This window comes from Hypanus sabinus, chromosome 10 (assembly GCF_030144855.1).
Source record: "Hypanus sabinus isolate sHypSab1 chromosome 10, sHypSab1.hap1, whole genome shotgun sequence".
Lineage (NCBI taxonomy): Eukaryota > Metazoa > Chordata > Chondrichthyes > Myliobatiformes > Dasyatidae > Hypanus > Hypanus sabinus.
The window spans coordinates 790,487-1,359,852 of record NC_082715.1 but is presented as its reverse complement, the minus strand read 5'-3'; the positions used below and the strand labels follow the sequence as shown (position 1 = coordinate 1,359,852).

The 569,366-nt window shown below is 42.7% G+C and overlaps 1 protein-coding gene across 4 annotated transcripts; it reads right to left on the bottom strand.

Annotated features, from left to right (window-relative positions):
* Positions 1–103,144: 103,144 nt before the first annotated feature.
* Positions 103,145–355,526, bottom strand: fbxl4 (F-box and leucine-rich repeat protein 4). 4 transcript variants are annotated; one of them, XR_009514246.1, is made up of 9 exons: positions 355,396–355,526; positions 334,519–335,109; positions 298,019–298,346; positions 228,472–228,716; positions 221,156–221,369; positions 176,047–176,118; positions 165,929–166,241; positions 108,640–109,011; positions 103,145–104,609 (listed from the first exon to the last, which is right to left on the bottom strand). XR_009514246.1 is itself a non-coding variant. In XM_059981364.1 (9 exons), the coding sequence occupies exons 2-8, from the start codon at positions 335,019–335,021 to the stop codon at positions 108,848–108,850; spliced, it is 1,839 nt and encodes a 612-aa protein (XP_059837347.1). In that variant the 5' UTR covers positions 335,022–335,109; positions 355,396–355,526; the 3' UTR covers positions 103,145–104,609; positions 108,829–108,847. The 4 variants fall into 4 exon arrangements, 3 of the variants coding, with proteins under 3 accessions (XP_059837347.1, XP_059837348.1, XP_059837349.1); XM_059981364.1 differs by having other exon boundaries at positions 108,829–109,011; XM_059981365.1 differs by adding an exon at positions 338,733–338,907 and having other exon boundaries at positions 103,145–109,011; positions 355,396–355,508.
* Between the last annotated feature and the right edge of the window lie 213,840 nt (positions 355,527–569,366).

Genomic DNA, 569,366 nt, shown 5'->3' with positions numbered 1-569,366 from the left:
ATGTTACCATTCCAAATAGATGATTCCACTCCATAACGATCATTTTTTATTCCAAAGTATGAATTGCACAGTTGAGAAAAGCTAGAATATTTTACAACAAATGAGCAATATTCAATATCAAAGATGCACGAACAATGTCTGTTTTTAACCTTTTAATGAATAAAGTTTCATCCGTGTTTCATTACATTAAAGCAGAATTTGCTCCCCATAGCTCGTTAAATGTGAAACATATCCAGACTTCCGCTTAAGCCTAAGCTATCGAAGTGTAATTGACAGTTTTTATTATTATATATTGCAATGTACTGCTGCCGCATAACAATTAATTTCACGAGAAACGCCGGTGATATTAAACCTGATTCTGATTCAGATTCAGATTTTGAACTCTGACCTCCGTATTGTTGACATAACCAAGTTGGTCTCCACCAACACTTAACACTATGACAACATTCGCTTCGCCAGGATACTGTAATTTGTACCGTGTATTGGTTTGACTTGAACTGTAACATTTGAACTTTATTAAGTAAGGAGAGGTTTCTCTTTGTCATTCTTGATGGTATTGTTTCCCGCGGCAATAATTACAAAGTGCCCTTTCGAACACGCGTGTGGCGAATTGTTGGGTGTTTCATTGTTGAAAATTTGTCTGTCGGGCCAGTTTTTTGTTTTATATAAAGTGGGAGATTAAAGTAGCAAGAGATTCAGCTTGCAATTAAACAAAAAGAAATCGGAAGAAACTTTGTTCGTTTATTTTGGAATGAGCTAGAGACAAGCTCCCAAGGGATTTGCCTTTATTTTACCTCAGAATTGCTAGCACATACAAGGGGATTGTATAAATGAAGCCAACGTTTACAACGAAATTAGTACGCCAAGTATCATAACGCAAGTGAATATAGCTATTAAAGAACACTTCAGGGACAGCTTCTGCCCCTCCGCCATCAGATTTCAATAGAGTCCATGAACCCACGAACACCACCCTTGCACCACATTTGCTCCCTTTTTGCACTACTTATTTATTTAAACTTTTATGATACATTTCTTACTGTAATTTATAGTCCTTTATGTATTGTGATGTACCGCTGCCGCAAAACAATACCTTTCACGACGTATGCCAATGATATTAAAGTTCAAAGTAATGTTTTTTAACCGAAGTACATATATGACACCAAATACTGAGATTCATTTTCTAGCAGGCATTCACAGTAGAAAGAAATACAATAGAATTCATGAGAAAGTACGCACAGTACTGACAAATTGTGCAAAATCGAAAGAAACGAATAATAATAATATAAACAAACAAACAAACGCATAATATTGAGAGAACCCTGCGGTCTCCGCGGAGCCTGTCTTATTCCTCCATCGATTGTACCCGGTTGCGACCGGCATTGATCGTCGGAAAAACCGCAGTCTGGGATGTCATTAGCAGAGAGGGAAGGAAATTACGGCCTGTTACGTTTCTTAACATCTCACTGTGTTCTTTGAGATGGTTAATGAAAGTTGTGCTTCAGGAACAACTGCTCTCTTTTTGTACTATATATAAAGCGGTAATTTATAGTATTTTGTTGTGTATCCGGACACCAGATTTCACGACATATGTCCGTGATGTTAAACCTGATTTTGATTCTAATACTTCCCCTCCACCATCAGATTTCTGAACGGTCCATGAACCCAAGAAAACTGCCTCACTATTTTGCTCTCTTTTTTCACTACTTATTTATTTTACATACATTTCTTATTGTAACTTATAGGTGCTTTTAGTATTCCAATGTACGGCTGACGCAAAACAATAAATTTCACATTCCTCTGTGAAACAGAAACAGGTCATTCAGCCCGTCTAGTCCGAACCGAATGATTAATCTGCCTAGCCCCATCGATCGGCACCGGACCATGGCCTCTGTTTGACGCCCTGACTAATCAAGAACCTATTCAAATTTCTCTTACATGTTGAAATCGACTCCTCACCCACTACTTGCACTGGCAGTTCGTTCCACACTTTCACTATCTTCTGAGTGAAGAATGCCCACTTAAGGGTTGTTATCACTGACAGGAGGCGTCAAATGTGTTGTTTAGCAGCAGCCTAACTTTTCCGACCTCATTAAGTCCTCCGTAGGTAGCCTGAATTGCAAAATAAAAACATGGATACAAAACAACATCGATGTTTGGAAACGGAATATAGTCAAAATCATATCCTGACAAGCAGATTGAAATTGAAAACGAGTGCCAAGAAGCCAATTCGACGCAAACGTTTCTACCTATGGAGAGCTCTACGCCGCCTACTATATCGATTAATCACCAGATCAAAAGTCCACCCTGTCAGAGCTTTTAAGTTTCCCATTCTCAATATTGCTGCGAAGGGATCAAGTTTGGGATGAGGTAAAGTTTGATTGCACGATAGGAAATTTTGCCGGCAGTGATTCAGATCATAAGTTATAGGAGGAGCAGAACTAGGCCATTCAGTCCATTGAGTCTACTCCGCCATTCTATCATGGCTGATTTATTTTCCCTCTCAATCCAATTCTCTTGCCTTCTCCTCGTAAAGTTTGACGCCCTGACTAATCAAGAACGTATCAACCTCCGCGTTAAGTATACGCAATGACTTGACCTCACAATCGTCTGTGGCAATGAATTATACAGTTTTATCACTTTCTGGCTGAAGAATTTCTTCATCTCCATTCTAAATGGGCTAGCTAAGTCAAGGAGGTAAGCATGCCTTTGCTACTTTGTCGGCTATGCCTCTTCAGGCAAAGGCTGCACTCAACGAGGACGCCGGAAGCAGGGTGTCTGATGGTGTCTGCGGCAGACGAATCCAAAAGGGTCAGTGGTACAGTCACCTTGGTGGCGTGCGGAGGAACCAGGGTGCTGGTCAACGGATGGCATCACTAGACTAGTTAGTTGTCACTGTGGGGCAGCTTCCTTATCTGCTAAGTCTGTTACACTCCTGTGTACCACTTAGCATCAGATTTGGAGGCCCAGAGAGACTGTATGGTGGGAGCACGACACCATCTCTCTTATTACTGTGCAAGGCGTGTTGGAGTAGAGTTTCTGGATGGTGTGTCGAGCCAATGCTGGTCTTGTGGCCCATAAACGTGCCTGCGGAGACTAAACTCTCAGCACAGTCAACATCGAAGTCGATGCAGCCGAAGAAGAAGAAATGGGCATCTCTCTACTCTGAGGCTGTGTCCTTTGTTCCCAGGCTCCCCAACTATGGGAAACATCCTTTCTACATCCACACAATCTAGCCTTTTCAATATTCAATACGTTTCAATTTGTCAGGAAGTGTCCCTTGGAAAATATGGAACTGAAAGAAAATGAGCACCGTCGGCGAATTGTTCCTATTTTATTTCAGGACGTCAACGTGGGATCATATGTTTCCGAACTGCTCCTCACCAGAGAGTCACAGCGTCATAGAAAGGAACAGTACATAAACAGACCCTTCGGCCAATCATCCTGCACCTAATTATTAAAGACAATCGACTCACTCTTTCATTTAAGTATAATATACATAACATTATATAAAATATTAAAAGTACAAGGAGGGACACAGATAGACTAGACAGACAGGGGTTGAAAGACGAGAGCATTTAAGGTGAGAGGGGTTCATTTCAAAGGAGCAAGTTGTTTTGCGGGTTAGTGGGTGCCTAGAATGCGCTACCGGGATGATGGTAGAGGCAAACACGTTTAGATAGGTATATGAATATGAGGAAAATGGAAGGACATGGATATTGTGTAGGCAGAAGAGATTAGTTATCCATTTGATTATCAATATAATTGATAAGCTTGGCGCGGGGCCTGATCCTGCACGGTCCTATTCCCTGCCCGAAAAATACGCATGGCGATTTTTTTTATTTAGCACAGCACAAACATCCGAGAAAGTCTGCTCGTTTCCCAAACGTACTCGATTAAGAAAGTTTTACAAGCTTGCGCAGTTTAACAAGCCGTTCAGAAGAGGAGACCGTCACGCAGCGTACATTTCTTTGCAACCGTGGATAGCGGATTACTCTTGAAAGACATGGTGGAACATCACCTCGACTTAAGTTTGCCTTCAGACTGTCCCGCAAATCATAAACTCTAATAAGTAATAAACACATACACAATATGCAGGAGGAACCTAACAGGGCAGGCAGAATCTACAGAAAAGAATATAGTCGACGTTTCGGGCCGAGACCCTTCATCAGGACAGGAGCAAAAAAGGATGAGAAGTCAGGGGTGGGGAGAGGGGGAGGGAGAAACACAAGGTGACAGATGAAACCGGGAGGGGGAGGGATGAAGTAAAGAGCTGGGAAGTTGATTGGGGGAAGAGATTGGTCTCTTGTTTGTGATTGGACTAATAAATAATACATTTGATTTCGCACACTAACTTTATGATTACCAATCTCAACTTTGAACAGGTATCGAATATCTTGAATAAATTTTAATTAATTAAATTAATTTTAATAAAAAGTATTTCTGTTTTTGCACGTTTTCTCATCTATTCAATATCCGTATACTGTAATGGATTTACTTATTTATTGTTATTATTTTATTTTTCTCTCTGTTAGATTATGTATTACATTGAACTGCTGCTGCTAAATTAACAAATTTCACGTCACATGCTAATGATAGTAAACCTGATTCTGATTCTAATTCCAGGGTATTCTTGAACTTGTTTTTATGAAATGCAAAATAATAAAACTAGACCAATACGCGTTCATAGAGAAGCAAGGCTAAAATATTAAATCATAACAAGTATCATTTAACAATAATATCTCCATTCAATGTTCGATACTTCACAGTAAATATTGCGAAGAAAGGGATAATGCTGCTTCTCTTTGGGTGTGGATAGAAGATGTCTCTATAAAGATCACGGCATTGCTACAGTCCAGTGGCAACAGTCTAAACAGGATTTTGTATTCCTCTCCAAGATGCTGCCTAATCTGCTGAGTTTCTCCAGCATTTTGTGCATGTTCCTCTGGATTTCCAGCATCTGCAGAAACTCTTAATGCCCAACCAGTTAATCCCCAGTTTAATAAGATTTTGTACACCGATAAGTTAAAACTTTAAAGGAACAGTCCTATGATATTTTAAGCAAGATTTCTGGGACATTCGATTCAACCAGAGCGAGGTAGAATATTGTTTTCATAAACAGTAGTAAAAACGCGACAAAATGTTAATTTTCAGAATTTCTTTGGAGATTCTGCCTAAAATGATAAAGCACGCTGGGCTTTGCAATTGGCAAGAGTTCAATGTCGGCCCATGGGCAGAGGACAGTTCACCTTCCTTGACAAGAGATCGGTAATGGCCCAAGTGCGGAGGGAGACAGAGACGCATATACAAAGGACGAACAGTTCACCTTCCTTGACAAGAGATCGGTGCTGTTCCCCCCCCCCCCACCCCCACACACACACACAATGAACAGTTCACTAAGTTTTAATATGAACTGCACAGAACAAGCGAAAACAGTGAACACGATACAGATAGAGCCTTTAACTAAAAACTTCAAACTAACTAAATCACCCATTTTCTTTCCCGGAAAGTGGGCTTAAGTAAACAGGGAGCATTATCGTTGCTGTGCTTCGATCAAGACTGGAACAACAGGAAGAGAGTTAAATGCAAATTGGCTGGAATGTGTGACTGTCCTGTCCTGTCCTGTCAGCATCCCGCCTCTGAGAGCGCTCAGACTCCGCCGCAGTGACGCTAATACAGGGTTAATACTTGTTTATGGCAGCGCTAGGTCCAGCGTGTACATTTTTTTAAAGATCAATAACGACCGGTGAAAGATACTGCAGGCCTCCGTTCATCGATGTCGACCATAGATGTTGCGTTCAATATGTAAGCCAGCACGCAAACCACGGCACAACCATAAGGAGAGCAAACTGTTGCCACACCGGGCGGGGAATCCCCCTCTCCACGCAGGTGATGGATCCAAAGAATAGGAAGTGAACGAAGCAGGTACAGTACGGATATAAAACGTGGAAGATAATGATAGAGCCATTGCTATTACAGTACTTCAGATTCATCCAGCTATTTGATATGTTTTACTAAGCACGAAATTAAGAACACAGAACATCGAGATCTACAGCATATTACCGGCCTTTTGGCCCACAATGTTTCGCAGACCATGTAACCTACTCTAGAAACTGCCTAGAATTTCCCTACCGCATAGCCCTGAGTTTTTCTAAACTCCATGTACTTATCGAAGAGTCTCTTAAAAGACCTATTGTATCCGCCTCCACCACCGCCGGCAGCCCATTCCATGCACCCACCGGAGTCCATTGGAAATTGTATTATATTTAAATATAATCAAAACTTGAAAAAAACAATTGATTAAACACAAAAGACTCCACAACTGCTGGAAATCCGGCTGGAAGAACGCGGCAGGCCAGGCAGCATCGATAGAAAGAAATACACAGCCGACGTTTTGGGCCGAGACCCTTCGACATCAGGAGCCCTGAGGGAGGGTTTCAGTTCGAAAGGTCGGCATTTTATTTATTTCCCTGGATACTGCCCGACCTGCTGAGTTCCTCCACCATTCTCTGCGTGTCTGCTATTGAGTCCCACCTAAATTCTGTGTGTGTGTTACTCCGGCATCTCTGTCTGTGTGTTACTCTCTTCCTGCAGCGTTGTGTGTGTCTGTTTTACTAAGTTACGCCAGCATTTTGCGTTTGTGTTACTGTTTACCCGGGCATCCTGCGATGATCCTGCGTGTGTTTCTGAGTTCCTCCAATGTTGTGTGTGTGTGTGTGTGTGTGTGTGTGTGTGTGTGTGTGTGTGTGTGAGTGTGTGTGTGAGTGTGTGTGTGTGTGTGTGTGTGTGTGTGTGAGTGTGTGTGTGTGTGTGTGTGTGTGTGTGAGTGTGTGTGTGTGTGTGTGTGTGTGTGTGTGTGTGTGTGTGTGTGAGAGAGAGAGAGAGAGAGACTCAGTTCCTCCGGTGTTCTCTGCGTGTATTACTAACCTCCTCCAGCATTTGTGTGTGTGTGTTACTCCAGCAGTTTGTGTTTGCTTTTTTCTCCAGCACTCTGCCTGCGTGTTACTGACATCCTCCAGCATTCTGCATTTGTGTGCTACTGAGCTGCTCGAGCAGTTTGTGTCTGTGTTACTGTTTTATCCAGTATTGTGTGTGTGTGTGTGTGTGTGTGTGTGGTTGTTGCTGAGTTCCTGTTGTGTCCTGTATCTGTGTTACTGAGTTATGTGTGCTTGTGTGTGTTACTGGACTCCTCCAACGTTCTGTCTGTTTGTCATTGAGTTTCCTCTGGCAATTTGTATATGTTCTGTATTTATGTTACTGAGGAACTGAGTTCAGTGTCTGTGTTACTGAGTTACTCCGGTATTTTCAGACCATAAGACATAGGAGCAGAATGCTCCACCAATCAACCATGGCTGATTCTTATTTTTCCCTCCTCAACCCCATTTCCCAGCCTTCTCCTCATAACTTTTGACACCATGTCCAGTCAAGAACCTATCAATCTCTGCCTTAAATACATCCAACGACCTGGCCTCCACAGCTGCACGTGGTAACAAATTCCACAAATTCACCATCCACTGGCTAAAGAAATTTCTCCACATTTCTGTTTTGAATGGATTATCCTGAGGCTGTGCCTTCTTGTGCTAGACTCTCCGACAATGGGAAACATCCTTTCCATATCTACTCTGTCTAGGCCTTTCAATATTTGAAAATTTCAATGAGATCTCCCCTCATCCTTCTGAATTTCAGCTAGTACAGTCCCAGAGCTATCAAACGTTCCTCGTATGATAACCCTTTAATTTCTGGAATCAACCTTGTGAACATCCTCTGTACTCTCTCCAATGCTAGCACAACTTTTCTAAGATGAGGGACCCAAACTGTTCACAATACTCAAGGTGAGGCCTCAACAGTACCTTTTAAAGCCTTAGCAACACACCCCAGCTCTTGTATTCTAGACCTTTCGAAGTGAATGCTAAAATTTCATTTGCCTTACTTAATACTGAATCAGCTTGCAAGCTAACCTTAGGGTATTCTGCACAGGACTCTCAAGTCCCTTTGCATCTCAGATTTTTGTATTTTCTCTCCATTTTGAAAATAGTCTGCACATTTATTTCTACTGCCGAAGTGTATGACCATGCATTTTGCAACATTATATTTCATTTGCCACTTTCTTACCCATTCTCCTAATCTGTATAAGTCCTTCTGCATCCAACCTGTTTCCTCAACATTACCTGCCCTCCAACAAACTTGGCAACAAAGCCATCAATTTCCTCATCTTATGGTCTCATCTATATTACTTCTAAACAGCATAAAAAGAAGAGGTCACAACAGCAACCCCTGTGGAACACCATTGGACACTGGCAGCCAACCAGAAGAAGATCATTTTATTCCCACTCACTGCCTCCTACCAATCAGCCAATGCACTAACCATGTTAGTAACTTCCCTGTAACACCATGGGCTTTTAACTTGGTAAACAGCCTCATGTGTGGCACCTTGTCAAAGGCCTTCTGAAAGTCCAAATATCCAACATCTACTACATCCCCTTTATCTATCCTATTTGCAATCTCCTCAAAGAATTCCAACAGGTTCATCAGGCAGGATTTTCCCTGAAGGAAACCATGCTGACTTTGTCCTATCTTGTCCGGTGTCACCAAGTACTCCATCACCTCATCCTTAACAATTGACTCTAACATCTTCCCAACCTCTGAGGTCAGACTAACTAGTCTATAATTTCCTTTTGGCTGCCTTCCTCCTTTCTTGAAGAGTGGTGTGACATTTGCAATTTTCCATTCCTATGGCACCATGCCAGAATCTAATAAATTTTGAAAGATCATTTCTAATGCCACCATAATCTCTAATGTGACCTCTTTCAGAAGCCTAGGGTGCAGTTCATCTGGTCCGAGGTTACTCCACTATTTAAGCAAGGTGGGAGGCAGCAGAAAGGAAACTGTAGACCTGTTAAGCTGACATCAGTGGTTGGGAAGTTGTTGGAATCGATTGTCAGCGAAGAGATTAAGAAGTACCTGGAAGCAAATGACAAGATAGGCCAAAGCCAGAATAGTTTCCTGAAAGGAAAATCCTGCCTGCAATTTTTTGAGGAAATTACAAGCAGGATAGACAAAGGAGATGCAGTAGATGTGGTGTACTTATGTTTTCAGAAGGTCTTTGACAAGGTGCCGTGCTTGAGGCTGCTTAACAAGATGAGAGCTTATGGATTTACAGGGAAGTTACTAGCATGGATGGAGCATTGGCTGATAAGCAAAAAACAGAGAGTGGGAATAAAGGGATCCTATTCTGATTGGCTGCTCATTACCAGTGGAGTTCCACAAGGGTCAGAGTTGGGATCACTGCTTTTTACGATGTATGTCAATGACTTGAACTATGAGATTAATGGATTTGTGGCTGATACCAAGGTAGGTGGAGGAATGGGTAATTTTGAGGAAACAGAGAGCCAGCAGAGAGACTTAGATAGTTTAGGGGAATAGGCAAAGAAGTGGCAAATGAAATACAATGTTGGAAAGTGTAAGGTCATGCACTTTGTTGGAAGAAATAAACGGGCAGTCTATGATTTAGATGGGGAAATAATACAAAATGCAGAGGTGCAAAGGTACTTGGGAGTCCTTGTGCAAGATACCCTAAAGGTTAGCCTCCAGGTTGACTTGGTTGTGCAGAAGGCAAATGCAATGTTAACATTAATTTCCAGAGATACAAAATATAAGAGCAGGGATGTGATGTTGAGGCTCTATAAGACATTGGTGAAACCACACTTGGAGTATTGTGTGCAGTTTTGGGCTTCTTATTTTAGAAAAGATATACTGACATTGGAGAAGGTTCACAGAAAATTCATAAGAATGATTCCAGGAATGAAATGTTTACCATATGAGGAATGTCAGACAGCTCTTGGGCTCTATTCCATGGCGTTCAGGAGAATGAGGGGGGAATCTCATAGAAACATTCTGAATGTGAAAAGACCTGAAATGATGACATACGGCAAAGTAATTTCCCATGGTAGGGGAGTCCAGGACAAGAAGGCATGACTTCAGGATTGAAGGACATCCATTTAGAAGAGGGATGCAGAGAAATTAGTGAGAAAGTGGTAAATCTGTGGAATATGTTGCCATGAGTGGCTGGGGAGTCACTGGGTGTATTTAAGGCAGGGATAAATAGGTTCTTGATTAGCCAGGCTATCAAAGATTATGAGGAGAAGGCAGGGGAGTGGTGATGACTAGAAGATTTAGATGAGTACACAATTGAGTGGCAGAGCAGACTCAATATGCCTAATGGCCAACTTCTGCTCCTGCATCTTATGATCTTATGGGTGACTTATCTACCTTTAGGTCTTTGAGCTTTTTCAGCTCCTGGTAGTGGTCACTGCACCCTCTTATCTTCCTTCAAACACTACAACATTAGGCATACTGCTAGTGTATTCCACAGTGAAGACTGATCCAAAATATACGTTATAGACCAATGAGTCCTACTGCAGTCGTTGGTAAGTTGATGGAAAAGATCCTGAGAGGCAGGATTTATGAACAATTGGAGAGGCATAATACGATTAGGAATAGTCAGGCAACACACACAAAATGCTGGTGGAACACAGCAAGCCAGGCAGCTTCTATAGGAAGAAGCGCAGTCGACGTTTTGGGCCGAGACCCTTCGTCAGAACTAGCTGAAAGAAAAGATAGTTAGTCCTGACAAAGGGTCTTGGCCTGAAACATGGACAGTGCTTCTTCCTATAGATGCTGCCTGGCCTGCTGTGTTCCACCAGCATTTTGTGTGTGTTGCTTGAATTTGCAGCTTCTGCAGATTTCGTCATCCTTAGGAATAGTCAGCATGGCTTTGTCAAAGTCAGGTTGTGCCTTACGAGCCTGATTGAATTTTTTGAGTATGTGACTAAACACATTGATGAAGGTAGAGCAGTAGATGTAGTGTATATGGATTTCAGCAAGGAACATGATAAGGTACCCCATGCAAGGCTTATTTAGAAAGTAAAGATGGATAGGATCCAAGGGGACCTTGCTTTGTGGATTCAGAATTGACTTGCCCACAGAAGGCAAAGATTGGTTGTAGATGGGTCATATTCTACATGGAGGTCGGTCACCAGTGATGTGCCTCAGGGATCTGATCTGGGACCCTTGGTGATTTTTATAGATATCCTGGATGAGAAAGTGGAGGGATGGGTTAGTAAATTTGCTGATGACACAAAGGTTGGGGGTGTTGTGGATAGTGTGGAGGGCTGTCAGAGGTTACAGCAGGACATTGATAGGATGCAAAACTGGGCTAAGAAGTGGCAGATGAAGTTCAACCTAGATAAGTGTGAGGTGGTTCATTTTGGTAGGTCAAATATGATAGCAGAATATAGTATTAATAGTAAGACACTTGGTGGTGTGGAGGATCAGAGGGATCTTGGGGTTCGAGTCCATAGGACGCTCAAAGCTGCTGCGCAAGTGGAAGTGTAGTTAAGAAGGCATACGGTGCATTGGCCTTCATCAATCATGGAATTGAGTTTAAGAGCCGAGAGGTAATATTCCAGCTTTATCGGACCCTGATCAGACCCCAGTTGGAGTACCATGGTAAGTTCAGGTCACCTCACTACAGGAAGGATGTGGAAACTATAGAAAGGGTGCAGAGGAGATTTACATAGAAACATAGAAAACCGGCAGCACAATACAGACCCTTCAGCCCACTATGTTGTACTGACCCACAAACCTTGCCTCCCATATAAACCCCCCCCCCCCCACCTTAAATTCCTCCATATACTTGTCTAGTAGTCTCTTAAACTTCACTAGCGTATCTGCCTCCACCACTGACTCAGGCAGTGCATTCCATGCACCAACAACTCTCTGAATGAAAAACCTTCCTCTAATATTCCCCTTGAACTTCCCTCCCCTTACCTTAAAGCCATGTCCTCTTGTACTGAGCAGTCGCCCTGGGGAAGAGGTGCTGGCTGTCCACTCTGTCTACTCCTCTTAATATCTTGTACACCCCTATCATGTCTCCTGTCATCCTGCTTCTCTCCAAAGAGTAAAGCCCTCGCTCCCTTAATCTCTGATCATAATCGATACTCTCTAAACCAGGCAGCATCCTGATAAATCTTCTCTGTACCCTTTCCAATGCTTCCACATCCTTCCTATAGTGAGGCAACCAGAACTTGACACAGTCCTCCAAAAGTGGCCTAACGAGAGTTTTATAGATCTGCATCATTACATCACGTCTCTTGAACTCTATCCGTTGACTTATGAAAGCTAACACCCCATAAGCTTTCTTAACTACCCTATCTACCTGTGAGGCAACTTTCAGGGATCTATGGACATGTTCCCCCAGATCCCTGTGCTCCTCCACACTACCAAGTATCCTGCCATTTACTTTGTACTCTGCCTTGGAGTTTGTCCTTCCAAAGTGTACCACCTCACACTTCTCCGGGTTGAACTCCATCTGCCACTTCTCAGCCCACTTCTGCATCCTATCAATGTCTCTCTGCAATCTTTGACAATCCTCTACACTATCTACAACACCACCAACCTTTGTGTCATCTGCAAACTTGCCAACTCACCCTTCTACCCCCACATCCAGGTCCTTAATAAAAATCACAAAAAGTAGAAGTCCCAGAACAGATCCTTGTGGGACTCCACTAGTCACAACCCTCCAATTTGAATGTACTCCCTCCACCATGACCCTCTGCCTTCCGCATGGAAGCCAATTCTGAATCCACCTGGTCAAACTTCCCTGGATTCCATGCCTTCTGACTTTCTGAATAAGCCTATGTTGTGGAACCTTGTCAAATGCCTTACTAAAATCCATGTAAATCGCATCCGCTGCACTACCCTCATCTATCTGCCTGGTCACCTCCTCAAAGAACTCTATCAGGCTTGTTAGGCACAATCTGCCCTTTACAAAGCCGTGCTGACTGTCCCTGATCGGACGATGATTCTCTAAATGCCCATAGATCCTATCTCTAAGAATCTTTTCCAACAGCTTTCCCACCACAGATGCAAGGCTCACTGATCTATAATTACCTGGACTATCCCTACTACCTTTTTTGAACAAGGGGACAACATTCGCCTCCCTCCAATCCTCCGGTACCATTCCCGTGGACAACGAGGACATAAAGATCCTAGCCAGAGGTTCAGCAATCTCTTCCCTCACCTTGTGGAGCAGCCTGGGGAATATTCCATCAGGCCCCGGGGACGTATCTGTCCTAATATATTTTAATAGCTCCAACACCTCCTCTCCCTTAATATCAACCTGCTCCAGAACATCAACTTCACTCATGTTGTCCTCACCGTCATCAAGTTCCCTCTCATTGGTGAATACCGAAGAGAAGTATTCATTGAGGACCTCACTCACTTCCACGTCCTCCAGGCACATCTTCCCACCTTTATCTCTAATCGGTCCTACCTTCACTCCTGTCATCCTTTTGTTCTTCACATAATTGAAGAATGCCTTGGGGTTTTCCTTTACCCTACTTACCAAGGCCTTCTCATGCCCCCTTCTTGCTCTTCTCAGCCCCTTCTTAAGCTCCTTTCTTGATACCCTATATTCCTCAATAGACCCATCTGATCCTTGCTTCCTAAACCTCATGTATGCTGCCTTCTTCCACCCGACTAGATTTTCCACTTCACTTGTCACCCATGGTTCCTTCACCCTACCATTCTTTATCTTCCTCATGGGGACAAATTTATCCCTAGCATCCTGCAAGAGATCCTTAAACATCAACCACATGTCCATAGTACATTTCCCTGCAAAAACATCATCCCAATTCATACCTGCAAGTTCTAGCCTTATAGCCTCATAATTTGCCCTTCCCCAATTAAAAATTAAAAATTAATTGGGGAAGATGTGCCGAAAATGTACTTACCTGAGAAAATACCTGGGGTTACCCATAGCTCTCTATTTTTCTGAGCTCCAATCCAGGCAACATCTTTGTAAATTTCCTCTGCACCCTTTCTATGGGTTGCCACATCCTTCCTATAGTGAGGCGACCAGAACTGAGCACAGTGCTCCAAGTGGGGTCTGACCAAGGGACCAGGGTCCTATGTAGCTGCAACGTTACCTTTCAGCTCCTAAATTCGATTGATGAAGGTCAATGCACCATGTGCTTTCTTAACCACAGAATCAACCTGTATAGCAGCCTTGAGTGTCCTATGGACTCAGACCCCAAAATACCATCTGGATAGGGTTCAGCCCCTTGGTATGAACATCGAATTCTCCAACTTCCGGTAATTCCCTCCCTCTCCCTTCCCCCATCCCACTTTCACTCTGCCTCCTCTTCTTGCTGCCTATCACCTCTCATGACTCTGCCTTCTTCTATTACCCATAGTGCTTTCCCCTTAGATTCCTTCTTCACCTCTCCTGCCTACCCCCTCCCTGCTTCCTCTCCCCCACCCCTTGATCTTTCCTCTGATTGGTTTTTCACCTGGCACCTTCCACCCCCCCTCCCCTTCTTTCGAGGGAAACTGCCCCCTCCTTCTTCAGTCCTGACGAAGTGTCTTGTCCCGAAACGTTGACAGCTCATTTAAACGGATGCTGCCCGACTTGGTGAGTTCATCCAGCTTGTTTATACATGTTAATTTGCTAACCCATCCCTCCACTTTTTCAAACAGGTCATTTATAAAATTCACGGAGAGTAATGGTCCCAGAACAGATCCCTGATGCACTCCACTGGTGACCGACCTCCATACAGAATATGACTCGTCTATAACCATTCTTTCCCTTCTGTGGACAAGCCAGTTCTGGATCCACAAAACAATTTCCCCTTGGATTCCATGCTTCCTTACCTTCTCAATAAGCCTTGCATGTGGTACCTTATCAAATGCCTTGCTGAAATCAGGATCTTCTCCATCAACTTACCAACCACTGAATGAAGACTCCCTGGTCTATAATTTCCTGGGCTATCTCTGGTTCCTTTCTTGAATAAGGAAACAACATCCGCAATCCTCCAATACTCCAGAACCTCTCCCATCCACATTAATGATTCAAATATCATCGCCAGAGGCTCAGTAATCTCCTCCTTTGCATCCCACAGTAGCCTGGGGTACATCTCATCCAGTTCCAGTGACTTATCCAACTTGATGCTTTCCAAAAGCTCCAGCACCTCCCCTTTCTTAATACTTACATGCGCAAGCTATTCAGTCCACTCTAAGTCATCCCTACAATTGCCAAGATCCTTTTCCCTAGTGAATACTGAAGCAAAGTACCCATTAACTACATCTGCTAACTCCACCGGTTCCATACACACTTTCCCACTGTCACATTTGATAGGTCCTATTCTCTCACATCTTCTTCCCTTGCTCTTAACATACTTGTAGAATGCCTTGGGGTTTTCCTTAATCCTGCCTGCCAAGGCATTCTCATGGCCCCTTCTGGCTCTCCTATTTCTTTCTTGAGCTCCTTCCTGCTGGCCTTGTAATCTTCTAGCTCTCTATCATCAACAAGCTTTTTAAACCTTTAATTAGCTCTTCTTTTCTTCTTGACTAGATTTACAACAGCCTTTGTACAGCACAGTACCTGTACCCTATCATCCTTCCCCTGTCTCACTGGAACTTACCTATGCTGAACTCCAAGCAAATATCCGCTGAACATTTGCCACATTTATTCTGTACATTTCCCTGAGAACATCTGTTTTCAATGTATTCTTCCAAGTCCCTGCCTGATAGCCTCATATTTCCCCTTACTCCAATCAAATGCTTTCCTAACTTGTCTGTTCCTATCCATCTCCAATGCTATGATAAAGGAGATAAAGTTGTGATCACTATCTCCAAAATGCTCTCCCATTGAGAGACCTGACACCTCACCAGGTTCATTTCCCAATACCAGATCAAGTACAGCCTCTCATCTTGTAGGCTTATCTACATATTGTGTCAAGAAACCTTCCTGAACACACCTAACAAACTCTACCCCATCTAAACCCCTTACTCGAGGGAGATGCCAATCAATATTTGGGAAATTAAAATCTCCCATCACGACAACCCTGTTATTATTACACCTTTCCAGAATCTGTCTTCCTATCTGCTCCTTGATGTCCCTGTTACTATTGGGTGGTCTATAAAAATCTCCCAGTAGAGTTATTGACCACTTCCTGTTCCTAACTTCCACCCACAGAGGCTCCGTAGACAAATCCTCCATGTCTTCCTCCTTTTTACAGCTGTGACACTATCTCTGATCAGCAATGTCACGCCCCCACCTCCTTTGCCTCTCTCCCTGTCCTTAGATTCAGGATCAGTTCCTGAAGATTGGAGAGTGGCTAATGTTGTCCCACTTTTCAAGAAGGGAGGGAAGGAGAAAACGGAGAACTATCGCCCTGTTAGCCTAACGTCAGTCGTGGGGAAGATGCTTGAGTCCATTATTAAGGACGGAATAGTGGCACATCTAGATGGCAGAAATAGGATTAGGCCGAGCCAGCATGGATTTACCAAGGGCAAATCATGCTTGACTAATCTGTTGGAGTTTTTTGAGGGTGTAACAAGGATGTTAGACAAGGGTAAGCCAGTGGATGTTGTGGTCCTAGATTTTCAGAAGGCATTCGATAAGGTGCCACATAGGAGATTGGTGAGTAAAATCAGAGCTCATGGCATTGGGGGCAGGGTTTCAACATGGATAGAAAACTGGTTGGCAGATAGAAAGCAAAGGGTAGCAGTGAGTGGGTGTTTCTCAGACTGGCTGGAGGTGACTAGTGGGGTACCACAGGGCTCTGTATTGGGACCACAGCTCTTTACGATTTATGTCAATGATTTAGATGAGGGCATTGAAAACTATATCAGCAAGTTTGCTGACGATACTAAACTGGGTGGCAGTGTGACATGCGAAGAGGACGTTAGGAGAATACAGGGAGACTTGGATAGGCTGAGTGAGTGGGCAGATACTTGGCAGATGTCATTCAATGTGAATAAATGTGAAGTTATCCACTTTGGAAGCTGGAACAAGAGGGCAGAGTATTGTCTGAACGGTGTCGAAATGCAAATGAGACCTAGGAGTCCTAGTTCACCAGTCAATGAAGGTGAATGAGCAAGTGCAACAGGCAGTGAAGAGGGCAAATGGAATGTTGGCCTTTGTTACAAGGGGAATTGAATACAAGAGCAAGGATGTTCTTTTGCATTTGTACAGGGCCCTGGTGAGACCACACCTGGAATATTGTGTACAGTTTTGGTCTCCAGGTTTAAGGAAGGACATTCTGGCAATTGAGGAAGTGCAGCGTAGATTCACTAGGTTGATTCCTGGGATGGCAGGGCTGTCTTATGCAGAGAGATTGGAGAGATTGGGCTTGTACACGCTGGAATTGAGGAGATTGAGAGGGGATCTGATTGAAACGTTTAAGATAATTAAAGGATTTGATAGGATTGAGGCAGGAAATATGTTCCAGATGTTGGGAGAGTCCAGTACCAGAGGGCATGGATTGAGACTAAGAGATCAGTTATTTAAAACAGAGTTGAGGAAGAGCTTCTTCTCCCAGAGAGTTGTGGAGGTGTGGAATGCACTGCCTCGGAAGACGGTGGAGGCCAATTCTCTGGATGCTTTCAAGAAGGAGCTGGATAGATATCTGATGGATAGGGGAATCAAGGGATATGGGGACAAGGCAGGGACTGGGTATTGATAGTGAATGATCAGCCATGATCTCAGAATGGCGGTGCAGACTCGAGGGGCCGAATGGTCTACTTCTGCATCTATTGTCTATTGTCTATGTTGTCTATTGTCTTTCTGAAACATCTAAAGCCTGGCACTTCAAGTAACCATTTTTGCCCCTGAGCTATCCAAGTCCCTGGAATGGCCACAACATCATAGCTCCAAGTACTGATCCACGCTCTAAGCTCATCTGCTTTGTTCATAATACTCCTTGCATTAAAATAGACACATCTCAAACCATTGGTCTGAGTGCATCCCTTCTCTATCACCTGCCTATTCTTCCTCTCACACTGTCTCCAAGTTTTCTTTATTTGTGAGCCAACTGCCTCTTCCTCCATCTCTTCAGTTTGTTTCCCACCCCCCAGCAATCTGTCTCCAGATTGTCCCCACCAATCTGTTTGCCTTAGCAAACCTTCCCGCTAGGTTATTAGTCCCCCTGGGGTTCAAATGCAACCAGTCCTTTTTGTACAGGTCACTCCTACCTCAAAAGAGTTGCCAATGATCCAGAAATCTGAATTCCTGCCCTCTGCTCCAATCCCTCAGCCATGCATTTATCCTCCACCTCACTCTATTCCTATACTTATTGTCACGTGGCACAGGCGGTAATCCTGAGATTACTACCTTAGAGGTCCTGCTTCTCAACTTCCTTCCTAACTCCCTGTTGTCTGTTTTCAGGACCTCTTCCCTTTTCCTACCTATGTCATTGGTACCAATATGTACCAAAACCTCTGGCTGTTCTCCCTCCCACTTCAGGATATCTTGGACGTGATCAGAAACATCCTGGACCCTGGCACCTGGGAGGCAAACTGCCATCCGAGTTTCTTTCCTGCATCCACAGAATCGTCTGTCTGACCCCCTAACTATAGAGTCCCCTATTACCTCTGCCAGCCTCTTCCTTTCTCTACCCTTCAGAGCCACAGGGCCGGACTCTGTGCCAGAGGTACAGCCACTGTTGCTTCCGCCAGGTAGGCTGTCCCCCCCCACCCAAACAGTACTTATTGTCAAGGGGTACAGCCACAGGGGTGCTCTCTAACCTCTGACTCCTGCCCTTCCCACTCCTGACTGTTACACATTTATCTGTCTCCCCAGACCCCGGAGTGACTACCTACCTAGAGCTCCTCTCTATCACCTCCATACCCTCCCTGACCAGACGAAGGTCATCGAGCTGCAGCTCCAATTTCCTAACCCAGTCCCTCAGAAGCTGCAGCTCGACGCATTGGTGCAGATGCGGCCGTCTGTGAGGCTGAGAGCTCCCGGATCTCCCACATCTAACGCCGAGCACAGAAAACCAGCCTCACACACATACTTCCTGTCTGTATTCTACAGAGATAACCTACCTCACCTCAAACCGTTAACGCCTAAGCCCCATTAAGCCAAAGCCTTCCTACTCCGTCTCCCTCTACTTTGTCACCCGACCTGCACAGTCGTGCCTTGATCAAACTTCTGAAGAAATAACCAAGAAATTTACAAGGATGTTGCCTGGATTGGGGAGCATGCCTTATGAGAATAGGTTGAGTGAACTTGGACTTTTCTCCTTAGCGGCAAAGAATGAGAGGTGACCTGATAGAGGTGTACAAGGTAATGAGAGGCATGGATCGTGTGGATAGTCAGAGGCTTTTTGCCAGGGCTGAAATAGTTAACACAAGAGGGCACAGTTTTAAGGTGCTTGGAAGGAAATATAGAGGAGACATCAGGGGTAAGTTTTTTTTTACACAGAGTGGTGAGTGCGTGGAATGGGCTGCCAGCGATGATGGTGGAGCCGGATATGATAGGGATTTTTTAAGAGACTCCTGGATTGGTACATGGAGTTTAGAAAAATAGAGGGCTAAGGGTAACCCCAGGTAATTTCTAAACTAAGTGCATGTTCAGCACAGCATTGTGGGCCGAAGGACCTGTATGGCACTGTAGGGTTTTCTATGTTTCTAAAATACTCATTTAGTTAATCAGCCATCGTCTTGTCCTCCGTTATTATTTGTCTTGCCTCAATTTCTAGTGGTCCTATATCCACTCTCATTTCTCTTTTATTTTTAACATAATTGAAAAAACTTTTACTATCTGCTTTAATCTTATTAGACAATAGACAATAGGTGCAGAAGTAGACCATTCGGCCCTTCGAGCCTGCACCACCATTTTGAGATCATGGCTGATCAACTACTATCAATACCTTGTTCCTGCCTTGTCCCCATATCCCTTGATTTCCCTATCCATAAGATACCTATCTAGCTCCTTCTTGAAAGCATCCAGAGAATTGGCCTCCACTACCTTCCGAGGCAGTGCATTCCAGACCCCCACAACTCTCTGGGAGAAGGTTTTTCCTTAACTCTGTCCTAAATGACCTACCCCTTATTCTCAAACCATGCCCTCTGGTACTGGACTCTCCCAGCATCTGGAACATACTTCCTGCCTCTATCTTGTCCAATCCCTTAATAATCTTGTATGTTTCAATCAGATCCCCTCTCAATCTCCTTAATTCCAGCGTGTACAAGCCCAGTCTCTCTAATCTCTCTGCGTAAGACAGTCCAGACATCCCAGGAATTAACCTTGTGAATCTACGCTGCACTTCCACTACAGCCAAGATGTCCTTCCTTAACCCTGGAGACCAGAACTGTACACAATACTCCAGGTGTGGTCCCACCAGGGCTCTGTACAAATGCAAGAGGATTTCCTTGCTCTTGTACTCAATTCCCTTTGTAATAAAGGCCAACATTCCATTAGCCTTCTTCACTGCCTGCTGCACTTGCTCATTCACCTTCAGTGACTGATGAACAAGGACTCCGAGATCTCTTTGTATTTCTCCCTTACCTAACTCTACACCGTTCAGATAATAATCTGCCTTCCTGTTCTTACTCCCAAAGTGGATAACCTCACACTTATTCACATTAAACGTCATTTGCCAAGTATCTGCCCACTCACCCAGCCTATCCAGGTCACCCTGAATTCTCCTAACATCCTCATCACAAGTCACACTGCCACCCAGCTTAGTATCATCAGCAAATTTGCTGATGTTATTTTCAATGCCTTCATCCAAATCGCTGACGTAAATGGTAAACAGCTGTGGTCCCAATACCAAGCCCTGTGGCACCCCACTAGTCACCACCTGCCATTCCGAGAAACACCCATTCTCCATTACCCTTTGCTTTCTATCTGCCAACCAGTTTTCTATCCATGTCAATGTCTTCCCCCCGATGCCCTGAGCTTTGATTTTGCGCACCAATCTCCTATGTGGGACCTTATCAAATGCCTTCTGAAAATCGAGGTACACTACATCCACTGGATCTCCCCTGTCTAACTTCCTGATTACATCCTCGAAAAACTCCAACAGATTAGTCAAGCAAGATTTACCCTTGGTAAATCCATGCTGGCTCAGCCCAATCCTATCACTGCAATCTAGATATGCCACTATTTCATCCTTAATAATGGACTCTAGCATCTTCCCCACCACCGATGTCAGGCTGACAGGTTGATAGTTCTCTGTTTTCTCCTTCCCTCCTTTCTTAAAAAGTGGAATAACATTAGCCATTCTCCAATCCTCAGGAACTGATCCTGAATCTAAGGAACGTTGGAAAATGATTACCAATGCATCCACAATTTCCAGGGCCACCTCCTTTAGTACCTTAGGATGCAGACCATCTGGACCTGGGGATTTGTCAGCCTTCAGTCCCATCAGTCTTCTCATCACCGTTTCCTTCCGAATGTCAATCTGTTTCATTTCCTCTGTTACCCTATGTCCTTGGCCCATCCATACATCTGGGAGATTGCTTGTGTCTTCCTTAGTGAAAACAGATCTAAAGTACTCATTAAATTCTTCTGCCATTTCTCTGTTTCCCATAACAATTTCACCCAATTCATTCTTCAAGGGCCCAACATTGTTCCTATCTATCTTCTTTCTCTTCACATACCTAAAAAAGCTTTTGCTATCTTCCTTTATATTCCTGGCTAGCGTTCGTACCTCATTTTTTTCTCCCCGTATTGTCTTTTTAGTTAAGTTCTGTTGTTCCTTAAAAACTTCCCAATCATCTGTCCTCCCACTCTCCTTAGCTCTGTCATATTTCCTTTTTTTTTAATGCTATGCAATCTCTGACTTCCTTTGTCAACCACTGTGGCCTCTTTCCCCCCTTTGAACCCTTCCTTCTCTGGGGGATGAACTGATTTTGCACCTTGTGCATTATTCCCAAGAATACCTGCCATTGCTGTTCCACTGTCTTTTCTGCTAGGCTATCTGTCCAGTCAACTTTGGCCAGCTCCACCCTCATGGCTCCATAGTTTCCCCTGTTCATCTGCAACACTGACACCTCCGAGCTGCCCTTATCCTTCTCAAATTGCAGATAAAAGCTTATCATATTGTGATCACTACCTCCTAATGGCTCCTTTACTGCAAGATCACTTATCAAATCCTGTTCGTTACATAACACTAAATCCAGAATAGTCTTATCCCTGGTCGGCTCTCGTACAAGCTGTTCCAAGAATGCATCCCGTAGGCACTCTACAAACTCTCTATACTGTGGTCCAGCACCAACCTGATTCTCCCAGTTCACCTGCATGTTGAAATCCCCCATAACTACTGCGACATTACCTTTGCCATGTGCCAATGTTAACTCCCTATTCAACTTGCACCCAATATCCATGCTACTGTTTGGTGGCCTGTAGACAACACCCATTTGGGTCCTTTTGTCCTTACTGTTCCTCAGTTCTATCCACACAGACTCTACTTCTCCTGACCCTATGTCCCCCCTTGCAAAGGACTGAATCTCATTCCTCACCAACAGGGCCACCCCATCCCTCTGCCCACATTTCTGTCCTTACGATAGCACGTATACCCTTGTACATTCATTTCCCAGGTCTAATCTCCCTGCAGCCATGTCTCCATTATCCCAACAACATCATAGTTACCCATTCGCACCTGGGCTTCAAGCTCATCCACCTTATTTCTGACACTTAGTGCATTCAGATATAGAATTTTTAACCCATTTCTCCTCTCTGTTTGAATCGCTGCCTATTGTGCTTAACCCAGCTCCCCGAACTCCCATCGGGCTATACGCCCCTAGAATTTTGTTGTCCTTCCTAAATTTACTTATTCTTTCAACACATTTAACTCCATGTTCTGTCAGACCATCCCTCTGTACATGTACATCCTCCTTATCACTTGTTCCGCCTCACCTTTCTCTACTACACACTTAATATTCCGGAACCATGTAGTCCCCACCTGTCCTTTATTCTTCATCTCGCTATCCTCTCTCACATTCTGGATCCCCGCCCCCTGCAAATTTAGTTCAAACCCCCCCCCCCCCAAGAAGCACTAGCAAACTTCCCTGTAAGAATGTTAGTACCGCTCCAGTTCAGGTGTAAACTTTGCTGGCTTGTTTTCATAGTTCATCTTTTCCCTTCTAATGATTTTATTTTAGTTGCTCTCTAGGTTTTTAAAAACTTCCCAATTCTGTATCTTCCCACTAATTGTCGATTTGTTGTATGCCCTTTCTTTAGATTTTACAATAGCTTTGATTCCCCTCGTTAGCCACAGTTGTACTATTTTACCATTTGAATATTTCTTCATTTTTGGAATACACATGTCCTATACCTTCCTCATTTTCCCCAGAAATGCACACCATTGATACTCTGCTGACATCCCTGCCAGCAGCTCCTTCCAATTTACTTTGGCCAACTCCCCTCTTATACCACTGTAATTTCCCTTATTCCATTGAAATACTGCTATGTCAGACTTTACTTCCTCCCTATCAAATTTCAAGTTGAACTCAGTCATAATGTGATCATTTGTTCCTAAGGGTTCTTTCCCATTTCTATTCTGACATGCCCATACATGGCTTCCTGTTTTGCCATGATGAGTCACACTCAGGCTGGAGGAACAACACCCTATATTCTGTCTGGGTAGCCTCCAACCTGGTGGCATGAACATCGATTTCTCAAACTTACAGTAATGCTGTTGCCCTTCTCTATTCCCCATCTCATTACCCCTCTCTCACCTTATCTCCTTGCCTGCCCATCATCTTCCTCTATGCAGAGAGTGGTCATTGCGTGGAATGGACTGCTGGTGACGGTGGTGCAGGCAGATACAATAGGGCCTTTTAAGAGACTCCTGGATAGGTACATGGAGCTTAGAAAAATAGAGAGCTATGGGTAACCCTAGGTAATTTCTAAGGTAAAGACATATTCGGCAGAGTTTTCTGGGCCGAAGGGCTGTGTAGTGCTGTAGGCTTTCTATCTTTCTAGATTACAGGGTGTCTGGGTGTAGCAGGGATCTTCACAGCCGTAGTTATATTCTCCCTTTCAAACAGGCATAGAAGGAATTGAGCTCATCTGGTAGTGAGGCATCACTTTGTGGGAAGTAATGTCCTGCAAACCCTGCCGGAGATGATATGCACCTGAAGTTGCTCCAAGCTCATGGTTCATCCATGGGTTTTGGTTTGGGAATGTACAGCAATTTTAAGGTCCAGGTCCAGGTCCTTAATAAAAATCATGAAAAGTAGAGGTTCCAGAACAGATCCTTTTGGGACACCACTAGTCAAAAATAGTGACTAGCTACTAGCTAGTTACTAGTTACTAATAGTTAGCTAGTAACTAGCTACTGGGGAGAGTGATAGAGAGGAGTTATAGACAGGTGGTCACACCGGGGCCTCAGGAGACAGACAAGTGGGTAACAGTCAGGAGGAAAAGAGGAAGAGTCAGGTACTAGAGAGTACCCCTGTAACTGTACCCTTTGACAATAAGTACTCCTGTTTGAGTACTCTGGGGGGGGGGGCGGGGACAGCCTACCTGGGGGAAGCAGCAGTGGCCATGCCTCTGGCACAGAGTCTGGCCCTGTGGCTCAGAAGGGTAGAGAAGGGAAGAGGAAGGAAGTAGTAATAGGGGACTCGATAGTTATTCTGTGGATTCTGTGGACGCCGGAAAGAAACTCAGATGGTAGTTTGCCTCGCAGGTGCCAGGGTCCAGGATATTTTGGATCGCATCCAAGATATCCTGAAGTGAGAGGGAGAACAGCCAGAGGTCGTGATACGTATTGGTACCAATGACATAAGTAGAAAAAGGGCAGAGGTCCAGAAAAAAAGACTACAGGGTGTTAGGAAGAAAGTTGAGAAGCAGGACCGCAAAGGTAGTAATCTCGAGATTACTACCTGTGCCACGCGACAGAGAGAATAGGAATAGCATGAGGTGGAGGATAAATACGTGGCTGAGGGATTGGAGCAGGGGGCAGGGATTCAGATTTCTGATCATTGGGACCTCTTTTGGGGCAGGTGTGACCTGTACAAAAAGGATGGGTTGTACTTGAACCCAGGGGGACCAATATCCTTGCGGAGAGGTTTGCTAAGGCAACTGGGGAGAGTTTAAACTAGAATTGTTGGGGGGTGGGAACCGAACTGAAGAGACTGAGGAAGAGAAGTTCAGCTCACAAATAGAGAAAGCTTGTAGACAGTGCGAGAGGGAGGATAAGCAGGTGACAGAGAAGGGACGCGCTCAGACCGAAGGCTTGAGATGTGTCTATTTTAATGCAAGGAGTGTTGTCAACAAAGCGGATGAGCTTAGGGCATTGATTAGTACTTGAAGATATGATGTGGTGGCCATTACAGAGACTTGGATGGCCCAGGGACAGGATTGGTTACTTCAAGTGCTGGGTTTTAGATGTTTCAGAAAGGACAGGGAGGGAGGCAAAAGTTGTGGGGGCATGGCGCCACGGAGGGATTGTCTATGGAGTCTCTATGGGTGGAGGTTAGGAATAGGAAGGGGTCAATAACTTTACTGGGTGTTTTATATAGGCCGCCCAACAGTGACAGGGATATCGAGGAACAGATAGGGAAACGGATCCTGGAAACTTGTAATAATAACAGAGCTGTCGTGATGGGAGATTTTAATTTCCCAAATATCGATTGGCATCTCCCTAGAGCAAGAGGTTTAGATGGGGTGAAGTTTGTTAGGTGTGTTCAGGAAGGTTTCTTGACACAGTATAAGCCTACAAGAGGAGAGGCTGTACTTGATTTGGTATTGAGAAATGAACTTGGTCAGGTGTCAGATCTCTCAGTGGGAGAGCATTTTGGAGATAGTGATCATAATTCTATCTCCTTTTACAATAGCATTGGAGAGAGATAGGAACAGACAAGTTAGAAAAGTGTTTAATTGGATTAAGGGAATTATGAGGCTGTCAGGCAGGAAATTGGAGGCTCGAATTGGAAACACATGTTCTCAGGGAAAAGTACGGAAGAAATGTGGCAAATATTCAGGGGATATTTGTGTAGAGCTCTGTATAGGTACATTCCAATGAGAGGGAATTTATGGTAGGGTACAGTTACTGTGGTGTACAAAGGCTGTAATAAATCTAGTGTTATGTACCCCGTAACTGGGTGTCAGACCAGCAAAGAAAGAAGAATCCGTTGGAGTCTGGTGGTACCAAAACTAAAGATGTTTATTAGTAAACTACACAATACAGTATCAAAAATGCAAATATACATATAAAACAAGTTAGCAGTAATAAATTTAAAAGTGTAGGAATAATAATAAGAAATAATAAACAAGCTCTATCGATGTCTAGGGGTAAATGAATTGTTATAGGAAAGTATAAAGTTCAGTTCATGCATGCTGAGGTAGTTATGGTTGTGTTGTAATCATTGGAGAGAGAGAGAGAGAGAGAGAGAGAGAGAGAGCGAGATGTAACAGCTACAGCAGGCAAACCTTCTGTTGCTTTCTTATTCCGTCGTATCGTTGTGGTGGTCATTCAACTATGACCCCTCTGTTCTTCAGCTAGACCGTTCTTCTGTGGTGGACTCGTCACTCTGGCATGAGTGGACACACACACAAGTCCCCACCAGCCCTGCTGTAACACTGTGAGCTTTACTGACCGATCTCCTGATTCAGTCTCCGACGCCCCCACCTTTCTGTGGGTTCCAAACACTCAGTCAGTGTCCACTGGTGTGTCTGAAGGGTGTCTCTCCAGACCTGTCTTTTATCCCTACAAACGGGGTCTCAGCTATCCATCAACTCTGAATGACTGTGTCCATCAAATCAGGCCACTCCTGCTGTCTTCTGAGGAATGTTAATGAGCAAAGTAAAGTTCTTGTAGAGAAAGGTAAATAATCCAGGAAGAGTCAAAATACAATAAATCAACAATCTCTCTCTCCCTCTTATCTGCAGCAGATGTTCTTGCCTGGGCTTCATCTCTCTCTCAGTAGCAACATAGCAACAACAATAGTTCATAGTTCTCGGGGGGTGGGGAATGGTTAACTCTGCACCCCATTTCCATCGGGTCTGTTCATCACTCATGACACCCCCATTCTTCCGGGAATTTTCACCAGAGTGAAAATTAACTAATAAAGCATTTTACTGAATTACAGAGCTTAACAAAATACAGAAGTGGTCTTAAGTACAAGAATAATACAGATATACGTTCAAATTAACATCTGGATAAACAATCAGCAATTACATTATCACTCCCCTTTGCGTGTTGTATTTTAATATCGAATTCCTATAACAACAGACTCCAACTTAATAACCTCCTATTTTTATTTTTCATGTTCGCCAAAAATACCAATGGGTTGTGTTCTTATCTTAGGTGTATATTACAAAGTGTGAACCAATACATGTGTGATCATACAGAAGTTTGTGCAAATACTAATCTCTATTTTACTTTTAAGCTTAACATTCAGTCCATCTTCTATGGTGTTGTCTTTATCTTTCACAAGCTTTGTCCAAAAAAAAATCAAATTCCCACAAAACCAGATCCTATTATTCAAAGTGGCATTTGGTCAACCTTTGCTTCATTTCCGCTTAACCCTCACGTGGTTAGCTTGCTCACCAGCTTGAAATAGGCCTTCACAGACTCCTTTTAAAGGTGTTATCCTATCACCAATGTTTTCCAAACTAAGCCCATTTACTGAACTTCCAAACCACTCATTAATTTTAAGCAGGTCATTAATTTTATCTTCAGGATCTTTGATTCTGTTAGTTTCCAGTTTAACATCTGCAGGTGATCCCTCTTGGTCAAAACAACACTTTAAGTTCTGCCTCTCCAACTCATATACTCGAACAACATCAAGTTGTTTATCCTTAAATTCCAAAACAAACTGTAATTGACTCACAGGTACCTTGTTAACAAGCCACTGTTCCTTCAGCATGGTCAAGGGTTTTAAAATCAATCCAGACTTTAAATTTACTTTATTCAAAAGTTTAGTAACACTTTTCCCCTCAATATCTTCAATAACATCCATCTCACCAGCTTTCATCTCCTCACTAACTTTTAACACAAGTGACTGAGAATTCTCACTTTCTCCCGGTGCCAATGTTAACCCTTTCTCCACGGAACCAAGACTATCTGACCCAAAAGGACTTTTCAACTGAATCAGATACCTCAGACTTTTTCTGAGCTTCAACACTAGGTTCAGTATCATGTGACCACATCCTTCACGTCCTGAACACAAGCAAACGGGACATCTGCCTCTTCTAGGCTTCCAATACCAGTCCCAGTTTCAAATTCCAAGTTCCCCTGATCCTTCCAGTTACTCTCTGGGCAACTCCAATCTGGACTAAACTCAACTTTGCGGGTTAAAACAACCTCGTCTGCTAACCCAGCAGACTCCCTCAAGGTAGCAACATCCTTTTCATCTAGGACTACCCTTACATCATTGGGAACACACTTAGCTTCTTCAACTGAAAACAGCTCTGTCAAGCCAGACAGATCATACGAGTCCAACCCTGGACCTTCTAACTGCCCCATCTGTTTCTCATCTTTACTCTGTGCCTCCATAACCTCCTTCCTCACTCCCAAGTGTCCACCTAGGGGTATCTTATGAACCAGGTTCAAAATTTTGTTCCTTGACAACACTAAATCTGCTTCATCTCCCTTACTTTCCTTAGCTCCACTATCCTCCATTTTGCCATTCTCTAACCCCTCTTGGTACAGGGCTGGTAAAAACGTCTCTGCTAAATCAACACTGGACTCATTTAAACTGGCTCCTGTCTCAGCTGCCTTTCGAGACATGCTGCGAGTTACTGTGCATGCGGGATAAATCTTGGACTCTGTGGGCGGATCCTCAGCACTTACAGGCTTGCTTGTCAACTTCACTGCTGAATACACGTCCCCAGTATCTCTCCAGATCTGCATGGGAACTGGGGTTTCTCCTTCCTTCACAGATACCATCCCTTCCGAAATAAACCTCTCACGCCCCTCATGGGCTCTATCTAACCTCGCCTTCCTCATCGGTCTGTTGACTGGCTCAATGCAACCAGTCGGGGTTGCTGTTTTCCCTTTTCCTGTCTCCTTCTTGAGCAAAGCACTTAGATGCTGTGTGGCCCACTTTCCCACAATTATAACACGTAAAGTTGGGAACCTTCCTGCCAGCCTGCTTTTCCTCCTCCTTGCCTTTTCCACTAGCTCCCAGCTTATTCTCTGCCTTAGCCAGTGGCCTTTCTCTGCCGTCCCTACTGCCTCTCTGGTAGCTCTTATTTGAGGAAAACTTTGTCTTGTGGGTTAAGGCATACTCGTCTGCTAACTTAGCAGTCGCAGACAGTCTCTGTCTCCTTCTTATCCAAGTACGTCTTCATACCTTCAGAGACACAACTTTTGAACTGCTCCATCAGTATTAACTGTAACAGTTTATCATAATCTTCAACGACCCCTTTTGAGGAGCACCAACGCTCACAACACATTTGCATCTCACGGGCGAACTCTAAATACTTGTGGTTCCTCGGCTTTCTCAAGTTCGGAACTGCTGCCGGTATGCCTCTGGAACCATCTCGTAACTCCTCAGTACAGCCCTTTTTACTTCCTCATAATTCCTAGACTCATCCATGGACAATGCCGAATACGCTTGCTGAGCCTTCCTCCTAAGTACGCTCTGTAACAGAACAGCCCATTTCCCCTTAGGCCAGTTCTGATTCACAGCCACTTTCTCAAAATGGAGGAAGTACTTATCGACATCCATCTCCTCGAATGGAGGTACCAACTGGATCTCCTGACCAATCCTGAACCCCTCATTTGGGCTTGCTGCCCAGTCTCTTCCCTGCGATGCCTTTAACCTCTCCATTTCCAGCTCATGCTGCCTCTTTCTCTCTTTCCTCCCTCTGCCTATCAGCTTCTTCCTGCTCCCTTTCAGCCTCCTCTCTCCACTTTTCAGCTTCCATCTCCTTTATCTGGAGCTCATGCTCCTTCTTCTTTTCCTCCTCAACCAACCTTAATTTTTTATATGTAACTGAAGCTCACCCTCGACTGGTTTCCTCTCAGGGAACAGTTCCAATGCCCCCGACGGGCCCCCCCGGGCCTCCATGACCATCCTCCATCCACTAATGCCCCCGAAGTCAGGTCTTTTAAAACTTTGTCAATTTCCATCTCTGCTGGTTTCCCGTCTGGTTATCCACACAACCAGATCAAATAAGGGACTTCTATCCTGATCCACTGGCCCCCCAAGTTGGTAATCAAATCCCGGAGACGAGGCACCAATTTGTTATGTACCCCGTAACTGGGTGTCTGACCAGCAGAGAAAGAAGAATCTGTTGGAGTCTGGTGGTACCAAAACTAAAGATGTTTATTAGTAAACTACACAATACAGTATCAGAAATGCAAATATACATATAAAACAAGTTAGCAGTAATAAACTTAAAAGTGTAGGAATAATAATAAGCAATAATAAACAAGCTCTATTGATGTCTAGGGGTAAATTAATTGTTATAGGAAAGTATAGAGTTCACTTCATGCATGCTGAGGTAGTTATGGTTGTTGTGTTGTAATCGTTGGAGAGTGAGCGAGATGTAACAGCTGCAGCAGGCAAACTTACTGTTGCTTTCTTATTCTGTCGTACCGTTGTGGTGGTCATTCAGCTACGACCCCTCTGTTCTTCAGCTAGACCGTTCTTCTGTGGTGAACTCCTCACTCTGGCATGAGTGGACACACACGCAAGTCCCCAACGGCCCTGCTGTAACACCGTGAGCTTTACTGACCGATCTCCTGATTCAGTCTCCGACGCCCCCACCTTTCTGTGGGTTCCAAACACTCAGTCAGTGTCCACTGGTGTGTCTGAAGGGTGTCTCTCCAGACCTGTCTTTTATCCCTACAAACGGGGTCTCAGCTATCCATCAACTCTGAATGACTGTGTCCATCAAATCAGGCCACTCCTGCTGTCTTCTGAGGAATGTTAATGAGCAAAGTAAAGTCCTTGTAGTGAAAGGTAAATAATCCAGGAAGGGTCAAAATACAATAAATCAACAGTCTCTCTCTCCCTCTTATCTGCAGCAGATGTTCTTGCCTGGGCTTCATCTCTCTCTCAGTAGCAGCATAGCATAGCAACAACAATAGTTCATAGTTCTCGGGGGGGGGGGGGGGAATGGTTAACTCTGCATCCCATTTTCCATCAGGTCTGTTCATCACTCATAACACTAGTCAAGAAGAAAAGAAAAGCTTACAAAAGGTTCAGAGAGCTAGGAGATTATAAGGCTACTAGGAAGGAGCTTAAGAAGGAAATTAGGAGAGCTGGAAGGGGCCATGAGAAGGCTTTGGTGGGCAGAATTAAGGAAAACCCCAAGGCATTCTACAAGTATGTGAAGAGCAAGAGGATAAGACGTGAAAGAATAGGACCTATCAAATGTGACAGTGGGAAAGTGTGTATGGAACCAGAGGAAACAGCAGAGGTGCTTAATGAATACTTTACTTCAGTATTCACAATCAAAAAGGATCTTAGTGATTGTAGTGATGACTTGCAGCAAACTGAAAAGCTTAAGCATGTAATTATTAAGAAAGAGGATGTGCTGGAGCTTTTGGAAAGCATCAAGTTGGATAAGTCACTGGGACCAGATGAAATGCACCCCAAACTACTGTGGGAGGCAAGGGAGGAGATTGCTGAGCCTCTGGCGATGATCTTTGCATCATCAATGGGGACGAGAGAGGTTCTTGAGGATTGGAGGGTTGCGGATGTTGTTCCTTTATTTTAAGAAAGGGAGTAGAGATAGCCCAGGAAATTATAGACCAGTGAGTCTCACCTCAGTGGTTGGTAAGTTGATGGAGAAGATCCTGAGAGGCAGGCTTTATGAACATTTGGAGAGGTGTAATATGATTAGGAGTCGTCAGCTTGGCTTTGTGAAAGGCAGGTCATGCCTTACGAACCTGATTGAATTTTTTGAGGATGTGACTGAACACATTGCTGAAGGAAGAGCAGTAGATGTAGAGTATATGGATTTCAGCAAGGCATTTGATAAGGTACCCCATGCAAGGCTTATTGAGAAAGTAAGGAGGCATGGGATCCAAGAGGACATTGCTTTGTGGATCCAGAACTGGCTTGCAATGGAAGGCAAAAAGTGGTTGTAGATGCGTCATATTCTGCATGGAGGTCAGTCACCAGTGGAGTGCCTCAGGGATCTGTTCTGGGATGCTTACTCTTCGTGATTTTTATAAATGATTTTTATAAATGGATAAGGAAGTGGAGGGATGGGTTAGTAAGTTTGCCAATGACACAAAGGTTGGAGGTGTTGTGGATGGTGTGGAGGGCCATCAGAGGTTAGAGTGAGACACTGATAGGATGCAAAACTGGGCTGAGAAGTGGCAGATGGAGTTCAACCCAGTTAAGTGTGAAGTGGTTCATTTTGGTAGGTCAAATATGATGGCAGAATATAGTATTAATGCTAAGACTCTTGGCAGTGTGGAGGATCAGAGGGATCTTGGGGTCCAAGTCCATAGGATATTCAAAGCAGCTGCGCGAGTTGACTCTGTGGTTAAGAAGACAGACAATGTATTGGCCTTCATCAATCGTAGAATTGAATTTAGGAGCCGAGAGGTAATGTTGCAGGTATATAGGACCCTGGTCATACCCTACTTGGAATACTGTGCTCAGTTTTGGTCGCCTCACTACAGGAAGGTGTCATGGTTCCAGTTGACCATTCCCCTTTAACACTTCTTTCTCCCTGATCATGCCCCAATTTCAGTCAATTGCTGCTAGTTACCCAATAACCTTACACCTGGCTTTCATCAAATACTGGGAAATAAATACGAGGACAACTCTATCACAGGTTGCCAGTTCATTGGTCAATTCTCGTGTGATACTTTGTTCCCTGATCTGATTAGAACTGTTAATTCTAAGTTCTGCTCAAGTTTCTAGAGAGTCCCTATGAATCCTGTCTCCTTGTCAAGATCCCTCTGGTTTCCTGCTCTATGTTCAGGTCTACTCCAGCCTCCCCAACTGAGTTGATGTGCCAGGGTCCTGCACTAGGGTTCTCCTCTGTTGTCCCTGTGTAACAGAAGGATGTGGAAACCATAGAAAGGGTGAGGAGGAGATTTACAAGGATGTTGCTTGGATTGGGGAGCATGTCTTATGGGAATAGGTTCAGTGAACTTGGCCTTTTCTCCTTGGAGTGAAGGAAGATGAGAGGTGATCTGATAGAGGTGTACAAGATGATGAGAGGCATTGATTGTGTGGATAGTCAGAGGCTTTTTCCCAGGGCTGAAATGGTTGCCACAAGAGGATACAGGTTTAAGGTGCTGGGGAGTAAGTACAGAGGAGATGTCAGGGGTAAGTTTTTTACTTAGACTGGTGAGTGTGTGGAATGGGCTGCTGGCAACAATGGTGGAGGTGGATATGATATGGTCTTTTAAGAGGCTTGAGTCTGCTCCACCATTTCATCATGGCTGATACTATTTTCCTTTCAGCCCCAATCTCTTGCCTTCTCCCCATGTACCTCATTCCCTGACCAATCAAGATCTATCAACCTCTGCCTTTCATAAACACTTGGCCTTCACAGATGTCTTTAGCAAAAAAATTCCACAGATTCACCACTTTCTGGCTAAAGAAATTGCTCCTCATCTCTGTTCTAAAAGGACACTCCTCTGTTCTGAGGCTGTGTCCTCTGGTCTTAAACTCTCCTGCCATAGAAAACATTTTCTCTACATTCACTGTATCAAGGCCTTTCACCATTTGATAGATTTCAGTGTCATCCCTCATTTTTCTGAACTCCAGTGAATACAGGCCCAGAGCCAGCAAACACTTCAAGCTGGTCAGTCCTGGAATCATTTCCATGAACTTCCTTTCAGCACATCCTTTCTAAGGTAAGGGTCCCAAAACTGTGCACAATACTCTTTGAGGCCTCACCAGTGCTTTATAAATTCTTAACATTGCATCCTTTCTTTTATATTTTAATTCTCTTGGAATGAATGCTAACATTGTATTTGCTTTCCTCACCACACACTCAACTTGCAAATTAACCTTTGGGGAATCCTGCAGTACGACCCAAGTCCCTTTGAATCTCAATTTTTTTGTATTTTATTCTTCATTTTAAAAAGTAGTCAACCCTTTATTTCTTTGACCAAAGTGCATGACCATACACTTCTCAGCACTGTATTTCATTTACCATTTCTTTGCCCATTCTTCTCTTCTGTCCAAGTCATTCTGTAGCCTCTCTACTTTCTCAAAATTACCTGCCCCTCCATCTCTCTTCCTAACTCCTGCAAGCTTTGGAACAAACCCAGCAATTCTATCATCCAAATAACTTACATATAACATAAAAAGTATCATGTCCAACACTGACCCCCTGTGGAGCACCACTAGTCACCAGCAGCCAACCGGAAAAGGCTCCCTTTATTCCCACTCTTTGCCTCCTGCCAATCAGCCACTGCTTTTTCCATGCTAGAATCTTTCCTGTTATACCCTGGGCTCATAGCTTGTTAAGCAGCCCCATGTGTGGCACCTTGTCAAAGACCTTCTGAAAATCCAAGTATACAACATCAACCAATTCTTATTTGTCTATCCTGCTTGTTATTTCTTCAAAAGAATTCCAACAGATTTGTCAGGCAAGACTTTCCTTTGAGTAAACCATGCTGACTATGGCCTATTTTATCATGTGCCTTAAAGTACCCTGAGACCTCATCCTTAATATTTGACTCCAACATCTTTCCAACCACTGAGGTCAGACTAATTAGCCTATAGTTTCCTTCCACCTTTCTCCCTTCTTGAAGAGTGGAATGAAATTCGCAATTTTCCAATTCCTTATGATTTTCCTTCACCTCATCTGCTTAGGTGACCTCATGCCTGCTTTCAGCCCTCCTGATTTCTTTCTTAGGTCTTCTCTTACAGATCTCATACTCCTTAAGTACCTCATTTATTCCTACTGCTTATACCTGTTACACATCTCCTTTTTTACTCTTATACAGGGCCTCAACATCTCTTGAAAACCAAGATTCCACAAACCTGTTATATTTACCTTCTATTCTGATAGGCACATGCAAACTTTGTACTCTCAAAATTTGACTTTTCAAGTCCTCCCAATTATCAAGTACACCTTTGTCAGAAAGCAGCCTGTCCCAATCCATTCTTGCCAGATACTTTCCAATGCCATTAACTTTGGCCTTTCTCCAATTTAGAATCTCAACCTATGGACCAGACATATCTTTTTCCATATTTACTTTGAAACTAATAGCACAACATACGAAGTGTTCCACTGGACACCTACCCTATCCCATTCCTTTCACTAGGGTTTATCAGCAGCATCAACAGAGCTCTATGGACTAAACAAAAGTACAGAAGGGATAAGCTGAGCAGACATCATTGGGAGTAGACCAATGGAGAGACTAGAAGCAACAGGCTTTGACTTAAAAGAGGTGTCGGTTCTGTGTAAAGCTTCTGTTAAGGTTTCCTTTTTGTTTTTTTTTACTCTCATACCATACCATTTAAATGGCTGTGGTGTGCTCTTCATGCTGGATATTGGAGAACAGTGAGACCCAGAGTCTCCTGGGGAACTACATCTGCGTGAAGTGCATCCGGCTGCAGCTCCTTGAAGACCGTTGTAGGGATCTGGAGCAGCAACTGGATGACCTTCAGCTTGTACAGGAAAGTGAGGAGATAATTAATCAAAGCTACAGGGAAGTAGTCACCCCAAAGTTACAGGAGGCGAGTAGCTGGATGACTGTCAGGAGAAATGGAAATAGGCAGATAGAGCAGAGCACCCCTGTGGCCATTCCCCTCAAAAACAAATATACCACTTTGGATTCTTCTGTGGGGGATGACCTCCCGAGAGAATGCCAGGTTACAGGCATAGAGCAGAAGGTCCGTGGTGCAGAAGGGAAAGAGAGAGCAGATAGGAGCGGTAGTGATAGAGATAGTGAAGGGAATAGTCAGGAGATTCTGTGGATGTGAACTGGACACCTGGATGTTGCCTCCCAGGTGCCAGGGTCAGGGACGTCTCAGATCACAAACACAGCATTTTGGAGAGGAAGGGGGAGCAGCCAGCTGTCTTTGCACATATTGGTACCAATGACAAAGGAAGGAAAAGCAATGTGGTCCTAAAAAGAGAATTTAGAGAGCTAGATAGAAAACTGAGAAGCAGAACCTCTCGGGTAGTAATTTCAGGATTACTGTCTGTGCCATGTGCCAGTGAGGATAGAAACAGGATGATTTAGCAGATCACTTACTAATACTTACTAATACTTTATTGTCACCATACAATTGATACTAGAGCGTACAATCATCACAGTGATATTTGTTTCTGCACTTCGTGCTCCCTGAAGTACCTGAAGTACAAATCGAAGTAAATATAATAAAAATTTAAATTATAAATCATAAATAGAAAAGGGAAAGTAAGGTAGTGCAAGTTAGGTCCGGATATTTGGAAGGTACGGCCCAGATCTGGGTCAGGATCTGTTCAGCAGTCTTATCACAGTTGGAAAGAAGCTGTTCCCAAATCTGGCCATACGAATCTTCATGCTCCTGAACCATCTCCCGGAGGGAAGTGGGACAAAAAGTGTGTTGGCTGGGTGGGACTTATCCTTGATTATCCTGGCAGCACTGCTCCGACAGCATGTGGTGTAAAGGGAGTCCCAGGATGGAAGATTGGTTTGTGTGATGTGCTAGGTTATGTTCACGATCTTCTGCAGCTTCTTCCAGTCTTGGACAGGATAACTTCCATACCAGGTTGTGATGCACCCTAGAAGAATGCTTTCTACGGTGCACCTATAAAAATTAGTGAGGGTTTTAGGGGACAGGCAAAATTTCTTTGGCTTTCTCAGGAAGTAAAGGAACTGGTGGGCCTTCCTGGCAGTGGACTCTGCTTGGTTAGACCAAGTCAGGTCATTTGTGATATTCACACCGCGGAACTTAAAGCTTTTGACCTGTTCCACATGCGCACCACCGATGTAGATGGGTTTGTGCGGTCCGCTACTCCTTCTGAAGTCAACAACCAATTCCTTCATCTTGCAGACGTTGAGGGATAGGTACCATGCCACCAGGTTCTTAATTTCCTCTCTATACTCAGACTCATCATTACCCAAGATACGGCCTACAATTGTGGTGTCATCAGCAAACTTACATGTTGAGTTTGATGGAAACTTGGCTACACAATCATGGGTGTACAGTGAGTACAGCAGGGGGCTGAGTACACAGCCTTGTGGGGCACCAGTGTTCAGAGTGATTGTAGAGGAGAGCTTGTCCCCTATTTTTACAGCCTGGGTCCTGTCTGTGAGGAAGTTGAAGATCCAGCTGCAGAACTGAGTGCTAAGACCCAGATTCTGGAGGTTAGGAATCAGTTTATTTGGAATGATGGTATTAAAGGCAGAGCTGTAGTCGATGAAAAGGAGCCTTACATATGTGTCTTTATTCTCCAGGTGTTCTAAGGAGGAATGTAGTACCAGAGAGATGGCATCTGCCGTTGACCTGTTGCTCAGGTAGGCAGATTGCAAAGCGTCAAGGTTGACCGGTAGGTTATGGTTGATGTGTGCCATAACCAATTGCTGGAAGTACTTCATAGCAATTGATGTTAGAGCCACAGGTCGGTAGTCATTCAGGCATGCCACCTTGCTTTTCTTTGGCACCGTGATTATCGTTGCCTTCTTAAAACATGAGGGGATCTTAGACTGAAGCAGGGAGGAGTTGAAGATGTCAGCAAACACTCCAGCTAGCTCGCTTGCACAGGCCCGGAGAACCCGCCCCGGGATGCCATCTGGACCCGTTGCCTTCCTTGGATTTATCTTCAGGAAGGCTCTTCTAATGTCTTCCTTTATTGTCATTAATGCATGGCTAAGAAGCTGGTGCAGGGGGCAGGACTTCAGGTTCTTGGATAATTGGGATCTCATGTGGGGGAGGTATGACCTCTTCAAAAGTGATGCATTGCACCTGAACCCGAGGGGTCCAATATTCTAATGGGCCGGTTTGTTAGAGCTGTTGGGGATGGTTTAAAATAATTATGCAGGGGGGTGGGAACCGGAGTTAACGGACTCAAGATAGGACAGATGGTAAATAAGTAAAGATAGCATACAGTCAGACTGTCAGGAAGGGCAGTTAGGTGATCAGACTTAGTTGCATCCAACAGGCTGAGCATCAAATCATCAGGGATGCAAAATCAGAAAGGATGGCAAATACAGTACTAAAGGAGTTGTATCTAAATGCGCGTAGTATAAGAAATAAGGTGAATGATCTTGTTGCACTATTACAGAGTGCCAGGTATGATGTTATGGCCATCACTGAATCGTGACTGAAGGATGGTTGTAGTTAGGAGCTGAATGTCCAAGGTTACACATTATATTGGAGGGATAAGAAGATAGGCAGAGGGGATGGTGTGGCTCTACTGGTAAAGAATGGCATCAAATCGGTAGAAAGATGTGACATAGGATCGGAAGATGTTGAATCCTTGTGGGTTGCGTTAAGAAACTGCAAGGGTAAAAGGACGTTGATGGTAGTTAATTACAGAACAGGCCTCCCAATAGTGGCTGGGAGGTGGACCACAGATTAGACAGCAAATGGAAAAGGTGTGTCAAAATAGACAATAGACAGTAGGTGCAGGAGTAGGCCATTCGCCCCTTCTAGCCAGAACCACCATTCACTGTAATCATGGCTGACCATACACAACCAGTACCCTGTTCCTGCCCTCTCCCCATATCCCTTGACCCCGCTATCTATAAGAGCTCTATCTAACTCTCTCTTGAATGCATCCAGAGACTTGGCCTCCACTGCCTTCTGGGGCAGAGCACTCCACATATCCACCACTCTCTGGGTGAAAAAGTTTTTCCGCATCTCTGTTCTAGATGGCCTACCCCTTATTCTTAAACTGTGGCCTCTAGTTCTGGACTCACCCATCAGCGGGAGCTTCCTGCCTCCAGTGTGTCTAATCCCTTAATAATCTTATATGTTAATCTCATCCTTCTAAATTCCAGTGTATACAAGCCCAGTCGCTCCAAACTTTCAACATATGACAGTTCTGCCATTCCGGGAATTAACTTTGTGAACCTACGCTGCACTCCCTCAATAGCAAGAATGTCCTTCCTCAAATTTGGAGACCAAAACTGCACACAATACTCCAGGTGGGGTCTCACCAGGGCCCTGTAGAGCTGCAGAAGGACCTCTTTAGTCCTATACTCAATTCCTCTTGTTATAAAAGCCAGCATGCCATTAGCTTTCTTCACTGCCTGCTGTACCTGAATGCTTGCTTTCATTGACTGATGTACAAGATCACCTAGATCTCATTGTGCTTCCCCTTTTCCTAACTTGACTCTATTTAGATAGTAATCTGCCTTCCTGTTCTTGCCACCAAAGTGGATAACCTCACATTTATCCACATTAAACTGCATCTGCCATTTGCCCACTCACCCAACCAGTCCAAATCATCCTGCATTCTCATAACATCCTCCTGACATTTCACACTGCCACCCAGCTTTGTGTCATCAGCAAATTTGCTAATGTTACTTTTAATTCCTTCATCTAAATCATTAATGTATATTGTAAACAGCTGCGGTCCCAGCACTGAACCTTACGGTACCCCAGTGGTCACAGCCTGCCATTCCGAAAGGGACCCGTTAATCGCTACACTTTGTTTCCTGTCAGCCAGCCAATTTTCAATCCATGTCAGTACTTTTCCCCCAATACTATGTGCCCTAATTTTGCCCACTAATCTCCTTTGTGGAACTTTATCTAAAGCTTTCTGGGTCCAGGTACACTACATCCACTGGCTCTCCCTTGTCCATTTTCATAGTTACATCCTCAAAAAACTCCAGAAGATTAGTCAAGCATGATTTTCCCTTCATAAATCCATGCTGACTCGGGCTGATCCTTCTACGGCTATCCAAGTGTGTCGTAATTTCCTCTTTTATAATTGACTCCAGCATCTTTCCTACCACTGACGTCAGGCTAACCGGTCTATAATTCCCTGTTTTCTCTCTCCCTCCTTTCTTGAAAAGTGGGACAACATTAGCCACCCTCCAATCAGCAGGAACTGTTCCTGAATCTATAGAACATTGGAAAATGATTACCAATGAGTCCACGATTTCTAGAGCCACCTCTTTAAGTACCCTGGGATGCAGACCATCAGGTCCCGGGAACTTATCAGCCTTCAGACTCAACAGTCTATCCAACACCGTTTCTTGCCTAATATAAATTTCCTTCAGTTCATTCTTTACCCTAGTTCCTTTGGCCACTATTACATCTGGGAGATTGTTTGTGTCTTCCCTAGTGAAGACAGATCCAAAGTACCTGTTCAACTCATCTGCCATTTCCTTGTTCCCCATAATAAATTCACCAGTTTCTGTCTTCAATGGCCCAATTATGGTCTTAACTATTTTTTTTCTATTCACATACCTAAAGAAGCTTTTACCATACTCCTTTATATTCTTGGCTAGTTTACCTTTGTACCTCATTTTTTCTTGGCATATTTCCTTTTTTGTTATCTTCTGTTGCTCTTTAAAAGCTTCCCAGTCCTCCGGTTTCCCACTCATCTTTGCTATGTTATACTTCTCTTTTATTTTTATACTGCCCTTTACTTCCCTCATCAGCCAAGGCCACCCCTTTCTCCCCTTAGGATCTTTCTTCCTCTTTGGAATGAACTGATCCTGCACCTTCTGCATTATTCCCAGAAATACCTGCCATTGTTGTTCCACTGTCTTCCCTGCTAGGGTATTGTTCCATTGAACTTTCGCCAGCTCCTCCCTCATAGCTCCATAGTTCCCTTTGTTCAACTGTAATACTGACACATCTGATTTTCCCTTCTCCTTCTCAAATTGTAGGTTAAAACATATCATATTATGGTCACTACCTCCTATTGGTTCCTTTACCTCGAGGTCCCTGATCAAATCCGGTTCATTGCACAACACTAAATCTAGAATTGCCTTCTCCCTGGTAGGCTCCAGTACAAGCTGTTCTAAGAATCCATCTCGGAGGCACTCCACAAACTCCCTTTCTTGGGGTCCAGTACCATCCTGATTCTCCCAGTCTACCTGCATGTTGAAATCCCCCATGACATTACCTTTGCGACATGCCAATTTTAACTCTTCATTCAACTTACACCCTACATCCAGACTGATGTTTGGGGGCCTGTAGATAACTCCCATTAGGGTCTTTCTACCCTTAGAATTTCTCAGTTCTATCCATACTGACTCTACATCCTCTGATTCTATGTCCCCCCTTGCAAGGGACTGAATATCATTCCTCACCCAGAGAGCCACCCCACCCCCTCTTCCAGTCAGTCTGTACTTTCGATAAGATGTATACCTTGAATATTCATTTCTCAGGCCCTGTCCAATTGAAGCCATGTCTCTGGTATTCCCACAACATCGTACATGCCAATTTCCAACTGCGTCTCAAGCTCATCTACTTTATTCCTTATACTTCGTGCATTCATATATAATACTTTTAATTCTTTACTCCCCTTTCCTTTCATATCAATTCCTATTTCACTTGGCCATACTGTATGATCTCTTCTTGAGCTTTCTACTCCATTGATTCTGTTGTCCTTTTTACTTATTTTCACTTTCCCTTTAACTCCATCCTTATATTTCCATTTCATCCCCTCCCCCTCACTACTTAGTTTAAACACATCCGCGTTGCAGTGGCAAACCTGTCTGCCAGAATGCTGGTCCCCTGTCTATTAAGGTGCAACCCATCCCTTTTGTACAATTCATCCCTAAAAGGCAATGTCATAGGACATTTTAACACGCAGGTCTGTTGGGAAAATCAGGTTTGTTGTGATGTCAAAAGAGTGAGTTTGTTGAATGCATAAGAGATGACTTTTTAGAAGAGGTTGTCATTGAGCCTATACTGGATCGGCTGTACTGGATTGGCTGTTATGCAATGAACTAGAGGCAATTAGGGAGATTAAGGTAAAAGAACCCTGAGGAATCAATGATCACGTTATGACTGAGTTCAACTTGAAATTTGATAGGGAGAAAGTAAAGTCTGACATAGCAGTACTGTATTTCAGTGGAGTAAGGAAATTACAGTGGTATGAGAGAGGAGTTGCACAAACTAAATTGGAAGGAGCTGCTGGCAGGGATGTCAGCAGAGTATCAATGGTGTGCATTTCTGGGAAAAATGAGGAAGGTGCAGGACATGTGTATTCCAAAAATGAAGAAATACTCAAATGGTAAAATAGTACAACTGTGGCTAACGAGGGGAATCAAAGCTATTGTAAAATCTAAAGAAAGGGCATACAACAAATCGACAATTAGTGGGAAGATACAGAATTGGGAAGTTCTTAAAAACCTAGAACTAAAATAAAATCATTAGAAGGGAAAAAATGAAATATGAAAACAAGCTAGCAATAAGATCAAAGCAGATAGTAAAAGTTTTTTCAATTATGTTAAAAATAAAAGAGAAATGAGAGTGGATATAGGACCACTAGAAATTGAGGCAGGACAAATAATAACGGAGGACAAGAAGATGGCTGATTAACTAAATAGTATTTTAGAAACATAGAAAACCCTACAGCACAATACAGGCCCTTCAGCCCACAATGCTATGCTGAACATGCACTTAGTTTAGAAATTACCTGGGGTTACCCTTAGCCCTATATTTTTCTAAACTCCATGTACCAATCCAGGAGTCTCTTAAAAAATCCCTATCATATCCGGCTCCACCATCATCGCTGGCAGCCCATTCCACGCACTCACCACTCTGTGTAAAAAAAACTTACCCCTGACGTTTCCTCTGTATTTCCTTCCAAGCACCTTAAAACTGTGCCCTCTTGTGTTAACTATTTCAGCCCTGGCAAAAAGCCTCTGACTATCCACACGATCCATGCCTCTCATTACCTTGTACACCTCTATCAGGTCACCTCTCATTCTTTGCCGCTAAGGAGAAAAGTCCAAGTTCACTCAACCTATTCTCATAAGGCATGCTCCCCAATCCAGGCAACATCCTTGTAAATTTCTTGGTTATTTCTTCAGAAGTTTGATCAAGGCACGACTGTGCAGGTCGGGTGACAAAGTAGAGGGAGACGGAGTAGGAAGGCTTTGGCTTAATGGGGCTTAGGCGTTAACGGTTTGAGGTGAGGTAGGTTATCTCTGTAGAATACAGACAGGAAGTATGTGTGTGAGGCTGGTTTTCTGTGCTCGGCGTTAGATGTGGGAGATCCGGGAGCTCTCAGCCTCACAGACGGCCGCATCTGCACCAATGCGTCGAGCTGCAGCTTCTGAGGGACTGGGTTAGGAAATTGGAGCTGCAGCTCGATGACCTTCGTCTGGTCAGGGAGGGTATGGAGGTGATAGAGAGGAGCTCTAGGTAGGTAGTCACTCCGGGGTCTGGGGAGACAGATAAATGTGTAACAGTCAGGAGTGGGAAGGGCAGGAGTCAGAGGTTAGAGAGCACCCCTGTGGCTGTACCCCTTGACAATAAGTACTGTTTGGGTGGGGGGGGACAGCCTACCTGGCGGAAGCAACAGTGGCTGTACCTCTGGCACAGAGTCCGGCCCTGTGGCTCTGAAGGGTAGAGAAAGGAAGAGGCTGGCAGAGGTAATAGGGGACTCTATAGTTAGGGGGTCAGACAGACGATTCTGTGGATGCAGGAAAGAAACTCGGATGGCAGTTTGCCTCCCAGGTGCCAGGGTCCGAGATGTTTCTGATCGCGTCCAAGATATCCTGAAGTGGGAGGGAGAACAGCCAGAGGTCGTGGTACATATTGGTACCAAGGACATAGGTAGGAAAAGGGAAGAGGTCCTGAAAACAGACAACAGGGAGTTAGGAAGGAAGTTGAGAAGCAGGACCTCTAAGGTAGTAATCTCAGGATTACTGCCTGTGCCACGTGACAATAAGTATAGGAATAGAGTGAGGTGGAGGATAAATGCATGGCTGAGGGATTGGTGCAGGGGGCAGGGATTCAAGTTTCTGGATCATTGGGACCTCTTTGAGGTAGGAGTGGCCTGTGCAAAAAGGACTGGTTGCATTTGAATCCCAGGAGGACCAATAACCCAGCAAGGAGGTTTGCTAAGGCTATTGGGGAGAGATTGCTGGGGGGTGGGAACCAAACTGAAGAGATGGAAGAAGAGGCAGTTAGCTCACAAATGTCAAAAGCTTGGAGATAGTGCAAGAGGGAAGATAGGCAGGTGATCAATAAGGGACGCACTCAGACTGATGGTTTGAGGTGTGTTCATTTTAGTCCAAGGAGTTAAAAAAGCAGATGAGTTTAGGGTGTTGATCAGTACTCGGAACTAGGATGTTGTGGCCATTACAGAGACTTGGATGGCTCCGGTGCAGGAATAGTTACTTGAAGTGCCCGGATTTAGATGTTTCAAAAAGGACAGGAAGGGAGGCAAAGGAGGTGGGGGCATGACACTGTTGATCAGAGATAGTGTCTCGGCTGCTGAAAAGGAAAAAGTCATGGAGGATTTGTCTACGGAGTCTCTGTGGGTGGAAGTTAGGAACAGGAAGGGGGTCAATAAGTCTACTGGGAGATTTTTATAGACCACCCAATAGTAACAGGGACATCAAGGAGCAGATAGGGAGAGAGATTCTGAAAAGGTGTGATAATAACAGGGTTGTTGTGGTGAGAGATTTTAATTTCTCAAATATCAATTGGCATCTCCCGAGAGCGAGGGGTTTAAATGGGTGGAGTTTGTTAGGTGTGTTCAAGAAGGTTTCTTGACACAGTATGTAGATAAGCCTGCAAGAGGAGAGGCTGTACTTGATCTGGTATTGGGAAATGAACCTGGTGAGGTGTCAGGTCTCTCAATGGGAGAGCATTTTGGAGATAGTGATAACAACTTTATCTCCTTTATCATAGCATTGGAGACAGATAGGAACAGACAAGTTAGGAAAGCATTTGATTGGAGTAAGGGGAAATATGAGGCTATCAGGCAGGGACTTGGAAGAATACATTGAAAACAGGGAAATGTATGGAAGAAATAATCGAAGCAAGCGGCTGAGAGTGAAAGACTGAAGCATCGCGGAGGGAAGATCATTTTTCTTTTCTTTAATTAATCGGGGAAAAGAGGCTCTACTGCACAGGCGCGTGACGTAGCGCGCCAAGGTTTAAAAGAAAGACCGCCATATACAGCGGCTATCGTTGTAGTGGACTGAGTCGGAGTGGGACGGCTTTGGCTCAATCAGGCTTCGTCAAGAGTAGGTTCCGGTAAGTTTCTGTTTTCTTTTTTTTTGTTCAGACTAAAGAATATGTCAGGCAGGATGTTGGAATGCTCCTCTTGCAGGATGTGGGAAGTCAGGGAGACCGGAGGTCTCCCTGACAACGATACCTGCAAAAAGTGCATCCAGTTGCAGCTCCTAACAGACCACGTTAGGGAGCAGGAGCTGGATGACCTCCGGATCATTCGGGAGACTGAGCAGTTTATAGATAGTAGCTTCCAGGAGGTAATTACACCTAAGGAACAGGGCACAGGAAATTGGGTTACCGTCAGGTGAAGGAAGAGGAAAGGGCAGGTAGTGCAGGTTCCCCTGTGCCCATTCCCCTCCAAAACAGGTATACCGATTTGGATACTGTTGTGGGGGGAATGGCTTACCTAGGATAAACTGTGGCAGCTGGATCTCTGGCACTGAGTCTGGTTCTGCAGTGCAAAAGGGAGGGAGGAAGAAGGAGAGAGCAGTAGTGATAGGGGACTCCATAGTCAGGGGTACAGACAGGAGATTCTGTGGTCATGACAGAGACTCCCGGATGGTTTGTTGCCTCCCGGGTGCCAGGGTCAGGGATGTCTCTGATCGTGTGCACAGCATTCTGAAGTGGGAGGGTGATCAGCCAGATGTTGTAGTACACATCAGTACCAATGACATAGGTAGAAAGAGTCAAGATGTCCTGAAGAGTGAGTACAGAGACCTTGGGTAGGAAGTTGAAAAACTGGACCTCGAGGGTAGTAATCTCTGGATTGCTGCCCGTGCCACGTGCCGGAGTAGGATGCTCTGGCAGATGAACACGTGGCTGAGAAACTGGTGTCGGGGGCAGGGTTTCAGATTTCTAGATTATTGGGACCTCTTCTGGGGCAGGTGGGACCTGTACAAGAGAGACAGGTTACACCTGAACTACAAGGGGACCAATATACTTGCAGGGAGGTTTGCTAGTGTTATTGGGGATGGTTTAAACTAGATTTGCAGGGGGATGGCAACCAGAGTGCCAGAGTAGATAGTGGAACGGGGGTAAAAATAAATGATGTTAGTAGTTCATGCAAAGTCACAAATAGTAAGGTTTTGTGTGGTGGTAATGATCTTCTGAGGTGTGTATATTTCTATGCAAGGAGTATTGTGGGAAAGGCAGAAGAGCTGAGGGCTTGGATTGACACGTGGAATTATGATATCATAGCCATTAGTGAAACTTGGCTACAGGAGGGGCAGGACTGGCAGCTCAGTGGTCCAGGGTTCTGATGTTTCAGATGTGATAGAGGCAGAGGGATGAAGGGTGGGGGAGTGGCTTTGCTAGTCAGGGAAAATATTACAGCAGTGCTTCGGCAGGACAGATTAGAGGGCTTGTCTACTGATGCCATATGGGTGGAGCTGAGAAACAGGAAAAGTATGACCACATTAATAGGGTTGTATTATAGACAGTGAGAATTGGAGGAGCAAATCTGCAGAGAGATAGCAGATAACTGCAGGAGACAGAAAGTTGTGATTGTAGGGGATTTTAATTTTCCACACATTGATTGGGATTCTCATACTGTTAAAGGTCTAGATGGGTTAGAGTTTGTAAAATGTGTTCAGGAAAGTTTTCTAAATCAATATATAGATGTACCAACTAGGGAAGATGCAATATTAGATCTCTTATTAGGAAATGAGTTAGGGTAGGTGATGTAAGTGTGTGCAGGGGAACACTTTGGTTCCAGTGATCACAACGTCATTAGTTTCAACTTGATCATGGATAAAGATAGATCTGGTCATCAGATTGAAGTTCTAAACTGGAAAAAGGCCAAATTTGAAGAAATGAGAAAGGATCTAAAAAACATAGATTGGGACAGGTTGTTCTCTGGCAAGGATGTGATTGGTAAGTGGGAGGCCTTCAAAGGAGAAATTTTGAGAGTGCAGAGTCTGTATGTTCCTGTCAGGGTTAAAGGCAAAATGAATAAGAATAAGGAACCTTGGTTCTCGAGGGATATTGGAACTCTGATGAAGAACTAGAGAGAGATGTATAACATGTATAGGCAACAGGGAGGAAATAAGATGCTTGAGGAGTATAAAAAGAGTAAGAAAATATTTAAGAAAGAAATCAGGAGGGCTAAAAGAAGACATGAGGTTGCTTTGGCAGTCAGGGTGAAGGATAATCCTAAGAGCTTCTACAGGTATGTTAAGAGCAAAAGGATAGTAAGGGATAAAATTGGTCCTCTTGAAGATCAGACTGGTCGGCTATGTATGGAACCAAGAGAAATGGGAGAGATATTAAATGGGTTTTTTGCATCTGTATTTACTAAGGAAACCGGAATGGAGTCTATGGAAACAAGGCAAACAAGTAGGGAGGTCATGGAACTTATACAGTTTGAAGAGTGGGAGGTGCTTGCTGTCTTGAGGCAAATCAGAGTAGATAAATCCTCAGGACCTGACAGGGTATTCCCTCGGACCTTGAATGAGTCTAGTGTTGAAATTGTAGGGGCCCTGGCAGAAATATTTAAAATGTCAATATCCATGGGTCAGGTACCAGGGGATTGGAGGATAGCTCATGTAGTTTCGTTGTTTAAAAAAAGGTTCAAAAAGTAAGCCGAGAAATTATAGGCCGGTAAGTTTGACATCAGTAGTAGGTAAATTATTGGAAAGAATACTAAGATAGGATCTACAAGTATTTGGATAGACAGGGACATTAGAAAAAGTCAGCATGGCTTTGTGTGTGGTAGGTCATGTTTAACCAATCTATTGGAGTTTTTCGAGGAAGTTACCAGGAAAGTGGATGAAGGGAAGGCAGTGGATGTTGTATACATGGACTTCAGAAAGGCCTTTGACAAGGTCCCACATGGGAGGTTAGTAAGGAAGATTTTGTCACTAGGTATACATGGAGAGGTAGTAAATTGAATTAGACATTGGCTCAATGGAAGAAGCTAGAGAGTGGTAGTGGAGGATTGCTACTCTGAGTGGAGGCCTGTGACTAGTGGTGTGCCACAGGGATCAGTGCTGGGTCCATTGCTATTTGTCATCTATATCAATGATCTGGATGATAATGTGGCAAATTTGATCAGTAAATTTGGTGATGATACAAAGATTGGAGGTGCAGTGAACAGTGAGGAAGGTTTTCAAAGCTTGCAGAGGGATTTGGACCAGTTGGAGGAATGGGCTGAAAAATGGCAGATGGAGTTTAATGCAGACAAGTGTGAGGTATTGCACTTTGGAAGGTCAAACCAAGATAGAACATGCAAGGTAAATGGTAGGACATTGAGGAGTGCAGTAGAACAGAGGAATCTGGGAGTACAGATACATAATTCCCTAAAAGTAGCTTCACAAGTAGAAAGAAAGCTTTTGGTACATTGGCCTTTATAAATCAAAGTATTGAGTATAAGAGTTGGAATGTAATGGTGAGGTTGTATAAGACATTGGTGGAGTATTGCGTGCAGTTTTGGTCACCTAATTACAGGAAGTATATTACCGGTAATAAGGTTGAAAGAGTGCAGAGAAGGTTTACAAGGATGTTGCCGGGACTTGAGAAACTGAATTACAGAGAAAGGTTGAATAAGTTAGGACTTTATTCCCTGAAGCATAGGAGAATGAGGGGTGATTTGATAGAGGTGTATAAAATTATGATGGGTATAGATAGAGTGAATGCAAGCAGGCTTTTTCCACTGCGGCCAGGGGAGAAAAAAAACAGAGGTCATGGGTTAAGGGTGAAGGGGGAAATGTTTAAAGGGAACATTGTGGGGGGCTTCTTAGAACATTAAGGGGAACATTAGAGTGGTGGGAGTGTGGAATGAGCTGCCAGATGGAGTGGTGAATTTGGGCTCACTTTTGACATTTAAGAAAAACTTGGACAGGTATATGGATGAGAGGGGTTTGGAGGGATATGGCCCAGGTGCAGGTCAGTGGGACTAGGCAGAAAAAATGGTTCAGCACAGCCAAGAAGGGCCAAAAGGCCTGTTTCTGTGCAGTAATGCTCTATGATTCTAAATATAGAAATGTTCAGGGGTATTTGCTTGGAAATCTGCATAGGTATGTTCCAATGAGACAGGGAAAGGATGGTAGGGTACAGGAACTGTGGTGTACAATGGCTGTTGTAAATCTAGTCAAGAAGAAAAGAAGAGTTTATGAAAGGTTTTGAAAGCTCGGCGATGATAGAGAGCTGGAAGATTATAAGGCTAGCAGGAAGGAGCTTAAGAAGGAAATTAGGAGAGCCATAAGGGGCTGTGAGAATGCCTTGGTGGGCAGGATTAAGGAAAACCCCAAGGCATTCTACAAGTATGTGAAGAGCAAGAGGATAAGATGTGAGAGAATAGGACCAATCAAGTGTGACTGTGGAAAAGTGTGTTTGGAGCCGGAGGAGACAGCAGAGGTGGTTATGAATACTTTGCTTCAGTATTCCCTTTGGAAAAGGATCTTGGTGATTGCAGTGATGACTTCCAGCAGACTGAAAAGCTCGAGAATGTAGCTATTAAGAAAGAGGATGTGCAGGAGCTTTTCAAAAGCATCAAGTTGGATAAATCAATGGGACCAGATGAGATGTACCCAGGCTACTGTGGGAGGCAAGGGAGAAGACTGCTGAGCCTCCGGCGGTGATCTTTGCATCATCAATGCAGTCAGCAGAGGTTCTGGAGGATTGGTGGGTTGTGGATATGGTTCCTTTATTCAAGATAGAGATAGCCCAGGAAATTATAGACCAGTTGATGGAGAAGATCCTGAGAGGCAGGATTTATGAACATTTGGAGAGGCATGATATGATTAGAAATAGTCAGCATGGTGTTGTGAAAGGTAGGCCATGCCTTACAAGTCTGATGGAATTTTTTGAGGATGTGACTAAACACATTGTTGGAGGTAGAGTTGTAGATGTAATATATTTGGATTTCAGCAAGGCATTTGACAAGATACCCAATGCAAGGCTTATTGAGAAAGTAAGGAGGCATGGAATCCAAGGGGACCTTGCTTCGTGGATCAAGAACTGGCTTGTCCATAGAAGGCACAGAGTGCAGGGAGAGGGTACGTGAGTAGAGAGAGTGCAGGGAGAGGGTACGTGAGTAGAGAGAGTGCAGGGAGAGGGTACGTGAGTAGAGAGAGTGCAGGGAGAGGGTACGAGGGTAGAGAGAGTGCAGGGAGAGGGTACGTGGGTAGAGAGGGGGTGCAGAGAGGGTAGGTGAATATTGAGAGCATACAGAGAGGGTACGTGTGTAGAGAGAGTATACACTGAGGGTAGGTGACAATTGAGAGTGTACTGAGGGTACGTGTGTTGAGAGTGTACACAGAGGGTACGTGAACATTGAGTGTGTACGGAGAGGGTAGGTGTGTATTGAGAGTGTACAGAGAGGGTACATGAGTAGCGAGGGAGCGCAGGGAGAGTATACGTGCATAGAGTGGCGGGAGAGGGTACGCAGGTAGAGAGAGCATGGGCAGGGGTTACGTATGTAGAGGCAGAGTGAGGGAGTTGGTACAGGGAGTGCGGGGAGAGGGTACAAGGGTAAAGAGTGCAGGGAGAGGGTACAAGGGTAAAGAGTGCAGGGAGAGGGTACGAGGTTAGAGAGAGTGCAGGGAGAGGGTACGTGGGTAGAGAGGGAGTGCGGGGAGAGGATATGTGGGTAGAGAGAGTGTAGGGAGAGGGTACAAAGGTAGAGAGAGTGCAGGGAGAGGATATGTGAATAGGGAGAGGGTATGAAGGTAGAGAGAGTGCAGGGAGAGGGTACCAGAGTAGAGAGAGTGCAGGGAGAGGGTATGAGGATAGAGAGAGTTTATACTGAGTGTACGTGAGTATTGAGAGTGTACACTGAAGGTAGGTGAGTATTGAGAGTGTACACTGAGGGTACATGAGTATTGAGAGTATACACTGAGGGTACATGAGTATTGAGAGTCTAACAACAGGGACCGAGTATTTGGAAAAGTAAACAGTTGCTATAATTGGTGTAAAATAAAATGTTTAACCTGGTGGAAATTTTCTCCACCATTGAGCACATCTACAAGAAGTACAGTCACAAGAGATCTGCAACCATCATCAAGGAGCCTCTCCATCCGCCTCATGCCCTCTTCTCTGTACTGCCATCGGGAAGGAGGTACAGCCCTCACCATCAGGTTCTCAAACAAGTATTATCCTTCAAAAATTGGGCTTCTGAACCAGTGTGGATAACCTCTCCCACTTAATTCTCAACTGATTCCGCAAACCTATGGACACATTTTCAAGGACTCTGCAACTTGTATTCGTAATATTTTTCTTTTTTATTTGCATGAGTTGTCGTCTTTTACACATTGTTTGTCACTCTTTATTTATGAATAGTTTTCATAAATTCTAGTGGATATCTTTATTTTCCTGTAAATGCATGCAATATTCAATCTCAAGGTAGTATATAGTGATATATACACACTTGGATAATAAATTTACTGTGAACTTTGTCTTTTCTGAAGCGCTTCTGATCATCTGAAAAACATTTGAAAAGGTTCATGGAAAATTGAATTGGATTGACTTTATTTCCTTCAGATACACGAGTAAAAATCTTTATGTTATGTCTCCATCTAAGTGTGCAACGTGTAATCAGAGTAATTTATGATAAATAGAACAGTCAATGTTACATAGAATACACTCATATCAGCCTGAATTAATCAGTCTGATGGCCTGGTGGAAGAATCTGTCCCGGAGCCTGTTCGTCCTGGCTTTTGCGGTACCATTTCCTGGATGGTAGCAACTGGAACAGTTTGTGGTTGGGGTGACTCGGGTACCAAATGATTCTTTGGGCCCTTTTTTCATACCTGTCTTTGTAAATGTCCTGAATCATGGGAAGTTCACAACTACAGATGCGTTGGGCTGTCCGCACCACTCTCTGCAGAGTCCTGCGATTAAGGGAGGTACAGTTCCCATACCAGGCCGTGATGCAACCAGTCAGGATGCTCTCAATTGTGCCCCTGTAGAATGTCCTTAGGATTTGGGGACCCATACCAAACTTCCTCAACTGTTTGAGGTGAAAGAGGCACTATTGTGCCTTTTTCACCACACAGCTGGTGTGTACAAACCACATGAGACTCTCAGTGATGTGGATGCTGAGGAACTTATTGTTTACCCTCTCAAACCCAAATCCATTAATGTTAATAAGGTTAAGACTGTCTCCGTTCCTCCTGTAATCCACAACCAGCTCCTTTGTTTTTGCAACATTGAGGGAGAGGTTGTTTTCTTGACACCACTTGTGTCAGAGAGATGACTTCTTCCCTGTGGCCCACCTTGTTATTGTTTGAGATTAGGCCAATCAATGTAGTGTTGTTGGCAAATTTAATTAGCAGATTGGAGCTGTGGATGGCAATACAATCATGGATATAGACTTACCAGAAAACTTGCAGAAGAGTGATGTCATCTAGTAATGGTGGTGTCTGAAAAGAGGATGCTGTCCAAGTTGCAAGCCATCTTGGACAATGACTCCCATCCACTCCATAATGTACTGGTTAGGCACAGGATTACATTCAGCCAGAGACTCATTCTACCAAGATGTAACACTGAGTGTCATAGGAAGTCATTCCTACCTTTTTTGATTGGTGAGTAAAATCAGAGCTCATGGCATTGGGGGCAGGGTTTCAACATGGATAGAAAACTGGTTGGCAGATAGAAAGCAAAGGGTAGCAGTGAATGGGTGTTTCTCGGACTGGCTGGAGGTGACTAGTGGGGTACCACAGGGCTCTGTATTGGGACCACAGCTCTTTATGATTTATGTCAATGATTTAGATGAGGGCATTGAAAACTATATCAGCAAGTTTGCTGACGATACTAAACTGGGTGGCAGTGTGACATGCGAAGAGGACGTTAGGAGAATACAGGGAGACTTGGATAGGCTGGGTGAGTGGGCAGATACTTGGCAGATGTCATTCAATGTGAATAAATGTGAAGTTATCCACTTTGGAAGCAGGAACAAGAGGGCAGAGTATTGTCTGAACGGAGTAGAGTTAGGTAAGGGAGAAATGCAAAGAGACCTAGGAGTCCTAGTTCACCAGTCAAAGAAGGTGAATGAGCAAGTGCAACAGGCAGTGAAGAGGGCAAATGGAATGTTGGCCTTTGTTACAAGGGGAATTGAATACAAGAGCAAGGATGTCCTTTTGCATTTGTACAGGGCCCTGGTGAGACCACACCTGGAATATTGTGTACAGTTTTGGTCTCCAGGTTTAAGGAAGGACATTCTGGCAGTTGAGGAAGTGCAGCGTAGATTCACTAGGTTGATTCCTGGGATGGCAGGGCTGTCTTACGCAGAGAGATTGGAGAGATTGGGCTTGTACACGCTGAAATTGAGGAGATTGAGAGGGGATCTGATTGAAACGTTTAAGATAATTAAAGGATTTGATAGGATTGAGGCAGGAAATATGTTCCAGATGTTGGGAGAGTCCAGTACCAGGGGGCATGGATTGAGAATAAGAGGTCAGTTATTTAAAACAGAGTTGAGGAAGAGCTTCTTCTCCCAGAGAGTTGTGGAGGTGTGGAATGCACTACCTTGGAAGACGGTGGAGGCCAATTCTCTGGATGCTTTCAAGAAGGAGCTGGATAGATATCTGATGGATAGGGGAATCAAGGGATATGGGGACAAGGCAGGGACTGGGTATTGATAGTGAATGATCAGCCATGATCTCAGAATGGTGGTGCAGACTCGAGGGGCCGAATGGTCTACTTCTGCACCTATTGTCTATTGTCTATTATTGTCTACCTGTGGCCATCAAACATTACAACTCCTCCCTAGAAGTGTCAGACACCCTGAGCCAATAGGCTGGTCCTGGACTTATTTCCACTGGGCATGATTAACTTATTATTATTTAATTATTTGTGATTTTATATTGCTATATTTCTTCACTATTCTTGGTTGGTGTGGCTGTAATGAAACCCAATTTCTCTCGGGATCAATAAAGTATGTCTGTCTATTTGTCTGTCTGTAACCCAGAACCATCACCCCCCACTAACACATCCCTACATACTCCCACCACCATTACTTTATGAAGATAAGTGACAGGTGGAATACAGTGTTGGGAAATGCATAATAATGCATTTTGGTAAAAGGAACAATAGTGCAGACTATTATCTAAATGGGGAGAAGTTTCAAAGATCAGAGGTGCAGAGGATCTTGGGAGTCCTTGTGCAAGAGTCCCATAGGACGCTCAAAGCAGCTGCGCAGGTTGACTCCTACGGTTAAGAAGGCATACGGTGTATTGGCCTTCATTAATCTTGGAATTGAATTTAGGAGCCAAGAGGTAATGTTGCAGCTAAATAGGACCCTGGTCAGACCCCAGTTGGAGCACTGTGCTCAGTTCTGGTCACTTCACTACAGGAAAGATGTGGAAGCCATAGAAAAGGTGCAGAGGAGATTTACAAAGATGTTTTCTGGATTGGGGAGCATGCCTTATGAAAACAGGTTGAGTGAACTCGGTCTTTTCTCCTTGGAATGACGAAAGATGAGAGGTGACCTGATAGAGGTGTATAAGATGATGAGAGGCATTGATTGCGTGGATAGTCAGAGGCTTTTTCCCAGGGCTGAAATGGTTGTCACAAGAAGACACAGGTTTAAGGTGCTGGGGTGTAGGTACAGAGGAGATGTCAGGGGTATGTTTTTTACTCAGAGAGTGGTGAGTGCGTGGAATGGGCTGCTGGCAATGGTAGTGGAGGCGGATACGATTGTGTCTTTTAAGAGATTTTTGGATAGGTACATGGAGCTTAGAAAAATAGAGGGCTATGGGTAAACCTAGTAATTTCTAAGGTAGGGACATGTTTGAAACAACTTTGAGGGCCGAAGGGCCTGTATTATGCTGTAGGGTTTCTAAGACTCCCAGAAGGTTAATTTACAGGTTGGAAAGAAGGCAAATATAATATTGGCATTTATTTCAAGGGGAATAGAATATAAAAGCAAGGAGATAGTGCTGAGCCTTTATAAGATACTAGTCAGGCCACACTTGGAATATTGTGAACCGTTTTGGTCCCATATCTCAGAAAGGATGTATTGTCATTGGAGAGAGTCCAAAGGATGTCCATGAGCATGATTCCGGGAAAGAAGGATTTGACATATGAGGAGCATTTGGATTCACAGGAATATAGAAGTATGTGTGGGGATCTCAATGAAAATGCCCTATTCCTGCTCCTATTTCTTATGTTTTCGCCTTCTTATGTTATGAAACCTTCCGAATATTGAAAAGACTAGATAAGGAGGATGTGGAGAGGATGTTTCCTATGGTGGGGATATCCAGAATTAGAGGGCACAGCCTCAAAATTGGGGGACAATACTTTAGAACAGAGGAGGAATTTTTTTAGCCAGAGAGTTGCAATTCTGTGGAATGCTCTACCACCGACTGTGGTGGAGGCCAAGTCTGTGCGAATATTTAAGGCAGATGTTGTTAGTTTCCTGATCAGTCAGGGCATCAAAGGATACGGGATTGCATGGGATCCAGGATCAGCCATGATGGAATAGTAGAGCAGACTTGATTGTCTGAATGACCTAATTCTGTTCCTATGTCTTATGGTCTTCTGAATTCCTGTCAGAGTCACCTTATATATAGACACTCATGTGCCTAGCATTACTTTATGGACATGCAATCAATTTATGTATATAAGCTATCTTGTGTATTTATATTTATTGTGTTTTTTGTGCTGTTTCAGATCAAGAGTAATGATTATTTTGTTTTCTTTTTCCTTTGTGTATTGGAAATGACATTAAACAACCTTCAATCATGAATTTTGAATTGACTTGATTGTGGTGTGGGAATGGGTTAAATTTCCAGTAAGCACTCACACTACAGTAAGAAAACCACTGAGCTATTGCTAACTGCGCTGTTTTTAAAGGATGTATATTTAGGTATGCAAGGCTCCTGCAGAGAATTCAACAGATCCTTAGACATTGAAATGGAAACGATGACTGCAGAATGTATACACACAACATGCTGGAGAAACTCAACAGATCAGCATCTGAACTTACCAGCTGATTCGGTTTAACTGTGCCCACCATGAAGCTAAGTTAAATGCATGGCTGAATTGACAAATTTTTGTCAGTTAATGTTATGTATTTGGTTGATACTTTGGAGATTGAAATGTGATGGTGTGACAGGAAAATGCATGATTCTTTTTCAAGTTCAAGTTTAGGCCTTTCAATAGTTAATAGGTTTCAATGAGGTCCCCCTCATTCTACTGAACTCCAATGAGTACTCTAATGAGGTCCATTTACAATACAGGTCAAAAAGTAAGCAGAATACACTTCTGGCACTTCATGTGTGGTGAGACCTGAAGGGTTAGCTACCTATTTATCCATTGTAAATGAGAGGCAAGTTTAAGCCATTCCTACTTGCACCACATAGCCATCAAAATTCAACCTGAACCATGATGGGACCTGGATCTTAGCGAATCACATAACTAGACCTGTGAATAGGACTTTAACATAAATAATAGGGGGTGGCTTCAACAGATTGGAGAAAGAAAGTAAAAAAGAAAAGTGTGGATAAAGATAAAGAAAATATAAAACATAAAAAAGAGAAAAGAGTGGAATGAAGAAAAGTCAAGTGCAAAAGATTAAAAGGTTTCAAGATTTTAAAAACACAACGCGTGTAAGGGCATTTTACTTGAATGCCCTTAGTATTTGAAACAAGGTCAGTGAACTTGAGGCACAAATCAGTCCAAGGGGGTATGATTTAGAGGCCAATACAGAAACGCGGCTGCATGCTCGACAGGACTGGGAATTAAATATCCAAATGGAAGGATAGGCAGAAAAATGAGGGAGATAGGGTAGCACTCTTAATTAAAGATGAAATCAGGGCGATAGTGAGCGATGAGATAAGATCTAAGGAGCAGAATGTTGAATCCATCTGGGTAGAGATTAGGAATAATAAAGGGAGTGGTGGGAGTTGTCTATATCAGCCACTGAATAATAACATTGCAGTGGCACAGGCAATAAACAGAGAAATAACTGTGACATGTAAGAATGGAACAGCAGTTACTATGGGGGACTTGCACGTAGATTGGGGAAATCAAGTTGGTCGAGGCAGCCTTGAGGAGGACTTCATAGAATGCATCCATGATGGCTATCTTGAACAGCATGTTACTGAGCCTACAAGGGAATGTGCTATCTTAGATCTGCTCCTGTACAATGAGACAGCTAAATGTAGGTCCCTTGGAGGACAAGAAGGGGGAAATTGGTATTGGGTAATGAGGAAATGGCAGTGTGTTTGAATGACTATTTTGTTGGTCTTCATGGTGGAGGACATGGCTAACATGTTAAAGAGAGATGTTATGGATGTGATGGGAGGTGAGGACCTTGATACAATAGCAATTACTAAAGAGGTAGTGCTGAGCAAACGTGTGGGCCTGATGATAGACAAGTCCCCTGGTCCTGATGGAATGCATCCCAGGGTCCTGAAAGAAATGTCAGAAGTTATAGGAAAGGCTTTGGCAATGATTTACCACAATTCTCTGGACTTTGGACAGGTCCCAGCAGATTGGAACATGGCAAATGTCATGCCACTGTTCAAAAAAGGATGTAGGCAAAAGGTGGGTAACTATAGGCCAGCTACTTTCACATCTGCAGTTGGGAAAATGCTTGAAGCTATCATTATAGAAGAAATAGTGAGGCATTTGGAAAGAAATGGATCCATCAGGCAGACACAGCATGGATTCAGCAAAGGCAGGTCCTGTTTGACAAATTACTGGAGTTCTTTGAGGATAAAATGAGTGTATGATATACATTAACTATCTGGAAGAGGGGACTGAGTTTAGTGTATCTAAGTTTGCTGATAACACTAAATTGAGTGGAAAAGCAAGTTGTGCAGGAGATGCACAGAATCTGCAGAGAGCCATGGATAGGTTAAGTGAGTGGGCAAGGGTCTGGCAGAAGATGTACAATGTTGGTAAATGCGAGGTCATCCACTTTGGAAGGAAAAATGAAACAGCAGCTTACTACTTAAATGGTAAAATATTGCAGCATGCTGCTGTGTAGAGGGACTTGGGAATATTTGTGCATGAATCACAAAAGGCTGGTTTGCAGGTGCAGCAGGCTATCAAGGAGACAAATGGAATATTGGCCTTCATTACTAGAGGGATTGAATTTAAAATCAGGAAGGTTATGCTGCAACTGTACTCCTTACTTGAGGAAGGATACATTGGCTTTAGAAGCAGTGAGGAGTAGGTTCGCCAGGTTGATTCCAGAGATGAGGGGGTTAGACTATGAGGAGAGATTGAGTCGCATGGGACTATACTCACTGGAATTCAGAAGAATCAGAGGAGATCTATAAAATTATAGAATTATGAAAGGGATAGATAGATAAGATAGAAGCAGGAAAGTTTTATCCACTGGTAGGGAGACTCTCAAGATTCAGAGGAGTAGATTTAGGGTGGAGATGAGGAGGAACTGCTTTTCCCAGAGAGTGGCAAATCTGTGGAATTCTCTACCCAATGAAGCAGTGGAGGCTGCCTCAATAAATATATTTAAGACAAGGTTTTATCAATGTTTGCATAGAAGAGGAATTAAGGGTTATGGGGAAAAGGCAGGTAGGTGAGATGTGTCCATGGCAAGTTCAGTCATGATCTTATTGAATGGCGGAGCAGGCTCAACGGGTCAGATAGCCTAATCCTGCTCCTATTCCTTAGGTTCTTAGGATCTTATGCAAACAATCAGGACCACTCAAAATTCACATTTGTTTGAATTCTTGCCAAAAATGAAGCATGTCCTTCATTTCTTTAAAATAATATTGTTAATAAGTTTAGCCAAGGAGAAACGGTCTTCCATATACAAATTATTCAATTCAGAGACATTTTAACTATTAAGTGGCAACTTTTTTCCCAAAATTACCTCTAGATTGAGAATTATTTCAAAGAGCATAACTGAGGAGCAAAATATTTTAAAATGACAAAGCTCAGGTTATTGAGATAATTTTTATTGAGATCATTAATTTAAGATAATAAACCGATTATATGTAACCATAAGACATAGGACCAGAATTAGGCCATTCAGACTATTGAATTTGCTCCGCCATTCCATCATGGATGATCCCGGTTCCCACTCAGCCCCATACACCTGCCTTCTCGCCATATCCTTTGATGCCCTGATCAATCAGGAAATTTTCAACTTCCACCTTAAATAAACCCATAGTCTTGGCCTCCATTGCAGTCTGTGGCAGAGTATTCCATGAATTCACTATTCTCTGACTTAAAAAAAAATTCCTCCTCACCTCTGTTCTTAAAGGTTACCCCTCAATTTTGATGCTGTGCCCACTAGTTTGGGATACCCCCACCAGAGGAAACATCCTCTCTATATCCATCCTATCTACTCATTTCAACATTTGTGAGGTTTCAATGAGATTGCCCTGCATTCTTTTAACTTCCATTGAATACCGGCCCAAAGCTGCCAAATGCTCCTCATATGTTAATCACTTAATTCCCGGAAACATCTTCATGAACTTCCTCTGGACTCTCTCCAATGACAACACATCCTTTCTGAGATATGGGGCCCAAAACTGTTGACAATACTCAAGTGTGTCCCAACTAGTGTCTTATAAAGCCTCAGCATTATATCTTTGCTTTTATCCTCTATTCTACTTGAAATAAATGTTAACATTGCATTTGCCTTCTTTACCAGCAAATCTGGTAACCCATTTAAAAATTTAGGATCAAGGGCTGATTGCTGGGTTCAAATTTTAAAACTTATTTTATTAGAGATATGGCACAGAACAGGCTAAAGCCTCCACACTCTTAACACTGGTCTACTCACACAATGGCTATTCTCCTTGTCCCTACCTTATTTTTATTTGCCATTCCTACTGATCATGATTCTGTTAGGCCACTGGAAAAAGCTGAAAGCCCGCAAGTGCTCCTTTTTAAATCTCTCTAACCTGTGAAATTATCCGTATCTGTTTTGCTAGCTTCTCACAGCAGAATTCATATGAAAAAGGTACAGATGTCCTTCCATCTTTTCCCTTGAAATTGCACAGTTTTTTCAGAAGAATTTCACTGGTGGCATTCAATGTCTGCTGCAGATGTCAGGTGATGTGGTAATGAAGGCTCCACAACGGGTAATCAAATCTGCCCCACACATCGCTGGCACCAGTATACCCACCATAGATACAGAAAGGTGCTGCAGAAGGGCCAGTAGCATTATGAAGGATCCCATGCACACTGCTCACAGACTGTTTGTCCCACTCCTATCAGAGAGGAGGCTACCCAGCATCCATTGCACAAAAGACAGACTCAAAAACCATACAACCGTAAGACATAGGAGCAGAACTAGACCATCTGGTCCATCAAGTCTGCTCCACCATTCAATCATGGCTGATCCTTTTTTCTATCTCCTCCTCAACCCCAGTTCCCAGCCTTCTCCCCATAACCTTTGATGCCATGTCCAATCAAAAACCTATCAATCTCTGCCTTAAATACACCCAATAACCTAGCCTCCACAGCTGCATGTGGCAACAAATTCCACAAACTCACCAGCCTTTGGCTAAAGAAATTTCTCTACATCTCTGTTTTGAATGGGCATTCTTCTGTCCTGCTGCTATGCCCTCTTGGCCTAGACTCTACCAACGTGGAAAACATCCTTTCCACATCTACTCTGTCTAGGCCTTTCAACATTCAAAAGGTTTCAATGAGGTCCCCCTCATCCTTCTGAATTCCAGCAAGTACAGGCCCAGAGCCATCAAACTCTGCATGGAGTTTGGTGACCAGTGGTGTGCCTCAGGGATCTGTTCTGGGATCCCTACTCTTTGTGATTTTTATGAATGACCTGGATGAGGAAGTGGAGGGATGGGTTAGTAAATGTGCTGATGACACAAAGGTTGGGGATGCTGTGGATAGTGTGGAGGGCTGTCAGAGTTTACAACAGGACATTGATAGGATGCAAAACTGGGCTGAGAAGTGGCAGATGGGAGTTCTTTCTTTCTTTTTAAATCTTTTTATTAATTTTTAAACAAACATAAATGAAACATGAATACAAAGTGTTTGAGAGTACATAATTGATAGTTTAAGTAAACATTCAATTATATAATAATCAATATATATAGCCTCCCAAACTCATAGTATTTATGAACAAAAGAAACAAAAAGAAAAAAAAACAAAAAAGAGAAGGAAAAAAAACACTAACCAACATGGGCCATTGCATAATGTTAAATACATACAGTAGTGCCAATAACTCCGAACCTCCATCCAAATAATTAAGGATAATAAAAGTAAGGTTTAGGAAAAGACAATTTAACTCATATGAAAATGTTGAATAAATGGTCTCCAAGTTTCTTCAAATTTAACTGAAGGATCAAAAACAACGCTTCTAATTTTTTCTAAGCTCAAACAAGAGATAGTTTGAGAAAACCACTGAAATATAGTTGGAGGATTAATTTCTTTCCAACTCAATAAAATAGATCTTCTAGCCATTAATGTAACAAATGCAATCATTCGTCAAGATGAAGAGGATAAACGACTATTATCCACCATTGGTAAACCAAAAATTGCAGTAAAAGGATGCGGTTGGAAATTGATATTCAGAACTCTTGAAATAATACTGAAAATATCTTTCCAGTAATTTTGTAAACAAGGGCAAGACCAAAACATATGGGTCAATGAGGCAACATCAGAATGACATCTGTCACAGGTTGGATTAACATAAGAATAAAATTGAGCAAGTTTATCCTTAGACATATGAGCTCTATGTACAACCTTAAATTGTATTAGGGCATGTTTAGCACAAATAGAGGACGAATTGACTAATAGTAAAATTTTCTTCCACTGCTCAGTGGATATAAGACAATGAAGTTCTTCTTCCCATTCCTTCTTATTTTTTTCTGATACACCTGGCTGTATTTTTATGATCATATTATAAATGACAGCTATTAAACCCTTTTGACAAGGATTCAGAGCTAAAATTCTTTCTGTAATGTCCAATGGACATAGTTTCAGAAAAGACTGTAACTCATTATACAAAAAATTTCTAATTTGCAAATATCTAAAACAAATGGGTTTTAGGTAAATTATATTTATTAGATAGCTGTTCAAGGGACATAACACTATCATCCAAAAACAAATCATGAAAACATGTTATACCTTTTGTTTTCCATAAAAGAAAAGTTTGATCCATAAAAGAGGGCCGAAAGAAATAGTTAGATATTATAGGGCATGATAAAATAAACTTATTCAAACCAAAAAATTTACAAAATTGAAACCAAATTTGCAATGTGTATTTGACTATAGGATTAGTTATTTGTTTATTCAATTTAGATAAAGAAAAAGGAAGTGAAAATCCTAAGATTGAAAACAATGAAAAGTCTTATACAGATTTACATTCCAAATTTACCCATTGTGGGCAAGCAGCTGTAATCAATTCTTGTGTCCAAAATATTAAATATCGTATATTAACTGCCCAATAGTAAAATCTCAAGTTCAGCAAAGCCAAACCACCCTCCTTCTTAGGCTTCCGTAAATATTTTTTGCCTAGTCTAGGATTTTTATTCAGCCATAGATAAGAAGATATTTTGGAGTCAATAATATCAAAAAAAGATTTAAGAATAAAAATTGGTAATGCTTGAAATAAATATAAGAATTTGGGTAATACCATCATCTTAATAGCATTAATTCTACCAACCAATGATAAAGGTAGTGGAGACCACCTGATAGCAAGTTGCTTAATCTGGTCAATTAAGGGTAAAAAGTTAGCTTTAAATAAATCTTTATGTTTTTTAGTAATTTTAATACCTAAATAAGTAAAATAATCTGTAACAACCTTAAATGGTAAATGTTTATAAATTGGAACTTGCATATTTAATAGAAATAATTTGTTCTTATTAAAATTCAGTTTATAACCAGAAAAGTTACTACACTGAGCAAGCAAGGACGAAATAACAGGAATAGATCTTTCAGGGTCAGATATGTATAGTAATAAATCATCAGCATATAATGATAACTTATACGTCCCCTCCCCACGAGTAATACCCAAAATATTAGGTGATTCACAAATGGCTATAGCCAAAGGTTCTAAAGCAATGTCAAATAGTAAAGGACTTAAAGGACAACCTTGCCTTGTACCACGGAATAACTGGAAAAAAGGAGATATTTGATTATTGGTAAAAACCGAAGCCAAGGGTTTATGGTATATTAATTTAATCCATGATATAAATTTTGAACTAAAATTAAAATGCTGCAACGTATTAAATAAATATGGCCATTCAACTCTATCAAATGCTTTTTCAGCATCTAAAGAAATGACACATTCTGGTATTTTGGGTGAAGGAGTATAAATAATATTAATTAATTTTCTAATGTTAAAAGATGAATAGCGATTTTTAATAAATCCAGTTTGATCTTCAGAAATGATTCGAGGTAATATATTTTCTAATCTAGTAGCCAAAATTTTACTAAAAATCTTAAAATCCATATTCAGCAAGGATACAGGCCGATAGGATGCACATTCAATAGGGTCTTTATCTTTTTTAAGAATTAAAGAAATAGAAGCTTCATAAAAAGATTGTGGTAATTTGCCTATAACTAATGCATCTTTAAAAATTTTACAAAGCCAAGGAGAAAGTATAGAGGAAAAAGATTTTAAAAATTCTGCAGAATAACCATCTGGACCAGAAGCTTTACCGGAATTCATTGAAAAAATAGCCTTTTTTATTTCAGCTTTCGTGATAGGTGTATCTAAGAATACACTATCCTCTACTGTTAATTTTGGAATATTCAATTTCCTTAAAAATTCATTTATTATATAAGAATCCTCAGCAAATTCTGATTGATATAAAGAATTATAAAAATCTTGAAAGGCTTTATTTATCTCTTTATGGTCAATCGTCAAAGTGCCATCTTGTTTACGAATCCTAGTAATCTGTTGTTTAGCCGAAGCAGTTTTGGAGTTCAACCCAGATAAGTGTGAAGTGGTTTATTTTGGTAGGTCAAATATGATGGCAGAATATAGTATTAATGCTAAGAATCTTGGCATTATGGAGGATCAGAGGGATCTTGGGGTCTGAGTCCACAAGACACTCAAAGCTGCTGAAATGATGTTTTGAAAGATCATTTATAATACTCCCACAATCTCTAATGCTACCTCTTTCAGAACCTTAGAGTGCAGTTCATCTGGTCTGGGTGACTTATGTACCTTTAGGTCTTTCAGCTTTTTGAGCACTTTCTCTCTTGTAACAGTAACTACACCCACTTCTCTTTCTTCACACACTACAATATCAGCCTACTAGTCCTCCAGTCCTGGCAACACTAAAGCTAGTGTCTTCCACAGTGAAGACTGATGCAAAATACTCATTTAATTCAGCAGCCATCTCCTTGTCCCCTGTTTTTATATCTCCCGCTTCATGTTCTAGCTTTCCTATATCCACTCTAATTTCTCTTTTACTTTTAACATGGAAAAAACTTTTACTAACCACTTTGATATTACTTGTTAACTTGCTTTCATATTTCATCATTTCAAAAACAGATACATGCCCCAAGCAGTAAGGCTGATCAGTATTCAACACCCACTAACCCACCCCTCTGCACCCCCAACCACCAATACTTTATAATTTCCTGTTGGTCATCTTATTACTATAGACATACAATCAATCTATGTACATAACTACCTTATGTATTTACAAACGTTTGTATATATATTTTGTTCTTTATCTTATCGTGTTTTTCTGTGCAGTATCGGAACCGGAGTAACAATTATTTCATTCCCCTTTACTCTTGTGTATTGGAAGTCACATTAAACAGTCTTGAATCTTGGATCTGAGCAGAGAATTTCTCACATGAGGGGCTGCTGACTGCTACCTATTGTGCTTTTCAAACGATCGATGGTACTCGTCTGTAGCCACAAACGCATTATTACTGTTGAGTGATTTTTCATTGCTGAAAAAGAATAGAAGTAGATTAATAATCAATACAGATGTCACAGGTAGATAGGATCATAAAGAAAGCTTTAGGCACATTTGCCTTCATAATGTATTGAGTACAAAAGTTGGGATGTTATGTTGAGTGTAAGATGCTGGTGAGGCCTCATTTGGAGTATTGTGTGCAGTTTTATAGAAACAGAAACATAGAAAACCTACAGCGCAATACAGGCCCTTCAGCCCACAATGCTGTGCCAAACATGTACTTACTTCAGAAATTACCTTGGATTACTGTCACCTACCTATAGGAGAGATATAAAAAAGATTGAAAGAGTGAAGAGAAAATTTACACGGATGTTGCCAGGATGGGAGGACTTGAGATTTAAGAAAACTTGAATAGGCAAGAATTTTAATCCCCAGAATGCACACAAATGCAGACAAAACAAAGAGTTAAGAGGTAAAATTTAAAAGAGTGAAGAATGCACGACTGAATATGCTGTATTTAAATGCATGTCGCATTCAGAGTAAGGTGGATGATTTTGTGGCGCAATTAGAGATTGGTCGGTTTGATACTGGGATAATCACTGAGTTGTGGCTGCAAGAAGGCCATAATTGGGAGCTTAACAACGCAGGATATACTTTGTAAAAGGGCAGTCAGGAAGGCACAGGCAAAGGTGTGGCTCTGTTGGTAAAAGAAAGAATTACATCATTAGCAAGAGGTGACATAGGATCAGAGAATGTTGAATCTTTGTGGGTGGAGTTAAGAAACTGCAAGGGTTAAAAAACCATTATGGGAATCATGTGTAGGTCTGCAAATAGTAGCCAAGATGCAGTGTTGAGTTTGCTAAGGGAGCTGGAAAAGGCATGGAACAAAGGTAACATAGAACACAGAAAATCTACACACATTACAGGCCCCTGGGCCCACAATGTTGTGCTAACCACGTAACCTACTCTAGGAGATGCCAAGAATTTCCTTGCCGCATAGTCCTGTATTTTTCTAGGCTGCATGTACCCATCTGAGTCTCTTAAAAGAGCTATTGTATCCGCCTCTACCGCTCTCACTGGCAGTGCATTCCACACACCCACCACTCTCTGTGTGCAAAACGTATCTACTTTCAAGCACCCTAAAACTATGCCCTCTCATGTTAGCCATTTCAGCCCTGGGAAAAAGCCTCAGACTATTCACACAATCAATGTCTTTCACCATCTTATAGACTTCTATCAGGTCACCTCTCATCCTCCGTTGCTCCAAGGAGAAAAGGCCAAGTTCACTCAACTTTTTCTCAGAAGGGATGCTCTCCAATCTAGGCAACATCCTTGTAAATCTCCTCTGCACTCTTCCTGTAGCTTCCACATCCTTCCTGCAGTGAGGTGACCAGAACTGAGCACAGTACTCCAAGTGGGGTCTGACCAGGGTCCTATATAGTTCTAATATTACTTCTCAGCTCTTGAACTCAATCCCACAGCTGATGAAGGCCAATGCACCATATGCCTTCTTAACCACACCGTCAACCTGCACAGAGGCTTTGAGTGTCCTATGGACTTGGACCCCAAGGTCCCTCTGATTCTCCACATGGCCAAGAGTCTTACCATTAATAGCATATTCTGCCATCATATTTGACCTACCAAAATGAACCACCTCACATTCATCTGGGCGAGAAGGGGTTCCAGAACAGATCTCTGAGGCTTACCACTGGTGGCCGATCTCCATGCAGAATATGACCTGTCTACAACCACTCTTTGCCTTCTGTGGACAAGCCAATTCTCGATCCACAAGGCAAGGTCCCCTTGGATCCTATGCCTCCTTACTTTCTCAATAAGCCTTGCATGGGGTGCCTAATTAAATGCCTTGTTGAAATCCAAAACATTACATCCACTGCTCTACCTTCATCAATGTGCTTAGTGACATCCTAAAAAAAATTCAATCAGGCTTGTCAGGCACAACCTGCCTCTGTCAAAGCCATTGACTATTCCTAATCATATTATGCCTCTCCAAATGTTCATAAATCCTGCCTTTCAGGATCTTCTCCATCAACTTACCAACCACTGAAGTAAGACTCACTGGTATATAATTTCATGGGCTATCTCTATGCCCTTTCTTGAGTAAGGGAACAATACCTGCAAACCTCCAATCCTCCAAAAACTTCTCCTGTTCGCATTGATGATGCAAAGATCATTGCCAGAGGCTCAGCAATCTCCTTCCTCACCTCCTGCAGGTAATTTCTAAGGTAAGGATGTGTTTGGCACAGCTTTGTGGGATGCAGGGCCTGTATTGTACTGTAGGTTCTCTATATTTCTATGTTTCTACCCCCTTGCTCTTAGGAGATGCCAATCAATATTGGGGAAATTAAAATCTCCCATCACAACAACACTGTTAATATTGTAGCATTCCAGAATCTGTTTCCCTATCTGCTCCTTGATATCCCTGTTACTACTGGGTGGTCTATAAGAACATCCAATAGTGTTATTGACCCCTTCCTGTTTCTAACTTCCACCCAGCAGACAATCCCTCCATGACTTCCTCCTTTTCTGCAGGCGTGACAATATCTCTGATTAGCAGTACCACGCCCCCACCTCATTTGCCTCCCTTCCTGTCCTTTCTGAAACATTTAAAGCTTGGCACTCTAAGTAGTCATTCCTGCCCCTGAGCCATTCAAGTCACAACATCATAGCTCCAGGTACAGAACCACACTCTAAGCTCATCTGCTTTGTTCATGATACTCCTTGCATTAAAATACACTCCTCACACCATCAGTCTGAACGCATCCCTTCTCTGTCAACTGCCTATCCTCCATCTCACACTGTCTACAAGCTTTCTCTATTTGTGAGCCAACCGCCCCTTCCTTCGACTTTTCAGTTTGGTTCCCATGCCCCCAGTAATCCTAATTGAAACTCTCCCCAACAGCATTAGCAAACCTTCCTGCCAGGATAGTGGCCCCCTCAGATTCAAGTGCAATCCGCCCTTTTTGTACAGGTCACGCCTGCTCCAAAAGAGGTCCCAATAATCCAGAAATCTGAATCCCTGCCCCCTGCACCAATCCCTCAACCACACATTTATCCTCCACCTCACTCTATTCCTGTACTCACTGTCACATGGCACAGGCAATAATCCTGAAATTATTACCTTTGAGGTCCTGCTTCTCAACTCTTTTTTTGATTCAGAGCAAGAAGGCAGTGAGTGAACGGCTGATTTCTGAAGCAAAGGGATTTTTTTTTACTACTTGGGGTAAAAGAGAGGCAAGACTGCACAGATGCGTGACATCAGCCAGTAGAGCACAAAAGGTTTTAAAAGAAGAAAACCATATACAGTGTCGGAGCGGACAGTGGACTGATAGGGCTTTGGCTCAACAGTCTGAGGTGGTAAAGGGATGAGGCAGGGTCGGTTTAACTGTGTTATTTGCAGAAAGGAGGAAGTATATGTGTGAGGCCAGGTTTTCTGTGCTCGGTGTCAGATGTGGGAGGTCCTGGAGTCTCCCAGCCTCCCAGATGGCCATATCTGCACCAGCTGCAGCTCCTAATGGACCGAATTAGGGAAGTGGAGATGCAGCTCGATGACCTTTGCCTAGTCAGGGAGAGTGAGGAGGTGATAGAGAGGTTACAGACAAGTGGCCACTCTGGGGCCACGGGGGACAGAGAAATGGGTCACAGTTAGGAGAGGGAAGGGGAAGAGTCAGGTACTAGAGAGTACCCCTGAGGCTGTACCCCTTGACAATAAGTACTCCTGTTTGAGTACTGTTGGGGGGGGACAGCCTACCTGGGGGAAGCAACAGCGGCCGTGCCTCTGGCACAGAGTCTGGCCCTGTGGCTCAGAAGGGTAGGGAAAGGAAGAGGAAGGCAGTAGTGATAGGGGACTCGATAGTTAGGGGGTCAGACAGGTGATTCTGTGGATGCAGGAAAGAAACTCGGGTGGTAGTTTGCCTCCCAAGTGCCAGGGTCCGGGATGTTTCTGATCGCGTCCAAGATATCCTGCGGTGGGAGGGAGAACAGCCAGAGGTCGTGGTACATATTGGTACCAAGGACATAGGTAGGAAAAGGGAACAGGTCCTGAGAAAAGACTACAGGGAGTTAGGAATGAAGTTGAGAAGCTGGACCTCAAAGGTAGTAATCTTGGGATTACTGCCTGTGCCACACGACAGTGAGAATAGGAATAGAATGAGGTGGAGGATAAATGTGTGGCTGAGGGATTGAAGCAGGGGGCAGGGATTCAGATTTATGGATCATTGGGACCTTTTGTGGGGCAGGTGTGACCTGTACAATAAGGATGGGTTGCACTTGAATCCCAGGGGGACCAATATCCTTTCAGGGAGGTTTGCTAAGGTTACTGGGGAGAGTTTAAACTGGAATTGTTGGGAGGTGGGAACTGAACTGAAGAGACTGGGGAAGAGGAGGTTGGCTCACAAATAGAGAAATCATGTAGACAGTGCGAGAGGGAGAATCGGCAGGTGATAGAGAAGGGACGCACTCAAACCGAAGGTTTAAGATGTGTCTATTTTAATGCAAGGAGCATTGTGAACAAAGCAGATGAGCTTAGAGCGTGAATCAGTACTTGGTGATATGATGTGGTGGCCATTACAGAGACTTGGATGGCTCAGGGACAGGAATGGTTACTTCAAGTGAAAGGTTTTAAATGTTTCAGAAAGGACAGGGAGGGAGACAGAAGAGGTGGGGGCGTGGCACTGTTGATCAGAGATAGTGTCACAGCAGCAGAAAAGGTAAATGCCATGGAGGGATTGTCTACGGAGTCTCTGGGAGTGGAGGTTAGGAACAGGAAGGGATCAATAATTCTATCTCCAATAGCATTGGAGAGAGATAGAAACTGACAAGTTAGAAAAGCATTTAATTGGAGTAAGGGGAATTATGAGGCTATCAGGCAGGAAATTTGAAGCTTAAATTGGAAACAGATGTTGCTGTAAAAATACTATTTCTACTTATAATGATGCTTAGTGAGGCACAGAGAGATGTATATTTACTGACAAGTTTCTTTATCATTTTAACTAACATGTACATGAACACGTACACTAAATGCCTTGTGTGCACACCCGCTAAGTATCCCTGACTCTCGTGAATAGTCAAGAATAGCAAAGGTATTACCCAGACAAGGGAGTTTACTCTGGCCAGGTGTTCCTCGTTGTCCCGATTCACTCGCCACATGTTTCACACAGGGTTGCTCAGGCTTGTATCTGCGATGGTTATTCTTCAAAGTTACCGCTACCAACACACATGCAGCATCAACTTTTATTTCCATTCCTTATCAATTCAAATATTGCATTCCAGTGTCATTGGCCACAGGCCATGTGTCTGTCCTTTAACACCTAGTAATTGGCTCTGCTCCAAGCCAGCATCCATTTATTGCCGTCTTCCCATCAAGTGACAGTTGATAATTTATGGCTCTTTGTTCTCTATCAGCAATGAGCTCAAATCAATTCAGGCAGGCCTCAACCCCAACATTCACAAACCTGCATGTTATAGCCAACCAAAGAACATCTCACAAATATCTTCTTATTTGGAAATGATCTCCAGTCCAGCAAATTATCTGAAGAATCATCATGTCTTCTTTAAAACAATGATCAAGCCCAGCATGTCAAGCTCACAAAATGGAGAATAGAGTGTCTTCACAAAATGGCAGCCTCCAGCCCCAAGCATGTGGCAAGAACAAAGACCGCTTCCACTGTCCTTGAATCGTTTGAATTCACTGATTGTAGATTCTACAAAAAATTAATATTACAGCAGCATGTGAGATTATCCTCACCCATGGATGTATTTGAACATTTGATCCCCAATTCCAAAATTTATCCCAAAAGTCTGAGTCACTCAATATTTCATTTGCCTTCTCAGCATGTGTCTTAATAACTTTTGTATGTTTAGTCCACTGATGTATGTTTAAACTTTTGTATGTTTAGTCTCCTTTGCCTCCTCCATCACTCGTGTCTAGTCTGCAGTCAAAGGAGGAATCGGTAGCAACTCAGTTACAACATAGTCCCACAAATATTGATCCATATCAGTTTGTTGGATTGCAAGACTTTCCTCCACCACCTTCTCCACTGCTGGTTGAGGCAAAGTTTGTCCTCCAATAGTCAAATTTAAAGTCACATCCCCAATTGCAACATTGTGACTTTCCAAAGGACACTCTTTCCTTGGTATAAATTGTTACACACCAGCAGCAGTAGATGTGAAAGTGAGTCTGGTTTTTATAAATAAATAATGAAATTTATTAGCCTCAACTCAAAAACATAGAAAAGTAAACAAACGACTAACTTAAATGGACGTTAACAGTGTTATAGTTATCGTCTGTAGTTATCAAACAGTCAAACTTAAAGATAATTCTTAACAAATCTTAGCACAGACTTTAAGTGGTAGTTTAAGAAATCCATATGATTTATAAAGTAAGTGAGAGGAGAGGCTTCCTGAACCAGCGATGGATCGATTCTTGAAGAAAAGATGAAACTGCTGACGCAGATCCCAGCCGAGAAATGCCTTTTCTGAAGAGACTCAGAAGAATAAGATTTCTCAAAGTAATTGACCTTTCACTGGAGGTGGTCACCACACACCGAGACCATGCAGAGGTTAACCAAAAGTGTGTGCCACAATTCATATCAATCACTTCGAGACACACAGAACGCTGTTGATTTCTACCCAATTCTTTGGGTTCGTACAAAGCTGGTAATTATTCAGTCTCTCTATCCTTCTACAATTACATAACCGACTGTGACTCCCCAACAAAACAACTATGCAACAAACTACGGTCTCCACTTTTATACTGGCTGGAACATGCATCACGTGACATCACATTACCCCACTATCAGGAGACAATTACATTATGCTCATGAGAAACTCACGGGACAGGTAACACCTCCCCCCAGGAAAAGAAAATTTTGATCTATCAAAAATAAAATTTTAACTACAATTTACAAAATATACAAAAGTATAAAATTTACAAAATGCACAATATACATACAATTATCATGCAGCACTCTACGAACTAATATAAAATATGACAGGAGTGTATACTAATATCAAAATTCCACTCCAAAAAAAATTACATTGCAAGTTCAACATCTGAACAGACAGTCAGCAATTACATTATCTTTGCCTTTCATATGAGTTATTAAAAGATCATATTCCTGTAAAATGAAACTTTATTGTTGAATTGGAGTTTGATTTGTCTTTTTAACCATTTTCGTTAACCAAGCCTGGACCTACAACGTGTTCAAGATAGGTCACAGTGGCAAATTCACTTTTAGCTAAGTTAACAGTTAGGTTTGCTTCTGAAAGCCTTTCAAACAGCTTTTCCACTGCAGAGATATGGGCTTCCCAAGTGTCATTCCCCATGACTAAATCATCAATATAGGTATCTGTATGTTTTAACCCTTGAATTACAGAATTAATCATTCTCTGGAAGGTTCCTGGAGCATTCTTCATTCTAAATGGTGTTATGAGTGATGGTCAGACCTGATGGAAATGGGGTGCAGAGTTAACCATTCCCAACTCCCCCCCCCAAGAACTACAAACTATTGCTGTTGCTATGCTGCTCATGAGAGAGAGAGAGGAAACACAAGCAAGGACATCTGCTACAGATAAGAGGGGGAGAGAGACTGTTGATTTATTGTATTTTGACCCTTCCTGGATTATTTGCCTTCCGCTACAAGGACTTCACTTTGCTCGTTAACATTCCTCAGGAGATAGCAGGAGTGGCCTGATTTGATGGACACAGTCATTCAGAATTGATGGATAGCTGAGACCCCATTAGTAGGGATAAAAGACAGGTCTGGAGAGACACCCTTCAGACACACCAGTGGACACTGACTGAGTGTTGGGAACCCACAGAAAGGTGGGGGCTTCAGAGACCGAACCAGGAGATCGGTCAGTAAAGCTCACAGTGTTACAGCAGAGCTGGTGGGGACTTGTGTGTGTGTCCACTCATGCCAGAGTGACGAGTCCACCACAGAAGAACGGTCTAGCTGAAGAACAGAGGGGTCATAACTGAATGGCCACAACGATACGACGAATTAAGAAAGCAACAGAAGGTTTGCCTGCAGTAGCTGTTACATCTCGCTCTCTCTCTCTCTCCAACGATTACAACACAATAACCATAACTACCTCAGCACACATGAACTGAACTCTATACTTCCCTATGACAATTCGTTTACCCCTAGACCTCGACAGAGCTTGTTTATTATTGATTATTATTATTCCTACACTTTCAGGTTTATTACTGCTAACTTGTGATATATGTATATTTGCATTTTTGAAACTGTATTGTGTAGTTTTACTAATAAACACCTTTAGTTTGGTACCACCAGACTCAAACAGATTCTTCTTTCTCTGCTGGTAAGGCACCCAGTTACAGGGTACGTAACAATGGCAAAACATTGTATTCATATAACCCAGATGGCTTTACAAATGCAGAAATTTCTCTACCTTTATCCGTCAATGGAACATACCAATACCCTTTCAACAGATCGATCTTTGTAAGAAACTTAGCTTTTCCAACCTCGTCCGCACAATCATCTACCCTAGGGATTGAATATGCATTGATTTTTGTTACAACATTTATCTTTCTATAATCAGTACAAAACCGAATACACCCTATCTTCGTTATATGTGGGGGATACGTTCCTCGCAGTCGACGCGTAATGTGAATAATTATTTAAATGGAGAAAATAGGGATGTGTTCCAGAGGGCTTCCTAAATATGTTTTATCTGTAATTTATTCACATTTTCATACCAATACGACACAAAAGCAGTACCACAAGGCACATTCGTATTATATTTCATCAATTTAAGGTAATATTCAATGTAGTAAATCATAGAAAGTTAACATACTAGGGTGTACTGTACTCACCAACAGTGGCAGGTGTGTTCGCTCCGGGAAATGAGTGATTGTTGTAGTGTTGGGCAGCTTTACATGGATGAGGCGGATGATTGTAGTCATCAGGATCATATCAAGCACAGCAAGGGGTGAAGGAAGACTCTCAGAACTCTTAGAACTGCCGGCACCGGTTTGAAGAAAGTGGTGAGGGTTGTTTGCTCGGCAGCATTTTGTTTTTCAGCATAAATTTGCTTGTAAGGAAGAACGGTTGATGGCAGAGAACGACTGAAATGCTGTCTCCGTTCCAAACTTGGGCCCATGTCCATCGCCATTTGTGCCAAGTGTTCCGACTTCCACCATTCCCTCACTGTTGGTAACCTCCCGGGATTTTCAAAATCTTCTGTTGCTTGCAGCATCTGAGAGATAGTTCGCCATAAAAAAAAGTACACCTTGAATGTGGATCACACCTTGGTCGAGTGGTTGAATCAGTGATGTTGTGTTAGGCGGCAGGAAACGCACTGTTATTTTAGGATGAATGCTGTCCAAATGTTTAGGACGGGCTGGCACATTGTCAAGCACCAAAACAACTTTAAAAGCAAGATTCTGTTCCCGGCAGTAGTGTCCCAGAGCTGTGTTACCTTCAGCTGATGACGTGCTGTTTATAACTTCCAACTTTTTTTCAAGTATTAAGGCGGTCCTCTGCCGCTCGGCTGATGGCCCAGGACATGACATCGGATGCTTAGGAGGCACAGTTAAATATTTCAAGCACAAAATCACTGCACCATAGGTAAAACCAACAAAAGGTTAAGAGAGCAAGATCGCACATACACACGTTGCCAAAACCAATACCAGACTAGCAGGAGTGAGCCTGAGCTGTGTGCACATGACTTGTATTGGCAGGAAAACGGGGCTCCTCGCATAACTGAGTTTTGGATGCGTATAAGGAGGCATTGGTAGAAATAGGTTCCTCACATAACTGAGTTTTGGATGCGTATAAGGAGGCATTGGTAGAAATAGGTTCCTCATATAACTGTGAAGCCGCATATCCCGAAGACGCATATAACAAGGATAGAGTGTGCTACCATCTGGCTTAGGTACTATGACACAAAGTAAACTCCATTCCAAAGTAGAGGGTCAAATAATATCATGTTCTCACATATATTCTATTTCTTGTTCAGTGATTCTACATTTTTCCATGTCCATTCGATATGGATGTTGTTTTATTGGTTTGGCACTTCTAATATCTACATCATGTGAGACTACTATGGTTCTTTTTGTAATGTCTGGAAATAAATCCCTAAATTTCATAATTAACTGCTTCATTTGCTGTCGCTGCTATGGCTGCAAATGAGCCGATTTCTCATCAATATTTTCCAAAATTGTTGAATTTGGTAGTCTGGCGGAAGTAATGTTTCATTTAAAAAAGCCTCAGATGGATCAGCTACCAAGGTCCCAGGGAGATCAGACTCATTGTTATTGATGACAACAGTCATAGTGGCAAACGGTTTTTCATAATATGGTTTTATCATGTTTACAAAGCTGTATTGATCTTCTTTGATCTGGGATTTTTACCACATAGTCCACATTATTAACTTTAGATATAATCTCACAAGGACCATGAAATTTAGCTTGTAAAGGGTTCATTTTCACCGGGAAAAGAACCAACACCTTATCTCCCAGCTTAACTGACCTCATTGTAGCTTCCTTGTCATACTAGATTTTAAATTTTCCCTTGCTAAACTGCAAGCTTTTTGCAATCTTTTCTTAAATTTTAAGACATAATCCAACAAATTAGTATGTCATTCTTTGTTAACCCACTGTCCTTTTAACAATGCCAAAGGCCCTCGGACTCTGTACCCTAACACAAGTTCAAAGGGACTGAAGCCTAGGGACTTCTGCACTGACTCCCTTACTGCAAATAAAAGCAAATGAAATCCCTCATTGCAATCATTCTCATTTTCAACACAAAATGTCTTAATCATGGTTTTAAGTGTAGAATGGAACCTTTCTAAGGCCCTTTGTGATTCTGGATGGTATGCAGACAATGTAATCTGTTTGGCTCCCAATTTATAATCTACTTGCTGGAATAATCCAGACATAAAATTACTTCCTTGATCAGACTGGATTTCTTTAGGTAACCCAAATAAGTAAAGAACTTTATGAGAGCCATCGTCATAGTTTTAGCTTTCATATTCCTGTGAGGTATTGCTTCTGGAAACCTAGATGCTGAACACATGATGGTCAGCAAATACCGATGGCCAGCTTTAGTTTTTGGCAATGGGACAACACAATCTACAATAACTTTTGAAAATGGTTCACCAAATGCAGGAATAGGTTGCAATGAGGCAACTGGGGTGACTTGATTAGGTTTACTCACAACCTGACAAATGTGATAAGTTCCACAAGATGTTGCCACATCTTTTCTCAACCAGGCCTGTAGAAATATTTATAAACCTTGTTCGCATTTTTATTCACACCAAGGTGGCCACTCAAGGGCATACTATGAGCCAAAGTTAAAATCTCATTCCTATAGACTTTAGGAACTACTACCTGGAGAACAACTTGCCCATTCCCCACTTGCCAGAATCTCAGGTGGTCTCCACTTCCTCAGTGATATTCCACTCTTGAAATAATACCCTGCAGGTACTTTCTCAATTTCACTATTTGGAAGAGCGTTCTCCCTCAAGGTGGCAATTTCAGGATCTCTGCTCTGCTCTGCAATAATCTCCTTCCTAGACAGAGACAAGTCATTATGGTCAGACTTACAACAAGGATCTTGATCCAACAAGGAAGATAGAAAAGTTACTGACAAATCATCAAAATCTGAATCCCGATTTGAGCTGTCATGGGTAGTAGACCCATGCTGCACAAAACCATCTGCCTTGGCAGACTTTATTGCCATAGCTCGGGTTACTACACAGGAGGGATACATGTTAGAATCTATTTTTGGATCATCTGTAATTGGCTTACTTGTTAGCTGCACTACAGGAACAACTTTTCCATCTGCTAGGTCATTCCCTAACAATAAAGAAACACCACCCACTGGTAAACTAGGTCATAGTCCAATTTTAATAGGTCCTGAAACTAACCCTGACTGTAAAATTACTTCGTGTAGAGGTACAGACATAATGTTGCCCCCAATACCTCGTATAAGGTTTACCTCACCAGTGTCAGTCTCATTACTAAACTCTAGAACACTGTTTAACGTAAGTGACGGAGAAGTCCCAGTATCCTGAAGAATTTTTATTGGTACTTAAGCGGATCCTTCCTTCACAGAAACAAATCTCTCTGACATAAAATGATCAAATCCCTTCATAACTTGGTTAGATCTTAACAGAGCTTCCTTTGAATGTCCCGAACCCTGCAGGTTTATGGGTTTTTCAAAGTGTTACACACAGTCATCTGGAACTGCCTCCTTTTCTCTCTTCTTCAAATGGAAACAGTTAGCTATACCTGACCAGATTTCCTATAATAGTGACAAATAGGACCAAAATGTTTTCCTTCACTTGCTTACCTTTGTCACTAGCTTCTGATTTATTTTCTGGTTTACCCTGACTATCCATGATACTTCTTTGGAAAGTTTTACTTGGAATAAACTTACTCTTGTGGGTTAGAGCCAACTCTTCTGCTAATTTAGCAGACTCTCCTAATGCGGCAGTGTCCTTTTCATCCAAATATGCCTTTATGTCATTAGGGACGCACCTTTTAAATTCTTCAATTAAAGCCAACTCTTTCAAGTTGTCAGAACCTTCATTCACATTTTTAGATGTGCACCATCATACGCAAATTCCACACAAGTCTGGTTCACAGATTTCTTCAGACTTCTAAATCTTTGTCTTTCATCTTCCAGAACCAGTTCATAAGTTTTAAGTATAAACCTGTATATACTTCACAGTACTGCAATCAGCTGCCAGTTCACCAGTTAAGGCCGTATAAACCCATTGTGCCTTACCTCTAAAGACACTTTGTAAAAGGACAAGCCAGCCCTCTTTTGGCCAACTTGAACTCCAAGCAACTTTCTTAAAATGCTGGAAGTATTTATCCACTTCTGCCTCATTAAATGGAGGAACCAATTTAACTTCCTGACTAGCAATAAACAGTACTACCATTCTCCTAGAACCAGAAGCCTGATTCTCGAGGCATATCCTTTCCATTTGTAACTCAAACTTCTCAATCTTTCTTTGTCCTCTAACCAATTTTGTTCCAACTCAGCTCTAATTTAAGTTTCTCTAAGGCTATTTGTTCCAGCTGTAACCGGATCACATCTTTTCTTACAGGAAGCTTCTCTAACACCGCTTCATCAAACACTTTTATAGTTATATAATGCTCAGCTATTTTCCTCTGAATCTCTGGTTTTGTCATAGCCAACTTTATCTCAGTAAGCTCCAGCTCTTTAGCAATTTCCAGCACCTTACCCTTTTTGGCTTTTGCTGATACCTCAGGAGTTGATGATTCCAGAAATTCCCCAACATCCATTGCTGCTGATTTCCACTCACACACCAATCAAACAAAAGGAATCAGGTATTTCCCTTTTCCCAATCAGGGTGATAATTAAACAATCAATTAAGCTCTAAATCTGTTCATATCTGGATGAGCCCCCATTTTTTTACGCACCAGCAGCAGTAAATATGAAATTGAGTCAGGATTTTATAAATAAATAACAAAATCTATTAACCTCAACTCAAAAACATCAAAAAGTAAACAAACAACTAAATTAAATGGAGGTTAACAGTGTTATGCATCTATAGTTATCAAACAGTTGAACTTAAAGATAATTCTTAACAGATCTTATTCAAGCACAGTCTTAAAGTGAGTTTAAGAAATCCATATAATTCATAAAGTAAGTGAGAGGAGAAGCTTCCTGAACCAGCAATGGATCGATGCTTGAAGTAAAGACGAAATTGCTGAGACAAATCCCAGCCAAGAAATGCCTTTTCTGAAGAAATCCCAAAGAATAAGATATCTCAAAGTAACTGACCTTTCACCGGAGGTGGTCACCACACAACACCTGAGACCTTGCTGGGGTTAACCAAAAGTGCGTGCCACAATTCACATCAATCACTTCAAGACACACAGAACATCGTCGATTTCTACCCAACTCTTTTGGTTTGCACGAAGCTGGTAATTCTTCACTCTCTCTCTCCGTCTATGATTACGTAACCATCGACTGCGACTCCCCAGTAAAACAACTACACAACAAACTACTGTCTCCCCTTTTATACTGACTGGAACATGCCATCACATCACCCCACTATCAGGAGACAATTACATCATACCAATATCACGAGACAATTACATTATGCTCATGAGAAACTCATGGGACAGGTAACAAACTCATGGCTGATGTTGCTGTATAATATGTTCCTCCCACCAGTGCATACTGCAGAAAAGAATCATTATTCGCAGACAAAATAGACAATGAGCAATTCTCATAAGATCTGAAACCACAATCCACAAGTTTTTGTCTAGTCATCTCTTCTGGACAAGCCCAGTGGTTACCCCCTTGATGGCATTTCGATAAATCTATCCCTTTTCCGATACCATTCATAACAATAGCATGTTTTGGTGGGTTGCTTAAGGATATCTAAGTATTTTCATGATATTTACCTACATTGTGAACCCTTTTCAAGGAGTAAGTTAAATTATTTCCATGATGGGGAATGTGGAATACTGCACCCATATAAAACCTGCCTTTGCCATCATCACAAGTACCCAGTATTCTATTGGTTAGTGTAAAACATCTAATATGACATACCAGAACCTCTTCTCCAACCATAGAACCATAGAACATTACAGCACAGAAACAGGCCTTTTGGCCCTTCTTGGCTGTGCCAAACCATTTTTCTGCCTAGTCCCACTGACCTGCACCTGGACCATATCCCTCCATACACCTCTCATCCATGAACCTGTCCAAATTTCTCTTAAATATCAAAAGTGAGCCTGCATTTACCACTTCATTTGGCAGCTCTTTCCACACTCCCACCACTCTCTGTGTGAAGAAGCCCCCCCTAACATTCCCTTTAAATTTTTTCCTCCTTCACCCTTCACCCATGTCTTCTGGTTATTTTCTCCCCTAACCTCAGTGGAAAAAGCCTGCTTGCATTCACTCTATCTATACCCATCATAATTTTATATACCTCTATCAAATCTCCCCTCATTCTTCTATGCTCCAGGGAATAAAGTCCTAACCTATTCAACCTTTCTCTGTAACTCAGTTTCTCAAGTCCCGGCAACATCCTTGTAAACCTTCTCTGCCCTCTTTCAACCTTATTAATATCCTTCCTGTAACTCGGTCACCAAAGCTGCACACAATACTTCAAATCTGGCCTCACCAATGTCTTAAACAACCTCACCATAACATTCCAACTCTTATACTCAATACTTTGATTTATAAAGGTCAATGTACCAAAAGCTCTCTTTACTACCCTGTGACGCCACCTTTAGGGAATTTCGTATCTGTATTCCAGATCCCTCTGTTCTACTGCACTCTTCAGTGCCCTACTATTTACCTTGCATGTTCTACCTTTTTTTTCCTTCCAAAGTGCAATACCTCACACTTGTCTGTATTAACCTCCATATGCCATTTTTCAGCCCATTTTTCCAGCTGGTCCAAATCCCTCTGCAAGCTTTGAGAACCTTCCTCACTGTCCACTACACCTCCAATCTTTGTATCATCAGCAAATTTGCTGATCCAATTTACCACATTATCATCCAGATCAGATGACAAATAACAATGGATCCAGCACTGATCCCTATGGCACACCACTAGTCACAGGCCTCCACTCAGAGAAGCAATCCTCCACTACCACTCTCTGCCTTCTTCCATTGAGCCAAAGCCTAATCCAATTTATTACCTCACCATGTAAGGCTAGCAACTGAATCTTCCTAACTTACCTCCCATGTGGGACCTTGTCAAAGGCCTTACTGAAGTCCATGTAGACAACATCCATTCTATCAATTATAGACAATAGACAATAGGTGCAGAAGTAGACCATTCGGCCCCTCGAGTCTGCACCGCCAGTCTGAGATCATGGCTGATCATTCACTATCAATACGCAGTCCCTGCCTTGTCCCCATATCCCTTGATTCCCCTATCAACCCTAACCCTAACCCTAACCTAATTGCTCATCTGACATCCTATTTAGTACTTGATGTGCATCAAGTTGTAATAAATTTGTACCAACCATGGGAGCAACCAACTAGTATATGTAGCACAGATCTCTGCTTTATGTGTTTCTTTCGATAGGAAATCTATACGGTCAATTATCAAATTTGTTGTATCCTAAAGTGGTTTCAAAAACTTAAGTGAATCTAGCGTTACCTGTGATGTACTCCGACCAATTTGACTAGTTTGCATCTGATCCTGATAATTTCCCCCAGTAACATCCCACATTTTTAGCTGAAGAGACTGTATCTGCTTTTCCAATTCTGCTATATCTAAGGTATTGACTGTTGCTATCCCTGATGCATAACCTTCTCCCAGTAATTCCAATAGTCCTCTCTTCTTTCTAATTTTGACTGACCTAGCTTCATTCCTGCTTAGCTGTTTGCCAAGAAGGTGAGTAAATAATTGTTTTGTTGTAGATGAGCATCATTCAAGCACCATTATTTCAGTTAAATTAAAAATTACCTGCACATGCTCTACAAATCTCTGGTGAGACTGCACTTACAGTATTGTTTTCAATTCTGGTCACCTCATTATAGGAAGGGTGTGGAAGCTATGGAGAGGGTGCAGAGGAGATTTACCAGAATGTTGCCTGGTTTGGAGAATAAGTCATATGAAGCAAGGTTAGCAGAGCTGGGACTTTTCTCTTTGGAGTATAGAAGAATGAGAGGGGACTTGATAGAGGTCTACAAGATTATGAGAGGCATAGATAGGGTAGATAGTCAGTACCTGTTTCCCAGGGCACCAATAGCAAACACCAGAGGGCATATGTACAAAATTAAGGGAGGGAAGTTTAGGGGAGACATCAGGGGTAAGTTTTTTACAGAGAGGGTTGTGAGTGCCTGGAATGACTTGCCAGGGATGGTGATGGAGGCTAAAACATTAGGGGTATTTAAGAACTTCTTGGACAGGCACATGGATGAAAGAAAAATAGAGGGTTATGGGGTAGTGTGGGTTTAGTACTTTTTTTTAAAGAATTATATGGGTCGGCACAACATGGAGGGCTGAAGGGCCTGTACTGTGCTGTAGTGTTCTATGGTTCTATGATTCTGGTACCCTGGTACCAAAATGACAAATTCCCCTGTATCTTCTAACACTAATCCTATCCCATTTGTATTACATTGAGTCTCATTACATTTAGGATCTGGTGTAATTTCAGTTAATTGGGGTTGTGGAGTGGGCAATTTCTTATTAGGTTTGAAAACCTAAAAGGACCTGGGACCTGACAGAAACTCTTACCTGTGTCCCCTAAGTGCCCCTTCCAGTCTACTCTCCCAGTGTACTACATCCTCCTGTGGACAGTTTATAACAATAGAAACAACCTTTGAGAAACGCTTGATGTGGCCACCCCAATCGATATACCTCTTGTGTAGATCACTACCTCACTCGATATTTACATGAGAGTGATCCCACAGAACTGTAATCTTACTGTGGCTATCATCACCTGAAGGTTGCTCAATAATTGGGCCTAAAAACTGACTAATAATTATTCCCTCTGGGTTTCTAAACAGTGCCACTTCTAAAATTTTATTACATAGGAATTGTACCTCTGTACCCTCTAGAATATTTAATGTTTTATCCACACACATCAAACCATCTACCCAGCATAATACTAATTCAGGTCTTCCGTTTCTTCTACATGTGCCCGTAATACTTGTGTCTGTTGAGAAAAATTGCATTTGATCACCGAATAGTCTTCGTATAATGAAGTTGTTGTTGACAAGTTCACTGGCAGTAATGTTTCTGAAGCACAACCAATCATGACCCCAGTCATGGTCAATTTCATCACCATAAAATAGATTACTCTCTTCATTTGAAGTAAATCTGTAAATATACAAATAGATAGATAGCTAGATAGATACTTTATTCATCCCCAAGGGGAAATTCAACATTTTTCCAGTGTCCCATACACTTATTGTAGCAAAACTAATTACATACAGTATTTAACTCAGTATAAATACTCAGCATCTAAAATCACCCTCCCAAAAAGCATTAATAAATAGCTTTTAAAAAGTTCTTAAATAGTTTACTAAAGAATAATGGTAATATCTGCTCTTATTTCCAGTTCCAATTTTAAATTACTTTAAATCCATGTTTTCTATCTGGTTTTCCAACCCATCCAATCTAGGCTCCCAATCATCTTTGGACTGAAGTTGTCTGTCTTTTCTCACCCAATTTTGTTTCAAGATAGAGGAAGCAGGAACCAATGTATTTCTTCTCCTTATTTTCTTTACAAACCTCCCCTGTTTTTCAGACTGAGAAAATGGAAAAACTCCTCCTTGGTCAGATCTGTTGTCATCTTCTTGGAATAACTGTTCCAAACTCAGATCTTCCAAATCAGAACTATCATGTACATCGATTGTCAAGTCTCCAAAATTGGGACCATCATGTACATCAATTGTTAAGTGTCAATGATAATAATTTTCATGTGTCTCCTCCACCAATTTCAACTGGTTGATGTGGTACAATCTACTTTTAGTTGGAGAAGTTAGCACCCTGTATACTGATGGACTTGCTTTGTCTGTGATATCATAGGGTCCTGCAAACCTTAGATTTAAAAATGAAGTGGATTGGTGTATTCTAATCATCAAACTTTGTCCTGGGCTTAATTATTTGGGACTGACTTTTGAGTCAAAGTAGGCTTTACTTTGTTGCTTCTTCTTTCCTATTTGATGGGCTGCCACATAATTGGCCTCTTTCACTGTCTCTACCAACTGTTGTACCCACTTTTCTGACACAATCCCATCTATTTCAGGTTCTGACAAATCTAATCCTAACAACTCCTCCAACCCTCTCACGTTTCTTCCGGTCATGAGTTTATATGGGGTGTAACCTGTTGAAGATGCCACTGTATTCCTTATGTAAAGGGGGTATCTTTTTCTTTGTTACTGTGTATGTTAATCAAAAATGGCTTCTTTGTTTTGTTAAAAGTAGGAATGCTTCTTTGTTGCGAGAGAGTGCTGGAAGCTTGCTTGGGTTAAAATTTACTGATAACGAGAATTGTATTCCTTTGTAAACCAATTGGGATTAATGTTGTTCTGAGTCTGTAATCTTTTGTTGGCGGGCTTTTGGGGAGATCGGCGCGAGGGGGTGAGAGAGAGAGAGAGGACACGATACTGTAATCTGGGCAAGGAATGGACCCCAAGCAGGGGTCCAAGGCCTGGAGGTACCCTGAGGAGAGGAGACGATGATAGATGTGCTTGGTTGACCACTTCGGGTGGTCCTGAGCTGCGAGTCGAGGAGTTCGAATGGCACACATCGAATGGTGGCCAGAAGACTTCAGTAATTGAGCTCCAACGGTTGTGCATGAAGTGGTTTGGACTTTGATAAGTTTGGCGCCTTTTCTTTATTTTTTTTCCTTCATATATACTGTATCGTTATTAATCACTTAGTTATAGTAACCTTTATAAATTGTACTCATTTAATCGCTTATGGTGTACTGTCTGTTTTTGGGTGAGGCGGGGACATCACACAGCATCCACACCAGCTGATTACCCAGTTTGGCGGGGCCGAAGGCTGCTCCCCCTAGACGAGAACGAGCTGAGCGAGCCTGAGGTGACCCAGGGGGTTACACTTATTATCATCAAGGCATAAGGCAAAACTACTTGCCATGCTGTTCAATGTTGCACCATTTTGGCCGTCATATTTTTTAAAGTTCTGTTCATCCTTTCCACAATTCCACTAGACTGTGGTCTATAGGGTATATGAAATCTCTGCTTAATCCCTACAAGTGCCATGGCATCTTGCATTATCTGGGCTGTAAAACGTGTGCCTTTTTCCGATTCTATACTCCGAAGTAATCCCCATTGAGGCAAAACCCTTTCCAATAAGATTTTTGCGGTGGCTTTGGCCGTGTTAGTCTTAGTTGGGAAAGTTTCCACCCACTTAGTGAAAGTGTCTACTACTACAAGAATATATTTGTACCCTCCTATGGTACAAATATAATCTATCCAACATAACTGGTCCAACATAATCTATCTGCAAATTAGACCGAGGTCCTTCCATTGGCCTGGTATGTTGGAGGGCTCCTTTCTTTACATTTCCATCAGGACTATATTGTGCACAAACCAAACAATTCTTGACATAGTGTTCCACATTGTCCTTCATCTTAGGCCATCAACACACCTCCTTTATCTTTTCCAGGGTGCTTTTAGCTCCCTGGTGCCCCCATAAATCATGGTACCAGTGGATCATCTGATTTCTCCCTCCCTCTGGGACCACAAACTTCCCTTCATACAAGACTACTCCATCCTTAACATGTACACCCTTGTGCTCTTCATACATTTCTGACTCTATTCCTTCTATTTTTTTAATATTCTTTATCTTTCTTCTGCTCCTCGGTTAAATCCATAACTTTAGCCTGTTGTCCCTTCTGCCTTCCCATCTCCCCAGTCTGTGGCTGCCATTCCTGCCCATTTAAAGCACCTTGCTTCACTAACTCATCAGCCTTCCTATTCCCCTCAGGGGATGATTTAGAGTGGGCTTTCACCTTTACTACTCCGTATTCTTCAAATATACACCGCAACAGAGCCGCAGATGGAAGGGGCTTTCTGTCAGCTGAAACAAAGCTTCTTGCTTCCCACAGAGGCAAATATTCTGTAAGGCTGTTACAAACGTACATACTGTCAGAGTGTATGACCGATCCAGGTGGAAAACATTCTGGGTGCTAACCACATATGCTACAGCTGCCAATTCTGCTGCCTGTGCACTCATGGTTTTGGGTAGCTTTAAAGCTATACTATACCTTTCCTGTCCATGTTCATCCTCTACATATACACCACACCCTGTTCTCCTCTCTCCATCCTGTACTGATGAGGAGCCATCTACAAAAATTTTAAAATAGGGTTTTCCCTTCTCCTTTGTGTCTTTGGTCTCAGACATTACTTTGTCTGATTTGTCTCTACCCACTCCTTTTTGTTTTGATTCAAATTGTCCCTTAGGATCATTTGCTATCATAACCTGACACTCACGTTCATCACCTTGGTACACCAGGTTGTCAGCTACTGTAGTAATGGTACTTACTTGTTTTACAGTTATATTTCTCCCTTGCAACAGCAATGTCCACCTGGCAATTCTGTTTTGGCTTACTGAACCATTTTTAATCCTTCCATCTAACAGTAATTGTATGGGGGTATGTTCTGTCAGTATTGTAAGTGGATTAAGTCCCAGTATGTAGTTGAAATGTTGTACTGCCCAGAAAACTGCTAACAAGTGTTTTTCAAGTACAGTATACCCCTGTTCTACTGGTGAGAACATGCATGATGCATACGCTACTGGCCTTAACTTCCCATGTGTCTCCTGGAAACGGACTGCTGAGAGGGTGGTATCAGTGGTGCGCAGGTGGAACAGGTCAAAAGCTTTAAGTTCCTTGGGGTGAATATTACAAATGACATGACTTGGTCTAACCAAGCAGTGTCCACTGCCAAGAAGGCCCACCAGTGCCTTTACTTCCTGAGAAAGCTGGAGAAATTTGGCCTGTCCCCTAAAACCCTCACTAATTTTTATAGGTGCACCGTAGAAAGCATTCTTCTAGGGTGCATCACAACCTGGTATGGAAGTTGTCCTGTCCAAGACCGGAAGAAGCTGCAGAAGATCGTGAACACATCACATCACACAAGCCAATCTTCCATCCTTGGACTCACTTTACACCACACACTGTCGGAGCAGTGCTGCCAGGATAATCAAGGACACGACCCACCCAGCCAACACACTTTTTGTCCCACTTCCCTCCGGGAGAAGATTCAAGAGCATGAAGATACATTCGGCCCCCTCCGTTAATACCCTTAACAGTCAATATTGCCGTCTTTAATTCCTCATTTGAGACCCCACCTTGTTGTTGTATATCTGGCACAGCCAAGTGTACATTTGGATATAAACACATTATAATCAATTCCCTTTCCTTGGTGTCACCTAGGCCGTATATTATTCTCTGATGATTAATTGCTTGAAACAGTTCCTGAGGGTCATCTCCGAACCCACAAATTCCAATATCTTTGGCAATTTCTCTCAGCTGCTGTACTCTAAACGAAGTAGCGTATGTGATATTCTGGTTTTGAGTTCCTGCCCCAGCTTCTCCCTCTCTAAGAGTAACTCGGGGGCAAGCGGTGCCATTGGCGCTGATGAATCCTTAGCGTTGTATACGGGCGGAGGATCCTAAGGGAAAAAAGCTTCATCATTATCACAACCATATCTAGTCACATCATCTGCTAAATCATTCCAGTCTACATATTCATTCTCCTCCCCTTGTTCAGATCCAAAAGCACATATTATTCCTCTCTGTGCAGCAAGTTTGTCCTTCAGCTTTTGTATCTGCTTCAAACACTTTGATTAATCACCTTTCAGAAACTGATTTCTGTATCACATTTCGAGTCAAGTCAAGTCACTTTTATTGTCATTTCATCCATAACAGCTGGTACAGTGCATAGTAAAAATGAGACAACGTTTTTCAGGACCATGGTGTTACATGACACAGTACAAAAACTGGACTGAACTACGTAAAAAACAACACAGAGAGAACTACACTAGACTGCAGACCTACGCAGGACTGCGTAAAGTGCACAAAAACAGTGCAGGCATTTCAATAAATAATAAACAGGACAATAGGGCAAGGTGTCAGTCCAGGCTCTGGGTATTGGGGAGTCTGATAGCTTGGGGGAAGGAACTGTTACATAGTCTGGTTGTGAGACCCCCAGTGCTTCGGAGTCTTTTCCGAGATGGCAGGAAGGAAAATAGATTGTATGAGGGGTGCATGGGGTCCTTCATGATGCTGTTTGCTTTGCCGATGCAGCGTGTAGTGTAAATGTCTGTAATGGTGGGAAGAGAGACCCCGATGATCTTCTCAGCTGACCGCACTATCCGCTGCAGGGTCCTGCGATCCGAGATGGTGCAATTTCCGAAAAAATGTATACCTATTATAGCATTTATATTTATTCCAAACATTTATAGCTGTTTTTGAATCACTGCACTGTTTCTTTAATTCCTCTGCCTGGCTCTTGGCTAAATTAGTTTCTTCTTCCCGTTTACTTTGTTCTTTAACCAGTTTCTCGCATTTCAGCTGAAATTGATTCATATGCTGAAATTGATTCATACTTCTTGGTCCCCGTAAATCTGTAAAATTTCCCTTGAGGATTTCTAACTCCTTTCAGACTCTTTTGTTTTCATCTTCTAACTTATCTCACTCAGCGTCAGCTTTTTGCTGATTTCCTATTAACTCCTCAATGAGGCAGGCGTCTGCTACTGTCGCCTACATTCCTTATCCAACAATTTCCCTTTGGCAATTCACCGCCTTCACCGCTGGTGAGTCCAGCATACTCTCTGTATTGTGGCCATTTCCCCAATACGTACTTCTGGAGGAATTGATTCGGAACAAGAAGGCAGTGGGAGAGCACCTAAGGATTTCCAGTGGGAAGACATTTTGAGTTCTCGAGGGAAGAGAGAGGTCAGACTGCGCAGGCGCGTGACGTCAGCCAGTTGAGCGCGAACAGTTTAAAAAGAAGGCAGCCATGTCCAGCGGGCAGCGGAGTGAGAGGCAGCAGAGTGAAAGGGCTTTGGCTCCATGGGCTTCGGTGGTAACGAGACGAGGTGAGGCAGTTGTTGATTGCAGTGGGAGGTAGTATGTGTGTGAGGCTGCTTTTCTATAGTCGGTGTCAGATGTGGGAGGTCCTGGAATCTCCCAGCGTCCCGGACGGCCACATCTGCACCCAGTGCATCGAGATGCAACTCCTAAGGGACCGTGTTAGGGAACTGGAGCTGCAGCTGGATGACCTTCGACCCATAAGGGAGAATGAGGCAGTCATAGATGAGAGCTACAGGGAGGTAGTCACACCTAGGCTGCTGGAAGCAGGATATTGGGTGACAGTCCGAGGGGGGAAAGCGAAGGAGAGTAGACAGGTAGTGCAGAGCACCCCTGTAGCCATTCCCCTGAATAATAAGTTTACCGTCCTGGATTCTGTTGGTGAGGATGACCAACCAGATGTGAGCCATGGTGGCAGGGCCTCTGGCACTGAGTCTGACCCTGTGGTACAGAAGGATGGGACAGAGAAGTGGAGAACTGTTGCCATTGGAGACTCTATAGTCAGGGGAGCAGACAGGAGATTTTGTGGACGTGAAAAGGAAACCCATATGGTTTGTTGCCTTCCAGGTGCCAAGGTCCAGGATGTCTCTGACCGGCTGCATGACTTCCTGGTATGAGAGAGAAAGCAACCAGAAGTCGTGATACATGTTGGGACCAACGACATAGGCAGGATGAGGTCCTGAAGTGTGAGTTTCGGGAACTAGGCAGAAGGCTGAAGAACAGGACCTCAAGGGTGAAGTTCTCAGGATTGCTGCCAGTGCTACGTGATAGTGATGGTAAGAATTGGAGGAGATGGCAGTTGAATGCGTGGCTGAGGAGTTGTTGCAAGGGGCAGGGTTTTAGATTTTTGGACCATTGGGATCTCTTCTAGGGAAGGTGGGACCTGTACAGATTGGATGGGTTGCACCTGAACTCGAGGGGGAGCAATATTCTTGCAGTTAGGTTTGCTAGCATGGTTCGGGAGGGTTTAAACTAATTTGCAAGGGGGATGGGACCCGGAGCGATAGAGCAGTAAAAGAAGTGCATGGAGTAAAGCCAGATCTAACATATAGAGAGGCTTTGAGGAAAGAGCAGCAGAATAAAGGGTGTAAAGGTAGTAAGGTAGAAGGGCTAAAGTGTGTGGACTTCCATGCAAGAAGCATCAGGAACAAAGGTGATGAACTGAGAGCTTGGATACATACATGGAATTATGATGTAGTGGTCATTACAGAGACTTGGCTTGTACCAGGGCAGGAATGGATTCTCAATATTCCTGGATTGCAGTGCTTTAAAAGGGATAGAGAGGGGGGGGGGAAAGGGGGAGGAGGGGTGGCACTGCTGGTCAGGGATACTATTACAGCTGCAGAAAGGGTGGGTAATGTAGCAGGATCCTCTTTTGAATCAGTATGGGTGGAAGTCAGGAACAGGAAGGGAGCAGTTAATCTACTGGGGGTATTCTATAGGCCCCCCTGGTAGCAGCAGAGATATCGAGGAGCAGATTGGGAGGCAGATATTGGAAAGGTGCAAAAATAACAGGGTTGTTATCATGGGTGACGTTAACTTCCCTAATATTGATTGGCACTTGATTAGTTCCAAGGGTTTAGATGGGGCAGAGTTTGTTAAGTGTGTCCAGGATGGATTCCTGTCACAGTATGTTGACAGGCCGATTAGGGGGAATGCCATACTAGATCTAGTATTAGGTAATGAACCGGGTCATGTTTCAGATCTCTCAGAGGGTGAGCATCTGGGGGACAGTGATCACTGCTCCCTGACCTTTAGCATTATCATGGAAAAGGATAGAATCAGATAGGACAGGAAAATTTTTAATTGGGGAAGGGCAAATTATGAGGCTATAAGGCTAGAACTTGCAGGTGTGAATTGGGATGATGTTTTTGCAGGGAAATGTACTATGGACATGCGGTCAATGTTTAGGGATATCTTGCAGGATGTTAGGGATAAATTTGTCCCAGTGAGGAAGATAAAGAATGGTAGGGTGAAGGAACCATGGGTGACAAGTGAAGTGGAAAATCTAGTCAGGTGGAAGAAGGCAGCATACAGGAGGTTTAGGAAGCAAGGATCAGATGGGTCTATTGAGGAATATAAGGTAGCAAGAAAGGAGCTTAAGAAGGGGCTGAGAAGAGCAAGAAGGGGGCATGAGAAGGCCTTGGCGAGTAGGGTAAAGGAAAACCCCAAGGCATTCTTCAATTATGTGAAGAACAAAAGGATGACAGGAGTGAAGGTAAGACTGATTAGAGATAAAAGTGGGAAGATGTGTCTGGAGGCTGTGGAAGTGAGCAAGGTCCTCAATGAATACTTCTCTTCGGTATTCACCACTGAGAGGGAACTTGATGACGGTGAGGACAATATGAGTGAGGTTGATGTTCTGGAGCACGTTGATATTAAGGGAGAGGAGGTGTTGGAGTTGTTAAAATACATTAGGATGGATAAGTCCCTGGGGCCTGACGGAATATTCTCCAGGCTGCTCTATGAGGCAAGGGAAGAGATTGCTGAACCTCTGGCTAGGATCTTTATGTCCTCATTGTCCACGGGAATGGTACCAGAGGATTGGAGGGAGGCAAATGTTGTCCCCTTGTTCAAAAAAGGTAGTAGGGATAGTCCAGGTAATTATAGACCAGTGAGCCTTACGTCTGTGGTGGGAAAGCTGTTGGAAAAGATTCTTAGAGATAGGATCTATGGGCATTTAGAGAATCATGGTCTGATCAGGGACAAAGCATGGCTTTGTGAAGGGCAGATCATGCCTAACAAGCCTGACAGAGTTCTTTGAGGAGGTGACCAGGCTTATAGATGAGGGTAGTGCAGTGGATGTGATCTACATGGATTTTAGTAAGGCATTTGACAAGGTTCCACATGATAGGCTTATTCAGAAAGTCAGAAGGCATGGGATCCAGGAAAGTTTGGCCAGGTGGATTCAGAATTGGCTTGCCTGCAGAAGGCAGAGGGTCGTGGTGGAGGGAGTACATTCAGATTGGAGGGTTGTGACTAGTGGTGTACCACAAGGATCTGTTCTGGGACCTCTACTTTTTGTGATTTTTATTAACAACCTGGATGTGGGATTAGAAGGGTGGGTTGGCAAGTTTGCAGATGACACAAAGGTTGGTGGTGTAGATAGTGTAGAGGATTGTCAAAGATTGCAGAGAGATATCGATAGGATGCAGAAGTGGGCTGAGAATATATTAGATATAAGAAACAGGAAATAGGAGGGGCTCATGAGAAATATAGGGTAGCCATGAAGGAGCTAAAGAAAGGACTTAGGAGAGCTCGAAGGTGGCATGAGAAGGCCTTGGCATGTAGGATTAAGGAGAACCCCAAGGCGTTCTATGCATATGTGAACAACAGGAAGATGACGAGAATGAAGGTGGGACTGCTAAAGGATAAAGAGGGCAACATGTACCCGGAGGTGGAGGAGTTTGGGGATGTCCTAAATGAATACTTTGCTTCAGTATTCACAAGTGAGAAGGATCTTGATCAGGGTGAGGTGGAAATAGAGCTGGCCTGTGTGCTGGATAATGTGGAGATTAAGGAAGAAGTGCTGGATCTTCTTAAAAACATCAAGATGGATAAAACCCCAGGGCCAGATATGATACACCCCAGGTTGTTGTGGGAATTGAGAGAAGAGACTGCTGGAGCATTAGCTATGATCTTTGAATCCCCTTTGGCTATGGGGAAGTGCCAGAGGACTGGAGAATGGCCAGTGTAGTTCCCTTGTTTAAAAAAGGTAATAGGGAGAAACCTGGGAACTATAGACTGGTGAGTCTTACGTTGGTGGTCTGCAAACTACTGGAAAGGATTGTTAAGGATAGGATCTACGAGCATTTGGAGAAGTACAGTCTACTCATGGATAGTCAACATGGCTATGTGAAGGGAAGATCGTGCCTCACGAGCCTGATTGAGTTTTTTGAAGAGTTAACAAAAGAAATTGATGATGGTAGGGCAGTGGATGTGGTCTACATGGACTTGAGCAAGGCATTTGTCAAGGTCCCTCATGAGAGACTCATCCAGAAAGTCATGAGGCATGGGGTAAGTGGAACCTTGGCTGTTTGGATAAAAAACTGGCTTAAAGGAAGAAAGCAGAGGGTAACTGTGGAAGTAAAGTATTCTGCCTGGAGGTTAGTGACTAGTGGAGTGCCACAGGGACCTCTGCTATTTGTGAGTTTTATAAATGACCTAGATGTAGAAGCGGAACAATGGGTGAGTAAGTTTGCGGATGCCATGAAGATTGGAGGAGTTGTGGATGGAGCTGTAGGTTGTCGAAGGTTACAAGAGGATATAGACAGGCTGCAGAGTTGGACAGAAAAATGGCAGATAGAGTTCAATCCAGATAAGTGTGAGGTGATGCATTTTGGAAGGACAAACCAGAAGACTGAGTACAGGATTAATGGTCAGTTACTTAAGAGTGTGGATGAACAAAAGGACCTTGGGGTTCAAATCCATACATCCCTCAAGGTCGCTGTGCAGGTTGATAGGGTGGTTAAGAAAGCCTATGGGATGCTAGGCTTCATTAACAGGGGGATTGAATTCAAGAGTAGAGAGGTCATGTTGCAACTCTACAAATCTCTGGTGAGATCGCACTTACAGTATTGTGTTCAATTCTGGTCACCTCATTATAGGAAGGATGTGGAAGCTATGGAGAGGGTGCAGAGGAGATTAACCAGGATGTTGCCTGGTTTGGAGAACAAGTCATAAGAAGCAAGGTTAGCAGAGCTGGGACTTTTCTCTTTGGAGCATAGAATGAGAGGGGACTTGATAGAGGTCTACAAGATTGAGAGGCATAGATAGGGTGGATAGTCAGTACCTGTTTCCCAGGGCACCAATAGCAAACACCAGAGGGCATATGTACAAAATTAAGGGAGGGAAGTTTAGGGGAGACATCAGGGGTAAGTTTTTTACACATAGGGTTGTGAGTGCTTGGAATGACTTGCCAGGGATGGTGGTGGAGGCTAAAACATTAGGGGTATTTAAGAGCCTCTTGGACAGGCACATGGATGAAGGAAAAATAGAGGGTTATGGAGTAGTGTGGGTTTAGTACTTTTTTTAAAGGATTATATGGGTCTGCACAACATGGAGGGCTGAAGGGCCTGTACTGTGCTATATGGTTCTAATTCCCTCCAATCAAAACAATCCAAGTCCTTCATACTTGCCAATTTCCCTAAATTCTTCATCCTGGGTCAGTACTAACTAGCTACCCAGCCTCCCCCCCCACCCATGTCTCTGTTTCTCACCCACGTGGTCCGGCTCGAGTCTTTTGCTAACTCAACAGGAGGTTTAACCTCAAGCCCACAACAGGGATGCCAATTCTGTCGTAAAAAAGCTACTTCTACTTATAACAATGCTTAGTGAGGTACAGAGAGATCTGTATTTACTGACAAGTACCTTTATGTACATGAATTCATACACTAAATACCTCCTGTGCACACCCGCTAAGTATCCCTGACTCTCCTGAATTGTCAAAGAATAGCAAAGGTATTACCTGGGCACGAGAGTTACACTGGCCAGGCGTTCCTCGTTGTCCCGATACACTCGCCATGTGCTTCACACAGGGTTGCTCACGCTTGTATCTGCAATGGTTATTCTTCATAGTTACCTCTAGCAGCACACACATATCATCCACTTCTATATCAATTCCTTTTCAAATCAAATATTGCATTCCAGTGTCATTAGACACAGGCCGTGTGCCAGTCCGTTAACTCCTTGTTATTGACTCTACTCCAAGCCAGCATCCATTTATTGCCCTCTTCCCATCAAGTGACTGGAAGTTCTGGAAAAACAAATCTCTCCAAAAAGCTTTATAATAAAAGAAGGATTTCTCAGAATTGAGCCAATAGAAAAGCTTCTTTAATAAAAAAAAAACAGCTTTTTATCCTAATAAAAATATTGTTTGTTCTTCTCAAAGCTACAGACTGTGAAACATTTGCAACATTAACATCAAAATCCTCACATATTCTAAATTGCTTATTCTTTCAGGCTGCAAATTCTTTTAATTCACTTTTAATTCTTCTGTACACCTTCCAAAGAAAGAGAAAAAAAACAGTTGGTTGATAAAGCAAGTAAAGCAAGAGAAAAGGGAAGGGCACCAGAGGAAATGCTAAATTATTTGCACAGATTACTTATTAATGCAGAGAGTAGTCTGGGAAAATGATGGCTGTCAGTGATAAGGTTATGCAGTACTTTATGCAAGAGATCATATTGCAACCTAGAGAGAATGCTGAACACTACACTGAACCAATGTTGCACAAAGTTAATAGATCTCAATATCTGCATTGATTATTAAAAGTTTAGCATTTGAGCATTTAAATAAAAAGTGGATTTTTGGCAGCAAAATCATTCTCTTATTAAACAAATAATTCAAGAACTATTAAATATGGGAGCCATTCAAAGGGGGGGGGGTGAAATATAGTGACAGTTGGAGACAGTGAGGGGAATAAACAGAGTTCTCTGTTGCGAGGATAGACCTGCAGAGGAATTTGCAGTGGGAGGGGAAAGATCCAGTTGTCACGGTCCATGTGGGTACCAACAACATAGATAGAGTGAGGAAGGAGATTTTCACAGTGCTCAACAAAAGTATATTCCAGTTAAAAGCCAGGACAATAAGGGATGGGAGAGCCAGCCTGGGATAACTAAGGAATGAAAGAAGGCATCAAACTGGAAGCTCATGCAAAGTCACAGAGTGTAGTGCGAAGCTGGAAGATTGGGGAAACTTCAAAAAGCAACAAAGTATCACTAAGTGAGCAATAAGGAAAGGGAAGCTAGATTATGAAAATAAACTAGCACAAAATATAAAAACATATACAAGTTTTAAAAATTATATAAAGCAGAAAACAAAACAGAGAGAGTACAGAGGAGATTACTAGAATGTTACCTGGGTTTCAGCACCTAAGTTACAGAGAAAGGTTGAACAAGTTAGGTCTTTATTCTTTGGAGTGTAGAAGGTTGAGGGAGGACTTGATAGAGGTATTTAAAATTAGGGGGATAGATCGAGTTGACATGGATAGGCTTTTTCCATTGAGAGTAGGGGAGATTCAAACAAGAGAACATGAGTTGAGGGGTAACACGAGGGAGAACTTCTTTACTCAGAGAGTGGTGGCTGTGTGGAACGAGCTTCCGGTAGAAGTGGTAGAGGCAGGTTCAATGTTGTCATTTAAAAAAAAATTGGATAGGTATATGGACAGGAAAGGAATGGAGGTTTATGGGCTGAGTGCAGGTAGGTGGGACTAGGTGAGAGTAAGCGTTTGGCATGGACTAGAAGGGCCAAGATGGTCTGTTTCTGTGCTGTAATTGTTATATGGTTATAAAAGGGTGGCTAAAGTGAATGGAAGTCCCTTGAAGAATGAGAAGGCAGAATTGATATTGGATAATGAGGAAATGGCTGAGGCTTGAAAATGACTATTTTGTGTCAGTGTTCATGGTGGAAGACACATTCTAACATGCCAAAGAGAGAAGTTATGGATGTGAACGAGGTTGTGCTGAGCAAACTTGTGGGCCTGAAGACAGATGTCTCCGGTCCTGCTGGAATGCATCCCAGAGTACTGAAAGAAATGGGAGAACTTATAGTAGAGGCTTTGGTGATGATTTACCAAAATTCTCTGGACTCTGGACAGAGTCCGTGGCAACAAATTCCATAGATTCACCACCCTCTGGCTAAAAATTTTTGCATCTCTGTTCTGAATGGGCGCCCTGCAATCCTTAAGTCATGTCCTCTCGTACTAGACTCTCCCACCACGGGAAGCAACTTTGCCACATCCACTCTGTCCATGCCTTTCAACATTTGTAATGTTTTTATGAGGTCCCCCCTCATTCTTCTAAACACCAAGGAGTACAGTCCAAGAGTGGTCAAATGTTCCTCATATGTTAACCCTCTCATTCCCGGAATCATTCTAGTGAATCTTCTCTGAACCCTCTCCAATGTCAGCACATCCTTTCTTAAATAAGGAGCCCAAAAATGCACACAGTATTCCAAGTGAGATCTTACCAGTGCCTTATAGACCCTCAACATCACATCCCTGCTCCTATACTCTATTCCTCTAGAAATGAATGCCAACATTGCATTCGCCTTCTTCACCACCAACCTGGAGGTTAACCTTAAGGGTGTCCTGCATGAGGACTCACAAGTCCCGTTGCATCTCAGAACTTTGAATTCTCTCCCCATTTAAATATTAGTCTGCCCGTTTATTTCTTCTACCAAAGTGCATAACCGTACACTTTCCGACATTGTAATTCATTTGCCACTTCTTTGCCCATTCCCCTAATCTATCCAAGTCTCTCTGCAGATTCTCTGTTTCCTCAGCACTCCCGGCCCCTCCACCTATCTTTGTATCATCAGCAAACTTAGCCACAACGCCATCTATTCCATAATCCAAATCGTAGATATACAACGTGAAAAGAAGTGGCCCCAACACAGACCCCTGTGGAACACCGCTGGTAACCGGCAGCCAACCAGAATGGGATCCCTTTATTCCTGCTCTCTGTTTCCTGTCAATCAGCCAACGCTCTATCCACGTATGTAACTTTCCCATAATTCCATGGGCTCTTATCTTGTTTAGCAGCCTCGTGTGCGGCACCTTGTCAAAGGCTTTCTGAAAATCCAAATACACAACATCCACTGCATCTCCCTTGTCTAGCCTACTTGTAATTTCCTCAAAAAATTGCAATAGGTTTGTCGGGCAGGATTTTCCTTTAAGGAAACCATGCTGAGTTCTGCCTGTCTTGTCATATGCCTCCAGGTACAATGTAACCTCATCCTTGACAATCAACTCCAACAACTTCCCAACCACCAATGTCAAGCTAACAGTCTATAATTTCCTTTTTGCTTCCTTGTCCCCTTCTTAAAGAGCGGAGTGATATTTGCAATCTTCCAGTCCTCCGAAACCAGGCCAGAATCTATCGACTTTTGAAAGATCATTGCTAGTGCCTCTGCAATCTCCACTACTTCCTTCAGAACACGAGGATTCATTCCATCTGGTCCAGGACATTTATCTACCCTTAGACTATTCAGCTTCCTGAGTACTTTCCCTGTCGTAATTGTGACTGCGCATATTTCTCTTCCCACGCTCCAACATGCTCCAGAACATGCTCCAACATCAACATCAGCATCAACATGCTCCAACATCTTCCCAACATGCTCCAGAACATCAAACTCACTCATATAGTCCTCACCGTCATCAAGTTCCCTCTCAGTGGTGAATACCGAAGAGAAGTATTCATTGAGAATCTCGCTCACTTCCACAGCCTCCAGGCACATTTTGTCATTTTTATCTCTAATCGGTCCTACCTTCACTACTGTCATCCTTTGGTTCTTCACATAATTGAAGAATGCCTTGGGGTTTTCCTTTACCCTACTCGCCAAGGCCTTCTCATGCCCCCTTCTTGCTCTTCTCAGCCCCTTCTTAAGCTCCTTTCTTGCTACCCTATAATCCTCGATAGTCCCATCTGATCCTTGCTTCCTAAACCTCCTGTATGCTGCCTCCTTCCACCTGACTAGATTTTCCACTTCACTTGTCACCCATGGTTCCTTCACCCTACCATTCTTGATTTTCCTCACTGGGACAAATTTATCCCTAACATCCTGCAAGAGATCCTTAAACATCAACCACATGTCCATAGTACATTTCCCTGCAAAAACATCATCCCAATTCACTCTCGTAAGTTCTAGCCTTATAGTCTCATAATTTGCCCTTCCCCAATTAAACGTTTTCCTGCCCTCTCTGATTCTATCCCTTTCCATGCTAAAGGTCAGGGAGCAGTGATCACTGTCCCCCAGATGCTCACCCACTCACAGATCTGTGACCTGACACGGTTCGTTACCTAATACTAGATCTAGTATGGTATTCCCCGCTAGTCGGCCTGTCAACATACTGTGACAGGAATCCATACTGGACACACTGAACAAACTCTGCCCCATCTAAACCCTTGGAACTAATCAAGTGCCAATCAATATTAGGGAAGTTAAAGTCACCCATGTTAACCCAGTTATTTTTGCACCTTTCCAAAATCTGCCTCCCAATCTGCTCCTCAGTATCTCTGCTGCTACCAGGGGGCCTATAGAATACCCCCAGTAGATTAACTGCTCCCTTCCTGTTCCTGACTTCCACCCATACTGATTCAAAAGAGGATCCTGCTACATTACCCACCCTTTCTGCAGCTGTAATAGTATCCCTGACCAGCAGTGCCACCCCTCCTCCCCCTTTTCCCCCCTCTCTATCCCTTTTAAAGCACTGCAATCCAGGAATATTGAGAATCCATTCCTGCCCTGGTGCCAGCCAAGTCTTCGTAATGGCCACTACATCATAATTCCATGTATGTATCCAAGCTCTCAGTTCATCACCTTTGTTCCTGATGCTTCTTGCATGGAAGTCCACACACTTTAGCCCTTCTACCTTACTACCTTTACACCTTTTATTCTGCTGCTCTTTCCTCAAAGCCTCTCTATATGTTAGATCTGGCTTTACTCCATGCACTTCTTTCACTGCTCTATCGCTCCGGGTCCTATCTCCCTCGCAAATTAGTTTAAACCCTCCCGAACCATGCTAGCAAACCTACCAGCAAGGATAAAGTCAACAACAGTTTAACGTCTGTAGCTGGGAAAATGTTTGAAGCTATCATTAAAGAAGAAATAATGAGGGAACTGGAAAGAAATTGATCCATCAGGCAAATGCAGCAGGTCCTGTTTGACAGACTTACTGGAGTTCTTTTGAGAATATAGCGAGCACAGTGGAGAGAGGGGAACAGATGGACGTTACTTACTTGGATTTCCAGAAGATGTTCGATAAGATGTTGCATGAAAGGCTATCTGTAAGATAAGGATACCTCGAGTTGGGGGTGATGTATTAGCATGGATAGAGGATCAGTTAACTAATTGAAAGCAGAGAGTTGGCATACATGGGCGTTATTCTGGTTGGCGATCAGTGGTGAGCGGTGTGTCACAGGGATCGATGCTGGGTCCACAAATATTCACGATATACATTAACAATCTGGAAGAGTGGACCGACTGTAGTGTATCTAAGTCTGCTGGTGATATTAAATTGAGTGCAAAAGCAAATTATGCAGAAGGTATGGAGAGCCTGCAGAGATATAGATAAGTTAAGGGAGTGGGCAACGGTCTGGCAGATGGAGTAAAATGTTGGTAAAAGCCAGGACATCCACTTTCGAAGGAAAAAATTAAACAGCAGATTATTATTTAAATAGTAAAAAATTGCAGTATGCTTCTATGCAGAGGGACTTGGGAGCGCTTGTGCGTGAATCACAAATGGTTGGTTTGCAGGTGCAGCAGGCTATCAAGAAGGCAAATGGAATGTTGCCATTCATTGCCAGAGGAATTGAATTTAAGAACAAGGGGGTTATGCTGCAAATGTACAGGGTAATGGTGAGCCTGCACCTAGAGCACTAGGTGCAATTCTCGTCTCCTTACTTGAGGAAGGATATACTGGTATTGGAGGTTCACCAGAATGATTCCAGAGATTGGATAGATTTTTGCCTAGTAGGGGAGTTAAGGATTATGGGGAAAAGGCAGGCAGGTGGAAGTGAGTCCACGGCCAGATCAGCCATGATCTTATTAAATGGCAGAGCAAAGCTCAATGGGCCAGACGGCCTGCTCTTGCTCCTATTTCTTATACTCTAATAAACACAAGAGATGCTACATATGTTGGAAATGTAGAGTAACACACACAAAATACTGGAGGAATTCAGTGGGTCAGGCAGCATCTGGCAATGAATAAACAGTCAACATTTTGGATCAAGCTCCTTCTTCAGGACTAGAAAGGAAGGGGGATGTCAGAATAAAAAAAGATGGGGGGAGGGGTAGGAGAACAAGCTGGCAGGTGATAGGTGGGTAAAGGGCTGAAGAGGAAGGAGAATGTTGGAAGAGAAGAGTTGACCGTAGGAGCAAACGAAAAAGGAAGGGCACTGGGGGAAGTGATACGCAGATGAGGAGAAGAGTTATGAAGCTAGAGTGGAGAATAATAGAAGAGGAAAGTGGGGGGAGGGGAAAATCAAAAACAGAAAAGGATTACTGGATAGAGAAATTAATGTTCATGCCAACAGTTTGGAGGCTACCTGGATGGAATATGAGGTGATGCTCCTCCAACATCCTCTTGGCATAAGCCAGGAGTATATAAAGAGTATAGAAACATTAAATTTCTTTTAATTTCATCTACATATTTAAACCTGTTCTAATTGTGTTTTAAACTCCGCAATGGATAATCCCAAGCGTAACTTTGAAGGGAGGAGTTTTGGACTTATAACCATACAACAATTACAGCACGGAAACAGGCCATCTCGGCCCTTCTAGTCCGTGTTGACGCTTACACTTACCTAGTCCCACTAGTCCATAACCCTCCAGTCCTTTCCTGTCCATATACCCATCCAATTTTGCTTTAAATGACAATACCAAACCTGCCTCTACCATTTCTACTGGAAGCTCATTCCACACAGCTACCACTCTCTGAGTAAAGAAATTCCCCCTCATGTTACCCTTAAACTTTTGCCCCCAACTCTCAACTCATGACCTCTTGTTTGAACCTCCCCTACTCTCAATTCACGTCAACTCTATCTATCCCCCTCATAATTTTAAACACCTCTATCAAGTCCCCCCTCAACCTTCTAGACTCCAAAAAATAAAGACCTAACTTGTTCAATCTTTTCCTGTTACGTAGGTGCTGAAACCCAGGTAACATTCTAGTAAATCTTCTCTGTATTCTCTCTATTTTGTTGACATCTTTCCTATAATTCAGTGACCAGAACTGTACACAATACCCCAAATTTGGCCTCACCAATACCTTGTACAATTTTAACATTACATCCCAACTCCTATACTCAATGCTCTGATTTATAAAGGCCAACATACCACAAGCTTTCTTCACCACCCTATCCACATGAGATTCCACCTTCAGGGAACTATGCACCATTATTCCTAGATCACTCTGTTCTACTGCATTCTTCAATGCCCTACCATTTACCATGTATGTCCTATTTGGATTATTCCTACCAAAATGTAGAACCTCACACTTATCAGCATTAAACTCCATCTGCCATCGCTTAGCCCACTCTTCTAACTGGCCTAAATCGCTCTGCAAACTTTGAAAACCTACTTCATTATCCACAATGCCACCTACCTTAGTATCATCTGCATACTTACTAATCCAATTTACCACCTCATCACCCAGATCATTAATATATATGACAAACAACATTGGACCCAGTACAGGTCCCTGAGGCACATCACTAGTTACCGGCCTCCAATCTGACAAACAGTTATCCACCACTACTCTCTGGCATCTCCCATCCAGCCACTGTTGAATCCATTTTACTATTTCAATATTAATATCTAACGATTAAGCCTTCCTAACTAACCTTCTGTGCGGAACCTTGTCAGAGGCCTTACTGAAGTCTATATAGACAACATCCACTGCTTCACCCTTGTCAGCTTTTGTCGTAACCTCTTCAAAAAATTCAATAAGATTTGTCAAACATGGCCTTCCATGCACAAATCCATGTTGACTGTTCCTAATCAGACCTGTCTATCCAGATAATTATATATACCATCTCTAAGAATACTTTCCATTAATTTACCTACCACTGATGTCAAACTGTCAGACCTCTAATTGCTAGGTTTAGAACTCTTAGAACCCTTTTTAAACAATGGACCCACATGAGCAATATGCTAATCCTCCAGCACCATCTCCGTTTCTAATGACTTGGGAGATCCATATCCCGTAAAAGTGCAGAACTACAGAAATGCCAACAGAAGCTCCAAAGACCTCATCCCCGGGAGGGGAAGGACCTTTGTCTAGAGGACATATGAAATTATGTGGTGAAAGCAAAAGCCGCAGGACCAATCAACTTTCTATTGGCCCAGGACTGAGGACACTGGTGAGCTGCTGCTGGCAGCCTATGTCCAGTACTGGTGATGGACTTAAGAAGAAAAGAGTGTGTTTAGGATTTAGAGTCAAAGAAAAGTACAGCACAGAAACAGGCCTTTCAGCCCAACTAGTCCATGTTGAACCATTTAAGCTGCCTACTCCCATCAACCTACAACCACACCATAACCCTCCACACCCCTTCCAACCATCTACTTACCCAAAATAGAGTAATCTGGAAAATAACTCAATATTTACACTTAACTCATCCAATTTATTTATTTATTTTAAAAATTGCACAATTTGACTTCTTTTGCAGATTGGTTGTCAATCTTTGTGTACAGTTTTTTTACAGAAATTCTATTGTATTTCTTTATTTTTCATGTGAATGCCTGCAAAAAGTGAATCTCAGGGTAGTATATGGTGACATATAGGTACTTTGATAATGAATTGTCTTGAAGCCAGTATGATATGACTTCTATAGGTCAACTAAATAAAAATGGGCATGTTTCTGAACCCATGATTCTGAATACAGCCTTGGCTCTATGGCAGTAGATTAATTCTACTTTGCATGTTGCATGTACATAAAGAATCAACATTATAACTGAATAAATCTGAAATTAGATTTCTGTCCTGCATTTACAATCCTTTCATTCTGCACTAAATAAATTCCTGTGGAAAAAATGTACCTGAGGTTAGCCAAAACATATATTAAAATATCTTGTATTATTTTATTGTGCAAATAAGCCAATATTCAGTAAAATACCCGATTATTACATTTAAATCTGTTGTAATTCCCTGATAAGAGCTATTCCTTTAACAAACACCTTCACTACTATTTGTAAAAGACACTTTTATTTATTTATTTTATTTAGAGATTCAGGGTGAAGTAGGCCTTTTGAGCCACGCCGCCCTTGCAATCCACAACCCTGATTAACCCTAAGCTAATCATGTGACAACTTACAATGACCAATTAACCTCACCAATACATCTTTGGACTGTGACAAGAAACTGGAGCACCTGGAGAAAACCCATGCATTCCATAGGAAGGATGTACAGAGACTCCTTACAAAATGATGCTTGAATTAAACTACAAACTCCGGAATGCAACCAGCTGTAATAGCATTGAATTAAATGCTATTCTACCATGGCACCTTTTAAGATCATTTTTTTTCTACTAACGTTCTTTTCTTGAAGAACATTTTTCAACTTGCTTCAAGAGCAGATTTCATTGTGTCTTTAACTCAAATTCAATGTGGTTGGATTTTGTGATAGGATTAAAATAAAAAGAAAACAAACCTATTATTAAGAAATACCAACAGGGTAAACATATCATGTATAGCATTAATCAAAATATTCTGTTTCAAAAATATACAAAAGTATTTAAAATGTAAACTGATCAAAAGATGGGATAATCAGATCAACCAACTGGTCAAAGGATTGGACTTATAGAACATAGAACATTACGGCACAATATAGGCCCTTCGGTCCATAATGTTGTGTAGACCTTTTAACCTACTCTAAGATCAATTTAAACCTTCCCTCCACATAGCCCTCTATTTTTCAATCATCTAGCTGCCTAACTAGAGTCTCTTATAGAATATTTTTACTATAAGCCATGAACACAGATGGAAATTATAATAGGATGCAAAAATTTCATGCAGATGACAACCTAAACAGAACCCTTCCTTGTGGAACACTCTCAAAACATTCAATTATAATTATAATAGTAAAATGTGCTGGACATGAGAGGAGATAAAAACCTCAATTGATGAGGTGGGATTTTAAACTTACTGTCCAATATAGATGGCTCATTTTGAAATGGCTAGAGTGATCATGCAACATATCTAAAATAAAACTATTCCATAAGGAAGCTTGACAAGTTACTGAGTAAATAAATCTATGCAAGTCTCAATTGAATAACAAACAGGCTCCAACAGATTGTGCCTTTACAGGTAACTGTGTGTCAAAAAAAAACATATTTTAATCCTGATTAAATTCAAGCTGAAATTCAGAACTTCCAAAAGTTAAATGTAATCATTGTAATGAGTAAAAATATTTCAATGTGCATCTATACTCCTTAACCTTCTCCAGGGATCGTCACCTTGTCACTGTGGAGAAGCTTGTGTATCCCTGAAATCCTGAGAGTGATGCCATCTGGAGCTTCATTCCTGGTAGGGTCACACATGGTGATAAGATCAACAGTTAGGTTCCAGACAGAGTAATCCAACCAAGACCTCAACAATGGAGCTGGCAGAAGATGATGACACATCACAACAGCAGTGAAGGCAGAGGAAAGCTGCAGCAGTGAAGAATCCTCAGTTGTCTTGCATTCCATGCCTCTAGTCCCTGATCCTGATCTATCAAGGATCATGTGGTGGCTGTCCATACATCACACTTCCCACATTAAACAAATTCACACACAGGTATTTTCCATTAAGGGAATAACCCCTTGGAAGAACATCACACTCGACTTGAGTGATCACACAGCTACGACTACTATTCTCCTTAAACACAGAAGAGTAATGGCACAACTTTGCATTTTCTTCTTAATCGATATGCTTTGGAAGTTGGTGCTGAGATCTTGTACCACTCGACTGTCGATCTGGGAACATAAATGGTAATGAATAAATACCAAGCACACAATATTGTAACTTCCTTAAAGTAACCAATCTTTTCCTCTAATAATGTTCAAGACAGTAGCATGTCTACCATATTTATGTGTGATGTGTAATATTGTATCAAAACTAGCAGTGTTGACATAATTCCTGTATTTCATAGAACAAAGAATAGTACAGCACATTACAGGCCCTTCAGCCCATAATGTTGTGCCGACCCTCAAGCCCTCCCATAAAACCCCCCCCAACCTTAAATTCCTCCATATACCTGTCTAGTAGTCTCTTAAACTTCACTAGTGTGTCTGCCTCCACCACTCACTCAGGCAGTGCATTCCATGCACCAACCACTCTCTGAGTGAAAAAACCTTCCTCTAATATCCCCCTTGAATTTCCCTCCACTTACCTTAAAGCCACTTCCTCTTGTACTGAGCAGTGGTGCCCTGGGGAAGAGGCACTGGCTGTCCACTCTGTCTATTCCTCTTAATATCTTGTACACCTCTATCATGTCTCCTCTCAACATCATACTCTCCAAAGAGTAAAGCCCTAGCTCCCTTAATCTCTGATCATAATCCATACTCTCTAAACCAGGCAGCATCCTGGTAAATCTCCTCTGTACCCTTTCCAATGCTTCCACATCCTTCCTATAGTGAGTCGACCAGAACTGGACACAGTACTCCAAGTGTGGCCTAACTAGAGTTTTATAGAGCTGCATCATTACATCACATCTCTTAAACTCTACCCCTTGACTTATGAAAGCTAACACCCCATAAGCTTTCTTAACTATCCTATCTACCTGTGAGGCAAATTTCAGGGATCTGTGGACATGTAGCCCCAGATCCCTCTGCTCCTCCACACTACCAAGTATCCTGCCATTTACTTTGTACTCCGCCTTGGAGTTTGTCCTTCCAAAGTGTACAACCTCACACTTCACCGGGTTGAACTCCATCTACCACTTCTCAGCCCACTTCTGCATCCTATCAACGTCTCTCTGCAATCTTCGACAATCCTCTACACTATCTACAACACCACCAACCATTGTGTCGCCTGCAAACCTGCCAACCCATCCTTCTACCCCCACATCTAGGTCGTTAATAAAAATCACAAAAAGTAGAGGTCCCAGAACAGATCCTTGTGGGACACCACTAGTCACAACCCTCCAATCTGAATGTACTCCCTCCACCACGACCCTCTGCCTTCTGCAGGCAAGCCAATTCTGAATCCACCTGGCCAAACTTTCCTGGATCCCATGCCTTCTGACTTTCTGAATAAGCCTACCATGTGGAACCTTGTCAAATGCCTTACTAAAATCCATGTAGATCACATCCACTGCACTACCCTCATCTATAAGCCTGGTCACCTCCTCAAAGAACTCTATCAGGCTTGTTAGGCATGATCTGCCCTTCACAAAGCCATGCTTTGTCCCTGATCAGACCATGATTCTCTAAATGCCCATAGATCCTATCTCTAAGAATCTTTTCCAACAGCTTTCCCACCACAGACGTAAGGCTCACTGGTCTATAATTACCTGGACTATCCCTACTACCTTTTTTGAACAAGGGGACAACATTCGCCTCCCTCCAATCCTCCAGTACCATTCCCATGGACGAGGACATAATGATCCTAACCAGAGGTTCAGCAATCTCTTCCCTTGACTTGTGGAGCAGCCTGGGGAATATTCCGTCAGGCACCGGGGACTTATTCGTCCTAAAGTATTTTAACAACTCCAACATCTCCTCTCCCTTAATATCAACATGCTCCAGAACGTCAACCTCACTCATATAGTCCTCACCATCATCAAGTTCCCACTCAGTGATGAATACCAAAGAGAAGTATTCATTGAGGACCTTGCTCCCTTCCACAGACTCCAGGCACATCTTCCCACCTTTATCTCTAATCGGTCCTACCTTCCTACCTTCACTCCTGTCATCCTTTTGTTCTTCACATAATTGAAGAATGCCTTAGGGTTTTCCTTTACCCTACTCACCAAGGCCTTCTCAGCCCCTTCTTAAGCTCCTTTCTTGCTACCTTATATTCCTCAATAGACCCAACTGATCCTTGCTTCCTAAACCTCATGTATGCTGCCTTCTTCCACCTGACTAGATTTTCCACTTCACTTGTCACCCATGGTTCCTTCACCCTACCATCCTTTATCTTCCTCACTGGGACAAATTTATCCCTAACACCCTGCAAGAGATCCCTAAACATCAACCACATGTCCATAATACATTTCTCTGCAAAAACATCATCCCAATTCACACCCGCAAGTTCTAGCCTTATAGCCTCATAATTTTCCCTTCCCCAATTAAAAATTTTCCTGTCCTCTCTGATTCTATCCTTTTCCATGATAATGCTAAAGGGCAGGGAGCAGTGATCACTGTCCCCCAGATGCCCACCCACTGACAGATCTGTGACCTGACCCGGTTCGATACCAATACTAGATCTAGTATGGCATTCCCCATAGTCGGCCTGTCAACATACTGTGACAGGAATCCATCCTGGACACACTTAACAAACTCTGCCCCATCTAAACCCTTGGAACTAATCAAGTGCCAATCAATATTAGGGAAGTTAAAGTCACCCATGATAACAACCCAGTTATTTTTGCACCTTTTCAAAATCTGCCTCCCAATCTGCTCCTCACTATCTCTGCTGCTACCAGGGGGCATATAGAATACCCCCAGTATAGTAACTGCTCCCTTCCTGTTCCTGACTTCCACCCATACTGACTCAAAAGAGGATCCTGCTACATTACCCACCCCTTCTGCAGCTGTAATAGTATCCCTGACCAGTCATGCCACCCCTCCTCCCCTTCCCCCCACCATCTATCCCTTTTAAAGCACTGAAATCCAGGAATATTGAGAATCCATTCCTGCTCTGCTGCCAGCCAAGTCTCTGTAATGGCCACTACATCATTATTCCATGTATGTATCCAAGCTCTCTGTTCATCACCTTTGTTCCTGATGCTTCTTGCATTGAAGTACACACACTTTAGCCCTTCTACCTTACTACCTTTATACCCTTTATTCTGCTTCTCTTTCCTCAAAGCCTCTGTATATGTTAGATCTGGCTTTACTCCATGCACTTCTTTCACTGCTCTATCGCTCCGGGTCCCATCCCCCTTGTAAATTAGTTTAAACCCTCCCAAACCATGCTAGCAAACCTACCAGCAAGGATATTGCTCCCGCTCGAGTTCAGGTGCAACCCATCCAATCTGTAGAACCTGTACCTCCAATTTCCCTCAAAAGTAGTGTATAGGTTTGTCGATCGAAGTTGAAACATTCTGCTCTCTGTATTATGATGTGTGTCAGAAGTTTCAGTTTGCAATTGGAGTTGATGCTTTGAGATCCACAGTTACTCAGTCAACAATACAAAAATACAAACCTGATTGCCAATGTTTAAAAATCCCTGTCCAACAACTTCCTTAAAATTAAGCCCACTAACCTGAGTGGTATAAATATGTCGCCTTTAAAAGTATGTTTTGGGAGAAAAAGTCTTAAATGAATTTGAAATATTACCCATTATTGCTAATTTACAGCAAGAGGAATACAATTAAACACAGATTAGAACTCCATTCGCTGGAGGGAGAAGACTTAGGGGAGATTTGATAGAGTTAAACAAAATTATGAGGGGTATAGATAGGGTAAATGCAAGTAGGCTTTTTCCACAGAGGTTGGGTGAGACTACATCTAGATGTCATGGGTTAAGAGTAAAAGAGGAAATGTTTAAGGGGAACTGAGGAGGAACTTCTTCACTCAAGTGGTAGATACGAGTTCAATTTCAACACTTAAGAGAAGTTTGGTTAGGCACATGGATGTGAGGGGTATGGGAGGGTTATGGTCTGGGTGCAGGTCAATGGGACTAGACTAATTAACAGTTTGGCATAGACTAGATGGGCTGAGGAGAGGTCTGTTTCTGTGCTGTAGTGTTCTATAAGTCTATGACATAAAATCCTGGCAACAGAGTTAGTACAAAGACACGTGTTTGGTTCCTTCCAGAATGTTACTCTCAGTCACTTACTCCATATTATCAGTGTTGGCCCAGAACCACTCTCCATGACAGTTAAAATCTTTGGCAATTTCCCCAGGAGGAGGATTCGAGAGGGAATGTACCAAACAGTGAAGGGATTAAGCTTTAAGTTAAGGTAAATTTTTGTTGAATGCCAGAAAGCACATGAGGACTAGAGAAGTGATTACACGTTTTTCATACAGAAAAGGAGCAAGGCTGGTCACTGGGTGTAACTCTTCTTAATTGATACGTTTGGAAAATTGGCGCTGAGATCTTGTACCACTCGACTATCGATCTGGGAACAGAAGGAAACATCTAGCAGACGGAGTTCTTTACACTGCTGAAGCAACTTTTCTAAGGCCCCTGGGCTGACCATTCGTGTGCCTGTAAGAAAATTCAAAGAGGAAAGTAAATCATTAATTAAATTATTTCAAGGGCCCTCTGAGTATTTCCACCATTTTCTGTTCTTACTTCAGTTTTCCAGCATTGAGACTATGTGTTCACTTTATTAATACAAATATCCAATCAGTCAATCATGTGGCAGCAACTCAATACATAAAAGCATGCAGACATGGTCAAGAGGTTCAGTTGTTGTTTAGACAAATCATCAGAATGGGGAACAAATGTGATCTAAGTGAATGTGGAATGATTGTTATGCCAGGTGGCGTCATTTGAGTATTTCAAAACTGCTGATCTCCAGGGGCTTTTACTCACAACAGTATTTAGAGTTTACAGAGAATGGTGCGAAAAACAAACAAAACAAAGCGTCTAGTGATTGGCAGGCAGTTATGTGGGCAAAAATGCCTTTTTAAAGAAGGAGGTCAGAGGAGAATGGGTACTTGCATGGGTTCCAGCGAGGTCTGCTTTTTTGTCAGCTACATGAAACAGTCTATGTTCCAAGCCTACACTGGTATCACTCCCCAACTTTTCCTTCGCTACATTGATAACTGCAGTGGCGCTGCTTCCAGTACCCATGCAGAGCTCGGCGACTTCATCAACTTTGTCTCCAACTTCCACCCTGCCCTCAAATTTCTTTCTTCCATGGCTTTTTGTCCTCTCCTTTCACATTTCCCTCTTCTCCAGCCCTGTATCTCTTTCATCAATCAACTTCCCAGTTCCTTACTTCACCCTGCTTTCACCTAATGTTTCTTCATACCCTCCCCCCACCTTCTGACTCTGACTCCTCATAGAGAACCATAGAACACTACAGCTCAGTACAGGCCCTTCAGCCCTCCATGTTGTGCTGACCCATATACTCCTTAAAAAAAGTACTAAACCCACACTACCCATAACCCTCGATTTTTCTTTCATCCATGTTCCAGTCCAAGAGGCTCTTAAATACCCCTGTTTTAGCCTCCACCACCATCCCTAGCAAGTCATTCCAGGCACTCACAATCCTCTGTGTAAAAAACTTACCCCTGATGTCTCCCCTAAACTGCCTTCCCTTAATTTTGTACATATGCCCTCTGGTGTTTGCTATGGATGCCCTGGGAAACAGGTACTGACTATCCAATCTATCTATGCCTCTTATAATCTTGTAGATCTCTATCAAGTCCCCTCTCATTCTTCTACGCTCCAAAGAGAAAAGTCCCAGCTCTGCTAACCTTGATTCATATGAATTATTCTCCAAACTAGGCAACATCCTGGTAAATCTCCTCTGCACCCTCTCCATAGCTTCCACACCCTTCCTATAATGAGGTGACCAGAATTGAACACAATATTCTAAGTGTGGTCTCACCAGAGATTTGTAGAGTTGCAACATGACCTCTCTACTCTTGAACTCAATCCCCCTGTTAATGAAGCCTAGCATCCCATAGGCCTTCTTAACTACCCTATCAACCTGTGCAGCAACCTTGAGGGATGCATGGATTTGAACCCCAAGATCCCTTTGTTCATCCACACTCTTAAGTAACTGACCATTAATCCTGTACTCAGTCTTCTGGTTTGTCCTTCCAAAATGCATCACCTCACACTTATCCGGATTGAACTCCATCTGCCATTTTTCTGCCCAACTCTGGAGCCTGTCTATATCATCTTGTAACCTTCGACAACCTACAGCTCCATCCACAACTCCTCCAACCTTCGTGTCATCCGCAAACTTACTCACCCATCCTTCCGCCTCTACATCCGTCATTTATAAAAATCACAAATAGCAGGGGTCCCAGGACAGATCCCTGCAGCACTCCACTAGTCACTCATCTTTTTTCTCCAGTACTGATGAAGGGTTTCGGCCCAAAAACATTGACTATACTCTTCTTCATAGATGCTGCCTGGCCTGCTGAGTACCTCCAGCATTTTGAGTGTGTTGCTTGGATATCCAGCATCTGCAGATTTTCTTTTGTTGAATGGCCAGACTGGATCAGGATGACAGGAAGGTGACAATAACTACGCTTACAACAGTGGTACGCAGAAGAGCATCTCTGAACACACGTCAAACATTGAAGTGGATGGCCTACAGCAACAGAAGACCACAAATAAACACTCAGTGGCCACATTATTCGATGCAGGAGGTACGTAATAAAGTGGCCACTGAGTGCAGTTTTTGGCATTCAAGGTGTAGTTGGATGTGCCAAATAAATGCTGGGATAATATATGGAACTTCTGACTGTAATCACATATTTTTACTCTAGTTCTACCTTTAATTATTGCTGAACCTATTAGTTTTCAAATGTTCTGATAACAGCAGCATTGACCCAATTAACTCCAAAGAAGAGGTTTCAGAAACAGAAACAGACCTTGAGTTGGCTCAGTAATTTAATAAATAAAAATCTGATCTATATCTTAACCTCAGCTATCCTCCTTTATTTCTTTTCTCTTCAATCGTTACCTTACGTAAGTATATGAATGTTTTAAATATTTTCAGCTGGCCGGGCTTCAACAATATTTTATTCAGTTTAACATTCCATGTGAAGTACTTTCTGAAATGACCTCTGAATGAACTGATTAGAATTTTAAGGTTCATTCTCTGCTCTACACTCCTACGAGATAAGATTCCATCAAACCAGCCTTTCATAAGATATAGGAGTAAAAGAAGACCATTTGGCCAAACTAGGCAACATCCATTGGGTCAGCTCTGCTATTCAATCATGGGCTGATCCAATTTTTCCAGTCATCCCTACTCCCCTGCCTTCTCCCCATACCCTTTGATGCAATGGCTAATCAAAACACTTCAACACACACTATATGCCGGAGGAACCCAGCAGGCCAGGCATTAACTATGGAAAAGAGTACAGTCACTGTTATGGGCTGAGACCAAAACAGTATAAGACCCTAAGATATAGGAGCACAATTAGACAATTTAGCCAATCAAGTCTGCTCCTTTGTTCTATCATGTCTGATTCCAGATCCCACTCAACTCCATACATCTGCCTTCTCGGATTATGCTTTGATGCCCTGACCAATCAGGAAACTCTCAACTTCAATCTTAAATATACCCACGGACCTGGCCTCCACCGTAGTCCATGTTAGAGCATTCCACAGATCCACTACTCTCTGACTAAATACAATCCTCTTTATCCCCTTTCTAAAAGGTCACTCCTCAATTTTGAGGCTGTGCCCTCTTGTTCTGGATACCCCCATCATAGGAAACAACCTCTCCACATCCACACTATCTAGTCCTTTCAACATTCTGTACGTTTCAGTGAAACCCCCAGATTCCTCTAAATTCCAGTGAGTACAGACCCTAAGCTGCCAAATGCTCCTCATATGTTAACCCCTTCATTCCCAGATTAATCCTTGTGAACCTCCTCTGGACTCTCTCAATGACTACACATCCTTTCTGAGATATGGGGCCCAAAATTGTTAACAATACTCCAAGTACATCCTGACTAGTGTCTTATAAAGACTCAGCATTATCTCCTTGTTTTTATATATGGATCAAGGAACCACAGTGCATGTATGTCAGTGAGTTAGACTGGTGGGAAGAGTTTAAAAGGTGATGATTCTTTCTTTAGTGGTTTGATCAAGGGACGACTACGCAGGCATGTGGACATCAGCGAGTTAGATAGGTGGGAAGATTATAAAAGGTGATCATACTTCCTTTGGCAGTTTGATCAAGGAACGACTACTCAGGCTTTATCGAGCTCAACAGGGCTTTGGAGATAAGGGTCAAGACCAGATAGGTTACCTGTGAAGAATAGAAACAGGAAATATGTCTGTGAGGTTGGTGTTCTTTACTGGGTGTCAGATGTGGTAAATCCGGGAGATTCCCAGTCTCCTGGAAGGCCAGAACTGTGCTAAGTGCATCGAGCTGCAGCTCCTTAGGGACCGCGTTAAGGAACTGGAGCTGCAGCATGATGACCGTCATCTGGTCAGGAAGAGTGAGAAGATAATAGAGAGGAGCTATAGGCAGTAGTCACTCAGGGGCCTGGGTAGACAGATAAGTGGGTAACAGTCAGGAGAGGGAAGGGCAAGAGTCAGATGCTAGAGAGTACCCCTGTGGCTGTCCCCCTTAACAATAAGTACTCCTGCTTGAGTATGGTTGGGCAGGGGATAGACTACAGTAATAGGGGACACTATATTTAGGGGGTCAGACAGCTGATTCTGTGCAGGAAAGAAACCCAGATGGTCGTTTGCCTCCCAGGTGCCAGGTGCCAGGGTCTGGGATGTTTCTGATCACGTCCACAATATCCTGAAGTGGGAAGGTGAACAGCCAGAGGCCGTGGAAAATATTGGTACCAAGGACATAGGTAGGAAAAGGGAGGAGATCCTGAAAACAGACTACAGGAAGTTAGGAAGGAAGGTTGAGAAGCAGGACTTCAAAGGTGGTGATCTTGGGATTACTGTCTTTGCCACGCAACAGTGAGTACAGGAATAGAGTGAGGTGGAGGATAAATGTGTGGCTGAGCAATTGGAGCAAGGGGCAGGGATTCAGATTTCTGGATCATTGGGACCTCTTTTGGGGCAGGTGTGACCTGTACAAAAAGGATGCGTTGCTCTTGACTCCAAGGGGGACAAATATCCTGGCAGGGAGGTTTGCTAAGGCTGTTGGGGAGAGTTTAAACTCGAATTGCTGGGGTGTGGGTACCAAACTGAAGAGACGGACGAATGGGCTGTAGGCTCACAAATAGAGAAAGCTTGGAGACAGTATGAGAAGGAGGATAGGCAGATGACAGAGAAGGGATGTGCTCAGACTGATGATTTGAGAGGTGTCTATTTTAACACAAGAAGTACCATGAGAAAAGGGGATGAGCTTAGAGCGTGGATAAGTACTTGGAGCTATGATGTCATGGCCATTACAGAGACTTGGATGGCTCAGGGGCAGGAATGGTTACTTCGAGTGCCAAGCTTTAGATGTTGCAGAAAGGACAAGGAGGGAGGCAAAAGAGGTGGAAGTGTGGCACTGCTGATCAGAGATAGTGTCACAGTTGCAGAAAAGGAGGAAGTCATGGAAGGATTGTCTACTGAGTCTCTGTGGGTGGAAGTTATGAACAGGAAGGGACAATAACTCTACTGGGAGATTTTTATAGACATCGAGGAGCAGATAGGGAGACAGATTCTGGAAAGGTGTAATAACAACAGGATTGTCGTGGTGGGAGATTTTAATTTCCCAAATATTGATTGGCATCTCTTTAGAGCAAGGGGTTTAGATGGGGTGGAGTTTGTTAGGTCTGTTCAGGAAGATTTCCTGACAAATTATGTAGATAAGCCTACAAGAGGAGAGGCTGTACTTGATCTGGCATTGGGAAATAAATCTGGTCAGGTGTCATGTCTCTGAGTGGGAGTGCACTTTAGAGATAGTGATCACAATTCTATCTCCTTTACCATAGCATTAGAGAGGAATAGGAACAGACAAGTTTGGAAAGCGTTTAATTGGAGTAAGAAAAGATACGAAGCTATCAGGCAGGTACTTGGAAGCATAAGTTGGCAACAGATGTTCTCAGGGAAATGCATGGTGAAATGTGGCAAATGTTCAGGGGATATTTGTGTGTCGTTCTGCATAGGTATGTTCCAATGAGACAGGGAAAGGATGGTAGGGTACAGGAACCATGGTGTACAAAAGCTGTTGAAAATCTAGTCAAGAAGAAAAGAAAAGCTAACGAAAGGTTCAAATAAACTAGGTAATTATGTCTAGCAAGAAGGAGCTTGAATGAAATCAGGAGAACCAGAAACAGCCATGAGAAGGCCTTGGCGAGCAGGATTAAAGAAAACCCCAAGATATTCTACAAGTATGTGAAGAGCAAGAGGATAAGATGTGAGAGAATAGGACCAATCAAGTGTGACAGTGATAAAATGTGTATGGAACTGGAGGAGATAGCAGAGGTACTTAATGAATACTTTGCTTCAGTATTCACTGCAGAAAAGGATTATGGCAATTGTAGGGATGACTTACTGCAGATTGAAAAGTTTGAGCATATAGACATTAAGAAAGAGGATGTGCTGGAACTTTCGGAAAGCATTAAGTTGGATAAATCTCCGGTACTGGATGAGATGTACCCCAGGCTACTGTGGGAGGTGAGGAAGGAGGTTGCTGAGCTTCTGGCAATGATCTTTGTATCATCAAATCAGATGGGAGAGGTTCTGGAGGATTGGTGGGTTGCAGATGTTGTTCCCTTATTCAAGAAAGGGTGTAGAGATAGCCCAGGAAATTATAGACCAGTGAGTCTTACTTTAATGATTGGTAAGTTGATGGAAAAGATCCTGAGAGGCAGAATTTATGAACATTTGGAGAGGCATAATATGATTAGGAATAGTCAGCATGGCTTTGTCAAAGGCAGGTTGTGCCTTACAAACTTGATTGAATTTTCTGAGGATGTGATGAAGTTAGAGAACTGGATGTAGTGCATATGAATTTCAGCAAGGGATTTGATAAGGTCCTTCATGCAAGGCTTCTTGAGAAAGTAAGGAGGCATGTGATCCAAGGGGACATTGCTTAGTGGATTGAGAATTGGCTTGCTCACACAAGGCAAAGAGTGGTTGTAGACGGGTCATATTCTGCATGGAGGTCGGTGACCAGTGGAGTACCTCAAGGATCTGTTCTGGGACCCCTTCTCTTTGTGATTTTTATAAATGTCCTGGATGAGGAAGTGGAGGGATGAGTTAGTAAATTTGCTGATGACACAAAGGTTGGGGGCGTTGTGGATAATCTGGAGGGCTGTCAGAGTTTATAGCGGGATATTGATGGGATGCAAAACTAATCTGAGAAGTGGCAGATGGAGTTCAACCCAGATAAGCCTGAGGTGGTTCATTTTGGTATGTCAAATATGAAGGCAAAATATAGTATTAATGGTAAGACTCTTGGCAGTGTGGAGGATTAGAGGGATCTTGTGGTCTTGTGCTTTGAGTCCATAGGACATTCAAAACAGCTGCGTAGGTTGACTCTGTGGTTAAGAAGGCAGATGGTGCATTGGTCTTTATCAATCGTGGGATTGAGTTTAAGAGCTGAGAGGTAATATTACAGCCATATAGGACCCTGGTCAGACCCCACTTGGAGTACTGTGGTCAGTTCTTGTCACTTCACTACAGAATGATATGGAAACTATAGAAAGGGTGCAGAGAAGATTTTCAAGGATGTTGCCTGTACTGGGGAGCATGCCTTATGAGAATAGGTTGAGTGAACTTGGCCTTTTCTCCTTGGAGCGACGGAGGATGAGAGGTGACCTGATAGAGGTGTATAAGCTGATGAGAGGCATTGATTGTGTGGATAGTCAGAGGCTTTTCCCCAGGGCTGAAATGGTTAACACGAGAGGGCACAGTTTTAAGGTGCTGGGAAGTAGCTACAGAGGAGATGTCAGGGGTAAATCTTTTACGCAGAGTGGTGAGTGCACGGAATGGGCTGCCAGCGACGGTGGTGGCGGTGGATACAATGGGATCTTTTATAAGAGACTCCTGTATAGGTACGTGGAGCTTAGAAAAATAGAGGACTATGGATAACCCTAGGTAATTTCTAAAGGAAGTACATGTTCGGCACAGCATTGCGGGCTGAAGGGCCTGTATTGTGCAATAGGTTTTCTATGTTTCTATATTCTATTCTCCTTGAAATAAATGGCAACATTACATTTGCCTTCTTTACCACAGACTCAACTTGTAAATTAATCTTCTGGGAGTCTTTCATGAGGACTAATAAGTATTTTACATCTCTGATGTTTGAATCTTCTTTCCACTTAGATAATAATCTGCACGATTGTTTCTTTTACCAAAATGCATCATCGTACATTTCCCAAGACTGTATTCTACCTGCCAATTTTTTTGCCCATTCCTCCAATTTGTCAAAATTGTGCTGCAATTGCATTACTTCCTCAGCAGTACCTACCCTTCCACCTTTCTTCATATTATCCACAAAGCCATCAATCCCACTATTTAAATCATTGACAAATAACTTGAAAAGTAGAAGTCCCAATGCTGACCCCTGAAGAACACTATTAGCCACAGAAGCCAACTAGAAAAGGCTGCCTTTATTCCCACTCGCTGTCTTGTGTCTGTCAGCCATTCTTCTATCCATGCCAGTATCTTTCTTGTAATGCTATAGGATTTTATCTTGTTAAGCAGTCTCATGTGTCACACCTTGTTAAATGTCTTCTGAGAATCCAAGTGTATAACATCCACCGCCTCTCCTTTGTCTATCCATGCTTGTTACTTCCTTGAAGAACTCTAACAGATTTGTCAAGCAAGATTTCCCTTTGCAAAAACCATGCTGATTTTGACTTATTTTATCAATAGTCTCCAAGTACCCCAAAACCTCGTCCGTAATAATAGACTCCAACACTTTCCCAACCACTGAGGTTAGGATAACTGGCCTATAATTTCCTTTCTTTTGCCTTCCTCCCTTCTTAAAGAGTGGAGTGACATTTGCAATCCTCCAGTCCTCCGGGACCACGCCAGAATTAAGTGATTCTTGAAACATCATGACCAATGCATTTATAATCTCTCAGCAACCTCTGTCAGGACTCTGGAATGTAGTCCATCTGCCCCAGTTGACTTATCCACCTTAAGACCTTTCATTTTGCCGAGCAATGGCACTCACACCTGCTGACACTCATGGACCTCTAGCACACTGCTATTGTCTTCCACAGTGAAGACAGATGCAAAATAAAGTTCATCCGCCATTTCTTTGAACACTACTACCACACCAGCATTATTTTCTAGTGGCCTAATATTAGCTCTCACTTCCCTTTTACTGTCTATATAACGGAAAACTCGTCTAGTGTCCTGCTTTATGTTATTGGCTAGTTTGCCCTTATATTTTATTTTTTCCCTTCTTATAGCTTTTTTAGAGTGCAAACACGAGGAAATCTGCAGATGCTGGAAATTCAAACAACACACACAAAATGCTGGTGGAACACAGCAGGCCAGGCAGCATCTATAGGAAGAAGCACTTTCAGGCCGAGACCCTTCGTCAGGACTAGTCTGTGTTCCACTAGCATTTTGTGTGTGTTATAGCTTTTTTAGTTGCCTTTTGTTGTATTTTAAAAGCTTCCCAATCACCCAGCTTCCTGTTAACTTTTACTACCCCATATGCCCTTTCCTTGGCTTTTATGCAGTCCTGGACTTCCCTTGTCAGCCATGGTTGGCTACCCCTGCCATTTGAGAACTTCCTTTTTCTGTGAGATGTATCTATCCTGCACCATTTGAACTATTCCCAGAAACTTTAGCTGTTTCTGCTCTACCATTATCCCAAGCAGTATCCTCCTCTAATCCATCTGGGCAACTCCTCTCTCATGCCTCTGTATTTCCCTTTATTCCACTGTGTTACTGATAGATGTGACTTATGCTTCTCCCTCTCAAATTGCAATATGAATTCAATCCTATTGTGATCACTGTCTCCAAAGGGTTCCTTTACATTAAGCCCCTAATAAGATCTGGGTTATTACACAACACCCAATCTAACATAGCCTTTCTCCGAGTAGAGACCCTCCATCAGGAGTGGAAAAAAAGATGAGTAGTCTGAGTAAGAAAGTTGGGGGAAGGGTGAGGGGAGGAAGAACCACAGGAGATAAGTGAAACTGGGAGGGGGGGGGGAGAGGTGCTGAAGTAATAAGCTGGCAAATTTATTGATGAAAGGGATACAGGGCTAGAGAAGGGGAAACAAGCCATGGAAGAAAGAAAAGGGGGAGGAGCACCAGAGGGAGATGATGGACAGGTAAAGAGATAAGGTGAGATAGGGAAATGGAAATTGTGAATGGTGTGGTGAGGGGAGGTTTGGGCTTTTCCGAAGGTTCAAGGAATCAATTTTCATGTCATCAGGTTTGAGGCTACCCAGATGGAATATAAAGTGTTGCTCCTCCAACCTGAGTGTGACCTCATCCAAATAGTACAGGAGGCTATAGACTGACATGTTCAGAATGGGAATGGTAAGTTGAATTAAAATGGGTGGCCACTGGGAGATCCTGTTTTATCTGGCGGACGGAGTGTAGGTGCACAGTGAATAGGTTTCCCAATCTGTGTCAGGGTTCCTGATATACAGGAGACCATATTGGGATTACCAGATAGAGTGGATAACCACTACAGACTCACAAGTGAAGTGTCGCCTCACCCAGAAGGACTATTTGGGGCCCTGAATGGAAGTGGGGGAAGAGATGTAGGGATAGGATGAATGGACAAGGGGGGGTCATATAGCAAGCGATCCCTGTGGAAAGCAGAAAGTTGGCGGAGGGAAAGGTGCTTGGTGGTAGGATCCCCTGGAGATGGTGGAAGTTATGGAGAATTATGTGCTGGACACAAGAGGCTGGTGGGGTGGTAGGTGAGGACCAGAGTAACCCTATCCCTGGTGGGGTGGCAGGAAGATGGGATAAAGGCAGACATGTGCAGGTTGAATCTATATTGAAGCCGATAAGAATAGTCTCAGAAATCTGTTTAACCCTTTTATCTTACATTTTAATTTTGTTTTAATTCCAGCAGCTTATGAGATTTAGTGACACACTCAAATGTTTCACTAATCATTATACTGTACCAGCACCTGAGTAATACCTCCTGTCCATAATGTAATTAACATCTTATCAGGGCAATACTGTTCTCTGCCCAATACTTCTCTTCAAACCAAAGATTTAACAGCATGCAGATGACTGTTCAGTGCAGACAAGAATACCAGAGTATTTAAAAAATAACAAGTTCTCACTATAATGACATGCTCTTTAACAGCAATAAAACATGACAAAACATTGTCGTTAAGTAGATTAACCTTACACACTAATAAACATTTAATTATTTTAAAACTTATAATTCAAGATCCCCTGGCTAATAACTGCATTCTGAAATCTACAAAATTTCAAAACCGTAATCTTATGAAGCACTGATAATTTGTTCATAAACAGGAAAAAAGGGCTGAATGACCCAGATGTACACCATGGAATTACAAAGTAAAGAATGGACAATCTACATGATCACATCACAAATAACCTTTCAATTTTGCCATAATGAAATATGCACTTATCTTTGGCTAGACCATCAATATCTGCTAAGTAGCATCTTGCATTTAGATTAGTGACAAGATACTGCACAAGATGAAGATGTTGGTCAGTACATACAAAATGAAATGTTTCCCAAATGATTTCCTTTGTAGCAAAATTTAAGTTTAAGTTACTGTTAATGTATTCTTCCATTGCAATCATTGTAAGTCTAGACTGTTAAATTCTTGTACTTCTGTTTAAATATTTTACATTCTACAAAAAAGAAGAGAGTTTATTTGGCACCTATTAGCACTCATGATTTTGCATGCTATAAAATCCTACTTAGTTTTCTTTTCTGTGGTGTCACTGAAGATACAAGTGAACATCTAGTCAAAGGGCCTTCATGGCAGTTATATACAGGCCTCCCAGCAGTAGCTGGGATGTGGCCCACAGATTACAACAGGAAATAGAAAAGGCGTGACAAAAGGGCAATAGTCATTTTAACATGCAGGTCATTGGGAAAATCAGGTTGCTAATGGATCTCAAGACAGTGAGATTGTTGAATGCCTACGAGATAGCTTTTAGTGCAGTTTGTCGTTGAGCCTATTAGGGGATCAGCTATAGTTGATTGGGTGTTATGTAATGAACCAGAAGTGATTAGGGAGCTTAAAGTAAGAGAGTCCTTAGGAGCCAGTGATTACAATATGATTGAGTTCAACTTGAAATTTAATAGGTAGAAAGTAAAATCTGATGTAGCAGTATTTCAGTGGAGTAAAGGAAACTTCAGTGGTATGAGAGAGGAGTTGGCCAAAGTAAATTGGGAGGAACTGCTGGCAGGGATGTCAGCAGAGCACCAATGACGTGCAGTTCTGGGAAACATGAGGAAGATGCAGGACAGATGTATTACAAAAATGAAGAAATATTCAAATGACAAAATAGAACACCAGAGGCCGATAATGGAAGGCAAAGCTAATGTAAAAGCAAAAGAAAGGACATACAAAAAGCAAAAATTAGTGGGAAAATAGAGGTTTGGGAAGCTTTTAAAAGCCTACAGAGTGCAACTAAAAGAATCATCAGGAGGGAAAAGATGAAATATGAAAGCAAACTAGCAAACACTATCAAAGTGGATAATAAAAGCTTTTTCAAGTATGTAAAAAAAAGATGAGAGTGGATATAGGACCCCTAGAAAATGAGACTGGAGATGGCAGATGAAGTAAATGAGTATTTTGCATCAATCTTCACAGTGGAAGACATTAGCAAACATAGAAGCATATAAAACCTACGGCATAATACAGGCCCTTCGCGCCACAATGCTATGCCCAACATGTACTTATTTTAGAAATTATCTAGAGTTACCCATAGCCCTCTATTTTTCTAAGCTCTATGTACCTATCCAGGAGTCTCTTAAAAGACCCCATTGTATCCAGTTCCACCACAGTCACTGGCAGCCCATTCCATGCATTCACTACTCTCTGCATAAAAAACTTACCCCTGACATCCTATCTGTACTTACATCCAAGCACCTTAAAACTGTGCCCTCTCAAGTTAGCCATTTCAGCCCTGGGAAAAAACTACTGACTATTCACACAATCAATGCCTCTCATTATCTTTACAGCTCTATCAAAGCACTTCTCATCCTCTGTCGCTCCAAGGAAAAAAAGCCAAGTTCACTCAACCTATTATTGTAAAGCATGCTCCCCAATCCAGGCAACATCCTTGTAAATGTGCCAGGTATTGTAGTGTGTGAAGAAAGAGGAGTGCAGTCACTATTATAAAGAAGAAGGTGCTCAAAAAGCTGAAAGAGGTAACAGTACGTAAGTCACCCAGACCAGATGAACTGCACCCTAGGGTTCTTAAAAAGGTAGTGATAGAGATTGTGGAGGCATTAGTAATAATCTTTCAAAAATCATTGGATGTGTAATTGAAAAACTGCAAATGTCACTCCACTGTGTAAGAAAGGAGGAAGGCAATAGAAAGGAAATTATAGACCAGTTAGCCTGACCTCAGAGGTTGGGAAAATGTTGAGAGTCAATTGTTAAGAATGAGGTTATAGAGTACTTGGTCAGCATGGTTTCCTCCAGGGAAAATCTTGCCTGACAAACCTATTGAAATTCTTTGAGGAGATTACAAGTAGGATAGATAAAGTGGATGCAGTGGATGTTGTATATTTGGACTTTCAGGAGGCCTTAGCCACACATGAGGTTGCTTACCAGTTAAGAGCCCATGTCATTACAGGGAAGTTATTGGCATGGTTAGAGCATTGGCTGATTGGTAGGAGGCAGTGAGTAGGAATAAAAGGATCCTTGTCTGGTTGGCTGCCAGTGACTAGTTGTGTTCCGTAGGGGTCAGTGTTGAGGCTACTTCTTTTAATGCTGTATATAAATGATTTAGATGATGAAATTGATGGTTTTGTTGCAAGTTTGCAGATGATAAGAATATTGGTGGAGGAGCAGGTAGTGTTGAGGAAACAGGTAGGATGCAAAAGGACTTAGACAGATTAGGAGAATTGTCAAGAAAGTGGCAAATTACGCGACCTCGGCTTGCTGAGGGGAATGGGCCTACATTCCTCGGACTTGGTTGATGCTGGTAGCCGGAGATGGAGACGTCAAAAGCGATGTGCGAGGAAGCAGGAGCGAGGCAAATGGTCCGTGCCAGGCTAAAAGCAAACCCTAGCTGGCCGGCTCTCCCGTCCATTCTGCTCTCCAATGTCCGCTCCCTAGACAATAAACTGGACCACATCCAACTCCAACGTAATACTCGGTGGGAGTACAGAGTTTGCTCCGCGTATGTCTTCACAGAGACATGGCTCACTGATGGGATTTTGGACGCTGCCATTCAGCTAGACCGGCTAGCCTTGTTTTGTGTGGACAGAGATGCAGCTCTCTCCGGTAAGACTCGTGGTGGTGGTGTGTGTATTTATGTCAACATGGAATGGTGTAAGAACTCTGTACTGGTTTTCAGACACTGTTCATTGCTAGTGGAGTTTGTGGCTGTTAGATGCAGACCATTTTATTTGCCACGGGAATTCACCCCTCTCCTTATATTCAGAGTCTACATCCTCCCCAGTGCTAATGCTAAGGAGGCGCTCAGTGAACTGTACGTGGCTTTTAGCGAAATGCAGAACGCACACCCTGATGGTCTGTTTATTGTCGCCGGTGATTTTAACCACGCGAACCTTAAGTCAGTGCTCCCCAAATTCCATCAGTATGTGGACTTTGCAACGAAGGGGGAGAACATGTTGGACCTGGTTTACACAAACATCCCCGACGTGTACCAGGCAGAGCCCTGCCCCCCCTCCTCGGATACTCAGACCACATCTCTGTTAAGCTAATCCCAGCATACAGACCGCTCATCAGGCACTCCAGACCAGTTCAGAAGCAGGTGAAAACCTGGCCAGCAGGAGCCATCTCTGCTCTTCAAGACTGTTTTGAGCACACTGACTGGCACATGTTCAGGGAGGCTGCAACCGATGGTGACTCTACCAGCTTAGAGGAGTACACAGCATCAGTGACCAGCTACATCAGCAAATGCATTGATGATGTTACTCTGTCCAATACCATCACTATACACACTAAACAGAAGCCATAGATGACCGCAGAGGTGCGTGCGCTGCTGAGGTCCCGCGACTCCGCCTTCAAAGCAGGCGACAAGGCAGCTCTAACAACAGCAAGGGACAAACTGTTCCAAGCCATCAGAGGGGCAAAGCGTGCACACGCCCAGCTAATCCACAGCCACTTCCAGGACAGCGGCGACACACGGCGCATGTGGAAGGGCATCCAGGACATCAGCAATTACAGGACAACATCACCTGACTGTGCAGGTGATCCCTCCCTCCCAGATGAGCTGAATAACTTCTACGCCCGGTTTGAGGTGGAAAATGACATGGCGGCGAGGAAGATCACCCCTCCTGCAAATGACCAGGTACTGTGTCTTACCATGGCTGACGTGAGAAGAACCCTGTGCAGGGTCAACCCACGAAAGGCTGCTGGACCAGACAACATCCCTGGTAGAGTGCTCAGAGGATGTGCAGACCAGCTAGCAGATGTTCTCACTGACATCTTCAACATCTCCCTGAGGAGCACCACCATTCCAACGTGCTTCAAGGCTGCCACCATCGTTCCCGTGCCGAAGAAGTCTTCAGTATCCTGCCTAAATGACTACCCTGCCGTTGCACTTACATCCATCATCATGAAGTGTTTCGAGAGGCTCGTCATGAGGCATATCAAGACACTGCTGCCCCCCTCACTGGACCCCCTGCAGTTTGCGTACCGTCCCAACCGTTCAACAGATGACGCCATTGCCACCACCCTCCACCTGGCCCTAACCCACCTGGACAAAAAAGACACAAACGTTCGGATGCTGTTCATAGACTTCAGTTCAGCATTCAACACAATCATCCCTCAGAAACTGATTGGAAAGCTGAGCCTGCTGGGCCTGAACACCTCCCTCTGCAACTGAATCCTAGACTTCCTGACTGGGAGACCTCAGTCAGTCCGGATCGGAAGCAGCATCTCCAACACCATCACACTGAGCATGGGGGCTCCCCAGGGCTGTATGCTCAGTCCACTGCTGTTCACTCTGCTGACCCACGACTGTGCTGCAACACACAGCACGAACCACATCATCAATTTCACCGATGACACGACCGTGGTGGGTCTCATCAGCAAGAACAACGAGTCAGCTTATAGAGAAGAGGTGCAGCGGCTAACGGACTGGTGCAGAGCCAACAACCTGTCTCTGAATGTGAACAAAACAAAAGAGATGGTTGTTGACTTCAGGAGGGCACGGAGCGACCACTCCCCGCTGAACATCGATGGCTCCTCGGTAGAGATCGTAAAGAGCACCAAGTTTCTTGGTGTTCACCTGACAGGGAATCTTACCCTCAACACCAGCTCCATAGCAAAGAAAGCCCAGCAGCGTCTCTACTTTCTGCAAAGGCTGAGGAAAGTCCATCTCCCACACCCCATCATCATCACATTCTGCAGGGTTTGTATTGAGAGCATCCTGAGCAGCTGCATCACTGCCTGGTTTGGAAATTGTACCATCTCAGATCACAAGACCCTGCAGTGGATAGTGAGGTCAGCTGAGAGGATCATCGGGCTCTCTCTTCCCACCATCATGGACATTTACACTATACACCGCATCCGCAAAGGAAACAGCATTATGAAGGACCCCATGCACCCCTCATACAATTTCTTCTCCCTCCTGTCGTCTGGGAAAAGGCTCTGAAGCATTCGGGCTCTCACGACCGGACTATGTAACAGTTTCTTCCCCCAAGCTATCAGACTCCTCAATACCCAAAGACAGGACTGACACCTTGCCCTACTGTCCAGTTTATTATTTATTGTAATGCCTGAACTGTTTTTGTGCACTTCATGTAGTCCTGTGTAGGTCTGTAGTCTAGTGTAGCTTTCTCTGTGTTGTTTTTTTTACGTAGTTCAGTCTAGTTTTTGTACTGTGTCATCTGACACCATGGTCCTGAAAAACGCTGTCTCATTTTTACTGTGCACTGTACCAGCAGTTATGGTTGAAATGACAATAAAAGTGACTTGACTTGACTCGAAATGAAATGCAATGTTGGAAAATGGATGGTCATGCACTTTGGTAGTAGAAATAAATGTGCAGACTAATTTCTAAATTCCGGAGAAAATCTAAAAATCTGAGGTGCAAAGGGCCTTGGGAGTCCTTGTGTAGAATACCTTAAAGGTTAACTTGTCGGTAGAGTCAGTGGTAAGGAAGACATTTGCAGTGCTAGCATTCAGTTCATGAGGCCTTGAATACAAGAGCTGATATGTGATGTTGAAGCTTTATAAGACACTGGTGAGGCCTCAACTTGAGTATTGTGAACAGTTTTGGGCTCCTCATCTAAAAAAATAAGTGCTGGCATTGGAGAAGGTCCAGAGACGATTCACAAGGATGATTTTGGAAATGAAAGAGTTATCATATGAGGAACGTTTGAAGGCTCTGCGTCTATGCTCATTGGAATTTAGAAGGATGAGGAGGGATCTCATTGAAACTTTTGAATGTTGAAAGGCCTAGCCAGAGGAGTTGTGGGTCCCATAGTGGGTGAGTCTAGGACAAGAGGGCACAGCCTCAGGATAGAGGGATGTTCATTTAAAACAAAGATGCGGAGAAATTTCTTTACAGAGGGAGTGATGTATTTGTGGAATTTGTTACTACGTGCAGCTGTGTAGGCCAGGTGTATTCAAGGCAGAGACTGATAGATTCTTGATTAGACACGGTTATGGGGTAAAGGCCAAGCATTGGGGCTGAGGGGAGGAAAAAAGTATCAACCATGATTGAATGGTAGAGCAGACTTGATGGGCCAAATGGCCTAATTCAGCTCCTATGTCTTATAGTCTAAGATAGCGCCTGTGAACTGGGCCGCAAAGCATGTGTTACTGGGCCGCGAGGAAACGATATGATTTGGTGGTATGAAATGATATGAATCAGTTGCATTGCAGTGGTTGGGGACCACTGTTCTAGATAGTCTACAAAATTATTTATTTCACTTCTTTTACCTCTGTTTTTCATGTTAAAAATGTTTCTGGAACTCATAAAGCCTATGATTTTCAGTTGAGAGATTGATTGAGTGATCCAGTCAGCACTTTGCTGTCTTTGAGAAGATTCCAGGAGCAAGCGCTAGCAGCCTCAAAGCAAAGGTGCTTCGAGATGGGAAGTGAGCTGTTGATTGTTCACCGATTAAAGCATTGAGGAAGATCGAAAATTGCAGTAAATACGGAAGGAGAGCAGGGGTTCAGCACTGACTACTTGCTTTGATCACTTTACAGATCTCCCTGCTGCGGAGGAGTCTGTCTGGCAGTCTATCACTCACTGTTGCTGGAGGCTAGGCCTCTGCATTCAATTGGTATCTCTCTCGATGCTGTCAGAGGATGTGACCAAAGTTCTGTGTTTATGGATTCAACTATGGATTCTGGATACTTTCAGTCTTATAGTTTTTATATTCTGTGTTTTCATCCATTTTTTCTTGTTGGTGTGTTTTGTTCGTTTGTTTTGTGCAGAGGAGGGGGATTTGGGGGTTGATAATTGTGTTGCCGTACTTTTTTGTGCAGGGGGATGGAATTATTGTGTTTTCTTTGAACAATTTCCATAGTTTTCTTTGTTTCATGGCTATCTGGAGAAGACAAATCACAGAGTTGTATACTGCATATATACTTCAATATGAACCGTTTGAACGTAATACATTTTAGAATATGAAAAATAATAAAACATCCGTATGCAGCAATATTGAGGAGTTGATGTGTTTATTTCTCTTCACCTGTCACCTCTGATCGATATTAAAAATCTCCTCCAGAACCATCTCTTCCGCTACACAGATTTTGGAAAAAAGAGCAACATACACAAAATGCTGGAGGAACTCAGCAGGTCAGGCGTCCGAGTTCTCCTTTCCCTCCTTCCCCATCTTATTTTGGCTTCTTTCCCCTTCCTTTCCAATCCTGATCAATGGTCAGCCTGAAACGCTGATATTTATTCATTTCCGTGGATACTGCCTGACCTCCAGCATTTTGTGTGTGATACTCTGGATTTCCCGCATCTGCAGAATCTCTTCTGTTTATGTTGAGAAAAAGTAAAACCCCTTTCCTGGTAAAAATCTTTCTGTTAGACATTAAGTAAAAAACAAAATACAGATTTAGCTACTCATCAAAAATATCTGCAATATACGTTTATAAACACCACCTAATTATCTTAAACATTACTTTCTTGAAAACTTCTACCAGCCTTTTTAAATTCCAGTGACTACAAACCTAATCTCTTTCATAACTTAGCTCTTGAAGACTAGGTATTATCCCAGTGAAATAAAAAGGAATAAAATTGCTGAAATACTCAGCTAGTCAGAAGGCAACTGCGGACAAAAAAAAATTCATATAGATCATCAGTGACCTGATTCAAAATTCAAATCACTCGTTTTCTTCTTGCTACAAACAAGAAAAACTCGACTCTGTTTTATCCCCCCTAGTTCAGTCCCTTCCTTTCTACATCCATGATGATAGAGCAGTGGAAGTGCATGGAGTAAAGCCAGATCCAATAAATAGAGACGCTTGAGGAAAGAGAAGGAGAATAAAGGGTGTAAAGGTAGTAAGGTGTGTGTACTTCAATGCAAGAAGCATCAGGAACAAAGGTGATGAACTGAGAGCCTGGATACATACATGGAATTATGATGTAGTGGCCATTACGAAGACTTGGCTGGCACCAGGGCAGGAATGGATTTTCAATATTCCTGGATTTCAGTGCTTTAAAAGGGATAGAGAGGAAGGAAAAGGAGAGGAGGGGTGGCATTACTGGTCAGGAATACTATTACAGCTGCAGAAAGGGTGGGTAATGTAGCAGGATCCTCTTTTGAGTCAGTATGGGTGGAAGTCAGGAACAGGAAGGGAGCAGTTACTCTATGGGGGGTATTCTATAGGCCCCCTGGTAGCAGCAGAGATACTGAGGTGCAGATTGGGAGGTAGATTTAGGAAAGGTGCAAAAATAACAGGATTGTTATCATGGGTGACTTTAACTTCCCTAATATTGATTGGCACTTGATTAGTTCCAAGGGTTTAGATGGGGCAGAGTTTGTTAAGAGTCCAGGATGGATTAATGTCACAGTATGTTGACAGGCCGACTAGCGGGAATGCCATACTAGATCTAGTATTAGGTAACGAACTGGGTCAGGTCACAGATCTGTCAGTGGGTGGGCATCTGGGGGACAGTGATCACCGCTCCCTGGCCTTTAGCATTATCATGGAAAAGGATAGAATCAGAGAGGATAGGAAAATTTTTAATTGGGGAAGGGCAAATGATGAGGCTATAAGGCTAGAACTAGTGGGTGTGAATTGGGATGATGTTTTTGCAGGGAAACATAGGAACATAGAAAAAAGGTGTAGGAGTAGGCCATTCAGCCCTTCGAGCCTGCACCGCCATTCAGTATGATCATGGCTGATCATCCAACTCAGAACCCTGTACCTACTTTCTCTCCATACCCTCTGATCCCTTTAGCCACAAGGGCCATATCTAACTTGCTCTTAAATATAGCCAATGAACCGGCCTCAACTGTTTCCTGTGGCAGAGAATTCCACAGATTCACCATTCTCTGTTTGAAGAAGTTTTTCCTCATCTCGGTCCTAAAAGGCTTCCCCTTTGTCCTTAAACTGTGACCCCTCGTTCTGGACTTCCCCAACATCAGAAACAATCTTCCTGCATCTAGCCTGTCCAATCCCTTTAGAAATTTATACATTTCAATAAGATCCCCCCTCAATCTTCTAAATTCCAGTGAGTATAAGCCTAGTTGATCCAGTCTTTCTTCATATGAAAGTCCTGCCATCCCAGGAATCAATCTGGTGAACCTTCTCTGTACTCCCTCTATGGCAAAAATGTCTTTTCTCAGATTAGGGGACCAAAACTGCACACAATATTCTAGGTGCGGTCTCACCAAGGCCTTGTACAATTGCAGTAGAACCTCCCTGCTCCTATACTCAAATCCTTTTGCTATGAATGCCAACATACCATTTGCCTTTTTCACCGCCTGCTGTACCTGCATGCCCACCTTCAATGACTGGTGTACAATGACACCCAGGTCTTGATGTATCTCCCCTTTTCCTAATCGGCCACCATTCAGATAATAATCTGTTTTCCTATTCTTGCAACCAAAGTGGATAACCTCACATTTATCCACATTAAATTGCATCTGCCATGAATTTGCCAACTTACCTAACCTATCCAAGTCACCCTGCATCCTCCTCACAGCTAACACTGCCGCCCAGCTCCGTGTCATCCACAAACTTGGAGATGCTGCATTTAATTTCCTCGTCTAAATCATTAATATATATTGTAAAACTGCCTGCCATTCTGAAAAGGTCCAGTTTACTCCTGCTCTTTGCTTCCTGTCTGCCAACCAATTCTCTATTTACATCAATACCATATCCCCAATATCGTGTGCTTTAAGTTTGCACAATAATCTCCTGTGTGGGACCTTGTCAAAAGCCTTTTGAAAATCTAAATACACCACATCCATTGGCTCTCCCCTATCCACTCTACTAGTTACAACTTCAAAAAATTCTATAAGATTCGTCAGACATGATTTTTCTTTCACAAATCCATGCTGACTTTGTCCGATGATTTCACCTCTCTCCAAATGTGCTGTTATCACATCTTTGATAACCGACTCTAGCATTTTCCCCACCACCTATGTCAGACTAACCGGTCTATAATTCCCTGGATTTTCTCTCCCTCCTTTTTTAAAAAGTGGGGTTACATTAACCACCCTCCAATCCTCAGGAACTAATCCAGAATCTAAGGAGTTTTGAAAAATTATCACAAATGCATCCACTATTTCTTGGGCTACTTCCTTAAGCACTCTGGGATGCAGACCATCTGGCCCTGGGGATTTATCTGCCTTTAATCCTTTCAATTTACCTAACACCACTTCCCTACTAACATGTATTTCCCTCAGTTCCTCCATCTCACTAGACCTTCAGTCCCCTACTATTTCCGAAAGATTATTTATGTCCTCCTTAGTGAAGACAGAACCAAAGTAGTTATTCAATTGGTCTGCCATGTCTTTGTTCCCTATGATCAATTCACCTGTTTCTGACTGTAAAGGACCTACATTTGTCTTGACCAAACTTTTGGTCTATGTAACGTACTATGGACATGTGGTCGATGTTTAGGGATCTCTTACAGGATGTTAGGGATAAATTTGTCCCAGTGAGGAAGATAAAGAATGGTAGGGTGAAAGAACCATGGGTGACAAGTGAAGTGGAAAATATAGTCAGGTGGAAGACAATAGACAGTAGGTGCAGGAGTAGGCCATTCGACCCTTCTAGCCAGCACCGCCATTCACTGTGATCATGGCTGATCATACACAATCAGTACCCCGTTCCTGCCCTCTCCCCATATCCCTTGACCCCGCTATCTATAAGAGCTCTATCTAACTCTCTCTTGAATGCATCCAGAGACTTGGCCTCCACTGCCTTCTGGGGCAGAGCATTCCACATATCCACCACTCTCTGGGTGAAAACGTTTTTCCGCATCTCTGTTCGAAATGGCCTACCCCTTATTCTTAAACTGTGGCCTCTAGTTCTAGACTCACCCATCAGCGGGAACATGCTTCCTGCCTCCAGTGTGTCCAATCCCTTAATAATCTTATATGTTTCAATCAGATCCCCTCTCATCCTTCTAAATTCCAGTGTATACAAGCCCAGTCGCTCCAAACTTTCAACATATGACAGTTCTGCCATTCCGGGAATTAACTTTGTGAACCTACGCTGCACTCCCTCAATAGCAAGAATGTCCTTCCTCAAATTTGGAGACCAAAACTGCACACAATACTCCAGGTGGGGTCTCACCAGGACCCTGTAGAGCTGCAGAAGGACCTCTTTAGTCCTATACTCAATTCCTCTTGTTATAAAAGCCAGCATGCCATTAGCTTTCTTCACTGCCTGCTGTACCTGAATGCTTGCTTTCATTGACTGATGTACAAGAACACCTTGATCTCATTGTACTTCCCCTTTTCCTAACTTGACTCCATTTAGATAGTAATCTGCCTTCCTGTTCTTGCCACCAAAGTGGATAACCTCACATTTACCCACATTAAACTGCATCTGGCATACATTTGCCCACTCACCCAACCTGTCCGTAACACTGCATTCTCATAACATCCTCCTGACATTTCACACTGCCACCCAGCTTTGTGCCATCAGCAAATTTGCTAATGTTACTTTTAATCCCTTCATCTAAATCATTTATGTATATTGTAAACAGCTGCGGTCCCAGCACCGAACCTTGCGGTACCCCACTGGTCACAGTCTGCCATTCCGAAAGGGACCCGTTAATCACTACTCTGTTTCCTGTCAGCCAGCCAATTTTCAATCCATGTCAGTACTCTGCCCCCAATACCATGTGCCCTCATTTTGCCCACTAATCTCCTATGTGGGACTTTATCAAAAGCTTTCTGGAAGTCCAGGTACACTACATCCCTTGCTCTCCCTTGTCCATTTTCATAGTTACATCCTCAAAAAACTCCAGGAGATTAGTCAAGCATGATTTTCCCTTCATAAATCCATGCTGACTCGGACTGATCCTTCTACTGCTATCCAAATGTTTCGTAATTTCATCTTTTATAATTGACTCCATCATCTTTCCCACCACTGACGTCAGGCTAACTGGTCTATAATTCCCTGTTTTCTCTCTCCCTCCTTTCTTGAAAAGTGGGACAACATTAGCCACCCTCCAATCAGCAGGAACTGTTCCTGAATCTATAGAACATTGGAAAATGATTACCAATGCATCCACGATTTCTAGAGCCACCTCTTTAAGTACCCTGGGATGCAGACCATCAGGTCCCGGGGACTTATCAGCCTTCAGACTCAACAATCTATCCAACACCGTTTCTTGCCTAATATAAATTTCCTTCAGTTCATCCTTTACCCTAGTTCCTTTGGCCACTACTACATCTGGGAGATTGTTTGTGTCTTCCCTAGTGAAGACAGATCCAAAGTACCTGTTCAACTCGTCTGCCATTTCCTTGTTCCCCATAATAAATTCACCCGTTTCTGTCTTCAATGGCCCAATTTTGGTCTTAACTATTTTTTTTCTATTCACATACCTAAAGAAGCTTTTACTATCCTCCTGTATATATTCTTGGCTAGTTTACCTTCGTACCTCATTTTTTCTTGGCGTATTGCCTTTTTTGTTATCTTCTGTTGCTCTTTAAAAGCTTCCCAGTCCTCCGGTTTCCCGCTCATTTTTGCTATGTTATACTTCTTCTCTTTTATTTGGATACTGCCCTTTACTTCCCTCATCAGCCATGGCTGCCCCTTACTCCCCTTAGGATCTTTCTTACGCTTTGGAATGAACCGATCCTGCACCTTCTGCATTATTTCCAGAAATTCCTGCCATTGTTGTTCCACTGTCTTCCCTGCTAGGGTATTGTTCCATTGAACTTTGACCAGCTCCTCCCTCATAGCTCCATAGTTCCCTTTGTTCAACTGTAATACTGACACATTCGATTTTCCCTTTTCCTTCTCAAATTGTAGGTTAAAACATATCATATTATGGTCACTACCTCCTAATGGTTCCTTTATCTCGAGGTCCCTGATCAACATTGCACAACAGTAAATCTAGAATTGCCTTCTCCCTGGTAGGCTCCAGTACAAGCTGTTCTAGGAATCCATCTCAGAGGCACTCCACAAACTCCCTTTCTTGGGGTCCAGTACCATTCTGATTCTCCCAGTCTACCTGCATGTTGAAATCCCCCATGACAACTGTATCATTACCTTTGCGACATGCTAATTTTAACTCTTCATTCAACTTACACCCTACATCCAGACTGCTGTTTGGGGGCCTGTAGATAACTCCCATTAGGGTCTTTCTACCCTTAGAATTTCTCAGTTCTATCCATACTGACTCTACGTCCCCTGTTTCTATGTCCCCCCTCATAAGGGACTAAATATCATTCCACCCCACCCTCTCTGCCAGTCAGTTTGTCCTTTTGATAAGATGTATACCTTGAATATTCATTTCCCAGGCCCTGTCCACTTGAAGCCATGTCTCTGTTATTCCCACAACATCGTACTTGCCAATTTCCAGCTGAGCCTACAGAAGGCAGCATACAGGAGATTTAGGAAGCAAGGATTAGATGGATCTATTGAGGAATATAGGGTAGCAAGAAAGGAGCTTAAGAAGGGGCTGAGAAGAGCAAGAAGGAGGCATGAGAAGGCCTTGGTGAGTCGGGTAAAGGAAAACCCCAAGGCATTCTTCAATTATGTGAAGAACAAAAGGATGACAGGAGTGAAGGTAGGAAGGTAGGACCGATTAGAGATAAAGGTGGGAAGATGTGCCTGGAGTCTGTGGAAGTGAGCAAGGTCCTCAATGAATACTTCTCTTTGGTATTTACCACTGAGAGGGAACTTGATGACGACGAAGACAATATGAGTGAGGTTGATGTTCTGGAGCATGTTGATATTAAGGGAGAGGAGGTGTTGGAGTTGTTAAAATATATTAGGATGGATAAGTCCCCGGGGCCTGACGGAATATTCCCCAGGCTGCTCCACGAGGCAAGGGAAGAGAGTACCAGTTACGTCTGCCTGTTTGTCGGCTACGTGGAACAGTCTATGTTCAAAGCCTACACTGATGATAGTCCCACACTTTTCCTATGCTACATCGATGACTGCATTGGTGCTGCTTCCTGCACCTGTGCTGAACTCGACAACTTCATCCACTTTGCCTCCAACTTCCACCCTGCCCTCAAATTTATCTGGTCCATTTCCGACACCTCCCTCCCCTTTCTCAATTTCACTGTCTTCTGTCTCCATTGATGTCAATTATAAACCCATGGACTCTCACAGCTACCCGGACTATACCTCTTTCCATCCTGTTACTTTCTGTAAGGGAAGAGATTGCTGAGCCTCTGGCTAGGATCTTTATGTCCTCGTTGTCCACGGGAATGGTACCGGAGGATTGGAGGGAGGCGAATGTTGTCCCCTTGTTCAAAAATGCTATTACCTTCTCTCAATTCCTCTGACTCTGCCACAGCTGCTCTCAGAATAAGGCTTTTCATTCTAGAATGAAGGAGAGTCCTCCTCTTTCACATGAAGTGGCTTCCCTTCTCCAACGTCAACACTGCCCTCAACTGCATCTCTTCCATTTCAAGCATGTCTGCTCTTACCCTATCCTCCCACCACCATAACAGGGATAGGGTTCCTCTTGTCTTCATCACCAGTCTCAGTGTCCAGCACATAATTCTCTGAAACTTTCACCATCTCCAACGAGAACTCTACTGGGTGTTTTTTATAGACACTCCCCCCACAATAGTAACAGGGATATCAAGGAGCAGATAGAGAGGCTGATCCTGGAACAATAGACAATAGACAATAGATGCAGGAGTAGGCCATTTGGCACTTTGAGCCAGCAGCACCATTCACTGTGATCATGGCTGATCATCCAGTCAGTACCCCGTTCCTGCCCTCTCCCCATATCCCTTGACTCCTCTATCTTTAAGAGTTCTCTCTAACTCTTTCTTGAAAACATCCAGAGAATTGGACTCCACTGCCTTCTGAGGCAGAGCATTCCACAGATCCACAACTCTCTGGGTGAAAAAGTTTTTCCTCAAATCCATTCTAAATAGCCTACCCCTTATTCTTAAACTGTGGCCTCTGGTTCTGGACTCCCCCAACATCAGGAATATATTTCCTGCCTCTAGCGTGTCTAATCCCTTAATACTCTTATATGTTTCAATCACATCCCCTCTCATCCTTCTAAATTCCAGTGTATACAAGCCCAGTTGCTCCAATCTTTCAACATATGACAGTCCTTCCATCCCGGGAATTAACCTTGTGAACCTACGCTGCAAGAACAATAGGATTGTTGTGATGGGAGATTTTACCTTACTAATATTGATTGACATCTCCTTTGTGCAAGGGGTTAAAATGAAGTGGAGTTTGTTAGGTGTGTTCAGGAAGATTTTCTGACACAATCTGTAGATAAGCCAACTGGAGGAGAGGCTGTACTTTATCTGGTATTGGGAAATGAACCTGTTCAGGTGTCAGATCTCGGTGGGAGAACATTTTGGAGGTAGTGACCACAAATCTATCTCCTTCACCATACTGCTGGGGAGGGATAGGAGCAGACAATTTGGGTAAACATTTAATTGGAGTAAGGGTAAATATGATGTTATTAGGAAAGAACTTATAACCATATAACAATTACAGCATGGAAACAGGCCATCTCGGCCCTTCTAGTCCGTACCGAACGCTTACTCTCACCTAGTCCCACTCACCCGCACTCAGCCCATAACCCTCCATTCCTTTCCTGTCCATATACCTATCCAATTTTACTTTAAATGACAATACCGAACCTGCCTCTACCACTTCTACTGGAAGCTCATTCCACACAGCTACCACTCTCCGAGTAAAGAAATTCCCCCTTGTGTTACCTTTGAACTTTTGCCCCCTAACTCTCAACTCATGTCCTCTTGTTTACATCTCCCCTACTCTCAATGGAAGAAGCCTATCCATGTCAACTCTATCTGTCCCCCCATAATTTTAAATACCTCTATCAAGTCCCCCCTCAACCTTCTACGCTCCAAAGAATAAAGACCTAACTTGTTCAACCTTTCCCTGTCACTTCGGTGCTGAAACCCAGGCAACATTCTAGTAAATCTTCTCTGTACTCTCTCTATTTTGTTAACATCTTTCCTATAATTCGGTGACCAGAACTGTACACAATACTCCAAATTCGGCCTTACCAATGCCTTGTACAATTTTAACATTACAACCCAACTCCTATACTCAATGCTCTGACTTATAAAGGCCAACATACCAAAAGCTTTCTTCACCACCCTATCCACATGAGATTCTACTTTCAGGGAAATATGCACATTATTCCTAGATCACCCTGTTCTACTGCATTCTTCAAATCCCTACCATTTACCATGTATGTCCTATTTGGATTATTCCTACCAAAATGTAGCACCTCACACTTATCAGCATTAAACTCCATCTGCCATCGTTCAGCCCACTCTTCTAACTGGCCTAAATCTCTCTGCAAACTTTGAAAACCTACTTCATTATCCACAATGCCACCTACCTTAGTATCATCTGCATACTTACTAATCCAATTTACCACCCCATCACCCAGATCATTAATGTATATGACAAACAACATTGGACCCAGTACAGATCCCTGAGGCACACCATTAGTCATCGGCCTCCAACCTGACAAACAGTTATCCACCACTACTCTCTGGCATCTCCCATCCAGCCACTGTTGAATCCATTTTACTACTTCAATATTAATACCAAACTATTGAACCTTCCTAACTAAGCTTCCGTGTGGAACCTTGTCAAAGGCCTTACTGAAGTCATGTCCAAGATGGAGGCGCAATGGAGCTTCCAGCGGCCACTCCAGAGCTGATTATCTGTTATTTGTGAAGTGGGGTGCCGTGCGCAATCATAATTGGATGAAAAACAGACGTGGGAGCATGGAGGAACATCTGGAAATCTCCAGGAAGACCTTCTACATTGCTGCTGCTGCTGTGTGGTCCGGGTCTCTGCTGGGAAGAACAGGCCCCCAGTCCTCGGGGTCGCGTTGCCGATGGCCATTGGCGGGGGCGTCTTAACACACTCGGCAGAGTATGGTGCTCGGAGAAGCTGTGCCGGAGGGGATGGTTGGAGGCTTGGAGGTTTTACAGACTCGGAGTCTGCAGCGGTTGGAGTGCTTTCAGTGTGTGCTGTGTCTGCGAGGCTGGGTTCAACGGAGCTTTCATTGTGTGCTGTGTCTGCGAGGCTGGGTTCAACGGAGCTTTCATTGTGTGCTGTGTCTGTGGGCTGCGCCGTGGAAGTTCAGAGCAGGTATTCCCTTCTGCCGCCTGCGTGGGATGATGAGTTAATCGGGACCCTGAGGACTTGTGGAAACTGTGTGGTGGTTTCTTTTGAACTTATAGTCTTTTAACATCTTTGGACTATTTTGACTGTGCCCATGGTCTGTTTTTTTTTTATCAATTATGCTACTGTTTGCATGTTGTAACTATGTGGTTTTGTGCAGGTCTTATAGCTTTAGTTTTTGGTCTTGTTTTGTCTGGTGGGATTGGAGCTCCTTTCCGAGGAACGCCCTAAGATGGTAGCGTGATAATAATACGCAGCAGCCTCTCCGGACTCTGGACTGGGGATTGCCAAACGTTATGTGGATTTTCTGGTGTAGTCTGTTTTGTCATGTGCTTTTGTGATATAATTCTGGAGGAACGTTGTCTCATTTCTTAACTGCATTGCATTTGTGGTTTCTCAATGACAATAAACTGAATCTGAATATTTATAACATCCACTGCTTTACCCTCGTCAACTTTCCTCGTAACCTCTTCAAAAAATTCAGTAAGATTTTTCAAACATGACCTTCCACGCACAAATCCATGTTGACTGTTCCTAATCAGACCCTGTGTATCCAGATAATTCTATATAACATCTCTAAGAATACTTTCCATTAATTTACCCACCACTGACATCAAACTGACAGGCCTATAATTGCTAGGTTTACTCTTAGAACCCTTTTTAAACAATGGAAACACATGAGCAATACGCCAATCCTCCGACACCATCCCTGTTTCCAATGACATTTGAAATATTTCTGTCAGAGCCCCTGCTATTTCTACACTAAACTCCCTCAAGGTCTTAGGGAAATGCTGTCAGGGCCCGGAGATTTATCCACTTTTATATTCCTTAAAAGCACCAGTACTTCCTCCTCTTTAATCATCATAGTTTCCATAACTTCCCTACTTGTTTCCCTTACCTTACACAATTCAATATCCTCTCCTTAGTGAATACCAAAGAAAAGAAATTGTTCAAAATTTCCCCCATCTCTTTCGGCTCCCCACATAGCTGTCCACTCTGATTCTCTAAGGGGCCAATTTTATCCCTCACTATCCTTTTGCTATTAATATAACTATAGAAACCTTTCGGATTTATTTTCACCTTACTTGCCAAAGCAACCTCGTATCTTCTTTTAGGTTTTCTAATTTCTCTTAATATTCTTTTTACATTCTTTATATTCCTTGAGCACCTCATTTACTCCATGCTGCCTATATTTATTGTAGATATCTCTCTTTTTCCTAACCAAGTTTCCAATATCCCTTGAAAACCACGGCTCCCTCAAACTTTTAACCTTTTCTTTCAACCTAACAGGAACATAAAGATTTTGTACCCTCAAAATTTCACCTTTCAATGACCTCCATTTCTCTATTACATCCTTCCTATAAAAAAAAATTGTCCCAATCCACTCCTTCTAAATCCTTTCGCATTCCCTCAAAGTTAGCCTTTCTCTAATCAAAAATCTCAACACTGGGTCCAGTCCTATCCTTCTCCATAATTATATTGAAATTAATGGCATTGTGATCACTGGACCCGAAGTGCTCCCCAACACATACCTCCATCACCTGACCTATTTCATTCCCTAACAGAAGATCCAACACTGCCCCTTCTCTAGTTGGTACCTCTATGTTTTGCTGCAAAAAACTATCCTGCACACATTTTACAAACTCCAAACCATCCATCCGTTTTACAGTATGGGCTTCTCAGTCTATGTGTGGAAAATTAAAATCTCCCACAATCACAGCCTTATGCTTTCTACAAATATCTGCTATCTCCTTGCAAATTTGCTCCTCCAATTCTTGGTCCCCATTAGTGGTCTATAATACACCCCTATAAGTGTTACTACACCTTTCCCATTCCTCAATAGAATTCCTCAATAGTCCTAAACTATTCAATTTTTTCTTATGATTCAGGTCCTCCAGACTTAGCAATATCCTTGTAAATTTAAAGCTGGGATGGCAGTTTTCATTGTGGAGCATCAGTAACAATAAGGAAATCATGGATCCCTGATTCAGCAACATCATCACACTGCAAATAAAGGACAACAGTAGAAAAGTAATAGGTGACTACCAACAATAGTAGGAACAGAAGATGATTATTGACCATTTTCTTTTCAAACAGATAAGGTGAGGAGAGAGCTGGCATAGCCACATTCATCACCTCTGCCCATAAAACTGGAGGACAAAGTCTGACAGAGCTACAGTCTAAGTTCAATGTTTTTTTGTCATCTGACTGCACATATGTACATACAAACAAGTGCAACAACATTCTCCAGACCACAGTGCACCAACAAAACAAATATGGTACGTAGCATATAAACCAAAATATAATTCAAAATGCATGTGAAGTCAGCAGCACAGTAAACAGTAAAGTAAAAATTTCACTTCCTGAGTGATCAGACCTCAGTGATGGCAGGGTATTCACTTTAGTCTTGCAACCTGAGGGAAGAAGCTGTTGCCTAGTCTGGCAATTTAGTCCTGGTGCTCCTGTACCTACTTCCTGAACTCCTGGTGCTCCTGTACCTCCTTCCTGAGACTTAATGCTCCTGCACATCTTTCCTGAACTCCTGATGTTTGTGTAGACCAGAGGTCGGCAACCTGCGGCTCCAGAGCCACATGCGGCTCTTTGATCTCTGTGATGCGGCTCCCCGTGGTTTGTTAGCTTTTGAAATGTAATTCGAAATTTGAAGATTATGGTGATCTTGTACAATATGAAAACTTTGCTGAGACACCGTTTCCTGGCACATCCGAACCGGCTTACAATTAGCCACCGTTCCGACTAAGGGAGATAGCCTACGGGGGTTTGTGAGTACGTGTCTTTTGGAGCATCCGCGCCCACGGGGACGGGTTGAGGGAGGCTTTAAAGCAAGGCTGTTTAGTTCGAATAAAGTTACCTTTGGCTGCAGTCTTTATTTTAGCGCTGCGTGTAGCGCTACACCGCTACAACGTGTTTTTTATCGCTATTAATATACATCACAACTGCCAATGCCTGACACCCGCCAGTGCGCGCTTTCTTTTAATTCTTCGATCCAAGGTAGGCTACCTATGTAGTAACCTTCAACCCAACGTCTTTTTTTCGGAGTTCAAAATGTTTTTGTTGCATGCAGAAATGTAATTTCGTTTTCTCTGCAGGAGTTCATCAATTTCAAAAATGCAACACATTATAGTTTGTTTATACATAGCATAAAGGCAAAAAAAACCCGTTGTATGCAGTGTTATTTCATTTTGTGGCTCCCAGTGTTTTCTTTTCTGTGGGAAATGGGTCCATATTGGCTCTTTTAGTGGTAAACGTTGCCGACCCCTGGTGTAGACCATAAGGCCATAAGAGATAGAAGCAGAAGTAGGACATTCGGCCCATTGAGTCTGCTCTGCTATTCAATCATGGGCTGATCCAATTCTTCTAGTCATCCCCACTCCCCCGCTTTCATCCCATACCCACCAAGGCCACCACCATCGTCCCCATGCCGAAGAAGTCTTCAGTGTCCTGCCTAAATGACTACCATCCCGTTGCACTTACATCCATCATCATGAAGTGTTTCGAGAGGCTCGTCATGAGGCATATCAAGACCCTGCCGCTCCCCCACCTCACAGGACCCCCTGCAGTTTGCGTACCGTCCCAACTGCTCAACAGATGATGCCATTGCCACACCCTCCACCTGGACAAAAAAGACACATATGTTTGGATGCTGTTCATAGACTTTAGTTCAGCATTCAACACAATCAACCCTCAGAAACTGATTGGAAAGCTGAGCCTATTGGGCCTGAACACCTCCCTCTGCAACTGGATCCTAGACTTCCTGACTGGGAGATCTCAGTCAGTCCGGATTGGGAGCAGCATCTCCAACACCATCACACTGAGCACGGGGGCTCCCCAGGGTCGCGTGCTCAGTGCACTGCTGTTCACTCTGCTGCAACACACAGCTCGAACCATATCATCAAGTTCGCCGATGACACCACCGTGGTGGGTCTCATCAGCAAGAACAACGAGTCAGCTTATAGAGAGGAGGTGCAGCGGCTAACGGATTGGTGCAGAGCCAACAACCTGTCTCTTAATGTGAACAAAACAAAAGAGATGGTTGTTGACTTAAGGAGGGCACAGAGCGACCACTCCCTGCTGAACATCGACGGCTCCTTGGTAGAGATTGTTAAGAGCACCAAATTTCTTTGTGTTCACCTGATGGAGAATCTCACCTGGTCCCTCATCCCTCAACACCAGCTCCATAGCAAAGAAAGCCCAGCAGCGTCTCTACTTTTTGCAAAGGCTGAGGGAAGTCCATCTCCCAACCCCCATCCTCATCACATTCTACAGGGGTTGTATTGAGAGCGTCCTGAGCAACTGCATCACTGCTTGGTTTGGAAATTGCACCATCTCAGATCGCAAGACCCTGCAACGGATAGTGAAGTCAGCTGAGAAGATCATCGGGGTCTCTCTTCCTGCCATCACGGACATTTACACTACACGCTGCATCGGCAAAGGAAACAGCATTATGAAGGACCCAATGCACCCCTCATACAATCTCTTCTCCCTCCTGCCATCTGGGAAAAGGCTCCAAAGCATTCGGGCTCTTACGACCAGACTATGTAACAGTTTCTTCCCCCAAGCTATCAGACTCCTCAATACCCGAAGCCTGGACTGACACCTTGCCCTACTATCCTGTTTATTATTTATTGTAATGCCTGTACTGTTTTTGTGCACTTTATGCAGTCCAGTGTAAGTCTGTAGTCTAGTCTAGCTTTCTCTGTGTTTTTTGTTTATTATGTAGTTCAGTCTAGTTTTTCGTACTGTGTCATGTAAACCATGGTCCTGAAAAACATTGTCTCATTTTTACTATGCACTGTACCAGCAGTTATAGTTGAAATGACAATAAAAGTTGACTTGATACCCTTTGATGCCTTGGCTAATTATCTCTGCCTTAAATACACCCAATGACCTGGCCTCCACAGTCGCTCGTGGCAACAAATTCCACAGATTTACCACCCTCTGCCTAAAGTAATTTCTTCGCATCTCAGTTCCAAAACAATGTCCTTCATTCCTGAAATTGTGTCCTCTTGTCCTAGAATCCCCTGCCTTGGGAAATAATTTTGCCATATCTAATCTGTTCAGGCCTTTAGCATTCTGAATGTTTCTATGAGATCCCCCCTCATTCTTCTAAACTCCAAAGAATACAGCCCAAGAGCTGCCAGATGGTCCTCATATGGTAACCCTTTCATTCCAGGAATGATTCTCGTGAATCTTCTCTGAACCTTCTCCAATGTCAGTATAATCCTTTCTAAAATAAGAAGCCCAAAACTGCACAAAATACTCCAAGTGTGGTCTCATGAGTGCCTTATAGAGCTTCAATATCACATCCCTGCTCTTATATTCTACACCTCTAGAAATGAATACCAACACTGCATTTGCCTTCTTCATCACCAATTCAACCTAGAGGTTAACCTTTAGGGTATCTTGCACAAGGACTCCCAAGTCCCTATACATCTCTGCATTTTGAGTTCTCTCCCCATTTAAATAATAGTCTGTCATTTTATTTCTTCCACCAAAGTGCATGACCATACACTTTCCAACATTGTATTTTATTTGCCACTTCTTTCCCCATTCTCTTAAACTATCAAAGTCTCTCTACAGGTTCTCTGTTTCCTCAACACTACCCACACCTCCACCTATCTTTGTATCATTGGTAAATTTAGCCACAAATCCATTTAATCCCATAGTCCAAATCATTCACATACATCTTAAAAAGCAGTGGTCCCCACAGACTCCTGTGGAACTCCACTGGTAACCAGCAACCAACCAGAATAGGATCCCTTTATTCCCACTCTCTGTTTTTTGCTCTCCAGCCAAAGCTCCACCTACACTAGTAACTTCCCTGCAATTCCATGGGCTTTTATCTTGCTAAGCAGCCTCATGTGCGGCATGTTGTCAAAGGCCTTCTGAAAATCATGTATACCACGACTACTGCATCTCCTTTATCTATCCTGCTTGTAACTTCCTCAAAGAATTGCAGTAGGTTTGTCAGACAGGATTTTCCCATCAGGAAACCATGATTGCTTTGGCCGATCTTGTCATGTGCCTGCAGGTACTTCATAATCTCAACCCTAACAATCGTCTCCAACAACTTCCCAACCACCGATGTCAGGCTAACAAATCTATAGTTTTCTTTCTGCTGCCTCCCACCCTTCTTAAATAGCAGAGTAGCATTTTCAATTTTCCAGTCATCTGGTACAATGCCAGAATCTATCAATTCTTGATAGATCATCGTTAATACCTCCATAATCTCTCCAGCTACTTCCTTCAGAACCGAAGGATCCATTCCATCAGGTCTAGGGGATTTATCCCCCCTCAGACCATTAAGCTTCCCAAGCACCTTCTCAGTCATAATTTTCACTGCACAAACTTCACTTCCTGACATTCTTGAATATTTGGTATACTGCAGACGTCTTCCACTTTGAAGACTGATGCAAAATATGCATTCAGTTCCTCTGCCAGCTCTGCATCTCTCGTTGCAGTATCTCCAGCGTCATTTTGTATTGGTCTTATATCTACCCTTGACTCTCATTTACTCTTTATATGATTAAAAAAGCTTTTAGTATCTTCTTTGATATTAGTCGCCAGCTTCCTCTCATAATTCATCTTTTCCTTCCGAATGACCTTCTTAGATTCAAATTTACCTGGTCTATTCCTGACACCTCCCTCCCCTTTCTTGATCTTTCTGTCTCTATCTCTGGAAACGGCCTATCTACTGATATCTACTATAAGCATACAGACTCTCACAGCTACCTGGACTATTCTTCTTCCCACCCTGTTTCTTGCAAAAATGCTATCCCCTCCTCACAATTCCTCTGTCTCTGCCGCATCTGCTCTCAGGATGAGGCTTTACATTCCAGGACGAAGGAGATCTCTTCCTTTTTTAAACAAAAGGGGCTTCCCTTATTCCACCATCAACTCTGCTCTCAAACACATATCTCCCATTTCCCACACATCTGCCCTCACCCCATCTGCCCAACACCCCACTCAGGATAGGGTTCCCTTGTTCTCACCTATCACCCTACCAGCCTCCGGATCCAACGTATAATTCTCTGTAAATTCTGCCACCTCCAAAAGGATCCCACTTCCAAGCACATCTTACCCTCCCTCCCCTTTCTGCTTTCCACAGGGATCGCTCCCCACGCAACTCCCTTGTCCATTCATCACCCCCCATCCCTTCCCACCGATCTTCCTCCTGGCACTTATCCTTGCAAGCGAAGCAAGTGCTACACCTGCCCTTACACTTCCTCCCTCACCAGCATTCAGGGCCCCAGACAGTCCTTCCAGGTGAGGCGACACTTCACCTGTGAATCGGTTGGTGTGGTATACTGCATCCGGTGCTCCCGGAGTGGCCTTTTATATATTGGTGAGACCCGACGCAGACTGGGAGACCGTTTCGCTGAACACCTGCGCTCTGTCTGCCAGAGAAAGCAGGATCTCCCAGTGGCCACACATTTTAATTCCACGTCCCATTCCCATTCTGATATGTCTATCCATGGCCTCCTCTACTGTCAAGATGAAGCCACACTCAGGTTGGAGGAACAACACCTTATATACTGGCTGGGTAGCCTCCAACCTGATGGCACGAACATTGACTTCTCTAACTTCCGTTAATGCCCCTCCTCCCCTTCTTACCCCATCCCTGATATAATTAGTTTTTTTTCCCCCCTTCCCTTTTTTATCTTTCTCTCTCTGCCCAGCACTCTGCCTGTTCTCCATCTCCCTCTGGTGCTCCCCTCCCCCTTTCTTTCTCCCTAGGCCTCCCGTCCCATGATCCTTTCCCTTCTCTAGCTCTGTATCCCTTTTGCCAATCACATTTCCAGCTCTTAGCTTCACCCCACCCCCTCCGGTCTTCTCCTAACATTTCGGATTTCCACCTCCCCCTCCTACTTTCAAATCTCTTACTATCTTTCCTTTCAGTTAGTCCTGATGAAGGGTCTCGGCCCGAAACGTTGACAGCGCTTCTCCCTATAGATGCTGCCTGGCCTGCTGCGTTCCACCAGCATTTTGTGTGTGTTTCTTAGATTCCTTCTAAGTTTTTAAAAACTTCCCAACCATCTACCTTCCCACTAGCTGGATGGGAAGGGGGAAGGTAGCTGGATGGGGAGGGGGAAGGTAGCTGGAAGTGGGAAGGTAGCTGGATGGGAAGGGGGAAGGTAGCTGGATGGGGAGGGGGAAGGTAGCTGGAAGTGGGAAGGTAGCTGGATGGGAAGGGGGAAGGTAGCTGGATGGGAAGGGGGAAGGTAGCTGGATGGGAAGTGGGAAGGTAGCTGGATGGGGAAGGGGAAGGTAGCTGGATGGGGAAGGGGAAGGTAGCTGGATGGGGAGGGGGAAGGTAGCTGGATGGGAAGAGGGAAGGTAGCTGGATGGGAAGGGGGAAGGTAGCTGGATGGGAAGAGGGAAGGTAGCTGGATGGGAAGGGGGAAGGTAGCTGGATGGGAAGGGGGAAGGTAGCTGGATGGGAAGGGGGAAGGTAGCTGGATGGGAAGAGGGAAGGTAGCTGGATGGGAAGGGGGAAGGTAGCTGGATGGGAAGGGGGAAGGTAGCTGGATGGGAAGGGGGAAGGTAGCTGGATGGGAAGGGGGAAGGTAGCTGGATGGGAAGAGGGAAGGTAGCTGGATGGGAAGGGGGAAGGTAGCTGGATGGGAAGGGGGAAGGTAGCTGGATGGGGAGGGGGAAGGTAGCTGGATGGGAAGTGGGAAGGTAGCTGGATGGGGAGGGGGAAGGTAGCTGGATGGGGAGGGGGAAGGTAGCTGGATGGGAAGTGGGAAGGTAGCTGGATGGGGAGGGGGAAGGTGGCTGGATGGGAAGGGGGGATAAAGTAAGAAGCTATGAAGTGATAGGCGGATGGGATAAAGGAATGAAGAAGGACAAACCAAATAGGAGCAGACTGTGGACCATGGAAGGAAGGGAAGGAGGAGGGTGGAGATGGACCAGTGAGGAGAAGTGGAGTGACTGGAAACAGAAAGGGAATGGAAAAGAGAGGAGGCAGAAGTGGGAAGAAATTACCAAAAGCTAGCAAAATTGGAAGCCGGAGACATAGAGGTACTCAGAGTGTGTGCGGCACAACTGGCAGCTGTGCTTACAGACGTTTTTAGTCTCTCCCTCTCCCAGTGTAGAGTGCCTTCCTGCTTCAAAACATCTACCATTGCTCCTGTACCTAAAAAGACCAAGGTAACATGTCTGAACGACTGGCATCCTGTCGCACTCACCTCAATAATAAGCAAATGCTTTGAGGGTCTACTCAAAGATAATATCTGCAGCTTGCTACCACTCACACTGGACTCCCTACAATTTGCATACTGACGCAACCGATAGACAGGTGACACAATAGGCATAGCTGTACACAATGTCCTTGCACATCTCGAGAAGAAAGATGCTTATGTGAGAATGCTGTTCTTGAACAACAGCATCATTCCTTCCAAGCTCAACAAGAAGCACAGAGACCTTGCCCTTCACACTGCCTTGTGTAGCTGGATCCTGGACTTCCTGTCAGATTGCCAGCAGGTGGTGAGAGTAGGCTCTCTCAACTCTGACCCTCAACACAGGAGCCACTCAGGGCTGTGTCCTAAGCCCCCTCCTTTACTTTCTGTATACCCAAGACTGTGACACCACCCACAACCCCAATCTGCTCATTATATTTGCTAATGATACAACATTGATTGGCCTACTCTCAAATAGTAATGAGGCAGATTATAGAGACAAAATGGTGTCAAGAAAACAACCTCTCCCTCAATGCTGCAAAAAGGAAGGAGCTGTTGTGGACTACAGGAGGAATGGAGACAGGCTAATCCCAATTGACATCAATGGATCTGGGGTTGAGAGGATGGACCGTTTTAAGTTCCTTGGCATACACATCACTGAGGGTCTCACGTGGTCTGTATATACCAACTGTATGGTGGAAAAAGCACAAAGCACCTCTTTCACCTCAGACAGTTTAAGTAACTTGGTATGGGCCCCCAAATCCTAAGAACCTTCTACAGTGGCACAATTGAGAACATACCGACTGGCTGCATCACTGCCTGGTATGAGAGTTGTTGTTCCCTTAATCGCAAGACTCTGCAGAGAGTGGTGCGGACAAGCCAATACATCTGTAGATGTGAACTTAAGACTAAAAGATACAGAAGCAGAAGTAGGCTATTTGGCCTATCGAGTCTGTTCTGCCATTCAATCATGGGCTGATCCAGTTCTTCCAGTTATCCCAATTCCCCTGCCTACCCCCCATGCCCTTTGATGCCCTGGCTAATCAAGAACCTATCAATCTCTGCCTTAAATGCACCCAATGACTTGGCCTCCACAGCCACTCATGGCAACAAATTCCACAGATTTAACACCCTCTGACTAAAGTAATTTCTCCGCACCCATGTTCTAAATAAAGGTCCGTCAATCCTGCAGTCATGCCCTCTTGTCCTAGAATCCCCAACCATGGGAAATAACTTTGCCATATCTAATCTGTTTAGGCCTTTTAACATTTGGATTGTTTCTATGACATACCCCCTCATTCTCCTGAACTCCAACAAATACAGCCCAAGAGCTGCCAAATGTTCCTCATACGGTAACCCTTTCATTCCTGGAATTATTCTTGTGAATCTTCTCTGAGCCCTCTCCAATATCATTATAACCTTTCTAAAATAAGGAGCCCAAAACTGCAGACAATACTCCGTGTGGTCTCACGAGTGCCTTATAGCATCAACATCACATTCCAGTTCTCATATTCTATATCTCTAGAAATGAATGCCAACATTGCATTTGCCTTCTTCACCACCAACTGAACCTGGAGGTTAACCTTCAGGGCATCTGGCACAAGGACACTCAAGTCCCTTTGCATTTCTGCATTTTGAATTCTCTCCCTATCTAAATAATAGTCTGCCCATTTATTTCTTCCACCGAGGTGCATGATCATACACTTTCCAACATTGTATTTCATTTGCCACTTCTTTGCCCATTCCCCTAAACTATCTAAGTCTCTCTGCAGGCTTTCTGTTTCCTCAACACTACCTGCTCCTCCACCTACCATTGTATCATTGGCAAATTTAGCCACAAGTTCATTATCACTTGCTGAATCACAGCAAGCAGGCAAATCAGTAAGTCACCGGTTTTTCGGGAAAAAGTTCAGATTTTTTTTCAAACTACTTGGGATAAAAGAGGCACGACTGTGCAGGCGCGTGACCTCATCGAGCGTGGAAGATTTAAAAAGAACACCACCATATCCAGTGGGCAGCGGAGTGAGAGGGTGCAGAGTGATAGGGCTTTGGCTCAACGGGCTTAGGCGGAAACAGGAAGAGGCTTCCTGCGACGGTTGAGTCTTACAGTTAGGTGGTAGGTTACAGGTTTATTTATTTAGAGCTAACAGTAGCATTAGAGGTATGCATTTAGGATTAGTGTTGTGCCTGGAGTGCCAAATGTGGGGACCTTGGGAGACTCCCAGCCTCCCCCAGGAATACATCTGCTCAGATACAATGAGATGAAGCTCCTTAGGGATCGTGTGAGGGATCTGGAGCAACAACTTGATGACCTTCAGCTTATTAGAGAAAGTGAGGAGGTGATCGATAGTACCTATAGAAAAACAGTTGACAGCACCTCTGTGACAGTCCCCCTCAGGAATCGATATATAGTTTTAGATACTGTTGGAGAGGTTGACCAGACAGAGGAAGACCACAACGAACAGGAATCTGGCACTCTGCCCAGTGCCGTGATCAAGCGAGCAAGGAGAAATGCTTTTGTTATAGGGGATTCCATTGTGAGGGGAACAGACAAGAGATTCTGCGCGCTGGACAAGGATACCTGAATGGTGTGTTGCCTCCCTGGTGCGAGGGAATGAGATATCTCGGATCAGGTCCAGAGTATTCTCAGGGCGGGCAACCAGAAGTCTTGCTACATGTTGGTACCAATGATATGGACAGAAAAAGAGAAGAGGTCCTGAAGGAAGATTACTGGGAGCTAGGAAGAAAATTAAAAAGCCGGACCTCCAGAGTAATAATCTCAGGATTACTGCCTGAGCCACGCGCTAATGATTGTCAGAATAACAGAATTAAGCAGATGAATGTGTGGATAAGTAACTGGTGCAGGGGGCAGGGCTTCAAATTCTTTGATCACTGGGATCTATTTTGGGGAAGGCATGACTTATACAGAAAGGATGGGTTACACCTGAACTCAAAGGATACTAATATCCTGGCGGGATTGTTTAATATAGCTGATAGGGAGGGTTTAAGCTGAGTTGGCAAGGGGAAGGAAACCAGAAAGTTAGGGTCAAGGAAGAGGAAAATAGAAATAAGTCAAGGAAGTCCTGCTGTTCAAGAGGATTTAGACTAATGTGACAGGGGGATGGGAACAAGTGCAGAGAGACAGATTGTAAAATGAGGGTAGAAGCAAAAAGTAGTAAGGTGAAAAGTAAAAGTGGCAGGCAGGCAAATCCAGGGCAAAAATCAAAAAGAGCCACTTTTCAACATGATTGTATAAGGGCTAAGAGTGTTGTAAAAACAAGCCTGAAGGCTTTGTGTGTCAATGCGAGGAGCATTCGTAACAAGGTGGATGAACTGAATGTGCACACAGTGATTAATGAATATGATATAGTTGGGATCACAGAGACATGGCTCCAGGGTGACCAAGGATGGCAGCTCAACATCCAGGGATATTCAATATTCAGGAGGGATAGACAGGAAACAAAAGGAGGTGGGGTAGCCTTGCTGGTTAGAGAGGAGATTAACACAATAGAAAGGAAGGACATTAACCTGGAGGATGTGGAATCGATATGGGTAGAGCTGCACAACACTAAGGGGCAGAAAACGCTGGTGGGAGTTGTGTACAGGCCACCTAACAGTAGTAGTGAGGTTGGGGATGGCATTAAACAGGAAATTAGAAATGAGTGCAATAAAGGAACAGCAGTTATAATGGGTGACTTCAATCTACATATAGATTGGGTGAACCAAATTGGTAAGGGTGCTGAGGAAGAGGATTTCTTGGAATGTATGCGGGACGGTTTTCTGAACCAACATGTTGAGGAACCAACTACAGAGCAGGCCATTCTAGATTGGGTATTCAGCAATGAGGAAGGGTTAGTTAACAATCTTGTCATGCGAGGCCCCTTGGGTAAGAGTGACCATGATATGGTGGAGAGTGACATAGTTAATTCAGAAACAAAGGTTCTGAACTTAAAGAAGGGTAACTTTGAAGGTATGAGACATGAATTAGCTAAGATAGACTGGCAAATGATACTTAAAGGGTTGATGGTGGATATGCAATGGCAAGTGTTACGTACCCTTGTCACGTGACTGGGGTTGAAGCTATACTGGTCTTGAGATAATGGTCTTGTGATGGTGGAGTGACGTCATTTACCCCGCCAGTAGAGGTCATGTGACAGGTTTTTTTTACAGGGTATAAAAGGAGGACCCCTCCCTGTGAGGAGGGGCAGTTCGTGGCTGGATTTGCCATGTTGACTTCATGCCACTGCGTGATTTAATGTTATGACGCAGTTTAGTTGAAAGATGAAGTTTTATTTAATGCCTAAAGTTTAAAAGGTCATTGCCAGCAGTTTCTTTATAATACTGCTAGTTGAGAATCAGTGGAGAGTGAAGATCGGAGTTCAGAAGTTAAAAGATCGAGGAGAATCGATTTTGACGGTGAAACAGGTTCGACCTTGTTTGATCCTCATTCGGAAGGAATTCGTTGCCTGTTCTCGTGTTAATCCCTGTGAAATAGCAAAAAGGATTGGGAACAGTTCTGTAAAGGAAAGGTCAGTGCCTTTATGCCGTTCCATTTGTCTATCTACATAAATTCTTCGTGGGAAAAGTTCGATTTGGGAACCGAAGCAACATGACGTGAAAGAGAATTTAAATCATCTTAAAAAAGTCTCTCCCTTAAATGGACTGTGAGCATTTTGAACTTTTGCAATACTACTTTGAAGAACTGTTTTTGCAACATCGCTTTAAGAACTGTTTAAGCTGCCGCACAGCAGCTGATTTCCGGTTAAGTGAGTGGTTTGTTTACTTTTGGGGGGTTTGTTTTCAGTGTTTAATAAACGTGTTATTTGTTATAAAAACTCCTGCCTCACTCATATATTTATTGTTGCTTGAATCCGTAACACAAGCTTTTAAAGATCGCATGGATAAACTAAAACAATTGTTCATCCCAGTTTGGCAAAAGAATAAACCAGGGAAGGTAGTGCACCCATGGCTGACAAGGGAAATTAGGGATAGTATCAAGTCCAAAGAAGAAACATACAAATTAGCCAGAAAAAGCGGCACACCTGAGGACTGGGAGAAATTCAGAGTCCAGCAGAGGAGGACAAAGGGCTTAATTAGGAAAGGGAAAAATAGTAGGGGACCGAAGGTCTAGTGAGATAGAGGAACTAAGGGAAATACATGTTAGTAGGGAAGTGGTGTTAGGTAAATTGAAGGGATTAAAGGTAGATAAATCCCCAGGGCCAGATGGTCTGCATCCCAGAGTGCTTAAGGAAGTAGCCCAAGAAATAGTGGATGCATTTGTGATAATTTTTAAAAACTCTTCAGATTCTGGATTAGTTCCTGAGGATTGGAGGGTGGCTAATGTAACCTCACTTTTTAAAAAAGGAGGGAGAGAGAAACCGGGCAATTATAGATCGGTTAGCCTGACATCGGTGGTGGGGAAGATGCTAGAGTCAGTTATCAAAGATGTGATAACAGCACATTTGGAGAGAGGTGACATCTTTGGACAAAGTCAGCATGGATTTGCGAAAGGAAAATCATGTCTGACGAATCTTACAGAATTTTTTGAGGATGTAACTAGTAGAGTGGATAGGACAGTACCAGAGGATGTGGTATATTTGGATTTTCAAAAGGCTTTTAACAAGGTCCCACACAGGAGCTTAGTGTGCAAACTTAAAGCACACAGTATTGGGGGTATGGTATTGATGTAAATAGAGAATTGGTTGGCAGACAGGAAGCAAACAGTGGGAATAAACAGGACCTTTTCAGAATGGCAAGCAATGACAAGTGGGGTAGCGCAAAGCTCAGTGTTGGGACCCCAGTTGTTTACAATATATATTAATGATTTAGACGAGGGAATTAAGTGCAGCATTTTCAAGTTTGCGGATGCCACGAAGCTGGGTGGCGGTGTTAGCTGTGAGGAGGATGCTTAGAGGATGCAGGGTGACTTGGATAGGTTAAGTGAGTGGGTGAATTCATGGCAGATGCAATTGAATGTGGATAAATGTGAGGTTATCCACTTTGGTGGCAAGAACAGGAAAACAGATTATTATCTGAATGGTGGCCGATTAGGAAAAGGGGAGGTGCAACGAGAGTGTCATTGTACACCAGACATTGAAAGTGGGCATGCAGGTACAGCAGGCGGTGAAAAAGGTGAATGGTATGTTGGCATTCATAGCAAGAGGATTCGAATACAGGAGCAGGGAGGTTCTACTGCAGTTGTACAGGGCCTTGGTGAGACCACACCTGGAGTACTGTGTGCAGTTTTGGTCCCCTAATCTGAGGAAAGACATTCTTGCCATAGAGGGAGTACAAAGAAGGTTCACCAGATTGATTCCTGGGATGGCAGGACTTTCATATGAAGAAAGACTGGATCAACTAGGCTTATACTCGCTGGAATTTAGAAGATTGAGGGGGGATCTTATTGAAACGTATAAAATTCTAAAGGGACTGGACAGGCTCGATGCAGCAAGATTGTTCCCGATGTTGGGGAAGTCCAGAACAAGGGGTCACAGTTTAAGGATAAAGGGGAAGCCTTTTAGGATCGAGATGAGGAGAAACTTCTTCACACAGAGAGTGGTGAATCTGTGGAATTCTCTGCCACAGGAAACAGTTGAGGCCAGTTTATTGGCTATATTTAAGAGTAAGTTAGATATGGCCCTTGTGGCTAAAGGGATCGGGAGTATGGAGAGAAGGCAGGTACAGGGTTCTGAGTTGGGGGAACATACTGAATGGCAGTGCTGGCTTGAAGGGCTGAATGGCCTACTCCTGCACCTATTTTCTATGTTTCTATTAATACCATAGTCCAAATCATTGACATACATCGTAAAAAGCAGCAGTCCCAACATTGACCTCTGTAGAATTCCACTGGTAACCGGAACCAGCCAGAATAGGATCCTATTATTCTTGGTCTCTGTTTTTTGCCTATCAGTCAATGCTCCACCCATGCTAGTAACTTCCCTGTAATTCAGTGGACTCTTATCTTGCTAAGCAGCTTCATGTGTGTCACCTTGTCAAAGGCCTTCTGAAAATCCAAGTCTACCACATCTACTGCATCTCCTTTGTCTACTCTGCTTGTAAGTTTCTCAAAAAATTGCAGTAGGTTAGTTAGGCAGGATTTTCCTTTCAGGAAACCATGCTGGCTTTGGCCTATCTTGTCATGGTCCTCTAAGGTACTCCATAATCTCATCCCTAACAATCAATTCCAACAACTTCCCAACCACTGATATCAGACTAACTGGTCTATAGTTTCTTTTCTGCTGCCTCACATTCTTCTTAAATAGTAGAGTAACATTTGCAACTTTTCGGTCATCTTGAAAGAACATTGTTAATGCTCCGCAATCTCTCCAATTACTTTCTTCAGAACCTGAGCGTGCATTCCATCAGGGCCAGAAGATTTATCCACCCTCAGACCATTAAGCTTCCTGAGCACCTTCTCAGTCGTAATTTTCACTTTTCTCTGCACATATTTTACTTCCCTGACACTTGTGAATGTCCAGTATACTGTAGATGTCATTCACTGTGAAGACTGATCCAAAATATGCATTTAGTTCCTCTGCCACCTCTGCGTCTCTCATTACAGTATCTCCAGCGTCATTTTCTACTGGTCGTATATCTACCCTCAACTCTCTTTTACCCTTTATATTCTTAAAAACCTTTCAGTACCTTCTTTGATATTAGTCGCCAGCTTCTTTTCATAATTCAACTTTTCCTTCCTAATGTCCGAGTTTGCTTATGCAAGCATTTAAAAGCTTCCCAATCCTTTATCTTCCCACTGGCTTTGGCTTCCTTGTATGCCCTCTCTTTTGCTTTTACTTTGGCTCTGACTTCACTTGTCAGCCATGGTAGTGTCCTTTTTCCATTCGAAAATTTCTTCTTATTTGGAACATATCTATCTTCCACTTCACTCATTTTTCACAGAAACTCCAGCCATCTCTGCACTGCTGTCCTTCATGCTAGTGTCCCTTTCCAGTCAACTTTGGCCGGTTCCCCTCTCATGCCATTGTAATTTCCTTTATTCCACTGAAATACCAACACATTGGAATTTAGTTCCTCCTCAGATTTCAAAGTGAACTCGATCATATTGTGATCACTGTTCCCTCAGGGTTCCTTAACTTTAAGCTCTCTTATCACCTCCGGATCACTGCACATTCCCCAATCCAGCACAACCAATCTCCTAGTGGGTTCAACAACAAGCTGTTCTAAAAAGCCATCTCTTAGACGTTCTACAAATTCTCTCTGTTGAGGTCCAGTACTGGCCTGGTTTTCCCAATCCACTTTCATGTCAAAATCCCCAACGATTATCATGATATTGACTTTCTAACGTGCCTTTTCTATCTCCTGCTGTAATTTGTAATCCACATTTTGGCTGCTGTTTGGAGGCCTGTATACAACTGCCATTAGGGTCCTTTTACCCTTGTCATTTCTTAACTCAACCTATAGAGACTCCACACCTTCTGAGCCTATGTCATACCTTTCTAATGATTTAATATTATTTCTTATACACAGGGCTACACCACCCACCTGCCTACTAACTTATCTTTCCGATACACCATATATCCTTGGACATTCAGCCCCCAATGGCAGCCATCCTTCAGCCAAGTTTCAGAGATGGCCACTATGTCATACTTGCCAATCTGTAGCTGAATTTCAAAATCATCCATTTTATTTCTTATGCTGCGTGCATTCAAATATAACACTTTCAGTCCAGTATTTGTTGGATTCCTTTTTAACTGCAGCACACCTCTATTGCCCTGTAAAGCTATTGCCCTACGATTATACCTCATCTCTGTTGCATGCTATCCTTGATTTATTTCTGTTTCCCCCTTCCTCATCCGGCCAGGCAGTATTTATAGGAAGAAGCACAGTTGACGCTTTGGGCAGAGACCTTTCATCAGGACTAACTGAATTTTTAAATTCACGACTGCGAAACATCCGCAGATTTCCTCATGTTTGCTAGGACATTGGACCCCTTTGAGTTCATGTGTAACCTATCCTTTTGGTACAGGTCGTACCTCCCGCAGAAGAGGCGCAATGATCCAGCAACCTGAAGCCCTACCCCCTACAAAGGTCTCTCAGCCATGCATTAATATGTGTGATCATGCTATTCTCGTGCTCTCTGGCACGTGGCACAGGCAGGAATCCTGAGGTTACTACCCTGGACCTCCTGCTTTTTAGCTTCCTACCCAACTCCCTGAATTCTCTCTTCAGGACCTCCCCCCTTTTTCTATATATTCAGGATACCCATTGTTCAGGACATTTACAAAGATAGGTGTGTAAAAAGGGCCCGAAGGATCTTTGGGGACCTGGGTCATCCCAAGCACAAATTGTTCCAGCTGTTACCATCTGGGAAATGGTACCACAGCATAAAAGGCTCCAAGACAGCTTCTTCCACCAGTCCATTAGACTGATTAACTCATGCTGATACAATTTTATTTCTATGTTATATTGACTGTCCTATTGTACATACTATTTATTACAAACTACTGTAAATTGCACATTGGACATTTAGACGGAGACGTAAAGATTTTTACTCCTCATGTATATGAAAGGTGTAAGTTATAAAGTCAACTCAAGTCAATTTGATAGATGCTGCCTGACTTCCTCCAGCATTTTGTGTGTATTGCTTTGGATTTCCAGCACCTGCAGAATCTTATGTTTATGAGGGTTAAGAACTATCTCCGTGCAGTTTTGATCTTTGCTTGAATTAAATACAACGAAATCACCCTCAAAGGAACAAAGCTGTATTTTGATAAACTGTTGCTTTAAACTCTAATACAGAATGAAGTCGTGCTGGATTACTGACTTCAGTGAATTTAAACAGAGCCTCATATACTACAGACCAACACATCAGCTTGATATTTCCCATGTTTGCCTTTCATTCACATCCTTTTGGCAGAGACAGCCTTCTTGAACACTGGTGGAAGTTTTGCTGAGTACATCTCACAATAGCAATACTTTAATAAAAAGTAGAGATAGGAAAACTACAGTTAGGACCCAACCACTGATACTGGTTCACAGCTGCTGCCTAGTGCATGGAGGCATGGGATTATCAGTTTTATTGATGATATTAATTTAATTAATAAGAGCACTTCCCTCAGTATATTAGAAATGTAAGGGAAAGGATTAGAAGCAAGCTTTGTAATGCTTTAAAATAACACTGTAGTCTCTAAGCACAATTCAAAATGTCACAAACTTCAGAGAAAACAAACTGGCTTCATTTTATTGTATAGAGATTAGTACTGAGATCAGACGTAATGAAATCCTGAATTTCTAATGCATAATACACAAAAAAACTAAAAGTGGGAAACAGATTTAAAATAAACTTTTAAGTCTTTTCTGGAAGGCTGATCAACACCTCCAGCCAGAACCACCCCCACCCCCCCATCACTACTTTATCAATTCCTGTCAGTTACTTAATAAGACTATAAGACCATAAGAGACAGGAGGAGAATTAGGCTATTCAGTCCATTGAGTCTGCTCTGCCTTTTTATCATGGCTGATCCATTTACCATCTCAACCCCATTCCCTTGCTTTCTTCCCGTAATTTTTCATGCCCTGCCTAATCAAGAGCCTATTGAACTCTGCCCTAAATACGCCCAATCATGGCCTTCACAGCTGCCGGTGGCAATGGATTCCACAGATTCACCATCTTCTGGCTAGTGGAATTCCTCCTCAACTTTGTTCTAAATAGATGTTCCTCTACTCGAGGCTGTGTCCTCTTGGTCCTAAACTCCCCCAGTTTAGGAATCATCCTCTCCACATCTACTCTATCAAGGCCTTTCAGCATTCGATAGGTTTCAATGAGATCCCATTCATTCTTCTAAATTCCAGCGAGTACAGGCACAGAGCTACCAAATGCTGCTCATATGATAACCCTTTCATTCCCAGAATTATTGTTGTGATCCCTCTCTGAACCCTTTCCAATATCAGCACATCCTTTCTCAGATAAAGACACCAAGTGAGGTCTCATGAATGCCTTATAAAACCTCAGCGTTACATCCTACCTTTTATATTCTCGTCTTCTCGAAACGAATGCTAACATTATAACCATATAACAATTACAGCACGGAAACAGACCATCTCGGCCCTTCTAGTCCGTGCCAATGCTTACACTCCCCTAGTCCCACCTACCCGCACTCAGCCCATAACACTCCATTCCTTTCCTGTCCATATACCTGTCCAATTTTACTTTAAATGACAATATCGAACCTGCCTCTACCACTTCTACTGGAAGCTCATTCATACAGTTACCATTCTCTGAGTAAAGAAATTCCCCCTTGTGTTACTCTTAAACTTTTGCCCCCTAACTCTCAAATCATGTCCTCTTGTTTGAATCTCCCCTACTCTCGATGGAAAAAGCCTATCCACATCAACTCGATCTATCCCCCTCATTATCTTAAATACCTCTATCAAGTCCCCCCTCAACCTTCTGCGCTCCAAAGAATAAAGACCTAACTAGTTCAACCTTTCCCTGTAACTTAGGTGCTGAAACCCAGGTAACATTTTAGTAATTCTTCTCTGTACTCTCTCTATTTTGTTGACATCTTTCCTATAATTCATTGCATTAGCCTTCTTCATCAGAAAGTATGGATTATGGATTAGAGAGTATGGATTATGATCAGAGATTAAGGGAGCTAGGGCTTTACTCTTTGGAGAGAAGGAGGATGAGAGGAGACATGATAGAGGTGTACAAGATATTAAGAGGAATAGACAGAGTGGACAGCCAGCGCCTCTTCCCCAGGGCACCACTGCTCAGTACAAGAGGACATGTCTTAAGTTAAGGGGAGGGAAGTTCAAGGGGGATATTAGAGGAAGGTTTATCACTCAGAGAGTGGTTGGTGCGTGGAATGCACTGCCTGAGTCAGTGGTGGAGGCAGATACACTAATAAAGTTTAAGAGACTACTAGACAAGTATATGGAGGAATTTAAGGTGTGGGGGGGGGTTATATGTGAGGCAGGGTTTGAGGGTCAGCACAACATTATGGGCTGAAGGGCCTGCAATGTGCTGTACTGTTCTATGTCCTATCACAGACTCAACCTCCAGTTAACCATTTTCAATTTCCTGTTTAGAAAATAGTCTATGCTTTTTTTCCTTCTACCAAACTGCATGACCATACACTTCCTGAGAATGTATTTCATTTACCACTTCTTTGCCCTTTCTCCTAATTTGTCTAGTCTCATCTGCAGCCTCCCTGCTTCCTCCACATTAACTACCCCTCCATCTATCTTCTTATCATCTAGAAACATGGTAGCCACAAGGCTATCAATTCCATCAAACAAATCACAGACATATAACGTAAATAGAAGCGTTCCCAAAATAGACCCCTGTGGACCACTAGTTACCAGCAGCCAACCAGTAAAGGCTCCCTTTATTTCCACTCTTTGCTTCCTACCAATTAGCCAATGCTCTACCCATGCTAGTATCTTTCCTGTAATACCATGCAACTTCTGAATTGCCCCAGAAAGTCTAGACATTGCTATTCTGCCATAATCCCTGCAGGATTCCTCTTTCAATCAACTTGGCCAGCTCATGCCCCTGTAATTCCTTTTACTCCATTGTAATACTAATACACCAGACTTTAACTTCTCCCTCTCAAATTGCAGGGTGAAGTCTATCATATTATGATCACTGTCTCCTAAGCTTTCCTTTATTTTAAGCTCCCCAATCAAATTATGCAAAGGCAATACTTTACCTAGCATACTTCACTGGATATACAATGAAAACATTAATGTAGCAGAAAAGACTACCCAATTTGCTGATTGTCATTGATCTTAAGAGATTGAAAGAGCATATGCTGAAAAATTCAACATATGTTACCAAGATCTATGAATTGATAGGGAGATATATATTTTGAACCCCATTATGTATCTCCTGCCTAAAAACTGGAAATGATACCAGGTTCACAAATTCTAATTTGCCAACCTATTTTCTTACACAATCTCTGAAGCTTCTTTTCAAAGATAATATCAAGATCAGCCTGAAGTGATCAAGGAGTTGTTGCAGGAGGGACGGCCTAAGACTTTTGGATCATTGGGCTCTTTTTCTGGGAAGGTGGGACCTGTACAGAAAGGACAGCTTGCACCTGAACTGGAAGGGGAACTAGTGATAGGGTTTGTAAATGCTGCATGATGGGTTCTAGAGATGCAGGGGGATGGGAACCAGAGTGCCAGAACAGTTAGTGGACAGGTTGTGGAGACAGATGTTGGTATGTTAAGAATCAAAAGGTTGAGCATGGTGCAAGTAGCGTTCTGAGCTGCATATATTTCAATGCATGAAGTATTACTGGAATTTAGAAGATGAGGGGGGATGTCATTGAAACCTTTCGAATTTTGAAAGGCCCAGACAGAGTAAATGTAGAAAGGATGTTTCATATGGTGGGCAAGAGGGCACAGCTTCAGGAAGGGTGTCCACTTAAAACAGAGATGCAGAGAAATTTCTTTATCCAGAGAGTGCTGAAATTGTGGAATTTGTTACCTCAGTCAGCTGTGGAGACCAAGTTGTTGGGTGGATTTAAGGCAAAGATCAACAGGTCCTTGATTGGACATGGCATCGAAGGAGTAGGGCTGAGGAGGGGAAAAAAGGATCAGCTATGATTGAATGGCTGAGCAGACTTGATGGGTAGGTAGTGCTGAAGAAGCATTGCGATTACAACAGGACTTAGATCAATTGCAAGAATGGGCAAAAAAGTGGCAGATGGAATCCAGTGTTGGGAAAAGTATGACAATGCATTTTGGTAAAAGAAACAATAGTGCAGACTATTATTTAAATAGAGAGAAGACTCAAACATCAGAGGTGCAGAGGGACTTAGGAGTCCTCGTGCAAGACCCCCAGAAGTTAAATTTACAGGTTGAGTCTATGATAAAGAAGACAAATGCAATGTTGGCTTTTATTTCCAAGGGGAAATAGAACATAAAAGCAAGTTGATAATGCTAAGCCTTTATAAGACACTAGTCAGGATGCACTTGGAGTACTGTCAACAGTTTTGGGCCCCATATCTCAGAAAGGATATGCTGTCATTGGAGGAAGTCCAGAGAATGTTCACAAGGATGACTTCAGGAATGATTAGATTAGATTCAGCTTTGCTGCCAATGTGCCGAGTACAGATACAAATCCTATGAAATGCAACTAGCATCTAACCAGAAGTGCAAAAAATCGTATTGTTTACAAAATAACAGCGAATAAAAAGTAAGCGCTACAGCAAACAAATATAAAAGTACTGAGACATGACTGAGATATGGGTGCAATATTGCTTAGCGCTGTGATGTCAGTTTCAGCAGGGTCACAGCCTCAGGGAAGAAGCTCTTCCTGTGCCTGCTGCTGTGGAGGCTCCTGTAGTGCCTACCGGATCGGAGGTGAGTAAAAAATCCATGGTTAGGGTGAGATGCATCCTTGATAATGCTTTTCGCCCTGCCCAGGCAGTGTTTATGGTAGATGTTCACAATGGTGGGCATCTGGGTGCCAATAATCTGCTGGGCAGTTTTCACCACCTGCTGGAGTGCTTTGTAGTCCGATGGGGTTAACATATGAGGAGCGTTTGGCAGTTTTGGGCCTGTACATGCAGGAATTTAGAAAAATGCATGAATATCTCATTGAAATTTACTGAATGTTGAAAGGACTAGATAGGGTGGATGTGGAGAGGATGTTTCCTAGGGTGGAGGTATCTAGAACTAGAGGGCACAGCTTCACAGTTCAGGGGCAGACTTTTAGAACAGAGGCAAGATGACACAAACATGGCTACCAAGTGAAGCCAAAGCCAAAATAAAAGCTAAAGAAAGGGCATATAATAGAATAAAAATTAGTGGAAAGTTAGAGCATTGGGAGACTTTTAAAAACCAACAGAAGGTAACTAAAAAAGACATTAGGAAGGTAAAGATGGAATATGAGAGCAAGCTAGTCAATAATATTAAAGAGGACACCAAAAGTTTCTTCAGTACATAAAGTGTAAAAGAGAGATGATAGTGGATATCAGACCATTGGAAAATAATGCTGGAGAAGTAGTAATGGGAGTAACAATGAAATAGTGGACAGTAAGTATTTTGCATCAGTCTTCACGTGGAATACACTAGCAGTATGATGGAAGCTCCTGATATCAGGGGGCATGAAGTTTGTGAAGTTACTATAACTATAATCAAAATCAGTTTTATTATCACCAGTATGTGTCATGAAATTTGTTAACTTAGCAGCAGCAGTTCAATGCAATACATAATATAGAAGAAAGGAAAAAATAATAACAACAAAAAATAAGTAAATCAATTACAGCATGTATATTGAATAGATTAATATTCGTGCAAAAAACAGAAATAATGTACGTGTATATTAAAAAAGCGAAGTAGTGTTCAAGGACTCAATGTCCATTTAAGAATCGGATGGCAGAGGGGAAAAAGCTGTTCCTGAATCACTGAGTGTGTGCCTTCGGGCTTCTGTACCTCCTACCTGCTGGTAACAGTGAGAAAAGGGCATGCCTTGGATGCTGGAAGTCCTTAATAATGGATGCTGCCTTTCTGAGAGACTCCTTCCTGCAAATGTCCTGGGTACTTTGTAGGCTAGTGCCCAAGATGGAGTTGACTAGACTTACAACCGTCTGCAGCTTCTTTCAGTCCTGTGTAGTAGCCCCTCCATACCAGACAGTGATGCAGCCTGTCAGAATGCTCTCCATAGTTGTATCATCATCAAGTTTACAGATGGTATTTCAGCTATGCCTAGCCACACAGTCATGGGTATAGAGAGAGTAGAGCAGTGGGCTAAGCACACACCCTGGTGTGCACCAGTGTTGATCGTCAGTGAGGAGGATATGTTATCACCAATCTGCACAGATTGTGGTCTTCTGGTTAGGAAGTCGAGGATCCAATTGCGGAGGGGGGTACAGAGGTCCAGGTTCTGTAACTTCTCAATCAGGATTGTGGGAATGATGATATTAAATGCTGATCTATAGTTGACGAACAGTATGCTAACATAGGTGGTTGTGTTGTCCAGGTGGTCTAAAGCCATGTGAAGAGCCATTGAGATTGCATCAACCATTGAACTTTTGTGACAATAGCCAAATTGCAATGGGTCCAGGTCCTTGCTGAGGCAGGAGTTCATTCTAGTCATGACCGACCTCTCAAAGCAATTCATCACTGTAGATGTGAGTGCTACCGGGCGATAATCATTATTCTTCTTAGCCAGTGGTATAACTGTTGCCTTTTTGAAGCAAGTGGGAACTTCTGCCTGCAGCAGTGAGAGGTTGAAAATGTCCTTGAATATTCCTGCCAGTTGGTTGGCACAGGTTTTCAGAGCTTTACCAGGTACTCCATCGGGACTTTCCGCCTTGCGAGGTTTCACTCTCTTTAAAGATAGCCTAACATCGGCCTCTGAGATGGAGATCACAGGGTCATCAGGTGCAGCAGGGAATCTTCACAGAAGGTTCTTGGGAAACTGAAAGGTCTGAAAGTAGATAAGTCATCTAGACCAGATGGTGTACAACCCACACTTCTGAAAGAGATGGTTGAAGAGGTCGTGGAGGCATTACCATTGATTTTTCAAGAATCACTAGATTCTGGAATGGTTCCAGAAGACTGGAAATTTGCAAATGTTATTCCTCTCTTCAAGAAGGGAGAGAGTGTAAGAAAGGAAACTATAGTGTGACTATAGTGAAACTATAGTGTTAGTGTGACCTCAGTGGTTGGGAAGATGTTGGAGTCGATTATTAAGGATGAGGTGTCAAGGTACTTGGAAACACATGATAAAATAGACCAAAGTCAGCATGGTTTACTCAAGGGAAAGTCTTGCCTGATAAATTGGTTGGAATTAATTGAAAAAATAACAAGCAGGATAGACAAAGGAGGATTTGTGTACTTGGATCTTCAGAAAGCCTTTGACAAGGTGCAACACATGAAGCTTCTTAAGAAGCTATGAGCCCATGGTATTTCAGGAAGGATTCTAACATGATAAAGCAATGGCTGATTGGTAGGAGGCAAAGAGTGGGAATAAAGGGAGCCTTTTCTGGTTAGCTGCCAGTGACTAGTGGTGTTCCACAGGGCTGTGTGCTGGGACCGATTGTTTTTATGCGATATGTCAATGATTTGGATGATAGAATTTGTTGCAAAGTTTGCAGGTGTTGTGAAGATAGGTGGAGGGGAAGATCGTTTTGAGGAAGTAGAGAGGCTATAGAAGGACTTAGACAGATTAGGAGGATGGGCAAAGAATGGCAGATGGTCATGCACGATGTTAGGCTATCTTTGTTGACTGTTTTCTAAATGGAGAGGAAATGCAAAAAACTGAGGTGCAAAGGGATTTGGGAGTTAATTTACGGGTTGCAAAAAAAGAGACTGAACAAACAAAAGATGCAACCTCTAACCACTGTGATTACCTCTCAACCATCAGGCTTCTGACCCAGAGTGGATAACTTCACTCACCTCAACACTGAGCTGAGTCCACAACTAAGGATCTGCAGGTACCCAATGCCTTATATCTACTCCTCTTTTTTTTTTCTTCAGTCCAGCTGAAGGGTCTTAGCCCACAACTTTGACTGTACTCTTTTCCATAGATACTGCCTGGGCTGTTGAGTTCCTCCAGCATTTTGTGTGTATTGCTTGGATTGCCAGCATCTGTGGATTTTCTCTTGTTTGTGATAGGATTACTACACTGCAAAGCCTCTTCCAGGGATGCCTACTGTGATGAAATTTAAATCTTCACTGAATGGGAGTTCAGTGAAACCCTCTCTCACTGCTCCCCATCTGTAATCTCTGTAGCCCTCCTCAGACTCTTCGACTATGTGCTTTACGCAGACCTGATACTACAGCCCTGTATCCTTCCTGGGAACATGTCTTCACTGCCAGCTTGTACCACATGGCTCCTTCCATGGCCTTCTGTCCTCTTCTATTGGATCCCCCCTTCTTCAGCCTGTATGTCTTTCACCAATTAACTTCCCAGCTCTTTATTTTCCCCCTCCTTCCCTCAGCTTTACCTATCAACTTGTGTTTCTTCTTCCTCACCCCCCACCTTTTTAAATCTACTCCTTTTTTTTCTCTCCAGTCCTGCTGAAGGGTCTCAGCCTGAAACTTTGACTGTATACTTTTCCATAGATGTTGCCTGGCCTGCTGAGTTGCTCCAGCATTTTATGTGCGCGGCCACAACCTATGGCCTCACTTTCAAAGACTTTTCAATTCATGTTCTTAGTATTATTTACTTAATTGTTTGTTTGTTTTTTTCTATTCTTTGTATTTTACAATTTGTTGTCTTTTGTACATTGGTTGTTTGGCTGTCTTTTTGTGTTTAGCTTTTCATTGATTTTATTGTCTTTCTTTATATTTACTGTGAATGTAGTACATGGTGCCGTACAGTATATAGTACAGAAGATTGGTGGAGGGGCAGATAGTGTTGAGGAAACTGGTAGGATGCAGAAGGACTTAGATTAGGAGAATGGACAACCAAGTAGCAAATGAAACACAGCGTTGAAAAATGCATGGTCATGCACTCTGGTAGTAGAAATAAATGTGCGGACTATTTTCTAATTGGGAAGAAAATCCAGGAATCTGAGATGTAGAGGGACTTGGGAGTCCTTGTGCAGAACACCATGAAGGTTAACTTGCAGGTTGAGTTGGTGGTAAAGAAGGCATATGGCATGTTAGCATTCATTTCAAAGGTCTACAATACAAGGATGTGATACTGAGGCTTTATAAGGGAGTGGTGAGGCCTCACCTTGATTATTGTGAACAGCTTTAGGCCCCTCATCTTAGAAAAGATGTGCTGGCATCGGGGAGGGTCCAGAGAAGGTTCACCCTAATGAAAGGGTTATTATATGAGGAACATTTGATGGCTCTGTGTCTGTACTCGCTGGAATTCAGAAGGATGAGGGGCGATCTCTTTGAAACCTTTCGAACATTGAAAGATCTAGACAGAGTAGACGTGGAAAGGATGTTTCCCATGGTGGAAGAATCTAGGACAAGAGGGCACAGCCTCAGGATAGAGGGGTGCCAGTTCAAAACAGAGATGCAGAGAAATTTCTTTAGACAAAGGGTGGTGAATTTGTGGAATTCATTGCCACATACAGCTGTGGAGGCCAGGTCGTTGGGCGTATTTAAGGCAGAGATTGATAGGTTCTTGACTGGACATGGCATCAAAGGTTATGGGGAGAAGGCTGGGAACTGGGGTTGGAGATAGAAAAAAAAGGATCAGCCATGATTGAATGGCGGAGCAGACTCAATGGGCCACATAGCCTAATTCTGCTCCTATGTCTTATGGTCTTATAGTATATGTTGACATGTATGTACTTTGAGAATAAATTTACTTTGAACTTTAAAGAGTCACCACTTAGTCTTGCCCACACTACATCAGAATATGTGGATCCCAGATTGGCCTCTACAACCACCTGAGGACCCACCAGTGAAGAATATCATACTTGTCTCAAGTGATCACACCAATACTACTTACCCAATATATCCACATGAAACAGATGAGGGCAATTTGCAGCCAGCTCCTCAATATCTGCGTCACATACAGATCTATTGGCTGTCAGAAAGAGCTTACGCAAATTAGGAAGTTTGCGGGCAAGTTTTATGAAACATCCTGTACTGCTTTGTAAAGTTGGGCACCATCCCAGATCCAATTCCTCCAGCAGTTGACAACCTGCTACAATCGCAGTAATGCCGTTTTCCGTAATATTTTTACATCTCCATAGATCTAGGGATCGCAGCTTTTTACATTTGGCTCCAATCACACTTGCCACTAGGTCATAGTCTTCAACCTGTATGAGATAGATTAATAAGTAAAACTATGAAAACTTTCTTGATACTAATCATTGTACTCATTAAAGCACTCACTAGAAAAATACAATCAATGGCCACTTTCTTAGGCATGCCTGTAGAACTGTTCATTAATGTGAATACCTCAGCAGCCTATCATGTGATAGCAACTCATTGCATAAAACCATGCAGACATGGTCAAGAGGTTCACTTGTTGTTCAGACCAAACATCAGAACGGGGAAGAAATGTGATCTTAGTGACTTTGACTGTGGAATGATTGTGGTGTCAGAGAGGGTGGTTTGAGTATCTCAGAAACTGCTGATCTCTTGAAACTTTCATGCACAACAGTTTCTAGGGTTTACAGAGAATGGTGTGAAAAACATAAAAACATCCAGTGGGTTGCAATTCTGTAGGCAAAAATGCCTTGTTAATGAGAGAGGTCAGAGGAATATGGTCAGACTGGCTCAAGCTGACAAGAAGGCAACAGTAACTCAAATAACCACACATTACAACAGCAGTGTGCTGAAGAGCAATTCTGAACACACAACACATCAAATCTTGAAGTGGATGAGCTACAGCACCAGACGATCACTAACATACACTCAGTGGCCACTTTATTAGGTACAGGAGGTTACCAATAAAGTGCTACTTAGTGTAAAGCTATTTTAATTAAAAAGTATAGAAACTGCTATGGAAGTATTATGGCTCATACGAGGGGGAATAATTTTAAGATGATTTTAGGAAAGTATGGGGGGGCAGTTAGAGGTAAATTATTTTTACACAGAGAGTGGTGGGTGTGTGGAATGTCTTGCCAGGGATGGTGGTAGAGGCAGATACATTAGGACCATTACAAAACATAGGCACATGGATGATAGAAAAATAGAGGGTTATGTGGGAGAGAGTATGTTAACAAGGTTGGCACAACATCGTGGGCACATTCCTGTGTTGTAATTTTCTATGTTCTTTAAAAAAAACTGAACTTTCCTCAGCATGCTTTGTCAATAATGTACAATCGAATATTATTGAAAATGTTAGGTACTTCAGATACAATTCAAATAACAAGTGAATAAAATACAGATTTTAAAAAGATAACTTTCCTTCATAAAGTAAATGCAAATTATTTCCTTGCATTCAAGTTTTTTCTATCCAAAATAAATTAATGGCAAAATTAAAAAATCTTTGTGATGATATCTTAAATAAATCATAGTCTTCTCCAATATCTGAACCTGTCTTAATTATGTAGCCACATATTAAGAACCACACACTTCATAGCTTCAGCAGTATTTACAATTATGGGGCCTATGGTTTCTTACCAATGTAAAAATGACTTACACAATTATCTGAAATTCTTCTCTATCTGCTGTTTCATAGATATAATAATCCATTTATTTTAAACAGGTTAACTTTGCCACCAACAGCAGGAAGAAAAACTACAGTCAAATCAGGTTCTGCCAACAGAACAATTTCAAGGTTAATGCCCTACTTTTTATTAAAAGTGATTTAATTGAGTTATTCATTGACAATGGGAGAAATAAGCAAAATTTTACAGTACCGTTGTAAAAACATTCTCCATGAAACAGATGCTTCCCCTCCACCATCTGAACAAAGAGCCAACCCATAAGCGCTACTTATTTTTGCTCATTTTTTGTAATGATTATTTAATTTATTTTTTTAAATTTCTATGTCTTGTCGTAATTTATTGCAATTTTTTATGTGATGCACTGTATGCTGCCGCAAAAGAACAAATTTCACGACGTATGCCATTGATATTAAACCTGATTCTGATTCTATTAAGGTAACCAAATTGTAAAACACAGATCAAGCATTTTAGCCTTAAGTATTTCTGTTATTTTCAAACTCCCTTACAATATATTTTATCCTAATAAAAAATAACAACTAACATTTTAACAACTTTCTACAGGATCATCGAGAATTTCCTTTCTGGATGCGTCATTATATGGTATAGGAGCTGCAAAGTATCATTCGCAAGACCCTACAGAGGATAGCAAAAACTGCTGAGAGCATCACCGGGATCACCGGGATCCCCCCCTCCCCCCACCATTTGTGACATTTACCAAGAGCATTGTATACAAAGGTCCTGAAATATTGTTGAGAATCGTGATCACCCATCCCACAATCCCTTTGAGCCACTGCCAGACTGGAAAACAGCTTCTTCCTCCAGGCACAGAGACTGTTAAATACTCTGCCACAACCAAATTCTTGTCACTAGGACAGTGAGCTGCTTGCTGTATTGTTTACTGTTTCCCCGTGCTGAATGCTACATGCACTTCTGAATAATATTTTATTAACTTATTTATGTATTGTGTGTGATATATGTTTTGTGGGGCCACTCTAGTCCAGAGAAACATTGTTTTGGTTGATTGTATAGTCAGATGACAATAAACTGGAACTTGAACTGAAATATAAACTTATCAAACAAACAGCATCAAAGTTCAAAGTAAAAATGGAGGTGATGAATCGGCATACCTGAAGGAGATTGAAAATTTGGCTGAGTGGTGTCATATAGCAACCTCTCGCTCAATGTCAGCAAGACCAAGGAAATGATTGTATACTTCAGGAGAGAGAAACTAGAGGTCCATGAGCCAGTACTCATCAGAGGATTAGAGGTGCAGAGGGTCAGTAACTTTAAATTCCTGGGTGTCATTATCTCAGAGGACCTGTCCTGGACTCATCATATAAAAGTAATTTCAAATAAAGTACAACAGCACCTCTATTTCCTCAGGAGTCTGTGGAGATCTGGCATGTCATTAGAAACTGTGACAAACTTCTATAGATGTGGTGAAAAGGGTATTGACTGGCTATATTATGGCCTGGTGTGGCAACACCAATGCCTTTGAGCAGAAAAATGCTACAAATGGTAGTGGATTCAGCCAAGTACATCACAGGTAAAGCCCTCTCAACCATTGAGTCCATCTACATTGTCGTAGGAAAACGGCAACCATAATCAAAGATCTCACCACCCAAGCCATTCACAAACAAGAAAAAATCTACACATGCTGGCAGTCTAAGCAACACAAACAACATGCTGGAGGAGCTAAGCAGGCCAGGCAGCACCTATGGAAAAGAGTAAACCATTGACATTTCATGCTGAGACCCTTCATCAATGAAGGGTCTCAAACCGAAACATTGACTGTCTCCTCTTTTCCATTGATGCTGCCTGGCCTGCCGCATTCCTCCGGCATTTTCATTGTATTTCCACCCAGGCCATGCTCCTTTCTCACTACTGTCATAGGTAGAAAGTATAAATGCCTCAGGACTCACACTGCCCCTCAACAAAAGAGGATAACTATACTCATCTATTGAGATGTTCTCACAATCAATGATCTCACTTTAAGGATTCTTTATCTTGTTATTTCATGCTCTTTTATTCATTGCTGTTTACTTATATTTGCATTTGCACATATAAATTTTTTCAATGATTTTAAGTTCCCTGGCACCCACCACCTTATTTTTGCCATGGATGTCCAGTCCCTAAATACCTCCATCACCCACCAGGAAGGTCTCAAAGCTCTCCACTTCTTTTTGGATTCCAGACCTAACCAGTTCCCCTCTACCACTACTCTCCTCCGTCTAGCGGAATTATTCCTCACTCTTAATAATTTCATCTTTGGCTCCTCCCACTTCCTCCAAACTAATGGTGTAGCCATGGGCACCCGTATGAGTACCAGCTATGCCTGTCTTTTTGTTGGTTTTGTGGAACAGTCCATGTTCCAAGCCTATATTGGTACCCATCCCCTGCTTTTCCTTTGCTACATCGACGACTGCATTAGTGCTGCTTCCTGTACACATGCTCAGCTCGTTGACTTTATTAACTTTGCCTCCAACACCCTGCCCTCAAATTTACCTGGTCCATTTCTGACACATCCCTCCCCTTTCTTGATCTTTCTGTCTCTATCTCTGGAGACAGCTTATCTATTGATGTCTACAGTAAGCCTACGGACTCTCACAGCTACCTGGACAATTCCTCTTCCCACTCTGTCTCTTGCAAAAATGCTATCCCCTTCTCGCAATTCCTCCGTCTTCGCTGCATCTGCTCTCAGGATGAGGCTTTTCATTCAAGGACAAAGGAGGTGTCTTTTTTTTTTAAGAAAGGGGCTTCCTTTCCTCCACCATCAACTTTGCTCTCAAATGTATCTCTCCCATTTCACGCACATCTGCTCTCGCCCCATCCTCCTGCCACCCCACTAGGGATAGGGTTCCCCTTGTCCTCACCTACCATCCCACCAGCCTCTGGGTCCAACATATATTTCTCCGTACAAAAAAGCTGGATGAACTCAGCAAGTCGAGCAGCATCCGCTGAAAGAAGCAGTCAACGTTTCGGGTCGAAACCCTTCGTCAGGACTAAAGAAGGGGGGGCAGGGGCCCTATAAAGAAGGTGGGGAGAGGGTGGAAAACCAATCAGAGTAAAGATCAAAGGGTGGGGGAGGGGAAAGGCAGGAGAGCTGATGAGGGAATAAGGGGAAAGCACTATGGGTAGTAGAAGGCGGCAGAATCATGAGAGAGATGTTAGGCAGCTAGAAGAGGAGGCAGAGTGAAAGTGGGATGGCAGAAGGGAAAGGAAGGGAATTAACGGAAGTTGGAGAATTTGATGTTCATAATGCCACAACAGACAGGATCTCCTGGTTGCCACACTTCAACTCTCCCTCTTATTCCCATTCGGATATGTCCACACATGGCCTCCTCTACTGCCATGATGAGGCCAAACTTCGGTTGGAGGAACAACATCTCATCTAACGTCTGGGTAGTCTCCAGCCCCTTGGTATGAACACTGAATTCTCCAACTTCCGGTAATTCCCTCCCTCTCCCTTCCCCATCCCACCTCTGTCTCCTCTTCTAGCTGCCCATCACCTCTCATGACTCTGCCTTCTTCTACTACCTATAGTGCTTTCCCCTTAGATTACTTCTTCACCTCTCCTGCCTATCCCCTCCCTGCTTCCCCTCACCCACCCCTTGATCTTTCCTCTGATTGGTTTTCCACCCTCTCCCCACCTTCTTTATAGGGCCCCTGCCCCCTCCTTCTTTAGTTCTGACGAAGGGCTTCGACCCAAAACGTTGACTGCTTCTTTCAATGGATGCTGCCCGATCTGCTGAGTTCATCCAGCCTTTTTGTACATCTTGACTTGACCACAGCATCTGCAGTGCACTTTGTGTTTATATATTTCTCCGTAGCTTCCGCCACCTCCAACGGGATACCCTACCAAGCTCATCTTCCCCCCCACCCACTTTCTGCTCCCTACGTGATTCCCTTGTCCATTCGTCTCCCCCATCCCTTCCCACTGATCTCCCTCCTAGCACTTATCCTTGTAAGTGGAACAAGTGCTACACCTGCCCTTACACCTCCTCCATCACCAGCATTCAGGGCCCCAGACAGTCCTTCCAGGTGAGGCAACACTTCACCTGTGAATCGGCTGGTGTGATATACTGTGTCCAGTACTCCTGGGGAGGCCTTTTATATATTGGTGAGACCTGAAGCAGATTGGGAGACCATTTCGCTGAACACCTACGCTCTGTCTGTCAAGAGAAAGCAGGATCTCCCAGTGGCCACACATTTTAATTCCACATCCAATTCCCATTCTGATATGTCAATCCATGGCCTCCTCTACTGTCAAGATGAAGCCACACTCAGGTTGGAGGAACAACACCTTATATTCCTTCTGGGTAGACTCCAACCTGATGGCATGAACATTGATTTCTCTAACTTCTGTTAATGCCCCTCCTCGCTTTCTTGCACCATTCCTTATTTATTTATGTATGTACGTATTATAATTTTTTTTCTTCTCTCTTTTTTCTCTCTCCGTCCCGCTCACAATCACTCCTTGCATGCTCTTCATTTTCCTCTGGTGCTCCCCTCCCCCTTTCTTTCTCCCTAGGCCTCCCGTCCCATGATCTTTTCCCTTCTCCAGCTGTGTTTCACTTTTGCCAATCAACTTTCCAGCTCTTAGCTTCATCCCACCCCCTCCTGTCTTCTATCATTTCGGATCTCCCCTCCCCCTCCCAAATCTCTTATTATCTCTTCTTTCAGTTAGTCCTGATTGAAGCGTCTTGGCCTGAAACTTTGATGATACTTCTTCCTATAGATGCTGCCTGGCCTCCTACATTCCACCAGCATTTTGTGTGTGCTACAGTTACTGTTCTATAGATTTGCTGAGTAGGCCCTCGGGAAAAAGAATCAAGGGGTGTACAACCACGTTGTACATGATGACATGTATCTAAGCTAAAAATAAATTTTACTTTGAACTTTGAACATATTCCTAAAAGATCAGTGAGCACACAGTAATGGTAAATTTAAACAGTATACTGCAAATGAACTTTATTATACATTGTACACCAATTAAAACAAACCTCACATTGTTTTAGCAAGAGTTCTTTCATAGACATTAAAAAGGACACATTTTCAAGAGACGAACTTTTAAAATTTCTGCTCATTTTGCAACATCTCAAACCGATTTCAATACTGATACAATAACCTAATAAGTTGATACATCAATATGGATGCTTTGTTAAAAGGAGTCTATTCGGCATTCTAAACATAAGGGCGAGCAGCAGAACCCTTCGTATGTATGGTCTTATGGCCGATTAGACTGCACTAAAACTAGAAAACCTATAGTTAAATTTATAATGTCAAAAATAAAAAAAATATACTATCTAGCGATGTAATCTAGTCATTTTATGCGGCATTTGAGCACACATTTTACACTCAAATGATCAATAAACACAAGCACTATATTAACATCAAATTGCAGATGCAACTTCAACTAAATGTAATTGTTAAAAGCTATGAATATTTTCCAGGTCTTGTTTGGTTTTACCGTAAACATACAAGACAGCAGCTACAGATGTATGAAAATAAACCTCCCCTATCTGTTGAACATCAGATTTTTTTATACGCTAAAGGTTTAGAATTACGTAGTCTTACAAGATGTGAGGTTATAAATGGGAGCAAGCAACTAAAAGGCTAAATGTTCAGTTAACAGATGTAATGATCATCCTCTTACAATTCTTAAACAATAATTTTAGATTAATTTTTTACATAATAATGTATTCCATGACAGTAAATGTTGCAGTAAGTGCCCATCTTACCAGTTCATCGAAAGCCACTCCCCTGTGTTGGCTAGGGATTAGCCCATATAAGGTGAGTCTGTTTCGCCATTTTATCACCTGGTCCATTCTCCCACTCCCCCACCTTCTCACCATAACCTTTTATAACCATATAACAATCACAGCATGGAAACAGGCCATCTGGGCCCTCCTAGTCCGTGCCAAACTCTTAATCTCACCTAGTCCCACCTACCCGCACTCAGCCCATAACCCTCCACTCCTTTCCTGTCCATATACCTATCCAATTTTACCTTAAATGACACAACTGAACTGACCTCTACTACTTCTACAGGAAGCTCATTCCACACAGCTATCACTCTCTGAGTAAAGAAATACCCCCTCGTGTTTCCCTTAAACTTCTGCCCCCTAACTCTCAAATCATGTCCTCTCATTTGAATCTCCCCACTCTCAATGGAAACAGCCTATTCACGTCAACTCTATCTAACCCTCTCAAAATTTTAAATACCTCGATCAAATCCCCCCTCAACCTTCTACGCTCCAATGAATAGAGACCTAACTTGTTCAACCTTTCTCAGTAACTTAAGTGCTGAAACCCAGGTAACATCCTAGTAAATCGTCTCTGCACTCTCTCTAATTTATTGATATCTTTCCTATAATTCGGTGACCAGAACTGCACACAATATTCCAAATTTGGCCTTACCAATGCCTTGTACAATTTTAACATTACATTCCAACTTCTGTACTCAAAGCTTTGATTTATAAAGGCCAGCGTTCCAAAAGCCTTCTTCACCACCCTATCTACATGAGACTCCACCTTCAGGGAACTATGCACTGTTATTCCTAGATCTCTCTGTTCCTCTGCATTCCTCAATGCCCTACCATTTACCCTGTATGTTCTATTTGGATTATTCCTGCCAAAATGTAGAACCTCACACTTCTCAGCATTAAACTCCATCTGCCAACGTTCAGCCCATTCTTCTAACTGGCATAAATCTCCCTGCAAGCTTTGAAAACCCACCTCATTATCCACAACACCTCCTACCTTAGTATCATCAGCATACTTACTAATCCAATTTACCACCCCATCATCCAGATCATTTATGTATATTACAAACAACATTGGACCCAAAACAGATCCCTGAGGAACCCCGCTAGTCACTGGCCTCCATCCTGATAAACAATTATCCACCACTACTCTCTGGCATCTCCCATCTAGCCACTGTTGAATCCATTTTATTACTCCAGCATTAATACCTAACGACTGAACCTTCTTAACTAACCTTCCATGTGGAACTTTGTCAAAGGTCTTGCTGAAGTCCATATAGACTACATCCACTGCCTTACCCTCGTCAACATTCCTCGTAACTTCTTCAAAAAAAATAGGTTAGGACTTTATTCCATGGAGCATAGGAGAATGAGGGGAGATTTGACAGAGGTGTATAAAATTATGATGGGTATAGATAGCATGAATGCAAGCAGCCTTTTTCCACTGAGGCTAGGGGAAGAAACCCCAGAGGTCATGTGTTAAGGGTGAAGGGGGGAAAAGTTTAAAGAGAACATTGTGGGGGGCTTCTTCACACAGAGAGTAGTGGAAGTGTGGAATGAGCTGCCAGATGAAGTGGTGAATGCGGGCTCACTTTTGACATTTATAACAAACCATATTACAATTACAGCATGGAAACAGGCCATGTCGGCCCTTCTAGTCCGTGCCGACAAAAATTTAAGAAAAACTTGGACAGGTATATGGATGAGAGGGGTTTGAAGGGATATGGCCCAGGTGCAGGTCAGTGGGACTAGCTAGAAAAATAGTTTGGCACAGCCAAGAAGGGCCAAAAGGCTTGTTTCTGTGCTGTAATGTTCTATGGTTCTACGGTTCTACTTTGTACTCTAAGGGTTTACTGAATGTTTAGTGTCTGTCTTGTCCTGTGAATAAATAATCAACTTACTTACCAATCGTGAATATCTTCTAACCCACTTAGTGAAACTACAGATCTGATTTCACTTGACTAACATTAAGCTATAGTCAAAAGTTCAAATTTCAAAGTACATTTATCATCAAACTGTTATTATGTAATACAACCTTGAGATATACATCAGGTAGCCATAAAACAAACAAACCCAAAAGAATCCATTAAAAAATCTGTTCAGGTAGCCTCCAACCTGATAGTATGAACATCTCTTCTCCTTCTGGCAATTTTTCCCCTTTCCCCTGCCCTCTTTTTCTATTCACCACTCTGGCTTCTTACCTTTTCTCCTCAGCTGCCCATCACCTTCCCCTGGTGCCCCTCTCTTTTCCTTTCTCGCATGGCCCACTCTCCTCTCCTATCAGATTCCTCCCTCTCCAGCCCTTTACCTTTCCCTCCCACCTGGCTTCACCCATCATATTCTAGCTAGTCCTTCTTCCCCTCCCCCACATTTTTATTTTGGCATCTTCCCGCTTCTTTATCAGTCTTGATGAAGGGTCTTGGCCTGAAACGTTGGCTGTTTATTCTTTTTCATAGATGTTTTGTGACCGCCTCAGTTTCTCCAGTATTTTGTGTGCATTGCTCTGGATTGCAGAATTTCTGTGTTTATATTTTATATGACATTTATTTTTCTGTGAATCTTAAATGTGCTTTCCCATATAAGTGAAAGATAGGCTAGTATTTTTAAGTCATGCAGATGTCAATACTTTTGAAATTGACCCTTAAAGAAAACCATTAGCATTGGCAACTTCAAGCTCTTACCATGACACAGCTGCCCAGGCTGAGGTGTTGAAGTTCCAAACAGAAGTTCAGAATGCTGAGTAGTGAGATTTGCTGTTGTCACGAGACACATCAGAGGCAACGTGAAAAGAAAAATAAAGGGAAAAGAGGTCAATTAGGGATTAAAGCCTGTCACTACTTTTCCTGAAATATCGTTCTAAACTTCGGTTACATCCACCACAAATGCAGTTTAATGAGTCCCAAGGTATTCAGATCATCGATTAGCTCATGGTCAAAGAAATCATTACTGGCTTAAAATGCAGTTCCCCCTAGATGTGAATCTGCACAGACCACAGTTACCAAGGGTTCTGTACCTCTGAACAGCTCTCCCTAAGGGAGAAATCTTGAAAATGCAGAGATCTTCCACTAACATGCAGGGCTGCTGTGGCACGACATCAGATTAGTGATGTCCCCATAAATAAAGTAGCAACCATGACATTCACAGATCAGACAGATCACAAATTTACAGAAACTGTCAACCGCACACTGCACGGAGTAGCAGGACCGAACGCTAACCACCGCTAACCAAAGGATTCTAGTCACAGTTAACTGAAGCATTTTCATTCATAAAACATAACACATATGGGAGAAGACTACAGAATATGTAGTTAGACCACAAAATTTCCTCTCTGCTCAACACTATTCGAAATAGGGTAAAAATAAATCAAAATTGAATGGAAGCAACTGTCATGAGGCAAGGACATCAGAAGCCAAGTCTCTTACAGATACTTAGCACTAACAAAGTATCTCCCTGTAAGATATTTTAACCTTTGAAGCATTCAGGTGAAGCAGTACCTTGGTAATAGCATTTGGTTTACATATACTACAGTACCAAAGCAAGGCATTCAGTACAGTGTGTTAGATATGTGGGTTATGACCAAAGAAAAAAAATGGCTGGAGTTGCTCAACACTTTAGTGCAAAGGTGTTTATTAGGTTTGTTAAAATTAGCAAAAAGAAAACTACTGATGTTTACAAAAAGCTATCTACCAGAAAAGACAACAGCTCTGTAATTATATTCTTGTCCAGTATGAACGCCTGGCGGCCTCTATCTCTCTCTCCTACCTAGGGTGAAGAGCTCCTTTTTTTAGGCCAGGACATATAATTTTAAATTACCCACAAAGTTAATTTAAGACTACACATGAATTTGAATATAATACACCTATATATTATAAACAGAAATATATACCTTAAATACAGGATACAAACAATATATACACATTTATACATCCCCATGGAATACTCTGCTGTGTATGGTGGGAAAGGCATCATGTAGCCAAACCCAGCACATCAGCTCAGTTTACGACCCATCATGAGATTATAATGGGGAAGGCATGAAGTGCATGCACTCAGGACGGTGACAGCAGAATAACAAGGTGTGTGTTTGTGTGTGTGAAAGAGAGAGGAGCGTGTTTATAGAGAGCTCTCCATCACATTACCACTCTCTTCACTTGTAGCAACAATGCTCAGCAACCGAGACAGGTGGTCTGCAGTTACAGAGGTTGAACCCTCAACTAGAAAGGGGAGGAGGGAAGAGAAGAGAGCGATAGTTTTAGGGGATTCTATAGTCAGGGGGGCAGATAGGAGATTTTGTGGGGCAGATCGGGAGTCTCGGATGGTATGTTGCCTCCCTGGTGCCAGGGTCCGGGACATCTCAGATCGGGTGCAGGCTAGTCTTGAGAACGAGGGCATGAACCCAGATGTAGTGGTCCATGTAGGGACCAACGATGTAGGTAAGGTGAGTGAGGGGGTCCTGCTTAGAGAGTTCAGGGAGTTAGGAGTGAAGCTGAAAGGCAGGACATCCAGGGTGACATTCTCGGGATTGCTACCTGTGCCACGTGCGAGTGAGGCGAAGAATAGAATGATTATGTACATTAATACGAGGCTGAGAGCATGGTGCAGGAAGGAAGGGTTCAGGTTTTTGGATAATTGGTCTTTGTTCCAGGGACATTGGGATCTGTTTCGAAGGGACGGTCTACATCTGAACCGGAGGGGTACTAACATTCTTGCAGGAATGTTTGCCAGTGCTGCTCGGGGGGGAGGGGGGGGGGTTTAAACTAGATGTGCAGGGGGTAGGGATCCAGATCCAGAGGGTTGGTCAGAAGGAGCATGGGGTTAAATGTGTAGAAGGTTTGGGTGATCTTGAGAAGGTCATCAAAATTCAAGGTGCAATTAGCCCGATGGAAGTTCAAGGAGCTGGGTTAGGTACAATAGACAGTGTTTTAAGCAAAGAGAGGAGGAATGGGCTAAGAATTCTATACTTGAATGCGCGTAGTGTCAGAAATAAGACAGATGAGCTTGAAGCTCAGATGAAAATGGGGAACTACGATATTGTTGGGATAACGGAGACATGGCTGCAAGGGGATCAGGCCTGGGAATTGAGTGTACCAGGGTATACGTGCTACCGTAGAGACAGAAATATAGGAAGAGGGGGTGGGGTGGCCCTGTTGGTGAGGAATGAGATTCAGTCCTTAGCAAGAGGTGACTTGGGAACAGGGGAAGTAGAGTCTGTGTGGATTGAGCTGAGGAACAGTAAGGGTAAAAAGACCCTAATGGGTGTTGTGTACAGGCCCCCAAACAGTCGCGTGGATATTGGGTACAAGTTGATTAGGGAGTTAACATTGGCATGTGCTAAAGGTAATACAGTCGTTATGGGAGATTTCAACATGCAGGTGAACTGGGAGAATCAGGTAGGTGCTGGACCCCAGGATAGGGAGTTTGTGGAGTGTCTAAGGGATGTATTTTTGGAACAGTTTGTGCTTGAGCCAACCAGGAACGAGGCTATTTTGGACTTGGTGATGTGCAATGAACAGGAATTGATAAGTGATCTTGAAGTAAAGGAGCCATTAGGAAGTAGTGATCATAACATGATAAGTTTTTATCTACAATTTGAGAGGGATAAGGGCAGATCAGAGGTGTCAGTGTTGCAATTAAATAAAGGAGACTACGGAGCCATGAGGGAAGAGCCGGCCAAAGTTAAATGGGCGGATGCCCTGGCAGGAAAGACAGTGGATCAGCAGTGGCAGATATTCTTGGGCATAATACAAAAGATGCAAAAGCAGTTCATTCCAATGAGAAGGAAGGATTCAAAGAGGGGGAAGGGGCCACAGTGCTTGACAAAGGAAGTCAGAGATTTTATAGCATTAAAGAAAAAGAAGTATGACAGGGCTAAGATGAGTGGGAATACAGATGATTGGGAAAGTTTTAAGGAACATCAGATCTTAACTAAAAAAGCAATACGGAGAGAAAAAATCAGGTATGAGCTCAGTCTAGCCAGGAATATAAAAGGGGATAGCAAAAGCTTTTTTAGCTATGTGAAGAGAAAGAAGATAGTTAAGAACAATGTTGGCCCCTTGAAGAATGAATTGGGAGAAATTGTTATGGGAAACAGGGAAATGGCAACAGAATTTAATGCGTACTTTAGATCTGTCTTCACCAGGGAGGACACAAGCAATCTCCCAGATGTATGGATGGGCCAGGGTCATAAGATATCAGAGGAATTGAGACAGATTGACATTAGGAAAGAAACTGTGATGAGTAGACTGGTAGGACTGAAGGCTAATAAATCCCCGGGTCCAGATGGTCTGCATCCGAGGGTTCTAAAAGAGGTGGCTCAGGAAATTGCGGATGCATTGGTAATCATTTTCCAATTATCCTTAGATTCAGGATCAGTTCCTGAAGATTGGAGACTGGCTAATGTGATCCCACTTTTCAAGAAGGGAGGGAAGGAGAAAACAGAGAACTATCGCCCTGTTAGCCTAACGTCAGTCGTGGGGAAGATGCTTGAGTCCATTATTAAGGACGAAATAGTGGCACATCTTGATGGCGGTAATAGGATTAGGCCGAGCCAGCATGGATTTACCAAGGGCAAATCATGCTTGACTAATCTGTTGGAGTTTTTTGAGGGTGTAACAAGGATGTTAGACGAAGGTAAGCCAGTGGATGTTGTGTACCTAGATTTTCAGAAGGCATTCGATAAGGTGCCACATAGGAGATTGGTGAGTAAAATCAGAGCTCATGGCATTGGGGGCAGGGTTTCAACATGGATAGAAAACTGGTTGGCAGATAGAAAGCAAAGGGTAGCAGAGAATGGGTGTTTCTCGGACTGGCTGGAGGTGACTAGTAGGGTACCACAGGGCTCTGTATTGGGACTACAGTTCTTTACGATTTATATCAACGATTTAGATGAGGGCATTGAAAACTATATCAGCAAGTTTGCTGACGATACTAAACTGGGTGGCAGTGTGACATGCGAAGAGGACGTTAGGAGAATATAGGGAGACTTGGATAGGCTGGGTGAGTGGGCAGATACTTGGCAGATGTCATTCAGTGTGAATAAATGTGAAGTTATCCACTTTGGAAGCAGGAACAAGAGGGCAGAGTATTGTCTGAACGGTGTAGAGTTAGGTAAGGGAGAAATGCAAAGAGACCTAGGAGTCCTAGTTCATCAGTCAATGAAGGTGAATGAGCAAGTGCAACAGGCAGTGAAGAGGGCAAATGGAATGTTGGCCTTTATTACAAGGGGAATTGAGTACAAGAGCAAGGATGTCCTTTTGCATTTGTACAGGGCCCTGGTGAGACCACACCTGGAATATTGTGTACAGTTTTGGTCTCCAGGTTTAACGAAGGACATTCTGGCAATTGAGGAAGTGCAGCTTAGATTCACTAGGTTGATTCCTGGGATGGCAGGGCTGTCTTACGCAGAGAGATTGGAGAGATTGGGCTTGTACACGCTGGAATTGAGGAGATTGAGAGGGGATCTGATTGAAACGTTTAAGATAATTAAAGGATTTGATAGGATTGAGGCAGGTAATATGTTCCAGATGTTGGGAGAGTCCAGTATGAGAGGGCATGGATTGAGAATAAGAGGTCAGTTATTTAAAACAGAGTTGAGGAAGAGCTTCTTCTCCCAGAGAGTTGTGGAGGTGTGGAATGCATGCCTCGGAAGACGGTGGAGGCCAATTCTCTGGATGCTTTCAAGAAGGAGCTAGATAGATATCTGATGGATAGGGGAATCAAGGGATATGGGGACAAGGCAGGGACTGGGTATTGATAGTGAATGATCAGCCATGATCTCAGAATGGTGGTGCAGACTCGAGGGGCCGAATGGTCTACTTCTGCGTCTATTGTCTATTGTTTAAGATGGACACAGAATTTGAAGGGTTGGAGCTCCAGGTACCAAATATTCCCCAAGACCCTGCGCAGATGGTCCAGCTGCTCTGACCATATCCGGCAACTAGGTAGGCCATTATGCAGTCCAATAGCCTTGGAGCACACAATCCATCAACTGCTGGAAGGTTGCTGGTACACCGTGAAGACCAAAAGGCAATACAGTAAACTGAGACAGAAGCAGGGGTGTGTCATTGACAATGAAGGGTTTTGATTAGTTATCCAAGGGAACCTACCAGTAGCCTTTACAAAGGTCCACTGTAGTAATGTAGTTTGCCAGTCTAATCCGTTCTAGTAGGTCATTAATGCAGGGTATAGGATAAATATCAAAAAAATAAATAGCATTCAACTTCCAGATTTCAATGCATACTGTTAAGGCACCATACTTCTTGTGGACGATAACGATAGGGCTGCTCGACTGACTGTCTGAAGCTCAATGACTCCCAGCTCCAGCATGGTCTGAATTTCATCCTTAAGGCCCCCACAAGTCACTCTGGCATTCTGTAGGAGTGTTAGCGTACTGAATCATGGGCAGGTCTGATCCTGGTGGAATACTTTAGGACCTTTGTCAGTCCTGGGCTGTGCTGGAACAGCTTTGGAAAATCAGCAAACACCCTTTGCAGGTTCACTGGTTGGCAGCCATTGAGACAGGAGAGGTGAACTATCCAAGGCCCCTTACAGGCCTCCGTGACCTCTTCTGAGTCATCATCAAAGGGTACTTAATCTGGAGAAATACAAACAGAGGTAGGAGAACCAGCATATTTCCCACATTGCTTTGGCTAGTCTGATTTTCTAGGCCTTTTGGCTCTTCCCTCGCACAGACCAGCAACCAAGTCAGGCAAAGGTTGTAACTCAGCCATTACTTTGGTTTTAGGACGAGTCATGACAATGTAAGGAATAGCACTATCTAATCCTGAATTAACTTTCAGATGGAGATGTAATGTAAGGATTTTTACTCCTCATATATGTGAAGGATGTAGGAAATAAAGTCAATTCAACAGATGGATGTGATTGGCTATATCCCTTCTTCAGTAACTCAAGTAGCACAGACAGCTGGGGCTGGCAAATGGGGTTGAGAAGGAGAAAAAAATAGGATCAGCCATGATTGAATAGTGGAGCAGACTCGATGGGCCAAATGGCCTAAATCTGCTCTACAGAATCATGTCATCTGGTGGTCTCTCCAGCACCGGCACTTTCATCAAATACATGGTTATCCTGCTCAATAGTGAGTACTGTCTGTGGCTAAGACTTTCAGTCACCATGGACACAGTGGACAGGTGTTTGGTGACTGCAGTCAACACTAAAGGTAGGAGCATGACTTTTCTTAATAAATGACAGTGAGCTACCAAAATCTAAGAGAGTTTTAACAAGGTTTCCATTAACTTAGGCTATTACAGGTTTCCCCCACTATCCGAAGGTACAGCGTTCCTATGAAACCTTTTGTAAGGCAAAATGGCATAAAGCAAAGAAGCAATTACCATTAATTTATATGGGAAAATTTTTTGAGCGTTCCCAGACCCAAAAAATAACCTACCAAATCATACCAAAGAGCACATAAAATCTAAAATAACACTAACATATAGTAAAAGCAGGAATTATATGATAAATACTCAGCCTATATAAAGTAGAAATAATGTATGTACAGTGTAGTTTCACTTACCAGAATCGGGAAGATTTAGCCAAAACCAATTTGTAGAAAAATATCAGCACGTACATGCATACTCATACACCTGCTCGCGCAAGGCTTCATGGTCATGGTAGTCTTTCTCGGGGTAAACACAAGTTTAAAGTGGGCACCTTTTTTCGTAAAAGCAAAAATCCTTTTCGGATTTCTTTCGGTTAGCGAAAACAGGTACTAATGTAAGTCTTTCGTAAAAATGAAGTGGTGTAAAGTGAACTTTCATAAAGCGGGGGACACCTGTATAAGCAAAGGCTCTTTCTCCTCACATTGAATTGAATTGACTCTATTTCTTACATCCTTCACATACATGAAGAGTAAAAATCTTTATGTTACATCTCCATCTAAATACACAATGTTCAATCATATTAATTTATAATAAATAGAACAGTCATTGTAACTGAAATACACTGAAATCAGTCTGATGGCCCGGTGGAAGAAGCTGTCCCAGAGCCTGTTGGTCCTGGCTTTTATGCTGCGGTACTGTCTCTCAGATGGTAGCAGTTGGAATAGATTGTGAATGGGGTAACTCTGGTCCCCAATGATCATTTGGGCTCTTTTTTCACACCTGTCTTTGTAAATGAGGTCCATTATTAAGGACCCACATCACCCAGAGCTTGCCCTTTTCTCACTGTTACCATCAGGTAGGAGGTACAGAAGCCTGAAGGCACACACTCAGTGATTCAGGAACGGCTTCTTCCCCTCTGATATCCGATTCCTAAATGGACATTGAACCTTTGGGCACTACCTCACTTTTTAAAAAATATACAGCATTTCTGCTTTTTGTACATTTTTTAAATCTATTCAATATACGTATACTATAACTGATTTGTTTGTTATTATTATTAGTTTTATTTTATATTATACATAATATTATATTATATATTGATTGAGCAGGGATCTTATTGAAACATATAAAATTCTAAAGGGATTGGACAGGCTAGATGCAGGGAGATTGTTTCCGAAGTTGAGGAAGTCCAGAACAAGGGGTCATAGTTTAAGGATAAAGGGGAAGCCTTTTAGGACCCAGATGAGGAAAAACTTCTTCACACAGAGAGTGGTGAATCTGTGGAATTCTCTGCCACAGGAAACAGTTGAGGCCGATTCATTGGCTATATTTAAGAGTAAGTTAGATATGGCCCTTGTGGCTAAACGGATCAGGGGGTATGGAGAGAAAGCAGGTACAGGGTTCTGATAAAAACACAAAATGCTGGCAGAACTCAGCAGGCCAGACAGCATCTATGGGAGGAGGTAGTGATGACGTTTCGGGCTGAAACCCACTGAACCGCTGCTGCTAAGTTAACAAATTTCACTTCACATGCTGGTGATAATAAAACTGATTCTGATTCTGAAATGTCATGAATCATGGGATGTTCACAACTATAGATGCAATGGGCTATCAGTACCATTCTGCAAAATCCTACAATTAAGGGAGGTCCAGTTCAGGATGCTCTCAATTGTGCCCCTGTAAAAAGTCCTTATGATTTGGAGGCACACACCAAACTTCCTCAACCGTCTGAGGTGAAAGATGCGCTGTTGTGTCTTTTTCAACACACAGTTGGTGTGTGCAGACCACGTGAGGTCCTTGGTGATGCGGATGCTGAGGAACTTAGATCTGTTTACCCTCTCAGCCCCAGATCCACTGATGTCATTCTGCTTATTTTTCATTACCATACTCACATTCAATGCAGTCATTATCAGCATCATCACATTCTCCCTCACTTGGCATATAGTACATACCTGACAATTTGGGCTCTTGAGATGACACACAGAGGACTTATGACCTGGCTGCTTACAATGGTAGCAAATAAAAGTCTTAGAAGAAACTACCAAAGGTTCTTTCCTGCCATTTCTCCCACTCCCCAATTCCACATAATTATCCCGAGTCCCTTGAAGTGTTGGTCTCTATTGTTTCAAAATGAATGGCTGTGATGGCACCCCCTAATAAGAACATAAGACATAGGAGCACAATTAGGCCTTTCAGCCCATCGAGTCTTTTCCACCATTCCATCATGACTGATCCCGAACCCCACTCAACTTCCATACACCTGTCTTTTCACATATCCTTTGTTGTCCTGTCTGATCAGGAAACTATCAACTTCCACTTTAAATATACCTATGGACTTGGTCTCTACCACAGTCTGTGGCAGAGCATTCCACAGATTCATTAGTCTTTGGCTAAAAAAATTCCTCCTTACCTCTATTCTAAAAGAATGCCCCTCAATTTTGAGGCTGTGCCCTCATTCTGGATACCCCAACATAGGAACCACCTTCTCCATATCCACCCTATCTAGTCCTTTCAACATTCAGTAGGTTTCAATGAGAGCCTTCCTGCATTTTTCTAAATTTCATTGAGTACAGGCCCAAAGCTGCCAAATAGCTCCTCATTTGTTAACCCCTTCATTCCCTCCTCTGGAGTCTCTCCAATGAAAGCACATCCTTTCTGAGATACAGGGTCCAAAACTGTTGACAATATTCCAAGTGTGGCCTGACCAGTGTCTTATAAAGCTTCAGCATTATCACCTTACTTTTATGTTCTATTCCATTTGAAATAAATGCTAACATTGCATTTACCAAAATGTATTATCATACATTTCCCAACACTGCAATTTTTTTCTCCATTCCTCCATTTTGTCTAAATTCTGGTGCAATCACATTGCTTCCTCAGCACTACTTACCTCTCCACCTATCTTTGTATGATCTGCAAACTTTGCCACAAAGCCATCAATTCCAATATCCAAATCATTGACAAACAATGTGAAAACCAGCAGTCCCATTCTGATGCCTGAGGAATATCACTAGTCACCGGCAGCCAACCATAAAAGGCTCCCTTTATTCCCACTCACTGCTTGTCGGCCATTCCTTGACCCACACCAATATCTTTCTTTCAATGCCATAGAATTTATCTTGCTAAGCAGCTTCATGTGTGGAACTTTATGAAATGCCTTCTGAAAATCTGAGTAAATGACATCCACTGCCTCTCCTTTTTCCATCCTGCTTGTTATTTCCTCAATTTGTCAGGCAAGAAAGATTTCCCTTTGCAAAATGAGCAGACTATTATTTAGATGGAGAGAAAATTCAAAACGCAGAGACGCAAAGGGACTTTGTAGTCCTTATGCAGGCTACCCTAAAGGTTAACCTCCAGGTTCAGTCGGTGGCGAAGAAGGCAAATACAATGTTGGCAGTTATTTCTAGGGGTCTAGAATACAAGAGCAGGGATGTGATGTTGAGGCTCAATAAGGCACTCGTGGGACCATACTTGGGAGTATTGTGTGCAGTTTTTGGCTCCTTATTTTAGAAAGGATATACTGACATTTGACAGGGTTCAGAGGAGATTCACGAGAATGTTTCCAGCAATAAAAGGGTTACCATATGAGGAACGTCTGGCAGCTCTTTGGCTGTATTCCCTGGAGTTCAGGAGAATGAGTGGGGATCTCATAGAAACATTCCGAATGTTAAAAGGACTGGACAGATTAGATATGACTAAGTTATTTCCCATGGTAGGGGAGTTTAGGACCAGAGGGCACAACATCAGGATTGAAGGACGTACATTTAGAACACAGATGCAGAGAAATTACTTTAGTCAGAGGATGGTAAATCTGAGGAATTGGTTGCCATGAGTGGCTGTGAGAGGCCGTCATTGGGTGCATTTGAGGCAGAGATAGTTAGGTTGTTGATTAGCCAGGGCATCAAAGGGTATGGGGCGAAGGTAAGGGAGTTGGGATGACTGGAAGAATTGGATCAGCCATGACTGAAGGGCAGAGCAGACTTGATGGGCCGAATGACCTACTTCTGCTCCTATATCTTATGGTCTTTTGGTCTGAAAAACCATGCTGACTTTGAATTATTTTATCATTAGTCTCCAAGTACTCCAAAACCTCTTGCTTAATAATGTTGTTAAAATACTTTAGGACGGATAAGCCCCTGGGGCCTGACGGAATATTCCCCAGGCTGCTCCACGAGGCGAGGGAAGAGATTGCTGAGCCCCTGGCTAGGATCTTTATGTCCTCGTCATCCACAGGAATGATACTGGAGGATTGGAGAGAGGCGAATGTTGTCCCCTTGTTCAAAAAAGGTAGTAGGGATAGTCCGGTTAATTATAGACCAGTAAGCCTTACGTCTGTGGTGGGAAAGCTGTTGGAAAAGATTCTTAGAGATAGGATCTATGGGCATTTAGAGAATCATGGTCTGATCAGGGATAGTCAGCATGGCTTTGTGAAGGGCAGATCGTGCCTAACAAGCCTGATAGAGTTCTTTGAGGAGATGACCAGGAATATAGATGAGGGTAGTGCAGTGGATGTGATCTACATGGATTTTAGTAAGGCATTTGAAAAGGTTCCACATGATAGGCTTATTCAGAAAGTCAGAAGGCACGGGATCCAGGGAAGCTTGGCCAAATGGATTCAGAATTGGCTTCCATGCGGAAGGCAGAAGGTCGTAGTGGAGGGAGTACATTCAGATTGGAGGGTTGTGACTAGTGGTGTCCCACAAGGATCTGTTCTGGGACCTCTACTTTTTGTGATTTTTATTAAGGACCTGGATGTAGGGGTAGAAGGGTGGGTTGGCAAGTTTGCAGACGACACAAAGGTTGGTGGTGTTATAGATAGTGTAGAGGATTGTCGAAGAGAGACATTGATAGGATGCATAAGTGGGCTGAGAAGTGGCAGATGGAGTTCAACCTGGAGAAGTGTGAGGAGGTACACTTTGGAAGGACAAACTCCAAGGCAGAGTACGAAGTAAATGGCAGGATACTTGGTAGTGTGGAGGAGCAGAGGGATCTGGGGGGTACATGTCATATAACATAACATATAACAATCAGAGCACGGAAACAGGCCATCTTGGCCCTCCTAGTCCGTGCCAAACTCTTAATCTCACCTAGTCCCACCTACCCGCACTCAGCCCATAACCCTCCACTCCTTTCCTGTCCATATACCTATCCAATTTTACCTTAAATGACACAACTGAACTGGCCTCTACTACTTCTACAGGAAGCTCATTCCACACAGCTATCACTCTCTGAGTAAAGAAATACCCCCTCGTATTTCCCTTAAACTTCTGCCCCCTAACTCTCAAATCATGTCCTCTCGTTTGAATCTCCCCTACTCTCAATGGAAACAGCCTATTCACGTCAACTCTATCTATCCCTCTCAAAATTTTAAATACCTCAATCAAACCCCCCCTCAACCTTCTACGCTCCAATGAATAGAGACCTAACTTGTTCAACCTTTCTCTGTAACTTAAGTGCTGAAACCCAGGTAACATCCTAGTAAATCGTCTCTGCACTCTCTCTAATTTATTGATATCTTTCCTATAATTCGGTGACCAGAACGGCACACAATATTCTAAATTTGGCCTTACCAAAGCCTTGTACAATTTTAACATTACATTCCAACTTCTGTACTCAATGCTTTGATTTATAAAGGCCAGCGTTCCAAAAACCTTCTTCACCACCCTATCTAAATGAGACTCCACTTTCAGGGAACTATGCACTGTTATTCCTAGATCTCTCTGTTCCTCTGCATTCCTCAATGCCCTACCATTTACCCTGTATGTTCTATTTGGATTATTCCTGCCAAAATGTAGAACCTCACACTTCTCAGCATTAAACTCCATCTGCCAACGTTCAGCCCATTCTTCTAACTGGCATAAATCTCCCTGCAAGCTTTGAAAACCCACCTCATTATCCACAACACCTCCTACCTTAGTATCATCGGCATACTTACTAATCCAATTTACCACCCCATCATCCAGATCATTTATGTATATTACAAACAACATTGGGCCCAAAACAGATCCCTGAGGCACCCCGCTAGTCACCGGCCTCCATCCTGATAAACAATTATCCACCACTACTCTCTGGCATCTCCCATCTAGCCACTGTTGAATCCATTTTATTACTCCAGCATTAATACCTAACGACTGAACCTTCTTAACTAACCTTCCATGTGGAACTTTGTCAAAGGCTTTGCTGAAGTCCATATAGACTACATCCACTGCCTTACCCTCGTCAACATTCCTCGTAACTTCCTCAAAAAATTCAATAAGGTCTGTCAAACATGACCTTCCACGCACAAATCCATGCTGGCTACTCCTAATCAGATCCTGTCTATCCAGATAATTATTAATACTATCTCTAAGAATACTTTCCATTAATTTACCCACCACTGATGTCAAACTGACAGGTCTATAATTACTAGGCTTACTTCTAGAACCCTTTTTAAACAATGGAACCACATGAGCAATATGCCAATCTTCCGGCACAATCCCCGTTTCTAATGACATCTTAAAGATCTCCGTCACAGCTCCTGCTATTTCTACACAAACTTCCCTCAAGGTCCTGGGGAATATCCTGTCAGGACTCGGAGATTTATCCACTTTTAAATTTCTTAAAAGTGCCAGTACTTCCACCTCTTTAATTGTCATAGGTTCCATAACTTCCTTATTTGTTTCCCACACCTTACACAATTCAATATCCTTCTCCTTAGTGAATACCGAAGAGAAGAAATCATTCAAAATCTCTCCCATCTCCCTCGGCTCCACACATAGCTGACCACTCTGATCCTCTAAGGGGCCAATTTTATCCCTCACTATCCTCTTGCTTTTAATATAACTGTAGAAACCTTTCGGATTTACTTTCACCTTATTTGCCAAACCAACCTCGTATCTTCTTTTAGCTTTTCTAATCTCTTTCTTAAGATTCCTTTTACACTCTTTATATTCCTCGAGCAATTCCTTTACTCCATGCTGCCTATATCTATTGTAGACATCCCTCTTTTTCCGAACCAAATGTCTAATATCCCTTGAAAACCATGGTGCTTTCAAACCTTTAACCTTTCCTTTCAACCTAACAGGAACATAAAGATTCTGCACCCTCATAATTTCACCCTTAAATGACCTCCATTTCTCTATTACATCCTTCCCATAAAACAACTTGACCCAATCCACTCTCTCTAAATCCCTTCGCATCTCCTCAAAGTTAGCCTTTCTCCAATCAAAAATCTCAACTCTAGGTCCTGTCCTGTCCTTCTACATAATTATATTGAAGCTAATGCTATTGTGATCACTGGACCCGAAGTGCTCCCCAACACATACATCTGTCAGCTGACCTATCGCATTCCCTAACAGGAGATCCAACACTGCCCCATCTCTAGTCGGTACTTCTATGTATTGTTGCAAAAAACTATCCTGCTCACATTTCACAAACTCTAAACCATCCAGCCCTTTTACAGAATGAGCTTCCCAGTCTATGTGTGGAAAATTAAAATCTCCCACAATCACCACCTTGTGTTTACTACAAATATCTGCTATCTCCTTACACATTTGCTCTTCCAACTCACGCTCCCCATTAGGTGGCCTATAATACACTCCTATCAGTGTTACTACACCCTTCCCATTCCTCAATTCCACCCAAATAGTCTCCCTAGAGGAGCTCTCTAATCTATCCTTCCAAAGCACCGCCATAAGATTTTCTCGGACAAGCAATGCAACACCTCCTCCTCTGGCCCCTCCTACTCTATCACACCTGAAGCAACTAAATCCAGGAATATTTAGTTGCCAATCACACCCTTCCTGCAACCATGTTTCACTAATAGCTACAACATCATAATTCCAGGTATCAATCCACGCTTTAAGCTCATCCACCTTTCTTACAATGCTCTTAGCATTAAAATAGATACATTTAAGATACTCTCCACCCCCTCCTCTCTTTTCATCCCTAACAATGCATTCAAATTTATTATCCTTTTCTTTCTTCTCCCCTACATCTTCGGGCTGAGCGCATCCCTTCTCCATCACCTGCCTTTCCTCCCTCACACACTGTCTATTTACTTGCTCTACTGGTGAACTAACCTCCTCTCCCATGGTTTCCTCAAATTGATTCCTGCCCCCCCCATCTTACTAGTTTAAAGTCTGCCCTGTAGCCCTAGCAAACCTCCCCGCTAGGATATTGGTCCCCCCAGGATTCAAAGTCCTCAGATCCCTGAAAATTGCCTCACAGGTAGATACGGTAGTTAAGAAAGCTTATGGGGTATTAGTTTTCATAAGTCGGGGGATAGAGTTTAAGAGTCGGAATGTAATGATGCAGCTCTATAAAACTCTGGTTAGGCCACACGGAGTACTGTGTCCAATTCTGGTCACCTCACTATAGGAAGGATGTGGAAGCAATGGAAAGGGTACAGAGGAGATTTACCAGGATGCTGCCTGGTTTAGAGAGTATGGATTATGATCAGAGATTAAGGGAGCTAGGGCTTTACTCTTTGGAGAGAAGGAGGATGAGAGGAGACATGATAGAGGTGTACAAGATATTAAGAGGAATAGACAGAGTGGACAGCTAGCACCTCTTCCCCAGGACAACTCTGCTCAGTACAAGAGGACATGTCTTTAAGGTTAGGGGAAGGAAGTTCAAGGGGGATATTCGAGGAAGGTTTTTTACTCAGAGAGTGGTTGGTGCGTGGAATGCAATGCCTGAGTCAGTGGTGGATGCAGATACACTAGTGAAGTTTAAGAGACTACTAGACAGGTATATGGAGGAATTTAAGGTGGGGGGTTATATGGGAGGCAGGATTTTAGGGTCAGCACAACATTGTGGGCCGAAGGGCTTGTAATGTGCTGTACTATTCTACGTTCTATGTTTAAATACCTCTATCAAGCTTCTCCTCAACCTTCTACGCTTCAAAGAATAAAGACCTAACTTGTAAACACGAGGAAACCTGCAGATGCTGGAAATTCAAACAACAACACACACAAAATGCTGGTAGAACACAGCAGGCCAGGCAGCATCTATAGGGAGAAGCGCAGTCGACGCTTCGGGCCGAGACCCTTCGTCAGGACACAACTTAATTTGTTCAACCTTTCTCTATAACTTAGGTGCTGAAACCCAGGTAACATTCTAGTAAATCTTCTCTGTACTCTCTCTATTTAGTTGACATCTTTCCTATAATTCGGTGACCAGAACTGTACACAATACTCCAAATTTGGCCTTACCAATGCCCTGTACAATTTTCGACGAGACAATTTCGAATGAGATTGGAGGTGACATCTCTGGCAGGGTTTGCAAGCCATTACTTCCTACAAAGTGAAACCCATTAGCATGAATGGCAGCGATGCTTCACTACCAGATGAACTCAACGCTTTCTATACCCACTTTGAAAGGGAGAATACAACTACAGCTGTCAACATCCCTGCTGCACCTGATGACCCTGTGATCTCTGTGTCAGAGGCCGATGTTAGGCTGTCTTTAAAGAGAGTGAACCTTCACAAGGCAGAAGGTCTCGATGGATTAGCTGCTAAGGCCCTAAGAACCTGTGCCAACCAGCTAGCGGGAGTATTCAAAGTTATTTTCAACCCCTCACTGCGATGGGTGTAAGTTCCCAGTTGCTTCAAAAAGGCAACGATTATACCAGTGCCTAAGAAGAATAATGTGAGCTGCCTTAATGACTATCGCCCGGTAGCACTCCTGCCTCAGCAACGCCCTGGATCCATTGCAATTCGCCTATCGCCACAATAAGTCAACGGCAGATGCAGTCTCAATGGCTCCACACAGCTTTAGACCAGCTGGACAACACAAATACCTACGTCAGGATGCTGTTCATTGACTATAGCTCAGCATTTAATACCATCATTCCCACAATCCTGATTGAGAAGTTGCAGAACCTAGGTCTCCGTACCTCCCTCCGCAATTGGATTCTCAACTTCCTAACTGGAACACCATAATCTGCTCTACTCTCTATGTTCACAAGATTGTGAGGCTAGGCATAGCTCAATACAACCATTATTGGTAGAATTTCAGGTGGTGACGAGAGGGTGTACAGGAGTGAGATATGCCAGTGCAACATGCTGTAAAGTTTCACTGCTAATGTATGGCTTCTTTGCAATGTTCACTGCTGAGGTAATGGTTCCTCTGTAGCAGCAATGTTTGGGTTATGGCTGGAGATAACAGGACTGTGGATGTACGTTAGCCAATCAGAAGTTTGTTGCCCTGTCTTGTGATTCTGGAAGCAGTTGATTTTGCGGGCTTTTGCCAGAGGGAGAGAGAGAGAGATGAAGAAAGAAGAATTGAATGGAGAGATCTGGTAGACTACCAGACGGGGTGGACTCGGAGCGAGGGTCCAAGGGGCAGTGACGATTGAAGGAGGAATTGGCAAAGGGGAAACCGTGAGCTCCAACTTTGTGCACAGATTGTTTAATAAGATTTGGGCCATTTTTCATTTATATTTTGTTTCCCTACGAACCATATAGTCGAAGTAAGAGTTATAAGGCTTAATCATTTAATCACTTACTGTGTACTGTTTGTTATTTCGGGGTACTGATTTGTAACAGGGGACACATCGCGCAGTATCCACCCAAACTAGATTTCTTAAGTTTGGCCGGGCAGGGGGTTATCATACCCTATATTAAGCCGCTAGGTGAAGTGAGAGTTACACCAACTAGTGGAGTGGTGCCGCATCAACAACCTTGCACTCAACGTCAGAAAGACGAAAGAGCTGATTGTGGACTTCAGCAAGGGTAAGACGAAGGAACACATACCAATCCTCATATAGGGATCAGAAGTGGAGGGAGTGAGCAGGTTCAAGATCCTGGGTGTCAAGATCTCTGAGGATCTAACCCTGGTCTCAACACATCGATGCAGTTATGAAGAAGGCAAGACAGCAGTTATACTTCATTAGGAGTTTGAAGAGATTTGGTATGTCAGCAAATACTCTCAAAAACTTCTATACATGTACTGTGGAGAGCTTCCTGTCAGGCTGCATCACTGTCTGGTATGGAGGGGCTACTGCACAGGACCAAAAGAAGCTGCAGAGACTTGTAAATTTAGTTGGCCCCATCTTGGATACTAGCCTACAAAGTACCAAAGACATCTTCAGGGAGCAGAGTCTCAGAATGGCAGTGTCCATTATTAAGGACATCCAGCACCCAGGGCATGCCCTTTTCTCACTGTTACCATCAGGTAGGAGGTACAGAAGCTTGGAAGCACACACTCAGCAATTCAGGAACGGCTTCTTCCCTTCTGCCATCCGATTCCTAAATGTACATTGAACCCTTGGATACTACCTCACTTTTTTAATATATAGTTTTTTCTTTTTTTGCACAATTTTAAATCTATTCGATATACATATACCATAATTGATTTAGTTATTTATTTAATATTATTATTATTTTATTTCTTTCTTTTTCTATATTATGTATTGCATTAAACTGCTGTTGCTAAGTCAACAAATTTCACATCACATGCTGGTGATAATACAGACAGGCGTACTTTATTGATCCCGAGGTAAATTGGGTTTCGTTACAGTCACACCAACCAAGAATAGTGTAGAAATATAGCAATATAAAAATCATAAATAATTAAATAATAATAAGTAAATTATGCCAAGTGGAAAGTGGAAAATAAACCTGATTCTGATGTCCAGATTTGTTCTAAGGGCTGTTTGTTTGATCAAAGTAGTAAATTCCTACCCGAGTTAATGGGCCTAGATAGGGTGCACATGGTTCCTTTAGAAAAGAGATAAGGAGGAATTTCATTAGCCAGAGGGAACTGAAGTTGTGGAATTCATTGCCATAGATGGCAGTGGAGGCCAAGTCTTTGGCTAAATTTAAAGGGGACATTGATAGTTTGTCTAATAAGGACATCAAAAGTTACGGAGAGAAGGCAGGAGAATAAGATTGAGAGGGAAAATAAATTCACTATGATGGAATGACAAAATGTTCAAATTCTGCTCGTGTCTTAGGGCTACATGCAGAGGACTCTTGATTAGAGTGAGAGACCTGTTGGTGTGTTTGTGAGTGGGAGGGTGGGAAAGGGGCTTGCTTTGCTGTTTTTTTGTTTTGTTTGCAGTGAACATTGTCAGCATGCTATGTTGGCACCAGAATGTGTGGCAGCACTTGCAGGCTGCCCCCACCACATCCTCGGGTATGTTGGCTGTTAACGCAAACAGTGCACTTCACTGTGTGTTTCAATGTACATGTGATAAATAAATCTGAAACAGCATCTGCCAGCCCTTACAACAATGATACTATCAATATCATTCTTATTAACATGCAATGTACACAGAAAACTATCCACATTTCAACCAAAGGGATTAAACTTCAATTGTGCCAACATGTCGTTAGTGAGATCACCCAAAGTGTTCCTAATGTCTTTTTAGATAAATAACTTACTGCACATAATGAGAAGAAGGCATTTGTCATCCATGTGGAGAATTTCAAAAGAAATCAGTATAATGTTATTGAGAGCCTAAGGGAAGAGCGATTAGTTACAATGGTCAAAAGCAGAAATCTGATTATAATTTTAATTGTCATTTCCATGATCTGTATACCCTAACATATGTACCCTACTGTTCCTGTTGTAAGCCTCTATCAGTTTCCTATCATGGAGGGGACATGCTACGTGGGTGGAAGAATATATGGTGACACTTGTGGGCTACCCCTAGCACATCCTTGGGTTGTTAACGCTGACTGCGCACTTACTTCACTGTGTGCTTCAAAGTCCATATGACAGACAAATGAATATGAATCTGCTTTAATACTGAACAAAGTAAAGTCACAATTCACCATTCACTGTACGCAACTGCCTCCTCAGTTATGTTACACTTTCATATTCAGTGGATGTGGATTCACAGCTGTTTTTTAGTAAAAGCACACCTAATAGAATTTGAGTGAGTTATATCGAATGGGTGATATTAACATCCAGCAGACATTGCTGTGCATTCTTCTGCATTCACTGTTCACACTCTCCTGGGTTACCATTTATCTTATCGCATCTACTTAGGACTAGACAGGGAGAAAGAAAAGAGGATCGTATTGATAATTTTCTTTTCCTGGCAGCAGAATAAACCAAAATCATTAGGATTTAATTTGGTTGTTCATCTCTTTCATTTGGTGTCAGAGGCTGAGTAGGATAAGCACATCACTGAATAGATAAACAACAACATCCCAAACACTAAGTACAATTCAGTTTCTCTTCCAAGGCCATATTCAGTTAATCTGATAAAAAATTCCTGCCACTTTATAACGTATTCTCATATGAAAAATCAAGCCTCCAGAATTTGGGAAGATATGCCAGAGTGTAAAATTACCGGGCAAAATAAACCAAATGAGTACATAAATCAAATTCAGCTGCCATGAAAAACCAGAGAGAAATGTTTGATGTTGGAGTAAGTAATTCCAAGAGATAATGCAGGATGAGAAGCTGCACTCTCAAGTTTAAAATCTTATCTCACCAGGCTGCTTTTGAAATAATAAAGTGTATATCACTATGACAAAGCTGAAAGAAGCAACTGTTTTAATGTCAAACCACATTAACATTATCTCAAATTCGTGCGACGTTGCTTCCCTCATGACAAAATCCTACACATAACCCATGAAGTTTTGTTTAAAGGCTCAGCAGCAGACAGGGTGTACATGGAGATGGTCACCACCTAATATACCTCTAAACTACAAATTTAAAAAGGTAATACAATTCTTAGTTCTATGTTTTCATTCACTGGATTTTTCACAATTGAGACTCAACTACATTCACTTAGCTAAAAGCCAAACATAGAAAAGTTATTTCAAAGTTCAAACTAAATTTGTTATCAAGTACGTACAGCCTATATCACCATATACTACCTTGAATTTATTGAATTTTTAAATAAATAAATTATTTATTCATTTTCATAGATGCTGCCTGATGCGCTGAATTCTAGATTTTGTTTGCATTGGAGGCATTTACAGGAAAATTATGAAATGCAATAGTAAATTACTATCAGTAACAGAGACTGACAAACCAATGTGCAAAAGATAAATCATGATAATAATAAAATGTAAGTAATATGAGAATATTAGTTGTAGAGTGCTTGAAAATGAGACTGTAGGTTGTGGAATTAATTCAGTATTGTGGTAAGCGAAGTTATCCATGCTAGTTTAGGATGGTTGTAGGGTAATAACTGGTCCTGAAACAGCTGTGTGGGACCTAAGGCTCCTCTTCTTCCTGACTGATTCTATAAAGCATCACTTTCTTTCACTGAACATGTGTGTTTTGGTGCTGTAAGTTGACAACAGTGAAAGTCACTCTCATGATTACAATGTAAAGTTTTAAAGATAGGCACAAGTTTGTGTAATTTATATTCTTCGTGCTCTCTGCACCTTAATGCCAGTGATGTGAAACTTAACAGTATGCATGATTTTTCATAGATTCTTTGTCTTTGTTTTGTTCCTGTAAATACCAGCAATAAAATGACTCTCAAGGTAGCACATACAAAATGTCAAAATTTCAGGTAGAGACCCTTCATCAAGACTGGAAAGGAAAGGGGAAGAAGCCAGAATTAGAAGATGTGGGTAGGGGAAGAAGTCAAGCTAGAAGGTGATAGGTGAAGTCAGGTGGCTGGTGGAGAGGGAGGGAAATGAGGGAAAACTTCACTCAGAGAAGGATGCAAGTGTGGACCAGAGTGCTATCAGAGATAGTGGTGTGAATTCAATTTCAACATTTAGGAGATGTTTGGATAAGTGCATGGATGGGAGGGGTATGAAGGGCTGTGGTCCGTGCAGGTTGATGGGAATAGGTAGAATAATAGTTTGGCATGGACTAAATGGGCCAAAGGGCCTGTTTCTTTGTTGTAGTGCTATTTGACTCTAAGTCTTTCACTGCACCTGTAACCCCACCATACTGTACACATGGCCATAAACTTGACTTGCTCAGAGTTCTCTCAACTGTGAAAGTTACATCTGCTTTTGAGAAGTTTCTGCAAAGTAACATGGAACTTAAACTTTTCAAACAGCCTATTCCCACCTAACAACACTGCACAATAAAATTTAGAATCAAGTTATATGAGACATTGATCATGTGGATAGTCAGAGGCTTTTTCCCAGGGCTGAAATGGCTAACACAAGAGGGCACAGTTTTAAGGTGCTTAGAAGTAGGTACAGAGGGGATGTCAGGGGTAAGTTTTTTTACACAGAGAGTGGTGAGTGCATGGAATGGGCAGCCAGCAACTGTGGTGGAGGCGGATATGATAGGGTCTTTTAAGAGACTCCTGGATAGGTACATGGAGCTTCGAAAAATAGAGGGCTATGGGTAACTGTACAGCACAATACAGGCCCTTTGCCCAACAATGCTGTGCTGAGCATGTACTTACTTTAGAAATTACCTAGGGTTACCCATAGCCCTCTATTTTTCGAAGCTCCATGCACCTATCCAGGAGTCTCTTAAAAGACCCTACTGTATCCGTTTCTATAAAGTCTCTCCGGACAATCTTGCAGATGTCATAAGTGTAGATGTCTCCTTCTCTCCTGTCTTTCTAACGTTCTTTCCTTCTATTTCTTTATACCACTGGCTTGTTAGTCTTCACTGGCCCTTTAATCTTTAACAACTTTATATTTCCCTACTTCTGACCACTTCAATTGGGAGCCACACCTTTACTTATATATGCTAAGGGGTATTTTTTGAAATAGTGAATTGCAGGCAAGATGGACAAGGGCATCTGAGACTGTGCCCTTTGGTCCTAGACTCTTTCACTATTGGAAACATCCTCTCCACAACCATTCTGTCTAGAGCTTACAATATTCAGTATGTTTAAATGAGATCCCTCCTCATAGTTCTGAATTACAAAGCCATCAAATACTCTTCATATGTTAACCCTATCATTCCCAGAATCATTTTCATAAACCTTCTCTCCAGTGCCAGCACATCTTTTCTTAGATATGGGATGAAAACAGCTCACGATACCCCAAATGTGGTCTGACCAATGAAATTTAGGTAGGACAATGACCAGGACTGATACTTGAAATGATAATCTTAAGTACAGTCAACCCCTACTGACCCTACAGTCAATCCCAATGAAGGGTCTTGCCATGAAACAGCAACTGTTTATTCCTGTCCATAGATGCTTTTGAGCTCCTCCAGCATTTTGTGTGTGTTGCCCAATCATTGTTTTCTTTGTACCAAAAGTTCATTAATTAAATTACACAGCAAAGATGGAATTTAAAGCAAAATATATTTAATCATTAGAACTCTAAAATTTGTGGACCAATTGTAAATTGAATTGAGGATGTGTAGCAGTAGTAGGACAAGTAAAATAAATTTGTACAATTTACATTTCACTATATTGTAAAGTATAACTGCCCAAGAACCCACACACAGCTGTGAATAACCTTGTAGTGAATAAAATGATAGATTATCTCTCACATTCTTCTGGTAATTAATTATTGTCTATTTCTTCAAGAAATAAAATTATACATTTGAGACCCCTCAGAGAGTTACTATGATGCACTCTGATAGCTGCAGTTCAAAATGATATTCACAGAAGCCCAGCCCAGCAACCCCCAATTTAACTCTCGCCTAACCATGGGATAAGTTTACAATGCCCAATTAACCTACTACTGGTATGTCTTTGGAGTACCGTGAGAGGAAACTGGAGAACCTGGAGAAATTCCACAGATTCCACAGGGAGGACATACAAACTCCTTACTCAGGACGCCATGAATGAACTCTGAACTTCAATGCCTCAAGTCATAATAGTGTTGTGCTAACTGCTACACTACTGTGGCACCCCATGTCCTACAAAAAAAATCAACAAACAAGTTTACTTTTAATAAAACCACAATTGCTAAGAATTTGCTTGTAGTTCTTCAATTCCATCTTAGTTTCATATTTCTAAATTCCATTACTCCTCTAGATTATAATAGTCATTCATTTCCTTATAAGCACTGAATGCCTATTTTTTAGTAAGCTTTGTGGAACACAGTGTAATCAGGTTCCTTGAACAATCTTGCAATAGTCATAATACAATTGAACTCCCTTTTTAAGGTATTTCGCTTCACCATCAAGGATTGATATAATTTGAATTGCCAATTTACAATGAAGATGTCAAAACAAAATTATTCACTTCATCATTGGTTATGCTATAATAAAGCATTATGTACTTTATCTGTTCAGAGTACAGAAACTACAATATTAAAACTGGACACATTTTTAGCTGATAGCATTCATTTGGAGTCATAAACTATAGCCTCTGCTCTTGCGGTCCATCATGCCAGTGAAAAATCTCAGTCAAATTCATCATTTTACTACTGTATAGAGGAGATTACTACAGCCAACTGTACTGCATATGTTAATCAAAATGGCTTCTTCATTTGTTAAAAGTAAAACTGCTTCTTTGTTATGCTAACTAAGAATTCTTTGTTATGAGAATGCTCTGCTTTTCTTGCAGAGCATTCTCAAAGCTTGTTTAGGTTAAAGTTGCTGATAATGGGGATTGTATTCATTTGTTAACCAATTGGGTTGGATGTTATTTTCTCTTGTGGGTCTGGGGGCTGGGATTGCGCAGTCTTTTTGGGAGTCGGGAAGGAGACAGCGAGGAAGGTGGACGGGTGCGGCACTGATAGTCGATCACCGAGGGTGGTCCCAGGTGCGCGGGTCGTGGAGGTCTGAGAAGAGTGAAGAGTGGTTGGAGGGTTCGATGATTGAGCTCCAACGATGTGCACTAATTGAATGAACTCTGATCAGTTTTGGCGCCTTTTCTTTATTTTTTTTTCCCTTCATATATATTGTATCGTTATTAATCACTTAGTTCTAGTAAGATTTATAAAGTGTATTCTGTAAGCGTACCTGGTGTGAGTTTGATATTGTGTGTGCGAGTTTGTATTAACGTGTATTTCACAGCATCCACGTATACAGGAGGTGGGGTTTGGCGGGTGGACAAAATTTCTCCTAGACATACACCAGCGTTACACTTGTGGGGTGCTCATCTCAGATTGAATTTTCAGTAGCTGTGGAAATCGCGCATGTCCGGTAGTGTGGAGATGGATAGGGATAAGATTGTAAACTAGAGAATGTACCGGTGAATTATGTGTGTGTGTGGTAAGCGGGGTGGATCTCCGCATTTCGGATGGTGCATTAGTGCGGGGATTGAGTTTGGTCAAAGGTATGGGGCCGAAAGAACTGGTAGCATGGAGGTGCAGGAAAGAGATGGAGGGAAGCTGGGTGTTGGTTCGTATGAGTGCTGATGTCAGGACATTGGAACTGCCAGCGATGGTCAGTGTCCAGGGGGAGGCGGGGCCGTGGGGCCTCCACACCCTCCTGGAGGACAAGGGTGAGGAGACACCGGAGGAGCTAGAGTTGACCCCAGGGGAGGTGCCAGTAACCAGTAAAGGGGGATTGGAGTGGGAAGGCTTGGCCAGGTCCTGCCCCCCAGATAGAGTGGAGACCTCTGAGCTGGCAGCAGCCCTTATCTTCCTGGTGGGAGTGGCCGAAAGGCCATGGCTGAAGCTGGGTGTTTTCTCAGGAGGCACGCCTACTCCATACAGGGAGGTGGACTATGAGACCTGGATCAAACAACATCCCTGTTGTTAGAGGAGTGGCCAGGCTCGGATGAGAAGAGACAGCGATTGGTGGAAAGTTTGGGAAGTCGGGGGCGCGGCGAACAAAGTAGTCCGGGAATTGAAAGTTGAAAACCCCATGGCTTCATTGTAGGAGTATTTAGAAGTTTTGGAGGGAGTGTCTGGGTTGTCAGGGAATCTCTGGCTGCTTTTAGCAGAGTTTCAATACATGGAGCAAGAGAGAAGGGAAAAGCTCTCAGAAAACATATTTCGGCTGGAGAGAATGCTTACGGGGTTGCAGCGCCAGGGAGCAGTGAAGACGCACAACGTGGTGAGAGTGAGGATGAGTCAGATATTCAGTGGTTCTCGGGAGAAGGACAAGGTGGGGTGGAGTCTCTGGCAGTCTTATAAAAAGGGCTCCCCTCCATCATTCGGGCAGCTGATTAGAGAGATGCAGGAGGAAGAGAGAGCGTTGGGCCAGAAAAGGGGCTCAGGCCACCAAGAGCAATTCTCAGCGGTATAGGAAGTGGTGGCCTGGTGGAGGACTGAGAAACCCAAGGGGTCCCAGGGGAGTACGGACCCTACGTTTGAGGGGAAGGACAGGGAGAGTGACAGAGTCTGGGGGGGGGGCGACCCTCTCAGTGGGCTGTGAGTGGAGAGGAGGGGTGGTGGGTAGCGTGTGCTTTAACTGTGGGAAAGAGGGGCATTTCCGGTGGGACTGTGAGCGGACAATGGTCTGCTACAGCTGTGGAGAGGAGGGACACTTTTGGTGGAATTGTGAAAGACAAGGCATCCCGCAGAGGGCAAGCCCCCGGGCAGCTAAGAAAGGGGAAGGATTGGAAAACCGAGGAAAGCTGACCACTGAGGCTTTTAACTTTGGGGATTCTCCTGTGTCGCCGAAGTGGAAACGCAGGCTGGTGGAGAAGATGCCAAAGTTGGAAAATGTCTTTTCTCGTGGCGAATTTGATGTGGGCTCCCCACTCTCCATACCATCCAAGTGACTGAGGACACCGCGTTCAGAGAAAGATCAGGGCAACTTGCCCCTACAGATGTGGAAGACGTGCAGCAGCACTTGTGCAAGTTGAAGGAAGCTGGGATCATCGCTGAGTCCCGAAGCCCCTATGTGTCCCCAATAGTAGTGGCCCAGAAGAAGAACGGGAGAGTGCGCATGTGTGTGGACTATAGGACTTTGAATCGGCGAACTGTCTCTGACCAGTATACCGACCCAAGGGTCGAAGACGCGCTGGCCTGTCTGAGTGGAGCAAAGTGGTTCAGTGTGCTGGACTTGAGGAGTGAATATTACCAGATCCTGATGAGTGAGGCCAATAAAGAGAAGACGGCCTTTATCTGCCCGCTGGGGTTCTTTCAGCTCAAACAAATGTCCCAAGGCATTTCCGGAGCCCCAGCCACCTTCCAGAGGCTCATGGAGAGAACTGTGGGGGATATGAATCTGCTCGAGGTGCTGGTGTATCTGGATGATTTGACAGTGTTTGGATCTACTTTGGAGGAACATGAGGAGAGGCTGTTGAAGGTGTTAAGCCAGCTTAAGGAGGAAGGGTTGAAACTTTCCCTGGACAAATGCCAGTTCTGTAAGTCGTCGGTCGGCTATGTTGGCCACATAATCTTGTGAGAGGGAGTGGCTATTGATCCGACTAAGATAGACGCCATGACCACCTGGCTGAGACCCCAGAAGGTGAGTGCCCTACGCTTGTTTTTGGGTTTCTGTGGGTATTACCAGTGATTCGTGAAAGGATACACTAAAATGTGTCACCTGTTGACTCAACTATTGTGTGGCCATCCACCTGTGGGGAAGTAAAGGAAGAGGGACTGGGGACAAGAGGATACTGGAACCTGGCGGAGCCTTTTGGATCGAGATGGGATTATAAATGTGAGGAGGCGTTTCAATCTCTGAAGAGGGCGCTGACCCAGGCCCCGGTGTTGGCTTTTGCCGACCCCCAGAAGCCGTATGTGCTGCACACTGATGCCAGCTGAGAGGGTCTAGGGCAGGGGTCAGCAACCTTTACCACTGAAAGAGCCACTTGGACCCGTTTCCCACAGAAAAGAAAACACTGGGAGCCGCAAAACCCGTTTGACATTTAAAATGAAATAACACTGCATACAATGTTTTTTTTGCCTTTATGCTATGTATAAACAAACTATAATGTGTTGCATTTATGAAATTGATGAACTCCTGCAGAGAAAACAAAATTACATTTCTGCATGCAACAAAAACATTTTGAACTCCGAAAAAAAGACGTTGGGTTGAAAGTTACTTTTAAGTAAAATACTCAATGTCTATTTGAGTCCTTCTTGTATTTATGAAAAACGCCGAACTTAAATTTTCCGCCAGCAGCAAACCAAAAATATCATCAGCCAGCTGTCAGCCTGAAAAATAAAAGGACTATTTCACTGAACAATGAAAAAATATGAATATACATAAAATAATAGGCAATTAAAATATTTATCATACTTGGTTAATGGGATTTCTGCTCCTGGACCTCAGCGCACAGCGTCTGCACATCAGGGCTGTATGACGTCACCTTCATCTTTACACAGGATCGCAAGCTGTCATCTGTGAAGCATGCGCGATGTTTGTTTTTAATAAAGTTCATGTTGGAGAACACCTGCTCACATACATATGTGGATCCAAAGATCGACAGGACTCCAAGCGCATACTTTTTCATGTTTACATAAATGTCGGGCACAGCATTCCATGTTTCAAACACAAGTTGGTCCGGATTTGGAAGGTTTTCAATATCACTCCATTTGTGATTCTGAGCAAGAACGGCCTTCTGACGGGCAACATCTTCAAGGTCTGCTGTCAAGCGTCTAAACTTGGACACCCATATGTCTTTGTCGGCTATGTCGGCCAGTTCCATCTCAAGATCAGGTTGACTCACACCTGCCAATGCAGTCGTATTCAGTAGGGAAGGATCGATGCTTAAGGGAGTGACCGGGAAGGATAATGTGTTTTTTTCCTCTCTGAATTCACAGAAGCGTTTCCCAAACGATGTTTGCATTGCGATGATTGCAGAATGTAAATACTCCGAAATTATCATGTCGTGACCTTGTTTGAACTCTCTCAAATTGGGGAAGTGAGACAAAGTGCCTTTCTGTAAATCTCTGGCAAGCACTGTCAACTTGCGCTCGAATGCCAAGACATCCTCCAACATGTGCAGGGCTGTGCGTCCTTTCCCCTGAAGAGCTGTGTTCAGCGTGTTCAGGTGCGCTGTCATGTCTACCATGAAGTGTAGCTTTTCCAGCCACTCTGGCTGTTCCAGCTCAGGAAAGTTGAGCCCTTTGCTGCCCAGGAAAGTTTTCACTTCTTCCAGACACGCGACAAAGCGTTTCAGCACCTCCCCTTTGGACAGCCACCGGACTTTGTTGTGCAGCAGGAGATCAGAATATGCGCTTTCCATCTCGTCCAGTAACAAACGGAATTGACGGTGATTTAAACTTTTTGCCATTATTTTATTGACAATCTGAATGACAACATCCATTACTTCTGTGCATTCCGGAGGAAATGTTTGAGCGCACAGTGCCTCTTGGTGCAAGATGCAGTGAAAAGTCAGCAGCTTTCTGTCCAGCGACTTCTGCAGTAAAGCCACAAATCCCTTGTGCGTTCCCGTCATATTCGGAGCCCCATCAGTAGCTACTGACACCAGATGGGTGGTCTTTATTCCTTTGGCTCTTAAACAATTCAAGACAGCCTCACAGATGTCCTCCCCCCGTGTTTGGTCTTTTAGAGGTATCAACTCAATCAGTTCTTCCTGTGGCCCGGCAGAGTTTACATACCGGCAGAACAACGCTATTTGTTCAATATCGCCTTTGTCTTTAGACTCGTCACAGGCAATCGAGTAGGCCACAGCTGAATTGATGTCTTTAATTTGCTGTCTTGTGATGTCTTCTGCCATTTTTATGGTTCTGTCTTTGACAGTCTTTGCAGAGAGGGGCATATCCCTGATTTTCTGCACAATTTCACTCTTGTTTTTAAAGTCCGTGAATAGATGTTCTGAAATCTTAATGAAAGATTCTTTTATATATTCACCATCTGTAAACTGCTTCCCGTGCCTGACTATTTCCTGAGCGGCAATATAACTGGCGTATGTCGTTGATTTTCCTGACTTCATCCATTTCTGGAAATGATTTTTGCTCAGATCAACCTTCCGCATCAGTTCCGAAACGGCTTTTTTTCTCTCATCTCCATCCGGATATTTTTGAGCAAAGGCTGCGTGTTTACTCTGGAAATGCCTTGCGACATTTGACTTTTTGTTGTTTGCTAGTTTCTCATTGCATATTAAGCATACCGGTAAACCAGTCTCGTCAACAGTGAAAGCAAATGAATCTGTCCACGTATCATTAAACGTTCTGTTTTCTTCAGTCACTTTTCTTTTTTTAGAATTCTCCATAGTTGGCTTACCTTGGATCGAAAAATTAAAGAAATCGCGCACTGGCGGGTGTCAGGTATTGGCAGTGGTGACGTATATTAATAGCGATAAAAACACGTTGCAGCGGTGTGTTCAGGCAGTCAGTAAACTGCAGTCGAATAACTTTATTCGAACTAAACAGCCTTGCTTCTAAGCCTCCCTCAACCCAGCCCCCATGGACGCAGATGCTGCAAAAGACACGTACTCACAAACCCCCGTAGGCAATCTCCCTTAGCCGGAATGCTGGCTAATTGAGAGCCGTTTCGGATGTGTCAGAAAATGTGTCGCCACACTTACATTGTACAAGATCACCATAATCTTCAAATTTAGAATTACATTTCAAAAGCTAACAAACTAACATAAAATACATTTTAATTAAATACTGACCAATTATTTCCCAAAGCCACAGGGAGCCGCAGCACAGAGGTGAAAGAGCCACAAATGGCTCGGGAGCCGCAGGTTGCCGACCCCCGGTCTAGGGGCTGTCCTGTACCAGCAGCAGGATAACGCATCGAGACCGGTGGCGTTTGTCAGCCGAAGTTTGTCACCATCTGAAGAAACTATCCCACTCACAAGTTGGAGTTCCTGACGTTGAAAGGGTGGTGGTGGACAAGTTGAGCAACTACTTATACGGAGCCAAGTTTGAGGGGAGAACGGATAACAATCTTCTCACTTATATCCTGACTTCAGTGAAACTGGATGCCACAGGACATCAGTGGTTGGCAGCTTTGTCAGTATATGATTTCAGCCTGAAATACTGGCCGGGAAGCAAGAATGTCAATGCGGATACTTTGTTATGTTGGGAACTTAGGGAACTGGAGACAGACAAGGAGTGGGAGAGCATTCCTACCCCTGGAGTGAAAACCATGCGTCAGTTTGCTATCACCGTGAAGACCGAAGGAAGGGGGAGGCTGGAGCGAGCAGTGGACCCCTTGGGAGCTTTTGATGACGCCCTGCCCCAAGTTTACTGTGACCTGACCGCACTGCGGACTAAACAGTTGCCGGAACTAAGTCCAGGGAAAGTGGCAGCTGCTCAGCAAAATGACCCGGGCATTGGCACTGTGTGGAGGGCGGTGGAGAAGGGGGATGTGGTATGAGCAGAGAAGGCGAAACACGCTTCCTTGCCTCTGTTATTGAAGGAATGGCCTCGGTTAAAGTTGAAGAACCAAGTCTTGTACTGGGTCACGGCGCCTCTGGACCAACCTCAGCATTGGCAGCTGGTCATGCCTGAGGAATATCGGAAGACTGTGCTCCAGGCCCTGCATAATGATTCCGGGCACCTGGGGTTGGAAATGACCTATGGATTACTCAAGGATCGGTTCTACTGGCCCCGGATGAGGGGGGAGGTTGAAGAATACTGTAAGAAATGCAGTCGTTGCATCAGGAAGAAGACCCTGCCAGCGTCGACGGCTCCTTCGTCGCACTTGCAGAGTGCGGGACCCTTGGACCTGGTGTGTATGGATTTCCTGTCGATTGATCCAGACACCAGCAACACCGCAAATGTCTTACAGATCATTACACTCGATATGCTCAGGCGTTTCCCACTAAGGATCAGAAAGTGACTACAATGGCGAAGGCGTTATGGGAGAAGTACTTTGCTCATTATGACTTCCCCAGGCGGGTCCATAGAGATTAGGGGCGGGACTTTGAGAGCTGGCTTTTCCATGAATTACTGACTATGCTTGGGGTTGAGAAATCCAAGACCACCTCCTATCACCCGCAGGGTGATCCTCAGCCCAAGAGGTTTAACTGGACACAGCTGGATATGCTCGGGACGCTGGAGACTGGCCCGAAAAGTAAGTGGAGTCGACACATTGGGCATTTGGTTACAATTGTAACTCGCAATGACGCTACAGGGTACTCGCCTTATTATCTGATGTTCGGGTGGGAAGCGAGGTTGCCCATTGACTTGTGTTTTGGGACTGAGGCGGGTGAATTACCTGCGAACGACTATCTGAAGTATGTGTCCAATATGAGGAGAGAGTTGAAAAGGGTGTACGAGTTGGCCGAGGTGGCAGCCACCAAGCAGAATCAGAGGAATAAGAGGAGATATGATCAGAAAGTGAAGTTCACTCAATTATTGCCGGGTGACCGGGTCCTCCTACAGAATTTAGGACAACCCGGTAAGCACAAGTTGGCAGATCGATGGGCAGCCACCCCCTAAGTGGTAGAGAGCCAGATGCCGAATCTACCTGTTTACCGGGTGAAACCCGAGGATGGGAGGGGGCCTGTCAAGGTACCCCATTGGAACCACCTGCTGTCCCTGGGTCAAACAGTGCAGGTAGATGAAGAGCCAGAGTTGGAGGTTATGCCTAATATGAGGAATCTGTGAGGGCGTGGGGCAAGGGAAGAGCCTGTGCAGAAGAGACGGTACCGGTCCTTACCCCGGAAAGGGATACCGATTTGGAAGACGATGATTCAGATGAGTGGCCCCTGTTTCCATTCGTTAATTCTCCAGTACCGGAAGAGGAGGCTCCTGGCCCTTCCCCTACTGAGTTAGGTGAGAGGAGGGAGGGTGTTGATGGGCAGACTGAGATGCAGCCGGCATTGGGGGGGAAGAGAGGGTGGAACCCATATGCGAGCCAGAGGGTTCTCAGGTAAAGAGAGATCCCAGTGAGGGACAGGGTGCGGGTCCGACAGGTCGATCTGGGGTGTTCTCCTTGGTGTCTAAAGGGGAAGGGTCGGCAGAGGGGGTACGCAGGTCTCAGAGAAGTAGTCACCCCCCCGAGCAGTTGACATATTCAGTGCCAGGAGAACTGAGTGTGATCTCTACTGCCCTGAGCAGTTATGTCACTGTTTTCTGCACCTGGGTTGGTTTTTGTGTTTTGCAAGAGGCACTGGGGAACTCTGTTAATGTCATGAGGGCATGACTTTTGTTGGTGGAGGGATAGGATACTGTGTATGTTAATCAAAATGGCTTCTTTTGTTTGTTAAAAGTAAAACTGCTTCTTTGTTATGCTAACCGGTGAAAGAGTGCTTTTCTTGCAGAGCATTCTTGAAGCTTGTTTGGGTTAAAGTTGCTGATAACGGGAATTGTATTCATTTGTTAACCAATTGGGTTGGATGTTATTTTCTCTTGTGGGTCTGTGGTCTTGCGTTGTCTTTTTGGGAGTCGGGAAGAAGACAGCGAGGAAGGTGGATGGGTGCGGCACTGATGGTCGATCACCGAGGGTGGTCGGAGGGTTCAATGATTGAGCTCAAACGATGTGCACTAATTGTCTGAACTCTGATAAGTTTTGGTGCCTTTTCTTTATTTTCTTTCCCTTCATATATACTGTATCATTATTAATCACTTAGTTCTAGTAAGATTTATAAAGTGTATTCTGTAAACGTACCTGGTGTGAGTTTGATATTGTGTGTGTGAGTTTGTATTAGCGTGTATTTCACTGCATCCACGTATATGGGAGGTGGGGTTTGGCGGATGGACGAATTTTCCCCTAGACATACACCAGCCGGTCGCGTAAGCGTTACACAACATTCATTGAAATATAGTTATTTAATTTGAATGCACCTTTAACTTCCATCAAACCATGATCTCAATTTTTCTATGTACTTCTCCACCGCTTTTCATTGCCTCAGTTAATGCAGGCATGCTTTCACTTATCCATAACTATCTCTCTGCAATACAAAGCTTAACCAACATCTTTCTCAAATCCTTCCTTGAATATCACTGCTTTGCTTAATTGCTAATTACTCTTTTTTGTGGTTCCTCATGTCTGTGAAAAATCTCAGCCAAAATTATCATTTGGCTTGTGTATTTTACTACTGTTGACAGAGGATTACTGCATCCAACATTCACTGAAATTACTTCTAATGGACGGTCTTAGCCCAAAATGTCGACTGTTTATTCATCTCCATAGATGCTCCCTGGCCTGCTGAGCTCCTCCCGAATTTTGTGTGTGTTGCACTAGATTTCCAGCATTTACAGAATCTCTTGTGTTTACTCTTCTTTTTCTTGTTCGGCTTAATTTGTGGCATTAACATCAACCAATATGAAATGCTTTGAGCAGTTGGCTATGAAGCACATTACAGTAGTTCTCCCAGCTACACTGGACCATTTCTAGTTTGCTCAGCACTCAAGTTGATCCACTGACAATGCAATAGCTTCTGTCGTCCACTCTGTCCAGCCCACCTGGGAAATGGAGTCTCATATGCCAGACTGCTGTTTAAAGACTTCAGTTTAGCGTTCAACACCATTATACCCCAGAAACTGGTGGGGAAACTGTCCTTGCTGCATCCCAACACCTCCCTCTGCAACTGGCCTTCTGAACAGTAAGGCTGTGGGCAGCAATGTCTCTTAAGCTGAGCACCGATGCTCTCTGAGGTTATATGCTCAGCCCATTGCTGTTCACACAGTTGGCACAAGACTGTGCCACAGAATCCAGCTCAAACTGTGCCATCAAGTTTGCGGATAACACAACAGTGGTTGGCTTTATCAAGAAAGATGATAAAACAGTGCATAGTGAGAAAGTGGAGCTGCTGGTGGATTGGTGTGGGAGAACCTTAAGACTGAGCATGGAGAAGGCAAAGAAAATCACTGCAGACTTCAAGTAGATGCAGATAAGCCATCTCCCTCTTCTAATACATGGCTCCTCCATAGAGTACCAAGTTCCTAGGACTTCACATCTCGGATGACCTCATCTGGTCTATTAATATCGCCTCCCTGAACAAGAAGCACAGCAGTGCCTCCACTTCCTAAGAAGGCTGAGGTAAGCAAAGCTCCCACCCCCCCATCTTAACTGCATTTTACAGGAGCATCACCGAGAGTATCCTGACACGTCGCACCTCTATCTCCATCTGGTATGGACCAGTCAAGCACCATAAGTCCCTACAAAGGACTGTGAGATTAGCTGAAAGAATCATAGGGGTCTCCAACCATCCATCGGGGACATTTATCTGGAGCGCTGTGTATGCAGGGCCCTTAGTATTATTAAGGATCCCACCCATCCATCTTTGATTCCTCTTTGACTATCAACCATCACGCAGAAGACTATGATGTATATAAACAAGAATGGTCAGGATGAGAAAGAATTGCTTCCCCCCCCCCCCCCGAAATGACTTATTTCCAGGTTTTCCTGTGTCCCTGTAGATTTCCATAAATCAAAGATCTACCCTAAACTTCTGATGGCCACTTGTAGCTTTTTATTCTTTAAAACTGGGGTTCCTAACCTTTTTTATGGGGTCCGTGGACCCCATCTGGGAACCCCTGCTTTAAAGAGACATTTTTTCCGTACGTCCTTTGATGCTTTTCCAATTAGAAAACTAGTACAAAGGTCAGCTGTATAATCAGTTGGAACACAATCCTCATTCTACTAGTATGGTTCCCAAAGTGGGCAGTTCCTGGGAGTGGTGGGAGTTTCTAAGAGGATGATAAAGATAAACAGAGACTTTGCTTGAAGCATGTAATAGTCGTTGAAATGCAATATGGTATATCATGCGATATCTGGACTGAAGAAATTGTGTTATGTCTGGGCCCAACCCACACAATATTGCTATGCACTACTGTTTGCTAGTACAATTCCATACTCTAATCACGCTGTGATGCACTTTCTATGAATTAGGGTACAGTGATCAAAGTGCTAAAGCTTAGAATCTGTCCTTTCTATTGGTTTTGACCATATGTCTCCAGTCCATTGAGTTAACGCTGCCCCATTTTATATACCTCCAGGCAGAGTCAGGTTTTGCCTGTTATGATGACATTATAGCTTTGCCAGACAACAAATCTTTGCTTCTTGGTTATGTTTGCTTCATAGCAGCTGAAAGCATGCTTTAAGAGTTGTTATTTCCAAGGGGACTAGAAATACCTACAATGAGGGAATCAATATTTTGGATTATTGAGCAATTTTTCAAAGAGAAATACATTCTGCTCACCAACATTCTTGCTTGTGCAACAGATGGAGCACCATTAAGTGACAGGACATTACCATGGGGTCATTACTTCCTTGAAAAAAGCTGTATCTAACATATTTACCATTTACAGTGTAATTCACAGACAGCATCTTGTTGCAGTCAACCTAAGTGATTGGCTGCATAAATCATTAAATACTGTTATCATAGCAGTAAATAAAATTGTCCATACTCTGACTATTTTGAGAGCTTTATATTGACAATGATGAACAGTTTGAATGCTGTTGCACACAGAAGTCAGATGCTTCTCAAAAGGAAACTGTCTTAAACTTTTTGAAAATGTATAAAATTCTTCGAAGACTCAAATGCTTCATTCATTAATCAACTCAAGAATATTCCGCTTGACATTTCTTATTTATCAGAATTATTCTCAAAGTTTAATGAAATAAATCTTTATTTGCAAGGAAACGATATGAATCTCATCAAAGTTAAATTAGTCTCCACATTTCTGTCCAAGTTAACCCTGTTTAAGTACAACTTTGGCCATTGTGACCTCTAATTTCCAAGCCTCTCTTAGTTAGAAGAGAAAGAAAGAATACCAGGTGATCATCTTCAAGTACACCCTACCCATCTGGGTGAGGTGCATAAAGACACATCAGAGAGATTTATCTATCTTTTCTTGATCCAAATCCTGGATTAGGAAATAAATCTATTCCTGAATACTTGTAATGAGAATTTAACAGGAAGGATGGAGGAAGAACTGAGCTTGCAGTAAAATTACTGAGTTGAATTTGAGCTTCAAAAAATCATATCAAGATTTTTGTTTGTAGAAAAAATCCTGCACTATAGAAAAAGCCAAGACATTTTTTATTGCCTTTACAAAATAATATTTATTGGAATGCAGTTTCAGTGCAGTCACCCAACTTCTTTCAAAGCAACAAAACAAACAGCAAATTACTGAAATGTGGGGATCTCAGAGTCTTTTGAGTGACATTCAGTCTGAGGTTGAGAAGCTGATATCACTGTACCAAGCCTATCCATCTCATTGAAAGGTGAAGAAGCAATGAAGTTGGACTACTAATGCACACTCTAAAATTGTTGATGACAATTGTTTTTGCTGAAATTAAATAAAGAAATAATGTTATTTGTAGCTTCAAATAGATTTGATATTTCGCAATTATTTGTCACTGCTTTGAAATTGCAGTTCCTAATTTCTTTCACTGTGAAAATCAAAATTCTTTATAGCTTTTATGTAGTAGCCTAGAAAGGATGTGGGAGGGTGCTGGAGATGTGATCTAGGACTCAAAGGGATGGTAACCCAAAAAAGCTGGGAACCTCTATCTAGATCCTATTAAGCAGCCAGGATTCTCTGCCCTATCACCACTACCCACACCTCCTTCATTTGGACTCTATGAAAAGTACTTCAAATCTTTTCAATGAGTAGGCTTTAGGAAGGGCAAGATGTTGAGAACACACAGTAGTCCTTACTGCAGGGTCTGTGGTGGAAAGGGTGAACAGCTTCAAGTTCCTGATGTCAACATCTGACAGCATCTGTTCTGGGTCCAAAACATTGATACAATCATGAAGAAGGCACACCAGTGGCTGTACTTTATTAGTACACTAAGCAACTACCATCAACAGATCACTTGCGGTACCAGGGAAACAACATACTAGACCATTGCTACACCATCATCAAGAATGTCTACCGTGGTATTCCACGCCCTCATATTGGGAAGTCTGATCACCTGGCTGTACTTCTACTCTCTGAGTATAGGCAAAGACTGAAGACTGCAGCACCAGTAGTGAGGACCAAGAAGGTTTGGACAAGGGAAGCACAGGAGCACCTACAGGACTGCTTCGAGTTGGTGTACTGGACTGTATTCAGGGATTCATCTTCGAACCTGGATGAGTATGCTGTAGCTGCTACTGACTTCATTAAAACCTGTGTGCATGAGTGTGCGCCTACAAAGATTTACTGTACATCCCCAAACCAAAAGCCATGGATGAACTAGGAGGTACGTCGTCTGCTGAAGGTTAGGTCTGTGGCATTCAAGTCTGACGACCTAGGTCTGTACCAGAAAACCAGGTATGACTCGTGGAGGGTTATTTCAGGCGAAGAGACAACTTCAAACAAGGTTGGATGCACAACAATTCTGGCAGGGTCTACAAGATATTACTTACTACAAAGCAAAACCCAATAGCATGAATGGCAGCGATGCTTCACTACCAGATGAACTCAATGCCTTCTATGCCCACTTTGAAATGGGAGAACAAAACTACAGCTGTGAACATCCCTGCTGCACCTGATGACCCTGGGATCTCTGTCTCAGAAGCCGACATTAGGCTGTCTTTAAAGAGACTGAACCCTTGCAAGGCGGAAGGTCCCAATGGAGTACCGGGTAAGGCTCTGAAAACCTGTGCAATTTTCACCTCTCACTGCTACGGGTTAAGTTCCCACTTGTTTCAAAAAGGCAACAATTATACAAGTGCCGAAGAAGAATAATGTGAGCTGCCTTAATGACTATTTCCTGGTAGCACTCACATCGACAATGGTGAAATGCTTTGAGAGGTTGGTCAATACTAGACTGAATTCCTGCCTCAGCAAGGACCTGGACCCATTGCAATTTGCCTATCGCCACGATAGGTCAATGGCAGATGCAATCTCAATGGCTCTCCACACAGCTTTAGACCACCTGGACAACACAAACACCTATGTTAAGACACACAAAATGCTGGTGGAACACAGCAGGCCAGCCAGCATTTAGTGTGTGTTGCTTGAATTTCCAGCATCTGCAGATTTCCTTGTGTTTACCCATGTTAGGATGCTGTTCATCGACTATAGCTCAGCATTTAATACCATCATTCCCACAATTCTGATTGAGGAGTTGCAGAACCTGGGCCTCTGTATCTCCCTCTGCAAATGGATCCTGGACTTCCTAACAGGAAGACCACAATCTGTGAGGATTGGTGATAACATCTCCTCCTCGCTGACGATCAACACTGGCGCACCTCAGGGGTGTGTGCTTAGCCTAGCCCACTATTCTACTCTCTATGTACACATGACTGTGTGGCTTGGTATACCATCTATAAATCTGCAGACAATACAACCATTGCTGGAAGAATCTCAGATGGTGACAAGAGAGCATACAGGACTGAGATATGCCACAAAAATACAACTGCAGATGCTGTGGATCAAAGAATACGTACACGACGCTGGAAGGGTCCTGAAGGGTCCACATCCTGATGAAGGGTCTCGGCCCAAAACGTTGGCTACTCTTTTCTCACAGATGCTGCCTGACCTGCTGAGTTCTTCCAGCGTCGTGAGATATGCCAACTAGTGGAGTAGTGCCGCAGCAACAACCTGGCACTCAACGTCAGTAAGACGAAAGAGCTGATTATGGACTTTAGGAAGGGTAAGACAAAGGAACACATACCAATCTTCATAGAGGGATCAGAATAGAGAGAGTGAGCAGTTTCAAGATCAAGTGTCAAGATCTCTGAGGATCTAAACTGGTCTCAACATATCGATGTAGTTATAAAGAAAGCAAGACAGTGTCTGTACTTCATTAGGAGTTTGAAGAAACTTGGCATGTCAACAACTACACTCAAAAACTTCTATATTTGCACCGTGGAGAGCATTCTGACAGGCTGCATCACTGTCTGGTATGGAGGGGCTACTGCACAGGACCGAAAGAAGCTGCAGAGTGTTGTAAATCTAGTCAGCTCCATCTTGGGTACTAGCCTACAAAGTACCCTGACATCTTCAGGGAGCGGAGTGTCAGAAAAGCAGCTTCTAACATTAAGGACCTCCAGCACCCAAAGCATGCCCTTTTCTCACTGTTACCATCAGATAGAAGGTACAAAAGCCTGAAGGCACACACTCAGCATTTTAGGAACAGCTTCTTCCCCTCTGCCAACCTATACCTAAATGGACATTGAACCCTTGGACTCTACCTCACTTTTTCAATGTACAGTACTTCTGTTTTTTTTTGCATGTTTTTTCTTAATCTATTCAATATACGTATACTGTAATTGATTTACATGTTTATTATTATTATTTTTATTTTATTTATTATTATTATTCTTTCCTCAAGAAATAAATCAAAGATAGTGTGCAACAGTGATGATAGAAAAGACAGGAAGGATATGAGGCACAATCACAGCCAGTAGGATGATTTACAGGGCAATAGAGCCAAGGTGCAGTTTAAAGAGAAAGCAACAAATACTGGACTGAAAATGTTATATTTGAATGCACGCAGCATAAGGAATAAAATGGATGATCTTGAAATTCAGCTGCAGTTTGGCAAGTATGACATTGCAGCCATCGCCGAAACTTGGCTGAGGATGGTAGCCACTGGTAGCTGAACATCCAAGGATATACGGTGTATCAGAAAGACAGGTTAGTTGGGAAATGGAGTGGTGTGACCCTATGTATAAGAAATAATATTAAATCATTAGAAAGAGATGACATAGGATCGGAAGGTGTGGAGTCTCTACAGGTTGAGTTAAGAAATGACAAGGGTAAAAGGACCCTAATGGCAGTTATATACAGGCTTCCAAATAGCAGCCAGGATGTGAATTACAAATTACAGCAGGAGATAGAAAAGGCACGTTAGAAAGGCAATATCATGATAATTGTTGGGGATTTTAACATGAAAGTGAATTGGGAACACCAGACCAGTACTGGATCTCAAGAGATAGAATTTGTAGAATGTCTAAGGAATGGCATTTTGGAACAGCTTGTTGTTGAGCCCAATAGGGGATCGGCTGTGCTAGATTGGCTGTTGTGCAATGATCCAGAGGTGATAAGAGAGCTTAAGGTTAAGGTTAAGTTTAAGGTTAGGGATCAGTGAGCACAATATGATCGAGTCCACTTTGAAATTTGAGAAGAAGAAACTAAAATCCAATGTGTTGGTATTTCAGTGGAATAAAGGAAATTACAATGGCATGAGAGGGGAACTGGCTAAAGTTCACTGAAAAGGGACACTAGCAAGAACGACAGGAGAGCAGCAATGGCTGGAGATTCTGTGAAAAATGTGGGAAATGGAAGAAATTTTCGAATGGATTAAGGACACCACCGTGGCTGGCAAGTGAAGTCAGAAGCCAAAGATAGTGAGAAGATAGAGGATTGGGAAGCTTTTAAAAACTTGCAGAAGGAAACTAAGAAGGCCATTAAAAAACAAAAGATAAGTTATGAAAGGAAGCTGGTGACTAATGTCTAAGAAGATACTAAAAGCTTTTTTAAATATATAAAGGGTAGAAGAGAGCTGAGGGTAGATATAGGACCAATAGAAAATGACACTGGAGATATTACAATGAGAGACGCAGAGATGACAGAGGAACTGAATGTATATATTGCATCAGTCTTCACTTCCCTGACACTCTTGAATGTCCGGTATACTGCAGATGTCTCTCACTGTGAAGTTTGTGCAGTTAAAAATACGACTGAGAAGGTGCTCAGGAAGCTTAATGGTCCGAAGTGGATAAATCTCCTGGACCTGATGGAATGCAGCCTCGGTTCTGAAGGAAGTAGCTGGAGACATTGTGGCAGCATTAACGATGATCTTTCAAGAACTGATAAATTCTGGCATTGTACCGGATGCAAATGTTATTCTGCTATTTAAGAAGGGTGGGGGGGAACAGAAAGAAAACTATAGACCTGTTAGCCTGTCGTCAGTGGTTGGGAAGTTGTTGGAATTGATTGTTAGGGATGAGATTACAGAGTATCTGGTGGTATATGACAAGATAGGCCAAAGCCAGCATGGTTTCCTGAAAGGAAAATCATGCATGAATAACCTACTGGAATTTTTTGAAGAAATTACAAACAAGGTGGACAAAGGAGATGCAGTAGATGTGGTGTACTTCGATTTTCAAAAGGCCTTTGATCAGGTGCTGCAAAGGAGGCTGGTTAGCAAGGTAAGAGTCCATAGAATTACAGGGAAGTTACTAGCATGGATGGAGCATTAGCTGATCGGCAGAAAACAGAGAGTGGGAATAAAGGGATCCTACTGGGCTGGCTGCTGTTTGCCAGTGCAATTCCACAGGGGTTGGTGTTGGCACCACTGCTTTTTACGATGTATATCATTGATTTGGACTGTGGGAATAATGGATTAGTGGATAAATTTTTCCGATGATACAAAGATAGGTGGAGGAGCGGGTAGTGTTGAGGAAACAGAGCCTGCAGGGAGACTTAAGATAGTTTAGGGGAATGGGCAAAGAAGTGGCAAATGAAATACAATGTTGGTCATACACTCCGGTGGAAAAAATAAACGGGCAGATTATTTTTTAGATGGGGAGAGAATTCAAAATGCAGAGTTGCAAAGGGACTTCGGAGTCCTTGTGCAGGATACCCTAAAGGTTAACCTCCAGTTGAGTTGGTGGTGAAGAAGGCGAATGTAATGTTGGCATTCATTTCTAGAGGTACAGAATAGAACAGCAGGGATGTGATATTGAGGCTCTATAAAGCACTCATGAGACCACACTTAAGAGTATTGTCTGCAGTTTTGGGCTCCTTATTTTAGAAAGGATATACTGATATTGGAGATGGTTCAGATAAGATTCATGAGAATGATTCCAGGAATGAAAGGGTTACCATATGAGGAATGACTGGCAGCTCTTGGGCTGTATTCCCTGGAGTTCAGGAGAATGGGGGATGGATCTCATAGAAGCATTTCGAATGTTAAAAGGCCTGAACAGATTAGATATGGCAAAGTTACTTCCCATGGTAGGGGAGTCTAGGACAACAGGGCACAACTTCAGGATTGAAGAACGTCCATTTAGAACATAGATACAGAGAAATTACTTTAGTGAGAAGGTGGTAAATCTGTGAAATTTGTTGCCACAAGTGGCTGTGGAGGCCAAGTCATTGGGTGCATTTAAGGCTGAGACAGATAGGTTCTTGATCAGCCAGGGCATCAAAGGGTATGGAAAGAATGCTGAGGAGTAGGGATGACTAGAAGAATTGGATCAGCCCATAACTGAATGATGAAGCAGATTCAATAAGCTGAATGGCCTACTTCTTTCTGCTCCTATGTCTTATGGCTGATGAACTACATGAGTATTTTGCATCAGTCTTTACTGTGGAAGACACTAGCAGTATGCCTGATGTTGTAGTGTGTGAAGGAAGAGAAGTGGGTGCAGTTAATGTTCCAAGAAAGAAGGTGCTTATGGTCTGATGGGTTTCTTTGGGGTGCTCTGTATTCTTCCGTTCCACAGGTGCAAGGGTTAGAGTTAGTAAATTGTGGGCATTTTTTTTTTAAACAGTTAACACAGTAAAACAGCGGTAAGTGTGAAGTAATGTCAGCAATTTCTACCACTGTCTGTAAAGAATTTGCACATTCTCCCCGTCAACATGGTAACATAGCGGCTAGCGTAATCCGGGGACAGTGATCCGGGTTCAATTACCACCTCTGTTTGTAAGAACCTTGTACGTTCTCCCATGACCACGATAACATAGCGGTAAGTGTAATGTTATTACAGCGTCGGCAATCAGGGTTCAATTCTAGCATTAAGGTCTGTAAGGACTTTGTACATTCTCCTCATGACCACCTGGGTTTTCTCCTACATTCCAAAAACATATGGATGAGAAGGTTAATTGGTCACATCAATATAATTTGGTGGTGCAAACTTGTTTGGCTGAAAAGCCTGATAACATGCGTATCTCTAAAAAACAAATGGCTGAGAGGATCAGCTGAAATTTCAATACAATTCATTGAGTAAGGATTGTTCTTTTGTAACTTGTTTAAATCTGAACTCCTCCATTCTTTAGTCCTTTACAATCTACTTTAGTGTACAAGGCTTTCTCCTTTTTAATTGAAAACACAGATTTACAGTCACATGCAGCAAATTAGCTCACACACTGTGGACCACCACTGCAGATCAGAACCATGACAGACAATGAACACACCTCAATCTTTTTTGTCACCTTTATGATGAAAATTGCACAGCAAGAGACTATGCAAAGTAATTAGTTATACTTGATTACAATCAAGAACACAACAGACAGACAGACATACTTTATTGATCCTGAGGGAAATTGGGTTTTGTTACAGTCGCAGCAACCCAGAATAGTGTAGAAATATAGCAACATAAAACCATAAATAATTAAATAATAATAAGTAAATTATTCCAAGTGGAAATAAGTCCAGGACCAGCCTTCTGACTCAGGGTGTCTGACACTCCGAGGGAGGAGTTGTAAAGTTTGATGGCCACAGGTAGGAATGACTTCCTATGACGCTCAGTGTTGCATCTCAGTGGAATGTGTCTCTGGCTGAACGTACTCCTGTGCCTAACCAGTACATTATGGAGTGGATGGGAGACATTGTCCAAGATGGCATGCAACTTGGACAGCATCCTCTTTTCAGACCCCACCGTCAGAGAGTCCAGTTCCACCGCCACAACGTCACTGGCCTTACAAATGAGTTTGTTGATTCTGTTGGTGTCTGCTACCCTCAGCCAGCTGCCCCCAGCACACAACAGCAAACATGATAGCACTGGCCACCACAGATTCGTAGAACATCCTCAGCATCGTCTGGCAGATGCTAAAGGACCTTAGTCTCCTCAGGAAGTAGAGACGGCTCTGACCCTTCTTGTAGACAGCCTCAGTGTTCTTTGACCAGTCCAGTTTATTGTCAATTCGTATCCCCAGGTATTTGTAATCCTCCACCATGTCCACACTGACCCCTTGGATGGAAACAGGGATCACAGGTGCCTTAGCCCTGTGAAAAGGGCTCTTTTCAAGTCCTCCTCACATCCACCACCAGCTCCTTAGTCTGTTTCACATTAAGCTGCAGATGATTCTGCTCACACCATGTGGCAAAGTTTCCCACCGTAGCCCTGTACTCTGCCTCATCTCCCTTGCTGATGCATCCAACTATGACACAGTCATCAAAAAACTTCTGAAGATGGCAAGACTCTGTGCAGTAGTTGAAGTCCGAGGTGTAGATGGTGAAGAGAAAGGGAGACAGGACAGTCCCCTGTGGAGCCCCAGTGCTGCTGACCACTCTGTCTGACAAACACGCAATCTTAGAACTTGGACAAAACTGACATGATCATCAACTGATGTGATGTGAACACCTACCAAATGCTGAAAGGATTAGATAAGGAGGATGTGAGAACGATATTTCCACTGGTGGGGGGGGGGGGTTATCAAGAACTAGAGGGCACAGCCTCAAAATTGTGGGGTAACCATTTAGAACAGAGGAGAGGAGGAATTTTTTCAGCCAAAGAGTAGAAAATCTGTGGAATGCCCTGTCACAGACCATGTAGGCCAAGTCTGTGGGTATATTCAAAGTGTAATTCCTGAGTGGTTGGGGCATCAAGAGATATGGTGAGAGGGCAGGTATATGGTATTGAATGGGATCCAACATCAACCATGATGAAATGGCAGAGCAGACTCGATGGGCTGAATGGCCTAATTGTGTTCCTATGTCTTATGGTCTTATCATTCAAGATTTCAGAGTACTTGCATAATTCAGTCAATAGCATTAAATGGCTATGATTACTTATAGCCTTAAATAAAATTGAAAAAGAAATTTTAAAAACAATAGAACCACTCAAATATGAAATAAGACTGTGTTTCATTTAGTACACATTCCTCAAAGTGCTCACATTTCATTTAAAGAATACACAAGTAGCATTAAGCAATTCTCTGTCAGTGCCAATCACGGCAGGAGTTCTTACCTCAATTTTTGTGCGGTAAACGACCAGACGTCGGAGACCTGAGATCTTAGCGATATGGCAGAAAGCCTGAGTGTTTAGTTTATCACAGGATGAAAGGTTCAGCTCTTGGAGGTTTGGGCACATCTGAGCAATAACCTCGAGGCAAGTTTCATTCAGGAAGTGGCAACAGGCCAACTCTAGGCGCACCAGCTCAAATCCACACACTTGCATGAATCTGCACAGGAAGCACAGCAATCATAGGGTTAATTCCTGTCAAAGTGGTAGGCGTCAAGCTGTGAGCGTATGCACCAGGCTTCACATAAAGAGGCAACGTCAGGGCTAAGCTATAGAAAAACAGCAGATGTTACAGTGGAAGTGAAAAGGTGCAAAGCTCTGAATTAATAGATAGAACAGATCTGAAAATGGGTCACTGACTGTGGAATTATTCATCCGATAGGTAAACTGGTACTTTCTTAAATCACTCAAGTAATTTGTAAAATTTATCTCACATGTCAATTAGAAAATGTAATAAAATAAAGCCATGGTGCATAAACAATCATATTTTGAAAAAATGCCCCTAGAAGTAATTGTTCATTTTCAGGTGATAATGGACTTACTGCATATTTACTGCTTTTATTTTGATACAATATGCTTGTCAGTTTTTGTTTCTGTATAGATTTTCATAAATCCTATTACATTTATTTTCTTGTAAATGCCTGCAAGAATATTAATTTCAAGGTAGTATCTGAGTTTGAAAGAAAGAAGCATATCACCACTTCAATAAAAAATAATTAAAATTTAAGAAGATCATTGGTGTACTTCATTTTGCCATTGCTGAATGAAATAGATAAAATTATCTTAAGGTTATAAGGCAAGATGATAAACATTATTCAATAAGAAAAATCAAAGATGTAGAATCCAACATATAGAAACATAGAAAATAGGTGCAGGAGTGGGCCATTTGGCCCTTTGAGCCTGCACCGCCATTCAGTATGATCATGGCTGATCATCCAACTCAGAACCCTGTACCTGCTTTCTCTCCATACCCCCTGATTCCTTTAGCCACAAAGGCCATATCTAACTTATATGTGCAATATATTGTGAAAAGACCCACTATTGTATTTGGTTGATTAAAAAAAATTGAAATAAGAAAGAGAGGGTTTGGAATGCTTGAAAAAAATTAATACAATGCATATTAATGCATTTCATTGCAGAAAAAAGCTGATATTTTGTAAGATGCTATACCCAGCTTTCCTTGTGCTCCAAAATGCTCACCATGTTGGAATAATACTTGCCTCTCATATGCTGGAGGATTTTGAAACATTTTAGATACCACTTCTCTACTTTGTAAATAAGTTTGTGAACTGTTTGAAAGAAGTGAGAAGCTGGCAATATTGATTGCTTAGCCTGGTATAAATGTTACACAGTGCACTAGATTACAGGCAAAAGGAGCACTAATAATTCTTCCTGAAGTTACAAATGAGAATTCATACATTGCTTATTTCTAACATTTGAGCAGACAGCATGACAATGACTTTAGTCCATATACAGTCATAGTCATAGAAAAGTACGGCATTGTAACATGTCCTTTGGCACATCCAGACCAATGCAAAACCATTTAAACTTCCTACTCTCATTGACCTGCACCAGACCATAGCCCACCATACCCCTACTATCCACCACCTATACAACCTTTACTTAGACATTGAAATCGAGCTCACCTGCTACACAGCTCATTCCACACTCCCTTGACCCTATGAGTGAAGAAGTTTCCCCTCATGTTCCCCTTAAACTTTTCACCTTTCAATCTTAATGCACAGACAAAGCAGAAATCACCCGTGACTGTTGTACACCTGTATACAAATTTAGATACAATTGAGGGGGACGACTACCGGGAAGAGCCACAGTGACTGGGTCTCCGACATTGTGTCTGGTATTGTGGCTCAGAGGAGCAGAGTGGTGAAGAGGATGGAGGTGTTGATAGGAGATTCCAAAGTCACAGAAACAGAGACAAGATTCTATAGGCGCAATAGAGACACCCGAATGGTATGGTGTCTCTCAGGTGGCCAGCATCAGAGATGTCTCAGATCAAGTCCATACTGTTTTCAGGGCAAAGGTGAGCAGCCAAAAGTTTTCGTACATATTGACACCAATGACATACTGTAGGTAGACAAGGTGAGGAGGTCCTGAAGGGAGATTTTAGGGAGCTAAGTAGAAAGCTGAAAAACAAGACCTCCAGGGTTGTAATCTCTGGATTGTTGCCTGTGCCATGTGCCAGTGAGGGTAAATAGCATGATTTGGCATGTGAACGTGTGGCTCAGGAACTGGTGTGGGGACTGGGGTTCAGATCTATGGATCATGAAGACCTCTTCTGGGGAAAGTACACCCTGTACAAAAGGGACAGGTTACACCTGAACCCGAGAAGGTCCAATATCCTAGCACGCAGGTTGGCTAGAGTTGTTTGAGAGGTTTGAACTAATTTGGTGGGGGATAGGAACTGGAGTGATAGTGCTGAGGATGAGGCAGTTGGTTTACAAACAATGTGTAGTGAGTCTCCTAGCAAGAAAGTTAGAAGACTGGGAAGCTTTTAAAAATGAACAGAAGGCAACTAAAAAAGTCTTTAAGAAGGTAAAGATGGAATATGAAAGTAAGCTAGCCAATAATATTAAAGCGGATACCAAAGGTATATTCAGATACATAAAGTATAAAAGAGAGGCAAGAGTGGACATCGGACCACTGGAAAATGATGCTGGAGAAGTACAATGGGGAGACACTGAATTGAAATGAATTGAATTGACTTTATTTCTTATGTCCTTCACATACATGAGGAGTAAAAATCTTTACGTCACGTCTCCATCTAAATGTGCAATGTGCAATCATAGTAACTTATAATAATTTAGAATAAACAGAACAATCAATGTAACATAGAAATACACTCAAATCAGTATGAGTTAATTAGTCTGATGACCTGGTGGAAGAAACAGTCTTGCTGGTCCTGGCTTTTATGCTGTGGTATCATTCCCGGATGGTAGCAGCTGGAATAGATTGTGGTTGAGGTGACTCAGGTCCCTAATGATCCTTCAAGACCTTTTTTCACACTTGCCTTTGTAAATGTCCTGAATCATGGAAAGTTCACAACTACAGATGCGCTGGGCTATCTGCACCATTCTCTGCAGAATCCTGTGATTAAGTGAGGTACAGTTCTCATGCCAAGCAGTGATGCAGCCAGTCAGGATGCTCTCAAAGAAAGTTCTTAGGATTTGGGGGCCCATACCAAGCTTCTCAACTGTCTGAGGTGAAAGAGGTGCTGTTGTACTTTTTTTTAACCACACAGCTGGTGTGTACAGACCACGTGAGATCCTCAGTAATGTGGATACCCAGAAACTTAAAGCTATTTACCCTCTCAGCCCCAGATCCATTAACGTCAATAGGTGTTAGCCCGTCTCCATTCCTCCTGTAAATCACAACGAGCTCCTTTGTTTTTGCGACATTGAGGGAGAGGTTGTTTTCTTGACAGCACTTTGTCAGAGAGATGACTTCTTCCCTGTTTGAGATCAGGCCCATCAATGTAGTGTCATTGGCAAAGTTCATTAGCAGATTAGAGCTGTGGGTTGAAACACAGTCATGGGTATACAGAGAGTAAAGGAGGGGACTTAGTACACAGCCCTGAGGGGCTCCTATGTTGAGTCAGATGGATGGAGGTGAGGGTGTCCACTCTTACCACCTGCCAGCGATCATACAGGAAGTCCAGGATCTAGCTGCACAAGTCAGGGTCAAGGCCAAGGACTCTGAGCTTCCTATCGAGCCTGGATGGAATTATGGTGTCCAAGAACAGTATTTTCACATTAGTATCCTTCTGCTCCTCAATGTCCCTGTTACTATTGGGAGGTCTATAAAAAACAGCCAGCAGAGTTACTGACCCCTTCCTTTTCCTAACTTTCAACCAAAGAAACTCAGTAGACAATCCCTCCATGACTTCATCCTTTTCTGCAGCCATGACAGTATCTCTGATCAGCAATGCCACACCCCCAGGTTCTCTGGGTTATTGGAGGCACATGATAAAATAAGCCATATTCAGCATGGTTTCCTCAAGGGAAAATCTTGCCTGACAAATCTGTTGCTATTCTTTGAAGAAATAACAAGCAGGATAGACAATGGAGAATCAGCGGATGTTGTGTACTTGGACTTTCAGAATGCTTTTGATAAGGTGCCACACATTATGTTGCTTAACCAACTATGAGTCCATCGTATTACAAGAAAGATTCTAGCATGGATAATGCAGGGACTGATTGGCAGTAGGCAAAGAAAATGAATAAAGGGAGCCTTTTCTGTCTGATTGCTGGTGACTAGTGGTGATCCACAGGGGTCTGCATTGGGCCCACTTCTTTTTTACCTTATATGTCAATGATTTGGATGATGGAGTTGATGGCTTTGTTGCAAAGATTACAGACAATATGAAGATACATGGAGGGGCAGGTACTTTTGAGGAAGTAAAGAGGCCACAGTAGGACTTTAACAGATTAGGAGAATGGCCAAAGTAATGGCAGACGGAATACAGTGTTCGGAAGTGAATGGTCATGCACTTTGGTTGAAGAAATGAAATGGGTGACTATATTTTAAATGCAGAAAAAATTTGAAAAACTGAGGTTCAAAAGGACTTGGGACTTATTGTGCAGAATTCACTAAAGGTTAAGATGCAGGTTAAGTCTGTGGTGAGGAAGGCAAATGCAATGTTAGCATTCATTGGATCCATGACATACTGTCATGGCTGCAGAAAAGGATGAAGTCATGGAGGGATTGTCTACTGAGTTTCTGTGGGTGGAAGTTAGGAAAAGGAAGGGGTCAATAACTCTACTGGGTGTTTTTTATAGGCCTCCCAATAGTAACAGGGACATTGAGGAGATCCAGTGGATGTAGTGTACCTCGATTTTCAGAAGGCATTTCATAAGGTCCCACATTGGTAGGTAAAATCAGAGCTCATGGCATTGGGGGGAAGATATTGACATGGATAGAAACTGGTTGGCAGATAGAAAGCAAAGGGTAACGGTGAATGGGTATTTCTCGGAATGGCAGGTGGTGACGAGTGGGGTGCCACAGGGCTCGGTATTGGGACCACAGCTGTTTACGATTTACATCAATGATTTAGATGAAGGCATTAAGAATAACATCAGCAAGTTTGCTGATGATACTAAGCTGGGTGGCAGTGTGACATGTGATGAGGATGTTACAAGAATTCAGGGTGACTTGGATTGGCTGAGTGAGTGGGCAGATACTTGGCAGATGACGTTTAATGTGAATAAGTGTGAGGTTATCCACTTTGGGACTAAGAACGGGAAGGCAGATTATTATCTGAACGGTGTAGAGAGGTAAGGGAGAAATACAAAGAGATCTAGGAGTCCTTATTCATCAGTCACTGAAGGTGAATGAGCAAGTGCAGCAGGCAGTGAAGCAGGCTAATGGAATGTTGGCCTTTATTACAAAGGGAATGCAGTACAAGAGCAAGGAAATCCTTTTGCATTTGTACAGGGCCCTGGTGAGACCACACCTGGAGTATTGTGTACAGTTTTGGTCTCTAGGGTTAAGGAAGGACATCCTGGCTGTCATTTAGGACAGAGTTAAGGAAAAACTTCTTCTCCCGAGAGTTGTGGGGGTCTGGAATGCACTGCCTCGGAAGGCAGTGGAGGCTAATTCTCTGGATGCTTTCAAGAAGGAGCTAGATAGGTATCTTATGGATAGGGGAATCAAGGGATATGGGGACAAGGCAGGGACTGGGTATTGATAGTAGATGATCAGCTCAGAATGGCGGTGCAGGCTCGAAGGGCCGAATGGTCTACTTCTGCACCTATTGTCTATTTCAAGAGGACTAGAATATAAAAGCAAGGATGTAATGTGGAGACTTTATAAAGCACTAGTGAGGCCTCACTTGGAATATTGTGTGCAGTTATGGGCCTCTTATCTTATAAATGATGTGCTGAAACTGAAGAGGGGTGAAAGGTGGGTCACAAACACGATTCCAGGATTGAATAGCTTATTATATGAAGGACGTTTGATGCCTCTGGGCCCGTATTCACTAGAATTCAGAAGAATGGCAGGTGACTTTATTGAGACCTATCGAATGGTGAAAGGTTTTGATAGAGTGGATGTGGAGAGGATCTTATGGTGTGAGAGTCTAAGACCAGAGGACACAGCCACTGAATAAAGGGGCAGCCTTTTAGAATGGAATTGAGGAGGAAGTTCTTTAGCAAGAGAGTGGTGAATCTGTGGAATTCTTTGCCATAGGCAGCTGTAGGGGTTACCTTTATGTACATTTAGGGCAGAAGTTGGTAGTTTCTTGATCGGTCACAGCATGAAGGGATATAGGGAGAAGGCAGGAGATTGGGACTGAAAGGAAAATTGGATCAGTCATGATGATATCAGGTTTGATGGACCAAATGGCCTAATTCTGCTCATGTACCTTACGGTCTGTAATGTGTGAGAAAAATGAGCACCCAGAGGAAATCCAAATGGTCAGGGGGTGAACAAACAAACACTTTAAAGCCAGTGTCGGAAATTGAACCCAATTGCTGATGCAGTAAAGCATGACATGGAACAACACAACACAGTGAAGGCCTTTGGTCCGCGATGTTGTGCCAACCTTTTAACCTACTCTAAGTTATGCTCGATGCTATGTTACCATAGAACCATAGAACATTACAGCACAGAAACAGGCCTTCTGGCCGTTCTTGGCTGTGCTGAACCATTTTTCTGCCTAGTCCCACTGACTTGCACCTGAATAATATCCTTCCATACCCCTCTCATCCATGTACCTGTCCAAGTTTTTCTTAAATGTTAAAAGTGAGCCTGCGTTTACCACTTCACCTGGCAGCTCATTCCACACTCCCACCACTCTCTGTGTGAAGAAGCACCCGCCTCCATGTTCCCTTTAAACTTTTCCCCCTTCACCCTTAACCCATTTCCTCTGGTTTTTTTCTCCCCTAACCTCAGTGGAAAAAGCCTGCTTGCATTCACTCTATCTATACCCATCATAATTTTATATACCTCTATCAAATCTCCCCTCATTCTTCTACGCTCCAGGGAATAAAGTCCTAACCTATTCAACCTTTCTCTGCAACTTAGTTTCTCAAGTCCTGGCAACATCCCTGTAAACTTTCTCTGTACTCTTTCAACCTTATTAATATCCTTCCTGTAATTCGGTGACCAAAACTGCACACAATACCCACCTATAGTATGTCCACTGTGATCATATTGTGGTGGCAGATCATGAATAACCAGTTGAAATGTTTGACATACTTGGTGCCTTCTATTACATTTTATAGAGATATTATATTAACACTGACCTGCTGAATCCTTGCATGCTGATGGATCCTCGGTTCCCTGTCCAAGACAGATTTAACCACTGCACAAGAGCACAGCGTGACTCCAGGTGCTGCAAAGAAGAATCATCCAGACCTGCCCAGTAAGGTTGTAAACTGAGCTGGACGTACTGAAGAGGGTCATAACAGTGCTGATGTAGCAACTTGCAGGTCTGTGCCAGCTGGCAAAGGTCTGGCACTGTCAGGTGACTGAGAATCAGCTGGATTAGCTGTGGGAGAAACAAACAGAGTGAAAAACCCAGGAAAGAATTTTGTTGTATTCTGCTCGTGAGTATACCAACACATGAATTCAGATTTCTTACATCAAATACAACATTTCTTCAAACTTAGTGCTTCTGCGGGAATTTCACTATCCATAAGTGATGTGTTTTATTCTTTGTTTTGCTTCAACACAAAACAATCCAATTGACTTTTACAATTGTAAAACTTAGGCGGCATCCACAAAGTTTTCAGTTTGTAGCATCTAACTTAGCTAATTTGGGTAGCTGGGTAACAGTTTCTTCCCTCAGGATGTGAGACAAATGAATATCCTGCCACCACACAGACAGCGAGCTATTTATTGGGAACATTTGCGGACTACCCCCAGCACATGCATGGACAGTGTTGGTTGTTAATGCAAATGACATATATTACTGTATAATTTAATGTACATCTGATAAATAAAGCTCATCTTTAAATATCTCTTAAAGGTGCTTTTAAGGCCATGAAGCACTACAAAAGATCTCTACTACCTATTCCACAATCTCTTTGATCCACTACCATCAGGAACAAGGCACAGGAACATCAAGACTAGCTCTACCAGTGTGGGAAACAGCTTCTTCCTTCAGGCTGTGAGACGAATGAACACCATGCCACCACCAAGGTCTCGTCACTAGGACAGCAAAGCTGTTTACTGTACTGTTTACTTGTGCTGCATGCTTAATATGCATTTTGAGTGACATTTTATTAACTTATTTGATGTAATATTTTGTTTTATGTGCCGTGTATATGCATTGTGGGTGTAGTATAGAGGAAGGTTGTTTCGTTTGGTTGTATATATGTGCAGTCAGATGACAATAAACTTGAATTTGATCTATAAACTACAATCTACCAACTGATAATTGCCATTGTGAAACTTGGGTAGTGTCTACAAACTGTTCAACTGCAGAACCATCACAGCTTAATCCAATCCTTAGGTAGCATCTACAAACTGTTTCACTACAGAACCATCATGGCCTCATCCAACCCTGCCCTTATCATCTACACATTCAGATTCAGATTCATTTATCACATATACATCAAAACACACAGTGAAAAGTATCATTTGCATTAACATCCAAGGATGTGCTTGGTGACAGCTGCAAGTGTTGCAAACACATTCCAGCACCAACTTAGCATGCCCACCACGTAGGGACTAACCTAAAGTAATGAGGAACACAAATACTTGATGATTTTTCATTCCTCAGTGTAATCAGAGCAAGGATAGTTTACTGTGGCTCTCTTAACTTCTCCCAGATTGGTGAATTCAGCACAGAGAACAGATGAGTAAAGCATCTCCTTAGTTTGCCCAGTTTAACTATTCACGGAATAAATGTACTAAGTGATCAAGTTAAGCAGAGGAGATATATTGTAAGATATTAATAATGGTTTAGGCAACATTTTGTACCATTTACAGAATATGGGTCTCAGCAGATATGCAAGAAATCTACAGGCAGGAATAGCTGGATATGAAATACAATTTGAGATTGTACAATTTCAGATACACAAACTTTGTTTCAGGTTGGAGGGCAAGCAGCAGGAAATCAAAGGTCAAACTAAATTTATTATCAAAGTATGTATATGTCAATTTATTACCCTCAGATTTATTTTCTTGCAGGTATTCACTGTAGATGAATGGAATCAATGAAAAATTACACACAATTTGAAAATCAACCAATGTGCAAAAGAAGACATACTGTGCAAATACAAGAAAGAAAGAAAATATATGGATAGATAGATAAAAAAAATTTTAAAAACTGAGAGCATGAGCTGTAGGGTCCTTTAAAGTGAGCTTATAGGTTGTGGAATCAGTTCAGAGTTGATGTGAGTGAGTGATTTAGGAGCCTGATGGTTGAAGCATAATAAATGTTCCTTGGAAATGGTACATTAAAGTAAAAAAAAGGGTTCTCATTATGCACTGGAACATATTGCTGCAAAAACTTTATTGTTGTTCAGAAAGCTGAAAGTAAGAAACTATTTTGAAAGTAAATCTACTCCTGACAGGAACTGGGTTGACAAGACCACACTGCGGTTATATGCTGGAAATGTGGAACAGCTGCTTAGCTACTGAAGACATGCACGCCCTGCCTGTATAAGCCTGCTATCACACATGAACTGTGGATCTGAACAAGCATCTGCTCCTTAATTTGGTTCATCCAAGAACTTCCTTTCATTACCTTAAGACACATTTTTTCCCACCTGTAACAGTCAACAGTACTTCTCAGATTCGTTTAAAATGTGCTCTCTCTGGCATACCAGTATTCAGTACACTGGGTCTTGAAGACTATCCAAACTCATTACCTCTACAGCAAAACACAAATTAGTGGCGTGAAAAACAATCCATGAGGTTTTCTCTGATGGATTTGCACTTCTTACTCACAGTTGTCCCTTTTCCTTCTACAATTCTCTTTCTCTAATCAATCCCTTGTTATTTTTCTTCAGTAGTTTCTGTCCCATTCATTCTCTGCACTTGTCACCCCTAAATGCATATATTGTACAACTGAATATACAGTAGAGAATGGCATTATAATAATGACTTAATTTTACTTATGAATTAACGCTTTAGGATCAAGGATCAACAGTATTTGCCATGTACATTTACGTGTATCAGGAATTTACTGTGGTGTGTTGGTTAGGGTGCAACATACAATGAAAACAACATTTAACAAAAACACAATTGAACAATTATAAAGAATAAACATTTACATACAATTAAAATTAGAAGTACAGACATGGAATAAAATGTGCATAAATAAATTATTGTCAGCATATACTTACAATGTAAACAGCATTATAAAAATTGGTTTAACGTGTACACAGTACAGTGCAGTGATGGGAATAATTGATAGAGGGGGTGACGAGTTAACTAGAATGGTTGATCAAATGTTTAGCTAACTGTTGAAAAGAAACATTTAAGATGGTATGAAGTTCTTGTTTTAATAGCCCTAGAATACTTTGCAGAATAGAGCTTTTGGAAAAGACAGCTTGCAGGGTGAGCAATGTCCACAATTCATTGTGCTGAGCACATACAAGTCCTTTAGAGATGGTAAACTGTAGCCAATGAGCTTTACTGCTGACCTGACAGTTCACTGTGGGTTTTAAATACAGTACTGTTGAGAGGATGCTGCACCAAACTAGACAGTACGAGGATACTCTCTATGATGGCAGTATAGAATTCCCCCAGGATGTTCTGGGGAAGATGGAGTTTTACTAACTGCTGCAAGAGGTACATCCTCTGCCAAGTCTCTTTATTCTCATGAATCCCATGACAAGTTGAAAAGGACCAGCAGAAATGAAATACACCTGGAGTCTGGTTTACTATAAATTAAGACTATATTTATTACTACTACAAATCAATATCATTAAAACTGGATAATACGATACAGGTTATAAACTATTTTATATATATATATATATATATATATATAATCTCTGTAAATGTGTGTGTGTGTGTGTGTGTGTGTGGATACAAAGATAATAGTCCCAGAGGTAGTTATCAGTCTTATGGTGTCAGGTAAGTTTAAGCAGTTCAGTTCACTTTGTGTTGTGTCGAGTTGAATTGATGGAGAGAGAGAGTTAATTGAGTTGATGTTTACGTTGACAGCTTTAGTTATTCTTGCTTCTGAAGTCTTTAGAGTCATTTCGTGTGAACCCCACACAGACACAGATGGACAGAGCGCCTTCTAGGGAACGGTCTACTAACCCATGGCAGGGGTTCACCACCAGCAGACCCCCACAGGCAAGCTTTTACCCACACTGGTAATCACGGGTCGAAATTAATCAGTCTGTGGCCTCCACCCTCGTGGTGGTCTTAAACTCCACCAGTGGTTTCTCGGGTAGCTTCCGCAGTTCTCCCCTGTCGTGTCCCCTCTGCCATTAACAGACCAAAAGCCTCAACTTTTTATAATCCATTCGAAATTCCAGCTGTTCGTTAGCTCAACCGCTCTGAGCTGTTACCATGGTGACTTCCCAGCTCATGTCTCAGCTGGTGCTGTACTCTCTCTCTCTCTCAAGGTCACAATTAAAAGTGTTATCAAAACCAAGTCAGAGTCCCCTCTCTCTTTTAATTGCCTCCTTATTCATTAGACTGCTGAATTTTCTAAGTTTCTCACCTGCGTGACATCTTCCCCCATTAGGAAAATTTTGATCTTTGAGCAAAACTTTGCTCACTCACAGACTCTACATACCAAGCACTACATTCTACTTCACAAAGTGTACATTTAGCATTTACACAGTTCATCAGCAATTTTTTTAACAGCGGGATAGGCAATCCACAATGACATTGTCCATACCCCTTAAGTGTCTTATCTCAATATCAAACTGCTGTAAATACAGGCTCCAGTTTAATAAACGCCGATTTCGATCTTTAATCTTATCTAAAAACACCGAAGGGTTGTGGTCAGTGTACACCACTAACGGCTTTTGTGCGGCACTGACGTAAACCTCGAAACGTTGTAATGCAAAAATGATGGACAGCAATTCTTTTTCTATTGTTGAGTAATTTTTCTGGTGAGTAATTTTTTGGAAAAGTATACCACTGGATGTTCAATACCATCATCTTCCCTCTGTAATAGCACTGCCGCTGCAGCTTCATCGCTAGCGTCCGTCGCTAGGGAGAACGGCTTAGTGAAGTCCGGTGCCTTTATCACTGGATGGTGACACAAGATACCCTTTAACCATTCAAACACCTTTTGGCAATGCTCATCCCACACAAATCGTTCACTCTTTCTCAACAGTTTTATCAGTGGAAGGGCCATATCTGCAAAGTTCGTGCAAAATTTTCGATAATACCCTACCATACCTAAAAACCTTCTCAATGCTCTCTTACCCATTGGAATGAGTACATCAGCGATAGCCTGAACTTTCCCTTTCACAGGAGCCAGCTGACCCTGGCCCACCACGTAACCAAGATATGTGACCCTGGCGTGACCAAACTCATTCTTAGCAAGGTTCATCGTCAGATTAACTTTAGAGAGCCGGTCAAATAATTTCTCTACTGTTACAATGTGTTCCGCCCACGTGTTGTTCCATACTACTAAATCATCAATATATGCCCCAGTATTCTTCAAGCCTTGAATCACAGAGTTTATCATACGTTGGAATGTCCTGGGGCATTTTTCATCCTGAAAGGCATCACATTATACTCATATAACCCCGAGGGGATGACGAATGCCGATATCTCTCGAGCCCTATTGGTTAAGGAATGCACCAGTACCCTTTTAGCAGGTCAATTTTTGTTAGGTACTTAGCTTTCCTCACCCTATTGATGCAGTCATCTATTCTGGGAATAGGGTAAGCATCTGTTTTGATTATTGCGTTGACCTTTCTATAATCTGTGCAAAATCTCATTGTCCCATCGGGCTTGGGAACTATCACACACAGGGAAGCCCACGCAGAGGTGGATGGCCTGATAACACCATTGGCCAACATACATTCGATTTCCTGTTCCACTACTTTACTACGTTCTAAATTCATCCCGTAGGGGTGCTGTTTCACTGGATCAGCCTGCCCCACAATGACATCATGTGTAGCTATTCTACACTGCCTCGGCGTATCTGGGAATAGATCGGAATGTTTGCCAATTAGCTCCTTTATCTGTTGTTGTTGCTTCAGTTCCAGGTGGTTAATTTTACTGTCTATGTTCTCCAAAACACTAGCATTCTTGAGTCGAGCTAAAACCAGATGCTGCTCATTACACTCCCCCGTTATCTCTGAGCTAGTCTTTGCAGCTGGGTCTTGTTTGGTCGTGACCCTAACTGATATGGATTTAGAGTCAAAATAAGGTTTGATTAGGTTCACATGCACTAATTGAATGGCCTTCCCTCTACCAGGTGTCCTGATAACATAGTTCAGCTCATCAATTTTCCTCATTATTTCGTAAGGTCCACTAAATTGAGCCTGGAGAGGGTGATTCTCCAAGGGAAACAAAACCAAAACCTTATCTCCAACCTCATAGCTTCGCTCCCTCGCCTGACTGTCATACCAGCACTTCATATCAGCCTGGGAGTCGTGGAGATTTTGTTTCGCAAGGTCACAAGCCCTGCTCAGCCTGTCTCAAAACTCTAAGGCATAATCCAATACCCCAATTCGCACTTCCTTCTGAGACCATTGCTCTCTCAGTAAGGTCAAGGGTCCTCAAGTCCTATGACCGAACACGAGCTCAAATGGACTAAACCCCAAGGATTCCTGGATCAAATTTATACTCTCATCCCAATGTTTTTCATTTTCCATACAGCACGTTTTAATCATGGTTTTGAGGGTAGAGTGAAACCTCTCTATTGTTCCCTGGGATTGGGGATGGAATGCCGTGGACAAAATTTGTTTAGCTCCCAGTTCTGTAACTATGTTGAAATACACCCGATGTAAAATTACTGCCCTGATCCGATTGTATCTCCTTGGGCAGACCCACTAACATGAAGAACTTAATAAGTGCCTTCACCACTGTTTTAGCCTTTAGGTTCCTGAGGGGTATTGCTTCTGGGAACCTAGAGGCAGTGCACATAATGGTTAACAAGTATTGGTGGCCACCTGCAGTCTTTGGCAGTGGGCCAACACAATCCACAGTGACCCTGGAGAAAGGTTCGTCGAAAGCAGGTATGGGGCCATGTGGCGCCTTTGGGATAGTCCAATTCGGTTTCCCTACCACTTGACATGTGTGACAGGTTTTACAAAAAACCGCCACATTCTTTCTTACAGCTGGCCAATGAAACTCTTTCCTAATCTTGTGTCCTTTCTTTCTAACTCCAAGATGGCCCCCTAAAGGCATTGTATGAGCCACCTTTAAAATTTCTGTACAGTAACCCTTCCGAACCACCACTTGGTGCACCATGGCCCAATCCTCATCAGTAGGTACTGTCGATGGTCTCCACTTACTCATTAATACCCCATCCTTCAGATAGTAACCCATAAACTCCCTCTGAATTTCATCCGCAGAAAGAGCTGTCTCTTTTAAAACTGCAATCTCAGGATCCCTATCCTGCTCTGCCATAAGCTTCCACCTGGACAATGACAAACCCCTCTTATCCACCTCACTACTTGAGTCCTGGTCGAACACGCACAGTAGAAAATTTTCAGGTAAGTCAGTAGGATCCGTACCCTGTCTTTGCTATCGCGGGCAACTGACCCCTCCCGTCCAGATCATTTCAATTCTGCAGCCTTCATTGTCATGCTTCTTGTGACCGTGCATGCAGGATACAGTTCACTGTCTGCGCTTGTCTAACTAACAGCAGGCCGGCTTGTTAGCTGTAACCCTGGGTATACATCTTTTCCTGCCAGGTCATTTCCCAACAAGACGTCCACGTTAGCTATCAGCAATTTAGGTCGTATCCCTATCTCAACTGGTCCAGACACTAAGTTACATTTCAAAATTATTTTGTGCAAAGGCATGACCTCTGTTCCCTTGCCAATACCTTCTAGAATATTCACTTGGTCCATTTTTGTCTCATCACCAAATTCTAAGACATCACTTAATATCAGTGACTGAAAGGCTCCAGTATCGTGCCAGATTCTCACTGGAACTAGGGGAGACCCCTCCTTCACAGACACAAAACCCTTGATAGTAAACCACTTAATCCCTTCCTGAACTCAGCCAGACCCCACCTTCCTTTGTGTGGTCTCAGCCACCAGCGCATACGCATCAGGGGTTTTCCCCTTCTCCTTTCCCATTTCTTTTTTCCGAGTAAAACAGTTAGACGCCACATGGCCAGGCTTCCTGCAGTAGTAACAGATAAAACTGGAAGACTTATCTTTGGTTGGTTTCCCCTCTTCTTTACCTCTGTTACTAGCTCCTGCCCTGTTTCTCGTGTTATTCTGCAGATTATCCCAGTAACTCTTCTGATAACCCTTGCTCGGAAAAAACTTAATCTTGTGAGTCAGGGCAAACTCATCCACTAACCTAGCGACCATGGAGAGAGTCTCAACCTCCTTCTGTTCTAAGTATGTCCATATCTCACTAGGGACACACTCTTTAAATTTCTCGATCAGTATCAGCTGTCTCACTTTGTGGTAGTCCTCGTCTACCTCTTTTGAGGCACACCACCGATCAAAGTACCTCTCCTTTTCATGGGAAAACTCTATATATATCTGGCTCCCAGACTTCCTCAAGCCCCGAAACTTCTGTTGGTACGCTTCTGGCATCATTTCATAGACCCTAAGCACAGACTCCTTCACAGCATCATAATTAGTCAACTCAGTCACAGACAAGGCAGATATGTTTGCTGCGCCTTCCCTTTTAACACACTTTGCAGCAATACTGCCCAGTTCTCCCTTGGCCACTTACTGTTCTGAGCCACTTTCTCCCTCTCAAACTCCCTCTGTTTCTCTGCCTCTGCAGCCTCGAACTTAAGTCTCTCCATTCTTAATTGTTCTAGTCGTAACAAGGTCTCCTCATCACCTATCGGAAACTCCTGTAGTGACTCCTCCTCAAATAACTCTTTCCCAACACAATATTCAGCTATTTTCCTCCAAATTCTTGCCTTTGTCATACTCCTCTGTATTCCGGAAAGTTTCCATTTTTTAGCAATGTCACTTAGAACCTCCTTTCTGGCTCTCAAATACAGAGGAGTAGGGTTCTCTATAAATTAACTAGCCTCCATTTCTGCTGTTTTCCACACACAGGTTAATTACAAGGGATTTCCCCAATCAAGACAAGCCCCCACAATTTTGAAAATTGGCTCCAACCAAATTTGTTCAGATCCCGGACGCAGGCCCCAATTTTGTCATGAATCCCGTGACAAGTTGAAAAGGACCAGCAAAAATGGAACACACCTGGAGTCTGGTTTACTATAAATTAAGACTACATTTATTACTACTACGAATTAATATCACTAAAATCGGATAATATGATACAGGTTATAAACTATTTTATATATATATCTCCGTAAATGTGTGCGTGTGGATACAAAGATAATAGTCCCGGAGGTAGATATCAGTCTTATGGTGTCAGGTAAGTTTAAGCACTTCAGTTCACTTTGTGTTGCGTCGAGTTGGATTGACGGAGAGTTAATTGAGTTGATGTTTACATTGACAGCTTTAGTTATTCTTGCTTCCGAAGTCTTTAGAGTCATTTCGTGTGAACCCCACACAGACACAGATGGACAGAACGGTCTACTAACCCATGGCACGGGTTCACCACCAGCAGACCCCCACAGGCAAGCTTTTACCTGCACTGGTAATCACGGGTCGAAATTAATCGGTCCGTGGCCTCCACCCTCATAGTGGTCTTAAACTCCACCAGTGGTTTCTCGGGTAGCTTCCGCAGTTCTCCCGTGTCATGTCTCCTCTGCCATTATCAGACCAAAAGCCTCAACTTTTTATAATCCATTCGAAATTTCAGCTGTCCGTTAGCTCAACCGCTCTGAGCTGTTACCATGGTGACTTCCCAGCTCATGTCTCAGCTGGTGCTGTACTCTCTCTCTCTCAAGGTCACAATTAAAAGTGTTATCAAAACCAAGTCAGAGTCCTCTCTCTCTTTTAATTGCCTCCTTGTTCATTAGACTGCTGAATTTTCTAGCAGCTTCTCACCTGCATGACATTATTAAAGAAAGGGATATGCTCCTCCCATGAGGTCCTGTGAAATAGTGATGACCAGGAACCTGAATGGTGAAAAGGTATTAACTATAGAGATGTTGATGGTTATTGGGTGGCAAGGAGACACATTTCTCCTGAAGTCAATATGCACCTCTAAGGTTTTGAGGATAATAACAGTTCAGGGATAAGAGCACCTTAATTTGCCCTGCCCTCAATCCCATAATCCCAATATGAAAATAAATGAGATATTAAATGGTTAAACTAAGAGGAAAAATAAAATATATTGGAAAAAAAAGTAAATATAGACTGCTGTGACAGCTAGCATCAAGGGACACAAGTTAATGCTTTATCAATTTCCTGCATCAAAACCTATTCATTTAGTGAGCATTACTCACTTCAATACCAAGGTGCAGGAATACTGGTTTTGTAGTGTAGGATGGCATGGCACTGTAACGGTTAGCGTAATGCTTTACAGCATCAGCAATAAGATCGGGGTTCAACTTTCGCAACTGTTTGTAAAGAGTTTGTATGTTTTTCCTGTGATCGTGTGGGTTTCCTCTGGGAGTTGTTGTTTCTTCGAACATTCCAAAGATGTATGGTTAATGTTAGTGAGCTGTTGGCATACTTGTGTTGGCCCCAGAAGCATGGCAACACTTGCAGGTTGCCTACAGTACATATTGGGCTGTCTCGGTCATTGATGCAAAAGCAACATACTTCACTGCATGTTTTGATGTACATGTGACAAATAAAACTAATCTTAACTTCTCTATATCCTATGCACACAAAGAGCTAGACAAAACCAAAATTGCTAGTGTTTAGGTGTGTTAAACGGTAGTGATATTGGTACTTCAGCACAGAATTATATCCTGGATGGAATTCAATGACGGAGCCCAGTTTTGCTGGGATTTTCTGGCATCATGCACATATACCATACCAATATAGGTTGTCATCATATAATGCATTTAATCCAGATCGACTGATTTCAACAGAGATTGTAGAACTGCAATTTCAGAAGCAAAAGGAGTTTCTGTAGAAACTTATAACTTTCTAAAAAAGTTATGTGATATTTAAGTCTAAATTCAAACTTTAAAGCAAATTTATTGTCAAAGTACATGTATGTTATCATGTATTGCGGGAATACATAGAGGTACCAACTACAGAAGGGGCAGTGTTGGATCTTCTGTTAGGGAATGCAATAGGTCAGGTGACGGAGGTATGTGTTGGGGAGCACTTTGAGTCCAGTGGTAAAATTGGATAGATATATCGATAGGAAAGGAATGGAGGGTTATGGCCTGAGTGCAGGCCAGTGGGACTAGCGTCGGCACGGATTAGAAGGGCCAGGATGGCCTGTTTCCATGCTGTAATTGTTATATGGTTATATAATTATGGAGAAGGATAGGACTGGACCCAGGGTTGAGATTTTTGATTGGAGAAAGGCTAACGTTGAGGCGATCCGAAAGGATTTAGAAGGAGTGGATTAGGACAATTTGTTTTATGGGAAGGATGTAATAGAGAAATGGCGGTCATTTAAAGGTGAAATTTTGAGGGTACAGAATCTTAATGTTCCTGTCAGGTTGAAAGGAAAGGTTAAAAGTTTGAGAAAGCCATGGTTTTCAAGGGATATTGGAAACTTGGTTAGGATAAAGAGAGATATCTACAATAAATATAGGCAGCATGGAGTAAGTGAGGTGCTCGAGGAATATAAAGAATGTAAAAAGAATCTTAAAAAAGAAATTAGAAAAGCTAAAAGAAGATATGAGGTTGTTTTCCTCGAATAAAAGTTACCAGAAAGACCGTGGGAATGGTAGAGAAAGCCCGCCGGCTGAGGCAGCGATCCAGCCGGGAGCTAGTGGTAAAATTAAGGAGGAGGAAAGGCAAGACGGCAGGAGAAGTCCTGGCTTGACCTGTTTTAATTGCAGAAAGGTGGGTCATATTGCATCTAAGTGCCTTGCTCCAAGGAAGGAGATTAGGAAGAGGGAGAGCAGCAGTCCCTTCAGGATGTATTGTGGTGATCAGTAAATCAACGAGACAGCCCCAGGCAGACAGAATACGAGAGGGGCCTGTAATTTATTTCAGAAGGAACCATGTCTGTGAAAGAGGGAGACACACCAGTTCTAGTGCGGATCTGGAGAGACACGGGAGCTGAGCTGTCATTGATTTGCAGTACGGTGCTAGATTTTGGTCCTGAGACTGGAGAGGTAGCTTTGAGAGGCATAGGAAAAGTGACAGAAGCGGTGCCTTTGCATAGGATCATTATAAATTGTGAGCTGGTATCTGGACCATTTGAAATAGGGGTGCGATCAGAATTTCCGAGAACTGACTTAGACATCCTTCTGGGTAACGATTTAGCTGGTGGTGAAGTCTGGTCAGCCACGGAGCTGCCGAGCCAGCCTGTAAGTGTTGAGGACCCGCCCCAGATTCCAAGATCTATCCCGCATGCGCGATCACTTGCAGCATGTCGAGAAAGGCAGCTGAGAACGAGACCAGTTTAAATCCGGTCAGTATCGATTTGGCCGAGACGTTTTTACCGACCCTGTACCAAGAGGGGTAAGAGGGTGGTAAAACGGAGAATAGAGAGGTGAAAAAGAGTAAGGGAGAGGAGGTAGTCCTGCCCTTAGCCAGGAGGAAATTTATAGAGGCACGGAGTAAAAATGAGAAACAGATAAGGCTGTTAGAAGGTCCAGGGTTGGATATGGATGATCTGTCTGGTTTGACAGAACTGTTTGAAGAAGTTGATAATTCTAAAGGTGTTCCCGATAATGAAATGAGGGCAGTCCTAGATGAAAAGGATGCCATTACCTTGAAGAAATCTGCTGGGTTGGCAGGTGAGGTTGTTTCAGCCCGCAGGGTTGAGTTTACTCCGGAAGGGAGTAACTGGGAGGATCAGGGGAACTTAGAATTTGAAAAGGGTACGGGTATTGAAAGCCTGGAAGAGGCAGATGTCCCGTTTGAGTGTGTTCAAGATGTGGATGCACATGGTACTGAACCTAGTAATGAAACTCAGAAAAAGTCTGAGGTATTTGATTCAGTTGAAAAGGAATGAAGTCCTTGTGGGTCAGATGGATTTGGTTCAGTGAAGAAAGGGTTAACCTTGGTACTAGTGGAAAGTGAGAATTCCCAGTTGTTTGTGTTCGAAGGTGTGTTAAAAGTTAGTGAGGAGATAAAAGGTGGTGAAGTGAATATTATTATTGAAGGGAAAGGGAAAAGTGTAGTTCCTAAATTGAATGAAGAAAATTTAAAGTCTGGATTGATGTCAGAAGCAACAACCAGGCTGCAGGGACAAGGGCCTGCAAATCAATTACAGGTTGATTTGGAATGTAAAGGTGCCCCACGTGCTATTGTTATTCAAGAGTGTGCTGTGAAGAGGCAGAATTTGAAATGCTGTTTGGACAAAGAGGGATCGCTTGCAGATCTTAAATTGAAAACTGATAGAATGAAGGGTCCTGAAGATAAAATTAACAACTCGCTTAAAAATAAAGAATTGTGTGGAAATTCAGCAAATGGGCTACGTTTGGGAAACATTGTTGATAAAATAACTCCTATGAAAGGAGCATGCAAAAGCCTATTCCACACTGATGCACAAGTTAACCACGTGGGAGTTAACTGGAAAAGGGATGAGGGTTGATGGGATGCCACTTTAACAGGATCCGGTTTTAAGGGATTTCGACAAAGCATATAACTAATAAAGACAACACCTTGGAAGATTGACTGTTAAGTTTGAAAGTAAAATAAAGATTAGTATTTGCATGAACTCTTGTAGTATACACGTAAGCTAAGATCACAACTCTTTAGTTTTGTTTTGCTGAAAAAAAATAGGTGGTTATTAAATTGGAGTCTGATGCTACAAGAATTTATTAAGGTACAAGATATTAAGATACTAACGGAAGTGACAAGGTAATCGCTAACTGTTTAGATGCTGAATTGAATGTATAACTGTATTACTCTGTAATGGAAAAAAAAAACTCTTTTGTATTGTGTTAGATTCTGAAATCCTGTAAGACTCTGTATTAATTAATTTTTACCTGTGGTAAAAATCTTAGAAGGAAGGGGGTGTTACGAATGTGACACAACTCTGAGGGGCCGAAGGGTACAAAGTCACCCCCTCCTTTTTGAGAATCGCAAGATCGCTATTAATTCAGGTCTGGGACCCAGGAAATGAGAGAGAGACGTCCAGAATACACAAGGTTTGGAATGTGTCCTGACCTCAGCAAAACGGAACCACTGATAATGGCCATTGTCTCTTGGAGACGGAATTGTGTATTGAGTACTGTACTATTCATTGAAACCCCTCAGGGGACAACCAGAGTGGGCTGGTTGAGGGATTGCATCATCCCAACCTGATTGACATCTGAGACCCCGTGAGTAAGGATAAAAGAGGGTCTGGGGAACAACCCCTTTAGACGCACCAGGAGAAACACTGGAAATCCAGTGACAGCGTTTAATAGCGAACGCCGGTGAGGGCTTGTGTGTGTCCTGCCTTGCCAGGGTGGCGGGCTCATCATGGAAGAACAGCTTAGCTAAAGGAGAGGCCACAAGTGAACGGCCACACCAACGGGACTCCTGACGGATCGAAATCATAAAAGGAAAGCCGGCAAGTTTTTCTCAAAATCTCTCTCTCTCTCCAACCATTGCAACAAAGCGGTCCCCAAAGGCTGCAGCCTGCATGAACTGAGTGAACTTTATATTTCCATCGGACAATACATTATCCCCTAGACAACAATTGAGCTTATTTCTTATTATTATTATACCCGCACTTTTAGATTTAGTATTGACGACGTATATTATCTGTATATTTGCATTGATATTATTTTTGTGTATTTTTATCAATAAGTACTGTTAAAAATAGTATCATCAGACTTCAACAGACCTCTCTATCTTTGCTGGTAAGTGACCCAGTTACGGGGTTCTTAACAGTATGTTGGCCTTTATAAATCAGAGCATTGAGTATAGGAGTTAGAATGTAATGTTAAAATTGTACAAGGCATTGGTAAGGCCGAATTTAGAGTATTGTGTACAGTTATGGTCACCAAATTATAGGAAAGTTGTCAACAAAATAGAGAGGGTAGAGAGAAGATTTACTAGAATATTACCTGGGTTTCAGCACCTAAGTTACAGGGAAAGATTGAACAAGTTAGGTCTTTATTCTTTGAAGCGTAGAAGGTTGAGGGGGACTTGATAGAAGTATTTAAAATTATGAGGGGGATAGATAGAGTTGACATGGATAGGCTTTTTCCATTGAGAGTAGGGGAGATTCAAACAAGAGGACATGAATTGAGACTTAGGGGGCAAAAGTTTAAGGGTAACACGAGGGCGGGATTTCTTTACTCAGAGACTGGTAGCTGTGTGGAATGAGTTTCCAGTAGAAGTGATAGAAGCAGGTTCGGTATTGTCATTTAAAGCAAAATTAGATAGGTATATGGACAGGAAAGGAATGGAGGGTTATGGGCTGAGTGCGGGTCAGTAGGATTAGGTGAGAGTACGCATTCGGCACAGACTAGAAGGGCCGAGATGGCCTGTTTCTGTCCTGTAATTGTTATGTGGTTATATCATATAAGACTATAAGACATAGGAGCAGAATTAGACCATTTGGCCCAGTGAGTCTGCTCTGCCACTCAGTCATGGCTGATCCTTTTATCCTCTCTTCAGTCCCACTACCTGGCCTTCTTCCATAACATTTGATGCATTGGACAATCAAGAACCTATCCATTTCCGTTAAATACACCCAACAACCTGGTCTCTACAGCTGCCTGTGATAACAAATTCCACAAATTCATCATCCTCTACTGTAAGACATTTCTTTGCATCTCTGTTTTAAATAGACACTCCTCTGTCCTGAGGCTTGCCATAAGACAATAAGAACATAATACATAGGAGCAGAATTAGGTCATTCAGCCCATCCAGTCTGCTCATCTATTCCATCATGGCAGATACACCTGCCTTCTTGCCTTCTCCTTTGAAGCATGGCCGATCAGGAAATTATCAACTTCTGCCTTAAATATACACACAGTCTTGGCTTCCACCGGAGTCTGCGGCAGAGCATTCCACAGATTAACTACTTGCTAGCTAAAAATAATCTTCCTTACCTCTGCTCTAAGTTTTGGGGCTGTGCCCTCTAGTTCTGGTTACCCCCAGCAAAAGAATCATCCTCTCCATATCCACCCTATCTAAGTCTTTCAACTTTCAGTAGGTTTCAATGAGATCCCCCCTCACATCCCTCTAAATTCTAGTGAGTACAGGCCCAATGCTGCCCAAAAGCTCCTCATATGTCAACCCCTTCATTGCCGGAATCATCCTTGTGAAACTCCTCTGGCCTCTCTCCAATGACAACACATCCCTTCTGAAATATGGGAGCAAGACTGTTGACAATACTCCAAGCATGGCCCGACTAGTGTCTTATAAAGCCGCAGCATTAGTTCCTTGTTTTTATATTCTGTTTTTGCTAACCAGAGGATTTTCGCTTTTGTGAAAAAAGCCCGCTTTATACATGTGCTTGCCCTAGAAAGACTACCATGACTGTGAAGCCTTCTGCAGGTAGCTGTGTGCGCATGCGTGTACGTGCAGATTTTTTTTCTCCAAATCGATTTTGGCTCGCTACCTTCCCGATTTTTGATAAGTAAAACTACACCGTATATACAATATTTCTACTTTATATAGGCTGTATATTTATCACTCCTGCTTTTACTATATGTTAGTGTTATTTTAGGTTTTATGGATTATTTGGTACGATTTGGTAGGTTATTTTTTGGGTCTGGGAATGCTCAAAAATTTTTCCCATATAAATTAATGGCAATTGCTTCTTCACTTTAAGACATTTAGGCTTACAAACGGTTTCATAGGAATGCTCTATCTTCGGATAGCGGGAGAAACCGGTATACTTGCTATCAGAGAAGTACAGAACATTGGTTTTTACAATGGAAAGTCATATGAAAGAATGTTGAGCATGTTTGTCCTTTTTCCTTCAAAGTTTAGAAGAGTGAAAGGTGATTTCACTGAAGTATACAGAATTCTTAATGAGGTTGAATCAATCGGAATCAGATTCAATATTAGAACATAGAATAGTACAGCACAGCACTGGCCCTTCAGCCCACAAAGTTGTGCCAACACTTAAACCCTGCCTCCTATATAACTACCCACCTTAAATTTCTCCATATACCTGTCTATCAGTTTCTTAAACTGTATCTGCCTCCACCACAGACTCAGGCACTGCATTCCACGCACCAACTACTCTCTGAGTAAAAAACCTTCCTCTAATATCCCCCTTGGACTTCCCTCCCCTTACCTTAAAGACATGTCCTCTTGTACTGAGTAGTGGTGCCCTGGGGGAAGAGGCGCTGGCTGTCTACTCTATTGATTCCTCTTAATATCTTGTACACCTCTATCATGTCTCCTCTCATCCTCCTTCTCTCCAATCAGTAAAGAGCTAGCTCCCTTAATCTCTGATCATAATGCATACTCTCTAAACCAGGCAGCATCCTGGTAAATCTTCTCTGTACCCTTTCCAATGCTTCCACATCCTTCCTATAGTGAGGCAACCAGGACTGGACACAGCTTTCCATGTGTGGTCTAACCAGAGTTTTATGAAAGCTAACACCCTGTGGGGGAAGGGGGCTGGGTTTAGAGTTAGGGGGTTTTTCCCATTGGCGGGGTTCCGGAGCATGCGTGTTTCTTATGTGGTTGTATTTTCCATCACCGCCATTTTTGATCATCCCGTATTGGTATGTGCTCTGCGCATGTGCAAAGAAGAATAAAATTATAGTATGGTATTTAAACGGATAAATGTAATAAGTTGGAATTTGTGTGGTTGGAACCATCCTGTCAAATGAAAAAAGACTCTTAAAATCGATTCCAGCCTGATATAATTTTTGCCCAAGAGACACATATCAGGGCGGGAGATCAAGACAGATTTTTTGGATCGTGGAATGGTTGCAATTTCACTCTACCTCTCAAATTAAAACTAAAGGGGTGTCTATTTTTACTAAATCCAATATTTTGTCCATTCAAGAAGATATTAAGTCAGATTTTACTGGTAGATTTTTAATTGTTAAAGGAGTAATTTGTAATAGAAAAGTTGTTTTGATCAATTTGTATGGTCCTAACTTAGATGATCCTTGTTTTTTTTAAAAATATATTTGCTCTATTGCCTGATTAAAATGAATATATGTTGATAATGGGCGGGGATTTAATTGTTGTTTATATCACTTGATTGACAAGAGCTCAACCAATCAGCGACTTCCAAATTGCTCTGCATCACTTATTAATTCCTTTTTGACTGATTTTGGATTGATTGAACTATGGAGATATTTACACCCTGACGACAAAGAATATTCTTTTTTCTCACATGTTTTATAGAAAATATTCAAGGATTGATTATATTATAGTCGACCCTCACCACTTGCCTAGCTTTAAGAATTGTGAATATGATGCTATTGCTATATCTGATCATGCGTCTTTGAGTCTGTCTTTTGAAATTGATTATGTCATCGTAACTTGGCGCCTACCCCATACGTTATTGCAAAATTCTGACTTTGTTAGTTTTATTGAAACCCAGATAAAAGAATTTTTTTCTTTTTAATGACATAGGGGGTATGTCTAAATTAATCATATGGGATACATTTAAAGCATTTCTGTGTGGTCAGATCATTTCTTACTCAGCTAAACTTAAAAAACAGACTAAAGTAGAATTAGATAAGATTTCAAAACAAATTAAAGATTTAGGTAATATTTATGTGATTTCCCCTAATATTGACTTATTTAAACAAAGGGTGGAACTTCAATCACAATATAATTTATTGTTAACTCATCCTATTGAAGGCGACTTGTTTAAGCTAAAAAGTCAATTTTATATGTTTGGAGATAAAAATAACAAAGTGCTTGCATCTCAATTAAAAACGGCCAGAGCTAAAAGACAAATTTTGAAAATCCGTAGGAAAGATGACACCCTGGCTTGGGAATATGAAGAAATTAATAAGATTTTTCAAGATTTTTATACCGAGCTTTATAAATTCTTCTAAAATGAATGCTTTTTTACGAAAAATTGCTTTTCCTCAAATTTCTGTTGAGGATCAAAAAACTCTTGATGCTCAAATTACGGAAGCTGAAATTTATAAAGCTATTTTTGCAATGCAATCTGGTTAAGGCCCCTGGACTTGATGGCTGTCCTGTAGAATTCTATAAAAAATTTGGAAAATTGCTTTCTCCGTATATGTTGGAAATGTTTAAGGACTCTTTCATGAAAGGTGATTTACCCTCTACTTTTTATAAGGCTTCTATTTCTTTAATTCTTAAAAAGGATAAAGATCCTATTGATTGTGCTTCATATAGACCTATTTCATTATTGAATGTTGATGCTAAGATCCTGTCAAAGATAATGGCCAATCAGTTGGAAAATATTTGGGTAAAATTATTTTTAAAGATCAAACAGGATTTATAAAGGGTCGTAATTCCTTTTCAAATGTTCGAAGATTATTTAATATTATATATTCATCTTCTTTTAAAACTTCACAACGCGTCGTCTCTTTGGATGCTGAAAAAGAGTTTGATCAAGTCGAATGGAAATATTTATTTAATGTTTTAGAGAAATTTGGCTTTGGTGTTAATTTTTATAATTGGATTAGAATGATATATAAAACTCCTATTGCTACTGTTGTTACTAATAATTGTAGATCCCTTTTTTTCAGCTTTCACGAGGAACAAGACAGGGTTGTCCATTAAGTCCTTTGCTATTTAAATTAATATTAGAACCCCTTGCTATTGCCCTTCGTGAAGTTAAAGGTATTATTGGGATTCTTGTGAATGATACCATTCATAAGATTTCTCTTTATGCTGATGATTTATTGCTTTACATATCTAATCCTGAGGAATCTATTCCTGCCTTGCTAAAATTTTTCAATGAATTTGGAGATTTTTCAGGATATAAAATTAATTTTAATGAAAGTGAACTGTTTCCTTTAAATGAATGTTTCTACATATGATAATACTTCTTTCAAAGTTATGGATTCCTTTAGATATCTAGGCATTATAATCACTAAAAAATATAAGGATCTTTATAAAGCTAATTTTGTTCCCTTGGTAGATTCTATAAAGTATTTACAGTCAGCCCTCCTTATCCGCGAGGGATTGGTTCCGGGACCCCTCGTGGATACCAAAATTCACGGATGCTCAAGTCCCTTATTCAACCTGTCTCAATGCGGTGGATCTTAGAACCCAGCGGAACCCCAGACCTTATTTAACCTGTCCCAATGCGGTGGACATTAGGACCCAGCGGCAGAGATTTGAATCTGTAGTGTTTCTGTTCACCAAAATAATCACGATCGCAATTGAAAATAAAGTGGAAATAATAAAGCAATCGGAAAGAGGTAAAATGCCATCGGTCATTGGAAATGCGTTAGGCTACAGTCGGTCAACGATCAGAACAATGGAACAATTTTAATGGATACAGTAAGAAAGGCTGTGCCCTGATGAAAGCTACTAAGCAACACAGTGGTTTAATTATTGGGTTTGGTGCTTTTGGGTTTTTGATCCTCACATCAACCCGGCACAGTAGGACAGCGCACTTGATAGCAGTCTGTCACTGGATCGAACTCGGGAAGAAGTTCCTGAGCCCGGCGCTGAAACATACGTTCTTAAGTGTTTTATATGCATAGAAAGGTAAAATATATACTATATACTAAGAAAAACATTTGACTGACGTTAAATAATGCCAGATATACCTGTTCCAACTTACTAAGAGAACTTCCAATATTTTTCGATCCCGATCCACGATAACCCACGCACATCCTTCCGTACACTTTAAATCATCTCTAGATTACTTATAATACCTAATACAATGTAAATGCTATGTAAAATAGTTGTTATACTGCATTGCTTTGAGAATAATGACAAGAAAAAAAAGTCTGTACATGCTCGAACAACAAGTGCTGGAAGAGCACTTCTGGGTTTACGCGATTCGCGATTGGTTCAATTCGCGCATGCGGAATTTGCAGATAAGGAGGGCCCCGACTGTATTTAGCAGATGGAACCCACTTACGTTTTCACTTGCTGGCTGCATCCATATAGTTAAAATTATGATTTTACCAAAATTTTTATATTTATTTCAGAATATCCCTGTTTTTTTGACTAAGAAGTTTTTTGATCGAATTGATTCTATTATCTCATCTTTTATTTGAAAGGATAAAAGACCAAGAATTGGTAAATGTCACTTACAAAAATTGAAAAAGGGCAGAGGTCTTGCTTTGCCTAATTTGAGAATGTATTACTGGGCTGTTATGTGCAATATATGTCCTTTTGGTTATACTGGGTTGATAAGAACGAGCGGCCAATTTGGGTAATTTGCAATTGAAAGCTTTATTTAACCTCATTATTGGGAGCTGCTCTACCTATACAATTAGCTAAAGTTGCTAATTTAAATTTATACCCTGTGATTAAGTATCCTTTACAAATTTGGCTCCAGTTCTATAATTTTTTTAATCTTAAAAAATTTAAACTTTTTAGTTTAATTTATCGAAACTATTTTTTAAGCCTTCTTTGAGTGATCTAATTTTTTTATTTTGGAAAAATAAAGGTATTAATTCTTTTTTGGATCTATTTAAAGAAGATAGACTGATGTCTTTTGAACAATTAGTTGATAAGTACTCTCTTTCATATTCACATTTCTTACAATACCTTCAAATTAGCCGTTTCTTACAAAAATATTTAAGTAATTTTCCTTGCATATAGAGGCCGATCTGTTAGATACTATTATGAGTATGAACCCTTTGATGAAGGGTTCCATAGGAAGAATCTATAATTTATTATTACAATGGGATAAACATCCTTTCTTTAAGATTAAACAAGACTGGGAAAAGGAACTTAATTTGACTTTTATAGTGGAGGGCTGGATACGGATCTTGAAGTTGGTTAACTCTTCAATTTGTGCTAGCCATTCATTGATTCAATTTAAAATTGTACATCGTTATTATCTGACGAAGGAGAGATTGTCTAAAACTACACTGACACACATGTTTTGGTCTTGTTCTATATTGGAACAGTTTTGGAAGTCAGTTTTTTCTATAATTACTAAAGCACTTAAAATTAATTTATAACCTAACAAATTAACTGTCCTCTTTGGGATAATACCTCAAAATATTTGTAGTATTTCTTTGTCTGGCTAACATGTTTTGCGTTTGTTACATTGATAGCTAGGAGGGCCATTTTGTTGAAGTGGAAGGATACGTTGGCTCTCACTCTAACACAATGGTTCTCTCAAGTGATGTTATGTCTTTCTTCGGAGAAAATTAGAAGTCGAACCTTCGAACCTATGTTTGATTTTCTTCCTTGGGGTGCAGCTCTCGGACAATCTCACCTGGTCCAAGAACACCACTGGGATTGTGAAACGAGCCCAGCAGAGATTGTACTTTTTGAGGAAGCTTAAACAAGCATCACTCCCCACTAACATCTTAACTACATTCTGCAGAGGAGTGGTTGAGAGTGTGCTGACCTTTTGCATCACAAGCTGGTACTCCAGCTGCAGTGCTGCCGACAAAAAAGCCTTGCAGAGGGTGGTTAGGGGAGCAGAGAAGGTTATTGGGGTCTCCCTAGCTTCTGTCCAAGACCTCTTTCAGAGTCAATGCCTCCAGAAGACACGGTACATCATTAAAGACCCCTCACACCCTCTCCATGAACTGTTTGTTCTTCTGCCATAAGGTAAATGTTACAGGAGCATTAAAACTAAAACCACAAGGCTACTAAACAGCTTCCTCCCACAGGCAGTCAGACTGCTAAATAGCTGCTCTACCTGACTCTGCTTTGGGCACTTTTAACTTGCACTGGACACTTACAACTTGTTTTTAACTGACATGTGGCATTTTAACTGACAATGTGTTTTACTATTTATTGTTATGTTTATTATTTAGTGTTGTGTTTGTTATGTTATGATTGCACTGCTCCTGGGAAATGCTGTCTCATTCTGCCCTGCAGAGCTGATGTACGGTTAGAATGACAATAAAGTTTTTGAATCTTGAAAAGATGGGGTTCATTTGCTCATTTTTACCATTTGAGTTAATTGATAGATTTTCTCCATGATCTAATTGTAAATTTTTGGTATAATTTGTTTTTTTGCTGGTGGTTTGATGTTTATCTTTAGAAGCTTTTTGTATGACGCATGGCTCTGGGGTTGAACATCTAATGAGTCTTTTTTTTCCTCACCTTTTTCTTGCTTTTGTAGGGTTTTTTTTTCTTTTCTTTTTTTTGTGTCACCATATTTTTCAAACCTTAATATTGTTTTTTTTTCTCTTTTGAGACATCGTAAGTTTTACTTACTTTGATGTACTCTTGTATTTTGGATAATAATAATAATAAAAATAATAAAAATATTTGAAAAGAAGGCCAACACCCCATAAGCTTTCTTAACTACCCTATCTACCCGTGAAGCAACTTTCAGTGATCTGTGGACATGAACCCCCAGATCTCTCTGCTCCTCCACACTACCAAGTATCCTGTCATTTACTTTGTATTCTGCCTTGGAGTTTGTCCTTCCAAAGTGTACCACCTTACACTTCTTTGGGTTGAACTCCACCCGCCACTCTCAGCCCACTTTTGCATCCTATCAATGTCTCTCTGCAATCTTCGACAATCCTCTACACTATCCACACCACCACCAACTTTTGTGTCATCTGCAAACTTGCCAACCCACCCTTCTACCTGACATCTAGGTCATAAAAAAAAATTCACAAAAAGTAGAGGTCCCAGAACCGATCCTTGTGGGACATCACCTCCAATCCGAATGTACTCCCTCCACCACGACCCTCTGCTTTCTGCAGGCAAGCCAATTCTGTATTCACCTGGTCAAACTTCCCTGGATCCCATGCCTTCTGACTTTCTGAATAAACCGAAGACTATAAGACACAAGAGCAGAATTAGGCCATCTTGTCCATCGAGTCTGCTCCGTCATTCAATCATGGTTGATCCTTTTTTTTCTAACTCCTCCTCAACCGCAGTTCCTGGCCTTCTCCCTGTAACCTCTGATGCCATGTCCAATTGAGAACTTATCAATCTCAGCCTTAAGTACACCAAGCGACCTGGCCTCCACAGCTGCATGTGGCAACAAATTCTACAAATTCACCATCCTTTGGCTAAAGAAATTTCTCCACATCTCTGTTTTGAAGGGGCACCCCTCTATCCTGAGCTATGCCCTCTTGTCCTAGACACTCCCACCATGGGAAAAATCCTTTCCATAGCTACTCTGTCTAGGCCCTTCAACATTCAAAAGGTTTCAATAAGATCCCCCCTTGTCCTTCTGAGTTCCAGCGAGTACAGATGCAGAGCTATCAAACGTTCCTTGTATGATAACCTTTTCATTCCTGGAATCATCCTTTTGTGAACGTCTCAGGACCCTCTTCAATACCAGCACATCTTTTCTAAGATGAGGTGCCCAAAACTGTGCACAATTCTCAAGGTGAGGCCTCACCAGTCCCTTATAAAGCCTCAGCATCACATTCTTGCCTTTGTATTCTAGACCTCTTGAAATGAATGCTAACATGACATTTGCCTTCCTCACCACCAACTCAACCTGCAAGTTAATCTTTAGGGTGTTCCACACAAGGGGTCCCCAGTCTCTCTACATCTCAGATTCCTGCATTTCCTCCCCGTTTAGAAAATAGTCCACACATTTATTTCTATTACCAAAGTGCATGACCATGCATTTTCCAAACATTGTATTCCATACCTGTTTCCTCAACACCACCTGCCCCTCCATCAATCTTCCTATCATCTGCAAACTTAGCAACAAAACCATCTATTCTATTATCTAAATAATTTATATACAGCGTAAAAATAAGTGGTCCCAACACCATCCCCTCTGGAACACCACTTGTTTCCAGCAGCCAACCAGAAAAGGATCCTTTTATTCCCACTCACTGCCTTCTACCAACAGCCAATTCTCTAACCATATTAGTAACTTTCCTGCATTATTACCTGCATATGTCATAGAAAAACATAGAAATGTAGAAAACCTACAGCACACTACAGGCCCTTCGGCCCACAAAGCTGTGCCGAACATGTCCCTACCTTAGGCTTTACCCATAGCCCTCTATTTTTCTAAGCTCCATGTAACCATCCAGGAGTCTCTTAAAAACCCTATCATTTCTGCCTCCACCACCGCAGTCGACAGCCCATTCCACGCACTCAGCACTCTCTGCGTAAAAAACTTACCCCGGATATCTTCTCTGTACTTCCAAGAACCTTAAAACTATGCCCTCATGTGCTAGCCATTTCAGCCCTGGGGAAAAGCCTCTGACTATCCACACGATCGATGTCTCTCATCATCTTATACACCTCTATCAGGTCACCTCTTATCCTCTGTCGCTCCAAGGAGAAAAGGACGAGTTCACCTAACCTATTCTCATAAGGCATGCTTCCCAATCCAGGCAACATCCTTGTAAATCTCCCCTGCGCCTTTTCTATGGTTTCCACATTCTTCCTATAGTGAGGCAACTAGAATTCAGTGCAGTACTCCAAGTGGGGTCTGACCAGTGTGCTATATAGCTGCAACATCACCTCTCTGCTCTTAAACTCAATCCCATGATTGATGAAGGCCAATGCACCGTATGCCTTCTTAACCACACAGTCAACCTGCGTAGCAGCTTTGAGTGTCCCATGGACTCAGACCACAAGATCCCTCTGATCCCCCACACTATCAAGAGTCTTACCATTAATGCTATATTCTGCCATCATATTTGACCTACCAAAATGAGCCACCTCACACTTAGCAAACACCAGAGGGCATAGGTACAAAATTAAGGGAGGGAAGTTTAGGGGAGACATCAGGGGTAAGTTTTTTTACACAGAGGGTTGTGAGTGCTTGGAATGACTTGCCAGGGATGGTAGTGGAGGCTAAAACATTAGGGGTATTTAACAGCCTCTTGGACAGGCACATGGATGAAAGAAAAATGGAGGGTTATGGGGTAGTGTGGGTTTAGTACTTTTTTTAAAGGATTATATGGGTCGGCACAACATGGAGGGCTGAAGGGCCTGTACTGTGCTGTAGTATTCTATGGTTATCTGGGTTGAACTCCATCTGCCACTTGTCAGCCCAGTTTTTTCATCTTATCAATGTCCCATTGTAACCTCTTGACAGCCCTCCACACTAACCACAACACCCCCAACCTTTGTGTCATCAGCAAATTTACTAACCCATCCTTTCACTTCCTCCTTCAGGTCATTTGTAAAAATCACAAAGAGTAGGGGTCCCAGAACAGATCCCTGAGGCACATCACTGGTCACTGGCCTGCATGCAGAATATTACTCGTCTACAATCAATCTTTACCTTCAGTGAGCCAGCCTGTTCTGGATCCACAAAACAATGTCCCCTTGGATCCCATGCCTCCTTACTTTCTGAATAAGCCTTGCATGGGGTATCTTATCAAATGCCTTGCTGAAATCCATATATAACCATATAACAACTACAGCACGGAAACAGGCCAACTCAGCCCTTCTAGTCCATGCCGAATGCTTACTCTCACCTAGTCCCACCAACCTGCGCTCAGCCCATAACCCTCCATTCCTTTCCTGTCCATATACCTATCCAATTTTACTTTAAATGACAATATCGAACCTGCCTCTACCACTTCTACTGGAAGCTCGTTCCACAAGCACATTATTCACTGCTACTACTGCTCTACCTTCATCATTGTGTTTAGCCACATCCTCAAAAATTTCAATTAGGCTCGTCAGGCATGACCTGCCTTTGACAAAGCCATGCTGACTATTTCTAATCATATCATGCCTCTCCAAATATTCATAAATCCTGCCTCTCAGGATCTTCTCCATCAACTTACCAACCACTGAAGTAAGACTCACTGGCCTATAATTTCCTGGGCTATACCTACTCCTTTTCTTAAATAAGGGAAGAACATCCGCAACCCTCCAATCCTCGGGAACCTCTCCCATCCTCATTGATGATGCAAAGATCATTGCCAGAGGCTCAGCAATCTCCTCTTTCGTTTCCCACAGTAGCCTGGGGGTACATCCCATCAGGTCCTGGTGACTTATCCAACTTGATGCTTTCCAAAAGCTCCAGCACATCCTCTTTCCTAATATCTACATGCTGAAGCTTTTCAGTCCCCTGCAAGTCGTCACTACAATCACCAAGATCCTTTTCCATAGTGAATACTGAAGCAAAGTATTCATTAAGTACCTCCACAATTTCCTCCGGTCCCATACACACTTTTCCACTGTCACACTTGATAGGTCCTATTCCCTCACATCTTAACATAGAACAATACAGCACAGTACAGGCCATTCAGCCCACAATGTTGTGCCGACCCTTAAACCCTGTGTCCCATATAACCCTCCACCTTTGCTATTGCTCTTCACATACTTGTAGAATGCTTTGGCGTTTTCCTTAATCCTGTCTGTCAAGGCCTACTCACGGCCCCTTCTGGCTCTCCTAATTTCATTCTTAAACTCCTTCCTGCTAGCCTTATAATCTTCCAGATTCCTATCATACCTAGTTTTATTGAACCTTTCGTAAGCTCTTCTTTTCTTCTTGACTAGACAACAGCCTTTGTACACAACGGATCTTGTACCCAACCATCCTTTCCATGTCTCATTGGAAGTCAGAACCCCATGCAAATATCCCCTGAACATTTGCCATATTTCTTCCGTACGTTTCCCTGAGAACATCTGCTTCCAATTTATGCTTCCAAGTTCCTGCCTGATGGCCTCATAATTCCCCTTACTCCAATTAAATGTTTCCCTAACTTGTCTGATCCTATCCATCTCCAGTGCTATGGTAAAGGGGATTGAATTATGGTCACTATTTCCAAAATGTTCTCCCACTGAGAGACCTGACACCTGACCAGGTTCATTTCCCAATATCAGATCAAGTACATCCTCTCCTCTTATAGGCTTATCTACATATTGTGTCAAGAAACCTTCCTGAACACACCTAACAAAGTCTACACCATTAAAACCCCTCACTCTAGAAAGATGCCAACTAATATTTGGGAAATTAAAATCTCCCACAACAACCCAACCCTGTTATTATTACTCCTTTCCACAATTTGTCTCCCTATCTGCTCCTCAATGTCATTGTTACTATTGGGTGACCTATAAAAAACACCCTGTAGAGTTACTGACCCTTTCCTATTCCTAACTTTCACCCACAAAGACTCCATAGACAACCCCTCCATGAATTCCTCCTTTTCTGCAGCCATTACACTATCTCTGATCAAAAGTGCCACGCCCCCACCTCTTCTGCCTCCCTCTGTTTCCTTTCTGAAACATCTAAAGCCTGGTCATGAAATTTGTTTACAGCAACAGTACAATAAACTACTCATGAATCACCCTGGTTTCCTTGGCAGCATAGGTCTAGGGAAGACAACCTCCAGCCCCGCCAAACTCATTGAGATTGAAACATGCTTGATCCCATCCCAAGCCCCAGTTTGTGTGGATGCTATGTCATTTGCTATCCTATTACAAGTTAATGCCACAAAATAACAGACAGTACACTGCATACAATTAAAAGAATTATATTTATGAATTTTAACTAAAGAGTTAGTAAAGAATAACAAAAACGGCCCATTCTAGTTAAACAGTCAAACGTGCACAAGTTGGAGCTCGTCTTTGTCATTCACAGGCTAGACCCTCGGTCAACATGAAAGCACATACCAACTTCCAAACATTGCTTACAATCAATCTTGAACAAACGAGACTCCCACCAGATCATATGCTAGGACTGGTTCTTCCCACTGTCTTCTCACTTGATCTCCTCTCGAACAAAAGATCCAAGCCCAACCTTAGAGTCCCTCCCCAGAGAAAATTCCCCTTAATCTAACCATCCTAATTAGATGACATGCATTTACCTCATCTCTTAAAGCTGAAAAGAAGCAGCTCTCACAGAACTGCACAAAAAAAATACATACAGCATAACAGTAAAAAATATGAACCAGGGCATTACACATAATCAATAAATATAGAAAAAACTGAGTTACCTTCAGTATATTAAATAGTTAAGTTAAAATAAGTTTTGCAAATTAAGAGAAATTAAAAAAAATAGTAAGGTAGTGTTTATGTGTTCAATGTCCATTTAGAAATCAGATGGCAGAAGAAGCAGTTTCTGAATCACTAGGTGTGTGGCTTCAGTCTTCTGTATTTCCTACCAGTAGCAGTGTGAAGAGGGCAGGTCCTAAGCAGTGGGGATCCTTAATGATGGATACCACCTTCCTAAGGCACCAGTCTTGGATACTATGGAATTTAGTACCGATGATAGAGCTGAATAATTTACAAATTTCTGGAACTTATTTCTATTTTGTGCAGTAGCCCTGCCCCCCCCCCCCCACCATACCAGACAAAACACTCTCAGTGGTATATTTGTAGAAGTTTTTAAGTGCTTGAGTTGACAAACCAAATCTCTTCAAACTCCTAATGAAATATAGTCAATGTTTTGCCTTCTTTATAGCTGCACCGATATTTTGGGACCAGCTTAGGTTTTCAGAGATCCTGACACCCAGGAACTTGAAACTGCTCATTCTCTCCATTTCTGATCCCTTTATGAGGATTGGTATGTGTTCCTTCATCTTACCTTTCCTGAAGTCCACAGTCAGCTCTTTCGACTTACTGATATTGAGCGCAAAGTTGGTGCTGTGACACTACTCAACTAACACTCATCCCACACCTACTTTCCACTTTCAAGGACTCTGCATCTCAGGTGACACACAAGGCTGCTAAACAGGATAAGAGCCCATGGAATTACGGGAAAGTTACATACATGGATAGAGCATTGGCTGATTGGCAGGAAACAGAGAGTGGGAATAAAGGGATCCCATTCTGGTTTGCTGCTGGTTAACAGTGGTGTTCCACAGGGGTCCGTGTTGGGGCCACTTCTTTTCATGTTGTATATCCACGATATGGATTATGGAATAGATGGCTTTGTGGCTAAGTTTGCTGATGATACAAAGATAGTTGGAGGGGCCGGTAGTGCTGTGGAAAAAGAGAGTCTGCAGAGAGACTTGGATAGATTGGGAGAGTGGGCAAAGAAATGGCAAATGAAATACAATGTTAGAAAGTGTATGGTCATGCACTTTGGTAGAAGAAATAAACAGGCAGACTATTATTTAAATGGAAAGAGAATTCAAAGTTCAGAGATGCAACGGGACTTGGGAGTCCTCGTGCAGGATACCCTTAAGGTTAACCTCCAGGTTGAGTTGGTGGTGAAGAAGGCAAATGCAATGTTGGCATTCATTTCTAGAGGAACAGAGTACAGGAGCAAGGATGTAATGTTGAGGCTCTATAAGGCACTGCTAAGACCTCACTTGGAGCACTGAGTGCAGTTTTGGGCTCCTTATTTAAAAAAGGATGTGCTGACTGATTTGATTGGAAAGGCTAACTTTGAGGAGATGCGAAAGGATTTAGAAGGAGTGGATTAGGACAATTTGTTTTATGGTAAGGATGTAATAGAGAAATGGAGGTCATTTAAAGGTAAAATTTTGAGGGTACAGAATCTTTATGTTCCTGTTAGGTTGAAAGGAAAGGTTAAAAGTTTGAGAGAGCCATGGTTTTCAAGGGATATTGGAAACTTGGTTAGGAAAAAGAGAGATATCTACAATAAAGAGCAAACATGAGGAAATCTGCAGATGCTGGAAATTCAAACAACACACAGGAAATGCTGGTGGAACGCAGCAGGCCAGGCAGCATCTATAGGGAGAAGCGCTGTCGACGTTTCAGGCCGAGACCCTTCGTCAGGACAAACTGAAAGGAAAGATACTAAGAGATTTGGAAGTAGGAGGGGGAGAGGGAAATGCGAAATGATAGGAGAAGACCGGAGGTGGGATGAAGCTAAGAGCTGGAAAGGTGATTGGTAAAATTTCCTGCACATCTGCCCTCATCCCATCCGCCCACCACCCCAATCGGAATAGGGTTCCCCTTGTCCTCACCTACCACCCTACCAGCCTCCAAGTCCAACGTATAACTCTCCGTAACTTCCGCCACCTCCAATGGGATCCCACTACCAAGCACATCTTACCCTCCCCACTTCTTTCTGCTTTCCACAGGGATCGCACCCTACGCGACTCCCTTGTCCACTCGTACCCCCCATCACTTCCCAACGATCTCCCTCCTGGCACTTATCCTTGTAAACAGAACAAGTGCTACACCTACCCTTACACTTCTTCCCTCACTACCATTCAGGGCCCCAGACAGTCCTTCCAGGTGAGGCAACACTTCACCTGTGAGTCAGCTGGTGTGGTATACTGCGTCCGGTGCTCCCAATGTGGCCTGTTATATATTGGTGAGACCCGACGCAGACTGGGAGACCATTTCGCTGAACACCTATGCTCTGTCCACCAGAGAAAGCAGGATCTCCCAGTGGCCACACATTTTAATTCCACGTCCCATTCCCATTCTGATACGTCTATCCATGGCCTCCGCTACTGTCAAGATGAAGCCACACTCAGGTTGGAGGAACAACACCTTATATACCCGCTGGGTAGCCTCCAACCTGATGGCATGCACATTGACTCTCTAACTTCCGTTAATGTCCCTCCTCCCCTTCTTACCCCATCATTGACATATTTAGTTGTTTGTTTTTTTTCTCTCTCTCTGCCTGTTCTCCATCTCCCTCTGGTGCTCCCCCTCCCCTTTCTTTCACCCGTGGCCTCCCGTCCCATGATCCTTTCCCTTCTCCAGCTCTGTATCACTTTTGCCAATCATGTTTCCAGCTCTTAGCTTCACCCCACCCCCTCCGGTCTTCTCCTAACATTTCGCACTTCCTCTTCCCCCTCCTACTTTCAAATCTCTTAGTATCTTTCCCTTCAGTTAGTCCTAATGAAGGGTCTCAGCCTGAAACGTCAACAGTGCTTCTCCCTGTAGATGCTGCCTGGCCTGCTGTGTTCCACCAGCATTTTGTGTGTGGTATATCTACAATAAATACAGGCAGCATGGAGTAAATGAGGTGCTCGAGGAATACACAGAATGTAAGAAGAATCAAGAAATTAGAAAAGCTAAGATACAAGATCTGAAAGGTTTCTACAGTTATAGTAATAGCAAAAGGATACTGAGGGATAAAATTGGTCCCTAAGAGAATCAGAGTGGACAGCTATGTGTGGAGCCGAAAGAGATGAGGGAGATTTTGAATAATTTCTTTTCTTTGGTGTTCACTAAGGAAAAGGATATTGAATTGTGTAAGGTAAGAAAAACAAGTAGGGAAGTTATGGAAACTATGACAATTAAAGAGGAGGAAGTACTGGTGCTTTTAAGGAATATAAAAGTGGATAAATCTCCAGGTCCTGACAGGATTTTCCTAGGACCTTGAGGGAGGTTAGTGTAGAAATAGCAAGGGCTCTGACAGAAATATTTCAAATGTCATTAGAAACGGGGATGGTGCCGGAGGATTGGCATATTGCTCATGTGGTTCCATTGTTTAAAAAGGGTTCTAAGAGTAAACCTAGCAATTATAGAAGGTGGGATGTAATGTTAAAATTGTACAAGGCATTGGTAAGGCCAAATTCGGAGTATTGTGTAGTTCTGGTCACTGAATTACAGGAAAGATGTCAACAAAATAGAGAGAGTACAGAGAAGCTTTACTAGAATGTTACCCGGGTTTCAGCACCTAAGTTACAGGGAAAGGTTGAACAAGATAGGTCTTTATTCTTTGGAGCATAGAAGGTTGAGGGGGGACTTGATAGAGGTATTTAAAATTATGAGGGGGATAGATAGAGTTGACGTGGATAGGCTTTTTCCATTGAGAGTAGGGGAGATTCAAACAAGAGGGTTCAGAGAAGATTCACTAGAATGATTCCGGGAATGAGAGGGTTAACATATGAGGACATTTGACTGCTCTTGGACTGTACTTCTTGGAGTGTAGAAGAATGAGGGGGGACCTCATAGAAAAATTTCTAATGCTGAAAGGCATGGACAGAGTGGATGTGACGAAGTTGTTTCCCATGGTGGGAGAGTTTAGTACGTGAGGGCATGACTTAAGAATTGAAGGGCGCCCATTCAGAACAGAGATGCAAATAAATTTTTTTAGCCAGAGGTGGTGAATCTGTGGAATTTGTTGCCACGGGCGGCAGTGGAGGTCAAGTCATTGGGTGTATTTAAGGCAGAGATTGATAGGTATCTGAGTAGCCAGGATATTAGAAACTTGGTTCGGAAAAAAGAGGGATGTTTACAATAGATATAGGCAGCATGGATAAAGGAATTGCTCGAGGAATATAAAGAATGTAAAAGGAATCTTAAGAAAGAGATTAGAAAAGCTAAAAGAAGATACGAGGTTGGTTTGGCAAATAACGTGAAAGTAAATCCGAAAGGTTTCTACAGTTATATTAAAAGCAAAAGGATAGTGAGGGATAAAATTGGTCCCTTAAAGAATCAGGGTGGTCAGCTATGTGTGGAGCCGAGGGAGATGGGAGAGATTTTGAACGATATCTTCTCTTCGGTATTCACTAAGGAGAAGGATCTTGAATTGTGTAAGGTGTGGGAAACAAGTAAGGAAGTTATGGAACCTATGACAATTAAAGAGGTGGAAGTACTGGCGCTTTTAAGAAATTTAAAAGTGGATAAATCTCCAGGTCCTGACAGGATATTCCACAGGACATTGAGGGAAGTTTGTGTAGAAATAGCAGGAGCTCTGACGGAGATCTTTAAGATGTCATTAGAAACGGGGATTGTGCCGGAGGATTGGAATATTGCTCATGTGGTTCCATTGTTTAAAAAGGGTTCTAGATTTAAGCCTAGCAATTATAGACCTGTCAGTTTGACATCAGTGGTGGGTAAATTAATGGAAAGTATTCTTAGAGATAGTATTAATAATTATCTGGACAGACAGGATCTGATTAGGAGTAGCCAGCATGGATTTGTGCGTGGAAGGTCATGTTTGACAAACCTTATTGAATTTTTTGAGGAAGTTACGAGGAATGTTGACGAGGGTAAGGCAGTGGATGTAGTCTATATGGACTTCAGCAAAGCCTTTGACAAAGTTCCACATGGAAGGTTAGTTAAGAAGGTTCAGTCGTTAGGTATTAATGCTGGAGTAATAAAATGGATTCACAGTGGCTAGATGGGAGATGCCAGAGAGTAGTGGTGGATAATTGTTTATCGGGATGGAGGCCAGTGACTAGCGGGGTGCCTCAGAGATCTGTATTGGGCCCAAGGTTGTTTGTAATATACATAAATGATCTGGATGATGGGGTGGTAAATCGGATTAGTCAGTATGCTGATGATACTAAGGTAGGAGCTGTTAGGGATAAGGAGGTGGGTTTTCAAAGCTTGCAGGGAGATTTATGGTGGTTAGAAGAATGGGCTGAACGTTGGCAGATGGAGTTTAATGCTGAGAAGTGTGAGGTTCTACATTTTGGCAGGAATAATCCAAATAGAACATACAGGGTAAATGGTAGGGCATTGAGGAATGCAGAGGAACAGAGAGATCTAGGAATAACAGTGCATAGTTCCCTGAAGGTGGAGTCTCATGTAGATAGGGTGGTGAAGAAGGCTTTTGGAATGCTGGCCTTTATAAATCAAAGCATTGAGTACAGAAGTTGGAATGTAATGTTAAAATTGTACAAGGCATTGGTAAGGCCAAATTTAGAATATTGCGTACAGTTCTGGTCACCGAATTATAGGAAAGATATCAATAAATTAGAGGGAGTGCAGAGATGATTTACTAGGATGTTACCTGGGTTTCAGCACTTAAGTTACAGAGAAAGGTTGAACAAGTTAGGTCTCTATTCATTGGAGCGTAGAAGGTTGAGGGGAGATTTGATCAAGGTATTTAAAATTTTGAGAGGGATAGATAGAGTTGACGTGAATAGGCTGTTTCCATTGAGAGTAGGGGAGATTCAAACGAGAGGACATGATTTGAGAGTTAGGGGGCAGAAGTTTAAGGGAAACACGAGGGGGTATTTCTTTACTCAGAGAGTGATAGCTGTGTGGAATGAGCTTCCTGTAGAAGTAGTAGAGGCCAGTTCAGTTGTGTCATTTAAGGTAAAACTGGATAGGTATATGGACAGGAAAGGAGTGGAGGGTTATGGGCTGAGTGCGGGTAGGTGGGACTAGGTGAGATTAAGAGTTCGGCACGGACTAGGAGGGCCGAGATGGCCTGTTTCCGTGCTGTGATTGTTATATGGTTATAAAAGGTTATGGTGAGAAGGTGGGGGAGTGGGACTAAATGGGAGAATGGACCAGATGATAAAATGGCGAAACAGACTCGATGGACTGAATGGCCGACTTCTGTTCCTTTGTCTTATGTTCTCAACATTTATTTCTTATTTATGCATTATAATTAATTTGGTTTTTTTCTTTTTGTATTTGCACATTGGTTGCTTATCTGTCTGGTGAGCAGTTTTTCATTGATTCTATTATGTTTCTTTCTATTTATGCAACCCTCAGGTTCGGCCAGCTTCGTTAATCTAGGAGAAGACAGCTTCCGGCCTGTACAAACTTGAGAAATCTTGCTTGGGTGGATGCTGCGTGATGTATTCCACTGTTACAAATCAGAACCACGAAATAACAAACAGTGCACAATATGCAATTAAATGATTGAGCTTTATAATTCTTAATTTGACTATAGGGTTAGTAAAGAAAACAAAAAGGAAAAAGGCCCATTTTAATGAAGCAGTCTAATGCACACATTGGAGCTTACTGTTTACACTTCTGTTCATTCTCCACCAACTACCCCCCCACCAGCCGTTGTTGACTCCCAACCCCAATCCAAGTCTGCTCAGTCCTGCAGTCTACGACCTCCCCATTCTGGTATCTTCGCTCTCCATCTTCTCCCAAACCAAAGCCTGAAAAATCCCTTCTCTCAGGCACATAAAGAAAAACACCTCCCCTCATTGGCCAGAGCACATTCCAATGCCTCTGTTATCTCTAGTCATAATCCAAAAACTGCAGCTACAGAGAAACCATTACATTAGCAGTGAACCCTCTCCCAGGGTGCTACATTTACAAAGAAAATTAATCTCTGGGGAGTTACTCTGGACTTCTAGCATCTGCAGAACCTCTTGCTTTTCTTGCTATTTCTATGTTTGTGCTTAAGATATGAAGACACCATAAATGATAACTCTGTTCATTCAAAACAATAGACTAAACCCCATTACTTGAGCATGACGTTCACTTTCATAAAGATAAAACTACTCTGGTGTTTCTCTTTCCATATCAGTAACTCCCTTTGCTGTAATGCATTCTGAATAATGCTACTTTTCATCACTTTAACAATGATGCAGATTCACACATCAGTGAGACCAAGAAGTGATGTTTTGCAAGTTGCCAAAGTATCAGAGCTCCCAGAGGATAACGCTTTTCACACTGGGATGATTTGTTAACACTAACAGCTTGTATTATACCCAGGCAAAGGTCAAACCTCAAGGGGTTAGTAAACCTGTAGAAGCCTATAACATAACCTGACATTTGGACTTGTCCAGCTCTTTACTCCAACTCACATATATATATTTTCACCAATATTACTTTGGATGCTAAAGTTCCCCTGAATGCACATGAAATAATAACTCTAAAATCTACTTTTTCAATCTTCATGAACACTAATTAGGAAATATTTTATTAGTGGAGATCAGCTTTATCTGTCTTACATACATTGAAACATGGAGTGAAATGTGATCCTGTCCTGAGGAAGGATCTCAGCCCAAAACATTGAGAGTTTACTCTTTTCCATAGATGTTGCCAGACCTGTTGACTTCCTCCTGCATTTTGTGTGCCTTGCTTTAGTTTTCAAGCATCTGCATCAAATCAAATCAGTGAGGATGGTGCTGGGCAGTCTACAAGTGTCACCACACTTCTGGTGTCAACATAACTCACTAACCCCAACCCGTATATCTTTGAAATGTGGTAAAAATCTAGAGCACATGGAGAAAACCCACATAGTCAAGGGGAGACCATAAAAAACTCCTATAGACTATGGTGGGAATCGAGTACTGATGGGTGATTTTTGCTGCTGTAAAGATACTGAACTAAGGAGCTATGATGCTGAGCCATTACAGAGACTTGAATGGCTCAGGGACAGGAATGGTTACTTCAAGTACCAGGCTTTAGATGTTTCAGAAAGGACAGGGAAGGAAGCAAAAGAGGTAGGGGCATGGCACTGTTTATCAGAGATAGTGTCATGGTTGCAGAAAAGGAGGAAGTCAAGGAGGGATTGTCTAGAGAATCTCTATGGGTGGAAGATGGGAACGGGCAATAACTCTACCAGGTGTTTATTTTTTATAGACCACCCAACAGTAATAGGGAGGCAGATTCAGGAAAGCTGTAATAATAACAGGGTTGTCGTGGTGGGAGATTTTAATTTCCCAAATATTGATTGGCATCTTCCTACAGCGAGGTGTTTAGATGGGGTGGAGTTTGTTAGGTGTGTTCAGGAAGGTTTCTTGACACAATATGAAGAAAAGCCTACAAAAGGAGAGGCTGTACTTGATCTGGTATTGGGAAATGAATCTGGTCAGGTGTCGCATCTCTCAGTGGGAGAGCATTTTGGAGATAGTGATAACAGCTTTATCCCCTTTACCATAGCATTGGAGAGAGATAGGAACAGACAAGTTCAGAAAGTGTTTAATTGGAGTAAGGGGAAATATCAGGCTATCAGGCAAGAACTTGGAAGCATATATTGGAAACAGATGTTCTCGGGGAAACATATGGAAGAAATATGGCAAATGTTCAGGGGATATTTGTAGGTACGTTCCAATAAGACAGGGAAAGGATGATAAGGTACGGAAACCATGGTGTACAAAGGCTGTTGTAAATCTACTCAAGGAGTAGATTACAAATGCAACAGACTACATTGTGAGACTTGTACTCTACAACTAGATACTATTACATGCAATATAGCAGATTGTATGACGGATTTTAAAACCCTATCCTCAATTACAGTTTCTTAGTCTTTGAAACTAGCTACAATATGCAGTTGTTCATAACACAGTCAACCACATTTCACATAATTCAAACAGAATTAGGTTTAATATCACTGGCACATGTCGTGAAATTTGTTCTTTTGTCGCAGTAGTACATTGTAATACCTAATAATAAAAAAACTATTACATATAAATTAGTGCAAAAGTAGAGCAAAAATATACCAAGTTCCTGAAACTTGAGTATGTGTCTTCAGGTTCCTGTTGCATCTCCCTGATGGTAGTAATGAGAAGAGGGCATAGCCTGGGTGATGGGCGTCCTTAATGATGGATGCCACTTTTTTGAGGCATTGTCTTTTGAAGGTGTCATTGATGCTGGGGAGGCTAGTGCTGATGGTTGATATTCCCCTATTCCCATCTCACCAAAGAAACCAGTGGACTTTGTCCAAATTTTAGAAATTATGAATTTACTGATTCACATGTTGAAATGCAAACAGTTTCTTGAATTTTATAATTTTTCCTGATTAATTCTCACTACAGTTTAAGCAGAAGTGACAACGTAGATTAAGCATCTACACCACACATGCAAAGAGAAATGGAAGCATTTTTCACATCATCAGACTTGCCATAAAATAGGTTTTAAAAATTATACTGTACTTTAAAGTATTCAGTATTGATAGACTACAGCTGCAATTAGCAGCACAATCTGATAAATAATTCCACTCAGGAGAATAATCATAATTGCAACTTTGTCGCTGATGAGTTATCTGGTCAGCTTCATCTGTGAAGATATTTATCAGCTTTCACTGCCGGCCTGTGACATATACTTATAGTTGTGCAATCCTGCACTCCAAGCACTTCCACCTGGGTCATTGGCTATGCATTTGCTTCAGATATTTTATAACCTGGTTAGTGATATATATAGTGAATTATATTAAATTAAACTACCAAAATTTGTATTGAAGGAACAGATTTTATCTGCAATGCTGGGCCCTTGAAGAATGAATTGGGTGAAATTGTTGTGGGAAACAGAAATGGCAGAAGAATTTAATGAGTACTTTAGATCTGTTTTTATCTGCAATTTGAGAAGGATAAGGATAGCTTGGAGGTGTCAGTGTTGCAGTCGAACAGGGGAAACTATGGAGCCATGAGGGAGGAGCTGGCCAAAGTTGACTGGACGGATAGCCTAGCAGAAAAGACAGTGGAATAGCAATGGCAGGTATTTTTGGGAATAATGCACAAGGTGCAAAATCAGTTCATCCCCCAGAGAAGGAAGGATTCAAAGGGGGGAAAGGGGCCACAGTGGTTGACAAAGGAAGTCAGAGATTGCATAGCATTAAAAAAAAGTATGACAGAGCTAAGGTGAGTGGGAGGACGGATGATTGGGAAGTTTTTAAGGAACAACAGAACTTAACTAAAAAGACAATACGGGGAGAAAAAATGAGGTACGAACGCAAGCTAGCCAGGAATATAAAGGAAGATAGCAAAAGCTTTTTTAGGTATGTGAAGAGAATGAAGATAGTTAGGAACAATGTTGGGCCCTTGAAGAATGAATTGGGTGAAATTGTTATGGGAAACAGAGAAATGGCAGAAGAATTTAATGAGTACTTTAGATCTGCTTTCACTAAGGAAGACACAAGCAATCTCCCAGATGTATGGATGGGCCAAGGACATAGGGTAACAGAGGAAATGAAACAGATTGACATTAGGAAGGAAACGGTGATGAGAAGACTGATGGGACTGAAGGCTGACAAATCCCCAGGTCCGGATGGTCTGCATCCTAGGGTACTAAAGGAGTTGGCCCTGGAAATTGCGGATGCATTGGTCATCATTTTCCAATGTTCCTTAGATTCGGGATCAGTTCCTGAGGATTGGAGAATGGCTAATGTTATCCCACTTTTTAAGAAAGGAGGGAGGGAGAAAACAGAGAACTATCGACCTGTCAGCCTGACATCGGTGGTGGGGAAGATGCTAGAGTCCATTATTAAGGATGAAATAGTGGCATATCCAGATAGCAGTGATAGGATTGGGCCGAGCCAGCATGGATTTACCAAGGATAAATCATGCTTGACTAATCTGTTGGAGTTTTTCGAGGATGTAACCAGGAAGTTAGACGGGGGAGATCCAGTGGATGTAGTGTACCTCGATTTTCAGAAGGCATTTGTTAAGGTCCCACATAGGAGATTGGTGGGTAAAATCAAAGCTCAGGGCATTGGGGGGAAGACATTGACATGCATAGAAAACTGGTTGGCAGATAGAAAGCAAAGGGTAACGGTGAATGGATGTTTCTTGGAATGGCAGGTGGTGACTAGTGGGGTGCCACAGGGCTTGGTATTGGGACCACAGCTGTTTACAATTTACGTCAACGATTTGGATGAAGGCATTGAGAATAACATCAGTAAATTTGCTGATGATACTAAGCTGGGTGGCAGTGTGACATGTGATGAGGATGTTAGGAGAATTCAGGGTGACTTGGATAGGCTGGGTGAGTGGGCAGTTACTTGGCAGATGACGTTTAATGTGAATAAGTGTGAGGTTATCCACTTTGGAAGTAAGAACAGGAAGGCAGATTATTATCTGAATGGTGGCCGATTAGGAAAAGGGGAGGTGCAATGAGACCCGAGTGTCATTGTACACCAGTCATTGAAGGTGGGCATGCAGGTATAGCAGGTGGTGAAAAGGGCAAATGGTACGTTGGCATTCATAGCAATAGGATTTGAGTACAGGAGCAGGGAGGTTCTACTGCAGTTGTATAAGGCCTTGGTGAGACCGCACCTAGAGTATTATGTGCAGTTTTGGTCCACTAATCTGAGGAAAGACATTCTTCCCATAGAGGGAGTACAAAGAAGGTTCACCGGATTGATTCCTGGGATGGCTGGGCTTTCATATGAAGAAAGACTGGATCGACTAGGCGTATACTCACTGGAAGTTAGAAGATTGTGGGGGGATCTTATTGAAACGTATAAAATTCTAAAGGGATTGGACAGGCTAGATGCAGGAAGATTGTTTCTGATGCTGGGGAAGTCCAGAACAACGGGTCAAAGTTTAAGGATAAAGGGGAAGCATTTTAGGACCGAGATGAGGAAAAACTTCTTTACACAGAGAGTGGTGAATCTGTGGAATTCTCTGCCACAGGAAACAGTTGAGGCCGGTTCATTGGCTATATTTAAGAGGAAGTTAGATATGGCCTTTGTGGTTAAAGGGATCAGGGGGTATGGAGAGACAGCAGGTACAGGGTTCTGAGTTGGATGATCAGCCATGATCATACTGAATGGTGGTGCAGGCTCGAATGGCTGAATGGCCTACTCCTGCACCTATTTTCTATATTTCTATGTTTCTATGTTTTTGAGGTCTATCCACAGATTTTCCATGATGTTTAGGTCGGGGGACTGTGAGGGCCATGGCAAAATCTTCAGCTTGTGCCTCTTGAGGTAGTCCATTGTGGATTTTGAGGTGTGGGTAGGATCATTACCCTGTCGTAGAAGCCATCCTCTTTTCATCTTCAGTTTTTTTTTTACAGACTGTGTGATGTTTGCTTCCAGAATTTGCTGGTATTTCATTGAATTCATTCTTTCCTCTACCAGTGCTGTGTCACTGGCTGCAACACTAGCCCAAAGCATGATCAATCCACCCCCATGCTTAACAGATGGAGAGATGTTCTTTTCATGAGATTCTGCACCCTTTTTTCTCCATACATACCTTTCTTTGCTCATTGCGGCCAAAAAGTTGTATGTTAACTTCATCAGCCCACAGGACTTGTTTCCAAAACGCATCAGGCTTGTTTAGATGTTCCTTTGCAAATTTCTGACGCTGAATTTTGTGGTGAGGACGCAGGAAAGGTTTTCTTCAGATGACTCTTCCATGAAGGTCATATTCATGCAGGTGTCACTGCACAGTAGAAAGTACACTAAATCTTCCTGGAAGTCTTTTGCAGTCAAACGGGGGTTTTGATTTGCCTTTCTAGCATCCTACAAGCAGTTCTCTAGGAAAGTTATCTTGGTCTTCCAAACCTCAACTTGACCTTCACTGTTCCTGTTAACTGCCATTTAATTACATTATGAACTGAGGAAACGGCTACCTGAAAATGCTTTGCTATCTTCTTATCTTGCCTTCTCCTGCTTTGTGGGCATCATTTATTTTAATTTTCAGAGTGCTGGGCAGCTGCTTAGAGAAGCCCATGGCTGTTGATTGTTGGGACAAGGTTTGAGGAGTCAGGGTATTTATAAAACTTTGAAATTTGCATCACCTGGCCTTTCTGAATAACCATTGCCTTAACAAGCTAATTAAGGTCTGAGACCTTGGTAAAAGTTATCTGAGAGCTCAAATCTCTTGGGGTGCCCAAACTTTTGCCTGCTGCTCCTTACTTTTTTTTTCCCCACTCTAAAATTGTAGAAAACAAAAAATAATACACTAATCTTATTTAAAACGTTGAAAAGAATGTTTCATCTTTAACTTTATGACTTTTGGAGATCAATTCATCTTCTACTCACTTAACTATTCACAGTAACAGAAATTTTGACCAGGGTGCCCAAACTTTTGCCTGCAATTCTACTTTAGAAATTACCTAGTGTTACCCATAGCCCTCTATTTTTCTAAACTCCATGTACCTATTCTTCGGGTAGATGGAACTCGTCAGCCTGGGAGGGCAGTCCATCTAAGAGAAGGAAAACTCTGATTTTAAACCTCCGCTGCCTTGCGGCTCTACCCAATCATGGGAAAGGCTTCAGGAGTAAACCCTGAGGATAAATCTGGAGCTGGAGTCCCTAAGTCAGACTGATGTTACATTCAACCTCGTTCTGGCAACTCCTGCGATGACGCCGGTGTCAAGCTGTATTGGCCCCTGCCTTTCCCTTGGGCAGCATCGGTGGTGTTGAGAGGGGAGACGTGCTGCATGGGTAAATGCTGATCTCTCGTAAAACCTTGCCCAGGCCTGCGCCCTGGAGAGGACACTCCAGCATCGCCTCACCACGCGGCAAAACACGGAAAGCAGCAATCTACCGATTATAAGCCTGCGCTCAATTGGCATAGAGCAAGGCGTCAGGGGTTGCTTTAGACAGAGGGAGAGGCCATCATGCCTCACTGGACAGCTACCGCCCACCTCAAGCTGGGCAGCCCCAAGCCAATAAGATGCTGTCCCGCTTCACTGGGTGCATGGGGCTTAGGGATACAAATATCCTGAATCGTGGTCTATAAACACTGCACCAAGCAAAACAACAAGGAAACAAGGCAAGAAGCCAGCATTCAGACAGATGTTGGAACGTACGGACTATGACAACCGGTCTATCAGATGACCTTTGCGAGATCACTGACACCCGCAAAACAGCAGTGATTAACAACGAACTTCTTCGTTTTCAAGTGGACATCGCAGCGCTCCAAGAGACACAGCTTCCAGAATCAGGGACCCTTCATGAGAGAGAGAGTACACCTTCTTCTGGCAGGGGAAAGGCAAGGACGAGACCACAGAGCATGGTGTCAACTTTGCTGCGAAAAACTCGCTGCTGAAGATGGTGGAACCCAGCAAGGATGGATCAGATCGGAGCGGATCGGATCTACTTACTGCGGCTGCACACCTCCGATGGGCCTGTCAACCTTATTAATGCTTACGCCCCCAAACCTATATTCCACACAAGACGCAAAAGATGAGTTCTATGATCAACTTTCAAGGCAAATACAGGCAATCCCGAAACAGGAACAGTTGCTGCTACTTGGCGACTTCAACGCAAGAGTGGGTGCCGACCACAACTCCTGGCCAAGCTGTCTGGGACAGTATGGGATTGGTAACTTGAATGACAATGGACAACGACTGCTCAAGCTTTGTGTGCTCCACAGACTATGTGTCACCAACACCTACTTCCAGGCCAAAGCTCAACACAAAGTTTGCTGGCGACATCCCCGCTCCAAACACTGGCATCAGCTAGACCTGATCCTCACAAGACGCAACCACCTGAAAAACGTGCTCATGACTCTGTCCTTTCAAAGTGCTGACTGTGACATGGATCACTCCCTGGTTTGCTGCCAACTCAGACTCCAACTGAAGAGGATGCACTGCACCAAGCCTCTTGGCAAACAGTGTATCAATGCTACTATGATCCAAAACTTAACCAAAGTGGAGGTATTCATCAAGTCACTGGAGGACGTCCTCCTTGCAGACCCACCAGGAGGAGCTATTCAGCAGAGATGGGATTCTCTCAGGGACACCATCCACAGCACAGCATTGAAGACCTTCGGGAGGAAGCGAAGCAAGACACAGGACTGGTTCGAGGCAAGTACGAATGAGCTCAATGCGACCATCGAGGAGAAGCGTGTTGCACTGTTGACGCACAAACACCAACCTACTCAGGCAATGTTGCAAGCATTGAGGACAGCTAGGAACAACGCACAGAAGACAGCCAGACACTGTGCAAATGGCTACTGGCTACAACTATGCGAAAGCATCCAGTGATCAGTCGACACAGGCAACATTCGTGGAATGTATGAGGGGATCAAGAAAGCCATTGGTCCAACCCAGAGCAAGACAGCTCCACTGAAATCCAGGACAGGTGAGGTCATCAAAGACAAAAGAAAGCAGATGGAGAGATGGGTGGAGCACTACTCCGAACTCTACTCCGGGGAAAATGATATCTCGGACAACGCATTAGCCACCGTGGAATGCCTACCAGCCTTGGAGGAGCTGGACATACTGCCGACTGCTGAAGAGCTGAGCAGAGCCATCGACAGATTACGCACTGGAAAGGCACCAGGGTTGGATGGCATCCCACCAGAGGTCATCAAGTGTGCAAAGGGAGTTCTGTTCAATCACCTGCCGGAACTACTCTGTCAGTGCTGGGAGGAGGGAATGGTGCTGCAAGACATGAGAGACTGCAACATTGTCACCCTCTATAAGAACAAGGGGACAGAAGCGATTGTAACAACTACAGAGGGATCTCGCTGCTGAACATTGTTGGGAAGGTCTTTGCCCGCGTGGTCCTGGGCAGACTACAGAAAATCGCCAAAAGGGTATACCCCGAATCTCAGTACGGTTTCAGGTCAGAATGTTCCACAATTGACATGATCTTCTCTCTTCGACAGCTGCAAAAGAAATACCGAGAGCAAAGACAACCACTCTACGTCGCTTTCATCGACCTCACAAAGTCATTCGACCTTGTTAGTACAGACGGCTTGGTTGTCCTCCGAGGGTCCTCAAGATAGTCCAATCGTTTCATGCGGATATGAAAGGCGTCATTCAATTTGATGGCTCTTCTTCAGAGGATTTCAACATCTGCAGCAGAGTGAAGATGGGCTGTGTGCTTGCTCCCACCCTATTCGGCATCTTCTTCGTAGTCCTGCTGAAACATGCGTTTGGAACTTCAGCCGATGGAGTTTACCTTCATACCAGATCGGACGGAAGGCTGTTCAGTCTGTCCCGGCTGAGGGCAAAATCCAAGGTCCGTGAAGTACTCATCAGAGACATGCTGTTTGCAGACGATGTAGCGTTGGCAACACACTCTGAAGAGCAACTGCAGCGACTTATGGACAACCTCTCACGAGCCTGCCAGGAATTCAGCCTAACCATTAGTCTGAAGAAGACCAACGTGATGGGCCAAGGGGTTGAACAACCCCCCGTCATCAACATCAACAATTACGAGCTGGAGGTAGGCCACAAATTCACATATCTCGGCTCCACCATCACAGACAGCCTCTCCCTGGACTCCGAGATCAACAGGCGGATCAGACGAGCAGCCACCACATTCACCAGGCTGACCAAGAGAGTCTGGGAGAACAGAAAGCTAATTACGAACACCAAAATTGCAGTCTACAGGGCATGCGTCCTCAGCACACTGCTCTAGGCAACGAGACCTGGAACCTCTGCTCCAGGCAGGAGCGACGTCTCAACACCTTCCACCTCCACAGCCTGAAACGCGTTCTGAGCATCAAATGGACAGACCGAGTCGCCAACACCGAAGTCCTTACCCGCGCCCAGTTACCCAGCCTCTTCACCCTTCTCCAACAATGCTGCCTCCGCTGGCTGGGACACGTACATGCCGGACGGGAGGATTCCAAAAGACCTACTGTACGGCGAACCGACCACCGGCAAGAGAGCACGAGGACGTCCTCATCTTTGTTTCAAAGACGTCTGCAAAAGGGACATGACGTCAATGGACCTGGGCGTCAATAGATGGGAAGACGTCACGAACGATTGCTCACGCTGGAGACGAGAACTACACAGAGGCTTGAGAAAGCCTCAGAGAAACTGAGGCTTGCCACCGAGGAAAAGCACGCTCGCCGAAAAGACAACAATACGGCAACATTGGAGGAGAGCGTCTTCAAATCCAATCGCAGCAACTGAGACTGTCACTCCCGTGTGGGCCTGTACAGCCACAACAGACGCTGCACCACCATCAGCAGCTGAATCAAAACTCTCCAGGCACAGATCCATGGTCTCTCAAGACCGACGGATGCCACACACGTGTACCTATCCAGAAATCTCTTAAAAGACCCTATTGTATCTCCCTTCACCACCATCGCCAGCAGCCCATTCTACATACGCACCACTTTCTGCATAAAAAAAACTTACCCCGACATCTCCTCTGCACCTACTTCCAAGCACCTTAAAACTGTGCCCTCTCATGCTAGCCATTTCAGCCCTGGGAAAAAGCCTCTGACTATCCACACAATCATTGCCTCTCATCATCTTTTTGCACTACATATGTATTTTTAACACATATATTTCTTATTGTAATGTATAGTCTTTTTATTATTATGTTTTACAATATACTGCTGCCATAAAACAATAAATTTCATGACATATGTAAAAACTGTTTACCCTTTTCCATAGATGCTGCCTGACCTTCTGCATTCCTCCAGCATTTTGTATGTGTTACTTTGGACCTCCATTATCTACAGATTTTTGTATGCTTGTGATATTAAATTTAATTCTGATTCTAAAGAATAGACCTTTTGGCCCACGACGTTATATCAACCTAAATTAACTAACCCAACCAAACTAATCCATTCTCTATGCACAATGTCCACCTCCTTCTATTTCAGAATCAGATTTAATATCACTGGCATATGTCATGAACTTTGTAAACTTTATGGCAGAAGTACAATGAAATAATGATAAGTAAAAATGGGGGGGGGGGAGAACTGAGTTACACTAAGTATATACACGCCTATTAAATTGTTAAAGTAAGTCCTACAAAATAACAAATTAAAACAATGATAAGGTGGTGTTCCTGGTTCAATGTCCATTCAGTTGTTCCTGAATTGCTGAATGTGTGCCTTCAGGCTTTTGTACCTCCTTCCCGATGGTAACAGTGTGAAGAGAGCACGTCTTGGGTTGTGGGGATCATTAATGATGGATGCCGCCTTCCTAAAGCACCAGTCCTTGATGATGTCTTGGATATTCTAAAGGCTTGTACCCATGATGGGGCTGACTAATTATACAAGTTTCTGTAACTTATTTCTATCTTGTGCAGTAGACACCCCCCCCCCCACTCCCAATACCAGATGGTGATGCAGCCAGTCAGAATGCTCTCCGTAGTACATTTTTATAAGTTTTCAGGTGTTTTAGTTGTCAAACCAAATCTCCTCAAACTCTTAATGAAGTACAGCTGCTGTCTTGCCTACTTTACAGCTGCATCAATATGTTGCATCCAAGTTATGTCCTCAGAGATATTGACAACCAGGAACTTGAAATTACTCACTCTCCTCTGATCTCTCTATGACAACTGCTTGTGATACACTCATCTTACCCTTACCTTTACTGCCCATTCAAGTGTTTATCTAAGAGCCTTTTGTATGCCTTTGTCATATTTCCCCTCCACCACCACCTCTGGCAGTGCATTCCAGGTACTCATTATTCTGTGTTTAAACATAAAATTGCTCCACACATCTCCTTCCAACTCACTCCCCTCTCACCTCACAGGCATACCCTCTTGTATTTAATATTTCAACCCTGAGAGAAAGATACTGATTCTACCTATGACTCTCATAATGTTCAGGTCTCCATTATCAGGTCTCCCCTCAGACTCAGCCACTCTGAAGAAAAGAATTGAAGTTTGCCTAACCTCTCTTTAAAGTAGATGCCCTCCCATACAGACAGCATAATGATAACACTCTTCCGCACCCTCTCCAAAACCTCGATATCCTTCTTAAAATAAGGTGTTGTGAGCTGACATTTGTCCAAGATTCCTCCTATTTCTACCTCTCAAATCCTTCAAAATTTGTATAGGTATGTTATTGAACCAGGAGGAGGAAGAATCAGAAACACAAGAGGTTTTACAGATGCTGGAAATCCAGAACAACACACACAAAATGACGGAGTAACTTAGCAGGTCTGGCAGTATTTATTTGATGTTTCAAGGCAAGACCCTTTATCAGGACTGAATCAGGGAAAAAAATCAGTAATATTTTTTGAGAAAATGCGTTGAGTTTTTCTTTTTATTTTAGTTATGACATGCTGAGTTGATAATTTAATATTAAAGTTTAGTTGCCTATCTGAACGTGATGTACAGTGACAGAGTGGCACATTTATTTCTTCTGCATAAAGACAGGAGTGAATAATTATCCTCACTGCAGCAGTGAGATAGGCACGATCTCAGAAGGAACACACTGCCCTCTGCCTTTGATCTACAAGGCAACATTTTTATTTGCTTTGGAAGAAGGCTTGATTTTATTTATTTCATTTATTTTATTCAGAGTTACAGTGTGAGATGTTGTTTGTTCGTGATGCAGCATAAGTTTTACGACGAGCTGCTTTGCTTTTGGCTCTTTTCAGTGAGCTGCAACAGATCACTCGGAGGGAATGCAGTGCAGGTCTTAAAACGAGCTCGGGTATTTTCGGCCATTTTCACAAGGCTGTAATCACCATGAGAGGTCGTTCACTGGTGATGCAGCCCAAGGTTTAAAAAGTGCTCCAGTGCTTTCAATGAGCTGCAATCAGCACAGGGTCAATAAAAAGGGAGGTGTAAGCAGAGCAGCCATTGTAGAAGTGGCTACAGTTGGAGTGGACCAGTGTTAGAATGGTTGGTTGGGCTTTCGCTCAACAGGCATGGGCAAGAACAGACTTGAGCCATCACAGGTGGAGGTTCTGAGTAAGTAAGTAAGTTTCTAACAAGTTTATTTTCCTGTTAATGCATAGATAATGGTGTCAAGAATGGGTTCAGAGGAAGTGGTATGTTTTTTTGTATGAGATGTGGGAACTCTGGGAGAACTTCAGTCTCCCTGATAACTACATCAATATGAAGTACATGGAGCTTTAGCTCCTTAGAGACAGTGTTAAGGAGCTAGAGCTGCAGCTTGATGATATTCGGTTCATGGAAGTAGTCACTCCTAATGTGCAGGAGCCAGATAACTGGGTGACTAGCAGGACAGGGAGAGAATAGACAAGCAGTGCAGAGTACATATGTTCACCCCAGTAAGTATACTGCTCTGTTGGGGGAGAAACTGCCGCGACCAGGTCACTGGCACTGAGTCTGGCTCTGTGACTCAGAGGGAAGGGGGGAGAAGATGAGTGTAGTAGGGATCCATTGTTTGAGAAAAAGACATCCGGAAGGTATGTTGCCCCCAGGTGCTAGGGTCAGGGATGTCTCGCTCGGATCAGGTCCACAGTATTCTAAAGAGGGAGAGTGAACAGCTAGAAGTTATAGTACATTCTGGTACCAACCAAAGTCTGTGGCATATATATAAGACTAAGACTTAGCTAAGACGTTTGCACAGTACTTCAGTTTTATGTATTACACTGTACTGCTGCTGCCAAGAAAAAACAAATTTCATGACAAATGTGAGTGATGATAAACCTGATTATGATAAGGTTCTTTATTGTGGACTGAGAGCAGGAAGGGACAGGGGGAGGGGAATCATGGTTGGGAAAAGAAGGAAGAGGGGAGGGAGCAGGAAGCTCTAGAGAGATATTCTGTAATGATCAAAAAACCAATTACTTGGAATAAAATGACCTTGCCTGGTGTCTCAGGGCTGGGTGTGTCTGCACTCATGCAACCCCCCCGCACCTGGCACACCTCTGCTACCTGTCCCACACACCTACCACAGCAGAACAGTTAGTGAAGAGGTTGTGGAGGCAGATGTTATTAAGAATTCAGACAAAGTTAAGAATCAAAAGATTCAGCATGGTGCAACTAGTGTTCTGAACTGCCTGTATTTAAATGCAAGATGTATCATAAGAAAGGCAGATAAAAGTGCTGAAGATGAGGTAGCTGGTTTACAAACAGAGGCAATGCACAGTGAGGAGAGGTTGTTGATTGAACAAAATTGCAGTCAACAGGATGAGTTGCAATGTAAGAGACAAACAAGATTGAAATGGGTGAATAGTGAATACATGCTGAAGATGTTGTATCTGAATGTGTGCAGTACATGGAATAAGGTAGATGAATGCAGCACAGTTGCAGATTGGCAGACACTATGTTGGAGGCATCACTGAATCATGACTGAAAGATTATAGCTGGGAGCTTAATGTCCAAGAATACACTTTATATCAAAAGGCAGAGGAGGGTGGCGTTCCTCTGTAGGTAAAAAATGAGATCAAATCATTAGAAATAGGTGACACAGTGTTGGAAGGTGGTGAATCATTGTGGAAAGAGCTAAGGAAATGCAAACATAAAAAAGACCCCGATCGGAGTTGGGTACAGATTCCCAAACAGTAGAAAGGATTTGGCCTACAAATTACAATGGATGATAGAAAATACAGGCCAAAAGGGCAATGTTACAATAGTCATGGAGGACTTCAAAATGCAGGTATATTGTGAAAATCAGGTTGGTACAGGATTCCAGGAGGCGGAATTTTTAGAATGGCTACAGGATAGAATTTTTGGAGCAGCTCATAGTTAAGTCCAGAAGAGGATCAGCTATTCTCGATTGGGTGTTGTGCAATAAACCATAATTAGTTAGAGATCTTAAGGTAAAAGAACCCTTAAAAGTGATCATAATATGATCAAATTTACCCTGAAATCTGAGAAAGAGAAGCTAAAGTCAGATGTATCAATATTAGAGTGGAGTAAAGGGAATTACAGAGGCATGAGAGAGGAGTCAGTCGAAATTGATTGGGAAAAAACATTGGCAGTGATGACTACAGAGCAGCAATGGCTGGAATTTCTGGAAGCAATTCGGAATGCACAGGATAAAAGAAAGAAGTATTCTAAAGAAAAAATGACACAACCATGGCTAACAAGAGAAGTAAAAGTCAACATAAAAGCCAAAGAGAGAGCATATAATACAGCAAAAAGTAATGGGAAGTTAGAGGATTGGGAAGCTATTAAAAACCAACAGAAGGCAACTAAAGAGTTATTAAGAAGATAAAGATGGAACATGATAGTAAGCTAACCAATAATATTAAAGAGGACACCAAAAGTTTCTTCAGATACATGAAGTGTAAAAGAGATGTGAGAGTGGATATGGGACCGCTGGAAAATCATGCTGGAGAGGTAGTAATGGGGGATAATGAAATAGTGGACAAGCTGAGAAGTACTGACCAATGGGTTTTGTTAAAATGGAGTTTCAAAATCTGTTACTTTTTATTTCTCTCCCCACCTGAAACTTCAAATTATATTCTGGAAAGAGATGATGCAGCTCCTTGTCATATATTATTAACCGAAAAACAAAAGATACAAATCACTGCAACCAGTTTGTGAAAAAATATTCCCATGGTAGGAGGAGGATTATATTTGGCCCTTCCTCCCTACTAGCAACCTTCAAGTTCAAGTTTATTGTCATTCAACAGTACATCTGTAAATTACCAAATGAAACAATGTTCCTCCAGATCAGGGGTCGGCAACGTTTACCACTGAAAGAGCCAATATGGACCCATTTCCCACAGAAAAGAAAACACTGGGAGCCACAAAATGAAATAACACTGCATACAACGGGTTTTTTTTTTTGCCTTTATGCTATGTATAAACAAACTATAATGTGTTGCATTTATGAAATTGATGAACTCCTGCAGAGAAAACGAAATTACATTTCTGCATGCAACAAAAACATTTTGAACTCCGAAAAAAAGACGTTGGGTTGAAGGTTACTCCGTAGGTAGCCTACCTTGGATCGAAGAATTAAAAGAATGCGCGCACTGGCGCGCATTGGCAGTGGTGATGTATATTAATAGCGATAAAAAACACGTTGTAGCGGTGTGCTACACGCAGCGCTAAAATAACGACACTGCAGTCAAAGGTAACTTTATTCGAACTAAACAGCCTTGCTTTAAAGCCTCCCTCAACCCGCCCCCCGTGGGCGCGGATGCTCCAAAAGACACGTACTCACAAACCCCCGTAGGCTATCTCCCTTAGTCGGAACGGTGGCTAATTGTGAGCCGGTTCGGATGTGCCAGGAAACGGTGTCTCCGCAAAGTTTTCATATTGTACAAGATCACCGTAATCTTCAAATTTCGAATTACATTTCAAAAGCTAACAAACCACGGGGAGCCGCATCACAGAGATCAAAGAGCCGCATGTGGCTCTGGAGCCGCAGGTTGCCGACCTCTGCTCCAGATCATAAGATACAGGAGCAAAATTAGGTCATTTGGTCCATTGCATCTGCTCCACCACTTCATCATGGCTGATCCAATTTTCCTCTCAGCCCCAATCTCCTGCCTTCTCCACATATCCCTCCATGCCCTGAACAATTAATCTCTGCCTTAAATATACATAAAGACTTGGCCTCCATAGCTGCCTGTAGCAATTAATTCCACAGCTTCACCGCTCTGTAGCTAAAGAAATTCTGCCTCATCTCCGCTCCAAAAGGACGCCCCTCTATTCAGAGGCTGTGTCCTCTGGTCTTAGCTCTCCCATCACAGGAAACATCCTCTCCACATACAGTGTATCAAGGCCTTTCACTATTTGATAAGTTTCAATGAGGTCACCCCTCATTCTTCTGAATACTAGTGAATACTGGCCTAGAGCCGTCAAACATTCTTCCTATGACAAGCCATTCAATCCTGGAATCATTTCACACAACACAAAGTAATATTACCATAAATAACTTAATAAGTAATAAGATGTATTTATGACACAAGTTAAAAAATAGTGCAACATTACTGGTGCCTCATGTGTAATAGGCCTGAGTTGTGACAGAGAGCTCAATAGTCTTACGGCCTGCAGGAAGAAGCTGGCTCCTTTTATCCCTACAATTTCTTAACTCAACCCACAAGGATTCAACATCTTCTGATTTTATGCCACATCTTTCTACTGATATGATGCCATTCTTTACCAGCAGGGCCATGCTACCCCCTCTGCCCACCTTCCTAACCCAGCAATACAATGTGTAACCTTGGACATTCAACTCCCATCTACAACCATGATTCAGTGATGGCCACAACATCATACCTGACAATCTGCAAAAGTGCAACAAGATCATCCACATTATTTCTTATACTCCATGCATTGAGATATAACACTTTGAGTACTGTATTTGCTACTGTTTTTGATTCTGTATCCCTAATGCACTGATACTCACCCTGCTGACTGCAATTTTGTCCTATCATCAGCCTGCCCTTCCTGACTATCTGACAACACACTATCTTTACCTTTTTTAACCATCTGTCCTATCCTGAGCCCTTTCACTCTGGTTCCCATCCCCCTGCCAAATTAGTTTAAACTCTCCCCAACAGCTCTAACCCACTTGCCCATAAGAATATTGGTCTCCCTCAGGTTCAGGTACAACCTGCCCCTATTGTACAGGTCACTGTCCTAATGCTACAGTTCACATCCTGCCTGATGGTAGAGGGGTGTAAAAGATTGTAAGACATACCAGGTATATTTGCTTCCAATAGAAGTGGTAGAGGCAGGTTCGATATTGTCATTTAAAAAAAAATTGGATAGGTGTATGGACAGGAAAGGAATGGAGGGTTATGGGCTGAGAGCAGGTCGGTGGGACTAGGTGAGATTAAGTGTTTGGCATGGACTAGAAGGGCCGAGATGGCCTGTTTCCGTGCTGTAATTGTTATATGGTTATATGAATAATTATCGCCAATCCTGCAAGATGTTTGATTTAGTCTACCTGGGCATCTCAATCAAAGAGAGTGAAGGTACTTATTTTCTGAAACTTCAGTTGTATTTCATGTGGCTCCCTGAGTTATTTGTGCTTTGCTCTACACTGTCTTCTCAACTCCTATGATACATTATATTAGTAAACATCCATCCATCAGCCTGGGACATGCCGTTTTCTCATTGCCTCTGTCAAGGAGGTGGTACATGAGCATGAGACACATATTCAGCGTTTCAGGAACAGCTTCTTCCCACCACCATCAGATTTCAGAACAGACCATCACTTTTTGCACTACTTAGTATATATTTCTTATTGTAACTTCTTTAAAAAAAAACTGCGGTAGCGCTGCTGCAAATTTTTTTAAAAATTCACCATATATGTCAGTGATAATGCACCTGGTTCTGATTCTCTGCCAAGATGGAACCAGCCCTGCACATATGCAAAATACTTCTATAAGCAAAGATTTCAAAATTCTAAGAAAAGTCTAGCAGACAAAACAAAGTTCAAGCCTGGAGTGCATAAGAGTGTTTTGCAATAAGAAGAGTACTTGTTTATGAAGAAGTACTGTAGTCAATAAATAAGTTGAGGAAGTATTTACCTCCCATTTTAACAACTAAAAATTACTTGATGGTTCTTTGCACTTCTGAAAGGTAGGAAGAAAATGGTCATTGTCTTACTTTTGAAAATGTAAAATCTCAAGGCTGTCTAACCTTACATTATAAAATAGAAGGGCCTGTTTTGAGCTAAAAAGAGCATAAGGCACAATGGTAACATAGCTATTACATCTCAGGGCATTGGAATTCTGTTCCAGCGTTCTTTGTAAGCAAGTTTGTACATTCTTTCCCATGTGCACATGTATCTTCTCCCACTGTCCAAAAAGCGTACCCGTTAGTAGGTTAATTAGTCATTGTATTAAGACCACTGGGTATTGATAGTGAATGATCAGCCATGATCTCAGAATGGCGGTGCAGACTCGAGGGGCCGTATGGTCTACTTCTGCACCTATTGTCTATTGTCTAAGACATTGGAGCAACATCAGGCTATTAAACTTATCAAGTCTGTTCCGCCATTCCATTGTGGCTGATTATCTGAACCACATTCTCCAGCCTTCTCCCCATCACCTTTGATGCTCGTACTATCAAAAACTATCAAACTCCACCTTAAATATACCCAATGAACTGGCCTGCATAGTTATCTGTGGCAATGAATTCCCACAGATTCACTACCCTCTGCTAAAGAAACTCCTCCTCATCTCTGTTCTAAATGGATATCTCTCTATTCTGAGGCTTCACCCTCTGACTCTAGACTCCTCCATGATAGGAAGCATCCCCTCTACATCCACTCTAACTAGGCCTTTAAATATTCAACAGGTTTCATAGAAACGGAAACATAGAAAACCTACAGCTAAGTACAGGCCCTTTGGCCCACAAAGCTGTGGCGAACATGTCATTACCTTAGAAGTTACCTAGGGTTACCCATATCCCTTTATTTTTCTAAGCTCCAAGTACCTGTCCAGGAGTCTCTTAAAAAATCCTATCATATCCACCTCCACCACTGTTGCTGGCAGCCAATTACATGCACTCACCCTCTCTGCATAAAATACTTACCCCGATATCTTCTCTGTACCTACTTCCAGACACCTTAAAACTGCCCTTTCGTGCTAGCCATTTCAGCTCTGGAAAAAAGCCTCTGACTATCCACATGATCAATGCCTCTCATCATCTTATACACCTCTAATCCTCCATTGCTTCAAGGAAAAAAGGACAGGTTCACTCAACCTATTCTCATAAGGCATGCTCCCCAATCCAGGCAACATCCTAGTAAATCTCCTCTGTACCCTTTCTATGATTTCCACATCCTTCCTACAATGAGGCAACCACAACTGAGCACAGTACTCCAAATGGGGTCTCACCAGGGTCCTATATAGCTGCAACATTACCTCTCCGCTCCTAAACTCAATCCCACGATTGTTGAAGGCCAATGCACTGTATGCTTTCTTAACCATAGAGTCAACCTGCGCAGCAACTTTGAGTGTCTAATGGACTCAGACCCCCAAGATCCCTCTGATCCTCTACACTGCCAAGAGTCTTACCATTAATACTATATCCTACCATCAAATTTGACCTACCAGAATGACCCACCTCAAACTTATCTGGGTTGAACTTCATCTGCCACTTCTCAGCCCAGTTTTGCATCCTATCAATTTCCCGCTGTAAGCTCTGACAGACACTATCCACAACACCTCCAACCTTTAACCTTCAATGAGATTCTTCTTCATTCTTCTAAACTCCAGCAAGTACAAACCATTCAATGCTCCTCATACGTTAACCCTTTCATTTCTGTGATCATTCTTGTCCTCCTCTTCTGGACCCTCTCCAATGCCAGCATATCCTTTCTTAGATAAGGGGCCCAAAAACTGCTCACAATACTCCCAAGTGAGACTTCACCAGTGCTATATAAAGCCTCAGCACTAAACCCTTTTGTATTCTATTCCCCTCGAAATGAATGCTAGCATTGCATTTTTCATTTTCAACACCAACTCAACCTGCAAGTTAACCTTTAGGGAATCCTGCACAAGGCCTCCCAAGTCCCTTTACATCTCTAATTTCTTAATTTTTTACCCGCTTAGAAAATAGAACATGCCTTTATGTTTTCTACCAAAGTACATGACCATTGCACTTCCCTAAACTATATTCCACCTACCACTTCTTTGCCAATTCCCCAATCTGAATAGGTCCTTCTTCAGACATCCTGTTTCCTCAACACTACGTGCACCTCCAAATATCTTTGTTTTGTCCACAAACTTGGCCACAAAGCCTTCAATTATTTTATCCAAGCAACATACAAAAAATGCTGGAGGAACTCAGCAGGTCAGACAACATCTACAGAAAAGAGTACAGTCGACGTTTTGGACTGAGACCCTTCAGCAGGACATGGTATAAGGGATATCGATATCATTGATATATAGCATGAAAATAAGTGATCCCAACACCAGCCGCTGCAGTACACCAATGGCAGCCAAACAGAAAAGGCCCCCTTTATTTCCACTTTTTGCCTCCTGCTAGTCCACCAATCTTCCATCCATGCTAGTACCTTTCCTGTAATACCATATACTCTTGTTAAGCAGCCTCATGTGTGGCATCTAGTCAAAAGCTTCCTGAAAACTCAAGCAAACAACATTCAATAGACAATAGGTGCAGGAGTAGGCCATTTGGCCCTTCTAGCCAGCACCGCCATTCACTGTGATCATGGCTGATCATACACAATCAGTACCCCGTTCCTGCCCTCTCCCTATATCCCTTGACCCCGCTATCTATAAGAGCTCTATCTAACTTTCTCTTGAATGCATCCAGAGACTTGGCCTTCTGGGGCACAGCATTCCACATATCCACCACTCTCTGAGTGAAAAAGTTTTTCTGCATCTCTGTTCTAAATGGCCTACCCCTTATTCTTAAACTGTGGCCTCTAGTTCTGGACTCACCCATCAGCGGGAACATGCTTCCTGCCTCCAGTGTATCCAATCCCTTAATAATCTTATATGATTCAATCAGGTCCCCTCTTATCCTTCTAAATTCCAGCGTATACAAGCCCAGTCGCTCCAATCTTTCAACATATAACAGTCCCACCATTCCGGGAATTAACCTTGTGAACCTACGCTGCACTCCCTCAATAGCAAGAATGTCTTTCCTCAAATTTGGAGACCAAAACTGCACACAATACTCCAAGTGGGGTCTCACCAGGGCCCTGTACAGCTGCAGAAGGACCTCTTTACTCCTATACTCAATTCCTCTTGTTATAAAGGCCAGCATGCCATTAGCTTTCTTCACTGCCTGCTGTACCTGCATTCTTGCTTTCATTGACTGATGTACAAGAACACCTAGATCTCGTTGTACTTCCCCTTTTCCTAACTTGACTCCATTTAGATAGTAATCTGCCTTCCTGTTCTTGCCACCAAAGTGGATACCCTCACATTTATCCACATTAAACTGCATCTGCATACATTTACCCACTCACCCAACCTGTCCAAGTCACCCTGCATTCTCATAACATCCTCCTGACATTTCACACTGCCACCCAGCTTTGTGTCATCAGCAAATTTGCTAATGATACTTTTAATCCCTTCATCTAAATCACTAATGTATATTGTAAACAGCTGCGGTCCCAGCCCCGAACCTTGCGGTACCCCACTGGTCACAGCCTGCCATTCCGAAAGGGACCCATTAATCGCTACTCTTTGTTTCCTGTCAGCCAGCCAATTTTCAATCCATGTCAGTACTCTGCTCCCAATACCATCTGCCCTAATTTTGCCCACTAATCTCCTATGTGGGACTTTATCAAAAGCTCTCTGGAAGTCTAGGTACACTACATCCACTGGCTCTCCCTTGTCCATTTTCATAGTTACATCCTCAAAAAACTCCAGAAGATTAGTCAAGCATGATTTTCCCTTCATAAATCCATGCTGACTCGGACTGATCCTTCTACTGCTATCCAAATGTGTTCACACATTCACAGATTCTTTGTCTACCCTGCCTGGTATTTTCTCAAAGTATTTCAACGGATTTGTCAGGCATGATTTTCCCTTAAGAAAACCATGCTGGCATTGGCCAATTTTATCATGTACCTCCAAGTACCCTGAAACCACACCCTTAGTGATAGACTCCAATATTTTTTTTTCAACCACTTAAGTCAGGCTATAACTGGACTATAATTTTCTTTCTTCTGTCTCCACCCCTCCCTTCTTAAAAAGTGGAGTAATATTTGCAATTTTCCAGAAACTACTGATTCTTGAAAGATCATTATTAATGCCTCCGCAATCTCTACAGCTACCTCTTTCAAAACCCTGTGACAACTTCCGAATTTCCCCAGAAACATCAGCCATTACTGTTCTGCTGTCATCCCTGCAAGTGTCCCCTTCCGAGCAACTCTGACAAGCTCCTCTCTGATGCCTCTGTAATTCTCTTTCCTCCACTGTAATACTCATACATCCAACTTTAGCTTCTCCGTCCGACACTGTGGCATGAATTTTATCATATTATGATCACTGTCTCTTAAGAGTTCCTTTACCTTAAGCTCCCTAATCAAATCTGGGTTGTTACTTTACACCCAATCCCAAATTGCCATTCCCCTAGGGTAGAAGTTCCCAACCATTTTTTGCCAAGGACCAATACCATTGGGCAAGAGGTTCATGGGTCGCAGGCTGGGAACCCCTGCTGTAGGGGTTCAATTACAAACTAGTCAAGAAAGTCATTTTGTAGGTAATCTACAAATTCCCTCTCAACAGCAACCTGATTTTCCCAATCTACCTGTATATACAAATCCCCATGATTATTGCAACATTGATCTTTTGACAAGCCTTTTCTTTCTCCCATTGTAAGCTGTAGCCCACAACCTGGCTACTGTTCACAGCACTGGAAGAACTCAGCAGGTCAGGCAGCATCCATGAGAAAAGAGTAGCCAACATTTCTGGCCGAAACCCTTCATCAGGAATCGGATCAAAGAATACGTACACTGCGCTGGAAGAACTCAGCAGGTCAGGCAGCATCCGTGAGAAAAGAGTATCCACAGCATCTGCAGTTGTATTTTTGTGTTTTGACTGGCTACTATTCAGTGGCTTGTATACAACTCCAAAAGAGTCTTTTTAACTTTGCAGTTCCTTAACTCTACCAAGGATTCTACATCTTCCAATCCAATGCCATCTCTTACGAAAGATTTGATTTCATTTCTTATGAACAGAACCACACTATCCCCTATGCCTTTCTGCCTATCCTTTCAATATAATCTGCATCTGCAGTCTCTAATAAATAAAACTGATGATTTCAGAGCTAGGATGCTAAATCGGGGGACATTAAGACCACGTGTGTCCTTTGTTTCAGGGAATCCTGGTTAAACCCTTCCATACCAGATGCAGTGATTCAGATCGACGGGGTTTCTATGTACCGTCAGGATAGATCTATAGTTTCTCAAAAGTAGAGGTGGAGGAGCATGCCTCATGATCAACTCCTCTAGTATATCAGTGCTGTCCCAATTCTGCTCACCAGACCTGGAATATCTTGCAGTTAAGCGCTATCCATTTTACCAAACAGGGGAGATTTCTGTGATCATTTTGGTAGCAGTATACATTCCATCTCAGGCCAATATCAATCAGGCTTTCGATGATCTGAGTAATGGGAATAACATACACGAAACAGTTCACCCGAATGCCTTCATCATTGTTTTGGGGGATTTTAACCAGGCCGGTGTGAAAAAAGAAATTACGAGGAAATCTGCAGATGCTGGAAATTTGAACAACACACACAAAATGCTTGTGGATCACAGCAGGCCAGGCAGCATCTATAGGGAGAAGTGCTGTCGATGTTTTGGGCCGAGACCCTTTGTCAGGACTAAACAATTACCATCAACAGATCACTTGCAATGCCAGAGAAACAACATACTGGACCATTGTCACACAATCATCAAAAATGCCTACCGTACTATTCCACGCCTTCACTACGTGATGACTGATCAGCTGGCTGCAATTCTACTCCGAGTACAGGCAGAGACTGAAGATGCAGCACCAGTAGTGAGGACCAAGAAGGTTTGGACAAGGAAATCACATGAGCACTTACAGAACTGCTTTGAATTAATGGTCTGGACTGTATTCAGGGATTCATCTTCAAATTTGGATGAGTATGCTGCTCTTGTTACCAACTTCATCAAAACCTGTGTGGACGAGTGTGCGCCTATAAAGACTTCTTATACATACCCAACCAAAAGCCCAGGATGAACCAGGAGCTACGCTGTCTGCTGAAGGCTAGATCTATGGCATTCAAGGCTGACAACCAGGTCATACCAGAAAACTGGGTATGACTTGCAGAGGGCTGTTTCAACAGCGAAGAGACAGTTTAGAATAAGGTTGGAGGCGACATCGGATATACGACAACTCTGGCAGGATTTGGAAGACATTACTTCCTACAAAGCAAAACCCAATAGCATGACTGGCAGCGATGCTTCACGAGCAGATGAACTCAACGCCTTCTATGCCTGCTTTGAAGGGGAGAATATAACTACAGCTGTGAAGATCCCTGCTGCACCCAGTAACCCTGTGATTGCTGTCAACAGTAAGCCATCTTTAAAGAGAGTGAACCCTTGCAAGACAGAAGGCCCTGACAGAGTACCTGGTAAGGCACTGAAAACCTGTGTCAACCAACTGGCAAGAATATTGAAGGATATTTTCAACCTCTCACTGCTATGTATGCAAGTTCCCACTTGCTTCAAAAAGACAACAATTATACCAGTGCCAAAGAAGAATAATGTGAGCTGCCTTAATGACTATCGCCCAATAGCACTCACACCGAGAGTGATGAAATGCTTTGAGACGTTGGTCATGACTAGACTGAACTCCTGCCTCAGCAAGGACCTGTACCCACTGCAATTTGTCTATCACCACAATAGGTCAATGGCAGACACAATCTCAATGACGATTCACACGGCCTTAGACCACCTGGACAATACAAACAACTATGTCTGGATGCTGATTATTTAAAGGTTAAGATGAAGGAACACATACCAATCCTCACAGAGGGATCAGAGGTAGAGAGAATGGAGTTCAGTATTCAACATCATTCCAACAAACCTGATTGATGAGTTATAGAACCTTTCCATAAAGCTTGCGAAAGGTTCAATAAAACTAGGTAATGATAGAGATCTAGAAGATTATAAGGCTAACAGGAAAGAGCTACAGAATGAAATTAGGAGAGCCAGAAGAGGCCATGAAAAGGCCTTGGCGAGCAGGATTAAGGAAAACCCCAAGGCATTCTCTAACTATGTGAAGAGCAAGAGGATAAGACGAGAGAAAATAGGACCTATCAAGTGTGACAGTGCAGAAGTGTGTATGGAACCGGAGGAGATAGCAGAGGTACTTAATAAATACTTTGATTCAGTATTCACTATGGAAAAGGACCTTGGCAACTTGTAGGGATGACTTACAGTGGATTGAAAAGCTTGAGCATACAGACATTAAGAAAGAGGATGTGCTGGAGCTTTTGGAAAGCATCAAGTTGGATAAATCACCGGGACCAAATGAGATGTACCTCAGGCTACTATGGGAGACGAGTAAGGAGATTGCTGAGCCTCTGGCAATGATCTTTACATCATCAATGGGGACGGGAGAGGCTCTGGAGGATTGGAGAGTTGCAGATAGAAACATAGCAAATAGGTGCAGGAGTAGGCCATTCAGCCCTTCGAGCCTGCACCACCATTCAGTATGATCATGGCTGATCATCCAACTCAGAACCCTGTACCTGCTTTCTCTCCATACCCCCGATCCCTTTAGCCACAAGGGCCATATCTAACTTGTTGTTGTTTCCTTATTCAAGTAAGGGAGTAGAGATAGCCCAGGAAATTATAGACCAGTGAGTGTGGGGGGCTGTCGGAGGTTAGACTGGGACATCGATAGTATGCAAAACTGGGCTGAGAAGCGGCAGATGGAGTTCAACTCAGATAAGTATGAGATGGGTAATTTTGGTAGGTGATGTATGATGCCAGAATATAGTATTAATGGTAAGACTCTTAGCAGTGTGGAAGATCAGAGGGATCTTGGGGTCCAAGTACATAGGACACTCAAAGCTGCTGCGCAGGTTTACTCTGTGGTTAAGAAGGCATACTGTACTTCATGCCTTCATAAACCATGCGATTGAGTTCAGGAGCTGAGAGGAAATGTTACAGCTATATAGGACCCTGGTCAGACCCCACGGAGTACTGTGCTCAGTTCTGGTCACCTCACTACAGGAAGGATGTGGGAACTATAGAAAGGGTGCAGAGGGGGCTAACAAGGATGTTGCCTGGATTGGGGAGCATGTCTTATGAGAATAGGTTGAGTGAACTCAGCCTTTTCTCCTTGGAGCGGTGGAGGATTGAAGTGACCTGATAGAGGTGTATAATAAGATGAAAGGCATTGATCATGTGGATAGTCACAGGCTTTTTCCCAGGACTGAAATGGCTAACATCAGAGGGCAGTTTTAAGGTGCTTGGAAGTAGGTACAGACGGGATGTCAGGGGTAAGATTTTTCCGCAGAGAGTGGTGAGTGTGCGGAATGGGCTGCAGGCGATGGTGGTGGAGGCAGATACAATGAGGTCTTTTAAGAGACCCCTGGATAGGTACATGGAACTTAGAAAAATAGAGGGCTATGGGTAACCTTGGGTAATTTCTAAAGTAAGTACATGTTCGGCACAGCATTGTGGGCCGAAGGACCTGTATTGTGCTGTAGGTTTTCTATGTTTCTATGGTTTTGCTAAACTGGGCCTATGTGCCTCCCTCTGCAACTGGATTCTCGACTTCCTAACCAGAAGACCACAATCTGTGCAGATTGGTGATAACATCTCCTCCTCGCTGACAATCTACACTGGTGCTCCTCAGGGGTGTGTGCTTAACCCACTGCTCTACTCTGACTATACCCAGGACTGTGTAGATAGGCATAGCTCAAATACTATCTGTGAATTTGCTGATGATACAACCATTATTGGTAGAATCTCAGATGGAGACAAGAGGCCATTCAGGAGCAAGATATACCAGCTACTGCAGTGGTGTCGCAGCAACAACCTGGCACTCAACGTCAGTGAGACGAAAGAGCTGATTGTGGACTTCAGGAAGGGTAAGACGAAGAAACACATACCAATCCTCATAGAGGGATCAGAAGTGGAGAGAGTGAGCAGTTTCAAATTCCTGGGTGTCAAGGTCTCTGATGAACTAACATGGTCCCAACATATAAAAAAGGCAAGACAGTGACTATACTTCATTAGGAGTTTGAAGAGATTTGGTATCTCAACAAATACACTCAAAAACTTCTATAGTTGTACAATGGAGAGCGTTCTGACAGGTTACATCACTGCCTGGTATCGGGGGACCAAAAGAAACTACTGAGGGTCATAAATGTTGGATTCAACAGTGGCTAGATGGGAGATGCCAGAGAGTAGTGGTGGATAATTGTTTATCGGGATGGAGGCCGGTGACTAGCGGGGTGCCTCAGGGATCTGTTTTGGGCCCAATGTTGTTTGTAATATACATAAATGATATGGATGATGGGGTGGTAAATTGGATTAGTAAGTATGCCGATGATACTAAGGTAGGAGGTGTTGTGGATAATGAGGTGGGTTTTCAAAGCTTACAGGGAGATTTATGGCGGTTAGAAGAATGGGCTGAACGTTGGCAGATGGAGTTTAATGCTGAGAAGTGTGAGGTTCTACATTTTGGCAGGAATAATGCAAATAGAACATACAGGGTAAATGGTAGGGCATTTAGGAATGCAGAGGAACAGAGAGATCTAGGAATAACAGTGCATAGTTCCCTGAAGGTGGAGTCTCATGTAGATAGGGTGGTGAAGAAGGCTTTTGGAATGCTGGCCTTTATAAATCAAAGCAATGAGTACAGAAGTTGGAATGTAATGTTAAAATTGTACAAGGCATTGGTAAGGCCAAATTTAGAATATTGTGTACAGTTCTGGTCACCAAATTATAGGAAAGGTATCAATAAATTAGAGAGAGTGCAGAGACGATTTACTAGGATGTTACCTGGGTTTCAGCACTTAAGTTACAGAGAAAGGTTGAACAAGTTAGGTCTCTATTCATTGGAGCGTAGAAGGTTGAGGGGAGATTTGATCGAGGTATTTAAAATTTTGAGAGGGATAGATAGAGTTGACGTGAATAGGCTGTTTCCATTGAGAGTAGGGGAGATTCAAATGAGGGGACATGATTTGAGAGTTAGGGGGCAGAAGTTTAAGGGAAACACGAGGGGGTATTTCTTTACTCAGAGAGTGATAGCTGTGTGGAATGAGTTTCCTGTAGAAGTAGTAGAGGCCAGTTCAGTTGTGTCATTTAAGGTAAAATTGGATAGGTATATGGACAGGAAAGGAGTGGAGGGTTATGGGCTGAGTGTGGGTAGGTGGGACTAGGTGAGATTAAGAGTTCGGCACGGACTAGGAGGGCCGAGATGGCCTGTTTCCATGCTGTGATTGTTATATGGTTATAATTTTAGTCAGCTCCATCTTGAGTACTAGCCTACAAAGTACTCTGGACATCTTCAGGGCATCTCACAAAGGCAACATTTATTATTAAGGTTGTATCCTTGTAAACGGAACAAGTGCTACACCTGCCCTTACACTTCCTCCCTCACCACCATTCAGGGCCCCAGACAGTCCTTCCAGGTGAGGCGACACTTCACTTGTGAGTCGGCTGGTGTGGTATACTGCGTACGGTGCTCCTGGTGTGGCCTTTTATATATCGGTGAGACCCGACACAGACTGGGAGACCGTTTCGCGGAACACCTAAGCTCGATCCGTCAGAAAAAGCAGGATCTCCCAGTGGCCACACATTTTAATTCCACGTCCCATTCCCATTCTGATATGTCTATCCATGGCCTCCTCTATTGTCAAAATGAATCCAAACTCAGGTTAGGGGAACAAAACCTTATATACCGGCTGGGTAGCCTCCAAACTGATGGCATGAACACTGACTTCACTAACTTACGTCAATGCCCCTCCTCCCCTTCTTACCCCATCCCTGACATATTTAGTTGTTTGCATGTTCTCCATCTCCCTCTGGTGCTTCCCCCCCCCACCTTTCTTTCTCCTGAGGCCTCCCGTCCCATGATCCTTTCCCTTCTCCAGCTCTGTATCACTTTCGCCAATCATCTTTCCAGCTCTTAGCTTCATCCCACCCCCTCCTATCTTCTCCTATCATTTCGCATTTCCCCCTCCCCCACTACTTTCAAATCTCTTACTATCTTTCCTTTCGGTTAGTCGACAGCGCTTCTCCCTATAGATGCTACCTAGCCTGCTGTGTTCTACCAGCATTTTGTGTGTATTGTTATTCATTATCAAGGACCCACAGCACTCAGAGTATGCTCTTTTCTCACTGTTACCATCAGGTAGGAGGTACAGAAGCCTGAAGGCACACACTCAGCAATTCAGGGACCGCTTCTTCCCCTCTACCATCTGATTCCTAAATGGACTTTGAACCTGTGAACACTACCTCACTTTTTTAATATATTGTATTTTTGCACAATTTTTAATCTACTCAATATATGTATACGGAAATGTATGTATGTATGTATGTATGTATGTATGTATGTATTTATGTATTTATTTATCTATCTATCTATCTATTTATTTATTTATGTACTTTTTTTTTCTTCTATATTATGTATTGCATTAAACTGCTGCTGCTCTTAACAAATATCAAGACACATGCCAGTGATAATAAACCTGATTCTTATCCTTGGATGTTAAGCTCCCAATTATTGAGATACATCACAGGATTGGCCCTGCTAGCTGCATCACCCAGCAATCCCCCAGGTTAATCCTAGCTTAAACAGGGGCCAAATTACAATGACCAATCAACCTACCTAGATAGGTATCTTATGGATAGGGGAATCAAGGGATATGGGGACAAGGCAGGAACCGGGTATTGATAGTAGATGATCAGCCATGATCTCAGAATGGCGGTGCAGGCTCGAAGGGCCGAATGGTCTACTTCTGCACCTATTGTCTATTTTCTATACCAACCTGCATGTCTTTTGGACTGTCAGAGGAAACCGGAGCACCCGGAGGAAACCCACATGGTCATGGGAAGTACGGACAAACTCCTTACAGGCAGGAACTGAACCCAGGTTGCTGGTACCATAAAGTGTTGTGCTAACCACTACACTACCATGTCACCCCTTCTTTTAGCCATGAGCAATGATGTCCACAGCATTATACATGCCAATTTCTAACTGCGTTACAAGATCATCTACTTTATTCTATATATTGTGTGCATTAAAATATAACACTACTTATAGTTCTTTCAGCATCACCTATTTTGATTTTGTCTCCCTATTACACTTTAACTCACTTTTACACACTGCATCTGGTTGTATACCAACTGTCCCATCTTCAGCCCTATCACTCCAGTTCCCATCCCCATGCCAATTTAATACAGCCCTCCCCCAACAAATCTCGTAAATCAGCTCTCATGGATATTGGTAACCCTCAAGTTCAGGTGTTTCCTGTCCTGTTATACAGGTTGTAACTTCCCCAGAAGATATCCCAATCATCCAAACAAATGAAATTTTGCCCCCAGCACCAGTTCTTCAGCAAAACATTCAACTGCCAAATCATTCTATTCTTACCCTCACTTGTGTGTGTGGCACGGGAAAAAATCCAGAAATCATTACCCTGGAAGTCCTGCTTTTCAACTTTCAGACAAACTCTCTATATTTTCTCTTTTGGACCTCCTCCTTTTTCCTACCTACAGTACTATGCAATGGTCTTAGGCACATTTATACAGCTAGGGTACACAAGACCATAAGACAATAAGATATAGGAACAGAATTAGGCCATTGGCCCATCAAGTCTGTTCAACCATTTCATCATGGCTGATCCAATTTTCCTCTCAGCTCTAATCTCCTGTATTCTGAGGACGATGCTGAGGATGTTCTACGAGTCTGTGGTGGCCAGTGCTATCATGTTTGCTGTTGTGTGCTGGGGCAGCAGGCTGAGGGTAGCAGACACCAACAGAATCAGCAAGCTCATTCATAAGGCCAGTGATGTTGTTGAGGTGGAACTGGACTCTCTGATGGTGGTGTCTGAAAAGAGGATGCTGTCCAAGTTACATGCCATTTTGGACAATGACTCCCATCCACTCCATAACGTACTGGTTAGGCACAGTACATCCAGCCAGAGACTCATTCCATCTAGATGTAACACTGAGCGACATAGGAAGTCATTCCTGCCTGTGGCCAACAAACTTTACAACTCCTCCCTCGGAGTGTCAGGCACCCTGAGCCAATAGGCTGGTCCTAGACTTATTTCCACTTGGCATGATTAACTTATTATTATTTAATTATTTATGGTTTTATATTGCTATATTTCTAAACTATTCTTGGTTGGTACGGCTGTAACGAAACCCAACTTTCCTCGGGATCAATAAAGTACGTCTGTCTGTCTGTCTGTCTCTCCTTATCCCTTCATTTCCTGACCAAGCAAAAACTTATCAATTGCTGCTTTAAATACGCGTAAAGACTTGGCCTCCACAGCTGTCTATGGCAACAAATTCCACAGATTCACCACTCTCTGGCTGAAGAAATTCCTCCTTATTTCTGTCCTACAAGGATGGCTGTCTATTCCGAGGCTGTGTCTACTGGTCTTAGACACTCCCATGACAGGAAAGATCCTCTCCATATCCACTCAATCAAGGCCTTTCACCATTCGATAGATTTCAATGAGGTCACTCCTCATACTTCTGAATTCTACTGAATACAGGTGCAAAGCTATTGAACGCTCTTCATATGACAAACCATTCAATTCTGGAATGATTCCATGAACCTTCTTTGAATCCTCTGCAGTTTCAGCACATCTTTTCTAAGATAAGGGGCCCAAACCTGTTCACAATACTCCAAGTGAGGCCTCACCAGCTTTATTAAGTCTCAACATTACATCCTTGCTTTTATATTCTAGTCCTCTTGAAATAAATGTGAACATTGCATTTGTCTTCCTCACTACAGACTCAACCTGCAAATTAATCTTCAGGGATTCCTACACAAGGACTCCCAAATCCATACGCACCTCAGCTTTTTGTATTTTCTCTCCATTGCTGTTTTGCCATCATCCCTGCCAATGTCCCTTTGCATCAATTTTGGCCTCCGTAATTCATTTTACTCCACTATAACACATCTGACTTTACCTTCTCCCTCTCAAACTGCAGGGTGACTTCTATCATATTATGATCGCGGCTTCCTCAGGGTTCCTTTTCATTAAGTTCCCTTAAGTTTTACAACATACAAACTAGAATTGTCTTTCCACTAGTGGGCTCAATCACAAGCTGCTCTAAAAAGCCATCTTGTAGGCATTCTATAAATTCCTTTTCTTGGGATACAGTATCAACCTGATATTCCCAAATCTGTCTGCATATTAAAATTCTCCATGACTATTGTAACATTACCCTTATAACATGCCTGTTCTGTATCCTGTTGAAATTTATATCTTACATCCTGGCTACTGTTCGGAGGCCTGCTTTAACTCCCATCAAGGTCTTTTTAGTGTTCGAACCACACTAAAGTTAGATTTTAGATTTTATTAAGTGGACTTCAATGACTCTAATTCAAAAGCTTAGTTACTAATATGGTGTGTCTACAATTATCTTAAACAAAATTTAAATGCCCCAGGGTAGAAGGGCAATCTGTTGACCAAAAATCACAGCCAATGTTGATGTATAAATCTCACATTATTGAGCTGAATCATCCAAAAAACTGCCAATATCCAGATCAAGAAACACAATAGACAGATATAAAAATATATCACTGGAATTAAAAACATAAGTGATGAAGGTCTGTGATCAGATTATATACTAATTCAAGACCAGAGTTCCTAAAACATCCAATAAAAAGTGCATTACTTATTAACTACGTGTTGTGGCCAGTATACTAGGTATAGGAGTGGAACCCAAAGTGATCTTCTGCTGCTATAGCCATCCACTTCAAGGTTCAACATGTTATGTATTCATAGCTGCTTTTCTGCATCCATCTGCTGTAATGCATGGTTATTTGAGTTACTGTCACCTTCTTGTCAGTTTGAACGAGTCTGGCGATTCTCCTGTAACCATTCACATTTACAAGGTTATTCGCCAACAGAACTGCCGCTCATTGGATGTTTATTTTCGTTTCTCACATCAATCTCTGTAAATGCCATCTGGAACTTATAATCATTCCATGGTCAAAGTTACTCAAATCACAATTCTTCCCCATTCTGATGTTTAGTCTGAACAACAACTAAACCTTTTGAGCATGATTGCATGCACTTATGCATTGAGTTGCTGCTGATTAGATATTCGCATCAACAAGCAGGTGTAACTAATAAAGTGGCCACTGAGTGTATATTAAAGAAACACAGATGTGATCCATTAAAATCTATAATGCAAACTATTATCATTATCCTTACCTCATAAGGCAGCCTTCCAAAATAACCATTCTTGGTACATTCAGATAAGATCTTTTCACTGGACTGTTCATTGAAGAATTCTCTACTATGATCTTCCTTGTCATCATCGTCCAGATCTAACATGGATGGTTTATGTAGGGAAAGAGGTCTATCTCTTACACCATGTAGCAATACAGCATCCAATTCAGTATAGTATTCTAGGAGAGAACTGTTCAGTTCCAGGCGAATCAAGTTTGTAGTGAAGTTAATTTGTTTAATGCAGGGTGTAAATTGGCGAGCCTGTGAGATATTCACTTTCTCAGGTTCCCCTGCCCATAGAGTTTCCCATCTGTAGGTACAGAAAACATTAAGGATGTCACAATAAGTCAGCCTATCTTATAGGGGTTGAATCATACAATATATATTCAAACCCTTTCTTATTCACACTCCCAACCCAAATTTTCCAAAAACACCAAAACCAAGAATGGGAAGTAGTGGACACTGATCAGTTGATCTCAGGAAAAGCCCTCCCCGCCATTAAGTATAACTACAATGAATACTGCAAGGCCTTTCACCATCCAGGCCATGCTCTCTTCTTGCTGTTGCCATCGAGAAGGTGATACAGGAGACTCATGTCCTACACCACCAGGTTCAGGAACAGTTATCAGGTTCTTGAACCAGCGGGGATAACACTTGCCTCAACACTGAACTAGGGTCTATGAACCACAACCTATGGACTCGCGTTCAAGGATTCCACAACTCAGGGGCAAGGGATAAGTTTTTTTATGCACAGAGTCGTGAGTGCATGGAATGGGCTGCTGGCACCGGTGGTGGAAGCAGATATGATAGGGTCTTTTAAGTGACTCCTGGATAGGTACATGGAGATTAGAAAAATAGAGGGCTATGAGTAACCCTAGGTAATTTCTAAAGTAAGTAATGTTTGGCACAGCTTTGTGGGCCGAAGGGCCTGTATTGTGTTGCAGGTTTTCTATGTTCTATGTTTCTAACTCATGTTCTCAGGGTTATTTATTTATTATTATTATTATTATTATTTTCTATTTGTACAGCTTTTCTTTTGCAATTTAGCTGTCGGTGTTTGTGTGCAATTTAGCATTGATTTGTTCTTTTGCCGTGAATGCAGAAAGAAAATTAATCTCAGGGTAGGATATGGTGACATATATGTACTTTGATAATAAATCTACTTTGAACATTTTGAACTTCAATGTAAACTGGAAACCCACCAGAAGTAAATTAATTAATAATTTCCAGACAATACAATCTCTGCTTCAGATGTTGTTAGTGCTGTGGACCACTGAATGTGAGAATGGTGCTTTAACTAGGTTTTGTAGATAAAACTGCATATATTTAATCAGCATTGGATTTTACACGAGAGGCTCTCTTATTTTGATTGTACCAGAAAAGATCTGGCAAGTGTGGATAGGGACAGGCTGTTTTCTGGCAAAGACCATAAAACCAAAAGATATAGGAATACAATTAGGCCATCAGGCCCATTGAGTCGGCTTCACCATTTTGTCAAGTCTGATCCAATTTTCCTCTCAGCCCCAATCTCCTAACTTTTCCCATATCCCTTCATGCACTGACCAATGTAGAATCTACCAACCTCTGCCTTAAATATGCATAAAGACGGCCTCCAGAGCTGCCTGTGGCAAAGAATTCCAAAGATCCACCACTCTCTAGCTAAATAAATTCCTCCTTACCTCCGTTCTAAAAGGATTCCCTCCTTTTCTGAGGCTGTGTCCTCTGACCTTAGACTCTCCCATCATAGGTAACCCTCTCACATCCATTCTATCAAGGCCTTTCAATGAGGTCACCCTTCATTCTTCTGAATTCCAGTGAATACAGGCCCAAAGCCATCAAGCGCTCTTCATAAAACAAGCCATTCAATCCTAGAATCATTTTCATGAACCATCTTTGAACCTTCTCCAGTTTCAGTACATCCTTTCTAAGGGGCCCAAAACAGCTGATAATACTGCAAGTGGAATTATGATGCTGTGGTCATGACAGAGACTTGGATAACTTGGGGGCAGGAATGGCTGCTGAGTATGCAGGCTTTAGATGTTTCAAAAAGGATAGGGAGGGAGGCAAAAGAGGTGGGGGAGTCGCACTACTAATCAGGGATAGTATCACGGCTGCAGAAAAGGAAGAAGTCATAGAGGGATTCTCTACTGAGTCATTGTGGGTGTAATAAATTTACTGGGTGTTTTTATACAACCCCCCGCCCCCCCCTAATAGTAACAGAGACATCAAGAAGCAGATTGGGAGGCAGATTCTGGAATGGTGAAATAATAATAGGGTTGTTGTGATGGGTGACTTTAACTTTCCTAAAAATGGAGACTGGCATCTTCTTAAAGCAAGAGGTTTAGTGGGGTGAAGTTTCTTAGTGTGTTCAGGAAGGTTTCCTGATGTAATATGTAGATAGGGCAACGAGAGGAGAGGCTGTACTTGATCTGGTAGTGAGAAATGAGCCTGGCCAGGTGTCATATCTCTCGCATTTTGGAGGTAGTGATTACAACTCTGTCTCCTTTACCATAACGCTAGAGAGGGATAGGAACAGAAAATTTTATAAAACATTTAATTGGGGTACGGGGAGATATGATGCTATTAGGCATGAACTTGGGAACATAAATTGGGAGCAGATGTTCTCAGGGAAATGCATGGCAGAAATGTGGCAAACATTCAGGGGAATTTTGCATGGCGTTCTGCATAGGTATGCTCCATTGAGGCAGGGAAAGAATGGGAGAGTAAAAGAACCATGGTATAGAAAGGATGTAGAAAAACTAATAAAGCTTACAAAAGGCTCAGGGAGAGTTAGAGTTCTAGAGAATTACAAGGATACCAGGAAGGAGCTCATAAATGAAATTAGGAGAGCTAAAAGGGGCCATGAAAAGGCCTTGAATGTGAAGAGCAAGAGGATGAGCCAAGTGAGAATAGGACTAACCAGGAGTGAGAGTGGAAACATCTGCATGGAGCCAGAGGAGGTAGCCAGGGTACTTTGCTTCAGTATTCACCAGTGAGAAGGACCTTGGTGATCGTGGGGATGACTTAAAGCAGACTGAAATGCTTGAGTGTATAGACATTAAGAAAAAGGATGTGCTAGAGCTTTTGAAATGTATTACAGCAAACAAGTCACCGGGACCAGACGAGGTATTCTCCAGGCTACTGTGGGAAGTGAGGGAGGAGATTGTTGAGCTTCTGGTGATGATCTTTGCATCATCAACAGGGATGGGAGAAGTACCAGAGGATTGGAAGGTTGCAAACATTGTTCCCTTGTTCAAGAAAGGGAGTAGAGATAACCCAAAAAATTATAGACCAGTGAGTCTTACTTCAGAGGTAGGTAAGTTGTTGGAGAAGATCCTAAGAGGCAGCATTTATGAGCATTTGGAGAGACATAATCTGACTAGGGAAGGGAAGCATGGCTTTGTCAAGAGCAGGTCATGCCTTACAAACTTGATTGAATTCTTTGAGGATGTAAAAAAATACATTGATAAAGGTGGAGCAATGGATGTAGTGTATATGGGATACAGTAAGGCATTTGATACAGTTCTCCATGCGAGGCTCATTCAAAAAGTAATGGGACATGGATTCCAAGGAGACCTTGCTTTGTGGATCCACAATTGGCTTGCCCACAGAGGCAGAAGGTGCTTTCAGATAGTTCACATTCTGTATTGTGGATGCTGATCAGTGGTGTTCCACAGTGATCTGTTCTGGGACACCTCCTCTTTGTGATTTTTATAAATGATGTGGATGAGGAAGTAGATGAGTGGGTTAGTAAGTTTGTTGATACAAAAGTCAGGGGTGTTGTGGATAGTCTGGAGGGTTGTCAGAGGTTACAGCAGGACATCAATTGGGTCCAGAACTGGGATCAGAAGTGGCAGTTGGAGTTCAACCCAGATAGGTCATTTTAGTAGATCAAATTTGAAGACAGAATATGATATTAATAGAAACACAGAAAACCTACAACACAGTACAGGCCCCTCAGCTCACAAAACTGGGCCGAACATGTCCTTACCTTAAAACTACCTAGAATTACCAGTAGACCTCTATTTTCCTAAGTTCCATGTATCTATACAGGAGTCTCTTAAAAGACCCTTATGTTTCCAACTTCATCACCATCGCTGGCAGCCCATTCCACACACTCACCAATCTCTGTGTAAAAAAACTTATTCCTGATATAGATGATAGACAATAGGTGCAGGAGTAGGCCATTTGGCCCTTCGAGCCAGCACCGCCATTCAATGTGATCATGGCTGATCATCCGCAATCAGTACCCCGTTCCTGCCTTCTCCCCATATCCCTTGACTCCGCTATCTTTAAGAGCTCTATCCAACTCTTTCTTGAAAGCATCCAGAGAATTGGCCTCCACTGCCTTCTGAGGCAGAGCATTCCATAGATCCACAACTCTCTGGGAGAAAAAGTTTTTCCTCAACTATGTTCTAAATGGTCTACCCTTATTCTTAAACTGTTACCTCTGGTTCTGGACTCCCCCAACGTCGGGAACATTTTTCCTGCCTCTAGCATGTCCAATCCCTTAATAATCTTATATGTTTCAATCAGATCATATAACCATATAACAATTACAGCACAGAAACAGGCCATCTTGGCCCTTCTAGTTCGTGCCGACACTAACACTCACCTAGTCCCACTGGCCCGCACTCAGCCCATAACCATCCATTCCTTTCCTGTCCATGTACCTATCCAATTTTACTTTAAATGACAATACCAAACGTGCCTCTACCACTTCTACTGGAAGCTCATTCCACACAGCTACCACTCTCTGAATAAAGAAATTCCCCCTCATGTTACCCTTAAATTTTGACCCCTAACTCTCAAATCACGTCCTCTTGTTTGAATCTCCCCTACTCCCAATGGAAAAAGCCTATCCACATCAACTCGATCTATCCCCCTCATTATTTTAAATACCTCTATTAAGTCCCCCCCTCAACCTTCTATGCTCCAAAGAATAAAGACCTAACTTGTTCAGCCTTTCCCTGTAACTTAGGTGCCAAAACCCAGGTAACATTCTAGTAAATCTCCTCTGTACTCTCTCTATTTTGTTGATATCTTTCCTATAATTTGGTGATCAGAATCATACACAATACTCCAAATTCGGCCTTACCAATGCCTTGTACAATTTTAACATTATATCCTAACTCCTATACTCAATGGTCTGATTTATAAAGGCCAGCATACCAAAAGCTTTCTTCACCACCTTATCAACATGAGATTCCAACTTCAGGTAACTATGCACCAGTATTCCTAGATCACTCTGTTCTACTGCATTCTTCAATGCCCTACCATTTACCATGTATATCCTATTTGGATTATTCCTACCAAAGTGTAGAACCTCACACTTATCAGCATTAAACTCCATCTGCCATCGCTTAGCCTACTCTTCTAACTGGCCTAAATCGCTCTGCAAGCTTTGAAAACCTATTTCATTATCCACAACGCCACCTACCTTAGTATCATCTGCATACTTACTAATCCAATTTACTACCCCATCATCCAGATCATTAATGTATATGACAAACAACATTGGACCCAATACAGTCCCTGAGATCCCTCAGGCACACCACTAGTCACCGGCCTCCAACATAACAGTTATCCACCACTACCCTCTGGCATCTCCCATCTAGCTACTGTTGAATCCATTTTATTACTTCAACATTAATACCTAACGATTGAACCTTCTTAACTAACCTTCCGTGTGGAACCTTGTCAAAGGCCTTACTGAAGCCCATATCGACAACATCTACTGCTTTACCCTCCTCAACTTTCCTAGTAACCTCTTCAAAAAATTCAATAAGATTTGTCAAACATGACCTTCCACGCACAAATCCATGCTGACTATTCCTAATCAGACCCTGTCTATCCAGATAATTATATATACCAACTCTAAGAATACTTTCCATTAATTTACCCACCACTGACGTCAAACTGACAGGTCTATAATTGCTAGGTTTACTCTTAGAACCCTTTTTAAACAACGGAACCACATGAGCAATACGCCAATCCTCCAGCACCATCCCCATTTCCGGGGATTCTCCATTTTGTAGCATATGGAGTAAGTCGCATTCCTAGCGGCTCTCTCTTTTAATATATTTTATATCCCACTGACAGATCCCTTTTTGTTTTGATGATTTATTACTTCTACTGAAGGACTTACAACTTACAATGGCCAAAAAAAGTCGTCCTGGTATTAAACTGAGAGGCGGTAAGACTTTTCCTGAAACGGAGCAAATGGAACAAACCAAGAAAACAGAGGAATCTGTTACATTAACAGGAATATTTTCTTCAATACAAGACATGAAATCGGAATTCGGATAGCTTAATATTAAAATTGATAAGCTGGCCGGTTCAAACAGGAAGCTTGAAAAAGCTATTTCTATGATTCAAGACTCTCTGAAAAATTTGGACTCTCAACTTCAAACACTTCAGCAGACTGCAACCCCAAATTGAGTGTGAGCATGATCTATTCAAGCAAATCAAGGAATGAAGATATCTTCGATGGAAAAGAAACTCAATGAAATTACCTCGGAACTATCAAAAACGAAGAAAAGAATGGCTGATTTAGATAGTAGAGGGCGTCAGAGGAATTTGCGTATTCTGGGACTGCCTGAAAATACTGAAGCTGGCGATCTGTTAAAATTCTTCTCAGATAAGTTGTACTCACTTTTTAATGAGACCCTCGAAACTAGCCCCTTAATTGACAGAGCCCACAGAATTCCATTTTCTCCGCGTTTATCCGAATTACGTCCTTGACCAGTTGTACTTTCTTTGCATTATTATACAACTAAAGAAGCTGTTCTTCAAGAAGCCAGAAAGAAGCAGGAATTAATCTTTAACTCAACACAGATTCGTATAGTCGAAGACTATCCTCCTGAAATCTTTGCCGAAAGAAGGAAATATCGAGAAGTTATGAGTGAAATGTATGAATTAGATTTATACCCCTCCCTTCGCTTTCCAGCAAAGCTGATAATTTTTGCTGAAAAATCTCAGTCACTGAGAATCTACTCTCCTCAGGAGGGATGGGAGTACATTAAAAATCTTAAAGTTAAGCCTACTGAATAAAATATTAAAGTTAACCCGATTACTCAATAGACAATTTTGAAGTATTTGCTGTACAAGTTGTTATGGATCTCCTGAGTTAAGTACATTCTATGCCTTTTTAGTCTTTGGTATGGGACGTGGCAGATTTAATTTTTTTTTACCTTATTAATAACTAGTTTTGTAGGGAACCTTTATAGTATTGTACTCTAATAGTCCGTGTAGGACCTGTTGTGTATTAATCTTTTTATTTCTTTTGTTTCAATGCTTATAGTTTTAGGTCTGTTATATACTCATTTACTTTTCTTTTTCGAGAGAAATAATATTGTTTGTGATATTATTTGCTCAGATTTATTCTCTTTTTTTGAATATGTGCTTAAGATACTTTAGCTGATTCTAAGATGGCCATAGCTAATTATGTTTTTATTACTGTTAGACATAACATTATAGTAGTTAAATTCTGCTTGTGCCTTTTATTATGGCTATTTTCCGTGGGATCGTTGCTTTATTTTAACATACGGAGCTGCAAGATGGAGAACAGGGTCAAGGGTTATTAGGTTAGCATGAGATCAGCCTATTGGTCACTTAATTCTTATCTTTTGGGAGGCGGGGGGCGAGGGGTCTATTAGAGTAGGTTTCTTTCTTGATTGGGCAGTTCATTTGATGGATTTCTCTTTCGTAAGTGCGTCACTCCTTCTGGTTGTACCCATGCCTTTTGGTTTAATCTGTACTTGCGTAACATTTCTTTTATATAAAATTAAATTCAAATTTAAACATGGATATTAATAAAATTAATATAATATCTTGGAACTGGAATGGTGTCAATCACCCCATTAAGCGTAAAAAGATTTTTAAGAAATTAAAAACGCTTAATGCAGATATTATTTTTGCGCAAGAAAATCATATACGAAAACAGGATGAGGACAGGTTTTTCCACTTTTGGAAAGGACCTCTGTTCCACTAGCTGTTTAATTGTAAGATCAGAGGCGTTTCTATATTTCTTAGCCCCAAAATCCCTCATGTACACTTTAATACTACTACTGATTCGACTGGAAGATATTTAATTGTTACTGGTTACTGCGAGCAAAAGCTAGCTCTGGTGTGTGTATATACGCACCTAATATAGATAATTCTGATTTTTTTAAGAAACTTTTTTCTAAGTTAACGAATCTCAATGAATATAAGTTGATCATGGGTGGTGACTTTAATTGTTGTTTAAATCCGGCGATTGACAGGTCATCAACCAATCCGTCGCTTCCTAATAAAGCGGCAGCTTGTATTAACTTTCTTTTATTAGAATATGGCCTCGTCGATATTTGGAGATATAAGCACCCCAATGATAAAAATTCCTCTTTTTTCTCACACGTTCATCACAAGTAGTCTCAAATTGACTACATTTTTTTTTAGATACACGTCAGTTAAACTCCGTTGCTGAATGTGTGTATGACATCATTGCGCTCTCAGATCATGCACCTTTAAAGTTAACCCTTGAGCTTTCGGATAGATTTTTGAAAATATCACAGTGGAGACTGAATCCCGTATTGTTACAGGAACTAGATTTTGTTAATTTTATTAAGGAGCAAATTCCTATATTTTTTGAATTTAATACAACTGAAGGAATGTCAAATTTGGTTATATGGGACACGTTGAAATCTTTTCTTAGGGGACAGATAATCTCATATTCAGCAGCCTTGAGAAAGAAAACTAAAGCAGAATTGTCAGTGCTTATTAATAAAATTAAACAGATAGATAAAGTGTAAACAGTTAAACCTACTGAAGACCTATATAAAGAAAGGGGCGAACTTCAATCACAGTATGATTTGCTTCTGACCTCTCCCATTGAACAGCAAATTATTAAATCTAAAAGTTTATTTTACATACATGGGGAAAAATCTGCTAAGCTTTAAGCGGGTCAGTTAAAGGCTGGGATGGTCAGAAGACCTCTTGGAAGCTGTCAGGACAGAAGATACTGCCAATCTGAGAGGCGGACAGGTCTGCGAGCTGAAAATTGGTGCAGAAGCAGAGCCGAGGAGTCAGACATCAGGAAGAGCTGTGGTAGTAGGGGACTCCATAGTAAGAGGTACGGAAAGGGGTTTCTGCGGCAACAGGTGAGATTTAAGGATGGTGTGTTGCCTCCCTGGTGCTAGGATCCAGGACATCACGGACCGATTGCAGGGAATCCTCAAGGGTGAAGGTGAACAGCCGGAAGTGGTAGTGTATGTTGGCACAAATGACATCGGGAAGAAGAGCAAGGACATTCTGCATAGACTTCAGAGAACTCGGAAGAAGGCTGAAAAGCAGGACTTCCAGGGTGGTTATCTCTGGTGTGCTTCCAGTTCCTTGTGCTGGAGAGAGCAGGAACAGGGAGATAATGGATCTGAATGTGTGGCTGAGGAACTGGTGCAAGTAGCAAGGATTTACATTCTTGGACCACTGGGATCTGATTTGGGGTAGGGATGAATTGTACAAATGGGATGGGTTGCACCTTAATAGGTGGGGGACCAGCATTCTGGCAGACAGGTTTGCCAATGCAACATGGATGTGTTTAAACTAAGTAGTGGGGGGGGGAGGGGATGAACTGGAAATATAAGGATGGAGTTAAAGGGAAAGTGAAAATAAGAAAAGTTAAAAAGGACAACAGAATCAATGGAATAGAAAGCTCAAGAAGAGATCATACAGTATGGCCAAGTGAAATAGGAATTGTTATGAAAGGAGAGGGGAGTAATGAATTAAAAGTATTATATATGAATGCACGAAGTATAAGGAATAAAGTAGATGAGCTTGAGGCTCAGTTGGAAATTGGCAAGTACGATGTTGTGGGAATAACTGAGACATGGCTTCAAGCGGACAGGGCCTGGGAAATGAATATTCAAGGTATACATCTTATCGAAAGGACAGACTGACAGGAAGAGGGGGTGGGGTGGCTCTCTGGGTGAGGAATGATATTCAGTCCCTTGCAAGGGGGGGGGGGGACATAGAATCAGGGGATGTAGAGTCAGTGTGGATAGAACTGAGAAATTCTAAGGGTAGAAAGACCCTAATGGGAGTTATCTACATGCCTTCAAACAGCAGTCTGGATGTAGGGTGTAAGTTGAATGAAGAGCTAAAATTGGCATGTCGCAAAGGTAATGATACAGTTGTCATGGGGGATTTCAACATGCAGGTAGACTGGGAGAATCAGAATGGCACTGGACCCCAAGAAAGGGAGTTTGTGGAGTGCCTCTGAGATGGATTCCTAGGACAGCTTATACTGGAGCCTACCAGGGAGAAGGCAATTCTAGATTTAGTGTTGTACAATGAACCAGATTTGATCAGGGACCTCAAGGTAAAGGAACCATTAGGAGGCAGTGACCATAATATAATATGTTTTAACCTACAATTTGAGAAGGAGAAGGGAAAATCAGATGTGTCAGTATTACAGTTGAACAAAGGGAACTATGGAGCTATGAGGGAGGAGCTGGCCAAAGTTCAATGGAACAATACCTTAGCAGGGAAGACAATGGAACAACAATGGCAAGCATTTCTGTGAATAGTGCAGAAGGTGCAGGATCGGTTCATTCCAAAGAGGAAGAAAGATCCTAAGGGGAGTAAGGGGTGGCAGTGGCTGACGAGGGAAGTAAACGGCAGTATACAAATAAAAGAGAAGTATAACATAGCAAATATGAACGGGAAACTGGAGGACTGGGAAGCTTTTAAAGAGCAACAGAAGATAACAAAAAAGGCAATACATCAAGAAAAAAATGAGGTACAAAGGTAAAATAGCCAAGAATATAAAGGAGGATAGTAAAAGGTTCTTTAGGTATGTGAATAGAAAAAAAATAGTTAAGACCAAAATTAGGCCATTGAAGACAGAAACAGGTGAATTTATTATGGGGAACAAGGAAATGGCAGACAAGTTGAACAGGTACTTTGGATCTGTCTTCACTAGGAAAGACACAAGCAATCTCCCAGATGTAATAGTGGCCAAAGGAACTAGGGTAAAGGATGAACTGAAGGAAATTAATATTAGGCAAGAACCAGTGTTGGATAGACTGTTGAGTCTGAAGGCTGATAAGTCCCCAGGATCGGATGGTCTGCATCCCAGGGTACTTAAAGAGTTGGCTCTAGAAATCGTGGACACATTGGTAATCATTTTCCAATGTACTATAGATTCAGGAACAGTTCCTGCTGATTGGAGGGTGGCTAATGTTGTTCCACTTTTCAAGAAAGGAGGGAGAGAGAAAAACGGGAAAGTATAGACCGGTTAGCCTGACGTCAGTGGTGTGAAAGATGCTGGAGTCAATTATAAAAGAGGAAATTATGACACATTTGGATAGCAGTAGAAGGATCAGTCCAAGTCAGCATGGATTTATGAAGGGAAAATCATGCTTGACTAATCTTCTGGAGTTTTTTGAGAATGTAACTATGAAAATGGACAAGGGAGAGCCAGTGGATGTAGTGCACCTGGACTTCCAGAAAGCTTTTGATAAAGTCCCACATAGGAGATTAATGGGCAAAATTAGGGCACATGGTATTGGGGGCAGAGTACTGACATGGATTGAAAATTGGCTGGCTGACGGGAAACAAAGTGTAGTGATTAACGGGTCCCTTTCGGAATGGCAGGGTGTGACCAGTGGGGTACCGCAAGGTTCGGTGCTGGGACCGCAGCTGTTTACAATATACATTAATGATTTAGATGAAGGGATTAAAAGTAACATTAGCAAATTTGCCGACGACACAAAGCTGGGTGGCAGTGTGAAATGTCAGGAGGATGTTATGAGGTTCAGGGTGACTTGGACAGGTTGGGTGAGTGGGTAAATGTATGGCAGATGCAGTTTAATGTGGATAAATGTGAGGTTATCCACTTTGGTGGCAAGAACAAGAAGGCAGATTACTATCTACATGGAGTCAAGTTAGAAAAAGGGGAAGTACAACGAGATCTGGGTGCTCTTGCACATCAGTCAATGAAAGCAAGCATGCAGGAACAGCAGGCAGTGAAGAAAGCTAATGGCATGCTGGCTTTTATAACAAGAGGAATTGAGTATAGGAGTAAAGAGGTCCTTCTGCAGCTGTACAGGGCCCTGGTGAGACCCCACCTGGAGTATTGTGTGCAGTTTTTGTCTCCAAATTTGAGGAAAGACATTCTTGCTATTGAGGGAGTGCAGCGTAGGTTCACAAAGTTAATTCCCAGAATGGCGGGACTGTCATATGTTGAAAGATTGGAGCGACTGGGCTTGTATACACTGGAATTTAGAAGGATGAGAGGGGATCTGATTGAAACATATAAGATTATTAAGGGATTGGACACACTGGAGGCAAGAAGCATGTTCCCGCTGATGGGTGAGTCCAGAACTAGAGGCCACAGTTTAAGAATAAGGGGTAGGCCATTTAGAACAGAGATGCGGAAAAACTTTTTCACCCAGAGAGTGGTGGATACGTGGAATGCTCTGCCCCAGAAGGCAGTGGAGGCCAAGTCTCTGGATGCATTCAAGAGAGAGTTAGATAGAGCTCTTATAGATAGCGGGGTCAAGGAATATGGGGAGAGGGCAGGAACAGGGTACTGGTTGTGTATGGTCAGCCATGATCACAGTGAATGGCAGTGCTGGCTAGAAGGGCCGAATGGCCTACTCCTGCACCTACTGTCTATTGTCTATAAGACTGATTTTAAAAATTCATCAACCAGATAGAACAGAAACTTTAGATCTTTATGAAATTAATAAGATATTTACGGACTTCTAATCTTTATAAATCTGAATTCTCTGATAGCATTATTATTATGAATAGATTTTTGCAAAGGTTAAACATACTTCAAATTTCAATTCAAGATGTTGATATGTTAGATGTACCTATTAAACAAGAGGAGATAGCCAAGGCTACATCCTCTATGCAATTAGGTAAAGCTCCGGGACCTGCTGGTTATACGGTAGAATTTTATAAGACTTTTCATGAAATGCTTATAACACATCTTCACCAAACGTTTACTGATTCTACATCCTCTGGGGACCTTCCTAAAACTTCTTATGAGGCACTAATTTCATTGATTCCAAAAAAAAGGAAAAGACCCACTGGAATGTGTATTCTATAGACCTATTTCTTTATTGAATGTAGATTTTAAAATCCTCTCTAAGATTCTAGCAAATAGGCTTGAGAATATCTTGCCTAATGTTATCTCAAATGATCAAACAGGATTTATCAAAAATAGGTACTCACATTTTAATATTCGAAGATTGTTAAATATCATTTATTCCCCCTCAACCAAAGAATCTGAATGTATTGTATCTTTGGATGCAGACAAAGCCTTTGATAGCGTGGAGTGGCCTTTACCTATTTCAGGTTTTGAAGAGGTTTAATTTTGGTCCAGGATTTATTTCCTGGATTAAATTGACTTATCAGGCCCCGGTAGCTGTGGTTATAACTAATAATCAAAAGTCTCCTTATTTTATATTATATAGAGGTACCCGTCAGGGTTGTCCCCTTAGTCCTTTATTATTTAATTTGGCTTTAGAACCACTTGCTATTGCTCTCAGGGATTCTAATTCTGTGCAGGGTATTAAGAGGGGATAAATTACATAACATTTCGTTATAAGCGGATGATTTATTAGTGTACATTTCAAATCCTAGGAAATCTATTCCTTTTATGTTATCCATATTTACAGAATTTGGTATTCTTTCTGGATATAAACTCAATTTAAATAAAAATGAATTATTTCCTATTAATAATTATTCTGATTATTATGATCAAATACCTTTTAATATTGTCAAAAACCATTTCACTTACCTTGGTATCAAAATTACTAAGAATTTTAAAGACCTATATAGATATAATTTCTCTCCTTTAGTTGAATATCTGGAATAATAAAAGCTCTAGATTGAATAAACTTTTATTGCAAAAAACAAAAAAAGATGGAGCACTGGTCTTACCAAACTTTAGATTTTATTATTCGGCAATTAATATTCATTATATTACTTTCTGGATTTATGATATAGAGGACCAAGATCGCCCTTCATGGTTACAGTTAGAGAAAAATTCAGTAATGGGGTTTTCGCTAGCTTCTTTATTAGGAGCTCCCCTTCTGTTTTCGCTCTCCAGAATAGGTAGAGAAGCTCTCAACACTATTTTTAAACATACTTTAAAAATTTGGTTTCAGTTTCATAGATCTTTTGAATTAAATGATTTTCTACTTTCTAGTAATATTTATTCTAATTTCTTTTTTAAACCATCAACTTTGGATAAGGCTTTTTTAACATGGAAAATTAAGGGAATAAACTTTTTTAGATTTGTTTTTACAGGACTGTTTAATGTCCTTTTCGCAGTTAATGGATAAATATGATATCTCTAATACACATTTTTTCAGATACTTACAGGTTAGGAATTTTTTACGTGATTTCTTACCGAATTACCCCTTAGCCTGCTCTTTAAATTTGGCTTATGCTATTTTTCAGCTTAAACTGTTCCAAAAACGATTAATAGCTATCATTTATAAACAATTAATGAATGCTCACGTCGCCTAATGATAGGGTTCAACGCATCTGAGAAGTAGAACTTCAACATTCTCTTTCAGATAATCAATGAAGTAAAATTTATTATCTAGTCAATAATTCATCTATCTACGCACGCCATACCTTAATTCAGTTTAAGATAGTACAGAGGGCTTATATGTCCAAAGATAAATTGGCACATACTTTTCCTAATATAAGCCCTATTTGTGACAGATGTAACGCAGAAGTGGCTACTCTAACTCATATGTTTTGGTCATGTGTAAGCTTAAACAATTTTTGGAGGAATGTGTTTGGAATATTATCTAAAGTTATAGATGTGGATGTTCAACCCAATTCACTTACAGCAATTTTTTGGGATTATTCCAGAAGAAGCAAGCAAAGTGTCTGCATCCGCTCAACATGTGATAGCCTTTTCAACGTTACTGGCTAGGAGAGCGATCTTGCTATACTGGAAAGACTCCAAGACACCTACTGTTTTTTATTGGCTCTCCTCCATTATGTCATGTCTAAGCTTGGAGAAAATTAGAAGCCAGACATTTGATATATCCTTTAATTTTGAACAAATCTGGCGACCCTTTATTCAATATTTTCACATGATTTAATTTATTTTTAATTATTTATTTTTCTTTATTCTCTTTTGGGAAAACCCTTATCCGTGAAGGTTCAGAGATGACTGGAAGGATTTTTTTTCCTCTTTCTCTTTTTGTAATGTTATCCTCAATTGGACTACCCAATCTTTCTTTTTTTCTTTTTTTTTGTTTTAGTTTAGTTAGTGAGTTTTTTTTCCTTTTATCACATAAAATTTCCAATCTGTTTTTTATGATTGCTGAGGAGTTGTAGTATTTTTTTGACTATATTGTATATATAACAGCGTAACATTTTACCTATCTGATTTTGACATTATATACTTTGTTTTTTTATTGCTGTTTGTGTCTTTTGTATTATCTGTTTGCTAAACTCCTCTGATTTGTATATTTTTATTTGAAAATCAATAAAAAGATTGAAATATGAAATATTTCTGTCAGAGCCCCTGGTATTTCTACACCAACTTCCCTCAAGGTCCTAGGGAATATCCTGTCAGGACCTGGAGATTTATCCACTTTTATATTCCTTAAAAGTGCCCATACTTCCTCCTCTTTAATCGTCATAGTTTCCATAACTTCCCTTCTTGTTTCCCTTACCTTACACAATTCAATATCCTTCTCCTTAGTGAATACCGAAGAAAAGAAATTGTTCAAAATCTCCCCTATCTCTTTCAGCTCCACACATGGCTGTCCACTCTGATTCTCTAAGGGACCAATTTTATCCCTCACTATCCTTTTGCTATTAATATAACTGTAGAAACCCTTTGGCCTTATTTTCACCTTACTTGCCAAAACAACCTCATACCTTCTTTTAGCTTTTCTAATTTCTTTTTTAAGATTCTTTTTACATTCTTTATATTACTCAAGCACCTCATTTACTCCATGCTGCCTATACTTATTGTAGATCTCCCTCTTTTTCCAAACGAAGTTTCCAATATCCCTTGAAAACCATGGCTCTCTCAAACTTTTAACCTTTCCTTTCAACCTAACATGAACAGAAAGATTCTGTACCCTCAAACTTTCACCTTTAAATGGCCGCCATTTCTCTATTACATCCTTCCCATAAAACAAGTTGTCCCAATCCACTCCTACTAAGTCCTATCGCATCTCCTCAAAGTTAGCCTTTCTCCAATCAAAAATCTCAACCCTGGGCCCAGTCCTATCCTTCTCCATAATTATACTGAATCTAATGGTATTGTGATCACTGGACCCGAAGTGCTCCCCAACACATACGTTTGTCACCTGACCTATCTCATTCCCTAACAGGAGATCCAACACTGCCCCTTCTCTAGTCGGTACCTCTATGTATTGCTGCAAAAAACTATCCTGCACACATTTTACAAACTCCAATCCATCCAGCCCTTTTACAGAATGGGCTTCCCGGTCTATGTGTGGAAAATTAAAATCTCCCACAATCACAACCTTGTGCTTACTACAAATATCTGCTATCTCCTTACAAATTTGCTCCTCCAATTCTCGCTCCCCATTAGGTGGTCTATAATACATCACTATAAGTGTTACTATACCTTATCCATCCCTCAATTCCACTCAAATAGCCTCCCTAGATGAGCCCTCTAATCTATTCTGCCAAAGCACCACTGTAATATTTTTTCGGACAAGCAGTGCAACACCACCTCCTCTTGTCCCTCCGATTCTATCACACCTGAAGCAACAAAATCCAGGAATATTTAGATGCCAATTACACCCCTCCTGCAACCATGTTTCACTAATAGCTATAACATCATATTTCCAGGTATCAATCCATGTTCTAAGCTCATCCCCTCTCATCCTTCTAAAAATCCAATCTTTCAATAGACAATAGACAATAGGTGCAGAAGTAGACCATTCGGCCCTTCGAGCCTGCACCGCCATTTTGAGATCATGGCTGATCATCTACTATCAATACCCGGTTCCTGCCTTGACCCCATATCCCTTGATTCCCCTATCCATAAGATACCTATCTAGCTCCTTCTTGAAAGCATCCAGAGAATTGGCCTCCACTGCTTTCCGAGGCAGTGCATTCCAGACCCCCACAACTCTCTGAGAGAAGAAGTTTTTTCTTAACTCTGTCCTAAATGACCTACCCTTTATTCTCAAACCATGCCCTCTGGTACTGGACTCTCCCAGCATCTGGAACATATTTCCTGCCTCTATCTTGTCCAATCCCTTAATAATCGAGGTACACTACATCCACTAGATCTCCCTTGTCTAATTTCCTGGTTACATCCTCGAAAAACTCCAATAGATTAGTCAAGCATGATTTACCCTTGGTAAATCCATGCTGGCTCGGCCCAATCCTATCTCTGCTGACTAGATATGCCACTATTTCATCTTTAATAATGGACTCTAGCATCTTCCCCACTACTGATATTAGGCTGACAGGTCGATAGTTCTCTGTTTTCTCCCTCCCTCCTTTCTTAAAAAGTGGGATAACATTAGCCATTCTCCAATCTTCAGGAACTGATCCTGAATCTAAGGAACATTGGAAAATGCTCCATCAACAATACCCTATCTCCTGCCTAGGTAGCCTCCTACCTGCCGGCATGAACATCCCTCACAGACGTCCGTTGATACCCATGCCCCCCACCCCCACCACTATCTATTATTTTAGTCTGGTTCTGTTTCTCTCTCTTTTTCCCCCTCACTATAATATTATAATTTCCCCCCAGCCCTACCTTTCTTTCTCTTTTATTTCCCATAATTCTCCACCTTCCCCCTAGCCGAATACCCTCCAGCCTATCACTTCCTAGCTCTCTACTTTATCCCTCCCCCCACTTCTTATCCCCCCTTGACCATCCCATGTTACTTCACTCCTGATGAAGGGTTTCGGCCCGAAACGTTATCACTACCTCCTCCCATAGATGCTGTCTGGCCTGCTGAGTTCTGCCAGCATTTTGTATTTTTATTTATTTACAGCATCTGCAGATTCACTCGTGTTGCCTTCTTAATAGCTTGCTGGACCTGCAAACCAACTTTTTATGATACATGCACAAGCACTCCCAAGTCCCTCTGTACAGCAGCATGCTGCAATTTTTTTTTACCATTTAAATAATAATCTGCTGTTTCATTTTCCCTTTCAAGATGGATGACCTCACGTTTACCAACACTGAATTCCTGCACATATCACAACATGTGCTAGTAATATTAAACCTGATTCTGTTTGCTCATCAGTTGCTAATCATAGGTATCAACCCATTAACAACATGCCTGGAGACCATCCTACAGTAGGAGGATTGCATCGTCAGAATTCATTTCTATTGGACACTGAATCCTTCAATCAAAACTATGTGGGCAGTAATTACAGAGAACGAATTCCTCTTAGTGGAGAGAATAGTTCATTTAATTATTCAGGTAATAAAAGACATTAGAATTGCACACAAATTAAAATGCAAAAGGTTTTCAACCAAGATTCAACAACAAAATTTCAGATGATTTGTAACCATGACCCACAACTTATTCAGCTAGATAAAAGAAAGATTAGCTTTATTTATCACATATACATTAAAACATAGTGAAATGTATGCTTATATAAAATCAGATAACTAGAACTAGGGGACACTGCCTCAAGGTTCAGGGGAGAAGATTTAGGATGGAGATGAGGAGAAAGAGTGGTGAATCTGTGGAATTCTCTGCCCAGGGAAGCAGTTGAGGCTTCTTCATTAAATATATTTATGATACAGTTAGATAGATTCTTACATAGTAGCAGAATTAAGGGTTATGGGGAAAAGGCAGGTAGATGGAGCTCAGTTTACGGACAGATCAGCCATGACCTTATTGAATGGTGGGGCAGGCTCGATGGGCCAGATGGCCTACTCCTGCGCTTATTTCTTTTATTGTTATGTTTGGATCAGTGAAGATTGAGTTTCTACTGCCAAGTAGTATGCCCACAATTGACTAATCCTATCCTGTACATCATTAGAATGTAGGAGAAAATTGTAGCACCCTGAGGAAAGCTACGCAGTCATGGTGAGAATATACTAACTCTTTACAGACAGGAGAGGGAATTGCATAGAACCATAGAATACTACAGCACAGTACAGACCCTTCAGCCCTCCATGCTGTGCTGACCCATATAATCCTTTAAAAAAAAGTACTAAACCCACACTACCCCATAACCATCCATTTTTCTTTCACCCATGTGCCTGTCCAAGAGGTTCTTAAATACCCTTAATGTTTTAGCCTCCACCACCAACCCTGGTAAGTCATTCCAGGCACTCACAACCCTCTGTGTAAAAAACTTACCCCTGATGTCTCCCCTAAACTTCCTTCCCTTAATTTTGTACATATGCCCTCTGGTGTTTGCTGTTGGTGCCCTGGGAAACAGGTACTGACTATCCACCCTATCTATGCCTCTCATAATCTTGTAGACCTCTATCAAGTCCCCTCTCATTCTTCTATGCTCCAAAGAGAAAAGTCCCAGCTCTGCTAACCTTGCTTCATATGACTTGTTCTCTAAACCAGGCAACATCCTGGCAAATCTCCTCTGCACCCTCTTCATAGCTTCCACATCCTTCCTATAATGAGGTGACCAGAATTGAACACAATACTCTAAGTGCGGTCTCACCAGAGATTTGCAGAGTTGCAACATGACCTCTCCTCTCTTGAACTCAATCCCCCTGTTAACAAAGCTTAGCATCCTATAGGCCTTCTTAACTACCCTATCAACCTATGCAGCGACCTTGAGGGATGTATGGATTTGAACCTCAAGGTCCCTTTGTTCATCCACACTCTTAAGTAACTGACCATTAATCCTGTACTCAGTCTTCTGGTTTGTCCTTCCAAAGTGCATCACCTGACACTTGTCAGGATTGAACTCCATCTGCCATTTTTCTGCTCAACTCTGTGTCCTGTCTATATCCTCCTGTAACCTTCAACAACCTACAGCTCCATCCACAACTCCTCCAATCTTCGTGTCATCCGCAAACTTACTCACTCATCCTTCTGCATCTACATCCAGGTCATTTATAAAAATCACAAATAGCAGGGGTCCCAGGACAGATGCCTGTGGCACTCCACTAGTCACTGACCTCCAGGCAAAATACTTTCCTTCCACAACTACCCTCTGCTTTCTTCTTTTAAGCCAATTTTTTCTCCAAACAGCCAAGGTTCCACTTATCCCATGCCTCATGACTTTCTGGATGAGTCTCTCATGAGGGACCTTGTCAAATGCGTTGTTAAAGTCCATGTAGACCACATCCACTGCACTACCCTCATCAATTTCTTTTGTTACCTCTTCAAAAAACTCAATCAGGCTCATGAGACATGATCTTCCCTTCACAAAGCCATGTTGACTATCCATGAGTAGACTGTACTTCTCCAAATGCTCGTAGATCCTATTCTTAAGAATCTTTTCCAGCAGTTTGCATACCACCGACGTAAGACTCACCTGTCTATAGTTCCCAGGATTCTCCCTATTACCTTTTTTAAACAAGGGAACTATGTTTGCCATTCTCCAGTCCTCCGGCACTTCCCTTGAAGCTAAAGAGGATTCAAAGATCATAGTTAATGCTCCTGCGATCTTTTCTCTCAAATCCCACAACAATCTGGGGTGTATCATATCCGGCCCTGGGGGTTTATCAATCTTAACGTTTTTAAGAAGATCCAGCACTTCTTCTTCCTTAATCTCTACATTGTCCAGCACACAGGCCCGCCCTACTTCTACTTGTGAATACTGAAGCAATTTATTCATTTAGTACCTCCCCAACCTCCTCCACTTCCAGGCACATGTTGCCCTCTTTATCCTTTAACGGTCCCACCTTCGTTCTCGTCATCCTCCTATTCTCCACATACACATAGAACGCCTTGGGGTTCTCCTTAATCCTACATGCCAAGGCCTTCTCATGCCCCCTTCGAGCTACCCCAAGTCCTTTCCTCAGCTCATTCCTGGCTACCCTATATTTCTCATAAGCCCCTCCTACTTCCTGCTTGTTATATCTAACATATTCTTCCTTTTTCCTCTTGACGAGTTGCCTCACATGTTTCGTCAGCCATGGTTCCCTTTTCCTACCATTTTTTCCTTGCCTCAGTGGGACAAACCTATCCTGAACCCAGCTCAAGTGGTCCCTAAACTTCTCCCTCATTACTTCTGTGCTTTCCCCTTTGAAAATCTGCTTCCAATTTACTCTCGCTAGTTCCTGCCTCATCCCTTCAAAGTTAACCCTTCCCCAGTTAAGCACTTTACCATTTTGTCTGTTTTTATCCCTTTCCATAGCTATGCTGAAGCTAAGGGAGTTGTGGTCACTCTCACCAAAATGCTCCCCCACCAAAAGGTCTGTCACCTGACCAGGTTCATTACCCAGAACTAGATCCAGTATAGCCTCTCCTCTCATCAGCCGGTCCACATACTGTGTCAGGAATCCTTCTTGAACACACCTGACAAATTCAGCCCCATCTATCCCCCTTGCACTCAGGAGGTGCCAGTCAATCTACTACCCTGTATTTCCTGCACCATTCTAATATCTGCCTGCTTATCTGTTCCTTGGTATCCCAAGGGCTATCTGGGGGCCTATAGACTACTCCCAGCACAGTGATTGATCCCTTCCTATTTCTGACTTCTACCCAGACTGACTCTGTGGACACTCCTTCAGCAGTGTCCTCTCTTTCTACAGCTGTGATACTATCCCTGACCAGCAATGCCACTGTCCCCCCCCCCTTTCTACCTCCCATCCTATTCCTTTTAAAACACCTGAACCCCGGTATCTGCATCATCCAAACCTGCCCTTCCTCCAACCAAGTTTCAGTAACAGCCACAACATCGTAGTTCCAAGTACTAATCCATGCTCTGAGTTCATCCTCCTTGTTCCTAATACTCCTAGCATTGAAATAGACACATTTCAACGCCTTTAACTGGCTACAATTATGTTCTGTCCCCTGCCTGTCCTTCCTCATCAACTCAGAACTCTTAGCATCTTGCCCTTGTCCTTCTACATTAATCCCTGCACCCACATTGATTCCCACCCCCCTGCCAAACTAGTTTAAACCCTCCCCAACAGCTCTATCAAACCTGCCCAGCAGGATATTGGTCCCCCCTGGGATTCAGGTGCAACCCATCCTTTTTGTACAGGTCACACCCGCCCCAAAATTGGTCCCAATGATCCAAAAATCTGAATCCCTGCCCTCTGTTCCAATCCCTCAGCCACACATTTATCCTGCACGTCATTCTATTCCTATTCTCACTGTTGCGTGGCACAGGCAGCAATCCCGAGATTACTACATTTGAGGTCCTGCTTTTCAACTTCCTTCCTAACTCCCTGTAGTCTTCTTTCAGGACCTCTTCCCTTTTCCTACCTGTGTCACTGGTACCGATATGTACCACGACCTCTGGCTGTTCTCCCTCCCACTGCAGGATATCTTGAACGCAATCAGAAACGTCCCGGATCCTGGCACCTGGGAGGCAAACTACCATCCAAGTTTCTTTTCTGCGTCCACAGAATCCCTGTCTGACCCCCTGACTATAGAATCCCCTATCGCTACTGCCTTCCTCTTCCTTGCACTACGCCTCTGAGCCACAGGGCCAGACTCTGTGCCAGAGGCACAGCCACTGTCATTTCCCCCAGGTAGGGTGTCTCCACCCCCCCACAACAGTACTCAAACAGGAGTACTTATTGTCAAGGGGTACAGCCACAGGGGTACTCTCTAGTACCTGACTCTTCCCCTTCCCTCTCCTGCTGTGACCTATTTCTCTGTCCCCCTTGGCCCTGGAGTGACCACCTGCCTGTAACTCCTCTCTATCACCTCCACACTCTCCCTGACCAACTGAAGGTCATCAAGCTGCAGCTCCAGTTCCCTAACACGGTCCCTTAGGAGTTGCATCTTGATGCACCGGGTGCAGATGTGGCCGTCCGGGACGCTGGGAGACTCCAGAACCTCTCACATCTGACACCAATCACAGAAAACTGGCTTCACACACATACCACCTCCTTTTGCAATCAACAACTGCCTCACCTCGTCCCATTATCGCCAAAGCCTGTTGAGCCAAAACCCTTTCACTCTGCTGCCTCTCACTCCGCTGCCCGCTGGACATGGCTGCCTTCTTTTTAAACTGTTCGTGCTCAACTGGCTGACGTCACGCGCCTGCGCAGTCTGGCCCCTCTCTTCTCTCTCTCTTATATTGGCTCGTTAGCCCTCGCATTACATCTTTTCCCTTCTTACAACTTTTTTAGTTGCCATTTGTTAATTTGAAAAGCTTCTCAATCATGCAACTTCCCTCTCACTTTTTCTACCTTATATGCCCTTTCCTTAGCTTTCACACAGTCCTTAATTTCCCTTGTCAGCCATATTTGCCAACCCCTGCCATTTGCAAACTTCTTCCTCTGTGGGACATATCTATCCAGCGTCTTGTGAACTATTCCCAGAAACTTCAGCCATCTCTGCTCTGCTCTGAGCCCTGCCAGTACAGGTGTTTACTCCCCCCCCCTTTACAAAGATAGAGCATTCCTATGAAACCTTTCTTAAGCCGAAATGGCATAAAGCAAAGAACCTTTAATTTATATGGGAAAAATTTTCATAAAAGCGAAAATCTACTGGAGTACAACTCCCACATAGTCCAGTATTATTTTTATTAGGAGACATTGAAGGAACAACACCGAAACTTAAATTGAATAAGTATCAGAAAAAATTTATAAAAATTGCATTGGCAGTAGCCAAAAAAGTAATCGCAGTTACTTGGAAATCTGATTTATATTTAACTATGGATCGCTGGAATAATGAAATACATAGTTGTATTCCACTTGAAAAAATTACAATCTAAGAAATGAACATGATATATTTTTGAAAATTTGGTTCACATACTTACAAAAGATAGGATTAAATACATAGGTCCTTTGAAGATAAAATTATAAAGTAATTGGGGAAAGAAAAAATAAATATTAAAATTATTTTGAACTCCACGGAGCATGTGGGGACCCTCCGATATCCAGGCAATCTTTCTCTTCTTTCTTTTCTTTCTTTAGACAAGGGTTAAGGGGGGGGAGGGGGAGGATTAATATTATTTTTCTTACTATTTTATCATCATATTTATTCTTGTAACTTTCTAAAATTTAATAAATAAATTTTTTTTTAAAGCGAAAATCTTCTTTGTAATGCGAAAACAGGTTACTAATGTAGGTCTTTTGGAAAAGTGAAGTGGCATAAAGCGAACGTTTGTAAAGCGGGGGACACCTGTATCCTCCTCCAATCTAGCTGGGCAAGCTCCTCTGTAATTCCCTTAATGCATTGCAAAACTGATACATATGACTTATGCTTCTCCCTCTCAAATTGCTGTATGAATTCAATAATATGATCACAGGGTTCTTTTACATTAAGCTCCCTAATAAGATCTGGGTTATTACATAACACCCAATCTAAGACAGCCTTTTCCTGAGTAGACACAAGCACAAGTTGCTCTAAAAAGCAATCTCATTGGCATTCAACAAATTCCCTCTCTTAGGATCCGACATCAGCCTGATTTTCCCAATCCCCGTGCATATTGAAGTCCCTCATTACAATTGTGTCACTACCCAAATTACATACCTTTTCCAGCTCCCTTTGCAATCTCAACCCCACATCTTGGTTCCTATTTGGAGGCCTATGTACGATTCCCATAATGGTTTTCTTTTACCCTTGCAGATTAAGTCCACCCACAAAGATTCAACATTCTCTGGCTCTATGTCACCTCTTTCTAAAGATGTAATTCCATCTCTTACCAACAGAACCACACCACCATCCCGCCTGTCCTTTCAATGCAAAGTATATCCTCTGATGTTAAGCTCTGGTCAATTTTAGGGGAATGTCAAACATCACTTGTGATTGTCATCCACAGCTACCACAATGAAAGCTGATCTGTATTTACAATATACATAATCTGATCATTCAGGCTAGTAGACCAGTGAGGAAATTTGAAGAATTACACTTACTGATTGACACAGATGTGAGGCTGATTCTGCAAAGGTCTTCAAATGAGAACTCATATTCTAACATGCATGTATGCATGGTCACATGACTTTAGCATGGAAGGTGGCATGGGAATGTAACAGTTAGCTCAATGTCTTACAGCACTAGTGATCACTGATTGGGGTTCAGTTACCGTCACCAACCAACATAGCTCAAGGATATCCTGGGGTCAGCTCAAAAGTGTTGCCATGCTTCTGGCAAAAAACTAGCATGCCTACAACCTACTAACCTTAACCCGTACGTCTCTAGAGTGTGGAAGGAAACTGGAGCACCTGAAGGAAACCCACGTGATCACAAGAAGAACTCCTTACCCCAACTGAATTGAACACCGATTGCTGTCAGTGTAAATCATTATGCTAACTGCTTTACTACACCATCAACCCAACTCATGCTTGATTTTAGACAGATATACATTAAGGTAAAAAGACATATAAACATCCAAAAAGGGAGTAGAATTCAGTCATTTGGTTCTTTGAGTCTGTTTTGTTATTCAATACAATCATAGCTGATCATTTTCTTTGTAAATAAATTTAGAGATAAATATTAAATGTTACTTAAAATTTTAACATTAACTGCTATGAGACAATTTATGCAGACAATTCACAAAGAGAAAAACAAAAAAGAGCTGTGACTACTCAGCTAGTCAAGCAGCATCCTTCTGGAGAGAACCAGGGTCTATGCCTCGTTGGTTTCTCATCCCACGGATGCTGCCTGACTTGCTGAGTACCTCCAGCATAGACTGGCTTTGATTCAGATTTCTAGCATCTGCAGTGAAATAAATCAGGGCGAAGCCCTTCCTTGGGACTAGAAAGAAAGGGGACAGAAGCCAGAATAAGAAGATTGGGGACTGTTTATTCCCTTCCATAGTTGCTGTCCAACTTGCTATGTTCCCCTAACATTTTGTGTGTTTGCTCAAATTCTAAATATGGATCTATATCAAAACATTTCCAGCACTTTTTTTCTCTATTTATTGTCAGGACCCGCCAATGACAGGATATAATGTCCGAACCCTCAATTCAAGGACAATTAAGAGTTAACCACATAGGTGTTATGGTGTCACAGAAAGGCCAGATCTAGTATGGATGACAGAGTCCTTTCCCTGAAGGATATTAGTGAGCCTTGCATATTTTTGAATCTGGTTGTTTCATGCTGACCAATTCAAAGTTCAAAGTAAATTTACTATCAAAGTATATATTTGTCACCATATACAACCTTGAGATGCACTTTCTTGCAGACATACTTAATAAATCCAATTACCACAATAGAATCAATGAAAGACCACACCAACCGGGTGGATAACCAGCGTGCAAATGACAACAAATTGTAAATACAAAAAGAGAAAAAAAGCAATAAATATCAAGAACATGAGATGAAGAGTCCTTAATAGAGACTCCATAGGTTGTGTGAACAGTTCAATGATGGGGCAAGTGATGAAGTTGAATGAAGACAGTGGTGTCATCTGAAAACTTGAATAAACATTGGAGATGTGCATAGCCCCACAGTTGTAACTGTAAAGTGAATATAGAAGGTTACTAAGCACACAGCCTTCTGGTGCACCTGTGCTGATGGATATTGTGGAGGAAATGCTATTGCCAAACTAAACTGACTGGTGACTGGAAGTGAGGAAATCAAAGATTCAATTGCAGAAGAAGGTATTAAGGTCAAGGTCTTGAAGCTTACTGGTTGGTCTTGACAGTATGATAATAATGAATGCTAAGCTGGAGTCAATAAAAAGCATCCTGATGTATGCATCTTTGCTGTACAGACATTCCAGGATTGAGTGAAAAGCCAATGAAATGACATCATGCTGTAGGCCTGTTGTTCCAGTAGGCAAATTGCAGCACATAGAAACATAGAAAATAGGTGCAGGAGTAGACCATTCGGCTCTTCAAGCCTGCACCACCATTCAGTATGATCATGGCTGATCATCCAACTCAGAACCCTGTACCTGCTTTCTCTTCATACCTCGATCCCTTTAGCCACAAGGGCCATATCTAACTTCCTCTTAAATACAGCCAATGAACCGGCCTCAACTGTTTCCTGTGGCAGAGAATTCCACAGATTCACCACTCTCTGTGTGAAGAAGTTTTTCCTCATCTCGGTCCTAAAAGGCTTCCCTTTTATCCTTAAACTGTGACCCCTCGTTCCAGACTTCCCCAACGTCGGAAACAATCTTCCTGAATCCAGCCTGTCCAATCCCTTTAGAATTTTATACGTTTCAATAAGATCCCCCCTCAATCTTCTAAATTCCAGTCAGTATAAGCCTAGTCGATCCAGTCTTTCTTCATATGAAAGTCCTGCCATCCCAGGAATCAATCTGGTGAACCTTATCTGTACTCCCTCCATGGCAAGTCGCTTCTCAGGCAGGAGTTTCAAGTTTCACCACCCACCACTCAAAACACTTCATCACTGTTGATTTAACTGCTACTGGGCAATAATCATTGAAAACAGCAGCAAGTTTTTCAACAGGTGTCAGTGATCGGAGTACTGAGCAGATTGCAACAGAAGAGTGCCAACGCAAGTCTGGCGAAGAGCTTTAAAAACTCAGTCATCGTGGGAGCGGTCATCGTTGGAATTGTCTGAGGCAGAGTAGTAAGGCTTTGGTTCAACAAGGCTTCAGCAAGAACAGGAGGAGGCAAGGTAGGTAAATTCATTCCTTACTTCTTATTCAGATCTTGAGAGAATAGGGGGGATGTTCTGCTCTGGGTATCAGATGAGGAATTTCAGGAAGACTTCCAACCTCCTTGATGGCCACATTTGCACCATGTGCATCAAGATGCAGCTCATTAGAGGCCATGTCAGGGAACTGGAGCTGCAGCTTAATGACCTTCGGTTTGTTAGGAATAGTGAAGCAGTGATAGACAGAAGCTACAGGAGACAGATAACTATTTTGACTGAGTCAGATAAATGGGTGTCTGTCAGGAGAGGGAAGGGAGAATGTCAGATAGCGGAGAGCACTCCTGTGGCCATCCAACCTGTGGAAAGAATCAGCAGCAGTGCCCCTGGCACCTAGTCTGGCCCTGTAGCTCAGAAGGGCAGGGAACTGAAGAGGATGGCAGAAGTAATAGCAGCAAGCGGGCAGCAGAGTAAGTCACTGTTTTTTGGAAGAAAATTCAGATTTGTTTTTAACTACAAGGAGTCCCCCCCTTTACAAAAGTAGAGTGTTCCTATGAAACCTTTCTTAAGCTGAAATGGTGTAAAGCGAAGAACCATTAATTTATATGAGAAAAATTTTTGTAGAAGCAAAAATCCTCTTTGTAATGTGAAAACAGGTTACTAATGTAGGTCTTTTGTAAAAGTGAAGTGGCGTAAAGCGAACGTTCGTAAAGTGGGGGACACCTGTACTTGGGATAAAAGAGGCATGACTGCACAGGCACGTGACCTCAGAGCATGGAAGTTTTAAAAAGGAAAGCAATCTTCAACCGTTTTTCTCAATTCACAGCAAGCAGGCAGCGGAGTAAGTCGCCGTTTAGTGGGAGAAAATTCAGATTTTTTTTTAAACTACTTGGGATAAAAGAGACACGAGTGTTCAGGCACGTGACCGTAGAGCACGGAAGGCTTAAAAAAACACTGCCACATCCAGCGGGCAGCGGAGTGAGAGGGTGCAGAGTGATAGGGCTTTGGCTCAACGGGCTTAGGCGGAAACTGAAAGAGGCTTCCTGCAACCGTTCAGTCTTAGAGTAAAGCAGTAAGTTACAGGTTTATTTATTTAGTAATAACAGTAGCATTAGGGGTATGCATCTAGGATTAGCGGTGTGCTTGGAATGCCAGATGTGGAGACCCTGGGAGACTCCCAGCCTTCCCAAGGATTATATCTACACCAGGTGCATTGAGATAAGGCTCCTTAAGGACTGTGTTTGGGATCTGGAGCTTCAGCTAATTAGGGAAAGTAAGGAGGTGATTGATAATGCCTATAGAGAGATAGTGGACAGCACCTCTGTGACAGTCCCCCTCAGAAATCGATATATCATTTTAGATACTGTTGACAGAGGAAGACCACAGCGAACAGGACTCTGGCACTCTGCCCAGTGCCGTGATCAAGAAAACAAGGAGAATTGCAGTAATTATAGGAGATTCCATAGTGAGAGGAACAGACAAGAGATTCTGCGAGCCAGACAAGGATACCCGGATGGTGTGTTGCCTCCCTGGTGCCAGGGTACAGGATGTCTCAGATCGGGTCCAGAGTATTCTGAGGAGAGAGGGCGAGAAATCAGAAGTCTTGGTACATGTTGATACCAATGACATAGACAGAAAAAGAGAGGAAGTCCTGAAGGAAGATTACTGGGAGCTAGGAAGAAAATTGAAAAGCCAGACCTCCAGAGTAATAATCTCAGGATTACTGCCTGAGCCATATGCTAATGAAGGTAAGAATAGCAGAATTAAGCAAATGAATGTGTAGCTAAGTAACTGGTGCAGGGGACAGGGCTTCAAATTCTTGGATCATTGGGATCTATTTTGGGGGAGGTATGACTTATACAAAAACGATGGGTTACACCTGAACTCAAGGGGTACTAATATCCTGGCGGGATTGTTTAATATAGCTATTAGGGAGGTTTTAAACTAAGTTGGCAGGGGGAAGGAAACTAGGGTGTTAGGGTCAAGGAATAGGAAAATAGAAATAAGTCAAAGATACTGTGCAGCAAAGATGGCAAGAAGGACAGGCAGGTGAACAGACAGGATAATTTGCTGTGCGATAGAAATATAGCAAAATCGGTAACAGATACTGATCTAAATGTACCGTACTTAAATGCACGCAGCATTAGAAATAAAGTGGATGACTTTGTCGTACAGCTACAGGTTAAAAGATAGGACATTGTGTCCATCACCAAGTCATGGCTAAATGATGGATGTGATTGGGAGCTGAATGTCCAAGGATACACAGCGTATAGGAAAGACAGGAAGGTAGGTAACGGGAGTGGTGTAGCTCTGATCGTAAGCAATATAAAATCACTAGAAAGACGGGACATAGGATCAGAAGAGGTAGAATCATTATGGGTTGAGTTAAGAAATGGCAAGGGGAGGTGGAGGAGCAGGAAGTGTTGAAGAAACAGAAAGGTTGTAGAGAGACTTGCTCAGTTTAGGAGAGTGGGCAAAGAAATGGCAGATGAGATACAATGTTGAGAAATGTACGGTTGTACATTTTGCAAGAAGAAATAATCGGGCAGATTATTATTTAGATAGGGAGAAAATTCAAAAATTGGAAGTGCAAAGGGACTTGGGGGTCCTTCTGCAGGGTACCCTAAAGGTTAACCACCATAAGGAAAGCGAATGCTATGTTGGCATTCATTTCAAGAGGAATAGTGTATAAGAGTAAGGAGGTGTTGATGAGACTATGGGGCACTGGTGACACCTCATATAACCATATAACAATTACAGCACGGAAACAGGCCATCTCAGCCCTTCTTGTCCTTGCCGAACACTTACTCTCACCTAGACCCACCAACCTGCACTCAGCCGATAACCCTCCATTCCTTTCCTGTCCACATACCTATCCAATTTTTTTTAAATGACAAAATCGAACCTGCCTCCACCATTTCTACTGGAAGCTCGTTCCACACAGCTACCACTCTCTGAGTAAAGAAATTCCCCCTCATGTTACCCCTAAACTTTTGCCCCTTTACTCTCAACTCATGTCCTCTGGTTTGAATCTCCCCTACTCTCAATGGAAAAAGCCTATCCACGTCAACTCTATCTATCCCCTTCATAATTTTAAATACCTCTATCAAGTCCCCCTTCAACCTTCTACGCTTCAAAGAATAAAGACCTAACTTGTTCAATCTTTCTCTGTAACTTAGGTGCTGAAACCCAGGTAACATTCTAGTAAATCTCCTCTGTACTCTCTCTATTTTGTTGACATCTTTCTTATAATTCAGTGACCAGAACTGTACACAATACTCCAAATTTGGCCTCACCAATGCCTTGGAATACTGTGTGCAGTTTTGGGCCCCCTATCTTAGAAGGGATGTACTGATGTTGGAGAGAGTTCAGAGAAGATTTACAAGGATGATTCCCAGAATGCAGGGGCTAACATATGAGGAGTGTTTGTCAGCTCTTGAACTGTATTCATTAGAGTATAGAAGAATGAGAGGGGATCTCACAGAAACATTTCGAATGTTGAAAGGATTGGACAGAGTAGATGTGGAAAGGCTGTTTCCCTCAGTGGGTGAGTCCAGGACAAGAGGCCACAGTCTTGGAATTAGAGGGTACCCATTTAAAAGAGAGATGAGGAGAATTTTTTTTAGCCAGAGGGTCATGTATTTATTGAATTCATTGCCACATACAGTTGTGGAGGCCCGATCATTGAGGGTGTTTAAGGAGGAAATTGATTGGTATCTAATTAGTCAGGGTATCAAGGGATATGGGGAAAAAGACGGAAACTGGAACTAGATGGGAGAATAGTTTAGCTCATGGTGGAGTGGCGGAGCAGATTCAATGGGCCGAATGGCCTACTTTTGCTCCTTTGTCTTGTGATCTTGTAATATGGGAGTCTATAATCAGGAGAACAGTTAGGCGATTCTGTGGACATAAAAAAGAAACACAGATGGTAGCTTGCCTCCCAAATGCCAGGGTCCACAATTTTTCCTACCCTGTTGTAATAGCTGCAAAAAAATGAGGCACATGTCAAGATAGACCAAAGCTAGCATGGTTTCCTGAAAGGAAAATCCTGCCTGACAAAACCTACTGCAATTCATTGAAGAAATTACAAGCAGGGTACACAAAGGAGATGCAGTAGATGTGATTACTTGGATTTTCAGAAGGTCTTTGACCAGGTGCCACACGAGGCTGCTTAGCAGGATAAGAGCCCCTGGAATTACAGTGACGTTACTAGTATGGTGGACCATCGGCTGGTCGGCAGAAAACAGAGAGTGGGAATAAAGGGAACCTATTCTGGCTGGCTGCCGGTTAACAGCAGAGTCCAAAAGGACCGCTACTTTTAACGATGTATGTCAATGATTTGAACTACAGTATTAATGGATTTGTGGCTAAATTTGCCGATGATACAAAGATAGATAGAGGAGTGGATATTGTTGAGGAAACAGAGAGCCTGCAGAGAGACTTAGATAGTTTAGGGTAATGGGCAAAGATGTGGCAAATGAAAAACAACATTGGAAAGTGTATGGTCATGCACTTTGGTGGAAGAAATAAACATGCAGATTATTTTTTAGATGGGGAGAAAACTCAAAATGCAGAGATGCAAAGGGACTTGGAAGTCCTTGTAGATTCATTTCTAGAAGTGTAGAATATAAGAGCTGGGATGTGATGTTGAGGCACTAAAAGGCACTCGTAAGACCTCACTTGGAGTATTGTGTGCAGTTTTGGGCTCCTTATTTTAGAAAGGATATATTGACATTGGAGAGGGTTCAGATAAGATTCACAATAATGATTCCAGGAATGAAAGGGTTATAATATGAGGAACATCTGGCAGTTCTTGGGCTGTATTCCCTGGAGTTCAGGAGAGTGAGGGGGGATCTCAGAAACATTCCGAATGTTAAAAGGCCTGAACAGATTAGATGTGGCAAAGTTATTTCCCATGGTAAGGGATTCTAGGACAAGAGGACACGACTTCAGGATTGAAAGACATTCTTTTTAGAACTGAGATGTGGAGAAATTACTTTAGTCAGAGAGTGGTAAATCTGCGGAATTTGTTGGCACATGTGGCTGTAGAGGCCAAGTATTTGGGTGTATTTAAGGCAGAGATGGATACATTCTTGATTAGCCAGGGCATCAAAGGGTATGAGGTGAACGCAGGGGAGTGGGGATGACTGGAAGAATTGGATTAGTCCTTGATTGATTGGCAAAGCAGACTCGATGGGCCGAATAGACATCTGCTCCTATATCTTATGGTCCTATGGTCTAAAATTGCAGTAGGCCAGTCAGGCAGGATTTTCCTTTCAGGAAACCATACTGGCTTTGGCCTATCTTTTCATGTGCCTCCAGATACACCATAATCTCATCCCTAACAATCGATTTCAACAATTCCCTACCACTGATGTCAGGCTAACAGGTCTATAGTTTCCTTTCTGCTGCTTGCCATCCTTCTTAAATAACGGAGTAACACTTGCAATTTTCCAGTCCTCCAGTATAATGCCAAAGTCTATTGATTCCTGGAAGATCACTGTTAATGCCACCGCAATCTCTCCAGCTACTTCCTTCAGAACCCGAGAGTGAATTCCATCAGGTCCAGAAGATTTATCCACTCTCAGACCATTAAGCTTCCTGAGTACCTTCTCAGCGGTAAGTTTCACTGCACAAACTTCACTTCCCTGACACTCTTGAATGACTGGTATTCTGCAGATGTCTTCCACTATGAAGACTGAAGCAAAATATGCATTCAGTTCCTCTGCCATCTCTGCGTCTCTCATTACAGTACCTCCAGCATCATTTTCTATTGGTCCTATATCTGCACTCAACTCTCTTTTACCCTTTATATACTTAAAAAAGTTTTTAGTATCTTCTTTGATATTAGTCACCAGCTTCCTTGCATAATTCAGCTTTTCCTTCCTAATGATCTTCTTAGTTTCCTTCTGCAAGTTTTTATAAGCTATCTTCCCACTGGCTTTGGCTTCCTTGTATGCACTCTTTTGCTTTTACTTTGGCTCTGACTTCACTTGTCAGCTGCGGTAGTGTCCTGCTTCCATTCGAATATTTCTTCTTATTTGGAATTTATCTGTCTTGCACTTCCCTCATTTTTCACAGAAACTCCAGCTAATGCTGCTCTGCTGCCCTTCTTTCCAGTCAATCTTGGCTAGTTCCCCCTCTCATGCCATTGTAATTTTCTTTATTCCACTGAAATATTGACGCATTGGAACTTAGTTTCTTCTTTTCAAATTTCAAAGTGAACTCCATTGTATTGTGATCACTGTTCCCTAAAGGTCCCTTAACCTTAAACTCTTTGACAATTTCTCTCTCTTGAGGTCCAGTACTGACCTGGTTTTCCCAATCCACTTTCTTGTTAAAACCCCCAACGATTGTCATGACATTGCCTATCTGACACGCCTTTTCTATCTCCTGCTGTAATTTGTAATCCACATCCCGGTTGCTGTTTGGAGGCCTGTATACAACTGCCATTAGGGTCCTTTTACCCTTGCCATTTCTTAACACATAGAGACTACACCTTCCGATCCTTTCTAATGATTTAATATTATTTCTTATACACAGGACTACACCACCCCCTCTGCCTGCTAAGCTATCTTCCCAATACAATGTATATCCTTAGACGTTCAGCTCCCAATGGCAGCCATCCTTTCGCCAGGTTTCAGAGATGGCCACAACGTCATGCTTGACAATCTGTAGCTGAATTTCAAGATCGTCCATTCTATTTCTGATGCTGCATGCATTCAAATATAACATTTTTTTTGTTGCGTTCCTTTTTAACTGCACCACGCCTCAATTGCCCTGTAACTCATCCCACTAGCTGTGATTATGCCTCATGTCCTGCCTGTCCTTTCTATCATCTTTGTTGCACACTATCATTGATTTATTTCTGTTTACCCCTTCCTCGGCCCTATCACTCTGGTTCCCTCACAAACAGATCTATTAAACCTGCCTGCTAGGATAAACCTCTTTGGGTTTAGGTATAACCCGTCCTTTTTGTACTGGTCGTACCTCCCTCAGAAGAAGCCCCAATGATCCAGGAACCTGAAGCCCTGCCCCCTTTACCAGTCTCTTTCAGCCACATATTAATACGTCTAATCATGGTATAGGCAGCAATCCTGAGATTACTCCCCTGGAGGTCCAGCTTTTCAGCTTCCTCCCCAACTCCCTGAATTCGCTCTTCACGACTGCCTCCCTTTTCCTACCTATGTCATTGGTACCATCGTGTACCAAGACTTCTGGCTGTTCACTCTCTCGCTTCAGAATACTCTGCATCCAATAACTCTACATAGGTTCTCCTGATAGTCAGACTGTAGCATTCTATGGAAAACTAATTATCCACCCTGTTGGAACAGCTTTCCGTATTATTGTGAACTTGTAGTTTTCTCAGCGATTATCCTCTCGGACAATACAACCCATTAATAGGCACAATCAGTTTATTGAATTTACTAAAAATCAAAAGGATGGGCAAATGGAATGAACATATAAAATTTTTGGGCAAAGAATGTCTAAAGATTCAATGAACGAGGTAATAAACTAAAATTCAGGATTATATTCTAAAAATACTGATGTCCAATTTTACAGCAAGTGTGATAATTTGTTGGTGTGAACTAGAGTACAGTTTGTCACTTGCAACACTGGATGCCAGTTATCCATTCAAACACTCAAGGACTTGGGCTATATATTTATTTGGTGACTATATGTTTTTCTACTATCATAACCATATGTGCTGTGTGTGATTGTGTGTACTGTGTTTAGTACCTCGGCCTCAGAGGAAAGCTCTTTTGTTTGGCTGTATTCGGGTGTATGGTTGAATGACAATTAAACGAACTTATACTTGAATTTTAAAGGAAAAATGTGGATTAAATGTGCTTCTAGTATTCTAAAGACCACTCTCAGTGCATTATAGACAATAGACAATAGGTGCAGAAGTAGACCATTCGGCCCCTCAAGTCTGCACCGCCATTCTGAGATCATGGCTGATCATTCACTATCAATACCCAGTCCCTGCCTTGTCCCCATATCCCTTGATTCCCCTATCCATCAGATATCTATCCAGCTCCTTCTTGAAAGCATCCAGAGAATTGGCCTCCACCGTCTTCCGAGGCAGTGCATTCCACACCTCCACAACTCTCTGGGAGAAGAAGCTCTTCCTCAACTCTGTTTTAAATAACTGACCTCTTATTCTCAATCCATGCCCTCTGTTACTGGACTCTCCCAACATCTGGAACATATTACCTGCCTCAATCCTATCAAATCCTTTAATTATCTTAAACGTTTCAATCAGATCCCCTCTCAATCTCCTCAATTCCAGCGTGTACAAGCCCAATCTCTCCAATCTCTCTGCGTAAGACAGCCCTGCCATCCCAGGAATCAACCTAGTGAATCTACGCTGCACTTCCTCAATTGCCAGAATGTCCTTCCTTAAACCTGGAGACCAAAACTGTACACAATATTCCAGGTGTGGTCTCACCAGGGCCCTGTACAAATGCAAAAGAACATCCTTGCTCTTGTATTCAATTCCCCTTGTAACAAAGGCCAACATTCCATTTGCCCTCTTCACTGCCTGTTGCACTTGCTCATTCACCTTCATTGACTGGTGAACTAGGACTCCTAGGTCTCTTTGCATTTCTCCCTTATCTAACTCGACACCGTTCAGACAATACTCTGCCCTCTTGTTCCAGCTTCCAAAGTGGATAACTTCACATTTATTCACATTGAATGACATCTGCCAAGTATCTGCCCACTCACTCAGCCTATCCAAGTCTCCCTGTATTCTCTGACGTAATGTTCTGTATTCTCTGAGGTAATGTTCTGAGGTAATGTTACACATGACTGAGGTTGACAAAATATTTGAAGTTTTACCTAATTTCTGATGGAGGAGTCTGAGAGTAAGGATTTGCTGAGCACGCCAAGATCCTAACAATCGCTCCGGGGTGATACGTTTCCAAAACATCAATAGCCGTTGGATACACAGCCTCTTCAAATACTAGCTCAACGTACTCCTGGCTCTGAAAAGTACGGGGCATCCTCCTAAATGGAGGTGGGGAACTCGGGCACTTTTCCCACCATTTTCCATATGTTCGAAACACAGCAGTCTGAGTGAAGTCACCAGAACTTGGATAAACATTGGGAAGTCCAGACAAATTCCACATGGTATAGGACAAGCTGTTCTCACTGCCGTACTGAGAACTGAAGTCCACCACTTCTTTGACATGCTGCACCACTTCAACACAAAGAGGTAAGATGCGATTGCTTGACTCGATAGCTCGCCGACTATTCATTATTTCTCCTCTTGTACCAGATCTGGCTCTGCGACGCAGGCAAATGTAATAAAACATACTCAAAACCGTTAACATGGGATACATTGAGGTAAAGTTGAGCGTTCCCAGCACACCAGATGTCTTGATTACTCACTGTTGTATCTTACTTCATTCAGAAAAATATAGCATCTCCCTGTATGAGTTAAACAGAAAAATAGCCATTATAACAACAAAATTAAAATTGTTATTTTGGTTTCATAATACAGAGACTACAAACTTAATTATTTAAAAACCAGAACACTCAATGTTATAACAAAATACCTGAACTTTCATCTAAGCCACTATCCAGTGTATTCATAAACACAAGAGATTCTGAAGATGTTGGAAGTCCTGAGTAACACACACAAAATGCTGGAGGAACTCAGCAGGTCAAGCAGCATCTACGAAAATGATTAAACAGTCAACATTTCAGGCAGAGACAGGAAGGGAAAGAGTACAAGCAGGTGATAGGTGAGACCAAGTGGGGGAAGGGAAGTGAGTAGCTAGGAGGTGAAGGGTGGAAAAGGTAAAGGGCTGAAGAAGGAATCTGTCATGAGAGAATGGACCATAGGAGAAGGAAGTGGGAACACCAGAGGGAGGTGATGGACAGGTGAAGAGAAGAGTTAAGCGGGAAGGCAGAATCGTGAATGGATAAAGAGACAGAGGTGAAGGGCAAGTTAGAGAAATCAACATTGATGTCTCATTCTGGCTTCTATCCCCTTCCATTCCTGATGAAGGGTCTCAGCCCAAAACATTTGACTGTTTATTCCTCTCCAGTGATGCTGCCTGATCTGCTGAGTTCATTCAGCATATTGTGTTTAACCAGTCCATAAGACATCAAAGCAAAATAAGGTCATTCAGCCCATTGAGTCTGCTCTGCCATGCCATCACGGCTGATCCCAGATCCCACTCAACTCCCTTTACCTGCCTTCTTGCCATACCCTTTGTTGCCCAGACCTATCACGAGATGATCAATTTCCACCATAAATATACCCATGGACTTGGCCTCCACCGCAGTCTGTGGCAGAGCAATCCACAGATTCATTACTCTCTGGCTAAAATAATTCCTCCTTTATTCTGTTCTAAAGGGTAACCTCCCAATTGTGAGGCTGAGAACTTCTAGTTCTGGATACCCCCACCGTAGAAAACATCCTCTCCACATCCACCCTACCTAGTCCTTTCAACATTCAGTAGGTTTCAATGAGATTGCCATATGTTCTTCTAAATTCCATTGAGTACAGAACCAAAGCTAACAAACGCTCCTGATATGTTAACCCCTTCAATCCCAGAATCATCCTCATGAACCTCCTCTGGACTCTCTCCAATGAGAACACATCCTTTGAGATATGGGGTCCAAAACTGTTAACAATACTCCATGTGTGGCCTGACTTGTGTCTTTTAAAGGCTCAGTTTTATGTCCTTGCTTTTACATTTTATTCCCCTTGAAATAAAAGCCAACATTGTATTTGCCTTCTTTGCCACAGACTCAACCTGTAAAGAACCTTCTGGGAATCTTGCACACGGACTCCTCACCTCTGATGTTTGAACCTTCTCCCCATTTAGATAATAGTCGCTAATATTGTTCTTTTTATCAAAATGCATCATACATTTCCCAACACTGTATTCTTATGCATATTTTCCGAATAGAGTGATTGAAAAACACACTCTAAAATCGTGACTTCTCACAGTTCTCCACAAAATATCAAAGCCGGTTATACCACATGCAAACAATGAAAAAAGTTAAAGGGAGTAGTGAATAATAAACACCAGAGATTCTGCAGATGTTGGAAATCCAGAGCAATAAACACAAAACACTGCAGGAACTCAGTAGGTCAGGCGGCATCTATGGAAATGAATAAACAGTCGATATTCCAGGCCAAAGCCCTTCCTCAGGACTAAAAGGGAGCAGTATACCCACAGATTTCTGTTTTACATAGGAAATGTCATCTACAATACAAACAAGAAATAGTCCAAGTGGTACAAATATGAAAAAATCTGCAGATGTTGGAAATCTAAGCAACACACACAAAATGCTGGAGGAACTCAGCAGTCCAGGCAACATCCATTGAAATGAGCAAACAGCCGACGTTTCAGGCTAAGATCCTGATGAAAGGTTTCTGAAACATCAGCTGTTTGCTCTCTTCCATAGAGTCTGTCTGGCCTGCCAAGTTGCTCCAATGTCTTGTGTGGATTGTCTGTTCAAGATTGTTCAATGTTATTTCCTGTGCACAGGTGTATAGTAGAATGAAATAATTGTTACCACAGATCTGATGTAGCACAATAAGATTAAAAAAACAAAATAAATATAAATACATAAGATAGCTTCTATACACAGATTGATTGTATATCCATAAAGTGATACTAGGCACAACAGTGTCTGTACATAAGGTGACTCTGACTGGAAATGATAAAGTAGTGGCAGTTGGGGGTGTGGAAAGGTGGGTAAGTCAGCCAGAAACATCGGCTGTTTATTCCTTTCCATAGATGCTGAGTTCCTGCTGAGTTCCTCACAGGAGAAATTCTGCAGATGCCGGAAATTCAAGCTTCACCCATAAAATGCTGGAGGAACTCAGCAGGCCAGGCAGAATCTATGGAAAAGATTCCCAGTCCTGCTGAAGGTTCTCAGTCCAAAGTGTCAACTGTACTCTTTTCCATGGATGTTGCCTGACCTGCTAAGGTCCTCCAACATTTTGTGTGTGCTGTTGATTCCCTCCAGCATTTGGTGTTACTATGTAGTATTTGCTTTTCCTTCTCCTCAAGTCCAGAACATTCTGAACATCTGTTCTAGTAATTACTTAATCCTTGTGCTGCTCTACAAAGATCACATGGATTACCACCAATACTGCAACTACGTCCAATTTAAACACTCTAAAAATGCTGGAACGGAAATATGCCTATACTATTTAGAGCCCAAAAAAGACAAAATTACACTGAAGGTTTGAATGAACAACTCCACTAATTCAAAAGTTTGAAAAAGTTAAATTATGAAACATTAAGTATTGAACATGTTATACAGTTATGAATGATGTAGGTTTCAAAGAACACACAGAGAAAATCAAATCAGAAACACTGCTTACCCAGTCTGAACAACATTTCACCTCTACTGTTTTCGATTTCAGCTACAGTGTATTAAGGTGTACAGGTATACCTAATAAAGTGGCCACTCAGTGTACATCAAAATCATATTGCCAAGAGTCACAAAAAATAAAATGCTGGGTCATAACAAATTAATAGCTTAATTTTTGTTTACAAATGCACACAAAATATGGAGTAAATACAGTCAACAAAAGCATAACTACTTGATGGTAGAATTTATTATAGGATAAAATATAATGGTTAACATGATCACATTGAATTTGCATATTTTACCAGATAACCCTGAACATATGGAACTAGCTGCCAGCAGAAGTGGGTAGGGAATGTGGATTTCTTTGCAACATTAAAGAGAAATTTAGATAGTAAGGGTATGATGGACTATGGTTCGGGTGCAGGTCAATGGAACCACAGTGATTAATAGTTTAACATGGTTGAGCTTCTCAAAGCAGGGATTTCAAAATCTTTGACTTTTCCACCTACCCCTACAAAAGACTCTGAGCAAAACAGTCAAAGGTGAACAAGTTCTGGAGGTGCTGGAGCCAACTCGCTGGTCCTAATTTGTTTGTCAGGATCAAGTGGCATACTGCACAGAGAAACATCACTGTTGGGGACATTGTCTGGTTATGTGACCAAAATGCACTGAGAGGACATTTCAAGCTTGGCAGAGTCATCAAGACTAACCCAGACAGCAAAGGCATCATGAGGGACATCAACATCAGGATCTTCCCAAGCTACAGTGTTCCTGTGACAAAAGCTCTGAAAGTAACAAGGCATCCAATCTCTGACGGGAAAGAAGACTGGATCCAAGTCACCATCCTTCACAGGGACGTCAGGCGGCTGGTTGTCTTACCACCTGCTGGGGAACAGATGGAAAGTCAAGTCAACAATATATCGTAAGAACACCGAACTGGGACCACCAAGTTTGCCTTTGAAGCTGGTGATCTCCCCATTGTTTCCATGGGAAGATTGAGCGGGAGGTGTCAATTCAAACTTGAGTTTCTATAAAGTATTGGGAGCTAGAGGCAAAAGAAAATAAAATTTAAAAGTAAGAGTAAGAATTCACTGATAGACCGGACAGAACGTACTGCCTGAGGGCTGCTTCTGCCCGGAACATTTGGGTGGACGCCATAATGTCACAGCGGCAGTCCGGGTGCAGCATTGGACTCTGCTGTAAGATGCTGAACTTTAAATAACTTGAGACTGTTTCATGGAAAAGAGCACTGCCGTCACTGCGTTTGGGTTAACTCCGCCACGGGGATCATCGCAAGCAGGCACGAGGCTTAAGAAGAGCTCGTGAACCTTCGAGAGAATTCGCCCAGTTTGAAACCATAACGGTCGGAAGCCATAACGGTCCATTAGACATGGAGGTGCAGGTCCGAACTTGTCTACGAAGTCTGAGAGGCAGCCAGTTTTTCACGTTATGTCTAATGACTTATGACTAGACTTATGCCTACTGACTTACTTATAACTGATTACTTATGCCGAATGACTGACTTATGACTTACCACTTCTGACTTCTAATAACTAACAGAACTATCAAACTGCCGCACTTGCGAAAAATAAAAGGGGGAGAAAAAGGAAAAGTTGTTTGGGCATTGAATGGAATCCAGTTAAAAAACCTTCAGGTAGGTGTATTCAATCCCTTTCAAGTGGGGAAGCTGCACATGTTCAAAGAAGAACAAGAACTCCAACTTGACTATGTTTTTTTCTCTCTCTGCTAGGTTATGTACTGCATTGAACTGCTGCTGCTCTTAACAAATTTAACATCACACGCTGGTGATAATAAACCTGATTCTGATTCTGAATACAGCCCAAGAGCTGCCAGACGTTCCTCATATGGTAACTCTTTCATTCCTGGAATCATTCTCATGAATCTTCTCTGAACCCTCTCCAATGTCAGTATATCATTTCTAAAATAAGGAGCCCAAAACTGCACACAACACTCCATGTGGTTTCACGAGTGCCTCAACATCACATCCCTGCACTTATATTCTATACCTCTAGAAATGAATGCCAACATTGCATTCGCTTTCTTCAAAACCAACTCAACCTGGAGGTTAACCTTTAGGGTATCTTGCACAAAGACTCCCAAGTCCCTAAGATTTATTTCCCCTCTCATCCCCATCCTGCTGCCTTCTCCCCTCAACCTTTGACACCCTGATTAATCAGCAAACTATCAAAACACTTAATGACTTGTCTGTATAATTGTCAGTGGCAATCAATTCCACAGATTCACCACTGTCTGACTAAAGAAATTTTTCCTCATCTCTGCTCTAAATTGATAGCCCTCTATTCTGAGGCTGTGCCCTCTGGTCCGAAGCTCCCCCACTATAAGAAACATCCTCTCCATATCTACTCTATCTAGGCCTTTCAATATTCAAAAGATTTCGATGAGATATCCCCTCCTCCTGCCATTCTTCTAAATTCCAGCAAGGACAGGGCCCAGAGCCATCAAATGCTCCTGATACTATATTTTAACCCTTTCATTCCTAGGATCATTCTCATCAACCTCTTCTGGACCCTTTCCTCTGCCAGAACATCTTTTCTTAGATTAGGGGCCCAAAACTGCTCACAATACTCTGTGAGGCCTCACCTGTGCCTTAAAAGCCTCAGCATTACATCCTTCCATTTATATTCTTGTCCTCTTGGAATGAATGCTAACATTGCATTTCCCTTCCTTACCACTGGCTTAATCAGCAAGTTAACTTTTAGGGAACACTGCACAAGAACTCCCAAATCCCTTTGCACCTCTGAATTTTGAATTTTCTCACTGTTTAGAAAATAGTCCACAACTTTATTCCATCTACCAAAGTGCACAATCATGCACGTTCTTACACTATATTCCAACTGCCAATTCTTTGCCCATTCTCCCAACCCAAGTCCTTCTGCAAACACCCTTCTTCATCAACACTGTCTGACACTCCACCAATCTTTGTATCATCTGCAAACTTGGCCACAAAGCCATCAATTCCTTCATCCAAATTACTGACATCCAATGTAAAAAGAAGCTGTCCCAACATCAAACCTTAAAGAACACCTCCAGTCACCGGTGGCCAATCAGAGAAGGCACCCTATACTCCCACTCTCCACTGCCTGCCTGTTAGCTATATATCCATGCTCATACCATTGACCCCCAAAGAACAGAGCCACGAGAATGCCAGGACAATGGGACTGTATAGAGCTCAGAGACTGCTGGGATAATGGCAAAGATCAGAGCTGTGAGAATGCAGAGAGAATCATAAAGAACAGGCTCTTGAGAATGCAGGAATGATGGTAAAGAAAAGAGCCAATAGTATACAGGGACAAAGGTAAACAACAGAGCTGCAAGGGTGAAGAACAGAGATGTGAGAATGTGGGGATAAGGGTAAAGAACAGTCCCATCAGAATATGGGGATAAGGATATAGAAAGCAGCCGTGAGAACACAGGGACAATGGTACCGTCCCAACCGCTCAACAGATGACGCCATTGCCACCACCCTCCACCTGGCCCTAACCCACCTGGACAAAAAAAGACATACGTTCGGATGCTGTTCATAGACTTCAGTTCAGCATTCAACACAATCATCCCTCAGAAACTGACTGGAAAGCTGAGCCTACTGGGCCTGAACACCTCCCTCTGCAACTGGATCGTAGACTTCCTGACTGAGAAACCTCAGTCAGTCCGGATCGGGAGCAGCATCTCCAACACCCTCACATTGAGCATGCGGGCCCCCCAGGGCTCTGTGCTCAGTCCACTGCTGTTCACTCTACTGACCCATGACTGTGCTGCAACACACAGCTCAAACCACATCATCAAGTTCGCCAATGACATGACCATGGTGGGTCTCATCAGCAAGAACGACAAGTCAGCTTACAGAGAGGAGGTGCAGCAGCTAACGGACTGGTGCAGAGCCAACAACTTGTCTCTTAATATGAACAAAACAAAAGAGATGGTTGTTGACTTCAGGAGGGCACGGAGCAACCACTCCCCGCTGAACATCGACAGCTTCCCAGTAGAGATCATTAAGAGCACCAAATTTCTTGGTGTTCACCCAGCGGAGAATCTCACCTGGTCCCTCAACACCAGCTCCATAGCAAAGAAAGCCCAGCAGCATCTCTACTTTCTGCAAAAGCTGAGGACAGTCCATCTCCCTAACCCCATCCTCATCACATTCTACAGGGGTTGTATTGAGAGCATCCTGAGCAGCTGTATCAGCTGTATCTGAGCAGCCTGTTTCGGAAATTGCACCATCTTGGATCACAAGACCCTGCAGCAGATAGTGAGGTCAGCTGAGAAGATCATCGGGGTCTCTCTTCCCACCATCACGGACATTTACACTACATGCTGCATCCGCAAAGGAAACAGCATTATGAAGGACCCCATGCACCCCTCATACAATCTTTTCTCCCCCCCTCCCGTCTGGGAAAAGGTTCCAAAGCATTCGGGCTCTCACGACCAGACTATGTAACAGGTTCTTCCCCCAAGCTATCAGACTCCTCAAGACCCAGAGCCTGGACTGACACCTTGCCCTATTGTCCTGTTTATTATTTATTGTAATGCCTGCACTGTTTTTGTGCACTTTACGCAGTCCTGTGTAGGGCTGTAGTCTAGTGTAGTTTTCTCTGTTGTTTTTTTACTTAGTTCAGTCTAGTGTTTGTACTGTGTCATGTAACACCATGGTCCTGAAAAACGTCGTCTCATTTTTACTATGTACTGTACCAGCAGTTATGGTCGAAAATATCAGTAAAAGTGAGAGCTGTGAGAATGCGGGGATAATGGTAAAGAAAAGTACTTTGACAATGTGGAATATGGTAAAGAACACAACGGTAATAATGTAGGGCGAATGGTAAAGAACAGAGCAATGAGAAAGTGGGGAGAATTGTAAAGAACACAGCCATAAGAATACAAGATCAATAGTAAATTCCGGGGGTCCAATCATCGGCGGGAGCAGAGCACAGCAACGAGGTTTCTCGCAGGTCGGCAACGCTTGTTTAAAAGGAGAGCTTCATGGGCTTTTGGACATTCTGCAGGCCCAATTATGGGTGGGAACAGAGCACAGGAATTAAATAAAAGTACAGAAGGGCCATTGTTGGGAACAGAAAAGTGATGAGAGTAGGAGTGTCAGGTTTGGCTCAAAGGAGGCTACCACTTGGAAGAGGTGTTGGCTCTGGGTAAGCCTCTGTTAAGATTTATTTATTTTGCTCTTACTATACCAAGTGTACTAAGTAGTTGCTTTGTGTTCTTCAGGTCAGATATCATAGACCTTGGAGACTCAGTCTCCCAGAGAACTACATCTGCATGCAGCGCATCCAGCTGTAGCTCCTTGAAGACCGTTTTAAGAATCTGGAGCAGCAGCTAGATGACCTTCAGCTTGTACAGGAGAGTGAGGAGATAATCAATCAGAGTTACAGGGAAGTACTCACCCCGAGGTTGCAGAAGGTGAGTAGTTGGGTGACCGTAAGAAAAACTGGAAATCCGAATACGTAGTTAGCGCACAGCACCCCTGTGGTCGTTCCCCTCAGTAGTAAGTATACCGCTTTGGATATTGTTGTAGGGGATGACTTCCCAAGGGAATCCCATGTAACAGGATTACTGGCACTGAGCATGGGTCTACGGTGCAGTAGGGAAGGAGGGAGAAGAGGGAAATGGTACTAAGAGGGAACTCAATAGTCAGGGGAACAAACAGGAGATTCTGAGGACGTTAACTGGACAGTCAATGGTATGTTGCCTCCCAGGAGCCAAGGTCACGGACAACTCAGATCACGTCCACAACATTTTGGAGAGGCAGGGAGAGCTGCCAGATTTCATGTTCCAATGACATTGGAAGGAAAAGCAAAGAGGGTCTGTAAAGAGAATTGAGATATCTATATAACCATATAACAATCACAGTACTGAAACAGGCCATCTCCGCCCTCCTAGTCCGTGCCGAACTCTTAATCTCACCTAGTTCCACCTACCCGCACTCAGCCCATAACCCTCCACTCCTTTCCTGTCCATATACCTACCAATTTTACCTTAAATGACACAACTGAACTGGCATCTACTACTTCTACAGGAAGCTCATTCCACACAGCTATCACTCTCTGAGTAAAGAAATACCCCCTCGTGTTTCCCTTAAACTTCTGCCCCCTAACTCTCAAATCATGTCCTCTCGTTTGAATCTCCCCTACTCTCAATGGAAATAACCTATTCACGTCAACTCTATCTCCAACTTCCGGTAATTCCCTCCCTCTCCCTTCCTCCATCCCACTTTCACTCTGCCTCTTCTTTTAGCTGCCTGTCACCTCTCTCATGATTCTGCCTTCTTCTAGTACCCATAGTGCTTTCCCCTTAGATTCCTTCTTCACCTCTCCTGCCTTTACCCCTCCCTGCTTCCCCTCCCCCACCCCTTGATCTTTCCTCTGATTGGTTTTTCACCTGGCACATTCCACCCTCCCCCCACCTTCTTTATAGGACCCCTGCCCCCTCCTTCAGTTCTGACAAAGGGTCTCAGCCCAAAACGTTGACTGCTCCTTTCAATGGACGCTGCCCGGCCTGCTGAGTTTGTCCAGCTTGTTTGTACATGTTTATCTGACCACAGCATCTGCAGTGTACTTTGTGTTTACTTCTTGTGGGCAGGTTTGTTAAAGCTGTTGGTGAGGTTTTAAACTAATTTGGCAGTGGGGTAGGAACCAAAATGAAGAGACTCAGGATAGGATGGATGGTATAAAAGCAAAGATAGCATGCTGTCAAACAGTGTCAGTAAGAGCAGACGGATGATAGGACAAAATTGCAGCCAGCAGGGTGAGTATCAGTGCATTAGGGATGCAGAATTGAAAAGGGTAGCAAAAAAATACTCAAAGTGTAATATCTCAATGCATGGAGTGTCAGAAATAAAGTGGATGATCTTGTTGCACTATTACAGATGGTCAGGAATGATGTTGTGGTCATCACTGAAACGTGGCAGAAGGATAGTAGTAGTTGGGAGATGAATGTCAAAGGTTACGTTGTATCGGAGGGATAGGAAGCTGAGCAGAGGAGGTGGCGTGGCTCTGCTAGTAAAAAAATGGCATTAAAACACTAAAAAGATGACATAAAAATGAAAGATATTGAATTTTTGTGGGTTGAGTTAGGAAACTATGAATGTAAAAGGACCCTGATGGCAGTTATATATAGGCATCCCAACAGTAGCTGGGATGTGGACCACAGATTACAATAGGAAATAGAAAAGGCATGTGTGAAAAGGAAAAATGTTATGATAGTCATTGGAGATTTTAACATGCAGGTTGATTGGGAAGATCAGGTTGGTAATGGATCTCAGGAGAGTGAGTTTGCTGAATGCCTACGAGTTGGCTTTAGAGCAGTTTGTCGTTAATCTTACTAGGGGATCAGCTATACTGCCCTATAAAATCCAGGGCTGGCTAGGGAGTGTAAGGTAAAAGAATCTTTAGGAGCCAGTGATCACAATATGATTGAGTTCAACTTGAAATTTAATAGGGAAAAAGTAAAGTCTGACATAGCAGTATTTCAATGGAGAAAAGGAAATTATGGTGGTATGAGAGTGGAGTTGGCCAAAGTAAATTGAAAGGATCTGCTGGCAGGGATGACAGCAGAGCAGAAATGACACGAGCTTCTGGAAAAAAATCAGGAAGGTGCAGGACAGATGTATTCCAAAAACTAAGAAATATTCAAATGGCAAAATAGCACAACAGTGGTTGACAAGGGAAGTCCATAAGACATAGGAGGAGAATTAGGCCATTCAGCCCATTGAGTCTGCTCCACAAAATCCATTATGGCTGATCCTGGATACCACTCAACCCCATTTACCTGCCTTCTCACCATATACTTTGTTGCCGAGACCAATCACGAGATGATCAACTTCATGGTCATAGACTCCACCGCAATCTGTGGCAGAGCAATCGACAGATTTACTGCTCTCAGGATAAAAAAGAAGCCCTCCTTACCTCTGTTCTAAAGGGTGACCACCAAATTCTGAGGCTGGGCCCTCTGGTTCTGGATACCTCCACCATAGAAAACATCTTCTCCACATCCACCCTATCTAGTCCTTTCAACATTCAGTAGGTTTCAATGAGATCCTCATGCGTTCTTCTAAATTCCAGTGACTACAGGCCCAAAGCTAACAAACGCTCCTCATATGTTAATTCCTTCAACCCCAGAATCATCCTCATGAACCTCCTCTGGACTATCTTAAGATCGTAATCCACTCGTTTATTTTTGGCTCTCCTCCAATATGTTGTGTTTAAGCTTGGAGAAAATTAGAAGTCGGACGTTTGATACACCTTTTGAATTTGAGCAAACCTGGCAACCTTTCATTCAATATTTTCATACGATTTAAATTTTCTTTTCTTTTCTTTTTTTTTTACTTTTTTAGGTAATCTTTTTTCCTCTTCCCCATGATGTTTCAGATCTGACTGGAAGGATTTTGCCCCTTTTTTTTGTAATTATATCCTCGAATGGAATGTCCAGTCTTTTTTTTTGTTTTAGTTTAGTTTAGTGGGGTTTTTTTTCTCAACAATAGAAATTTTGAGTTTTTTTCCATGAATTGTTAAGAGAAGTTGTGGTTCCTTTTATATATTTATATACATACAAATAGGGCATACATGGTAAATGGTAGAGCATTGAAGAATGCAGTAGAACAGGGTGATCTAGGGATAATGGTGCATAGTTCCCTGAAGGTGGAATCTCATGTGGATAGGGTGGTGAAGAAAGCTTTTGGTATGTTGGCCTTTATAAATCAGAGCATTGAGTATAGGAGTTGGGATGTAATGTTAAAATTGTACAAGGCATTGGTAAGGCCGAATTTGGAGTATTGTGTACAGTTCTGATCACCGAATTATAGGAAAGATGTCAACAAAATAGAGAGAGTACAGAGAAGATTTACTAGAATGTTACCTGGGTTTCAGCACCTAAGTTACAGGGAAAGATTGAACAAGTTAGGTCTTTATTCTCTGGAGCGTGGAAGGGGGTCTTGATAGAGATATTTAAAATTATGAGGGGGGTAGATAGAGTTGACATGGATAGGCTTTTTCCATTGAGAGTAGGGGAGAATCAAACAAGAGGACATGAGTTGAGACTTAGGGGGCAAAAGTTTAAGAGTAACATGAGGGGAAATTTCTTTACTCAGAGAGTGGTAGCTGTATGGAACGAGCTTCCAGTAGAAGTGGTAGAGGCAGGTTCGGTATTGTCATTTAAAGCAACTTTGGACAGGAAAGGAATGGAGGGTTATGGGCTGAGTGCGGGTCAGTGGGATTAGGTGAGAGTAAGCGTTCAGCATGGACTAGAAGGGTCGAGATCGCCTGTTTCCGTGCTGAAATTGTTATATGGTTATATTAGTTCAATACTATACATGATTTTGACAGTGTATATTTCTTTGTTTCTACTTTTATTGAAATATGTATTTGATATAACTTCTCCTCTGATTTGTATTTGTCCTTATATTTTTTTAAATCAATAAAAAAATTAAAAATGAAATGAAATGGACTCTCTCCAATGACTACACATCCTCTCTGAGATACAGGGCCCAAAACTGTTCTACAGTTCTTTGCGGGAATGGGACCCACTCTCAGGGTTTTACGAATGGCTGCTTTTCAGCATGCCAAGGACTCAGCCTAAGAGCTTCACTAGCCTTCGGAAGACAAAGATTTTGTGGCTCTGGAGACGGTGGGGGGGGGGGGGGGGGGGAATCAGAGGTTGGTGCCTCTGCAGGTGATTGGTGTGCCATTGGAGATGGAAGATCTCTGGCTGTTTGCCCAAAGACCCGAGATCTTTGGGCACAGATCTCGGAAAAAGGGACACAGCGGACTTTTTAACATCATAAACCAGCAAGTTGTTTGTTATGTCTCCCCTCTCGCTATGAAACAGAGCCTGTGGTATGTCAAATTCTAAGTGAACAAGTAGTCTTTGGGGTACTGTAAGTCTGTGTCTTTGCTCACGCTTGAGTGCCCAGTGGTAGGTGCTGATGCTTTTTTTTGCCAGTGGGGGAAGAGGGGATTGTTGCTTTGCTACTGCTGACGCGCAGGTGGGAGGGGACTTTGGGGTTCTAACATTTAACTGTCATTCATTCTTTGGGGGCACTCCTCTGTTTTCATAGATGGTTATAAAGAAAAAGCATTTCAGGATATATTGTGTACCTTTAAAACCTATGATCCAAAAATCTGAATCCCTGCCCCCTGCTCCAATCCTTCAGCCATGCATTTATCCTCCACCTCATTCTATTCCTATACTCACTGTCATGTGGCACAGGCAGCAATCCCTCAGCTTCCTTCATAACTCCCTGTATTCTGCTTTCTGGAACTCCACCCTTTTTCTACCACATGTTGGTACTGTGACCTCTGGCTGCTCACCCTCCCATTTCAGGATGTTGGGGATGCGCTCAGAAACATCACGAACCCTGGCACCTGCGAGGCAAGCTAACATCCTTGTTTCTTACTTGAGTCCACAGAATCATCTGTCTGTCCACCTAATTACAGCACCCCATATTACCACTGCCCTCTTCTTCTGTTCCCTACCCTTCTGAGCCAGAGCCAGACTCAGGGCCCGAAGCACGGCCACTGTTGCTTCCTCCAGGTAGGTCATTACCCCCCAACAGCACTCAAAATGGAGTACTTATTGTTAAGGAGGACAGCTACAGGGATGCTCTCTGCAACCTTTATGCCCTCCCTTCCCTCTCCTGAGTCACTTATGGCCTCAGAGTGTCTTCACTATACACTTTACTAACAGTGTGCCAGATGTAGAAGGGTGTGAAGGATAAGAAGTGAGTGCAGTTAATATTACAGGAGAGAAAGTGCTCAAAAAGCTGAAAGACATAAAGAGCGCATAGTCACCTTAGACCAGATGAGCAGCACCACAGGTTTCTGAAAGAGGTAGCTGTAGAGATTCTGGAGGCATTAGCAATGATCTTTCAAAAATCATTGGACTCTGGCATGTTACCAGAGAACTAGAACATTGCAAATGTCACTCCTCCCTTTCAGAAAGGAGGAAGACTGAATGGCCTAATTCTGCTCCTACATCTTATGGTCTAAGACAGCAGTAAGGAAACTAGAAACCAGTTAGCTTGACTTATAACAACCATATAACAATTACAACACAAAAACAGGCCACCTTGGCCCTTCTAGTCCGTGCCGACTGCTTACTCTCAGTGGTTGGAAAGATTTTGGAGTCAATTGTTAAGAATGAGGTTATGGATACTTGGTGACACAGGACAAGATGGGACAAAGTTAGCATGGTTTCCTTCACGGAAAATCTTGCCTGACAAACTTGTTGAAATTCTTTGAGGAAATTACAAGTAGGATAGTTAAAGAGAATGTTGTATATTTGGACATTCAGAAGGCCGATACCTGAACCATAGCCTTTCATACCTCTCTCATCCACGCACTTATCCAAACTACTCTTAAATATTGAAATCAAACCCACATTTTCTGGTGAAGGAGTGCCCTGTGCAAGAGGGACAGATCACACCTGAACTTGAGGGGAACCAATATCCTGGCTGGGGGTTGCTAATGCTACCCGGAAGAGTTTAAACTAGGTATGCAGGGGGCTGAGAACCAGAGTCCACGGTCATTAAGGGAAGGATCGAAATGAAAGGTAGATGCAAGGGCAAGTATTAAAAAGCAAAATCAAAATAACAGATATGATGGATCACACCATTAGAAGTGTGTCTATTTTAATACTTGGAGTATTATGGTAAGGTTGATTAACAGAGCATGAATCTGTACATGGCGATACAATGTTGTAGCCATTACTGAAACTTTTTGAGGGAGGAACAGGAATGGGTGACTAATGTAAAAAAAAAAGCACAAAATGCTGGCAGAACTCAGCAGGCCAGACAGCATCTATGGGAGGAGGTAGTGACGACGTTTCGGGCCGAAACCCTTCATCTGGAGTGTTTCGGCCCGAAACGTCGTCATGACCTCCTCCCATAGATGCTGTCTGGCCTGCTGAGTTCTGCCAGCTTTTTGTGTTTTTATTTATTTCCAGCATCTGCAGATTCACTCGTGTTGTCTATGGGTGATTAATGTAACAGGTTTTTGAAGTTAGAAAAGATAGAGGAGGAGATAAAAGGTGGGTCATATGCAGTACTAATCAGAGACAATATAACTGCTGCACTCAGGGGAGTCATAATGGAGGATTCAGACACCAAGTCCATTTGGGTAGAACTCAGGAATAGGAATCACACTGATAAAATTGCACTCTAGACCTCTCATAGCTACCAGGACACTGAGAAACAGATATGTAATCAGATTAAGGAAATGCATTAGAACAATAGGGTTGTTGTCATGAGGGATTTCAACTTAGCTGATATAAATCAGAACTTTTTTAGTGTAAGGAGTTTAGATGGGACAGAATTTGTTAAGTGCATCCTGGAAGGTTTCTTAAAGCAATGTGGACTGTCCGAGAGGAGGGGCCATACTGGACCTGGCATTCTGTAATGAGCCTGGCCACGTGACTGACCTTTCAGTGGGTGAACAGAAAGGATGCAATGACCACAACTCCTCAATTCTTAGGATAGGTGTAAATAAGGATAGGCATGGTCCTTGCGGGAGAGTTTTAAATTGGACTAGGGCAAATTACAAGAGTATTAGGCAGGAACTAAGAAGCATAAATTGGGAACACTTTTTCTCTGGCAAGTCCACATCATACATGCACAGAGTACAGGAAAGATAATTTCCTATTAGAAGGAAGGATGGGATTGGAAAGAGAAACTTGAATGTCCACAGAGGTGATGAATTGAGTCAAGAAGAAAAAGTACGTAATGCTTCGTAGTCAGGATCAAAGCACGAGGAGTATAAAGAAGCCAGAAAAAAACTAAATTAGGAAAGACAGCAGGGGCCATGAAAAGTCCTTGGTAAGTAGGATGTTAATAATCTGGATGATGGAATTGATGGTTTTGTTGCAAAGTTTGCAGACAATACGAAGATAGGTGGAGGAGTAGATATTTTTGATGAAGTAGAGAGGCTACAGAAGGATGTAATGGGCAAAGAAGTTTTAGATGGAATACAGTATCAGGAGGTTTATAGTTTTGTACTGGTAGAAGAAATGAAAAGCTATTTTCTAAATGGAGAGAAAATACAAAAAAATGAGTCGCAAAGGGACTTGGGAGTCCTTGTGCAGGATTCTCTAAAGGGTAATTTGAATCAGTGGCAAGGAAGGCAGAAATGGTGTTAGCATTTATTTCAAGAGGATTAGAATATAAAATTAAGGATATAGTGTATGTAATGTTAAGACTTTATAAAGCACTGGTGAGGCCTCACTTGGAATAGTGAGAGCAACTTTGGTCCCCTTCAGTAAGGATATACTGAAACTGGTGAGGGTTCAAAGGAGGTTCACAAAAATCATTCCAAGATTAAACAGCTTGTCATATGAACAGTCATTATGTCCCTCCCCAAACCTTCTAACTCTGATTCCTCATCTTTTTTTTCTCTCGTCCTGATGAAGGGTCTGGGCCTGAAACATCAACTATACTCTTTTCTGTAGATGCTGCCTGGTTTCTGAGTTCCTCCAGTCTTACGTCCGTGGTGGGAAAGCTGTTGGAAAAGATTCTTAGAGATAGGATCTATGGGCATTTAGAGAATCATGGTCTGATCAGGGACAGTCAGCATGGCTTTGTGAAGAGCAGATTGTGCCTAACAAGCCTGATGGAGTTCTTTGAGGAGGTGACCAGGCATATAGATGAGGGTAGTGTAGTGGATGTGATCTACATGGATTTTAGTAAGGCATTTGACAAGGTTCCACACGGTAGGCTTATTCAGAAAGTCAGAAGACATGGGATCCAGGGAATTTTGGCCAGGTGGATTCAGAATTGGCCTGCCTACAGAAGGCAGAGGGTGATGGTGGAGGGAGTACATTCAGATTGAAGGGTTGTGACTAGTGGTGTCCCACAAGGATCTGTTCTGGGACCTCTACTTTTTGTGATTTTTATTAGCGACCTGGATGTGGGGGTAGAAGAGTGGGTTGGCAAGTTTGCAGACAACACAAAGGATGGTGGTGTTGTAGATAGTGTAGAGGATTGTCAAAGATTGCAGAGAGACATTGATAGGATGCAGAGGTGTGCTGAGAAGCGGCAGTTGGAGTTCAACCCGGAGAAGTGTGAGGTGGTACACTTTGGAAGGACAAACTCCAAGGCAGAGTATAAAGTAAATGGCAGGATACTTGGTAGTGTGGAGGATCAGAGGGATCTGGGGGAACATGTCCACAGATCCCTGAAAGTTGCCTCACAGGTAGATAAGGTCATTAAGAAAGCTTATGGGGTGTTAGCTTTCGTAAGTCGAGGGATAGAGTTTAAGAGATGTGATGTAATGATGCAGCTTTATAAAACACTAGTTAGGCCACACTTGGAGTACTGTGTCCAGTTCTGGTCACCTCAGTATAGGAAGGATGTGGAAGCATTTACCAGGATGCTGCCTGGTTTAGAGAGTATGGATTATGATCAGAGATTAAGGGAGCGAGGGCTTTACTCTTTGGAGAGAAGGAGGATGAGAGGAGACATGATAGAGGTGTACAAGATATTAAGAGGAATAGACAGAGTGGACAGCCAGTGCCTCTTCCCCAGGGCACCACTGCTCAGTACAAGAGGACATGGCTTTAAGGTAAGGGGAGGGAAGTTCAAGGAGGATATTAGAGGAAGATTTTTCACTCAGAGAACGGTTGGTGCGTGGAATGCACTGCCTGAGTCAGTGGTGGAAGCAGATACACTAGTGAAGTTTAAGAGACTACTAGACAGGTATATGGAGGAATTTAAGGTGGGGGATTATATGGGAGGCAGGGTTTGAGGGTCGGCACAACATTGTGGGCCAAAGGGCCTGTAATGTGCTGTACTATTCTATGTTCTATTTTGTGTATGTTGCTTGAATTTCCAGCATCTGCAGATTTTCTCTTTTATAAATATGTTAAAGAGTTTAGAGTCAAGGAGGAGGAAGTACTGGGCCTCCTAATGAGTACTAAGGTGGATAAATTCCCAGGTTATTGAAGGAAGCGAGAGACGGGATTGCTGGGTCCTTGACCAACAGCTTCACGTCTGTCGAGCCACAGGTGAGGTCCCAGAGGACTGGCTAATGTTGTACCTCTGTTTAAGAAGGGAACAAGGGAAAATCCTGGGAACTATAGACTGGTGAGTTTCAAATCAACTATAGGGAAATTAACCCATGGCCTAATTAGGGAGAACCAGCATTACTGCGTGCGGCAGGTTGTATCTTACCAACTTAATTGAACTTTGTGACAGCGTGACAAGAGAGATTGATGGGGGTAGGGCAGTGGATGTTGTCTACTTGGATTTTAGTAAGGCATTTGACAACGTCCCTCATGGGAGGTTAATCCAAAAGATACCTGGGGTCCGACGCAAAATGGCTGTTTGGATTCAGTACTATCTTGTGCAGAGAAGATAGTGGTTGAAAGGACTTATTTGAGCCAGAGGTCTATAACTTGTGGAGATCTGCAGAGATACATGCTAGGACCTCTGCTGTTTGTAAAGTATATAAATCACCTGGATGAAAAGGTAGATAGGTGGATTAGTAAATTTGTGGACAACTCAGTTGGGAGTTGTGTATAGTGTAGAAGACTGGCAAAGAATACAGAACAACATAGATCAGAAATGGGCTGAGAAAAGGCAGATGAAGTTCAACCCAGGTAAATGTAAAGTGTTCTACTGTAGCAGGCAAATGCAAGGAGACAATACTCTATTAAGGGCAAGGTCCTTAAGTGTTGCTAGGCAGAGAAATCTTGGGATCCAAGTTCATAGCTCTTTGAAATTGGCTGCACAGGTCGGTAAGATGGTTAAGACTAATGGAATGCTTGCTTTTATTAGTCGAGGCGCTGAGTTCCGAAATCAGGAGGTTATGTTGCAACTTTATAAAGCTCTGAGCAGGTGACACCTAGAGTATCATGCACAGTTCTGGTCACCCCACTATAGGAAGCACATTGACATTTGAAGAGGGTGCAGAAGAGGTTTACCAGGATGCTGCCTGGTTTAGAGGGCACATGCTATCACTAGAGGCTGGATAAACTTGGGTTATTTTCTCTGGAGTACTGGAGCCCAGGGGAGCTCTGAGAGAGGTTTACAAGGTAATGAGAGGCACATATAGCGTGGACAGAGACCATCTGTTTCCCAGTCAAAATGTCTAATCCCAGATGGCATGCATTGAAGGTGAGAGGGAGTAGGTTCAAGTTGAATGTGAGGGATGTTTTTTTAAAACTCAGAGAATCACAGATACCTAGTGTGCACTGTCTGGTATAGTGGTGTAAGTAAATACATTGAAGCTTTTAAGAGACGTTTGAATAGGCACATAGATGTGAGGAAGATGGAGTAATAAGGACATGGTATAGGTAGTAGGGATTAGTGTTTGGGTGTTTTTGATTTGCTTTTAAGCTGGCTCAGCACAACACTGTGGGCTGAAAGGCATGTTCTGTACTTTTCTATGTTCTATTTTCTATGCATCCAGCTCTCCCACATGCACTTAATTCCACACCGAGTTCTGGTGACCTCTGGGAAGTGCATGAACTGGGTCTCTGGTAAGTTTCAGAGGAATGTCCAATATCACTTATGAGCTGACTGGATATTTCATCAGAGTATTTATCACTCTCAGTTCCTACAATGAAAGCTGAACTGAGCTTATAAAATATGTAATCTGATCATTCAGACTAGACCAGTGATGAAATTTGAACAACTGCACTAACTGTTGGATATACCATATTGAGAGGCTGATTCTGGGTAGGTGTTCAAAGGAAAACTCATTTCTTACGTGCATAAATGCATGGTCACAAGACAACCATGGAGCGTGGATACAATAGATAAAGCTAATTTTTATCTTTAAAGTGGAAAGTACACTGAAATTACATCAATACAAAAGAATCTTATGTCAAAAGTGAGGAAGAGGAACGACTAGAACTTGACAGTGGACAATGTTTACGTGTACAAGGCTTTGACAAGTTCCACATGGTAGAGCAGTTCCGGGACGGTGGTGGAGGCAGATATGATAGAAGTGTTTAAGAGACTTAGAGAGACACATGAATGTGCAGAAAATGGTGGGATATTTACAGCCAACTTCTTACTATTTACTTATGACTTTTCCTTTGACACTGGGTGCGTGAGAGAGATCGGTCCTTGAAATGGGTGCAACAAGCACATAGCCTGATATTTCAAACCACCCCGAGCTGGCAGTTTGCCAAGCATCTAAAAATGGAACCCGGTGATTCTTGAATACAACTTATGTAAGAGACCCGGGCCACAAGCATCTCCCACCCCAACACATGGGAGCGGAGGTGGCGATATCTTGGGGATTTAGTGAGAGACCTGACTGCACCCGAGGGAGGGGGCGTGCTTGATCCGGATTTAAACATACGCCACTCCCGTTTGCCGACTAACGTCAGTACCTGCTGCTGAGAGCCGGGAGACACCGCGACTCTTCCCGTGGTGCCAACGGAGCCGGTTATTCAGCGAAGCTATCTCACGAACAATCCCATTGCAGCTCCGACCCCCTCCCCGCTCTCTCCAGGAAGTAAACAGGTCCTACTTCCGGTAAAGCAAAGGGTGTCGGGAGCTGTAGTCCCAGTCTCGCAAGCTGGGCAGAATCAGGTTTATTATCACCGGCATGTGACTGAAATTTGTTAACTTTGCCGCAGCAGTTCAATGCAATACATAAAGTAGCAGAGAGAAAAAATAATAATAAATAAACAAGTAAATCAGATATTGAATAGATAGAAAAAACATGCAAAGACAGAAATGCTGTATATTAATAAAAGTGAGGTAGTGTTCAAAGCTTCAATGTCCATTTAGGAATCTGATTGCAGAGGGAAAGAAGCTGTTCCTGAATCACTGAGTGTGTGCCTTCAGGCTTCTGTACCTCCTGAGAAAAGGGCATGCCCTGGCTGCTGGGGGTCCTTAATAATGGACGCTGCCATTCTGAGACACTGTTCCCTAAAGCTGTCCTGGGTACTTTGTTGGCTAGTACTTAAGATGGAACTGACTAAAGTTACAACCCTCAGCAGCTTCTTTCAATCCTGTGCAGTAACCCCTCCATACCAGACAGTGATGGAGCCTGTCAGAATGTTCTCCACTGTACAACTATAGAAGTTTTTAGTGTATTTGTTGACACGTCAAATCTCTTCAAACTCCACATAAAGCATAGCCACTGTCTTGCCTTCTTTATAACTACACCAATATGTTGGATCCAGGGTAGATCCTCAGAGACCTTGACACCCAGGAACTTGAAACTGCTCACTCTCTCAACTTCTGATCCCTCTGTGAGGATTGATATGTATTCCTTCATCTTATGCTTCCTGAAGTCCACAATCAGCTCTTTAGTCTTACTGACGTTGAGTGCCAGGTTGTTACTGTGGCACCATTCTCACTCCTGTACACCCTCTTATCACCACCTGAGATTCTACCAACAATGGTTGTATCGTGAGCAAATTTATAGATGGTATTTGATGGTAGGTGGATGCAAAGAGCACCTGACAGCCTGTCGCTGCCTCACTGTCACTCACACTCACACACTCACCCATATGTATAGTCACACACACATTTGCACTCACACACACTCACTTATTCTCACACACATTCACAGTGACACACTCACACTCATGGTCACCATCAGTTTTATTATCACTGACTTGTCTGTCCTGAAATTTCTTGTTCTGCAGCAACAAAACGCTGCAAATATATAAAATTAATACGAATTACAAAATAAATAAGTAGTACAAACAAAAAGTCAAGTCACTTTTATTGTCATTTCGACCATAACTGCTGGTACAGTACATAGTAAAAATGAGACAACGTTTTTCAGGACCATGGTGTTACATGACACAGTACAAAAACTAGACTGAACTACGTAAAAAAACACAGAGTAAGCTACAATAGACTACAGTCCTACACAAGATTGTGTAAAGTGTACAAAAACAGTGCAGGCATTACAATAAATAATAAACAGGACAATAGGACAAGGTGTCAGTCCAGGCTCTGGGTACTGAGGAGTCTGATAGCTTTGGGGAAGAAACTGTTACATAGTCTGGTCGTGAGAGCCCGAATGCTTCGGAGCCTTTTCCCAGACAGCAGGAGGGAGAAGAGATTGTATGAGGGGTGCATGGGGTCCTTCATAATGCTGTTTCCTTTGCGGATGCAGTGTGTAGTGTAAATGTCCATGATGGCAGGAAGAGAGACCCCGATGATCTTCTCAGCTGACCTCACTATCCGCTCAATCCGAGAAAATTACAAGTTCAGGTCCATGGCTTAATGGACTTTTCAGAAGTCAGAATCAGAAGTAGGTTTATTATCACAAACAGGAGAAAGTGTGCAGGTGCTGAAAATCAAGAGCAACACACACAAAATGCTGATGGAACTCTGCAGGACAGGCAGCATCTATGGAACAATCAACATTTCAGCCAAAACCCTTCTTCAGCGCTGAAAAAAAAGGTGGAAATGCCAGAATAAAAAGGTGGAGGAGGGAAAGGAAGACAGCAAGAAGATGTCAGCTGAAGCCAGGATGGTGGGAAAGGCAACAGGCAGGAGAAGAGAGTGGCCATAGGGAAAAGGGAAGGCGGAGGGGACCCAGCAGGTGGTGATCGGCAGGAGAGAAAAGGTAAGAAGACAAAGTTGGGAATAGATTAAGAGAGGGGGAGGAAAATATTTTTTTTACCAGAATGAGAAATCAATATTCATGGCATCAGGTTGGAGGATACCAAGACAGAATATAAACATAGAACATAGAATAGTACAGCACATTACAGGCCCTTCAGCCCACAATGTTGTGTCCAACTTCAAACCCTGCCTCCCATATAACACCCCACCTTAAATTCCTCCATATACCTGTCTAGTAGTCTCTTAAACTTCACTAGTGTATCTGCCTCCACCACTGACCCAGGCAGTGCATTCCACGCACCAATCACTCTCTGAGTGAAAAACCTTCCTCTAATATCCCCCTTGAACTTCCCTCCCCTTACCTTAAAGCCATGTCCTCTTGTACTGAGCAGTGGTGCCCTGGGAAAGAGGCGCTGGCTCTCCATTCTCTCTGTTCCTCTTAATATCTCGTACACCTCTATCATGTCTCTTCTCAGCCTCCTTCTCTCCAAAGCGGCCATTGAGTGAGTGGGCCAATGAAGAAGTGGAGATTTGAGGCTTTGACTTGAGAGATTCTGGCAGTTTTGGCAGTTGGACTGTGCAATCAAGTCAATCAAGATTTGAATAGCTCAGCAGAAAGCCGTTGATTAGACAATCAAGATCTGAATAGCTCAGTCTCAGCAGAAAGCAGCTGATTGGGCAATCAAGGTCAGGTGACCAAGCAGTTAGAAAAGCTCAAACAAATAAATAGAGGGTTACCTCAAGTGGAAGTGGCCAGTGAAGGAGTAGAGATTTGAGAGGCTGAGGATGAGCTTCACTCCAAGTGAGGTAAGGCCGGGTAAGTTCCTTTCAAAGGAGAAAGTTTCAAAAGTTGAGGCAAGTATTGGGTAGGTCATGGCAGCTGAGATTGGTCCCATGGTTTGTTCATCCTGCAGCATGTGGGAAATCAGGGATACTTCCAATATCCCTGATGACTATGTGTGCAGGAAGTGTGTCCAACTGCAGCTTCTGGCAGACCGCATTGAGTGTCTGGAGCTGTGATTGGATTCATACTGGAGCATCCGCGATGCTGAGAAAGTAGTGAATAGCACGTTCAGTGAGTTGGCCACACCTCAGGTAAAGGCTATACAGGCAGAAAGGGAAGGGGTGGCCACTAGACATAGCAGTAGGCAGGTAGTGCAGGAGTCCCCTGAGGTCATCTCTCTCCTAAACAGATATACTGTTTTGGATACTGTTAGGGGAGATGTCTCATCAGGGGAAGGCAGCAGCAGCTGAGTTCATTGCACCATGGGTGGCTCTGTGGCACAGGAGGGAAGGAAAAGGAGTGGGAGAGCTATAGTGATAGGGGATTCGATTGTAAGGGGAATAGATAGGTGTTTCTGTGGCTGCAAATGAGACTCCAGGATGGTATGTTGCCTCCCTGGTGCAAGGGTCAAGGATGTCTCTGAGCAGCTGCAGGACATTCTGGAATGGGAGGGTGAACAGCCAGTGGTTGTGGTGCACATATGTACCAACGATATAGGTAAAAAATGGGATGAGGTCCTACAAGGTGAATTTAGGGAGTTAGGAGATAAACTAAAAAGTAGGACCACAAAGGTAATAATCTCTGGATTCCTAACAGTGCCATGTGCTAGTCAGAGTAGAAATAGGAAGATATTTCAGATGAATGTGGGGATTGAAAAAATGGTGCAAGGGGAAGGGATTCAAATTTCTGGGGCATTGGAACCAGTTCTGGGGGAGGTGGGACTGGTATAAACAGGACTGTCTGCACCTGGGCTGGACTGGAACCAATGTCCTAGGGGGAGCATTTGCTACTGCTGTTCAGGAGGCTTTAAAGTAATGTGGCAGGGGGATGGGAACAAGTGCAGAGAGACAGAGGGGTGTCAAATGAGGGTAGAAGCAAAAAGTAGTAAGGTGAAAAGTAAAAGTGGCAGGCAGGCAAATCCAGGGCAAAAAGAGCCACTTTTCAACATAATTGTATAAGGGCAAAGAGTGTTGTAAAAACAAGCCTGAAGTTTTTGTGTGTCAATGCGAGGAGTGTTCGTAACAAGGCGGATGAATTGAATGTGCAGATAGTAATTAAAGAATATGATATAGTTGGGATCAGAGACATGGCTCCAAGGTGACCAAGGATGGGAGCTCAACATCCAGGGATAGACAATAGGTGCAGAAGTAGACCATTTGGCCCTTCGAGCCTGCACTGCCATTCTGAGATCATGGCTGATCATCTACTATCAATACCCGGTTCCTGTCCTGTCCCCATATCCCTTGATTCCCCTATCCATAAGATACCTATCTCGCTCCTTCTTGAAAGCATCCAGAGAATTGACCTCCACTGCCTTCCGAGGCAGTGCATTCCAGACCCCCACAACTCTCTGGGAGAAGTTTTTCCTTAACTCTGTCCTAAATGACCTACCCCTTATACTCAAACCATGCCCTCTGGTACTGGACTCTCCCAGCATCTGGAACATATTTCCTGCCTCTATCTTGTCCAATCCCTTAATAATCGAGGTACACTACATCCACTGGATCTCCCTTGTCTAACTTCCTGGTTACATCCTCGAAAATCTCCAATAGATTAGTCAAGCATGATTTGCCCTTGGTAAATCCATGCTGGCTTTGCCCAATCCTATCAATATTCAGGAGGGATAGACAGGAAAGAAAAGGAGGTGGGGTAGCATTGCTGGTTAGAGAGGAGATTAATGCAATAGAAAGGACGGACATTAGCCTGGAGGATATGGAATCGATATGGGTAGAGCTACATAACACTAAGGGGCAGAAAACAGTGGTGAGAGTTATGTACAGGCCACCTAACAGTAGTAGTGAGGTTGGGGAAGGCATTAATCAGGAAATTAGAAATTTGTACAATGAAGGAACAGTAGTTATAATGGGTGACTTCAATCTACATATAGATTGGGTGAACCAAATTGGTAAGGGTGCTGAGGAAGAGGATTTTTTGGAATGTATGTGGGATGGTTTTCTGAACCAACATGTCGAGGAACCAACTAGAGAGCAGGCCATTCTAGATTGGGTATTGAGCAATGAAGGGTTTGTTAGCAATCTTGTCATGCGAAGCCCCTTGGGTAAGAGTGACTATAATATGGTGGAATTCTTCATTAGGATGGAGAGTGACATAGTTAATTCAGAAACAAAGGTTCTGATCTTAAAGAAGGGTAACCTTGAAGGTATGAGATGTGAATTAACTAAGATAGACTGGCAAATGATACTTAAAGGGTTGACGGTGGACATGCAATGGCAAGCATTTAAAGATCACATGGATGAACTACAACAATTGTTCATCCCAGTTTGGCAAAAGAATAAACCAGGGAAGGTAGTGCACCCGTGACTGACAAGGGAAATTAGGGATAGTATCAAGTCCACAGAAGAAACATATAAATTAGCAAAAAAAAGCTGCACACCTGAGCACTGGGAGAAATTCAGAGACCAGCAGAGGAGGGCAAAGGGCTTAATTAGGAAAGGGAAAAAAGATTATGAGAAAGCTGGCAGAGAACATAAAAACTGACTGTAAAAGCTTTTATAGATACGTGAAAAGAAAAAGATTGGTCAAGACAAATGTAGGTCCTTTACAGTCAGAAACAGCTGAATTGATCATAGAGAACAAAGACATGGCAGACCAATTGAATAACTACTTTGGTTCTATCTTCACTAAGGAGGACATAAATAATCTTCCAGAAATATTAAGGGACCGAGGGTCTAGTGAGATGGAGGAACTGAGGGAAATACATAGTAGGGAAGTGGTATTAGGTAAATTGAACGGATTAAAGGCAGATAAATTCCCAGGGCCAGATGGTCTGCATCCCAGAGTGCTTAAGCCCAAGTAGCCCAAGAAATACTGGATGCATTAGTGATAATTTTTCAAAACTCCTTAGATTTTGGATTAGTTTCTGAGGATTGGAGGGTGGCTAATGTAACCCCACTTTTTAAAAAAAGGAGGGAGAGAGAAACCGGGGAATTATACACCGGATAGTCTGAAGGGATTAGGGGGTATAGAGAAAAGCAGGTACAGGGTTCTGAGTTGGATGATCAGCCATGATCATACTGAATGGCATTGCAGGCTCAAAGGGCCGAATGGCCTACTCCTGCACCTATTTTCTGTTTCTAAAGAATAAAGCCCTAGATCCCTTGATCTTTGATCATAATCCATACACTCTGGACCAGGCAGCATCCTGGAAAATCTAATCTGTACCCTTTCCAATGCTTCCACATCCTTCCTATACTGAGGCAACCAGAACTGGACAGAGTACTCTACATGTGGCCTAACTAGAGTTTTATACAGCTGCATCATTACATCACGACTCTTAAACTATCCCTCAACTTATGAAAGCTAACACCCCATAGGCGTTCTTAACTACTCTATCTACCTGTGAGGCAACTTTCAGGGATCTGTGGACATGTACCCCCAGATCCCTCTGCTTCTCCACACTCCCAAGTATCCTGCCATTTACTTTGTACTCTGCCTTGGACTTTGTCCTTCCAAAGTGTACCACCTCACACTTAACCCTAACCCTTTTCTGGGTTGACTCCATCTGCCACTTCTCAGCCCACTTCTGCATCCTATTAATGTCTCACTGCAATCTTCGACAATCCTCCAGGCTATCTACAACACCACAAACCTTTGTGTTGTCTGCAAACTTTCCAACCCACCCTTCTACCCCCACATCCGGGTCGTTAATAAAAATCACAAAGTAGAGGTCCCATAACAGATCCTTGTGGGACACCACTAGTCACAACCCTCCAATCTGAATGTACTCCCACCACCAAGACCCTCTGCCTTCTGCAGGCAAGCCAATTCTGAATCCACCTGGCCAAACTTCACTGGATCCCATGCCTTCTGACTTTCTGAATAAGCCTACCATGTGGAACCTTGTCAAATGCCTTACTAAAATCCATGTAGATCACATCCACTACACTACCCTCATCTATATGCCTGGTCACCTCCTCAAAGAACTCCATCAGGCTTGTTAGGCATGATCTGCCCTTCACAAAGCCATGCTGACTGTCCCTGATCAGACCATGATTCTCTAAATGCCCATAGATCCTATCTCTAAGAATCTTTTCCAACAGCTTTCCCACCACTGGTAAGGCTCACTGGTCTGTAATTACCTGAACTCTCCCTACTACGTTTTTTGAACAAGGGGACAACATTCGCTTCCCTCCATTCCTCCAGTACCAGTCCCATGGATAACGAGGACATAAAGATCCTAGCCAGAGGTTCAGCAATCTCTTCCCTTGCCTCGTGGAGCGGTCCAGGGGACTTATCCGTCCTAATGTATTTTAACAACTCCAACACCTCCTCTCCCTTAATATTAACATGCTCCAGAACATCAACCTCACTCATTGTCCTCACCGTCATCAAGTTCCCTCTCAGTGGTGAATATTGAAGAAAAGTATTCATTGAGGGCCTCACTCACTTCCACAGCCTCCAGGTACATCTTCCCACTTTCATCTCTAATCGGTCCTACCTTCACTCCTGTCATCCTTTTGTTCTTCACATAATTGAAGAATGCCTTGGGGTTTTCCTTTACCCTACTCGCCAAGGCCTTCTCATGCCCCCTTCTTGCTCTTCTCAGCCCCTTCTTAAGCTCCTTTCTTGCTATCCTATATTCCTCAATAGACCCATCTGATCCTTGCTTCCTAAACCTCCTGTATGCTGCACTTCTTCCACCTGACTAGATTTTCTACTTCACTTGTCATCTATGGTTCCTTTTCCCTACCATTCTTTATCTTCCTCACCAGGACAAATTTATCACTAACATCGTGCAAGAGATCCCTAAACATCGACCCCATGTCCATAGTACATTTCCCTGCAAAAACATCATCCCAATTCATACCCGCAAGTTCTAGCCTTATAGCCTCATAATTTGCCCTTCCCCAATTAAAAATGTTCCTGTCCTCTCTGATTCTATCCTTTTCCATGATAATGCTAAAGGTCAGGGAGCAGTGATCACTGTCCCCCAAATGCTCACCCACTGACAGTTCTGTGACCCGACCCGGTTTGTTACCTAATACTAGATCTAGTATGGCATTCCCCTTAATCGGCCTGTCAACATACTGTGACAGGAATCCATCCTGCACATACTTAACAAACTCTGCCCCATCTAAACCCTTGGAACTAATCAAGTGCCAATCAATATTAAGGAAGTTAGTCACCCATGATAACAACCCTGTTATTTTTGCACCTTTCCAAAATCTGTCTCCCTATCTGCTCCTCAGTATCTCTGCTCCTACCAGGAAGCCTATAGAATACCCCCAGCAGAGTAACTGCTCCTTTCCTGTTTCTGACTTCCACCCATACTGACTCAAAAGAGGATCCTGCTACATTATCCACCCTTTCTGCAGCTGTAATAGTATCCCTGACCAGTCACGCCACCCCTCTTCCCCTTCCCCCCCATCCCTTTTAAAGCACTGCAATCCAGGAATATTGAGAATCCATTCCTGCCCTGGTGCCAGCCAAGTCTCCATAATGGCCACTACATCATAATTCCATGTATGTATCCAAGCTCTCAGTTCATTACCTTTGTTTCTGATGCTTCTTGCATTGAAGTACATGCACTTTAGCCCTTTTACCTTACTACCTTCACACCCTTTATTCTGCTTCTCTTTCCTCAAAGCCTCTCTATATGTTAGATCTGGCTTTACTCCATGCACTTCTTTCACTGCTCTGTCGCTTCAGGTCCCATCCCCCTTGCAAATTAGTTTAAACCCTCCTGAACCATGCTAGCAAACCTACCAGCAAGGATATTGCTCCCCCTCAAGTTCAGGTGCAACCCATCCAATCTGTACAGGTCTCACCTTCCCCAGAAGTGATGCCAATGGTCCAAAAATCTAAAACCCTGCCCCTTGCACCAACTCTTCAGCCACGCGTTCAACTGCCATCTCCTCCAATTCTTACCATCACTATCACGTAGCACTGGCAGCAATCCTGAGAATGCCACCTTTTTTTTGAAAACTTTTTTATTGCATTTTTAAGAGAGAATGCCACCCTTGAGATCCTGTTCTTTAGCCTTCTGTCTAGTTCCTGAAACTCACACTGCAGTACCTTATCCCTCTTCCTGCCTATGTCATTGGTTCCAACATGTATCACGACTTCTGGTTGCTTTCCCTCTCATACCAGGATGTCATACACCCGGTCAGAGACATCCCAGACCCTGGCACCCAGGAGGCAACAAACCATACGGGTTTCCTTCTCACGTCCACAAAATCTCCTGTCTGCTCCTTCACACTGAGAGTGGCCTCATTGTGGCACAAGAGGAGGCCACGGGCCAACGTGTCAGAAAGGGAATGGGAATCAGAATTAAAATGTGTGGCCTCCGGGAAGTTTCTTTTTTGGCAAATGGTGCTGAGGTGCTCAATGAAGCATTTCTCCAAATTACAATGGGTCTCACCAATGTAGAGGAGGCCACATTGGGAACACCAGACACAATAGATGACTTGAGCAGATTCACAGGTGAAGTGTTGCCTCACCTGGATGGACTGTTTGGGGGAATTAAATGGAGGTGAGGGGGGAGCTGAATGGACCGGTGTAGCACTTTGGCCACTTGCAAGGATAAGTGCCTGGAGTGAGATTAGTGGACAGGGACGACTGGTCAAGGGTATCACGCAGGGAACAATCAAAGCTCCCATGTGAACACCAGTATTAACATTTCAGATCAAAGCCCCTGTGTGAAAACCAGGCAAATGAGAAAACATTGCAGAGAATCGAGGAGATCTTCAAAAGGTAACAACTCAAAGGCTCTCATTCATCATAAAGAACCCTCTTCATCCAGGACATGCCATCCTCAAGGAGGAGCTACAGGAGTCTGAAGACACACTCTCAACATTTCAGGAACAGCTTCTTCCCCTACTGTCAGATTTCTGAATGAACAATGAGCCCATGAACACTGCCTCAGCATTTTTTTTCTATTCTTTGCACTCTTGAGTGCAAGCAACAAACTGCACTCAATGTCAGTAAGATGAAAGAGCTGATTGTGGTCTTCAGGAAGGGTAAGACAAAGGAACATGTATCAATCCTCAGGGGGATCAGAAGTGGAGAGAGTGAGTTCCTGGGTGTCAAGGTCTCTGAGGATCTAACCTTGTCCCAACATACTGTATCGATGTAGTTATAAAGAAGACAAGACAGCGGCTATACTTCATTAGGACTTTGAAGAGATTTGGTATGTCAACAAATACACTTTAAAAACTTCTATAGTTGTACCATGGAGAGTATTCTGACAGGCTGCATCACCACCTGGTATTTGGGGAGCTACTGCACAGGACCAAAAGAAGCTACAGTGCTTTGTAAATTTAGTTGGATCCATCTTAAGTACTCGCCTAATATATCTATACTGCTCAGTGCCTCAGAAAGGCAGTGTCCGTTGTTAAGGACCTCCAGGGAATGTCCTTGTCTCACTGTTACCATCAGGTAAGAGGTACAGAAGCCTGAAGGCACACACTCAGCAATTCAGGAACAGCTTCTTCCCCTCTGCCACCCGATTCCTCAATGGACGTTGAACCCATGAATGCTATCTCACTGTTTTAATATGTATTATTTTTGGTTTTTTTGCACAATTTTTAATCTATTCAATATATGCATACTGTAATTGATTTACTTATTTATTTTTATTATATTATTTTTTACTTTATGTATTGCATTGAACTGCTGCTGCTAAGTTAACACATTTCAAGACACATGCCAATGGTAATAAATATATATGCCAGAGTAGTACAATATGGAGAGCAAGCTGTTGCTAATGTAGTAAGCTCCTCCTCTGCATGCATCTGAAAATCCCAAAGGAACAGAGTTTGGCACCAGCAGCTTCACAGAAGTTGTCAGTCAGCATTGAGCTCAATGCAGAACTCCCTTAGGGACTTCTGCTCCGGAGTTTTCCTCAGGGTTTACTCCTGAACCATTCCCCACCAGAGTGTATAGCTACAAGCCAGAGGAGGTTTGAGATCAGAGTTTTCCTCCTTCTGGATGAGCTGCTAACCACAGCTGACAAGCCCCATCTGCCTGAAGCAAATGGTTAAGGCACTGTAGCCTGCCTTTGCCCCTTCTCCTGTCAGTAGAAACATTTCTGCCAGGCTCAGTAGCTAAGCCACATGTGAATGCAGGAGCTGCCAGAGGCTATTTGAGTCGCATGCCATTGGGAACATTTAATAGGTAGGGGGAGCTTGTCCCACTACCACCCCCACCAATAACAACCTTAAGGAACTAATATATATATATTTGTCAAGAAGAAAAAGCATTTCAGGATGTATATTGTATACATTTCTCTGACATTAAATATACCTTTGAAACATAATACAAAGAACACCAAAATGAAAAGAGAAAAAACAAATACAAATAAATAAAATTACATATATGCATAAATTGATCGTATGCCCGTAAGGTGATGCTGGGCACAGGAGTGTCTGTACATAAGGTGACTGACAGGAAATGATAAAGTAGTGGTGGTTGGCGGTGTCGGGGTGGGTTGATGGGTGGAGGTGTAGATCATCTTTACTGCTTGGGGAAAATAACTGTTTTTGAGTTTGGTGGTCCTGGCATTAATGCTATGTAGCCTCCTCCCTGATGGCATTGAGGCAAACAGTGCAAGAGCAGGCTGGGTTGGATTCTTCATCATTGGCACATTTTTTTATATATTTCCCTGATAGCAGGTAGGCTGGTGTTGCGGTCAGTGAAATTATCCTCAATGATTCAGAAGTCAAATGGTTGGAGATTCCTAGTGGTGGCTGACAGAGTAATAGTATTCTGCCATTGGTCCAACTCTAATTATTTTACTATTTCCAACCTGTCTTGAACCTTTTTTAAGTGTGATGTTTTTTCTTTATGGCTACATCAAGGGGTGGCAGAGGTACTAAAAACGATGATACCCCTGCTTCTTTGGATTCTATTATGGATTTGCTGCAAAATCATGCATAAGAAGCCTCTGAGAAGTTTCAACAATTCAGCTCTGAATTTAAACAAATAGATGGTTTCAGCAAACTTTTCATGAACACGATAAATGTTTAAAAAAAATGAACCAATTTTGTCATCTCTGAAACAGAAGTGGATAAATAGCAAAAGCTTTGTGAAAAGCAATCGAAGTCCAACAAAAAGTTAAGGCAGAAGATTATCAACATAGAAAATAGAAGTAGCAGGAACAACCTACGGGTTCTGGGTCTCAAAGAATTATCCAAAAGTAATCATCCTATAGAATTAGACAATAGACAATAGGTGCAGAAGTAGACCATTTGGCCCCTCGAGTCTGCACCGCAATTCTGAGATCATGGCTGATCATTCACTATCAATACCCAGTCCCTGCCTTGTACCCATATCCCTTGATTCCCCTATCCATCAGATATCTATCCAGCTCCTTCTTGAAAGCATCCAGAGAATTGGCCTCCACCGTCTTCCGAGGCAGTGCTTTCCACACCTCCACAACTCTCTGGGAGAAGAAGCTCTTCCTCAACTCTGTTTTAAATAACTGACCTCTTATTCTCAATCCATGCCCTCTGTTACTGGACTCTCCCAACATCTGGAACATATTTCCTGCCTCAATCCTATCAAATCCTTTAATTATCTTAAACGTTTCAATCAGATCCCCTCTCAATCTCCTCAATTCCAGCGTGTACAAGCCCAATCTGCCCAATCTCTCCAATCTCTCTGCGTAAGACAGCCCTGCCATCCCAGGAATCAACCTAGTGAATCTACGCTGCACTTCCTCAACTGCCAGAATGTCCTTCCTTAAACCTGGAGACCAAAACTGTACACAATATTCCAGGTGTGGTCTCACCAGGGCCCTGTACAAATGCAAAAGAACATCCTTGCTCTTGTATTCAATTCCCCTTGTAACAAAGGCCAACATTCCATTTGCCCTCTTCACTGCCTGTTGCACTTGCTCATTCACCTTCATTGACTGGTGAACGAGGACTCCTAGGTCTCTTTACATTTCTCCCTTACCTAACTCAACACCGTTCAGACAATACTCTGCCCTCTTGTTCCAGCTTCCAAAATGGATAACTTCACATTTATTCACATTGAATGACATCTGCCAAGTATCTGCCCATTCACTCAGCCTATCCAAGTCTCCCTGTATTCTCCTAACGTCCTCTTCGCATGTCACACTGCCACCCAGTTTAGTATCATCAGCAAACTTGCTGATATAGTTTTCAATGCCCTCATCTAAATCACTGACATAAATCGTAAAGAGCTGTGGTCCCAATACAGAGCCCTGTGGTACCCCACTAGTCACCTCCAGCCAGTCTGAGAAACGCCCATTCACTGCTACCCTTTGCTTTCTATCTGCCAACCAGTTTTCTATCCATGTTGAAACCCTGCCCCCAATGCCATGAGCTCTGATTTTACTCACCAATCTCCTATGTGGCACCTTATCGAATGCCTTCTGAAAATCTAGGTACACAACATCCACTGGCTTACCCTCATCTAATATCCTTGTTACACCCTCAAAAAACTCCAACAGATTAGTCAAGCATGATTTGCCCTTGGTAAATCCATGCTGGCTCGGCCTAATCCTATTTCTGCCATCTAGATGTGCCACTATTTCGTCCTTAATAATGGACTCAAGCATCTTCCCCACGACTGACGTTAGGCTAACAGGGCGATAGTTCTCCGTTTTCTCCTTCCCTCCCTTCTTGAAAAGTGGGACAACATTAGCCACTCTCCAATCTTCAGGAACTGATCCTGAATCTAAGGAACATTGGAAAATGATTACCAATGCATCCACAATTTCCTGAGCCACCTCTTTTAGAACCCTCGGATGCAGACCATCTGGACCCGCGGATTTATTAGCCTTCAGTCCTACCAGTCTACTCATCACAGTTTCTTTCCTAATGTCAATCTGTCTCAATTCCTCTGATATCTTATCACCCTGGCCCATCCATACATCTGGGAGATTGCTTGTGTCCTCCCTGGTGAAGACAGATCTAAAGTACGCATTAAATTCTTTTGCCATTTCCCTGTTTCCCATAACAATTTCTCCCAATTCATTCTTCAAGGGGCCAACATTGTTCTTAACTATCTTCTTTCTCTTCACATAGCTAAAAAAGCTTTTGCTATCCCCTTTTATATTCCTGGCTAGACTGAGCTCATACCTGATTTTTTTCTCTCCGTATTGCTTTTTTAGTGAAGATCTGCTGTTCCTTAAAACTTCCCCAATCATCATATTCCCACTCATCTTAGCCCTGTCATACTTCTTTTTCTTTAATGCTATGCAATCTCTGACTTCCTTTGTCAACCACTGTGGTCCCTTCCCCCTCTTTGAATCCTTCCTTCTCAGTGGAATGAACTGCTTTTGCATCTTTTGTATTATGCCCAAGAATATCTGCCACTGCTGATCCACTGTCTTTCCTGCCAGGGCATCCGCCCATTTAACTTTGGCCAGCTCTTCCCTCATGGCTCCGTAGTCTCCTTTATTTAATTGCAACACTGACACCTCTGATCTGCCCCTATCCCTCTCAAATTGTAGATAAAAACTTATCATGTTATGATCACTACTTCCTAATGGCTCCTTTACTTCAAGATCACTTATCAATTCCTGTTCATTACACATCACCAAGTCCAAAATAGCCTCGTTCCTGGTTGGCTCAAGCACAAGCTGTTCCAAAAATACATCCCTTAGACACTCCACAAACTCCCTATCCTGGGGTCCAGCATCTACCTGATTCTCCCAGTTCACCTGCATGTTGAAATCTCCCATAACGACTGCATTACCTTTAGCACATGCCAATGTTAACTCCCTAATCAACTTGTACCCAATATCCACGCTACTGTTTGGGGGCCTGTACACAACACCCATTAGGGTCTTTTTACCCTTACTGTTCCTCAGCTCAATCCACACAGACTCTACTTCCCCTGTTCCCAAGTCACCTCTTGCTAAGGACTGAATCTCATTCCTCACCAACAGGGCCACCCCACCCCCTCTTCCCATATTTCTGTCTCTACGATAGCACGTATACCCTTGTACACTCAATTCCCAGGCCTGATCCCCTTGCAGCCATGTCTCCGTTATCCCAACAATATCGTAGTTCCCCATTTTCATCTGAGCTTCAAGCTCATCTGTCTTATTTCTGATACTACGCGCATTCAAGTATAGAATTCTTAGCCCATTCCTCCTCTCTTTGCTTAAAACACTGTCTACTGTACCTAACCCAGCTCCTTGAACTTCCATCGGGCAAATTGCACCCTGAATTTTGATGACCTTCTCAAGATCACCCAAACCTTCTACACATTTAACCCCATGCACCTTCTGACCAACCCTCTGGATCTGGATCCCTGCCCCCTGCACATCTAGTTTAAACCCCCCCGAGCAGCACTGGCAAATACTCCTGCAAGAATGTTAGTACCCCTCCGGTTCAGATGTAGACCATCCCTTCGAAACAGATCCCAATGTCCCTGGAACAAAGACCAATTATCCAAAAACCTGAACCCTTCCTTCCTGCACCATGCTCTCAGCCTCGTATTAATGTGCATAATCATTCTATTCTTCGCCTCACTCGCACGTGGCACAGGTAGCAATCCCGAGATTGTCACCCTGGAGGTCCTGCCTTTCAGCTTCACTCCTAACTCCCTGAACTCTCTAAGCAGGACACCCTCACTCACCTTACCTACATCATTGCTCCCTACATGGACCACTACATCTGGGTTCATGCCCTCATTCTCAAGAATAGCCTGCACCCGATCTGAGATGTCCCGGACCCTGGCACCAGGGAGGCAACATACCATCCGAGACTCCCGATCTGCCCCACAAAATCTCCTATCTGCCCCCCTAACTATAGAGTCCCTTAAAACTATCGCTCTCTTCTCTTCCCTCCTCCCCTTTCTAGTTGAGGGTTCAATCTCTGTGCCAGAGACAGGACCACTACAACTCATTCCTGGTAGGTCATCGCCATCCACACAGTTATCACTCTCTGAGTAAAGAAATTCCCCCTCGTGTTACCCTTCAACTTTTGCCCCCTAACTCTCAAATCATGTCCTCTTATTTGAATCTCCCCTACTCTCAATGGAAAAAGCCTATCCACGTCAACTCTATCTATCTCCCTCATAATTTTAAATACCTCTATCAAACCTCCCCTCAACCTTCTACACTCCAAAGAATAAAGACCTAACTTGTTCAGCCTTTCCCTGTAACTTAAGCACTGAAACCCAGGTAACATTCTAGTAAATTTTCTCTGTATTCTCTCCTTTTTTGTTGATATCTTTCCTATAATTCGGTGACCAGAACTGTACACAATACTCCAAATTTGGCCTTACCAATGCCTTGTACAATTTTAACATTACATCCCAACTCCTATACTCAATGCTCTGATTTAAAAAGGCCAGCTTTCTTCACCACCCTATCCACATGAGATTCCACCTTCAGGGAACTATGCACCATTATTCCTAGATCACTTTGTTCTGCTGCATTCTTCAATGCCCTACCATTTACCATGTATGTCCTATTTGGATTATTCCTACCAAAATGTAGCATCTCACACTTATCAGCATTAAACTCCATCTGCCATCGTTCAGCCCATTCTTCTAACTGGGCTAAATCTCTCCGCAAGCTTTGAAAACCTACTTCATTATCCACAACGCCACCTATCTTAGTATCATCAGCATACTTACTAGTCCAATTTACCACCCCATCATCCAGATCATTAATGTATATGACAAACAACATTGGACCCAGTACAGATCCCTGAGGCACACCACTAGTCACCGGCCTCCAACCTGACAAACAGTTATCCACCACTACTCTCTGGCATCAAGGTCTTGTCAAAGGCCTTACTGAAGACCATATCTACAACATCCACTGCCTTGGGCTCATCAACTTTCCTCGTAACCTCTTCAAAATATTCAATAAAATTTCTCAAACATGACCTTCCATGCACAAATCCATGCTGACTATTCCTAATCAGACCCTGTCTATCCAGATATTTATATATACCATCTCTAAGAATACTTTAGATTAATTTACCCACCACTAACGTCAAACTGACAGGCCTATATTTGCTCGGTTTACTGTTGGAACCCCTTTTAAACAATGGAACCACATGAACGATACACCAATCCTCCGGCACAATCCCCGTTTCTAATGACATTTGAAATATTTCTGTCAGAGCCCCTGGTATTTCTACACCAACTTCCCTCAAGGTCTTAGGGAATAACCTGTTAGGATCTGGAGATTTATCCACTTTTATATTCCTTAAAAGTGCCAGTACTTCCTCCTCTTTAATTGTCATAGTTTCCATAACTTCCCTACTTGTTTCCCTTACCTTACACAATTCAATATCCTTCTCCTTACTGAATAACTGAAGAAAAGAAATTGTTCAAAATCTCCCCCATCTCTTTTGGCTCCACACATAGCTATCCACTCTGATTCTATAAGGGACCAATTTTATCCTTCACTATCCTTTTGCTATTAATATTACTGTAGAAACCCTTTGGATTTATTTTCACCTTACTTGCCAAAGCAACCTCATATCTTCTTTTAGCTTTTCTAATTTCTTAAGATTCTTTTTACATTCTTTATATTCCTTGAGTACCTCATTTACTCAATGCTGCCTATATTTATTATAGATCTCCCTCTTTTTCTGAACCAAGTTTCAAATATCCCTTGAAAACTATGGCTCTCTCAAACTTTTAACCTTTCCTTTCAACCTAACAAGAACATAAAGATTCTGTACCATCAAAATTTCACCTTTAAATGACCTCTGTGTTGCCTTTAAGGCATTTGTTTAGTTTATTATATTTTCGCTTTAGTAATTCATTTGTTATTGTTTTCTAGTTAAAGTTAAGGTTGTTTAAAGCAAATTCATTGTCTGTGATATATCGCAGCATGCGATGACGTCACACCCGGTTACACTGCGTCTTGTGGGAAAATACCGGTTTGGAGAAATGGGAAGGAGGGGGCTTATGTGTGTAGAGGATCAGCGCGAGAAAAGTTTTCTTTCTACGCATTAGAAACATCAGAGAAGCAACACCTTTTCACCATACGGTAATGTGGAAGAGTGAACAGTAAACAGTTAATCTTACTGGGACCGCCTCATTGACTGGTTTATGCTTGGAGTTTAGTTCAGAGTTCTTTTACACCTGTGCAAGAACACTACAACCTCCATTTCTCTATTACATCCTTCCCATAAAATAAATTGTCCCAATCCACTCCTAAGTCCTTTCGCATCTCCTCAAAGTTGGCCTTTCTCCAATCAAAAATCTCAACCCTGGGCCCAGTCCTGTCCTTCTCCATAATTATATTGAAACTAATGGTATTGTGATCACTGGACCCTAAGTGCTCTCCAACACATACATCCATCACCTGACCTATCTCATTCCCTAACAGGAGGTCCAACACTGCCCCTTCTCTAGTCAGTACCTCTATGTATTGCTGCAAAAAACTATCCTGCACACATTTTACAAACTCCAAACTATGCAGTCCTTTTACAGAATGGGCTTCCCAGTCTATGTGTGGAAAATTAAAATCTCCCCCAATCACAACCTTGTACTTACTACAAATATCTGCTATTTCCTTACAAATTTGCTCCTCCAATTCTCATTCCCCATTAGGTGGTCTATCATACAGCCCTATAAGTGTTACTACACCTTTCCCATTCCTCAATTCCACCCAAGTAGCCTCCCTAGATGAGCCCTTAATCTATCCTGCCAGAGCACCGCTGTAATATTTTCTCCAACAAGCAATGCAACACCTCCTCCTCTTGCCCCTCTGATTCTATCACATCTGAAGCAACGAAATCCAGGAATATTTAGTTGCCAATCACACCCCTCCTGCAACCATGTTTCACTAATAGCTACAATATCATATTTCCAGGTATCAATCCACTCTGAAAGCTCATCCACCTTTCTTACAATGCTCCTAGCAGTAAAATAGATGCATTTAAGGAACACTCTACCTCTTCCTCTCTGTTTATCCCTAACGATGTGATCAACTTTATTATCTTTTTCTTCCTTCTCCCATACATCTTCAGTCTGAGCGCTCCCCTTCCCTATTACCTGCCTATCCTCCCTCACACTCTATCTACTAGCTTTCTGTATTTGTGAGCTAACCTCCTCTCCCCTAGTCTCTTCAAATTGATTCCGACCCCCCAACCATACTAGTTTAAAGTCTCTCCAATAACCTTAGCAAATCTCCCTGCCAGGATATTTGTCCCCCTAGGATTCAAGTGTAACCCATCCTTTTTGTACAGGTCACATCTGCCCCAAAAGAGGTCCCAATGATCCAGAAACTTGAATCCCTGCCCCCTGCTCCAATCCCTCAGCCACACATTTATTTTCCACCTCATTCCATTCCTACTCTCACTGTCGCACGACACAGGCAGTAATCCTGAAATTACTACCTTTGTGGTCCTTCTTCTCAACTGCCTTCCTAACTCCCTATATTCTCCTTTCAGGACTTTCTCCCTTTCTCCCTTTCTTCCCTTTTCCTACCTTTTCCTACCTATGTCATTGTTACCTATATGTACCACAACCTTTGGCTCCTCACCCTCCCACTTCAGGATATCTTGGATGCGATCAGAAACATCCCAAACCCTGGCTCCAGGGAGGCAAACTACCATCCGGGTCTCCTGATCGCATCTACAGAATCACCAACCTGACCCCCTAACTATCGAGTCCCCTATTACTACTGCCTTCCTCTTCCTTTCCCTATCCTTCTGAGCCACAGGGCCAGACTCTGTGCCAGAGTCACGGCCACTGTTGCTTCCCCCAGGTAGGCTGTCCCCCCCCCAACAGTACTCAAACAGGAGTACTTATTGTCAAGGGGTACAGCCAATGGGGTACTCTCTAGTACCTGACTTTTCCCCTTCCCCCTCCTAACCGTGACCCTCCTGTCTGCCTCCTGTGGTCCCGGTGTGACCACCTGCCTGTAACTCCACTCTATCAACTCCTCACTCTCCCTGACCAGACGATGGTCATTGAGCTGCAGCTCCAGTTCCCTAACACCATCCCTTAGGAGCTGCCATTCGGTGCACCTGGAGCAGATGTGGACTTCCGGGAGGCTAGGAGATTCCAGGACCTCCCACATCCGACACCGAGAACAACAAGCTGCCCTCACACTCATACTTCCCCTTTCCTCATAAATGGAAAAACTGAAACCTAAACCTACCTTGCCTTGCCCACTTCCGCCTAAACCCATTGAGCAAAAGTCTATACTCTGCTCCCATCTCAATCCACTGCCCGCAAACGACGCTGCCCGCTGTATAAAGCTGTGTCTTCAAATATGATGTTGTCGCTATTAGTGAAACATGGTTGCAGGTGGGGTGTGATTGGCAACTAAATATTCCTAGATTTCATTGTGATACAATCGGAGGGGCAAGAGGGGGAGGTGTTGCATTTCTTGCCAGAGAAAATATTGCAGCGGTGCTCTGGCAGGATAGATTAGAGGGCTCATCTAGGGAGGCTACTTGGGTGGAATTGAGGAATGGAATAGGTGTAGTAACACTTATAGGGGTGTATTATAGACCACCTAATGGGGAGCGAGAATTGGAGGAGCAAATTTGTAAGGAGATAGCAGATATTTGTAGTAAGCACAAAGTTGTGCTTGTGGGAGATTTTAATTTTCCACACATAGGCCGGGAAGCCCATTCTGTAAAAGGACTGCATAGTTTGGAGTTTGTAAAATGTGTGCAGGATAGTTTTTTGCAGCAAAGCATAGAGGTACTAACTAGAGGAGGGGCAATGGAGGATCTCCTGTTAGGGAATGAGATAGGTCAGGTGATGAAGGTACTTGTTGGGGAGCACTTTGGATCCAGTGATCACAATGCCATTAGTTTCAATATAATTATGGAGAAGGAGAGGACTGGACCTAGGGTTGAGATTTTTGATTGGAGAAAGGCTAACTTTGAAGAGATGTGAAAGGACTTAGAAGGAGTGGATTAAGACAATTTGTTTTATGGGAAGGATGTAATAGAGAAATGGAGGTCATTTAAAGGTGAAATTTTGAGGGTACAGAATCTTTATGTTCCTGTTAGGTTGAAAGGAAAGGTTAAAAGTTTGAAAGAGCCATGGTTTTCAAGGAATATTGGAAATTTGGTTTGGAAAAAGAGAGAGATCTGCAATAAATATAGGCAGCATGGAGTAAATGAGGTGCTCGAGGAAAATAAAGAATGTAAAAAGAATCTTAAGAAAGAAAGTAGAAAAGCTAAAAGAAGATATGAGGTTGCTTTGGCAAGTAAAGTGAAAATAAATCCAAAGGGTTTCCACAGTTATATTAATAGCAAAAGGATGGTGAGGGATAAAATTGGTCCCTCAGAGATTCAGAGTGAACAGCTATTTGTGGAGCCAAAAGAGATGGGGGAGATTTTGAATAATTTCTTTTCTTTGGTATTCACTAAGGAGAAGGATATTGAATTGTATAAGGTAAGGGAAACAAGTAGAATAGTTATGGAAACTATGATAATTAAAGAAGAGGAAGTACTGGTGCTTTTAAAGAATATAAAAGTAGATAAGTCTCCAGTTCCTGACAGAATATTCTGTAGGACCTTGAGGGAAGTTAATGTAGAAGTAGCAGGGGCTCTGACAGAAACATTTCAAATGTCATTAGAAAAATTACTGTATTGCTCATGTGGTGCCATTGTTTAAAAAGGGTTCTAAGAGTAAACCTAGCTATTATCAGCCTGTAACCTTGACATCAGTGGTGGGTAAGTTAATGGAAAATATTCTTCGAGATGGTATATACCATTATCTGGATAGACAGGGTCTGATTAGGAACAGTCAACATGGATTTGTGTGTGGAAGGTCATGTTTGACAAATCTTATTGAATTTTTTGAAGAAGTTACTAGAAAAGTTGACAAGGATAAAGCAGTGGATGTTGTCTCTATGGACTACAGTAAGGCCTTCAACCAGATACCGCACGGAAGGTTAGTTAGGAAGGTTCAATCATTAGGTATTAATGTTGAAGTAGTGCAATGGATTCAACAGTTGCTGGATGGGAGATGCCAAAGAGTAGTGTTGGATAACTGTTTGTCGGGTTGGAGGTCGATGACTAGTGGTATGTCTCAGGGATCTGTACTGGGTCCAATGTTGTTTGTCATATACATTAATGATCTGGGTGATGGGGTGGTAAATTGGATTAGTAAGTGTGCAGATGATACTAAGATAAATGGCATTGTGGATAAGGAAGTAGGTTTTCAAAGCTTGCAGAGAGATTTAGGCCAGTTAGAAGAGTAGGCTGAAAGATGGCTGATGGAGTTTAATGCTGATAAGTGTGAGGTGCTACATTTTGGTAGAACTATTTGAAATATGACATACATGGTAAATGGTAAGGCATTGAGGAATGCAGTAGAATAGAGTGGTCTAGGAATAATAGTGCATAGTTCCCTAAAGGTGGAATCTCATGTGGATAGGGTGGTGAAGAAAGCTTTTGGTATGCTGGCCTTTATAAATCAGAGCATTGAGTATAGGAATTGGGATGTAATGTTAAAATTGTACAAGACATTGGTGAGGCCAAATTTGGAGTATTGTGCACAGATCTGGTCACCGAATTATAGGAAAGATGTCAACAAAATAGAGAGAGGGCAGAGGAGATTTACTAGAATGTTACCTGTGTTTCAGCATCTAAATTACAGTGAAAGGTTGAATAAGTTAGGTCTTTATTCTTTGGAGTGTAGAAGTTTGAGGGGGGACTTGATAGGAGTATTTAAAATTTTAAGGGGGATAGATAGAGTTGATGTGGATTGCCTTTTTCCATTGAGAGTAGGGGAGATTCAAACAAGAGGACATGAGCTGAGAGTTAAGGGGCAAATGTTTAGGGGTGACATGAGGGGGAACTTCTTTACTCAGAGAGTGGTAGCTTCTATTAGAAGTGGTAGAGGCAGGTTCGATATTGTCATTTTAAAAAAATTGGATAGGTATATGGACAGGAAAGGAATGGAGGGTTATGGGCTGTGTGCAGGTTGGTGGGACTAGGTGAGAGTAAGCGTTCAGCACTGACTAGAAGGGCCAAGATGGTCTTTTTCTGTGCTGCAATTGTTATATTGTTATATGTTATATGGTTAAATTTGAAAGCTAACTGCTTAGCCTGTCTTTTCGATGAAGATATAAGATTAAATGTTTAATGTCTTTCTGTATGAATAATTGTATCTTTTACTTTTGGTAAACCTCTGTAACTAATTTCCTTTTGTATTTTCTAATACTGTATTTTTCATATACAAGAATTGAATTTCTTGTTTGCAGATTGTTTAATCTAGGTTGGAATATAAATAACCTTGAAAATAATTGGAGCAATCACCTGGTTTTTTGGGGGTGTTGTCAGTAGTTGTAGATCACACAAAATGTTAGTGGAACACAGCAGGCCAGGCAGCATCTATGGGGAGAAGCACTGTTGACGTTTCGGGCTGAGACCCTTCATCAGGACTAACTGAAAGGAAAGATAGTAAGAGATTTGAAAGTAGGAGGGGGATGGGGAAATGCAAAATGATTGGAGACCGGAGGGGTTGGGGTGAAGCTGAGAGCCGGAAAGGTGATTGGCAAAAGGGATACAGAGCTGGAGAAGGGAAAGGATCATGGGACGCGAGGCCAAGGGAGAAAGAAAAGGGGAAGGGAGCACCAGAGGGAGATGGAGAACAGGCAGAGTGATGGGCAAAGAGAGAGAAAAAAAAGAGGGGGAAAAAAAAGGTAAATATATCAGGGATGGGGTAAGAAGGGGAGGAGGGTCATTAATGGAAATTAGAGAAGTCAATGTTCATGCCATCAGGTTGGAGGCTACGCAGCTGGTATATAAGGTGTTGTTCCTCCAACCTGAGTGTGGCTTCATCTTGACAGTAGAGGAGGCCATGGATAGACATATCAGAATGGGAATGGGAAGTGGAATTAAAATGTGTGGCCACTGGGAGATCCTGCTTTCTCTGGCGGACAGAGCATAGGTGTTCAGCGAAACAGTCTCCCAGTCTGTGTCGGGTCTCACCACTATATAAAAGGCCACATCGGGAGCACCGGACGCGGGTATACCACACCAGCTGTATCCCTTTTGCCTTTCCGGCTCTCAGATTCACCTATCATTTTGCATTCCCCCCTCCCCCTCCTACTTTCAAATCTCTTACTATCTTTCCTTTCAGTTAGCCCTGACAAAGGGTCTCGGCCTGAAATGTTTACAGTGCTTCTCCCTATAGATGCTGCCTGGCCTCCTGTGTGCTGCTTGAATTTCTAGCAGCTGCAGATTTCCTCATAGTTGTAGATGCTGGCTTTCTATTGGTCGGTCTTCTTTCTTCCGGAGATGGGTGGGGGTATGGTTTTTTTTCTCAGAAGCTGTTTTTGATTTTTTTTATTCAACTTGTTGCTTGTTTACCATTTCTCAAGGTTTATGGATTGGTTTTAACTTACATTTTAACCCTTCCTTTAAATAATATAAAAAATGGACCAAATTATTAATTTACTCAGTTTTAATGTGAAAAGGTTAAATCACCCTGTTAAATGTAATAAGATTTTTGCTTATATTTGGAATTTTAAGGTCCCTATTACTTTTTTACAAGAAACTCACATACGTAAATGTGATCATCTATGTGTTTTTAGCCATTGGAGCGGACTTTGTTTTCATTCTTCTTTTCAGGCAAAATCTAGAGGAGTTTTGATTCTTGTAGATAATACACTTTCCTTTGTCCAACATAAATTAGTGTCTGATACTAATGGACGTTTTGTTATAGTTTCAGGAAAACTAGATAATAAATTAATAGTATTTGCCAATGTGTATGCCCCAAATGTAGATGATCCAGGATTCTTTGAGCAGTTTTTTTTTTCATTTTTACCAGATCTGAGTCTGTATTCTTTGGTGATGGGAGGAGATTTTAACTGCTGGCTAGACCCAATTTTAGACAGATCATCTTCTAAACCAGTGTCTCTTAATAAATCAACTTTGTTTATTTAATCTTTTTTATTGAGATGTGGCATTGTTGATATTTGGTGTTTCTTACATCCTTTAGATAGGGAGTACTCGTTTTTTCCCCATGTTCATCATACATATTCCAAGATTGATTTTTTGTTTTAGTGATAGTCAAATGATTTCATCAGTTCGTTCCTGTGAATATAAAGAGATTGCTGTTTCAGATCATGCTCCTGTATTTCTATCTTTAAATCTTCCTGGTCTTCCTCAAACAGATTTTGGCATTTTAATACAACTGTTATCTGATAAGGAATTTTTAAAATTTCTAGAGAGGCATATTATTTTCTTTTTTGAAGAGAATAAAAAGGAAGAGATTTCTAATCTTATTGTATGGGATACTTTCAACTATATTAGAGGACAAATCATTCCTTGTACTGTGAGTGTAAAGAATAAAGCTAATAAAGAAAGAATTGAATTAGCCAATTAATTGAAACAATTAGATCAAAAATATGCTAAAGCTACAGATCCTGTTTTGTATAAAAGACATGAAGTTAAAACAAAATATGATCTTCTGTTAACATATCCAATTGAAACTCAACTTCTTAAAGATAAAACTCAATTTTACATTCACAGCAATAAATCAGGCAAAGTATTGGCTAACCAATTAAAAAATTCTGTAGTTAAATGACAAATTAAAGACATTTGCAAAACTAATAGTGATAGGACAACTGATCACTCTGAAATAAATGTTACCTTTAGAGAATTCTATTCTAAACTTTATAGTTCTGATTCCCCTAAAGATAATACTGTAATGAATAATTTTCTAGATCAATTAAATATCCCTGCACTTTCTGCAGATAATTGTAAACAGATGGATCAACCCATTTCTTATGAGGAAACTGCTGAGGCTATACACTCATTACACTTGGGAAAGGCTCCTGGTCCAGATGGATTTTCTGAAGAATTTTATAAGGCTTTTTCTTCATTAATTATACTGCAGTTACACTTTGTCTTTTTGGATTCTTTCAAATTGGGTAGCTTGCGTCAATCTTTCTATGAAGCCTCTATTTTGCTTATCCTAAAGAAGAACAAGGACCCAACTGAATGCTCTTCATATAGGCCAATTTCATTACTCAATGTTGATAGTAAAATCCTTTCTAAAGTTCTGGCTTGTAGGATTGAAAGTATTCTAACTTCCATTATTTCTGATGATCTGACTGAATTTATTAAAAACCGACATTCCCATTTTAATATATGGTGTGCATTAAATGTTATTTACTCTCCCTCCTAGGAGATATTGGAATGTCCTTAGATGCTGAGAAGGCCTTCGATCGAGTTGAATGGAATTATTTTTTTAAAACTTTAGAAAAACTTAATTTTGGACCAGATTTTATTCAAAGGATTAAATTACTTTATCTATCTCCTTCTGCTCAGGTTCTTACTAATTTTCAAAATTCCAAACCATTTAAACTTCATCACAGAACTAGACAAGGCTGTCCATTGAGCCCTTTGCTCTTTGATCTAGCTTTTGAACCCCTTGCCATTGCTTTTCAAGAATCTAATGATATCTGTGGTATTTTAAGGAGAGGTATTACTCACAAAATATTGCTTTACACTGATGATATATTGCTTTTTATCTCTAATATTGAGACCTCATTACCTTGCGTACTTTCTTTACTCTCCCATTTTAGCTAGTTTTCAGGATATAAATTGAACCTACATAAGAGTGAATTATTTTCTATAAATAATTTGGTATCAATTAATACTAATCTCCCTTTTAAAGTTGTAAGGAATCAATTTACTTATTTGGGTGTAACAGTCACTAAGAATTTGAAACACCTGTTTAAAGAAAATTTTCTTACTTTATTGAATCATGTCAAAAGGATATCATTAAATTGGTCACCTCTTTCAATATTGTTGAAACTTGTTTTATATGTTTTGAATTTGTCCAAATCTTGAAAAGTATTGGCATCTGATTTACATATTTTGGCCTTTAGCTCTCATACAGCTACGGTGACGCTTTTGTTTAAATGGAAAGATGTTTTTCCTCCTGCTCTTGCTCAATGGTTATGCGACGTTATGTCATGTTTAGATTTAGAGACAATTCTTTGTTCAATTTCTGAATCTTGCCAAGACTTTCAAACATTGTGGGTGCCTTTTCTGAATTATTTTCAAAACCTTCAATTCGTTGTTTAAACTCAGGTGTTGGCTATTATTAAGTTTTATTATATGAGAAGGTATTTTACCTTATTTCCTTAATAAACAGCTTCGGTCTTGGTAGGGGTTAGATTCTTTTTTTGTAATGTATTTCAGTTTAACTATTGATTAACTTACATGAATACGGGGTAATGAGATTGTTATTATGAACAGATATAATGTAATTGGTAGTTTTTAAAATCTTTTTTGACCTTTTATATACACTTTCTTGTACCCTGTATTCTTCTATGTAGAAACTAATAAAAATATTGGAAAAAAACAAGTCAAATAGTTGAGGGGAATAAACGTTTCTGTACCTGCTTTGAATGCTTTCTAGAGAAATTAGTCACAAAATCTGAAAATGTGATATCTGTTAATTTTGTGCAAACACTCGAAGGTCATTCATTTCCAATTGAAAAGACATAACACCATACCAACAATGTAATAAATGCATATAAAAGCACATACAGTATTACTGTTTGTATACAGTATGTAACTGTTGTAACTACGATTCTTAGAGACAAATAAAATTTGCAGAATCCCTATTATCTTTTCAAAATTCTGTAGAACTTTATCAAAATCTTTGTAAATTATGACTTTGATTTAATCAAATATGTTGGCTGTACATTACAATTACAGTAACAGTATTTAGTGCCAATCTGTGCTGAGAATTGATTACAACTAATTGTGAATTGTAATTTTTAGTTCTGTGATGAAGAGACAGTACAAAATATTTAGGCATAAGCAATGTTTGCAATTTCAATGTTTTCTTTAATTACACAGTTATATTGCTAAACCAGACTAATGTTTGTCAATCAAATTTGCTTTAAGTATCTGACGATGTGACCTTCAGCTATTCCCTGGTGGCATGAGCTTGGAAAGCTAGCAAGGGGCACAAATCATATTTCTAACTGCAGTCATGACTCTTGTTTATTGTAATGTACAAGAAGAAATGAATGTGACCATACTCTACCAGTATTTGCGTAGATGAATGATTTGTCCATCCATTTTTTTTTCTCTAGTGAGTTGGCCCTTTTAGGCAACACAAAAGGAATTCAGTCTCTGGAATCCACTGCAGGCAAGAGCTCAGTAAAAGCCTTTTTTTAAAACCAGGAATTACTCAAATTATTACTCATGAATTACTAACCCATTAGTTCAAATGCTGATATTCAGAAGAAAGAAAGCATTATTGCTGAGAAATGGTGTAACAGGGCTCACATTATATGAGTTTAGAGTGTCTTTGGTGAGCCATCTTCTGCAGTTACTGTGATGCAAGGAGCAGCTAAACAAATTGTTAGATTAATACTCATAATCAGAATCAGGTTTATTGTCACATATGTACACTTAGTGGCCACTTCATTAGGTACCTTTTATCTATAATAAAGTAGGCACTGAGTATACTTCTAGGTAGAAAGCTAAGAAACAAGACCTCCCATGTAGTCATTTCTGGATTGCTGCTTGGGCCATGCACCAGTGAGGGTAGAAACAGGATGATTTGGCAGATAAATGTGTGGCTGTAAAGCTGGTGCAGGGGCAGGGCTTCAGGTTCTTGGATCATTGGGACCTCTTCTGGAGAAGGTATCACCTGCTCTAAAGTGAAGGGTTGCACCTGAACCCCAGAGGGACCAATACTCTCATGGGGAGGTTTGTTAGAGCTGTTGGGGAGGGCTTAAACTAATTTGGCGGGGAGGGGGTGGGAACCGGAGTGAAAGGACTCGAGATAGGACAAATGATTAAAAAAATAAAGCTGGCATCCAGTCAGATTGTTGGGAAGGGCAGGCAGGTGATGAAAATTAGTTGCAGCTAACAGGCTGAGTATCAAATATTTAGGAATACAGAATCAGAAAGGATAGCAAATATAGTACTCAAGGTGTTGTATCTAAATGCACATAGTATAAGAAATAAGGTGGGTGATCTTATTACAATATTAAAGATTGTCAGGTATTATATTATGGCCATCACTATATCGTGACTGAAGGATGGTTGTAGTTAGGAGCCAAATGTCCAAGGTCATACATTATATTGGAGGAATAGGAAGGTAGGTAGGAAGGATGGTGTGGCTCTACTGGTAAAGAATGGCATCAAATTGGTAGAAAGATATGACATAGGATTGGAAGGTGTTGAATCCTTGTGTTGAGTTAAGAAACTGCAAGGGTAAAAGGATGTTGATGGCAGTTATATACAGGCCTCCCAACAAAGTCTGGGAGGTGGACCACAGGTTACAACAGAAAATAGAAAAGGCAAGTCAAAAGGACAATTTTATGATAGTTATTTTAATATGTAGGTCGATTGGGAAAATTAGGTTGTAATAGATCTTGAGTGAGTTTGTTGAATGCCTAAGAGATTTTTAGAGCAGTTTGTTGTTGAGGAGATCAGCTATACTGGATTGGGTGTTATATAATGAACCAGAGGTCATTAGGGAGCTTAAGGTGAAAGAACTCTTGGGAACTAGTGATCACAATATGATTGAGTTCAACTTGAAACTTGATAGGGAGAAAGTAAAGTCTGATGTAGCAGTTTTTCAGTGGAGTAAGCAAAATTGCAGTGGTATGAGAGAGGAGTTGGCCAAAGTAAATTGGAAGGAGCTGCTGGCAGGGATGTCAGCAGAGCAGCAATGACATGTGTTTCTAGGAAAAATTAAGTTGCAGGACATGTGTATTCCAAAAATGAAATATTCAAATGACAAAAATAGTACAACTATGGTTGTCAAAGGATGTCAAAGCTAATGTAAAAACAAAAGAGAGGGCATACAACAAAGCAAAAATTAGTGGGAAGATAGAGGATTGGAAAGTTTTAAAAAAAATACAGAGAGCAACTTAAAAAATCATTGGAAGAGAAAGGATGAAATATGAGAGCAAGCTAGCAAATAATATCAAGGTGGGTAGTAAAAGTTTTTTTCACGTATGTTAAAAATAAAAAGAGAGATGAGAGTGGATATAGGACCGCTGGAAAATGAGACAAAAGAAATAATTAAACGGGTCAAGGAGATGGCTGATGAACTAATGAGTATTTTGCATCAGTCTTCACTGTGGAAGACACTAGCAGCTATGCCTGATGTTGTAGTGTGCAAAGGAAGAGAAGTGGGTGAAATTACTGATGCAAGAGAGTAGGTGTTCAAAAAGCTAAAAGACCTACAGGTAAATAAGACAACCAGACCAGAGGAACTGCACCCTAGTGTTATGAAAGAGGTAGCATTAGAGATTGTAGTGGCTTTAGAAATGATCTTTCAAAAATCATTGGACTCTGACTTGGTGCCAGAGGACTGGAAACTTGCAAATGTTACTCCACTCTTGGTTTCTTCAAGGAAAATCCTGCCTGACAAACCTATTGGAATTCTTTGAAGAGATTACAAGTAGGATAGATAAAGGGGATGTTATGAATGTTGTTTATTGGACTTTCAAAAGGCCTTTAACAAGGTGCCACACATGAGACTTCGAAAGGCCTTTGACAAGGTGCCCATGGTATCACAGGAAAGTTACTAACATGGTTAGGACTTCGGATGATTGGTAGGAGGCAGGGAGTGGGAATAAAAAGATCCTTTTCTGGTGGGTTGCCAGTGACTAACAGTGTTCCACAGGGGTTGGTGTTGGGACAGTTTCATTTAATGTTGTATGTAAATAACTTAGATGATGAAATAGATGGCTTTGTTGCCAACTTTGCAAATGATATGAAGATTGGTGGAGGGAAATGTAGTGTTGAGGAAACAGGTAGGATACAAAAGGACTTAGACAGTTTAGGAGAATGGACATGAAAGTGGCAAATGAAATACAATGTAGAAAAATGCATTCATGCACTTTGCTAGTAGAAATAAATGTGTGGACTATTTTCTAAACAGGCAGAAAATCCAGGAATCTGAGATTCAGAGGGACTTGGGAGTCCTTGTGCAGAACACCCTAAAGGTTAACTTGCAAGATTGAGTCAGTGGTGAGGAAGGCAAATGCCATGTTAGCATTCATTTCAAGAGGTCTAGAATACAAGAACAAGAATATGATGTCGAGGCTTTATAAGGCACTGGTGAGGCCTCACCTTGAGTATTGTGAACAGTTTATGGGCCCCTCATCTTAGAAAAGATGTGCTGACATTGGAAAGTGTCCAGAGGAGGTTCACAAGGATGATTCCAGGAATGAAAGGGTTATCATATGAGGAATGTTTGATGGCTCTGGGTCTGTACTCGCTGAATAAGTGGGGATCTCATTGAAAGGTGGGACCTGTACAAATTGGATGGGTTGCACCTGAACTTGAGGGGGAGCAATATCCTTGCTGATAGGTTTGCGAGCATGGTTCAGGAGGGTTTAAACTAATTTGCAAGAGGAATGGAACCCAGACCGATAGAGCATGGAGTAAAGCCAGATCCAATAAATAGAGAGGCTTTGAGGAAAGAGAAGCAGAATAAAGGGTGTAAAGGTAATAAGGTAAAAGGGCTAAAGTGCGTGTACTTCAATGCAAGAAGCATCAGGAACAAAGGTGATGAACTGAGAGCTTGGATACATAAATGGAATTATGATGTAGTGGCCATTATGGAGACTTGGCTGGCACCAGGGCAGGAATGATTCTCAATATTCCTGGATTTCAGTGCTTTAAAAGGGATAGAGAGGAGGAAAAAGGGGAGGAGGGGTGGCATGACTGGTCAGGGATACTATTACAGCTGCAGAAAGGGTGGGTAATGTAGCAGGATTCTCTTTTGAGTCAGTATGGGTGGAAGTCAGGAACAGGAAGGGAGCAGTAACTCTACTGAAGGCATTCTATAGGCCCCCTGGTAGCAGCAAAGATATCGAGGAGCAGATTGGGAGGCAGATTTTGGAAAGGTGCAAAAATAACAGGGTTGTTATCATAGGTGACTTTAACTTCCCTAATATTGATTGGCACTTGATTAGTTCCAAGGGTTTAGATGGGGCAGAGTTTGTTAAGTGTGTGCAGAATGGATTCCTGTCACAGTATGTTGACAGGCCGATTAGGGGGAATGCCATACTAGATCTAGTATTAGGTAATGAACCGGGTCAGGTTTCAGATCTCTCAGAGGGTGAGCATCTGGGGGACAGTGATCACTGCTCCCTGCCCTTTAGGATTATCATGGAAAAGGATAGAATCAGAGAGGACAGGAAAATTTTTAATTGGGGAAGGGCAAATTATGAGGCTATAAGGCTAGAACTTGTGGGTGTGAATTGGGATGATGTTTTTGCAGGGAAATGTACTATGGACATGCGGTCAATGTTTAGGGATATCTTGCAGGATGTTAGGGATAAATTTGTCCCAGTGAGGAAGATAAAGAATGGTAGGGTGAAGGAACCATGGGTGACAAGTGAAGTGGAAAATCTAGTCAGGTGGAAGAAGGCAGCATACATGAGGTTTAGGAAGCAAGGATCAGATGGGTCTATTGAGGAATATAGGATAGCAAGAAAGGAGCTTAAGAAGGGGCTGAGAAGAGCAAGAAGGGGGCATGAGAAGGCCTTGGTGAGTAGGGTAAAGGAAAACCCCAAGGCATTCTTCAATTATGTGAAGAACAAAAGGATGACAGGAGTGAAGGTAGGACCGATTAGAGATAAAAGTGGGAAGATGTGCCTGGAGGCTGTGGAAGCGAGCGAGATCCTCAATGAATACTTCTCTTCGGTATTCACCACTGAGAGGGAACTTGATGATGGTGAGGACAATATGAGTGAGGTTGATGTTCTGGAGCATGTTAATATTAAGGGAGAGGAGGTGTTGGAGTTGTTAAAATACATTAGGACGGATAAGTCCCCAGGGCCTGATGGAATATTCCCCAGGCTGCTCCACGAAGTGAGGGAAGAGATTGCTGAGCCTCTGGCTAGGATCTTTATGTCCTCATTGTCCACAGGAATGGTACTGGAGGATTGGAGGGAGGCGAATGTTGTCCCCTTGTTCAAAAAACGTAGTAGAGATAGTCCAGGTAATTATAGACCAGTGAGCCTTACGTCCGTGGTGGGAAAGCTGTTGGAAAAGATTCTTAGAGATAGGATCTATGGGCATTTAGAGAATCATGGTCTGATCAGGGACAGTCAGCATGGCTTTGTGAAGGGCAGATCGTGCCTAACAAGCCTGATGGAGTTCTTTGAGGAGGTGACCAGGCATATAGATGAGGGTAGTGCAGTGGATGTGATCTACATGGATTTTAGTAAGGCATTTGACAAGGTTCCACATGGTAGGCTTATTCAGAAAGTCAGAAGGCATGGGATCCAGGGAAGTTTGGCCAGGTGGATTCAGAATTGGCTTGCCTGCAGAAGGCAGAGGGTCATGGTGGAGAGAGTACATTCAGATTGGAGGGTTATGACTAGTGGTGTCCCACAAGGATCTGTTATGGGACCTCTACTTTTTGTGATTTTTATTAACGACCCGGATGTGGGGGTAGAAGGGTGGGTTGGCAAGTTTGCAGACAACACAAAGGTTTGTGGTGTTGTAGATAGCCTGGAGGATTGTCGAAGATTGCAGTGAGACATTGATAGGATGCAGAAGTGGGCTGAGAAATGGCAGATGGAGTTCAACCCAGAGAAGTGTGAGGTGGTACACTTTGGAAGGACAAACTCCAAGGTAGAGTACAAAGTAAATTGTAGGGTACTTGGTAGTGTGGAGAAGCAGAGGGATCTGGGGGTACATGTCCACAGATCCCTGAAAGTTGCCTCACAGGTAGATAGGGTATTTAAGAAAGATTCTGAGGTGTTAGCTTTCATAAGTAGAGGGATAGAGTTTAAGAGATGAGATGTAATGATGCAGCTCTATAAAACTCTAGTTAGGCCACACTTGGAGTACCGTGTCCAGTTCTGGTCACCTCACTATAGGAAGGATGTGGAAGCATTGGAAAGGGTACAGGGGAGATTTACCAGGATGCTGCTTGGTTTAGAGTGTATGGATTATGATCAGAGATTAAAGGAGCTAGGGCTTTACTCTTTGGAGAGAAGGAGGATGAGAGGAGACATGATAGAGGAGTACAAGATATTAAGAGGAATAGATAGAGTAGACAGCCAGCGCCTCTTCCCCAGGGCACCACTGCTCAGTACAAGAGGACATGGCTTTAAGGTAAGGGGAGGGAAGTTCAAGGGGGATATTAGAGGAAGGTTTTTCACTCGGAGAGTGGCTGGTGCGTGGAATGCACTGCCTGAGTCAGTGGTGGAGACAGGCACACTAGTGAATTTTAAGAGACTACTAGACAGGGTATATAGAGGAATTTAAGTTGGGGGGTTATATGGGAGGAAGGGTTTGAAGGTCGGCACAACAATGTGGGCCGAAGGGCCTGTAATGTGCTGTACTATTTTATGTTCTATGTTCTAAGCCTTTTGAATGTTGAAAGGCCTAGACAGAGTAGATGTGAAAAGTATGTTTCCCATGGTGGGAGAATCTAGGACAAGAAGGCACAGCCTCAGGATAGAGGGGCGCTCTTTTGAAACAGAAATGTGGGGAAATGGGTGGTGAATTTATGAAATTTGTTACCACATGCATCTGTGGAAGTCAGGTCCCTGAGTATATTTGAAGCAGAGATTGATCGATTTTTGATTGGACATGGCATCAAAGGTTATGGGGAGAAGGTCAGGAACTGGGGTTGAGAAGGAGAAAAAAAAAGGATCAGCCATGATTGATTGGTGGAGCAGACTCGATGGGCCAGATGGCCTAATTCTGCTCCTATGTCTTATGGTCTTATATTGTATGTTCATGATCTTCTGCTTCTGTAGCTCAATAATTTCAAGATTTGACATGTTGGGCATTCAGAGATGTTCTTATGCACACTACTGTTGTAACCAGAATGCCCACAGGAAATCCATGTGGTCATAGGGAGAATATGCAAACTCCTTTTAAACAGTAGCAGAATTGAACCCGGGTTGCTGCTGATTATATGAGTTAAATTTTGTGACCTAGCCATGCAACAGTGTTATCAGAATCAGGCCCTTACCAACCAACAAATTAATTTAGGAAATCTACAGAGTTGAGTCTGCACTTTTCACATGTCAGTGACAAGTAAGAGGTCAACAGATCCTGATCCATTAACAATTGTAATTCAACCACGTAACCAACATTAACAGATTTTCTCTCTGAAGACATCTCTTAAATTGGAAAAAAATCAATATAGTAAGGTTCCATTATACCCTAGTCAACTAATTCAAGTTCAAGTTCATTTAATTATCGTTCAACCATAAATAAACACCCATCAATGTAGCCAAATGAAACAGTGTTCCACGGAGTCAAGGTGCAAAATAGATTACCTACAGTCACATGCAGCACAAGGCACATAAAGCACATATAAAAAGCAATAAACATAATATAATCCAAGTCCCTGAATGACATGGTGCATGGATCGAGGAATGACTGCACAGGCACGTGGACATCAGTAAGTTAGACTAGTGGAAAGAGGATAAAAGGAAATAAACTGCTTGGTTTGGAAATTGCACCATCTCAGATGGCAAGACCCTGCAGCGGATGGTGAGGTCAGCTGAGAAGATCATCGGGGTCTCTCTTCCCACCATTACGGACATTTATACTACATGCTGCATCCACGAAGCAAACAGCATTATAAAGGACCCCATGCATCCCTCATACAAACTCTTCTCCCTCCAGCCATCTGGGAAAAGGCACCAAAGCCTTCAGGCTCTCATGACCAGACTATGTAACAGTTTCTTCCCCTAAGCTATCGGACTCCTTAATACCCAGAGCCTGGACTGACACCTTACTGCCCTATTGTCTTGTTTATTATTTATTGTAATGCCTGCACTGTTTTGTGCACTTAATGCAGTCCTGGGTAGGTCTATGGTCTAGTGTAGAATTTTTCTGTGTTGTTTTTTACGTAGTTCAGTCTAGTTTTTGTACTGTGTCATGTAACACCATGGTCCTGAAAAACCGTTGTCTCATTTTTACGATGTACTGTACCAGCAGTTATGGTCAAAATGACAATAAAAAATGACATGACTTGACATGAATTTTTTCTTCGGCAGTTTGATCGAGGAACAACTGTGCGGACACATGAATGTCAGCAAGATAGACCGGCGGGAAAAGTTTTAAAAGGAGACAGCTTGATAGAGCGGGCACTAGAGTAGAGGGAGACAGAGTAGGAAGGCTTTGGCTCAATGGGGCTTCGGTGATAACGGGTCGAGACAAGGTAAGGATAGGAATAGGAAGTATGTGTGTCAGGTCGGTGTTCTGTACTGGGAGTCAGATGTGTGATCTCCGGGAGACTCCCAGCCTCCAGGATGCCACATCTGCACCAGGTGCATCAAGCTGCAGCTCCTTAGGCATTGGGCTAGGGAACTGGAGATGCAACTCAATGACCTTCGTCTGGTCAGGGGAAGTGAGGAGGCCATATAGAGGAGCTATAGGAAAGTAGTCACACTGGGGCCTCGAGAGACAGATAAGTGGGTAATAGTCAGGAGAGGGAAGGGCAAGAGTCAGATACCAGAGAGTACCCCTGTGGCTGTTCCCCTTAACAATAAGTACTCCTGTGTGAGTACTGTTGGGGGAGACAGATTACCTGAGGGAAACAAAAGTGGCCGTGCCTCTGGCACTGAGTCTGGCCCTGTGGCTCAGAGGGGTAGGGAAAGGAAGAGGATGGCAATAGTGATAAGGGACTCTATAGTTAGGGGATCAGACAGGTGTTACTGTAGATGCAGGAAATAAATGAGGATGGTAGTTTGCCTCCCAGGAGCCAGGTATCTGGGATGTTTCTGTTTGTGTCTACAACATCCTGAAGTGGTAAGGTGAACAGCCAGAGGTCGTGGTACATATTGGTACCAATGACGTAGGTAGGAACAGGGAGGAGGTCCTGAAAACAGACTACAGGGAGTTAGGAAGAAAGATTGAGAAGCTGGACCTCAAAAGTAGTAATCACAGGATTACTGCCTGTGCCACTTGACAGTGAGTATATGAATAGAGTGAAGGGGAGGTTAAATCTGTGGATGAGTGATTGGAGCAGGGGACATGGATTCAGATTGCTGGATCATTGGGACCTCTTTGGGGCGGGTGTGACCTGTACAAAAAGAACGGGTTGCACTTGAATCTGAGGGGGATCATTATCCTGGCAGGGAAGTTTGCTAAGGCTATTAGGGAGGGTTTAAACTAGAATCGCTGAGGGGAAGGAACCAAACTGAAGAGATGGAGGATGGGGCTGTTGACTCACAAATCGAGAAAGCTTGCAGACAGCATGAGAGGGAAGATAGGCAGGTGGATAGAGAAGGGACATGCTCAGACTGACTGTTAGAGTTTGTTTATTTTAATGCAAGAAGCATCATGAACAAAGCAGATGAGCTTAGAGCGTGGATCAGTACTTGAAACTATGATGTTGTAGCCATTAGACTTGGATAGCTCAGGGGCAGGAATGGCTACTGAGAGTGTCAGTCTTTAGATGTTTCAAAAAGGACGGGGAGGAAGGCAAAAGAGATGGGGGAGTGGCACTGCTGATCAGAGATAGTGTCATGGCTGCTGTAAAAGAGGAAGCCATGGAGGGATTGTCTACAGAGTCTCTGTGGGAGGAAGTTAGGAACATCAAGGGGTCAATAACTCTACTGGGTGTTTTTTATAGACCACCCAATGATAACAAGGACATCATGGAGCAGATAGGGAGACAGATTCTGGTATGGTGTAATAATAACAGGGTTGTTGTGGTGGGAGATTTTAATTTCCCAAATATTGATTGGCATCTCCCTAGAGTAAGGGGTTTAGATGGGGTGGAGTTTGTTAGGTGTGTTCAGGAAGGTTTCTTAACACAATATGTAGATAAACCTACAAGAGGAGAAATTGTATGATCTGGTATTGGGAAATGAACCCAGTCAGCTGTCAGGTCTCTCAGTAGGAGAGCATTTTGGAGATAGTGATCACAATTCTATCTCCTTTACTATAGCATTGGAGAGGGACAGGAACAGACAAGTTAGAGAAACATTTAATTGAAGTAAGTGGAACTATGAGGCTATCAAGCAGGGACTTGGAAGTATAAATTGGAAACATATGTTCTCAGGGAAACGTAGAGAAGAAATGTGGCAAATGTTCAGGGGAAATTTGTGTGGGGTTCTGAGTAGGTTTGTTCCAATGAGACAGGGAAAGGATAGCAGGGTACAAGATCCACTGTTGTAAGTCTAGTCAAGAAGAAAAGAGGAGCTTACAAAAGGTTCAAAAAATTAGGTAATGATATGAATCTAGCAGATTATAAAGCCAGCAGGAAGGACCTTAGAATGAAATTAGGAGAGCCAGAAGGGGCCATAAGAAGGCCTTAGTGGACAGGATTAAGGAAAACCCAAGGCATTCTACAAGTATGTGAAGAGCAAGTGGATAAGATGAGAGAGAATAGGACCAATCAGTGTGATAATGGAAAAGTGTGTATGGAACCGGAGGAAATAGCAGAGGTGCTTAATGAATACTTTGCTTCAGTATTCGCTATGGAAAAGGATCCTGCTTATTGTAAGGATGACTTGCAATGGACTGAAAAGCTTGAGAATGTAGATATTAAGAAAGAAGATGTGATGGAGATTTTGGAAAGCATTATGTTGGATAAGTCACTAGGACTGATGGGATGTACCCCAGGCTACTATGGGAAGCAAGGGAGGAGTTTGCTGAGCCTCTGGTAATGATCTTTGCATTATCAATGAGGATGGGAGAGGTTCCAGAGGATTGGAGGTTTGTGAATGTTGTTCCTTTATTCAAGAAAGGGAGTAGAGATAGCCCAGGAAATTATAGACCAGTGAGTCTTACCTCAGTGGTTAGTAATTTGATGGAGAAAATCTTGAGAGGCAGGATTTATGAACATTTGGAGAGGTATAATATGATTAGGAATAGTCAGCATGGCTTTGTTAAAGGCAGGTTGTGCCTTACAAGCCTGATTGAATTTTTTGAGGATGTGACTAAACACATTGATGAAGGTAGAACCGTAACTGTAGTATATATGGATTTCAGCAAGGCATTTGATAAGATACCCCATGCAAGGCTTATTGAGAAAGTAAGGAGGCATGGGATCCAAGGGGACATTGCTTTGTGGATCCAGAACTGGCTTGCCCACAGAAGGCAAAGTGTGGTTGTAGACTGGACATAATCTGCATGGAGGTTGGTCACCAATGGTGTGCCTTAGGGATCTGTTCTGGGACCCCTAATCTTTGTTATTTTTATAAATGACCTGGATGAGGAAGTGGAGGGATGGATTAGTAAATTTGCTGATGACACAATGGTTGGAGGTGTTGTGGATAGTGTGGAGGGCTGTCAGATATTACTGCAGGACATAGATAGGAAGCAAAGCTGTGCTGAGAAGTGGCAGATGGAGTTCAACCCAGATAAATGGGAGGTGGTTTATTTTGGTAGGTCAAATATAATGGAAGGATATAGTATTACTGGTAAGACTCTTGGCACTGTGGAGAATCAGAGGGATCTTGAGTCTATAGGACACTCAAAGCAGCTGCGCAGATTGACTCCATGGTTAAGGTGTGCCTTTATCAATCGTGGAATTGAATTTAGGGGCTGAGAGGTAATGTTGCAGCTATATAGGAATCCTGTTCAGACCCCACTTTGAGTACTGTGCTCAGTTCTGGTCACCTCCCTACAGGAAGGATATGGAAGCCATAGAAAGGGTGCAAAGGAGATTTACAAGGATGTTGTCTGGAGTTGGGAGCATGCCTTATGAGAATAGGTTGAGTGACCTTAGCCTTTTCTCCTTGGAGTGACGGAGGATGAGAGGTGATCTGATAGAAATGTATCAGATGATGAGAGGCATTGATCATGTGGATAGTCAGAGGCTTTTTCCCAGGGCTGAAATGGCTGCCACAAAAGGTCACAGGTTTAAGGTGCTGGGAAGTAGGTACAGAGGAGATGTCAGGGATAAGTTTTTTATTCAGAGAGTGGTAATTGCATGAAATGGGCTTCTGGCAACAGTGGTGGAGACAGATATGATAGGGTCTCTTAAGAGACTTCTGGATAGGTACATGGAACTTAGAAAAATAGAGGGCCATAGGTTAGCTTAGTAATCTAGTAATTTCTAAGGTAGGGACATGTTCGGCACAACTTTGTGGGCTGAAGGGCCTGTATTGTGTTGTAGGTTTTCTATGTTTCTATGTTACTCCTTCCCCTCATTCCTCAGAAATGATAAAACCCTGTCTTTGAAATTCTCCCTCCCCCTCTGCTACTGCTATATCAGTGTAATCACACAGCATCCAACAAAATCAATCCCAGATGATCCCCCACAATTGTAACTCTTGGTTTGGCTAGCAGCCTGATATAGGGGATGATAGCCCCTGGCCTGGCCAAACTTAAGAAATCTTGTTTGGGTGGATGCTGCGTAATGTGTCCCCGTTACAAATTAGTACCATGAAATAACAAATAGTACACAATATGTGATTAGATTATTGAGCTTTATAATTCTTTCTTTTTCAATCTTTTTATTATTATTAATATCAACATGATAAGATTAATACATAGATAGTAGGATTACAAACTTACAAATTTAAACTGAACATGAAAGGATACACAAGCAATAGTTACAATATAGTTAAGTCTTCCCAAATCGTGAATGATACAAATATCATATAAACAAAGCAAAACTAGGTATATCATATTATATGTAAAAAAAACAGAAAAGAGAAAAAGAAAAAAAATTAATCCTAAGAAAAACTAATCTATCAATCTAATAAGTAATAAAGAGAAAAAAAGGAAGAAAAAAAGAAAAAAATAATGAATAATGAGCTGTTTATAATATCTATAAAAAAAACAAAATCATCATTGTTGCCAACTCCGATCCTCTCAACATATATATAATCAAAACCGGAAAAACAAATAGGTTTGGGAACAGGGTCAAGTTACATCATATGAAAATATTGAATAAATAGTCTCCACGTCTTTTCAAATTTAATAGAAGGGTCAAATACAACACTTCTAATTTTCTCCAAATTTAGACATAACATAGTTTGAGAAAGCCAATGAAATATGGTAGGGGGATTAATTTCTTTCCAATTCAACAAAATAGATCTTCTAGCCATTAATGTAAGAAATGCAATCATTCGATAAGCAGAAGATGATAAATGGATTGAGTCCATCATTGGAAAACCAAAAATTGCAGTAATAGGATGAGGTTGTAAATCAATGTTCAATACCATGGAAATAATATCAAAAATGTCTTTCCAATATTTTTTAAAAAGCGGACATGACCAAAACATATGAGTTAAAGATGCTATCTCAGAATGACATCTGTCACATGTAGGATTTATATAGGAATAAAAATGAGCCAATTTATCCTTGGACATATGAGCCCTGTGCACAACTTTAAACTGTATTAATGAATGTTTAGCATGTATAGATGATAAATTGACTAATTGAAGAATTTTATCCCAATTCTCAATAGGGATAGTAAGGTTAAGTTCTCTTTCCGAATCATTTTTAATCTTATAGAAGAGCTCTTGAGTGTATTTTCATAATTATATTGTAGAGTTTTGATATTACACCTTTCTGAGAAGGATTTAGTTCTAACAAATTCTCCAAAATACCTAAAGACTCAAGATTTGGAAAGGTAGGAAGTACAATGTTTAAGAAATTCCTAATCTGTAAATATCTAAAAAAAATGAAATCTAGGCAAATTATTTTTATTAGATAATTGTTCAAAAGATATAAAACAATTATCCAAAAATAAATCAGAAAATCATAGTAATCCTTTAGTCTTCCAAGCTGAACAAGCTTGGTCTATAATAGAAGGATGAAAAAAGAAATTGGATACAATAGGAATAGTTAAAACAAATTGATTCAACCCAAAAAATTTCCAAAATTGAAACCATATATGTAAAGTATGTTTAACTATCGGATTGTCAATTCGTTTCTGCAATTTAGAAAGAGCAAAGGGAAGAGAAGACCCTAAAATAGAACCCAATAAAAATCCTTGTACAGATTTAATTTCCAGGTTTACCCAATGAGGGCTAAAAGATAAATCCCAATCCTTTAACCAACATATCAAATATCGGATATTAATTGCCCAATAATAAAATCTAAAATTAGGCAATGCCAATCCACCCTCTTTCCTTGCCTTCTGTAAATATTTTTTACCTAATCTAGGATTTTTATTCTGCCATATATATGAAGAAATTTTTGAATCAACATTAGCAAAAAAAAGATTTCGGAATAAAAATTGGTACCGCTTGAAATATATATGAAAACTTGGGTAAAATAGTCATCTTAATAACATTAATCCGACCTATCAGAGATAAAGATAATGGTGACCATTTAGTGAACAAACATTTAATCTGATCAATTAAGGGTAAAAAATTAACCTTAAATAACTCCTTATAATTTTTGTAATTTTAATCCCCAAGCATATAAGAGTCATTAACTAATTTAAAAGGTAAATTTCCATAAATTGGAACCTGTCTATTTAAAGGAAACAATTCATTCTGATTAAGATTTAATTTATACCCAGAAAAATTACTAAATTGAGCCAACAATGATATAACTGCAGAAATGAACTTCTCAGGATCAGAAATATATAATAATAAATCATCTGTGTATAATGATAACTTATGTATATTCATCCGACGAGTAATGCCACAAATGTTCTGTGATTCTCTAATAGCAATTGCCAAAGGTTCTAAAGCAATATCAAATAATAATGGACTAAGAGGACAGCCTTGATTGGTACCCCGAAGTAAATGAAAAAAGGGAGATCTTTGATTGTTAGTAGAGACCGAGGCTACTGGAGTTTGATATATCAGTTTAATCCAGGATATGAATGTCGGACTAAAATTAAACTTCTCAAGCACAGTAAATAAGTATGGCCATTCAACTCTATCAAATGCTTTCTCTGCATCTAATGAAATGATACATTCTGAGATGCTACGTGAAGGAGTATGAACAATATTCAATAATCTCCTGATATTGAAAAAAGAATAGCGATTTTTAATAAAACCAGTTTGATCTTCCAATATAATTTGAGGTAATACCTTCTCCAGCCTGGATACCAGTAACTTGGAAAAGATCTTGGAATCTACATTCAATAAGGATATTGGTCTATAGGATGCACAGTCAGTAGGGTCTTTATCTTTTTTCAATATTAAAGAAATGGAAGCTCTATAAAAAGATTGTGGCAGTTTACCCAATCTAATTGCTTCTTCAAAAACCCTGCATAACCAAGGAGAAAGAGTAGAGGAAAAACACTTTAAAATTCCACTGTATACCCATCTGGACCTGGTGCTTTCCCAGAATTCATAGAGGAAATAACCCCTTTAATTCTGCATCCGTAATAGGAGTTTCTAATATTGAAAGATCATCTGATGATAATTTTGGAAAATTCAATTTCCCAAGAAAATCATGCATGGTATTATGATCATGAGGAAATTCAGAATGATACAGGGAGGTATAAAAATCTTGAAAAGATTTGTTAATCTCATCATGGTTAACTGTCAATTCACCATTCTGTCGACGAATCTTAATAATTTGATGTTTAACCAAAGCATTCTTCAATTGATTAGCTAACAGTTTACCCAATTTATCATTATGTATATAAAAATCAGATCTGGTTTTCATTAATTGATTTTCAATCGAAGATGTAAGTAATAAACTGTGTTCCATTTGAAGTTCAACCCTTTGTTTGTAAAGCTCCTTACTAGGAGCAGTCGAATATTTCTTGTCAATTTCTTTAATTTTATCAACCAATAAAAGAGTTTTCTTCTTAATACATTTTCTCAAATCAACAGAATAGGAGATCATCTGTCCACGTATATATGCTTTAAAAGTGTCCCAAAGTGTTCCGCGAGCAATGCCATCCGTGGAATTAGTTGAAAAGAAGAAATCGATCTGTTCCTTCATAAATTTAATGAAATCCGGATCTTGCAGTAAGGTAGAATCAAATTGCCATTGCCTAATACTAGAAGCTGTATCCATTAATTTAATAGAAAGTTTCAATGGAGCATGATCAGATATGACTATAATGTCATAATTACAACCAATTACAGATGGAATAAAATGAGAGTCAATGAAAAAATAGTCAATTCTCGAGTAAGAATGATAAACATGTGAGAAAAATGAAAACTCTTTGTCCTTAGAATGCCGAAATCTCCAAATATCGAAAATTCCATTATCAGTCAAAAAAGAATTAATGTAAGTGTCCAACTTAATAGGTAAAGTCCGAGTGGCTATAGATCTGTCCAGCAAAGGATTTAAACAACAATTAAAGTCACCACCCATTATTAACATATATTCATTTAGATTAGGTAGAGAAGTAAATAAGGACTTAAAAAATCGGGATAATCCACATTTGGAGCATAAACATTAACCATAGCAACCTTTTTATTAAAAAGTAACCCAGTAATTAACAAAAATCTGCCATTTGTATCCGAAATAATATCACGTTGGACAAATGTAATAGAGGAGTCAATAAAAATTGAAACTCCTGTTACTTTGGCATTTGAATTCGAATGGTACTGTTGATCCCTCCAAAACCTGAAAAAAATATTGATTATCCTCTTTCTTCACATGAGTTTCTTGTACAAAAATAATATGTTCATTCAGTCTTTGGAATACTTTGAAAATATTTTTCCGTTTAATCGGATGGTTTAAGCCTTAGTACTCCAAGAGACAAAATTAATAGTCTGAGCCATATTTCTAAAATCAACCCTTTGGTATATAAAGAGTTAACCAAATTATGAACTCATGCACCCAGAAGAGGAACAAAAATAAGGGGTGGACCTGGAAGTGATGACACTGCAGACATTTTGGTCGTTTAAAATCAGCCCAAATGAAAAAACTAAAAAAACTGTTAAAAAGAGCAATAGATTTAGAAAGGAATCCCCCACCCCCCACCCATGAGAAGGCCAGGAAAAAAAAGGACTGATACTAAATCTAGCCCCGTATCACCAGAAGGCAACTCCAAATATATAAAGGAGGGAAAAAAGAGATCCACCCAAACTCCAAAAAAGTAATTATCACTATACCAAAACAAACTTCTTAATATAATTGCTAGTAAAAAAACAAAAAGAATATAAACACTGGTAACTTATAAATTGGGTTAAAACCCAGACAAAAAAAAGTTAAAATGTGATAAGAAATGCATTATAGGAAGAAGAGGAGAGAAAAAAAATGGTGAAATAAAAAAAAAGCAAGAAATATTTTAGAGAAGAAACGCCATCTTAGTCACACAAAAAATGAAAGGATATATATCAAACCTTAACAAAAATTCACCTTCAAAGGATTAATAATAATGACCAAAAATAAAGTACAATGGTTAAAGTAAGTAAATTAAAAAGATTAGTATGTCGAAAAAAAACTTTAATTAGAATATAAAATGTAGAATAAACCTACACCAATAGCCAGAAACAAAATCTGGTTTTGGAAACAAAAACTATCTTGTAACGATCAAAATCACTCATTTATTAGAAACAAGAGTCCAAAGCAGTAGGATAGTTCTCATCCAGAAAGCTTCGAGCTTCAGATGTGGAGAGAAAAAAATGCTGTGGTACATTCGGAGGTGAGATTCTAAGTTTCTCAGGGTATAAAAGCGCTGGTTTTAGATTTTTCTCATAACATTCGGACATCAGAGGTTTAAAAAGGAGCCTTGCCTTCATTACTTCTGGGCTAAAATCCTCCACTAATCGGAATTGGAAATCTTTAAATTTAACCATCCCTACACACCGAGCCACACGAATAAGTTGCTCTTTGACATGCACATAATGAAATCGAACAAGTACAACAGGTGATGATCGGCGCATAATTCTGTGGGCGCGATCAAGTAACAGAGGACTGTCTGGGAATACAGAAGGGAACGCATCCTTTAAAAGTTGAGCAAAATACTTCGAGGGGTCCCCATGATCAATACCTTCCGGGAGACCAAGTATGCATAAGTTCTGTCTTCTGGACCAATTTTCAAAGTCGACACTCTTGACTTTAAGTGTTTCCACCTGTTTAATCATCGAAGATAATTTCTGCTCCAGTTTTTCGATTATCAAGTCTCGCTTCCGAGCGTCCTCTTGCAAAGTTGCGATTAGAGTTTGCTGCTGTTTAACTACTAAATCAGTCTTATCCATAGAATTCTGGAAAGCCTTTAGATCTTGTTTGAAAGCTTGTCATTGTTCTTCAAGTTTTTCATTTAAGAGCTCCAATAACATATCATAAGTTAATTCAGTACACTTAGGATCGGTCTTTTTTTTCTTTCCGTTGCCATTAGGATCTTTCCCAGGGTCTCGCCCTTTAGATCTTAAAGCCATTTCTGTACTCATTTCTTCAAAATTCACAGTACACTCTTAAAGAGAAGTCCAAAAAAGTAGCAAGAATCTTTTGGTGTAGGTAAAAGTAAGTTAAATAAGGGTGATCATAGGTTAAAAAAAGTAAAGGTTATGGAGCGAAACTGAAACAGTACTCACTCCATGAGCATCTCCTGATGTCAATGAGCTTTATAATTTTTAATTTGACTATACGGTTAGTAAAGGAACAAAAAAGGAGAAAAGGGCCCATTCTCATGAAACAGTCTATTGCGCAATGTTGGAGCTCACTGACAAGGCCATTCGTCCTCCATCGATCTCCTCCAATCCTCGCTGACCTTCGGACCCTCGTTCCAAGTCCACTTCATCCGGCGGTCTTCTCACTCTCTCTATTCGCGTTTTCTCTCCTCATATCTCCCTGGCAAAAGATTGTGAATCCTTGGTTCCCAGACACACAAGAACAACATCCTGCTCATTGGCTCACACGTCCCGTTATCTCTAGTAGTAACCCAAACATTGCTGCTAAAGAGAAACCATTACCTCAGCAGTAGAATATTACAGTGAAGCCATTACAGTGTGTTACACTCTCCCTCCACCAAATTTAGTCATGTTCTCATGACATTGAGATAATTCGCCAACCCTTCCTGCAAAACACAAAGTCAAATCCAGGTGTACAAAGCAGTAACATAGCTCCCCAAAACAGTAGGGGTCACACTTTGCTGCCCTGGTGCTAAATAGGCCAACCTATCCAGTGGTCACCTAATTCTCTGAGACCTCCGCATCCCATCATCAAACTCTTCAGTTAATGTAATGCTGTTACATTAACAGTGAAATTTTACAGCGTGTTACAATGAGGAGGCACGGGATCCAAGGGAACCTTGCTTTGTGGATCTGGAATTGGTTTGCCCACAGAAGGCAAAGAATGGTTGTCGATGGATCATATCCTGCATGGAAGTCAGTGACCAGTGGTATGCCTCAGGGATCTGCTCTGGGACCTCTTCATGATTTTTATAAATTACTTGCATAAGAAGAGTCAGATGGAGTTCAACACAGCTAAGTGTGAGGTGGTTCATTTTGGTAGGTCAAATATGATGGCAAAATATAGTATTAATGGTAAGACTTGGCAGTGTGGATAATCAGAGGGACATTGGGGTCCGGACACTCAAAGCAGCTGTGCAGGTTGACTCTGTGGTTAAGAAGGCATACAGTGCATTGGCCTTCATCTAGCATGGGATTGAGTTCAAGAGCCAAGAGGTAATGTTACAGCTTTATAGAACCCTGGTCAGACCCCACTTGGAGTACTGTGGTCAGTTCTGGTCACCTCACTACAGGAAGGAAATGGAAACTATAGAAAGGATGCAGAGGAGTTTTACAAGGATATTGCCTGGATTGGGGAGCATGCCATAGAAGTATAGGTTGAGTGAACTTGGCCTTTTCTCCTTGGAGGGAATGAGGATGAGAGGTGACCTGATAGAGGTGTACAAGATGTTGAGAAGCAATGATCATGTGGATAGTCAGAGGCTTTTAGCCAGGGCCAAAGTGGCTAACACCAGAGAGCACAGTTTTAAGGTGCTTGGAAGTAGGTACAGAGGAGAGGTCAGGGGTAAGTAGTTAATGCAGAGAGTGGTGACTGTGTGTGGAATGGGCTGCTGATGACTGTGGTGGAGGTGAATACAATAGGATCCTTTAATAGGCTCCTTGATACTCACAAGGGCCTAGAAAAATACAGGGCTTTGGGTAACCCTAGGGAATTTCGAAAGTAGGTATATGTTTGGCACAGCTGAAGGGGCTGTATTGTGCTGTAGGTTTCTCCGTTTCTATGTTGTTGGCAACAATAAGTGCTCAGTAGCTTGCATCTGAACAAATTTCATGACATCTGCTGGTGACATTAAATCTGATTCTGTTTCTGAATGAGTGCATGCACGCAATCCTGCTTTTCATTTCAATGATTTAACACTGAGGTGCAGTAATGATGGGTGGGGGGGGGACCAACCTCCAACCTCCAATCCAGCATGTACTCCATGCCACACCACTGTGGGCCTCTCCTGTCCTGGACAGGTGTATCATGTGAGAGCATGGCATGAGGCCTAGTCTGTGCTACAACTGAGGCCACGTAGCTTCCCCGTTTTCGATCTCACCAATAAAGCAGTAAACCAGATTGGCAGTATTCTACATTACCACAGTACTGCAGAATCTCACGATCACCGTGAAACCTCACTGTTACACTGCATACCTTCTTCGTGGCTCTCATAGTGTTTTTTTTGTGCTTCATTGGATCTGGAGTAACAATTATTTCATTCTCCTTTACACTCGTTTATTGGAAAATGCACTAAATAATCTTGAATCTTGATTTTACAGAAAAACAGGTGACTTTTTTATGGTGCAGGTTACACAAACAGTAATTGACTTTCACAGTAAAGGATCTCATTCCCGCCATAATTACCTCTCCTTTGACCTTTCAATGCACAGCCTGTCATGGCTATTGAAGGAAGCAGTGTCTCTGAAATGCATAAAGATCTGTGGGAAAACATAACTGAGTGAAAAGCAAGTGAATGAAACCAGGCTCCTCTAGAGTCATTCACAATGGACAATGAGGATTTGCACTTTGCTGCCGATAGCTACTCCTACACTGCGTTCAGCTCTGCATTCCTGACACTTATCTTTGCCAATACCTCTTTGTGGGAAACCAATTTTGTGAAAAATAGAGATTTGATAATATGGTAATAAATTGAAGAATATTTTGAGAGATTTATAGAGATCTGAAAAAAAAATTACAGCTCACGGTTCCAAGCTCAATTCTGGCATCCCTGTAAGAAAGATCATTTGTTCTTCCCGTGTGTACTTGAGTTTCATTTGGGAGCTCCAGTTTCCATCCACAGTTCAGAGATGGACTGGTTAGTAGGTTAATTGGTCATTGTAAATTGTCCTGTGCTTGTTTAGGGTAACTCAGGGCTAGCTGGGTGGTGAGGCTCAAAGGGCCAGAAGGAACTGTTCTGCACTGTATCTCTAAATAAATAGACAAGTATTAAAAAAAAATTGTTTGATGTAAGAAAATTCAATTACCATTAATTTGAATCTCTGTTTCCTATAAACACTAGCAAAATGCTGGAGGAACTCAGGAGGCCAGGCTGTATCTATGGAAAAAAAGTGCAGTCAATGTTCTGAGTAATTTCACCACATTTCTGTTCTAAATGGGCATCCTTTAATCCTGAATTCATGCCCTCTTTTTCTAGACTTCCTTACCTTGGGAAATAACTTTGCCATATCTAATATTTTCAGGCCTTTTAACACTCGGAATGTTTCAATGAGATCCCCCCTCATTCTCCTGAACACCAGGGAATACAGCCCAACAGCTGCCAGATGTTCCTTTTCATAGAACATATAACAGTACAGCACATTACATGCCCTGTTGTGCCGACCCTCAATCCCTGCCTCCCATATAACCCCCCCACCTTAAATTCCTCCATATACCTGTCTAGCAGTCTCTTAAACGTCACTAGTGTATCTGCCTCCACCACTGACTCAGGCAGTGCATTCCACGCACTAACCACTGAGTGAAAAACCTTCCTCTAATATCCCCCTTGAACTTCCCTCCCCTTACCTTAAAGCCATGTCCTCTTGTACTGAGCAGTAGTGCCCTGGGGAAGAGGCTCTGGCTGTCCACTCTGTCTATTCCTCTTAATATTCATTCCTGTAATGATTCTTGTGTATCTTCTCTGAACCTTCTCCAATGTCAGTATATCCTTTCTAAAATAAGGAGCTCAAAACTGCACACAATACTCTAAGTGTGGTCTCACGAGTGCCTTATAGATCCTTAAGGTCACATTCTGCTCTTATATTCTATACCTCTAGAAATGAATGCCAACATTGTATTCACCTTCTTCACTACCAACTCAACCTGGAGGGACTCCCAAATCTCTTTGCATCTCTGCATTTTGAATTCACTCCCCATCTAAATAATTGTCTGCCCATTTATTTCTTCCACCAAAGTTCATGACCAAACACTTTTCAACATTGTATTTTATTTGCCACTTCTTTGCTCAATAACCTAAAGTATAGAAGGCTCTCTGCAGGCTCTCAGTTTCCTCAACACTACTTGCTACTTCACTTATCTTTGTATCATTGGCAAATTTAACCACCAATCCATTAATCTCATAGTCCAAATCATTGACATACATCGTAAAATGTAACAGTCCCAACACAGACCCCTGTGGAACTCCACTGGTAACCGGCAGCCAGCCAGAATAGGATCCCTTTATTCCCACTCTGTTTTCTGCTGATCAGCCAATGCTTCATCCATGCTAGTAAATGCTCTGTAATTCCATTGGCTCTTATCTTGCTAAACAACCTCACATACAGCAGCTTGTCAAAGTCCTTTTGAAAATCCAAGTACACCACATTTTTTTCTCTCTTCTAGATTATGTATTACATTTGGAGAAGGAAGTCTGAGAATTGGAGCTGGAGTGCGGCAGGAGCCATTTTGATTTTTTCTTCTTCTCATCGGAGTTAAGAGAGGCGGGACTGTGCAGGCGTGTGATTCACCATCAATAACTCTCGGAGACGTGAGGCAAGATTTAGGATTTTATTGGTTGGAAGAAAGAACAAGCAGCAAGTGACCACCACACTACATCCTGGAGACTGAGGCCAGGGCTGTGCCTTCAATTGCCTTTATACTGGGGTCTGTGGGAGGAGCCACAGGAGCAGTCAGCAGGGGGGGGCGTGTCCAGACAGGTATATGTAGTTCACCACATTCACCCCCCCCCCACTTTGTTTTAAAAGAGTCCCCATGGGGCGAAGTTTCTTACAAGTATATTTACAGGTTAAGTCTATCAGGTAGTCGAATCTGTCACTGCGATCTACGTAGCACCGGCTGTGATTGCACAGGTGCCAGTGGTGATTGCACCAGAGACTGTGGTTGTGCTGATTCTGGCCTGACTGGAGGTGTCAGCCCACTAGGCGTCAGTGATCCCTTATGCGTGTGTGAGGCACCCGGTACGGGAGTGTCGTGAGGAGTCTGTGTAGGGCTTGGTGTGCACGGTGTCACCTCGTGTACAGGGTTCATAGTTACCATTTTTGATTTTGCCCCGCTGTTGGTTGCTGAACATGAACGCAACTGAGTGCTGGTCAGTCAGCAAGGTGAACCTTTTGCCGGCGAGACAGTGCCTCCAGTGCCTAATAGCTTCCACTATGGCCTGGGCTTCTTTCTCCACCGCGGAGTGCCGAATTTCAGAGCCTTGAAGGGTACAAGAAAAGAATGCTACCGGCCTTCCTGCCTGATTGAGGGTAGCAGCCAGCGCGAAATCGGAGGCGTCACTCTCTACTTGGAAGGGAATGGTCTCGTCGACCGCATGCATCGTTGCTTTGGCAATACCCCCTTTAATGCAGCTGAAGGCCGCGCAGGCCTCGGCAGAGAGGGGAAAAGTGGTGGACTTGACCAGGGGGCGGGCCTTGTCTGTGTAATGAGGGACCCATTGGGCGTAATAGGAAAAGCCCAGGCACCGTCTGAGGGCTCTGAGGGTGGTGGGAAGAGGGAGTTCTAACAGGGGGTGCATACGGTCTGGATCAGGGACAATTACCCCGTTCTCCATGACATACCCAAGGATAGCAAGTCGGGTGGTTCCAAACACACACTTGTCCCTGTTATAAGTAAGGTTCAGGGCTTTGGCCACTTGGAAAAATCGTTGGAGGTTGATGTTGTGATCTGGCCGGTCGTGACCACAGATGGTGATGTTATCCAGATAGGGAAATGTGGCCTTCAGTTGGCACTGGTCCACCATCTGTTCCATTTCCCTCTGGAAGACAGAGACACCATTCATGACACCGAAGGGGACGCACAGGGTTATGGAGGCCAGAGTTGAATCGCCATCTTGATGCCCGGTAAGCACCCATGGGTCGGGGGCAGGGCGAGTTGGCGCTGACAAAGATGGCCACCCCCATGTCTTGCATGAGGCGGGCAGGCAAGATGGCGGCCCCCATGCCTCACACGCGGTGCTGCTCGACCCCGCTCGTGGTTTGGATTTACAGGCCTTGGCAAAGTGGCCCTTCTTTCCGCCGCTGGAGCAGGTAGCTTCTCGGGCCGGGCAGCGTTTTCAGGGGTGCTTTGAGTCTGCAGAAGTAACACTGTGTGGATTTGCGACTGGCAGCAGCTGTGGTCGGTTTCGGGGAGTTTGTGGACTCATGTCTGGCAGCAGCTGAGGTCGATCCACTCACTGGTGGCGGGGTCTGCAGTGTCGACGGAACCGGCAAGGGATTGCGTGGCTGGACAGCGTCAGCATTGTGCAGAGCAGCCTCCAGCATATCGGCCAGCTCGATCGCCGACTGTAAGGTAAGATCGGCGTTTTCCAGCAGCCGCTGGCACACGTACACTGACCTGATCCCCGTAACAAAGGCATCGCTTACCAGGAGCTCTGCATGCTGTTCCGCCGTCAGTCCCTTGCAGTCGCAGGCCCGCACGAATGTCTGTAGGGCTCGGACAAACTCCCCCCTCGACTCGCTGGTCCACTGCCGCCGCGTCGCTAAGCAATGTCTTGCTTAGACGGTGTTCACCGGCCGCAGGTACTGTCTTTTGAGGGTGTCCAGTGCCCCTTGGTAGGTCAGCAGGTCCATGATAAGGGAGAATACTTTCGGGCTGACCCTGGAAAGGAGGATTTTGTGCATGATAGCAGGCTCAGTCACGGGAATCACTTCCAAGTATGATTGGAAGCATGCAAGCCAGAGTTCAAAGCCAAGAGCTGCTTCTGGAGATTGAGGGTCCAAGTCTAATTTTTCCAGACGTAATATACTCTCCATGTTTTAAAACTTCCAGCCAATAAAATTGATGCACCATCAATAACTCTCAGAGACGTGAGGCGAGATATAGGCTTTAATTGGCTGGCAAAAAGAACAAGCAGCAAGTGACCACCACACAACATCCTGGAGACTGAGGAAGGGGCTGTGCCTCCAATCGCCTTTATACCGGGGTCTGTGGGAGTAGCCACAGGAGCAGTCAGCGGGGGGGGGGGGGGGGGGCGTGTCCAGACAGGTATATGTAGTTCACCACAGCGTGTGACATCAGGCAGTGAAGCGCAGAAGATTTAAAAGGAACACAGCGTTATACAGCGGGTAGTGTTTTGCGGGCAGCGGAGTGAGCCAGGAGTGGAGTGAAGGCTTAAGGGATTTGATGGAAACGGGTGAGGCAAAGTAGGTTTAGTTTTCAATTTTTCCTGTTATTTGAGGAAAGGGGGGAATTATGAGTGTGAGGGCAGCTTGTTGTTCTCAGTGTCGGATGTGGGAGATCCTGGAGTCTCCTAGCCTCCCGAACATCCACATCTGCGCCAGGTGCACTGAGCTGCAGCTCTTTAGGGACTGTGTCAGGGTGTAAAAGAAAAAAATAGTTATCCGTGGCTAAGTAAAGAAATAAAGCCAAGTATACAACTAAAAAGAAAGTTATATAAGGTAGCTAAATCTAGTGGGAAGATTGAAGATCGAGAAGCTTTTAAAGATCAGTAGCAGATAACAAAAAGATTGATTAAGAAGGGGAAGATAGATTATGAAAGTAAATTGGCGAAAAAAGCACATAGTAAGAGTTTTTATAGTTACATAAAAAGAAAAAGGGTGGCTAAAGTAAATGTTGGTCTGCTAGAAGATGAGACTGGGAAATTAATGGTCGGGGACATGGAGATGGCGGAAATGCTGAACAAATATTTTGTATCAGTTTTTGCAGTAGAGGACACTCAAAATATCCCAACACTGGATAAGCAGGGGGCTCTAGGGGAGAGAAGCTAACTATGATTCAAATCACCAAGGAAATGGTACTTGATAAATTAATGGGACTGAAGGTGGATAAATCCCCTGGACTGGATGGCTTGCATCCTAGGGTCGTAAGGGGAATGGCGGTCGGGATTGTGGATGCATTACTGATAATTTTTCAAAACTCACTGGACTCGGCAATGGTCCCGGCAGATTGGAAAAATGCTAATGTAACGCCTTTATTTAAAAAGGGCAATAGACAGAAGGCTGGGAATTATAGGCCAGTTAGCCTAACATGTGGTTGGCAAAATGTTGGAATCAATAATTAAGGAAACAGTAACAGGGCATTTGGATGAACATAGCTTAATAGGACAAAGTCAGCATGGCTTTACAGAAGGGAAGTCATGTTTGACAAATTTGTTGGAGTTCTTTGAGGACATAACATATAGGGTAGATAAAGGGGAACCAGTGGATGTGGTGTATTTGGACTTCCAAAAGGCATTCCAAGGTGCCACACCAAAGATCATTACTTAAAATAAAAAATCATGGGATTGGGGATAATATTCTGGCATGAGTGGAGGATTGGCTTTCTAACAGAAAACAGAGTTGGGATAAATGGCTTATTCTCAGACTGGCAGTTGGTGACTAGTGGTGTTCCGCCTGGGTTGGTGTTGGGACCCCAACTCTTTACAATCTATATTAATGATTTGGAGAAAGGGACTAAGTGCAACGTATCGAAGTTTGCTGATGACACAAAGATGGGAGGGAGTGTAATGAGTGCGGAGGACATTGAAACCCTGCAGGGGGACATAGATAGGCTAAGTGATTGGGCAGACATTTGGCAGATGAAATATAATACTGACTAGTGTGAGGTCTTGCACTTTGGCAGGAAAAATAATAGAGCAAGTTATTATCTAAATGGAGAGAAACTGGAAAGTGCTTCTGTGCAAAGGGATCTGGGGGTCCTGGTGCAGGAAACCAGAAGAAGTTAGTATGCAAGTGCAGCAGGTGGTCAAGAAGGCCAATGGAATGCTGGCTTTTATTGCTAGGGGGATGGAGTATAAGAACAGGGAGGTCTTACTGCAGTTGTACCGGGTATTGGTGAGACCACACCTGGAGTACTGCATGCAGTTCTGGTGTCCATATTTAAGAAAGGACATACTGGCTTTAAAGGCAGTGCAGAGAAGGTTCACTAGGTTAATTCCGGGGATAGGTGGGTTGATGTATGATGAGAGGTTGAGTAGATTGAGACTCTACTCATTGGAGTACCGAAGAATGAGAGGCGATCTTATTGAAACATAAGATTGTGAAGGGGCTTGATCGGGTGGATGCAGGGAGAATGTTCCCAATGATGGGTGAAACTAGGACTAGGGGGCATAATCTTAAAATAAGGGGATGGCATTCCAGGTCTGAGATGAGGAGAAATTTCTTCAGAGGGTAGTGGGGCTGTGGAAGCTACTACACTCAATAAATTCAAAATGAAGATAGACATTTTCCTGGATAAAATGGCATTAGGGGATACGGTGAGCGAGCAGGTAAGTGGACATAAGGCTAAGTTTAGATCAGCCATGTGATCTCCTGGACCAGTTTTCGATAGCCTGGATGGGTTGAAGAGGAATTTTCCAGATTTTTTCTCCTCAATTGGTAAATTGTTTTTTCTCCTGGGTAATCACATGTGTTTGGGCGGGATGAATAATAAAATAAAATGGGCGGCATGGTGCCCTGTTGGTTGGCACTGTTGCCTTGTGGGATTCGGTGAAAACTAGAGTTAAGATTGGATCAGCCATGATCTTGTTGAATGGCAGAGCAAGCTTGAGGGGCCAATTGGCCTACTCCTGCTCCTATCTCTTATGTTCTTACGTCAGGGAACTGGAGCTGCAGCTCGATGACCTTCGTCTGGTCAGGGAGAGTGAGGAGATGATAGAGGAGTTACAAGCAGGTGGTCACACTAGGGCCACAGGAGGCAGACAAGTGGGTCACAGTTAGGAGAGGGAAGTGGAAGAGTCAGGTACCAGAGAGTATCCCAGTGGCTGTACCCCTTAACAATAAGTACTCCTGTTTGAGTACTGTTGGGGGGGGGGACAGCCTACATGGGGAAAGCAACAATGGCCATGCCTCTGGCACTGCATCCAGCCCTGTAGCTCAGAAGGATAGGGAAAGGAAGAGGAAGGCCGTAGTAATATAGTTAGGGGGTTAGATAGGCAATTCTGTGGACGCAGTCAGGAGACCCAGATGGTAGTTTGGCTCCCTGGTGCCAGGTTCTGGGATGTTTCTGATTGCATCCAAAATATCCTGAAATGGCAGGGTAAGGAGCCAGAGGTCATGGTACATATAGGTGCCAATGACATAGGTAGGAAAAGGGAAGAGGTCCTGAAAGAAAAATATAGGGAGTTAGGAACAGAGTTGAGAAGGACTGCAAAGGTAGTAATCTCGGGATTACTGCCTGTGCCACGCGACAGTGAGAGTAGGAATAAAATTAGGTGGAGGATGAATGCATGGCTGTGAGATTGGAGCAGGGGGCAGGGATTCAAGTTTCTGGATCATTGGGACCTCTTTTGGGGCAGGTGTGACCTGTACAAAAAGGACGGGTTGCACTAGAATCCCAGGGGGACCAATACCCCGGTGGGGAGATTTGCGAAGGCTACTGGGGAGACTTTAAACTAGAATGGTGGGGGGGGGGGGTGGGAATCAAGCTGAAGAGACTAGGAGATCAGAGGATATTTCACAAATAGAGAAAGCTAGCAGACAGTGGGTGAGGCAGGATAGGCAGGTGATAGAGAAGTATCACAGTTAGGGATAAATGGAGAGTTAGAGGTGGAGAATTTCTTAAATCCATCTATTTTAATGCTTGGAGCATTGTAAGAAATATGGATGAGCTCAGAGCATGGATTGATACCTACAAATATGATGTTGTAGCTATTAGTGAAACATTGTTGCAGGAGGGGTGTGATTGGCAACTAAATATTCCTGGATTTTGTTGCTTCAGGTGTGATAGAATCAGAGGGGTGAGAGGGGGTAGCGTTGCATTGCTTGTTAGAGAAAATATTACAGTGGTACTTAGGCAGGATAGATTAGAGGGCTTGTCTAGGGAGACTATTTGGGTGGAATTGAAGAATGGGAAAGGCGTACTAACACTTATAGGGGTGTATTATAGATCACTAAATAGAAACCTAGAAAATAGGTGCAGGAATAGGCCATTCAGCCCTTTGAACCTGCACCGCTATTCAGTATAATCATGGCTGATCATCCAACTCAGAACCCTGTACCTGCTTTCACTCCATACCCCCTGATCCCTTTAGCCACAAGGGCCATATCTAACTTACTCTTAAATATAGCCAATGAACCGACCTCAACTGTTTCCTGGGGCAGAGAATTCCAGATTCTCAACTCTGAAGAAGTTTTTCCTCATCTCCGTCCTAAAAGTCTTCTCCTTTATCCTTAAACTGTGACCCCTCACTCTGGACTTCCCCAACATCGGAAACAATCTTCCTGCATCTAGCCTGTCCAATCCCTTTAGAATTTTATACGTTTCAATAAGATCCCCCCTCAATCTTCTAAATTCCAGTGAGTATAAGCCTAGTCGATCCAGTCTTTCTTCATATGAAAGTCCTGCCAACCCAGGAATCAATCTGGTGAACCTTCTTTGTACTCCCTCTATGGCAAGAATGTCTTTCCTCAGATTAGGGGACCAAAACTGCACATAATACTCTAGGTGCGGTCTCACCAAGGCCTTGTACAACTGCAGTAGAACCTCCCTGCTCCTGTACTCAAATTCTTTTGCCAACATACCATTTGCCTTTTTCACCACCTGCTGTCCCTGCATGCTCACCTTCAATGACTGGTGTACAATGACACCCAGGTCTCGTTGCACCTCCCCTTTACCTAATCGGCCACCATTCAGATAATAATCTGTTTTCCTGTTCTTGATGAGGAGCAAGAATTGGAGGAGCAAATTTGTAAGGAGATAGATATTTGTAGTAAGCGCAAGGTTGTGATTGTGGGAGATCTTAATTTTCCACATATAGACTGGGAAGGCCATTTTGTAAAAGGGCTGGATGGTTTGGAGTTTGTAAAATGAGTGCAGGATATTTTTTTGCAGCAATACATGAAGGTACCAACTAGAGAAGTGGTGTTGGATCTACTGTTAGGGAATGAGATAGGTCAGGTTACGGAGGTGTGTGTTGGGGAGCACTTCAGTTCCAATCACAATGCCATTAGTTTCAATATAATTACGGAGAAGGAGAGACTGGACCCAGGGTTGAGATTTTTGATTGGAGAAAGGCTAACTTTGAGGAGATGCAAAAGGATTTAGAAGGAGTGGATTGGGATAATTTGTTTTATGGGAAGGAGGTAATAGAGAAATGGAGGTCACTTGAAGGTGAAATTTTGAGGGTACAGAATCTTTATGTTCCTGTTGAAATGAAAAGGTTAAAAGTTTGAGAGAGATATTGGAAACTTGGTTCAGAAAAAGAGAGATAGACAATAGATGCAGGAGTAGGCCATTCGGCCCTTCTAGCCAGCACAGCCATTCACTGTAATCATGGCTGATCATACGCAATCAGTACCCTGTTCCTGCCCTCTCCCCATATCCCTTGACCCTGCTATCTATAACACAATCTGGAGTTAAAATTGCAATTATCAAATTCAAAGCTGCTGTATAATTGTAGTTCATTAGTAACAGTAGGTTGAGCAAAGAAAATTAATTTGTTTTAGAAAAACATGGTCCCACGGGGAATTGGGAGTATTGTGTTTAAAATAATCCACTTACTGCAACTAGACTTTGGCAAAAAAACATCTGCTGTCAGATGCATCTTTCACCATTTTAAATCACTCTTCAGAGACATTTGCAAATTGTTGAACTAAAATTTCATGAATCAAAGTCAAAATTAAAAGTGAATTTAGTTCAAATATAATTACAATAAATTAGATCTACAATATAGGCAGCATGGAGTAAATGAGGTGCTCGAGGAATATAAAGAATGTAAAAAGAATCTTAAAGAAATTAGAAAAGCTAAAAGAAGATACACGCTTGCTTTGACAAGTAAGGTGAAAATAAATCCAAAGGGTTTCTACGGTTATATTAATAGTAAAAGGATAGTGAGGAATAAAATTGGTCCCTTAGAGAATCAGAGTGGACAGCTATATGTGGAGCCAAAAGAGATGGGGGAGATTTTGAACAATTTCTTTTCTTCGGTATTCACTAAGGAGAAGGATATTGAATTGTGTAAGGTAAGGGAAACAAGTAGGGTAGTTATGGAAACTATGACGATTAAAGAGGAGGAAGTACGGGCACTTTTAAGGAATATAAAAGTGGATAAATCTCCAGGTCCTGACAGGATATGCCTTAGGACCTATGGGAAGTTAGTGTAGAAATAACAGGGGCTCTGACAGAAATATTTCGAATGTCATTAGAGATGAGGATGGTGCCAGAGGATTGGCGTATTGCTCATGTGGTTCTATTGTTTAAAAAGGGTTCTAAGAGTAAACCTAGCAATTATCAGCCATTTTTGGTAGGACTAATTAAAATTGGTCATACATGGTAAGTGGTAGGGCATTGAGGAATGCAGTGGAACAGAGTGATCCAGGATTAATGGTGCATAGTTCCATGAAAGTGTAATCTCATGTGAGTAGGGTGGTGAAGAAAGCTTTTGGTATGTTGGCCTTTATAAATCAGAGCATTGAGTATAGGAGTTGGGATGTATTGTTAAAATTGTAACAGGCATTGGTGAGGCCAAATTTGGAGTATTGTTTACAGTTCTGGTCACCGAATTATAGGAAAGATGTCAACAAAATAGAGAGTACAGAAGAGATTTACTAGAATGTTACCTAGGCTTCAGCACCTAAGTTACAGAGAAAGGTTGAACAAGTTAGGTCTTTATTCTTTGGAGTGTAGAAGGTTGAGAGGGGACTTGGAGGTATTTAAAATTATGAGGTGGCTAGATAGAGTTGATGTGAATAGGCTTTTTTCTTTGAGAGTAAGGGAGATTCAAACAAGAGGACATGAGTTGAGAGTTAAGGGACAAAAATTTAGTGATAACATGAGGGAGTACTCCTTTACTCAGAGTGGTAGCTGTGGAATAAGCTTCCAGTAGAAGTGGTAGAGGCAGGTTCAATTAGGTCTTTTAAAAAAAAAATTGGACAGGTATATGGACAGGAAAGGAATGGAGGGTTATGGGCCGAGTGCAGGTCGGTGGGACTAGGTGATAGTAAATGTTCGGCACGGACTAGAGGGCCGAGATGGCCTGTTTCTGTGCTGTAATTGTTATGGTTTTATGGTTAAACTGAACTGCTGCTGCGAAGTTAATAAATTTCAAGTCACACACCTGTGATAATAAATCTGATTCTGATTCTACATCACCTTTGTCTACCCTGCTTGTAATTTCCTCATAAAATTGTCGTAGGTTACTCAAGCAGGATTTCCTGTGCCTCCAGGCTCTCCATAATTTCATCCCATCAGACCATAAGATATAGGAGCAGAAGTAGGCCATTCAGATTATTGAGTATGGTCTGTCATTCAGTCATGAGCTGATCCAACTCTTCCAGTCATCCAAACTCCCCTGCCTTCCCCCCATGCCCTGGCTAATCAAGAACCTATCTACCTCTGTTAAGTGTACCCAATGTCTTGGCCTCCAGTTGCTCATGGCAACAAATTCCACAGATTTACCACCCTCTGACTAAAGTAATTTGAGAACATAGAACATATAATAGAATAGTACAGAACAGTACAGGCACTTTGGCCCACAATGTTGTGCTGACATTTAAACCGTGCCTCCCATATAACCCCCACCTGAAATTCATCCATTTAGCTGTCTAGTAGTCTCTTAAATTTCACTAGTGTATCTGCCTCCACCACTGACTCAGACAGTGAATTCCATGCACCAACCACTCCGAGTAAAAAACCTTCCTCTAATATCCCCCTTGAACTTCCCTCCCCTTACCTTAAAGCCATGTCCTCTTGTACTGAGCAGTGGTGCTCTGGGGAAGAGGTGCTGGCTGTCCACTATCTATTCCTCTTAATATCTTAATATCTTAATATATTAATATCTTAATATCTATCATCTCTCCTTTAATCCTCCTTCTCTCCAAAGAGAGAAGCCCTGGCTCCCTTAATCTCTGATCATAATGCATGCTCTCTAAACCAGGCAGCAACCTGGTAAATCTCCTCTGTACCCTTTCCAATGCTTCCACATCCTTCCTTTAGTGAGGCAACCAGAAATGGACACAGTACACAGGACCAATGACGTGGGTAGGATGAGTGAGGGGGTCCTGTGTAGGGAGTTAGGTGCAAAGCTGCAGAGCAGGACCTCCAGGGTAACAATCTCAGGATTGCTACCTGTGCCACGTGCAAGTGAGGCAATGCACTTTTATGCAGATTAATACGTGGCTGAGAGGATGGTGCAGAAGGGAGGGCTTCAGGTTTTTAGATAATTGGGCTTTGTTCCAGGGAAGGTGGGATCTGTTCCGAAGGGACGGTTTACACCTGAATTGGAGCGGTACTGACATTCTTTCAGGGAAGTTTGCTAGTGCTTCTTTGGGGGGGGGGGTTTAAACTAAATTTGCAGGGGGCAGGGATCCAGAATGTGAGAGAGGATAACGAGATGAAGAATAAAGGACAGGTGGGGACTACATGGTTCCAGAATATTAAGTGTGTAGTAGAGAAAGGTGAGGCAGAACAAGTGATAAGGAGAACACATGTACAGAGGGATGGCCTGATGGAACATGGAGTCAAATGTGCAGAAAGAATAAGTAAATTTAGGAAGGACAACAAAATTCTAAGGGCGTATAGCCCAATGGGAGTTCGGGGAGCTGGGTTAAGCACAATAGTCAGCGATTCAAACAGAGAGGAGAAATGGACTAAAAATTCTATACCTGAATGCACGAAGTGTCAGAAATAAGGCGGATGAGCTTGAAGCCCAGGTGCAAATGGGTAACTATGATGTTGTTGGGATAACGGAGACATGGCTGCAGGGAGATCAGATCTGGGAAATGAATGTACAAGGGTATACGTGATAATGTATGGACAGAAATGTGGGCAGAGGGGGTGGGGTGGCGCTGTTGGTGAGGAATGAGATTCAGTCCTTTGCAAGAGGGGACATAGGATCAGGAGAAGTGGAGTCTGTGTGGATAGAACTGAGAACAGTAAGGACAAAAGCACCCTAATGGGTGTTGTCTACAGGCCACCAAACAGTAGCATGGATATTGGGTGCAAGTTGAATAGGGAGTTAACATTGGCATGTGACAAAGGTAATGTCACAGTCGTTATGGGGGATTTCAACATGCAGGTGAACTGGGAGAATCAGGTTGGTGCTAGACCCCAGGATAGGGAGTTTGTAGAGTGCCTACGGGATGCATTCTTGGAACAGCTTGTACGAGAGCCGACCAGGGACAAGGCTATTCTGGATTTAGTATTATGTAATGAACAGGATTTCATAAGTGATCTTAAAGTAAAGGAGCCATTAGGAGGTAGTGATCATAAGTTTTTATCTGCAATTTGAGAAGGATAAGGGCAGCTCGGAGGTGTCAGTGTTGCAGTTGAACAAACGAGACTATGGAGCCATGAGGGAGGAGCTGGCCAAAGTTAACTGGATGGATATCCTAGCAGAAAAGACAGTGGAACAGCAATGGCAGGTATTCTTGGGAATAATGCACAAGGTGCAAAATCAGTTCATCCCCCAGAGAAGGAAGGATTCAAAGAGGGGGAAGGGGCCAGAGTGGTTGACAAAGGAAGTCAGAGATTGCATATCATTTTAAAAAGTATGATAGAGCTAAGGTGAGTGGGAGGACAGATGATTGGGAAATTTTTAAGGAACAACAGAACTTAACTAAAAAGACAATACGTGGAGAAAAAATGAGGTACGAATGCAAGCTAGCCAGGAATATAGAGGATAGCAAAAGCTTTTTTTTGGTATGTGAAGAGAAAGAAGATAGTTAAGAACAATGTTGGACCCTTGAAGAATGAATTGGGTGAAATTGTTATGGGAAACAGAAATGGCAGAAGAATTTAATAAGTACTTTAGATCTGTCTTCACTAGGGAAGACACAAGCAATCTCCCAGATGTATGGATGGGCCAAGGACATAGGGTAACAGAGGAAATGAAACAGATTGACATTAGGAAGGAAATGGTGATGAGTAGACTGATGGGACTGAAGGCTGATAAATCCCCAGGTCCAGATGGTCTGCATCCTAGGGTACTAAAGGAGGTGGCCCTGGAAATTGCAGATGCATTGGTAGTCATTTTCCAATGTTCCTTAGATTCAGGATCAGTTCCTGAGGATTGGAGAATGGCTAATGTTATCCCACTTTTTAAGAAAGGAGGGAGGGAGAAAACAGAGAACTATCGTCCTGTCAACCTAACATCAGTAGTGGGGAAGATGCTAGAGTCCATTATTAAAGATGAAAAAGTGGCATATCTAGATAGCAGTGATAGGATTGGGTTGAGCCAGCATGGATTTACCAAGGGCAAATCGCTTGACTAATCTATTGGAGTTTTGAGGATGTAACCAGGAAGTTAGACAAGGGAGATCCAGTGGATGTAGTGTACCTCGATTTTCAGAAGGCATTTGATAATGTCCCACATAGGAGATTGGTGGGTAAAATCAAAGCTCATGGCATGGGGGGGGGGGAGAGAAGAGACATTGACATGGATAGAAAACTGGTTGGCAGATAGAAAGCAAAGGGTAGCAGTGAATGGGTGTTTCTCGGAATGGCAGGTAGTGACCAGTGGGGTGCCACAGGGCTCGGTATTGGGACCACAGCTGTTTATGATTTACACCAACGATTTAGATGATGGCATTGAAAATAACATCAGCAAGTTTGCTGATGATACTAAGCTGGGTGGCAGTGTGACATGTGATGAGGATGTTAGGAGAATTCAGGGTGACCTGGATAGGCTGGGTGAGTGGGCAGATACTTGGCAAATGACGTTTAATGTGAATAAGTGTGAGGTTATCCACATTGGGAGTAAGAACAGGAAGGCAGATTATCATCTGAGCGGTGTAAAGTTAGGTAAGGGAGAAATACAAAGAGATCTCGGAGTCCTTGTTCATCAGTCACTGAAGGTGAATGAGCAAGTGCAGCAGGCAGTGAAGAAGGCTAATGGAATGTTGGCCTTTATTACAAAGGGAATTGAGTACAAGAGCAAGGAAATCCTTTTGCATTTGTACAGGGTGCTGGTGAGACCACACCTGGAGTATTGTGTACAGTTTTGGTCTCCAGGGTTAAGGAAGGACATCCTGGCTGTAGAGGAAATGCAGCATAGATTCACAAGGTTAATTCCTGGGATGTCTGGACTGTCTTACGCAGAGAGGTTAGAGAGACTGGGCTTGTACACGCTGGAATTAATGAGATTGAGAGGGGATCTGATTGCAACATATATTATTAAGGGATTGGACAAGATAGAGGCAGGAAATATGTTCCAGATGCTGGGAGAGTCCAGTACCAGAGGGCATGGTTTGAGAATAAGGGGTAGGTCATTTAGGACAGAGTTAAGGAAAAACTTCTTCTCTCAGAGAGTTGTGGGGGTCTGGAATGCACTGCCTCGGAAGGCAGTGGAGGCCAATTCTCTGAATGCTTTCAAGGAGGAGCTAGATGGGTATCTTATAGATAGGGGAATCAAGGGATATGGGGACAAGGCAGGAACCAGGTATTGATAGTAGATGATCAGCCATGATCTCAAAATGGCAGTGCAGGCTTGAAGGGTCGAATGGTCTACTTCTGCACCTATTGTCTATTGTCTACTCCAAGTGTGGCCTAACCAGAGTTTAATAGAGCTGCATCATTACCTCGCAACTCTTAAACTCTATCCCTCGACTTATGAAAGCTAAAACCCCATAGGCGTTCTTAACTACTCTATGTACCTGTGAGGCAACTTTCAGGGATCTGTGAACATGTACCCCCAGATCCATCTGCTCCTCCACACTACCAAGTATCCTGCCATTTACCTTGTACTTTGCCTTGGAGTTTGTCCTTCCAAAGTGTACCACCTCACACTTCTCCGGGTTGAACTCTATCTGCCACTTCTCAGCCCACTCCTGCATCCTATCAATGTCTCCCTGCAATCTTCGACAATCCTCTACACTATCTACAACACCACCAACCTTTGTGTCATCTGCAAACTTGTCAACCCACCCCTCCACCCCCACATCCAGGTCGTTAATAAAAATCACAAAAAGTAGAGGTCCCAGAACCGATCTTCATTGGACACCACTAGTCACAACCTTCCAATCCAAATGTACTCCCTCCACCACGACCCTCTGCTTTCTGCAGGCAAGCCAATTCTGAATCCAACTGGCCAAACTGCACTGGATCCCATGCCTTCTGACTTTCTGAATAAGCCTACCATGTGGAACCTTGTCAAATGCCTTACTAAAATCCATGTAGATCACATCCACTGCACTACCCTCATCTATATGCCTGGTCACCTCCTGAAAGAACTCTATCAGGCTTGTTAGACATGATCTGCCCTTCACAAAGCCATGCTGACTGTCCCTGATCAGACCATGATTCTCTAAATGCCCATAGATCCTATCTCTAAGAATCTTTTACAACAGATTTCCTACCACAGACGTAAGGCTCACTGGTCTATAATTACCTGGACTATCCCTACTGCCTTTTTTGAACAAAGGGACATCATTCATCTCGCTCCAATCCTCTGGTACCATTCCCATGGACAACAAGGACATAAAGATCTTTGCCAGATGCTCGGCAATCTCTTCCTTGCCTCGTGGAGCAGCCTGGGGAATATTCCGTCAGTCCCTGGCGGCCTATCCATCCTAACAACTCTAACACCGCCTCTCCCTGAATATCAACATGCTCCAGAACATCCACCTCACTCATTGTCCTCACCATTATTAAGTTGCTTCTCATTGACGAATACCAAAGTATTCATTGAGGACCTTGCTCACTTCCACAGCCTCCAGACACATCTTCCCACCTTTATCTCCAATCTGTTCTACCTTCATTTCTGTCATCCTTTTGTTCTTCACATAATTGAAGAATGCCTTGGGGTTTTCCTTTACCCTACTCATCAAGGCCTTCCCATGCCCCCTTCTTGCTCTCCTCAGCCCCTTCTTAAGCTCCTTTCTTGCTACCCTATGTTTCTCAATAGAAACATCTGATCCTTGCTTCCTAAACCTCCTGTATGCTGCCTTCTTCCACCTGACTAGATTTTCCACTTCACTTGTCACCCATGGTTCCTTCACCCTACCATTCTTTATCTTCCTCATTGGAACAGATTTATCCCTAACATCCTGCAAGAGATCCTTAAACATCAACCACATGTCCATAGTACATTTCCCTGCAAAACATCATCCCAGTTCACACTCGCAAGTTCTAGCCTTATAGCCTTATAATTTGCCCTTCCCATTTAAAAATTTTCCTGTCCTCTGATTCTATCCTTTTCCATGATAATGCTAAAGGCTAGGGAGCGGTGGTCATTGTCCCCCAAATGCTCACCCACTGAGAGATCTGTGATCTGATCCAACATGTTACCTAATACTAGATCTAGTATGTCAACATACTGTGACAGGAATCTGTCCTGGACACACTTAATAAACTCTGCCCCATTAAAACCATTGGAACTAATCAGGTGCCATTCCATATTAGAGAAGTTAAAGTCACCCATAACAACCTTGTTATTTTTGCACCTTTCCAAAATCTGCCTCCCAATCTGCTCCTTGGTGTCTCTGCTGCTACCAGGAGGTCTAGATTACCCTCAACAGAGTAACTGCTCCCTTCCTGTTCCTGACTTCTACCCATACTGACTCCAAAGAGGATCCTCCTACATTATTCACCCTTTTTGTTGCTGTAATAGTATCCCTATTATAGTATAATAATAGTATAATAGTAATAATAATAGTATAATAGTATAATAGTAATAATAATAGTATTGTGCTGTCTTTACGACAGTTATTTAGTTTATAATATTTTCGCTTAGTAATTCATTCAATAGTATTTTCTAGTTAGAATTAGAAGTGTTTAAAGTATATTCATTGCATGTAAAATATATCGGCATGCGATGATGTCACATCCGGTTTCGCCGCGTCTTGTGGGAAAATACCGGTTTGAAATTAGCGCGAGGGTGGGGGCTTTCCACGAGGCTCACCTGAGCAGAAGTTGTTTGCAGGCATGAGAAATCACAGTGAGAGCAACGCTGTAAGTTAATAGATAATCGATATATTGAACTAAGATGTTAATGCCGATCCTGTTAGAAGTAACGACGGTAGATAATGTTTATGCTTTCGTTAGTTAAAGAGTCGCGGATAGTTTGCATGGAAGTGTATTTAAAGTAGTCAATGGAGCAGGTAAACTCTCCCTGTATACTGCACCTTAGTGTAATGTAGTTATAGTCACCTTTGCAAGTATTTACACTTGAAATGTGATATTAAGGAAGGAACAAATACTGTATCAATCTTGTATTGTTTTATCAACAGTTTTCACCATATGTTAATGTGAAGAGTAAACAGTAAATGGTTAATCTTACTGCGATCTGGTTTTCATTGGCTGTGGTTTATCTCAACGTTAAATTCGGCGTTCGTTACACGCGAAGGAGAGCGTTACAGTGAAAAAGCGGCATTATCAGGTGTTTCAAGTGCTGCAATGTCAGCTCAATCCAGCATCAAGTCGACGCCGCCCAGCGACAAGGGCAGTAAACCGACATCAAGTAAGCCCACCCAGGCGTTATCAGGTGTTCCAAGTGCTGCAATGTCAGCTCGATCCGGGATCAAGTCGATGGCGCCCAGCGACAAGGGCAGTAGAACGACATCAAGTAAGTCCACACAGGCAAGAGCCAAGGCAGAAGCCGCCAAGGTGCGACTGCATTACGCCAAACAAGAAGCAGTTTTGAAAATGAAACAGGCCACCAGAGAAGCCGAAATCCAGAAAGAAAGGGCTGCCAGAGAAGCCGAAATCCAGAAAGAAAGGGCCGCCAGAGAAGCCGAAACCCAGTTGGAAATGGCAAAAATATCGACAGAGTTGCAAGTGCTGCAGCTAGAAAGAGAAGGAGAAGCTGCCATGGCGGAAGCAAAGTACATAGAAGAAGCTGAAGGGTCGCGTGATCTGACCGAAGTAAGATCTACTTTAGAAAGGACCAGACTGGAACGCACAAGCGACTATGTACAATCTCAAATAGACAGGCAGGCTCGTCTCCCCTCTCCATACGTATTCGATAACTTCCCCAGCTACGAGGAACCTCAGAGAGTCATGATTGCATCACATCCATACGAGGAAGGAAATTTACCCTCACGGCTCCGTGATGAAGTCAAGAATGAAAGAACCGTCAACGCTCCTTCACCCCCACAACAGGACCGCGGGGAGGGAGAGGTTCACTCCAGGACAACAATTGTCAGCTCGAACTGTACAGAAGTTTGCGGTCAAACTCAGTCAAGCCGTTCTTGTTCCAAGATCTGCCTCACTGAGGTGTACCCTGAAGAAGCACAACAAGACATTACCAAACGTAAAGTAACCGACGAGACGCTAGGTCAGTCAGTTTTCGTTCAAACCGAGCACGGAAACAAACTTGCACAATCAGCTCAAGATACCATTTCTTTAAAACCCAAAGACACCAAGGTCTTCAGAGATGAAGCAAATAATGGGGTTGCCCCATTGCCTATCAGAGAACCACACCAGCACTCACCAGATAACAAAGAGCAGGCAGTCAAACGGTTCACGTCCTTACGGAAAACCCAGAAAAGGAAACCTGAGATGCAGCAACGCACCCGATTGGCCCACGAGGTACTGTGCACCCTAATGGCAGAGGTCACAGCCATTATAAACGCACAATCATTCCTACCTGTGTCTTCTGATCCAGAAAACCCCTTTATACTTTCGCCATCAATGCTCCTTACGCAGAAGGCAGGAGCACCTCCTCCACCAGGAGACTTCTCAGACAAGGATTTGTACACAAAGCAATGGAGACAAGTCCAAGCTCTGGCAAATCAGTTCTGGCCTCGCTGGAGACAAAAATATCTACCTTTGTTGCAACAGAGACAAAAGTGGACAGAACCCCGAAGGAATCTTCAAGTTGAAGACTTAGTCCTGTTCAGGGACAAGCAAACCACCCGCAACAGCTGGCCAATGGCCAGAATCACTGCTACATTCCCTAGCGAGGATGGACATGTCAGGAAGATCGAATTGAAGACTACCGACCAAGGCGATGTGAAAATTTACCAAAGGCCAGTTACAGAAGTTATTCTACTTCTACCCAATGACTGATTAAGAGACTAAGTTTGTACTCTGCTCATTGTGACCTTACGAAGGTCAAGCGGGGAGTGTGCTGTCTTTACGACAGTTATTTAGTTTATAATATTTTCGCTTAGTGATTCATTCAATAGTATTTTCTAGTTAGAATTAGAAGTGTTTAAAGTATATTCATTGCATGTAAAATATATCGGCATGCGATGACGTCACATCCGGTTTCGCCGCGTCTTGTGGGAAAATACCGGTTTGAAATTAGCGCGAGGGTGGGGGCTTTCCACGAGGCTCACCTGAGCAGAAGTTGTTTGCAGGCATGAGAAATCACAGTGAGAGCAACGCTGTAAGTTAATAGATAATCGATATATTGAACTAAGATGTTAATGCCGATCCTGTTAGAAGTAACGACGGTAGATAATGTTTATGCTTTCGTTAGTTAAAGAGTCGCGGATAGTTTGCATGGAAGTGTATTTAAAGTAGTCAATGGAGCAGGTAAACTCTCCCTGTATACTGCACCTTAGTGTAATGTAGTTATAGTCACCTTTGCAAGTATTTACACTTGAAATGTGATATTAAGGAAGGAACAAATACTGTATCAATCTTGTATTGTTTTATCAACAGTTTTCACCATATGTTAATGTGAAGAGTGAACAGTAAATGGTTAATCTTACTGCGATCTGGTTTTCATTGGCTGTGGTTTATCTCGACGTTAAATTCGGCGTTCGTTACACGCGAAGGAGAACGTTACAAGTATAATAATAGTATCCCTCCTCAGCATTGTAATAGTACGCATTCCAACGCGCAGGAGGTTCCAATACATCCATGTGGACATCATCGGCCCCCTGCCAGTCTCCCGGGGTGCCAGGTATATCTACCATGGTAGAAAGGTTCACCAGATGGCCAGAGGACGTACTGCTCAGACACGTCCACTGAGTCCTGCGCCAGGACGCTCATTGCAAACTGGATCACCGTGTTCGGCCTCTCAACGGACATCACCTCCGACAGAGTGGCGCAGTTCACCTCTGGTTTGTGGACAACACTGGCTCAGCTCCAGGGCACCGAGCAGCATCACACCAGTGTACCATCCCCAGTCCAACGGTTTGGCAGAGCAATTCCACCAGCATCTCAAGTCGGCCCTGTTGGCATGCCTCAGTGGCCCCAACTGGACAGATGAGCTTCCATGGGTCCTACTGGGCATTCACACAGCCCCCAAGGAGGACCTGGACACCTCCTCAGTGGAACTGGTCTGTGCTGCCCCCCCAACAGTCCCAGGCGAGTCATACCAAAGGCCTGAGGTTCGGAAGGAACTCCAGCAGCGGTGCTAATGTGGCTGCGGGACAAGGTAGGGACCCTGGCACCAGTCCCGACCTCCAGGCATGGTCCCACGCCATCCTTCACCCCTAAAGACCTGAGACTGAGTATGTTTTTATTCGCAGGGGCATGCACAGGTCACCTCTACAGTGGCCGTACAAGGGACCCTTCAAGGTGATCCGGCACAACGGAACCACATGTGTCGTGGAGGTGGGTGGCCGGGAAGAGACTTTTACAGTGGACCGCCTCAAACCGGCGCACTTGGACATTGAGCAACCAGTGAGGGTACCCATGCTGTGTCAGCGAGGCCAGCCACCCAGGAAAGCTACATAGACCAGGGGCTCCACTCCCCCAATGGATGTTTCTGGGGGGGTGGGTAGTGTGGCGGCCCACACACGGGACTCAAACCACCATCGGGAGCCTGGGCAGACACGTGGCAGCGCGTTTGGAACTACCTGCTTGGGGCAGACCTTCTGAGGTCAGTCTGACATCACATCTGCCCCATGGGTTGCAGTGGCCCATGGGAGGGGAGATATAAGCGCGCGATGTTGAATCAGTAAAGACATTGAGTTCAGCTCTCTCTGCCCCCGTGTGTTTCTTTAGCAGCGCATTGCACGTGACTGCAGCATCTCTGTTCTGAATGGACAGCCTCCAATCAGTTGTGCCATCTTGTCCTAGACTCCCCTACCATGGGAAATAACTTTGCAATATCTAATCTGTTCCGGCCTTTCAACATTTGGAATGTTTCTATTAGATCCCCTTCACTCTCCTGAACTCCAGAGAATACAGCCCAAGAGCTACCAGACCTTCCTCATACAGTAACCCCTTCATTCCTAGAATCATTCTCGTGAATCTTCTCTGAACTCTCCAATGTCAGCATATACTTTCTAAAATAAGGAGCCTAATGAGTGCCTTATAGAGCCTTAACATCACATCCAGTTCTTATATTCTATACCTCTAGAAATGAATGCCAAAATTGCATTTGCCTTCTTCACCACCAACTAAACCTGGAGGTTATCCCTTAGGGTATCTTGCACAAGGACTCCCAAGTCCCTTTGCATCTCTAATTCTCTCTCCATCTAAATAATCGTATGCCCATTTATTTCTTACACCAAAGTGCATGACCATACACTTTCCAACATTGTATTTCTTTTGCCACTTCTTTGCCCATTCCTCTAAACTATCTAAGTATCACTGCAGGCTCTGTTTCCTCAACACTACTCGCTCCTCCACCTATCTTTGTATCATTGGCGAATTCAGCCACAAATCCATTAATCCCATAGTCCAAATCATTGACATACATCGTAAAAAGCAGCAGTCCCAACACCACCCCCTGTGGAACTCCACTGGTAACCGGCAGCCAGCCAGAATAATATACTGCATATGGTTGTCTCTTGGGGTCTGAGGAAGACTACATTGTGCAGGGTGGCTTGGGTTTTTTTTGGGTTTTTCTGGGTTTTTTTTTCCTCCGAGGCCAAGTTGCGGGCTCATCATCACCCGGCACAGATGGAGAACACACTCGGGGGTAGTTTGTCACTGGATCAAACTCGGGAACCTCCATTCTTGAACCCGGCGCTGATCTCACTGCGCCACCAGTCGACCTTTTGCACAATGTAAGCAGTGCATGAAAGATATTAAAGTGGAAAAGCCTTGCACAGAGACTGTCCCACTCTCTCGATAGATGACAAGCCACTCCAAGGAGTACGACAAGCCCCCCATCTAGAGGTGCTACCCCTCCAATGCACCCCATGCACCCCACCAGAATAGGATCCCTTTATTCCCACTCTCCGCATTCTGCTGATCAACCAATGCTCCATCCATGCTAGTAACTTCCCTGTAATTCCATGGACTCTTATCTTGCAAAGCAGTCTCCTGTGTGGTACCTTGTCAAAGGCCTTCTGAAAATCCAAGTACACCACGTCTACTGCATCTCCTTTGGCTACCCTGCTTGTAATTTCCTCAATGAATTACAATAGGTTAGTCAGGCAGGATTTTCCTTTCTGGAAACAATACAGGATTTGGCCTATCTTGTCATGTGCCTCTAGGTGCTCTGTAATCTCATCCCTAACTATCAATTCCAACAACTTTCCAAACACTGATGTCAGGCGATCAGGTCTATAGTTTCCTTTCTGCTGCGTTCCACCTTTCTTAAATAGCAGAGAAACATTTGCAATTTTCCAGTCATCCGGTACAATGCCAGAATCTATCAATTCTATAAAGGTCACTATTAATGCCTCCGCAATCTCTCCAGCTACTTCCTTCAGAACCTGAGGGTGCATTTCATCAGGCCCAGGAGATTTATCCACCCTCAGACTATTATGCTTCCTGAGCACCTTCTCAGTCGTAAATTTTACTGCACGTACTTCACTTCCCTGACACTCTTGAATCTCCAGTATTCTGCAGATGTCTTCCACTGTGAAGACTGATGCAAAATATGCATTCAGTTCCTGTCATCTCTGTGCCTCTCCTTACATTATCTCCAATGTCATTTTTTATTGATCCTAAATCTACACTCAACTCTTACCCTTTATATACTTAAAAACTTCTAGTATCTTCTTTATTATTAGTTGCCAGCTTCCTTTCATAATCCATCTTTCTCTTCCTAATGACCTTCTTAGTTTCCTTCTGCAATTTTATGTCATTTTATTTATTTATTTTAAAAGATTCCCAATCCTCTATCTTGCCACTAGATTTGGCTTCATTGTATGCCCTCTTTTGTTTTTACTTTGGCTCTGACTTCACTTAGAAACACAGAACTAGACAAAACCTATAGCACAATACAGGCTCACAAAGCTCCACTGAACATGTCCCATCTGAGAAATTACCTAGGGATAACCAACCATCTATTTTTCTGAGCTCCGAAGAGACTCCTGTCCAGGAGTCTCTTAAAAGATCCTATCATATCCATCTCTACCACCATCACTGTCAGCCCATTCCATACACTCACCACTGAGTAAAAAACTTACCCCTGATATCTCCTCTGTACCTACCTCCAAGTACCTTAAAACTGTGCCCTCGTGTTAGACATTCAGCCCTGGGAAGAAGACTGACTATCCACAGGATCAACGCCTCTCATCATCTTATACACCTCTGTCAAATCACCTCTCATCTGCTGTTGGTCCAAGGAAAAATGGCCGACTTCACTCAACCTAATCTGATAAGGCATGCTCCCCAAACCATTGTAAATCTCCTCTGCACCCTTTCTATAGTTTCCATTTCCTTCCTGTAGGGAGGCAACCGGAACTGAGCACAGTACTCCAAGCGGGGTCTGACCAGGGTTCTATAAAGCTGTAACATTACCTCTCAGCTCTCGAACTTAAAAGCATGGTTGATGAAGGCCAATCCCCCATATGACTTTTTAACCACAGAGTCAATCTTCACAGCAGCCTTGAGTGTCCTATGGACTTGGACCCCAAGACCCCTCTGATCCTCCACACTTACAAGAGTCTTACCATTAATACTGTATTCTTCCATCATATTTAGCCTACCAAAATGAACCACCTCACACTTTTCTGAGTTGAACTCCATCTGCCACTTTTTTTGCATCCCATCACTGTCCCGCTGTAATATCTGACTATCCACAACACCTTTAACCTTTGTGTCATCAGCAAATTTACTAATCCATCCCTCCACTTCTTCACCCAGGAGATTTAGAAAAACCACGAGTAGGGGTCCCAGCACAGATCCCTGATGCACACCACTGGTGACCGACCTCAATGCAGAATATGACCCATCTGCAATCACTTTTTTCCTTCCATGGACAAGCCAGTTCTGGAACCACAAAGCTATTTCCCCTTGGATCCCATGCCTCCTTACTTTCTCAATAAGCCTTTCATTGGGTACCTTGTCAAATACCTTGCTGAAATCCGTATACACTACATCTACTGCTCTCCCATCATCAATGTGTTTAGTCACATCCTCAAAAAAATTCAATCAGGCTCATAAGGCATGTCCTGCCTTTCACAAAGCCATGCTGACTATTCCTAATCATATTATGCCTCTCCAAATGCTCATATATCCTGCCTCCCAGGATTTTCTTCATAAACTTAACAACCACTGAATTAAGTCTCACTGCTCTATAATTTCCTGGGCTATCTCTCCTCCCTTTCTTGAATAATAGAACAACTTCTGCAACCCTCCAATCCTCTGGAACCATTGATCCACCAGAGGCTCAGCAATATCCTACCTTGCCTCCCACAGTAGCCTGTAGTACATCTTGTCCAGTACCAGTGACTTATCCAACTTGATTCTTTCCAAATCCTCCTGCACATCCTCCTCCTTAATATCTACATGCTCAAGCTTTTCAGTCCACTGTAAGTCAACCCTACAATTGCCAAGATCCTTTCTGTATTTAATAGTGAAGCAAAGTACTCATTAAGTACCTCTGCTATCTCCTCCAGTTTCATACAGACTTTTCCACTGTCACACTTGATTGGACCTATTCTCTCATGTCCTATCATTTTGCCCTTAACCTACTTATAGAATGCCTTGGGGTTTTCCTTAATCCTATCTGCCAAGGACTTCTCATGGCCCCTTCTTGCTCTCCTAATTTCTGTCTTGAGCTCCTTCCTGCTGGCCTTGTAATCTTCTAGCTCTCTATCATCACCCATCTTTTTAAACCTTTAATTAACTCTTCTTTTCTTCTTGACTAGATTTACAATAGCCTTTGTGCACCAAGGTTCCTGTACCCTACCATCCTTTCCCTGTCACATTAGAATGTACCTATGCAGAGCTCCATGCAAACATCCCCTGAACAATTGCCGCATCTTTTCCATATATTTTCCTGAGAACATCTGTTTCCAGTTTCTACTTCCAAGTTCCTGCCTGATAGCCTCATATTTCCCCTCCCTCTAATTAAATGCTTTCCTAACTTGTCTGTTCCTATCCCTCTCCAATGCTATGGTAAAGGAGATATAGTTGTGATCACTATCTCCAAAATTCTCCCCCATTGAGATCTGACACCTGACCAGGTTCATTTCCCAATACCAGAACAAGTACAGCCTCTCCTTTTATTGGCTTATCTACATAGTGTCAATAATCCTTCCTGAACACACCTACCAAACTCTACCCCATGTAAACCCTCGCTCTAGGGACATGCCAATCGATATTTGTGAAATTAAAATCTCCTACCACGTGTTATTATTACCTTTCCACAATTTGTCTCCCTATCTGCTCCTCGATGTCCCTGTTACTATTGGGAGGTCTATAAAAAACACCCAGTAGAGTTATTGTCAGTCACTGTAATGTCCTTCAATTAAAAATGTCTTCTTTTTTGGAATATCTGTCTTGCACTTTCCTCATTTAAACTCCAGTCATTGCTGCTCTGCTGTCCTTTCTGCTAGTATCTCTTTCCAGTCAACCTTGGCCAGTTCACCTCTCATGCCATAGTAATTTCCTTTATTCCTCTGAAATACCAACACATTGGAATTCAGTTTCTCCTTCTCAAATTTCAAAGTGAACTTGATCATATTGTGATCACTGTTCCCTCAGGTTTCCTTAACCTTAAGCTCACTTATCACCTCTGGATCATTGCACAACACCTAATCCAGCACAGCCAATCCCCCAGTAGGCTCCACAGCAAGCTGTTCGCAAAACCATCCCTCAAACACTCTACAAGTTCTCTCTTGAGGTCTATTACTGGCCTGGTTTTCTTAATCCAGTTTAATGTTAAAATCACCAATGATTATCATGACATTGCCTTTCTGACACCTTTTCTATCTCCTGTTGCAATTTGTAACCCACATCCTGACTTCTTTTTGGAGGCCTGCCATTAGGCTCCTTTTACCCATGCCACTTCTTAACTCTACAACTGCCAATCTTATGTCATCCCTTTCTAATGACTTAATATTATTTCTTTTACACGGGGCTACACCACCCCCTCTGCCTACTAACCTATCTTTCCATTACATCATATATCCTTGGATATTCAGCTCCCAATGGCAGCCATCCTTTAGCCAAGATTCAGAGAGCCACAACTTTATACTTGCCAATCTGTAGCTGAATTTCAAGATTGTCCATTTTATTTCTGATGCTGCGTGCATTGAAATATAACACTTTCTGTCCAGTATTTGTTGCTTTCTGTTGTAAATCATCCCACTGGCTGTGGTTGTGCCTCATCTCCTGCCTGTCCTTCCTATCATCTGTTGAATGCTATCTTTGATTTATTTCTGTTTTCCCCTTCCTCAGCCCTATCCCCCTGCCAAATTAGTTTAAACCCTGTTAAATGTACATGGTACGATATTGGACCCCTTTGGGTTCAGGTTTAACCCATCCTTTTTTGTACAGGTTGTACCTCCCCCAGAAGAGGCCCCACTACACCAGTCTCTGAGCCACATATTAATATGCCTGATCATGCTGTTCTTGCACTCATTAGCATGTGGCACAGACAGCAATCCTGAGATTATTATCCTGGAGGTCCTGCTTTTCAGTTTCCTACCTAACTCCCTGAATTCTCTCTGCAAGGCCTCCTCCCTTTTTCTACCTATGTCAATGTACCAGGACATCTGGCTGTTCATCATCTCCCTTCAGAAGACTCTGCACCCGATCTGAGACATCCTGTACCCTGGCACCTGGGAGGCAACACACCATGCAGGTATCTCTATCAGGTTGACAGAGCCTCCTGTCTGTTCCAGACTATGGAATCCCCTACGACTACCACATTCCTCATCTTCTTCTCTCCCTTCCACACCACAGAACCAGGCTCAGTGCCAGAGACCCGAACACCGTGGTCACCTTCTGTCAGGTCACCTCCCACAAAGGCATCCAAAATGAGATAACGATTACTGAGGGGCATTGAAACATACAGTGAAATGTGTTGTTTGTGTCAACTATTAACACAATCTCAGGATGTGCTGGGGGCAGCCTGCAAGTATCACTATACTTCCAGTACCAATGTAGCATACTCACAACTTACTGATCTGTACATCTTTGGGATTGGGAAGAGTCCAGAGTAATCGTAGAAAACGCATGTGATCACGGGGAGAGTGTACAAAAATCCTTACGGACTGATTTAGGTGCTGGTGCTAACCACTATACTACTATGCCACCTTGCCTTTAGGTACTCTCCCCTTATTACTCTGCCAATGCAATTTGAGATATTGGCTCAGGGTAGGAGAAATGACAGAAAAGCAGGTAAAACAGAGTATCAATTTCATGGGGAATAAAGGATAAATAGCAAATGCTGGCCTTACTAATAATGAACTTCCCCAAGGATTATCCCAAACCTGTCTGTGAAAGGAGGGGTAGGTATGGGGCTAGAAACCCCATCCTGTAAATTCTAGTGCCAACAAAAGCTCTGGAGACTTCATCCCTGGGCAAGGAAGGATCTTTGAGGAGGGGCTCCAGCTGAGGACAACTTGAATGACTGGTCCAGGAAAGAGGACTGACGTGAGCTGCTGTCCCAGAGGGAGGGATGGACTTAAGTTGCTACTAACGCCCAGATCACATGAACAAATAAATTAACAAGGCAAGTTACACTGAGTTCTCAGCGAGATGACAACAACCTGAATGAAAACAAAAGGCACAATTTTACCCAGTAAGCATAAAATATTTATTTGCGAACTAGTTAATTCATGCAAAGAGGGATTTAATCTGATTCTTTCATGATAATCTTCTGACCACTGATTTCATAAATAGTGTATTTTGTAAATAGTATTGGTCAAATTATAACCCACTGGGACTAATTTTCAGGTTAAGTAATTTTGCTGGAGCGTGTGAGATATTGAATTAATTAAGAAATTGGAGATATTGTACAAACACTAAAATGAGAGAAAAGGGTGCCTGATTCATTAAACAAAATTTTACAATCCCAAGCTTGAAAATTCTCCTCAAACTAATATTTTTATAATTGATTCAGTGGTACTTATCCTTTGGAATGTATAAAGAAATATCATGCCATTTTTCAATTGTCTTAAAAAGATGCTTATCACAATGAGTGTTTATTGGGAACAAGATAAAATCTGCAGATGCTGGAAATCTGAGCAACATGCACAAAATCCTACAGGAACTCAGCAGGTTGGCTATAACTGGAGCACCAATCAAGTGTTGGAGAGCAGGGAAGGTTCAGACACAAAAGGAAGACACTGCCTCGGGTGCCAGGGTATGGGATGTCTTGGATGGGGTGCAGAGTATTCTGAAAAGGTGAACAGCCAGAAATCTTGGTACATGTTGGTGCCAATGACATGGGTAGAGAAAGGGAGGAGGTCCTGAAGAGAAACTTCAGTAAATTGGGTAGGAAGCTGAAAAGCAGGACCTCCAGGATAGTAATCTCAGGATTGCTGTCTGTGCCACATGCTAACGAGCGCAAGAACAGCATGATCAGGCATATTAATGTGGCTCAGAGACTGGGCTTCAGGTCCCTGGATGACTGGGGCCTCTTCTGGGGGAGGTATCACCTGCACAAAAATGATGGGTTACACCTGAACCCAAAGGGGTCCAATATCGTACCATGTGCATTTAACAGAGCTGTTAAGGAGGGTTTAAACTAATTTGGCAGGGGGATAGGTCCGAGGAAGGGGAAAACAAAAATAAATCAAAGATAGCATTCAACATAGATGATAGGAAGGACAGGCAGGAGATGAGGCACAACCACAGCCAGTGGGATGATTTACAACAGAAAACAACAAATACTGGACAGAAAGTGTTATATTTCAATGCACGCAGCATCAGAAATAAAATGGACAATCTTGAAATTCAGCTACAGATTGGCAAGTATAAAGTTGTGGCTCTCTCTGAAACTTGGCTAAAGGATGGCTGCCATTGGGAGCTGAATATCCAAGGATATATGATGTATTGGAAAGATAGGTTAGTAGGCAGAGAGGGTGGTGTGGCCCTGTGTAAAAGAAATAATATTAAGTAATTAGAAAGGGATGACATAGGATCAGAAGGAGTAGAGTCTCTGTGGGTTGAGTTAAGAAATGACAAGGGTAAAAGAACCCTATGGCAGCTGTATGCAGGCCTCCAAACAGAAGTCAGGATGTGGATTACAAATTACAACAGGAAATAGAAAAGGCATGTCAGAAAGGCAATGTCATGATAATCATTGGGGATTTTAACATGAAACTGGATTAAGAAAACCAGGCCAGTAGTGGACCTCAAGAGAGAATTTGTAGAGTGTCTGAGGGATGGCTTTGAGAACAGCTTGCTGTGGAGCCTACTGGGGGATTGGCTGTGCTGCATTGGGTGTTGTGCAATGATCCGGAGGTGATAGAGAACTTAAGGTTAAGGAACCTGAGAGAACAGTGATCACAATATGACTGAGTTCACTATGAAATTTCAGAAGGAGAAACTAAGTTCCAATGTGTCGGTATGTCAGTGAAATAAAGGAAACTACAATGGTGTGAGAGGTTCACTGAAAAGAGACACTAGCAGGAAGGACAGCAGAGCAGCAATGCTGGAGTTTTTGTGAAAAATGAGGGAAGTGCAAGACAGATATATTACAAATAAGACATTTTTGAATGGAAGAAGAGCACTACCGTAGAGACAAGTGAAGTCAGAGCCAAAGTAAAAGCAAAAGAGAGGACATACACAGAAGCCAAAGTTAGTGGGAAGATAGAGGATTGGGAAGCCTTTAAAAACTTGAAGGAAACTAGGAAGGTCATTCAGAAGGATGAACTATGAAAGGAAGCTGGCAACTAATATCAAAAAACATTTGATAAGTTTTCATAAGTATATAAAGGGTAAAAGAGAGTTGAGGGTAGATATAGGACCAATAGAAAATGACGCTGGAGATATTGTAATGAGAGACGCAGAGATAGCAGAGGAACTGAATGCATATTTTTCATCAGTCTTCACAGTAAAAGACATCTGCAGTATACCAGACATTCAAGAGCATCAGGGAAGTGAACATTTTGCAGTGAAAATTTTGACTGAGAAGGTGCTCGGGAAGCTTAATTGGCTGAGGGTGGATAAATCTCCCGGACCTGATGGAATGGATCCTTGAGTTATTAAGGAAGTAGCTGGAGAGATTGCAAAGACATTAACAATGATCTTTCAAGAATCAACGGATTCTGGCATCTTCTGGATGATTGGAAAATTGAAAATGTTACTCCGCAATTTAAGAAGGGTGGGAGACAGCAGAAAGGAAGCTAGAAACCTGTTAGCCTGACATCAGTGGTTGGGAAGTTGTTCAAATCGATTGTTAGGGATGAGATTGCAGAGTGCCTGGGGGCACAAGACAAGATAGGCCAAAGCCAGCATGGTTTCCTTAAAGGAAAATCCTGCCCGACTAATCTACAACAATTTTTTAAAGAAAATACGACAAAGGCGATGTAGATGTGGTGTACTTGGATTTTCAGAAGGCGTTTGACAAGGTGCTGCACATGAGGCTGCTTAGCAAGATAAGAGCCCATGGAATTACAGGGGAGTTACTCGCATTGGTGGTGCATTGGCTGATTGGTAGAAAACAGAATGGGTATAAAGGGATCCTATTCTGGTTGGGTACTGGTTAACAGTGGAGTTCCACAGGGATCTGTGTTGGGACTGCTGCTTTTTACGATGTATGCCAATGAATTGAACTATGGGGTTAATGGATTTGTGGCTAAATTTGCCAATAATACAAAGAGATAGAGGAGCAGGTAGTGTTGAGGAAACAGAAAGCCTGCAGAGAGACTTATAGTTCAGGGGAATGGGCAAAGAAGCAGCAAATGAAATACAATGTTGGAAAAGTATGGTTGTGCACTTTGGCTGAAGTAGTAAATGGGCAGACTATTATTTAGATGGGGAGAGAATTCAAAATGCAGAGATGCAAAGTGACTTGGGAGCCCTTGAGCAGAATACCCTAAAGGTTAACCTCCAGGTTGAGTCAGTGATGAAGGCGGCAAATGCAATGTTGGCATTCATTTTTAGAGGTATAGAACACCAGAGCAGGGATGTGATGTTGATGCCCTATAAGGCACTCATGAGACCACACTTGGAGTATTTTTGCAGTTTCGGGCTCCTTATTTTAGAAAGGATATGCTGACATTGGAGAGGGTTCAGAGAAGATTCACGAGAATGATTCCAGGAATGAAAGGGTTACCATATGAGGAACATTTGGCAGCTCTTGGGCTGTATTTCAGGAGAATGAAGGGGGATCTCATAGAAACATTCCAAATATTAGAAAGCCAAAACAGATTAGGTTATGGCAATGTTATTTCCTAGGTAGGGGAGTACAGGAGAAAAGGGCACGACTTCAGAATTGAAGGACATCCATTTAGAACAGAGATGTGGAGAAATTACTTTAGTCAGAGGGTGGTAAATCTATGGAATTGGTTGCCAAAAGTGGCTATGGAGGTCAATTGATTGGGTACATTTAAGGAAGAGATGGATAGATTCTTGATTAGCCAGGGAATCAAAGGATATGGGGAGAAGGCAGAGGAATGTGGATGACTGGAGGAATTGGATCAGACAATGATTGAATAGCAGACCAGACTCGATGGGTCGAATGGCCTTCCTCTGACACTAGAATACTATAGCAAAGTACAGGCCTTTCATCCTTCGATGTTGTGCCGACCCATATATTCCTTAAAAATAAGTTCTAAAGCCATATACAACAATTACAGCACAGAAACAGGCCATCTCAGCCCTTCTAGTCCAAGCCAAACGCTTATTCTCACCTAGTTCCACCGACCTGCATTCAGTACATAACCCTCCATTCCTTTCCTGTCCATATACCTATCCAATTTTACTTTAAATGACAATATTGAACCTGCCCCTACCACTTCTACTGGAAGCCACCACTCTGAGTAAAGAAGTTCCTCCTCGTGTAACCCCTAAACTTTTGGCCCTTAACTCTTAACTCATGTTCTCTTGTTTGAATCTCCCCTACTCTCAATGGAAAAAATTATACCATGTCAACTATTTCCCTCAATTTTAAATACCTCTATCAAGTCCCCCCCTAAACTTTCTACGCACCAAAGAATAAAGACATAACTTGTTCAACCTTTCTCTGTAACTTAGGTGCTGAAACCCAGGTAACATTCTAGTAACCACGAGGAAACCTGCAGATGCTGGAAATTCAAACAACACACACAAAATGCTGGTGGAACACAGCAGGCCAGGCAGCATCTATAAGGAGAAGCACTGTCGACGTTTTGGGCCAAGACCCTTCGTCAGGACTAACTGAAAGGAAAGATAGTAAGAGATTTGAAAGTAGTGGGGAGAGAGGGAAATGCCAAATGATAGAAGACCAGAAGGGGTGGGATGAAGCTAAGAGCTGGAAAGGTGATTGGTGGAAGTGATACAGAGCAGGAAAAGGGAAAGGATCACGGGACAGGAGGCCTCGGGAGAAAGAAAAGGGGAGGGGGTAGAGCACCAGAGAGAGATGGAGAACAGACACAGTGATGGGCAGAGAGGAAAAAAAACCAAACAACTAAATATGTCAGGGATGGGGTAAGAAAGGGAGGAGGGGCATTAACGGAAGTTAAAGAAGTCAATGTTCATGCCATCAGGTTGGAGGCTACCCAGCCAGTATATAAGGTGTTGTTCCTCTAACCTGAGTTTGGATTCATTTTGACAATAGAGGAGGCCATGGATAGACGTATCAGAATGGGAATGGGATGTGGAATTAAAATGTGTGGCCACTGAGAGATCCTGCTTTCTCTAGCGGACCGAGCATAGCTGTTCAGCGAAACGGTCTCCCAGTCTGCGTCGGGTCTCACCAATATATGAAAGGCCACACCGGAAGCACCAGACATCATATACCACACCAGCTGAGTCACAGGTGAAGTGTTGCCTCACCTGGAAGCACTGACTGGGGCCCTGAATGGTGATGAGGGAGGAAGTGCAAGAGCAGGTGTAGTACTTGTTCCACTTACAAGGATAAGTGCCAGGAGGGAGATTGGTGGAAAGGGGTGGGGGAGGGAACGAGTGGACAAGTGAGTCGCGTAGGGAGCGATCCCTGCAGAAAGCAGAAAGGGGGGGGGGGGGAGGGAAAGACGTGCTTGGTAGTGGGATCCCGTTGGAGGTGGCGGACGTTACGGAGAATTATACGTTGGACCTGGAGGCCACCAGAGAAAGTAGGATCTCCCAGTGGCCACACATTTTAATTCCACGTCCTATTGTAGATATCTCTCTTTTGCTGAACCAAGTTTCCAATATCCCTTGAAGACTATGGCCCTCTCAAACTTTTAAACTTTCCTTTCAACCTAACAGGAACATAAAGATTCTGTACACTCAATCACAACGCTGTGCTTACTACAAATATTTGCTATCTCCTTACAAATTTGCTCCTCCAATTCTCGCTCCCCATTAGGTGGTGTATAATATACCCCTAAGTGTTACTATACCTTTCCCATTCCTCAATTCCACCCAAACAGTCTCCCTAGACGAGCCCTCTAATCTATCCTGCCAGAGCACCACTGTAATATTTTCTCTGACAAGCAATGCAACATCTCCCCCTCTTGTCCCTCTGATTCTATCACACCTGACGCAACAAAATCCAAGAATATTTAGTTGCCAATCACACCCCTCCTGCAACCATGTTTCACTAATATCTACAACATCATATTTCCAGGTATCAATTCATGCTCCAAGCTCATCCACCTTTCTTACAATGCTCCTATCATTAAAATAAATGCTTTTAAGAAATTCTCCACCTCTTCCTTTCTGTTTATCTCTAATGGTGCAAACAAGTTTACTGTCTTTTTCTTCCTTCTCCCATACATCTGTTCCTACACTCTGGTTCCCCTCCCCCCACATATCTAGTTTAAATCCACTGGAGCCTCTCTAGCAAACCTACCTGCAAGAATATTTGTCCCCCTCCAGTTCAGATGTAAACCACCCCGCTGGAACAGGTCCCACCTGGAAAACTGCTCAATTATCTATAAATCTGAAGCCCTCCCTCTTGCACCACGTCTTCAGCTAAGTGTTGATCTGCGCTATCTTACTATTTCTAAATCCCCCTTCACATGGCATTGGTAGCAATCCTGAGATTGCCATCCTGGAGATCCTGTCCTTTAAGTTGGTGCCTAACTCCCTAAACTCACCTTTCAGGACCTCCTCACTCTTACTACCCCTGTCATTGGTCCCTACATGGACCATGACATCCAGCTGCTTACCCTCCCTCTTGAGAATACTGAAAAGTCGATCCAAGATATCACGGACCCTGGCACCAGGAGGCAACAAACCATCCGGGATTCTCAATCTCTTCCACAGAACCTCTTATCTGCCTTCCTAACTATCAAATCCCCTACCACTACTGCTCTCCTCTTTTCTCTCCTTCCCTTCTGAGCTGAGGGTCCAGTTTCGGTGCCAGAGACGCAACCACTGCAACTTGTCCCTGGTAGGTTGTCCCCACCAATAATATCCAAAATGGTATACTTATTGATGGGAATGGTCACAGGGGTGCTCTGCTCATTCTGTCTAATCCCCTTCCCTCTCCTGACAGTCACCCAGCTACCTGTCTCCTGACTCTTAGGGGTGACTATCTCCCTGAAACTCCTGTCTATTTCTGCTTCTGCCTCCCGAGTAATCCGAAGTTCATCCACCTCCAGCTCCCTAACAGTTTCTCAGGAACTGCAGCTGGATGCACCTTTTGCAGGTGTAGTCATCAAGGACAATTGTGCTTGCCTCGACTTCCCACATACTGCAAATGGAGCACTCGACTGCCCTAACTGCTGCCTCCATTACCTACTCCTAAGGTAATCAAATTAAAGGTGCTTACCCAGCCTTACCTCACTTGGAGTGAAGCTCGTCCTCAGCCTCTGCTTGCTTTTTAAATTCTCCCACTGATCTCAGAGGCCGACTTTCATGCGCTTGTGCAGTTGTGACCCGTTCAAACCGCACCTCTGCCTGTTCACACCGAAGCCTGTTGAGCCAAAGCTATCCCACACTACCTCATAACCCTCTGATTCTTTCATTCATGTGCCTATTCAAGAGGCTCTTAAATATCCCTAATGTTTTAGCCTCCACCACCATCCTTGGTAGGTCATTCCAGGCACTCACAACCCTCTGTGTAAAAAAAACTGACCCCTGACTTAAACCAATCGCGTGGTGAAAGGCCTTGATACAGTGAATGTGGAGTGGAGGTTTCCTATGGCATGAGATTCTAAGACCAGAGGACACAGCCTCAAAATAGAGTGCCGTCTGTGTTGAATCTGTGGAATATGTTAGAATCATAGAAAACCTATAGCACAATACAGGCCCTTGGCCCACAAAGCTATGCTGAATATATCCCTACCTTAGAACTACCTAGGCTCTACCCATAGCCCTCTATTTTTCTAAGCTTCATGTAGCCATCCAGGAGTCTCTTACAAGACCCTTTCGTTTCCGCCTCCACCCCTGCCGCCGGTAGGTCATTCCATGTACTCATCACTCTCTGCATAAAAAATTACCCCTGACATCTCCTCTGTACCTGCTTCTAAGCACCTTTAAACTGTGCCCTCTCATGTTAGCCATTTCAACCCTGGGGAAAAGCCTCTGACTATCAACACAATCACAATCAATGCCTCTCATTATCTTGTACACCTGTATCAGGTCACCTCTCATCCTCTATCATTCTAAGGAGAAAAGGCTGAGTTCACTCAACCCATGAGGTTTGGATGTCTTGCCCACCTGAACCCCAATCTGTGTGAATACTGTAGCAAGCAATCACCATGCAATCTCCTGTCAGCAAGAAATAACAGACTGTACACTGCATACAATTATAAAGAAATATTTACAAATTTCAGCTTCATTGAACAGTTAGTAGGAGAAAGAAGAGGGGAAAAATAAAATGGGCCCATTACAGTTAACACAAGTTGGAGCTCATCTTGAAGTTGTCTTTAACTCATGCGCTGGACCTATGGTCTACATGAAAACATACACTGTGTGTGTGCTCGAATGTCACTCGAAATCCATCTCAAACAAATGGGCCCTCCCACTGGAGTAGTGGTCATAGAAACATAGACAATAGGTGCAGGAGTAGGCCCTTTGGCCCTTTGAGCCTGCACCGCCATTCAGTATGATCATGGCTGACCATCCAACTCAGAACCCTGTACCTGCTTTCTCTCCATACCCCCTGATCCCTTTAGCCACAAGGGCCATATCTAACTTCCTCTTAAATTAACCAATGAACTGGCCTCAACTGTTTCCTGTGGCAGAGAATTCCACAGATTCACCACTGTGTGAAGATGTTTTTCCTCATCTCGGTCCTAAAAGGCTTCCCCTTTATCCTTAAACTGTGACCCCTCATTCTGGACTTCCCCAACATCGGAAACAATCTTCCTGCATCTAGCCTGTCCAATCCCTTTAGAATTTTATACATTTCAATAAGATCCCCATTCAATCTTCTAAATTCCAGTGAGTATAAGCCTAGTTGATCCAGTCTTTCTTCATATGAAAGTCCTGCCATCCCAGGAATCAATCTGGTGAACCTTCTTTGTACTCCCTCTATGGCAAGAATGTCTCTCCTCAGATTAGGGGACCAAAACTGCACACAATACTCCAGGTATGGTCTCACCAAGGCCTCGTACAACTGCAGTGGAACCTCCCTGCTCTGTACTCGAATCCTTTTGCTATGAATGCCAACATACCATTTGCCTTTTTCACCGCCTGCTGTACCTGCATGCCCACCTTCAATGACTGGTGTACAATGACACCCAGGTCTCGTTGCATCTCCCTTTTTCCTAATTGGCCACCATTCAGATAATAATCTATTTTCCTGTTCTTGCAACCAAAGTGGATAACCTCACATTTATCCACATTAAATTGCATCTGCCATGAATTTGCCCACTCACCTAACCTATCCAAGTCACCCTGCATCCTCTTAGCATCCTCCTCACAGCTAATGCTGCCGCCCAGCTTCGTGTCATCTGCAAACTCGGAGATGCTGCATTTAATTCCCTCATCTAAATCATTAATATATATTGTAAACAACTGGGGTCCCAGCACTGAGCCTTGCGGTACCCCACTAGTCACTGCTTGCCATTCTGAAAACATCCTGTTTATTCCCACTCTTTTCTTCCTGTCTGCCAACCAATTCTCTATCCATATCAATACCATACCCCCAATACCATGTGCTTTAAGTTTGCACACTAATCTCCTGTGTGGGACCTTGTCAAAAGCCTTTTGAAAATCCAAATATACCACATCCACTGGCTCTCCCCTATCCACTCTGCTAATTACATCTTCAAAAAATTCTAAGATTCATCAGAAATGATTTTCCTTTCACAAATCCATGCTGACTTTGTTCGATGATTTCACTGCTTTCCAAATGTGCTGTTACATCTTTGAAAACCAACTCTAGCATTTTCCCCACCAAAGTCAGGCTAACCGATCTTTAATTCCCCAGTTTCTCTCTCCCTCCTTTTAAAAAGTGGGGTTACATTAGCCACCATCCAATCCTCAGGAACTAATCCAGAATCTAAGGAGTTTTGAAAAATTATCACTAATGCATCCACTATTTCTTGGGCAACTTCCTTAAGCTCTCTGGGATGCGGACCATCTGGCCCTGGGGATTTATCTGCCTTTAATCCCTTCAATTTACCCAACACCACTTCCCTACTAACATGCATTTCCCTCAGTTCCTCCATCTCACTAGACCCTCAGTCCCCTACTATTTCCAGAAGATTTATGTCCTCCTTAGTGAAGGCAGAACCAAAGTAGTTATTCAATTAGTCTGCCATGTCTTTGTTCCCCATGATCAATTCAGCTGTTGCTGACTGCAAGGGACCTACATTTGTCTTAACCAATCTTTTTCTTTTCACATATCTATAAAAGCTTTTACAGTAAGTTTTTATGTTCCCTGCCAGCTTTCTCTCAATCTTTTTGCCCTTTCCTAATTAAGCCCTTTGTCCTGCTCTGCTGGACTGAATTTCTCCCAGTCGTCAGGTGTGCCACTTTTTCTGGCTAATTTGTATGTTTCTTCTTTGGACTTGATACTATCCCTAATTTCCTTTGTCAGCCATGGGTGCACTACCTTCCCTGGTTTATTCTTTTGCCAAACTGGGATGAGCAATTGTTGCAGTTCATCCCTTCTCCTTGAAGCCATTCATCTGCATGGAGCACCTTTGGCAACAGGGATGTTATCTCTGGCATCTTCCCTTCTGTCTCCTCCCAGCTCCTACCAAAAAACCTTGTTTTATAGCAGTGGCTGTCACCAAAAACCTCTCCACCTTGCATTCTCTAGAACCTTCTCCCATTTTGACCATCTTGATTGGCTGACACAATATTCCTAAGCCAAATAACATAGCTCCTTATCCTTAGCTCAAACCGAAACAGGCTGAAAGCTATTACTGCTAAAACGAAATACCTACAGCATAGCAGTTAAACTATTAACCAGGGTGTTATTCTGAGATCAATCTAACTCTTTCCTCCTACATAACCCTCCATTTTGCTGTCATCTATGTGCCTTTCTAAGAGACTTATAAACATCTGAACTATATCTGCCTCTACCACCAACCCTGGCTGCATGTTTCACACACCTACCATTCTGTAAAATTCCTACCTTTACTATCCCCTAAATTTTCCTCCAAATACATTAATAATATGATCTCTCATATTAGCCATTTTTATCCTGGGAAAAAATAAGTGTCTGGCTCTTGACTCTGGCTATGTCTCATGTACACCTCTATCACTTTGCCTCTCATCCTCCATTTCACAGTGAAAGGTCATAGCTTGCTCAGCCTCTCATAAGGCATGCTCTCCAATCCTGGCAGATTCCTGGTAAACCTCCTCTAAACCCTCTCTAAAGCTTCTAAATTCTGCCTATAATGAGGTGACTGGAACAGAACACAATATCCAAGTATGGTCTAACCTGGTTTTTATAGAGCTGCAATTTAACTTGCAGCTCTTGAACTCAGTCCTACGGCCAATGAAGGCCAACACCTTCTTAACTACTCTATTAACTTGCATGGCAATCGTAAGGGATCAATAAACGTGGACCTCAAGATCCATCTATTCCCCCAGATGAACAGTGCAGTGAGCATTATTTTCTGAACTCTTATTCTGTGACAGGTGTGAACATGATCTGACTGAGCCACATCTAATCTATACTCAGATTCTAAATTCTAAATTGATGAACCTTGATGATTACTTTTGTTCTTGATATACATTATTGACAAGGAGCTGGGCTAGAGGAAATTTAAAATCTGCTAGTAATATTAATGTACAAGCTTTGACATACAGTCAAGAGACAAGTAACACACTTTGGGATGGCACAGGGAAATGGGCAAACAGGTACAGATGGAATTTTTGATGGAGAAATGTTCAGCAATATATTATGGGAATAAAACAATGAGAATGGCACTGTACACTTAATGGAAAGATACCAAGGGATGTAGATGAATTAGAAGACTTAAGTGGTAATTTTAATCTCACCTGCCCCGGGGCAGGTCTGGGTAGGGTGCCCATTTTACACAAGTGCAATTTAACGCTCCATTGAGTTCAATTAAAATTAGGGCTATAATTTTCTGAAAATGCAGATGCACATTGATAAAGCCGTAAAAAGGTGAATAGAATATTAGGTGTAAAAAAACAAGTATAGAAAAAATATTGAATTCATATAGAATTTCATTTATCAAAATATTGGTCATTCTTTGCACATAAACAGACAGTAAAAGCCAACATACTAACAGGATAATGTCTAGAATGAAAAACTAATTGTGAGGAAGGCTTTGGATCCTGAAACAATTGCACTTTAGTTTAGCAAAGAACATGAAAGGGTTTTTTTTAAATTATGGAGAGCTTTGATTCACTAGATAGGCTATGGTTGGGGAGTCAATAACTTGGCGTTATCAATTAAAAATTAGCACTGTCACTCTGATGCCCATCCACTTGTCTCTGTTGGAAATTTCTAACGTACTGAACTGTTGGAGTTAACTTTGCAACCAATGATGTGGAACAATGGCAAATATTGCCTGAAGGAATTCTGTAATTTCAATTGCATTTTCCCTGTCCACCCCATCAGTAATGTTTTTGTAGACTTCTATCAATTTGGCTAAAAGTAACTTTACTTTCCTTAATTTAAAGGAAATTGCAAGGGGAGGGGAACCAGAGTGATAGAGCTGAAGATGCAGATGTGTGTTGGTATGCAATTACATCCTGTGCATAGTGAGGAAAGATTGGCAGACTATAGGCCAAAATCACAGTCAGTGGGATGAGTTAAAGCGTAACAGGGGCATAAATGAAAAGGGTGATAAACACAGGATTGAAGATGGTATATTTGAATGGTTCCTTAAGGTTGTTAAAGCTGTGGTTGGTAATGGAGATGAGCTCATATTACCTATTAAATGTTTCCAATGGCATGCACCTCAAATAGCCTCTGACTACCAGGTCCAGCTCCTGGTCCTCATGTGTGGCTTAGCTATCAAGCCCAGTGGAACCATTTCTACTGACAGGAGAAAGGGCAAAGGCAGGTTATTGGTGCTGTAAAACCAACAACTCATCTAGGAGGAAAACTCTGATCTCAAATCTCCACTGTCTTGCAGCTATACCAACTCATGGGGAAGCCTTTGGGACTAACCCCAAGGGAAAAATCCAGAGCTAGAGTTGCTAAGGAAGTCCTACTTTGATTTCAACGCTGACCGGCAACTTCTGTGATGCTGCTGATGCCAAACTGCATTGGTCTCTGTTGTTTCTTTGGATTCATCAGATGCATGGAGAAGGAGAGCTTGCTACATAGTCAGCAGTGTACCCTTCATACTGCCCTGGTCTGTGTATCTAGACAGCAAGGCTGCAACATCCATGGACAACCCTGACCAAGAGAAGCCTCGAAGACTGAATGGATGAAACATATGGAATAAGGCAGATGATCTTGCAGCACAGTTAGACAATGGCAGGCACGATGTGAACATTTGAGGCATGGCTGAAGGGTCATTTCTGCTGGAAAATGCAGGATCTCCCACCAGCCACCTATCTTAAATCCACTTTCTATTCCCATATGTCAATCCATGGCCTAATCCACTGTAATAATGAGGCTATGCTCAGGTTGGAGGAAAATCACCTTGTATTCCATCTGTGTAGCCTCCAACCTGATGATATGAACCTAGATTTCTCAAACTCCCCACCTCCTCACTCCTTCACCATTTCACATCTACTTTTCCTTCTTATTTCTTTGTCTTCCTCTAGTGCTCCTCTCCCTTTTCTTTCTTCCATGGCTTTCTGTCCTCTCCTATTAGAGTCCCTCTTTTCCAGCCCTGCATCTCTTTCACCAATCAACTTCCTAACTCTTTACTTCATCCCTCCCCCTCCTATCACCCATCACCTCGTGTTTCCCCATTTCTCTCCTCCCACCTTTTAATTTCACTCATCTTTTTGACTCCAGTCCTACTGAAGTGTCTTGGTCTGAAACATTGACTATTCTTTTCTATAGATGCTGCCTAGCCTGCTGAGTTCCTCCAGCATTATGTGTGTTACGAAATCATACTTGGGAGCTTAACATTGTATTGAAAGGGCAGGCAAGTAGGCAAAGGGGATGGAGTGGCTCTTTCGATAAAAATGAAATAAAATCCTTAGAAAGCAGTGATATAGGATCAGAAAATTCAGAATGCTTGTGGGTAGAGTTAAGAAACTGCAAGGGTAAAAAGACCCTGATAGGAATTATATACAGACCTCTAAACAGTAAACAGAATCAGGTTAAAAATGATGACAGGAGATAGAGAAGGCATGTAAGAAGAGCAATGTTATGATAATCATGGGGGATTGTAATTTGCAGGTAGTTTGGGAAAAATCACATTGGTGCCAGATCCTAAGAGGGAATTTGTAGAATACCTTTGAGATGGCTTTTTAGAGCTGCTGCCGGTTAAGCCCACTGGGGAATGCCAATTCTGGACTGGTTGTGTAATGAATCAAATTTAATCCGTGAGCTTTGGGTAAAAGAATCCTTAGGATCATAAAATGATATAATTCATCCTGCAGCTTGAGAAGGAGATGCTGAAGTCAGATGTATCAGTATTACAGTGAAGTAATGAGAATTACAGAGGCATGAGAGAGGAGCATAGCATAGCAGCAATGGCTAGAGTTTCTGGGGGCAATGTGGAAGACAGACTAGATTCAAACCAAAGATGTAGTATTCTAAAGGGAGGATGGCACAACTGCGGCTGACAACAGAAGTCAAAGACAGCATAAAAGTAAATGAGAGCATATAATAGAGCAAAAAATTAGTGGAAAGGTAGAGGACTCGGAAGCTTCTAAAAGCCAACAGAAGGCAATTAAATCATAAGGAGAGAATAGATGAAATATGAAGGGTAGCTAGCCAATATAAAAGAGGTTACAATGTTTTCAGATATATGAAGAGTAGAAGAGACAAGAGTGGATATTGGACTGCTAGAAAATGATGTTGGAGAGGTAGTAAAGGGGGACAGAAATGGCAGATGAACTTAACAAGTATTTTGCATCAGACTTCACTGTGACATGAACAGAGTGCCAGAAATTTGAGGGTGTCAAGGGGCTGAAATGAGTGTCAGTGCTATTTCTAAGGAGAAAGTGCTTCTCGTTAAGTCAGAAGGTAGGTGAGTCACCTAGACTACACCCCAGAGTTCAGAAAGAGGCAACTGAACAGATTATGGAGGCATTAATAACGATCTTTCAAGTATCAATAGATTCTGAAGATTCAGGGGAGTAGATTTAGGACAGAGATGAGGAGGAACTGCTTTTCCCAGAGAGTGGTGAATCTGTGGAATTCGTCCAATGAGTCAGGAGAGGGAAGGGGAAGAGTCAGGTACTAGAGAGTACCCCTGTGGCTGTACCCCTTGACAATAAGTACTCCTGTTTGAGTACTGTTGGGGGGGCGGAACAGTGGCCACGCCTCTGGCGCAGAGTCTGGCCCTGTGGCTCAGAAGAGTAGGGAAAGGAAGAGGAAGGCAGTAGTGAGAGGGGACTGTATAGTTAGGGGGTCAGACAGGTGATTCTGCGGACACAGGAAAGAAACTCGGTTGGTAGTTTGCCTCCCAAGTGCCAGGGTCCGGGAGGTTTCTAATCTCATCCAAGATATCCTGCGGTGGAAGGGAGAACAGCCAGAGGTTGTGGTACATATTGGTACCAATGACATCGATAGGAAAAGGGATGAGGTCCTGAAAGAAGACTACAGGGATTTAGGGAGGAAGTTGAAAAGTAGGACCTCAAAGGTAGTAATCTTGGGATTACTGCCCGTGCCACGCAACTGAGAATGAGGTGGAGGATAAATGTGTGGCTGAGGGATTGGAGCAGGGGACAGGGATTCAGATTTCTGGATCATTGGGACTGCTTTTGGGGTGGGCGTGACCTGTACTAAATGGACAGGTTGCACGAATCCCAGGGGTACTAATATCCTGGCAGGCAGGTTTGACAGAGCTGTGGGGGAGGGTTTAAACTAGTTTGGCAGGGGAGTGGGAATCAGAATGCGAGTGCAGGGATTAAGGTCGAAGGACAAGGGCAAGATGCTAAGAGTTCTGAGTTGATGAGGAAGGACAGGCAGGGGACAGAACATAATTGTAGCCAGTTAAAGGGGTTGAAATGTGTCTGTTTCAATGCTAGGAGTATGAGGAACAAGGAGGATGAACTTAGAACATGGATTAGTACGTGGAACTGCGATGTTGTGGCTGTTACTGAAACTTGGTTGGAGGAAGGGCAGGATTGGATGATGCAGATCCCGGGGTTCAGGTGTTTTAAAAGGAGTAGGATGGGAGGTAGAAAACGGCAGGGGGGGGGTGAGTGGCATTGGTGGTCAGGGATAGTATCACGGCTATAGAAAGGGAGGACACTGCAGAAGGAGTGTCCACGGAGTCAGTCTGGGTGGAAGTCAGAAATAGGAAGGGATCAATCACTGTGCTGGGAGTAGTCTATAGGCCCCCAAATAGCCCTAAGAACACAGAGGAGCAGATAAGCAGGCAGATTTTAGAATGGTGCAGGAAATACAGGGTAGTAGTTATGGGTGATTTCAACTTCCCTCATAGTGACTGGCACCTCCGAGTGTAAGGGGGATAGATGGGGCTGAATTTGTCAGGTGTGTTCAAGAATGAATCCTGACACAGTATGTGGACCAGCCGATGAGAGGAGAGGCTATACCAGATCTAGTTCTGGGTAATGAAACTGGTCAGGTGACAGACCTCTTGGTGGGGGGGGGGCATTTTGGTGAGAGTGACCACAACTCCCTTAGCTTCAGCATAGCTATGGAAAGGGATAAAATCAGACGAAATGGTAAAGTGCTTAACTGGGGAAGGGCTAACTTTGAAGGGATGAGGCAGGAACTAGCGAAAGTAAATTGGAAACAGATGTTCAAAGGGGAAAGCACAGAAGTAATGAGGGAGAAGTTTAGAGACCACTTGAGGGTTCAGGATAGGTTTGTCCCACTGAGGCAAGGAAAAAAATGGTAGGAAAAGGGAACAGTGGCTGACAAAACATGTGAGGCAGTTCATCAAGAGGAAAATGGAGGCATATGTTAGATACAAGAAGCAGGAAGTAGGAGACACTCATGAGAAACATAGGGTAGCCAGGAAGGAGCTAAAGAAAGGACTTAGGAGAGCTCAAAGGGGGCATGAGAAGGCCATGACATGTAGGATTAAGGAGAACGCCAAGGCGATCTATGCGTACGTGAATAGGAGGATGACGAGAATGAAGGTGGGACCGCTAAAGGATAAAGAGGGCAACATATGTCAACGATTTAGATGAGGGCATATGTCTACGATTTAGATGAGGGCATATGTCTACGATTTAGATGAGGGCATTGAAAACTATATCAGCAAGTTTGCTGACGATACTAAACTGGGTGGCAGTGTGACATGCGAAGAGTACGTTAGGAGAATACAGGGAGACTTGGATAGGCTGGGTGAGTGGGCAGATACTTGGCAGATGTCATTCAATGTGAATAAATGTGAAGTTATCCACTTTGGAAGCAGGAACAAGAGGGCAGAGTATTGTCTGAACGGTGTAGAGTTAGGTAAGGGAGAAATGCAAAGAGACCTAGGAGTCCTAGTTCACCAGTCAATGAAGGTGAATGAGCAAGTGCAACAGGCAGTGAAGAGGGCAAACGGAATGTTGGCCTTTATTACAAGGGGAATTGAGTACAAGAGCAAGGATGTCTTTTTGCATTTGTACAGGGCCCTGGTGAGACCACACCTGGAATATTGTGTACAGTTTTGGTCTCCAGGTTTAAGGAAGGACATTCTGGCAATTGAGGAAGTGCAGTGTAGATTCACTAGGTTGATTCCTGGGATGGCAGGGCTGTCTTACACAGAGAGATTGGAGAGATTGGGCTTGTACACACTGGAATTGAGGAGATTGAGAGGGGATCTGATTGAAACGTTTAAGATAATTAAAGGATTTGATAGGATTGAGGCAGGAAATATGTTCCAGATGTTGGGAGAGTCCAGTACCAGAGGGCATGGATTGAGAATAAGAGGTCAGTTATTTAAAACAGAGTTGAGGAAGAACTTCTTCTCCCAGAGAGTTGTGGAGGTGTGGAATGCACTGCCTCGGAAGACTGTGGAGGCCAATTCTCTGGATGCTTTCAAGAAGGAGCTAGATAGATATCTGATGGATAGGGGAATCAAGGGATATGGGGACTAGGCAGGGACTGGGTATTGCTAGTGAATGATCAGCCATGATCTCAGAATGGCGGTGCAGACTCGAGGGGTCGAATGGTCTACTTCTGCACCTATTGTCTATGTGCCTGGAGGCGGAGGAGGTTGGGAGGGTCCTAAATGAATACTTTGCTTCAGTATTCACAAGTGAAAAGGATCTTGATCAAGATGAGGTCGAAGTAGAATGCGCCTGTGTGCTGGACAATGTGGAGACTAAGAAAGAAGTGCTGGATCTTCTTAAAAACATTAAGATTGATAAACCACTAGGGCCAAATATGATACACCCCCAGATTGTTGTGGGATTTGAGAGAAAAGTTTGCAGGAGCATTAGCTATGATCTTTGAATCCTCTTTGGCTGCAGGGGAAGTGCCAGAGGACTGGGGAACGGCAAGTGTAGTTCCTTTGTTTAAAAAAAGGTAATAGGGAGAAACCTGGGAACTATAGACCGGTGAGTGCTGTATAGGATCTATGAGCACTTGAACTACAGTCTACTCATGGATAGTCATGAGCCTGATTGAGTTTTTTGAAGAGGTAACAAAAAAAAATTGACGAGGGTAGAGCAGTGCATGTGGTCTACATGGACTTTAGCAAAGCATTTGACAAGGTCCCTCATGAGACTCATCCAGAAAGTCATGAAGTATGGGATAAGTGGAACCTTGGCAGTTTGGATAAAAAAATTGGCTTAAAGGAAGAAAGCAGAGGGTAGTTGTGGAAGGAAAGTATTCTGCCTGGAGGTCGGTATCTATTGGTGTGCCGCAGGGATCTGTCCTGGGACTCTTGCTATTTGTGATTTTTATAAATGACCTTGATGTAGAGGCAGAACGATGGGTGAGTGAGTTTGCGGATGACATGAAGATTGGAGGAGTTGTGGATGGAGCTGTAGGTTGTCAAAGGTTACAAGAGGATATAGACAGGCTGCAGAGTTGGGCAGAAAAATGGCAGATGGAGTTCAATCCAGACAAGTATGAGGTGATGCATTTTGGAAGGACAAACCAGAAGACTGAGTACAGTATTAATGGTCAGTTATTTATGAGTGTGGATGAACAAGGGGACCTTGGGGTTCAAATCCATACATCCCTCAAGGTCACTGCATAGGTTGATAGGGTAGTTAAGGCCCATGGGATGCTATGCTTCATTAACAGGGGGATTGAGTTCAAGAGTAGAGAGGTCATGTTGCAACTCTACAAATCTCTGATGAGACCGCCACCTTCCGGGGGTCGCTGAAATCTGTGTTGGCCAGCAGCAGATGTACGTCCTCAGGCAGTTGCTCTTGGGATGCTTGCTCTAACATGAGGCAGGGCTTGTGTCTGTCAGCCAGGGACAGCTTCTCGTTCATCAATGCTGACAGCAGTCTGTCTCCCAAACCATCCAGGTGAAGCAGGCGGGCACCTCGCTCACACCGTGAGAGGCCAAAGGTCCCAATGAGCAGCGCTTTGAATGCTTCATATTTGCCTTCTTCTGGGGGCGGCCGTCTCCTGGTCAAGGGTGCTCACCACATGGTAGTAACGCGTGGAATCAGAGGATATCTGCCAAATCTGGAATTGGGCTTCTGCTTGGCTAAACCACACACTTGGTCACAGCATCCAGAAAGTCGGCAGTTTTAGCAAAACTGCGTGAACAGATGACGAGTGGGTCATCTTTGGTCCAAATCCCGTTTGGACCGTTGGGGTCACCAATGTAGCGATGTGCTACACACAGCGCTGAAATAACAACACGCAGTCGGCATGTCGTTTCGAGACTAGTTTATTCAAACTTCGCGGTGCTGGCATTTAATCCCTAGCACCCACCCTCTCCGGGCGGAAATGACATTAGACGTGCATTACGAAACGTCTCCCCCCACGCGCTGGCTATTTGTGAGCCAGTTGGCCTGTGCAGAAAGTTGGTCGCCACAAGGGATATTTAAGAGCTTCTTGGACAGGCACATGGATGAAAGAAAAATGGAGGGCAATGCAGTAGTGTGGGTTTAGTACTTCTTTTAAAAAAAGTATTATATGGGTCGGCACAACATGGAGGGCTGAAGGGCCTGTACTGTGCTGTAGTGTTCTATGGTTCTAAAAAAAATTGGATAGGTATATGGACAGGAAAAGAATGGAGGGTTATGGGCTGAGAGCAGGTCGGTGGGACTAGGTGAGAGTAAGCATTTGGCACGGACTAGAAGGGCCAAGACGAGTTGTTTCCGTGCTGTAATTGTTATATGGTTATATGTCATGTCAGGTGTTGAATCAGGACCCAACTGCAGGACACAGACATTGGAGTTCTGGAAACAGGACAAGATGGAACCCAAGGATGGGATGGGATGCAGTCTAGATAGGGGAAGCAGGACCAGGACAAGGGACTGAGAACAAGGAGCCTGGGATGAACTCCGAGCCCAAGACTGGACAAGGAGCCAGAACCTGGGTCTTGCCTCGGGCTCAGACCCCCAAACCCAGGTGAGGATGTGACAAGGCTTGCGGCTGGAGCTGGGGCAGACTAGGAACTGTACATCAACATGGAGCTGGGTATTATCCTCTGTCAAGCCGGGACTCATCTACAACTCCCCACCAAGGTGGGGCAGGACCATCCATCAGGTAACGGCAGAACAGCCTGACCTACCCGACAGAGGCAAAGACAGATTCCCTCCACAGGGCAACAGCAGAACAGCCAGACTTACCCCACAAAGGCAAGGACAGGAAGAGACAAACACCAAGGAACAACAGACAGTTCCAGCTCTGCATCAGCATAGCTCCGAGTAGCCATTACAGCCAGCAGCCTTGGCTGGCTACAGAAGCAACCGGATCCTTACCTGGCTCAGAGTGGCTGACAGCCACCCAGCTGGCCCGGGAAACAGCTGAATCCATACCACAATGACCACTCCAACTACTGCCAGCAAGGCTCCCAGAAGCCATGGTTCTCCAACACTGCCCCAAGGATGGCAAGAGTCCATTCTAGCCTTCTACCAGCCATCAGTGCCATGATTATCTTGACAAGACAACACACAATACCAGGGCCACTTACATTCCCAGTTCCAATATGAGCCTCAGGTGTTTCTAGTTAAGCCCAACCGCAGCAAGGGGCCGTCAGAAAACCCGGAGTCTGGAGTCCACGGACCGGACCATGGACTTCGGACTGAACCACCACAGTTATATGCCAAAACCAGTTAAGCCAAAGGCTTTCCATCACTCACTGGCACAATCAGAAAACAGCCTGTCTGACAATGACTGCTCCACTTGAGGCTGCCTTCCTTTTGTTTGCAGCTGAATTTAGTCCTCTGATGCTGACAGGTACTGCATCTGCGCAGCTGAAAAAGACTGCTCTTTCCCAGATCTGCTCCATTTATACTCCATATATGCTGTCGACCTGATCCGAGATATCCCTGACCCTCTCATCTGGGAGGCAATATGCCATCTGGGTGTCTCTTTCTTGTCCACAGAATCTGTTTTCTGCTCCCTGAACTATGTAATCCCCTCTCAATGCAGCATTCCTCTTCTATCCCACTTCCCTTCTGAGCCACAGAGACAGACTCGGTGCCAGAGATCAGGTTGCTGTGGCTTCCTCCAGGAAGTTGCCTTCACCCCATCCCTCCAACAGTATCGAATATGGTATACTTATTACTGAGGGAACGGCCACAGGGGTACTCTGCACTGGCTGCCTTTTTCCTTTCCCTTTCCTGATTGATGGTCACCTAGATTCTTGCCTTCAGCAACTTGGGTGTGAGTACCTTTCTGTATCTTGTACCTAACAACTGCTTATTTTTCTGTATGATCGGAAGATCATCCAGCTGCAGCTCCAGTTCCTTATCAGAGTTTCTGAGAAGCTGCAGCTCAGTGCATTTGGTGCAGATGTAGTTATCAGGGAGACTGGAGGTCTTCAAAGCTCCTACATTTTACACAAGGAACCGACCACTAACTCCAGACCCATTCTCAGCACACTAGCCATGTACTAACACAAAGAAAAACTTTCTAGAAACTTGCTTAAAATCTCTGCCTGTTCTTGCCTAAGCCTATTTATTGTATTGAAATTCTGCTGCAAAACAACAACTTTCATGACGCTTGTCAGTGATAATAAATGGTTGATGAATGCTAACACACTATCCACCTTCTTAACAACCCTGTCACCCTCAACCTGTGCTGCAGCTTTGAGTGTCCTATTGACACGGACTCCAAGATCCCTCAGGTCCTCCACACTGCCAAAAGTCTGACCGTTTATATTATACTCTGTCTTCAAATTGGATCAACCAAAATAAGACACTTCACACTTATCTGGATTGAAGTCCATCTGCCACTTCTCAGCCTAGTTCTGCATCCTATCGATTTCCTGCTGTAACCTCTGACAACCCTCCAGACTATACACAACACCTCCAACTTTTGTGTCATCAGCAAACTTACTAACCCACCTTTCTACTTCTTCACCCAGGTCATTTATAAAAAATCACAAAGAGTAGGGGTCCCAGAACAGATACCTGTGGAACACTGATAGTCATCAATCTCCATGCAGAATACAAACCGTCTACAACCACACTTTGCCTTCTGTGGGCAAGCCAATTAAGATCCACAAAGGAAGGTCTTTTTGGATCTTATGCCTCCTTACTTTCTGAAGGAGCCTTGCATGGGGACCATTATCAAATGCCTTACTGAAATCCATACACACTACATCTACTGCTCTACCTTCATCAATATGTTTTGTTATATCTACAAATAACTCAATCAGGATCATAAGGCATGACCTGCCCTTGACAAAGCCATATTGACAATCCCTAGACAGATTATATCTCTCCAAATGCTCATAAATCCTGCCTCTCAAGATCTTCTCCAATAACTTGCCCACCACTGAAGTCAGCCTTACTGGTCTATAATTTCCTTGGTTATCTTTACTCCCTTTCTTGATCAGGGGAACAACATTTGCAACCCTCTAATCCTCTGGTACTTCTCCTGCCCCTACTGATGATGCAAAGATCATTGCAAGAGGTTCAGCAATCTTCTCCATTGCCTCCCACAGTAGCTTGGGGTATATCTCATCCAGTCCCTGTGACTTCTCTAACTTAATGCTTTTCAAAAGCTCCAGCACATCCTCTTTCTTAATGCTCAAGCGTTTCAGTCCGCTGTAAGTCATACCCACAATTGCCAAGGTCTGTTTCCCTGATGAATACTGAAGCAAAGTATTCATTAAGTACCTCCACTACCTCTTCCAACTCCATGCACACATTTCCACTTTTGCGCCTTATTGGCCCTATTCTCACACGGCTCATCCTCTTGCTCTTCATGTACTTGTAAAATGCCTTAGGGTTTTCCTTAATCCTGCTCACCAAGGCCTTTTCATGGCCCCTTCAGGCTCTCCTAATTCCATTCTTAAATTCCTTTTCCTAGCAACCTTGTAATATTCTTGAGCTCTAACAGTACCTAGTTTCTTAAATCTTTCATAAGCTTTTCTTAACTAGATTTTCTTACATACTTTGTACACCATGGTTCTTTAACTCTACCATCCTTTCCCTTCCTCAATGGAACATACCTATGCAGAACTCCATGCAAATGTTCTCTGCACATTTACCACATTTCTGCATTGCATTTCCCTGAGAACATTTGCTCCCAATTTATGCTCCCATGTTCCTGCCTAACAGCATCATATTTCTCCCTACCACAATTAAATGTTTTCCCAAATTATATGCTCCTAACCCTCCCCAGCACTATGGTGATAGATTTGTGGTCACTACCTCCAAAATGCTCTCCTACCGAGAAATCAGGTACCTGACCTGATACATTTCCCAATTCCAGATCAAGTACAGCCTCTGCTCTATTTGGCTTATCTACATACTGCATTAGGAATCCTTCCTGAATACACCTAACAAACTCCACCCTATTTAAACCCCTTGCACTAAGGAGATGCTAATCAATATTAGGAAATTTAAAATTTCCCATCACAACAACCCTATTATTATTATTATTATTATTATTATTATTATTATTATTATTATTATTATTATTATTACACTGTTCCAGAATCTGCCTTCCTCATCAATATCCTGTTACTATTTGGGGGGGGGGTCCATAAAAAATTGAGGAATTGAAATCTGACTTCATCCAGCTTTATTCATATTAGTGGCAGACCAATTGATTCAAAGAAAGAAAGCGCTTCACGCAGGTCAGGGAGAAGATCTGGGTGTCAGATGTGGGATGTCTGGGAGACTCCCAGTCTCCAAGATGACCACATCTGTGCCAGGTGCACTGAGCTGCAGCTCCTTAAAGACTGTGCTAGGGAACTGGAGCTGCAGCTCGATGACCTTCGGCTTGTTAGTGAGAGTGAGGAGGTGATAGACAGGAGCTCTTAGCAGGTACTCACCCTGGGGCCATAGGAGATAGTTAAGTGGGTAAACGTCAGGAGAAGGAAGGGAGGGTGTCAGGTAGTGGAGAACACCCCTGTGGCTGTCCCCTCAACAATAAGTACTCCATATTGAGTGCTGTTGGGGCAGGGAACCTGCCTGGGGGAAGCAACAGTGGCCGTGCCTCTGACACTAAGTCTGGCCCTGTGGCTCCAAAGGGATGGGAACTGAAAAGGAGGCAGTGGACTCTATAGCTGGGGGACAGATAGACGATTCTGTGAGTGCGAGAAAGAAACTAGGATGGTAGTTTGCCTCCCAGGTGCCGGGGTTCATGATGTTTTTGAACGCATCTACAATATCCTGAAGGGGGAGGGTGAGCAGACAGAGATCGTGGTACATATCGGTACCAACGTCATAGGTAGAAAAAGGGTGACGGTCCTGAAAGTGGAATACAGGGACTTAGGAAGAAAGCTGAGAAGCAGGACCACAATTGTAGTAACGGTGGTGGCACTCAGCCTGATGGTTTAAGATGAGACTATTTTAATGCAAAGAGTATCGTAAACAAGACGGATGAGCTTGGAATGTGATGTTGTGGCCATTACAGAGACTTGGATGTCTCAGGAGCAGGAATGGCTGGGTTTTATATGTTTCAAAAAGAACAGAGAGGGAGGCAAAAGAGTTGGGGGCGTGGCATTGCTAATTAGGGATAGTGTCACTGCTGTAGAAAAGGAGGAAGTCATGGAGGGATGGTCTACTGAGTCTCTGTGGGTGGAACTCAGAAAAGGAAAGGGGCAATAATGAGTCCAAGACCAGGTTCCTAGTCCAAGTCGAGTCCAAGGCAAGTTCAAGTCTAGGTTCCTTCTCAAAGTCCTAGTCCAGGTTTTACCAGTTTGTTATCCAACGTTTATGTCCATGTTGACATTTTGTCCTCGCTCCCTGGCCTTTCTAGTAACTATCAGTGAACCCAGTTCTGTTTATACTACCTCTGTGTCTGTGTCCTGCACTTGGGTCTGCTCCCAACACCTCCTCGTAACACCTTCTGACTCTCCTAATTTCATTCTTAAGCTCCTTCCTGCTAGCCTTAGAATTTTCTTGATCTCTATTATTAACTAGTTTCTTGAACCTTTCATAAGCTCTTCTTTTCTTCTTGACTAGATTTACAACACCTTTTGTACACCATGGTTCCTGTACCCTACCATCTTTTCCCTGTCTCATTGGAATATACCTATGCAGAACTCCACGCAAATATCCCCTGAACATTGGCCCCATTTCTTCTATACTTTTCCCTGAGAACATCTGTTCCCAATTTATGCTTCCAAGTTCTTGCCTGATAGCCTCATATTTCTCCTTACTCCAATTAAACACTTTCCTAACTTGTCTGTTCCTATCCCTCTCCAATGCTACGGTAAAGAAGATAGAATTGTGATTACTATCTCCAAAATGCTCTCCCATTGAGAGATCTGACACTTTACCAGGTTCATTTCCCAATACTAGATCAAGTACAACCTCTCTTTTTGTAGGCTTATCCACATATTGTGTCAAGAAACCTTCGTGAACACACCTAACAAACTCCACTCCATCTAAACCCCTCGCTCTAGGAAGATGCCAATCGATATTTGGGAAATTAAAATCTCCCACCAGAACACCTTTCCAGATTCTGTCTCCCTATCTGCTCCTCGGTGTCCATGTTTCTATTGGGTGGTCTATAAAATATACTCAGCACAGTTATTGACCCTGCTTGTTCCTAACTTTCACACAGAGACTCAGTAGACAATCCCTCTGTAACTTCCTCCTTTGCTGCAGTCGTGACACTATCTCTGATCAACAGTGCCCCACCCCCAGCTCTTTTGCCTCCCTCCCTGTCCTTTCTGAAACATCTAAAGCCTGGCACTCCAAGTAACCATTCCTGCCCCTGAGCCATCCAAGTCTCCGTAATGGCCACCACATCATATCTCCAATTACTGATCCATGCTCTAAGCTTTGTTCATAATACTCCTTGCATTAAAATAGTCACATTTCAAACCATCGGTCTGAGCGCGTCCCTTCTCTATAATCTGGCTATCCTCCCTCTCACACTGTCTCCAAACTTCCTCTATTTGTGAGCCAACCTCCCTTTCTTCCGTCACTTCAGTTCAGTTCCCACTCCCCAGTAGCCTTAGCAAACCTCCCCGCCAGGATATTGGTCCCTCTCAGATTCAAGTGCAACCCATCCTTTTTGTACAGGTCATACCTGCTCCAGAAGAGGTCCCAATGATCCAGAAATCTGAATCCCTGCCCTCTGCTCCAATCCCTCAGCCGCGCATTTATCCTCCACCTCACTCTATTCGTATACTCATTGTCACGTGGCACAGGCAGTAATCCCGAGATTACTAGATCTGTGCTCCTGCTTCTCAGCTTTTCAGAAGTAGCTGGTTTACACACAGAGGCAGCGTGTCATGAAGAAAGGCTGTTCAGACAACAGAATGAGTTGCAGCAAACAAAGTGGACAGAATTGAAAAGTGTGAATACAGGACTGAAGGTGTGTATTTGAATGCACACAGTATACTGAATACAGTAGATGACAGGCTGCATCATTGTCTGGTATGGGGGGGGGGCGCACACTACTGCACAGACCAAAAGAAGCTGCAGAGGGTTGTAAATGGGCAGGCCATGCCCTTTTCTCACTGTTATCACCGGGTAGGAAGTACAGAAACCTGAAGGCACACACTCAGCAATTCAGGGACAGCTTTTCTTCCCCTCTGCTACCCGATTCCTAAATGGACATTGAACCTATGAACACTACTTCACTTTTTTAATATATATTATTTCTGTCTTTGCAGGGTTTTTGATCTATTCAATATACATATCTGCAATCTATTTATTTATTTATTAATTATTATTTTATTTTCCCTTCTTCTTCTACTGCATTGGGCTGTTGCTGCTAAGTGAACAAATTTCACGACACATGCCGGTGATAAACCTGATTTTGATTCTGAACTTACACACAGATTGGCAGGCACGTTGTTGTAGGCATCCCTGAATCGTGGTTGAAGGATTATAGTTGGGAACTTAATCATGTAACATATTGTATTGAAAGGATAGGCAGGAAGGCAGAAAGGGCGGCATTGTTCTGTTGATAAAAACTGAAATCATATTAGAAAGAGGTGACATAGGGTCAGAAGGAGTTGAATCATTGCAGATACAGCTAAGGAACTGCAAGGATAAAAAGTCCCTGATGGGAGTTGTATACAGATCTCAAAAAGTAGTAAGGATGTGGCCTTCAAATTACAATGGGACATAAAAAATGCAGCCAAAGGGCAACGTTACAATAGTCATGGGGGACTTCAATATGCAGGTCAATTGGGAAAACCAGGTTGTTGCTCAATACCAGGAGGGAGAATTTCTAGAGATGTTTTTCTTAGAGCAGCCCGTGATTGAGCCCACTAGAGGATCAGCTATGCTGGATTGGGTGAACCAGAATTGATTAGAGTGCTTAAGGTAAAGGAACCTTTTGGAGAAAGTGATCATAATATGATCAAATTCACTCCAAAATTTGGCAAGGAGAAGCTAAATTAGTATTATAGTGGAGTAAAGGGAAATACAGAAGGATGAGAGAGGTGGCCAGAACACTGGCAAGGATGACACCAGGGCAGCTACAGCTGGAATTTCTGGAAGCAATTTGGAAGCCATAGGATGTACACATCCCAAAGAGGAAGAAGTGTTCTAAAGGAATGATGACATAAATGCAGCTAACAAGAGAAGTCAAAGCCAACATAAAAGCAAAAGAGGACATAAAATTAGTGGGAAGTTAGAAGATTGGGAATCTTTTAGAACACAACTAAAAATCATTAAGAATGTAAAGATGGAATATGAATGTAAGCTGGATTAAGGAGGATGCCACAGGGAGTGGTGGAAGCCAGGTCTTTATGTATATTTAAGGCAGAGGTTGGGGAAGGTGTCAGTATTAAATCCCAAGAAAAAATCTGGACCTGGAGTCCCCAAGGCAGTCCTATGCTGAGTTCAACGCTGATTGGCAAATCTCGTGCTGCTGCCAGTGCCATACTGTATTGGTTTCTACTGTTCCTTTGGGTTCATCAGATGCATGGAAAGGGGAGCCTGCTAAATGACCAACAGCTTGCTCTCCATATCGTACTGCCCTGGCTTGCATACCACTTGTGTATCATATAGACAGCTAGGATGCAACATGCATGGTCAACCCTGACCAACGGAGGGCCGCAAAAAAATAGTTCTCAAATTTTTCAATTTAGTGAGATGTTGTAAAGCTGGAAGTTACAACATTTGCTAAAATAGTAGGGTCATTATTTTTAGATATTAACATATTAATGGCAGTTCACAAAATTTATAAAAACATAGGAGATTCTGCAGATACTGGAAATCCAGAGTAACACATACAGGATACCGGAGGAACTCAGCATATCAGGCAATATCTACAAAAAGGAATAAACAGCTTAAGTATTCAGTCTGAGACCTTTCATCAGAATCGGAAAGGAAGGGGGAAGAAGCCAGAATAAAGTGGGGGGAGGGGAAGGAATGCAAGCTGACACAAAAGAAAAAGTGAGGGGTAAGGTAAGTGGGTGAAGGAGAGGGGTTAAAGTGAAAGGCTTTAACAGTGTACATCTAAATCACTAATCTTCTTTTCTGGAAGATGGATGAAGGTAAACAGGGAGTGTTGTTGCTGGTGTACTTTAACCAAGACTGGACAACACTGAAACCAAAGGAAGAAAAAGTTAAATATAATTACAATAAACCCTTTCTCACATTCATGATTCCTGTTTCCTTTTAGCTGCACGCTTGCAGCTGTGTCCTCAGATGTGACAAGCACGTTGCTGTTTGGTTCCGTTAGTAACCCGTGTGGCCTCATACCTGGTGGAACTGAAAACGGCTGGAAACTTCCTGATGCTACTTTGACTGTTGCTTCTTCTGAACGAATGGACATGTTAAACACAACAGATTCTGTAAATGCTGGAAATCCAGAGTAACACACACTAAAGTCCTCCTGAAGGGCTTCAGCCTGAAACATCAACTGCACTTTTTCCTCCAGCATTTTGTCTGTGCTAAAGTGATAGGTGAAGGTGAAAAAGGTAAAGGGTTGAAGAAGATGGAATCTGATAGAAGACAACAGTGAACCATAGGAGAAAGGGAAGGAGGAAGAGGCCAGAGTAGGGAATTGCAGGGGGAGAATGAAGGTATCAGTGTTCATGCCATCAGGTTGGAGCTTACCCAGACAGAGTTGAGGTATTGCTCCTCCAACCTAAGAGTGGCCTCATCGTGGCAGAAGGGGAGGCCATGGACCAAAATGTCAGAATGGGAATGGGGATAGGAATTAAAATGGAAATCCTACTATTTGAAGATGGAGTGGGGGAACTGTGTTCATTGGGCTACACAACACTGCTCTTAAACATCAGAAATATTTAATAGTTTTGTCTGCAAGTGATATTTTATGGCTGCGAACCAACAATGCTCTTGATATCAACTAGAGCTGATGTAACTATCTGCAGTTAACCTGCCGCAGAAATGGGTATCTGTTATATTAAAGGAAATCACTCAGTTCAGCCTCAGTGCAGAATTCTCTCTTGATTGACTGCAAGTGTAGCTGTCAGCCTCAACAGCCATCACTGTCGAGTGCTCATGTCGCCTGTCAGCACCTGTTCCGCTTACTGTTCCATCGGCAGGGTGCGGGCTGTTGCTTCCCAAATGATATCTCACCGCCAGAATCATGTTCCTCTCTCATCATTCATCCCACAGCTGTCAAAACTGGCATCCACTCATTATTTCTTTTTTTAATATTTTCCGATTCAGAAAGGGCAATATGTAGTTTTACTCTTTAATACCCTAGGAGGGTTATATTACTTTCTTCATTGTTGATACATGTACTTGGGCTGTATGAAAGTCAAATTGAATCTGTTCTCTCACACAAAATCACATCTTCAATTTGACAGTGAGCTTCCTTACTGAAGGAAGAAAGATAAATAACAGAGGCTTGAGAGTAGAGGCAATTCCTGAGTCTATAATGCATTTCTCACATAAAATACTACAAATGGATCTTAAAAGAAACAAGATTTGAGTCAAATTCAGACCTGAGATTTGACAATTGGAATAACAACAAACACAAACACAGGAGATTCTGCAGATGCTAGAAATACAAGGTAACACATAAAACTAAACAGTTCAAGCACCATCTATCAAAGTGAATAAACTGTCGATGTTTTGGCCTGGAACCCTTCATCAGGACTGGAAAGAAAGGGGGAAGCCACCAGAATAAGAAGGTGGGGGAACGGGAAAGAGTACAAGCTAGAAAATGATAGGTGAAGGAGGGGGATGAACTTAGAAGCTGGAAGGTGATAGCTGGAAAAGGCAAAGGGAAGAAGAAGGAATCTGATAGGAGAGGAATGTGGACCAAGTGTGAAAGGGAAGGAGGGGTGGAACTCAGAGGAAGGGGAAAAGCAGGTGAGGAGAAGTGAAGGGGCAGGAGGGCAGTATGGGATATGGGTAAAACAAATTGATATGTGAGGTGAATGTTTTCTATAGCAGGGAGTCTAGAATCAGAGGGCATGGCCTCAGAATAAAAGGACATCCCTACAGGACAGATGAGGAATTCCTTTAGTCAGAGGGTGGTAAATCTGTGGGTTTCAGTGCCACAGATATCTGTGGAGGCCAAGTTACTGGGTATATTTAAAGTGGAGGTTGATAAGTTCTTGGTTAGTAAGATTGTCAAAGATTATGGGGAGAAGGGGCTTGAGAAGGATAATAAATCAGCCACAATGCAATGGTGGAGGCAACTTAATGGGCTGAATGGCCTATTTCTGCTAATATGTCTTATGGTCTCATAAATGGAAACAGGACAAAAATGAAGCTCAGAATGATATAGCAGGCACATTAGGAGATAAGAATCAAAATGTAGCAAGTAAAAGCGACATAAAATATACAAAAAGCATATCTAGCAAGGTGATTCTGCCATGGAAATCCAAGCAAACAAACCCCATACAGTGCCACCAAGTCTTTCCTTTGAAGCGAACTGAGCCCAGAAAGTAATACAAATTCCTGACATTGGTCCAAGCAAGCAGAGCCCAGAAAGTGCCGCCAATTTCAATTTCACTGATTTAAAACCCACGTGCTTTCCAGATTTAGTGTGTCGTCAGTGTTAATCTCTTTAGCACAGAGTTTTTGTGAACTTCGCCACTTTCTGATATTTTCCCATTCTGAAAGCTACTATTTTCACTACTTGCTGCTCTCTGTAATTCAGTACTGCAAAACGTTACAAAATAAACTATTAAAAATGAACTACTGGTGTTCACCTGGTGGAGAATCTCACCTGGTCCCTCAACACCAGCTCCATAGCAAAGAAAGTCCAACAGCGTCTCTACTTTCTGTGAAGGCTGAGGAAAGTATCTCCCACCCCCCATCCTCATCACATTCTACAGAGGTTGTATTGAGAGCTGCATCACTGCCTGGTTTGGAAACTGCACCATCTCAGATCGCAAAACCCTGCAGTAAGGTTAAGAGCTTTGGCCGCTTGGAAAAATCATTGGAGGTTGGTGTCATGATCCTGCCAGTCATGACCGCAGATAGTGATGTTATCCAGATATGGGAACGTGGCCTTCAGTTCACCATCCGGTCCACCATCCGGTCCATTTCCCTCTGGAAGACAGAGACACCATTTGTGACACCGAAGGAGACACGCAGGAAGTGATAGAGCCTGCCGCCCGCCTCGAAGGTGGTGTAGGGGCAGTCCTCCGGGCAGATGGGGAGCTGATGGTAAGTGGATTTCAGGTCTATGGTCGAGTACACCTTGTACTCGACCATATCTGATTGACCATATCCACGATGTGGGGTAGAGGTTATGCGTCAAGCTGCGTGAACCTGTTCATGGTCTGGCTATAGTCCACGACCATCCTATTTTTCTGCCCGGTCTGAACAACGACCACCTGGGCCCTCCAAGGACGTGCTTGGCTCAATGATCCTCTCCCTGAGCAGCCGCTGCACCTCTGACTGAATGAAGGCCCTGTCCTCTGCGCTGTACCTCCTGCTTTCAGTTGCCACAGGTTTACAGTCAGGGGTCAGGTTGGCGAACAGCGGTGGGGGAGGGATCTTGAGGGTGGAGAGGCTGCAAGTGGTGTCAGTAGTGCGGCTGTTGGCATGGTGTTGGGTGGGATGTGCGGGTCGGTGTGTGTGTGTGTGGTCAGTAGCAGGGTATATGACGAAGTCCCACAGAACTGAGGATTTCTGACAGTGATTGGTGGGTGGGGTCCATCATACTCCGTTGTCACACTTTTCAGGTGGCTCTGGAAGTTGAGCCCCAATAGCACAGGGGCACACAGTTGAGGCATGACCAGTAAGACTCTGTGCCCTGCACCACCAATGTCGCTACACAACCCCCCCCCCCTGGATGTCTGTGGAATGCAATCCCGAAGCCATGGTGACCCTCTGGCTTACCAGCCGTGTCACGAGTCCGCAGCATTGCACCATGTCCGGGTGAATAAAACTCTCAGTGCTGCCCGTGTCAAACAGGCAGCTAGTCCTGTGCCCTTCCACCAGGATGTCCATCATTGACCTTGCAAGCTGATGTGGAGCGCTTTGGTCAAGGGTCACGGAGGCCAGAGTTGAATCGCCGTCTTGGTGCCCGGTAAACACCCGTGGGTCGGAGGTGGGGTGAGTTGGCGGTGACAAAGATGGCCGCCCCCATGCTTCACACGCGGCGGGCAGGCAAGATGGCGGCAACCAAGATGGCGACCCCCATGCTTCGCACGCGGTGCTGCTCAACCCCGCTCGTGGTTTGGACTTACAGGCCTCGGCGAAGTGGCCCTTCTTGCCACAGCTGGAGCAGGCATCTTCTTGGGCCGGGCAGCGTTTTCGGGGGGTGATTTTTGAGTCCGCAGAAGTAACATTGCGTGGACTTGCGACTGGCAGCAGCTGAGGTCGATTTGCCGGCGGGTTATGGGGACTTCATGGACTCGCGACTGGCAGCAGCTGAGGTCGATTCGCCGGTGGGTTGCAGGGTCTGCAGCGTCCATGGGGCCAGCTGGAGACCGCGCGCCTGGACAGCATCAGCGTTGTGCAGAGCGGCCTCCAGCATGTTGGCCAGCTCGATCGCCGAATGTAAGGTAAGATCGGCATGTTCCACCAGCTGCTGGCGCACATACACTGACCTGATCCCCTTAACGAAGGCGTCTCTTACTAGCAGCTCCACATGCTGTTCCTCCATCAGTCCTCTGCAGTCGCAGGCCCACACGAGTATCTGTAGGGCCCGGACAAACTCAGCGCTCGACTCTCCGGCCCGCTGCCACCGTGTCGCTAAGTGATGTCTTGCATCGGTGTTCACTGGCTGCTGGTATTGTCTTTTGAGGGCATCCATCGCACCCTGGTAGTCTGTTTGGTCCCTGATCATGGAGTAGGCCCTTGCACTGACTCTGGAGAGGAGAACCCTGCACATCATGGCAGGGTTGGTCACATAAATCTCCCCCAGGTACGATTCGAAGCATGCTAGCCAGAGTTCGAAAGTGTCGCTGGCTTCCTGGGATTGAGGGTCGAGATCCAATCTGTTGGGTCGTAAAATGCTCTCCATGTTTTAAAATTGCTGCTAATAAAATTGACGCACCATCAATAACTCTGAGAGACTGGAAGTGAATGATAGGCTTTTATTAGCAGCAAAAGGGAGCATGACATCTGGGAGACTGCGGGAGGAGCAGTGCCCCAATCGCATTTATACAGGGGTCTGTGGAAGGAGCCTCAGGAGCAGTCAACGGGAACATGAAGGGTGTGTCCAGACAGGTATACATAGTTTACCACAAAGGTAAATGGTAGGGCACTGAGGAGTGCAGTAGAACAGGGGGATCTGGGAATACAGATACAAGATTCCCTAAAAGTGGCATCACAGGTAGATAGGGTAGTAAAAAGATTTGGTACATTGGCCTTTATAAATCAAAGTATTGAGTATAAGAGTTGGAATGTTATGGTGAGGTTGTATAAGGCATTGGTGAGGCCGAATTTGGAGTATTGTTAGTCTGACATCGGTGGTGGGGAAAATGCTAGAGTCGGTTATCAAAGATGTGATAACAGCACATTTGGAAAGAGGTGAAATCATTGGACAAAGTCAGCATGGATTTGTGAAAGGAAAATCATGTCTGACGAGTCTTATAGAATTTTTTGAAGATGTGACTAGTAGAGTGGATAGAGGAGAGCCAGTGAACGTGGTATTTTTAGATTTTCAAAAGGCTTTTGACAAGGTCCCACACCGTAGATTAGTGTGCATACTTAAAGCACACAGTATTGGGGGGTATGGTATTGACGTGGATAGAGAATTGGTTGGCAGACAGGAAGCAAAGAGTGGGAGTAAACGGGACCTTTTCAGAATGGCAGGCAGTGACTAGTGGGGTACCGCAAGGCTCAGTGCTGGGACCCCAGTTGTTTACAATATATATTGATGATTTAGACAAGGGAATTAAATGCAGCATCTCCAAGTTTGCGGATGACACAAAGCTGAGCGGCGGTGTTAGCTGTGAGGAGGATGCTAAGAGAATGCAGGGTGACTTGGATAGGTTAGGTGAGTGGGCAAATTCATGGCAGATGCAATTTAATGTGGATAAATGTGAGGTTATCCACTTTGGTTGCAAGAACAGGAAAACCGATTATTATCTGAACGGTGGCCGATTAGGAAAAGGGGTGGTGCAACGAGACCTGGGTGTCATTGTACACCAGTCATTGAAGGTGGGCATGCAGATATAGCAGGCGGTGAAGAAGGCAAATTGTATGTTGGCATTCATAGCAAAAGGATTTGAGTACAGGAGCAGGGAGGTTCTACTGCAGTTGTTCAAGGCCTTGGTGAGACTGCACCTAGAGTATTGTGTGCAGTTTAGTTCCCCTAATCTGAGGAAAGACATTCTTGCCATAGAGGGAGTACAAAGAAGATTCACCAGATTGATTCCTGGGATGGCAGGACTTTCATATGAAGAAAGATTGGATTGACTAAGCTTTTACTTGCTGGACTTTAGAAGATTGAGGGGGGATTTTATTGAAACATATAAAATTCTAAAGGGATTGGACAGGCTAGATGCAGGAAGATTGTTTCCGATGTTGGGGAAATCCAGAACAAAGGGTTTAAGGATAAAGGGGAAGCCTTTTAGGACTGAGATGAGGAAAAACTCCTTCACACAGAGAATGGTGAATCTGTGGAATTCTCTGCCACAGGAAACAGTTGAGGCCGGTTCATTGGCTATATTTAAGAGGAAGTTAGATATGGCCCTTGTGGCTAAAGGGATCAGGGGGTATGGAGAGAAAGCAGGTACAGGGTTCTGAGTTGGATGATCAGCCATGATCATACTGAATGGTGGTGTAGGTTCGAAGGGCCGAATGGCCTACTCCTGCACCTATTTTCTTTGTTTCTATGTGTGCAGTTTTGGTCACCGGATTACAGGAAAGATACTAATAAGGTTGAAAGAGTGCAGAGAAGGTTTACAAGGATGTTGTCTGGACTTGAGAAACTGAGTTACAGAGAAAAATTGAATAGGTTAGGACTTTATTCCTTACAGCATAGAAGAATGAAGGGAGATTTGATAGAGGTATATAAAAATATGATGGGTATAGATAGAGTGAATGCAAGCAGACTTTTTCCACTGAGGTTAGGGGAGAAAAAAAACAGAGGACATGAGTTAAGAGTGAAGGGGGAGAAGTTTAAAGGGAACAAGAGGGGGGTGCTTCTTCACACAGAGAGCGGTGGGAGTGTGGAATGAGCTGCCAGATGAAGTGTTAAGTGTGGGCTCACTTTTAACATTTAAGAAAAACTTGGACAGGTACATGGATGAGAGGTGTATGGAGGGATATGGTCCAGGTGCAGGTCAGTGGGACTAGGCAGAAAAATGGTCCAGCACATCCAAGAAGGTCCAAGAAGCCAGTTTCTGTGCTGTAATATTCTATGGTAAAGAAGGCAAATGCAATGTCATCATCCCTTTCAAGGGAAATAGAATATGAAAGTAAGGAGATAATGCTGAGGCTTTTGAAATTGAAAGGGTTAAAATATGAGGAATGCTTGGCAGCTTTGGGCCAGTACTCACTGGAATTTAGAAGAATGCAGGGGGGATCTCATTGAAACCCACCGAATGTTGAAAGGATGAGACAAGGTGGATGTGTAGAGGTTGTTTCCTATGGTTGGGGTATTCAGAACTAAGAGGCACAGTCTCAAAATTGAGTGGTGACCTTTTAGAATGGAGGTAAGGAGGAATTTTTTTAGTCAGAGAGTGCTGAATCTGTGGAAGAGGTTGGAACTTAGTTATGATGGCGTTAAATGGCGACTCCTTTGCTTGTATCTTCAGAAGCAGCTCTATTTCCATCTTTAATATCTCTAATTTTACCTTTTAGGCTTAGCTCGCCTTCGGTGGTCCGGGATCTTGTGGCTCTGGAGGTCAGCGGATCGAAGGTCAGTATCCCGGCAGGAAATTGGTTTGTCGTGGGAGTCAGAAGAAGTCTGGCTGTGTGCTGAGAGACCCGAGATCTTTGGGCACAGAGCTCAGAAGAAGCAACACAACAGACTTTTAACATCGTAAGCCAGTGAGTTGTTTGTTATGTCTCCCCTCTTGCTGTGAAATGGAGACATCTCTTTCTCCCTTATTAAGGAGAGAGAGAGCCTGTGGTATGTTGAATACCAGGTGAATGAGTAGTCCTTGGGGTACTGCAAATCTGTGTCTTTGTTGTTGCTTTGCTGCACACTTGAGTGCTCGGTGGTGGGTGCCGATGCTTTTTTTTGCTGGTGGGGGAGGGGGGATCATTACTTTGCTGCTGCTAAAGTGCAGGAGAGAGGGGAGCTGGGGGGGACTTTGGGATTCTAACATTTAACTGTCATTTATCCTTTGGGAGCACTCCTCTGTTTTTGTGGATGGTTGCAAAGAAAAAAGCATTTCAGGATGTATATTGTATATATTTCTCTGACATTAAATGTATCTTTGAAACCTTTGAATACTGTGCCACAGACTGCAGAGGAGGCCAAATCCATGGGTATATTTAAGGCAGAAGTTGATAGTTTTCTGATCACTCAGGGCATCAATGGATATGGCAAGAAGGCAGGTGTGTGGGGTTAGGTGGAATCCAAGATCAGCCATGATGGAATAGTGGAACAGACTCGATGGTCTCAATGGTCTAATTCTGCTCCTATGTCTTATGGTCTTTAATTATCTAACTCTCCATCCATCTATTTATTTAGACAATAGACAATAGACAATAGGTGCAGAAGTAGATCATTCGGCCCCTCGAGTCTGCACCGCCATTCTGAGATCGTGGCTGATCATTCACTATCAATATCCAGTCCCTGCCTTGTCCCCATATCCCTTGATTCCCCTATCCATCAGATATCTATCTAGCTCCTTCTTGAAAGCATCCAGAGAATTGGCCTCCACCGTCTTCCGAAGCAGTGCATTCCACACCTCCACAACTCTCTGGGAGAAGAAGCTCTTCCTCAACTCTGTTTTAAATAACTGACCTCTTATTCTCAATCCATGCCCTCTGGTACTGGACTCTCCCAACATCTGGAACATATTTCCTGCCTCAATCCTATCAAATCCTTTAATTATCTTAAACGTTTCAATCAGATCCCCTCTCAATCTCCTCAATTCCAGCGTGTACAAGCCAATCTCTCCAATCTCTCTGCGTAAGACAGCCCTGCCATCCCAGGAATCAACCTAGTGAATCTACGTTGCACTTCCTCAATTGCCAGAATGTCCTTCCTTAAACCTGGAGACCAAAACTGTACACAATATTCCAGGTGTGGTCTCACCAGGGCCCCGTACAAATGCAAAAGGACATCCTTGCTCTTGTACTCAATTCCCCTTGTAATAAAGGCCAACATTCCATTAGCCTTCTTCACTGCCTGTTGCACTTGCTCATTCACCTTTATTGACTGATGAACTAGGACTCCTAGGTCTCTTTGCATTTCTCCCTTACCCAACTCTACACCGTTCAGACAATACTCTGCCCTCTTGTTCCTGCTTCCAAAGTGGATAACTTCACATTTATTCACATTGAATGACATCTGCCAAGTATCTGCCCACTCACCCAGCCTATCCAAGTCACCGTGTATTCTCCTAACGTCCTCTTCGCATGTCACACTGCCACCCAGTTTAGTATCGTCAGCAAACTTGCTGATATAGTTTTCAATGCCCTCATCTATATCGTTTTAGATTTATCTCATCGAATTTCTTTTCTTTATCTATTTATTTATTTATCTATCTATGTAGCTATTTATCTATCTCTGTCTATCTATCTATCTACTTTTTATTATCTTTTTTTGTTTTTGTACAATTTGTGCTCATTTGGACATTAGTTCCTTGTTAGTTTTTGTGTGTAGTTTTTCATTTACTCTATTGTATTTCTTTGTCCTACTGTGAATAAAACTCAGTGTAACGTCTGGCGACATTCATGTACTTTTTTACTTCAAACATTGAAAAAGTAAAATGTTTCCATCTTGCAAATGGAGTCATTCACCTGATTGATTGATTGATTGATTGATTAATTGATTTATTTGTCACATGTACATTGAAACACAAGCTTGCAGCAATGACCAACATTTTCCAAGGATGTACTGGGGACAGCCCACAATTGTTGCCATGTTTTTGGAGTAACATAGCATGCGTACAACTCACTAACCCTAACCCATACCTACTGGTAATGCAAGAGAATTCGGAGCACCCAGAGTAATCTCACACAGTCATGGGGAAAGTATGTAAATAGACAATGGTGGGAATTGTACCCTGACTGCTGGCATTGCAATGTGTTACAATAACTGCTGTGCTACCATAATAACATTATACTTATGGCTATGCTACATGGGGAGAATGTACAGACTCTTACACACAGTGACGGAATTGAACCCTGATTGCTTACACTGTAATAATGTTAGAATACCACTATGTTACCGCGGTCATGGAGAAAATGCACCAACTCCTTACATACAGTGACGGGAATTGAATCTGGGTTGCTGACACTGTAATTACATTAGAATACCACTATGTTACCACGGTCATGGAGAAAATGCACGAACTCCTTACATACAGTGACGGGAATTGAATCCGGGTTGTTGACACTGTAATAACATTAGAATACCACTATGTTACTGCAGTCATGGGGAAAATGCATGAACTCTTTACAGACAACGATAAAAATTGAATCCAGGCCATTGACACTGGTCCCAAGGGGGACCAATGCTCTTATTGGCAGCTTTGTTAGAGCTGTTGAGGAGAGTTTAATCTAATTTGGCATGGGGGTGGGAACTGGAGTGAAGGGACTCAGGATGGGAATTGAATTGAATTGACTTTATTTCTTACATTTTTCACAAAAATGAGGAGTAAAAATCCTTACATTACATCTCCATCTACATGTGCAATGTGCAATCATAGTAATTTATAATAAATAGAACAATCAGTGTAACATAGAAATACATTCAAATCAGCTTGAGTTAATCAGTCTGATGGCTTGGTGGAAGTAGCTGTGTCGGATCCTGTTGGTCTTGGCTTTTAAGCTGCGGTACCATTTCCTGGATGGTATCAGCTGGAATAGATTATGGCTGGGAAGACTCGGGTCCCCAGTGATCCTTCAGGCCCTTTTATCACACTTGTCTTTGTAAACGTCCTGAATCATGGAAAGTTCACAACTACAGATGTGCTGGGCTGTCTGCATCACTCCCTGCAGAATCCTGTGATTAAGAGATGCAGTGATGCAGCCAGTCAGGATTCTCTCAATTGTGCCCCTGTAGAAAGTTCTTAGGATTTGGGGGCTCATACCAAACTTCCCCAACTGTCTGAGGTGAAAGAGGTGCTGTTGTGCCTTTTCCACCACACAGCCGGTATGCACAGACCATGTGAGTTCCTCGGTGATGTGGATGCTGAAGAACTTAAAGCTGTTTACCCTCACAGCCCCAGATCCATTGATGAATATAGGGGTTAACCAATCTCCATTCCTCTTGTAATCCACAACCAGATTCTTTGTTTTTGCAACATTGAGGGTGAGGTTGTTTTCTTGACATCATTGTGTCGGAGAGATGACTTCTTCCCTGTAGGCTACCTCATTAATGATTGAGATTAGGCCAATCAATGTAGTGTCGTCGGCAAATTTAATTAGCAGATCAGCACTAATGGTAAAGATAGTGTACAGTCAGACTGTCAGGAAGGGACTTAGTTGCTGCCAATATGCTGAGGGATTAGGGATGCAGAATCAGAAAGGATAGCAACAACAGTACTATAAGACAAAGGAGACAAAGACCATAAACAAAGGAGCAGAAGTCGGCCATTCGACCCATCGAGTCTGCTCCCACATTTCATGATGAGCTGATCTAATCTCCCATTTAGACCCATTCCCCCGCCTTCTCACCATAACCTTTGATGCCCTGACTACTCAGATACCTATCAATCTCTGCCTTAAATACATCCAATGACTTTGCCTCCACTACCTCCTGTGGCAACAAATTCCATAGATTCACCACCCTCTGGCCAAAAAGTTTTTTTTTGCATCTCTGTGCTGAATGGGTGCCCTGCAATCCTCAAGTCATGTCCTCTTGCACTAGGGTCCCCCACCATGGGAAACAACTTTGCCACATCCACTTTGTCCGTGCCTTTCAACATTCGAAATGTTTCTATGAAGACCCCCTCATTCTTCTAAGCTCCAAGGAGTACAGTCCAAGAGCAGTCAAACGTTCCTCATATGGTAACCCTCTCATTCCCAGAATCATTCCAATGAACCTTCTCTGAACCCTCTCCAATGTCAGCACATCCTTTCTTAAATAAGGAGCCCAAAACTGCACACAGTATTCCAAGTGAGGTCTTACTAGTGCCTTAAAGAGCCTCAACATCTCATCCCTGCTCCTATACTCTATTCCTCTAGAAAAGAATGCCAACATTGCATTCACCTTCTTCACCACCAACTCAACCTGGAGGTTAACCTTAAGGGTATCCTGCACGAGGACTCCCAAGTCCTGTTGCATCTCAGAACTTTGAATTTTCTCCCCATTTAAATAATAGTCTGTCCGTTTATTTCTTCTACCAAAGTGCATGACCGTACATTTTCCAATATTGTAATTCATTTGCCACTTCTTTGCCCATTCCCCCAATCTATCCGTCTCTCTGCAGACTCTCTATTTCCTCAGCACTACTGGCCCCTCCACCTATCTTTGTATCATCAGCAAACTTAGCTACAAAGCCATCTATTCCATAATCCAAATCGTTGATATACAACGTAAAAAGGAGCAGCCCCAACACGGACCCCTGTGGAACACCACTGGTAACCGGCAGCCAACCAGAATGGGATCCCTTTATTCCCACTCTCTGTTTCCTGCCAATCAACCAATGCTCTATCCACGTATGTAACTTTCCCGTAATTCCATGGGCTCTTATCTTGTTTAGCAGCCTCATGTGCGGCACCTTGTCAAAAGTCTTCTGAAAATCCAAATACACAACATCCACTGCATCTCCCTTGTCTAGCCTACTTGTAATTTCCTATAAAAATTGCACTAGGTTTGTCAGGCAGGATTTTCCTTTAAGGAAACCATGCTGAGTTCTGTCTATCTTGTCATATACCTTCAGGTGCTCGGTAACCTCATCCTTGACAATCGACTCCAACAACTTCCCAACCACCGATGTCAAGCTAACAGTCTATAATTTCCTTTTTGCTTCCTTGCCCCCTTCTTAAATAGTGGAGTGACATTTGCAATCTTCCAGTCTTCTGGACCCAGGCCAGAATCTATCGACTTTTGAAAGATCATTGCTAATGCCTCCGCAATCTCCACAGCTACTTCCTTCAGAACACGAGGGTGCATTCCATCTGGTCCAGGAGATTTATCTACCCTTAGACTATTCAGCTTCCTGAGTACTTTCTCTGTCGTAATTGTGACTGCGCACACTTCTCTTCCCTGACACCCTTGAGTGTCCGGTATACTGCTGATGTCTTCCTCAGTGAAGACTGATGCATAATACTCATTCAGTTCCTCTGCCATCTCCTTATCTCCGTTAGAATTTCTCTAGCATCATTTTCTATCGGTCCTATATCTATTCTCACCTGTCTTTTACTCTTTATATACTTGAAAAAGCTTTTAGTATCCTCTTTGATATTATTTGCCAGCTTCCTTTCATAGTTCATCTTTTCCCTCTTAATGACCTTCTTAGTTTCCTTTTGTAAGCTTTTAAAAACTTCCCAATCCTCTGTCTTCCCACTAATTTTTGCTTCCTTGTATGCCCTCTGCTTTGCTTTTACTTTGGCTTTGACTTCTCTTGTCAGCCACGGTTACATCTTTTTCCATTCAAAAATTTCTTCTTCTTTGGAACATACCTGTCTTGCACCTTCCTCACTTCTCACATAAACTCCAGCCACTGCTGCTCTGCCGTCCTTCCCGCTAGTGTCCTTTTCCAGTCAACCTTGGCCAGTTCCTCTCTCATGCCACTGTAATTTCCTTTACTCCACTGAAATACCGACACATCGGATTTCGGCTTCTCTTTCTCAAATTTCACAGTGAACTCAATCATGTTGTGATCACTGCCTCCTAAGGGTTCCTTCACTTCCATCTCTCTAATCATCTCTTATTCATTACACAATACCCAATCCAGTACAGCTGATCCCCAGTGGGCTCAAAAACAAGCTGTTCTAAAAAGCCAGCCTGTAGACATTCTACAAATTCTCTCTCGAGATCCAGTGCCGACCTGATTTTCCCAATCCACTCACACATTAAAATCCCCCACAATTATCATAACACTGCCCTTCTGGCAAGCCTTTTCTATTTCCTGTTGTAATTTGTAGTCTAGATCACTGCAGCTGTTTGGAGCCCTGTAGATAACTGCCATCAGGGTCCTTTTACCCCTAAGATTTCTTAGCTCAACCCATAAAGATTCTGTACCTTCCAATCCTATGTCAACTCTTTCTAATGATTTAATATCATTTCTTACCATTAAAGCCACGCCATCCCCTCTACCTACCTGCCTATCCTTCCGATACACCATGTATCCTTGGACGTTCAGCTCCCAGAGACATGCTTCCTTTAGCCACGTCTCAGTGATGGCCACAATATGATAACTGCCAATCTGTAACTGTATAACAAGATCATCCACCTTGTTCCTTATGCTGCGTGCATTTAAGTATAACACCTCAAGTCCAGTATTTGGTACCTTTTGCATTGATTGCACTGAAACTCATCCCAATGGCTGCAAATTTGCCCTATCACCTGCCTGTCCTTCCTGACATCCTTACTGCTCACTACCTCAGATCTATTTCTGTTTTCCCTCTCCTCCACTCCATCATTCTGGTTCCCATCCTCCTGCCAAATTAGTTTAAACCCTCCCTAACAGCTCTGTTAAACCTTCCCACCAGGATATTGTTCCCCCTAGGATTCAAGTATAATCCGTCCTTTTTGTACAGGTCACACCTGCGCTAAAAGAGGTCCCAATAATCCAGAAACTTGAATCCCTACCCCCTGCTCCAATCCTTCAGCCACACATTTATCCTCCACCTCATTCCATTCCTACTGTCACTGTCATGTGGCACAGGCAGTAATCCCAAGATTACTACCTTTGCGGACCTTCTTCTCAACTGCCTTTCTAACTCCCTATATTCTCCTTTCAGGACTTTCTTCCCCTTTCCTACCTATATCATTGGTACCTATATGTACCACGACCTCTGGCTCCTCACCCTCACACTTCAGGATATCATGGATGTGATCAGAAATATCCTGGACTCTGGCACCGGGGAGGCTAACAACCACCCGGGTCTCCTGATCGCGTCCACACAATCGCCTATCTGACCCCTTAACTATCAAGTCCTCTATTACTACTGCCTTCCTCTTCCTTTCCCTACCCTTCTGAGCCACAGGGCTGGACTCTGTGCCAGAGTCACGGCCATTGTTGCTTCCCCCGGGTAGGCTGTCCCCCCCTGCAGTACTCAAACAGGAGTACTTATTGTCAAGGGGTACAGCCACTGGGGTACTCTCTAGACTCTTCCCCTTCCCCCTCCTAACCGTGACCCTCCTGTTTGCCTCCCGTGGCCCTGGTGTGACCACCTGCCTGTAACTCCTCTCTATCAACTCCTCACTCTCCCTGACCAGATGAAGATCATTGAGCTGCAGCTCCAGTTCCCTAACACGGTCCCTTAGGAGCTGCAGCTCAGCGCACCTGGAGCAGATGTGGACTTCCAGGAGGCTAGGAGATTCCAGGACCTCCCACATCCGACACCGAGAACAACAAACTGCCCTCACACTCATACTTCCCCTTTTCTTCTGTCTACGCACATTGAGCCAAAGTCCTTAAGCCTATACACTGCTCCCGGTTCAATCCGTTGCCCACAAACGACGCTGCTCGCTGTATAAGACTGTGTCCTTTTTAAATCTTCTGTGCTTCACTGCCTGACATCATACGCCTGTGCAGTCCCGACTCTCTTAACTCCGATGAGAAGAAAAAAAAATCAAAATGGCTCCCGCCGCACACCTGTTCTGCTCCTGTGACTTCTTTCTCCAAATTACGTTAAGCTTATCACTATGTTACCATGGTTGCAGGGAGAACTGTTACATATTCAGGCAACAATAAATATATGAGTTCGGCAAGGGTTTCTTATAACAAACAACACGTTTATTAAACACAGAAAACAAACCCCCCCCAAAAGTAAACAAACACTACCGTAACCGGAAACAGCTGCTGAGCGGCAGCCCAAACAGTTCTTAAAGTGATATTCCAAAAACAGTTCTTAAAAGTGGTATTGCCAAAAGTTCGATATGCTCACAGTCCATTTAAAAGGAGAGACTTTATAGGACGATTTAGGTTCTCTTTCATGTCGCTTGCTTCGATCCCCGACGTCAAACTTCTCACGAAGAATTCACGAAACAGAACGGCTTAAAGGCACTGACCTTCCTTCTCCACTACCTTCAATCCTTTCTAGTTAAACCTAGGGATTAACACGAAGATAGTCAACGAAATCCTTCCAAATAAGGATCAAACAAAGGTCGCCCCTGTTTCACCGTAGAAAGCGATTCTCCTCGATCTTTAACTTCCAACTTCCAATCTTCACTCTCCACTGTCTCAAACTAACAGGATCGTAAAGAACCTGCTGGCAATGACCTCTTAAACTTTAAGCATTAAATAAAAACTTCATCCTTCAACTAAACTGCGTCATCACTTAAAACACGCAGTGGCATGAAGTACAACCTGGCAAATCCAGTCACGAACTGCCCCCCCCCTCACAGGGTGGGGTCTACCTTTTATAACCTGTAAAAAAAACCCGTCACATGATCTCTACTGGCGGGAAAATGATGTCACCACCATCACAAGACCATCACCTCAAGTCCAGTACAGCTTCAACCCCAGTCACATGACAAGGGCTCCACTGTCATGTGTCACGAGTACGTAACAGAACATACACATTCCTTACACAGAATGACGGGAATTGAACCTTAAATGCTGGCACCGTTAAGCATTACAATAACTCCTATGTTACCTGATTTAATCTATTTCGTTCTCATAACAAAATTGTGTTTATTACTTTATTTAGAGTGTGGAACAGGCTTTTCTTCCTCAACGAGCCGCATTATCCAGTAACCCATCTATTTAACCTTAGGCTAATCACAGGACAATTTATAATGACTGACTAATTTACTAAACAGTATATCTTTGGACTCTGGGAGGAAACCAGAGCACCTAAAGGAAACCCACATGATCATGGGGAGAATATACAAACTCCTTACAGAAGGCTTCAGTATTGAACTCTGAACTCTGACTGTCAAAGCTGTAATAGCATCTTGCTAATGGCTACACTACCATGGTCTTCAGATCATTTTTATTTTTTCTTTTAATAGGTTTCTGTGAAGCACATTGGAATAATCTCCACATATTAAGGGGCAAATGGAATGGAAAATCATTTTATTTTTTCCAGAGGTTGCAACTAAGTCAATAAGACATAGAAGCAGAATTAGGCCTTTCAGCCCATTGAGTCTGATCCACCATTCCATCATGTCTGACTTATTATCCCTTTCAACCCCATTACCCTGTCTTCTTCCCATAACTAATGAAGATCTATCAACCTCTGTTTTAAATACACCCAATGGCTTGGCCTCCACAAATGTCTGTGGCAATGAATTCCACAGATTCACCACAGTGTGGCTAAAGAAATTCCTTCTTATCTCTGTTCTGAATAGATCCCTCTATTCTGAGGCTGTGCTCTCTGGTCCAGACTCCCCCACAAAAGGAAACATCCTCTCCACATCCATTCTAACCAAGCCTTTCAATATTCAATAGAATATTGAACTAAAATATGGGCAAAACTCTGTGAAATATTGTCGTGTTGAAGCATATATAATGGATGGTTGAATATTCTGATCAGACACCACAGAAAAGATAAAAATAGGTCCAAATTGTGTAGTTGTTAATAGTGTGTTAAAAAGGTTGATGCATTATTAATACTCTGCCATTACTTGCCTGAAGCAAATTTAGTAGCTCAATAGAGCGGACAGCCAGCACCTCTTCCCCAGTTTAAGAAATGTTTCCTCATCTCCGTTCGAAATGGACATTCCTCAATTCTGAGGCTGTGCCCTCTGGTCATCAAATGCTCTTCAAATGTTAACACTTTTATTTCTGGGCCTAAAAATGTTCACAGTATTCCAAGTGCTGTCTGACCACACTTGGATCCTCAATTTCTTCATTTGCAGACCCCCGTCAGTTTAGATTGGCAACTCCTTCACAATCTTCATTAGCACATGTGTACCACAAGGCTATATGCTTAGCTCCCTGCTGTATTCTCTTTATGACTGGGAGTCAAAGCACAGCTCCAAAACCATATTTGTGTCTGCTGATGACACCGCTGTTGTAGGCCGAATTAAAGCAAGAAGGTTGTGAGTGAACTGCTGATTTGTTGGAGTGAACGGAGTTATTTTACTATTTGGGTTAAAGAGAGGCAAGACTGCGCAGGCATGTGACATCAGCCGGTAGAGCGTGAAAGGTTTAAAAAGAAGACCGCCATATCCAGCGGGCAGCAGGGTGAGAGGCAGCAGAGTGGTAGGGCTTTGGCTCAACAGGCTTAGTCAGTAACCATATAACCATATAACAATTACAGCACGGAAACAGGCCATCTTGGCCCTTCTAGTCCATGCTGAATGCTTACTCTCACCTAGTCCCACCTACCTGCACTAAGCCCATAACCCTCCAATCCTTTCCTGTCCATATACCTATCCAATTTTACCTTAAATGACACAACTGAACTGGCCTCTACTACTTCTACAGGAAGCTCATTCCACACAGCTATCACTCTCTGAGTAAAGAAATACCCCCTCGTGTTTCCCTTAATCTTCTGCCCCCTAACTCTCAAATCATGTCCTCTCGTTTGAATCTCCCCTACTCTCAATGGAAACAGCCTATTCACGTCAACTCTATCTATCCCTCTCAAAATTTTAAATACCTCAATCAAATCCCCCCTCAACCTTCTACACTCCAAAGAATAAAGACCTAACTTGTTCAACCTTTCTCTGTAACTTAGGTGCTGAAACCCAGGTAACATTCCAGTAAATCTCCTCTGTACTCTATTTCGTTGATATCTTTCCTATAATTCGGTGACCAGAACTGTACACAATACTCCAAATTTGGCCTCACCAATGCCTTGTACAATTTAAAATTACATCCCAACTCCTATACTCAATGCTCTGATTTATAAAGGCCAGCATACCAAAAGCTTTCTTCACCACCCTATCCACATGAGATTCTATCTTCAGGGAACTATGCATCATTATTCCTAGGTTACACTAGTCTACTGAATTCCTCAATGCCCTACCATTTACCATGTATGCCCTATTTGGATTATTCCTACCAAAATGTAGCACCTCACATTTATCAACATTAAACTCCGTCTGCTATCTTGCAGCCCACTCTTCTAACTGGCCTAAATCTCTCTGCAAGCTTTGAAAGCCTACTTCTTAACCACCTTACTTGTTCCCCCATCTCTTTTGCCTCCACACATAGAACTCCACTCTGATTCTCTAAGGGACCAATTTTATCCCTCACTATCCTTTTGCTATTAATATAACTGTAGAAACCCTTTGGATTTATTTTCACTTTACTTGCCATTGCAATCTCATATCTTCTTTTAGTTTTTCTAATTTCTTTCTTAAGATTCTTTTCACATTCTTTATATTCGTCAAGCACCTCATTTACTCCATGCTGCCTATAGTTATTGTAGATCTCTCTCTTTTTCTGAACCAAGTTTCCAATATCCCTTGAAAACCATGGCTCTCTCAAACTTTTAACCTTTCCTTTCAACCTAACAGGAACATAAAGATTCTGTACCCTCAAAATGTCAACTTTAAATGACCTCCATTTCTCTATTACATCCTTCCCAGAAAACAAATTGTTCCAATCCACTCCTTCTAAATCCTTTCACATCTCCTCAAAGTTAGCCTTTCTCCAATCAAAAATCTCAACCCTGGGTCCTGTCCTATCCTTCTCCATAATTATATTGAACCTAATGGTATTGCGATCACTGGACCCAAATTGCTCCCCTACACATACCTCAGTCACCTGACCTATTTCAATTTCCTAACAGGAGATCCAACACTGCCCCTTCTCTAATCGGTACTTCTATGCATTGCTGCAAAAAACTATCCTGCACACATTTTACAAACTCCAATCCATCCAGCCCTTTTACAGAATGGGCTTCCCGGTCTATGTGTGGAAAATTAAAATCTCCCACAATCACAACCTTGTGCTTACTACAAATATCTGCTATCTCCTTACAAATTTGCTCCTCCAAATGGGACGAGGTGAGGTAGGGAGTCTGTGTGTGAGGCCAGTTTTCTATGCAGTGTGTCAGATGTGGGGTGTCCTGGAGTCTCCCAGCCTCCCGGATGGCCATATCTGCACCAGGTGTGTCGACCTGCAGCTCCTGAGGGACTGAGTTAGGGAACTGGAGATGCAGCTCGATGGCCTTCGCCTAGTCAGGGAGAGCGAAGAAGTGATAGAGAGGAGTTACAGGCAGGTGGTCACACCAGGGCCACAGGAGACAGACAAGAGGGTCACAGTCAGGAGGGGAAAGGGGAAGAGTTAGGTACTGGAGAGTACCGCTGTAGCTGTACCCTTTCACAATAAGTACTCCTGTTTGAGTACTGTGGGGGGGGGGGGAACAGCCTCCCTGGGGGAAGCGGCAGTGGCCATGCCTCTGGCACAGAGTCTAGCCCTGTGGCTCAGAAGGGTAGGGAAGGGAAGAGGAAGGAAGTAGTGATAGGGGACTCTATAGTTAGGGGGTTAAACAGGCAATTCTGTGGATGCAGGAAAGAAACTCGGATGGTAGTTTGCCTCCCAGGTGCCAGGATCCAGGATGTTTCATATCGCGTCCAAGATGTCCTGCGGTGGAAGGGAGAACAGCCAGAGGTCATGGTAGATATTGGTACCAATGACATAGGTAGGAAAAGAGAAGAGGTCCTGAAAAAAAGACTACAGGCAGTTAGGAAGGAAGTTGAGAAACAGGAGCGCAAAAGTAGTAATCTCCGGATTACTGCCTGTGCCACGCGGCAGTGAGGATAGGAATAAGAGGAGGTGGAGGATAAATGCGTGGCTGAGGGATTGGAGCGGGGGCAGGGATTCAGATTTATGGATCATTGGAACCTCTTTGGGGGCAGGTGTAAACTGCACAAAAAGAATGGGTTGCACTTGAATCCCAGGGGGACCAATATCCTGGCGGGGAGGTTTGCTAAGGCTATTGGGGAGAGTTTAAACTAGAATTGTTGGGGGTTGGGAACTGAACTGAAGAGACTGGGGAAGAGGCGGTTGGTTCACAAATAGAGAAAGCTTGGAGACAGTGTGTGAGGGAGAATAGGCAGGTGATAGAGAAGGGACGTGCTCAGACCGAAGGCTTAAGATGTGTTTATTTTAATGCAAGGAGTGTTGTGAAGAAAGTGGATGAGTTTAAAGCATGGATCAGTACTTGGAGATATGATGTGGTGCCATTACAGAGACTTGGATGGCTCAGGGATAGGAATGGTTACTTCAAGTGCTGGGTTTTAGATATTTCAGAAAGGACAGGGAGGGAGGCAAAAGAGGTCGGGGTGTGGCACTGTTGATCAGAGATAGTGTCACAGCAGCAGGTACATTCTAATGAGATAGGGACGTTATGGTAGGATACAGGAACCATGGTGTACAAAGGCTGCAATGAATCTAGTCAAGAAGAAAAGAAAAGATTACAAAAGGTTCAGAGAGCTAGGTAATGTCAGAGATCTAGATATTTATGAGGCTAATAGGAAGGAGCTTAAGAAGGAAATTAGGAGATCCAGAAGAGGCCATGAGACATCCTTGGCGGGCAGGATTAAGGAAAACCCCAAGGCATTCTACATGTATGTGAAGAGCAAGAGGATAAGACGTGAAAGAACATGACCTAGCAAGTGTGACAGTGGGAAAGTGTGTATGGAACCGGAGGAAACAGTGGAGATACTTAATAGACAATAGACAATAAGTGCAGAAGTAGACCATTCGGCCCCTCGAGTCTGCACCGCCATTCTGAGATCATGGCTGATCATTCACTATCAATACCCAGTCCCTGCCTTGTCCCCATATCCCTTGATTCCCCTATCCATCAGATATCTATCCAGCTCCTTCTTGAAAGCATCCAGAGAATTGGCCTCCACCGTCTTCCGAGGCAGTGCATTCCACACCTCCACAGCTCTTTGGGAGAAGAAGCTCTTCCTCAACTCTGTTTTAAATAACTGATCTCTTAGTCTCAATCCATGCCCTCTGGTACTGGACTCTCCCAACATCTGGAACATATTTCCTGCCTCAATCCTATCAAATCCTTTAATTATCTTAAACGTTTCAATCAGATCCCCTCTCAATCTCCTCGATTCCAGCGTGTACAAGCCCAATCTCTCCAATCTCTCTGCGTAAGACAGCCCTGCCATCCCAGGAATCAACCTAGTGAATCTACGCTGCACTTCCTCAATTGCCAGAATGTCCTTCCTTAAACCTGGAGACCAAAACTGTACACAATATTCCAGGTGTGGTCTCACCAGGGCCCTGTACAAATGCAAAAGAACATCCTTGCTCTTGTATTCAATTCCCCTTGTAACAAAGGCCAACATTCCATTTGCCCTCTTCACTGCCTGTTGCACTTGCTCATTCACCTTCATTGACTGGTGAACTAGGACTCCTAGGTCTCTTTGCATTTCTCCCTTACCTAACTCGACACCGTTCAGACAATACTCTGCTCTCTTGTTCCAGCTTCCAAAGTGGATAACTTCACATTTATTCACATTGAGTGACATCTGCCAAGTATCTGCCCACTCACTCAGCCTATCCAAGTCTCCCTGTATTCTCCTAACGTCCTCTTCGCATGTCACACTGCCACCCAGTTTAGTATCGTCAGCAAACTTGCTGATATAGTTTTCAATGCCCTCATCTAAATCATTGACATAAATCGTAAAGAGCTGTGGTCCCAATACAGAGCCCTGTGGTACCCCACTAGTCACCTCCAGCCAGTCTGAGAAACACCCATTCACTGCTTTGCTTTCTATCTGCCAACCAGTTTTCTATCCATGTTGAAACCCTGCCCCCAATGCCATGAGCTCTGATTTTACTCACTAATCTCCTATGTGGCACCTTATCAAATGCCTTCTGAAAATCTAGGTACACAACATCCACTGGCTTACCCTTGTCTAACATCCTTGTTACACCCTCAAAAAACTCCAACAGATTAGTCAAGCATGATTTGCCCTTGGTAAATCCATGCTGGCTCGGCCTAATCCTATTTCTGCCATCTAGATGTGCCACTATTTCGTCCTTAATAATGGACTCAAGCATCTTCCCCACGACTGACGTTAGGCTAACAGGGCGATAGTTCTCCGTTTTCTCCTTCCCTCCCTTCTTGAAAAGTGGGACAACATTAGCCACTCTCCAATCTTCAGGAACTGATCCTGAATCTAAGGAACATTGGAAAATGATTACCAATGCATCCGCAATTTCCTGAGCCACCTCTTTTAGAACCCTCGGATGCAGACCATCTGGACCCAGGGATTTATTAGCCTTCAGTCCTACCAGTCTACTCATCACAGTTTCTTTCCTAATGTCAATCTGTCTCAATTCCTTTGATATCTTATGACCCTGGCCCATCCATACATCTGGGAGATTGCTTGTGTCCTCCCTGGTGAAGACAGATCTAAAGTATGCATTAAATTCTGTTGCCATTTCCCTGTTTCCCATAACAATTTCTCCCAATTCATTCTTCAAGGGGCCAACATTGTTCTTAACTATCTTCTTTCTCTTCACATAGCTAAAAAAGCTTTTGCTATCCCCTTTTATATTCCTGGCTAGACTGAGCTCATACCTGATTTTTTCTCTCCGTATTGCTTTTTTAGTTAAGATCTGCTGTTCCTTAAAACTTTCCCAATCATCTGTATTCCCACTCATCTTAGCCCTGTCATACTTCTTTTTCTTTAATGCTATACAATCTCTGACTTCCTTTGTCAACCACTGTGGCCCCTTCCCCCTCTTTGAATCCTTCCTTCTCATTGGAATGAGCTGCATTTGCATCTTTTGTATTATGCCCAAGAACATCTGCCACTGCTGATCCACTGTCTTTCCTGCCAGGGCATCCGCCCATTTAACTTTGGCCAGCTCATCCCTCATGGCTCCGTAGTCTCCTTTATTTAATTGCAACACTGACACCTCTGATCTGCCCCTATCCCTCTCAAATTGTAGATAAAAACTTATCATGTTATGATCACTACTTCCTAATGGCTCCTTTACTTCAAGATCACTTATCAATTCCTGTTCATTACACATCACCAGGTCCAAAATAGCCTCGTTCCTGGTTGGCTCAAGCACAAGCTGTTCCAAAAATACATCCCTTAGACACTCCACAAACTCCCTGTCCTGGGGTCCAGCACCTACCTGATTCTCCCAGTTCACCTGCATGTTGAAATCTCCCATAACGACTGCATTACCTTTAGCACATGCCAATGTTAACTCCCTAATCAACTTGTACCCAATATCCACGCTACTGTTTGGGGGCCTGTACACAACACCCATTAGGGTCTTTTTACCCTTACTGTTCCTCAGCTCAATCCACACAGACTCTACTTCCCCTGTTCCCAAGTCACCTCTTGCTAAGGACTGAATCTCATTCCTCACCAACAGGGCCACCCCACCCCCTCTTCCCATATTTCTGTCTCTACGATAGCACGTATACCCTGGTACACTCAATTCCCAGGCCTGATCCCCTTGCAGCCATGTCTCCGTTATCCCAACAATATCGTAGTTCCCCATTTTCATCTGAGCTTCAAGCTCATCTGTCTTATTTCTGACACTACGCGCATTCAAGTATAGAATTCTTAGCCCATTCCTCCTCTCTTTGCTTAAAACACTGTCTACTGTACCTAACCCAGCTCCTTGAACTTCCATCGGGCAAATTGCACCCTGAATTTTGATGACCTTCTCAAGATCAATGAATACTTTACTTCAGTATTCAGTATGGAAAAGGATCTTGGTGATTGTAGTAGACACTTGCAGTAGACTGAAAAGCTTGCTCATGTACATATTAAGAAAGGGGATGTGCTGGAGGTTTTGGAAAGTATCAAGTTGGATAAGTCGCCGGGACCGGATGAAATGTACCCTTGGCTACTGTGGGAGGCGAAAGAGGAGATTGCTGAGCCTCTGGCGATGATCTTTGCATTATTATTGGGGATGGGAGAGGTTCCCGAGGATTGGAGGGTTGTGGATGTTGTTTCTTTATTCAAGAAAGGGAGTAGAGATAGCCCAGGAAATTATAGACCCATGAGTCTTACCTCGGTAAGTTGATGGAGAAGATCCTGAGAGGCAGGATTTATGAACATTTGGAGAGGTATAGTATGATTAGGAGTAGTCAGCATGGCTTTGTAAAGGGAAGGTCATGCCTTACGAGCCTGATTGAATTTTTTGAGGATGTGACTAAACACATTGATGATGGTAGATCAGTAGATGTAGTGTATATGGATTTCAGCAAGGCATTTGATAAGTGTCAGGGTCCAGTCCGGTCCGGAATCTGCATTCCGGGTCTCGATCCAGTCCGAGTACTCCGGGTCTTGCAGCTGTCCCTCCCGGCCCCTTTGAGCCTGTTCAGATCAGCCTGGATCAAGGAGGCACACCTGTGGCCAATTTGGCTGCAGGTGTTTATAAGGGGCCTTGGGACGGAGACTGGGTGGGTGGTTGTTTTGTTCTGCCCTGCTTGGAATCCTGTCCTATCCTAGTTACTGGACTGTTCTGTATATCCTCTATCTGGTTGGTCTTGTTCCCCTGCTTCTCTCCTGTGTGCTGGTCCTGCTGTTCTGCCTTATCCTCCTTGCTTGCTTGTGCTCCCATGCTGTTGTTTGCCTTTCCCAATTTACCAATGTACCAGGTGGATCACTGTAGTTTTGCTGCTTACGCTGGACCCAGCCTCCTACCTGTTGCCTCTGTCGGGTGGGTCTGGCTGGACTGTTGCTGCCTGGTGAGGGTTCTGCCCCTTCCTACCTGTTGCCTCTGTCGGGTGGATCTGGCCAGACTGCCGCTGCCTGGTGGGGTTCTGCCCCTTCCTACCTGTTGCCTCTGTCGGGTGGATCCGGCCAGACTGCCGCTGCCTGGTGGGGTTCTGCCCCTTCCTACCTGTTGCCTCTGTCGGGTGGATCCGGCCAGACTGCCGCTGCCTGGTGGGGTTCTGCCCCTTCCTACCCGTTGCCTCTGTTGGGTGGATCTGGCCAGACTGCCGCTGCCTGGTGGGGTTCTGCCCCTTCCACCTATTGCTCCCTATGGGTTGTGCCCTGCACCTGCCCAGGTGTCTGCGACTGGCCCAGGCCTCTGCGTTTTCCACCCGGAGGCGGCCCTGCCTGGGATCCTTGCGGCCCACCCTAGGAACTCCTACCCTTTCCTCCCCTCGTTTCCCATGGATTGTGCCCTGCACCTGCCCAGGTGTCTGCAACTGGCCCGGCTTCAGTGAACCCGCCTGGGATCCCTGTGGCCTGCCATGAGGAATCTGCCTGCCCGCCCGCCCTGATCCGTGGGATCTGCCCGCCCACCTGCTCCAAACCGTGAGATCCTCCTGCCTGCCTGCCCACCCCAAACCGTAGGATCCAGCCCTGCCTGCATTAACCCTTACATTCCATGGCATCCCCATCCTGTCCTCCTCCTAGTACTTCAGTGTCTGCGTCCTGTGTTTGGGTCCATCCGGCCCCTGTTCCTGACAATAAGGTACCCTGTGCAAGGCTTATTGAGAAAGTAAGGAGACATGGGATCCAAGGAGACATTGCTTTGTGGATCCAGAACTGGCTTGCCCACACAAGGCAAAGTGTGGTTGTAGACGGGTCATATTCTGCATGGAGGTCGGTGACCAGTGGTGTGCCTCAGGGATCTGTTCTGGGACCCTTATTCTTTGTGATTTTTATAGATGACCTGGATGAGGAAGTGGAGGGATGGGTTAATAAGTTTGCTGACACAAAGGTTGGAGGTGTTGTGGATAGTGTGGAGGGCTGTCAAAGGTTACAGCAAGACATTGATAGGATGCAAAACTGGGCTGAGAAGTGGCAGATGGAGTTCAACCCAGAAAAGTGTGAAGTGATTCATTTTGGTTGGTCAAATATGATGGCAGTATATAGTATTAATGGTAAGACTTTCGGCAGTGTGGAGGATCACAGGGATCTTTGTGTCCGAGTCCATAGGACGCTCAAAGCAGCTGCGCAGGTTGACTCTGTGGTTAGAAGGAGTGTGGTGTATTGGCCTTTATCAATCATGAAGTTGAATTTAGGAGCGGAGAGGTAATGTTGCAGCTATATAGGACCCTGGTCAGACCCCACTTGGAGTACTGTGCTCAGTTCTGGTGGCCTCACTACAGGAAGGATGTGGAAGCCATAGAAAGGGTGTAGAGTAGATTTACAAGGATGTTGCCTGGATTGGGTAGCATGCTTTATGAGAATAGGTTGAATGAACTTGGCCTTTTCACCTTGGAGCGATGGAGGATGAGAGGTGACCTAATAGAGGTGTATAAGATGATGAGAGGCATTGATCATGTGGATAGAGGCTTTTTCCCAGGGCTGACATGGTTGCCACAAGAGGACACAGGTTTAAGGTGCTGGGGAGTAGGTACAGAGGAGATGTCAGGGGTAAGTTTTTTACTCAGAGTGGTGAGTGCATGGAATGGGCTGCCGACAACAGTGGTAGAGCTGGATACAATTGGGTCTTTTAAGAGGCTTTCAGATAGGTATATGGAGCTTAGAAAAATCGAGGGCTATAGGTAAACCTAGTAATCTCTAAGGTAGGGATGTGTTCGGCACAACTTTGTGGGCTGAAGGACCTGTATTCTGTGGGTTTTCTATGTTTCTAAAGCTGGTGATGAATCAGTATATAGGAAGAAAATAGAAAATCTGGCTGAGTGGTGTCACAACACCAACGTCTTACTCAATGTCAGCAAGACCAAGGAGCTGATTATTGACTTCAGGAGGGGGAATCCAAAAGTCCATGAGACAGTCCTCATCAGGGGATCAGAGGTAGATAGGGTGAACAAATTTAAATTCCTCGGCGTAATCTTTTCTGAAGATCTGTCCTGGACCCAGTACATAACTGCATTTATGAAGAAAGCATGGCAGCACCTCTAAAGCCTTGGGAGTTTGCAAAGATTTGATGTGACATCTAAAACTTGTAGAAACTTCTATAGATGTGTGGTTAAGAGTATATTGACTAGCTGCATCACAGTCTTTAATGAAAAAGCCTACAAAAAGTAGTGGATTTGGCCCAGTCCATCACAAGTAAAGCCCACTCTACCATTTAGCACATCTATGTGGTGTGCAGTCGCAGAAAAGCAGCATCCATCATCAAGGACCCCCACCACCCAGGTCACGCTCTCTTCTCAGTACCACTATCAGGATGAAAGCTCAGGAACCTCAGGACCCACATCAACAGGTTTAGGAACAGTTATCACCCCTCAACCATCAGGCTCCTGAACCAAAAGGATAGCTTCACTCAATTGCATTTACACCATCACTGAAATGTTCCACAACATATGGACTCACTGGTAAGGACTCTTCATTTCATGTTCTTGATGGTTATTGCTCATTTATTTACTATTCTCATTGTTTTTAAATTTACAGTTTGGTGTATTTTGCACACTGCTTGAACACCCAGTTGGTGTGCTCTTTCATTAAGTGTGATATGGTTAATATTCTATTATGAATTTATTGAGTATGTCCACTAAAAAATGACCTCCAGGTTATCTATGGTGACATGTATGTACTTTGATAATAAATTTACTTTGAATTTTGACCAATATCTTATAAAGTCTCAGCATTACATCTTTACTTTTATATTCCACACGGTAGACTTATTCAGAAAATCAGAAGGCATGGGATCCAGGGAAGTTTGGCCAGGTGGATTCAGAATTGGCTTGCCTGCAGAAAGCAGAGGGTCGTGGTGGAGGGAGTACATTCGGATTGAGAGTTGTGACTAGTGGTGTCCCACAAGGATCAGTTCTGGGACCTCTACTTCTTGTGATTTTTATTAACGATCTGGATGTGGGGGTAAAAGGGTGAGTTGGCAAATTTGCAGACGACACAAAGGTTGGTGGTGTTGTAGATTGCATAGAGGATTGTCAAAGATTGCAGAGAGACATTGATAGGATGCAGAAGTGGGCTGAGAAGTGGCAGATGGAGTTCAACCCGGAGAAGTGTGAGGTGGTACACTTTGGAAGGACAAACTCCAAAGCAGAGTACAAAATAAATGGCAAGATACTTGGTAATGTGGAGGAGCAGAGGGATCTGGGGGTACGTGTCCACAGATTGCTGAAAGTTGCCTCACAGGTAGATAGGGTAGATAAATAAGCTTATGGGGTGTTAGCTTTCATAAGTCGAGGGATAGAGTTTAAGAGACGCGATGTAATGATGCAGCTCTATAAAACTCTAGTTAGGCCACACTTGGAGTACTGTGTCCAGTTCTGGTCGCCTCACTATAGGAAGGACGTGGAAGCATTGGAAAGGGTGCAGAGGAGATTTACCAGGATGCTGCCTGGTTTAGAGTATGGATTATGATCAGAGATTAAGGGAGCTAGGGCTTTACTCTTTGGAGAGAAGGAGGATGAAAGGAGACATGATAGAGGTGTACAAGATATTAAGAGGAATAGACAGAGTGGACAGCCAGCACCTCTTCCCCAGGGCACCACTGCTCAGTACAAGAGGACATGGCTTTAAGGTAAGGGGAGGGAAGTTCAAGGGGGATATTAGAGGAAGGTTTTTCACTCAGAGTGGCTGATGTGTGGAATACACTGCCTGAGTCAGTGGTGGAGGCAGATGCACCAGTGAAGTGTAAGAGACTTCTAGGTGGGTATATGGAGGAATTTAAAGTGGGGGGCTATATGGGAGGCAGTGTTTGAGGGTCAGCACAACATTGTGAGCCGAATGTGCTGTACTATTCTATGTTCTATTATAGTCCTCTTGAGAGGAATGCTAATGTTGGATTTGTTTTCTATACACCGACTCAACCTGCACGAGGACTCTCATGTCCCTTTACACCTCTGTTTTTGAATTTTCTCCCCGTTTAGAAAATAGTCTATGCTTTTATATTTTCTGCCAAAGTGCATGATCATGCACTTCCCTACACTATATTCTATCTGCCACTTTTTTGCCATAAAACCATAAGATACAGGAGCAATTAGGCCATTCAGCCCATCGAATGTGCTCCACCATTCCATCATGGCTGATCCCAGATCCTAATTAACCCCATACACCTGCCTTCCTGCCATATCTTTGGATGCCCTGACTGATCAGGAAACAATCAACTGCTGACTTAAATATACCCATGGAATTGGCCTCCACAGTCTGCGACAGAGCATTCCACAGATTCGCTGCTCTCTGGCTTAAGATCTCCTCCTTACTTCTGTTCTAGAAGGTTGCCCCTGAAGTTTGAGGCTGCGCTCTCTAGTTTTGTATACTCCCACCATATGAAACATCCTCTCTACATCCACCCTATCTAGTCTTTTCAACATTCAGTAGGTTTCAATGAGATCCCCTGGCATTCTTCAAAATTCCAGTGAGCACAGGCCCAAAGCTGCCAAACGCTCTTCATATGTTAACCCCTTCATTCCCAGAATTGTCCTTGTGAGCCTCCTCGGGGCTCCAATGACAATGCATCCTTTCTGAGATATGTGACCCAAATCTGTTGATAATCTGTCTAAGACCTTGCTTCCTCAAAACTACCTTCTCTTCCACCTATCTTTATATTGCCTGCATCATGGCCACAAAGCCATCAACTCCATCTTCAAAATTATTCACGTATAACTTAAAAAGGAGCAGTCCTAACACAGACCATGTGGAACACCACCAATCACTGGCAGTGAACCAGAAAAGGCTCCTTTATTCCTACTCTTTGCCTCCTACTGGTTAGACAATTTTCTAACATGCTAGTATCTTTCTTGTATTACCAAGTGTTCTTATCTTGTCTAGTAGCCTCATGTGGCACTTGGTCAAAGGCCTTCTGAAAATCCAATAAACAAATTCAGGCCAAATTCAGGATCTGGACAGATTATTTCATCTCATGCCTAATGCATATAGTATGAATATAACCATATAACAAATACAGCACAGAAACAGGCCATCTCGGCCCTTCTAGTCTGTGCTGAATGCTTACTCTCACCTAGTCCCAACTACCTGCACTCAGCCCATTACCCTCCAATCCTTTCCTGTCAATATACCTATCCAATTTTTTTTAAATGACAAAATCGAATCTGCCTCTACCACTTCTACTGGAAGCTCGTTCCACACAGCTACTACTCTCTGAGTAAAGAAGTTCCCCCTCATGTTACCCCTAAACTTTTGCCCCTTAACTCTCAACTCATGTCCTCGTGTTTGAATCTCCCCTACTCTCAATGGAAAAAGCCTATCCACGTCAACTCTATCTAGCCCCCTCATAATTTTAAATACCTCTATCAAGTCCCCCCTCAACCTTCTATGCTCCAAAGAATAAAGACCTAACTTGTTCAACCTTTCTCTGTAACTCAGGTGCTGAAACCCAGGTAACATTCTAGTAAATCTCCTCTACTCCCTCTAATTTGTTGACATCTTTCCTATAATTTGGTGATCAGAACTGTACACAATACTCCAAATTTGGCCTCACCAATGCCTTGTACAATTTTAACATTACATCCCAACTCCTATATGCAATGCTCTGATTTATAAAGGCCAACACACCAAAAGCTTTCTTCACCACCCTATCCACATGAGATTCCACCTACAAAGAACTATGCACCATTATTCCTAGATTACTCTGTTCTACTGCATTCCTCAATGCCCTACCATTTACCATGTATGTCCTATTTTGATTAGTCCTACCAAAATGTAGCACCTCACACTTATCAGCATTAAACTCTATCTGCTATCTTTCAGCCCACTCTTCTAACTGGCCTAAATCTCACGGCAAGCTTTGAAAATCTACTTCATTATCCACAACACCACCTATCTTAGTATCATCTGCATACTTACAAATCCAATTTACCACCCCATCATCCAGATCATTAATGTATATGACAAACAACATTGGACCCAGTACAGATCCCTGAGGCAACCACTAGTCATCAGCCTCCAACCTGACAAACAGTTATCCACCACTACTCTCTGGTATCTCCCATCCAGCCACTGATGAATCCATTTCACTACTTCAATATTAATACCTAATGATTGAGCCTTCCTAAATAACCTTCCATGTGGAACCTTGTCAAAGGCCTTACTGGTCCATATAGACAACATCCTCTGCTTTACCCTCATCAACTTTCCTAGTTTACCCTCTTTCAACTGCTTTACCCTCTTCAAAAAATTCAGTAAGATTTGTTAAAAATGACCTTCCATGCACAAATCCATGTTGACTGTTCCTAATCAGACCCTGTCTATCCAGATAATTATATATATCATCGCTAAGAATACTTTCCATTAATTTACCCACCACTGATTTCAAACTTGCAGGCTGATAATTGCTAGGTTTACTCTTGGAACCCTTTTTAAACAATGGAACCACATAAGCAATATGCCAATCCTTCGGCATCATCCCCGTTTCTAATGACATTTGAAATATTTCTGTAAGAGCCCCTGCTATTTCTACACTAACTTCCATCAAGGTCCTAGGGAATATCCTGTCAGGACTTATCCACTTTTATATTTTTAAAAAGCTCTAGTACTTCCTCCTCTTTAATCATCATAGTTTCCATTACTACCTTACTTGTTTCCCTTACCTTACACAATTCAATATCCTTCTCCTTAGTGAATACCGAAGAAAAGAAATTGTTCAAAGTCTCCCCCCATCTCTTTCGGCTCCACACATAGCTGTCCACTCTGATTTTCTAATGGACCACTTTTATCCCTCACTATCCTTTTGCTATTAATATAACTGTAGAAACCCTTTGGATTTATTTTCACCTTACTTGCCAAAGCAACCTCATCTTCTTTTAGCTTTTCTAATTTCTTTCCTAAGATTCTTTTTACATTCTTTATATTCATCGAGCACCTCATTTACTCCATGCTGCCTATATTTATTGTAGATCTCTCTTTTTCCGAACCAAGTTTTCAATATCCCTTGAAAACCATTGCTCGCTCAAACTTTTAACCTTTCCTTTCAACCTAACAGGAACATAAAGATTCTGTACCCTCGAAATTTCACCTTTAAATGACCTCCATTTCTCTATTACATGTTTCCCATAAAACAAATTGTCTTGATCCACCCCTTCTAAATCCTTTTGCATCTCCTTAAAGTTGGCCTTTCTGGCAACATACACTTATCCTCCTTTGTCTATCTTGCCTATTATATTCTCAAAGAACTCCAACAGATTTGAGAGGTAAGTTTTCCCCTTTATAGGATCATCCAGACTTTGGCCTGGTTAATCATGTGCCTCTAAGTATCTTGAAACTTCATCCTTAATAATAGACTCCAACCACTAAAGTCAGGCTAATTGGCCTATAATTTCCTTTCTTCAGCCTCCCCACCCACCCCCACCAAAGAGTGTAGGGTGTCCGGATTGGGAGCAGCATCACCAATACACTGAGCATGGGGGCCCTCCACTGCTGTTCACTCTGCTGTCCCACAACTGTGCTGTAACTCACAGTTCGAACCACAAGTTTGCCAATGACACGACCGTGGTGGATTTCATCAGCAAGAACTATGAGTCAGCATACAGAGAAGAGGTGCAGCAGCTAACAGACTGGTGCAGAGCCAACAACCTGTCTCTGAATGTGAACAAAACAAAAGAGATGGTTGTTGACTTCAGGAGAGCATGGAGTGACCACTCTCCACTGAATATTGACGGCTCCTCCATTGAGATCATTAAGAGCTCCAAATTTCTTGGTGTTCATCTGGTGGAGAATCTCACCTGGTCCCTCAACACCAGCTCCATAGCCAAGAAATTCAAACAACGTCTCTACTTTCTGTGAAAGCTGAGGAAAGTCCATCTCCCACCCCCCCATCCTTGCCACATTCTACAGAGGATGTATCGAGAGCATCCTGAGCAGCTGCATCACTGCCTGGTTCGGGAATTGCACTGTCTGATCTCAAGACCCTGCGCAGATAGAGAGGTCAGCTGAGAAGATCATCGGGGTTACACTCCCCACCATTACAGATATTTACACCACACGCTGCACCTGCAAAGCTAACAGCATTATGAAGGACCCCACCCACCCCTCACACAATCTCTTCTCCCTCCTGCCATCTGACAAAAGGTACCGAAGCATTCGAGCTCTCAAGGCCAGACAGTGCAACAGTTTCTTCCCCAAGCCATCAGACTCCTCAATACCCAGTGTTTAGACTGACATCTACATTTATTATTATATTGAAATTTGTCCTCCACTGTGCCTATTGTCTTGTTTATTAATTATTGTACTGCCCTGCACTGTTTTGTGCACTTTATGTAGTCCTGTGTAGGCCTGTAGTTTAGTGTAGTTTTTGTGTTGTTTTACATAGTCTAGTGTAGCCTTGAGTTGTCTCACATAGTCTAATGTAGTTTTGTGTAGCATCATGGTCCTGGAGGAACGTTGTTTCATTTTTTACTGTGTACTGTACCAGCAGTTTATGGTCGAAATGACAATAAAAAGCGACTTGACTTGACTTAATGTACGAGGGGCATTTGATGGCTCTGGGTCTGTCCTCACTGAAATTGAGAAGAATGGTGGTGGAGGGGGGTGATCTCATTGAAACCTATCAAATATTGAATGGTCTGGTTAGAGTGGAGAAGGTGCTTATGATAGTGCGGGAGTCTACTACCATAGGGCATAGCCTCAGAACTGAGAGGCATCAACTAGAATAGAGGTTAGGAAAAATTTGTTTTGCTCTGGAGTGGTGAATCTGTGGAATTCATTGCCATAGATGACAATGGAGGCTAAATTATTGAGTATATTAAGGCAGAGGTTGATAGGTCCTTGATTAATCAGGGCATCAAAGGTTATGGAGAATAGGCAGGAGAAGATTGTTGAGAGGGATGAAGAATCAACCATGACAGAAGAGTACAGCAGACCTGATGAGCTGACGGGCCAAATTCTGCTCCTGTGCCTTATGCTCATTTGTTCTTACAATGTTTGCAAGCTGCCCTCAACACATTCTTTTGAGTGTTGGTTGTTAACACCAATGACACATAACAATTCTTTTGATGTACATGTGATAAAGAAATGAATCTGAATTTCAGTCCTTGAAACTGAATCAAAATCCAAGTTCATCTAGGATTTTCAGATATTTGCATGGTACTGTAGCAATGTTATATATTGCACTGTACTGCTGCTGCACAAAAAGAAATATTTCATGACATACAGTATGTGAGAGATGATAAGCCTGATTCTGATATGGGTCTCTATTGTGGGCTGAGAGTGGGAAGGGTGTGGGGAGAGGGGAATCATGATTGGGAAAAGGGGGAGGAAGCAGGAAGCACCAAGAAGCAGCTGGATGCATCAGCAGGGGAGATGAGGTTGAGTACAGGGCGACGGTGGGAAACTTTGTCAGATGGTGCGAGTAGAATCATCTGTAGCTTAACGTGAAAAAGTCTAAGGAGCTGGTGGTGGATCTGAGGAGGACTAAGGCACTGGTGACCCCTGTTTCCATCCAAGGGGTCAGTGTGGACATGGTGGAGGATTACAAATACTTGGGGATAAGAATTGACAATAAACTGGACTGGTCAAAGAACACTGAGGCTGTCTACAAGAAGGGTCAGAGCCGTCTCTATTTCCTGAGGAGACTGAGGTCCTTTAACATCTGCTGGACGATGCTGAGGATGTTCTACGAGGCTATGCTGGCCAGTGCTATCATGTTTGCTGTTGTGTGCTGGGGCAGCAGGCTGAGGCTAGCAGACACCAACAGAATCAACAAACTCATTTGTAAGGCCAGTGATGTTGTGGGTGTGGAACTGGACTCTCTGACAGTGGTGTCTGAAAAGAGGATGCTGTCCAAGTTGCATGCCATCTTGGACAATGTCTCCCATCCACTCCATAATGTACTGGTTAGGCACAGGAGTACATTCAGCCAGAGACTCATTCCACCGAGATGTAACACTGAGCGTCATAAGAAGTCATTCCTACCTGTGGCCATCAAACTTTACAACTCCTCCCTAGGAGTGTGACACCCTGAGCCAATAGGCTGATCCTGGACTTATTTCCACTGGGCATGATTAACATTATTATTATTTAATTATTCATGATTTTATATTGCTATATTTCTTCACTATTCTTGGTTGATGCAGCTGTAACAAAACCCAATTTCCCTCGAGATCAATAAAGTATGTCAGTCTGTCTGTCAGAGAGACACTTTGCAATGTTCAATAAACCAATTGTTTGGAATCAAAAGATCTCACCAGGAGTCTCAGGGCTGGGTGTGTCTGAAAGTGAATTATCCCTCCTGTCTCTTTCCATTTTCTCTGCCCATCCTTCTCTCTTTTTCCATAATCCATTCTGGCTCCCTTCTTACCCTTTCTCTTTTCATCTGAACATCACCTCCCTCTGGTCCTCCCCTCCTTCCCTTTCCCCCACTCTCCCTTCCTATCTGATCCCTTCTTCTTCAGCCCTTTACCTCTTTTACCTGTCACCTTTCAGCGTCTTACTTCATCTCCCCTCCTGCACCAACCTACTTTCCCTCTCTCCTTTAAATTCTGGTTACTTCTACTGACCTTTCCATTCCTGATGGCATGAAATATTGACTGTTTATTGCTTTCCATAGATGCTGCCTGACCTACTGAACTGCTCCAGTATTTTCTGTGCATTACTCTGGATTTTCAGCATTGCAGAATCTCTTTGTTTATGATTTGCCAAGTTTTCATTGTCACTGGATCTAAATACAATAACCATTTTTGAGGAACTTCACCAGGACTCATTTATAGTCTACAGTTGCTTCTTATTTCAGTGAAAATCCTCAATTAAAAAAGGCAATGCAAAAATATTTCATAATTACCAACTTAACAAGGAGGCAACTTAAAGTAATTTGGCAGGGGATTGGAACTGGAGTGAAGGACTCAGGATAGGATGGATGGTAAAAAATCAAAAAGCGTGCTGTCAAACTGTTAGGAAGAGCAGGCAGATGCTAGGACATAATTGCGCCAACAGGGTGAATATTAGTATATTAGGGATGCAAAATCAAAAAGGGTAGCAAATGAAGCACTCAAAGTGTTATATCTCAATGCATGGAGTATAAGAAATAAGGTGGATGATCTTGTTGCACTGGATAGATTGTCAGTTATAATATTACGGTCATCACTGAATCATGGCTGAAGGACGGTTGTAGTTGGGAGCTGAATGTCCAAGGATGTATCAGAGGGAGAGGAAGGTATGCAGAGGGGGTGGTGTGACTCCACTGATAAAGAATGGCATCAAATCAGTAGAAAGTTGTGACATACAATCGGAAGATGTTGACTCCTTGTGGGTTGAGTTAAGAAATTGCAAAGGTAAAAGAACACTGATGGCAATTATATACAGCCCTCCTGACAGAAGCTGGGATGTGAACCACAGTTTACAATAGGAAATAGAAAAGACAACTGGATTGGATGTTATGTAATGAACCGGTGGATTAGGGAGCTTAAAGTAAAAGAACCCTCAGGAGGCAGTGATCACAACATGATTGAGTTCAACTGAAAAGCTGATAGGGAGAACATGAAGTTTAATGTACCTGTATTTCAGGGCAATAAAGGAAATTAAATGGTATGAGAAAGGAGTTGGTCAAAGTAAATTGAAAGGAGATAATATCAGGGATGACAGCAGTACAGCCATTGTGTGAATTTCTAGGAAAAATAAAGAAGGCATAGGATAGATGTATTCCAAAAACAGAATACTCAACTGGCAAAATGGCTGACAAAGGGAAGTCAAAGCTAATGTAAAAGCAAAGAGGGCATACAACAAAGCAAAAATTGGTGGGAAGACAGGATTGGGAAGTTTTTAAAACCCTACAGAGAGTAACTAAAAGAATTGAGGAGGAGAAAGATGAAATATGAAAGCAGGCTAGCAAACAATATCAAAGTGGATAGTAAAATCTTTTTCAAGTTCTGTTCAAATTCTTTGAGGAGATTACAAGTAGGGTAGATAAAGGGGATGTAGTGGATGTTGTATTTTGGACTTTCAGAAGACCTTTGACAAGGTGCCACACCTGAGGCTGCTTACCAAGTTAAGAGTCCATGGCATTGCAGGAAAGTTACTAACATGTTTAGAGCATTGGCTGATTGGTAGGAAGCAGTGTGTGGGAATAAATGAATCCTTTTCTGCTTGGCTGCCAGTGACTAGTAATGTTCTGCAGGTGTCAGTGTTAGAACCATTTCTTTTTATGGTGTGTATTAATGATTCAGATGATGGAATGGATGTCTTTGTTGCCAAGTTTGCAGATGATATAAGGCTTGATGGAGGGGTAGGTAGTGTTGAGGAAACAGGTAGGTTGCAGAAGGATTTAGACAGATTAGGGAATGGGCAAGTGGACAAGAGAGTGGCAAATGAAATACAATGTTGGAAAGTGCATGGTCGTATACATTTGTAGTTGAAATAAATGTGCAGGCTATTTTCTAAATGGACATAGGAGCAGACATAAGAGCTGAATTAGGCCATCTGGCCCATCAAGTCTGTTCAGTTCAGTTTAGTTTCATTTTATTGTCATTTAGAAACCACAAATGCAATGCAGTTTAAAAAATGACACAACATTCCTCCAGAATGATATCACAAAAACACACGACAAAACAGACTATACCAGAAAATCCACATAACGTTTGGCAATCCCTAATCCAGAGTCCGGAGAGGCTGCTGCGTATTAATATCGTGCTACCATCTTAGTGCGTTTCCCAGAAAGGTGCTCCAAATCCACCAGACAAAACAAGACCAAAATCTAAAGCTACAAGACCTACATAAAACCACATAGTTACAACAGTGCAAACAATGGCATAATTGATAAAAAACAGACCATGGGCACAGTAAAAATAGTCCAAAGATGTTAAAAGACTATAAGTTCAAAAGAAACCACCACACAGTTTCCACAAGTCCTCGAGTCCCGATGGACTCATCATCCCACGCAAGCGGCAGAAGGGAATACCCCCGCTATGGTGCCGCCAGACTCGGCCTCGCAGATGCAGCACACAATGAAAGCTTCGTCGAACCCAGCCTCGTAGACACAGCACACAGTGAAAGCACCCCAACGGCAGCAGACTCTGAGTCTGTCGAGCCTCTGACCATCCCCTCCGGCACAGTTTCTCTGAGCACCATCTTCTGCCGAACATATTAAGATGCCCTTGCCAACAGCCACTGGCAATGTGACCCCAAGGACTGGGGGCCTGTTCTTCTCAGCAGAGACCCAGACCTCAGAGCAGCAACAGCAATGAAGAGGGCCTTTCTGGAGATTTCCAGATGTTCCTCCATGCTCCCACGTCCATTTCTCATCAGATTAGGATTGCGCAGGGCACCCCACTTAGCAAATAACAGGTATCAGCTCCGGAGTGGCTGCTGCAAGCTGCGTCGTGCCACCATCTTGGCTATCCTTCTCAACTCCAGTTCCCTGCCTTCTCCCCATAACCTTTGATGCCATGTCCAATCAATAACCTATCAATCTCTACCTTAAATACTCCAATACCTGGTCTTCATAGCTGCATTTGGCAACAAATTCCACAAATTCATGGCCCTTTGGCTAAAGAAATTACTCTGCATCTCTGTTTTGAAAGGTCACCCCTCTATCTTGAGGCTGTTCCCTCTTTTCCTAGACTCTCCCACCATGGGAAACTTCCTTTCCACAGCTACTGTCTAGGCTTTTCAACATTCAGAAGCTTTCAATGACACACCCGCCCCCCCCCCCCCAATCATATAACCATATAACAATCACAGCATAGCCATCTCGGCCCTCCTAGTCCATGCCGAACTCTTAATGTCACCTAGTCCCACCTACCCGCACTCAGCCCATAACCCTCCACTCCTTTCCTGTCCATATACCTATCCAATTTTACCTTAAATGACACAACTGAACTGGCCTCTACTACTTCTACAGGAAGCTCATTCCACACAGCTATCACTCTCTGAGTAAAGAAATACCCCCTCATGTTTCCCTTAAACTTCTGCCCTCTAACTCTCAAATCATGTCCTCTCATTTGAATCCTTCTGAATTTCCAGCGAGTACAGACCCAGAGCCATCAAACGTTCCTTGTATGATAACCCTTTCATTCCTGGAATCCTTGTGAATCTCCTCTGGACCCTCTCTAATGCCAGCGCATCTTTCCTAAGATGAGGGGCTCAAAACTGTTCACAATACTCAAGATGAGGCCTCACCAGTGCCTTATAAAGCCTCAGCACCACATCCCTGCTCTTGTATTCTAGACCTCTCGAAATGAATGCTATCATGGCATTTGCCTTCCTCACCACCAACTTGACCTGCAAGTTAACCTTTAGGGTGTTCTGAACAAGGATTCCCAAGTCCCTTTACATTTCAGATATTTGGATTTTCTCCCCATTTAGAAAATAGCCTGCACATTTATTTCAACTACCAAAGTATACGACCATGCACTTTTCAACATTGTATTTCATTTGCCACTTTCTTGCCCATTCTCCTAATTTATCTAAATTCTACTGCATCCTACCTGTTTCCTCAACACTACCTGCCCCTTCACCAATCACCAATACAGAGAGATGAAAATCCTTCTCCCAAGAAAAGTCCATCTCCCAACCCCCATCCTCACCACATTCTACAGAGGATGTATTGGGAGCATCCTGAGCAGCTGCATCATTGCCTGGCTCAAGAATTGCACCATCTCAGATCGCAAGACCTTGCAGCAGATAGTGAGGTCAGCTGAGAAGATCATCGAGGTCTCTCTTCCCACCATTACGGACATTTACACTACGCACTGCATCCGCAAAGCTAATAGCATTGTGAAGGACCCCATGCACCCCTCACACAAACTCTTCTCCCTCCTGCCATCTGGCAAAAGGTACAAAGTATTCGGGCTCTCTCGACCAGACTGTGCAACAGTTTCTTCCCACAAGCCATCAGAGTCCTCAATACTCTGTCTAGACTGACATCTACATCATTTATTATTATATTATAATTTGTCTTCTACTGTGTCTATTGTATTGCTTATTAATTATTGTACTGCCCTGCACTTTTTTGTGCACTTTATGTAGTCCTGTGCAGGTCTGTAGTCTAGTGCAGTTTTTATGTTGTTTTACATATTCTAGTGTAGTTTTGTGTTGTTTCATGTAGCACCAGGCTCCTGGAGTAATGTTGTTTCATTTTTACAGTGTACTGTACCAGCAGTTTATGGTTGAAATGACAATAAACTGGACTTGACGAGATGAGGATTCCTTCTCTGCTGACTGGAAGATGATAAATCTTTCTCTGCTGTACAGAGACATGGCAGTCCTTCTCTGCTGTACAGGGAGATGGTGGTCCTTTTCTGTTATACTGGGAGGTGATGGTCCTTCACTACTATAGAGAGATGAGGGTCCATCTCCATTACACTTGGAGATGAGAGTCTTTTTCTGCTATACAGGGAGATGAGGATCTTTCTCTGCCTCTCTTGGAGATGAAGATCCATCTCTACTATCAAGAGATTAGGGTCTTTCTCTTTTGTAGAGAGATGAGAGTCCTTCTAACCTACACTGGGAGATCAGGGGTCCTTCTCTGCTGCACTTGGAGAGGAGGGTCTTCTTTACTTAAGAGAGATGATGGTCCTTCTCTGCTGTACAGGGAGTTGAGCTTCCTTCTTTGCTACACTGGAAGATGATAGCCATTCTCGGCTGTAATGGCAGATGAGGGAGTTCTCTGCTGAACTGTGATATAAGGGATCTTTCTCTGCTCTACTTAGAGATGAGGCTTTTGGTGATCAGCTGGCAATTTAAGATACAAGGTTGTTGAATGTTATTTCCAATAAACAGGTGTAAAGTGGAACAAAATAGTTTTTACTCAGCGTTCAATATGGTACAAATAGACAATAAGTTAAAGAACACAATAATAATTAACTATAGATAGACTAAATATAATAAAAGTAAGATAGCTTATATAAATAGTAAATGTAAACAAAATGCTGGAGGAACTCAGCAGGCCAGACAGTATCTGTAGAAAAGAGTAAACATTTGATGTTTCGGGCCAACACCCTTCACCAGAGTCCCGATGAATGGTTTTATTCTGAAACATTGTCTTTTACTTTTTTCCATAGATACTACCTGGCCTGCTGAGTTCATCCAACATTTGTTTGTGTTCCTTTGGAATTCCAGCATCTGCAGATTTTCTTGGATTATGAGTTTATATACATAGATCGATTGTATATCTATAAAGTGATGTTCACCACAGGAGCACCTGTATTTAAGGTGACTGACAGGAAATGATAAAATAGTTCTGGTTGGGGGAGTGGAGGCATGGGTTAGATGTTGGAGGTGTCGATCAGCCATACTGTTTGGCAAAGGTAACAGTTTTTTGAGTCTGGTGGTCCTGGTGTGAATTCTATGTAGCGTCCTTCCTCATGGAAATAGGACAAATAGTCCATGAGCGGGGGGGGGGGGGGGGGGGGAGGATCCTTCATGATGTTACTGACCCTTTCCTGCACCTTCAGTATATACATCCTTGATGATGGTTAGGCTGGTGAAAATGATGAGCTGGGTAGATTTGACTAGCTGTTCTGGAATCTTCCTGTCTGCAGCTGAGCAATTTCCATACCATGCAACGATGGCAGTTGTTAGGATGCTCTGTATGGCACATCTGTAGAATGACATGAGTAGGGATGTGCATAGTCCAGCTCTCTTTAGACTCATCAGAAAACCTCCTTCACCTATTGCCTCTAACTATTTTTCTTCTTGTTCCTTCAGCCTGCATTTTTTCATATTTCACTATGGCTTCTTTCCATTTCCTTTACAAACATATTTCATCCTTCAGGGTCCCAGCCGTAAACATCAAATGTTTATTCCCCTCCATAGCTACTGCCTGACCTAGCCATGGCTGTACTTTTTTGCCAAATGAGTATTTCTTTGTTTTTGGAATACATCCAAAAACGGGATCAGAGCGAAGTGATGATGGTACTAAACGACGACTCCTTTGCTTCCATCTTAGGAAACAGCTCTATTTCTATCACTATTTTTCCTTTTCAGGGTTCTTTTGAAGACCCTAACCTGGAGTTACACATTGACTATGGTCCTTTGCAGGAATGGGACCCGCTCTCAGGGTTTCATAGTTGGCCGTTGTTCGGCACGCCAAGAGCTCGGCCTAAGCGTTCAGCTTGACTTTGGAGGTCTAAGATCTCGGGGCTCTGGAGACATGTGGATCAAAGGTTGGTGTCACGGCAGAGGATCCGTGTGTCCTTGGAGGAGTCAGAATATCTACGGCTGTGTGCTCAGAGACTCGAGATCTTTGGGCACAGAGCTCAAAAAAAGTGACATAATGGACTTTTAAAATTGTAAACCAGCGAGTTTTTTGTTATGTTTCCCCTCTCACTGAAACAGAAATACCTCTTTCTTCCTTATTTATATACTTAAAATGTCTAAGTAATTTAAAATGGTTAAAATTGGGATGGCACTTTATATGTAATAAAATTGATTGGCAGTGACAATACCAGTTGTGAGACCCAGGTTCAATTCCCACTGCTGTCTCTAAAGAGTTTGTGCATTTTCCCCCTGACCATGTAGGTTTCCTTCGGGTGCTCCAGTTACCTCCCACATTCCAAAGACATATGGCTAGAGTAGTGAGGCATGGGTATGTTGTGCTGACACTATAAATGTACAATTCCTTACAGACAGTGGTGAGAATCAAACCCTGATCAGTTATTATGCTAACCACTGTGCTGGAACATAGATCAACAGTGACCTCACTTGTGAAGTAGTAAACAAACAAATATCACTTTTATGATTAGCTTACCCTTGTCAGTATTTGGCAGTGATCTACACCCCCTGATCAGTGTGCAGATCTCCCAGGTATACATACAGTGATCACATTATACACTCAGTTCCAGAGAACATCTGTGTCCCAGGGTTGAAATGTCTAATACCAGAGGGCATGCATTGAAGGCAAGAGGGGGTAGTTTCAAGGGGGTTGTGAAGGGTTAGCTTCTTTCTCAGACAGTCATACATGCTGGAATGCCTGCCTGGTATGGTGGCAGAGGTAAATTCATTAGAGGCTTTTAAGAGACTTTTGGATAGGCACATGAATGTAAGGAAGATGGGGGGATATGGACATGATGTAAATAGGAGGGACTAGTGTTTGAGTCTTTTAGATTTGCTTTTTAGCACAACATTGTGGGCCAAATGGCCTGTTCCAGAATGCGGTATTCTATGTTCAATGTATACTCTCAGTGTCCACATTATTAGGTAGCTCCTGTACCTAATAAAATGGCTACTGAGTGTATATTCATGTAGGCCATCCACTTCGAGGTTCAGCATGTTGTGCTTTCAGAGATGCCCTTCTGCACACCACTATTTAGGAGCATAGTCCAAAAATGCTGACCTGACAATTATCTTTCGAGACAGGTAGTTCAAATTTAAGAGACTGCAGGAGAAGACTTGAGAGTTGAGCAGGATTATAAAATGAAATTTTCTGGATGTACTTTGCTCCCAGACCAATGAGAGCTTTAAAAACAAGAAAAATTTAAAATCAATTCTACAGGATACAGGAAGCCAATGCAGTGCAGCTAGGGTTTTGACTTTTGTCAAAACAACTTCTGGAATGGTATTGATTTGCATTAGAATTTACCATGTAGAACCATAGAACCATGGAACATTACAGCACAGAAACAGGCCTTTTGGCCCTTCTTGGCTGTGCCAAACCATTTTTCTGCCTAGTTCCACTGATCTGCACCTGGGCCATATCCCTCCAAAACCCTTTCATCCATATACTTGTCCAAGTTTTTCTTAAATGTCAAAAGTGAGACCACATTCACCACTTCATCTGGCAGCTCATTCCACACTCCCCTCCCACCACTCTCTGTGTGAAGAAGCACCCCCCCAATGTCCCCTTTAAACTTTCCCCCTTCACCCTTAACCCATGACCTCGTGTTTTTTTTCTCCCCTGGCCTCAGTGGAAAAAGCCTGCTTGCATTCACTCTATCTATACCCATCATAATTTTATACACCTCTATCAAATCACCCCTCATTCTCCTATGCTCCAGGGAATAATGTCCTAACCTATTCAACCTTTCTCTGTAACTCAGTTTCTCAAGTCCCGGCAACATCCTTGTAAACCTTCTCTGCACTCTTTCAACCTTATTAATATCCTTCTTGTAATTAGGTGACCAAAACTGCACACAATACTCCAAATTCGGCCTCACCAATGCCTTATACAACCTCACCATAACATTCCAACTCTTATACTCACTGGTGCAGAGCCAACAACCTGTTTTTTAATGTGAACAAAACAAATGAGATGGTTGTTGACTTCAGGAGGGCACAGAGCGACCCCTCCCTGCTGAACATCGATGGCTCCTCGGTAGAGATCATAAAGAGCACTAAATTTCTTGCTGTTCACCTGACGGAGAATCTCACCTGGTTCCTCAACACCAGCTCCATAGCAAAGAAAGCCCAGCAGCGTCTCTGCTTTCTGCGAAGGCTGAGGAAAGTCCATCTCCCACCCCCATCCTCATCACATGCTACAGGTGTTGTGTTGAGAGCATCCTGAGCAGCTGCACCACTGCATGGTTCGGAAATTGCACCATCTCGGATCACAAGACCCTGCAGCGGATAGTGAGGTCAGCTGAGAAGATCATCGGGGTCTCTCTTCCTGCCATCATGGACATTTACACTACACACTGCATCCGCAAAGGAAACAGCATTATGAAGGACCCCATGCACTCCTCATACAATCTCTTCTCCGTCCTGTCATCTGGGGAAAAGGCTCTGAAGCATTTGGGCTCTCACGACCAGACTATGTAACAGTTTCTTCCCCCAAGAAAGCAGACTCCTCAATACCTGAAACCTGGACTGACTCCTTGCCCTATTGTCCTATTTATTAATTATTGTAATGCCTGCACTGTTTTTGTGCACTTTATGTAGTCCTGTGTAGGTCTGTAGTCTAGTGTAGCTTTCTCTGTGTTGTTTTTTACGTAGTTCAGTCTAGTTTTTGTACTGTGTCATGTAACACCATGGTCATGAAAAACGTTGTCTCATTTTTACTATGTACTGTACAAACAGTTATGGTCAAAATGAAAATAAAAGTAACTTGACTTGACGACTTGATTTATAAAGGCCAATGTACCAAAAATTCTCTTTACTACCCTATCTACCTGTGACTTCACTTTTCGGGAATTATGTATCTGTACTCCCAGATCCCTCTGTTTTACTGAACTCCTCCATGTCCTACCATTTACCTTGTATGTGCTACCTTGGTTTGACTTTCCGAAGTGCAATACCTCACACTTGTCTGCATTAAACTCCATCTGCCATTTTTCAGCCCATTCCTCCAACTGGTCCAAATCCCTCTGCAAGCTTTGAAAACCTTCCTCACTGTCCACTACACCTCCAATCTTTGTATCATCAGCAAGTTTGCTGATCCAATTTGCCACATTATCACCCAGATCATTGACATAGATGAGAAATAACAATGGACCCAGCACTGATCCCTGTGGCACACCACCAGTCACAGGCCTCAACTCAGAGTAGGAATCCTCCTCTACCACTCTCTGGCTTCTTCCATTGAGCCAATGTCTAATCCAATTTACTACCTTTCCATGTATACCTAGTGACTGAATCTTCCTAACTAACCTCCCACACAGGACCTTGTCAAAGGCCTTACTGAAGTCCATGTATACAACATCCACTGCCTTCCCTTCATCCACTTTTCTGGTAAATTCCTCAAAAAACTCTAATAGATTGGTTAAACATGACCTACCACGCACAAAGCCATGCTGACTTTTTCTAATAAGTCCCTGTCTATCCAAATACTTGTAGATCCTATCTCTTAGTAATCCTTCCAATAATTTACCAACTATTGATGTCAAATTTACTAGCCTATAATTTCCCGGCTTACTTTTCGAGCCTTTTTTAAACAACAGAACTACATGAGCTATCCTCCAATCCTCTGGTACCTGACCCGTGGATATCGACATTTTAAATATTTCTGCCAGAGCCCCTGCAATTTCAACACTAGTCTCCTTCAAGGTCCGAGGGAATACCCTGTCAGGTCCTGGGGATTTATCTACTCTGATTTGCCTCAAGACAGCAAGCACCTCCTCCTCTTTAATCTGTATAAATTCCATGACCTCCCTACTTGTTTGCCTTGTTTCCATAGACTCCATTCCAGTTTCCTTAGTAAATTTAGATGCAAAAAACTCATTTAATATCTTTCCCATTTCTTTTGGTTCCATACATAGCCGACCACTCTGATCTTCAAGAGGAGCAATTTTATCCCTTACTATCCTTTTGCTCTTAACATACCTGTAGAAGCTCTTAGGATTATCCTTCACCCTGACTGCCAAAGCAACCTCATGTCTTCTTTTAGCCCTCCTGATTTCCTTCCTAAGTATTTTCTTACTCTTTTTATACTCCTCAAGCATCTTATTTCCTCCCTGTTGCCTATACATGTTATACATCTCTCTCTTCTTCTTTATCAGAGTTCCAATATCCCTCGAGAACCAAGTTTCCTTATTCTTATTCATTTTGCCTTTAACCCTGACAGGAACATACAACCTCTGCACCCACAAAATTTCTCCTTTGAAGGCCTCCCACTTACCAATCACATCCTTGCCAGAGAACAACCTGTCCCAATTTACGCTTTTTAGATCCTTTCTCATTTCTTCAAATTTGGCCTTTTTCCAGTTTAGAACTTCAACCCGAGGACCAGATCTACAAAGTATCTTTATCCATGACGAAGCTGAAACTAGTGGCATTATGATCACCGGAAACAAAGTGTTCCCCTACACACACTTCCATCACCTGCTCTAACTCATTTCCTAATAGGAGATCTAATATTGCATCCTCTCTAGTTGGTATATTGATTTAGAAAACTTTCCTGAACACATTTTACAAACTCTAACCCATCTAGACCTTTAACAGTATGGGAGTCCCAATCAATGTGTGGAAAATTAAAATCCCCTGTAATCACAACTTTCCGTCTCCTGCAGTTGTCTGTTATCTCTCTGCAGATTTGCTCCTCCAATTCTCACTGTCTACAATACAACCCTATTAATGTGGTCATACCTTTCCTGTTTCTCAGCTCCACCCACATGGCCTCAGTAGACAAGGCCTCTAATCTGTCCTGCCGAAGCACTGCTGTAATATTTTCCCTGACTAGCAAAGCCACCCACCACCCCCCCACCCTTCATCCCCTTCATCCCTCTGCCTCTATCACGTCTGAAACATCGGAACCCTGGAATATTGAGCTGACAGTTCTGCCCCTCCTGTAGCCAAGGTTCAGTAATGGCTATGATGTCATAATCCAGACCCTCAGCTTCTCTGCTTTTCCCACAATACTCCTCGCATTGAAATATACACACGGCAGAAGATTATTACCACCACACACAACCTTACTATTTGTGACTTTGCATGAACTACTAACATCATTTATTTTTACCCCCCGTTCCACTATCTACTCTGGCACTCTGGTTCCCATCCCCCTGAAAATCTAGTTTAAACCCTCCCCAATGACACTAGCAAACCTACCTGCAAGTATATTGGTCCCCTTGTAATTCAGGTGTAACCCATCTCTCTTGTACAGGTCCCACCTGCCCCAGAAGAGGTCCCAATGATCCTGAAATCTGAAACCCTGTTCCCCACACCAGTTCCTCAGCCACGTGTTCATCCTCCAGAGCATCCTACTCTTACCCTCACTGGCACGTGGCGCAGGTAGCAATCCTGAGATTACCACCCTCAAAGTCCTGCTTTTCAACTTCCTACCAAGCTCTCTGTACTCACTCTTCAGGACCTCCTGAGATTTTTTTCCTGCATCATTGGTACCGATGTGTACCACGACATCTGGCTGATCACCCTCCCACCTCAGAATGCTGTGCACGCCATTAGAGACATCCCTAACCCTGGCACCCAGGAGGCAACAAAACATCCGGGAGTCTCTGTCACGACCACAGAATCTCCTGTCTGTACCCCTGACTATGGAGTCCCCTATCACTACTGCTCTCCTCTTCTTCCTCCCTCCCTTCTGCACTGCCGAACCAGACTCAGTGCCAGAGATCCGGCTGCTGCAGCTTGTCCCAACAGCCATGCCCCCAACAGTATCCAAATCGGTATACCTGTTTTGGAGGGAAATGGCCACAGGGGAACCCTGCACTATCTGCCCTTTCCCCTTCCATTGCCTGACAGTAACCCAATTCCCTGTGCCCTTTCCCTTAGGTGTAACTACCTCCTGGAAGCTACGATCTATAAACTGCTCAGTCTCCTGAATGATCTGGAGGTCATCCAGCTCCTGCTCCAGTTCCCTAAAGCAGTCTGTTAGGAGTTGCAGCTGGATGCACTTCTTGCAGGTATCGTTGTCAGGGACACCGGAAATCTCCCTGACTTCCCACATCCTGCAAGAGGAGCATGGCATTTTCTCTAGACTGAACAAAAAAAAGAAGAAAAACAGAAACTTACCGGAACCTACTGTGGCCTCTGCCTGTTTCTCACCAAGGCCTGATTGAGCCAAAGCCGTCCCACTCTGACTCAGTCCACTCCAACAATGGCTGCTGTATATGGCAGTCTTTCTTTTAAACTTTGGCATGCTACGTCACGCGCCTCGGCAGTCTAGCCTCTTTTCCCCGAGCTGTTAAAGAAAAACGACCTTCTCTCTGCAATGCCTTCAGTCTTCCACTCTCAGCCTCTTGCTTCAATTGAAAAATGTATGGAACTGTTGTGATTTTCATTTTCATGTGAAGAAGAAACACACAAAAATCCAAGAGTAAGATTTCTGTTGCAGTATACAAGGAGCTGCCTGCCTCTGATTGGAGAAGATGTGGATTGAAAGATAAAAGTCATCAGGTAAAAGGATTCATTGTGTTCCACTTATGGGTCTCCTTATCATTTCCAAATTGCATATAACAGAATAAAAGTAGCGGCTGCAGTTTTCAGAATATGCTGAAGTAACTCAGTATTTCAGAGAGAGAAGTGAACAGTTGATGGATCAGCAAATTTGCTAATGATACAAAGATTGAAGGTACAGTGGACAGTGAGGAAGGTTTTCAAAGCTTGCAGAGGGATTTTGGACCAGTTGGAAAAATAGGCTGGAAAATGGTAGGTGGAGTTTAATACAGACAAGTGTGAGGTATTGCATTTTGGAAGGACAAACCAAGGTAGAACATACAAGGTAAATGGTAGGACACTGAGGAGTGCAGTAGAACAGAGGGATCTGGGAATACAGATACAAAATTCCCTAAAAGTGGCATCACAGGTAGATAAGGTCGTAAAGAGAGCTTTTGGCACATCGGCCTTCATAAATCAAAGTATTGAGTACAAGAGTTGGAACGTTAGGTCTTTATTCTTTGGAGCGTAGAAGGTTGAAGGGGGACTTGATAAAGGTATTTGAAATTATGAGAGGGATAGATAGTGTTGATGTGGATAGGCTTTTTCCATTGAGAGTAGAGGAGATTCAAACAAGAGGACATGTTGAGAGTTAGGGGGCAAAAGTTTAAGGGTAACATGAGGGGGAATTTCTTTACTCAGAGAGTGGTAGCTGTGTGGAACGAACTTCCAGTAGAAGTGGTAGAGGCAGGTTCAGTATTGTCATTTAAAGTAAAATTGGATAGGTATATGGACAGGAAAGAAATGGAGGGTTATGGGCTGAGTGTGGGCCAGTGGGTCTAGGTGAGAGTAAGTGTTCATCACAGACTAGAAGGGCCGAGATGGCCTGTTTCTGTGCTGTAATTGTTATATGGTTATATGGTTATAAGATGGCTTTTTAGACTAGCTCATGTTTAAGCCCACTAGAGGATCAGCTATTCTCATTTGGGTGTTGTGCAATTAACCAGAATTGATTAAAGAGCTTAAGGTAAAATATCCCTTTGGGGAAAGTGATCATAATATGATTGAATTCACCCTGAATTCAAAACCAAACAGAGGGCATATAATAGAGCAAAACTTAGTGGAAAATTTGAGCATTTGAAAGCTGTTAAAAACCAACAGAATGCAACTAAAAAGTTATTAAGAAGGTAAAGATGGAATATGAAATTAAGCTAGTCAATAATATTAAAGAGGATACCAAAAATTTCTTCAGATGCTTCAACTGTGAAGGAGAGGCAAGAGTGAATATTAGACCACTGGAAAATGATGCTGCAGAGATAATAATGGAGGACTTCAAAATAGAATACAAACTGAATTAGTATTTTGCATCATTTTTCACTGTGGAAGGAACTAGCAATGTGCTAGAGGTCCGTGAGTGTTAGGGAGCAGGAGTAAGTGCCATTGCTATTACAAAGGAAAAATTGCTAAGGAGTTCAACCAAGATAAGTGTGAGGTGGTTCATTTTAGTAGGTCAAATATGATGACAGGATATAGGCAGTGTGGAGAATCAGAGGGATCTTGGGGAGATCAAATAGATCTTGGGGTCCAAGTCCATAGGACACTCAAGGCAGCTGTGCAGGTTGACTCTGTGAAACATAGAAACATAGAAAACCTACAGCACAATACAGGTCATTCGGCCCACAAAGTTATGTTGAACGTGTCTCAATCTTAGAAATTAGTAGGCTTACCCTTAGCCCTCTATTTTTCTAACTCCATGTACCTATCTGAAAGTCTCTTAAAAGACCCTATCGTATCTGCCTCCAAAATCATTGCTGGCAGCACAGTCCACACACTCACCACTCTCTGAGTAAAAAACTTACCCTAGACCTCTGTACCGACTCCCCAGCACCTTAAACCTGTGTCCTCTTGTGGCAACCATTTCAACCCTGGGAAAAAACCTCTGACTATCCACACTATCAAAGCCTCTCATCATCTTATACACCTCCATCAGGTCACCCCTCATCCTCCGTTGCTCTAAGGAGAAAAGGCCGAGTTCACTCAACCTATTTTTATAAGGCATGCTCCCCAATCCAGGCAACATCATTGTAAATTGCCTCTGCACCCTTTCTATGGCTTCCACATCCTTCCTGTAGTGAGGAGATCAGAACTGAGCACAGTACTCCAAGTGGGGTCTGACCAGGGTCTTATATATTTGCAACATTACCACTCGGCTCCTAAGTTCAATGAAGGCCAGTACACTGTATGCCTTCTTAACCACTGAGTCAACCTATGCAACTGCTTTGAGCGTCCAATGGATGTGGACTCCAAGATCCCTCTGATCCTCCACACTGCCAAGTCTTACAATGAATGCTGTATTTTGCCATCATATTTGGCCTACCAAGATGAACCACTTCACACTTATCTGGGTTGAACACCATCTGCCACACCTCAGATAGTTTTGCATCCTATCAATTTCCCGTTGTAACCTCTGACAGCCCTCCACACCATCCACAGCACCTCTGACCCTTGTTTTATCAGCAAACTTGCTAATCCATCCCTCCACTTCCACATCCAGGTCATTTATAAAAATCATGAAGAGTGAGGGTCCCAGAAAAGATCCCTGAGGCACACCACTGGTCACCAAACACCAACCCATCTACAACCACTCTTTGCCTTCTGTGAGCAAGCCAGTTCTGGATCCACAAACCAATGTCCCATGGATCCCATGCTTCATTACTTTTTCAATTAGCCTTGCATGGAGTACATTATCAAATGCTTTGCTGAAATCCATATACACTACATTTACTGCTCTTTCTTCATAAATGTGTTTAGTCACATCTTCAAAAAATTCAATCAGGCTTGTAAGGCAGGACCTGCCCTTGACAAAACCATACTGACTATTCCTAATCATATTATACCTTTCCAAATGTTCATAAATCCTGCCTCTCAGGATCTTCTCCTTCAACTTACCAACCATTGAGTTAAGACTTACTGGTCTATAATCACTGTATCACTATATCACTAAATCACTATAGGAAGGATGTGGAAGCATTGGAAAAGGTACAGAGGAGATTTACCAGGATGCTGCCTGGCTTAGAGAGTATGGATTATGATCAGAGATTAAGAGAGCCAGGGCTTTACTCTTAGGAGAGAAGGAGGATGAGAGGAGACATGATAGAGGTGTACAAGATATTAAGAGGAATAGACAGAGTGGACAGCCAGCGCCTCTTCCCCAGGGCACCACTGCTCAGTTAAAGAGGACATGGCTTTAAGGTAAGGGGAGGGAAGTTCAAGGGGGATATTAGAGGAAGGTTTTTCACTCATAGAGTGGTTGGTGTGTGGAATGCACTGCCTAAGTCAGTGGTGGAGGCAGATACACTAGTGAAGTTTAAGAGACTGATAGACAGGTATATGGAGGAATTTAAGGTGCTCAAGCTTTTCAGTCTGCTCAAAGTCATCACTACAATCACCATATCCTTTTCCATAGTGAATACTGAAGTAATGTCTTCATTAAGTACCTCTGCTATTTCCTCTGGTTACATACACACTTCCCCACTGTCCCACTTGATAGGTCCTATTCTTTCACGTCTTATCCTCCTGCTCTTCACATACTTGTAGAATGCCTTGGGGTTTTCCTTAATCCTGCCCACCAAGGCCTTCTCATGGCCTTTTCTGGCTCTCCTAATTTCCTTCTTAAGCTCCTTCCTGTTAGCCTTATAGTCTTCTAGATCTTTAACATTACCCAGCTCCCTGGACCTTTTGTAAGCTTTTCTTTTCTTCTTGACTAGATTTATTACGGCCTTTGTACCTCACGGTTCCTGTACCCTACCATAACTTCCCTGTCTCATTGGAACGTACCTATGCAGAACTCCACACAAATATCCCCTGAGCATTTGTCACATTTCTTCCATACTTTTCCCTGAGAACATCTGTTTCCAATTTAAGCTTCCAATTTCCTGCCTGATAGCCTTATTATTCCCCTTACTCCAATTAAACACTTTTCTAACTTGTCTGTTCCTATCTCTCTTCTAAAAGAGATAAAATTATGATCACGATCTCCAAAATGCTCTCCCACTGAGAGATCTGACACCTGACCAGGTTCATTTCCGAATACCAAATCTATTACAGCTTCTCCTCTTGTAGGCTTATCTACATATTGTGCCAAGAAGCCTTCCTGAATACACCTAGCAAACTCCACCCCATGTAAACCCTTCTTGACTTTTCATTTGGAGAAGGAAGTAGGAGGATCAGAATGCAAGTGCAGCGGGAGCTACCTTGAATTTTTCTTATCTCGTCGGGGTTAAGAGAGGAGAGACTACACAGGTGTGTGAAGGCAGGCAGTGAGGGTTTCCGGTGATGTCATCATCGAGAATGGCAGCTTAAGTCACTAGCTGCTCTGGAAAAACGCGTATTAAGCACTGTTAACCCATCAAATATAATATTTTTCAAAAAATATTTGAACTGAAAAGAGGGGCAAGAATGGGGAGAAGAAATAGAAATAAAAAAAGCAACACTGCTGAGCCTGCGTCCGAGAGGAGTGCAGTGAGCGGCTCTCCAACCCGACCGCGTGCGAGCGAGGTGGCTGCTGGGCCTCGTTCAGTCGAAGCACCGAATGTCTTCGAAATCCTGAAAGAAACAATAGAGGTCCAGAAAGATATAAAGCAGCATCTCCTTGATATTAATGCAGAGCTCACCAGCGTTAATCAAAAAATAGCGGAGGCAGAGACTCGAATTGAGAAGGTGGAAGATCGCGTTCAAAACATGGAACGGATACTGAGCAAGACAATAAAATAATACCAGGAAGGTAAACTGCTTGTCCTGGAGGGAAGATCACGGTGGAAAAATATCAGACTCTACAACATTCCCGAAGGAGTGGAGGGCTTATCCATGATGGAGTTTGTCGGAAAGTTACTACGGGACGCAGTAGATCTGCCCCCGGCTATGAAGCTGGAAGTCGAAAGAGCTCACCGCGCGTTAATCCCAAAAACTACCCAGGATAGAAAGCCACGCTCAATAATAATTAAATTCCTTCGGTACAGCACCAAGACGGAGATTCTACGAAGGGCCTGGGGTAAGAAGAGAGTATTTTTAGAGGATAAATTAATATATTTCGACCAAGATTACCCCACCCCCATGGTCCTCCAGAAACGCAAAGAACACTCCGATGTAAAGCGAGTACTAAAGCAAAATAAGATTAGATTTCAAACTCCGTACCCTGCTAAGCTTCGAGTGTTTTATGACAACAGGACGTGGTTGTACCAGACAGTGGAAGAGGTGACTACAGACATGAAGGCCAGAGGGTTGCCCGTTAGCATGACCAAAACGAGTGAAAGCCTGACTGAAGAATTATCCAACTCCACTTGGGAAATAATGCGAGAATCAAGAAGGCAGGAGACGGGAGGAGGCCGAGAGAAATATATCAGGAAGAGTCCGGGAGTTTCCCAAAGACAGTCCTCACCCCCTTCGGAAGAGCCATAAGGTTTGGCTAACTTTAAAAATGTTGAGAAGCTAAAGGGAAGTAAAAGTACACGGTAATATACCTATCTTGAGAAATACTTATTATAATGTGGATTTTATATTACTTAGTTGTTATTCTTTATCTGTTCACTTACTCCTTTTTCCCCACCAAAATGAGAATATATATATGTGTATGGATGTAATAAATGTATGTGTGTGTGTGTATATATATATATATATTTGTGTGTGTGCATATATATGTATATATAGGAGGAGTACACAGGGAAATCTTTTCTGTGTAATGGATTTGTTCACTGACTTTTATGAATACTGCAATGGGGGCCCTCAACTCACAAGTAGGAGGGATTATCCCCCACAGCCAGACATTTCCTCTAGCTCAACGCAGGGTCCCCTACTAGAGACCTCAGCCTTGGAATCACACATTTGTTGCCATTTTTGCTATTATTTGAGTTTCTTGGTGCTTATTTGTTCAGGGACTAGATCAATTAAGTTTTATTCTAATTTCAATGATACGTTGACAGATAAATACAGATGGCTAAGGACAAGGTAAAATTCATTTCTTTTAATGTCAATGGGCTATTAAATCCAATCAAACGTAAGAGAATTTTATCCAAAATGAAAAAAGAACAAGCCCATGTAGTATATTTACAGGAAACTCATTTCAGTGATAATGACCATAAAAAACTAAAGAGAATGGGCTTCACTAATCTGTTTTTCTCCTCATATAAATCAGGACATAGGAGAGGAGTTGTTATTCTTATCTCAAGTAAGCTAAATTTTGAAAAAGTGTTCAAAATGGGAGAAAAAGAGGGCAGATCTATTCTGGTAAGGGAGAATATAGATGACAATCCAGTTACTCTATTGAATATATATGCACCCCTGGGAAGTGATATTGGTTTCTTTCAGAAAATTACTGATATTATAGTAACGGAAACAGAAGATCTCCTGATATGTGGGGGAGACTTAAATTTACAATTGCAACCAAACTTTGACTCTTCCAATAGAAAAAGCTATGAAACAAAATCTTTACATAAGAAGGTCAATACACTTTTTGAGGATATTGGTTTAATTGATATATGGAGGGACCTTTTCCCTGACAGAAGGGATTACACTCATTATTCTGCTCCCCATTCTGTATATACAAGAATAGACTATTTCATAACATTTGGAATAGACAGAGACAAAATAAACACCTGTGGAATTGGGACAATAGATGTAAGTGACCATGCACCTATATATTTATCTGTTGATTTTGAGCTACAACCAAAGAATACTATTTGGAAACTAAATTCAAGTCTACTCAATGATCTGTACTTTAAGGAACAAATTAAAAAATAAATTGGTCTCTACTTAGAATTTAATGATAATGGAGAGGTTTCACCTCCCATTTTATGGGATACTCTGAAGGCGGTCTTAAGAGGGAAAATTGTAGCGATTTTTTTTCATATAAGAAAAAATAAGGACTAAAAGATTAGAGGAATTACAAAATAGGCTGAAGGAACTAGAGAAAAAACACAAATTGAATTTGGAACAGGATACATTAGGGGAAATTAAAAGAATTAGGAATAAAATAAATAATTTGGCTACGCAAGAAATCAGGAAAAACTTAATGTTTCTGAAACAGAGACATTATGAAAGTGGATTGAAATCTATGAAAATACTGGCGTGGAAACTGAAAAAAAAAATCGCAGAAAATACAGTTCATAGAATTAGGGACCCAAGAACGAAAATAATAAAAAATAAGCTAAGTGAAATTCAAGAAGCTTTTGAAGTGTTTTACAAAACTCTATATCCCAAAGTTCCAGGGGGAAGCATAACCCAAATTGACACCTTCTTGAATTCTCTGGAGTTACCCACTTTAAGCGAAGAACAAAATAGAACAATGACTGCTGACATATCTGAAGTTGAATTAAAAACTGTAATTAGTAGGCTTAAATTAAGCAAGTCACCAGGATCAGATGGGTATACAGTAGAGTGGTACAAAGAATGTAAAAATGAATTAATTCCTGTTTTACTCCACACACTGAACTGGGCTCTAAAAAAGGCACAAATGCCACCCATTTGGAAGGAAGCGATAATCTCAGCTATACCGAAAGAAGGCAAGGATAAAATGGAATGCGGATCATTTAGACCAATATCCGTTCTTAATGTAGATTATAGGTTATTTACCTCCATCATGGCCAAACGATTACTCTTTACCTAAATTGATGCAATCCTTTGAACAATATGGTCAATTATCAGGATACAAGATCAACATAGATAAAACCCAATTACTTTCATATTACTATAGCCCACCAAGAGAAATTGAAAGTCGATACCCCTGGGCATGACACACAGAGTCTTTCAAATATTTGGGCATCATTATGCCAAAAGATTTGGCAAAATGATCAGAATGTAACTATCAGCCTTTATATAAAAAAATTAAGGAAGATGTGGCAAGATGGAACCTGATTTCTTTTTTCAGTCTCAGTTCAAGGATTGAGTCTATTAAAATGAATATACTGCCCAGACTGTTATATCTCTTTCAGACCCTACCAATAGAGATTAATCAAAATCAATTCAATGAATGGAACAAGATGCTATTAAGGTATATTTGGCGGGGTAAAAGGCCTAGAGTTCATCTCAAAACTTTGCAATTAGCAAAGGAAAAGGGGGGTTGGGGCCTACCTTCTCTTAGAGTTTATTATTTTGCAGCACAGTTGAGAGCTGTGATATGTTGGTGCAACCCATCATATGATGCTCAATGGAAAAACATTGAGGAGCGGGTACTTCCCATCCCCATACAAGCAATTTTGGCTGATAACAACCTGCAAAGGTACATAAATACTATTGATAACCCATGGGTGAAATTGACTCTTAAAATATGGAAAACTACTATAAAAGAATATAATCTAGAGGGAGATATTGTAATTCTTAAATGGTGTGCATATGACTTGGATTTTACACCAAATAAATTGGATGCTAGATTTAAGGATTGGACAGCTAAAGGAATAACAGATCTTTGCAACGTAATGAAAGAAGGAACACTTCCAGTTTTGAAATGCTTAAAGAGAAACACTTATTAGAAAAACAAGATTTTTATTGGTATTTACAGATGCGACAATATGTTAATAAGATGCTTAAAAATATAACCAAGGAAAGTACATGCTTGATAGAGCTCTTTAGAAAAGCATATAATTCAGATAATGGAGGTGGAATCAATTTCAAGCATGTATAAGAGGTTGTCAAATCTTAAAATACATTCAACTTCATACATTAAAACAAAATGGGAGAAGGAAGGAGGGATAATTACATCTGAGGAAGAATGGACAATAATATGGAGATATCAATGGAAGTGTACCAGTTCAAAGAAATGGAGGGAGTTTGGATGGAAAAACTTAATAAGATATTTCATTACACTCTCTCAGAAATCCCATTATGATAGTAACCTCCCTGTTTGCTGGAGAAATTGTGGAAATCAAAATGCAAATCATTATCATATTTTTTGGGACTGCCCTGTTATCAAAAACTATTGAAGGGGGATACACAATTCCCTACAAGACATCTTTAAATTTGAAATACCCTTAGAGAGTAAGACCATATATTTTGGATATATACCTCAAGAATGGTTGAAAAGAGATAAATATTTAATGAATATATTGTTGGTGGCTGGTAAAAAGACTCTTACTAGGAAATGGTTATCACAGGAGAGCCCAACTTTAAATACATGGATTGAAATTACAATGGACATTTACAAAATGGGGAAGATAACAGCATCTGTTAACCATAAGCTTGAACAATTTGGTTCATACTGGGAAAAATGGTTTAACTGCATAATGCCTCATAGGCCTGATTTTATTCTCACAAATCAATGAATCTGTTATAAAAAAAAGATCACTCCCTACTTGTACATAGTTCTTTCCTTTTGCTTGTTTTTTTCTTTCCACTCTTTTCTATAAGTGTATACCTCAGATAAATACTTTGTGGAGATTTGTGATATATATGATATAGATGTACAATGTCTGAAATACTTCTTGTGGAAATGTTTGTTTGATGATGAACTTCAATAAAAAAATAAATTACCAAAAAAATGGCGGGTAGTGAAGCGGGGAAGATTTAAAAAGGATACAGCCTTAAACAGCCAGCAGCACCATTTTGCAGACAGTGGAGTGAGCTGGGAGCAGAGTGTAGGCTTAAGGGCTTGGCTCAACGGGCTTAGGTGGATTCGGGCGAGGCAAGGTAAGTTTAGGTTTCGGTTTTTCTTGTTAGTTAAGGAAAGTGGGAAGTATGAGTGTCAGGGCAGCTTGTTATTCTTGGAGTCGGATGTGGGAGGTCCTGGAGTCTCCTAGCCTCCCAGAAGTCCACATCTGCGCCAAGTGTGCCAAGCTGCAGCTCCTAAGGGACCGTGTTAGGGAACTGGAGCTGCAGCTCGATGACCTTCATCTGGTCAGGGAGAGAGAGGAGTTACAGGCAGGTGGTCACACTAGGACCACAGGAGGCAGACAGGTGGGTCATGGTTAGGAGGGGGAAGGGGAAGAGTAAGGTACTAGAGAGTACCCCAGTGGCTGTACCCCTTGACAATAAGTACTCCTGTTTGAGTACTGTTGCGGGGGGACAGCCTACCTGGGGGAAGCGACAGTGGCCGTGCTTCTGGCACAGAGTCTGGCCCTATAGCTCAGAAGGGTAGGGAAAGGAAGAGGGAGGCAGTAGTGATAGGGGACTCTATAGTCAGGGGTTCAGACAGGTGATTCTGAGGATGCAGGAAAGAAAGTCAGATGGTAGTTTGCCTCCCAGGTGCCAGGGTCCGGGATGTTACTGATTGTGTCCAAGATATCCTGAAGTGAAAGGGTGAGGAGCCAGAGGTCGTGGTACATATAGGTACCAATGACATAGGTAGGGAAAGGGAAGAGTTCCTGAAAGGAGAATACAGGGAGTTAGGAAGGCAGTTGAGAAGAAGGACCACAAAGGTAGTAATCTCAGGATTACTGCCTGTGCCACGTGACAGTGAGAGTAGGAATGGAATGAGGTGGAGGATAAATGCTTGGCTGAGGGATTGAAGCAGGGGGTAGGGATTCAAGTTTCTGGATCATTGGGACCTCTTTTGGGGCAGGTGAGAGTCTGTACAAAAATGATGGGTTACAGTTGAATCCTAGGGGGACTAATATCCTGGCGGGGAGATTTGCTAAGGCTACTGGGAAGACTTTAAACTAGAATGGTTGGGGGTGGGAATCAATTTGAAGAGTCTAGGGGAGAGGAGGTTAGTTCACAGTTAGAGAAAGCTAGTATACAGTGTGTGAGGGAGGATAGGCAGGTGATAGAGAAGGGGAGCTCTCAGACCAAAGATGTAGGAGAGAAGAAAGAAAAAGATAATAAAGTTGACCACATTATTAGGGATAAACAGAGAGGAAGAAGTGGAGAGTTTCTTAAATGCATCTATTTTAATGCTAGGAGCATTGTAAAAAAGGTGGATGAGCTTAGAGCATGGATTGATACCTGGAAATATAATGTTGTAGCTATTAGTGAAACATGGTTGCAGGAGGGGTGTGATTGGCAACTAAATATTCCTGGATTTCATTGCTTCAGATGTGATAGAATCGGAGGGACAAGAGGAGGAGGTGTTGCATTGCTTGTCTGAGAAAATATTATAGTGGTGCTTTGGCAGGATAGATTAGAGGGCTATTAGAGACTAGGGAGACTATTTGGGTGGAATTGAGGCATGGGAAAGGTGTAGTAACACTTATAGGGGTGTATTATAGACCATCTAATGGGGAGTGAGAATTGGAGGAGCAAATTTGTAAGGAGATAGCAGATATTTGTAGTAAGCACAAGGTTGTGATTGTAGGAGATTTTAATTTTCCACACATAGACTGGGAAGCCCATTCTGTAAAAGGGCTGGATGGTTTGAAGGATCTCCTGTTTGTGAATGAAATAGGTCAGGTGACTGAGGTATGTGTTGGGGAGCACTTCAGTTCTAATAATCACAATACCATTAATTTCAATATAATTATGGAGAAGGATAGGACTGGACCCAGGGTTGAGATTTTTGATTGGAGAAAGGCTAACTTTGAGGAGATGCAAAAGGATTTAGAAGGAGTAGATTGGTACAATTTGTTTTATGGGAAGGATGTATTAGAGAAATGGAGGTCATTTAAAAGTGAAATTTTGAGGGTACAGAATCTTTTATGTTCCTGTTAGGTTGAAAGGAAAGGTTAAAAGTTTGAGAGTTCCATGGTTTTCAAGGGATATTGGAAACTTTGTTTAGTAAAAGAGGGAGATCTATAATAAATATAGGCAGCATGGAGTAAGTGAGGTGCTCGAGGAATATAAAGAATGTAAAAAGAATCTTGAAAAAGAAATTAGAAATGATAAAAGAAGATACAAGGTTGCCTTGGTAAGTAAGGTGAAAATAAATCCAAAGGGTTTCTACAGTTACATTAATAGCAAAAGGATAGTGAAGGGATAAAATTGGTCCCTTAGAGAATCAGAGTGGACAGCTGTGCGTGGAGCCGAAAGAGATGGGGGAGATTTTGAACAATTTCTTTTCTTCGGTATTCACTAAAGAGAAGGATATTGAATTGTGTAAGGTAAGGGAAACAAATAGGGAAGTTATGGAAACTATGACGATTAAAGAGGAGGAAGTACTGGCACTTTTAAGGAGTATAAAAGTGGATAAATCTCTGGGTCCTGACAGGATATTCCCTAGGACCTTGACGGAATTTGGTGTAGAAAGAGCAGGGGCTCTGACAGAAATATTTCAAATGTCTTTAGAAATGGGGATGGTGCCGGAGGATTGGCGTATTGCTCATGTTGTTCCATTGTTTAAAAAGGGTTCTAAGAGTAAACCTAGTAATTATAGGCCTGTCAGTTTGACGTCAGTGGTGGGTAAATTAATGGAAAGTATCCTTAGAGATGGTATATATAATTATCAGGATAGACAGGGTCTGATTAAGAATAGTCAGCATGGATTTGTGCATGGAAGGTCAAGTTTGACAAATCCTATTGAAATTTTTTCAGGAGGTTATGAGGAAAGTTGACAAGGCTAAGGCAGTGGATGTTGTCTATATGGACTTCAGTAAGGCATTTAACAAGGTTCTGCACGGAAGGTTAGTTAGGAAGGTTCAATCGTTAGGTATTAATATTGAAGTAGTAAAATGGATTCAACAGTGGCTAGATGAGAGATGCCAGAGAGTAGTGGTGGAGAACTGTTTGTCAGGTTGGAGGCCGGTGACTAGTGGTGTGCCTCAGGGATCTGTATTGAGTCCAATATTGTTTGTCATATACATTAATTATCTGGACAATGGGGTGGTTTATTTGGATTAGTAAGTATGCAGATGATACTAAGGTAGGTGACGTTGTGGATAATGAAGTAGGTTTTCAAAGCTTGCAGAGTGATTTAGGCCAGTTAGAAGAGTGGGCTGAATGATGGCATATGGAGTTTAATGCTGATAAGTGTGAGGTGCTACATTTTGGTAGGAATAATCCAAATAGGACATACATGGTAAATGGTCGAGCATTGAAGAATGCAGTAGAACAGAGTGATCTCGGAATAATGGTGCATAGTTCCCTGAAGGTGAAATCTCATGTGGATAGGGTGGTGAAGAAAGCTTTTAGTATGCTGGCCTTTATAAATCAGAGCATTGAGTATAGGTGTTGGGATGTAATGTTAAAATTGTACAAGGCATTGCTGAGGCCGAATTTGGAGTATTGTGTACAGTTTTGGTCACCGAATTCATAAGGCAGAAGGCAGCACACATGAGGTTTAGGAAGCAAGGATCAGATGGGTCTATTGAGGAATATAGGGTAACAAGAAAGGATCTTAAGAAGGGGCTGAGAAGAACAAGAAGGGGGCATGAGAAGGCCTTGGGGAGTAGGGTAAAGGAAAACTCCAAGGCATTCTTCAATTATGTGAAGAGTAAAAGGATAACAGGAGTGAAGGCAGGACCAATTAGGAATAAAAGTGGAAAGATGTGCCTGGAGGCTGTGGAAGTGAGCGAGGTCCTCAATGAATACTTCTCTTTGGTATTCACCACTGAGAGGGAACTTGTTGACGGTGAGGACAATATGAGTGAGGTTGATGTTCTGGAGCATGTTGATATTAAGGGAGAGGAGGTGTTGGAGTTGTTAAAATACATTAGGACAGATAAGTCCCTGGGACCTGATGGAATGTTTCACAGGCTGCTCCATGAAGCAAGGGAAGAGATTGCTGAACCTCTGGCTAGGATCTTTATGTCCTCGTTGTCCACGGGAATAGTACTGGAGGATTGGAGGGAGGCGAATGTTGTCCCCTTGTTCAAAAAAGTTAGTAGGGATAGTCCAGGTAATTACAGACCTGTGAGCCTCACGTCTGTGGTGGGAAAGCTGTTGGAAAAGATTCTTAGAGATAGGATCTATGGGCATTTAGAGAATCATGGTCTGATCAGGGACAGTCAGCATGGCTTTGTGAAGGGCAGATCATTGCTAACAAGCCTGATAGAGTTCTTTGAGGAGGTGACCAGGCATATAAATGAGGGTAGTGCACTGAATGTGATCTACATGGATTTTAGTAAGGCATTTGACAAGGTTCCACATGGTAGGCTTATTCAGAAAGTCAGAAGGCATGGGATCCAGGGAAGTTTGACCAGGTGGATTCAGAATTGGCTTGCCTGCAGAAGGCAAAGGGTTGTGGTGGAGGGAGTACATTCAGATTGGAGAGTTGTGACTGGTGGTGTCCCACAAGGATCTGTTCTGGGTCCTCTACTTTTTGTGATTTTTATTAATGACCTAGATGAGGGGGTAGAAGGGTGGTTTAGCAAGTTTAGAGATGACACAAAGGTTGGTGGTGTTGTAGATAGTGTAGAGGATTGTCGAAGATTGCAGAGAGACATTGATAGGATGCAGAAGTGGGCTGAGAAGTGGCAGATGGAGTTCAACCCGGAGAAGTGTGAGGTGGTACACTTTGGAAGGACAAACTCCAAGGCAGAGTACAAAGTAAATGGCAGGATACTTGGTAGTGTGGAGAAGCAGAGGGATCTGTGGGTACATGTCCACAGATCCCTGAAAGTTGCCTCACAGGTAGATAGGGTAGTTAAGAAAGTTTATGGGGTGTTAGCTTTCATAAGTAGAGGGATAGAGTTTAAGAGACGCGATGTAATAATGCAGCTCTATAAAACTCTAGTTAGGCCACACTTGTAGTACTGTGTCCAGTTCTGGTCGCCTCACTATAGGAAGAACGTGGAAGCATTGGAAAGGGTACAGAGGAGATTTACCAGGATGCTGCCTGGTTTAGAGAGAATGGATTATGATCAGAGATTAAGGGAGCTAGGGCTTTACTCTTTGGAGAGAAGGAGGATGAGAGGAGACATGATAGAGGTGTGCAAGATATTAAGAGGAATAGACAGAGTGGACAGCCAGCGCCTCTTCCCTAGGGCACCACTGCTCAGTACAAGAGGACATGGCTTTAAGATAAGGGGAGGGAAATTCAAGGGGGATATTAGAGGAAGGTTTTTCACTCAGAGAATGGTTGGTGCGTGGAATGCACTGCCTGAGTCAGTGGTGGAGGCAGACACACTAGTGAAGTTTAAGAGACTACTAGACAGGTATATGGAGGAATTTAAGTTGGGGGTTTTATGGGAGGCAGGGTTTGAGAGTCAGCACAACATTGTGGGCTGAAGAACCTGTAATGTGCTGTACTATTCTATGTTCTATGAATTTTAGGAAAGATATCAACAAAATAGAGAGAGTACAGAGAAGATTTACCAGAATGTTACCTGGGTTTCAGCACCTAAGTTACAGTGAAGGATGAACAAGTTAGGTCTTTATTCTTTGTAGTGTAGAAGGTTGAGCGGGGACTTGATAGAGGTATATAAAATATTGAGGGGGATAGATCGAGTTGACATGGATAGGCTTTTTCCATTGAGAGTAGTAGAGATTCAAACAAGAGGATATGATTTGAATGTTAGGGGGCAAAATTTTAAGGGTAGCACTAGGGGGGAATTTCTTTACTCAGAGAGTGGTAGCTGTGTGGAATGAGCTTCCAGTAGAAGTGGTAGAGGCAGGTTCGGTATTGTCATTTAAAGCAAAATTGGATAGGTATATGGACAGGAAAGGAATGGAGGGTTATGGGCTGAGTGTGGGCCAGTGTAAGCGTCAACATGGGCTAGAAGGGCCGAGATGGCCTGTTTCCGTGCCGTAATTGTTATATGGTTATGTGGTTAAACCTTAAGCTCTAGAGAGATGCCAATCAATATTTGGGAAATTAAAATCTCCCATCACGACCACTTTGTTATTATTATACCTTTCCAGGATCTGTTTCCCTATCTGTTCCTCGATATCCCTGTTACTATTGGGCAGCCTGTAAAAAACACCTAGTAATGCTATTGACCCTTTCCTATTCCTAACCTCCACCCCCAGAGACTCCATACAGAATCCCTCCATGGCGTCCACCTTTTCTGCAGCCGTGACACTATCTCTGATCAACAGTGCCACACCTCCACCTCTTTTGTCTCCCTCCCTGTCCTTTCTGAAACATCTGAAACCCATGGTCAAGAAGGTAAATGGTGCATTGGCCTTCATCAGTTGTGGGATTGAGTTTAAGAGCCAAGAGTTTAATGTAGGACCCTGGTCAGACCCCACTTGGTGTACTGTGCTCAGTTCTGGTTCCCTCACAATAGGAAGGAGTGGAAACCATAGAAACAGTGAAGAGGAGATTTATAAGGATGTTTCCTGGATTGGGGATCATGCCTTATGAGAATAGGTTGCGTGAGCTTGCCCTCTTTTCCTTGTAGCGACAGAGGACGAGAAGTGACCTGATAGAGGTGTATAAGATGATGAGTGGCATTTGTCGTATGGATAGTAAGAGGCTTTTTCCCGGGGTTGAAATGGCTAGCACAAGAGGGCACAGTTTTCAGGTGCTTCGAAGTAGGTACAGAGGAGATATCAGGGTAAGTTTTTTTACACAGAGTGCAGAGAGTTTGTGGAATGGGCTGCTGGTGATGGGGACGGATATGCTAGGGTCTTTCAAGAGTCACTTGGACCGGTATATGGAGCCCAGAAAAATAAAGGGCTATGGGTAACTCCAGGTAATTTTGAAGGTAAGTACTAATTCAGCAGATCTTTATGGGCCAAAGGGCCTGTATTGTGCTGGAGGTTTTCTATGTTTTCTAATCTCAAGTGGTTTAAGGTGGATTAATCACCTGGACCAGATGGACTACATCTCAGAGTTAAAAGAGATAACAGATGCATTCTTCATGATCTTTTCACTTCATTCTGGCATGGTCCTGGAGGACTGAAACATTGTAAATGTCACTCCATTCTTTAAGCAGAGAACAAGGTAAAAGAAAGGAAATTATGCAAGTTTGCATATGATATGAAGATAGGTGGATGGGCAGGTGGTTTTGAGAAAGTAGAGAGGGCTGCAGAAGGTCTTAAACAATGAGGATAATGGTCAAAGAACTGGCAGATGAAGTAGAATGTTGGGAAGTGTATGGTCATGGTCTTTGGTAGAAGAAATGAAAGGGCTGCCTTTCTTTCTAAATGGAGAGAAAATAGATATTTTATAGATCTATATAGATATAGATACACTCTGTGGCTCCTAGTGAGGAGCTTTATAAAAAGAGAGTTGAACTCCAAATGAAACATAGTTTATTATTATCCTCTTTGACTGAAAATCAATTAAGTAAAACTAGTACCCAGTTTCATATACATGGAGATAAAACTGTCGGCTAACTATTACTTGGATTGCACTACTTGTATGTATAATCTATATTTTCATTTATATTTATCATTATTATTGTTATGAGCAGAGAGACAACATCTGCCGGAAGTAAATTCCTTGTATGTGCACAGGTACTTGGCGATTAAAGTCTGAATCTGATTGTGATTCTGATTAATGGCCAGAAAATCCATTTTATTGAACTGGAAAGAGATTAATCCTCCAACTACATTCCAATGGTTTTCCCAAACTATATCTTGTTTAAGTTTAGAGAAAATTAGAAGTGTTATTTTGACTCTTCAGTTAAATTTAAAGAAACCTGGAGATATTTATTCAACACTTTCATATGAGCTAAATTGACCTTTCCCGAACCTCATTTATCACCTTTAATTATTTGGATGGAGGAGTGGAGTTATTGACACTACTGTTCATATCTGTGGTAATATAATAGCCCACTTTTTTTTCTCACTTTATTTTTAAGTTAGTTTGTTGTTTTTTTTTCAATTTGGGGTTTTTTCTTTTAATTATAAATACAGGATGAGTTTGGGAGATCTGGCACATTTGTGTTACTAATAGTTTTTACTGTATATACTGCTCTACTAATTTTGTATGCCCAATCTCTCTGTATTTCTATTGTTATTATGTTTTGTTCAAAAATCAATAAAAAGATTTTAAAAGAAAATATTTTAAAAAACTGAAGTGTAAAGGGACTTGGGAGTCTTTGTGCAGGATTCACAAAGAGAATATCTTTGTGAAGAATAGAATGATTATGCGCATTAATGCGAGGCTGAGAGCATGGTGCAGGAAGGAAGGGTTCAGGTTTTTGGATAATTGGTCTTTGTTCCAGGGGCCTTGGGATCTGTTTTGAAGGGACGGTCTACATCTGAACTGGAGGGGTACTAACATTCTTGCAGGAATGTTTGCCAGTGCTGCTCGGGGAGGTTTAAACTAGATGTGCAGGGGGCAGGGATCCAGAATACCAGAGAAGATGATATGATGAAGGATAAGGGACAGGTGGGGAATACACGTTTCCCAAATATTAATTGTGTAAAGGAGAAAGGTGAGACAGAACATGTGTTGGAAAAGTTACATGTACAGAGGGTTGGTCAGAAGGAGCATGGGTTAAATGTGTAGAAGGTTTGGGTGATCTTGAGAAGGTCATCAAAATTCAAGGTGCAATTAGCCCGATGGAAGTTCAAGGAGCTGGGTTAGGTACAATAGACAGTGTTTTAAGCAAAGAGAGGAGGAATGGGCTAAGAATTCTATACTTGAATGCGCGTAGTGTCAGAAATAAGACAGATGAGCTTGAAGCTCAGATGAAAATGGGGAACTACGATATTGTTGGGATAACGGAGACATGGCTGCAAGGGGATCAGGCCTGGGAATTGAGTGTACCAGGGTATACGTGCTATCGTAGAGACAGAAATATGGGAAGAGGGGGTGGGGTGGCCCTGTTGGTGAGGAATGAGATTCAGTCCTTAGCAAGAGGTGACTTGGGAACAGGGGAAGTAGAGTCTGTGTGGATTGAGCTGAGGAACAGTAAGGGTAAAAAGACCCTAATGGGTGTTGTGTACAGGCCCCCAAACAGTAGCGTGGATATTGGGTACAAGTTGATTAGGGAGTTAACATTGGCATGTGCTAAAGGTAATGCAGTCGTTATGGGAGATTTCAACATGCAGGTGAACTGGGAGAATCAGGTAGGTGCTGGACCCCAGGATAGGGAGTTTGTGGAGTGTCTAAGGGATGTATTTTTGGAACAGCTTGTGCCTGAGCCAACCAGGAACGAGGCTATTTTGGACTTGGTGATGTGCAATGAACAGGAATTGATAAGTGATCTTGAAGTAAAGGAGCCATTAGGAAGTAGTGATCATAACATGATAAGTTTTTATCTACAATTTGAGAGGGATAAGGGCAGATCAGAGGTGTCAGTGTTGCAATTAAATAAAGGAGACTACGGAGCCATGAGGGAAGAGCTGGCCAAAGTTAAATGGGCGGATGCCCTGGCAGGAAAGACAGTGGATCAGCAGTGGCAGATATTCTTGGGCATAATACAAAAGATGCAAAAGCAGTTCATTCCACTGAGAAGGAAGGATTCAAAGAGGGGGAAGGGGCCACAGTGGTTGACAAAGGAAGTCAGAGTTGCATAGCATTAAAGAAAAAGAAGTATGACAGAGCTAAGATGAGTGGGAATATGATGATTGGGAAAGTTTTAAGGAACAGCAGATCTTCACTAAAAAAACAATACGGAGAGAAAAAAATCAGGTATGAGCTCAGTCTAGCCAGGAATATAAAAGGGGATAGCAAAAGCTTTTTTAGCTATGTGAAGAGAAAGAAGATAGTTAAGAACAATGTTGGCCCCTTGAAGAATGAATTGGGAGAAATTGTTATGGGAAACAGGGAAATGGCAAAAGAATTTAATGCGTACTTTAGATCTATCTTCACCAGGGAGGACACAAGCAATCTCCCAGATGTATGGATGGGCCAGGGTCATAAGATATCAGAGGAATTGAGACAGATTGACATTAGGAAAGAAACTGTGATGAGTAGACTGGTAGGACTGAAGGCTAATAAACCCCGGGTCCAGATGGTCTGCATCCGAGGGTTCTAAAAGAGGTGGCTCAGGAAATTGCGGATGCATTGGTAATCATTTTCCAATGTTCCTTAGATTCAGGATCAGTTCCTGAAGATTGGAGAGTGGCTAATGTTATCCCACTTTTCAAGAAGGGAGGGAAGGAGAAAACAGAGAACTATCGCCCTGTTAACCTAACGTCAGTCGTGGGGAAGATGCTTGAGTCCATTATTAAGGACGAAATAGTGGCACATCTTGATGGCAGTAATAGAATTAGGCCGAGCCAGCATGGATTTACCAAGGGCAAATCATGCTTGACTAATCTGTTGGAGTTTTTTGAGGGTGTAACAGGGATGTTAGACGAGGGTAAGCCAGTGGATGTTGTGTACCTAGATTTTCAGAAGGCATTCGATAAGGTGCCACATAGGAGATTGGTGAGAAAAATCAGAGCTCATGGCATTGGGGGCAGGGTTTCAACATGGATAGAAAACTGGTTGGCAGATAGAAAGCAAAGGGTAGCAGTGAATGGGTGTTTCTCAGACTGGCTGGAGGTGACTAGTGGGGTACCACAGGGCTCTGTATTGGGACCACAGCTCTTTACAATTTATGTCAACGATTTAGATGAGGGCATTGAAAACTATATCAGCAAGTATGCTGACTATACTAAACTGGGTGGCAGTGTGACATGCGAAGAGGACATTAGGAGAATACAGGGAGACTTGGATAGGCTGGGTGAGTGGGCAGATACTTGGCAGATGTCATTCAATGTGAATAAATGTGAAGTTATCCACTTTGTAAGCAGGAACAAGAGGGCAGAGTATTGTCTGAACGGTGTAGAGTTAGGTAAGGGAGAAATGCAAAGAGTCCTAGGAGTCCTAGTTCATCAGTCAATGAAGGTGAATGAGCAAGTGCAACAGGCAGTGAAGAGGGCAAATGGAATGTTGGCCTTTGTTACAGGGGGAATTGAATACAAGAGCAAGGATGTCCTTTTGCATTTGTACAGGGCCCTAGTGAGACCACACCTGGAATATTGTGTACAGTTTTGGTTTCCAGGTTTAAGGAAGGACATTCTGGCAGTTGAGGAAGTGCAGCGTAGATTCACTAGGTTGATTCCTGGGATGGCAGGGCTGTCTTACGCAGAGAGATTGGAGAGATTGGGCTTGTACACACTGGAATTGAGGAGATTGAGAGGGGATCTGATTGAAACGTTTAAGATAATTAAAGGATTTGATAGGATTGAGGCAGGAAATATGTTCCAGATGTTGGGAGAGTCCAGTACCAGAGGGCATGGATTGAGAATAAGAGGTCAGTTATTTAAAACAGAGTTGAGGAAGAGCTTCTTCTCCCAGAGAGTTGTGGAGGTGTGGAATGCACTGCCTCGGAAGACAGTGGAGGCCAATTCTCTGGATGCTTTCAAGAAGGAGCTAGATAGATATCTGATGCATGGGGAAATCAAGGGATATGGGGACAAGGCAGGGACTGGGTATTGATAGTGAATGATCAGCCATGATCTCAGAATGGCGGTGCAGACTCTAGGGGCTGAATGGTCTACTTCTGCACCTATTGTCTATTGTCAGCCATGATGAAATGGTGGAGCAGACTTGATGGGTCAAATGGGCTAATTCTGCTCCTATATCTTATGGTCTTTTTTGCTTCTTTATTTCTTTCTTTTTTTCAGATGTAAAGTCTTCATATTTCATTTAATGAAGACCATTAGACATGCTATATAGCAAGGAATGCAATTATATTTAAAAGGACATGAGGAAATTAAAATAAATATTTCACAATCTCAAAACAAATGTAGCAAATTTGCCCATGTCCTCATGATTCTTTACTACATCTCATTTCATTATCAACTCAATGAGTAAAAAGGTCAAAAGCAAATAAAGTGAAGAGAACTTGAAAGCACTTTTTTACAGACATTTTTCAAGGGGTTTTAGAAGGGATGGCAAGTGACACAGCTGCCAGAAGAAATTTAAGAAAAGAAACTAACAGATGTCATCTAGAGCTTGCTAACTTCATGGAACTTATCACATAGAACACACGATTTATTCTATCCTGTGGTGTGGAGAATGAGACTGCCACTGGCTATGAAGGCATATTTTAAACATATTAGAACTTTAGTATTCAAAGGATTTCAGAAGCCATTATTATTCTCAGCTCCTTCCAGCAGTTGCTGCATGCAGGGCTGTCAATTGGAGAAAGGCCATTCATGTACTGCATAAAAATCAGGACACTGGCAAGAGCAACAGATGTCTAATTACAGACTGGATGTTTCTGGCATTAATTTTATATTTTTATACTCTAATGCAAAGGTTATACAATTTTGTTTGTATTTGTGTCAGTTCAAGGTTGAAGTTATCCAGGCCCATTTTGGAGCCTGATTGTTACAGGGTCTTGATATGGGGGTGTGGGACCTAAGTGTGTTTGTGTGTTTTTTATGTGATTACTCGAGTCAAGTATGATGTTTCCTTAATGGAGAATGCCTGTGCATGACTTTGTTTAATGTGGGGAGGCTGATGCATGAGTTGGGGTTAGGGTCCAGTGGCATGGAATGCATGACAACTGGATCCAGAATTAGCTTGCCCACAGAAGGCAAAGAGTGGCTGCAGATGGGTCAGATGCTGCATAGAGGTTGGTGACCAGTGGTGTGCCTCAGGGATCTGTTCTGGGACACCTTCTCTTTGTTATATTTTTAAATAACAGATTTATAAATATAAATAACAGATTTGTTTATATAATGGAGATAGCAGATATTTGTAGTAAGCGCAAGGTTGGGATTGTGGGAAATTTTATTTTTCCACATATTGACTGGGAAGCCCATTCTGTAAAAGGGCTGGATGGTTTGGAGTTTGTAAAATGTGTGCAAGATAGTTTTTTGCAGCAATACATAGAGGTACTGTTACGTATCCCGTAACTGGATAACTTACCAGCAAAGATAGAGAGGTCTGTTGAAGTCTGTTGTCACTATTTTCAAATGTTTTATTCGTAAAGGGACACAAAAGTAGGGTTAATACATACATTCAGATAGGGCACATTGTCAACACTCAATCTAAAGTGCGGGTATATTAATAATCATCATTAATAAGTGAGCTCTGCTGATGTCTAGGGGTTAATAGATTGTCCGTTGGAAATATAAAAGTCACTCAGAAGGCTGTCGGCCTCAGCCCTTTGAAAATCGCTGGGTTTCACATGGGGCGACCGAGAGAGAGATTGGGGGAGAAGAGAAAGAACTTGCCGAGTCTCGATGAATCTTCCGTGAAATCGGGGGAGCGTTGGTTTCCTCTCCCCGATGTTAGTTAAAGCGGTTTTCCGTGATTCCAGCCACAGATTCCAATCCCGGAATCTAACGCACGTGGCTTCCTTCAGAATGGCTTCTCGCTGCTGCGGGACCACTCTCTCGTGTCTTCTTAGTGCGTCTAAGGGGCTGTCCCCCTGAGACTCTCCTTTATACTTCCTCACGGGGTCGCAGGTGTCAATCAGGTTGGGATGATGCAATCTCTCTCTCAACCAGCCCACCTTGCCCGAGGGCTTTTCACGTGGTCTCCATGAGACAATAGTTAACCATATAACCATATAACCATATAACAATCACAGCACGGAAACAGGCCATCTTGGCCCTCCTAGTCCGTGCCGAACCCTTAATCTCACCTAGTCCCACCTACCCACACTCAGCCCATAACCCTCCACTCCTTTCCTGTCCATATACCTATCCAATTTTACCTTAAATGACACAACTGAACTGGCCTCTACTACTTCTACAGGAAGCTCATTCCACACAGCTATCACTCTTTGAGTAAAGAAATACCCCCTCGTGTTTCCCTTAAACTTCTGCCCCCTAACTCTCAAATCATGTCCTCTAGTTTGAATTTCCCCTACTCTCAATGGAAACAGCCTGTTCACGTCAACTCTATCTATCCCTCTCAAAATTTTAAATACCTCGATCAAATCCCCCCTCAACCTTCTACGCTCCAATGAATAGAGACCTAACTTGTTCAACCTTTCTCTGTAACTTAATTGCTGAAACCCAGGTAACATCCTAGTAAATCGTCTCTGCACTCTCTCTAATTTATTGATATCTTTCCTATAATTTGGTGACCAGAACTGCACACAATATTCCAAATTTGGCCTTACCAATGCCTTGTACAACTTTAGCTGTACAACTTTAACTTTAGTTGCTGGCATCTTATTCTGTATCCCTGGTGAGACGTGCAATTTTTCACGTTTCTTTCTCTCTCACTTCCTGGGTCTACTGACCCCCACCTCAGCAGGTGCTCTTGCGATTCTCACAAAGGAGGGGGCTGGGATCATAACAGTACCAACTAGAGAAGGTGCAGTGTTGGATCTCCTGTTAGGGAATGAGATAGGTCAGGTGACGGAGGTATGTGTTGGGGAGCACATCGGGTCCAGTGATCACAATGCGATTAGGTTCAATATAATTATGGAAAAGGATAGGACTGGACCCAGGGTCGAGATTTTTGATTGGAGAAAGGCTAACTTTGAGGAAATGTGAAAGGATTTAGAAGGAGTGGATTGGGACAATTTGTTTTTATGGGAAGGATGTAATAGAGAAATGGAGGTCATTTAAGGGTGAAATTTTGAGGGTACAGAATCTTCATGTTCTTGTTAGGTTGAAAGAAAAGGTTAAAAGTTTGAGAGAGCTGTGGTTTTCAAGAGATATTGGAAACTTGGTTCGGAAAAAGAGAGAGATCTACAATAAATATAGGCAGCATGGAGTAAATGAGGTGCTCGAGGAATATAAAGAATGTAAAAAGAATCTTAAGAAAGAAATTAGAAAAGCTAAAAGAATATGAGGTTGCTTTGGCAAGTAAGGTGAAAATAAATCCAAAGGGTTTCTACAGTTATATTAATAGCAAAAGGATAGTGAGGGATAAAATTGGTCCCTTAGAGAATCAGAATGGACAGCTATGTATAGAACCAAAAGAGATGGGGGAGATTTTGAACAATTTCTGTTCTTTGGTATTCACTAAGGAAGAGGGTATTGAATTGTGTAAGGTAAGGGAACCAAGTAGGGTAGTTATGGAAACTATGATAATTAAAGAACAGGAAACACTGGTGCTTTTAAAGAATATAAAAGTGGATAAATCTCCAGGTCCTGACAGGATATTCCCTAGGATCTTGAGGGAAGTTAGTGTAGAAATATTTCTGTCAGGGGCTCTGACAGAAATATTCCAAATTCATTAGAGACGGGGATGATGCCAGAGGATTGGCGTATTGCTCATGTGGTTCCATCGTATAAAAAGGGTTCTAAGAGTAAACCTAGCAAATATCGGCCTATAAGTTTGATGTCAGTGGTGTGTAAATTAATGGAAGTATTCTTAGAAATGGTATATATAATTTATCTGGTAGACAGGGTCTGATAAGGAACAGTCAACATGGATTTGTGCGTGTTTGACAAATCTTATTGAATTTTTTGAAGAGGTTACTAGGAAAGTTGATGAGGGTAAAGCAGTGGATGTTGTCTATATGGACTTCAGTAAGGCCTTTGACAAGGTTCCACACAGAAGGTTAGTTGGGAAGGTTCAATCGTTAGGTATTAATATTGAAGTAGTAAAATGGATTCATCAGTGGCTGGATGGGAGATGCCAGAGGGTAATGGCGGATAACTGTTTGTCAGGTTGGAGGCCGGTGACTAGTGGTGTGCCTCAGTGGTGTACTGGGTCCAATGTTGTTTGTCATATACATTAATGATCTGGATGATGGGGTGGTAAATTGGATTAGTAAGTATGCAGGTGGCGTTGTGGATAATGAAGTAGGTTTTCAAAGGTTCTCAAACGCATCTCTCCCATTTCCCACACATCTGCCCTCACCCCATCCGCCTGCCACCCCACTCGGGATATGGTTCCCCTTGTCCTCACCTACCACCCTACCAGCCTCCAGGTCCAACTTATAATTCTCCTTAACTTCCGCCACCTCCAACAGGATCCCACTACCAGGCACGTCTTTCCCTCCCCCCTCTTTCTGCTTTCTGCAGGGATCACTACCTATACAACTCCCTTGTCCACTTGTTCACCCCCATCCCTTCCCACCAATCTCCCTCTTGGTACTTATCCTTGTAAGCGGAACAAGTGCTACACCTGCCCTTACACTTCCTCCCTCACTACCATTCAGGACCCCAGACAGTCCTTCCAAGTGAGGCGACACTTAACCTGTGAGTCGGCTGGTGTGGTATACTGCGTCCGGTGCTCCCGGTGTGGCCTTTTATATATTGGTGAGACCCGACGCAGATTGGGAGACCGTTTTGCTGAACACCTACGCTCGGTCCACCAGAGAAAGCAGGATCTCCCAGTGGCCACACATTTTAATTCCACGTCCCATTCCCATTCCTATATGTCTATCCATGGCCTCCTCTACTGTCAAAATGAATCCAAAGTCAGGTTGGAGGAACAACACCTTATATACCGGCTGGGTAGCCTCCAACCTGATGGGATGAACATTGACTTCTTTAACTTCCGTTAATGCCCCTCCTCCCCTTCTTACACCATCCCTGACACATTTAGTTGTTTGTTTTTTTTTCTTTCTCTCTCTGCCCATCATTCTGCCTGTTCTCCATCTCCCTCTGGTGCTGCCCCCTCCCCCTTTCTTTCTCCCGAGGCCTCCTGTCCCATGATTCTTTCCCTTCTCCAGCTCTGTACCACTTTCGCCAATCACCTTTCCAGCTCTTAGCCTCATCCCACCCCCTCCGGTCTTCTATCATTTTGCATTTCCCCTTCCCCCCACTACTTTCAAATCTCTTACTACCTTTCCTTTCAGTTAGTCCTGATGAAGGGTCTCAGCCCAAAATGTCGACAGTGCTTCTCCTTATAGATGCTGCCTGGCCTGCTGTGTTCCACCAGCATTTTGTGTGTGTTGTTTAGGTTTTCAAAGCTTGCAGAGAGATTTAGGCCAGTTAGAAGAGTAGGCTGAAAGATAGCAGATGGAGTTTAATGCTGATAAGTGTGAGGTGCTACATTTTGGTAGGAATAATCAAAATAGGACATACATGGTAAATTGTAGGGCATTGAGGAATGCAGCAGAACAGAATGATCTGAGAATAATGGTGCATAGTTCCCTGAAGGTGGAATCTCATGTGGATAGGGTGGTGAAGAAAGCTTTTAGTATGCTGGCCTTTATAAATCAGAGCATTAAGTATAGGAGTTGGGATGTAATGTTAAAATTGTACAAGGCATTGGTGAGACCAAATTTGGAGTATTATGTACAGTTCTGGTCACCGAATTGTAGGAAAGATATCAACAAAATAGAGAGAGTACAGAGGAGATTTACTAGAATATTACCTGGGTTTCAGCACCTAAGTTACAGAGAAAGGTTGAACAAGTTAGGTCTTTATTCTTTGGAGTATAGAAGGTTGAAGGGGATTTGCTAGAGGTATTTAAAATTATGAGGGGGATAGATAGAGTTGATGTGGATAGGCTTTTTCCATTGAGAGTAGGGCAGATTCAAACAAGAGGACACGAGTTGAGAGTTAAGGGACAAAAGTTTAGGGATAACATGAAGGGGAACTTCTTTACTCAGAGAATGGTAGCTGTGTGGAGCGAGCTTCCAGTAGAAGTGGTAGAGGCAGGTTTGATTTTGTCATTAAAAAAAAAATTGGATTGGTATATGGACAGGAAAGGAATGGAGGGTTTTGGGCTGAGTGCCGGTAGGTGGGACTAGGTGAGAGTAAGTGTTCGGCATGGACTAGAAGGGCCGAGATGGCCTGTTTCTGTGCTGTAATTGTTATATGGTTATATGGTTATAAATAACCTGGATAAGGAAGTGGAGGGATGGGTAGTTAAATTTGCTGATGACACAAAGGTTGAGTGTGTTGTGGATAGCGTGGAGGACTGTCAGAGCTTACAGCAGGAGATTGATAGGATGCGAAACTGGACTGAGAAGTGACAGATCAACCCATATAAGCATGGGGTGCTTCATTTTGGTAGGTCAAGTATGATGACAGAATATAGTATTAATGGTAAGACTCTTGGCAGTGTGGAGGGTCAGAGGGATCTTGGGGTCCGAATCCATAGGACACTCATAGCTGCTGTGGTTAAGAAGGCATATGGTGCTTTGGCTTTCATCAACCGTGGAACTGAGTTTAAGAACCGGGAAGTAATGTTACAGCTTTATGGGTCAGACCCCACTTGGAGTACAGTACTCAGTTCTGGTCACCTCAGTACAGGAAGGATGTAGAAACCATAGAAAGGGTACAGAGAATACTTACAAGGATGTTGCCTGGATTGGGGAGCGTGCCTTATGAGAACAGGTTGAGTGAACTTGGCCTTTCCTCCTTGGAGTGACGGAGGATGATAGGGGTGTAGAAGATGATGAAAGGCATTGATTATGTGGACAGTCAGAGGCATTTTCCCCAGTGCTGAAATGGCTAACACTGGAGGGCACAGTTTTGAGGTGCTTGGAAGCAGGTACAGAGGAGATGTCAGGAGTAAGTTTTTTTACACAGAGAGTGATGAGTGCAAGGAATGGGCTGCCAGAGACAGCGGCGGAAGCAGATACAGTATTACAGTCTTTTAAGAGACTCCTGGATGGGTACATGGAGCTTAGAAAAATAGAGAGCTATGGGTAACCCTAGTTAATTTCTAAAGTAAGTACATGTTCGGCACAGTATTGTGGGCCGAAGGGCCTGTATTATGCTATAGGTTTTCTATGTTTCAATGTTTTCTAATCATCGTCACCCACTGGGTCAAATCCTATGACTGGTTCTCTCCAGCATCTTCACTCTTCATCTCCCACTTTAAATTGTAAAAGGGAATGATGGGAACATAACAATGAAGTGGTAACCAATTTAAAAATTTCATTCCAAGTTTCCTCAGAAATTGAAGTCTGTAAATCTTGTTCCCTAAGATTATTAATTTTGTCTATAGGAACATTTCTCATTCCTAGCAACGTACCATAAATACTGGATATTTAACCATTATCAAAAGGTTTCAAATTAATAATTAAATCTAATAGGTCCTTGTCAGAATTTATAGGAAATGTATATAGTTGAGAATGCAGTAAGTCTCTAATTTGTAAATAACAAAAAAAAAGAGTTTTGGGTAAACTATATTTAGCTGACATTTGCTCAAACGAAAGAAAACTTCCTCCAACAAAGAAATCCTGGAAGCATTTAATACCCAATCTATCCCATTCTTTAAAACTGAATCAGTCATTGAAGGTTTTAAAAAATTGTTAAAACAAATGGGACAAGACAAAGAAAATCTCAATAGACCAAAGACTTTTCTAAATTGTACTCAGATCCTCAAAGTATATTTAACTACCAAATGTTCAGTTAGTTTATTAAAAGATAAAAGGAGTGAGGATCCAAGAAGAGAAATAATAGAAAATTTATTAACAGAGTTAGCTTCTAAAGAAACCCATATCGGACAGTCTTCATGGTTAATATAATATGTCCAAAACATAAGATTTTGTATATTTACTGCCCAATAATAAAACCTAAAATTTGGTAAAGCTAGATCTCCATTCTTCTTAGATTTTTGAAGATGAACTTTATTTAGTATGTTTGTTTTTCCATTATATAATGGAATTGAGAGAATCAAAGAAAGATTTAGGAATAAAAACAGGTAATGCCTGAAAAAGGCATATAAATTTAGGTAAAATGTTCATTTTAATAGAGTTGATTCAGCCTATCAAGGATAATGAAAAAGGCGACCAGTTTGATAGTGTCCTTTTTACAAAATTCAGTAAGGTAAGAAAATTTTCATTAAATGGGTGTTTATAATTCTTGGTAATTGTTACACCCAAATAGGTAAATTGATATTTTACAATTTTAAAAGGAAGCTTAGTATTAAATTATGACAAATTATTCAAAGGAAAAAGTTCACTCTTATGTAAATTCAGTTTGTATCCTGAAAACTGGCTAAAACAAGAAAGTAGAGAAGACTCGACATTAGAAATAAAAAGCAATGTGTCATCAGCATAAAGCGAAACTTTATGAACAGTCCTCTCCTTAAACTACCAGTAATATCATTAGATTCTTGAAAAGCAGTGGCTAAGGGTTCTAAAACCAAATCAAAGAGCAAAGGGCTCAGGGGACAACCTTGTGTAGTTCCATGTTGAAGTTTAAAAGGTTTGGAATACTGAAAATTAGTAAGGACCCTGGCAGAAGGAGATAGATACAGTAATTTAATCCATTGAATAAAATAGGGCCCAAAATTAAATTTTTATAAAGTTTTAAATAAATAATTCCATTCAACCCGATCAAAAGCCTTCTCGGCATCCAAAGAAATCACACATTCTGTTATCTCCTTAGAAGGAGAATAAATAATGTTTAATAAATGATGAACATTAAAGTGGGAATATCTATTTTTAATAAATCCCGTCTGATCATCAGAAATGATAGATGGTAAAATATTTTCAATTCTATGAGTCAGAACTTTAGGTAGGATTTTAGTATCAACATTAAGTATGGAGATTGGTCTATATGAAGAGCATTCTGTTAGTGTTCTTATTATTTTTAAGAATAAGCGAAATAGAAACTTCATAAAAAGATTGTGGTAACCTACCCTACTTAAAAGAGTCTGAAAAAACTGCACATAAACTGTACATAGGGGCCAGAGGAGGAGGTGTTGCATTGCTTGTCCGAGAAAATCTTATGGCGGTGCTTTGGAAGGATAGATTAGAGAGCTCCTCTAGGGAGGCTATTTGGGTGGAATTCAGGAATGGGAAAGGTGTAGTAACACTGATAGGAGTGTATTATAGGCCACCTAATGGGGAGCATGAGTTGGAAGAGCAACTGTGTAAGGAGATAGCAGATATTTGTAGTAAACACAAGGTGGTGATTGTGGGAGATTTTAATTTTCCACACGTAGACTGGGAAGCTCATTCTGTAAAAGGGCTGGATGGTTTAGAGTTTGTGAAATGTGTGCAGGATAGTTTTTTGCAACAATACATAGAAATACCGACTAGAGATGGGGCAGTGTTGGATCTCCTGTTAGGGAATGCGATAGGTCAGCTGACAGATGTATGTGTTGGGGAGCACTTCGAGTCCAGTGATCACAATAACATTAGCTTCAATATAATTATGGAGAAGGACAGGACAGGACCTAGAGTTGAGATTTTTGATTGGAGAAAGGCTAACTTTGAGGAGATGTGAAGGGATTTAGAGAGAGTGGATTGGGTCAAGTTGTTTTATGGGAAGGATGTAATAGAGAAATGGAGGTCACTTAAGGGTGAAATTATGAGGGTACAGAATCTTTATGTTCCTGTTAGGTTGAAAGGAAAGGTTAAAGGTTTGAAAGCACCATGGTTTTCAAGGGATATTAGAAATTTGGTTCAGAAAAAGAGGGATGTCTACAATAGATATAGGCAGCATGGAGTAAAGGAATTGCTCGAGGAATATAAAGAATGTGAAAAGAATCTTAAGAAAGAAATTAGAAAAACTAAAAGAAGATATGAGGTTGGTTTGGCAAATAAGGTGAAAGTAAATCCGAAAGGTTTCTACAGTTATATTAAAAGCAAGAGGATAGTGAGGGATAAAATTGGCCCCTTAGAGAATCAGAGTGGTCAGCTGTGTGTGGAGCCGAGGGAGATGGGAGAGATTTTGAACGATTTCTTCTCTTCGGTATTCACTAAGGAGAAGGATATTGAATTGTGTAAGGTGTGGGAAACAAGTAAGGAAGTTATGGAACCTATGACAATTAAAGAGGTGGAAGTACTGGTGCTTTTAAGAAATTTAAAAGTGGATAAATCTCTGGGTCCTGACAGGATATTCCCCAGGACCTTGAGGGAAGATTGTGTAGAAATAGCAGGAGCTCTGACGGAGATCTTTAAGATGTCATTAGAAACGGGGATTGTGCCGGAGGATTGGTGTATTGCTCATGTGGTTCCATTGTTTAAAAAGGGTTCTAGAAGTAAGCCTAGCAATTATAGACCTGTCAGTTTGACATCAGTGGTGGGTAAATTAATGGAAAGTATTCTTAGAGATAGTATTAATAATTATCTGGATAGACAGGATCTGATTCGGAGTAGCCAGCATGGATTTGTGCGTGGAAGGTCATGTTTGACAAACCTTATTGAATTTTTTGAAGAGGTTACGAGGAATGTTGATGACGGTAAGTCAGTGGATGTAGTCTATATGGACTTCAGCAAAGCCTTTGACAAAGTTCCACATGGAAGATTAGTTAAGAAGGTTCAGTCGTTAGGTATTAATGCTGGAGTAATAAAATGGATTCAACAGTGGCTAGATGGGAGATGCCAGAGAGTAGCGGTGGATAATTGTTTATCGGGATGGAGGCCGGTGACTAGCGGGGTGCCTCAGGGATCTGTTTTGGGCCCAATGTTGTTTGTAATATACATAAATGATCTGGATGAAGGGGTGGTAAATTGGATTAGTAAGTATGCCGATGATACTAAGGTAGGAGGTGTTGTGGATAATGAGGTGGGTTTTCAAAGCTTGCAGGGAGATTTATGCCGGTTAGAAGAATGTGCTGAACGTTGGCAGATGGAGTTTAATGCTGAGAAGTGTGAGGTTCTACATTTTGGCAGGAATAATCCAAATAGAACGTACAGGGTAAATGGTAGGGCATTGAGGAATGCAGTGGAACAGAGAGATCTAGGAATAACAGTACATAGTTCCCTGAAGGTGGAGTCTCATGTAGATAGGGTGGTGAAGAAGGTTTTTGGAACGCTGGCCTTTATAAATCAAAGCATTGAGTACAGAAGTTGGGATGTAATGTTAAAATTGTACAAGACATTGGTAAGGCCAAATTTGGAATATTGTGTGCAGTTCTGGTCACCGAATTATAGGAAAGATATCAATAAATTAGAGAGAGTGCAGAGACGATTTACTAGGATGTTACCTGGGTTTCAGCACTTAAGTTACAGAGAAAGGTTGAACAAGTTAGGTCTCTATTCATTGGAGCGTAGAAGGTTGAGGGGGGATTTGATCGAGGTATTTAAAATTTTGAGAGGGATAGATAGAGTTGACGTGAATAGGCTGTTTCCATTGAGAGTAGGGGAGATTCAAACAAGAGGATATGATTTGAGAGTTAGGGGGCAAAAGTTTAAGGGAAACACGAGGGGGTATTTCTTTACTCAGAGAGTGATAGCTGTGTGGAATGAGCTTCCTGTAGAAGTAGTAGAGGCCAGTTCAGTTGTGTCATTTAAGGTAAAATTGGATAGGTATATGGACAGGAAAGGAGTGGAGGGTTATGGGCTGAGTGCGGGTAGGTGGGACTAGGTGAGATTAAGAGTTCGGCACGGACTAGGAGGGCCGAGATGGCCTGTTTCCATGCTGTGATTGTTATATGGTTATATGTTATATGGTTATAAATGAGGTGCAAGCAGTAAGGAAAAAGCCTTATAAAATTCTGCAGAAAATCCATCAAGACCCGGAGCCTTCCCCAAGTGCAAGGAATGTACTGCCTCGGCAATTTCCTCATACAAAATAGGTTGATCCACCTGTTTTCTGTTATCAACCTTTAATTTGCCATTTAGCTATAAAAGTTTTTCATTGGTTAGCCAATAATTTACCTGTTTTGTCTCCATGGATATAAAATTGACTTTTTATCTTTTAAAAGTTGAGTTTCAATTAGATATGTTAAAAAAGATCATATTTGAATTTCAACGTGCCTTTTATATGAAGCAGGATCTGGAGCCAAGGCATATTTTTGATCTAATTGTTTTCACTGATTAGCTAACACAATTCTCTCTTTATTAGCTTTTTTCTTGACACTTGCAGTAAAGGAAATAATTTGACCTCTAATAAAAGCAAAGGCATTCCATCTAATATGACTAGAAGACTCTTCCAAAGTATTCTCTTCAAAAAAAAGAATAATTTGTTTCCCTAGAAATTTTAAGAAATCTTTATCAGATAATAAAGTTGAATTAAATTTCTTTGTATTCATAGGATTGAACTAAAGGAATCATTTGACTATCAATAAAAAGGTAATCAATCCTGGAATATGTATGATGGACATGAGAAACAATGAATACTCCCTATCTTGTGGATGTAAGAAACGCCATATATCAACAATACTGCATTTCATTAAAAAAGATTGAATAAACAAAGCTGATTTGTTAAGTGTTGCTGTTTTAAAGGATGACCTATCTAAAACTGGATCTAACCAACAATTAAAATCTCCTCCCATCACCAATGAGTAAAGGCTCAAATCTGGCAGAAGTGAAAAAAAAAACACTCAAAAAATCCTGGATCATCTGTATTTGGAGCATTCAGATTGGCAAATACCATTAATTTATTATCCAGTTTTCCTGATGCTATGACAAAACACCCATTAGTATTAGACAGTACTTTATATCGGATAAAGGGAACTGTATTATCCATAAAAATTGAAACTCCTCTGGACTTAGCCTGGAAAGAGGAGTAAAAATGTAGTCCTTTCCATCTACTGAAAGGACATAAGTTGTCACAATTACGTACATGTGTTTCTTGTAAAAAAAAATAATTGGGGCCTTAAGTTTTTTAATGTAGGCAAAAATCTTATTCCGCTTCACAGGGTGACTTAATCCTTTCACGTTAAGACTGAGTAAGTTAGTAGTATGACCCATTATTAATACTATTTAACAGAGAAATTAAAGTAATAACCAGTAAAATTAACATTAAAACCAAACAATAAGCCTTGGAATAGGGTAACCAAGCGACAGATTTGGCTAACATCCCAAAACAGCTCCCAGAAAAAGATACCCACCCCACCCCAAAGTGAGAAGGCCAGCCAAAAGAAGGCTGGCAGCTACAGCCAATGATATCACCCTCCCAAAACAACCTGCTGATTTGACTCCTAATTAATTCCAAGGTCAACTGTATTCCAGACTAGACTGTATCATGGCTAAAAAAAAGCTTAGCCCTTATAACAAGGACACAAATAGATTAATAACTACAGTTTCAAAACAATAGAATGAAAAATACCCAAACTAAGCCATATTGATAAAAAACCTCAAGAAAAGAAAGCGAAATAATAAAAAACTTATCAAAATTCATAACATATAATCACACTCGGTATTAACTCATTAAAATCTTATTCTCTAAGTAAAGCATTTAAATCACACGGAAGTTTAGCTGCAAAGGTTCACCAAAAGTAAGAGAAACAATTATTCATACAGCAAGATACTAAACACTCAATCTATTGTCTTTACTTATCCACTCGAGTGAAACCATTCTTTAGAACCATCTTGCAGAGTGATTCTAAGATGAGCAGGATAACGAAGAGATGGCTTTAAGTCCATGTAAAAAGTTCCGACATAACCTCTTTGGATTTAGCACTCTCATTCATGACCTTCGGGTTGAAAAATCCTCGATAATCCTAATCTTCTAACCCTTGTAATCAATCATTCCTCTTCAACAAGATTCACGAATTAAACATTCCTTTGTTTGAAATTCATGAAAACAAATTATAATTGATCTGGGCTTGGCTCCCAGAGGTGGTCTAGGGACAGGCAATCTATGAGCTTGATCGATCATAGGTGCAGATGGTAAGACTTCAGGAAATAATTGTACCAAAAAGCTTGCAAAGAATTCATTAGGCTGATCACCTTCCGTTAACTCTTCAAGACCCAGAATTTGTAGGTTATTTCTTCTGCTTCTGTTTTCTAAATAGATAATTTACTGTTTTAATTTCTTATTAGATTTAGATTGCTTTTCACAAAGCTTTTTCAGATCATCCATTCTTGCATCCAAAATCATCATAGTTTCTTCATTCTCTTCGATTCATTTACCATGCTCAGTTAAGGTTTTTTGAATGGAATCCAATTTTGCGTCCATCAGTTTAAATTCAATTCTAAGTTGTTGGAACTTGTTGGAAGATTCTTTTCTGTTTTTGAAGCAAATCCATGAAAGAATCCAAAGATGCAGGAGCATCTTCTTCTGTTTTAGTACCTTTGGCACTCCTTGTACTCATAGTAAAAAATATCATGTTTAAAAATAATGTTTCAAAACAGATTGGAAACAGTAAAGTAAGTGAGATAGGAGTGACTGCAAGAAGCTGTTATTCCATTCACAACCAGCAGGAGAATCCACAATATCCTGAAGTGGCAAGGTGAACAAGAGGTCATGGTACAGATTGGTACAAATGACATAGGTAGGAAAAAGGAGGAAGTCCTGAAAACAGTCCCCTGGGAGATAGGAAGGAAGTTGAGAAGTAGGACCTAAAAGGTAGTGATCTCAGATTACTGCCTGTGCCATGCAACAATGAGTATAGGAATAGAGTGAGGTAGAGGATAAATGCTTGGCTGGGAGATTGGAGCAGGGGGCAAGGATTCAATCTTCTGGGAGAGGCATGACCTATACAAAAAGGACGGGTTGCACTTGAATCTGTGGGGGACCAATATCCTGGCAGGGAGGTTTGCTAAGGCTGTTGGGGAGAGTTTAAGCTAAAATTGCTGGGGGGTGGGAACCAAGCTGAAGAGATGGAGGAAAGGGCTGTTGGCTGACAAATAGAGGAACCTTGTAGACAGTGTGAGAGGGTGGATAGGCAGGTGATAGAAAAGGGGTAGGCTAAGACCAATGATTTGAAATGTGTTTATTTTAATGCAAGAAGCATCATGAACAAAGTGGACAAGCTTAGAGTGTGGATCAGTCCTTGGAGCTATGATATTATGGCCATTACGGATACTTAGATAACTCAGGAGCAGGAGTGCCAGGCTTTAGATGTTTCAGAATGGACAGGGAGAGAGGCAAAAGAGGTAGAGGCACGGCACAGCTGATCAGAGAGAGTGTCACAGCTGCAGTAAAGGTGGAAGTCATAGAGGGGTTATCTACTGAGTCTCTGTGGGTGGAAATTAGAAACAGGGAGGGGTCAATAACACTAGTGGGTGTTTTTTATAGACCTCCTAATAGTAACAGGGACATCGAGGAGCAGATAGGGAGACAGATTTTGGAAAGGTGTAATAATAACAGGGTTATTGTGGTGGGAGATTTTAATTTCCCAAATATTGATTGGCATCTCCCTAGACTGATGGGGGTGGAGTTGGTTAGGTGTGCTTAGGAAGGTTTCCTGACACAATATGTAGATATGCTTACCAGAGGAGAGGCTGTACTTCATCTGGTATTGGGAAGTGAACCTGGTCAGGTGTCAGGTCTCTCAATGGGAGAGCATATTGGAGATAGTGATTACAATTCTATCTCCTTTAACATAGCATTGGAGAGGGATAGGAACAGATAAGTTAGGAAAGTATAAATTTGAGTAAGGGGAAAATATGAAGCTATCGGGCCGGAACTTGGAAGCATAAATTGGGAACAGATGTTCTCAGGAAATGTATGGCAGAAATGTGGCAAATGTTCAGAAGATATTTGCATGGTGTTCTGCATAGGTACTTTCCAATGAGACAGAGGTAGGGTACAGGAACCATGGTATACAAAGGCTGTTGTAAATCTAGTCAAGAAGAAGAGAAAAGCTTATGAAAAGTTCAAAAAACTTGGTAATGATAGAGATTTAGAAGATTATTAGGCTAGCAGGAAGGAGCTTAAGAATGAAATTAGGAGACCCAGAAGGGATCATGAGAAGGCTTTAGCAAGCAGAATTAAGGAAAACCCCAAGGATGTGAACAGCAAGAGGATAAGATGTGAGAGAAAAGTACTAATCCAGTGTGACAGTGGAAAAGTGTGTATGGAACTGGAGGAGATAAATGAATTCTTTCCTTCAGTATTCACTATGGAAAAGGATCTTAGTGATTATCAGGATGACTTACAGAGGATTGAAAAGCTTGAGCATGTAGACATTAAGAAAGAGGATGTATTGGAGTTTTGGAAAGAATCAAGTTGGATGTCTCCGGGACTGGACAAGATGTACTCCAGGCTACAGTGGAGAGAAAGCAGGAGATTGCAGAACCTCTGGCAATGCTCTTTGCATCACCAATGGGAACGGAAGAGGTTCTGGAGGATTGGAGCATATGTTGTTCCCTTATTCAAGAAAGGGAATGGAGATAGCCCAGGAAATTATAGACCAGTGAGACTTTCTTCAGTGATTGGTAAGTTGATGGAGAAGATCCTGAGAGGCAGGATTTAGGAACATTTGGAGAGGCATCATATGATTAGGAAATATCGTCAGCATGGCTTTGTGAAAGGTAGGTTGTGCCTTACGAGCCTGAATGAATTTTTTGAGGATGTGATTAAACACATTGATAAAGGTAGAGCAGTAGATGTAGTGGATTTCAGCAAGGCATTTGATAAGGTAACCCCTTGCAAGGCTTATTGAGAAAGTAAAGAGGCAAGTAATTGAAGAGGACATTGCTTTGTGGATCCAGAACTGGCTTGCTCACAAAAGGCAAAGAGTGGTTGTAGACGGGTTGGTGTTTGGTGACAAGTGGTGTGCCCCAGGGATCTGTTCTGGGACCCTTACTCTTTGTAATTTTTATAAATGACCTGGATGAGGAAGTGGAGGGATGGGCTAGTAAATTTGCTGATGCCACAAAGGTTGGTAGTGTTGTGGATAGTGTGGAGTGTTGTCATAAGTTACAGCAGGACATCTATAGGATGCATAACTGGGCTGAGAAGTGGCAGATGGAACACAACCCAGATAAATGTGAGATGATTCATTTTAATTTCATTCTATAGTTTCCACATCCTTCCTGTAGAGAGGTGACCAGAACTGAGCACAGTATTCCAAGTGGGGTCTGACTAGGGTCCTATAAAACTGTAACATTACTTTTCGGCTCTTAAACTCAATCCACGATTGATGAAGGCCAATGCACCGTATGCCTTCTTAACCACTGAGTCAACCTAAGCAGCAGCCTTGAGTTCGCTATGGACCCGGACTACAAGATCCCTCTGATCCACCACACTGCCAATAGTCTTACCATTAATACTCTATTCTACCATCATATTTGACCTACCCAACTGAACCGCCTCTTATCACAACTTATCTGGGTTGAACTCTATCTGCCACTTCTCAGCCTTGTTTTGCATCCTATCAATGTCCCAGCGTAACCTCTGACAGCACTCCAAACTATCCAAAACACCGCCAACCTTTGTGTCATTAGCAAATTTATTGACCCATCCCTCGACTTCCTCATCCAGGTCATTTATAAAAATGATGAGAAGAAGGGGATCCCTGAGGAACACCAGATCTCTGATGAGTAGCCAAGACGTTGGGTTGAGATTGTAAAGGGAACTGGAGAAGGCATGTAATAACAGTAATGACACAAATGTAATGGGGGATTTCAACACGAAAGAGGATTTGGAAAATCAGGATGGTGTCACATCACAAGAGAGGAAATTTGTTGAATGCTCGTGAGATAGCATTTTAGAGCATCAGTGCTAGAGCCTACTCGGAGAAAAGCTACCTTAGATTTTGTGCTGTGTAATAACTCAGATCTCCTTTGGGGTCTGAGAAGATCCTGAGAGGCAGGACTTATGGACATTTGGAGAGATGTACTATGATTAGGAGTAGTCAGCATGGCTTTTTCAAGGGCAGGTCATGCCTTACGAGCCTGATTGTATTTTTTGAGGATGTGACATTGATGAAAGAAGAACAGTAGATATAGTAGTTAAGAACAATGTTGGGCCCTTGAAGAATGAATTGGGTGAAATTGTTATGGGAAACAGAGAAATAGCAGAAGAATTTAATAAGTACTTTAGATCTGTCTTCACTAGGGAAGACACAAGCAATCTCCCAGATGTATGGATGGGCCAAGGACATAGGGTTACAGAGGAAATGAAACAGATTGACATTAGGAAGGAAACAGTGATGAGTAGACTGATGGGACTGAAGGCTGACAAATCCCCAGGTCCAGATGGTCTGCATCCTAGGGTACTAAAGGAGGTGGCTCTGGAAATTGCGAATGCATTGGTAATCATTTTCCAATGTTCCTTAGATTCAGGATCAATTCCTGAGGATTGGAGAATAGCTAATGTTATCCCGAAAGGAGGGAGGGAGAAAACAGAGAACTATCATCCTGTCAGCCTAACATCAGTAGTGGGGAAGATGCTAGAGTCCATTATTAAAGATGAAATAGTGGCATATCTAGATAGCAGTGATAGGATTGGGCCGAGCCAGCTTGGATTTACCAAGGGCAAATCATGCTTGACTAATCTATTGGAGTTTTTCGAGGATGTAACCAGGAAGTTAGACAAGGGAGATCCAGTGGATGTAGTGTACCTCGATTTTCAGAAGGCATTTGATAAGGTCCCACATAGGAGATTGGTGGGTAAAATCAGAGCTCATGGCATTGGGGGGAAGGTATTGACATGGATAGAAAACTGGTTGGCAGAAAGAAAACAAAGGGTAGCGGTGAATGGGTGTTTCTTGGACTGGCAGATGGTGACTAGTGGGGTACCACAGGGCTCGGTATTGGGACCACAGCTGTTTACGATTTATGTCAATGATTTAGATGAATGCATTGAGAATAACATCAGCAAGTTTGCTGATGATACTAAGCTGGGTGGCAGTGTGACATGTGATGAGTATGTTAGGAGAATTCAGGGTGACTTGGATAGGCTGGGTGAGTGGGCAGATACTTGGCAGATGACGTTTAATGTGAATAAGTGTGAGGTTATCCACTTTGGGAGTAAGAACAGGAAGGCAGATTATTATCTGAACAGTGTAAAGTTAGGTAAGGGGGAAATACAAAGAGATCTAGGAGTCCTTGTTCATCAGTCACTGAAGGTGAATGAGCAAGTGCAGCAGGCAGTGAAGAAGGCTAATGAAATGTTGGCCTTTGTTACAAAGGGAATTGAGTACAAGAGCAAGGAAATCCTTTTGCATTTGTACAGGGCACTGGTGAGACCACACCTGGAGTATTGTGTACAGTTTTTGTCTCCAGGGTTAAGGAAGGACATCCTGGCTGTAGAGGAAGTGCAGCGTAGATTCACAAAGTTAATTCCTGGGATGTCCGGACTGCCTTATGCAGAGAGGTTAGAGAGACTGGGCTTGTACATGCTGGAATTAATGAGATTGAGAGGGGATCTGATTGCAACATATAAGATTACTGAGGGATTGGACAAGATAGAGGCAGGAAATATATTCCAGATGCTGGGATAATCCAGTACCAGAGGGTGTGGTTTGAGAATAAGGGGTAGGTCATCTAGGACAGAATTAAGGAAAAACTTCTTCTCCCAGAGAGTTGTGGGGGTCTGGAATGCACTGCTTCGGAAGGCAGTGGAGGCCAATTCTCTGAATGCTTTCAAGAAGGAGCTAGATAGGTATCTTATAGATAGGGGAATCAAGGGATATGGGGACAAGGCAGGAACCGGATATTGATAGTAGATGATCAGCCATGCTCTCAAAATGGCGGTGCAGGCTCAAAGGGCCGAATGGTCTACTTCTGCACCTATTGTCTATTATATATGGATTTCAACAAGGCATTTGATAAGGTACCCCATGCAAGGCTTATTGAAAAAGTAAGGAGGCATGGGATCCAAGGAAATAGTGCTTAGTGGATCCAGAACTGGCTTGCCACAGAAGGCAAAGAAACATAGAAACATACAAAACCTACAGCACAATACAAGCCCTTCAGCCCACAAAGTAGTGCCGAACATGTCCCTACCATGCCCACAAAGTTGTGCCGAACATGTCCCTACCATAGAAATTAATAGGCTTACCTATAGCCTTCTATTTTACTAAGCTCCATATCCCTATTTAAAAGTCCCTTAAAAGACCCTATTGTATCCACCTCCACTACCATTGCTGGCAGCCCATTCCATGCACTCAGCACTCTCTGAGTAAAAAACTTACCCCTGGCATCTCCTCTGTACCTACTTCCCAGCACCAGAAACCTGTGTCCTCTTTTGGCAACCATTTCAGCCCTGGGAAAAAGCCTCTGACTATCTACATGATCAATGCCTCTCATCATCTTATACATAGAGTGGTTGTAGCTGGGTCATATTCTGCATGGAGATTGGTGACCAGTGGTGTAGTGGTGTGCCTTCGGGATCTCTTCTGGGACCTTTACTCTTAGTGATTTTCATAATTGACCTGGATGAAGAAGTGGAAGGATGGGTTAGTAAATTGGCTGATGACACAAAGTTTGGAGGTGTTGTGAGTAGTGTGGAGGGCTGTCAGAGGTTACAGCGGGACATTGGTAGGATGCAAAACTGGGCTGACAAGTGGCAGATGGAGTTCAACCCAGGTAAGTGTGAAGTGGTCCACTTTGGTAGGTCAAATATGATGGCAGAATATAGAATTAACGGTACGACTCTCGGCAATGTGGAGGATCAGAGGTATCTTGGGGTTCGAGTTTATAGGACCCTCAAAGCAGCTGCGCAGGTTGACACTATGGTTAAGAAGGCAAACAGTATATTCATGGAATTGAAGTTAGGAGCCGAGCGGTAATGTTGCAGCTAAATAGGACCCTGGTCAGACCGTTCTTGGTGTACTGTGCTCAGTTCTGGTCGCCTCACTACAGGAAAGATGTGGAAGCCATAGAAAGGGTGCAGAGGAGATTTACAAGGATGTTGCCTGGATTGGGGAGCATGCCTTATGAAAACCAGTTGAGTGAACTCGGTCTTTTCTCCTTGGAGTGACGGAGGATAAGAAGTGACCTGATATAGGTGTATAAGATGATGAGAGGCATTGATCGTGTGGATATGATAGGGTATTTTAAGAGACTTTTGGATAGGTACATGGAGCTTAAAAAAATAGAGGGCTATTGGTAAGCCTTTTAATTTCTAAGGTAGGGACATGTTCTGCATAACTTTGTAGGTCAAAGGGCCTGTATTGTGCTGCAGGTTTTCTATGTTTCTATCAATAAAATATTTATTATTATTATTACTATATGAAAAAACATTTAATATTCAACTTTATATCATTGGCTTGTTTTCCCTCATATTTTCTTTTCCTTTCTTATGACTCTTATAATTGCCCTATGATGGATTTTAAGAACTCCTCAATTATCCAACTTCCCACTCATTTTTGACAATAGACAATAGACAGTAGGTGCAGGAGTAGGCCATTTGGCCCTTCTAGCCAGCACCACCATTCACTGTGATCATGGCTGATCATACACAATCAGTACCCCGTTCCTGCCCTCTTCCCATATCCCTTGACCCCGCTATCTATAAGAGCTCTATCTAACTCTCTCTTGAATGCATCCAGAGACTTGGCCTCCACTGCCTTCTGGGGCAGAGCATTCCACATATTCACCACTCTCTGGGTGAAAAAGTTTTTCCACATCTCTGTTCGAAATGGCCTACCCCTTAATCTTAAACTGTGGCCTCTAGTTCTGGACTCACCCATCAGTGGGAACATGCTTCCTGCCTCCAGTGTGTCCAATCTTTTAATAATCTTATATGTTTCAATCAGATCCCCTCTCATCCTTCTAAATTCCACTGTATACAAGCCCAGTTGCTCCAATCTTTGACAGTCCCGCCATTCCAAGAATTAACTTTGCGAACCTACGCTTCACACCCTCAATAGCAAGAATGTCCTTCCTCAAATTTGGAGTCCAAAACTGCACACAATACTCCAGGTGGGGTCTTACCAGGGCCCTGCACAGCTGCAGAAGGACCTCTTTACTCCTATACTCAATTCCTCTTGTTATAAAAGCCAGCATGCCATTAGCTTTCTTCACTGCTTGCTGTACCTGCATGCTTGCTTTCATTGACTGATGTACAAGAACACCTAGATCTCATTGTACTTCCTTTTCCTAACTTGGCTCCATTTAGATAGTAATCTGCCTTCCTGTTCTTGCCACCAAAGTGGATAACCTCACATTTATCCACATTAAACTGCATCTGCCATACATTTCCCCACTCACCCAACCTGTCCAAGTCACCCAGCATTCTCATAACATCCTCCTGACATTTCACACTGCCACCCATCTTTGTGTCATCAGCAAATTTGCTGATGTTACTTTTAATCCCTTCATCTAAATCGTTAATGTATATTGTAAACAGCTGCGGTCCCAGCACCGAACCTTGCGGTACCCCACTGGTCACAGCCTGCCATTCCAAAAGGGACCCGTTAATCACTACTCTTTGTTTCCTGTCAGCCAGCCAATTTTCAATCCATGTCAGTACTCTGCCCCCAATACCTTGTGCCCTAATTTTGCCCACTAATCTCCTATGTGGGACTTTATCAAAAGCTTTCTGGAAGTCCAGGTACACTACATCCACTGGCTCTCCCTTGTCCATTTTCATAGTTACATCCTCAAAAAACTCCAGAAGATTAGTCAAGCATGATTTTCCCTTCATAAATCCATGCTGACTCGGACTGATCCTTCTACTGCTATCCAAATGTGTCCCAATTTCCTCTTTTATAATTGACTCCAGCATCTTTCCCACTACTGACGTCAGGCTAACTGGTCTATAATTCCCTATTTTCTCTCTCCCTCCTTTCTTAAAAAGTGGGACAACATTAGCCACCCTCCAATCAGCAAGACGTGTTCCTGAATCTATAGAACATTGGAAAATGATTATCAATGCATCCACGATTTCTAGAGCCACCTCTTTAATTACCCTGGGATGCAGACCATCAGGTCCCGGGGATTTATCAGCCTTCAGACTCAACAGTTTATCCAACACCATTTCTTGCCTAATATAAATTTCCTTCAGTTCATCCTTTATCCTAGTTCCTTTGGCCACTATTACATCGGGGAGATTGTTTGTGTTTTCCCTCATGAAGACAGATCCAAAGTACCTGTTCAACTCATCTGCCATTTCCTTGTTCCCCATAATAAATTCACCCGTTTCTGTCTTCAATGGCCCAATTTCAGTCTTAACTATTTTTTTGCTATTCACATACCTAAAGAAGCTTTTACTATCCTCCTTTATATTCTTGGCTATTTTACCTTCGTACCTCATTTTTTCTTGGCATATTGCCTTTTTTGTTATCTTCTGTTGCTCTTTGAAAGCTTCCCAGTCCTCTGGTTTTGCTGCAATATATGCTTTTTCCATCGGTTTTATGCAGTGCTCAACTTCCCTTGTCAGCCACAGTGGCCTATCCCTGCCATTTGAGACCTTCTGCTTCTGTGGGACTTATCTATCCTACACCTTGTAAACTATGCCCAGAACTTCAGCCATCTCTGCTCTACCATCACCCCCACCAGTATCCTCCTCCAATCCACCTGAGCAAGTTCCTCTCATGCCTCTGTAATTCCATTTATTCCATTGTGATACTGATACATGTGAGTTACGCTTCTCCCTTTCACATTGCAGTATGAATTCAATCACATTATGATCACTGCCTCGTAAGGGTTCATAGAAGATACATAGAACATTGAAATTTAAAGCACATTACATAGTCTTCGGGCCACAATGTTGTGCTGACCATGTAACCTGCTCCAGAAACTGCTGAGAATTACCCTACCACATAGCCCTCTATTTTTCTAAGCTCCATGTACCTGTCCAATAATCTCTTAAAAGACTCTATTATATCTGCCTACATCACCGGCAGCCCATTCTATGCACTCACTACTCTCTGCGTAAAAAAAAATTACGCTGACATCTCCTCTTTACCTACTTCCAAGCACCTTAAAACTGTGCTGTTTCATGTTAGCCATTTCAGCCCTGGGAAAACCCCTCTGACTCTCCACACTATCAATGCCTCTCATCATCTTATACACCTCCATCAGGTCACCTCTCATCCTCCGTCACTCCAAGGAGAAAAGGCCAAGTTCACTCAATGTATCCTCATAAGGCATGCTCCCCAATTCAAGCAACATCCTGGAAGCACAGGTAAGCACATCCAAGGTATAGACAAGGGAAGCACAGGAGTGCCTACAGGACTGCTTTGAATCAGTGGCCTGAACAGTATTCAGGGATTCATATTCGAACCTGGATGAGTAAGCTGCAGTTGTTACTGACTTCATTAAAACTCATGTGGATGACACTGTACATTCCCAAACCAAAAGCTGTGGATGAACCAGGAGGTACGTCGTCTGCTGAAGGCTTCATCTGTAGCATTCAAGTCTGGCAACCCAGGCCTGTACCAGAAAAACAGGTATGATTTGCAGAAGGCTATTTCAAGGGCAAAGAGACAATTTTGAATGAGTTTGGGGGTGACATCGGATTAACAGCAACTCTGGCAGGGTCTGCAAAACATTACTTCCTACAAAGCAAAACCCAATAGCATGAATGGCAGTGATGCTTCACTACCAGATGAATTCAATGCCTTCCATGCACACCTTGAAAGGGAGAACACAATTACAGCTGTAAAAATCCCTGCTGCACCTGATGACCCTGTGATATGCATCTCAGAGGCTGATGTTAGGCTGTCTCTAAAGAGGGTGACCCCTCGCAAGGTGGAAGGTCCTGATGGAGTACCTGGTTCAGGTTCAGAATACCTGTGCCAACCAACTAGTGGGAGTATTCAAGGATATTTTCAATCACTCACTGCTATTGGCAGAAGTTCCCATGCTTCGAAAAGGCAACAATTATAATAGTACCCAAGAAGAGTAATGTAAGCTGCTTTAATGACTATCACCTGGTAGCACTCACATCTAATGCTTTGAGAGGTTGGTCATGACTAGACTGAACACTTGCCTCAGCAAGGACCTGGACCCATTGCAATTTGCCTATCACTACAATAGGTCAACAGCAGACCAACCTCAATGGCTCTCCACACAGCTTTAGACCACCTGGTCAACACAAGCACCTACGTCAGGATGCTGTTCATCAACTATAGCTCAGCATTTAATACCATCATTCTCACAATCCTGATTGAGAAGCTGCAGAACCTGGGCCTCTGTACCTCCTTTTGCGATTGGATCCTCAGCTTCCTAACTGGAAGACCACAATCTGTGTGGATTGGTGATAACATATGCTCCTTGCTGACAGTCAACATCGGTGCACCTCAGGGCTGTGTGCTTAGTCCACTGCTCTACTCTCTATATACACATGACTGTGTGGCTAGGCATAGCTCAAATACCATCTATAAATTTGCTGATGATACAACCATTGTTGGTAGAATCTCAGGTGGTGACAAGAGGGTGTACAGGAGTAGGATATGTCATCTAAAGGAGTGGTACCACAGTAACAACCTGGCACTCGATATCAGTAAGATGAAAGAGCTGATTGTGGACTTCTGGAACTGTAAGACGAAGGAACACATACCAATCCTCATCAGTGCCTTATAAAGCCTCAGCAACACATCCCTGCTCTTGTGTTCAAGCCCTCTTGAAATGAATTCTATCGTTGCATTTGCCTTCATCACCACAGACTCAATCTTCAAATTAACCTTTAGGGAGTTCTGCACAAGGACTGCCAAGTTCGTTTGCATCTCAGATTTTTGAATTTTCACCCCAATTAGAAAATTGTCTGCACATTTATTTCTACAGCCAAAGAGCATGATAATGCATTTTCCAACATTGTATTTAGAAACATAGAAAACCTACAGCACATTACAGGCCCTTCGGCCCACAAAGCTGTGCTGAACACGTCCTTGCCTCAGAACTACCTAGGCTTACCCATAGTCTTCTATTTTTCTAAGCTCCATGTACCTATCCAGGATATTCTTAAAAGACCCTTTTGTTTCCACCTCCACCACTGCCACTGGCAGCCCATTCCATGCACTCACCACTCTCTGCGTAAAAAAACTTACCCCTGACATCTCCTCTGTACCTACTTCCAAACACCTGAAAACTGTGTCCTCTCATGCTAGCCATTTCAGCCCTGGGAAAAAGCCTCTGACTATCCACATGATCAACGCCTCTTGTTATCTTGTACACCTCTATCAGGTCACCTCTCATCCTCCATCGCTCCAAGGAGAAAAGGCTGAGTTCACTGAGTTTTTACCCTCTTTGTGCATGGCACAGGCAACAATCCAGAAATTACTACCCATTTTTCTCCGTAGCTCTCTAAATTCTCTTTACAGGACCTCATTGCTTTTCCTTCCAGTGTCAATGGTACCAATTTGTCCCAAAACATCTGGCTGCTCCCACTCCCTCTCCAAACTATTGTGGACACGATCTGAGACATCCCTGACCCTAGTACCTGGGAGGCAACATACCATCCAAGTGTCCCATTCATCTCCACAGAATCTCCTGTCTGTTCCCGTCACTATCGAGTCCCCTATCACTACCGCTTCCTCCTTCTCTCTATTTCTCTTCCGCACCACAAACCCATGCTCAGTGCCTGAGAGGGAATGGATCAGCCATGATGAAATGGCAGAGCAGACTCGTTGGACCAAATGCCCTAATTCTGCTCCTATATCTTATGGTCTTATGGTCTTAGGTTACCTGAATTCTTTACCAAGGTGAACTCCGCAGGAACACTTAAAAGGATGGTGCTAGCTTTTTCATAGTTAGGCAATCTCATTCACAGGATGTCGTGGAGTGACCTTGCCAGCAATAACGTATTTTTGAAATATTTTTGAGCTGGAAATGAGTGTTTTGTTGATTGATGTCCTGGATGGTGGGGGTCCTTAATGATGGACGCCACTTTTCTGAAGCTCTGGTACTTGAAGATGTCCTGGATACAATGGAGGCTAGTACCCACGTTGGAGCTGACTAAGTTTACAACTCTGTCTAGCTTATTTCAATTTTGTGCAGTAGTCCCCTCCCCCAACCCCCCCCCCCCCATATGGTGATGCTGCCAGTTGGAATGCTCTCCTCTGTACATTTGTAAAAAATTTTGCAAGGTTTTTAAGGTGGCACGCAAAGTCTCCTCAAACTCATAATGAAATATTGTCTCCTTCTTTGTAGCTGCATTGATATGTTGGATCCAGGATAGAACCTTAGAGATGTTGACACCCAAGAGCAGGAAATTTCTCACTCTCTCTACTTCTGATCCCTGTATAAGGACTGGTGTGTGAGGATAGTTCTTTGCTCTAAAAGAGATTGAGTGCAAGGTTGTTGCTGCAGCACATCTCAACGAGCAGATCTATCTCATTCCTATATGGTTTCTTCTCACCATCTGAAATTCTGCCAACAGTGTTTGAGCAACATTAGAATCATATAACCATATAACAATCACAGCACGGAAACAGGCCATCTCGGCCCTCCTAGTCCGTGCCGAACTCTTAATCTCACCTAGTCCCACCTACCCGCACTCTGCCCATAACCCTCCACTCCTTTCCTGTCCATATACCTATCCAATTTTACCTTAAATGACACAACTGAACTGGCATCTGCTACTTCTACAGGAAGCTCATTCCACACAGCTATCACTCTCTGAGTAAAGAAATACCCCCTCGTGTTTCCCTTAAACTTCTGCCCCCTAATTCTCAAATCATGTCCTCTCGTTTGAATCTCCCCTACTCTCAATGGAAACAGCCTATTCACATCAACTCTATCTAACCCTCTCAAAATTTTAAATACCTCGATCAAATCCCCCCTCAACCTTCTACGCTCCAATGAATAGAGACCTTTCTCTGTAACTTTTCTCTGTAACTTTCTCTGTAACCTTTCTCTGTAACTTAAGTGCTGAAACACAGGTAACATCCTAGTAAATCATCTCTGCACTCTCTCTAATTTATTGATATCTTTCCTATAATTCGGTGACCAGAACTGTACACAATATTCCAAATTTGGTCTTACCAATGCCTTGTACAATTTTAACATTACATCCCAACTTCTGTACTCAATGCTCTGATTTATAAAGGCCAGCATTCCAAAAGCCTTCTTCACCACCCTATCTACATGAGACTCCACCTTCAGGGAACTATGCACTGTTATTCCTAGATCTCTCTGTTCCACTGCATTCCTCAATGCCCTACCATTTACCCTCTATGTTCTATTTGGATTATTCCTGCCAAAATGTAGAACCTCACACTTCTCAGCATTAAACTCCATCTGCCAACGTTCAGCCCATTCTTCTAACCAGCATAAATCTCTCTGCAAGCTTTGAAAACCCACCTCATTACCACAACACCTCCTACCTTAGTATCATTGGCATACTTACTAATCCAATTTACCACCCCATCATCCAGATCATTTATGTATATTACAAACAACATTGGGCCCAAAACAGATCCCTGAGGCACCCCGCTCATTTCCACAGCCTCCAGGCACATCTTCCCACCTTTATCTCTAATCGGTCCTACCTTCACTCCTGTCATTCTTTTGTTCTTCACATAATTGAAGAATGCCTTGGGGTTTTCCTTTCCCTCACTCGCCAAGGCCTTCTCATGACCCCCTCTTGCTCTTCTCAGCCCCTTCTTAAGCTCCTTTCTTGCTATCCTATATTCCTCAGTAGACCCATCTGATCCTTGCTTCCTAAACCTCATGTATGCTGCCTTCTTTCATCTGACTAGATTTTCCACTTCACTTGTCACCCATGGTTCCTTCACCCTACCATTCTTTATCTTCCTCACCGGGACAAATTTATCCCTAACATCCTGCAAGAGATCCTTAAACATCGACCACATGTCCATAGTACATTTCCCTGCAAAAACATCATCCCAATTCACACCCGCAAGTTCTAGCCTTATAGCCTCATAATTTTCCCTTCCCCAAATAAAAATTTTCCTGTCCTCTCTGATTCTATCCTTTTCCATGATAATGCTAAAGGGCAGGGAGCGGTGATCACTGTCCCCCAGATGCTCACCCACTGACAGATCTGTGACCTGATGCAGTTTATTACCTAATACCAGATCTAGTATGGCATTCCCCCTAGTCGGCCTGTCAGCATACTGTGACAGGAATCCATCCTGGACACACTTAGCAAATTCTGCCCCATCTAAACCCTTGGAACTAATCAAGTGCCAATCAATATTAGGGAAGTTAAAGTCACCCATGATACCAACCCTGTTATTTTTGCACCTTTCCAAAATCTGCCTCCCAGTCTGCTCCTTGATATCTCTGCTGCTACCAGGGGGCATATAGAATACCTTCAGTAGAGTAACTGCTCCCTTCCTGTTCCTGACTTCCACCCATACTGACTCAAAAGAGGATCCTCCTACTTTACCCACCTTTTCTGCAACTGTAATAGTATTCCTGACCAGTACTGCCACCCCTCCTTCCTTTCCCCACCCTTTCCCCTCCCTCTATCAGTTGTCCCTGATGACCACACCTGCAAAAGGTGCGTCCAGCTGCAGCTCCTATCAGCCCGAGTTAGGGAGTTGGAGCGGGAGCTGGATGAACTATGGATCATTCGGGAGGCAGAGGCAGAGATAGATAGGAGTTATCAGGAGGTAGTCACACCAAAAATCCAAGAAGTAGACAGATGGGTGACGGTCCAGAGAGGCAGGGGGAGCAGGCAGAGAGAGCAGAGCACCCCTGCGGCCATTCCCAATAACAATAAGTATACCGTACTGGATACTGTTGATGGGGATGACCTACCAGGAATGAGTTGTAGTGGTCCTGCCTCTGGCACAGAGGTTGAACCCTCAACTAGAAAGGGGAGGAGGGAAGAGAAGAGAGCGATAGTTTTAGGGGATTCTATAGTCAGGGGGGCAGATAGGAGATTCTGTGGGGCAGATCGGGAGTCTCGGATGGTATGTTGCCTCTCTGGTGCCAGGGTCCGGGACATCTCAGATCAGGTGCAGGCTATTCTTGAGAATGAGGGCATGAACCCAGATGTAGTGGTCCATGTAGGGACCAATGATGTAGGTAAGGTGAGTGAGGGGGTCCTGCTTAGAGAGTTCAGGGAGTTAGGAGGGAAGCTGAAAGGCAGGACCTCCAGGGTGACACTCTCATGATTGCTACCTGTGCCACGTGCGAGTGAGGCGAAGAATAGGATGATTATGCACATTAATACGAGGCTGAGAGCATGGTGCAGGAAGGAAGGGATCAGGTTTTTGGATAATTGGTCTTTGTTCCAGGGGCCTTGGGATCTGTTTTGAAGGGACGGTCTACATCTGAACTGGAGGGGTACTAACATTCTTGCAGGAATGTTTGCCAGTGCTGCTCGGGGAGGTTTAAACTAGATGTGCAGGGGGCAGGGATCCAGAATACCAGAGAAGATGATATGATGAAGGATAAGGGACAGGTGGGGAATACACGTTTCCCAAATATTAATTGTGTAAAGGAGAAAGGTGAGACAGAACATGTGTTGGAAAAGTTACATGTACGGAGGGTTGGTCAGAAGGAGCATGAGGTTAAATGTGTACAAGGTTTGGGTGATCTTGAGAAGGTCATCAAAATTCAAGGTGCAATTAGCCCGATGGAGTTCAAGGAGCTGGGTTAGGTACAATAGACAGTGTTTTAAGCAAAGAGAGGAGGAATGGGCTAAGAATTCTATACTTGAATGCGTGTAGTGTCAGAAATAAGACAGATGAGCTTGAAGCTCAGATGAAAATGGGGAACTACGATATTGTTGGGATAACGGAGACATGGCTGCAAGGGGATCAGGCCTGGGAATTGAGTGTACCAGGGTATACATGCTATCGTAGAGACAGAAATATGGGAAGAGGGGGTGGGGTGGCCCTGTTGGTGAGGAATGAGATTCAGTCCTTAGCAAGAGGTGACTTGGGAACAGGGGATGTAGAGTCTGTGTGGATTGAGCTGAGGAACAGTAAGGGTAAAAAGACCCTAATGTGTGTTGTGTACAGGCCCCCAAACAGTAGCGTGGATATTGGGTACAAGTTGATTAGGGAGTTAACATTGGCATGTGCTAAAGGTAATGCAGTCATTATGGGAGATTTCAACATGCAGGTGAACTGGGAGAATCAGGTAGGTGCTGGACCCCAGGATAGGGAGTTTGTGGAGTGTTTAAGGGATGTATTTTTGGAACAGCTTGTGCTTGAGCCAACCAGGAACAAGGCTATTTTGGATTTGGTGATGTGTAATGAACAGGAATTGATAAGTGATCTTGAAGTAAAGGAGCCATTAGAAAGTAGTGATCATAACATGATAAGTTTTTATCTACAATTTGAGAGGGGTCAGTGTTGCAATTAAATAAAGGAGACTACGGAGCCATGAGGGAAGAGCTGGCCAAAGTTAAATGGGCGGATGCCCTGGCAGGAAAGACAGTGGATCAGCAGTGGCAGATATTCTTGGGGATAATACAAAAGATGCAAAAGCAGTTCATTCCAATGAGAAGGAAGGATTCAAAGAGGGGGAAGGGGCCACAGTGGTTGACCAAGGAAGTCAGAGATTGCATAGCATTAAAGAAAAAGAAGTATGACAGGGCTAAGATGAGTAGGAATACAGATGATTGGGAAAGTTTTAAGGAACAGCAGATCTTGACTAAAAAAGCAATATGGAGAGAAAAAATCAGGTATGAGCTCAGTCTAGCCAGGAATATAAAAGGGGATAGCAAAAGCTTTTTTAGCTATGTGAAGAGAAAGAAGATAGTTAAGAACAATGTTGGCCCCTTGAAGAATGAATTGGGAGAAATTGTTATGGGAAACAGGGAAATGGCAAAAGAATTTAATGCGTACTTTAGATCTGTCTTCATCCGGGAGGACACAAGCAATCTCCCAGATGTATGGATGGGCCAGGGTCATAAGATATCAGAGGAATTGAGACAGATTGACATTAGGAAAGAAACTGTGATGAGTAGACTGGTAGGACTGAAGGCTAATAAATCCCCGGGTCCAGATGGTCTGCATCCGAGGGTTCTAAAAGAGGGGGCTCAGGAAATTGCGGATGCATTGGTAATCATTTTCCAATGTTCCTTAGATTCAGGATCAGTTCCTGAGGATTGGAGAGTGGCTAATGTTATCCCACTTTTCAAGATGGGAGGGAAGGAGAAAACAGAGAACTATCGCCCTGTTAGCATAACGTCAGTCGTGGGGAAGATGCTTGAGTCCATTATTAAGGACGAAATAGTGGCACATCTTGATGGCAGTAATAGAATTAGGCCAAGCCAGCATGGATTTACCAAGGGCAAATCATGCTTGACTAATCTGTTGGAGTTTTTTGAAGGTGTAACAGGGATGTTAGATGAGGGTAAGTCAGTGGATGTTGTGTACCTAGATTTTCAGAAGGCATTCGATAAGGTGCCACATAGGAGATTGGTGAGTAAAATCAGAGCTCATGGCATTGGGGGCAGGGTTTCAACATGGATAGAAAACTGGTTGGCAGATAGAAAGCAAAGGGTAGCAGAGAATGGGTGTTTCTCGGACTGGCTGGAGGTGACTAGTGGGGTACCACAGGGCTCTGTATTGGGACCACAGCTCTTTACAATTTATGTCAACGATTTAGATGAGGGCATTGAAATCTATATCAGCAAGTTTGCTGACGATACTAAACTGGGTGGCAGTGTGACATGCGAAGAGGACGTTAGGAGAATACAGGGAGACTTGGATAGGCTGGGTGAGTGGACAGATACTTGGCAGATGTCATTCAATGTGAATAAATGTGAAGTTACCCACATTGAATGAAGCAGGAACAAGAGGGCTGAGTATTGGCTGAACGGTGTAGAGTTAGGCAAGGGAGAAATGCAAAGAGACCTAGGAGTCCTAGTTCATCAGTCAATGAAGGTGAATGAGCAAGTGCAACAGGCAGTGAAGAGGGCAAATGGAATGTTGGCCTTTATTACAAGGGGAATTGAGTACAAGAGCAAGGATGTCCTTTTGCATTTGTACAGGGCCCTGGTGAGACCACACCTGGAATATTGTGTACAGTTTTGGTCTCCAGGTTTAAGGAAGGACATTCAGGCAATTGAGGAAGTGCAGCGTAGATTCACTAGGTTGATTCCTGGGATGGCAAGGCTGTATTACGCAGAGAGATTGGAGAGATTGGGCATGTACACACTGGAATTGAGGAGATTGAGAGGGGATCTGATTGAAATGTTTAAGATAATTAAAGGATTTGATAGGATTGAATCAGGAAATATGTTCCAGATGTTGGGAGAGTCCGGTACCAGAGGGCATGGATTGAGAATAAGAGGTCAGTTATTTAAAACAGAGTTGAGGAAGAACTTCTTCTCCCAGAGAGTTGTGGAGGTGTGGAATGCACTGCCTCGGAAGACAGTGGAGGCCAATTCTCTGGATGCTTTCAAGAAGGAACTAGATAGATATCTGATGGATAGGGGAATCAGGGGATATGGGGACAAAGCAGGGACTGGGTATTGATAGTGAATGATCAGCCATGATCTCAGAATGGCGGTGCAGACTCGACGGGCCTAATGGTCTACTTCTGCACCTATTGTCTATTGTCTATTGTCTATCCCTTTTAAAGCACTGAAATCAAGCAATATTCAGAATCCATTCCTGTCCTGGTGCCAGCCAACTCTCCGTAATGGGCACTACATCATAATTCCATTTACGTATCCAAGCTCTCAGTTCATCACCCTTGTTCCTGATGCTTCTTGCATTGAAGTACACACACTTTAGCCCTTCTACCTTACTACCTTTATACCCTTTATTCTGCTGCTCTTTCCTCAAAACCTCTCTATATGTTAGATCTGGCTTTACTCCATGCACTTCTTTCACTGCTCTATCGCTTTGGGTCCCATCCCCCTTGCAAATTAGTTTAAACCCTCCCAAACCATGCTAGCAAACCTACCAGCAATGATATTGCTCCCCCTCGAATTCAGGTGCAACCATTCAATCTGTACAGGTCCCACCTTCCCCAGAAGAGATCCCAATGGTCCAAAAATCTAAAACCCTGCCCCCTGCACCAATTCCTCAGCCACACATTCAACTGCCATCTCCTCCAATTCTTACCATCACTATCACGTAGCACTGGCAGCAATCCTGAGAACGCCACCCTTGAGGTCCTGTCCTTCAGCCTTCTGCCTAGTTTCCGAAACTCACACTTCAGGACCTCATCCCTCTTCCTGCCAATGTCGTTGGTCCCAACATGTATCACAACTTCTGTATGGGGCCTTTGGGGCAAGAGTGGACATGGGGAAGATTTTTCTATGATGAGGGAGTCCAAGACCTACCCAGATTACCCAGGTTCTTTTAGCGTTAATCTTTTAACTCTCAAAAATTCAACTCCTTTAGATCTTTCAGCCAATATTATGAGAAATATTACCGAATAACAGCCCATATTTGAATTGCCACTTTCTTTTGCATTCTCCTAATCTGTCTAGGTCCTCCTGAAGGCATATCAGTATCGCAGATGTACATGTATCAATATCATAACGGAATAAAGGGAATTACAGAAGAATGAGAGTGGAGCTTGCCCAGGTGGATTGGAGGAGGATACCAGCAAGGATGAGAACAGAGTAGAGATGGCTGAAGTTTCTGGGAATAGTTCACAAGATGCAGGATAGATATGTCCCAAGAGGAAGAAGTTCTCAAATGACAGGGGCAGGCAACCATAGCTGACAAAGGACGTTAAGGACTGCATATAAGCCAAGGAAAGTGCATATTAAGTGGAAAGCTAGATGCTTGGGAAGCTTTTAAAATCCAACAAAAGACAACTAAAAAAAACTATAAGAAGGTATATGTATTTTTTTTTGATTTAGAGCAAGAAGGCAGCGGGAGAGCACCTAAGGATTTCCAGCGGGAAGACATTTTGAGTTCTCGGGGGAAGAGAGAGGCCAGACTGCACAGGTGCATGATGTCAGCCAGTTGAGCGCGAACAGTTTAAAAAGAAGGCAGCCATGTCCAGCGGGCAGCATTGGGAGCGGGCAGTGGAGTGAGAGGCAGCAGACTGAAAGTGCTTTGGCTCCACGGGCTTCGGCGGTAACGGGATGAAGCGAGGCGATTGTTGATTGCAAAAGGAAGTAGTATTTGTGTGAGGCCGGTTTTCTGTGGTCAGTGTCAGATGTGGGAGGTCCCGGAGTCTCCCGGCATCCCGGATGGCCACTTCTGCCCCCAATGCATCAAGACGCAACTCTTAAGGGACCATGCTAAGGAACTGGAGATGCAGCTCAATGACCTTCATCTGGTCAGGGAGAGTGCGGAGGTGATGGAGAGGAGTTACAGGCAGGTGGTCACTCCGAGGCCATGGGGGACAGAGAAATAGGTCACAGTCAGGAGAGGGTAGGGGAAGAGTCAGGTACTAGAGAGTACCCCTGTGGCTGTACCCCTTGACAATAAGTACTCCTGTTTGAGTACTGTTGGGGGGGACACCCTACCTGGGGGAAGCAACAGTGGCTGTGCCTCTGGCACAGAGTCTGGCCCTGTGGCTCAGAAGGGTAGGGAAAGGAAGAGGAAGGTAGTAGTGAGAGGGAACTCTATAGTTAGGGGGTCAGACAGGTGCTTCTGTGGACGCAGGAAAGAAACTCCTCCCAGGTGCCAGGATCCGGGATGTTTCTGATCGCGTCCAAGATATCCTGTGGTAGGAGGGAGAACATCCAGAGGTCGTGGTACATATTGATCCCAATGACATAGGTAGGAAAAGGAAAGAGGTCCTGAAAGAAGACTACAGGGAGTTGGGAAGGAAGTTGAAAAGCAGGACCTCAAAGGTAGCAATCTCAGGATTACTGCCTGTGCCACGCAACAGTGAGAATAGGAACAGAGTGAGGTGGAAGATAAATGCATGGCTGAGGGAATGGAACAGTGGGCAGGGATTCAGATTTCTGGATCATTGGGACCTCTTTTGGGGCTGGAGTGACCTGTACAGAAAGGACACTGAGGCAAGGAAAAAATGGTAGGAAAAGGGAACCGTGACTGACGAAACATGTGAGGCAACTTGTCAAGAGGAAAAAGGAAACATATGTTATATATAAGAAGCAGGAAGAAGGAGGAGCTCATGAGAAATATAGGGTAGCCAGGAAGAAGCTAAAGAAAGGACTAAGGAGAGCTCAAAGTGGGCATAAGAAGGCCTTGGCATGTAGGATTAAGGAGAACCCCAAGGTGTTCTATGCGTATGTGAAGAACAGGAGGATGATGAGATCGTAGGTGGGACCGCTAAAGGATAAAGAGGGCAACATGTGCCTGGAGGCGGAGGTGGTTGGGGAGGTCCAAAATGAATACTTTGCTTCAGTATTCACAAGTGAAAAGGATCTTGATCAGAGTGAGGTCGAAATAGAGCAGGCCTGTGTGCTGGACAATATGGAGAT

Coding starts and splice junctions, on each gene's coding strand:
- fbxl4 (XM_059981364.1), bottom strand. CDS start 335,021: ATGTATCCCATGTTAACGGTTTTGAGTATGTTTTATTACATTTGCCTG. Junction 298,347..334,518: donor ACTCCTCCATCAGAAATTAG/GTAAAACTTCAA, acceptor CTGTACCTACAG/ATGGGAAACTCTATGGGCAG. Junction 176,119..221,155: donor TTTACCGCACAAAAATTGAG/GTAAGAACTCCT, acceptor TCGTGACAACAG/CAAATCTCACTACTCAGCAT.